This window comes from Bubalus bubalis, chromosome 12 (genome assembly GCF_019923935.1).
Source record: "Bubalus bubalis isolate 160015118507 breed Murrah chromosome 12, NDDB_SH_1, whole genome shotgun sequence".
Taxonomy (NCBI): domain Eukaryota; kingdom Metazoa; phylum Chordata; class Mammalia; order Artiodactyla; family Bovidae; genus Bubalus; species Bubalus bubalis.
Window position 1 is genome coordinate 67,337,983 of NC_059168.1, and position 576,716 is coordinate 67,914,698.

At 41.8% G+C, this 576,716-nt stretch overlaps 7 protein-coding genes and 1 pseudogene across 31 annotated transcripts; 4 read left to right on the forward strand and 4 right to left on the reverse strand.

Annotated features, from left to right (window-relative positions):
• Window positions 1-11,437: 11,437 nt before the first annotated feature.
• NFU1 (NFU1 iron-sulfur cluster scaffold) lies at window positions 11,438-38,971 on the reverse strand. The gene is made up of 8 exons (XM_006049071.4): window positions 38,815-38,971; window positions 36,211-36,311; window positions 32,200-32,335; window positions 26,266-26,332; window positions 24,523-24,637; window positions 21,779-21,839; window positions 16,947-17,121; window positions 11,438-11,601 (listed from the first exon to the last, which is right to left on the reverse strand). The coding sequence occupies exons 1-8, from the start codon at window positions 38,871-38,873 to the stop codon at window positions 11,557-11,559; spliced, it is 759 nt and encodes a 252-aa protein (XP_006049133.1). The 5' UTR covers window positions 38,874-38,971; the 3' UTR covers window positions 11,438-11,556.
• Window positions 38,972-57,532: 18,561 nt separating this feature from the next.
• On the reverse strand, window positions 57,533-223,497 carry AAK1 (AP2 associated kinase 1). 20 transcript variants are annotated; one of them, XM_045162271.1, is made up of 22 exons: window positions 223,133-223,497; window positions 222,439-222,833; window positions 148,176-148,294; window positions 129,282-129,390; window positions 127,681-127,823; window positions 116,963-117,084; window positions 115,559-115,640; window positions 114,923-115,055; window positions 112,209-112,312; window positions 110,471-110,550; window positions 105,941-106,095; window positions 104,177-104,481; window positions 99,925-100,185; window positions 95,637-95,869; window positions 93,972-94,147; window positions 92,393-92,497; window positions 86,457-86,552; window positions 75,550-75,651; window positions 74,376-74,477; window positions 72,874-72,984; window positions 71,148-71,258; window positions 57,533-60,660 (listed from the first exon to the last, which is right to left on the reverse strand). In XM_045162271.1, the coding sequence occupies exons 2-22, from the start codon at window positions 222,602-222,604 to the stop codon at window positions 59,546-59,548; spliced, it is 3,930 nt and encodes a 1,309-aa protein (XP_045018206.1). In that variant the 5' UTR covers window positions 222,605-222,833; window positions 223,133-223,497; the 3' UTR covers window positions 57,533-59,545. The 20 variants fall into 20 exon arrangements, with proteins under 20 accessions (XP_045018206.1, XP_045018207.1, XP_045018208.1 ...); XM_045162272.1 differs by having other exon boundaries at window positions 95,637-95,866; window positions 223,133-223,495; XM_045162273.1 differs by having other exon boundaries at window positions 93,972-94,129; window positions 223,133-223,495.
• A 9,342-nt stretch (window positions 223,498-232,839) lies between these two features.
• LOC102411107 lies at window positions 232,840-313,518 on the reverse strand (annotated as a pseudogene).
• A 16,353-nt stretch (window positions 313,519-329,871) lies between these two features.
• On the forward strand, window positions 329,872-411,122 carry ANXA4 (annexin A4). Its single transcript, XM_025261290.3, has 13 exons — window positions 329,872-330,016; window positions 357,567-357,619; window positions 370,964-371,051; window positions 376,474-376,568; window positions 379,622-379,735; window positions 380,573-380,663; window positions 382,015-382,094; window positions 384,216-384,272; window positions 391,882-391,975; window positions 404,628-404,723; window positions 405,308-405,366; window positions 406,366-406,488; window positions 410,049-411,122. Exons 2-13 carry the CDS (start codon window positions 357,617-357,619, stop codon window positions 410,106-410,108), a joined length of 960 nt encoding a protein of 319 aa, XP_025117075.1. The 5' UTR covers window positions 329,872-330,016; window positions 357,567-357,616; the 3' UTR covers window positions 410,109-411,122.
• Window positions 411,123-416,402: 5,280 nt separating this feature from the next.
• GMCL1 (germ cell-less 1, spermatogenesis associated) lies at window positions 416,403-471,544 on the forward strand. The gene is made up of 14 exons (XM_006079634.4): window positions 416,403-416,945; window positions 425,188-425,311; window positions 425,959-426,055; window positions 427,540-427,637; window positions 430,022-430,134; window positions 431,089-431,154; window positions 432,863-432,947; window positions 434,457-434,547; window positions 437,294-437,431; window positions 448,472-448,541; window positions 453,658-453,733; window positions 458,461-458,606; window positions 460,893-460,980; window positions 470,171-471,544. Exons 1-14 carry the CDS (start codon window positions 416,686-416,688, stop codon window positions 470,297-470,299), a joined length of 1,581 nt encoding a protein of 526 aa, XP_006079696.1. The 5' UTR covers window positions 416,403-416,685; the 3' UTR covers window positions 470,300-471,544.
• An 8,767-nt stretch (window positions 471,545-480,311) lies between these two features.
• Window positions 480,312-488,282, forward strand: SNRNP27 (small nuclear ribonucleoprotein U4/U6.U5 subunit 27). 3 transcript variants are annotated; one of them, XM_006079633.4, is made up of 6 exons: window positions 480,312-480,449; window positions 481,592-481,712; window positions 482,356-482,468; window positions 483,196-483,275; window positions 486,848-486,912; window positions 487,882-488,282. In XM_006079633.4, the coding sequence occupies exons 1-6, from the start codon at window positions 480,416-480,418 to the stop codon at window positions 487,934-487,936; spliced, it is 468 nt and encodes a 155-aa protein (XP_006079695.1). In that variant the 5' UTR covers window positions 480,312-480,415; the 3' UTR covers window positions 487,937-488,282. The 3 variants fall into 3 exon arrangements, with proteins under 3 accessions (XP_006079695.1, XP_044782027.1, XP_044782028.1); XM_044926092.2 differs by having other exon boundaries at window positions 486,802-486,912; window positions 487,882-488,009; XM_044926093.2 differs by lacking the exon at window positions 486,848-486,912 and having other exon boundaries at window positions 487,882-488,047.
• Window positions 488,283-491,241: 2,959 nt separating this feature from the next.
• On the forward strand, window positions 491,242-521,447 carry MXD1 (MAX dimerization protein 1). 4 transcript variants are annotated; one of them, XR_006543459.2, is made up of 8 exons: window positions 491,242-491,637; window positions 494,616-498,219; window positions 498,967-499,066; window positions 503,887-503,916; window positions 516,468-516,582; window positions 518,299-518,458; window positions 518,646-518,894; window positions 520,996-521,447. XR_006543459.2 is itself a non-coding variant. In XM_044926094.2 (7 exons), exons 2-7 carry the CDS (start codon window positions 498,147-498,149, stop codon window positions 518,834-518,836), a joined length of 669 nt encoding a protein of 222 aa, XP_044782029.1. In that variant the 5' UTR covers window positions 491,448-491,637; window positions 494,616-498,146; the 3' UTR covers window positions 518,837-521,447. The 4 variants fall into 4 exon arrangements, 3 of the variants coding, with proteins under 3 accessions (XP_044782029.1, XP_006079694.1, XP_006079691.1); XM_044926094.2 differs by having other exon boundaries at window positions 491,448-491,637; window positions 518,646-521,447; XM_006079632.4 differs by having other exon boundaries at window positions 491,451-491,637; window positions 494,616-498,787; window positions 518,646-521,447.
• Window positions 521,448-540,190: 18,743 nt separating this feature from the next.
• On the reverse strand, window positions 540,191-541,936 carry ASPRV1 (aspartic peptidase retroviral like 1). The gene has a single exon (XM_006080994.4). It carries the CDS (start codon window positions 541,709-541,711, stop codon window positions 540,944-540,946), a length of 768 nt encoding a protein of 255 aa, XP_006081056.2. The 5' UTR covers window positions 541,712-541,936; the 3' UTR covers window positions 540,191-540,943.
• Between the last annotated feature and the right edge of the window lie 34,780 nt (window positions 541,937-576,716).

The window sequence follows — 576,716 nt, forward strand, 5'->3', positions numbered from 1 at the left end:
TCACACTACTGATGTCTTCCTACTCTACCTTTCAGTCCTTTACACTCTGAACAGGTAGTTTCTCAACTGGGCAGTTTCTCAACATCCTCAATCTTTTGCATGTATTAGTTAACCTTCAGGGAATCCCCAGCCCATCTCTGCCTACATACTGCTTCTTGGGGAAAACCCTTTTTGTCTTCCCCAGAGAGACTTAAGCCTATTCATTAACCTCTCATTCTTTGAGCTGCCGGATTTAAAGCAATATGCATCTATATTTTATGATTTTTTGCATATTTCCCTGCAAAGCTAAGTTTCTTGAGAGTAGAACAAGTCTTTGCATGCCCAGCACCTAGTATACCCTAGCACAAAGTAAGAGATCAAAAATGTTTCTGAATGAGTGGGAAAAGTCCTGTGTTCTTAGCAGAATTGACTTTCTATGGTTGGTTATCTAATCAAGTGCAAAGGGCTTTCCAGTTTTTCTTAGAGGAAAAAAGATGGCCTTTTAGCATGTATCTGTAAAAGATGAAAACACTAATTCAAAAAGATACGGTGCACTCCAATGTTCAGCACTATTTACAGTAGCCAAAGTATGGAAGCAATCTAAATGTCTATCGACGGATGGATAAAGAAGGTGCATTATATTCTATTACATATTCTATATATATATATATATATGATGGAATTTTATTCAGCCATAAAAAGAATGAAATAATGCCATTTGCAGCAACATGGATGGTCCTAGAGATTATCAAACTAAGTGAAGTAAATCAGACAAGCATAAATATCACAGGATATCAGTTATAAGTGGAATCTAAAAAATTATACAAATGAACTTATTTACAAAACTAAAGTAGACTCACAGACATAGAAAACAAACTTATGGTTACCAAAAAGGAAAGGGGGGAGGGATAAATTAGAATTTGGGGGTTAACATACACACACTGCTATATATAAAATATATAATATATATAAAATAGATAACTAACAAGGACATATTGTATGGCACAGGAAACTATTAATACATTCAATATATATATATATATATATAACTGAATCACTTTGCTGTACACCTGAAACTAACCCAACATTGTAAATCAACTATACTTCAATAAAAAGTTTTGTTTTCAAAAAAGAAAAAAGATGCCCTTTTATCACTGTTCTCAAAGGAAGACAGGAAAATGTCACATTTAACTAATTAAAGCACTTCTTACCTGAAAGCCATTTAATATTTCAGGCCCTGAAATAGGTTCCTTAATTACCCATAGCAAAGTTAAAAAACAGTGAGCTGTTTGCTGTTTGTTAATAGACTACACATTTTTTAACTCAAGAGGCAAAAAAGTCTACTCATGTACATATTAGCCTCAGAACCGTGATCTAAGAGATTCTGGCAAAATCTTAGTGATATTTACTTAGTGATATTCACTCAAGGAGTGAAGGTATGATTCCAAGTTTGAACATTACTTTTGTGCATCACCAGAAAACCCGTTGATGCCACAAAGAAAATGTTACCCAGTGTCACCAAAGTTCTCATGCTCAAACTATTATCTATCAGACCCTGGCTTTCCTCTTTTGCTTGCTCATCTATCGTGACTACCAATTTCTCTTGTCCGTTCTACAGCTATTTTGGAGGATGCTTTTGCACCAGTTGCCAGGAAGAAACTTTGAAGGTCAATATTTTCCCAGCCCAACCTTGAACAAGCTCACCCACCCACTGCAACAAAGAGCCTTTGTAACCATCAGTCAAAAGACACTGATACAGAAGAACTTTGTCTGACCCCCATCTCTACAGAGCTTTGCCATAGCTGGACCTTTGGGAATAAGGGCTGGAGGAGAAGAAAATAAACGATCTACGAAAGAAACAGGACATCTGGGTCTAATTCAAACACCTGAGGAAATGGAAAAGATTTTCTTTCCTGAACGAAAGTTCTGAACTAACTGAACTCAAAAAAAAAAAGTAATGATGGTTCAGTTTCCATTCAGTCGCTCAGTCGAGTCCGACTCTTTGCGACCCCATGAATCGCAGCACGCCAGGCCTCCCTGTCCATCACCAACTCCCAGAGTTCACTCAAACTCACGTCCAGTGAGTCAGTGATGCCATCCAGCCATCTCATCCTCTGTCGTCCCCTTCTCCTCCTGCCCCCAATCCCCCCCAGCATCAGAGTCTTTTCCAATGAGTCAACTCTTTGCATGAGGTGGCCAAAGTACTGGAGTTTCAGCTTTAGCATCATTCCTTCCAAAGAAATCCCAGGGCTGATCTCCTTCAGAATGGACTGGTTGGATCTCCTTGCAGTCCAAGGGACTCTCAAGAGTCTTCTCCAACACCACAGTTCAAAAGCATCAATTCTTCGGCGCTCAGCTTTCTTCACAGTCCAACTCTCGCATCTATACATGACCACTGGAAAAACCATAGCCTTGACTAGATGGACCTTTGTTGACAAAGTAATGTCTCTGCTTTTCAATATGCTATCTAGGTTGGTCATAACTTTCCTTCCAAGGAGTAAGCGTCTTTTAATTTCATGGCCTCAGTCACCATCTGCAGTGATTTTGGAGCCCAAAAAAATAAAGTCTGACACTGTTTCCACTGTTTCCCCAGCTATTTCCCATGAAGTGATGGGACCAGATGCCATGATCTTCGTTTTCTCAATGTTGAGCTTTAAGCCAACTTTTTCACTCTCCACTTTCACTTTCATCAAGAGGCTTTTTAGTTCCTCTTCACTTTCTGCCATAAGGGTGGTGTCATCTGCATATCTAAGGTTACTGATATTTCTCCTGGCAATCTTGATTCCAGCTTGTGTTTCTTCCAGACCAGCATTTCTCACGATGTACTCTGCATATAAGTTAAATAAGCAGGGTGACAATATACAGCCTTGACATACTCCTTTTCCTATTTGGAACCAGTCTGTTGTTCCATGTCCAGTTCTAACTGTTGCTTCCTGATCTGCATACAGTAATGATGGTAACAAGCTGTAATTCATTTTCTTTTTCGGTTCAGTTCAGTCGCTCAGTCGTGTCCGGCTCTTTGCGACCCCATGAATCGCAGCATGCCAGGCCTCCCTGTCCATCACCAACTCCCGGAGTTCACTCAAACTCATGTCCATCAAGCCAGTGATGCCATCCAGCCATCTCATCCTCTGTCGTCCCCTTCTCCTCCTGTCCCCAATCCCTCCCGGCATCAGAGTCTTTTCTAATGAGTCAACTCTTCGCACGAGGTGGCCAAAGTACTGGAGTTTCAGCTTTAGCATCATTCCTTCCAAAGAACACCCACGGCTGATCTCCTTTAGAATGGACTGGTTGGATCTCCTTGCAGTCCAAGAGACTCTCAAGTCTTCTCCAACACCACAGTTCAAAAGCACCAATTCTTCGGCCTTCAGATTTCTTCACAGTCCAACTCTCGCATCCATACATGACCACTGGAAAAATCATAGCCTTGACTAGACAGACCTTTGTTGGCAAAGTAATGTCTCTGCTTTTGAATATGCTATCTAGGTTGGTCATAACTTTCCTTCCAAGGAGTAAGCGTCTTTTAATTTCATGGCCTCAGTCACCATCTGCAGTGATTTTGGAGCCCAAAAAAATAAAGTCTGACACTATTTCCACTGTTTCCCCAGCTATTTCCCATGAAGTGATGGGACCAGATGCCATGATCTTCGTTTTCTCAATGTTGAGCTTTAAGCCAACTTTTTCACTCTCCACTTTCACTTTCATCAAGAGGCTTTTTAGTTCCTCTTCACTTTCTGCCATAAGGGTGGTGTCGTCTGCATATTTGAGGTTATTGATATTTCTCCCGGCAATATTGATTCCAGCTTGTGCTTCTTCCAGCCCAGAGTTTCTCATCATGTACTCTGCATATAAGTTAAATAAGTGATCCTGTTGAATATGATGCTTCTCAGCCTTCTCTTTGCCATGCTAACTGATGGGCTGAAGGCCATTAGAGATTTCATTGTCTTTAGCAATGAAACAAAGAACCATAATTGAAATGGCTTTATAAGATTTTTAAATGCCCCCATGTTTGTGATTTTTGTTATCCCTCATCTGGATTATAACAATAAGTAGCAATAAATTACTAAAATTTAAAAGGCCTGGGTACAAAATTCTAGTTATAAGATAAATAAGTCCTGGGAATGCAGTGTACAGGATGGTGACTATAATTAATGAGACCATATTATATATTTGAAAGTTGCTAAGATATTAAAAGTTCTCATCTCCAGGGTCAAAAATTATAACTGTATGGTGATGGATGTTACCTAGACTTATTGTGCTGATCATTTGTAATAAGTACAAATCAATAATTTTATACACCTGAAACTAATAAATGTCAATTATATACCAATATTTTTAATTAATTAACTTTTATTGTTGGCTGCACTGGGTCTTTGTTGCTGCACACAAGCTTTCTCTAGTTGCAGCAAGCAGGGGCTACTCTTCACTGTGGTGCATGGACTTCTCATTGCGGTGGCTTCTATTGTTGCAAAACACAGGCCCTAGAGCACAGGCTCAGTAACTGCGGCCTATGGGCTTATTGCTCCTTGGCATGTGGGATCTTCCTGGAACAGGGATGGAACACGTGTCCCCTGCATTGGCATGCAGATTGTTAACCACTGGGCCACCAGAGAAGCCCCTATCTCAATATTTTAAAAGGTCTGTGCATTAAAAGAATACAGGAAGCAAGGACATGTGTAGCCCACTTTTTCTGGAGTTCTGTGAAGTGTACTTCAGTGAACAGAGAAGGTGGTAGCAAGTATCAAAGGAAAAAGAAGTAGGCTGAGCCACAAAGGCCTATGAGAAGAAAGCAACAAACAGAAGAACAGAAGGCACAAGTCGTGGCCTCAGAAAGACCCCTCTAGTGAACCCCTTTGGTTCCACCACTGCCCCAGTTCATCCTATACACCTTCACATCAGAGTGATCTTTCAAAAATATAGATCAGATCCTGTTTCTCTCTGCTTCCAATTCAGTGGGTATCCTTCACCTGCAGGGTTAAGTCCAGACTCCTATGCACACACCATTTGTTATGCAGATCTCACTCTTGTCAGTTTTATTAGCATCATCTCCCACTGTTCTATTCAAGCATCTTATGGTCTAGCTATATTTAATCTATTGGCAGTTCCCTAAAGAAAAATCCTAAACTTTTGTATCTTTGCATTTTCCCTTTTTAAAAAAGAAGCATTAAGAAGGGAACCAAATATTAAGTAGTTAGGACTTAACTATACAGAACTAGACAATTACTCACAAAATAAGATTATAAGGGAATCAGCAAGTTCCCTGTGCAAAATTACCTTCACTTCTTCCCTATCACATTGCCTGAACTTTACCTGTTCATATATATTTAATGTGGAACACTACTCACTACTCCCTCCCCAAGGAGATCTACATTAAGTCATTATCATCCATTACACTTTAGAGTGAAAATATGGGATTATTTTCATTTGGATACCAGGTGTGAAAAAAAACCCTGAGGAAATACAAGTTATGATGGGGATAAAGTGAAGATAATTCTAAAATTAGAAGGAAGGCTGCTGCCGCTAAGTCACTTCAGTTGTGTCTGACTCTATGCGACCCCATAGACAGCAGCCCACCAGGCTCCCCCATTCCTGGGATTCTCCAGACAAGAACACCCAGACAAATTACCACACTGGGCGAGAAAGGGACAACATAAGGGTGTGTGGAATTAGGTGTGGTAATGCCAGAGAGAGGAGGCTGAGATATGGAAGAAGGAATCAGAAAGAAGTTGGAGATGAAGGCAAACTTTATCCACTGTGATGGTTGATTTTATGTGCCAATTTGGTTGCACTAGAGTGCCCTGATATTTGGTAAAATATTATATTCCGGATGTTTATATTCAGTGGACTTTGAGTAAAGCACATTGCCTTCCATTATGTAGATGGGCCTCATCCAGTTAGCTAAAAGTTTGAACAGAACAAACAACACTGACACACCCGCCTCCAAGAGCTAGAAAGAATTCCCCAGCGGAACTGGAGTTGGATTGCAACGTCAGCTCTTCCCTGTCTCCAGCCTGGAACCAATCCTGCATGCTTTGGACTCACTAGCCTCCATGACTGCATGAGCCAATTCCTTAAAATGAATTTCACTCTCTCCCTTCTTCCCTCTCTCTCTTTCTCTCCTCCTATTGCTCCTATTAGTTCTGTTTCTCTCTTTTCCCCTCCCTCTCTCCTTCTCTCTCACTCTCTCTCTCCCTGTCTAACAGTTATGTTTTTCTAGAGAACCTTAATACATCCGAGGTTGATCTTACTGATTTCCTCAGTGTGAATATATGTATTTAAATTTCTAGAGGAAACTCAAACTAGTTGAAGAAGGGGATTTACTGGCTAACGTGATTGGAAGGACAGAGATACAGAGTTTCAAGTACATCTATATTCAGGGACACAAACTATGTCAGAACTCTTTGTCTCTCTCTGTGACCTCATGGACAAGGAAAAGATTCCCCCCCCCCCCCCCCCCATAGCTCTGAAATCACCTATTTCCAGCTTGCAGTCCAAGGGGAGAGAGGTTACTTCTCCATCCTCATTTTTTGTATTCTAGGCAAGGATTCTGATGGGTCTAGTGTGAATCACATGCCCCACTTCCATTGCAAAGAAGGCAGGACATGGTGATTGGACAGAGCCACATGGAGTCAGGAAGATGTAGAAGGTCTTCAAAGGAAAGGATGAAAAGAATGAGGGGACACCAAAGACACACAATCAAAAGATGTCCACTCCTCAGGTTTGAGGACAAACTTGGGGTACTGACTCCAACTAGAATGAACAATGAACACACTTCCCAATACTCCCCTCTAGGGTGGCTCCAAATTTCTGCAGTAGGCAGAACCTGGGGCAAGTTTTCTACCTCTGCTAGAAAGAAACTCATTCTACTGCCAAGAAATTGTCAACAAATTGGACACCATGAGATTAAGTGGGCCTGTTTACTATTTCTGACCTCTAGGATATGACCAGAGCCAAAATAAAAGTGAACCATTCTAGGGAGCTGCCTAGAGCTGAAAGACAGCTAGAAATGTACAGTGACGAAAAATACTGTTTTCTGGAGTTTCTTCCAAAAGTGGATTCTGCAGACTGTAAGCACCCTGTGGAACTGTCATTGATAATTCTGATGTGGAGAAGCAGAGCATAAGGCTGGGAGTATAAATTTACCCTCACAAAGGGATGTAAATTCCCAATGGACTGGACAGCAGCTAGCTTCATATTCCTGCATTAAAAACTGTCCACCATATGCACTGCTTTGGCCCGTAATAGTCTGGAGCAAATAACAGATGGAAAAGACGTTTGTCCACTAGAAAGCAGCGGCTATGGAGACAAGAGATGCTTTTTCCCTTCCCTGAGATAGGAATACTCAGGAAAGGTACATGGGTTCAATTCCCTAAAGGTAAAATAGTACAGTATTGTGCAAAGGCTCTGCAACCAGAATGCCCGAGGGTCATGTTCCTGTCCTTTCCCCTTAAGTTCTATGGCAATGGAATATGTACTTCTCTTCTCTGTGCCTCATGGAAACAATAATAGTTACTGATCTCATAAGATTAAATGACTTCATAAATATAAGGTGCTTACAACAGTGTCACACAGTGAATGTACAATGAAAGTTTACTACTTTTATATACTTTGCTCATTATTCTGTTTAGGGTTTGTTGGGGCTCAAGGCACGCACCCCAAAATATGCCTCAAAGACATATTATTTTGAATTCAAGTTACTTAAGAAATAGCCATTACAAGAGGGACTCACTGACCCTCTCGTCTCCCTGAAAGCAGGAAATAAATCTTCCATGTGACAGGTACCCTTCCTGTACTGGGAGGTAAGAAGACATCCTTATCAGTAGAGATAGGGAATTCAGACCAGGAGGTTATCTAAACAAACCTTGTCACTTCCTTTCTACCTTACTACCCACCCAAGTCCAAACTTCTTCCTTACTAATTGAGCCTGTGTGCTCAGTCACGTCTGGCTCAATGCCAGGCTCCTTTGTCCATGGGATTTTACAGGCAAGGATACTGGGGTGAGTTGCCATTTCCTCCTCCAGGGAATCTTCCCAACTCAAGGACTGAATCCAATTTCCTGCATCGCCTGCATTGGCAGGCAAATTCTTTACACTGAGCCACCTGGGAAGTCCTACTAATTAAGCACCCAAACTTAAATTTCTTTGTTCTGTCAATTCCTCTCAATTTTGTCTGGAAATATAAAAGCTAACTGCTTTGGCCATTTCTTAGGTCGCATTGCTATGAGACATCTATAAGAATTAAATTTTTTTCTTTTTCTCCAGCTAATCTATCTTGTATCGATTTAATTATGTGTCCACTCAGAACTCAAGAGAGGTGGAGGGGGAAATTACTCCTTCCATGATAGGCTTCACCCTAATTTTGTTTAGTAAAAAATCCTCCAGGTGCTCTCTTTACTTTTGGCCAATAATCTCTGTCGCAAATACATATTGAAATGTCCCATAAAGTGCTTTCAAGAATATTTCATGTAACAAAAATTTATACATTTTGAGGGGTTAATTTTTATTTTTGTTTTAGTGAAAAACAACTAACTAATGATTACTTTCTTTGTGGCTGTCCAGGAGGAGGAAATTAAACATAACTTAAACATTCAAAATGAAAAACTATCACCTGATTAATCTACACATAAATTAATATTTGATTGAAAAAATATTTGAAAAAGTGGCTCAGTTAAAAATGCAAATTTGTTGTCATTTTAGGATCGACATTAGGCACTGTCTGCCACAAATAATTAAGCAGTAAAATTACTTACAAAGTTCTCCATGATTTACCAGGCTCTTTGTTAGAAGGCAACCAGCTTCAAATGAGAGAGTAACTGATAACAGCAGCTTTAACAAGAAAACCTTTTATCTCACATGATACGCTGAAAATGGGTGGTTCCTGGACTAGCTCAAAGGTTAATCAAGTCCTCAAATATCCAGGTCTTCTTTTTTTTTCCGCTTCTTCTTTGCCATTCTTAGCAAACTGGCTTTTCATGATCACAAGCTGTCAGAGCCTTGGACATCAAGTTTTCATATTACAGTGTACCTAGCAGGGAGGAATGGAATGGAGAGGCAAAGAGCCTTCTTTACATATAAACTTCCTTCTCTCTCAATCAAGGAAGACACTCTTTCCAGAACTTTCTAATAGACTTTCTCTTTCAGTTCACAGGCAGAGTTGGGTCATGTATCCATACTTAAGAGGCTTCTCTGGTGGTTCAGCTGGTAAAGAATCCACCTGCAATGAGAGAGACCTGAGTTCAATCCCTGGGTTGGAAAGACCCCCTGGAGAAGGGACTGGCTACCCACTCCACTATTCTGGCCTGGAGAATTCCATGAACTGCATAGTCCATGGGGTCACAAAGAGTCGGACATGACTGTGTCCATACTTAGACTAATGACTGGCAAAGAAAAAAGGAGTTAAGATGTACTGAGTTAGACTAGTCATAATTTATCCCCTGGGACTGAGCTGAGCCCTATCTTCCCTGGGCACAGGGCAAGCAAGTGGTAACTGAGAAGACCTCTCAGTGAGAAGAAAGCCTCAGCATAAACTCTCTGGGTGAAAGAAGGGTAGGGAGCCAAGAACTTCTACAGTGCTGTCCACACAAAGCGCTGCCTACCTCTGCCCCACTCCAGCTAAGGCCTTCCTTCCACTTCACACTCAAGTCCTACTTAGCTTCCTGCAGTTCCCAAATACATCTCACAGCTTCCAGATTCTGATTACAACACTTTGTGTGCTGAGAATGTTCTCCACCTTTCCTCCTTGTTCTTCATGGCTGCTGCGTTTTGTAGAGACTCTTTCCAATAACTTGGCCTCTCAGTTCTGTGAGTTCCTATATTCCAGTAACTGAATCTCCCACCCTCACTCAGCCACTTATTTTGTGGCCAGACCCAAGACTGATTAACTGCATCTCCTCCACAATCTCAATTTCCTGTAGCTTCAAGCTAAAGGGCAGGTTACTGTGCCTAGCTTACAAAGTAATTCCCAAAGTAAGTCTAACCTAAATTCATCTATAATGGCTCAGGAAACAAATTCTCCAACCGCAATGCCCGGTTCTATGAACCAAAAGAAAAATAAAAACTTCTCTTTCCAGCACTCACAAATGCTGGAGTTCTTTTTGTTTCCATCCCTATGTTAATCTCCATACTTTTGGGGAAGAAAGTTCCAAAGATCCAACGTACTTATGTTTCCTTTCCTGATACTGTCTATGAACTGCTGTCTCTGAATTCCTATAGAAAAAGAAGAAGGTGAAAGTGAAAGTCACTCAGTCCTGTCTGCCTCTGCGTCCCCATGGACTATAGCTTGCCAGGCTCCTCTGTCCATGGAATTCTCCAGGCAAGAATACAGGAGTGGGTAGCTGTTCCCTTCTCCAGGGCATCTTCCCAACTCAGGAATAAACCCAGGTCTCCCTCATTGCAGGCAGATTCTTTAAGATCAGAGGCACCAGGGAAACCCCATCAAAAACAAGAGAGACGTGTAATTTGCTATTTGGGTCACCTGAAAAAAGTTACCCCTATGGCAGAAAGTTGTTCTTGTTCAGTTGCTAAGTTGTGTCTGACTCATAGCAACCCCATGGACTGCAGCACGCCAGGCTTCCCTGTCCTTCACTATCTCCCGGAGTTTGCTCAAATTCATGTCCATTGAGTTGGTGATGCTGTCTAACCATCTCATCCTCTGCTGCCCCCTTCTCCTTTTGCCTTCAATCTTTCCCAGCATCAGGGTCTTTTCCAATGAGTTGGCTCTTTGCATTATGTTAATAGAAAGATAACTGTCGAAATTTCTGGCATGGCACACTAAGGCAGTTTTTCTCAATTCAGCCTGCTGTCTTGTAATCAATAGAGATTTTGTCTACATTCTAGGACTTAGTTCTTTATCAGTTTTCAGCATTGTGATCCTTTTTTTTTTTTTTCGGTCTTTCAGTGGGAAGTTACATGATACTACGTTGGGAGCTACTAGCCAGATACCATTTTTAAAAAATATTTTATTTATTTGGCTGTATCAGGTCTTGGTTGCAGGACTTGGGATCTTTCACTGTGGCATGCAGGCTCAAGTGCTCTGTGGCATGTGGGGTCTTAGTTCCCTGATCAGGTATCCAACTGCGTCCCCTATGTTGCAAGGTGGATTCTTAATCACTGGACCACCAGGGAAGTCACCAGATATCATTTTAAAACTAAAATTGTTTAGTGTTTAACAAGGTAAAAGTTCAGTAAAAATAGTTTAAAACATCTCATAAAAAGTGAAGCCATTTTAGAATATCTTAAGATTCTCCCTATTTACTTCTGTATTTAAAGAGTAAATAAATCAGATTGGGGGTAGGGAATGTATTTTAAACTGCTTCACACATTATGCAAAGAAGGAACCATGAGAAATGAAGAACAAAAATAAAAATATCCCTGGACAAAATCCACGTGTACAGAAGATGATTCAGGATGTTATAAATAACTCATATGACGTAAAGCAAACATGCAATATTTATATATCATTCTCTGAAGAAAGTACATATTTTATTAATCCTCAAGTTGCTTAGCAGATTAATAATAAAAGCTTAGTACATATTATCAACAAGTCCAACTGCAGGGCCCACAGAAAACTCAAATGAGTTTAAGGTGAGTTTGCTTCTTTTTCATCTGATTCATCGTCCATAACCTAAAACAAACAAACAAACAAAAAGAAACAGAATTAAGGAGTAGAAATTGCTATTTTCATGATTTTAATTTACTTGCTTACCTAAAATACTCTGCAACAATGCATACTAATCCAGTAAGAATAAATCTATCAACAGCCCCAAAGCACAAGGTTTACATCAAAATCTGATATTCCAGCAACATAAAAACAAACTGAATATTCGGTTCAGTTCAGTTCAGTTGCTAGGCCGTGTCGACTCTTTCCAACCCCATGAACCACAGTATACCAGGCCTCTTTGTCCATCACCAACTGCCGGAATCTACCCAAACCCATGTCCACTGAGTCGGTGATGCCATCCACCCATCTCATCCTCTGTCGTCCCTCTCTCCTCCTGCCCACCATCAGGGTCTTTTTAAATAAGTCAGCTCTTCGCATGAGGTGGCCAAAATATTGGAGTTTCAGCTTCAACATCAGTCCTTCCAATGAACAGCCAGGACTGATCTCCTTTAGGATGGACCGATTGGATCTCCTTGCAGTCCAAGGGACTCTCAAGAGTCTTCTCCAACACCACAGTTCAAAAGCATCAATTCTTTGACACTCATCTTTCTTTACAGTCCAACTCTCACATCCATACATGACCACTGGAAAACCAATGCCTTGACTAGATGGACCTTTGTTGACAAAGTAATGCCTCTGCTTTTTAATATACTATCTAGGTGGGTCATAACTTTCCTTCCAAGGAGTAAGCGTCTTTTAATTTTATGGCTGAAATCACCATCTGCAGGGATTTTGGAGCCCCCCCAAAATAAAGTCTGTCACTGTTTCCACTGTTTCCCCATCTACTTGCCATGAAGTGATGGGACTGGATGCCATGATCTTAGTTTTCTGAATGTTGAGCTTTAAGCCAACTTTTTCACTCTCCTCTTTCACTTTCATCAAGAGGCTTTTTAGTTCTTCTTTACTTTCTGCCATAAGGGTGGTGTCATCTGCATAAGGGTGGTGTCATCTGAGGTTATTGATATTTCTCCCGGCAATCTTGATTCCAGCTTGTGCTTCTTCCAGACCAGTGTTTCTCATGATGTACTCTGCATAGAAGTTAAATAAGCAGAGTGACAATATACAGCCTTGACGTACTCCTTTTCCTATTTGGAAACAGTCTGTTGTTTCATGTCCAGTTCTAACTGTTGCTTCCTGACCTGCATACAGATTTCTCAAGAGCCAGGTCAAGTGATCTGGTAGTCCCATCTCCTTCAGAATTTTCCACAGTTTATTGTGATCCACACAGTCAAAGGTTTTGGCATAGTCAATAAAGCAGAAATAGATGTTTTTCTGGAACTCTCTTGCTTTTTCGACGATCCAGCAGATGTTGGCAACTTGATCTCTGGTTCCTCTACCTTTTCTAAAACCAGCTTGAACATCTGGAAGTTCATGGTTCAAGTATTGTTGAAGCTTGGCTTGGAGAATTTTGAGCATTACTTTACTAGTGTGTGAGATGAGTTCAATTGTGTGGTAGTTTGAGCATTCTTTGGCATTGCCTTTCTTTGGGATTGGAGTGAAAACTGACCTTTTCCAGTCCTGTGGCCACTGCTGAGTTTTCCAAATTTTCTGGCATATTGAGTGCAGCACTTTCACAGTACCATCTTTTAGGATTTGCAATAGCTCAACTGGAATTCCATCACCTCCACTAGCTTTGTTTGTAGTGATGCTTCCTAAGGCCCACTTGACTTCACATTCCAGGATGTCTGGCTCTAGGTGAGTGTAAGTGATCACACCATCGTGATTATCTGGGTCGTGAAGATCTTTTTTGTGCAGTTCTTCTGTGTATTCTTGCCACCTCATCTTAATATCTTCTGCTTCTGTTAGGTCCATACCATTTCTGTCCTTTATTGAGCCCATCTTTGCATGAAATCTTCCCTTGGTATCTCTAATTTTCTTGAAGAGATCTTTAGTCTTTCCCATTCTATTGTTTTCCTCTATTTCTTTGCATTGATCACTGAGGAAGGCTTTCTTACCTCTCCTTGCTATTCTTTGGAACTCTGCATTCAAATGGGTATATCTTTCCTTTTCTCCTTTGCTTTTCACTTCTCTTCTCACAGCTATTTGTAAGGCCTCCTCAGACAGCCATTTTGCTTTTTTGCATTTCTTTTTCTTGGGGATGGTCTTGATTCTTGTCTCCTGTACAATGTCAGGAACCTCCATCCATAGTTGATCAGGCACTCTGTCTATCAGATCTAGTCCCTTAAATCTATTTCTCACTTCCACTGTATAGTCATAAGGAACTTGATTTAGGTCTTACCTGAATGGTCTAGTAGTTTTCCCCACTTTCTTTAAGTCTGAATTTGGCAATAAGGAGTTCATGATCTGAGCCACAGTCAGCTCCTGGTCTTGTTTTTGCTGACTGTATAGAGCTTCTCCATCTTTGGCTGCAAACAATATAATCTATCTGATTTCGGTGTTGACCATCTGGTGATGTCCATGTAAAAAGTCTTCTCTTGTGTTGTTGGAACAGGGCATTTGCTGTGACCAGTGCGTTCTCTTGGCAAAACTCTATTAGCCTTTGCCATGCTTAATTCTGTACTCCAAGGCCAAATTTGCCTGCTACTCCAGGTATTTCTTGACTTCCTACTTTTGCATTCCAATCCCCTATAATGAAAAGGACATCTTTTTTGGGCGTTAGTTCTAAAAGGTCTTGTAGGTCTTCATAGAACCGTTCAACTTCAGCTTCCTCAGTGTTACTGGTCAGGGCATAGACTTGGATTACCATGATATTGAATGGTTTGCCTTGTAAACGAACAGAAATCATTCTGTCATTTCTGAGATTGCATCCAAGTACTGCATTTCGGACTCTTTTGTTGACTATGATGGCTACTTCATTTCTTTTAAGGGATTCCTGCCCACAGTAGTAGATATGGTCATCTGAGTTAAATTCACCCATTCCAGTCCATCTTAGTTCGCTGATTCCTAGAATGTTGATATTCACTCTTGCCATCTCCTGTTTGACCACTTCTAATTTGCCTGGATTCATAGACCTAACATTCCAGGTTCCTATGCAATATTGCTCTTTATAGCATTGGACCTTGCTTCTATCACTAGTCCCATCCACAACTGGGTCTTGTTTTTGCTTTAACTCCATCCCTTCATTCTTTCTGGAGTTATTTCTCCACTGATCTCCAGTAGCATATTGGGAAGCAAGTTAATTAAAACGTTGGTCTCTGTTCCTTGTTTCAAAGGAGGTTTCCAAAAGCAGAGTCTCAGGTGGACATAGAGAACTATCATGATGAACTGGTATTTCCTAGCTCTATGACTAATATATAGAATTGACTTTTTTTGTTTTTATTTCAAAAGCATCTTATTTCCTTAAGCACAGTCCTAGGGAAATATACCAAATTGTTATTGCAAAAATATGTATTAGAAAAATGAATCCCTAAAAAAGATAAAGAGACTAAACTTTTATAGTTGCTAGAAAATATACTAGCAACTAATTACGTTGGTCTTACTCAGATAAAAGTTCATTTTAAACCTTAGAAAAATATGAAGATTTTCATTTCAAGTAAGTTACGGAAAAATACTGATGAATACTCGAAGGAAAAAATAAAAGGATTAGTATATTTTCATGAGCTAATATATTACTCAGATAATAAAAACCAACTCTTCTGGAAAAGAAAAGGGTTATATAAACCTAAGACTATTTTATCTCTTAACCACACCTACTATAATTAAAACCAACTCAGGTTTAAAATCCTACTACCAATTCATCACCCAACCCTGGACAAGTGAATAAAAACCTTCCTTTGTCAATCTAGCAAAGTGTTAGCTATTTTTTTAAAAGGCATACAGAGGATAATGGGGCCAAAATTAATTTTTTTTAAATCTAGATGAATCTGGTTCTGATCTGAGACAATCAATTACCTCATAGTTTCTTTTGGGCTGAATAAAGAATGGATATTTACTTTCAAGAAACTGATATTTTCATATCCAATCTCAGCAGCATCCAATCAAAAAAAATTTTGTCCATCAACTTCTATTTTAGGCAAAATATTCCTAAATTTGGAATAATGTTTCTAAATATTTAACGAAAACTAGGTAAACAACATGTACAACACACAAGGCTGTGTTACAGAAGAACACAGAGACCTAGGTACAATTATAAATCTCTCAAGGAACTTATCCATTACCAGAAAGCTGAAACAGACACACAGAAGCTTTGCACCAAAGAAGAGCTTAACTCCAACTGAAGAACTAATAAGAACGTCAAAGAGGAGATGGCATGTGTTGTACCACAGGACAGGTTTAAGTACTGCCCAGAAAAGAGTGCGTTTCACAGGAGCTGAGAGATGGTGCCCTCTCCTTAAAGGCACAGAATTACCTGAAGCGTTTTTTCAAATTTTTGATTTCCATATTCTCTTTCCTTCCTTGATAATCGCTCTCCAGAAGGCCTTGCCTCTTGGTTGAGAATTACAGCAGTGAAGGTCACTATTACTGCTGAGAAAAATACTGGTACTATATTCCTTAGATATCTTTGGGCAGGAAAAAAATGTCGACATCAGGCTATAAATAAAGCTCTAAAACTCTATCTATAACTGTACTTTGTACAACAAAGTATGATTCTTTGAAGGGCTTCTTGCCTGCATGTTTAAGAACAAGAAGTATTTAAGTGTGAAGTAGTGGAGGGGCTCCCCTCGTGGTACAGTGGATGAGAATCCACCTGCCAATGCAGGGGACATAGAGGTTCAATCCCTGGTCCGGGAGGATCCCACATGCTGTGAAGCAACTAAATCTGTGCGCCACAACTACTGAGCCTGTGCTCTGGAGCCTATGAGCCCCAACTACTGCAGCTTGCATGCCCAAGAGCCCATGCTTTGCGACAAGAGAAGCCACCGCAATGAGAAGCCTGTGCTTCAAAATGAAGAGTAGCCCTTGCTCATTTCAACTAGACAAAGCCCGCACACAGCAACAAAGACTCAGTGCAACCAAATATTAATCAATTAATTAAAAAAATATGAAGTAGTAGAGCTCTTCCACTAAAGACTGGCAAATGTCACCTATAAAATTCCATGATGTTTCCCTTTCATAATTTTTCTACAGCCAGAACAGCAATATGCCCTCTGTTTCCCAAGTACAAAATGAAAGTGACTTATTTAATATTAACAAACTGTGTTATTAGAAAATAAATGAGGTAATATTTGGAAAACTGCTGAGCACATAGCAGGGAATTATTAACACTAAAGATAACTCTCAAAGGAGCCTGATAATAATGGTAACACAATGATATAGCAGTTGAAGAAAATGTCAGGTCATGAATTTCTTTTCTTTCCAAAAAATTCATTTTAATATTAAATCTAAACTGTCATACAATATTGGCATACCTGTTCTACGCCTTCTACTTCTGGAATATAAAACTGCAGCATGTTCTGAATTCCATTTTTCAGAGTAATGATTGAACTGGGGCAGCTGGTACAAGAACCTTGGAGTTTCAGCTGTACGATGCCATCTTCAAAGCCTTTATAGATTACATCTCCTCCATCTTCCTGCACAGTTGGCCTGTAGACACAGAATATTTGCAATATATTTAAAATAATATGTTTTTATTGAAAAAATACAACATAGAGCTTAGATTTTATATTAATAAATTCACAAAGTTAGAGCCACTTTTATAAACAAGAATAACAACATCTAGTAGCTAGTCTCATTTGTAACTTTCAGATAAAATGCCAGTTCATTCATACAAGAACTTTATCTGCTTATTGCATCTTAATCTTGTTTATCATTTAAGATTTCAAATTTCTTAATAATCATACTGATTAGCTAAGATATACTCATTCACTTCTTTTAAGTAAATGGAGGGAGACTGACATGTGCTGGCTTTTTTTTTTCCAGTTAAAACTTTTCATTGAAATATAGATAATTCAAAAAAAATGCATAAATCACATATGATAAATTCAGTATATTTTAACAAACTGAACATATATATGTTCTAGACCAAGAAACAGAACACTGGAACCCCAGAAGTGCCCCCTATTCTTCCTTTTTACTACTCCCCCCAACCAAAGGTAGCCATTATCCCAACTGCTATCACCACCGACAAATTCTGTCTGCTTTTTAACTTTATAGTTTATAAACACAAATTCCATTTAGAAAGCATAAAGTATTAACTTTTTTAATCTGGCTTCTTTTTCTCTTTGCAAGATTTGTCTACATTGTGGCATACAGTAATAGTTCATTCAACCTGACTGCTGCAGAGTATTCCATTAAGTGAATATGCCAGAATTTATCCATTCTTTTTTTAATATCTATTTTTTACTTATTTATCTCTTTGGCTGCTCTGTATCTTAGCTGTAGCATGTAGGATCGAGTTCCCTGACCGGGGATTGAACCTGGCCCCCCTGTATTGGGAGTATGGAGCTTAGCCACTGGACCACCAGAGAAGGACTCATTCTATTGTTGATGGACATCTGGGTTAATACCAGCTTTTGGTTTTTACAAATGGCACAGCTATGGAGATTCTTGCAAATGTCCTATGGCATACTGCTGCTGCTGCTACGTCGCTTCAGTTGTTTCTGACTCTGTGCGACCCCAGAGACGGCAGCCCACCAGGCTCCCCCATCCCTGGGATTCTCCAGGCAAGAACACTGAAGTGGGTTGCCATTTCCTTCTCCAGTACATGAAAGTGAAAAGTGAAAGTGAAGTCACTTCAGTCGTGTCCGACTACTAACGACCCCGTGGACTGCAGCCTACCAGGCTCCTCCGTCCATGGGATTTGCCAGACAAGAGTACTGGAGTGGGGTGCCATTGCCTTCTCCATATGGCATACTAATAAACTACAACTGAGAATGTACCCAAGATTGAAACTGCTCATCAAGAATAGGTTTATGTCCAGATTTAGTAGCTACTGCCAAACAGTTTCCCAAAGTTATTTAAACTCATATTCCCACCAGCAGTACACGAGAGTTCCTGTTGCCCCACAAACTTGCCAACAATTGGTGTTGTCAGTTTTAATAATTTTAATCATTCCAGTGGATCTGCAGTGATGTTTCATTACAGTTTTAATCTGAATATCTATAATGAGGTTGAGTATTTTATGTTTACTGTCATTTGGTTATTGTTTTTCATGAATTGTTACTCCAGTGCTTTTGTGAAGAGACTGCTCCAGTCTCTATTTGATTGTCTTTTTCTTAACATTATGTAAGAGATTTTAAATATATTCTGACATACATATTATCAATGTCTTCTAATCTGCGCTTTGCTTCTTCATAGTAAGTGATATCTTTTGATAAAGGAGTCTTATTTTTATTATAGTCTACTTTATATGTCTTTCTCTTAAGTTTTCTTATGTCTTGCAAAAAAAAAATTTTGCCTATCCAAAGGTCATGCAAAAACTCTATTTTAAATTTCCTTTGTGATTTCTTTGTTGACCATTGGTGTTTTTGAAGAGCACTGTTTAGTTTCCAAATATATATAGATTGTGTAGATACCTTTTGGTAATTGACATCTAGCTTAATCTAACTATAGAAAATAATAATTTCAATGATTTGAATCCAGAAAATTTGTTCAAGCTTGCTTTATGATTTAGAATATAGTCCCGTTTAGTAAATCTTCCATGTACACTTGAAAAAAAATAAGTACTTTGCTCTTGTTGGGTGTAATGTTTCATGCATGTCAATTTAGTCAGGTTTGTTAATCATGTATATAAAACTCTCGTATCTTCACTCATCATTGTATGTGTTTGCTCTACTTGTTCTGAGAGAGATGTGTTGGTCTTCCACTATAATTGTGGATTATCTATTTCTCATTTTAGTTCTGTCAAATATTCTTCATCTATTCTGAAGCTCTTATTAGATGCATATGTTTAAAATTAGTGTATACTCCTCACAGAAATTACCCTTTTATTATTATGAAAGATTTCTCTTTATTGCTAGTAATGTCTTTAGCTATAAAGTATATTTTGTCTGATATCTGTACAACTATACCAGCTTTCTCTTATCCATTCTTTATATGCTATGTATTTCTCCATCTTTCTACTTTCAACCTTTCTTTGTCCTTATAGTTAAGGTATAGTTAAGGTACTGTCCTTATAGGCAGTATATAGCTTTTTTTCAACAGGCAATCTGACAATTTTATTTCTTGTTAATTAACCTATATACAAACTCCAATACTTTGGCCACCTCATGCGAAGAGTTGACTCATTGGAAAAGACTCTGATGCTGGGAGGGATTGGGGGCAGGAGGAGAAGGGGACGACAGAGGATGAGATGGCTGGATAGCATCACCGACTCGATGGACAGGGGTTTGGATCAACTCTGGGAGTTGGTAATGGACAGGGAGGCCTGCTGTGCTGCAATTCATGGGGTCGCAAAGAGTCGGACACGACTGAGCGACTGAACTGAACTGAACTGAATATAGATTAGTGCAGACTTCCCAGGTGGCTCAGTGGTAAAAAATTCGCCTGCCAACGCAGAAGATGTGAGTTTGATCCTGGGTTGGGATGATCCACTGGAGAAGGAAATGGCAACCCAATTCAGTATTCTTTTCCAGGAAAATCCCATGGACAGAGGAGCCTGGCAGGCTATACAGTCCATGAGGTCTCAAAGAGTCGGACCCGACTGAGCACGCACAGCACAGCAAAATACATTATACTGTTATTAATTCCCAGATAATGCCAAGAATGAAGAACACTTACTCTTATACTTAGCACCTTATACATTTTTGTCACATATTTAAATTCTACATATATTAAAAAGTCTACAGGATATTGGAGACTTTTTTTGGTCACATATTCTATGTCTATCATTTTTTTTTTTGGCTGTATTTTCCATTCTCTTTTCTGTGCTTTAGCTGGATATTTTATACTGCCCTATTAAAACATTCCAGTACATTAATCTTCTCTCCAACAGTATCCAATGTGACATTCAACTAACCTAATGAGTTCTTAAGTTTAGCTACTGTATATTTTAGTTTCAGAATTACTTTTTCTTATAGATTCCAGTCTTCTGATGAAATTCATCTGGCTTTCTGTTTTCTCTAACGTTTTATTCACAATCATTTTAAAGATCATGTCTGATAACTCTCACATCTAGGTTATCAACGGATTTGTTTTATTTTCTGTTGGTTCAGTTTCCAAATTCTATGACTAGTAATTTGGGGGGGGTGATAAATGATGGACAACGTATATGAAGAACTAAAGTGACTTGGGATTATATTATACTAGAAAGGGTTCATCCTATCTTGTGGCAGCAGCTTAACCCGCTGTGGAATTAAGTTTCACAAGGCTTGTCTACCTCTGGCTTCTCTCTTTCAACGGTATAGTTCTCTAGAGAACCCAACTAAGAGCCTGGATGTTCTTTGAGGCCCCACCCTCCTTGACAGATCCTAAACTCCAAGTTTTATCACTCCCAGCACCATAAAACTGCCAAAATTCTGCTCAGGTTTTCAACTGTCTTTTGTTTCACTTCTTAGTCTCTTTCCTTTCACAGCTAAAAACAACTAAGTGCCTTGTGGGGAGAAGCTCTGAGTGCCAGGCTTACATTTTTCTTTCCTCTGGGGTCTTGCTCCTTAAAGTCAAAGCTTCATTCTTCCAAATCTCAACAAATTTGCTGAAAGTTAACACAGTTTCTCTGTTTCTCAATAGCTGCTCTTTGCCCACCTTCTCATATTCTAACCTCACACCAAGAATGAGTAAATGCCCCAAGAGAAGCTTCAGTGTGCTTCCCCTCTCTACAGAATCTTATTTGCTTTGGCAGCTATATCATACTGTTCAACAACAAACTTTTTGTGTATTTTACCTAGATTTTTTTGGAATTCTCAGCAGGACCATTGGTTTACTATAAGCAAAAGTGGGGCAGCAGCCTGAAAAGAGGTACTCCTTCTCTCCTCACAGTTCTCCCAAACACTGTTAAGTCATTTTCTTCTTTCTAAGAAATCTGGTATTATAATAATATCAAATCCAAACAGTGACCATGAAAGATAAATTACATAAATTACTGACTATATTTAGACAGAGTGTTATACATTTTGGAGGGACCTTTCCTGGTGGCTCAGATGGTAAAGAAACTGCAGACTTTAGAATTCAATTTCTGTGGTTACCTACTTTGTTTACATTAACTTATACTTGTTTTGGAACTCTACTACAACCTCAGAGACAACCAAAAACTTATTGCTACACTGTAGTGTATCTGATCTCAGGTAGAAAGATGAACACATACCGTATTCTAGTATCTAACAATTCCTTAATCATTGCCACAACTTCATCATCATCTTCAGATCCTAGAAACAATTACAAATAAAACATATCAACAAAAGAAATTTTATATCCATGCAAGTACAAATATTAAAATAAAGTGATTTTAACTTAATGTCTCATTAAAAAAAGCACAGAACATGCAACTTGGTATAGTGAAATAAGTGATGGGGGAAATGGAAGGATCATTCATTTGATTCTCTGAAGAAAAACTAAGGCGCACTGATCAACATGGTGATAACTGTGAATATACTGAAATAACATGATCTACTAATGATGTTAGGGTTTTAATTTTTTGGCCAATATATTTGTAAACTTTCATCCTTCTCAAGGATTGAAAAGGAGCAAAGAAAAGACATTGCCTGGATCCTGATGAAAACTTTGAGACAAAAAGGCACTTTTTAAGTTTTTTTTAACTACTTTTAAGTTAAATTTCTAACCCCTCAATTTAGTGGTTTTCATGATGACAATCATACTAAGTACAGATATAAGCCTTATGGAAATTCTAAAATGTTCTACAAATCTGAACAAAAACCTTGTTTTTTCATTTTGTTTCATTTTTTTCTTTTCTAGAAAATTTATTTAATTTTTTATTTTTAGCTACACTGGGTCTTCGTTGCTGCACACGGGCTTTCTCTGGCTGCAGGGAGCAGGCGCTACTATCCAGTTGTGCTGCAGGAGTTTCTCACTGCGGTGGCTTCTGTTTTGGAGCACAGCCTTTAGCGTGCATGGGCTCAGCGGCTGTGGTGCAGGGGCTTAGCTGCTCCGAGACATGTGGAATCTTCCCAGTCCGGTGATCAAACCTACATCCCCTGCGTTGGCAGGCTGATTCTTAACCACTGGGCCACCAGGAAAGTCCATTTTTGTTTTCCTTTTTACTTTGTAAGGTTATATACAGATCTTCACATATGTCTATTTTTGTGGGTTTTACATTTATTTGGAAAAAAATCTCTTTTATCATTGGGAAAACTAAAAATACAGCTAATTCAAATTACATTGTGACCAACACTAGGATTCTGGCAACAATATAAATACCAACATATTAATATTAAATTTTATCAACTTTGATTTTTTTAAATAAAATAAACAGAATATAATTAAGTTAAAATTCTCTTACATCAGCAAACCTAAGTTCCTTTTGCCATCATCACCTCTATAGGCAAGCTCTATCATTAGTTTAGTATATATCCTCTTTCTAGTGCATGTTTACATTTACATGTCTATATTTACATTCACTGTTATATAGCTTGCTTTTTTCTATTTGCTGCTGCTGCTGCTAAGTCACTTCAGTCGTGTACAACTCTGTGCGACCCCATAGATGGAAGCCCACCAGGCTCCCCTGTCCCTGGGATTCTCCAGGCAAGAACACTGGAGTGGGTTGCCATTTCCTTCTCCAATGCATGAAAGTGAAAAGTGAAAGTGAAGTCGCTCAGTCGTGTCTGACTCTTCGTGACCCCATGGACTGCAGCCCACCAGGCTCCTCCATCCATGGGGTTTTCCAGGCAAGAGTACTGGAGTGGGGTGCCATTGCCTTCTCCTTTTTCTATTTAATATAGACCTAAAAGGTTTTTCCATATCAGCATATAAAGATGTGGCTCAATTTTAAAAATAAGTGCATAGTAATTTTTGTATGAATTTGTCTTCTTTTGGCTAGTTTTTAAATCATTTGTTTCCAGTTTGCTGCTACTTCTAACAATCCTGCTACTTACGTGTTCGTGTAAAGTATTCATCAGTGTACTTTTACAAATATATCTATGAGGTAAATTTCTAGTGCTGGGTCGACAGCCTTGTGTATTTTTACATTTTGGCAGAGGCAGTCAAAGGCTCTCAAAATGATATATCAGTTTTACATATGTATCTATCAAGAACACATGTAACTATTTCATGTATTATTTAAAATTTGCATAAATGGTATATTTGTAAGAATCTGTAAATCTTCAGTCTCCTTTTACCACTTAATATTTTTTATATCTTTTCACATCGGTATCTCCTAATCAAGCTCACTCCTTTTAACTGCTAATATATTTTTAAAATATTTCAATGAACATGTTGAAATACATTGAAATATGCTTCCACATGTCATCTTGTGTACATTTATCAGACTCATTTAGAGTATATATCTAGAAGTTAAACTGTACTATTTAAAGGTGATTATACAAATGTTTGTGTGTGTGTGTGTAGACACACGTGCATGCTTAGTCACTCAGTCGTGTCCGACTCTTTGCAGCCCCATGGACAGCAACCCCCCAGGCTCCTCTGTCCATGGGATTCTCCAAGCAAGAAAACTGGGGTCGTTATTATCTTTAATAGTGTGTTAGAAATGATTCTAAAGTAATTAAGGCAGAAAGGTAAACTTCTGTTAAATCTGAGAGAAGAGCAAGCTGGTGAGCATTATATTATTTTGAAAACAATAAAATAATATGTTATATTATACTATACTATAATATTATAAATATAACAAATAATAGTAGTTTGAAATTTTTATAGTTTAAATTTTTAGTTTATAATATATTCCATGTAAACACACGTTTTATAAAATGATGGGTAAAACTAGTATACATGAGGTTTTATCCCCTCTGGAATTGGTTCCAGAGCTCAATAAAGTATAATGACAAAAATCTGTTTCCCATGCTTTCAGAAATCAAGATAAATGTGAAGAAACCAGAACAATTTTTTTAAAAAGCTAAATATTAATTCCCAACACATTACCTGCTTCTCCTGAAGGTGTTTCCTCAGTAACTAAAGGTAAGCCAGATGCAAAGAAATCCATAATTGTAGCATAGATATCTGGTTTCAGTAAATTCCAGTCTAATTCTTCATTCTCCTGTAAATATTTGAAGGAAAACATTACATTTTCATCCAAGAGCAAAGACAAATACAAAACAATAATGTGAATCTTGTAGGACTCTTTCCCTATTTATATTCTATAACATGCAATAGCACTCATTTCTAGAAAATATGTCAGTTACTATTGAGGAGCTAGCTTATAATGACTTTTAGAAGATACAATCTTAGAACATATCCCATTCAATCATTCATCAAACCTGTATTAAGTGTGGTGTGTGTACATGCTCCGTAGAGGGGATATCAAAATGACTAAATGATACTTTTTCATAAGGTAAAAAGAGTTGGATTCTATTTTTAGAGTGGATAATAAACAGACTTCCCATTCTTTTAATAGGATATAACTGCTTGATGAACTATACAGGATATCCTATGACTATTTAAAAAATTCAACCTATGTATATTACTTAAGAGCATCGAAGACATAACTGTTGAACCCAAACTATAACATGTCTCATCTATGGCTACTGTGCTAGAGGACTTGTGGACTGTCAACAAGACTGGTATCCTTAAGAAACAATCCATAGGCTTCCCTGGTGCGCAGTGAATAGAAATCCGCCTGCCAGTGCAGGGAACATTGGTTCGACCCTGGTCTAGGAAGATTCCATATGCCTTGCAGCAACTAAACCCATGGGCCACAAACTACTGAGCCTGTGCTCTAGAGTCCACGAGCTGTAACTACTGAACTCATGTAGTGCAACTACCGAAGCCCACACACCACAAGGAAGAGTGGCCGCCGCTCGCCGCAACTAGAGAAAGCCCACACAAACCAGCGAAGACCCAATACAGTAAAAAAAAAAATAAGTAAATCAGTAAGAGTCATCCTTCCAAACTGCTTAAGAGGAGTTCATCGAATACTTTTGATTTTGATGCAAAACTGGACAAGAGATTAAGTTCAGCGCATATATATCAATTATACATTTAAAAGAATATGCGGTTTAAATTTAAGTAATTAGTTTCTCATTAATCTAGTACACTTAAAAATGAAAGTCTTTTGTACCAAATATGATCTCAGATATTGGATGGGTATAGCATATTTAGCTTGATTTTTTGACATTAAGAGATTATCCAAGGGTTGCAGAAGTACACAACCCACTGCTCTCATCTGTGAAGCTCTAAAGTGTCATTGTGGGATGGCAGGCTGACACAGAAATGTGCCAGGCGCCATTTTATAAATGCTCACTGTGAAAGAAGACAAATATTCAAGCATTCTGTTGGTCATATATATATATGTTTGATATATATATTAATATATATATATTTGTTAATTTATTTGCTTCTTTTTGTACTCTATCAGTGTAAGCTAAAAATTAGTAAAAACAATACTTGGAAACCTAAATTTTAGTTCTGCCAAGGTTGAGTCTTGGACACTGCATTTAACTCTCTGAAGCTTATGTTTTTCTTTCTTGAAAAACAAGAGATCCAGAAGTTAATTTCAACTTGTGAATTCTATTAAATAATTATCTTGAGAAATATGAGAAGTAAACTTGAGATTTTTAATAACAGCATGTGTAAAACACATTAAGAATGGATATTCTGGACAGCAGCAATGGACTCAGAAAAAAGCAGAAGTACATCACATCTTGTTTTATATAATACTCTGCTTACCTTTGTGACAGTGATGAAATCTGGTCCAAAAAAGACACTTTTTACCCCCTCAATCCTAAATAACTGCCTGTGAAAAAATAAAAACTGAGAGATAATAACTCAGTTGCATCTGATACTTTTGCAGTCCCATGGACTGCAGCCCGCCAGGTTCCTCTGTCCATGGGATTTCTCAGGCAAGAATACTGGAGTGGCTTGTCATTTTCTTCTCCAGGGGATCTTCCCAACCCAAGAATTTAACCCATTCTCCCGCATTGCAGGTGGATTCTTTACCTCTGAGCCACTGGGGAAGCCCTGGGGAATGACTAAACAGATTGGGAATAACCATACAGTATATCAGATCTTCCCCAATGTCTCAGCAGTAAAGAATCCACTTGCAATGCAAGAGACGCAGGAGACGTGGGAAAATCCCCTGGAGGACAAAATGGCACTCCAATTGCACTCCAATTGCACTCCAATATTCTTGCCTGTGAAATCCCAAGGACAGTCTGGCCTAGGGTTATTGTCCAAAGGGCAGCAAAGAGCGGACAGGACTGAGTAACTGAGCACACACAAACTTTGTACCAACAGTATTACTTGGCAGTAAAAAGAAATGAACTACAGATCCCTACAAGAACAAGGATGACTCTCAAAATCATCATACTAAATCAAAGAAGCCAAACACAAAAGACTACATGGTTCCATTTATATGAAACTCTAGAAAAGGCAAAATGGTAGTAGATGGTTAGGTAGCATCACTGATTCAATGGACATGAACATGGGCAAACTCCAGAAGATAACTGAGAGACAGAGAGGCCTGGTGTGCTGCAGTCCATGAGGTTGCAAAGAGTTGGACAGAAGTTAGCAATTGAACAACAGGGTAAGAAGATACCAGGGTGAGAGATGTATTAACTACCCTTTCTGTGGTAATCATTTCACAATGTGTATGTGTATCAAATCTTCACACTGTATACCTTAAACTTATACAATGTTTTATGACAATTATATCTCACAGAAGCTAGAAAAAACATTGTTATTGGATTAATTGATCATTTTTTATTTGGTTTTATCTTTTTTTAATTAGATAATTGTTTTACAAAGTTGTAGTTTCTGCTATAAAACAGTATGAATCAGCTGTTAGTATACGTATATCCCCTCCCTCCTAGAAAAAACATTTCTTAATAAAATCTTAAAAATTAAGTCATTGCCATAAAAAAAAGTTACCAGGAAGTAAAGCAAGAGGAGACTGAAAACAAAGGGAAATGAGGGATCTTTTGCTGTGATAAAAATGTTTTATATTTGTATTTTTTTGGTGGATACACAATTGTATATACTTACCAAAACCCAATAAATTGTACACTGGAAATTCCATGATTTTTATTGTACGTAAATTATATTTCAGTAAAGCTAATTTTTAAGAGAAAGAGGGGCAGATTATAATTTGAAAAACCCTTCAAAGGATTTTGAAATACGGCCTCCCTCCCCAGTCACTGATACACGTACCACACCTAGCAGACACTAGAGCAGTATCCTTTTCCCCTAACTTTAGGAATAAAAGCTGACATACTCCAAGGAAGGTCACAGTTTTCCTTTTCTTTGTCTACCATTGCAAGAATGTTATCAAAATTACTGCTTTGAAGTTGTTTAGGAATTTTTCTGAAACAATGTCAGCTAGGTCCTTTACACAACCACTTAATGTTAAATCTGCAAGTCGTCACAAAGTTTTTGGTTGCAGCTTGCTTGCTTGCTTGCTAAGTCACTTCAGTCGTGTCTGACTCTGTGTGACCCCAGAGACGGCAGCCCACCAGGCTCCTCAGTCCCTGGGATTCTCCAGGCAAGAACACTGGAGTGGGTTGTCATTTCCTTCTCCAATGCAGGAAAGTGAAAAGTGAAAGGGAAGTCGCTCAGTCATGTCCGACTCCTCGTGACCCCATGGACTGAAGCCCACCAGGCTCCTCCGTCCATGGGATTTTCCAGGCAAGAGTACTGGAGTTGGGTGCCATCGCCTTCTCCGGGTTGCAGCTTATGATGCAATAAATAAAAACACAGACCTCTAAGTAGGACCCTTGATTAGCACTATTAGCAAAGCTTTTTTTTCCTCCAAATGAAAGCACTCTGCAAAAGAAGACACCTGATCTATGTCAGGGGATGCGATGGTAAAGAATCAGTTTGCCAATACAGGAGACGCAAGAGGTGGGGCTTCAGTCCCTGGGTTGGGAAGATCCCCTAGAGTAGGAAATGGCAACTCGCTCCAGTATTCTTCCCTAGAGAATCCCATGGACAGATGACCTTGGCAGGCTGTACAGTCCATGGGACTGCAAAGAGTCAGGCACGACTGAGCAACTGAGCACACACATGGGCCATATCATGGAGACTGCTTGGAGGAAAGAGTTCAGAAGTTCTGTCCCTAAAAGAAAGAAAAAGCTGAAATAGGAGTTTCAAGCATTATTATAAATGCTTTGTCATTTAGGTTATTTTCCTTGGGACAATTTCAACTCATCAATGTAAACAAAATATGATACCTAGAAATGAACATACTCTCCCAAAGGTAGTCTAACTTGTTCTGAATACAAAAACTATTACCTCTCTTATGCTGGACACTAGGACTCTGTTTGACTGACTTTTTAAAGCATATTTCTAACGTAATTGAGAGGTCAGATTCTTCTATCCCATAACTGTGCTAGGCATTTAAAAAATTTAAGCACACAGCTTAATACTTATTCTTGCTAGATTTTATCTTATTTGCTTCAACCTATCATACAAGCCTAATAAAACTTTTTAAAATGTCTCTGAATTTTGTCATCCAACAGATAAGCAAATCCTATCATCTGAAAAACTGATAATTATACTTATTAATGTTGCTGGTTTTTAAAATGTCTTGAATAAACATGCCAACTACAGAGATTCAGAGCCCTTTCACATGTCCTTAGAGGTAGGTCTACCCTCTGCTTGTATTTCTTCATCTTCTCTACAAGGTTAGGAAAAAACAAGTCAAATGCCTCCCTGAAGTCAGACATATTACTGTTTACTCATTCACTCAACTAATATTTGAATACCAAGTAACAGACACCGTTCTAAGCATTAGGGACACGGTGACCAATAGGACAGACTGCTTTCCGTCCTCATGTTTACAGCAAAAATATTCTCTGCTAAACAAAATAAGATTGACTGAAGATAACAAATTCTGTAAACACAAGAAATGGGTGACTTCTAAAAGATTAACTTGAAAAGGGTTTTGGCCAATTGAACATCTGACAATGATCTCCAACCAATTTATAACTGAATCAATTTGGGCTTTTTTATTTTTACATTTTTAAAAGTACTAAATATGTGAGCTTATATCTGATGTACACATTTCAAACTATTGGGCTTTCCTAATAGCTCAGCTGGTAAAGAATCACCTGGAATGCACGAGACCCTGGTTTGATTCCTGGGGTGGGAAGATTCCCTGGAGAAGGGAACGGCTACCCACTCCAGTATTCTGGCCTGGAGAATTCTCCGTTATCAGTTTGATATACATTCTTCCATACCTTTTTTGTCAGTGCATTTTTGTGTTTTGTTTTCATACACATAATAACATACTGTATTCACTGTTTTGCAACTTGCTTTCTTCACCAATAGTATGTCTTAGATGTCACTCTATAACAGTAAATATGGTTCTTCCTCATCCTTTTCAATATCTGTGGGCTACAGATGGACAAAGTTTATCTAACTATCCATACTGATGAATATTTAGATTGTTTCCAACTTACTACCATTATGAACAGGGATACAATGAACACCACTGCACACAACTTATGTATATACGTGTTACTTCTTTCAGGCAGTGTTTTTCAAACCTACCAGTAAGTTGTAAAATCAATTATGTAGTAACCAGGATTTTATTCAATAAAATAAAACAGAACATAATAATGTAAAAAGCACAAGAAAGGAAATATAACCAAGTTTCATACCTTATAAAGGCAAGAACTATCCCATCAAACACTTGTTTCATATATATATACACACACACACACACACACACACACACACACACACATGTATGTGATTCATATATATATATACACATATGTATACACAGATATAGGTATATCTTTGTATATATATGTGTATATGTGTATAGTGCATCATAATATAAAATATTTCTTACTGTGGCTTGTATTAAAAAGAACAAAAAACAAATGCTCTAAGATATCTTCCAAGAAGTGGCATGTTTAGGTCAAAGGAGATTTGCACATTGATTAACTAGAAACTTTAAAAACCACTCTTGAGATAAGCATATTTCTGTCTTCCCTAAATGAGACACATAAAATGGCTGTGTGTATACAGAAACAGTTATCTAAATTTTATTTTCTCAATATCCTTGGCAATCAGTATCAGACTTGGGTTACCAAAAATTTCAATTGATGTGACTGACTTTAACATTTTTTATTTTAAATGATTTCTCTAGCTATCAGTTTAAAAGGGGTTTTATAATTTTATCCTTTGTGGCTTATCATCTGACATACATTTAATATGTCTTTATCTAGTGAATTTAAAAATTGTCACCACTGAATGTAAATTGGTACAGCCAGTATGGAAAACAGTAAGGCAGTTCCTTAAAGAACTAAAATTAGAGCTGCCATATGATTCAACAATCCCACTGCTGGATATATAGCCAGAAAACATGAAAACTCTAATTCCAAAAGATACATGCACCCTAGGATTCATAGCAGCACTATTTACAATAGTCAAGACATGGAAACAACCCAAGTGGCCATCAACAGATAACCGGCTTAAGAAGATGTGGTAAAATGAAATATTACTCAATGATAAAAAAGAACGAAATAATGCCATTTACAGCAATATGGATGGACCTAGAGAATATTATACTTAGTGAAGTAAGTCAGAGGAAGACAAATACTGTAAGATATTACTTAAATGTGGAACCTCAAAAATAATACAAATGAATCTATACAAAACAGAAGCAGATTCAAAGAAATAGAAAACAAACTTACGGTTATCAAAGCGGAAAGGAAGGGAGCAACAAATTAGAAGGATGGGATTAATGATAAAAACTGCTGCTGCTGCTGCTAAGTCACTTCAGTCGTGTCTGACTCTGTGCGACCCCATGGACGGCAGCCCACCAGGCTCCCCCGTCCCTGGGATTGTCCAGGCAAGAACACTGGAGTGGGTTGCCATTTCCTTCTCCAATGAGTGAAAGTGAAAAGTGAAAGTGAAGTCGCTCAGTCGTGTCCGACTTTTAGCGACCCCATGGACTGCAGCCCACCAGGCTCCTCCGCCCATGGGACTTTCCAGGCAAAAGTATGATAAAGACCACTACACATAAAATAGATAAGCAACAAGTATATACTATGTAGCACAGGGAATTACATTCAGTATCTTTTAATAACCTATAACAGAATATAATCTGAAAAGAAAAATAAAAAAATCACTTTGCTATCCACCTGAAACTAACACAATATTGTAAATCAACTATACTTCAATAAAAATGAATAAAAACTGTCACCACTCGATAGTTTATTAAAAATTCATGCCACATCTAATAATTATCATCATTTATAATTCTGAGAGGAATATTTTAGAAACTACTCCATTTTGAAGCATCTAGAAATTCAGCTATCCTTGAGAATAAAATGAGCACATTTTTATGTTTTTTTAAAAATAGCGTTTTAAAGATTTAGAATGGATATCTGCCATATTACCATTTTGATAGATTTTTTAAAAGTAAAAATATAAATTCTATTTAGTCATGCTACAGATCTCTTAAGTACATCACTTTTCAAGAGAAGAGTTTCTTAATATCAAATCTTGTTTTTCTTGTTTACCTGAAAAGAAAACAATCTTTATACTGAAGAAATGCAACACACATAAAAGTGCAATAGCTAAGGCTACCTTAACTCCTGAAGTCAGCTATTTATGTTTCTCGGTAAAAGCAAATAAAAAATAATACTATACCTAGCCAGAGGGGAGCGAAATGCTGTAGCTGGTGTGGGAAAATCCATGGTCCTTGTCTCAAGAACTGGTTTTCCTGGAATAAACTTTAAACTGTTGGGATTTGGGGTATCTTGTGTTTGAATAAACATGTATCTCACTAAAAGAGAAAAAAGAAAAAGGAATGTTATTCTAGGAAAAATATTAGTTAACAAGCTTATGGACTATGAAGTGCTCATTTTCAGAGAACCAAAAGATATAAGAAAAATTAGAAAACAAAAAACTAAAGTTTTCTTGCTCAAGCTTACAAAAGAAGAATTGTTAAAGATAAGAAACAAATTTATCAAAATATTTAGGATAATTACATTGAATTTTATATTAATATTGACTATTTATATAGTTTTGTTACTCAACAGACTCTAGCAAAATTGTATACCTAAGTAGGAAGGCATATCATAATTCAGCAGTCTTTGATGTATTCTCTTTGGTAACTCAATTACCAAATTGGCTATAATTACAAATCATCATCACTTCCCAATGTGCTAACATTTTTAAAAAACAAATAAATTTATCATAATATTTATTTTATGCTTACTCATTACATGTCAGATACAGGGTTGAGTGCTTTAAATATATTTATGCCTTTAACAATCCTATGAAGAAGGTATTATTGTTCCTACTTTACGAAAGAAGAAACTGAGACTTAGAAATTACTTGTTAAGTTACTAAAAGTTAAATAACTTGTCCAAAGGTATAGTGACATTATAAATCATCATATAAGTGAGATTCCACGTGAATTACTTTTCAGGATATTTTAAAATTATCTTCAGAAATTCTTCTGTTTCTTGTAAGGCCATGATTAGATTGAGAATAACAGAATCCTGAATTTCCTAGCTTGCTATTATGATAACAGCTTGCAGGACAAAAAGATAATACTGAGGTCTTAATAGTTTACAACTATTAAACAGGTTCTGGTTATTTATGATAAAAATAAACTTAGTTAAAAAAAAAAAAACAATTCTCACCTTAGAGCAGTACATGGAAATAGGTTAATTTATTGAGTAATTATCATGTGTTGCATATGGTGCTAAGCACTTTATGTGAATTATATCATTTAATCCTTACATCCTGCCAAGGAAGCACTGTTTTTATCCTAATTTATAAATGACCAAACTAAACCTCAAAGTCACCCACCTAGTTAAGTGACAGAGCCTGGACTCAAGCCTGGCCAATTCCGTAGCACGTGTTTAACCACTGTGCATAGTGCCACTTCATACTTACTAGCGCCAAGCAGAAAAGAAAAAGATATTTAAGCTCAGTCTTTCTACCCTGTCATAATCCTCACATTACCTGTCTTAAGAAAGAGTAAAATATCACAAAGTAACAGTTTTATTTTAAATTAGAAAATGATAAAATTTGGCAAAACATATGGTTGGTATAAAAATACTTCTCTTAACTATTACAAAAGAACACTCTAATTTGACAGCTGAGATTCTTTCTGCACCTCTCCAGACAATTCCAGCTAACTGATGGTGAGTCATTTCCTTGGTAAAGAAGAGCAAAACTCCCATACATTTTGCTTAAGTCACTGTCTTGTAAAGATATTGGTTGATGACTTGGTGACCAGGCAAATCCTATTAAGGAGAAAAATTTAAAATGATAACCTCCACATTGAAGTACCAGGTTGGCCTGAAAGTTCCTTTAGTTTTAAAATAAAGAAATTTTAAGCTGTAACAGTTTTTGCCTGGTCATCAAAGAAATACGTGGTCTTGTGTTATCTTGATGGAAGATTATGCATTTTCTGTTGACTAATTCCAGACACTTTTCTTTGACTGCTGCTTTCAGTTGGTCTAATTAGGAGAAGTACTTGGAATTGTTTGGTTTTCCAGAAGGAGCTCATAATAGACGACTCCCTTCCAATCCCACCTTTGGATAATGACCGGCCTTTAGTGTGTTGGTGGTGGTTTATTTAGCTTACCCCACAATCTCTTCTGTTCCACATTATTGAATGGTACCCACTTCATCACCTGTCCAATTTGTTTTAAAAATGGAACATTTGCATTATGTTTAAGTAGAGAATTGCTCACCAAAATACAGTCAAGAAGGGTTTTTTTGCTTATGTAGAACCCAAATATCAAAGTAAGTAACATAACCAACCTGGTGCAAATGATTTTCAGTTCTTGATTTGGATATATTGAGTGTGTCGGCTATCTTCAACATGGTATAAAACTGACTGTTCTCAATTAATGTCTCTGATTGCTACCAACTTCAACTGGTCTATCTGATCATGGAGCATCATCCAGTGAGAAATCTCCAGTGTGAAACTTTGCAAACCACTCGGACATATTTGGTCAATCATACTACCTTCTCTATATACAACGTAAATCTTTTTTTGCATTTCAGATGCACTTTAACCTTTCTTGAAATAATAAAGTATAATATGCTGAAAATGTTCCTTTTTTTCCTCCATCTTCAATATTACAGTAACTATAAAAAGTTCTTCAAATTCGATAAGCTTTTTTAAAAATGCATGCTGATATGGCAGCTGTAGAATACAATCTAACAAAATTATTTTGAATGAAGTTAAAAACAACTAAGCGCTATTAAAGCCATCTTATGGAAAAAACAAACAAACAAACATTTTGGCCAACCTAATACCTGATTTAAAATATTTATACTTCCAAGCAATAAATTCCTCTGACAAGGGAACAATTTTTCAGACTGAACATTATAGAAAAAGCTGCCGCCACTTTCTGTAAATACACAGAAAATAAGGTTCTTTTAACCCTGTTTCTGACCAATCATTCCTGGGGCCTTTCTTAATAATTTATTGGTAGCCAAAATCTCTGCACATATTAGGCACTCTGCCAATATTCAAATAATTAAATCTGGCTTTATTCTGCTTACTCCATTTGTGTGTAAACCTATAAATGCAGAAAGAAAAAACTTTAGAAATACCTGAAGAACTATAAATGTAAAAAATATTTTGAGAATATAATGTAAATATGTCTGAAGTGGACAATATGACCTTATATGATATTACTACATAAATGTTAACAATGAACAAAGATACTTCAAAAACAGCAATCTGACTAGGCGTTAACAAAATCACTCCAGTTACAGTCTAAATTAGACTTAATTAGGTATTTCAAAAATGACTCTCAGCTCCTACATCCAGAAAGATCCCCTGAAAGTGTTATAAGGGTTACAAGAGAGAAAGACTGCTGTAAAATCTTTCCTATTATGCTTGGTATAGTAGGTAACAGATTAAAAAGTAGACATAATCTCCCCCCAAAATACAGGTTAATGGTTCCTGACGTCAATATCAAAGACTAAAATAAGCAGGTTTCCAACTTGAAAGCCTAGATGACTACATAATTCAGTTCCACAAAATTTAAGTCTAATTAAAGTAGCTTAAGGTGAATTACTATTTATGCCCAAATTGCTCTGTGATTCAAGGAAAGAGGCAAGGAAGGCAATCCTATTTTTGCCCCAGGATACAGGGGAGGTAAGGTCTCTACCCTGATCCAACTCATGCCATAAGACAGAGTCGGCCACCCTCCAGAGAATGGCCATAAGCAGTACAAGACAGCAATGGAAATGGAGATGGGCCAAGAGCTGAATCCAAACTCTTACAGCTCCATAAGGTAGGCATTCACAGACAGACAGACAACACACCCTTGCCCCAAGGTTCCCTAACCACATGACTGTGGTCACATTGCAAAAATGTTCAAATCCTATCTTCATACCCATTTGTAACTTCTTTTTATATCTCCATTTCAGAAATTACTTATTGAGCAACTCTTATGTTCCAGAACGTGTGTTACACAACATGCTAAGATTTCACAGATTTACTGGACACTGTACTCAGGATTCTTGAAACTTAATGCCAAATGATATGTGTAAGCAAATAATTAAAGTGTGATTTATGATAGAAAAAATGTTATATTCTTTTTATAAGCATCTGAATAGAAAATTTACAAATTCTCATTGTTTTCATTCCGGTGGTTTGCTCTAAAAGAGATGAAATTTTACCTGTGTTACATAAGGTTGCAGGGAGTGGGAAAAGCGGTCTTTGGACAAACTGATGCAGAAGCTGTTTCTTAATTGTATATGGATTCGTCACATGACAGAATCTATATATAAAAACAAAAATGACATTTTAGGAGATAAGCTCAAGTTTCTACTTCTCATATATAAAAAAACCACAATGAAAATAATAACCAAGATGAATTTTCATTTTCCATCAACATTATTTCCACTCCCTTAGGCAAGCAATATCTGCAAACAATTTAAAAACAAGAGCTCAAGGGGAAATGTACAACCTTGAAAATTGAGTGTACACAGAATATTGTAATATTTGGTGTAAAAGTTCCAGACTATTAGCTATGCATGAAGGAGGCAAAGCTACAAACGTTTTCCTTTTTCAGATACAAAAACAACTAGGTAATAGAGTCACATGGTTCAAAATTCAAAGGGAATAAAAGTAAATACAGTGAAAAGTCTCCCTCCTTTTCGGTCTCTACCACTATGTTTCCCTGGAAAGAAATCAGTTCAGTTCAGTTCAGTCACTCAGTCGTGTCCGACTCTTTGTGACCCCATGAATCGCAGCATGCCAGGCCTCCCTGTCCATCACCAACTCCTGGAGTTCATTCAAACTCATGTCATCGAGTCGGTGATGCCATCCAGCCATCTCATCCTCTGTCGTCCCCTTCTCCTCCTGCCCCCCATCCCTCCCAGCATCAGAGTCTCTTCCAATGAGTCAGCTCTTCGCATGAGGTGGCCAAAGTACTGGAGTTTCAGCTTTAGCATCATTCCTTCCAAAGAAATCCCAGGGCTGATCTCCTTCAGAATGGACTGCTTGGATCTCCTTGCAGTCCAAGGGACTCTCAAGAGTCTTCTCCAACACCACAGTTCAAAAGCATCAATTCTTCGGCGCTCCGATTTCTTCACAGTCCAACTCTCACATCCATACATGACCACTGGAAAAACCATAGCCTTGACTAGATGGACCTTTGTTGGCAAAGTAATGTCTCTGCCTTTCAATAACCTCTGCTATTTGTTTTGAAAGGCATTTCAAATGCCTCCAAAAGTCTAACAGAAAGTATACTATTCTCCACCAAACTGCTAAAGAAGTCCACAGCCTATGTGCTTTTTGACTGGAAACATATTGACCCTGTTTTGTATTTCACCCTGAATATAATCAGAATGGAGTAACCAGAGTTACAAAATTTCCCAGGTGTTGACTGGCTATTCTTTTCATGGATTTGACAACTTAAAAACAAAAGGAGAAGGGAAAAACAAATAGTACTGGAAAAGGAAACAAAAAGAGACATTAGTTGTGAAAATTTTAGAAATCTGATGTAATTACTTTAAAATCCAGTTTACTTTAAATATTAATACACCCATCCATTCCAATTTTTATTTCACTGAGGAATTTTAAGCATATTTATGATCATTTTTTGTTTTTTACATTTCTGATTATTTTCACCTGCAAAAAGGAGGGGCTGTCTTCATTTCTGTCCCTAGCCACTAGCCTGATGACTTACCTCGGTTCCTCATTTCTAAGATGAAGTTGATATTTACAGCTACCTCATAAAGATTAAGGCAAAGATGGATCCAAATAATCAATGTAAAGTGATTAAAACAGTGCTAGGCCATGTAGTACAATTGTTTATTAAATGAAATTCAGGTTTGGGGTGAAGATATTTTTATCTATAGCACACTCCCTAAATCTTGGATACCTTGGACTATGGAAGGGCATCGAGGATGGAAAAGGCAGAAAGGACAAATAATCTGAGAAGAAATGAGTCTAGAGTAATAGAACAGTAAAGGTGAGTTAAATTATTCCAGGAATAACAGAGGGAGACAAGAGGTGACTAACAAAAAATCCTTCTGCAAAGCTAATTTTTTAGGAAATGCATTTCAACTTTAAAAGCATCATTAGCACTAAACTCCCTAACATTGAGGAGGTCAACCTTTGTTAGGCCCTTTGCTCCTTTTGTTCCATTCGAGAAATCAGGGTACAACAGCTACTTAAGCCCTCGGTGCCTTTCGCCTAATCAATGTTGACAGATGTCAAAGACAGTGCAAACAGAAAGAGGAAAGACAAGGAAACCAAGAGGGTTTAGTCGGTAGGAGTGGGAGGGGGAAATATAGGGTTCTGGATGCACATGAGTTCCATCACTTCATTGCTGTGTGACCTCAGACAGGTCACGTTCCCTTTCCGGGCTTCACTGAGAAAATGATGACATTTTGTCTGACATTCTGATTTTGTGTTTAAAAGACAGAGGAAATGCACGTGGTAGAGGAGCTGGAGGAGCCACGATTTAAAAAGAGCTCCTCAGTGGGGTCCCTACAGTCGGTCTCTGCGAGTCTCCCCACCGCAGGGATTCAGGCACCGGGTCTCGGAGCCTGGGACCAGGAATGGCACGGTCCGCCAGAACCTGCGTCGCAGAGCTGCCTCACCGAGAGCTGCCCACCTCTAGATTCAAGTCTAACTCGGCGATGGGAGTGAACCTAAAAGCAAGGTCAGGGGCACTTCTCCCCACTCAGTTTAAGAGGGGGCGAACGGGACGACCACCGCTCAGATGGCTAAGCCCAGCGGCACCCTTATGCAGTTCCGGGATCACCACCTACCGCCTCCGCAGCCCCGCGGCAGCGGCAACTCCCCAGGCCCGGCGGGCCGCCGCCGCCATCTTAGTCCGAGTGCGCAGGCGTAGGACAGGACTCTCGCCCACCCCCGCCTCCCTCTGCCTTCGAAGAGGTGCCGAAGCCCCGCGCAGGCGTGAGCGCAGGCGCAGGTCAGTTGAGATCCAGCAAGGCACCGGGAATAGCGCACCCTACTGGCCACTCGCGGCGCTGCTGCGGACTGGCCCGGCGGACTTGAGTCTGGCTATTTGAATCCAGTTCAGTCAGTTCAGCCGCTCAATCGTGTCTGACTGTTTGCGACCCCAAGGACTGCAGCACGCCAGGCTTTCCTGTCCATCACCAACTCCCGGAGCTTGCTCAAACTCATGTCCATGGAGTCAGTGATGCCATCCGACCATCTCATCCTCTGACGACCAGGTCTCCTGCCTTCAATCTTTCCCAGCATTGGGGTCCTTTCCAATGAGTCAGTTCTTCGCATCAGGTAGCCAAAGTACTGGAGTTTAAACTTCAGCATCAGTTCTTCCAATAAATATTCAGGACTGATTTCCTTTAGGTTGACTGATTTGATCTCCTTGAGGTCCAAGGGACTCTCAAGAGCCTTCTCCAACACCAGTTCAAAAGCATAAGTTGTTCCACGCTCAACTTTCTTTATGGTCCAACTCACATCCATACACGACTACTAGAAAATCCATAGCTTCAACTAGACGGACCTCTGTGGGCAAAGTAATGTCTCTGCTTTTTAATATTCTGTCTAGGTTATCATGAGAAACGCTGGGCTGGATGAAGCACAAGCTGGAATCAAGATTGCTGGGAGAAATATCAATAACCTCAGATATGCACATGACACCATCCTTATGGCAGAAAGTGAAGAAGAACTAAAGAGCCTCTTGATGAAAGTGAAAGAAGAGAGTGAAAAAGTTGGCTTAAGATTCAACACTCAGAAAACTAAGATTATGGCATCTGGTCCCATCACTTCATGGCAAATAGGTGGGGAAACAATGGAAACAGTGACAGTCTTTATTTTTCTGGGCTCCAAAATCACTGCAGATGGTGATGCAGCTATGAAATTAAAAGACGCTTGCTCCTTGGGAGAAAAGTTATGACCAATCTAGACAGCATATTAAAAAGCAGAGACATTACTTTGCCGACAAAGGTCCGTCTAGTCAAAGCTATGGTTTTCCCAGTAGTCATGTATGAATGTGAGAGCTAGGCTATAAAGAAAGCTGAGCACTGAAGAATTGATGCTTTTGAACTGTGGTGTTGGAGAAGACTCTCGAGAGTCCCTTGGACTGCAAGGAGATCCCACCAGCCCATCCTAAAGGAAATCAGTCTTGAATATTCATTGGAAGAACTGATGCTGAAGCTGAAACTCCAAAACTTCGGCCACCTGATGGGAAGAACTGACTCATTGGAAAAGGCCCTGAAGCTGGGAAAGATTGAAGGCAGGAGGAAAAGGGGATGACAGAGGATGAGATGGTTGGATGGCATCACCGACTCAATGGACACCCGGAGTTGGGTAAACTCCAGGAGTTGGTAATGGACAGGGAGGCCTGGCATGCTGCAGTCCATGGGGTCACAAAGAGTGGGACATGACTGAGTGACTGAACTGAACTGAACTGAGGTCGGTCATAGATTTTCTTCCAAGGAGCAAGCATCTTTTGGTTTCATGACTGCACTCAACACCATCTGCAGTGATTTTGAAGCCCCCCAAAATCAAGTCTGTTACTGTTTCCATTGTTTCCCCGTCTATTTGCCATGAAGTGATGGGACCGGATGCCATGGTCTTTGTTTTTTTGAATGAATTTGAAACCATTACTTATCTACTTCATAAGGTTGGGCAACGGGGGGGAGGGGCGGGGGCTGGGGGGCAGGTAGAAATTCTTACGATGCCTGCATAGGTGTCAGGTAAGCACAAGGGACTCTGCATGCATGCGCGGAACCGTACATTTCTTTTCCCACTTGATGGGTGCTGCCTTTGCACTACCTGATTCTGCAGAGCAGAATGCTGTTCCCCATCCCTAACCCTGCCCATTACCTCCAGTAAAATCCTTCTCGCCATCCGGCCCCAGCTCAGAAGTCACCCTGTAGCATCCTCTGAGAAGATTCTTGCCTTCCTCCAGCCAGCTAGCTGCCTGCCTTCCTTCTGTGAGGCCAGTATGGCTCTGGATAAGGCTGGGCTTGTGGATTCAGCACGCACAGAGACTCACTTTAGTGCGGAGCTGCCTTCTACTATATAAACATGAGTACTGACTAGTTTGCAGAGCACAGTACAAAGTTTATTATCTATTTTCCAGAATCTTATTGGGGTATACAGTTTCTTCTAGGACAGCAGTTCTCAAAGTGTGGACTAGGGGCAAAAACCTCATGGGAATGAGTGGGAAATGTTCATTATCAGACTGCACATTAGAACTACTGAACCGCAGTCTCGGGAGGTGGGATCCAGTAATTGGTTTTAACAAACCCTCCAGGTGATTCTGATGCAAGCTACCTTTGAGAGGTACTGCTCTAGAATATATACCGTGTATGGCAACGAGTAGGAGACTGCCTGAGTGACTAATACTTTCACTTTTCCCCTTGGTTTTTGGAATGGACACAACACACCTGTTGTCGGACAGGTTGAGACCGCATCCAAGGGGAGGCATTGAAGGGAGTGGGTGGGGCTTCAGACTACAGCTGGTCTAGGGCTGAACAAACTGAGTGCAGTTTACATACTCAAGGCTGTATATTGGCTTCATCTTTTTCTGACCCGTTTTAGACTTCAGTGTCATCCACAGCTTGACCCTTTACTGTCTTCTAGACCTTGAATCAAGTGTGCAACGTGGCTTCTCCGCCCAAGAACATACCCCAGTTGCTGCTGCTAAGTCACTTCAGTCGTGTCCGACTCTGTGCGACCCCATAGACGGCCTCCTACCAGGCTCCTCTGTCCCTGGGATTCTCCAGGCAAGAACACTGGAGTGGGTTGCCATTTCCTTCTCTAATGCATGAAAGTGAAAAGTGAAAATGAAGTCGCTCAGTCGTGTCCGACTCTTAGTGACCTCATGGGCTGCAGCCTACCAGGCTCCTCCGTCCATGGGATTTTCCAGGCAAGAGTACTGGAGTGGGGTGCCATTGCCTTCTCCACATACCCCAGTTAGGAACCATCTTTTCCCTCACCTTCAACTTCTCCGTCTTTTATCTACTCCTTCCTACAAGAAAAATCCTGCCTTGCCCCAAACCGCCTTCAAACGACTTTTTCCTCTTGCAAAGTCGACTGATGTAAGAGTTGCCTACAGTTGTAGTCTCTAGTTTCTCACCTCCCACTCCTCAAACTGGCCAAAGGAAACCCGGAAGAAATGCCCCATACAAGTGATTCAAACTACCAGGAGGGTGCGACTCTCTCTCTCTGAGCCCACCCATGTGTCTATACACATGTACTCTTTTTTTCCTCCTAATAAACACTTTACTTACTGCTTTCCATCTTGATGTGGAATTTCACTGCCACACAGTGACAGGCCAGGCACTGTCCCTGGCCGCTGTTCCTGGCGGTCTAGAGTCTGGGATTCAGCACTGTCACTGACACGGCCTGACCTCAACCTCTGGATGGAAACTGAAATCCTGCTTCAATCTGCGGGAGGCTGAGGCACCCTGAGATCAAAACCACCAAAAGCAGCCTCTGTGTCCCACTGGTGCAGGGAGGGGACCTGCTCTAGTCAAGAGCACCCCCATCATCCATGTTGCTGAGTTTGAAGGATTTTTCTTCATTTTTACCTTTCTTGACCTCCAGAACATCAAATGCTGAGGGTCTCTCCTTCCTTTAATAATCTCATTCCTTAGTTTCCCTGGCTCTACTACTGCCAATTGTGCCTAGTACTTTCATGATTACTCCTCCTTCTCCTTTGCAGGGTTTCATCTGCCTGCCTCTTAAGCACTTTGGGGGACCTCATTCCTGGTACTCTTTCCCTTTTTTGTGTGTGATTAATTGACAAACTTCAATTTAGGTGTGTGTGTTAGTTGCTCAGTCGTGTCCGACTCTTTGCAACCCAATGGACTGTAGCCTGCCAGGCTCCTCTGTCCATGGGATTCTCCAGGCAAGAATCCCTGATGGCTCAGGCAGTAAAGAATCCAGCTGCAGTGCAGAAGACATGGGTTCCATCCCTGGGTTGGAAAGATCCCCTGGAGAAGGGAATGGCAACCCACTTCAGAATTCTTACCTGGGAGATCCCATGGACAGAGAAGCCTGGCAAACTACAGTCCATGGGGTCGCAAAAAGTCAGACACAGTTGAGTTCAAACACAGTTATCTTAGTGAACTCATTTCTATTCAAAATACTAGTTATATGTATATATATTTTAACCATTCTCTTTACTAGCTACTCTAAAGATATCCATTTCCTCCTCATTCTTGGCAGATTTTACTTTGCAGAGAAAAGGTGGTGGTGGAAATGGACTTTCTAAACTATTAGAGCCTTGCCCAATCTCACATACTTATCTCTTTCTGTTGAAGGCGTCCAGAATATACTACTTCAGGAACTTTGTTTTGAACTTCCCTTATCTACCTAAAAATAGAGCCTCACAAAAGAATTCAGCTGTTATAAATCCTCTCCCCAGTAGTCTAGCAACCAGGAAAGATGGACTCCTATCACTGAAGAGGGGAATTTGGCTTAGGAATAAGAAAACACCAAAGCAGACATTCTCACAAAACTATCTTATCTCTATTCTCTGAAAAACCTATTTGTCTTTTCCTAAAAAATCATTTGTATTCCCATAGGTCTCCTTCTCCCCTTCTCCTTCCCCTTGCCCTTCCCTTTGATGGAAGAAATGTTCACATACTGAAGTATGGGGGTTATTCTGGATTATACATAATTTGGCTTGAACTTTATGCTAACTAAAACAGTCTGTCTTATCACTTGTCAACCATACATTGTACACATACTTTAACCATTCAAAGAATGTTGCCCACCGTCTATTACATAAAGGACTAAGTCACAACCCACTGCTGTGACTCACAGTGGGAGCCCTGAAGGGAATTGAGGGGGGTGTGGACCAAAACATGGTGAGGCATTCCATGTTTTGAATAAGGTGGCTCCCAGATAGTTGAGATGCATACCTCAGGAAGAATGTAAATGACCTTAGATTCTTGCATCTTCCCATATATAGAAAGTCACTAAAATCATTAATTTGAGGTATCTGTCCTTTGTGACTAGCGGTAATGTTTTATCAACATCTATGTGAAGAGTTGACTCATTGGAAAAGACTGATGCTGGGAGGGATTGGGGGCAAGAGGAGAAGGGGATGACAGAGGATGAGATGGCTGGATGGCATCACTTGACTTGATGGACGTGAGTCTCAGTGAACTCCGGGAGTTGGTGATGGACAGGGAGGCCTGGCGTGCTACGATTCACGGGGTCGCAAAAAGTCAGACACGACTGAGCGACTGATCTGATCTGATCTGATCTGATGCTTGATCAGTGAAGATGTATATATTTTCTAGTCAAAAATTATATATATACTGGCGCCTCCCCTACCTCTTTGGAAGAGTATTCTCCGAGCTACTCAGAGGTGGTTTCTCAAGCTATAATCTTTAGTTTGGCTTGAATAAAACTCTCTTCTATTCTTTTTTAGATTGTTTATTGATTATTTGCAACAACACCTGATTAAGACAGTGTATAAGCTCCAAATTCTAAACACCTCCTTGAGTTGTATTTTTCTATTAATGCCCATGTAAGTACGTGAATAAAAATCTTTTCCCTGTAATAACCTAAATGGGAAACGAATTTGACAAAGAATATATACATGTGTATGTATAACAATCACTTTGCCATATACCTGAAACACATAATATTGTTCATCAACTATGCTTTGTGTACAAAATCTGAAATAAATGCCAATATTAAAAATTGTTAGGTAAAACACAATCTCAAAGGGAATTGTGATATTACCACATGGTCGTGCCATTACAGCTGGTGAATCAAATGGAAATCACTGACATTGAGCACTTACAGTGGGCCACCTTTCTAAGCACACCTCGTAATGATCTAGATCATGGACATTTAATGTCACCATTTTACAGATGAAGAGACTGAGCCCCTTAGAAGCTCAGTAATGTTTCAGACCATACAACTAGAAAGTGATGGACAGAGTTGTTCAGTTGCAAAGTCATGTCCAATTTTTTGCAAACCCACGGACTGCAGCACTCCAGGCTCCTCTGTCCTCCACTACCTCCTTTCGTGAGATATGTTTTCTGGGAATCTTTGCTTTGGTGTTTTCTTTCCTGGAGTTTGCTCAAATTCATGTCCATTGACTTGGTGATGGTCTCTAACCATCTCTTCCTCTGCCACCCCCTTTCCTTTTGCCTTCAATCTTTCCCAGCATCATCAGTATCTTTTCCAATGAGTCGGCTCTTTGCATCAAGTGGCCAAAGTATTGGAGCTTCAGCTTCAGTCCTTCCAATGAATATTCAAGGTTGATTTCCTTTGGAATTGGTTTGATTTCCTTGCAGTCCAAGGGGACTCTTGAGTCTTTTCTGCACCACAATTCAAAACCACCTATTCTTTGGCATTCAGCCTTCTATATGGTCCAACTCTCATGACTACTGGAAAAACCATAGCTTTGACAATATGGACCTTTGTTGGCAAAGTGATGTCTCTGCTTTTTAATATGGTGCTTAAGTTTGTCATAATTTTCCTTCCAAGGAGCAAGTGTTTTTTAATTTCATGGCTGCAGTCCCTGTCCAGAGTGATTTTGGAGCCCCCCAGATAAAACCTGTCACTTCTTCCATTTTTTCCCCTTCTACTTGCCATGAAGTGATAGGACCAGATGCAAGCCTAAGCAGTCTTTTTTTTTTTTTTGGCCAGACCTCACAGCATGTGGGATCTTAGTTCCACACCCTGAACAGGATGGAACCTGTGCTCCATGCATCAGAAGGTGGGGTCTTGGCCCCTGGACTGTCAGGGAAGTCCCAGCCTAAGCAGTCTTAACCCATGTTCCTCACCACCATCCCTCAGCACCCGGTGTCCATTGTCTTTTGTCACTATTATAGGAACTATTGTTAATTTCTCTTAGAATTTTGGAGAATAATTTTAGTGTCTGGACTGGTTTCCCATTTCTGCTGTTACAAATTATTACGCACTTTAGTGGCTTAAGACAGCAAACTTTTCTCTTACAGTCTGGGCAGTCAGACGTTTACAGTCATTTTCACTGGGCCAAAGTCAATACTTGGGCCACCTGATGTGAAGAGCCGACTCATTAGAAAAGGCCCTGATGCTGGGAAAGACTGAAGGCAGGAGGAGAAAGACGACAGAGGATGAGAGGGTTGGATGGCATCACCAACTTAAGGGACATAAGTTTGAGCAATCTGGGAGATGGTGAAGGACAGGGAAGCCTGGCTGCAGTACATGGGGTCACAAAGAGTTGGACACGACTGAGCGACTGAACAACAAAAAGTCAGGAGGGCTGGTTCCTTCTAGAGGCTCTGAGAGGAGACTATTTCCATCTTTTTTTTTTTTTTTTAACCATCTAGAGGCTACCTCTATACTTTGGCTTCCTCTATTTTCAAAGTATCACTTCAATCCTTGTTTCTGTCATCACGTCACCTTCTTCTCTAACTTCTCCTTCATCTCTATTAAAGAATCCTCTGATTATGTTGGGCCCACCTGCATAATCCAGGATAATCTCCCCATTTTGAGATCCTTAACTTTATCGCATATGCTTAATCCCTTTTGCCAGGTAAGGTTATCATTCACAATTTCTGGGGATTAGAACATGGACATTTTGTGGGAGTGGGGAGGTATTATTTAGCCTACCACAGTGACTATTGGTTTTTTTAATTCACTGGTACTATAGGGTAATTCTCCTTTTCTACCCTAAAAATGTCATCTAGTATTTGTTTGATGATATTACTAATATGAGAACTGGAGGGAAAAAAACACATCCATATCAATGATATTGGAATGCAAGTTAGATATAACAAGATATGGAGAAAGCTATTAAGAGAGATAGGTCTTTTAAGAAAAAATTATAAAAAAAGACTGGGGATCAGGTATGTTTTATGGGGGAAGGAGTAATACAGCTGTACTGTGTCCTTCAATTGTGGATCATTGAAGGTCCTTATATAAAATGAAACCCCCCGTTCTTTAAAATGTATCTTTTGTTCTTTACACCGTGCTTACTTTTTTTTTTTTCTTTTTTTTACTTTACAATACTGTATTGGTTTTGCCATACATCAGCATGCATCCGCCACGGGTGTACACGTGTTCCCCATCCTGAACCACCCCCCCCACCTCCCTCCCCATACCATCCCTCTGGGTCATCCCAGTGCACCAGCCCCAAGCTTCCTGTATCCTGCATCAAACCTGGACTGGCGATTCATTTCTTATATGATATTATACATGTTTTAATGCCATTCTCCCAAATCATCCCCTCCCCTCCCTCTCCCACAGAGTCCAAAAGACTGCTGTATACATCTGTGTCTCTTTTGCTGTCTCACATACAGGGTTGTCGTTACCATCTTTCTAAATTCCATATATATGTGTTAGTATACTGTATTGGTGTTTTTCTTTCTGGCTTACTTCACTCTGTATAATAGGCTCCAGTTTCATCCACCTCATTAGAACTGATTCAAATGTATTCTTTTTAATGGCTGAGTAATACTCCATTGTGTATATGTACCACAGCTTTCTTATCCATTCATCTGCTGATGGACATCTAGTTGCTTCCATGTCCTGGCTATTATAAACAGTGCTGCGATGAACATTGGGGTACACGTGTCTCTTTCAATTCTGGTTTCCTCGGTGTGTATGCCCAGCAGTGGGATTGCTGGGTCATAAGGCAGTTCTATTTCCAGATTTTTAAGGAATCTCCACACGATTCTCCATAGTGGCTATACTAGTTTGCATTCCCGCCAACAGTGTAAGAGGGTTCCCTTTTCTCCACATCCTCTCCAGCATTTATTGCTTGTAGACTTTTGGATCGCAGCCATTCTGACTGGCATGAAATGGTACCTCATTGTGGTTTTGATTTGCATTTCTCTGATAATGAGTGATGTTGAGTATCTTTTCATGTGTTTGTTAGCCATCTGTATGTCTTCTTTGGAGAAATGTCTGTTTAGTTCTTTGGCCCATTTTCTGATGGGATTGTTTACTTTTCTGGAACTCTTAACCCACTGCAATCAGTCCCCACCACTTTACAAGAATTGCTCTTGCTAGGATCAATAGCCTCCTACTGGACAAATCCAACAAGCATTTTTGTCATTACGTCTCTCTGGCATTTAACACCTCTGCTTATCCTTGAAATGTTTTCCTCCTATAACCTTGGTGTCACCTTCTGTTTTTCTGCCTATATTTGTGGCCCAGTTTCTCTCATGGAATTTTTTTTCCCATTTATGCTTTAAATGTAGATATTCCCAAAGGATGTTAGAAGTGCTCTTCTCCTTACTCTACATTCTCCTTCATTGATCTCATCTATATCCAGGCATTCAAATACCACTACCACTCACTGTCAGGAGTCTAGACTTCTCTCCTGATCCATACAGCTAATGACTATCTGGACAACTTCACTTTGATAGCCCCTATGTAGGCCCAGGACATTTTGAACCTCTGTAGTGGTTTCATCTAATGCTTTTTGTTTTTAAAAGATTTATTTATTTATGGTTACACTAGGTCTTTGCTGCTGCACGGGCTTTCTCTTGTTGCCTCTAGCAGGGGCTACTCTCAAGCTGCGGTGCACATGCTTATCCTTTTAGTGACTTCTCTTGTTGCAAAGCATGGTCTCTAGGCGCATGGGCTTCAGTAGCTGTGGCACGTGGGCTCAGAAGTTGCGGCTCACCGGCTCTAGAGCATAGGCTCAATATTTGTGGCCCATAGGTTTAGTTGCTCCGTGGCATGTGGAATTCTCCTGGACCAGGAATCAAAACTGTCCCTTGCATTGGCAGGTGGATTCTTAACCACTGAACCACCATGGAAGGCCCTTATCCAATGTTTTTGAATAAAGATATTTTAATTGGGCTAATATTGATGAATTTTCATCAAGAAATTCTATAAAGCAACTCTATTAAGTCAACTCAATTCTTGGATCAATTTCCTATGCATTGTATTTCCATTTTATTGTAATTCTGTTCATTGGGATCTGGTCTTTTCTATAAGCATTTTACAATGGAAATTTATTAGTCAATTTTTGGTTCATTTCAAATTTTGCTAATAGTTTCTGCTACTGAGTTCTTCTGTGGCCACTATATCTAGTAAATTCCAACTTCCCAAATCAAAATTTCGATTTAAATTGCCATGATTTCATGCTTTCATCAATTTATGTGTAGTTTTAGTTGCTTTGAATTTTACTTAAACTGAATGATATTCACTATAAACTGAAAAAAGGCTGACAGTTTACATTTAATTTTGGTTAAGAGAAAATTGTGATCAGTTCCTCCCAGATAATGAAAGCTTTCATTAGAGTGAAAAATAAAATATGTCCTTGGGGTCAATAAGCACTGCTCAAAAACAGGATGTGGTATGGGAGATCTGGTCCTTGTATAAAACTACTAATTTCACAATACCTAACTTTAAGAATTCCACACGCAGCAATGGTTTTGGCCCCAAATCTCAGCCCTAGAAAACTGGGCTGCCTTCTGAAGGGAATATTTGGAGTCCTTTAGGACCTCTGGGCTATGAAGAAGTACTTGGTTTCCTTCCATGAAAGGTGACATAATTCAGTATAAGGAAACATAAGGGGAAAGATCTTTGCCTTCAAATCCAGAGAAACAGGTCTAAACCATCAGCTCATGGCTTTCCCCTGGATCTTACTCTGGCTCCTCCCCCTTGGATCTTGATTAGGGCACAATATAAGGGCACTTCCTTCCTGGCTGGTCTCTCACCAACCCATCTCGGGGCTGGTAAAAGTGTCATTAAAGGGTGAATGAATGCAATCAGAGATCACCCTGTGGGAACTGGAGCTTCTAACTCTGGCTCTGGCTCCAATTAAGGCAGAGATGACTCACCACAGGTAAACTCCATCCACTTCTGCAGAAAGCTCTGACTCCTGCATCTCAGTGAGAGTGATGCATCTGAAAGGGTTTCCCCCAGAGCACTCTGAGTCACAGGTAAGGAAGACTGTGCTTTTGGTTAACTTGAAATAGGAAAAAACCGTAAGAACTTCACACTGTGAAATTAGGTGTATTTAAAGATAAATGAATCAGATCTTAAAATAAATCTTCAGAAAAAGTAGGCGAACTCTTGTTTTACTCATGCATCTTATACCAGAGTTCTTTGGATCCCTGAATTTTCTTTGAACACCATACCTGTGAACTCAGTCCACTACCAATTCTCGTGGGTGTCAGGCTCATCAAAGCTCTGTTATTTTCTCAGATTTGGAAAGGAAACAAGAGGCAGGTTTTCCTCACAGCATGAATTTTAAATTTCGTAGGTATAATCCATTTCCACCCAAGATTTCTCTCTCTAGTTTCTTATGGTCTCTCTTTAGAGATTTTTTTTTTTTTTTTTTTGAAGGCTGCATGTTGATGCAGGTCACATTCAGGTAACATATTTTAGAAGTTCACAGGAAAGTTTACATATAAGGGAGCTCTGTGATTTTCCCAGCTCAGTCCTTAGGCTCCATTATCTTATTTCATTTATGTCTCCACAAACATCCAGATGAAAAGTGGGTCTCAGGAAATAACTGCCAGCATTGGAAACCAATTCACCAACCAACCAACCAAAAGCTGTTCTTTGAAACTTAAAAATGTAGAATAAAGCTTGGTACTAAGTGAAAGACACATATGGAGCCCTTCAGTCCTAGGAAGATTTGACTTAAGGAATAATACAAAGTGTAAATCATTTATTTTAATTAGGTCCATTTTAATAAAGTGTACAGAAGTTTACAACTCAAACAATTATCCATAAAAACTAGCAGATACATAAGATAGACCACACGAAGGGTGCAATAACATAAATCCAAGAGTCTGCAAAAAAGAGGTATTGCAAAAACTGTTAAGATTGACTCTATAAATGTCTCTTTCCCTTTCCCATGTTCATAGTCCTTGAGACTGCATGCACATACTGTTTTCTGAAGTCTGATGACCTCAATATTCTCACAGTTGGACTGACCTCCTCATTCAGTCAACTCAAAATATAGTCAGTAAAGGGAGTTCACCTCTTCTTCCTGGAATGAGCATGGTCCTTGGCCTGTATTCCGTTTCTGTCTCCTAACAAATGACGTTAAATGTTCCCTCTGAATTTCAAAGTAACATCTTACAGGCCTCGTAGTGTTCTAGTCACTACTGCCCTCCCAATACCACACATGAACGAAGCGTTTAGGTCAAACGCTATTGAGTTTCATCCTTGTGGATGAAAAAAGCATGCTTACTGTGGAAATGAGTCTAAAGCAGTGGCTGCTTTCTCTCCCCTTCATCTAGAACAATTCCAGTCTAGATCACAAAGTTGCAGGTAAACAGCACTGAATTTACTCACTTCAAACACCTACTGTCACCTCTTGCTATTCTTTGGATGCCTTCATCAGGAGGTCTTTAACAGGCAGAAAGCATGAGGATACATACATGCACACACTCCACGCACACTGCTCAAATAGGAGTCTTTGGTAGACTCAGAGTGTAACTGATTTTCCATTTCAGAAAGGAAAGGTGATATTGTCTTCTCTCGCCCCCAAAGTCTCACTTTAACTGATATTGGGGAAAAAATATTTCTGCAATTCCTTACCAAAAGGAATCACACAGATCCCTCTAACATGTATATATGGTTCTCTTATAATGCAATGTAGATAACATTGACTTGATTTCAAGAACAAAACATTGCTATTATAAACTCAAGATATTGTCACTCATATTGAGATTGCTGAGAAGTAGCTCAGACTAAATTTCTTATGGAATCACAAACTACCTTTTACAAGTTGTTCTAGAGTCCCTTCATGCATAAACTTGCCCCTGTGTCCTAGGAGAGTATGGGGCTTTTGAGTTGCGTCTCTGAAGAGTAAGGCTGGGCTTCTGCCAACTTTCCTTCTAGTCCATAAGATATGGGGAAGGTGAACCATTTCATTTTTATTTAGAATCATTCCAGTGTGATATTATCACAGGCTAGGCTGAAATTTAAGAAGAAACTGTTTAGAGTAAAAAGGAAGGTAAATAAAAATCAACATGATCCTTCAGTCTTCTCTTTCATTTCCCACTTATTGGTATGGTTATAATAGGGGAATGTCAAATGAGGAAATGAGCAAGCAAGGTAAGCCACATAGACTTGCAGTAGTAGAGAAAAACCAGAAAAGACCAGGGTCTGTCAGTTTAAGGATGGGATCTTAGGCATCACACGTAGGAGGTCTGATTCCTAATAAAGGTCAAGGTGCAAATGAGGCTAGCAGGACTGTAAGTCAGACAGCAGGAGGCATCCTGGCAACTGAGACACTGTCAGTGTGAATTTCCACATCAAGGGGGAGCAGCTAAGTTGTTTTCAACAACCTAGCAAATTTATCTTACAGTGAAAGAACACAAAAACAATCCCCAACTAGATACTACTTTTTATTTTCAAGCATTTTGAAATTTTCCATTAAGTGAACGTCACAAGTTTGCAAGTGTTCTGCTGGTTAAAACCAATCAATCAACAAACAGATAGTTGACAGTCATTTGGAAACGCTAAGAATTTAAATTACATGATTCTATTTAAAATCTTCATGTTTACTCCAGAAGGCAGGATTGGAGGTTCAGAACTCAGGAATGGCTGTGGGCATCTAGAAGGTGCTCCTATCTCCTTAGAAGGTCTTTTCAGTGACTCTCCTATGTACCTTTCATCAGAACAATCTGGGTTCATATAAAACTGCATCTGTGTGACCTGCAGCCATTCCAAAGCTGACTGGCCTGTGTTCTCCAATTTCAAATTCAAAGACACAGCAGAGAATAACATTTTTCCTTATTAAAGGGACCCCAGGGGCTCCAACTTAAGTAGTATCCTTCCTGCTAGAGAGTGAGTTAGATCTCACTCTTCTCTGGTTTCCTATAATAAAATTTTCTATTTGATACAATGCATACATATTATGTAACCTACGTTTTGCCGACTTTTCATTATGGAAACAAATATAGCATGAGTGAATTTCTATTGCCAGATCACTCTGGTGATTACACCTATCTTAAAGAAACTGAAATCTGCTACTTTATGAGTCAGTGAAATGTCCACCAAATAGTTGAAAACATTGATGTACATGTACTCTAAAACTTACTAAATAATGGGTCAATAAGATATTGGTATTTTTCTTAAAAGTTCAGAAAGAAATCTTGGTCGCCTGGCTACACGCAGACCTAATATGGGGGTGTAAATATGTACACACCAGTCCACACATATGAAATTTTCAACTCAACAATGAGTGAGCCCAAAATGAAAAAGAATTTGTGACCAAGACATCACTGAATCCTGTCCAGCACCTGCTGTAGCATCAAATTTTGTTCATTTTCCATTTTCCAATCTAATAAGGATTTGAAGCTCAAGGGCTCTCGGTGTAAGCCTGGTGGCTCAGCCAGTAAAGAATTAGCCTGTAATGAAGAAGATGGAAGAGACGTGGGTTCAATCCCTGGGTCAGGAATATCCCCTGGAAAAAGAAACGGCAACCCACTCTAGTATTCTTGCCTGGAGAATCTCATGGACAGAGGAGCCTGGTGGGCTCGTCAGGAGTCGCAAAGAGTCAGACATGACTGAGTGACTAAGCACACACCCAAGAGTGGGCCTAAGAAACAGATATGCTAAACATTTTTCACCACACGTAAGATAACTTCATTAATTCAATACTGTGTGTTCGTCGATTAATGTGGATTCTTTAAGTTCATCAGTGCATGCTGTAGGTCGATGTTTTAGTCTAAATATATTGTGGCTCACTGCACTCCACTGAAATGAAAGGTCACAGGTTCCTGCATTCTGTTTCATATGTGTAATGCATATAAAACAGAAAACTAAACAAGGAATGCAGCATTTTGTTCACTATATGTTTTCTTTTTCTCTTTAATGTTAGCTTGCTGTAGTTGTTGGAAACATGCATTTGCTACTTAATTCAAAGCACCCTGAGCACTCCTGATTTCTTAAAGCTAAATTTCCCAGATTTCAGGATGGCCTCTACAAAAATCTTTTATCTTTATTTTTAAAATTTTATTATTTTTTTTGCCCGCACTGTGTGGCATGAAGGAGCTTAGCTATCCATCCAGGGATGGAACCTGTACTCACTTGCATTGGGAGCAGAGTCTCAACCACAAGACCACCAGGGAAGTCCCAAGAACACTTTATCTCTACATGATGCATTTAACCTATATGATCCAAAGATGATCAGCACAGAATCCACTATTCGCTAATAATTAATGTAATCCAATAATCCAAAAATGTTGATGCATCATTAAGGAGACAAAAGTAATTTGTATGTGTCTATATTCATTTCTTGTTCAAAAAAGGTATTTACATAGTCTCCACCCAGCATAGGTCTCTAGCAAGAATAAAATAAAAAAGGATTATAAGCTCAGCTTGACAAATGATTCAATTATGTAATAAGATCACCATTTTATTGATTTCATCTTGAGAACAAAAATGATCAGGAGGGATTGATAAAAAAACCAAAGAAAAGTAATTTCACAGGGCTGTTACAGAGGTAATCCTGAGTAGTTTCAAAGGGTGAATTAGAATGACCTTCTACTTTAAGAGTTTCTAGGATGAACCTTCCTTGAATATTCCCATCTTTTTCACTTCTGAACAGTATGAAAAGGCAAAAAGATAGGATGCTGAAAGATGAACTCCCCAGATCGGTAGGTGCCCAATATGCTACTGGAGATCAGTGGAGAAATAACTCCAGAAAGAATGAAAAGGTGGAGCCAAAGTAAAAACAACATTCAGTTGTGGACATGACTGGTGATGAAAGTAAAGTCTGATGCTGTAAAGAGCAATATTGCATAGGAACCTGGAATGTTAGGTCCATGAATCAAGGCAAATTGGAAGCGGTCAAACAGGAGATGGCAAGAGTGAACATCGACATTTTACAAATCAGCAAACTAAAATGGACTTGAATGGGTGAATTTAACTCAAGTAACCATTATATCTACTACTGAAGGCAAGAATCCCTTAGAAGAAATGAAGTAGCCATTATAGTCAACAAAAGAGTCCGAAATGCAGTACTTGGACGCAATCTCAAAAATGACAGAATGATCTCTGTTCGTTTCCAAGGCAAACCATTCAATATCACGGTAATCCAAGTCTATGCCCCGACCAGAAATGCTAAAGAAGCTGAAGTTGAACGGTTCTATGAAGAACTACAAGACCTTCTAGGACTAAAACCAAAAAAAAAGATGTTCTTTTCATTATAGGGGATTGGAATGCAAAAGTAGGAAGTCAAGAAATACCTGGAGTAACAGGAAAATTTGGCCTTGGAGTACAGAATGAAGCAGGGCAAAGGCTAATAGAGTTTTGCCAAGAGAACGCACTGGTCATAGCAAACGCCCTCTTCCAACAACACAAGAGAAGACTCTATACATGGACATCACCAGACAGTCAATACTGAAATCAGATAGATTATATTCTTTGCAGCCAAAGATGGAGAAACTCTATACAATCAGCAAAAACAAGACCCGGAGCTGACTGTGGCTCAGATGAACTCCTTATTGCCAAATTTGGACTTAAATTGAAGAAAGTAGGAAAAACCACTAGACTATTTGGGTATGACCTAAATAAAATCCCTTACGATTATACAGTGGAAATGAGAAATAGATTCAAGGGATTAGATCTGATAGAGTGCCTGAAGAACTATGGATGGAGGTTTGTGACATTGTACAGGAGGCGGTGATCAAGACCATCTCCAAGAAAAAGAAATGCAAAAGGGCAAAATAGTTGTCTGAGGAGGCCTTACAAATAGCTGAGAAAAGAAGAGAAGCCAAAGGCAAAGAAGACAAGGAAAGATATACCCATTTGAATGCAGAGTTCCAAAGAATAGCAAGGAGAGGTAAGAAAGCCTTCCTCAGTGATCAATGTAAAGAAATAGAGGAAAACAATAGAATGGGAAAGACCTGAGATCTCTTCAAGAAAATTAGAGATACCAAGGGAACATTTCATGCAAAGATGGGCTCGATAAAGGACAGAAATGGTATGGACCTAACAGAAGATATTAAGAAGAGGTGACAAGAATACACAGAAGAACTACACAAAAAAGATCTTCACGACCCAGATAATCACAATGGTGTGATCACTCACCTAGAGTCAGACATCCTGGAATACGAAGTCAACTGGACCTTAGGAAGCATCACTCTGAACAAATCTAGTGGAGGTGATGGAATTTCAGTTAAGCTATTTCAAATCCTAAAAGATGGTGCTGTTAAAGTGCTATACTCAGTATGCCAGCAAATTTGGAAAATTCAGCAGTGGCCACAGGACTGGAAAAGGTCAATTTTCATTCCAATCCTAAAGAAAGGCAATGCCAAAGAATGCTCAAACTACCCACAATGGCACTCATCTCACATGCTAGCAAAGTAATGCTCAAAATTCTCCAAGCCAGGCTTCAACATTAAGTGAAATGTGAAATTCCAGATGTTCAAGCTGGATTTAGAAAAGGCAGAGGAACCAGAGATCAAATTGCCAACATCCACTGGATCACTGAAAAAGTGAGAGTGTTCCAGAAAAACATCTATTTCTGCTTTATTGACTATGCCAAAGCCTTTGACTGTGTGGATCACAATAAACTGTGGAAAATTCTGAAAGAGATGAGAATACCAGACCATCTGACCTGCCTCCTGAGAAATCTGTATGCAGGCCAAGAAGCAACAGTTAGAGCTGGACATGCAACAATAAGACTGGTTCCAAATAGGAAAAGGAGTACATCAAGGCTGTATATTGTCACCCTGCTTATTTAACTTATATTCAGAGTACATCATGAGAAATGCTGGACTGGATGAAGCACAAGCTGGAATCAAGACTGCTGGGAGAAATATCAATAATCTCAGATATGCAGATGACACCACACTTATGGCAGAAAACAAAGAAGAATTAAAGAGCCTCTTGATGAAAGAGAAGAGTGAAAAAGTTGGCTTAAAATTCAACAGTCAGAAAACTAAGATCATGTCACTTGGCTCCATCACTTCATGGCAAATAGATGAAGAAACAATGGAAACAGTGAGAGGCTTTATTTTTGGGGGCTCCAAAATCACTGCAGATGGTGACTGCAGCCATGAAATTAAAAGATGCTTGCTCCTTGGAAGAAAAGTTATGACCAACCTAGACAGCATATTAAAAAGCAGAGACATTGCTTTCCCAACAAAGGTCCGTCTAGTCAAAGCTATGGTTTTTCCAGTAGTCATGTATGGATGTGAGAGTTGGACTATAAAGAAAGCAGAGCACCAAAGAATTGATACTTTTGAATGTGGTGCTGGAGAAGACTCTTGAGAATCCCTTTGACAACTAACCAGTCCATCCTAAAGGAAGTCAGTCCTGAATATTCATTGGAAGGACTGATGTAGAAGCTGAAACTCCAAAACTTTGGCCATCTGATGCAAAGAGCTGTCTCATTTGAAAAGCCCCTGATGCTGGGAAAGATTGAAGGCGGGAGAAGGGGATGACAGAGGATGAGATGGTTGGATGTCATCACCGACTCAATGGACATGAGTTTGAGTAAACTCCGGGAGTTGGTGATGGCCAGGGAGGCCTGGCGTGCTGCAGTCCATGGGATCACAAAGAGTTGGACATGACTGAGCAATTGAACTGAACTTTCACTCCTGCTCATGCAGGCTCATGTACTGATAATGACCAAGGTAAGAATTTGGGGTGCAAATTTTCATACTCATTAGCCAAAATCAATCAATTAGAAAGATAATTCAACATCCACTGTTACACAGAAAATTCAGAAATGATCATTGGGAGAAAAGCCCAGTGAACATTTAACATCCTCAAAAGTAAAGGGCCAGCACTGCTGAAGCCTCAGTTGGAAAAACCACTGCTAGGAGCCCTGATCCACTGCCAATTATTTACCTTTTAACTTGGACAGCTGAAATAGGTGGAGACTAAACTAGAACAAGTCTTGAGAAGTATCTGTTTATATTTTACTGTCAAGATCCCAGAATTTCAAATTTAAAAATACGACATTTAGTCAATGGCAATTGAGTCTGGCATTCAGGCTTGATTCTTGGATGAATTTCTCATAATTCTTAAATCATTAATCTTGGTTGGTGAGCAACTCTTCTAACTTCTCCAGCTAATGAAGAAATCATGAACATTTACTAGGAGTCACAGGGAACTTTCAAGTTGAAACATGAAATTCTTCAGCAGAAATCTTCCCACTGAGATGTAAGTTTCAACTTAAGGCACTAATAATAATAAAGGGCATGAGAAGAGTCAAGAATAACTTAGAGCTTTCCAGAAATAGAAGACATTTCAAAAACTTAAGTCAAGCACCTATCTGACCTGCTTCACCATCCGAGGAGACAAAGAATGGAAAGGTTCTTGTGGCTGACTGGTTCAGCTCTTTTCCATTCTCCCAAACTTATTTACGTCTCAGGTTTCTACTTCCTCAAGGGGCAGACGAAGGTGACAAGGATGTGGAAAAATAAAAAGCAAATCTGGTTTGTAGCCTACTCTCATGATCAATTAATTTTGTAATGACAGCATGGAGTGCTCAGACCTAAGATTTTTAAAATTACTTGATTACTTTTTAAAATCACTTAGACCCCAAACCCAGTGGTTGTAACTGTAACAAGGTGTTCTTTTCTATTGTTCTCAGGGGAAACTGTATAAGGATAGTTAATTTTTCAAGACTTTGTAAATAAATTTGTTAATAGCAAATTCTAAAGGAAAAAACAATCTACTTGGAAAATTCCATTCCAGCAGGATTTTCCTACTCATTCCAATAAATTAAATTTTGCCATGAGAAAAGAAGGCAATAAAAACAGGGTTCAAGGAAGTTAGGTTAGGAGAACATATACCAGCAAACGAGTGATTGTGGAGGTACGCAAGGTGGGACAGGATTTACCTAAAGGAAGAACGTTTCCTGTGCAAACAGATGTGTACACACACAGCTGTGCACTCACATGAATTTTTAAAGTGTGCCCATGGGAGAAGGCTCCACGTTATCAGACACCAGCACAGAAATCTCATCTGTTTGCACTTCTACAAAGCAAAGGATCTAACACACGTTACACACCCACTGACACTCATGCATGAGGACCAGGGTGGCCTACACAGACTCATATCCAGAGAAGCTTTCTAGAGTTGCTGGTTTTAGAGGAATGATTAGTATCTTCGGGATCACACTTCCTTTTGATGAGTAGAATTTTTATCTTGTGTTTCCTTCCTGAAATTTACCCTTTTCACGAGTATGAAACCAAGTCTGGGAGGAACTCATCTTAATCCCTCATTAGACATGACTCAGAACAGGAACTACAGAAATCAAAGTAGCAATAGCATGGCCCCTTTGGGAAGTTATTTCTGGATTTACTGACAAGTAGTTTGAGATTAAAACAGTTTCTAGGCACACAAGAGAAAGCAGAATTCTGGGTGGAGGTGAAGATGGACACGCTCACCGAAAGTCCAGAAATCAATATAAACAAAAGCAATGAGCATACTTAAAGGAGTTTCAACTAAGTATCACCTCGACTGAGTTTGTTGACTCAAGAAGTTCTGCTCTGACTCATGGAACTGAAAGAGAGTAATTGATATAATCTTCTCAGGAAGGCTCAGCTAGGAGTGATGTGGTGGGTATTGAGGGTAGGGTAGAGACAGAGGCCTGAGGCTCAGGCATGGCTCCTAAGGTTTCTGTTTGCCTGATTTCGAAGGAAAGGGTGCTAAAGCAAAAGGATCAGCAGCTGGCAGCTCCGTAGTCCTGGAGGCAAGGGATGTGATGGAAACGGAGCCAGCTATCGTTTGCTTATTGGTTTGCGAAACAATTTTGTAGGCAGCGATGGGCTGGGCTTCTGGATTCGGCTCATCTTCCGGGCTATAGTGACGGGAATATTTGGATAAAGACTGGGGGCGGAATGGTTTGCCTGCCACGGGGCCTGAGACAGCTTCTTTCTGGGGCTGAGGTCCTTTGTTTCTGTCATTAGGATGGGCCCCAGATTCCAGGGAGGAGCCCCTGGAAGAGATACTGTCAAGATGGTCTGCTGCTTGTACAGGATGGGAGAGGAGGTTAGACGGCTGGGCAAAGCCAGCCATGGAATACTGAGCTCGGGCAGACGGGTACACGGCTCGATCGAGGCCCGGGAGCAGAGGGATGTCATCGGTCTGACTGAGGAGACCGGGCTGCTCCTGGGCGGGGCTCTGGGCAACTGTTGACTCCTCCATGCCTTTCTTCTTGGTAAAGGGAGCTCTCAAGAACACATCCGTCTCCTCTGGCTGCGAAGGGGCCACGTTGCCCTTGGAGACAAAGGGGGCTTTGGCAAAAATGTCATCAGCGGGAATCCTTGAGCTCCGGAAGGGGGCAGTGGCAAACACATCTGGCTCACCGAGTCCATCTGCAATTGGCTGAGTGAGGGCTCCGAATTGGTTCTTCCTCCCACCTTGAGAGGCCTTGGCCTGTGCAGGAGTGACCTCCGGCTGAGTGAAGGGAGTAGCTCCTCCTATCTTCCCCTGCGGAGGCTTGCAGCTCTCATCCTCTTCTTCTGACTCCAAAAGCAGAGGGCGAGAGCCACTGCAGTCCAGCATGTCCCCCTCGAGGTCGGTCCCCTCCTCTTCGCTGCTGTGGAACGAGCTGTTGCTGGAAGGGCCATCTCGGGCCAAGTAGTCAGATTCCAAACTGTTCTGCGTTTTCGTGCCAGGTACCCGGGAGGGGTCCGGGTATAGGGGAAGGCCTTTAACACCCGTCGATTCTTTAAAGTGCTCTACAGTTATTACAGGAGAGGAAATGGGCTCTCTCTGGAGACCTAGAAAAGCACAAAATGCAGAATTAATGCACTGGTCCATTCAACGCTCTTTGGAACACTCAATGGTCAACCCGCGGCAGGAACATTGTGGGACCAAATAATGGATGTTGAAAATGGAAAAAGGAAAAACAGAACAAGAAAAGTCAGGCAAGGAAACGGCACACAAATTGGAACACAACCAATCAAGGTCTCACATTTCGGAACACAAGGAACAATGTGGAGGAAAGGAGATGAAGGTGTTAGGCACACAGACATTCAGCGTTAACTATGCAATGCTCCTGCACGCGTGGGGCCAGGCACTGACACCTGCTCTACCTGACTGGCTCTGGATGGAATGAAAAACCCAGTCCCTCATCTCCACATCTACTGTGACCGTTCTGGCTGATGCAGAGATACTGTCTGGGGACAAACTCAGTTCAGATCTGATGTGTGGTCACCTGCTCCCCACTGCCTGTGACTGAAAACTGCACCTCCCCCCTCCAAAAAAAGCAGCAGAACATGGCTGCTTGATAAATACACAATTACTTGATGATTGACATCATAAGCACTACTCAAAGAGTATAAGAGTGCCCCAAATATGAATGCTGAAGGCACTTTTCAAAGGGGAGACATAATATCACATTTAACAGATCACCTTCAGCTGGAGTTGCCCTGGAATTTTGTTTTCAGTCTTCCAAGTTAGCAAAGATCTCCTCTGCTTAAATGTATCCATAAGCTTCTTTAAGCAAAAGGAGGAAAATGCACAGGTAATTACAGAAGTATTTGCAAACGCTAATATGCTAATTGATTTCTATCTAGGTAGAGGTGCCTCAGGGTGCTCTGGCTTTCAAGATCAAACAGACAATTATCAGAATGCAAGAGAGCTTACCTTCCAAAAATATTAGCAGGTTAGAAGTATGTCATTGGGCACATGTTAGCAAGAGGGCAGGAAAAAGGCATATGTAACTAAGCAAGAAGAATCCAGAGAAAAGGGTGACTGGGGGCAGAGGTATCATGTCATCATGGGTTTCCCAACCCACCAGGGGAAAAAACTACAGGTACCATGATTTGGATTCTATAGATGATTCAGAACCTCTGTACAGAAGTAATTCAATCATCCTCTCCCCACATTACCCTCTCCCCTTCTATGCAAACCATTAGCTAGTAGATAACATCTGCTAACAATTTTCCCTGCTAAAGTTTCTGCTTGAATTAAGCACACAGAACACAGCAGAAGCAGCATCAAAATCAATTTATTGGGAAACGAGTTAGAGACATTACATTGTAAAGTGATGTAGAGAGTGATCTGAACATTTTAGGACATACTGTACAAAAATACTGTTTCTCTGAATCCTGTAATTTTTTTTTAGCAGTGCTTATTTTTTATTTTAGTGCTTCTTTTTAAACAGTTCTGACCTTAAGTATTGTTTTTGGAAACAAAAGTGCCCACACACCCCCCACCCCCCTTCTCTTTCTAAAACTGTGAATATATTTGGTAAATTCCAATTTAGAAACTCTTTAAGTTAAACTGTACTGGTGCCAAAAGACTTTCTGAATAGTTTTTGAAGAGGATAAATGTTCCCTTGCACTGTAACTTTAATATGTGCACCTACACGGTGATAGGAAAGCGTTAGTCAGGGAACAGGAAATAAATGGAATACCTTCTCCCTTGAAATATATGTGGAGGGACATAACTCTGACCTCTCAAGCAAGCATACTGATATTAGATCTGTCACAGTGATCCCCAGATGATGGTATCTGGGAGGAAATTCAAAATGCAGTAGGGCAGGGAAGTTTTCCAAATTTAGATCTGCTAAGCAAAGTGGTAGGAACCACCCCTTCCAAACTCCTTGAACCACTTTCTAACACAGTATCAGTTGTACGAAGTTTTTAGTTCTCAAAACTAAGGCATGGCTTCTCATCTCCGAAAACAACCCTAAGTGCTGATGCAGTTCTGTGGGAGAGCAACCTATCTCTTAGGAAAGAACTGACACATTTAGTCAAGCCAATGATCAACTCTGGCCACCATATGGACCAACAATGAAAATGAGCACTAATTTGACTGGAGCTAGTATTTGGGGGAAATTTTAATGGAATGCAGTCAAATCAAATTGTAAGCACTGCCAAGTCGCTTCAGTCGTGTCTTACTCTGTGCGACCCCATGGACTGCAGCCCACCAGGCTTCTCCATCCCTGGGATTCTCCAGGCAAGAACACTGGAGTGGGTTGCCATTTCCTTCTCCAATGCATGAAAGTGCAAAGTGAAAGTGAAGTCGCTCAGTCGTGTCTGACTCTTAGCGACCCCATGGACTGCAGCCCACCAGGCTCCTCCACCCATGGGATTTTCCGGGCAACAGTACTGGAGTGGGGTGCCATTGCCTTCTCCAATTGTAAGCACAGACCTCCAAAAAGCAGTTACCTATAGAACGTGGGCATCTTGGATGCCTGCAGAATTAGATGACATTTTGAGAGCTGGAAGGTACCAAGTAGGGGTGCCCATATCCAGAGTTGGAGAGGCTGGAAGGGCATTCCTAGCCTATATAAACTATTTATGTTAAAAAGCGAGTTCTTGGTCGACTGTAAATCTGCCAACTCTGAGCATATTCCTATGACTTTCATAGTGAATAATAGGAAAATCATAACTAAAGTTTGCAACAACTTTTTAAAAATGTACATAGACATAAAAATACTATAACATTAAGTTTGACAGGAGAACTAGTATCCAGTTCTTCAAAACAAGACCAGACCTATTTGATCTCTGAGCATGAATCTGCTCTATAGGATTGGAGAAGTACATTTAAAGGATTCTCCTGAAAAGGCCCAATCTGTTAACCTTTCCATTCTTTTTAGAGGAGGTGCAGTATGACCAAGGCTCAGAGCAACTGCCCTTTACAACTCTCCAAGCCCGGCATTCTGGAGACCAGAGACAAGCGGTGGGTATAGGGTGCGCAGACATCCACATCCCTGCAGGGAATTTTGGTAGTGGCAGCACAAGAAACAAAGCAGTCAAGAGGAGGAGGAATTCTAAATAACTGTAAACAGCAGACAGACATTAAATCTTGTTGGCGGTTAGAGGGTTTCATTTTTTTTTTCCCCCTTAATATGAATGTATTATTGTAGGAAGGGAAAACATATGTTTTCAGGGTGAATAGTCCTTATATGTGAAGATAGCCTTGTACTGTCGGAAAAACATGTTGGAAGCCGTCTGCCTGTGAGCGATGAAAGATTTACACTAACTTAACCTCAGTGTCTTGGCCCATTTCCTTTTCGAACCAATGGCTATGCGTAGCAGACATCCTGTGATCATAAAACTCAAAAAGCTAGCCAGTTGTTCTTGGGGTGTGGGGTGATGGGGCGGGGTGGCTGGGCTAAACCCCAGGATCTGACCTCACAGAGTCAGGGTCTCCCTTATCAAGCATAAGGATCTTCCTTATCATGAAGTTTAAGGTGGGGCATTTTGTTCTAATTCTCTCAAATTAAGTCATGTCTCTCTCTCTCTTTTTTGGTTTAGCACATTAAATTAAGCAAGAAGTCAAAACACACTTCTTTTTCTTGCTTTGATGTAGGGACTATGTGAGAGGTTAAGGTCAAGCACACCGTTCCAATGCTTCCACTAGGGATAACTCCATTTTAGTCTATTTTGAGGCTCCAAACTACATCAATTTCAGTAAAGAGCTTATATGCTTTGAAGGAAAGACATACTCACAAGTATCTGATGATTTTGCAAAGACTCTCACCAATCCCCCTTTAATTTCCCAAGCAACTCAAAGTGCTGAATGATTTAGAATAGGTTACCCCTGGAAATTTTATCTGATGGACACAGTGAAGGCCAATGTTCCCTTAAAAAAGAAAAATCGAACTCTGAAGACTAAAATTTCAGGCTGGATCTTCCTGAGTGCCATATATCATAGGTGACCAGAATTTCACTTTCTCCCATACTATAAAGTGAAATAACAATTAGAAGAAGCACCAGAGACATACTTCTTGCCCCAAACTGGAAATTAAGACTTGGGAGTATTGGAAAACCTTCTCAGTTAATTAGCAAATAGAAAGCAAAATACATCCCTTCCCAAGAACTTCAGAAATGCAGCACCAAATGAAATCCACACTCTTTCAGAGTTGAATCAGGGAATCAGGAGATGTACTTCAAATGCATAATTTCCATGACCTTTTGCTTAGACAGTAAGATCAAGCATTTGGCTCTACCATATGCTGTGGTGTTGCACTAAAACCCATGCCTGGGAGCCAACACTGGCTAGCGATGCTGTGTCTCTCAAGCCAATGGGGCAATTAAATGAGAGAGATTTCTCCTTGGGCATAAAACTGCTGTTGCCAACACAAAATGTTTAATTAAATTGGCCTGGGTACATCGAAGATTAAATTCAAGGAGGGCAGCTGCAAATATGTGCTCCCTTTAACAACTCCACGTCTGGTCGTATCAAATGCAGGCTCACAGGGGTTTTCATCTCCATGACCACAGGTGAAGCCAGGGTAGCCAGGACTCATTAAAACGTCCTCGGCACGTCTCTCAGATGTGTTTGCACGGTACTCGTGCACAGGTGCTTATTGTCACTCAACAATGTGTTTAAATCCTTTTTGTAAAAGTGGCTTTTCAGATCAAGAAAAGAGCAGCTATTGTAGGTTATTTATAGCTCTGAACATCATGCTCCCCATTGAACAGATAAAAGTCTTTATTTTTCTATATGTTTACATAAGAAATTTGTTTACAGACTGTTTTTTTTATACAATACTTGCGTAGCAATGTTCAAATTTCACATTTTTTACTGTATAAGATAGCTTCATGTACCTCTGTTTGCTTTGTCTTCTTGGGGAGGACAGGAAAAAGGTCTATGGTAAATACACCTATACTTAACGAGGTGGGTGTGCAACAGGGCAGAGGAGACTCCCAGGGAAGGAGTGAACTGAGGCCACTACATCAGAGTGGGAACCAAGGAGACACCTTCCATTCTAGCAACACCACCACTTTGTAATTCTGCATAGATCAGCTCTGACCCAGAACCTCTCTCCCTGATCATCATGAAAGGAAACCCAAGAGAAACAAAATAGTATCATGTTACAGTTCCTTGAAATGGAGGCCATCTGGGATTCATTCTGACTCAAGAAATCCAAGCACATCCAGCTCCAGGAGCATTACTAGTGGGGAAAAGGAAAAGGCTAACTTTGTGTTGGTAAAACTACAGTCTCTTGAGAGGAGTAAAAGATAGCTTTGTAATATCTGGAGTGTTTCAGTAAAGGTACCATGTTAAATATCCATCTAACAATTTCTTTATCTGGCAGCCTCTGATTAGCTGAATTCAATACTTTGGGGGCAATCCTGTCATTTTATCTCCAAACTTTAAGTGCATGGCTACAGAATTCTGAATCTTATAGACTGAGAAAGTTAGACTCCTGGAACTACAGCTAAACATCAGCATGGGAGACTTTGTTTTGGCCCAAGGTATCTACAGGGTGTATCTTGTCAGCTGACTTCATAGGCTTCCATACCGCTGGGCTGAGGTCAACCCCACAAGTCCCTTCCTTCCCCCAGCACTGCTGAAGGCAGAACTGTTCCAGACCTGGGGGGAAAGCTGTGTTGGTTTGAATCATTTGTCAGGGGAGCTCCCCAAAAAGATTAGAAACAACACTCATAGTTCATCTTGAGAAAAACAAGTTCTTTTCTGGGTTTGTTCCCCTATAATTATTAGCAATCCAAGTTCCATAATTCTCACTTGGGAAGAGGCAAGTCCAGTATCCAATGACATTAAACAAACTGACAATCTCTTTCAGAGGTATTATAAAACCCATATTTTTCAATTTTCTAAGCCATACTAAAGACAGGCAAAATCACACAAGTTCCTTTATTCAGAATATTAAAGAAATTAAGACTGATTGTTGTCACAGTCCATTATAAGGTCTTCTCTGGGAATTTTCAGTGGATTATTCTTCTGACTATCTTCCATTGTAACTACTCTTCAGTGTAGGGGAGTGGTTTTGCTTTTTTGGAAACATCAAATGTTACTTAGAACCAAGAGTGGTGAAAAAAGGGTAAGAGCATAGGTTCAGATGCTGAAAGAGATACTAATTAGATAATAATACAACTGATTTTCTTATACTTTTAACATAAATGGTGGCAGCATCATTAAAATAAGTATTATTTTCCCAAGTAAAACTAGATGCCTTTGAAGGGAACACTCAATTAGATGTCACAATTTTGATATGTCTGCTAAAGAAATCACTAACTATAATCATATTCACAAGTGTCCATTTAAACCTTATCTCCTCTGAGGCCTCTGTTTTCACTGGGACTTGAATTTGGTGATCTAGTTATCTGAATGCTGTAAAGGGGAAAAGAAAAATCCAATTTGTGATGTTTTCTGGTTTAGTTACTATTTTGCACAGTTGGAATATATGCTTACAGTATTTGCCCATTTTAAAGTAGCAGATCCTTGATGACACAGTTTACAATAATTGAAATCTGATGCTGTTGGAATAGGTAGATGCATGTGTGTAATATTAAAAAAAGGAAAATCTATGTCCAACATTCTGTGATGACTTAGGCGTCTCTTCAGGTAACCAAGAAGCAACCCAGGTTAGCGAAAGCCTATTGTAATTCTCTAAAATATAAATACTACTATAGTAATAGTAAGAGCTACGGAAGATAACTGAAGGACATCGGGATTATCTAAATCCTTCATAGTCCTCCTAAAGCATCATAATAAACACTGAGAACCCTGGAATTCTATCATCTTAAAAACCATCTGGTTCAAAGTCATCACTGTAGTAAGGAGCAGTTCTAAGAAGTGAAGCTCCTGCTGAAGGCCACTTGGCCAGGGACTGGCAAAGGTCAGGAGGAGCTCCCAGGGGGCCTCTCCTGCCCGGATCTCTTCTCCCACCACCCACATCTATGAAATGAAGTGGATGAACTAGAATAATCTCTAAGGTCCCTCTTATAGCTCAGTCTACAGTTTCAAAATTCTATCAAATATTAGCATACTATGCTCATCTCAAATAAACCCTTTTAGCTCAGGAATGGTGCTATAAACGAAAGGAGGCTCCATTTATTGAGTCACTCACATGTTTTCTTTAACAGAAAATAGTCCTATCCTTTGAAGACTTACTCCTAAAGAACAAACTCAAGATAATTTCATGTCATTATCCCCCTCAGGCTTCCTTCCTCCACCCAGTCTCTCTGGTTTCTAGTCTGTTCATTTTTATTAACATTCTCTATTAAGCTTTACTGAGCCAGATGACTAGATAATATATCTCAATGTAATTATGGGTAATACATGAAAAGGACAATTGAGAGACAGCTAATTTCTAAACTGTACTCTTCGTGGCTTCAATTACATTAGGAAGCTAGATATTTCACTGTATTTCTAACATGTATGTATGGAAAAAAATCAGATTGGAAAACACAGGCATAAAACATTATTCTTATTTAAAAATAAACCATCTCCTTCATTAGTTTACATATTCTTTCTATGTCTGGGAAAAAGAACGCCATTTTGATCTTCAGTAATAATCCTGTCCATAAAAGGGCAAACCAAGTCCCATTTTCACTGTCCAATCAAGGAGAGCTTTTCAAGCATATCTTTTTTAACTCTCAGTAGGAAGGTTGTACCTCCCTCAATTCTGGGAATGATTCATTATCCTAACAGAGGCCTGTACGTCATGCATCTAGTTTCAGCTGGCACGGAAATACTTAAAGTCAGAAGGAAAACTGAAAAGTTCTGACTTTTCCTCTGCTGCCTTTCAAAGGCTTTTGAAGCTTGACCTCTGGGGTCAAAGCTTGACCTCTAAAGTACAGTGTGTTGCGGGCTGTTGTTGCTGTTCAGCTTTCTTTTTTCCCCTTAAAGTGCAAACATGAGGAAGCAGAAACAAGAGTACTAGACAGGGAAACAAGCAAATGGACCTGGAATTTTATTGGTACAATCTGATCAGCTAAGAGGTTCCCTTTTGACCATGGAAATGGCACTCTAGGAAGAGAACCAAATGGGGCTCTCTGTGCCCACCTCTTATCAAAGGGTGATTTGATACAACTGCTTTGCATGTAAGGAAAAAAATATACTTTAGTGAGGAAGGACATGTACAGAGGGTGACCATGAGGCATGTTGTCGCATCAGTGCAGGGGCCTTTATTTATTTTATGAACAATATTCTAAGGTTAGTGAGAAACTGCTTTGTTTTTTAATCTAAGAAGCCAAGGAAAACCAACTGAACATATTTCACTGGCTGTAGCCTTCAGTTCAAACATCAGAGAAAGAAAGGTAAGTAGCCAGAGTCAAATTGTGCCTGGTGTGTCTGCATACTTATTTCTGATTATCTGAAAATAAACAACATGCTTATTCTACAAAGACAGAGGACCTGCTGAAAGCTTAGAGCAACACACAAGTCTATTCAAAATGATTCCATATGTTACACTGTAGGGCTGCCGTGTAGTTAGTTATACAAGGGAAAGAGATCAAAACCCTGTACAGACACCTGATATCGGACTTGAAACGCCAAGTGGAAACAGAACTATTCAGTGTCTTCATTTATACACAATTTACAATATTTGATTCAAAATAAAAATCACAAGAAAAATACATCTGTTTCTGCTACAATTCCTTCCCTTCCCTCATCCACCCCCCAGTGAAAAGTCTTCTAATAAAAGGTATCATATTACCATATTGTCTTGTTTTGGTCTAATTCTGAGATCCCGGCTTGGGATAGTTAAACACTAAAAGGAATGGCAATACTTGGAATTTATATAATGTACACATTTTATCCAAGGATCTCAAGTACTTGCGGTCACGTCTCCAGATCTGAGAAATCACGGTTCAATGGAAGCCAGAATGCTGGAAGGATGCTGGTCAGGTTGCATGGGGTGTAAAATCTCTTGGCTAAGTCTATGATCAAACAAGGTCAGAGTTGGTTGGCTAGAGCTGGGCTCAATTTCTCTTTCCGGACATAAACCATCAGTCAGTTTTACCCTCTCTTAAACCACACACCCATCTCTAGGTTACTGCCTAGAGTCAAGACCAACTGAAGAAGCCATGTCCTCAGGATAATGCAGCAGGATAGAAAAGCAAAAACAGAGAAACACATTCATCAGCATCTGGCCAGAGGAGATGGGGTTGGGAGGATCGATTTGGGAGGCCATTCCTAGCAAGAATGAGACAAAGGTGTCAATTCACTAGTTTCAGTTACAGTTAAGCTTGTGGTGGAGTCGACTCCAGCGGAGGTGAAGCTCATGGCATCTAGCGCTTGATGTAAGATAATGCTATTGAAGACGGGTAATGAGAAAACACAGCAAACTAACAGGGAGGAACTGGCCAACGAGTATCTGGAGGGCCAAAGTGATTTTCTTTCCTTATCATTTCTATGGGAGAAGGCAAGGGATAGAAGATCAGGGCTAGAGGGCCCCTTATTTGCAGATTAAAAAAAAAAATCATTTTCTTATAACTCCATAATGAAAATGTATATTACGGTATGAAGGTTACAGAACTGCATCTGCTACTGGGTCACGGCTACAGGTCTATGAGCTGATCCACCAGCAGCAAAGACCTGGCTAGGTTGGGAAGACTGGACTCAGAGCTCCCACTGCTGTTTCTAGAGTGCCCACCTGGAAGTGGAGAGATAGGAATTCAGTACAAAACACAGAGGGTTAAGGTTTAGATGTGCAGAATAAGCAAAGGAAAAAAAAAAACAAATCAAAACAAAAAAATCCTGGAGAAGCAACAATTTACATTTTGAAAACTCTTACATGTTAATTTTTAAACATATAAATTAGTTATCCACCACCTCCCACCAAAAGTTCAGGCACTGTGTGCACACCACACTGTAGGCAGGAGATCTTGCAAAGAGCATGCTATTTTCAAATGAGTATCTATTTTGCCTGAGAACTTCTGGCTGTACATAATTTCCAGATAATATCAACTCACTTCCCTGATAAAGTAAAAATCAGTAATTTTTGATTTGGGGAGGAAGTAGTTATTAAGACTACTGCAATAAAAACATGCTTTAAGAATACATAGATGGTCTTTTGGCAATTCAGTGCTTTATGGCATGTTCAAATAACAAAGAGGAAAAAAAGGATACTCCATAAATGTCTAAAAGATGCAAAATGGTGTCAAAGCACCATTATTAATCTCTTTGGAAAGAGTATTTATCACAGATTGTTTTAATTATGATAAAAAATGTTCATTTTTTGATATAGATCTTCAGGTTTCCATTTACTGAAGATCACTATTTTTAGCTTGATACTTTGTAAAAACCAGCTTTTAGTCAAACTATTAAATACTTTCCTTCTCTCTAAATAAATACCACAGTCATGCTTTAAGATACCTATACTAGTATCTTTATGTGTACTTCCATCTATCTATACTGGTCCAGCCCACAATGATTGTTATAACCCCCAATTTCTTTCATTAAATGTTAATGCTTCCCCCCCTTTCTACATTAGGTACATTACTATTTTGAAGAGAGCCGATATCAAGCTCTTTTCTTTTCCCCAGCCTCTCTTTCTTACCTTGTGGGTTTTTGGTTATCAATACAGGAATAGGGTCAAACTCATCTTCTGCCACCTTGTCCGAGCCCTCAGGGACATCAAAACCTGAGATGAGATTACTATCTTCCGCAGCTTAATACAGAACGCAAGTACACAAGCAGAAACAACAGAGGCAGAGATCAGCAAATGAGAGAACACATCAGAGCAACTGCATAGTCACTGTTGCTTTTAAAGATGAAAATGCTTATTCTCCTGAGTTGAAATAAAAGTAGTAAAGCTGGAAAACTTGAGGAAATAGAAAAAAAATGCTTTAGAGCTAGCCATGTTAAGACTTTTATAAACGAGAAGGGAGAAGGGTTATAGGAAGAGTTCTCCCTACCTTTATATGGTCATTAAATATAGTTATTGTGAGAGATCTCTTCAACATCAGTAATTCATAAAGGCACGGGAGTTAGTCATTTACCTTCTTCATTGAGCTAACAGAGGCTGGACTAACAATGTTAGAAAAACTCAAAACCAGAGGTAGTCGGGGGATAATTAGTTGCCCTTTAAGAAGTAACCACTGTACGTGCTACTGCTAAGTCACTTCAGTTGTGTCCGACTCTTTGCGATCCTATGGACCATAGCCTGCCATACACAGACAAAACAAAACAACATACTTCTGAAAGGCCACACTGCCCTGTGATTGGGAAAACAGACTTTCAAACTCTGATGTCCCAGGAATACTGGGCCACAAGATCACATGCACCGAGATTTAAGGCAGAAGTTTGCTAGAAATTCTTCTCCATTCTACAAGCAAGTGCTAGCTGAGCACCAGTTTTGCAAGTGATGCTTCTCTGTAATTATGCATCACAGCTGACACACTCCTGTCAGACATAATTGGCTAAATAGGAAACTTGTCACTACACGTTCTATAAAAACACAGTCATTTTAATGCTATCAAGGATAAAAACAAAAACTCAGCTATTACCATTGCAAACTAAAGGCTAACTATTTTTCAGTCATATCAGGGAGGCTTCCTTCCTACATTTCCCTCAGAAAGGACTTAACAGCTGTTCCTTTTATATGTATTTGCTCCTTCTAGAAAACCACTTTCACTGTCTGAGCCCAGAAAGTTTACTGGATGCCCATGTTCTGTGTCTGCCACTCTCACAAACCACTCAATGAACAGAACTCAACTCAAGCTATTTTTCTGTCCAGCAGAAGTTCAAACCAGTATTAACTCAAGACAAAGAAATAAAAATAGTAGACTAGAAAGAGAAATATAGTAATTAATCATGACTCCAAGGTTAACTAAAATTCAAACCTTTTCTGAGTTCAATCTTTGAGGATTGACTTTTGAGCAACAGTGCTTTTTTATTATAGTAATCACTACCAAAAAACTTAAAATCTGACTAATGAAACAGTTTTAAGTTCTAAGGCCACCCAGTATCTAATCAGAGCCAGTTCGTGGACAGCCAGTCATCTCCCTGAGCTGACTACAAAGGCATGTAGCTGTGTCTTTACGAGAAACCATGGGATATCTGCATTAGAGGTGACTGTGAGAAAGCCACACCTCCACAATCTGCCATCCCAGCCTGATTAAATATTCTTAGTGAAAGGAACTTTAACACAGGGGCTAAGAGTACAAACTCGAGTTTTCCACTCAAGAAGGTGGTTAGAAAACTTCACTAGCAAAGACTTTCGTTAAGGGAAATTCTCTTCTCCTCTAAGGATACATGTGGGCTCGAGAAGAGGAAGTGTTTACCTTTATGGGCCGGAGCAGAGATGGCTATGGGGGCAAACTCTTCCAGAAGGTCAGTAGTGGGGTTAGAAAGCAGAGAGCAATCAATCAGGGAATCTTCCCCGGTGAGAGAATCTGAGTCCAGATTAACAGCATCCCAGGTCAGTGACGGCATTAAATGGCACACACAACAATATCACAGGTTAGGTCTTAGCTTTTGAGTTATTGCATTTATATTATACATATGAGCCAAGGTGGAAGGAAGAAAACTAAAAGAAACACATTAAGCACTCTGGATTTTCATCTATAGAAACATGTATTTCTAAACTTCTCTTAACAGTAATATGTAACTATGGAAGAATTTTTTGCTTGGAGGTTACTGGTTAAGCAAGTAAATGGTTTGGATGCCAATAAAACTTTGGCAACTCAGTTCTCAGCAAATGCTGTTGGGGAAAAAGGACTCTGTAGCTAAAGAGTTTCACTTAAATCTTCCTTAAAAGCTCATTGAAAACATTTATTATAGGATGAGGTATCCATGCTGACAAAAAGTGGGTTATCCCTGGCTTATTATTAGCAGAATATGACATGATTAGACAGCACCTTCTAGAACTCAACCCGATGCCCATTCAAAACAGAATTATCTTGTCTCTTATTAGTACTTTTTAAATTTGAATTGCTCCTCTGAGCACATGACTTTGCTTTTAGTTAAGGAACAGAGGAAAGATAAAATTCAGAGTTCCAAGTATTTCAACATATGAATTGTTCTCTGCAAAAGTTTTCTAGAAAAAAACAGCCAAGTAAGCACAAGAAAAAGAACTATATTGTCTCCTATCTTAATTCTTTTTTAACCTGGTTGGGTTTATTCTCATATTTCCCAGACTTCTAATTGTTTCTATTCCAAGTTGGCAAAGTGGACACTTTTATCAAGGTAATTATGGACTCGACAAAATGAAGGTTATCAAATCTCTATTTAAGGAACTGTAGTTAAGGAATTAGTACTACTAAGAGTGAACTTTGAAACTGGGTTAAAAGCAATGACAAAACTAGGGAAGATTTCAATTTTGCCTAAAATTTAATAACAAATCATCTAGATATGATCAAAGCTCTGGGCTGGGAACAGAATGTTAACATACATAGCATGAGTTCCCATGGACATGACAGATACTGTTGAGAGAAAGACTGCTCAGTACCCTGGAGGAGTTAAGGGTATCCTTACAGCACAGTTCTTTCATTAAGAAAGTAGACGGAACCTGAATCAGTGAAAAAATTCTTAAGACTGAAACCAAAGAAAGCTCAGGAATCACTCTATAGAGAACACGGCCTCAAAAAGTGCTCCACTCTTTACCGAGGAAACACATCCCTCAACATCTAGAAGCTGGAGCTATAATGATGCAGAGCATCACTGTGGGAGGAACTAACCAGGCTGAGAAACAAATACGCCCAGGACCACTGGCTGCAGGTGGAACGTCTGACTCAGCGCTGCTGGCACTGACCAGTCCCTGCAGCTGTAGAGACTCCTGACTGACCTGTGCGGTTCGAGGTCACAGATTCCGTCTGAGATGGGAGGCGCTGAGGCACCGGGGGCTCCAGTCCTGGTATCAGACTCTCAACAGCAACGTCAGCTTTTTCTTTTGTGACAGAGCATTAAGAGAGGAGAGGAAAGGGTGAGGAAAAGGAATCAGAAGGTTCTTGGGATGATTCTGCAAAGGCTTTCTTCTGCACTTCTCTAAAATGCCCATCTCAGGCAAGATGGAAAGCACGTTAGGATGCTTTCTTTTTCTTGATTTGAGTGTCTGGGCTTCCCTGACCAAGCAGGCACTACTGTGGTTAACCATTGTGGCTAATTTTGGTGATTCTCAGTTTTCATAAATAAATGCAGAACGGGAGCCACCCCAGCAGACCTCTTACATGTCAGAAGACACAGGCTGAAGGCACGTTAATGTCTTCTGGGAACTGTGCTTTTCTTAAGGGATAAACTTAGGGGCAAACATATTCTGTGTCTTGCAAAGGCAACTGGTCCATCCTGAGTCCCGTGCCATGATGTAGCCGGAGGTACTCTTTACCATGCGACATCCCCCAGGTGGAGGCGCGACTCTCTGAAGGGTCATGGCATTTCTGAGTTCTGGGACTTCATGCCCCCAGAGTACAGGGACTCCAGATATTTTATGGGTTTTGCCTGCCTTGTGGTTGCAGCACAAGAAAATGTAAAAGCAAGCAGATCAAGCCACCAGATCAAGATTCTACTCCTGGTGCTTCACCATGGGGCAAATGTTTTCTCAGTTATTGACACTTGGCACATATGGAGGCCTTCTAAAGAAGAATCTGCTACGAGCAAAGACCACCTCAAAACCAACTTCTTTCACAAAGCTTTTGCAATGAAATGTCAATTTTCCCACATTCCCCTTCATTCATAAGAAATTCACTCTAGAAATCTCAGTGTTTCAAGAAAGGCATAAATAATAGCACTGCCTTCTGCCGCGGGGAGGCAGAGAAAACACTCCTTTGGAGTGATAACAAGGGAAATCAACTAACCCTGGCTTCTGGGTCAGCACAAGGCAATGCTTCAACACCAGGAGGCTTTTTAGCATTTCTACTCCTCTGCAGGGTTATTCAGTAGGGAACTGTTAACCAGTGGGTTGCCATTCTTGAAACAGACACACATCTTATGCACAACAGAAGACACAAAGAGAATGACTTTACCAATTACAGCATCAGAAGTGCTACCAAAAGGATCTGTCATAGGCAAGAGGTCAGGGAGCAGAAGAGAAGTGTCAGGAGATTTGAGTCCCTCAATTAGTTTTTCTAGGTTGGGCAGAGAAGTAAAGAGAAAGCAAAAATGCAATGAGATATTCAAGTAAGCCAATCATTTACCATATCCTTTGCAAACATTTGAGGGATCAAAATTATATACAGGTTCAGCATAAAAACAAATAACTGCTAGTATCTTGTTAAAACCATGCTCTCAAAGTTTAAAAATGATTATTTCCCCAAATGAACTAGTCACTTTGTAAGGCATTCAAGATGCTGCCTTAAATGTGTTTGTTTTTAAATTTGCAGTATAATTTACACTGAATAAGAATACAAGTTACCAATTTTAAGAGTACAATTTGATGAATTTTGACAAATGTACACACAAGCACCACTGAAATAATGAAGCAGAAGGTTTCCATCACCCCAAAAAGGACCTGTGTGCCCCTCTCTGGTCAATGCCTTCCTCTGAGCCCCAGGCCCTGGCAACAACTGATCTGCATTCCGTCCTTGTAGCTTTGCTTTTTCTACCATCACCTACATAATGTGTGGTCTTTTCTGATGTCCTTCATTTAGCATGGTGCACTTGAGATTCCTCCATGTTGTGGTACATATCAGCAGTTTGTTTTACTGCTGAGTGTCACTGTATGAATGCACTTCATTTTGTTGATTCATTCATCAGCTGATGGACTTTTGGTTATTTCCAGCTTTTAGTTATTAAAAATAAAGCTGCCATAGGGATCCCTATAGCTCAGACAGAAAAGAATCTGCCTTCAGGGCAGGAGACTCGGATTTGATCCCTGGGTCAGGAAGATCCCCTGGAGAAGGGAATGGCAATCCACTCCAGTATTCTTGCCTGGAGAATCCCACGGACAGAGGAGCCTGGCGGGCTACAGTCTGTGGGGTCGTAAAGGGTCGGACACAACTGAGCGACTAACAACTATTACTACTAAAGCTGCCATAAACATACACATATGAGTTTTTGTGTGTTTGTATCTCTTTCTGAGCTTAGTTTTGAATCTCTCCCCTTTTTTTTGAACTTGCACTTAGAAATGGTTTATAGCTCACCAAGAGAAGCAATGAAACCACACCTAGGTTTAACTTCAACAATCATTTACTGTCTGCCAACTTACAGCGTGTGACACTCCCAGTACTCATTATTAAACTGTCAAATCTTATAAAATTCACTTAAGCCTGCAGGTGGATTACTTCTGATGTCTTTTGGCTAAAGAACAAAAGGACATTAGAAGCCACCGGATTTGTCACACCTGATAACTTCATGTGTGATAACATGCACACTGTTTCCTTCCAAGACAAGTCTTTATAGACAACTCTTTCAACAACTCTCTACCTTTTAAAAGTAGAGCATTAACTTGACACAAAATAATGAATCACAGACTCTTATAGAAAGAAAGGAATTAAGAGCTCATACTTCCTTTAACTTACAGAGACTGAGTGAGACCACACAAATTCTATTACTTGCCTAAGTACAGGCCTGTCAACAATGTCTTTTCTACCTCAGAAATAAAGTGCCATTAAAATAAAACTAAGACATTTAAGAAAAAGCAGTGACAATTGTGTGTATATAATATCTTAATCTGTATTCTTCTAGGCTATTAGGAATAGAGATAAGCAAAGATGAAACAGATATTCACTGAGGGACAGAAGCCAGATTTTAGGTGACCTGTAATTGAGATGATCTATAACTGCACAGATGAAACAAAATAATGGATTTTAGTGTCTTGGCAAGATAACTTGCTTTGGTACAATTAACACTGCAGAAAAAGCCATTTTTATAGGTGAAACCAACTTACCATTTTTGGAAAGTATAATATGCGGATATATTGGAATTAAATACCAGTAAGTGACATTTCTCACTGATACCTAATTTATATTGAGGAAGGAAGGAAAGAAGAAAGAAAGCAGCCTCTGAGCAGCAGAGGACAAAACTCAGGGTTCTAACCAAGTACACGAACATACTAACATCAGCATTACTCTTGAACTATAGATGACATGGTGAGAAAAGATGTTTAAAGTTTCTTGGGCAATTTTCTGCATACTGGCAAAAGTAAGATGGTTTTCCCCCCAAATCTAATTTTTCATTATTCTGAGCACTGGCTTTGGTTTTATTCCCCCCTAATAAGGACCTTTCACGTTAAAAAAAAAAAAAAAAAAAGCGATGATCTGCTTTTTTCACTTCTAGCACTCAGACATTTGCAATCTTATGAAGTCCTGGACAAAAGGTAAAAAGCCCACATGTCTTGTTTGTCTTTCACCGGAGGCCTATTTGTCTTGGCCTGTCCAGTGAGTGGGTGTGACTCTGGGGCTGTTCCTGAAACGGATCTCCTTACCTGTAAAATGCAGACACCTACCCCCCCAACCTTTTCGTATTAGTCACTCAGACATCATCTCTAAGCCTTTCCCCACACTCTCTGTCACAGTAGGAACTTTCTAGAATACTCTGCTTTCACTTCTCTTACAGCCCTTGAAGGCAGGGAATGTAGATTCTTAATTTCTGATCCCCAGTTCTGGTTCCCTCTCGTCCTCTGTCACATCTCTGCCTTTTGGCTTCATTGGAGAGGTGGGGAGAACAGAGGATTGATGGCAGAAAGGCAGGTCCTTCAACAAGAATCTAATTTTTTATTAGCCATTAGCAAAAAACATGAGAGGGTAAAAGAATACGTGTGTGCATACATGCATATGTGTATTTATGGTGAGATAGAATGGGGTGCGGGTGGGTTAAAGGGCCATGTTTAAGGAGGCTTCTTTATTGACCAAACCTCAAAGTAACAGGCTGCTCACACAGATAATCTGTATGGTCACTGCTACTTAAGAATATTCAAATATGGAACTAGGGAGGGAGAAGCGGGGATCAGAGTTAAAATAGGCACAAAACACAGAGTGACAGTCCAGGCCACAGCCTGTGCAGAAACAGCTTCTTTCACTACCAGCAATCTTGCAGAGAGAGTGGGCAGTCCATTACTCAGTGCTATTATAACAAAGGTTGTCACCTGCATTTGCAGAGTTCAATGCCAAACATTCTCATTCATTATTCACAAAACCCCCTGGAGTTCGGGAATATCCATGCAGTTGAGAATGGACATCAGAGACCTTGAGAATGTGTGACCTGTCCAAAGTCACACATGGGACATGGCAGAGCCTGGACTTGACTTCAAACTTTCCTCCCCATGCCGCACAAAGGGTCTGCCTAGCTTCATAACCAGAGGAGAAGGGGTTTTCACAGACATGGTCTCATGCACAATGGTCAAGTTATAAAAGATATGGTGACACTGGAAGGAACTTCAGATCTTATCCAATTAGCCTTCTCGTTTGCACATGAGGAAACAGCTTCAGAAACGTGAAGCCACTTGCCTAAGATCTTCTAGCAAGTAAGTCACAGAATTACCTAGGACTAGGACCCAGATCTTCACATACAGAGATTCATCCTCCTGGTTTAACTAAGGCTTCAACTGCTTTAAAGTGCACAGACTCAGGATTTGCCTGGTGGTCCAATGGTTAAGAATCTGCCCACTAATGTGGGGGACATGGTTCAATCCCTACCAGGGAACTAAGATCTCACATGCTTCAGGGCAACTAAGCCTGTGTTCTGCAACTACTGAGCCCTCGTGCTGCAATTATTGAAGCCTACACGCCTACAGCCCGTGCTCTGCAACAAGAGAAGCCACTGCCACGAGAAGCCCACGCACTTCAACTAGAGAGCAGGCCCCACTCGCCACAACTAGAGAAAAAGCCTGCACAAAGCAGTGAAGATGCAGCACAGCCACAAATAAAAGTGTACAGACTCCTAGAAGATAAATTTTAAGCTGTTACCGGTCATTTCTGGTCACTGTAAATGGAGAAATTGATGAGAAATTATAAGAGAAATTAAAAGAAAGGCTACAGGAGGCTGACAACCTCTAAACCACAGCCTAGACGCCTCCCAAGTGTATCAAGGTCTGGTTTTGATATCCCTCATTTTACAAATTATCGCCTCTCTCACATTTTTATAAAAACACTCTGAGGCTGTGTATTATGACAGAGGAAAAGAGTAGAGAGGGTGGTGAATCTAGGAAACTGTTTGGGAAGTATTCTTTAGGATTCAAAACCTTATGACCAAGCCCCACACCACCGTATGACTTGTTGCCATCTAACAAAGACTTCTATAGTTTTACTTGAATAATGGGAAGTGGCTTCCTTGGGGAGCAAAAACAAAACCCAAATTCTGGGACAGCTCATATTTGAAATGCATAGAGGCTCACACTCTATTTCCCAATTACACAAAGTGACAGACCAGTGAAACCAAGAAATAATTCATAAATTGCATTTTGCAATGATCAAATCATCCTAAGAAACATTTTACAAGAGTTTTCAATATCTTCTGTGTTAGAATCAAAAGTCCATGACTCCATCTTATTGCAGTATATGTGAAAAGCAGTGGACAATTATGGATAGAAGAAAATGATCCAGTTTTATATCAGTTCCTAGGTTGACTCTGATATTTTCAGATCCGGCTTCAGATTCTACATGTGTGTTGGAGGGAAAGGGGAGAAAATTCCTGGATTTGAGGAGGTTATTATTTATCTAATCTCTGATTGCAATACTGTACATTTTCAGCTGGAGTCTGCAAAATCCTCTCAAATAAATAAGCAAAATGAAAGAGCCAAAGGGCCTGAGTTTACATTAGTTACCTAATTTTTCCAAGCATCAGTTTTCTCACCTGTAAATACAGGTTAAGGACTACTTTAAAAGGTTGTCAGGATTAAATGGGCATATTTATTAGAAATTAATGTGTGTGTGTGTTTATAAATTGAAATACTTAGCACATAAAAGAGGTGTGAGATTACAGTAGCAAAAATAGGTGAAATTCTAGAATTTTCTCAAATGCCTTGGTATGAGAATAGAATGAGCAGAATTCCTTGAATAATGTGAAGTGGGAGGTGGAGGCAGCATGTAGAGGAAAAACAGGTGAGGGAGGTGGGAGGGGGGCTCAGGTGGAGAGGACACACATATGCCTGCTGCCAATTCATGTCAATGTGGCAAAAACCATCACAATAAAGTAATTATCCTCTAATTAAAACAAATAAATTGATTTTTTATAAAGAATAACATTAAAGGTTAAAAAAAAAAAAGAACCAGGGGACCTGGGTTCTGCACAAAGTTTGTGTGGCACTTTGGGCAAATCACTGTCTCTCTGGATCTAAGTCTTCCCACTGATAAAATGAAGATAAAGATGCTATCAACCTCTAAAAGTTCAATCATACAATGTGAGCGGAAAATCAAGAAGTAGGAACTGGTTGCTTAGAAGACAGACAGCTGAATGATGACACTGGAGCTCTGAACTGGTACTGACGGCAGAGAAGGACACCTGGAGGGCTCCTCAGTAACATGGGCAGGAGCTAAAACGAGTGGCCCCAAGGTGGCAGGTTTTGGGCAATGCAGACAGCTGTTCATCCTGCAAACTCAGCTCAGACATGCCCAGCCAGGTGAACAGGGAATGAGGCTGGGGGGAATATCTAAGCTTGCTTCTCATTTGAAAAAAGAACAAACTGCAATTTTTTTTTTTACCTTAGTGTAAAAATAATATCTGTTTACTGTATAAAATTTGGGAAATATAGATAAGCTCCAGGATAAAAGTAAAACTACCCCAAATTTCCCTTGTAGAGATAGCCACTGTTAAGTGTTTTTTGGGAAGATATATTTATTTTTGGCTGCCCAGGGTCTTCGTTGCTGCACAGGCTTTTTTTCTAGTTGCGGCAAGCCGGGGCTACTCGAGTTGCAGTGTGCAGGCTTCTCATTGCAGCAGTTTCTCTTGTTGCGGAGCACAGGCTCTGGGACACGTGGGCTCAGCAGTCGTGGCTCCCGGGCTCTAGAGCACAGGCTCTGTAGTTGGGGCTCACAAGTTTTGTTGCTCTCCCTGACCAGGGATCAAACCAGTGTCTCTTGCATTGCAAGGCAGTCTTAACCACTGGATCACCAGGGAAGCTCCACTGTTGAGTTTTAAACAAATACTCTTTCATTCTTTTCCTATATAAACTGATTGTTCAATGAATATTTAAGCATACTCAGGTCTTCATGGAGATAATGTATTAGAAAGGAACTGCTGTCAATAAGGAAGTAAAATCTCAAAGACCACATTATCCACCCCGAGAGCTGTACTAATGATGTTCCCACAAGCAGGATCAGAGTGTGTCCATTTTCTGATCCCTTCACTAAGCCTGAGGCACTGGGTTATTTCCATCTTTACCAAGCTGACAGCAGAAGCTGAGCACCTCACTGCTTTATAATTGGTATATTATATATACCAATTAAATGATAGTGAACTTTAAAAAAATATTACTTACTGATAATTCATACTTTATTTTATGAATTGCCTACTCATATTTTCCTGTTGGTGGTATTTTCCTATCACATTCTCAGTACTATAATCAGTTCTTTCCCAAGTCCCTGGGCTTCTCAAAAATGAGTCAGGTTAAGTGCTTGGAAAAGCACTGAAATCACAGTTAAAAGACTGAGAAGGTAGACTGCTAAAGAAAAATGGATGCACAATTAGTTAGCCTGGACAGTGGAGACCAAGACTGCTTTTGAAGGAGAGGACTGTTAGAACTTGGAAATGAAGGAGGGAGTGAAAGGGTCTTCTCTGAGCACCACCCCTCTCCTTCAAAGTAAGTCAAATGGCGTCAGGGACTAGGAGAAGAGAGGAGAAGGCAACTGCTGGAGCTGGGGGCAGGAAATCATCCATTTCAGATGTAGATCCCCCTCTCTCAAGGTTTAGTTACTGAAAACATATATCACAAAAAGGGTAATAAATTCTTCATAAACCAGTCTAAGGATAGATAATCAGAACCACTTCCTGGCATGAGACCAGGGAATACTGCAAGTTGTAAAATTTCTCTCTTAAAATCTCAAAAATGAGGATAGATATCTATTTATACAGACTAATAAGACTAAGGGCTTGCTCAGGGCCCATTCCAACCCTAATCAGAAATAGGCATGACGAATAAAGCAGAATGAACTTAAGACAGAGAAGAGCCAGAAGCAAGCCTCATCAAAAAACATGATATGGCTTCTCCAGCTTTGTGGCTTTGGAAATTGTATGTCTTGTTGACTTGGGGTGTGAGCCCTCAAGTCTTGTAACAGGAGATGCTGTTTTTAGAATTTAGCCACTCTAAACAGCTCCTATCACTGAGAAACCAGGCACTAAACTGTCTGTGACATCTACACGCTGGAATCAAAAGTCAATCTCCATGACCCATTCCAAGTCCATTTTAGAGAACTGAATCTGTGGGAAGAAAAACTTTCCAGAGTAAAGACACGCACTTTGATCTACTTTGGACCTTTTAATATCACAAGATGGCTGTAGGAAGTGAGGAAGATGCCAAGCAAATAGCTCTGAGAAGAATGACAATCTTAACAACAAACCACTAAGGAAATGCAGCTTCTCTTGCCTGCTTGTCGAAAGAAGACAGAGGGCTGTAAGCCAAGAAGTATTTTTTTTAAGTTATTAATTCTAGGAAGTAGCGCTCATGGGGCAACTAATGTGTTCCTGCTTAGTCTTGTGGAACAATGATGTCAAAAGCTCAGTATGAAGGGGTTGCTATAAAAATCCTTTCTTCAAACTCTGAGCACTGCTGGCAGAAATGTAAAGATGTATAGTCACTGTGGAAAACAGTATGGCAGTTCCTCAGAAAACTAAAAACCGATTTACCATACGTCCTAGAAATTCTATTTTCGGGTACATACCCCAAAGAATCTTGAGTTTTGAAGAGACATTTGCACAGTCATGTTCACCGAAGCATTATTCACAACAGCCCAAAGACAGAAGCAAACCATGTGTCAACTGATGGATGGATGAACAAAACACAATAGAATATTATTCAGCCTTAAGAAGAAAGGAATTTCTGACATATGCTACAATATGGATGAACCATGAGGCATTATGTCATGTGAAATGTTAGTCGCTCAGTCATGTCTAACTCTCTGCAACCCCATGGACAGTAGCCTGCCAGGCTCCTCTGTCCATGGAATTTTTCAGGCAAGAACAGGGTTGGAGTGATTTGACTAAAACCACCTAGCTACTAAGTGGCTAGAACCAAGCTCTTACATGTTCAAATCCATTCCTGTATTTCCCTAAACCTTAAGGTGAGCTCTCTAGTCAAAGGCCTGATTGATCTGGGATGGATGCAAAGGAGACCACTAGCTGCCTTGGGCTGTGGGCCAACAAAGAGCAAGGAGCTCAGTCACACAGAATTAGGGCCTCCCTTCCTCACTCACAAGGCAAGAGACTGTGTGACACACCCACCCGTTTGTATTATCTGTAGGCTCAAAGGATATTATATGTGTAAACATTTAAAGAGCATAAAATAAATGTCAAGTCATAAAAGACACAGTTGTCAGGAGACTGAGGTTCCATGACTCTCACCAACCCGGAAGGATGAGTGTTGGAGGGGAAAGCACGTATGTAAAACAAACCAACCAATACACCTGACCAGTGTCCACCATGGGGTGGAGAGAGTGACCAACTGCTTGCTTTGAGGGGCAGGAGACAAACCCGCAGTCTGCCACGGGACCAGAGACCCTGAATTCTCAGCCCTTTCCTCACTGGAGTATTTCGAGATGCTGCAGAAGGATATGGGGATAAAGAGCTATAACAGAATGCTGAATGTGCCACAGGCTGGGCATTGAAGTAAATGAAATATTCAGATACAATGGTCACTTGCCATCCTTAGCCCAAATTCCAGACAGCAGCATGAAAAGAGGGAACTGAGGATCTGCTGAGCTTAGCTACTACTTTCATCCAGGAGTTTGGCAGCTTCCTGACATGTGGGCTGTGGGCTGTTTATATCTCCTCAAACAGTGGGTAGCAGGCCTGGATCGGGGTTGGCAGAGTCACACATGGAAGGCTATGGAGCTAGGAGTCTGGGGTTTGGTGTTCAGGGACAGAAATGGAGAGTAATGGGACTGCCAAAAGCCTTTCAGCCTCAGGTTTTATTTAATTTATTCAACTGATCTGCAAATACTCAGTGAGTGCCAGCTATGCCCAGCAGTATTCCCGACACTGGCAGTACGCTGGCAAATAAGACAGACAAGGTCCCTTCCTCAGGACCTGACGTTCTGGTGGGGACTGAACAAGCAAACAAGAGACAATGAAGAAGTAAAAACAGACAATGTAATGATAGGTGCTGTGAAGAATAAAGCCAGGGAGCGTGACTGACAGTGCCCACAGGACCACATTGGGCCTCACTGAGAAGACAGCATTTAAGCTCAAGACCCAAATGTCGACTGACAAGAAGGAAAACCTTTCCAGGCAGAGTACCACAAAGTGCAAAGGCCCTGGGGTGGGAATCAGGTCAGCTTACTGAAGGAAGAAGTGAGGGGATGAATGCTCTGAGCTCAGGGCAGAGGGGCAGCCAAGGGCCAGAATCATCAGGGCCTTGTGGGTGTGGTAAGAAGCCTGGATTTTTGCTCAGTGATTTGAGAATTCAAAGGAGTAACATGTATGATTTATGCTTTCATCTTCTGGCTTGTGCCAAGAGGCCACCCTTCCAGCTTCTGCAGTTCATGGCCTATCTGGGTAAGAACAAGGCATGAACCTGAAGGGGTATCTGCTTGAAACTGGCCTGTCTAGGCCCTGCCAGGCATACCTGAAAGATGCAACAGAGAAAAGGACCTCCATTTGACACCTTTCTTCTCATTTCTTTAACTACCCTACCTGAGTCATTCCTTAATGATTTTAAGTATTTTTGACCTACCCCAGGTCCAGCCAGTTATACACAATACTACCTGATTAAGGCAAATTTCTGCTTCTTCTTAGAAGGGTCAACAAACTATCTAAAGAAAGAGAAACTGTCTTGGTACCCTAGCTGTGGGTCTGTTTTGTAAGTAGAGGATTTCCACATCACAATCCCTTCCAATTATGAAGCAATCAATCAAATAAATCCCTCTGACATTTTGAGAGAGAAGAAAAAACCAAACAGATTCTTTTAGTTCAAGAAATCGACAAGAGTAAGAATGAGGAAAAAGAAAAACTATCAACAGCAAAATGACCTCCAGTTATTTCTAAGGGGCTGGATCTACTTGCTTTTTGAAAGGGACTGATCAAGAAGGAAAGGGCAACTTCTGTCCCTCATATCATGTGCCTCTTCCCCTAAGAGAATGAGGAGGGGAGCAAAGGGAAATCTTTGGCATCATGAACCCAAACTGGAAAGCATCCAAGCATTGTTTTGAAAGCTGTTTCAATCAGACCACGCTAACCGTTTCTTACTTTTTCAGACTGCTTACTTAAACATCAGTACACGGCAGATTGTATGGGAGATGAGAACTACTTATCTTGATGATGAAAAGTCAAGCTCCGACAGTGGAAAGTAGTGGAACCTAGGTCTCCTGACTCATTCCCTATCAAATTTCATTATGTATTTTTATCTTATAAAAATAAAAACACATTAGAACAAAACAGGAACAGGAAGTCACTCATAATCCAATCAGTATACTATACTATTACGATTTTATTCCTTCCATCATGTGCTTGTAGGTTCCCCCCCACATACACTGTTATCATCACACTGGACTAAAAGTTCTTTGCAATACACAGGCCCTTCATATTACCATTAACACAGTCAAGGATATGAAACTTAACACTGATAGGATGTGGAATACAATTTGGTATAATCTGAGCTGAATTTACTGTCTTTGATAAGGATAAGTGCCTTCCAAGTGAATTTTGTCCCTTTTATTGAGACACAGTAAAAATATACAACAGTACCTATTATTAGGTCTTGGACTGCAGGTTGTTCTCATTGTGTTTAAAACAGAACTCTCAAGAGGCCCTGCGATGTAACTTAACTTCAGTTTTATTTACCTACCTGGTGCATCAGGTACTTGAAGAGGAATGAAAGGATCAGATACACTTAGAAGAGGAAGGCTAGAATCCATAGTCTGCCCACCCTTCCTTTTTTCAGCTGGAGTTGGTTGGAGGGGAAAGAAGGGTCAAGGAGACAGGGAAAAAAGAGAAAAGCAGAAAACATCAAGTAAATCTAGATGTATTTACCATCTATTAACCCAACTCAAATTATAAAGTAAGTCTAAATTTAGAGACAGAATAAAGAGAAATGAGTGGATATAATTCAATGTAATAGCAAAATATGTATGAGATATACACTCTGGTCCTCGCAGCACAGTCTGAGATGCAGTTAATGATAAAACTAGGATAGCTGTACATCTGAAATTTCTCTTCTTCCTTAGATACTGCAGTCTAGAGTGATGCCTTTCAGAATTCCTACAGCAATACTAGCCTCATCACACATTTTGGTAGGTAAACAAACTCTATTGTGTAATCTAGAATATGTGTATAGGTACTTCTTTTGTACCCATTTCCCTCTTGAGGTCCTTTAGGGACTGAATTCTATTCTATCACCAAATGTCTAATGTAATGCTAGGCAAACAGAGAGACAGAAACAGATTTCTTGCCTATTGCAAGGTTAGACAAGCCCTAACCTCTGGACAACCTCTACCATACTATTGGCATTCACTTTGTATTTGGCAAACTTATAGATTTACAAAAAATCTATACACCTTAAGGAATACCAGAGCTTGAAGGGATCTCAGGATTTTCTAGCACAATTTTCTTATTTTTCAGAAGAGAAAATGAAGCCCAGAAGTTAAGAGACTAACCAGAGGTCCACCAGCAGATCCATGATCAAAACACAGGTCTCCTAGTTCCTACTTTACCATGTTGTACCTTGCATTTTAATAATCAGTTTGTTTCTGAATTAAAATCTAATCTAGCCTTTTATAAAGTGGATGTACAAAAAAGTTTTAATTTTCAAATAATTATAGAATCATAGGAAGTTGCAGTACATAGAACCCTGTGAACCAGCTTCCCCCAGTGGCGAGTTCTTATAATTGTAGTTCATTATCATTGACGCTGGTGCAATTCTGTTGACTAACCTCTATCCCATTTATGTAAGTTTTCACATGTATTCATTTGTGTGTATGTGTGTGTATACACACAGTTCCTTGTAATTTGATTGTATGTATAAATTAGTCTAAGTACCACAACAATAATACACAACTGTTCTATCAGACAAAAATCTTCCCTGTACACCCACTCCTTACTCTTCTCCTAATCTAATTTTGTCATTTTGAGAATATCATTAAAGTGGGCTTCTAACTAAGCTTCGTTAAAGGCTGATGGAGAAAGAGAAGGGTAAAAATCACAGCTTTTAAGTCTTTGAAATATATTAAAATGAGATACAATGAAATATATTCAAAGAAAAATAACAAACTATGAAAAAATATATATAGCATAACTCAATGGCAACCCACTCCAGTGTTCTTGCCTGGAGAAGCCCACAGACGGAGAAGCCTGCAGTCCATGGGGTTGCACAGAGTCAGACATGACTGAAGCGACTTAGTAGTAGTAGTAGCATAACTCATTTTGAAAAATGTATGTATGCAGAAATAAAACTATGGACATAAATATTGTAAAACGTTAGCAATGCTTTCCTCTTGGAGTGGGGTTATGAGTTTCTTAATCTTGCTTCTTTGGGGTTTCAGCAAATGAATGTACATAATTTATCAACCAAAAACTATTTTAAAAAAAGAGGTACAATGTCAAGTTTTAATCATCTGCCCGTTTCTCCTCTAATGTATGGACATAGTTTAGTAACATTTTTGCAGCTTTTACCATAAAAATGTTAATGATAACCCTTGTGTCATCCTCCCCACCTCATTGCCACATTTCCTGCTGAGCTCCTCCCTTGGTTGGTTAGAAGGTCTAAAATCAGTGAACCATCTGAGCTTGATTAGAAACCTTCCAGAAAGTATTGCCACCCTGAACTTCATCAAATGGGGACATATTCATTTCTGGGACTTAGATATAATTTTCTTTCATTTGTAAAGAATGAAGATTCTTCTTCATTCACACTACAAATATGAACATAGAGAAAATACCAAATGTTCACAGAAAATGCTGCATAAACTGAGAGAAAAAGACGTTTTGTTATGTCTGCAAAAGCTTAATGTCATTGATCTATAAGATTTCTGAGATGTGTTTATGACTACCACTACTGTGCTGGGCTCTCAGGTACAAATCTCTACTCTGCCCTTCTCCACCGGGGACCCTGGGCAGGTCACTCAGGCTCTTGTGGGCTGTTGTGAGGGATCACTGGAGATAAAGTGAATAAAAGCACTTACTGGGCTTAGTGTGTAGCAGGTATTCAACATATGTACACTTTTATTACAGCCCTAATTTTACTCAAATATGTGTTTTCTAATTGTTGGGCCTTTAAAAAAACTGCTATTAATAGTCTTCAAAGTAAGCATAAAGGGGAGAAGACACAAAAATAAAAGCACAAAACAACTCTTTAAAAAAACAGTTTATACAGACAAACAACAAAACATAAGATATACAATAAGTTAGAATTAGGCATTAAAACTGGAAGTGGATGGAAAATGATTAGGAACCTTTGTCATTAACATTGACGAATCCAAGCTCCTATCCTTTGGCAGAAAGCAACACCTTTCCTTCACTCAACAAGACTGTACCAAGCCAAGCACTGTACTAAATGCTGGGATTCAGCAACAAAGAAGATTCTCCTAGAGCTATTCCACGACCCTCTTTTCCTACCCACACCATAACTGGTCATCACTGTGATGTTTCATCTCAAGGACAATGACCAATGCTTTATACATCTGGTATAGTCAAACTAAATATCCAACCCTGAGCACTTTAAGCCAGACCAAAATACCAATAAACTTAAAAATTCTACAGACCAGACAACAAAGCTAAAAATAAAAAATAACGCACAAAAAGTTTTAACTATTTAATATTTGAAGTGTACACCTTCCGAATAACTCCAATGCCTATTTCAAAATACTGAAAACATCATATGAAGACTTATGAGATACAGTTAAAACTTGAGCTTTTTCTTACAAGGGAAACACACAGCTATTAGAAAGCACTCTCAATAACAGTATAATCCTCAAAAGGTGGGGTAGGGTGGGCAACTGGAAAAAGGCGACAAGGGAGTAATAAATTATGTGTGAAAAAGTCTTCCTGGAGATTACAGTCTCCCTCCCCACACTCATGCTGGTTGAAAATCTCTCTTATATTGAGAGAAAAACTCTAATTTTTTTTTTTTAAGAATTAAAAAATTTACTATGTATTCTTTTTGAAATCAGCAAAGTGGGCCTAAAAAAGGGAACTGTAATCAAAAAGATAACGGCAACAGTCAAAGAATTAGAAGACAGAAAAACAGTTCTATAGAGTTGTCTTTGAAAGATAATAAAACAGCAAATCTCTAGTTAGAGTTACCAAGAAAAAGAGCAACACAAATGCATACAATAAAACTGATGTATGGCAAGAAAATACTACAAAAGATTTCAATGTGCTCTTCCACCTTATTAAAAAATTTTTGAAACTATAGATGATTTTCTAGGAAAATATTACTAAATTTGCCTTATTATGAGGCAGAATACCTGAGAGAGGAAGTTCTAGAGCCAAATGTTAGGACACTAGCTGTCCTAACTCTGCTATTTACTAGCTATGCGACTCTGGGAAAGAGACTAGTCTGTACTCAGTCACCTCAACCATAACTGATATGCAGATGGTATGGCAACCTTTGAGGGTTGTTGAGAGGGTCAGATGAGATAATACTCATATAGGACAAATGACAAACTGTAGGATTGCCTACAATATATGACACATGAAGCACTCTTACATATTAATAAGAACAAAACAAACATAGAACAATAAAAAAAAGGACACAAACAACACAAATTCCAAAAGTAATAAAAATGGCCAGTAAACAGTGTCCTCTATCTAAAACCTCTAAGCTGGTCTGGGTGGGAAAATGAGGTGAAAATTATTCTCATCTATTGTTAATTGAAATAAAATTTGATTAGCATTCTTGGAAAGTGATTTGGATATAGGTATCATAAAGCCTTAAATACATATATATCTGTTGATTTAGCAAATAATCTCCTAGAAGTTATCTTAAGGAAATGGTAAAGGATATAAATAAAAACTTAGCTTCAGGAATGTTTACGTGGTGAAAATTAGTAACAACCTAAGTATTCGACAGGAGAAGGAAATGGCAACCCACTCCAGTATTCTTGCCTGGAGAACCCTGTGGACAGAGGAGCCTGGTTGGCTGCCGTCCATAGGGTCGCAGAGAGTTGGACACGACTGAAGCAACTTAGCAGGCACTGGAGAAAGAAATAGCAACCCTCTCCAGTGTTCTTGCCTGGAGAATCCCAGGGACAGAGGAGCCTGCTGGGCTGCCATCTATGGGGTCGCACAGAATCAGACATGACTGAAGCGACTGAGCGGCAGCAGCAGCAAGTATTCGTCAAAAGTGATGTTAAATACAATGCTATTATTCTTCCATTAAAAATCATGTTATAGACTAATATTTATCAACATGGAAAACTAATTCCCATATAATGTACACAAAATGAATAACAAACTGGACAACAGAAAGCTCCTCCATAGCAAGAACTACCTCTGTAGTTACAGAGGCCATATTATCACAATGCAACTAAAATATATCTTAAGTAACTTTAGGGTAAAGAAATCAAAACTTAAATTTAAAAATGTCCAGAAAACAAGAATAAGACAACATTACATATTAAATATTACAGAATGACAGCCAAAGTTCTAATAAGAAATAAATTTATGAGGTTAGAAAAACTACTAACACACATAAAGAAAGCAGGAAGAAAGAATATAAAGAGTTAAAATCAGTAATTAATCAATATAATTTAAAAGATCAATTTTGAAGGATATCAGATTCCATATCCTACAAAGAACATAGTCAAAACCTTACATCCATTGCTGAGGAATTTATAACAGTAAAATGTTGACATAAAATTAACGTTTAAGAAAGAGGTACTTGGTTAAATATACTAGGATATATCCACATAAAGGAATTTTATGTAGACGATTTAAAAGTTACATTCGAGGAGTTTCTCTAATGATATAAGGGAAAAAATGCTAAATTTTTAAAATAAAAATCAGGCTTTAAAATGTGACTATAAAAATGTATGCTGGAGTCATAAACTGAGGGTGAAAATTGTGTACAAAACAGCGGACACCTGTGTGTTCATAAAGAAGAAGATCCATAACTTTCCTCAGATTCTCAAAAGATCTCTGTGACCCTAAAAGAATTAACTGCTACTGAGAGACATCAAAATGGTATCCAAAATGTTATTTCTTGTGTTAATTTCTTGGGGATGAGATCATGGGGCTTTTAACTTTCTTCTCTGTACTTTCCTATAAATTACTAAATAAAACATATTGTTTATTAATAAAAGGGAAAATTAGGTTATTATTATTACTTCGAGAATTTTTTAAAAGTCTCATTTAAAAAGACCTCTCTCTCTCCCCAGAAGCACAGACACACATGCACAAGAACAAGCATAGCAGAATCTCAGATATAGGACAGAACACCTAATTCTTAGAATCCTCCCAGTCATTCCAAAGAACCTAAGCAATTACAAGACAGTAACAGAGTGATGTTTCTGAAATTTAGAAATATTTGCTTAAAAACATGTCTATGGACTTGAGAGAACAAATCCTGTATATAACTGCCAGATCATTCTGACAATCTAATTCAAAGAAACTCTAGATCATTTTTTAATCACCATCTATTTTTAGGAAATCTTTTGAATGAAGGAAAATATGTTAACCCCAGGATCTGGGGCTCGCTGGCATGCTAGGGTCATCTGTGGACTGGAACCCAGTAGTGGGAAGGTAACAACAGTGAAGTCTTGAGTTACAGATGTCTGCCATACTAACCAGTTCCAGCAGAAAATGAGGAAGCAGCAAAAGCATCACCTTGGGTTGGTTGAAAGCCTGGGATCAAACTTTCAGCAGAGCCTCCAAGCTTCTCAGGATACTTGCCTGGAGGGACAAAACACCACTCAGTTCATCCCAGGAGAATCCCACAATGCACACCCAGGCAGGAGGTGAAGAGCATCCTCCAAACTGACATCACTCTTGACTATTTTTACCACAGAAGGGCAACACCTTGGCTATTCAAAGGTCTTTATCTAGCCACTGCAGTAACTGAGAAACAGCTGAGCAAAGAAAGGAAGTCTGAAGCCCTAAAGCTTGAGCATATTACTCACAGCAGAATGCCTTCAGCCTTCACACTGAGTCCATTTATCTCTACATAATTCTAATGAGTGTGATAATCTGTTTTCCACATTAGAAGCAGTTAGGAGAGCGAGTGAGAAGAAAGATGGCAGTAGTGAGATGTTATGAGGGATGGGCACAATGACAACAGCTTAATGTAAAAGCCAACAGCTGAATAACAAGAAGAGTGACAGGAAATTATTAAAAAATAGAGACAAGAATTTTAAAACTAGGGCGTCACTTAATAGAGTGCAAAATACTAATTTTCAGTAGTCCATGAAGGTGTTTCTGTTTATAATCTAGAGCAATAGCTGGTATACCTAATGATAGCACAAACTGACAATGAATGTCAAAGGAAATTAAATCCTATTCCCTATGAAGACTAAAAAGAAAAGGGGGCAAGAAAGCATATGGATTTTGTTGTTGTTTAGTCGCTAAGTCGTGTTCAACTCTTTTCGACCTCATGGACTGTAACTCGCCAGGCTCCTCTGTCCATGGAATTTTCCAGGCAAGAATACTCGAGTGGGTTGCCATTTCCTTCTCCAGGGAATCTTCCCAACCCAGAGATTGAACCTGCATCTCCTGCACTGGTAGGCAGATTCTTTAGCACTGAGCCACCAGGGAAGCCTATACATATTTTAAATCATGTCCATAAAATAACAAAACTAAAATGTTTGATCAAAGCTCTTATCATTCACTCTATTCTGATCATTCTTTTAGCCTGTGCTTTTGTTGACACTAAGGTACTTTTTTTTGAACTGTATCATATTGTAGAATTTTTCCCAGGGTATATACTGTTGTTTTCTGGCGGGAAGAGAGAGAGAGAGAGAGAGAGAGAGAGAGAGAGAGAGAGTGTGTGTGTGTGTGTGTGTGTGTGTGTGTGTGTGAAAGAGTGTGTGTGTGTGTGTGTGTAGGCATCCTGCCTTTCATATTAGCCAGTGGATTTGAGGGTGCTACTGTTTGGAGGTGCCATCACACCTCCAAAGAGTAAATGTGCTTGACACTATCATACTGATCTCTGCTACCAAACCTATCCTAAATGTTTCCAACTCTCCCTGCTGCTCCCACAACACAACCAGGACTTCCTGAGGAAAGAAAAAGACTTCAGCTCTCTGGTGAAAATATAAATTGATTTGCACACATACTTCAAAGTCAAGTCTTGGGTCCAAACCTACATTTTCACAGGCATACCCCTCTAGAATTAAGGTTCAATACCCTCAAAAAGATACTGATTACTCACCTTCCCCCAGCTTGGCAAAGTCCTTATTTAGCAGTTCTTCAGCTGTGAGTTTGGAGAAATTGTCGTCATCAAAGGGATTCCACGTAGAACCTTCTGAAGGATTATAAACATTTTGCTGGGAGGCCCGAGGGGAGCCTGAAGGAGTGGTGGTTGCAGACCTAGGTAGGTTCCCACCCCCACGAAATAAAAAGATACATGAAGGTTGAAAAGGGTCAATCTATTCTTCTTGTTTCAAGATTAAATTATTTTCTAAGTCTAACCAACATCTTCCACAGTATTTTTCTAAAAGGTCTTCCCGAGGCAATGGAAGTTTCCACAGATGCCCTTTCCACTGTGTGAAACAAACATCTCTCTTTCTTTTGTGATTCACTATCTCTCATTACTTCTTTAATCTCTCGCTTATTAGATTTTTGGCCTCATCTGTGAGTTCTTTCATTCAGGATCCCAAACCAACCTGTTGCTGGGCTCATTCACCCTGTGGTGACCACTGTAACAACTGGCCCCAGAGGGGCTGAGGCCTATTCTGGCTGCCTCACATCTGTCAGGGTCCTGCATCAGTGGACACCATCACAGTTAAAGAGCAATAGAGACAGTTTCCACCATCCTGGGCTCCTGGGTGTCATTACCTAATTTCCTCTTAAGTTTCTCTTGATGCCCTTTGCATTTAGCTAATGACTTAAAGATTTTTAACTTTAGCACATGGTTCCAAGAAAGTGGAGAAGGCAGTGGCAACCCACTCCAGTACTCTTGCCTGGAAAATCCCATGGATGGAGGAGCCTGGTAGGCTGCAATCCATGGGGTTGCTAAGAGTCAGACACGACTGAGCGACTTCACTTTCACTTTCCTGCATTGGAGAAGGAAATGGCAACCCACTCCAGTATTCTTGCCTGGAGAATCCCAGGGATGGGGGAGCCTGGTGGGCTGCCGTCTATGGGGTCGCACAGAGTCAGACACGACCGAAACAACTTAGCAGCAGTAGCAACAATGACTTAAAGATTTTTAACTTTAGTACATGGTTCCAAGAAAGTTGAGGGTTTGACACTGCATTTACGCAACAAACACTCATTGAGATCTACTTGATGTCAGGCACAGAGCCTGTCACCAGATTTACTAAGCTTGGTTAAACCATGGTGCTTGTTACGGACGAACCTACAGGCCAGGTCAGCTAGACATACAAACAAATAATACAGTGTGATACATGCTCAAAAGACAGTTTAGACAAAATTATATATGATACTAGAGGAAGGGTCAAAGAAACAATAACTGTGTACATGGATCTTAATGAACAAACAAGCAGTTCCTAAGTGGAACAGAAGGAAACTGGCAGTTCTACCAGTGTGATACAATAGGCCTTGATCTGTTAACCAGTCAGTTCAGATATTATTCCACAGAAAATGGGGAGTCAAGAAAATGTTATCGGCTTGTAGAGATGAAGAATTTAGAAAACACTCTATATGGTATGGGATGGATGAGAGACTGAAACAGTGAGGCAAGTAAAAAATTATTTTTTAAGATCGGTCTGATCTATGCACTACAGGAAAATTCAGTTTCTCATTAAACCCAGACACGCACCCCTATACGTACACCTATACACAGTTATGTACATAGCAAAAATTATACAGCAATGGCCCCCCAGCAGCCCTTGCCCACAGAAGCAGTACATACTTGGACTTATTGAGACTGGCCTCAGCTGCAGCTGCTTGGAGCAGCTGGGTTGATTTGCTGGCAGGGACCCCAAAGACTGCGCTGTGGGTCACGTCGCTGAGAATTCGCCTGTGCCCAGCACGCTGGGCTTTGGGGGATGATGGAGGAGTGAGAGATCCGAGTTTCTGCCCCTGGATGGTAGGAGGTGGGGTTGTCTGAACCTTTGGCTGTTGTCTTATTGGGGCTTGAATCTGCTAGGAAGAGAGATGAAAGTGTTCAAGAGAGGGGAGATGGGTGGGGGAGGAGAAGAAAAACAAATAAGCAGACAAGCATAACAAAAAATGCCATGTTTGAGCTAACATATGGCTCAAATGGCACAGTTTCTCCATAACACCCAGACTGTCTAGGCGTCCTTGAAAATCTGAGATGCAGCCTTGAGCCTGATACCAACAGAGTACTTACCTGGTGCTTATATATACATTTCAGTCTTCATCAGCAATAATAAACAAGGTAACCATATGCAAGTCGACCCAAAGACTGCAGAAGTCATCCCTAGGTCTAAAGATCTAGAAAGTTTCCTAAAGGACAATTTTATGCTTTCAAAATTCGTTCAGAATGCCTCCAAAGGGTAGGCTTCAAGCATTCCACTACCAGAGTCACAAGCCAACAAAGGCTCACCTCCAGCTAAAACACGATTGAGCTGAGTGAGTTCTGCTAAGAGATCCCTGACTTTCTGAGAGAACACAGACTACTAGTTAGAGATAAGTGAGACAGAATTTCACTGTGATTAAGAAATAGCAGTTCTTTTTTGCTTTTGCTGTTAACACTCTGTTTCGTTGACAGGATGGGTCTTACAGGATTCTGTTTCTGCAGTGACCTCTGAGAAAATGTAAGCATGGGGGCAGTTGGATTAATCTGTTATAATCTTCCTTTTGGAAATGGCACCAAAGAACAAGGTAGAGGACAATAAGAAAAAAATTTAAAAGCCCTTGATGATGACTGACCTAATAATATGAGATGTGGGCCTTTTTTAGAAGGCAGGCAGGATGCACTGTCACCACAGAAAAACAAACTGGAGGGAACATCCTTGTTCCCATGTGGTGAGTTTTTAAGCATAAGCCGTGATCTACAAAGTGCCATGTCAAGAAAATGATCAAATTAAAAAGGTTAAAGAGGAACACCTAATCCTTTTCTTCCTAACTGTCAATCCAGAGATAAAGGAACTTAAGACTATTCAATGCCTCAGGGGTTGAACTATCCCTTCCCTCCAGTCTCTCATCTCAGATTGGAGCTGTCCCTCCACGCTGCAGGTCAGCTCCTACATTCTATGTCTTCAAAGGTTGGCCCTGGGAGAGATTCCAGAAACTAGTGTCCAGCTACTTGGATCAGGATGCTGACAGCCTGGAGGTTTCTGTCCTTATACCGACTCAGGCTTTAATTTTACTGAGGCAAGCTATGTGCATATAAGAGTACACAACCACTCACCAACTGAATGAATGAAATAATATAAGGTTCTAATGTTGATCAAATTAAGGTCAGAGGGTAAAGCACTTTGCATCTCTGAGGGAGAAGCAAAGTGCTCTGTGAAGCAGCCCAGAGCTCCAGCTCCACAACTTCCTCAGGGCTCCAGGAAGCAACAGCCAACCTAACTAAAGCCAGTCCCCGCAGGGACAAGAAGGGATTTAAGGACAGAACTAGATTTGCTTATTTCTTGGAGTTTAGGACATCCATTACTCTGAAAAGGGTACTTAACTGTTGAGGCGCTTTATTTTGAAGAGTTCAAACTACTCGGAGAACATTTTCCCTTCTTCTCACCTATTCTCTGTATGCCGCACACTGGAGAACACATGCTTCTGTCATGACGACACCTTATCCTACCACAGCTACCAATTCAAAGTGGCTGCAACCCATCCAGCCACATCCCACAACAGCCTTATCAAGCAGTTTTACTTCCAATCAGAATCTCAGACTGAAGACTCAAGAGGGATCTTAAGACAGCATGGATTCCAACTCCCTCGTTTTAGAGATGATAAGACCAAAGCCCCCTGAGGTTAAGTGCTTGCTCAAGGTCACAAGGTCAATTGAGGGCAAAATCCATGTCTCGACTATCGCTCAGGACTCTCTTTTTTTGCACAACGATGCTTCCTCATCCAAAAATGAGATTATGGAAGAGGAGGAGAGAGACACATAACACAGGGGGAGAGAAGCAAGGTAGACTCAACATGTCTATCTTGCCAAAAATTTTTTAAAAAGCAAAACACGTAACTATGAAAGAAGTATAATCACATCAAGAAATATAAGAATACAGACAAGGGGAGGAAAACCACCTCAACTTCCACTCCACTACTCTAGTACAATTGTTCTTATCTCTTATTTGGTATCTTATATTTATGTCTATTTCAAGGACATACTCTTCCTGTAATTTCATCTCTCCTTTAGCATTACGCCATGAGCATTTCCATACTGTTGTACAGACTTTTATAACCATGACTTTTAAGGACTGCATAGTTAGGTTGTTGGAATGAGGAATGTTGCTTCCATGCCTGTGTTGATCATTAAGACTGCAGTAAACCTCTGTGGGATACGGCCACATCCCTGCTGTGAAAGGGCTGCATGGTACAATTTACATTCACTTATCTGCTTCTCTAGGTAAGTCCTATAAAGTCATGGGAAGAAGGGAAGGGTCAAGGCCAGGAAACTCTCTGGCTCCTAGCTGAAGCCCATTCTGCTCTTGTCCCCTCTCCATACTCTTAACCAACTACCCCTGAACAAAGTGCCCAAGTATTTTTTCATTCAAAAAACATGGAGAAGGATCACAGTTCATTCCCGGAAAAGTGGATATTTTGTCCACGGCCAGCAGAGAGGGTTCCCGTGAGAAGTGTACAGTCAATGGCAGCACTGTCATAACCTTGGATGAGCACTGCTGGTGCCCTTGAACATGGATCAGGATTCTTTCAATCTTGCCCCAGCTCTGCTGCTGTCAGTCTGTGTATCTCGGGCGATTCCCATTCTAGCCTGGGCCTCAGCTTCTAATTCCATTAGAGGAGGACTGGATGAGACAAAATCTCAGCTACATGATACGATAATTTTTTAAAAACTGTTTTTCCATTAGCAAGAGGAACTCTGTTACTTGTTAAAAAAACAGAGAATGGTCGTCTACCACACGCCCGCAGGAAGATCGAGCTATTTCAGAAATGAAGGTGTAAAGACACTGAGCACACATTTAGCTGAGACTCAGAGAAGACTATTTATGGTGCTGCTTACTTTTGAAGGGATGTAGTTTTCTGGTTTAAGATTGGTGACAAAACTCTATTAGAAATCAATCCTTAGAAAGACAGTTTCTTACTTTTCCTTGTTTCTCTGTTGGTTGGACTTGCCCGGGAACGATAATAGCTGTGATACTCTATCAACTGGGGATGTAAAACGCCCTTTTCCATCACTATAAAGTTTTCTATTACTGTCACTCTGTGAGTACAGAATTAAGGGCACTCATTAAAAGCCAAAGTATCATGTGCCTGAGGATATACCTGTGGAGGTGAATCAGAAGAGCGTGTAGAGGTCCTGATTCTAAACTCAGCCAATATATAGACGTGAACATGCCCAATTTCTAAACTGACAAGATGGCTCAAATAACAGTCAGACACTCTGGTGCCCAGAGGGGCATCAGGCCACAGCAAATGGTCTCAGCAAGCAGGCTCTTGAAGGTACTGCATACATCACTTCATATGAAGTGGCCAGTAATGTCATTCAAGACAAAGAATAAGCACAACACGGTCAGAACTCAGGGTTAAGGTGGGGGGCCTACATGAACCTTCTGAGACTGGCAAGGCCACAGTGGTCACACTGCCCTCTAAAGACAGGACAGGGATTAGCTCTAAATCTACTTTGGTCTCTGACTGCTGACACTGGCACCGGTAGACACAAAGGACAGCTCTTCCCACTGGTCTAATATTAGGGTGAGAAATGGGAAAGTTTGTCTTCTATTGATCCCACACTCCTAATTTATCCCTCTCCCCTCCTTTCCCCTTTGATAACCATAAGTTTGTTTTCCATGTCTATGAGTTTATTTATGTCCTGTAAACAAGTTCACTTGTCCATCAGCAACTTAGAATCATTTTTCTAAAACCTTAAGCTTCTATAGAATACTTCATCCTTTTCCTGGATACACTGGGAAAAGATCAAACATTTTAACCACCAGGGTGGAGAGCAGCCAAGCCTTGGTCCAGCAGCTCCCTCACCAGCTGCTGCCGCCTCTTGCCCACCCTTTCCCTAGCCCTCACTGCGGGCTCCTCTTCTGGCTGACTCTCACCGCTGGCTCCTGGGCAGGGGCTGGCGAGGCTGCTGCGGCCGGCTGTGCTTGGGGCTGCGGTACGGCCGCCGCTGTCGTCTTCTGCTGCAAGGCAGCCTGCTGAGTCAGCAGCTGTTGTTGATGCAGGGCTGTGGCCAGCTGCTGTTGCTGCTGCTGCTGCTGGTAGAAGTTCTGTATCAGCTGCTGCTGAGAGCTTCCTTGAGATACCACGGGGAACTGAGCGATCACTGGTTGCTGGGCTGCTGGGTGTACTGCCTGAAACTGAGTAGGGGAAGGGGGCCAGGAAGGAGGAGGTGAGTAAAAGCCTGTTTCAGAACCATACTCCACAGAGGATGAAAACGCCTCAATGACAACTGAGACCAGCACGGAAGGCAAAGGCAAGGGCAGGCAGGCGTCTTGTGGCTTCGCCGGAAAACTCACGAGGGGAACTGCAGGGCACTGCGCTTAAACACAGCAGCGCCTTACGCTGCCAGGCTCCGGCCACTGCACTACCTGCCTTGTGCACTACAGACTGGCCTCCAAGGGGTTTCCGTGCCTGGCCTGAGGGCATCCATCTGACTTACATCTTGTGACTCCACATGCTGCAGTGCAACAGAAGCTAACAAATGAACTCCCGGTCACAGAAGTTATCCCTCTTACAAAGGAAGTTGGAAATAGCCAGGATTAAAATTCTTCCCTACATGAACTGGGCGAAGCAATGCTGACACTGAAGAGAATAACCTAAATGTCAGCCCAGCTAGTAAGTCCTCTCAAGCCTTTCTGAAAATTATTTCCAAATAGCTCTCTTCATTAAACTTCCACCTTTAAATATTCAGAACACTAAGTACACTCTACTACTTAATGATATTTTGTCTCATACTGGCAGCATCGTTTCAAGTTACATTCTTTTGTAAACTTCCTAAGGACAGGAATGCTTCTCTTCTCCCCACTGCTAAGGACTGTGTGTCAGACACAAAAACACAGCTTAAAAAATGGCCTACTGATGCACAAAAATCAGGATCTTAGTTTTGAAATCCCAAATATTGTTAGTTATAAAATTAACTGGGAAGATACTGTTTGTCTACTCGGGCAAAGTTAAAAGAGTTAGCAAAAAAGGCAGATGTCAATAAATAGCTTACTTACAATAGCAAAACGCTAGAAACAACCAAATGTCTGTCAACAGGGAGTGACCAGATAAACTACGCTAGACAGCCTTAGGAACACTCTCAAGTTGTAAAGAGAAATGACAGATACCTCTATATGTGGGATGGAAGGAACAGAATACCGCAGATTGAATTTTGAAATTATGCAAATGTTTTAAATTCTCACAAAACAAAATTAACCCAAAATTACAAAGCAACAACTAAAAAGCAAAATAAAGCAAACAAACTTGTATATCACATTAACAGCCAAACTCCTAGAAAATAAAAGTTAAGAAATATTAAATAGTTTTCAATTATCATATTGGTATTATCTTAAAAATATAAATCAATTAAGAATTATGTTAATGTTGTGAGGAATCAAGATTTCCAGATGAGACAAATACAAATAGAAAAGCCAAGAAGTTAAAAATGCTGTAATTACAAATCTGCTTTAGAAATATAAATTTGAATTCATGATATACATTAAAAAAAAAAAAACCAAATACATACCCTAACTGTTCACTGAAAAGGTCTAAAAATAATAACCAACCTATTAGCAAATGGATATCCTTAGCAAGGGAAATAGCTGAGGAAAAAGTGGAAGCAGTGACAGATTTTATTTTCTTGGGCTCCAAAATCAATACAGATGGTGACTGCAGCCATGAAATTAAAAGACGTTTGTTCCTTGGAAGAAAAGCTATGACAAACCTAGATAGTGTATTAAAAAGCAGAGACCCTTTGCCAACAAAGATCTATACAGTCAAACCTATAGAGTTGGACCATAAAGAAAGTTGAGTGCTGAAGAACTGATGCTTTCAAACCGTGGTGCTGGAGAAGATTCTTGAGAGTCATTTGAACTGCAAGGAGCTCAAACCAGTCATTCCTAAAGGAAATCAACCCTGAATATTCATTGGAGGGACTGATGCTGAGGCTGAAGCTCCAATATTTTGTCCACCTTATGTGAAGAGCTGACTCATTGGAAAATACTCTGATGCTGGGAAAGATTGAAGGCAAAAGGAGAAGGGCATGACAGAGGATAAGATGGGTTAGATAGCATCACCGACTCAATGGACATGAGTTTGAGCAAATTCTGGGAGACAGTGAAGAACAAGGAAGTCTGGCATGGCTGCAGTCCATGGGGTTGCAAAGAATCGGACATGACTTAGTGACTGAACAACAACAAAAAGTGCCTAGCAGCAAGACTGTGGTCTCTAAATACCATTTCCATGAAAGGGAAACAGCTCTTTAGAGAAATGGCTGACTCCAGGTCAAGGGAAGAATGATCCTGGAACAGCCTGTTACATCAAATAACAAAGGCACATTAAAGCTTACTGGAGTCAGGGCCAAACGACCCAGGAGCCAATTTGAAGAGACTTTCACTGGCCAAACCTGGGACAGTTAGAACAAATTTTTTAATAGTAATGTACGGAAACATATCAAATATATTGGGTTGGCCAAAAAGTTCATTTGGGTTTTTCTGTAACTTCCTACAGAAAAATATGAATGAACTTTTTGGCCAACCCAATATTAAGATGCATGAATTCATAGTGATACTAAGAGCAAAACAAAATCTTCATTGTTCACCTTTGGATGGTACCAGGAATAAACGCATTATTCTGAAAACTGGTAAACACAGGGAAAGAGTCATGCATTTTTTTCTGCCTTTTCTGTACAAACAGTACCTCAGGATAAGCAAATACTTGATAAAAAAGTTCTTTACAGAAAAATTCCATCCCCTAAATGAAGATAAAATGCTAGAGTATCAGCACATTATAACCTCTAATGAATTAAGGGACTTAGGAAACAAAATGAAAGCGAATATTAAGTGATTAGATCACACAAGACAACACTAAATACACTGATTGATCCTAATATTAATAAAATAGAGGACAACCAAACTTTATCTGCAGTTCTGCTTTCCAAAGTTTCAGTTACCCATGGTGATCAGCGATATGAAAATATTAAATGGAAAATTCCAGAAATAAGCAATCCATAAGTTTTAAATTGCATGCTGTTCTGGGCAGCGTGATGAAACCTTGCACCATCCCTTGCACCTGCCTGGGATCTCCAACCATTGACATCATCTGCTCCAGACACCCAACCATCAACATGGCTCCATGATCCAGGATCCCCTGAAGCATATGATCCTCCCTCCGACCCATGGTTAGAAGATCAATAGTAGCCTAAAGTTATGTCACAAAGTCCATGTCATTCACCTTACTTCACATCATCAAGTAGGTAATTTACACTGCAAGAATATTTTGAGAGAGACTACATTCACATACTTTTTATTACAGTATATTATAATTGCTATATTTTATTATTAGCTATTATGTTAATCTCTTACTATGCCTAACTTATAAATTAAACATTGCTATAGGTATGTATGTATAGGAAGAAACATATTATATATCGGGCTGGTACTAGCTATGGTTTTAGCATCCACTGCACATCTTGGAATGTATCCCCCGCAGGTAAGGTGAGACTATTGTATGTCTCCTGATGTGATGTAACCAGAAGAACAAAGAACTATCATCCTGAAGCAAATACTGAGAGGCCTCAAGAAATTACCAGTTTACACAGGCAGTGGTGGGACATATTAAACAGCACCATGGGGCTGCTATCCACCAAATTCAGGATGTGGGAAATTTCACAGGACAAATGACCCAGGTTTTTTAAAAAAAAAAGTGGCAAAGGAGGAAAAAAAAGAGGAGAAAGGCACCTATGGATAAAAGGGGACATAAAAATATATCATTAAAAAACGTGAAAAAAATATACAAACCAATTAAAATTAAGACACAACAGAATGAATTAAACACTACTGGATGATAAGAAATAGCTGTTTTTTTGGTTCAGTTTGAGAACGGTGTCACATCAGGAAAAAAGAATCAAAAGAGAGTCCTGAAAGACCAGCTCTCTTGCTGAGGTTCCTCAGTGAGGTACAGAATTCCCCATGGCCTGAGAAGAAGAGGGGGAGAGGTGGGAGTGATGCAGCGAGGGCTCCACTATATCAGGCTTCAGTGTCTACCTGTGTGTCAACCGTGTGTCATGGCTCTGTCTTCCCAGGGCTTCTCATTGCACCTAGTGGACCTTGTCACAGATCAGAGTGAGGGTCAGATTTACCACCTTACCTGTGGAGCCTGGGCCTGCTGCTGCGGCTGCTGGTAGAACGTGCCCGCTGGCTGCTGTGCGGGCGGCGCTGTCTGCTGCTGCTGCTGCTGCTGCTGCTGCTGCTGCTTGAGGAAGAGTTGCTGCTGGTGCTGGGGCGTGGCCTGGGCCTGGGTGGGCAGAGCCTGGGCCGGCGCGGAAGGCGGCTGCTGTGAGGTGGGCGGAGCCTGAGGCTGCTTGGGCTGAGACTGTGGTAGGGGTTGACTGGGTGGGGGCTGGGTTTTTGGTTGAGGAACACTGGCTAAAAGACCAGGCTGATTGCTGGATCCTGCAAAGAGAATAAACTCCATATAAGGGCTCAAAACTTTGAAACTCTTGCCAAAGCAATAAAGAAGGGGTGATCCGTGGAGAGATAAATCCCATGACCCATGGGCTCCTCACTGTTCTTGCACCTGGAAGTCTCTTTCTTCTTGCCAAACAATGTGCCTCATATTTTTCAAAACACGGTTCATTAACAGGGTTCAAGACCTGTCTCCAGAAAGTCCTCCCTATTTGCCGTCCCATTTAGTTAATCACTCCTTTAGTCAGCACCCTGAAAATCTACATATTCAACTGGCCTTTGATGTGACCATACATAAACACAATCTTTGTCAGCCTGCTGCAGCACAAAAGCATTCTTTGCTGGTTTACATGTATGTTTCACAACCCCAGTCTGCATGTCTGATTGTTAGTAAAGGGCCACCAAATTCATCAAAAGCAGCTTCCTGGAGAGTGATAGCTGTGTTCAGTTACTTATAATTTGGATCAATCCTCTTCACAAAAATAAACTCAGTCAACTCATCAGAAACAGAATGTCAATACATAAAGAGGTGAGAGATACCTCAAGAGACACAGCATTAAAGAAATAATTCGTCTGTGTCAAAAAAAAGTTTTTGTTTTTTTTTTTTTTTAAAATATGAAGTACATGAAATAGAGAGGTAGGTATGGGATGAATGGACCACGGGCTTCCCAGGTGGTGCCAGTAGTCAAGAACCCACCTGCCAATGCAGGAGATGTAAGATAGCTCAATCCCATAAAATCAGGGCCAAGACTAGAAAAAGTAGAGATAACAGGCTTCAGTGGCCTTGGAGATCCACAGGAGAACTCAGTGAGAGCCTTCCCTTTTGCTGGTCACTTAACGTACAATTTCGATGGCAGCTCACCTCTTGTTCCTCAAGGAAAACCTTTATTCCTTTTTTAAAAAAAAAAAATTCTTTTTTGATGTGAACTATTTTTAAAGTCTTTATTGAATTTGTTATAATATTATTACTGTTTTATGTTTTGGATTTTTGGCTGCAAGGCATATGGAATCTTAGCTCCCTGGCCAAGAATCAAACTTGTAGGCACTCCCTACATTGGAAGGTGAAGTCTTAACCAGTGGACCACCAGGAAAGTCCCAAAGTGTAAAAGTGAAAAGTGTTAGTTGATCAGTCGTGTCCAACTCTTTGCGATCCCATGGACTATAGCCCTTGGGGGTCCTCTGTCCATTGAATTCTTCAGGCATGAATACTGGAGTGGGTAGCCATTCCCTTCTCCAGGGGATCGTCCCAACTCAGGGATCAAACCCAGGGCTCCCATATTGCAGGCAGATTCTTTACAGTCTAAGCCACCAGGGAAGTCCCAAGGAAAACCATTATTCTTTATGTGCCTCTAGATTTCATTCCAGGAAAAACCAGGTTTCCCAAGGCTTCTCTACTGTCCAGGATAACAGAGAGGTGTTCCACGTTTCAAACAGTCTTGTCACTGACCTGCAGCCTGAGGCGGGGGCTGAACTGTGGCCCTCTTCCGAGGGGTCAGGGCTGGTTGGATGGGGAGGATTCCTGGGTTGGGCTGAGTCTGCCCAGCTTTAGGCCTCTGGCGGGGTGCAATTGACGTCTCTGTAGTGGGAATGGGATCTGTCAGTCTAGAAAAAGAAAAGGAGGGAAAAAAAGAAGATTCCGGTTAAAGTATGGAAAAATGGAGAAGGGGTAGACGGAGTATATAATGGATAAGCTTTCATCTCCACATTTACCGAAACCACCCAGATTCACTTAATTGACATTTCCCAAAGGATATTTCACAGGATGTTATATTACTGTGTGTTATGGAAAAAAAAAAGTGGGCAAATAAGTTTTAACATATTGATCAAAATACACAAAGCAGATTTCTGACTAGCAGAACATTTATGTGTGAATGTGCATAGAAAACCTCAAAGAGACCATTATATAGAACACAGTGTTTCTCAAAGCTTTTTTGATCTTGGGACCGTCTTGCCTAATAGTTAACCAGAAGTTCCTAGAATATACTTTGGTGATGATGCAAAAAGGGGTTTAAAGTAGGTGGTTTTCAGATGCAGAGGGACTCAAAATTGATTAGCTCTAGCTGTCAAAATGGTCTCTTGATAATAAAAAGCATCAACTGAGTTAATCCAATAAGGCAACTAAAAGGAACGTAAGTAACTCAAGACACAGGATGTGGGGAGTCTGACAGGAGCTCCATTTCTTTCAGTACACATATTGCTTTTTTTCATAGTAACAATTTTTAGCTGGGCATAGGGTCACCCATAGTAAAAATCTCATTGCCCAGTCTCACATGTAATCAGGTATGGCCATGCATCTAAGTTCTGTTTATATCCCTAATGGGATATATACAGATTGTTATGGAGCAGTTTCTGGAAACTTTAAGAAACTCCATGCATGCTCTTTGTCTCTCTTCTTTGGCTATTCTTTGATCCTACTGCTTGGAAGAGGGATGGCCACAACTGCCATATCAGTCCATGAGGACATGGCCACAACCACAAGGATGGTAGAGTGATGAGCTTAAAGCAGCCTGGGTACCTGACGGCTTTGTCGAACAGAACTCTGTACCAGCCCTGGACTACTTGCCTCCAGATGTTGCTTACTTGAGAGAGAGAGAAAAAAAATCTACCTTATATAAGCCACTGTCACTTGCACTTTCTGGAACTCACTGCCAGACCTAATCCAAGTAAGTTCAGAGTGTGGTCAGCTTGCTCTCTGTAATAGTGCTGCCACTCAGGTGGTAGCTTCCTTTGATTCTGAGCAGTGCAGGCAGCTGGCTGCTACCTAACTCAGGTCATAGCGACTGTTCTTTGCAAATACACTTCTGGGAGTTATAGCCGAGATGAAGGCCAAAATAAACAAGCTTCGTGAATATTTCCAAAATATGTCTGGCACAGTCTCCATAAAATTCAAAATAGGAAGTCAGGCAGAGCTGGTTCTTCCTCATGACATACCTCCAAGACAGGTCCATTCCAGACCCTGAGGCTTTTCACTAGCTTCTTACTTTCATGCTGGGGGTAGGGGGAGAACTGGTAATACAAAAGCTACCACACTGGGGGAGGCTATGATCTGGGGAAGAAATCAGGGAGGAAAACGGGATAGATGTTGGGAAAGAGGAGAAAGGGGTATGAAAGATCAAGTTCAGGGTGAGGGAGGTAAACAGGCTTCTGTAGAAAACCAAATGCCAAGAACTTCTGTATTGGTCTTCTAAGGGCAATATTTTTACAATCAATGGAATTTGGAGTCAGAGAAAATTCTACTTGAACTCTCATGCTTGTGCACAGCCGCCAACTCTTTGCAACCTGCCAGGCTCCTCTGACAACGGGACTTTTTTTTTCCAGGCAAGAATGCTGGAATGGGTTGCTACCTCCTTCTCCAGGGGATCTTCCTGACCCAGGGATCGAACCTGTGTCTCTGAGCTCCCCACTAACTAACTGCGACAATAGGCTTGGCATTGAACCTCTTGGCCTGGGGTCCCTTATGTATACAGTGGTGTGTGTGTGCCAAGTTACTTCAGTTGTGTCGGACTCTTTGAGACCCCATGGACTGAAGCTTGCCAGGTCCCTCTCTCCAGGGGCTACTCCAGGCAAGAATACTGGGCTGCCATTTCCTCCTCCAGGCATACAGTGGGGACAATAATGCCTACATTATGAGGCAGATGCGAACATCAAATGTATCAACAACTGTAAAACCATTCCAGAAACTGAAGAGTGCTCAAAATGTCCGTTTGCATGGATCTCAATATGTTGTACGAAGATACAGTCTTGAAGACAGGAGATCTGGCTCTACACTGCCCTGTGTGATCCTGGGCAAACCACTGCGTGTGCGGAGGAGAAAGAGTGAGGATGCTGGAGCTGTGGGTCTTTCATTAACCACATACTGACTGACGACCTGGGCAACTGACATACACGTCTCACTTTCCATATCTTCACTTGTAAAGTGAGACCAGCAACAACCTCACAGGTTTGTTTGTAGGGCTGAAGGTCACTTGACGTATGTAAAGTACCCAGTATGGTATCTGGTGTATATGATGCCTCTATGAATAGGGCTACTTTTTAAAAATAAAGTTTGAAAGAAAAACCCACCTCTCAGCACTAGGGAGTGAATATGATCATGGAAATGAAATCATAGCATATTATATATTGGACAATTTAGACCCAAATCTCTTGGCTCTAAGATTTGCATATTCTTTCAGCATTACTGAGGTCATACAAAACAATAGTTTGGGCATCATGGAGTTTACATAAGTTTGACAGTCACAGGTAGACTCGATGTTCATGTCTGCCTCATGATGTAGGTATCATGTTCTCCATTTTACACAACAGAGTACCACTCAAATGTCAGCGGGTGATAGAATTCTTACAAATGATTATGCTTTAGTGGGAACGGATCTCTGTGTAGCCTCTGTACATACCATACCTGAGCCGAGTACAAGATTACCATAAGACCAAAATCAGCCCCAAAAGCAACTCCCAAAAGTGAACATGGCAGACTCACTTAAGATATAAACAAACTGCAAACTAACATCATGGAAGCAGTTAGCTAAGTTTGTTAAAAACCAGTCTTATTATTTTACTACCACATCTGGAATAGCCCCAGGCATTTTATAAATGTTCAAGAATTTTTTAAAACTTAGAAGTTTAAAAGATACTATTCTATTAAAATTCACACATCTCCACCTAGGGTGCTTTGTTTTTATATCATTTTATTTATTTTTGGCTGTGCTGGGTCTTCGTTGCTGCTTGGGCTTTCTCTAGTTGCAGCAAGTGAGGGCTATTCTTCATAGCGGAGCATGGGCTTCTCACCGCACTGGCTTCTCTTGTTGCGGTTCATGGGCTCTAGGGCATGTGGGTTTCAGTAGTTGAGGCTCACGGGCCCAAGAGCACAGGCTCAGGAGTTGTGGGTGCATGGGCTTAGTTGCTCCAAGGCATGTGGGATCTTCCTGGACCAGGGATCGAACCCATGTCTCCTGCTGATTCTTTACCACTGAGCCACCAGGAAGTCCCAATAGGGTGCTTTGTTGATACAGTTTGTGCTAAGGTGCCTTGCCATGGGAGTGTGGTAGGAAAGTGGGATATAAACATTTTTCCAGACCACCATGAGAACCTGCCATTCGGAAGGCATGGCAGCCATGAGGATGTGCCTTGCAGACCTTCGACTACAAGGGTGTAAAACACCAAGAACCGAAACTGAAATCCACTGCACTGTGTGCTCTGAGGCCACGCTTCCCAGAGGCTGCTCTCAGCCTTCATGTCCTAGCCACAGGGTTATTAAGCCAGGCCCATTCCTACAAGACAGGATTCTCCGATGATGCACCTTCCTTACATTGTATGGCAGGCAGTCCAGGTCACTTCGAACCAATCTTCAACTCCCCATCTCTGGGTCACTCCCTCACTGTTGGGAGGCTCTCTGATGGCTCTCCCAGCGTCCTTGGCACCCTCCCTATTGTCTCTCACAGGGGCATTTCCCCTAATAAAATCTTAGCTTCTTGACTCTTCCCTTGGCTGGCTTCTTAGAATATGGATTAGTTAAGATCCACAGGCTTTTTGCTCTTCACAACTCAAATGCTTTTGACCTGTCCTTGCCAAATGTGGCTAGAGCCACAGAAAGTAAGAATTCCTGGAGATTAAGGTGGTGGACCAGGTGCAAAGGTGCAAAGGTGCATTAAGGTGCAAAGGCCAGGACATGAGTTTAGGACAGTCTTGTACTAGCAATGTTTAAGATCTGCTGTTGCCCTGTTCTGAATTATCTGCACCTATTCCCATGCAAAGGGAACAGCCACAGGGCTCTTGATTCTCTTTCAGATGTAGATCACTGTATTTTATTGTATTCCAACTGGCAGTCCCAAAGAGCAGTTTCTGCCTGGGGGAGACAGAGCTTCCTTTCCTGTTCTGTGCAGCCTCTGGCCCTGGCAGTGGAAGAATCAAGAAACGCTAGGCGCCCTCCCCTACTACTGGAGCAACAAGCAGTAGGATACTTGCTCACTCAGGCAGTTCTTACCTGGCCTTTGGCTGGGTCTTCTTTGCAGCTGCCTCACTGGCTTTCACTGGTTCAGGGAGCTTTGTAGGAATGGGAGAGTTCTAGAGAATTGAAAGAAAATTTTAAAAGGATATCACAGACTTTAAAAAATTGAGATGTAACTGACATACACTCAATTAGCTTCAGGTATACAATATCATTGATTTGATGTTTGCAAATATCACAAAATAATCACCACAATCTTTGTCTAGTTAATATCTATCATGTGGTTATAAATTTTTTTTTTCTGGTGATGAGAACTTTTAAGATTTACTCTCTTGGCAACCTTCAAATGTAATACAAGTATTATTAAGTAAGTATAGTCACCATGCTACACGTTACATCCCCAGGACTTACTTATTTTATACCTGGAAGTCTGTCCCTTTTGACTTCCTTCTCCTATTTTGGCTCACTTCCAAAACTTACTTTTTAAAAACAAGTTACCAATCTGAATGCTTGCAATTCTAATCCACGTTAGTTAACATCATGAGTGAGAAAGTGAGACAGCAAAAGATATCATATCGTGTTAGGTTAGTGCTCGGTATCCCCTGTTTTAATCTGAGAAATCTGAACTATGGAAAACTGGTCATGAAAGTAGCTTTTAGGAGGCGCCTCCATTTCATTCAAGCTTTCAGGTGTGGGGGAGGGTGATTCTGCTAGGAAATTTCTCCTCATTTCTCTCCCACCTCACAAACATTCTTCTCCCAAGGGAAAGAGTAGCTTACTTGACTGATAAGACTGGGAGAGAAAAGGGAGCTGGCCTGGCCACCCTCCCCTCCCCTCCTTTATGAAAGAATATGTCCCTCAGGAATCAGGGACGCTGCTCAGTCATGCAGAGCTAATGGTAGGGATGCTGACTGGTCAAGCCACACTCTCTGACTCAGTTTTATTAGTAATGAAACCAATATGCTGAGCTCCATCTGAATGATTCCCATATCTGATTCCAAATGTGGCAGTGAAGGACAAGTGTTATTTATTAGCAGCTTCAAACCCTAGTAGTGACATCAGAAGTTCATCACTGGAGAAACTGGCAAGACAATTTCCAAGCAGAAATTACTTATTACAGTGTCTATTAGTAAAATACTCAACAAAGTTGGATCATACTATGACATGAGAAATATACCAAGTCTGTCAAAAGCATGCCTGCAAGCACTGAACTCAGAAAACTGGGTGTAGAGTTTAGGATGACTACAAGCGGAAAATCTTCTGATGGCTGCCAAGTGTGTGGGGAGGGTAGAAGAAAAGTGTGTGGGTTACAGACTGGTCAGCAACAGAAGCAACATCAGGAAAGCTCCACTACAACAAAGGAGAAAAGGGACAACAGGCTCAAGTTCCACCAAGCGCAGGGGCGAGTCCAGGGCCTCGCCTTTGGAAAGCAGCCTGTCTAACCTCCTCTAGGTAAATACACAGGCCAGTGACTCTCAGGGAAGTATGCCTGCTGACAGGGTAAGGCTGGTCAATCTTCACCCAAAGTGTTCAACTCAATTCCTAGGGTGCTTGGGTATATGTATGTGTAACTGCCTCAGTTTTATAATTAAATTCTATGGGAAAGCTGGATTCTATTTAAAGCAACTGCTTCATAGTTAGCTTTGTTTGAATGCCCCTTACTAGATAAAGCAAGGAACACTTACATTCATTTTAAACAGCTGACTATTACCCCAGGAACACTAAAGGACAATTCAATCATGTTTACTTCCCCTAAAAAGTACCTCTCACATACCTGTACATTTGGAATTGGGCATTCTTTCTTGAGTAGTTTAAATGAGAAGTAGGAAACCTGGTAAATATCCGGCCTTTTGTCAGGGTCTGGTTCCAACATGTACCCTAAGATAAACAGACATGAACTTGTTTAATGATACCCGAAGAGTTATTACATTAGCTAAGAGGCATAATTTCTCTATTACCAAAATTCTGTTGTTTTAAAATTACTTCTCAGAAAAGTCAGAGAGTGCAATTAGCCCTCTTCCTCCCCTCTCAGAAAGGGAAGCTCTGACTTTCCTAAAATTTTAAATATCCGCAAGAAAATAACGCTTTGAATTGTAACAAAAATACTTTAAGTTCAAGTTCTGTGCGCTGCACAACAGGGACTCAAGTTCTCAATGTGGAAGTTAACACATTCCTCTTCTGGTTCCTAGGAAATTCTGGCCTCCTTCTTTCATACTGTCAGCTAAACAAATGATTGTTCTTAATAATTATAACCTAAACTCAAATTTCAAGAGTGTACCTATCATTCTTTTGTTGGAGGTATTAGCTGGTTTCCCATCTAAAAGAAACTGCAAGATAACAATACATCTCTACTTTTACCGTGATCTATATAGATCACGTGTCTGTCTCCGGTCCTTTAAACTTCTGCCCTTTCTGACGCTGGAAAAATCCCCGGGGGAAAAAAAAATATTGAGAACACACACACACACACACACACACACACACACACACACATACATACAAACAGTAATGTGAGGCAATGTATTGCTTAAGTAATCAAAGGAATGGTTTGGACACTAAGTTGAGAAAAGACTGATGAGGCTGCATCCTGGTGAAGGGCTTTGCAGAAAAGGCAGGAGCTGAGCTGGTCCTTGAAGGCAGGAAAAAATTTAGTGAGTCAAGGGAAACACAGAAAAAAAGAATTCCAGGTAAGAAAACAGTCTGAGAAAAAATGGACTGGGAGAAAGGCAAGAGAACACTTTGTTGCAAGGAACAGATGAGCCAAGAGGACAGGACAGAGGTTTCCTCATCAGAGAATAAAGGGAAATAAGGTGGGGAGAACGAAACCAGAATATGCGGGACCATTGGCAAGCACGAGGTTTAACTGAATAGGGACCTGATAGGGTGGCATTTTATAAGATTAATCTCATAGTGAGGGTGTGCTGGACAGACGGAAGGAGGGGAGAGGCTGGCCAGTTTACCAGTACATGCATGAGCTGACAAGGTTGGAATGTATTATGGTGGCGGTGATGAGAACAGAGAGAATGTCATGAAAACCAGGAGAAACTTCAGAGAAAGCATTAATGCTACCACTTAGGAAATGACTGACTCTGTTTTTTTCTTGCTGGCCAGATCCAAAGAAAACGTCACATTTCAGTCATCTAGGCTCGAATGGTGACACTCCTGACAGAAACTGAAAAGCGGGGGAACCTTGTGTTGGAAGTGAAAGGGTATGCGGGGGGGAATGATGGAAATGTATGAGGGTGACAGTGGACTCTTCCAATAGTTTGTAAAGTGAAATAGATCAGAGTGTAGGAAAGATGCCATATTATACACATTCATAGAGTTGTTTTTCCTAATACAAATTTGTTGCACAAAAGTAAATAAAAAAATTTTATCAAAAAATACTACCATTCTAGCAACAAATTTGGCCATTTTTTTGCATATTTCTTTCCAAGCTCATTTATAAAGCTGCCATTTTAGCACAGATATAATGCTTTACCCCCGAAAGCAATCCAACAACCATTAAATACCATACTCCATTTCTTCAAATATTGCCCCTACTTTTGTATTAATAAACAGAAGAGATTAATTGATAAAACTAGTATAACGGAACAGGTGGTCACTTAGAAGCTAAAACTATCTTAACTTGGGTACAATACCTATACTTTTTGAGGTACTGTTTCCTTGTTTGTAAAACAGGGATAATTATATTTACTATATACAGTTTTAAGAATTAAATGAGGTACAAGTAGGCCTTCAACAAATGTCAGATGCTCCGCTCACACTGGCTTCATCTGTCTTCTCCAGTGCATCCCCATTTAGGATTTACAGTCTGTGATTGTTAAATGTAGATACTGAACGTCTTGACCAAAGTAAAAATATAATAAAAATCTGTTACTTCATCATTCCAGTACAGGGGTTTGAGTAAAGATTACTTACTCTGCCATCTGATTAATGAACATTAGTTCATATGCTTACTATGAAGATATAAAAGAGTGAGGAATCTTAAAATCTTTTAAAACATTGAGTTTAAATGCCTCTTATCGAAATCCAGTGATGAACCTAAATGACAGGAAAAAACTAGTTCCACTGAGGTATGGTCTCAATTATGAATTCACTTCAGCCAATGCATTGCCATCATTTTAATTTGAGTTGCTTCCAGTTTTGCAAAGACGAATTTCTTATCACTTGATCTGAGTCAGCTGGACTCCTTTGGTACCGGAGCTTTCACACAGACTGCAAGAGAACAGAGCAATGCTCTGCAATGCTCAAAGCCCAGTAAGGATTTCTGCTTGGGTGGCCGGCCCAGGTGGGAAACCAAGTGGCAAAAAGACTCACAACTCTAACTCAACACCGTTACATGATCTTTGAGCAACCAATCATTATCAATTGATTTCTTTATTTTTCCATCCAACTCATCACTCATGGAATCTAACCCCTTTATCTTCCATTCCATTTCTAGAGATCAGAAGTAAAAATATGAAACCAGAACCTTAAAATACTTACTAATTAGGCAGTGCATGTCTTGGGAATATCGAGAGTTATCAGGAATTGTGAAGTTTCCATCACAAATTGCCACTTGACTCTCCCCAAATGGCAAAGTGAAGTAACATAATTTATACAACAAACATCCGAGAGCCTGAAAAAATAAGAGAAGCAGAGTGCTACTAGAGGTTTATCTACCATAACTGAAAATGGGATTACTGAGAGATACTGGCACCATCCACATTTACTAGCCGATCTAAACACTAGGCATTATTAACCTGTTTGGAACTTGAATTTAGAACCCAACATCACTATTTACCTGTCTGTCATTATTTCTACCATCATTACCCAATTGTGCTTCAAAAGAGAACAAGTATTCAGCTGGTTCTGCCCTTAAGAACTAGTAACACATGTGAAGACCACCTAAGTAATGGGCAGGTGACCTGAATAACTTTCCCAGAGGTCTGAAGTCATTGTCTTTGACAGGCTTCAAGAAGCAGTGGCTGATCACCTCGAGGCAAGAATAACCCTGAGGGGTAAGTAGACAGGGATGCGGTACAGTGGCCACTCTGGCTACGGCACTGTCTGGATTAGGCTGGGGAGTTTACAGCCAAGACTACTGACATCTGAGATGCAGATAGCTTTGTTGACACCTACCCAAATGTCTGCCTTCGTCGTGATGACCTTGCCACTGTACAGGTTGACCATCTCTGGTGCGCGATAGGACAGTGTTGTGTACCTACAATCAAGAGATTCATTTTTTTGTTAAATATGTCAATGCTATAATTAAAAACCAGGGGTAGCAGAATTACTTTTTAAAGAATATATGTATCAGTACAGTCAAGTCCCCTGGGAGCACTCGGGAGAAGAGAGGACGGGACGTTAGTGCAGGTGGGATGAAGAGCTGTCCTTGGCACACACCACACCCTCGGAGTGCCGTCCTCCCACTCTAAGAGCAGGTGGACGCAGACACTAAGGCTTTAAATAAACCCTAAAAGCAACTTTCCATGGGTCCTTAAATAACAAAATTGTCTCCTATAAATCCTTATTGTCTGACACTCTATTTGGCTGGTTTGTTTTTTAAAATATACAGTAATCCCCTTAGATGCGGTTCAACACAGAGATGTGACGCTGGCTGGGACACTCAGGATAGAAAATGGGCCCTGGCTAGGCAGGAAGTGGGCCTGGAGCTGGATGGATCTTTGCTGATGGAATAGGGCTGAGACAACAGCTTTTCTCTCTTCCCTGGCTCAAGAAAAGAGAAGTAGAAGTTCATCTTCAAAGTGAGAGTTAGTGTTACCAAGCCTGCAATTTGTGCTGCTTGAGCCTCTAGAGCCCAGAGGGCTCTGTGGCTTAGATGCCCACCAGGGCCTGGGACCAGAAGCCCTCCTGCCCCAGGCTGGGTTGCCAAGGGTGAAGCAGGAAGGGATCAGGATATGGGCGCACTCTACACTGCTGATTGTTAGCAGTAACAGTCAGCGCTGCTGCCTCTGAAAAATTTAACACTCTGGACAACAGGGGAAAACAGCCCAGGTTCTTACTGGAGTAACAAATCTAACAAGCTGTTTCTCATGTAAGTCAGTGATTCAGTGTCTGTAGAGACTTTAATAGCCCTACTCACCATTAATTCCACTAAATTGCAGGTTAGCTCCTTATGAGCAGGAAAAAATATACAGCAATTTAGGGTTCAGTAAAAAGCACAATCGACTGACTGGTAATGTCACAGCTGCTGTGATCCCACTGAAAGACATCACAGTACTTCCATGGTGTGTGAACCTTTTTAAGGGCTCTGGGATAAAAATCAAAAGATCTATGTACCACAGGACCATTGATAAAGTGCTACAAAATTCCTTCGTTTTAGTCCACTGATCTATGATTGTGAATCCCCTCCCTATCCTCCACCTAAAAATCAAGCAACCCAACTGCTAATATGATGTTCTGAGATGAGGGACAACTGACTGGCACCACTGTCTTTTCACCCTGACCCTCTCAATCATAAGCTGAAAGTAAAACTGTTGATCCGATAACGGATAAAACTCCGAGAAAGGAGGAAAAGCTTACTTCTTAATCTCATCTTCTACTGCATTGACTCCTTCCGTTTGTGGATTCTGGAATTTGTTGGTAGCACTTCCAAAGTCACACAGGACATAGTGGCCTCGGTCATGCAAGAGAATATTCTCAACCTGAAAAACATTGTGCAACCGCCCATTCCAAGATATCGTTTAATACTGGTTTGAAAATTTGGTGTACATTACATACAAAGGTTTTATTTCTGATAATCTCATCAATATGCATAGGAAAGTTATTCTCCTCCAAGTATATCAACAGGGGTCATTCCAAGTGAAATAAAAAGAGATGCACAGTAACAGGGGAAAATGAGAGTGGAGAGCAGAGTGCTGAAGAGGAAATTCCACAGTGGGAAAGCAAAGAGTTCCATTTTTCTGGATTTCTAGTCACACTTCTCACCTCTGCAGAAACAGCCCTCCTACAGTACTTTCAAGACCGTATCTTTTCTCCTGCCTTTTTTTCAGTCTAGAATGCTTCCGATGATCACCAGCTCCTTACCCAGCTATCAAAATCCCATTAATCTTTCAAAAGTGAAAGGGAAACTGTTAGTTGCTCAGTCATGTTCGACTCTTTGCAACCCCAAGGACTAAAAGTCCGCCAAGCTTCTCTGTCCATGGGATTCTCCAGGCAAGAATATGAGAGTTGGTAGCAATCCCCTTCTCCAGGGGATCTTCCCAACCCAAGGATTGAACCTGGGTCTCCCACATTGCAGAGAGATTATTTACTGTCTGAACCACTCTAGTTCAAATGCCACATCTTCCTTGAAACCGTCCTCAGAAAAATGTCACCCTTTCCCTACATTCCTTCAGTACTTGGTTCTTCCTGATATCAGTGATTTCACTTAGACCTTCTAAACATATATATCAATTTGTTTACCATGGTAGGTAAGGATTTTCTGAATTAATAAATATTTGCTATATTTTAGTTATTTCTCAAAGTGATTAAAGGCGTGTGGGCAAATGCACAGTTCTCCTGTGAAAGTACCATCCTTCTATTTTTGTAGATGTATTCTCTGGGCAGTGAGTTAGGAGTTCTGGGTAGGAGGGAGCTTCCAAAGACCAGAACCTAGAGAAATTCTTAGTGTCAAAGGATTCTGCCAAAGATATAACAATTCCAAAACATGGGTACTACCGTACTCAAGATGCATTAATTTTTGGCAGAGGTGAATTGAGCTGACTGGTGTGCTGGAGGACAGACCTGGCTATGTGTGGGCAGTAAAATGGTAGCCAAAAAATCTTGTTAGGTCAGTAAGTCTGTGGCCTCCATTGTCTTTTGTCTTCAGCCTTCCAAAGACTGATCACCTTTGGAAAACAAAGGTAAGAGTAGACTAGAAGCTCCTTAAGGACAAGCACAGATATTTGTCATCTTCTCTACCAATGCCTAACATGGTGCTTGGAGTAGAAAATGTTTGTTGAATGGAATAAACTGAAAAAGAGAAATACATATGACACACTGTGTGTGTGTGAGAGAGGGAGAGGGAGAGGGAGGGAGAGAGAGAGAGAGAGAGAGAGAGAGAGAGAGAGAGAGAGAGGGAGGGAGGGAGGGAGGGAGAGAAGCTGTCGGAAATAAGACAGGAGCCACCAAATACCCAGGCCCCGACTACTAGTAGTTCTTTTAAAAATATCTTGCCAACTATGATGTCTCCTGTTTCTATACTTTCTTTTAATTTTTCTAGGATTATAGATTATAAAAATTATAGTCTGCATTTTATAAATATAATACCTAAAGTCTTTAAAAACTGACTCTACAGTTTATTATTCCTTATTCCAACTGAGTATCACTCACGATATATTATTGTGAGAGGTTTTGCCACTGTTGTTGTTGATTCGTGTTCCTCAGAATTCATCTGTGGGAAGCCTTAAGAGGCCTGAGTTTAAGGTCTATTATTCTTCTAGGAATAACGTACTTATGCACCAGGGGCACTAATAACCTACAATCACTTCACAAAATTGTAGGCGCTACAGTTTTGACCTTGGGGTTTTAGCCCTTCAGGCAGTGTGAACGATGACCATAAACTTGGGCGGATATGCTCTTGTGGTTAAGAATTCTTAGGAGAGACTTGTTCCCCAAAGACAAGACTGAATCAGGCAAATATTTCTACCATCTACAGCTTTTTATAATGCTCATCAGTTTAATCTATTTACACAAAGTGAAATAGTCAAGCTATCCTGAACGTATACTCACTTCAGGAATCTAAAATAACTCCAACAAGGCAACACTAATATTTCCAGTGGAATTTAGAGGTTTTAAAAAGAATAGCTACTATTTACTGACTGACTGTCTCATTACTTTACATGGATTATCTCATTCAATCCTTACAGTAACAATATAACAATAATCCCCATTATACAGACAGAGAAAGTGAGGCTCACTGTGATTAAGCAAGGAAGTGCACCTAGGCAATCCAACTCTAGAGAAGGACAGGTAATTGCCTTTCTGCCAGGGCAGGGGACAGAATAATTACCCAAAACCCCCCATTCCCACCCTCCTACCTGGTAGGGATGACTACACTCACCCAGTGTCCTGGCTACAAGCGTAAGGACAGGGGTTTCTTAATTCTTTAAGCTCAGAAACGCCCCTATAATAGGAATCCAGTCAATGAGGAACCAAATGTCCAAACATTAGTCAGGCTGATTTGCTCAATGTCTCCTAAGCATTTCCTACAATGACTAGTTTGTCTTTTTATTCAATTGCTCCCTCTCTGCTAGTCAACTCCTAGCCATTCTTCAAGGCCTTGCTCAAGTCATAACTCCTCAGGAAAACATTCCCTGGCCACCCTACAAAAATCTACAGAACTTGCTACGGCTAGAAAGGGTTGACAAAGTGAGACCTGGCCAAACCAAGCAATGCCCATAGGTTACTTGGCCTCTTGTCTATGGCTGTTGTTTTGCTCCAACAGCAGAGTCAAGCAGTTGAGACAGAGCCTATACAGCTGACAAGCCTCAAATATTTATTCTTTGGCCCTTTGAAGAGAAATTGCCACCTCTGGTCTTTACACAGATAAGGGACCTCTAACTCCTTTACTCACTGTCTGTCAGCAACAATCCTCCTTGTTGGCCTCTGCCACCCTACAGGGATCATGTGAAACCATGTTTCTCCCACTGGATATGAGTAGTCCCTTCCCAAATCAGATGCTATACTTCTAATCCTAGAATATACAATCTAGAAAATTGAAAAGCCAACTCATATCAAAACACAAACAAGGTCATTCTAGGGACCAAAATCTCTGTTGGGAAAGGGAAGAAAACTGAGTAGGCAAGGGACAGAATAAAGATGATGCACAATGAGGCTTTGTTTTTGTTTTCTACCCAGACCTTAAAAACTTGGTTTGTATTTCTGGTTAGTTTGACTGATAGAACTCAGGAATTATGCTACATTTAACCTGGTCCCCACCCTGCCTTCCTCCTTCCCACAAAGATACCACTGTACAGAACTATATTCATAGTAAAACCAGAAGAAATTAAGGGTGTGTTCAAAAACAGACAAGAGAACCAGAGATATCAATGGAGTGAAAGTCTGAGAAATATCAAAGAACTATCGATGTAGATGAGAAAAGTAATCCCTGCTTTGGCCACCGTGAAATTCTGTGGGGAGGATTAGGTGAGATTACGGAGGTGAAATCGCCTGGCAGCAGCCACAGCTCCGCCCCCTCGCCATCTGTCCCTGTGACCTGTGACACTAGTTAGTGACAACCTCCAAGCTCAGGCGGCTGCTGCCCTCCATCAGCAACAGCACCGTCACTAACAAAACACGTAGCACAGAGCACAATGTGTGGCAACCACACTGGACTTGGGGTTCAGAAGACCTCGGGGACTATTTTAGATGTTTGGCCTTGAATAAACCTTTAAACCTCTTTGGGCAGGTTTCTTATCTGTAAAGTAAAGCTGGTAATAATTCTATTATTGTTCTTATGAAACAAGGAAGAGAATGACCATGAAAGCACACTGCAAGTCTCCCTGGACACATGTAAGATCATTTCTTTATTAGAGAAATACATTTGAACTCCTACTACCACCTATTATGTGCCAAGCTCTTTTCTAAGTTCCACAAATAAGGCTGTGACTGGAGCTTAGGGTCCAGCTGATGATTAAAAAAAAAAAAAAGTATATTTGCCTGGTACTGATAAACATTGTGGGGAAAAAAACCCCAGCAGGTTAAATATATGTCAGTTAAGACGGATGCCACTGTAAACAGCACATTCAGGAAAGGTCACTCTGGTGAGGGGAGCCACCATGAACAATCTGGGGGATAAGCATTCTCATTAGACACCGGCCAGCAGGAAGGCACGGTGGTGAGAGCACCTGTAGGGAGACTGAAGGAGACCGAAGCAGAGACAGGCCTCTGTGGCTGGGGCAGCACCATCCTGGGGACTGGAAACTAAAAACACGGGACCGGACGCACTATGGGCTAGCACTCTCAAGAATAAGGAGACGAGATAATGCTGGGCCTTGGAGAAAGTGCAGGACGCAGGTTAAGTGGAACCAAGAACAGGAAGGCATGGGGGGATGAGAGTAATAAAATGGTGTCAGCAACTAGCAGCACTTAACATGTGGGGCCCAACCCTGCCCCACGTATTTCCTGACATTCTTCCAAGGCCTCACTGTCCCACTTGACACGTGGGAGAACGGAGTGCAGGCAGAGGTCACAAGGCTGTGGGGGCAAGATTCGGGCTCAGGCTGCCACACCTCCAGGACTGCACCCTCCCCGGCTGCACTGATGTGACAGAAAGGAGACGACAAGGGCAGGTACGACTCTGCAAGTGTGAGATGACCAGAGCCGAGAGGGATTCAATGAGGAAGGTAGACAACCAATTGGAGGATCATACACGCGATTCCGGAGGCTTCAGAGAACCTGCGTGGTGACTTTGTTTTTGGAATGCTGGTTACCTTCGCTCACAACCTCCCATCTAGAAGCTTGTTGAGCGTTTACGCTACTGACCTTATTGCAATCAGCCTGAGAGGATTATTAAAGCTGTCACTCCTGAACTCTGCTCAGAGCTTCAACTAAAATGTCTAGAAAGCCACCTCCTTCTGACCTCTTCATCTTGATATTATCCCAAACAAAACAGCATCCAGGCATTCAGTCACAGAGTTTATTACCACTAGAAATTGTGGAGCACTAGGTGAATGCAGGTTTTCCAACCTGTGATTCAAAAATAGGACAAGAATCTTCATGCTACTGTACTTCATGAGATCTAAAACCTCTTTTCTGACAGATGAGGAGACATTCATGACTTTTTCAACCTAGAATGTACTTACTAAGTCTTATTCCTTTTATCCCCCTTCTTAAATGCTTGGGCAAACGGCATGGTAAAATATAGCAAAAACTAAACAAACAGAAACCACACTGAGGGTCAAAAACCTTGGCCTTTGTTCTGGTTTGATCAATGAGTTTGCTGTGCAGGTCACAGCCTTTCTGAGCAGAGGATTCCCTGTTGGTAAAAGGAAAGCGTTGACTTATGTGACCTTCCCAGGAACATAATTCTATTATTTGCAATGAAGACCTCTGTCAGTCCTCAGAGAGACAATTTTAAAAAAGGGAGGAAATAATGAAAATGTAAAATAATGTATTTGAGGAGAAACATTCAGTAAAGACTAGAACTTCTGTTTTGGTTATTTTTCAGAACATATGCTGCTTAAGGACAGGGACTGCTGTCAGCTTATTTCCTCTCGGAATTTGAAAGAAAGACCAAAAAAAAGAAAGAAAGAAAGACCACACACGTGGTGGGCAGGGCAAGAGGGGCCTTCTCAGTTCCCCACAGGTGGCACTGGCTCAGCACCCTCGTCCACAGCTGGCCTGGTCTGTGCTCCTTCCTGTGTCCCATGGACTTATTCCCAAGGGCGCCTCCTTATCATGTGGTAACTCGGGTCACACAGAAGCAAGAGAGACCAGCCACGGGCACGTTCTCTGACCAAGAGGAGAACAAAGAACTTCTTGGCTCTGGCCACCGCTAGGACCTTGCTGGCTGGTACCAGCCATGATAGGGAGCGCAGAGCAGCTGAGGCCTTGTGACGCAATGACAGAGCCAGGGCAGCAGGAGGTCCCGGGGACTTCTCACTCCAGCCTAGCAAGCTGGCACTGCAGCAGGCAGATGTGACTGCCCGCCAAGCACACAGCAGTAGAAATCAACAGAATCTAATAAGCCAGCAAAAGCGTCCAGATGGCACCTAGATGTGGGGAGCATGGGAAAGAATTAAAAAAAAAACACACAAAAAGACAGGTAGGAGTCAATGACTAAAATCAACAGCAACAGGACTCCTCTAGACCAATCACAGGGGCCCCTGTGTACATTTTGTTTCCAAGGTCAAGGAGAAGAGGAAACAAAGTCTCCCGAACCACAAGTGGCAAACCAGTGGCATACCTGGTAGTCTTCAGTACTGACTGAACACAATTACTGTGTTCCTAGACTGGAGTGACGGGTGATGGAGGGGCAAGGGCAAGGGCCAGGGCCTAAGGCAGGCTGGGAAGACAGTGAAGCAGCCACTCACTCATGGCCCGGCCTCACCCTCAGAGCCCAGTGTGCTCCCAGGTCCTTTGCTGAGACATCTCACAGGCTGCTCAGAGCAGTGAGGAAAGAGTCTGGGCTCTGGCTGCTTGAGACCAACCACCTACTGTGTTCCCAGGCAAGATGCTGAACTCTGCCTCAGGTTCCCGTCATGGGCGACCTTCTCTGCCACCTCACAGCAGCACCACGGGGCACTAGTATGCCGGCCACACAGATATTGGGCAGGTGCTATTTATGGGTGTGAAGTGATGATCATTTAGGCCTTGTTTAGTCCAATAAATGTTGGAAAAGTGACAATGAAGGAAGACTTTGTTTAAAACGTACGAGTAGCACTCTCTAAAACAAGGCTCTGTAGCCCCCTTGGCCTCTTCCTTGCTCTCACCTCCCTGGGTGTCTGCTCAGAATTTTCTGAGCCAAGGATGTGCCTTCGCACTGATGCGCATGTTCTCCTTTAGCCCCACCCAGGCCCTAACAAGGCTGGTGCTGTTGTCTCTGCTGCACAGAAGAGGAAGCTGAGGCTCTGAGGCCAAGTGATGGGAGGAACAACCCAGGAGCCTGAGGGTCCAGGAGAACACGAGGTCAGGGAAAAGTCACAAAGGAGTCAAAGACTATAGGGAGGAGAGCAAGACGGGGATGGAAACAGGAGGAGAACAAGTCGGAGATGGAAACACGTCCTGTGCATCTGGAAATATGAAGGATGCTTATTATTCACAGAGCTTACAACTCGGTTGGTACCAGTTACACGGCTACAGAACCAGAGTTCTCATATGAAATCGAACCCCATCTGACATGGAGGGGTGGAATGGGACTCTGGAGGGACCCAAGCTCATACAGGTCACAGAAGTAGTGTTGATACAGCCAGGCCATACTTCTCCAACCCTTTTCTTGGCCCCTCATAAACTCTTCTTCAAGATAAGTGGCAGGGACAAAGATCAGGTCCTAAAATGTTGGTACTCCTGCTACTGCTAAGTTGCTTCAGTCATGTCTGACTCTGTGTGACCCCACAGACGGCAGCCCTCCAGGCTCCCCCATCCCTGGGATTCTCCAGGCAAGAATACTGGAGTGGGTTGCCATTTCCTTCTCCAATGCATGAAAGTGAAAAGTGAAAGTGAAGTCGCTCAGTCACGTCCGACTCTTAGCAACCCCATGGACTGCAGCCTACGAGGCTTCTCCGTCCATGGGATTTTCCAGGCAAGAGTACTGGAGTGGGGTGCCACTGCCTTCTCCGAAAATATTGGTACCATTGCTTATTTTGAAATATACACTAACAGGCCCAAGAATTTCACTCAATGTTAAGACAACTAGGAAAAACGTGTCATCACCTGAAACTAACACAACACTGTAAATCAAGTGTATTTAAAAAAAAAGGAGTGTCATTACATTCTTAGAGAAGTGGCCTACAGTCACTCTGGCCTGCTTTGTAACTAGCCAGGTACCAGGCCCTTACCCACCTCCTCATCTTCAAACACCTTCTTGTTCCCTCCCCTTGGCAGTCCTTAGGCCCTGCTCTCTGCCTGAAATACTCTTCAGCCTCTCTGTGACCACCCATATCCCACCAGTCTTTCAAAATTCAACATTTCCAGAAGATCCCAATCACCACTGCCAGATCTCATTATGTGACCACATACTAAGAGACTTTGTATTTCACTTCTTTAAGTTTCAGTTCCAAATATTTCACTTATATGCTCTCACCAATACTTTTACATTATGAGCATAGGGACCATGTTGTATCTGCACTGTCCCCACAGAATTATGTTTTGTATGATGTGAGGCTCACAATATTCACGGATGTATACTTGTTCTGCTCAGAAAAGGGGCTGACTGTGAGCTGAGGTGCACTGGAGAAGGCTGTCTTAGGCATTTGGAGACTTTGCACTCAATAGGACAGAAAAATAAAATAGGGCAAAAACATGAGTTAGTGTGAAGAAATTGGAAACTTGTAAGTTGCTGGCAGGATGTAAAATAGTGCAGTTCCTTTGGAAAATAGGCTGGCAGTTCCTCAGAAAGTTAGAGTATCCATTGCTATTGCTAAGTCACTTCAGTCGTGTCCGACTCTATGCGACCCCATAGACGGAAGCCCACCAGGCTTCCCCGTCCCTGGGATTCTCCAGACAAGAACACTGGAGTGGGTTGCCATTTCCTTCTCCAATGCATGAAAGTGAAAAGTGAAAGTGAAGTCGCTCAGTCATGTCGGACCCTCAGCGACCCCATGGACTGCAGCCTTCCAGGCCCCTCCATCCATGGGATTTTCCGGGCAAGAGTACTGGAGTGGGGTGCCATTGCCTTCTCTGAGAGTATCCATATGACCCAGCAATTCCTCTCCAAGGTGTGTACCCAAGAGAAACCATGCGCTCATGTGAAACCTAGTACATGAATGTTCACAACAGCTACAGCAGAAACAACTCAGATGTCCACTAACTGAGGAATTAACAAAATGTGATATGTCCGCACAATGGGATGTTGTCACAAAAAGAATGCAGTACTGATATATGCTACAATATACATGAACCTGGAAAACACTGCTTGTGAAAGAGGCCACATACCATACAAGCCCATTTAGATGAAATGTCTGGAATAAGCAACAGAAAGTAGACTGGTGGTTGGCAGGGCTAAGGGAAGAATAAGAAGTGACCCCTAATGGGTACAGGCTTTTGGGGGTGGTGGTGATGAAACTTTGATGAAGCTTTTGTGGGTGGTGGTGAGGGGAGATGAAATTTTCTGGAATTAGACAATGGTAATGGTTGCACACCCTTGTAAATATACTAAAACCCACCAACGTGTACATTCTAAAGGAGTAAATTTTATGGTATGTGAATTATACCTTAATTAAACTAAAAACCATCCTCATAACAGAAAAGCTAGTATGCTATTGTGATCCTCAAACTTTGAAATATACAAAAACCACCTGGGGTGCCTAAGATAAAAACTCCCAGGCTTCCCTGGTACCATCACAAACACTGTGGCCCGAAAGATTCAGTGGGGACCCAGCAGCCTGCATTTAACAAGCATGGGAGGGGATGATGATGTAAATGTTAGCCATGAAGCATGTTTCTCGAAACATAAGCATAATCAAAAGAAATTGCAATTTAGAATCAGAAGAGCTGGATTCAAATTCTGGTACTGCTCCTTCCCAGTTATACGACCTTAGTTAAGTCACTAACCTCTCTGCTCCCAAGTTTCACTGACCATAAAATGTTAACAAGAAAGTCTCTCACCCAAGAGACAGTGCGCATGCAGAGTCTTACAGAGCACACGGCACACAGTCCATGCTCCAAAGACTCTAGTGAACCCTGAGCAGGTGCCAATTCCATTCAACAAACGTCGTCAAGTGATTACAGTCTGAAAGGTCCGGTGCAAGGGAACAGTAATTCAGTCCAGTTGCTCAGTCATGTCCAACTCTTTGTGACCCCATGAATTGCAGCACGCCAGGCCTCCCTGTCCATCACCAACTCCCGGAGTTCACCCAAACTCACGTGCATCGAGTTGGTGATGCCATCCAGCCATCTCATCCTCTGTCGTCCCCTTCTCCTCCTGCCCCCAATCCCTCCCAGCATCAGAGTCTTTTCTTAGCGGGACAAAATTTTTAAATTATCAATTAATGGATTTTACAAAATATAAAATAGATTTAAAGACTAGGCACTGCTGTTTACAAACTTTAAATTAGCATATTACTACTCTTCATGACTCTAAAACAGTGAATTTTGGAGTTTATTAGGAAAAACAACAAAGATGTATTCAGGCATTTGACGATTATAAAGAACTTCTGAAAGCTACTTAACAATAAAATTGATACTATATTGAACTGTATGAGCATGCATGCTAAGCTGCTTCACTTGGGTCTGACTCTTTCTCACCCTATGGACCGTAGCCCCTCAGGCTCCTCTGTCCATGGGATTCTCTAGGCAAGAGTACTGAAGTGGGTTGCCATGTCCTCCTCCAGGGGATCTTCCCCACCCAGGGACCCAACTTGCATCTCTTATGTCTCCTGCATTGGCAGGCAGGTTCTTTACCGCTAGTACCACTTGGGAAGCTCTATTATACTGTACTGTTCTGCTATTTTTTTCTCTGTGCTTTCTCTCCCCAAGCAGAATGTCAACTCATAATTTGGTACCAAGCCTGACGCTTTTCCCATACCCTCATAACATTTACCCCACTCCTGGAGCAAGTAGAAAATACTCTGTAAGAAAGCTTCAGGGTGATCTGTTACCTTCAGGTCGCGGTGGATAATAGGAGTTTTGCACTGATGCAGGCGGGCGACAGCTTCACAGGTGTCACAAAATATCTGGAGTACTTCATTTTCTGTAAAACCTGTTTGCAGGCGCTGGTTCATTAGGTTGACCACTTGGCCTCCTGAAAGGGGTGCAGAGCAGAGGAAAGGTAATAAACATTCAGCCCCTTCACTTATTCAAGAGAATGAATGGCTGTCCACAGAGGAGCAACCTGGATTCGGCTAATTACTGGCTGAGCCAGGATTAAACCCCAGTATCTTGATTCCCAGCCTGCGACCTGTTTTCTACTGCTTCAAAACAGTTTCTTCATTTTATAAAGCAGCTCAGATGTGAGCTGCCCTCATTCTGTCTTCAAGATTAGCAGCAGAACTGACAACATGGTCCTGGCTCTGGTTGCCTGGTTATACTGTCCCCGTTGTACATCAGATGGGGCCACAGGTTCATCTTGCTGTATCTTTTAGTAAGAATCAGATTGCACAATAGACCCCAGGAGGAGGAAGAAGACAGTTTGATAGCCTGTACTTTAGGAACAGCTTGGTCTCTCTGGCTTTACTGCCTGCTGCCTGGTCTGCAGAAATGCTACATCAACACTTAACCCCTAGGACTGAAAGACTGATGACCTCGCTTAGAAAATTACCCAGCTCCCTGGATTCTCCTACTGCCTCATCTGTGAACATTTAGCTGTCCAAAAAGGAATGGCCAGGAGGAAACAATGCGGTACTATTTTATAAAGTCAGGCTAAACAGCTGTTACAGTAAAGGCTGGAATTATTGGTTAACATCATGTTTTTAGGATTAGCAACATATTTAATTTATGGACAGTGTCTTGAAAGGCAAGGACAATGTTAGTGGAACCAAGGGTGATTACAAAACTGGGCACCAAACAGTGAAAAAGCGACCCAAGAATGTAAGTGGCAGCTGCTAAGACCCAAAAAGCTGAACCTCCAAACAACAGCTGTATGAAATACAGTCAACTCTGAATACATTCATGCTCCAGCCTGGGTTTCCCAAGATAAATACTGCTCAAAATGCTAAGCTTTCAACTACTTAACTACTGTTAACAGCAGCATGATTTCAATGGAGCCTTATTGGCAATCCAAACTGGAGCAAGAAGAGGAGGGTCATTTCCATTAGACAAAAAGGATTCTTTCCCTCCCAATGCAAGGATGGTGGTGTGGGTGGAGAAGAGAACACACGAGTGAGGGAAGCTGAATTGTTTCTTTAGTCCATCTGGAGTCGGGTCTTTATTATGTGCCTTCATCATTTGCTTTAAAGCATCACAAAGAACACATTCATTCTCATCCTCAAACATCCACATTCACGTACAAGCACCAAACCTTCCAAAATCTAACAAAATTAGAGTTCTGTATTATCCACCAGTATTTGTGCCACTGATCTTTGCCATTGTAAGACTAACCAAGAAGTCACAGGAGGCTCTCTCTCAGCCTCTTTGTCTTCCAATCCTTAAAACCAGAACAACATACATTAGAGTACAGTTCCCGTTAACTGCGATGACCCCACCCCCTTGACAATCAAAGTCCTAGAGAAATGAGAGTGTACAATCTGGCTCATGTACTTACCCCTGCAGAAGTCCATCAGGATGAGAACTTCCCACACATCACCGCTACTCACACTGTTGATACTGGAGTCAATGTAACCCACGATGTTCTTATGCCCCGACAGGTCCCTCTGTAAAGAGTTGAGAAATAAATGATTCGTTACAGACACCAATAGAGACAGAGCAAGCCAGGTTTTTCCATTAGCACAGACAACTTAAATACACAGACCAACACTGACACTGAGCAGAAGTTAGACTAAGAAACAGGGTCAAGAGAACATTTCCACTGGTCTCTGAGAGTCATGGCCATATCTTCAATAGCAATTCTACAATCCAACTAAACCATAACACTCTCCTGAGTTCAGTTCAGTTGCTCAGTTGTGTCTGACTCTTTGAGACCCCAGGGACCTCAGCATGCCAGGCCTTCCTGTCCATCACCAACTCCCAGAGTTTACTCAAACTCATGTCCATTGAGTTGGTGATCCCATCCAGCCATCTCATCTTCTGTCATCCTCTTCTCCTCCTGCCTTCAATCTTTCCCAGCATCAGGGTCTTTTCCAATGAGTCAGTTCTTCGCATCCCATGGCCAAAGTATTGGAGTTTCAGCTTCAGCATCAGTCCTTCCAATGAATATTCAGGACTGATCTCCTTTAGGATGGACTGGTTGGATCTCCTTGCAGTCCAAGGGACTCTCAAGAGTTTTCTCCAAAACCACAGTTCAAAAGCATCAATTCTTCAGTGCTCAGCTTTCTTTATGGTCCAACTCTCACATCCATACATGACTACTGGAAAAACCACAGCCTTGATTAGACGGACCTTTGTTGGCAAAGTAATGCCTCTGCTTTTAATATGCTGTCTAGGTTGGTCATAACTTTCCTTCCAAGGAGTAAGCGTCTTTTGATTTCATGGCTGCAGTCACCATCTGCAGTGATTTTGGAGCTCAACACTCTCTTGAACTAGATTCTAAAACCAAATGGTCACAGGCTGCCTACTTGCTCAGGGCATCAGTCTTCCCTATAAGCCAGAAGCGAAGACTCTCATCTCTAGAAACACTGCAGAGGGGCTTAGAGGAGAGCACAGTACAAACTATTTAAATATGTGAATTTTTAATTCAGAAAAATGAAACTGATCATTTTTTTCCCGGTTGTAAAAACAACAAGTGAATTCAATTTGACTTTCAAACTATTCATACTGTTTTTCTCTCTTTAGGAAATATATGAAAAGAATAACTGCTTTTTAAAGTTTTGGAGGGACTACAATGGCAAGCATTTTGCTCACAATTAAGCCTTTCAAGCCAACCAACTGGGATAGAAGATGGGTTGTTTCCAGCTCTCTGGATAGAACAGCATATCTCAGGGCTGCCCGTGGAATTAATGTTTCAACGAGTACATATTGAGCACTTCTCATGTTTCAGGACCCATTCAGACACTGGAAGTTGCCTCATCCCTTGGTATGGTTACTTCAACATCCATAGAGGCAAACCTTCCTGAAAATGATGTTCAAAATCCAAGGTCAGTGGGCAAAAACTGAGCAAGCTGGGTAATAGGATTTATGCACAAATACAGAGTAAGGCCCTATTTTTAAACTAGTTTTAATAAATTGTTTTACTTCTGTTTAATAAAAATACACGGGAGGGAGGAGGCAAGAAACATGTGGTTCTGTAAGAGTTACCACCAATTTGGCAATTAGAACCATGAGAATAGTAACCCCCACCACACTGACTGGAGACCTCAGCTGTTCCAAGTGATAAAGTCTCTTTTAACGGGAAAATACATACCAAAACAAGAGGAGGCCTCACAGTATCAAACTAACACACCTGAACTCTGAGCATACAAATGAAAATTCCTTAGCATTTTCCTCGGAGTGAAGGAGTAAGAATGACTACTGCCTCAGAAAGGTAGAGCAAAGGTAGAAATGGGACCGCTTCTACTGGCAATGGGGAAATCACTGGAGATCTAGACAAGAACAGTTTCGGAGAAGGAATAAAATGAAGGAACAATGGAGCTGGACTTGCAAAGAACGGGAGTGGCGTACGTAGAACCAGTGACTTAGGATGACTCTTTCTGAACATTTTGAGCTGAAAAGGAGCAGCACTGAGGGAAAGGAAAGGGTGGGACTGAGCACTGGAGAGTGGCAGGAGCCAGGAGAGACAAGCTTTAAGATATAGAAGAGGATGGGGATAACTGATGCAACAAGGTCCTCTGAGTAGAAAGGGTCAGATTAGGAACACTGTTCTTTCAAAGGCATTTCTTTCCTGGCAAACAGGAAGGAAATAAGGATGGATATGCATATTGGTTTAAGGCTGGGGGAAAAAGGGAATTTGAGGGAGTTCTGTTCTGTTTGGGGGTAGAATGCAAGATTATCTTCCAAGCGTTAGGGAACGAGAAAGAAGCCTGATGAGAGAAATAAAAGGCTTCGAGCAACTGCTCTGGATAATTGACAAGGGAGATGATGACAGAAAAGCAGCCTCTGGAACTGAAGTTTCTCTAAACAGAAAGTGATTTCAGGGCTCATGTTTTAGAGGGACTGTGCTTCTCCCTGCTTTTCAGTCTTATCAACTCTTCTAGAACTTGTTTCCATTTACACAGTGCTAGAAGTAGGAACATGTAGACAGAATTTCTTTGAAACTAAAATGGAGCAGAAGATCCTGTTCTCCAAATGTTCACAGAAAGGAATGAAAGACTAATGTTTCTGTATTTAACTGTTTGGGAAAATAAAAATTAGCAAAGTCGCCTCTGAGTTTCTCTCACCCCAAGAGGAATAATTAAGCAACTGATAGAGCCAAGAGGAGGTCAAGAGGTATTAGAGGACGCACACTGGATAATCAATATCTGTAGATGGCATCTCAGAACAGTATGCCACGATGCTGGATGATTGGTCCAAGGCCAAATTCCTGTTCACCATGTCTTCTGCAAAGATCTAGAGATACGTTCAAGAAGAAAAGACCATCTCTTTGGAGGGAGACGATGGCATTTTACTTTTAATGGCTTGGAGTCCAGAAACATCTCAGATTTTAGAGTAAAATGTCACTGGTTTTTAAGTGATAGAGAAGATCTGTTTGATTGGCTGGGAAATGTAGAAAAAGGTCAAGAGGAAATCTTACTACAAGTTGAGATAGGCTCACATTCAGGGTCCAATGACAGCACTTCTCAACAGCAACAGGTGAGAGGATATCCAAGCTTTCCCCGGCTTGAGTTAAAAGACCAGCCCCACACTTACAGGAGAGATCTGGGCTGGAATCCACCGGGGAGGCACCTCAGTTACTACCTGTTTACTCAGGAAAAGGCAAAGTATAGGAAGATGCTCTGATGTCCTTGGTTACAACTATTATTTGGAGTATTGAGATAAAAGTCTACTTGCTAAGTCAAAATCTGATTTTCAGGGGAGTGGTGAATGTTCGGCTAAACTATGATCAGCTTATATATTACATTAAATCATGGAAGCAGTGATAAGTCTAATGACACTGTATTGTCATTCTAAACTATTTTTATTTATTTATTTGGCTGCATCGGGTCTTAGTTGTTGCACTCTGATTTGTTTTATGTGTCCCATCTTTCACGGCCACACAAAGACACTCTAGTTGTGGCAAGCAGGCTCAGCAGTCGCAGTGCAGGGGCTCAGCTGCTCCACGGTATGTGGGATCTTAGTTCCCCGACCAACAATCAAACCTGTGTCCCTTGCATTGGAAGGCAGATTCGTAACCACTGGACCACCAGGGAAGTCCCTAAACTTTAAATTAACATTAAACCACACTGATAAACATTATTAGAAGACCTACTTTATTGAATATGTTAGGGGAAGCACACTGACTGAAACCGCCCACCCTGGCCAGGCCCTTTAGTAACCATTCACATGAGTTGTTTTATGACAGGAGATCCTGGTAAAGAATACGGAACTAATAAGCCACCACCAACCGGAAGAGTTCGGGAAAGGTCAAAAGGAGACACCACATGTCCGTCCACTTCCCAGAATCCCTCTGGCTAGCATCCATCTTGGCTGGGTGATGCATGCGCCACCAGGAAAGACTATGAATTAGAATGCCTGGCCAAAGACAACCCGGAAACCAATCCATCACCATAAAATTCGAGACTGCGAGCCACGTGGCAGAGCAGTTCTCCTGGGTTCCCTTACCCTACTGCTCTCCACCCGGGTGCCTTTTCCCAATAAAATCTCTTGCCTTGTCAGTACATGTGTCTCCTCGGACAATTCATTTCCGAGTGTTAGACAAGAGCCCAGTTTCAGGCCCTGGAAGGGGTCCCCCTTCCTGCAACAAATAGATATTTAAAGTGTTTGTAGTTAACTTAGTAACTTTCATAGTTAAATGCTTGAAGTGATGACAAACTCTTTTCATAAACACACACAAACACTACCACTGGAAAATAAGGCCTTCTACCGGATCCTACAGATGATCAGAAACTTTAAGTTTATCTGTGGTCCTAATTAATGGTCATTCATTGGAAGGGCTGATGCTGAAGCTGAAACTCCAAAACTTTGGCCACCTGATGCGAAGAACTGACTCATCTAAAAAGACCCTGATACTGGGAAAGATTGAAGGCAGGAGGAGAAGGGGACAACAGAGGAAAAGATGGCTGGATGGCATCACCGACTCGATGGACATGAGTGTGAGCAAGCTCCGGGAGCTGGTGATGGATAGGGAAGCCTGACGTGCTGCAGTCCATGAGGACACAAAGAGTGGGACACGACTGAGTGACTGAACTGAATTAATGGTGCTTGTAGTGCAGAACAGCATTCTATCCCGAGCTTTTCTGCAGCAGGAAATTCCTACTAAGAATCTTAAAGCCTTACAAGAGAACAGAGGCCTCAATTCCTAAGTACATCTATAAAAACCTTCATTTTTATGTTCAAGAAAACAAAGAAGACAGCATTCTAAGTAGCATATCAATACTGTCACTCACCTCAAAATAGTCAAGTGAGTATGGTATGTAACTAACTCCCTTCTGTATCTTTTGCTCAGACCACTCTTCCTTGGAACATCAGCATGACAAATTCCTGCAAATTCCTGATGCAGATAGTGCTTGCATTTGCATACAATAAGCTTCCAAAGAGGTGTACTTACCCAAATAGTCAATGATTTCTGATTTTATGACACAGCACTATTGCTGCCAACTTCTAGCATTGCACTGTGATTTCACAAACAGTTTGAACCAAAGTTAGCTTCTTTCCCAAAGTTGCTTTGTAAAAGTCTTCTGTCTTACTATTCCTCTCCCACTCCTCTTCTCTATAACTCTAAATTTTCTCTGTACCTATTCTCTATAACTCTAAATTTCCTTTATAACTATAATTCACAAGCAAACAAAAACTATCAAATCTGGTGCAACAGTGAAAAGAAATGCTTTGAGATCTGGACTAGCGCTAGAGTTTCTACTGAAGGCTGTCGTATCTGAGGCCCTTGTGGATTTCTACCACATGAGTCCCAGATATAATCCTGCCTACACTTCATTTATGCTCCCTTTTCCAAGTCTTACTCATTAACTAATCCTGTATTTACAGAACAGATCTTTAAAGTCACTTAGAGTCTGATTCTAGAGCCATGCTGCTCAGACTTTAATGAGCAAGTGAATTACTTGGGGGCTGGGGGGTGGGGTGGGGTAGGGTCGAGGGGCTTCCGTTTGAAAACAGATCCTAATCCGGTAGCTTTGGGATAGAGCCTAGGGTGTTCCTGGTCAGTAGCACCTAAAGTGCCAAAGATCTAGGGCAGTACTCCTCAAAATGTGGTCCAAAACATTTTCTGAGTAGAAACAAGTTCATAAGGAGATAAGAAGCTTGCTCCAGGACATAAATCAATCCACTCACTAAGATGACTTCCTTTTCCTAGTGAGACTCCACCCATGAGGGAAGCAGTTCACTGATATATGTTCTAGGACAAGATCTTCGTGAAGCATACATTGATTGCCAACTGATTTTTGACAATGATGCCAAGACTCAGTGAGGAAGAGAACAGCGTTTTTCAAAAACTGGTGCTGGGACAACTGAAGATCTATATGCAAAAGAATGAAACTGGATACCTACCTCACACCATAAACCTCACCACTCCTCAAAATGGAACTAAGGAGAAACCTGAAGGGCTCCCTCAGCCCCCAAGTATAAAACCAAGCAGTTAATGATTAGGACAATAGAGTCACAGACTCAGTGTCTGATGCACACTCCTGAGTTGTTTTATAAATACTATAACTGCAACCAGAGGAAAAAAAAACTAACTGCATGATGAACCAGACTGTATCCATGACATAAGCTGCTCCATCTTGAGCAGTACTGAATCAATGTTTAGCACAATTCCAAGAACAGGCCTCATGAGAATGGGATTAACATCATTGCTTGTAACAATCTGAATCATTCTGGGCATTAAAGTAATTGTAGCTTGCTCTGCCTGTCTATATAAGTAGGCAACTAAAACTATCAGCAAAGAAATGCTGACATCTTCCACTCTGAGAATATGGTTCCCTATGTCAATTTCTTCTACGAAGAAGTTATAGAAGATGGACCTTTGCCCCTGCTGCTGCTGCTAAGTCGCTTCAGTTGTGTCCGACTCTGTGAGACCCCAGAGACGGCAGCCCACCAGGCTCCCCCGTCCCTGGGACTCTCCAGGCAAGAACACTGGAGTGGGTTTGCCCCTAATTCCACAGAAATGGAATGACGTTGCACCATAGGGAACCGAGGGCAGCTCTTTTGCTCCTTTCCTGTTTGCTCATTTCTCTTTCCCTCCAACTTTGAAAGAAACTAATTAACCTGTTGATTCTTTTCCCAGATTAAAAAAAAAAAGAATTAAGTAGTTAAAGAATGACTAGCTCTCTATACCCAACAGCCCTCTTAGCAGTCTTGCTCACAGATCACATGGCAAGATAACATCTGAAGAGTCAGCAGCCTGCACACAATGGAGAAAGATGCAGAACCCAACCTCTTGCCCTGATGATTCACTGAGATTCTCCCTTCTTCCCCCACCTTCCATCTCCCGCTTTATGAACTGTCATGGCTGACCAGAACCTTCAGAGTTGGTCTCAGGACATATTCTCCCCAGACTGGCCACCTTCTCCTGAGATTGTCAGCTTTTCTGATTAAAGCACCTTGTTTTTCTTCTTTGAAAATACTTATTTATTTGGTTGTGCCAGGTCTTAGCTGCAGCATGCAGGCTCTTTTAGTTGAGGCATGTGGGATCTAGTTCCCCTACCAGGGATGAAACCTGGGACCCTTGCACTGGGTGTACAGAGTCTTCGCCACTGGACCACCAGGGAAGTCCTTAAAACACCTTTCCTTCTATCGACACTTGCTTCTCAATTATTTGCTTTTGAGCACTGAGCAGCCAAACCTGAATTTAGTAACAAAAGTGGACCACAAATCTAAAAAATTCCTCAAAGAAAATATATGTGCAAATCTTCATGATGTTGGGTTAGTCAGTGATTCTTAGATTTTGACACCTAAAGCATAAGCAATCAAAGAAAAAACAGATAAACTTCATTTCATCAAGATTAAAAACTTTTGTGCTTCAAAGGATACTATGAAGAAAGTAAAGACAGTGCAAAGAATGGAATAAAAACTTGCAAATCATTCATCTGATAAGGGTCTGTTAAGTTCAGTTCAGTCCCTCAGTCGTGTCCAACTCTTTTCGACCCCATGAACTGCAGCACGCCAGGCCTCCCTGTCCATCACCAACTCCCAGAGTTCACTCAAACGCATGTCCATTGAGTCGGTGATGCCATCCAGCCATCTCATCCTCTGTCATCCCCTTCTCCTCCTGCCCCCAATCCCTCCCAGCATCAGAGTCTTTTCCAATGAGTCAACCCTTCGCATGAGGTGGCCAAAGTACTGGAGTTTCAGCTTTAGCATCATTCCTTCCAAAGAACACCCAGGGCTGATCTCCTTTAGAATGGACTGGTTGGATCTCCTTGAAGTCCAAGGGACTCTCAAGAGTCTTCTCCAACACCACAGTTCAAAAGCATCAATTCTCTGGCGCTCAGCTTTCTTCACAGTCCAACTCTCACATCCATACATGACCACTGGAAAAACCATAGCCTTGACTAGACGAACCTTTGTTGGCAAAGAAATGTCTCTGCTTTTGAATATGCTATCTAGGTTGGTCATAACTTTCCTTCCAAGGAGTAAGCGTCTTTTAATTTCATGGCTGCAACCACCATCTACATTGATTCTGGAGCCCCCCCAAAATAAAGTCTGACACTGTTTCCACTGTTTCCCCATCTATTTCCCATGAAGTGATGGGACCAGATGCCATGATCTTCGTTTTCTGAATGTTGAGCTTTAAGCCAACTTTTTCACTCTCCTCTTTCACTTCCATCAAGAGGCTTTTTAGTTCCTCTTCACTTTCTGCCATAAGGGTGGTGTCATCTGCATATCTGAGGTTATTGGTATTTCTCCCAGAAATCTTGATTCCAGCTTGTGCTTCTTCCAGCCCAGCGTTTCTCATGATGTACTCTGCATAGAAGTTAAATGAGCAGGGTGACAATATACAGCCTTGACGTACTCCTTTTCCTATTTGGAACCAGTCTGTTGTTCCATGTTCTAACTGTTCTAACATGTTCTAACAGTTCTAACTGTTGCTTCCTGACCTGCATACAGGTTTCTCAAGAGGCAGGTCAGATGGTCTGGTATTCCCATCTCTTTCAGAATTTCCCACAGTTTATTGTGATCCACACAGTCAAAGGCTTTGGCATAGTCAGTAAAGCAGAAATAGATGTTTTTCTGGAACTCTCTTGCTTTTTCCATGATCCAGCAGATGTTGGCAATTTGGTGTCTGGTTCCTCTGCCTTTTCTAAAACCATCTTGAACATCTTGAAGTTCATGGTTCACGTATTGCTGAAGCCTGGCTTGGAGAATTTTGAGCATTACTTTACTAGTGTGTGAGATGAGTGCAATTGTGTGGTAGTTTGAGCATTCTTTGGCATTGCCTTTCTTTGGGATTGGAATGAAAACTGACCTTTTCCAGTCCTGTGGCCACTGCTGAGTTTTCCACATTTGCTGGCATATTGAGTGCAGCACTTTCACAGCATCATCTTTCAGGATTTGAAATAGCTCCACTGGAATTCCATCACCTCCATTAGCTTTGTTCATAGGGATGCTTTCTAAGGCCCACTGGACTTCACATTCCAGGATGTCTGGCTAAGGGTCTAGTATCCATTTTATACAGATGACTCTTATCAAAGAGCATATGATAAGAACAAGGAAAGATGCTAAACACCATTAATTACTAGGAAAATGCAAAGCAAAATTATAAGATTATCACTTCATAACAACTAGAATGGCTGTAATAAAAAACAGAAACAATAAAAAGTGTCAGCAAGGATATGGAGGTTGGAAGCTGCATACACTGCCAGCAGGAATGTAAATAGTGCTGCTTCTATGGAAAATAGTTTGGCATTTTCTCAAAAAGTAAAGTTACCATTTTGCCTTGTAATTTTACCCCTAAGTATATATCCGAGAGAAATGAAACATTATGTTCACAAAAGCTTGTATATAGATGTCGGTAACAGCATTATTCTTAATAGTCAAAGAGTGAAAAAAACCCAGCTGTCCATCAGAATAAACAAAATGTGGTATATCCATACAAAGGATTCCCAGGTGGCTCAGTGGTAAGAACCCACCTACCAATACAGGAGATGCAGGAGACATGGGTTCAACCCTTTGGCTGGAGAGATCCCCTGAAGGAGGAAATGACAACCCACTCTAGTATCCTTGCCTGAAAAATCCCATGGATAGAGGCGCCTGATGGGTTACAGCCCATGGTATGGCCAAGAGTCAGACACGACTGAGCGACTGATCATGCATGCATTCATACCCATAAAATGGAATATCACACAGTCACAGTAAGGAATAAAGTACTGAAACGCTACAACATGGATAAACTTTGAAAACATTAAGCTAAGTGAGAGATGTCAGACACAAGATCTTATTGTATGAGCCCTTTTATAAGAAATATGCAGAATAAGTAACAGAAAGCAGATTAATGGCTGCCAAGGACTAGGGGCAGGGGGAATGGAGAGTGACTGCTAGCGGGTGTGGGGTTTCCTTTCAGGGTGATGGGAAAAAAAAATTCTGGAATTTGATAAATGGTGATGGGTGAATGATATTGTAAGTAAAAAAGTCCCTGAGTTATACTTAAATTATATTTATATTTAAAAGGATGAATCTCAATTTACAAAGAAAAGTAGTATGACAAGATGGGAAAAAATAAAAATAAAATATACAAGGGGGTAAAGAAAAAGAAAATAAGATCTTTTGACTAGCACTGATCTAAAGCAGTCAGGCAGTCCATGCATGAATCCCTGCTATAGCCTTTTGACCAGAAATTTTCCTAGATTAAGATGACTTTCTCCGGCCTTCAGCCCATCTGCAGACAGCTGTCGCTGTTGATCTTCTTTCAGTTCAGTTCAGTTCAGTTGCTCAGTTGTGTCCGATTTTTGCAACCCCATGAATTGCAGCACGCCAGGCCTCCCTGTCTATCACCAAGTCCCGGAGTTTACCCAAACTCATGTCCATCGAGTCGGTGATGCCATCCAGCCATCTCATCCTCTGTCGTCCCCTTCTCCTCCTGCCCCAAATCCCTCCGAGCATCAGGGTCTTTTCCAATGAGTCAACTCTTCGTATGCAGTGGCCAAAGTATTGGAGTTTCAGCTTCATCATCAGTCCTTCCAATGAACACCCAGGACTTATATCCTTTAGGATGGACTGGTTGGATCTTCTTGCAGTCCAAGGGACTCTCAAGAGTCTTCTCCAACACTTCTTTACATCCAGCTAAAAACTTCCACCATCTGATTCTAGACTGTCTTCTTCAGAACAAAAGAACAAGCTGCATCTATTTTTTCACTTTCCAAACAACTGAAATATTATTTAGACTTATTATTATTGAAATATTATTATTTAGAAAAAAATTATAAGTTTTTTTCTTCTCTAGGTTAAACACACCCACTTTCTTTGACATGGTTTTTAGTCACACCACCATTTTGGCTGCTCCCACATTTAAACACTTCATTTTGTCTATATCCTTTCTGTAAGACTGGCCCCAGGGAATGAATGAAATATGCAGGCCTGGTCTGACTCATGAAGAGCAGACCAGCACTGTCACTCTCTATTAATTCCATTAATGTAACTAAAAATTATATTCTTTTTGGGGGGCATCTACATCATGCTATACAATCATATCAAGTTAACTGACCACTAAAACTTTTAAGTCGTTTTCTATTTGTGCTGCTTTTAATCTCTGCCTTCCCAGAACTGTGCTTGTAAGGTTGATTAGAACAAAAAAAACCCCTCAAGTATATGACCTTACCTTGCTATTTCATCTCATTATAATCAGTCCATTACTCCGATTTTAAGGATAATTTTGATCCTAGTTCTATCATCCAATGCAGTTATTATACTGTCCAACTTTATACTTGGCACACAATTGATAGATATGTCTTCTACTTCTTTAGAGTAGAAGCTATTTATTAAATGTAAAATAACAAAGTTAATGGTAAGCTGCAGTGCTTTTTTCTTAGAAAGTTCCCTCCAAACTAATAGCACATCACTGATCAGAGACCATTACAAACAGTAGCAATTACACTCAGTATCCAGCCTAGACTCTCCATCTTGCTCACAGATCTCTGGTGAATGCCTTTATTCAAATGACACAGTCCACAGTCACTGGATCTATGGCACTCCCATGAGCTCCCTATCCAAAAACCTTCCCAAAGGAGGACATGATGGTGATAGCCCATGGTTTGTCCTTACTCAACCTGAAGGCTCTTTGGATCCTTTCTTACTCATCTAAGTGACTATAAAACAGCTTAAAATTTAATTAAAAAATGAGTAACACATTAACTTCAAAAACCAAAACATAGCAGACAAGTATTTTCAAATCCAGTCCCCATCTCCTTCAGGGAACCCTCCCCTTTCTCTCCCTTCTTTCCTTCTGTCATTCCTCTTTCTCTTCCATCCTTCCAGTGTTTTCTCAAGCAAATTTAAACAATATGTATTATATACACATATAACTCAGAGAGGTAGGGCTGAGCCTCTATTGGACAGAAGTTGGAGTCTGCTGCTGCTGCTAAGTCGCTTCAGTCGTGTCCGACTCTGTGCGACCCCAGAGACAGCAGCCCACCATGCTCCCCCGTCCCTGGGATTCTCCAGGCAAGAACACTGGAGTGGGTTGCCATTTCCTTCTCCAATGCATGAAAGTGAAAAGTGAAAATGAAGTCGCTCAGTCGTATCCGACTCTTTGCGACCCCCTGGACTGCAGCCTACCAGGCTCCTCCATCCATGGGATTTTCAAGGCAAGAGTACTGGAGTGGGGTGCCATTGCCTTCTGTGGTTAAAAATATTGCACAGGACTTTCGATTAAAAGTAGTAGCAAATTGTTTCAAAAGTTGAATACATGTATTTATCTCTGCTTCCTTCAAAAGCCTTACTAAATGATGTAAAGTATTTATTTTTAGAAATGAATGAAGTAATTTATTTTTGGCTGCACTGGGTCTTCGTAGTTGTGAGTGAGCTTTCTCTAGCTGCAGTGTGTGGGCTTCTCATTGCAGTGGCTTCTCTAGTTGTGGAACATGAGCTCTAGAGCGCACGGGCTTCAGTGGTCATGGCCCCTGGGCTCTAGAGCGCACAGGCTTCAGTGGTCGTGGCCCCTGGGCTCTAGAGTGCATGGGCTTCAGTGGTCATGGCCCCTGGGCTCTAGAGCGCATGGGCTTCAGTGGTCGTGGCCCCTGGGCTCTAGAGCGCACAGGCTTCAGTGGTCGTGGCCCCTGGGCTCTAGAGCGCACAGGCTTCAGTGGTCGTGGGCCCCGGGCTCTAGAGCGCACGGGCTTCAGTGGTTGTGGCCCCGGGCTCTAGAGTGCACTGGCTTCAGTGGTTCTGGCCCCCAGGCTCTAGAGTGCACGGGCTTCAGTGGTTGTGGCTCACAGGCTTAGCTGCTCCACAGCATGTGGAATCTTCCCAGACCAGGGATGGAACCTCTGTCCCCTGCATTGGCAGGTGGATTCCTATCCACAGTACCATCAGGGAAGTCCAAGTGTTTAATTTTTAAAAAGGCATAAACAGAAGACTTCTGCTTCTGGGAAGGTGAAGTAGATGTACTTTTTCATTTCCTCCTGCTAAGTACACTTATTTTGTACATAAAACTGAATTTAAAATAATTGACTTAATAACAAAAGTCTGAAATGCTGAGTAGAAGGCAGACTGAATAGGAACTTTGGGACCCAAGGAACAACACAGTGGTGAGCTGCCTGGGTTTTCTTTTTGCCGTACGTTTCCCCGACTGAAAACTGAAGAAGCCAGCAAACTGAAACCACCAATGGGTGCAGACCTAAAAAGTCTGCCCTCTCCAGACAGACCCAGAAAAGGGGCAACCCAGTAAGACAGAACTCATAGAAACTAACTGCTCTATGCCAGACAAAAGCCAAGGAAAAAACCGGCAGCCCTGACCCAGCCATGCCAGTAAACACCAAATGGAGAGCCTAGACTTCCAACCTCACTAGTCTGCAACAAATCCCCCAACCTTCCCTTCCGGGTAGGCAGTGTCAGGAGAGGGCTGCATCAGGACCTTCAGCTCTGAGGTGCTGGGAGAGGAGGCCAAGCAGAGAGTCAAGACTTCCACAAACACCAGGTGGTAACAAGGTCAACTCCCACCACCACGGTATCAACTGAAGCCATAGAGGGGATAGCAGCAAGGCACTCCCACGTCCCAGGCAGGGAAGGATCCGTGCAAGCCTAACAGGAAACTAGAACTTTTACCTCAATCCAGTAATAATGAGAAGCACTTTCTGGGGTGAAAACAGAGGCCCCACAGGAAACCTGAACTACCTCCACCTAGTAGTAACAAGAGGGCACTTTCCAAGTCCCATCAATCCTCCACCAGAGCAGAAGAAACCAGGCAGAACAGGATGTTGACAGAAGATTCAGAAGCTCATAGCACAATATGAAAGCGTTGATATTGTCTGTCATACCAAGAACTAGGAAGATCTCAAGCCACATCTATTGACAAGACAGCAGTCAACAGATGCCAAAATGAAGGTGACCAAGAAAACAGATTTGGGCTTCTCTGATAGCTCAGTTGGTAAAGAATCCACCTGCAATGCAGGAGACCCTGGTTCAATTTCTGGGTTGGGAAGATCCCCAGGAGAAGGGAAAGGCTACCCACTCCAGTATTCTGGCCTGGAGAATTCCATGAACTGTATAGTCCATGGGGTCACAAAGAGTCGCACACGACTGAGTGACTTTCACTTCAAAATTTCACTTCAAAAAGACAGAATCATCCAGTTATATTAAGCAGTTATGACAAAAGTGCTTAAACCAGCAATTAAGGACATGCTTGAAACAAATGAACAAACAGAAAGCCTCAGCAAAGAAACAAGAAGTGTCATCAAAAACCCAGAAAACCTAAAGAACCACCAAATGGAAATTTTAGAACTGAGAAATGCAATAACCAAAGCAAAAAGCACAATGGATGGGCTCATCAGCAGAATGGAAGGGAGAGAGCAAAGAATCAGTGAACTGAAAGATGGAACAACAGGAATTACCCAGTATGGACCAAAGATAGCAAACAGATTCAAGGGGGAGAAAAAGGACAAAATTAATATGCCTAAGAACAAACTGATATGAATAAAGGATTGAGTAAATAATTAAATGAGGGAGATGTGCAGTAAGGTTAGAAAAGGAAGTTAAAGAGAAACACATCAGAAAGGAAAAAATAAAACTGCCTCTATTTGTCAACGACATGGTGGCATACATAGAAAATCCTAAAGATTGGAGAAAAAATTCATAGAACCAGTAAACAAGGTCAGCAAGGTTACAAGATACAAAATAAACACAGAAAAATCAACTGATTTTCTACATCCCAGCAGTAAAAATATGAGCACTGGAATTAATTATCCCATACCATTTATACTCGCTCAAAACAAAAACCAAAACCAAGGTATAAATCTCAGAACACATACAAGGCCTGTATGCTGAAAACTACACAATGTTGATGAAAGAAATCAAGATGTAAATAAATGGAGAGAGGTGCCATATTCATTTACTGGAATACTAAACAGAGAAAAGATGTCATTTCTCCCCAAATTGATATACCAGTTTAATGAAATTATAGCAGAACATTCTGTAGATATGATAAGATTATTCTAAAATTTATATGAAAAGACAAAAGAATGAGAATAATTAAGAAATAATTTTCAGAAAAAAAAGAAGTAGGAGGAATCAGTCTGATTTCAAGACTTATTATAAAGCTATAGTAATCAAGGCTGCGTGGTGCTGGTGGATGAACAGACACAGAGATTAATGGAACAGAACAGAAAATAGAGAAATGTCTGGAGATCAACCCTCACAAATAAGCCCAACTGATTTTTTACAAGAATACTCAAAGAAGGAAAGATCACCTTTTCAACAAATGAACACCCACAAACAATAAAATAAACTTCACCCTAAGTCTCATGCCTTAAAGTTAACTCAAAATGGCTCACAGACTTAAATGCAAAATGTAAACACTTACAGAAAAGAGTAAATAAATAAAATCTTCAGGACTGAGAGCCAGGCAGAGTTCTTAGAAGTTACACCAAAAACACAATCCCCCAAAGGAAAAACTAATAAACTGGACTTCATCAAAATCCCAAACAAAACAAAACCAAAAAGAAGGGTCTTAGAAATTAAAAAGCCTGATATATAAAAAAATGCAACAGTTTGGTTGAATATAAAGTTGAGAAAATTTGCTGGAAAGTAGAAGGATAAGACAAAGAAATGAAAAATGGAAGGAAGAAAACAAAAAGTCAGAAAATCAGTTCAGGAGAACTAACATCCAAATACTAGTAGTAAAGGAAGACAGAAAAGGAAATCATCAAATGAGACCAAATGAAATTCTCCCCACACAAGGATATGAGTTTGTAGATTAAATGAGACCACCAAACAACAAACCTAATAAATTAAAAAATGCACCCACCAAGATATATCATCAATTTTGTAACACTGTAAGCAAAGAAGAATTTACAAATTTCTAGGGAGAGAAAATGGGTCACAGCCAAAGGACAAGGTATTAGAATGACTTTGGATTTCCCAAACTCAACAATGAAGCTAAAACACAGTAGAGCAATGCTTTCAATATCTCAATGATACTATTTCCAATCCAGACTTCTATATGCAAACTACCACATGTGTGAATGTAAAACAAAGATACTTCCAGACCTGCAAGTTATCAAAAACTGACCTACAGTACATCAGGAAGCTCCTGGAGGACAAGTTCCCCCAAAAGGAGAAAGCAGAGCGAAAAGAGGAGGCGACAAATCTGACAAGAAAGAGAAGCAAAAAGAATGGCCAGAAAATCCCAAGACAAGACAGTAAACTGTCCTAGAGAGCAACCAACTCAGATTTCATCAAGTCTGAAGACTGACAGAGATTTCCTCAAGATGATAAAACAGAACATGTTCAGAAGTATTTTTAAAAGGATTTAAACAATTTGGGGGAGAGTTTGAAATTGTGCAAAAACACACAGAAAACTGAGATTTAAAAAACCTAAAAAACAAAAAAAAGACAATGATTAATTCCAGTGGGGAGAAAAAAAAGAAAGGAACAGTCATCATAGTCCACTTAGAAGATTCGGCAAAAACAATGTTTTCTTACATAATAATGTAAAAACTAATATTAACATAAATGACAGATTGCCAAACTTATGGCTATTTTGGAAGAATGGGAATGAGAATAATGAAAGTATTTGGAGGGAAGGGCATGTAGGGAATGAAAGAACGCCAACTTTTTACTTTCCATAGTACGTATTGCCTAAAATGGAGGGGGGGAGAACAATTAGCAACATCAGCTTGTTACTTAGAAATATATCAAATGAACCCACTAAAAGTGGTGGCCTCAGGGACCTTGCAATGGCACAGGAGGACCCCTCAGGGAACTGCTTGATGTTTTTTGTAATAAGCTTACTCCAATTATTTGAGTGTTCAAGTTTTGGAAAAATATAAACTAAAAAATCAAATTCTCATTGCTAATACATGGCTGCCGCAGAATGTGAACCATGTAATTTAATTCCAAATCAGGTCCATTAATTTATGAGCTCCTAAGGGGCCCACAACTTCTTAGCTGCTTTACTCCAACACCTGCCTAGCACAAAATAAGCCCTCCAAACTCGTTTCTGAATGAGTGGGAGAAAGTTAAAGAGTGGGATTAACTCTAACACCTGAAAATGAATGAGAAAGGCATTTTGGCAGAGGAGAGAGCAGAAGGGAAGAGAGGAAGTGGAGTGGGAGAGCTGAGCAAGGAGAAGGGGCGGTGGGGGAGGAGGAACAGCATCCAGGAAACACTGGGTGGAGAAAGGGAAACACAGCAGCGTGGCTGTGGGGAGCCAAGTGGTGGGGCAGCGGGAGGACACTGGCGCCTGAGGACAGATCCACACGGCCCTGACTATATGTCTATCAGCCTTGGGGGGTGTTTTTGCTTGCTTTGCAATGACAGCAACATTTATTTCTGTCAACAGTTTCTTCCCAAATAGTTTTAGCTTTCTGGAATCTACACATCACCAGGCTCTCTCAAGTCCTGAGCTGTACCACTTGCTACTCTACAAGCAGCCGCTGAAAGGGCAGTCGCACAATGGCAAGCAAAGCCTGGGGGATCCCCACGTTGCCACTCTTACCCATTTTCTGGACCTCTTTCTTAATGCGCTTACCAAGAGCATTAAAATGCAGGGCACAAAGGAGCCATCACCCCTAGGTGACATGTGCGTCTGCTACAATCATTATTCATATATTCATTTCATCCAAAGTTTAAGTAGTTCCTTTATGTTAGGCAATGTACTGGAATACAAAGTCTCTGGTTTCAAATAACTTACTTTCTAAATTACTTATAAAATAACATGATAAGGAACACAACTGACACAAACAAAAGTACTGAGGAAACACAAAGGCATAATAAAGGACTACCCAAATTTCTTAAATGTGTAATGTCAAACAGAACTGAAAGAAAGTGAATACTCCAACAAACTCCCATATACGCATCACCCTGCTGGTGCAATAATCAATTCATTGCCAATCTTGTTTCTCTTCTAAACCCACTCATTTAATTTCAAGAAATCACATTATTTCATCCACAAATATTTCATCAACTATCTAACAGATGGGGTCTCTTTCTTTAAACACAAGAAGAACCTAAATCCTGAAAACTGAGGATTTATGAAGTGAGATATAATTAATATATAAAAGGCACAGATTTTAAGATGCCCAACTGAGGTCTGACAATTGTGCAGCCATAACCACTACCCAAAACAGGATACAGAACAATGTCCGTGGCCCAGAAAGTTCCCATATACCCCTTTCTAGTGAATTTCTCACAACCAGATAGCCACTTTCCGATCTCTATTACCATGGGTCACTTTTGCTTATTCTTAACCTTTTATAAATGGAATCAGAGTATGTATGAGTAAACATTTCTAGGCAAAAAAAAAAAAAGAAAAAGCAGAAGCATTCTGGGGGGAAGGATGACATGGACAAAATACAAAGATGTGGAAGGCTACGTCATCATTCACAGAATGATGAAGGACTTGAGAGGGTTGAAAACTAGGACTGGTAGCTGATAGATGATAAGACTACAAGAAGAGATGTGTTGGCAACCTCAGATCTCTGTAACTATTAATAATTCTGGGAACCAAGCTGTTAAGTATGTTTTTCCCAGTGCCTCAAACTATTTCTCTGACCTGAAAATTGGTCAGTTCTCTCAATATGCTTCTACTCCTCAACTCTCCAGCTGAGAATGACTGAGGCAGGAGTAACACCCTATGTCTCTTGGCTGTTCACTCCCATCTTGGGTGAGGCCTCACTGTCATCTCAGGGAAGGAAAGAAGCACTCCCCGGGGCTTTCTTATGAGACGGCATAGTCCCTCCCCAACATTTGAACAAGTGAGCCCAAGTCTGATGGGCAACCTTACCATTATCTGGATTTCTCTCTTGCACACCTGGAGATCATGCTCGTTGTTGACAAACATGCGTTTCAAGGCACATTTCATTCCATTGCTTGTCCTCACCAGAAACACGATGGCAAATCCACCTGGGAGAGAAGCACACACACAAGCTCTTGTAAGTCTTGAAGAAGTCAGTCGAATGACCATGAGGCTGCAGGCTGCTGATGTCACTGCTAATGGTTCTGATGCCATCGTCAGCTAGGCCTAGGGCTGGTCTGGCACAAATGCATTCTTAAGAGTCTGGGACTCAAGAGGTATCGTTTGTGGGATAGGGTAGCAAGAAATCAGAAAAACTGTTCCTGAACTATCTAAAACAAAACAAAACAAAACAGGAGAATAATAGATAAACAGATGAATGAAAAGATGAAAAAAAAGAACCAACTACATTCCAACTGCTCTCCTGGGCACTCTGTCATCGTGAAGTCATGAAGTCACTCAGTCATGTCCGACTCTCTGTGATCCCATGGACTGTAGCCCACCAGGCTCCTCCATCCATGGAATTTTCTAGGCAAGAGTACTGGAGTGGGTTGCCATTTCCTTCTCCAAGGGATCTTCCCTACCCAGGGATCGAACCCGGGTATCCCGCATTATGTGCAGACGTCTGAGCCACCAGGGAATCACTCTCCTGGGCGCTCTGAGCTCTTGTTAATTCATACCACAATCCTAGGAAGCCAGGTGATATTCTTCCCTGTAAGACAATTACTCTCTGAAGAAAACAGAGGCTTAAAGAGATTAGATTCAACCAAGGACTTCTTTAAAAGAAAAAAAAAAAACACCTAAGTCCAATACTTAAACAGAGAGGCTTGGAAATTATTTCAAAAACCGTTCTAAGATAGTTGGCAATCAATTTCGAGAATCTACTTCCCTTCCTTTCTTCTCATCCCTCCTCACCTCATCCCCTGACTAATCAACAATACACTTGGAGGATTACTTCTGCCCTCCCTACCTCATGGGCTGTTGAGAAGACACAGACACAGTTAGGAAAGAGCCACTCTACACAGCAGCCACCAGGGAAGCACGATGATTACTGGGCAGATTTTTTTAATGTCTGCACTAACCCTTCTCTAAAACACAGTTCATAATTCATTAAAAGAGATTACTATAACTCTAACAGGAATCCTTCAATGCTCTAAACTGGTTATACTTTGGTGTTCCACAAATTCTTAGAACTCCTAACCTTGACCTCACTCTTCAGACACTGTCAGAGGCCTTCAGGTCCACTGTTAAAAAGAGTTTGGGTAGATAAGGTGCAGCAAAGCTATCAAAGGTGAAGTTTTGGAATAAGCAGCAGTTACATCAGACACTTAGTCTATCTGCCTGCTCACACACCTGCATTAACTTAGCTTGTACTACCCTGCACATTGACCCTGGGTACTGAAAAAAACTGCTAGGCTGTTCTTTGCTGAGCTACTAGGGAAGACCTCTTTGCATGGAGGTGATGACTAATTGGATGTAGCTGAACACAGAGAGAAGTCAGCAGTACAGGAACTTGAGCTGGGGTTATGGCATAGTCCTGGGGTGAGACAGGACCATTAGTAGTGATTATAGAGACCTCAGGCCTGTGATATAAGACCCGGGTCCCAACCATTCCACTCGAAATCCTCGAAGACCCAGCAGCCCTCCAGCAGCTGTCTGTCAATGTTCTCAGTATTTCCTGTTGTATCTTTATAATAACTGTTCTTTTTCAAATTAACTTGAGTAGGATTCTGTTCCATGCAACCAAAGAGAACCTTAATCATGCAGCATTGTTGCGTTTTTTCATAAAGCACACACATAATTCTGTTAAAAAAATTTTGAACAGACTCAAATGTTCCAAATGTGCGTTTTGATAATGATTTAGCAGAGACTGCATGTTTGTGTATTTCCTGTCATGGTGCTCTTCAGTACTCAGATAAACACTAAAATTTACCATCCAGTCTTTCATTTCAGCTGTCATCTCTCTAATTTTTGTACCTCAATAACATTTTTCATTTTCGTATAATAAAGTCCACTCATACTGCTCAACTGTCGATTTAATTCTACAATTTTGAGTACTTACCATAAAAGATTTTTAAAACCCTAGCATGCATCGACAATAGACAGAAGTCTAACACACATGCAAAAGAACGCAATTCTAAGATGCATATTTTTACATTTTAATTTTTAGGATCAGAATTTTCTTCTAATAAATATGTACATTTAATGCAGTACTATTTGTCTTCCCTTTCCCCCTCAAAAGCCATTAAATTCATGATGTGTCTTATAAGCAATTAAACTTGGAGAAAATAATAGTATTAATATAAATGATAAATTATACAATTTCCATGCATAATCATAATTGTTGTGTGAACAATACAGGTAGGTATTTCTTTTACAGATTTTGAATTTCTCTTTAAATCACAGAACTGCAGACTTTGCACCAGCCGTGCTTCTGTGCTGTGCTCAGTTGCTCATTCATGTCTGACTCTGCAACCCCATGGACTGTAGCCCGCCAGGCTTCTCTGTCCATGGGATTTTCCCAGCAAGAATACTGGAGTGGGTTGCCATTTCCTTCTTCAAGCAGTGCTGCTACAGAGTGTTAAGTCCTAGCATTTTGCTTTATGGGGGAGGAACCACATTTTTAGGACCCAATGGCTAGTTGTGGGCAGAACCTGGACCAGTGTTATTGTCCGAATTATCTAAAAAGTGTTCTTTCCACTTAGTGAAAACTGTGCAATACTCATTTAGATCACAAGGAGACACCTGACGGTGCTGCAGAACAGAAGCTGGGAATGACTAGTTCCTACAGTTCTGACATGCGGCACCACTAAAGGACAAGGTGAGCCTGGAGGAGCAGGTTGGTGATGTGGCAATTCGAGATAACTGCCACCAGGTGGGAGCAGTGCAGCTTTCTTCACCAGGTAGCAAGATGACATTTCCAGACAGGACTGGAGAATCAGTTCCAAGGCCTATGGCAGGATCCAGTCAAGCATAACTGGTTGAGAAATGCCAGCGCAGACTCTCAAAGTCTATGAACAACATTAATCTACAGACAAAGAAATGAGCCGCTATGCTTCCCACAAACAGAATCACGTTTTAGGCATCTATGCCTATTAAGGGGCTTATTTGCAGGCACGTGCTGCATGCTAAGTCGCTTCAGTCGTGTCTGACCCTTGAAGACCCTAAGAACTGTAGCCCGCCAGGTTCCTCTGTCCATGGGATTTCCCAGGTAAGACCACTGGAGTGGGTTCCCATGACCTCCTCCAGGGAATCTTGCCAACCCAGGGATCAAACCTGCATCTTTTATGTCTCCTGCATTGGCAGGTGGGTTCTTTACCACTAGCACCACATGGGCACTTGCAGGTAAGAAGCATTTAAATCACGGCTTAAAAACTAAAACAGAAATAATATTGTAACAAGGACAATAAAGACTTAAAAAAATGATCCACATAAAAAAAAATCTTGAAAAAGAAAAATTGAAGCCTGACAGGATTTGTCAGTTTAAAGATATTAGTCACTTTCACCACATGGCTGACTAAGAGGAGTGTAAATTTCAGGTAGAGCGCAAACAGCATGAATCTTCTTCACCACAGGCCCACATCTGCCACGCGTATCAGGGTGAGAAGAGGCTTGGCCACAGCTGAAGAGGGTATGGGGATTACAGAAGGCAGCTATCAGGCTTCAAGAGAGGTGCTTACCTAAAAATGAGTTGCATCCCTACATCTTGATTAAATGGAAAAATCTAAAGCTGAGCTGGGGAGAGTTTGCACAGAGGGAAGAAAAGCTAACATTCAGCAGAGCCCGTGCCAGTCTGCCCATTGGAGCCTGTGCCAATCGCTCTGCCTACTGGCATTTTTTAAAACACTAAGATAATCTTCAGGATTTTGCTGAAATCCATTTCTTAGGAAAATTCGTGGATGTATTGAATTGTAACAGGAAAAAGGATCTGACCCATTATGTGAGGTAAGGGAAAGAGGCAGGACAGGATAACTTTGACAGACTCACTTTTACCAATTCATTTTAAATCCAGAAATATTTTTATTTCCACAAAGAAACATGCTTTCTCCCACTTTCCCTAAAATACACAGTACTCTTGGCCTCACTTTCTCCCTCTAATTTCTGATGATGCAGATGGGTACTTTCCACTCACTGTATGAATTAGAGGTTTTGTGTTTGGTTCCCCTCTGTATCTTCATGCCCAAGAACAGCGCCTGACACATAGTGAGTCCTCAAAAATGAATTAGCTTTCCTCTTAATGAGGAGAGATTAGAAAAGACTACAGAGAGTGGTGGAGATTGTGGAAAACCAAAGTATATGGTCCATGTAAAGGAGCCGCTTCTATACAACTCAAGTTAATTATTGCCCTGTCGCAATGCAAGAGATGAGAGACTCGGGTTAAATCCCTGGGTGGGGAATATCCCCTGGAGAAGGAAATGGCAACCCACTCCAGTATTCTTGCCTGAAAAATCCCATGGACAGAGGAGCCTGGTGGGCTACAGTCCGTAGGGTCTCTAACAGCTGGACAGGACTGAGCAACTGAGCACACACACAGAGAGAAATATGGACACTGTTCTAATACCAACACTTGGTTTTATTGGTCTTCCTATTTTAGCCGTTCTATTGAGTGTGTAGTGATATTTAACTGTGATTTTAATTTGCATTTCCCAATAGATCGCTTATCTTTCAAATTCAGGATTACCTGCTTTCTACCACTGTCCTGATAAAAGGCTTTAATCAGCACAGTATCAACGAGTCACCAATGAAATTACTGAGATAACTTGGACTTCTACCTCTCAGGCAAAGATGACAGAAATGGCTATCTCTCTCTGAGGGAAAAAAGGAAAGAGAGAATTTGTAATACATGAAAGAAAAAGTGAAAGTGTAGTCGCCCAGTCGTGTCCAACCATTTGTGACCCCCTGGACTCTAGCCTGCCAGGCTCCTCTGTCCATGGGATTCCTCAGGCAGGAATACTGGAGTGGGTTGCCATTCCCTTCTCCAGGGGATCTTCCCGATCCAGAGATTGAACCCAGGTCTTCGGCACTGCAGGCAGATTCTTTATCATCTGAGCCACCAGGGAAGCCCTTTGTAATAGGAAGAGAGGGGATTATATAATTGCTAAAATCTTGTTCAACTTTAACATCAACAGGAGATCATGGTCATCAACATCATTATCTGGACTGAAATCTTTTAAACAGAACCTTCTCAAGGAGCCTGATCATGCTATTCAACACTGGCAATGGGGCTTTTGAAGTAACTGTAGTACAGCTCCTGGCTTTCTCTAAAATAAGCAATCATGCTAGGTGGTACCAGGCCCTGGGGGCTCTTCTGAATGAATTAAGACACCAGTGACTCCACTTAGCAAGGAGGAGTGAGGGATGGGGAGGGAAGCTGAATGAGAAGAGAAGGAAAGCACCAAACTGATGATCTGAGCAGTGATATGCACAGAGATAGGGAACAGCTGGGCAGACAATGAGAATGATTAGACCGTGAAACAAAGAAGCCCATCATGGTGCTGAGGCAGGGTTTCTGGATTTGCTGCCAAAGAGGTTTTTGGTGGGTATTTAGCAATCGAGCTGGAGTCTGGGTTACCAACATCTGCGGCTTGCTTATTTCCTGAAGGTAAAAGGAAACTTCATTTCCTATCATGGGTCCCATCCACACCTTGAGGAATGGCTTCCACTTGTGTGAGAGGAAAGGAAACAGAAACCAGAGCCAGGGGAAACTACAATGAGGGAAACTTCACCCAGACCCACACTCTGCTCATGTCCTCCACTTCTCCACCCTACACGTTCTGTGTTTCTCTTTCAAAATAAGGTTTAACCCAATGACTGCTACTTACTTAATGCAGTTTCTCTTGGAACTAACAGAAAGCTAGCATAAAATAAAACAGCTTTCTGAAGCTTCACTGAAGAATCAGACAGAGAGAGGACTTGCCTGGTGGCACAGTGGATAAGAATCCGCCTGCCAGTGCAGGGGAGTCAGGTTCAATCTCTGGTCTAGGAGGATTCCATATGCCTCCAAAGAGCTGAGCCCACGCCACAACTACTGAAGACCACGTGCCTAGAGCCCGTGCCCCACAACAAGGGAAGCTGCCAAAATGAGAAGCCCACGCTCCGCCCCTGAAGAGTAGCCCCTTACCCCAAAACTAGAGAAAGCCCACGCACTGCCATGAAGATCCAGCGCAGCCAAAAATTAATTAACAAATAATAATCAGAGAGCGAATCCAGTTAAAGTGGTATTAACCCAGGAGATATAAAAGAAAGGACAACACTGGATAAGTTACTGGATCTCTTTGGTCTCCATTTCCTCAACTGCAGAAATTAAGGCCAAATTAGTGGTATTTAAATGAATGGGTCCCTCGGAGACGTAGGATTACAGGAGATGCTGCGGTGGCTCCACATACAGCTTCCTTTTATCTGCTGAATATTCATTCTGAAAAAAGGGGGGAAACTCTGCTTTAAAGGAGAAAAAACCCAAAGAATAGTCCATATCCCTATATAAAGGTAAGGAGTACAGCACTGTGAGTCACACAAACAGCCTTTACCTACAAGCCTACCACCGACACATATGTGCACAGGCAGCTACAGAGGTGGGAGTCGGGGCAGGGCCACCAGATCCACTCTATACTGAGACCGTGGAGTATTCCTGTGGAGTCCAGCAGGTTAGGTTCAAACCCTGGCTCAGGAAAGCCACGGTCTCCCTGAGGCCCCATCCTTTCACCTTTCAAGGGTGGCTGAGATTCACCTCTTAGCTTTGGGGAGGACTGAATGACAGGCGAGGCACCATCATATCCACAGGAGGGATATGATGAATACAGGTTGTCTGGCCTTACCTCCTCCCCACCCAAATCCTCTGTATTTATGGTAGATACAAGTGGTATCTAAATGAATGTCATTAAAGTTTTAAATCTGGAGTATCTTCTTGAGATAAAGGGCATAAACTCAAATACCTACAGGGGCCAGACAGACCATCTAAAGCAGGGAGACAGTGCAGGCATAACAAAGTGTACAGAGGGAGCCTGCTGATGGGAGATCATGAGCAGGGGCGGACCCGGGCAAACCAGAAAGGGCACACCCCGTTCATGAGGCGGCTGCTTCCCAGTGAAGGCCAGCTGTTGCCATGGAGGAATGTGGGCTGAGGGCTGCCAAGTTTTTTGATGTCCAAAAGAAGCTCGATTTTTAGGAGAAATCTCCTGATTTTTAAATCCTGGCTACAACTGTAGAAAAGTTCTTCACCCCTGTGCAAGTCAAGGAAACCCATTTCCAGGCTAGGACTGAACGAGACAGCCCAACTTCAACTTTTACGAGAGTCCTGTGAAGTAGCGGGACATGTATGACCAACTCTACTTGACCAGCTGAGCAACTGAGGCACAGAGAAAAGCCCAAGTGGCTTCCCAGTGCTGCCACCTAGAGGCAGTGCCAGAGGGCGGCAATCCAGGCACACCAATTCCTGGCCCTGACTTTGGTCCACTCTCCTTCGCTGCTGACTTTCCCTCCCCACAGCAGACCCTACAGGACACCTCCATTACCAGGGAAGGTATGGGAAAAGACACGGTGAAAGGCAAGGGACCTGCCCAGGGCTTGGCCTCCCTCACTGGCCTGGTGGGAGGGAGAACTTGGGTGCAGTGTCTGTGAGCTCCCGCAGGGAGTGACGACCAAGAGGCTGACAAACACCCATCCACAACTGATTCACATTTTGCCAAAAGTTTCAGAAGGAACGAAAGTTTTCTAAACTCTAGAACAGATGGCAAGGAGCACAGCAAAGATTCTGCAGGAGAAAAGGTCAATCTGCAGCATTTGTTCAACACTGATTTCAGTGGGGACTTGGGGTTTGTTTTTTTAACGTCAATCTCGCCTAACTCGCCTCAAATTAAAAATCGCCATGTGCCAGCTTCCTTCTGGGGAACGTGTCAAAGCAGTCCCTGCCCCAGGCAGAAAGAACACCCAGATGGGGGATGTCTGGGGTTCTCAACCTCCTCTCTCCCCATCGGGAGCTGTGGGCACAGTCAGACACTGGCAAACGCTGGCAGTGGTCCTGAAACATCAACAGAACCCAATCACGGCCACAGCCCAGGTTGAACACGGGGCAGCTGGCAGCTGGCTCTTCCTTTCTAGGAATGTAACAACTGGGGAACATCTGTAGTTCGGGGGTTCTCTCTAGGCAAAATTCTCCTCCATCCCCCAAAAACTGCCAGAGAAGGTACCTGCCTGCGTGGAACAAAAGGTCCGAGTTTAAGAAATTAGGAGGAGGGATAGTTGAGTTTGGGATGAACATGTACACACCGCTACATCTAAAACAGATAACCAACAAGGACCTACTGTATACAGCACAGGGAGCTCTGCTCAACGTTATGTGACAGCCTGGATGGGAGGGGAGTTTTGGGGAGAATGGATACATGTATATATATGGCTGAGTCCCTTTGCTGCTCACCTGAAACGATCACCACGTTGTTAATTAGCTATTCTGCAATGTAAAATGAAAAGTTTAAAAAAGAAAGAAAGAAATCAGGTTGGCTCACACACAGCAGAGGCTTGTGAATTACTGCACGTAAAACCAGAGCACGTTGGGCCTGGACTGTCACCATTGGAGATCAACCAGACAAGGGCCTTTCCCAGAGCCACCCGGCCCGTCTTGTCGGAACTGTTTCCATGGCATTAGCTGTCTAGCAAATGCAGAAATGGTGAGAGACATCAGCAGGGCCAAGGTCTTTGTTCACTGATATCCTCAGGTCATGCTGAGCCATTTTCTCTTCTCTATATTACAAGCCAGGGTGATCTTATAAAAACAGAAATTGAGTATCATTGTTCTGTTTGAAAATCCACGTGGCTTCTGGCCCTCCTTAGAAGGAAACTCCAAAGGCTGACATGGCCCACAAAGCACCCCATGATATGATGTGAGATCTCTCTCTCCAGCCTCATTCACATCATAGCCTCTCACTGCTCACTCTGTTCCAGCCATGGTTGCCTGTTTTCTTCCCACATGTTGCTTGTGCTCCACGCTACCTAAAGACGGCTATACATATCCCTCCCTCTGCCCTATTCACCTCATTCCTGGCCTGAGCAGCTCCCACGAGCCATCCTTCATGTTTCAGGCTCGATGTCATCTCCCTGATGAACCTCCCCTGACTGCCCCAGTCCCCACTCCCTTCCTCTTCTGATCAGGTTACATACCTTGTTATACACACACCCTCCTCTTTTCCTTCCGAACGTTATCAGGAGCATAATTCAATACTTAGGTAGCTAATTCCTGGTTTGACGGCTTCTTTCCCTGAACCCTGTAAACTGCACAAGGACGACAACTATCTCACTGTGGCCTGTGTCATGAAGCACAGTGCCCGCTGCATAAGCAGTCCTCAGGTGTCTGCCCAGCACCCTAAGGATACCAACAAAAACAAGCAAACAAAACCAAAAAGCCCACACCACACCAAACTGAGACACACTACACAGTGCCGGCTTTTCAGGAGGTTAGAATCTAGCAAGGGGAAGAAGGGACACATTTTGAGAAGGTCCGTGGGTGATGAGGCAGCCCATCCACAGAGCAAAACCAGAGTGCACGGCCTAGCACAACGCTGGGTCCTCTGAGACAAGGCCCACTGGATGGTATTCTGGGGTAACAAGCACAGGTGCAATCTCTACAGAAACCTCTGCACTGTCAGAGTGCCACTTGTTCCATGAGTGATTCCTTCTTTTAAAAAGAACACTTGAGCTGAAAAGAAAAACCCTCTTCAGTTGAGAAGGAAAAGAAATCAAAACCCCCGTGCCCACTGCTGCCTCATCCCTCAGCTGAAGAGGTGAAGAGCCTCTTGGGCAGGAACTGTCTCGCCCCCGCCCTCCCTCAAGCCATCAGTGGCAGGTGTCTTCTAGTAAATGGTGTGCAAACCTGGAGAGCAGCTGGGACCGGCCAGAGGGCGTAGAATCTGTGCCCAGGTTTGTCAGCCCCCACCACAGACACCCAAGCCCCAGCTCGAATCATTTCCACCAACACTTTGTTTTTTAATACTTATTTTATTGTTGGCTGCCTTGGGTCTCAGCTGCAGCGTGCAGGCTCTTCACTGCAGGGAGCAGACTCTAGAGCCTGTGGGCTCTGTAGTTAGCGGTACAGGAGCTCTCTAGTCAAGACATGTGGGCTTAGTGGCTCTGAGGCATATGGGATTTTAGTTCCCCAACCAGGGATCAAACCAGCATCCCCTGCATTGCAAGGAGGATTCTTAACCACTGGACCACCAGGGAGGTCCCTCCACCAACACTCCATGTGTGTTACTCGCCCACTTTCTCCAAAGAACTGCGAAGTCAAAGTTTGGCTGACATTCTTTTAGCTTCCAACTGTTAATTCCAGAGCATTCCATTCTAACTTCATGCTTCAAAGCTTACTTCAGTTTCTGCATTTTGTGCTTTCAGAGTAAGATCAGGTTAACCAGCTCTGTTCCAGAAAGAACATTTTCTATTGTGGTGATTTGAGCTCAGCAGCCAGGCTAAACTGTGTCTTTTGTTCTCCTGGGACAGGCACTGACATCAAAGGTACATAATAGAAGAGTTTTCAATTCTTCGGTTTCATTAGAACTGATTTTCAAACACATCTGCTTTGTCCAGGTCACCCTAATCTCCTCGACCCTCCTGGTTATGAGGGAGACAAGTCCCCAACCTGGAAAGCAGGGTGACATTCTCTCAGCTCCCAACAGTTAATCACAGCCCATTCCAACTTCATTTCATGCTAAAGCCTTTTTTCTGAAGTTCAGGATGTCTGACTGGACTACCCATCACCGTCCACCAGCTCCCAGGTCTTGGACCCCTTCACCAGTACCTGTGCACCAGCTCCTAATCTCCTTCCCACCCCAACTCTCACCATTACCCAAGTCTTAACAATTCTATCCCTTAAATCTCTCTGGAATTCACACTGCTCTTTCACCCCTGACACTCCTTCATATGCTTCTCTTTTCCTATTGGAACTAAAATAGAGTTCTTAGTGTCATGCCTTGGATCTCTTTCCAGTCTTAAATTCGTATCTAAAAACTCCTCTTAAAAGGATTCATTAACTTCCCAAAGTCAGAATAAAGACCAACTTCCTGAACGCAGCAGTATGCTAAGAATCTTTATATTTTCCCCCATTTTATTTTGAAGAATTTCAAACACACAACAAAATCAAAAAGATCATACTTTCATATGGTGAACCTCCCTATGCTCACCACCTAGAGTCTACAAATTGTTAACATTTTGCTACACTTGTTTTATCACATATTTATCATCTGTCTATGTAATCATCAACTCATATTTTTGATGCATTTCCAAGAAAGGTGTAGACCTTGGTGCACTTCACCCTAAACACTTCAGCATATCTTTAACTACTATTCAGAATTTACAGTTCTTTTGGAGGGGCTGGGTAGAAATAAAATCTACTTACAGAGAAATGTATAAATCTTAAGTATATTATTGGATACTTGTTGATGAATGCACAGTCAAGTCGCCCAAACCCCTAACAAGATATAAAACCTTTCAATCACAGAATGTTCTCTCAACCCCTTCCCAGATAATCCCACCCTCGTATCCCCCATAGATGCAATCTACTTCTAGTTTTATCAGCTTTAAACCTTCATATAAATGGAATCATACCGTATGTGCTTTTTTCTGTAAGGATCTCTTATTTAACATAATAGTTTATATTGGTATCAGTAGTTTGTTGCTCTTATTGTTGACCCATGTATCTTTTCTCTTACTGATCGACATTTGGGTTATTTCCAATGTGGAGCTATTATGAACAAAACTCTAAACACATTCTTTTACAAGTCTTTTTGTGTCATATGCTTTTATTTTTCTTGGGTAAATACCTAATGGTAACCCACTCCAGTATTCTCGCCTGGAGAATCCCATGGACAGAGGAGCCTGGCAGGCTACAGTCCACGGGGTTGCAAGAATCGCACACAAGTTAGCGACTAAAACAAATAAGAGTACAAGTGCTACACCACTGAGTGGGTGTACATTTAGTTTTACAAGAAACTGCCAGACCTTTTCCCAAAGTGGTTGTACCACTCTACACTCCCACCAACAAAATATGCTCTAGACCTTGATAACCTGAGTACTTCCTGTCTTCGCCCAGAATCTATCTTCCCATGCTCTCTCCTCTACTACCAAGCTTTCAGAACTAGAACTTTTTTGCTGCATGCCATTCCCTCTGCAGAGAACATTCTGACACAATCCTCTGCTAGATAAAAGGAGTTTAACATTGCTAAAATAACACCTCTTCCATGAAGTCTTCCCTTTCCCTGATAATTGCCCCCCTGGCTTTCTTTCTTTTTTTTTTTTAAATTAGAGGATAATTACTTTATCCCCCTGGCTTTCATTATCACACATTTGGCCTGTACTTTTATTGCTGCACTCAGCACAGAGTGTTGTGACCTCCTGTGACATGCTCATCTCCCTAGGAGACAGGCTAAAGCAAAGAAGGAACCACTCTTTTCTGCCTTGGCAGAAAGACCTGTTATGTCACCATAGTACTTTATTATATACTATATGATACTTTGTATTTTTTCATAAAGTATACTATGTATACTTTAAGGCTATCATTAAACAGGGCTCTTAGGACTTTGAATACTATGCAAGTATACGAACAACATTCCACATTATTCTCTAGGTGGGGCACTTGAAAAATGAGTCACCAAAGAAAATTAAAATGGCAAGAAGAGCTTCTTGTTTCTCCTGGAGTCCTCAGGGCTAGCACGGTGTTTGGTATGTTTGCTGCTGCTGTTCTTGTTGAGTCACTAAGTCATGTTCGACTCTTTTGCGAGCCTCTGTCTATGGGATTTCCCACGCAAGAATACTGGAGTGGGTTGCCATTTCCTTCTCCAGAGGATCTTCCTGACCCAGGGATCAAACCTGCATCTCCTACACTGGCAGGTGGATTCTTTACCACTAACCACCAGGGAAGCCCATCTTGGTACACAATAGATGATTAATAGATATTTCATAAATTAATAGCAATGTGAGAATGCTACTTCCCTGCTGACAATACTCCTCTAGCCCCAACCACCTACAAGATGAAATCCTACCCTTAATGCAGCAGACGAGGCCCATGAGAGTCTGGAGCCCACACAGCGGAGGGACTGGACAGTGTCCCCTAGTGCCTCGGTGCTTTTTGCTTATGTTCTGTATCTGGAATGCCTGCCTTCTCTTTAATTAGTAAACGAGTAGCTGTTAGTCCAAGTGCAACTCAAACCTGAGCTCCTATGTGAACTTTGACCTAACAGAATGCCCATCCCTGCCTTATTTTCTAACCCTGATTATAGCCCACTTGTCTGCAAACCAGTCTTTGAGGACTATAATCTTTCACTCACAGGGCAAAGATTTTACTTTATTTTTATTCACTGTAGGAAACACAGTAGCCTAGCTTACCATACGCTCTACCCCATGCTGAAATGATGATCAGATACGTTACATCAGATGGCTGCCTCCTCCTGGCCATCACTACCTGGACCAGGATCAGGTAGCAGCCACACACTCTCTCTTGAGAATCTGAGTACCAACTTAGGAACTGGAATCAAGACAGTGTGGGACAACCATGCGGACTAGGCTGGTAGCTACTGTCAGTCATATCCATGCTCACAAATAATCAGAGAAGAATGTTTTGTCAAAAAAAAAAAAGGGGGGGGCAAGACATCAGAGCAGACACTTGGAAGAAGCTGCAATTCGAGACTATGAGGCTCCAAGAGGAGGAAGATGGGCAGAGACACCTGATAACTTTCCAGTACTCACAAAATCCAGCTTCACTTCCTGCTGTTGGGTTCTGGAAGGTTCCTTTATATTTATTCAATGCATTCCTTTTGACTTACTCTAATTTGAATTAAATTTCTGTTCCTTGCAACCCAATGACCCTGAGACACCTTGCACCAATATGTTTATAAAATACATAAGCTTTGATACAATCTAAATTTTAATAATTTTAACCATACAGTTTCCTTTAATAGAAAACATCCAGAACAGAGTGTTAGAACAGAGTACTAAAAATTATACTTGAAGAGTGAGAATTCTTAAATTTAAAACTAGATTTAGAGATTTCCTTTGTGATCCAGTAAGACTCCATGCTTCCAGTGCAGAGGGCCTGGGTTCGATTCCTGGTCAAGGAACTAGTCCCACATGCCGCAACAAGAGTTCATATGCTGCAACTAAGACCAACACAGTGAAATAAATAAATACTTTAAAAAACAAACAAAAAACTAGATTTACATGAAAACAGAAGCTGCATTAACATACAAAGCTCTAAGTAAGAAAATGATGAAAATCCATCTGGGAAAGGGCAGATACAGGGCGCCTGAAGGAAGATGGTCTGTGCTGCAGCCTTCCTTGGGCTCAGAGACCAAGGAAGTTGGGGAGTTGGGGAGATAAGACCCCCCAGCACTCAAAGCACTAATTACTTGGGGAGGCCGAGGAGATGGTTTTTACCAGAGATCATCAGAAAGCAATCATAAAGAAGAGGATTTAGTTCTCAGACGGAGTGGGGTCCTCAGACTGACAGGGTGGAGTCGTTCACATTAAGTGAAAGAAGAGCCCAGCCATGGACCACCCTGGGGAGGCCTGTCAAGAAGGTTAAGTCTCTGCAGGGCCCTGGAGGACCCGGCACCACACAATGCACTGAATCTACGTGGGGAAACTTCCTTTACCTTTGGTGTAAAGCCAGGGTCGAGATTAAGGTGAGTGGAGTGAGATACTTGCTATAGGTACAAAAAGACAAAGTCAGTATTGATGATTTTGTTCCTTCTGCCTCAGGCTGCAGTACAGCTGGGTACATGCATGCCCAGTCACTTCAGTCATGTCTGACTCTGTGTGACCCCATGGACTGTAGCCTGCCACGTTCCTCTGTCCATGGGATTCTCCAGGCAAGAATACTGGACTGGGCTGCCATGCCCTCCTCCAGGGGATCTTCCTGATCCAAGGATCTTGTCTCCTGAGTTTCCTGCATTGGCAGGCAGGTTCTTTACCACTAGTGCCACCTACAGCTAGGTACAGCACTATTAAACTGATACCGGTTTTATTTTAAATTCTGGTATTTTGTTCACCATGGTTTCTTGCATTCATTTTTTAAAAATATTTATTTATTTGGCTGCATTGGGTCTCGGTTTCAGCATGCAGGATATTTCATCATGGCACATGGATTCTCTAGTTGCAGCGTGGGCTCAGTAGTTAGGGCACTCACACTCAGTTGCCCTGCAGCATGCGGGATCTTAGTTCCCTAACCAGGGATCGAACCCACGTCCCCTAGATTGCAAGGCGGATTCTTAACCATTGGACTACCAGGGAAGTCCCTCTTGTATTCATTTTTATCTTTTAAATATTACATTAAAACACTGCTGTTGACAACTAAGTTTTTGGGTGCTCTCTTCAGTTCCGCACTGAGGTGAGTGTCTCACCCTAGCTCTGGCCCAACATGAAAATGCTGTCTGTACATTAGAGAAATCTGCCGGGGCACCATACTGTCCTTCCCTTCTGCCCAAGGGAAGACCTGAGAGCTCAAGACATTCCTCAGCGGGAAAAGAGAAACTTGGTGAGGGATTCCAAAGGAAGTGGGAGCTGGGAAACCCAGCAGAGAAACAGAGCTGTGGAGTCAGTTTCTGGCTCTCAGTGGGAACTACAGTGATGCTGTTAAGTTCCAGGGATGGCCAGCTCCCGAGCTCCTTGGCCACAGCTGAGATCAAACTAGACCCAGGAGCCAAACAACATAAAGAAACCAAGCTTCACTGAAGCAGAGACCAAGTCTTAACAGTCCAGACACCAAAATACCATAAGCTTATCAATAAGATCAATACTGAGTACCAGCTAAAACAGAACAGAGCAATACAGGTTAGGGAGAAAGAGGAGTCTTCCAATCATCAGAGTCTTGGGGGCGTCTCATCAAAGGGTTGAAGGAAAAGGCTATGGGGTCAGTGCAGAGCAGCCAGAAGCCTAGGGGGAAAATATCTGAAGCTTAACTAGCAAAGTGCTCACTCACCTGGGAGCCTGGACAGGCACCAGGAGAAACCAAGGTGTCACAGGGTTCTAAGAGGTTTATGCCCAACAAAGAAGGAAGAGAGATCTGAAGAACAGATCCAGCCAAACGGGAAGTAAGAGTTCTGGATACCACCCAAGCATCCAGTTCTGTTAAGGCTACAGTTCAAATAAAGTTGAGAGGAGGGAAAAAATGAGAGCTGAGTATTCCCCAAGCTATATCAAACAGGCTGAGTTAGGCAGCCATATCTCCTGGTAGGAACGTCAGCTGGAATTGCTTGGAAAGCGACATGGAAACGTGTATAAAAAGCCCAATAGATCTTTTGACTCCAAAATTTCACTTCTGGGAATCTATCCTAGGGAAATATTCTGAAATATTCACAAACTGTGTACAAAAATGCTCAAGATGAAAAAAATTATAGCGTGAAAAATGGAAATTACTTAGATGTCCAGTAAGAAAAGATTTGGTTAAAAAAATGAAAGTTTGTTCATATAAGAGAATACTACATAGCCATTAAAATACTGAACATTTTTAATGTTAAAATGTGCACAATATATTCAATAAAAAGAATAAGATACAAAGTTCTGAGTTTATTAAGAACAGCTATGTAAAAATGCATATCTGTTGTGAACAGACTAGAAGAAAATACAACAAACAAAACGCGATGATTAAAAACATGCAAAAATTTTTCTAAGACTGAGTTACCTGGGAGAGATGACATTATAGATGATTACTTTCTTCCTTATCCTTTTATTTTCCAGATTTTCACTAATGACCATATATTACCTTTCTTAAATTATTAAAAGAAAACAAAACAAAACAAAACACTTTTTGTTGTTTATTTTTAAAGAAAAACCTGTGCTCCAAAACCTGGGAGGCATATTAAGAAGGTATTTCCATTCCAAAAACAACCAGGAAGGAGCACAGCAAAAACAACCAGGAAGGAGCACAGCAAAATCGACCAATGAATGAAAATCCACGGGGACAAAATTTCTTCTGCCCCTGGGGTAAAACCAGGACTGGGACTGGGGTGAGGAGAGTGAGGCAACAGCCTGGGGCATGAAATTTATACAAGTGCTCGAAAACTCAATTATCAAGATACATAGCATTTTAATGTATTTTTAAGTGCAAATAATGGCCAAAAAAATCCAGAATGAAAAAAATTTCAATTTTAAATAAAGACAGGATCAGTATTGATTTTTTGTTTTGTCTTAGACTCCAGTATGGCTGGGCACAGGGCTGTTACTGATCCTGTCTTTACTTTAAATTCTGATATTTTGTTGATCCTGACTGGCTAATTGCCTAGGATTTCCCGACCTTCCATGATGGTCAGGGCAGTGAGGTGGAGCAGTCCCTGAGTGCTCCAATGGCGGTACTAAGCGGGAACAAAAGGAGAAAGATGATGGCCTCGAGAGGGTAAGTAAGTGGTCTTGAGAGGAATCTAGAAGGCCCATGAACTCTCCCAGGTTTCCCCAGACCACGACTCTAGCTCGACTTCTCTTTTCACTGACTTTTTATGATTAAAATATATGACTGACACCAACCATAAAAGGAGCATTTAGTCCTTAACAAAGTACTATTTTAAAATATTTATATGTTGGCAATTATGCTTGAGTTTCATCACGATACAAACAAATGATACACACACAAACATTCAAAAAGTGAATGCCGGTGAATTATAAAAATCAGCTCAATTAACCATGCTTATGAAAAGTTCTTCAAGGCCTGAGTTCACTAGGTGACAGAGAGGCACACAGACCTAGAAAACAATGACCTCTGAGTTCAAAAACTCAAGTCATTCACTGACCAGAAGCATCACCACCCTACACAGCTGGCTAAAAAAACTTCTCTGTTGTTAACACCAATGTCATCAAAATATGGAGAGAGAGAAACACACATACAATAAAACACGCCACAGCATTAGAGCCACGTGGCCTATGCTCCATCTACCTTTGTATCTTCCATCTACTTGACAGCACATCTGTTTAGGACACATCCAAAAATAGCACGATCGAGATTCAGCTCTGTGCCAGGCATCTTCGCACGCACCCACTAATTGCATCCTCATGACAACCCTGTGAGGCTGTATTATTATACCCGCCTATCTGATGGGGAACCACAGGCTCAATCTCTAAGCAGGAGAACCTCAATAACCTAGGCATACGCCCTGTGCCCTGGATCTGTGCCTAGCAGGCCCATTTCCTAAAGCCCACCTACACAGCATGCTTCTGAAGTCTCCTCCAAAGACTTCCCTGGTGGGCCAGGGGCTAAGACTCTGGGCTCCCAAAGCAGGGGCCCTGGGTTCGATCCCTGGTCAGGGAACTAGATCCCACACGGCGCAACTACGAGTTTGCAAGCTGCAGCTAAAGATCCCACATGCTGTGACTAAGACCTGGCAGAGCCAAGTACATAAATAAATACTAAAAATAAATACTAAAAATAAATAAATAAAGTCTCCTCCAGCACATTCTTCTGTGATTTTCCCATCCAAATATCCATCATCCATTCAGAGACTCAAGTCCCATTTTACCAATAAGGAAAGTGAGACAGAACAAAGCAAGGAATCTAGTGAACTTTCTACTCTGACCTTTGGTACCACCCAGTTAGAAGTGGGTCGCTGTGCTGGCCTGAGGAACCAGGCTGCTCTGTAAAACACTGCACTCCCCTGCAACAAGGGAGAAATGGTACCCTCGTGTTAACTCTTCCTACATCCATTCTAGGTGACCCCCCCAACCCCGTGACAGGGAAAGCTGAGCGACAATATGGGAGAGCACCAAGTAACTCCTGGGGCGTCAGTTTTCAGCACATCTTCTACCTTTCAGCAAAGTGGAGGAGATCATTTCCCAGACCTGCCTGCAGGACCAGGCTGAGGGAGGGATTTCAACTACAAGGCTTGAGTTACAGTTGCTCCATGCTGGCCCTAATCCCTATTCTCTTGCCCTTTGCAGTAACCCCAACAGGAGGAGGCAGTCTGCAATCTACATCATGGCAGAAAGGAGACCAGGTACTGGCAAGAGACCTCCCTTGACCATCCCCTCCCCAACATCCGTCCCCAGGTGGGGTGTAAGGGACCCCCCCCCAGGCAGTGGCATATTTTGATGGGGCTTACATTTTACGTCAGAGAGGCAGTGGGGCTGGAGGAGATGACATTCGTATGCTTAAATTCAAAGTCTTTTCACCATCCTCGGTTTATCTCTTTGACCTTCATCTTCACTAAGGTGCCTTGGGAAATTTTGGGCACCGGGGAAATGTGGTCTTCGCCAGAGGGGAAGGCCTGTGTGAAGGAGGAGGAAGGAGAACTCATCGCACTTGCCTCCCACGACCAGGGCTGGAAAAGGAACGCAGAACCTTACCTCTCAGCCTTCAAGCAGTAATTAATCACCACAAGTCCAGGGTTTGGGACCAAATGAAAAACAGTTAGCAGAAGACAAAATCAGACCAAAGTTTAGGTGAGCAAGATATGTGATGGAGGTGTGGGAACTGTTTTCAGGAAAATTCTAAACAGAAAGATGCCTCTAGGCTTTTCTCTGGATGCTGAATATTAAGAGATGCTGTCTGGGCTGAGCCTACTTCATTGTAATTAGTGATTCAATCCTAGGAAACCTGAGCGTCCAATGCTGAGCACATCGACAACCTGGCTCAGACAAGAGTTCAAAGGCACCGAGATCCTATTCCCCAGTATAACACCTTCTCCTCATGCCCATAGATCTATAGAGTACAACTACCCACTTTTGTTTCTAAAATTACTCTCAGGGTCAAAAGCATCATTTAAGAAAATCTCAACCCCCAAAGCCGTCATCTCCCTTCCACCATCCTTTCCTACCAACAGTTCTCAAGTCCTAAAAAATCCTGAATCCACCCCAAGTCCTTCAACTTTCACAGCCCTCTCTCTCTTCTAAGTTCTTTGAATCAGTCCCATCCTTGCCTCAATCCCTCTCTTGTCTCCAGAGACCATCAGTCCCGCTTTAAGGACTTCATTCCAGTAATGATCCCTCCTCTCTTATATATTCAGTTGATTCTCTCTACCGCCTCTCTCCTACCAATATTTAAACATGTTCCAAGTCTCTCTGATATTGGAAAGAAAAAAAAGAAAAAAACATCTCTTCACCTTTTTCTTGATCCAAATGGCTACCACCCCTTTCCTCCTCTTCCTTCACAACCAAATATTATCAATTACCGATACTCTTCTCTCCTTCCATATTCTACCTCCCAGTCATTAAGAAAGTGAAAATGTGAAAGTGAAAGTCGCTCAGTAGTGTCCAACTCTTTGGGACCCCATGGACTGTATAGCCCATGGAATTCTCCAGGCCAGAATACTGGAGTGGGCAGCCTTTCCCTTCTCCAGGGGATCTTCCCAACCCAGGGATCAAACCCAGGTCTCCCACATTGCAGGCAGATTTTTTTTTACCAGCTGAGCCATAAGGGAAGCCCAAGAATACTGGAGTGGGTAGCCTATCCCTTCTCCAACGGATCTTCCTGACCCATGAATCGAACCGGGGTCTCTTGCATTGCAGGCAGATTCTTTACCAACTGAGGTATGAGGGAAGCCAGTCGTTCAGAAACCTCCTGTAATCTGGTTTCTGCCCTCTCCAACGCCTGCTCTGCACCTCACTAGTTTTCAGATGCTATCTCACCTGACCACCACGTGTACTTTTCATCAGTGACAGTCTTAAATCAAGAGCTTTCCCTCTGGGCTTCCAAAGAAAAGGAACACAGCATGCTCAGTTCTTTTCCTATCTCTGTCCACTTCTTAATGTCCTTTAGAGCACCTCATCTTCTTCCTGTTCTTAAATGCCAGTGTTTCCAGGGTTCAGTCCTGAGTCATCTCTGTTCACTCTATAAATGCTCCCGAAGCAAGTTTACCCTTTAAGCATTTCAGTATCCTTTAATTATATTCACAAGATTAACTCTCCCTAGACGTCCAGACCCATATTTGACTTTCTCAATTAACCTGATAGACATTTCCACTTTTAATTTTGACAAGTACTCCAAACTCAAGATGTTTAAACTGAAATCAAACCCCGTATGTCCCTCCCACCCGTCTCAAGCCTCCTGTCCCATGTTTCCTATTATCATGAATGTGAACTCCAGCTCCCACACCTCTTATCTTCAACAACTCCCTCTCCCCAATATCCAACTAATTACTAGAGCGCATTGATTTTTCTCCATCTGTCTCAAATCTGCTTGCTTCTTCCCATTTTCACTGCCATTGCCTTCTTTCAAATTCTCCTCATTTTCTTCCTAGGATACAATTTCTTAGTAGACTTTCAGAATACAGCTTTGGAGAGTCTGCTTGATTCAGTGATTCACCTGTCTCCAGACACTCCCTTTCCCCCACCAGGCATGTTTTACTAATACCATCAGCCTCATCTTTGCCAGAATTGATGGGACCAGTAAGGATATCTGGCTCAAGCTTGGGCCAATCAGTTTCTCGCCCTCAGAAACGTGGAATTTGGTGCAAGTCCATGTAGGCAACTTAAACTGTGACAAGTTCAAGTGGGAGCTGGACAGTAGCCATATTGAGCCACATGGATGAACAAACAGGGAAAGTCCACCCACAGAGAGGAAGAGAAAACCAAAGCAAGAGCAGAGGTATGAGAGAGACAGACACCCCCCCACCAAGAGCCTTCTTATTCCTCCTCTCAGACCCTCCCCACGGCCAGCAGCGCTCCTGCTCCCAAGTTCCCTGAGAAAGCTTCCCCCACCATATCTTTTGAACATTATCCTTTTGTGTTTCAGCTAGTTTACATAGGTATCTATTATGTGCCTACAAAAGTCTTGATCAACACATTTGGAGCAACTTCTCTTCACGGGTCTCAGGTTCCCTCACCTGTAAAACTGGAAGAATGAATTAGAGGAACTTCGTAAAGGCAGTAAGTAAGTATTAATGCATAACAGCTTTCAGGCAGAGTATGTGGCATTACTGTATTCAGTGCACACGTAAAACGACGGTCACCACTTGCCTGAGGACAAGGATAGCCAAATGTATATTTTAGGATTGTGCTTTTAAAGAATCAAGTTTTATTAAAAGATGCTGAGTTTTAAAACAAATAAAAATAGCCTATTTTAACTCCAAGTATTTTATTCATGTCAATTTTCAACCCATTTACCATAAGTGTACATTTAAAAATTACTTCCTTTGTTAAAGTCCTGAATTAAAACATTTCTCTGCAGTTTAGTAGCTCTCATTTGGCACTCCACAGGTGGGCCAGTCCATTTTCAGATGGGCCATTTCTGAACATGTTTAGAGAATGACCTTCACTATTCACTCTCATATTATTGCAGAAAAAAAAAAAATAGATTCACTTTACAATGCCACACTGAATGCAGTGCACTGTTTTTAAAAAAATCTTTGGTCCTCTTAGCAGGCTCTGGATAAATTCATATGTCACTTATTAAGTATCCAATATACCAAGTACATATTACATCCCTGATAAAGTACTTGGAAAACATAAGTTAACTGCTGATAGAGTCTGATTCAGTAGGTGTGGGTAGGGTCCTGGGATCTTTTTTTTTTTTTTTAAAGTTTCCCAAAAATATAGATCACAGGCCAGTGTGGGGACCTCTGCCCTAGGATAAGGGACATTTCAAATCTTTCTGAAGTAAAAAGGGCAGTATACTTAGAATAGAATCAGAGTATCTCTTTATATGAAAACCTGGGTGTGTGACTAAATTAAGCAAGCCCTATGAGTAGTCTACGGGTGAGAGAGGCAGTCAGTAAGTTTGACCACGCTGGCTGTCTTTGTCCAGGGGAGGAAGCTAATGACTTTGCAAATTCCTACTCTTCTAAAAAGGTCTGCCACTGGAGAAAACAAAATATACCATAATCCAGATGTTAGATGACTACGCAAGATCCAATACAGAGACACTTCTTTGCCAGATGTCAGCTCAATCTGAAGTGTGCATGCTAGCAAGGACGAGAAAAAGACACAGGCTATCTCAAGACTGTTTCAGAAACATGGGCCAACAAGAAGTGGTGGCCAAAGAGAAAAGAAGAGGCAGGTTCAGTGTGGAAACAAGACTTTCTGTTCCAAAGTCTTTGCAACCTCATGGGAAAAGAATGCTGATGTCCAGAACCTTAAAACTCTTCGCTGCTGCTCTGAAGGCCCTGCTGGAAGTTAAGACACCAGTTAACACACCACACAATGCCCGGAGAGTTACATCCATGAGTTGTGCAATTACACACCCATCTAATCATATGTCACTGCCACAGAACTGCTGAAAACATATCAAATAAATCTCTACATGAGCGATACCAAGGGACAACAGAAAGAGAAGGGCCAGAAGTCAGGAGACCTACTCTGGTCCAAGTTTCATAAAGGACAAGCTATGACCTTCAGTAAGTCACTCCACTCTTCTGGGCCTCTGTTTTCTTATCTGTAAAATAAGTGTGGCATCAGATTAAAGAATCAGAAAAATTTCTGACTTTTGGAGCTGGGCGCCTGTCATATTTTGGTGATTCTTTAGGGACAGGAAACATACCAAACAACCTCCTAAATTCTATGCAGGGATTCTGAATGATCAGTTCTTTAAAAGACAACACTGCTTTCATACTGGAAGGTAGGGGATGAGCAGCAGAAAGAAATAAAAGAAGCTCTCTGACAGGAGGGAGTACGAGTTAGAATTGGCAAAACATTATTTCTTCTGGGATGTTTGCTCCAATCACTTGCTCATTTTCCCGATACAGGCACACTTTCAAAACCCAAGAGCAAAGAGATTTTCTGTTAAAGATTCTTCTAAAGGGTGTTTCAAAAGTTTGATATTTTCACTGAAAGTCACTCCTTGTATGTTTAGTGGACGGCGTGTCAGCATCCTTCTGGCTCTCAACCTCATGGCCGACGGTGCGAAGACTCCTTTCCAGCTAAGCACAAAACCCACAGCAGCTCCAAAGACACACTACCCTCACCTGTCACTTGCCCACCAGTTGCAGGAATTTTTCATCTGATTCCAAGCTCTGAGTCCCTTCAGAGGCAACTCATCCAAGTCCCTAAGCACAGTGGCTTACATTCAAATTCTACATTGCCCTAGCCCCATTTTTTTTTCATAGTTCCTGAGTTTAATATTTTCATCCATGATGCAAACTACCCATTGAAAAACAAAACAGATTTTTCATTCCTTATCTTGCATGGAAAAAAAGATCTCAGTTATTTCTCCAGGTACACTTGGAGTTTCTGGCCACATTATGACGGTCACCTTCACCTGGCTGTGTGTGTGTATATGTGTGCTCAGTTGTGTTTGACTCTTTGCAATCCTATGGACTATAGCCCGCCAGATTCCTCTGTCCATGGGATTCTCCAGGCAAGGATACCGGAGTGGGTTGCCATTTCCTATTCCAGGGAATCTTCCTGACCAAGGGACTGAACCTGCAACTCTTGTGTTTCCTGCATCGATGGGCGGGTTCCTTACCATTGTGCCACTTGGGAAGCCTTCATCTGGCTGCTGCTGCTAAGTCACTTCAGTCGTGTCCGACTCTGTGCAACCCCAGAGACGGCAGCCCACCAGGCTCCCCTGTCCCTGGGATTCTCCAAGCAAGAACACTGGAGCGGGTTGCCATTTCCTTCTCCAATGCAGAAAAGTGAAAAGTGAAAGTGAAGGTGCTCAGTCGTGTCCGACTCTTCGCGACCCCATGGACTGCAGCCCACCAGGCTCTTCCGTCCATGGGATTTTCCAGGCAAGAGTACTGGAGTGGGGTGCCATTGCCTTCTCCGTTCACCTGGCTACCTCTCCTCTAATACACAGAGTGTCTTCTACAGAAGAATTAACCTTCGATCACTGATCTCTATGGTAAGGCATAATAAGCGCTTAGAAACCCTCAAAAACTGCTTGATCCCCCTTCTCCACAACCTACCAATCTCCTTCAAGAAAGGCAGTAGTGTTTCCAATGTCATTTACCTACACCACACACACACACACACACACACCCCAGCTCCCTTAACAATCTAGAATCCTCCTCAAAAAACAATCAGGGAATCCTAACCAGGCAGGCGTGACTCCTAAGCAGATGGCAGGCCTCATAATTAGGTCATTACATAATTCCTCTTCTCCAACCAGCGTCTCCACACTTCCCTCAAAGATCCTGCACTGAAGTGCTTTATGCTGTGCTTATTTCCACTGGAATTTGCTCTTGAGAACACAGTATAGTAATACCGTGTTTTGACAGAAGCAAGGAAAGAGGGTAAGAGAGAGTGGGAGAAATCAGAGTCAGAAGTTGCTTTCAGCTTCAGTTCTGAGTAGTTCAGACTTGTATGGCAACCTCTCTTGGTGCCTTGGTTTCCCACCCTGCCACACAGATTCTCGCCCATCCCTGGCTGCCTCAGTTCCATTACAGGACCCACACATAAATGTTCTTATCATGTGATTCGATTTCTACAGGCTACTCCACCACATTTACGTGTCATGTCAGGCTCTCAACAACTCTTCACTGAGCTAATAAAGACTGCCCAAGGAGGATCCACATGCACGCGAGCAGCTGCTGCCCTCAGTCAGATCCCAGGTTGGCAACAAATCAGGTCTGGTCTTGCATTTCCCCCAACCTCCACCTCCAGGCCCCCAGAGATCTCATTTTCAGCCCCTCCACCCTACTCCCAATGCAGCTTTCCACTCCGGTTTTGCTTCTCCTTGAGTTATCTACGCTCCAAAAATCACTGCTGCCTTCTCCCAACAGCAAAATTGCCATTCTTACTGATCAGTTGGTTTGGGGGGAACCTGGGGTTTCATAGCTGGTATTCATATGGATAGTCTACAATATGCAAAAGTCATTCAGAGAGATGTTCTCATTTCCTCATTACAATAAACCTGAATTATCATTTTGTACATTCAGAAACTGAAGCCCAGTTTCTGATATTATCAAAAGTACTATCAAAAAAGGAAGGTATATAAAAATTGAAGCTATCTCTTAAAATTTAAAGAAAAGACTATTCTACTAAAAAGGAGAGATTAGTGATCTCCAGTTGACATGACATACAATGGGAGATATTTCTGAGCTGGAGGTCCACCCCGCCCCCTTCCACTTCTGGCTCCCCAAGAACCTTAGCTTAGCATTTATGCTTTGGTCACTCTGCGTTTTCCAAGTTCTGACACTGGCCTGGGACAGTGGCTGTGTTGGCACCTGGTTTCCATGTGTTGGCCTAGAGACTCAGCGCCTGCCCTCACACCTCACTTCTCAGACTATGACCCCTAAGCTCCCATCTCTGGAGTCATGTGTCAGGTCCTATATTTCTCCTGGACTGCTTTTTTTTTTTTAAGGCTTCTTTTTTTAAGTTAAAAAATTTTTTCGTTTTTTTTTTTTTTAATTTTGATTGCGCTGGTGTGCAGGACTTGGTCTAGCTCTGGCGGCAGGCCTCTCTTGCTGTGGAACACAGGCTCTGGAGCACGTGGGCTCAGCAGCTGCAGCGCACTGGCTTCTCTAGTTGAAGTGGGCAGGTTCAGTTGCCCCAGGGCATGTGGGATCTTAAGCTCCTGGACCAGGGATCTAACCAGTGTCCCCTGCATTAGAGGGTGGAGTCTTAACCACCAGACCACCAGGGAAGTCCCTCTCCTGGATTGTTAAATCAAAGCCCTGATTTCTAAAACCTACTGAGGAGATCAGAAATCAAATTTAAGAATCACTTATTTTAAAAGTAGGTTTCAATTAAATCAAAAGGTTTACATATGCTATGGCATGTGGTAAAAGGAAAAGGACATGACCTTTAGGTCAGAAGGTTCTATGACTAAATTTCTAGCAACAAAACTTACTTGTTTATGTAACCTCAAGAAAGTTATTATGTATATTTTCTAGACCAGTCATCTTTCTCCCCCAAACTGTTAGGAAGCATTAAAGAAAAAAGTAAAGAAAAAAGGGCCTAGCACAGTGCTAGGCACACACGGGCCTCCTCCTTCCCTTCTCAGTGACTGGAGGGACATGCTCCCTGCCCTCTGCTGCATTCACTGCCCTGAAGGGTCTGGGAAAAACTCCAGAAAATATGCAGCCCACAAAAAGACTGTAGGATGAATCACAGGACTGTGAACTAATCAGGAAGCATGGAAAAGAGATCAGGGTGTCCACCAGAAGGGTAGGTTTTGTCCAAGCACTGGGTTTTGAAAATAATTGTTCTTCAGCTTTTCAGGCCTTTTCCAGGTGAGATGCTTAAAAACAAACCGAGAACAAGGCAGTCAACTGAAAAGCTGTGGGCCTGTGAACCTAAGGCAAAATGGGTGGCTGAATACCAGGCTGGTAATGAGGCAGAAAGGCAGGCAGGAGACTTCTGGAGCTGGGAAGCCAGGGGCTTTGGAAGCCACTTACCGCAGTGTTAACAGGAACCATGTACACAGCTTGGAGGATCTGAGAGAGGGCCTGGCCATGATAATATTCCGAAGGCTTTATAACACTGATGAAGTTGGGAAATCGGGGTTCCAACTGTGGCGTTGCATTAACCAACTATGTAGCCTTTGCCTAAAATCACTTCAAAGGCAGGGAAAACATTTTCTCTTTGCATATTCTGAATCACCTGGAATAGCAAACGGTCAGTGCAGGGCAAGTGCTGGACTGAATGAAAGGACTATCTGGCTTCTGAGTTCTCTGGGCCTCAGTTTTCTAAGAGTGTCGGAAATATCTCCAGGGCCTTCGGGGCACGCATCTGTTCCACTGGGACAGTTTCTCAATTCTAGTAGCACATCTGAATCATCTTAGAAGTCCCAGACCACATCAGAACCCACCGAGATTCAAAATCCTCGAGATGGTGGGTTTGTATTTGCTTTCTTTTTTTTTTTTTTCAGCCTCCACAGGTTGACAGCTGGCAGTGAGAACTAATACACCAGGCTTTCAAATGCAGCACTTTTTATGAAACAAGGGAATTGAGGCTGAATCCCTGCCTATCCCTGCCTTTCTGCAGAAATCAGCAGCTTCATTTTCTAAAGCAAGCCTATCTTCTAAAGAACATGGCTCTGGAGTTAGATCTGGGTTCAAAGCCCAGGTCAAACACTTTACAGTCATGTGATCTCAGCTCATTTATAAGATGAACCATCAGCTATTCCACAGATGTGTCCTGAATATCACATGAGGTAGCATCCTGCAACGCCTGGCACATACATCTAACCTCTGAGGCGGTCGACAAGCATTCACCCCATCTCCCCTCACCCCTACTGTCCATTAAGTGGGTGTCTGACACCACCTGCAGCCCTCAGCAACACTCTGGCTAACAGGAACTTTTGCTGATATAAAATTTGCTCCTTTTTTTAGTATTTGTCAGGAGCAATGGCTTCTCCATCCCTTACATTAAGAGAAGAGACTAAATCCACCCTCTTCTTAAACTAATGAGTCTCTATATCACAAGGGTTTGTTGTCAGCAAGATGGTTTCAGATGAGGCAAGTATCCAGAAATCCGACCTCCTGAGTGGTCAAGGCAAGGCCCAGTCCTGGGTGCCCGTGGCATCTGAGCGTATGTGACAGCATCCCTGGTGCTCAACTGTGTCACTTTGTGACGCCTAAGTTCCGCCGTTTGAGACTTGCTGCCACAGCTCCATGCTTTTTTTCCATGTAGGTTTTTATGGCTTCCATTAAACAAGCTGCTTTCTAGTGAGTTCTTCTACATTATTTATTTTTATCAAATGGCACATCTGATCTGTGGATCAAGGTTTACTACTGTTAGGACTATCCTAGAACATTATGTGGGAGAATATTTTATAAAGAGCTCGATCTGGATCCTCCAACGGAATCAATGAAAGAACTGCTACTAAAAAGTCAGCCTCTGATTTTCAAAAGCACTTTCATCGCTTTTTAGATGTCTTTCAAAAAAGGTGGAATCAGTCTTGAGAGCCATGTAAACAATATGCTCATAATGCACACGTGGGGTCAGTCTTCTTCCTTTAGCCTAATCATAACCATCACTAGCGTCATCTGGGGTTAAGGGTCAGAGTACAGATGAGAAACCAGGGCTTTCACTGAGCAACTCTGGTTAGAGCTGGGGAAGGGGTGGGGGAGCACAGATGTGCCAGATTGGACAGAACTTCACTAGTCCTTAGACCAGGCAACAAGTTAACATTAGGTAGAAATGCATCAGAGTTGGGAAATAAATCAAGTAGAGCTCAGACAAACAGCAGACTGCATGCCAGACAGAGCGGAGAATACAATTATTAGACTGTGAAGCTAGCTAGTGGTCAAGCACTGAGGTACAAAATCAAGACTTAGAAAGAAGATGAGCAGAGAAAGGAAACCTAGGGGATATGAACAGGGGAGATGCAATATTCCAACTAAAAGAAGGTAAAGGAGTGTTGGGTCTGAGGAGTTAAGCGTCCTTGAAGCAGAGGGTAATCTCGAGGTATGACTGGCCCCAAGCACTCAGGTACAGATAACAGAGCAACTGGACTAGGCTGTTCAAACACAGGACGTTTGTAGCTCCTAGTCTGTTTCAAGGCAGCTTCCATTTTACCCCATAGAAGAAAGGCACGCAACAACATGAAAAGAAAACATGCTCTAAATGGTTCAGATAAGGTAATCTACAGAAGCTAGCTCTGTGAGGCCAGGGAAATAAGTCAAAAAAGCTCTCTATGACTCTGCTCAGTGCATGGGGCAACCAACAAAGAAGGTCAGACATGCAGAAGAGCTGGGGGCTTCATTCCCCATTCCCTGAAATAAGCTAAAAGCAAGGCTCCTCCCTCTTACACCAGCGGTCATTCTCTGCAGTTTCCATGCTGGACAAGGTATACTAACTTTCAGGTCACTTCAGTGCAAACTGGAGCCTCTCTCTTAAACACCCAGTTTCAGATGGTCTTAACACAAAGCCCTATCAGGGGCTTCCCTGGTGGCCCAGTGGTTAAGAATCCACTTTGCTCACAGAAATATTAATATGTCTCATTATGATTATGTATAATTTTTCTTTGTCCCTATATTTCTTCTGATTTTTGCTTAATGCATCTTTGTTTCCTTGTTGTTAGGTGTCCAATGGTGTATGATGTCTATCTTCTTTGTGAACTGTATCTTTTATCATTTAAAAAAAATGGGCTTCCCTGGTGGCTTAGATAGTAAAGAATCTGCCTGCAATGCGGGAGACCTGGGTTCAATCCCTGGGTTGGGAAGATCCCCTGGAGGAGGACATGGCAACCCACCCTAGTATTGTTGCCTGGAGAATCCCCATAGACAGAGGAGCCTGGCAGGCTACAGTCCATGGGGTTGCAAAGAGTCGGACATGACTGAGCAAGTGACTAAGCACATCATTAAAAATATTCATCTTTGTTTCATTTAAAATAAATAAACAAAAGAATCCACCTTGCAATGCAAGGGACACAGGTTTGATCCCTGGTCCAAGAGCCACAACTATTGAAGCTCACGTGCCTAGAGCCCATGCTCTACAACAAAAGAAGCCCGCACACCATCAAGAAGAGTAGCCCCCGCCTGTGGCAACCAGAGAAAGCCCCACATGCTGCAACGAAGACCTAGTGCAGCCAAAAAATTTAAAAATAAATCTTAAAAAAAAAGCTCTATCAATAACAGCAGAAATGCTAAGGATTAAAGCAGAGAACATTTAAGGCCTAGAAGAGGAAACAGCACACATTCCAAGAAGGCTATGGAGAGAAACTGCTATATGCTGAGTCTCTATATCCACCCCCAGGTTGCTGTTCCGCAGTGCCTGTCCTTCCTGGAGGACAGAGCAGGGCAGGAGTGATTCAGCATAAGCCATCCCCACTAACCTTGTTCACAGTCAACCTAATACAGCAGGCTTAGATGTCTCTACATTTTTAACTGGCAACATTGAGATTTTGCACATTGCAAATACAACATAAATCCAAAACAGTTTTTAGGCCTGCATGATTTCTCTATTTAGAAATCCCAATACCTAATGGGTACTATGCTTAACCACCCATTAACTGGATAACACTGAGAAGTTTCGACTTCTCGAAAGCTTTCTTTTCACAGTTGTAAAAGGAGAATAACTATCTTTCCTAAAACTTTAAAGTTAGTGGGAAGATCAAATGAGATAAAGCATAAAAGAGATTTAACATAATATAAAAATGTGATGTCTTTTCCAAGCCCTATGCCTACCTTCCTGAAAAAACACTTAGAATTTTGTTGTAGAGATAAGATATGAAACAATACGGCAAAAATCAAAGTCCATGGAAAAACAAATGTTAGCTGAAATTGGTAGGAAAAGTTTCTTGGGACAAATGCAACTCTGGATGGATTCCGAAGGACTGGTGATTTGGAAAGGCAAATCCACTTTGCAGGTCCAGATTTTATAGAGCAATTATTTAAGCTGTAGTTAGAAAATTTATAGTTAGAAAGTTAACGTTATTAATATCATTGTAATTTTATTACTCTCAATGACTTTGAGAAATAGGTAGCTTTAAAGCATAAAGTGGATAAAGAACTCAATTCAAAAGGTCACAGCAGCAAAGCAAAAAATGAAGTCCAATTTAGTACCCTATGTTACCTGGCTCAATTAGGGCATGAAATAATTGGAAATCAATCAAAATTAGTAGGGTCTACTGATCATCCACAACATCACTTTGCTTCCACGTAAGAGATTTTGTCACGTGCCAACAAAGGTATAGAAGTACCATTCCTACAACTCACGGTGAATTTGGACAGGAGAAATAAGAAGTCTCTGGAAATGACTTACAAATAACTTTTTTTCTGGAACCAAGAGTGTTAAAACCAGTTCTGTATTTCAAACCACAACGACCACAGACTGTCGGTGTTGTTATTCAGTCACCCAGTTGTGTCTGACTCTCTGAGACCCCATGGACTGCAGCACACTAGGCTTCCCTGTCCCTCACCATCTCCTGAAGTTTGCCCAAGTTCAAATCCATTGCATCGGTGAACAGACAGTCTAGTGGAGCTCCAACAGGAAAGTTGGGGCAAGATATTATCAAGGGATCTGCTGACAGTCTTCCTAACATTTTATTAATAACTTCCAGTTACCTGCTCCTGGTTCCCCTACTCCACAGAGGGGTCAATAAGAGAACATGAGGAGGTGAGGCAGAGGACCAGAGTGACTGCTGAACATAACAATTATTGGTGATTTTAATACTACTTTCTCAGTAACTGACAGACCAAGTAAACAGGAAAGCAATAAAGAAGATTTGAACACCAAAGAACGAACCTGACCTAACTGACATTATAAGGACACTCCGTTTAACAACAGCAGAATATATTCTTTTCAAGCACCCACAGAAGACCAAGATTTGCCATAGTCTAAGCCATAAAACAATTCTTAATAAACTTAAAAGGATTTAAATCAAAGTATGTTCTCTGACTATAGTGATCTTAAATGGAACTAAATTAGAAATCAATAACAGAAAGATCTCTGGGGAAATCTGCAAATATTTGGAAACTAAATGAAACATTTCTAAATAACCCACAGGTCAAATGACAGTCAAAAGGGAAATTAGAAAGTATTTGGAGCTCAATGAAAATGAAAACATAACATGCCACTAAAATTTTGATAGGTTGCTTTTGGTTTGGATGAAATTATTCCAAATTTCATCTAGGGAAAAAAAAGATGCACTAGAATACTGGAACAGTCAAGATGAGGGTGGGGGCAGTTTGAATGGATGATGGAGAAGCTGGTTCTACTAGACATCAAAATTTTAAAACATATAATTTAGATATAAAATTATAAAATGTTTTTGTTATAAGAACAAAGGGAAAAATGCAAAGACCTCAAGAATATGCAAGAATTCAACATATATGTGCATACTTTGCTCTACGGTACTTAACAAATATTGCCTTTTTATAAAAATTGAAGGTGTGTTGCAATCCTACATTAAGCAAATCTATTGGTGCCATTTTTCCAAGAGCATTTGTTCACTTCACATGTGTAAGTCACATTTTGGTAATTCTCACAATATTTCAATTTTTTTTCTTTATTGTATTTGTTATGGCAGTCTGTGATCAGTGATCTGTGATGTTGCTACTATGATTTACTGAAGGCTCAGATGATGGTTAGCATTCTTTTTTAATAATGAAATATTTTAAATTAAGGTATATGCATTTTAAAGACATAATGGTATTGCACATTCAATATACCATAGTATAGTTATAAACATAATTTTTACATATATAGGGAAACCAAAAAATCTGTAAATCAACCGATTACAACATGTGCTTTATTGTGATGCTCTAGAACTGAACCTGAGTTATCTCTGAGCTATGCCTGTACTGGAATAATTCAATAAAAATTGTTGCTAACTAGTCATTTGGGGGGAAAAACTCAATTCCCTCTATCATCCAAATACCAAATTAACTCTATGTTGACCAATTAGGGGTCACAAACTCAAATACCCATAAGGATCATGTTGGTAAAATGAAACATTCACATCTAAATATGTGGGGCATGAGACAACTGGGAGTTGTGAGGAATGAAACAAATTAGAGGATACATGTCTTTACTGAAAGGTACTTAAATTCCAACTGTTAAAAACACCATGCTGAGGGGAAAACAACCCAAAAAATCCACCTCTTCTAGCAGGTGAAATGCAGCTGATTAGATAAAAATGTTTGCAATTTCTGATTTAAATGAAAACACTAAAACTATAAAACTACTAAAAGAAAACTAAAGTGGGGAAGGTTTTCTACAAATATAATATGAAAGGAGTAACCAAAAATTTTACTGCTTTTCCTTCATTAAAATTTGAAACTTTCCTGTGGTAAACAAAACCCACAAAATAGGTTAAAGATGACTGAATTTGAAAGTTTTACCATAAAAAAGGTACACAAAAATAAAAAATCAGCACAGTCCTATCCTGAGATTCACCCAGCTGGGTTTTAAGAATCACTCATTTAACACTCTTCAAATTATGAGGACTGGTTTAGATCTTGCGTACTCCATGAATAGATGTCTTAAGACAACAGTTACCATGCTTGTGCACTGAACAGTCAATGTGTTATGTTCTTTGTTAGTTTATAAACAGTAACAATCTCATGCATCACATTCTCTAAAAATGTATATTTTTTTGGTCAATGGCTTCTTTAGCTTTTACTGCTTTTTTTTTGGATTAAAAATTGAATTACATAAATGTAGATTTAAAAGAATTATAATATCAAATATTGATCAGAATACAGTGAAAGGGGTACTTACGGTGACAGAAGTGCAGTCTAACAACATACATAGGAAGCCTTTAGAAAGTACGTATCTGTTAATCCAATAATTCTCCAGCAACTTTATCCTCATGAAATGTGGAGGAATGTATACTTAAAGAGGCTATATGCAGAGTTAATAATAACTGAAATTGGAAACCTATATATACAACAATAGGGAATTTGATTAACTGAACAGGTATATCAATGCACACTAAAAAATGAACATCTATACTCATATATGGGAAAATACTCACATTATATTGTTGAATTTTTTAAAAGCAGCCTTCACAATGTGAATACAGTTAAGACTACTTAACTGTAGACTTAAAAGTAGTTAAGAGGGTAAATTTTATATTATATGTTTTTTACTACAATTTTTTAAATTGAAAAAAGGAGGGGAAGCAGGCTTCATGTTCTCACACAAAAATTTAGCATAAACATGAATCATGTATTTCTTACATTATAGAAATATGTATTTTTATTTATACATGGGAAAGAGCTAGGGAGCTAAATAACAATATGCCAAGAGTAGTTAAATCTATTTTGTTGTTTAGATGCTCAGTTGTGTCCAACTCTTTGCTACCCCATGGACTACAGCACTCCAGGCTTCCCTGTCCTTCACTATCTCCTGGAGTTTGCTCAAACTCATGTCCATTGAGGCGGTGATGCCATCCAACCATTTCATCCTCTGTCACCCTCTTCTCCTCCTGCCTTCAATCTTTCCCAGCATCAGGGTCTTTTCCAATAAATCAGCTCTTTGCATCAGGTGGCCAAAGTACTGGAGCTTTAAATCTACAGGTCCTAAGATATGGACTATTTTTTATATTTTTTTTCTTTGCTTCTGAATATTTACAATGAACGTGAATTAGCTGTAGTAAAGGTTTTCAAGATAAGTTGACTCACATCTTGATGTTCCCAAATTGTATCAATACACTAGACAAAATTCCACCTTTTATTGTTAACTAGTGAAATCACTGCAAATACCAACCATATGTTCCTAACTCAACACTGGGGTGCCCTTGGAAACTACAGGCGTATATAACACTACTTTCCCCACTCACTAAGCAACTCCAGACAGCAATGCTTTTAACTCTTCTGTCAGATTTCATGCTTTTTGTCTTTACTCAGTGGCTCCTGTTATCTCTCACTACTGTTAGGATGGTGTCTTTCTCTGTTTTAATTTATTGCTTTTAAAGGAGCTGTAACCAAAAGTGCCAGGAGCACATTAATTTAAAAAAGAGAAAAACAATTAAAAGGCTGAAGGAGGTCACAGAGTCTATCCCATGGCACAAATGAGAACAGCCATTTTTATGAAACATTTCTGCTGCCCAAAAAGTTTTCTCTGGGAAAGGGAGGTGGGGTGGGGGTATATTTCTAAATTCCAATGTGTTTAAGCCATTCAACTGCTCTCCACCACGACAAACATACCCAGTGACATTCACAGACCAGACATATGCCCCTGGACTCAACGAGGGCAAGCTGGAGCCGGAGCATCCTGCTGGCTGTGTAACTCCTGAGGGGTAAGAGCTATGCCTCCACGGTGTCCCTTGGCAACAAAGTCCAAATCTGAGAGAGAGTCAGGTTATTGTGGAGATAGACTTTAATTTATTAATGTGTTTATACATGAATGTATATCAAAGTCACTGATTTAAAATCCAGTGTTTTATATTTAACAACATGACATCATCGCAAAGAGCTGTGCTTTCAGGGTTACGGCTGTCAGGAATGTGCTGAATAAGAGGGACATGACCACGTCCAATTACTATCATATCTCATCTCCCTGAGGTCTCATGGACAGAAGTCCCAGCTTTCCCCAGAAGGATGCTGGTGAGGTCAGAAACGTAGAAATATTGAGAAACAGTGCACTACAAAAGGGCAAGGTAAGCCTGTTGAATAAGGGGGGAGGGAAGAGCAGCTTCCCTGAACCCATACTGACCCAAAGAGGCCAACTTCCTGTGTTACAACTTGCCATCTAACTTCTAGTTCAACGAAAAAACTACAAGGCACTGTAACCAAAGACCAGAAGCAGACAGATGGCTGTTAGGAATGCCTGCAGACCAGCACCGAGACAGCTATCATGTGCTTAGCTAACACTCCTGGAGGCAGAAGTTTTCCTAAGGAAAGTCCAGCCATTCTGCCTAACCATCCGCCTCTCAGCTTCTGGTTGAGACATTTACTAGAAAGGGTGTGCTGAGGCTGCACATTCTTACCTGTGTGCCTTTCCTCATGACATCCCTACCAATCCAGCAATCAAGGCTCATTTTCCCCAAAAGTCTTGATTTTTTTTTTTTGCTTTACTCATTCTTGTTTCTTTAATTTCTATAGCATCTAACTGTAAAAACTGGCAATTGATTACATACCACCTAGTATTTTAAAAATTTCTTCCATTATGCCTAATTCTGGGCTCTAACATACACAAACTGGCTTCTGTGACTCATGGAACTGCTGCCTTAGCACAGCACAGGATCTGTAACTGGGGCTCAGGGGATTAGATTAGATGGGCCTGGTAGCCAGAAGCAATGCTTGCTCACAAATGATTCAACACAAAGGGAGTTTACTCTGGCCTCTGACAGACAGCATCTTAATCAGAACCAAAGATAAGGGCCAAAGAAAAAAAACCGAGCCATAGGCCAAAGACCCAAAGAGCACTTGTGACCAGAATAAACTGGCTTGATCTTGAGCCCTGGATGACCAAACCAGGAGCCCAAAGGTTACAAGTTATAGGAAATAACTATTCTCAAGAGTGTAACTAAAGTTAAATTAACATAACTTAAAAACAAACCCAAAGACCACAGGCAGTTGTTTAAAAAAAAAATGTGGCTGATCTGCCTAATAGACAGTGTTCCTTTCTGTTGCTTCACTTTAGCTCCAAGGGGAGGAAAAATCTGTATTCACTTTGAGCATCCTTGCCTCAAAAGACACGATGTGTGCTAAAATTAGTGAAAGTTTGATGAGGAACAGGATATTTATAGAGTCAAAGTATTTTCCTACAAAATACTTATTAATTGCAAAGTCAAAAATAGTAACTTTACAGTACAGAAGCCTGGCAGATACCATTTGACTAGGTGATTAATCACCAGTGACAGGGCAAATAGATGTCACATGCCTCTTGATACATGCACTGAGAAGGGTACAACATCACTGTGGTAGTCCACCCAGAACACATGACCTGTGTCTAATCACAGGAAAATCAGACTCCCTAAACTAAGGGACATCCTACAAAAAGGAACCGGTCTGTACTCTTTTTAACATGTCAAGGTCATGAGAAAGCAAGATTAAGAATTTATTCCAGATTAAAGGAGATTTAAGAGACATGACAACAAGTACAATGTTTGACTCTGGACTGGAAACTGGACTGGGAAAAAATGTTTTTCTTTTGCTATAAAGAACACTGGTGGGACAATTGGTAAAACATGAACAAATAATTTGAATGTTACATCAAAATTAATTCCCTGATTTTAACAACTGTACAGTGGTTTGGGTTTTTGGGGTTTTTTTTTAAGGAAATACACACTGAAGTACTTAGAGGAAAAAAGACGTTTTATCTGTAACTGTCAAATCGTTCAGGAAAAACAAAGTGTATATAGATAGAATGAATAGCAAATGGAGAAATGTTAGCCTTTGGTGAATCTGGGAAAGGGTTTACAGGAATTTTTGTACTGTTTCCGTAACTCTGAATTATTTCAAAATTTAAAATGTTAAACAAACAAACAGAAAGACAAGATGAGTTAAATCAGGCCTTTTGGCCTGAAGATCTAGGATTCTAAAACCAGCCTTTCTGCTTTGATATGACCTGCAATGATAAGCATGGATTTGAGAGCCATGCAGATCTGGTTTCAAATCAAAAAGCCATGATCAAACTAAGTTCACAATAAATGATATTTATTATTTCAAAATTTTAAGAAACCAAAAATATGGAAGGCTTTCATAGTTATTTTATAAGAGCAAGTAAGCAATTTTATAGAGCAAGAAGAACAGCCCTAATATTCAACACAAGAAAAAAGAAAGCTACAGATTATTCCATTTATGAATAAAGATACAGAGATACTTGATGAAATGTTAGCAAATTGAATCTGGTAGTATGGTAAAAGAATACCAGATCACTGCAAAATCAAGTTAGTTCAGAAAAACAGGGGCGGATGAATGGATGAGTATCAAGAAATCAATTAAAATAATGCACCAGTTACAAAAGTCAAAAAAATTATAAATTCAATAAAGAAATATTTTCAATAGCTGAACACCTCCCTGATATTTCAGTGTATATTTTTCCAGTGGGACATTTATAACTTTTCTATTATAAAAGCAATTATGATTATTATGAAAAGTTTCAAATAATGCAAAAGTGGGTAGAGTGAAAAGTGTCCTAAATAGTCCACGATAAGTAAGACTGACTTACTGGAGTAAGTCTTTCCAGTTTGTGAAAGTATATTTTAGGTAGATAGATAGGAAGCCAGTGAGCAAAAAGAGAGAAAATGCCATTCCGAGAACCCCAATCTGAGAAGGAAGGCTTCTGTCTCTACCAGTTACTCTATTAGTAACTGTGCTCTTGAACAGCACACCACTGACAAAAACGATCCACAGCGGAGTCTCCCTTTCTACTGTGAGTCACTTGAAAAAAGTTCTCATTACACATAAAGAAGCTCTCCTTACTATTCAGATACTACCTATCCTCAGAATCAATGGTTTAAAGACAGGAGGGGATTTCCCTATTGGTCCAGTGATTAGGAATCCACCTGCCAATGCAGGGGGCAGGGATTCGATCTCTGGTCCAGGAAGATCCCATGTTCCTCGGGGCAACGAAGCCCATGTGCCACAACTACTGAGCCTGTGCGCCTAGAGCCCGAGCTCCACAACAAGAGAAGCCACTGCGATGAGAAGCCTGCGCGATATCATTAGAGAGTAGCCCCTGCTGGCTGCAACGAGAGAAAGTCCTCACGCAACAATGAAGACCCAGTGGGGCCATATATCAATAAAGATGGAAGGATAAAAAAATAAAGAGATTTTAAAAGAGAGAAGATTTACATATAAAATTTTAAAGATAGGAAAATTAGAAGAATAAGGCAATCCTGGGCAGAAGAACCCAGGTTTAAATCATCACTACCATCACCATTACCCGCTTTGAAATTACACAGTATAAAATGCATGTTATTCAGCGTTCAGTTCAGTTGCTCAGTGTGTCCAACTCTTTGCGACCCCATGAATTGCAGCACGCCAGGCCTCCCTGTCCATCACCAACTCCCGGAGTCTACCCAAACCCATGTCCATTGAGTCAGTGATGCCATCCAACCATCTCATTCTCTGTTGTCCCCTTCTCCTCCTGCCCTCAATCTTTCCCAGCATCAGGGTCTTTTCAAATGAGTTAGCTCTTCACATCAGGTGGCCAAAGTACTGGAGTTTTAGCTTCAACATCAGTCCTTCCAATGAACACCCAGGACTAATCTTCTTTAGGATAGACTGGTTGGATCTCCTTGAAGTCCAAGGAACTCTCAAGAGTCTTCTCCATACATTTGTATTTAAATTCTCTGGTGTTTCAGGGGGTTGGTAATAGTTTTTCAGAACTCAGACAATATCACTCAAGTAAGTAATGGACAGAAAAGAGAAGTGGGAGGCTCCATTGCTGGTGCTACTCTCTATGCTGGAAACCGAGGCATTTTCCAGTAATAAAGGGCACAGAATCCAACAGGCAGGGCACCCATTCCCAATTCGGAAGAACCTGTCCTGCAAAAGATAAAGAGCCTTCCGAAACCAGGGACGTTAAAGAGTCTGATGTCATCCCTTCAGAACAACCAGAGCTCAAGGTTACGGTAACCCGACTCCCCAGTATTATTTTGACCAACTTCATAAAAAGAAAAGCTGCCTTTGATGCATTTCAATGCCCGGCCACCTCACCAGAGAATCAGATATTAAAAATTAATCAGGCTAGCAAGGCAACACTCAATGTCAGGCAGCTCTGTATATGAGATGGAGCTCTAGATGGACTTAGACTGAATGCTCATCTTTTGTAGCCATGAACCTCTACAATTTACATCATGGCCTAGTCCTCCTGCTATGTCTAATTCTGGTTGGTCAGCTCTGCTATGGTTAGCTGGCCTTAACCCACCTTCTTTGCTTCCTGCCTTACTGCAGTATCCGTGGACAATATTCACACACTGGCGAAGTCCCAGCCATCATCTCTACTCTGAAACAAACATCGACAAGAGTGGGATTTCACTAGATGGGGAAGGAAGAGAGGAACATTCAGGCCAAGGCACAGACTTAAAAAGCATGCTGAAAATGGATGACTGAGGAAGGGCCAAGTGGTCCAGTGGATGCAGCTTTCCTAGAGTGTCTAGCACTAGGCTCTGTCTCTCCTGAGCTCCACACACCACCTGCACACCAGGCTCCCCATATGGCGTTCTTCAGATTCCTGAAACCTAACATATGATGGCCAAAACCTTTCTCCTCCTACACTCTAAATGTTGGCTAATAGAGCCACCATGCATTCAGTCAAGCTTAAAACCTCAGTCATCTCAGATTCTTCCCTGTCTAGACATGCTGTCCAAATACATCAACAATTTGCATCAATACTATTCCAAAGTGGTCTTGAATCCATTCCCCACTCTCATTCCTACTGCCACTAATCTTAGCTGTATCTTTCACCTGGGCTATTGCAGAACCGTGGTGTAGGTGACCCAAACTCGGTCAGCTCAATTGCTGCATCACTATGAAGCTTTTCCCAGCCCCCGCAGTTTGTCTCCACCTCCCACCCCTGCTTTCCTTGCTCGCATAGTGCTTTGTACCCATCTCCACCACTACAAAACCTGCACACAGTATGATCATTACATAAAACATGTCTGTCTCCTCCACTCAAAAACAAAATTCTCAGGCTTCCCTGGTGGCTCAGTGGTGAAGAGGTCTGCCTGCCAGTGCAGGAAACATGGGTGCAATCCCTGGTCCGGGAAGATCCCACATGCCATGGAGCAACTCAGCCCATGAACCACAGCATGTGCTCTAGAGCCTGGGAGCAGCAATTCCTGAAGCCTGTGCGCCCTGGAGCCTCTGCTCCACCACAACGAGAGGCCTGCACACTGCTGCTGGAGAGTAGCCCCCACTGACCACAACTAGAGAAGAGCCCGCACAGCAGTGAAGACCAGCACAGCCATTGATAAATAAACATTTTAAAAAAACAACAAAATTCTCAAGTGTAATTGCCATATTTGATAACTTGCCAAGCATCTTATAAAGTATCTGAACATGGCAGTTCACAATAAAACAGTTTAAAAATTAAAATCCTAAGAAGTTGCCCTGCTCTAGCCTCTCCTTCACAAAATTTTCCTTCTTATACTTTTTTCTGTTTATTTTGAAATAATTACAGATTCATAAGAAGTTAGAAAAACAGTACAAAGAAGATCCATGTACCCTTTGTCCAGTTTCCCCCAATGGTAGTATCTTACCCAACTCTAGTACAATATCAAAACCAGGAAACTGACACTGGTACAATCTTTGGACCTTATTCAGATTTTACCTATTTTACATGCACATGTATGTATGTGCATGCAGGTATAGCTCTATGCAAACTTATCACATGTCTAGACTCGTGCAAGCCCACCTCAATCAAAATACAGAACTGTTTCTCCCTTGTGCTGCCTCTTTACAGTTAACTCACCCTCCCCCCTACTTTTTCCTTATCCCCCACCACCCTAACTCCTGGCAACCACTAATGTGTTTTCCATCTGTGTGTGTGTGTGTGTGTGTGTGTGTGTGTGTGTGTGTGTGAGTTGCTCAGTTGTGTCCAACTCTGCAACCCCACAGACTGTAGCCTACCAGGCTCCTCTGTCCATGAAATTCTCCAGGCAAGAATACTGGAGTATGTAACCTTTCCCTTCTCCAGGGATCAAATGTTCCCAACCCAAGGATCAAACCCAGGTCTCCTGCATTGGCAGGCAGATTCTTTACCATCTGAGCCACCAGAGATGCCCTCCATCTCTATAACAGACTTAACAGCATCCCACTGCAGCCAATAGAATGAAATTCACAGATCTCAGCATGACATTCAAGGCCTTCATGATATGGTCTGGACCGACCGCTCCAGCTCGTTCCTCACCTCTACCCTGCTGAACCCACTATTACAGCAATATAAGACAACTCACCACTCTCAGAACATGTTTGCACTTTCCTGCCTTTGCGTCTTTGCTTGTGTTGTTCCTATAACTATTATAGTCCCTCCCTGGTTTTCCACTCGGAAAAACCATCTTCAAAGCCTCAGCTCAAATGTCATATTTATAAAAAGCTCTTCCTGACCTCTAACATCCCCCAAGCAATTGGTTTTTCTCTTCTCTGTGATCCCATTCTTACAACATTCAGATCACAGAATTGTGATATACCCACATCTTCTACATTTTGCCATGATCTAACGGAACACAGGGATATATATATATATGTATTATTCTCTTCTGTCTTCACAAGACCCAGTGGTTTGACTCAATAGCCTTTCACAAATCCTTCCTTTGTGCTCTCTGTCACTAGCTGCACTAAGTGCTAGAAATGCAAATATAAAGATGCTCATAGGGGGCTTATGAGCTGGCATGTCAGTGCCTGCCTCACTGAAGACACAACAGAAACTTCTTGAATGAATGAATGCTGAAAATCTGTGGATCCCGTGAACACATTTCTAAGACTTAATGATCTAGAGTAGACATACACCATCCATGATCCTGATGCTGCAGAGTGATCAATCATTGATCATTCAACAAGAGGTCACTGAGTGACTATTAGATGTTAGGTACTTTTCTAGAGATAAGAGTAATATAGGGGAGCTCTCTTTTCTTTAACCCAATCTATCAGGCCAGTGGCTGGCATCATCAAGGGTGTGGGTATAGCAGAGACGAGCCAGGACTACTCAGCAGGAGTGTTGTACAGAAGGGATGGCAAGCCTCTTAATTTCATCAGTGGAGTTGGTAAAGAGAACGTCTTAACCTTACAGGACACCTAGGTAAGATAGAAACAGGAGGATAGGTATCTCCTGCCCCTGGTTTTCTTTAAAATAAGCCAAGGGAAAATAAAAATAGACAAAAACCTGCATCTGAGCCGAAAATCAGGAAGGGCGCCATCCCACCTGCCCAAAACTTTGAGGAATTTCCATTAGATATTCTTTCTCTAAAGAAGCAGTGTGTTCTGGCAATCAACGTAGGACCAGCAGAACACATAAAAGGAGGGGGCAGCACACAGAGAACTGCTACAACACAGGCCAAGGCCCACAGCAGACGGCCTCCCGCTGAGCCCCGGACAGGCGCCACCCCACCCACCCCCGCCCAGGCCGCCTGCCTGGCAGAGGGAGTGCCACCCAAGGGCTGGGCCTGGGCACAGGCAGCCCCAGTGCAAAGGCAGCCAACCTAAAATCTCCCCTGTTCCTTTACTTGGGCATGGAAAAGTTAAAATAGATACTTATAGATACTCTGTAAGAATCCCTCTCTCATGAGATTACGGAGATGGCTGCAAAACTCTATTCAGAATAAGATTTAAGGAATCAACGTAACTATGATACTCATGCTATTTAAAAAAGGGATTTCTAAATCAGAAAAGACTGAATGGAAATTAAAACTCTGAATGCCGACTGAAATAGTAATGGAGAAAAGGAATAGTAAATTGAGGGTTATAGAAGAATCAAATTAGTAAAGTGAAACTTAAAATCCTCAAGAACTCAGAATAGAAGTTTAAAAAGATAAAAATAGAGCAGGGATTAATTTTTAAAGTACGGGATAGACGGGACATCCCTGGTGGTCTAGTGGCTAAAACCCCAAGTTCCCAATGGAGGGGGCCCAGGCTTGATCCTTGGTCAGGGAACTAGATCCACTAGTTCCCTTGATCAGAGAACTTAGATGCTAAGAGTTTGCAAGCTGCACTAAAAAGATCCCACATGCTGGAAACAATCCCAGTGCCACCAAATAGGTGTGTTGTTTTTTTTTTTTAATTAAATTACAAGATAGAGAAAAAGGCATAGCAAGTTTATAGCTTGGGCTTATCAAAAAACTGCCAATAAATTCAGTAAAGTTGCAGGACACAAAATCAACATGCAAAACTCAGCTGCATTCCTGTACACGAAAAATACAATCCAAAAGGTATATTAAAACAATCCCATTTATGACAGCATCAAAAAGAACAAAATATTTAGGAATAAACTAAACCAAAGGGGGTGAAAGACTTGGACGCTGAAAACCACAGTATTGAACAATTCTAAAAGAAATCAGAAACGACGTAAGTAAAAATGGAGAGACATCCATGTACATGAACTGGAAGGCTTAATGTTATTAAGATGTCAATGCTACCCAAAGCCATCTAGATTTAATGTAAACTCTATCATAATCCCAATAAAACAGAAAAATCCTCCCTAAAATTCATATGAAATCTCAAGAGATCCTGAATAGACAAAACAGTCTTAACAAAGAACAGAGCTGGAGGTCTCACACTTTCTGATTTCAAACTTCGAACAAAACTATGGTAATTAAAACAATGTGATACTGGCATAAAGAGACATATTGACCAATGGATACAAGACAGCCCAGAAATAAACCCTCACATATGGAGTCAAATAATTTTTCAACAAGGGTGTCAAGTCAATTCAAGGGGGAAAGGGAAGTCTTTTCAACAAATGGTGTTGGGAAAACTAGTATTTGTACAACAAAAAATGAGGGCCCTCGACTTATAACATATACAAAAATTAACTAAAAATGGAACAAAGATCTAAACGTGAAAAGTTAAAATCAAAGGCTAAAACCAAAAGCCAACTCAAAGAATGGGAGAAAATATTTGTAAATCATATAACTGATAAGACACTAAAATCCAGAATATATAAATTCTACAATTCAGTGATAATAACAACAACAAAAAACCCATTTAAAATGGTCTATTTACAAATAGACACAAGGCTTGAACAGACATCTTTTGAAAGAAGATATACAAATGATTAATAAGCACATGAAATGATCGTCAACATCACTAGTCATTTGGGAAATGCAAATCAAAACCACAACGACATACCACTTCGCACTCAGTGGTGGTGGTGGTGGAGGTTTAGTTGCTAAGTCGTGTCCGACTTGCGATCTCATGGACTGTAGCCCGCCAGACTCCTCTGTCAATGGGATTCTCCAGGCACTCAGCAGGATGGCCATTATAAAACCCACATACACACACACAGAGAAAAAGAATAAATACGGGCAAGAAAGTGGACAAACTTAACCCTTGTGGATTGCTGGTAGGAATGTAAAATGGTGTAAACTGAGGTAATAGTGCATACCAACACTTCACAGGGCTGTTGAGAAAAACGAGATGATTCCAACAAAGCACTCTCCACATAAGCTCTAAAAGTTAGCTCTTAATATTATTATGAAGATGACGATGAGGATGGCACAGCTGACCAGCAGGCATCTGACCAGAAATTGGACTGTATTTCTGAATCACTATCATTTTTGTGTGGTATTTTATTGATAAAGTCCTTTCTGTTCTCTTAAGGGCCCTTACCCCCTTCACCATTCAACCCTTCTAGGACTGAACTACATGCTGTATAATTTTTACCCAGCAAATCTCAATGATGCCCAAGGAAGCAAGACATTCACTGGAAAAATTACTAACTAGTATATTCATACTAAAATGGAAGATATGACCTAGTTTAATTAAAAGCACCTCAAGGAACCTCCCTCGTGGTACAGTGGATAAGAATATGCCTGCCAATGCAGGGGACACAGGTTTGATTTCTGGTCCGAGAAGATGCCACATGCCACGGAGCAACTAAGCCCGTGCACCACAACTCCTAAAGCCTGTGTGCTGCAACTACTGAAGCCTGTGTACCCTAGAGCCGGTGCTCCGCAACGAGAGAAGCCACCGCAGTGAGAAGCCTGTGCACCACAAGGAAGAGTGGCTCCCTTCGCTTTAACTAGAGAAAACTGTTACACGGCAACAAAGACCCAGTGCACCAAACATAATAAATAAAAATTAAAAATGAATTAAAAGCACCTCAAGGAATACCTCTAAACTCAGCGAAGATTCCAGAGTCTCTCTGTCCTTCACCCTACCTACGATGTCAACTGTGTAGATCTGCCAGTGTTTCTCTAGGCTTCCCTGCTGGCTCAGATAGTAAAGAATCTGCCTGCAATGCAAGAGACCCAGGTTCAATCCCTGGGTCAGGAAGATCCCCTGGAGAAAGACATGGCAACCCACTCCAGTATTTGTGCCTGGAGAATTCCATGGACAGAGGAGCCTGGCAGGCTACAGTCCATGGGGTTGCAAAGATTCAGACACGACTGAGCAACCAACACACACAGTATTATTTGAGAAGTGCTGATTGGGCTTTAAGTCCTTCAGAAGTATTCTTATCCACTGGGGGGGATCTCCATTTTAACAAAGTAATTTAACCACTGATAATAGCTTAGAGGAGGGCATGGCAACCCACTCCAGCATTCTTGCCTAGAGAATCCCATGGACAGAGGAGCCTGGGGGGCTACAGTCCATGGGCTCACAAAGAGTCGGACACAACTGATCAATTAACACTACACTACTACTATGATGGCTTAAGCTCTAGATCTGGCAGGAAATCAGGAAAAGTCCAATGAAAGCAGGTGATTCAAGGTCTCAAGAGGCCTATCTTCTCCCCAAGTCCAATAATAGGTGCTCTTGGCAAGGAAAAGCAGACACAAGCATTTGAAGGTATATGCTTTGTGCAGTCCCAATGGCTCTGAGTATCACATCCCAAAGCATGTGGCCAAATATCAAGAGCCTAGCAAGGAGAAAGGTCAAAGGGAAAAGGTCACTGCTGGGCTCTAGCACCATCATCGGCTGAGCCAGCTCAGAAGACAAGCAACAGAGAGTTACTTGATAAATATTAAGATTACTAAAATACACACTTCTGCTTCATTTACTGTCCATGATGGGGATAAAATAGTACCACAGGAAAGCAAAGCACTGAAGAAAAAGCATCTAGAAGGAAGGAGAGAAGGAAGTAAAGGGGCTTATGGAAGGAAGACCAACAGGGCATTATACGGGAACAAGTTAGACAGAGATGAGATAACGTCTCATCAACTATCTCTGGTGAAACCAGGCCTGGTCAGGCCACCTCAGTCCTCTCCCTGTGGAGCTAGCAATTCAATCCAAGAGCTTCCAGGGAGAGTGACAGCAATACTGCAGGTGCCCATGTGAGGGGTTCAGCCAAGCTCCTCTCCATAGCACCTCGTTTCCTTCCCTGCCAGGAAAAGAAAAGGTTTTCATGTAACTCCAGCATCTTGTCTCCTCCACCCTTGTAGTGACCTGAGTGACAGTCCAGGTCCTAACCCCAGAAACCTGTAAATGTGACCTTATTTGGAAAAAGGGACTTTGCAGATGTAATTAAGTTAAGGATCTCAAAATGAGGTCATCCTGCATTATACTGGTACACCTAAAATCCAATGACAAGCGTCCTCAGACCAAGACACTGACAGGAGAGACACAGAAAGAGGAGGAGACTGTCACGTGAAGACAGGGGTAGAGATTGGAGTGATGTAATCACAAGTCAAGGTGCCATCAGGGGCTGCAAGAAGGAAGGAAGGATTCTCCTGACAGCCGCTGGACGGAGTGTGGCTCGGCTAACACCCTAGTTTCAGACTCCTGCCCTCCAAAATCATGAGCAGATAAATCTTCATCATTGTAAGCCGCCCAGTTTATGGTCATCTGTCACAGCAGACCTAAGAAAATAATACGACCTCAACCATGGCAGGAAAAACAAATAAACAAACACTCTGTGATACTCCTTCTTCATAGGCACTTTGAAAAACCTTTCTTCCAGGGAATCTTCACTTCCACAGTCTAACCAAGGCATCGTCACATCCACCGGTGGTGTGCTTTCCATGTGGACTTGGACCTCTGCTTAGCCCTCATTTCAGGGGCTTCAGAGAGACAAGGGCTCTGCAGTTCAGTCCTGCTGGGCATCCAGCGCACCTCATCTCACTCAGGCTCTGATCCTTACAGATGACACAGATGGACAGCTGGGTATGTGATTTTGCTTCTGAACTAATTTGAAAGGAAATATACTTGTCCTACCTGTATGACTCAAAAGATAAGGGCAGATCACAATGCAAGACGTTTAAGCAGCAGCTTGGGGCGTTTGCCTGGGGAGTTTCTAAAGGAACGTGACACGCAGGATGTCCCAGTGGATACGGGGCAGGGACAGGTGCCACAGTACCAGTCCTCTCCTCCCCACTGCTGGGTCTTGGATTTCTCTTCGTTTATTTTTACCCTGTGTCTTTGAAACTATGAACTTGCTGCCTTTATATGAAAGAACTAAACATACACACACACACACACACACACACACACACACACACACAAACACACACCCGGACATCAAGAAACTGTGACAGTCAATTCTGCTCAACAGCTACCCCTTCTCCTCTCTGCTAAATCCCTTCCAGGACTTGACAACTAAGTGGTGGGAGTTCAAAAATGTCTGCCTCTCCAGGGCCTGCTCATCACAGTCCAGGCAGTGCTTTCAACAGTGTCCTTATGAATAGGGTCTCAAAGTATACTTGGTGAGTGACCAGTCTGCATATCAGACAGTAAAATACTACCATGGTAAATTTCATGTTATGCACATCTTTTACCACAATGAAAAAAAGTTTTCATTTTGTTGAAAACCACACTGAGATACTACTTTGTACCTACCAGGATGACTACTATCAAAAATTTAAAATAAAAAAAATAAGTATTCCCAAGGATGTGGAGAAACTGGAAGCTTCATACTGTGCTGGTGGGAATTAAAAATAATTCAGTCTAGGGCTTCCCTGGTGGCTCAGAACTAATGAAGAGTCTGCTTGCCAATGTAGGAGATGCGAGTTCAATCTCTGGTCCAGGAGGATCCCACATTGCTGTGGAGTAACTAAGCCCGTCAACTACCAAGACTGTGCTCTCGAGCCCGGGAGTCGCAACTACTGAGTCCACGCGCCACAACTACCGAAGCCCGTGTGCCCTAGAGCCCGTGCTCTGTGACAAGAGGAGCCACCGCAATGGGAAGCCTGAGCACTGCAACTGGAGAGTAGCCCCTGTTTGCTGCAACTAGAAAAAGTCTGCACCACAGCGAAGACCCAGTGCAGCCAAAAAATATAATTATCAAAAAAAAAAGTTTAGCCTCAAAAAGCTAAACACAGAGTTACCATATAACCCAGAGATTACACTCCAGAGTATGTACCCAAAAAAGCTGAAAAAGAATTTTGCTTTTAAAACCAAAACTTGTACACAGATGTTCATAGCTACATTCTTCACAATACCCAAAAGTGGAAAACAACCCACATATCCAGTGATGGGTAAATGGATAATGGAATACTATTCAGCCAGAAGTGGAATGGAGCACTGACATATGCCACAACATGAATGATCCTCAAAAATATTAGGCCCAATGAAAGAAACCAGCCACAAAAGACAATCATATACTGTATGATTCCATTTATGTGAAACACCCAGAATAGGTAAATCCATAGAAACAGAAAGCAAATTGGTAGTCCCAGGGGCTGGGGAAGGAGGAGATGGGGAGTAACTGCTTAACGGGTACACGTTTCCTTTTGGGATGATGAAACTGTTTTGGAACCAGACAGAGGTGATGGCTGCACATTATAAATGTACTAAATGCAACTGAACTATTCACTTAAAAATTACATTATGTGAATTTCACCTCAATTGAAAAAAACTTCCCTGGTGGCTCAGATGGTAAAGAATTCACCTGCAACGCAGGAGACCTGAGTTCAATCTGGTCATGAAGATCCTCTGGAGAAGAGAGTGGCTACTCACTCCAGTATTCTTGCCTGGAGAATTCCATGGACAGAGGAGCCTGGAGGGCTACAGTCCATGGGGTTGCAGAGTCGAACATGACTGAGCAACTTAGCACAAATAAACCCAACACTGCCATTAGGGTTCAAAGAATACATATAGAACGTTTTTAATGACTTAACTAATCATCAGGGTCTAAATCAGGGTTTCTCAACCTGAACACAATTGACTTGGGGCTGTGTCGTTAATTCTCTGTAGTGAGGGGCGGTCCTGTGTACTGTAGGGTGTTCAGCAGCATTCCTGGCCAATACTCATTTGATGCCAGTAACACAGTCCACAGGGTTGCAAAGAGTCGGACACAACTGAGTGATTGAACAACAACAACAACACACACACACACCCCCCTCACTGAATTGTGACAACGAATACTATCTCCAGACACTGTTAAACATCCCTTGGTGGGCAAAATTGCCCCCAGTTAAGAGTCACTGGTCCACATGAAAAAAGGGCTCTCCCAGCACTTACTAAGAATCTGTTCTTTTTCAATCCCTGTCAGCCTGGCAGGATGACTCACTGTTTCCTGCCAACCCTACCAGCCACAAATGACCTATCTATGAACTTCTGGCACCTGATTATATGTCCTTTCTTCTACTTCCAATTCCCCCAAACCACTCACAAGGGCCCTGGCTAGGCTGCTTTCTGCCTGCCAGGCCAGAGCTTATCCAGTACCCTTCACCTTGTCCCCAGCACATGGCTCCATGTCTCCATTAGCACCCAAGAGACGGAAGGACATTCTGAAGTCACAGGTCAAGGAAAAAGCCAACCTACCAGTTTTACAAGTAGGACAGAGACTTCCTGTACCCAGGTGCACGTTCCCTAATCTCAGTAGCTAATTAAAGAACAAGAGAAGTCCTCCACATCAGTCCAACCCCAAACAGAGAGACAGCTGAAATGACAGGCTGAAAGTCCCTAGTCCTAGAAGATATGACTACACTTTCAAGAACTTTGATGAGTTGTAACTTTGGGGAACACAATCAATTCAGGCTCAGTTGCCTTGACATTAATCTTTCACAAAGCTCCCAAACCTTGAGGAGAGAAATGGATCCTACTTCCATTTGAACCTATATAGCTTGGACAGGTCATTTAATCCTCTGGGCATAGGTTTCTCCTTTGCAGGGTATGTGAGTTAGGCTGTTTGAATTCTAAATTTAATGCACTATTTCAATGCCTACTTCCTGTATCTACTTATAAATATTAAGATCATACATAAGCCGAAACCTAAGAGAAGGCAATGGCACCCATTCCAGTACTCTTGCCTGGAAAATCACATGGACAGAGGAGCCTGGTGGGCTACAGTCAATGGGGTCGCTAAGAGTCGAACACGACTGAGCGACTTCACTTTCACTTTTTACTTTCATGCACTGGAGAAGGAAATGGCAACCCACTCCAGTGTTCTTGCCTGGAGAATCCCAGGGACGAGGGAGCCAGATGGGCTGCCATCTATGGGGTCGCACAGAGTTGGACATGACTGAAGCGACTTAGCGGCAGCAGCAGCAGCAAGCATGCCCTAAGGAGTGCAAGTTGGGTTGGAGGCAGGTAAAAAAATAACTTAGAAGGCCCAGAGAGGGAAGGAGAGGGGACAGAGAGAGAGACAATAAGACAGAACAAAAACTAAAGAGGTATGTGCCAAGTGCCTTCGAACGTGTGAGAGATCAAACATTAAGAGCAAGTAATCATGTGTAAAAAAAAGTCAACAGACACTGCCCACAGCCCCTCCGTTGGTGCAGCAGGGGAAGTGAGGAGCTAAAGTACTAGGGGTATGGAGGAGGCAGCATTTAATGGGGGCTTCCCAGATACTATTTTGGTTCTTGAATAACGGGAAATATGCAAGATACCATTTCTAACTCACAGACTGAGCAATTTTGCTGACACAGTCAGACCTTTTCCTTTATGTAAAAGCTGAGTTAAAAACTCAGGGACGAAGTCCTTCATCATTTAGCAACCCCCGAGGTAAAGGGATTTCCTAAGAGTTGAGCAGTGTGACAAAAGAGAACAAAAGAGACAACCAGCCTGACCAGGAGGGTTGTTAAGGGTAAAGGTGAACAGAAACCCCTAGCAACAAAATGCAAAAGGCACATTTTGAGGATGTCTGTACAGTGACCATATGAGGTTTCCTGTCTTGTTCTTTTCAAAGCCAAGACCCAACGGAGAATTTAAAATATATATATTTATGTTTATGTACTTAAATATATGATATATCATATGTAAATATACAGGCAAATATAAGTAAAAAGAAAGTTTATTACTTCTAATAAGAGAAAACACAAAGATGTCAAAAACTGTAAATTACACAAAAACAACAATTTAGCTTCATAATCTGGCCAAAGATATAGCATCCAAATTGCCCTGCCTGCTCTTGAGCCAGTCAGCATCGCTTGCATCACCAGTCTGCAGACGCCAGATTTTCCTACACCTCAAGATCTTCAGGGCATGAGATCAGGTTTTTAACTTGTTCCCCTCAGCTGATTCCAGATCATTACTCCCACCTTTCACCCTCATGTAAGGTTCCTGTCCTTCTGAGCTCAGGCCACCTGGCTCAGGCGGCTTCCACCCTGCCTTGCCTTTGTCCCTCCACCCTCTAACTCAGTTTCCAACATTCACTGAAGCCTTTGGCACCCGAGCTTCCTCTCATCACAACTCCTGCCATCATACTGGACAGTTTCACAATCTACTAGGATGACTTATTCCTATACTTCTGCCTCCAGATGTCTTCAGGACTATGACCTTTGGTTCTCTCAACCACCTACACACATGGCCACACCCCAGACCTTACCAACACAAACCTTAAGTGACAATTGTTCACTTTCTGACACACTCTCCAAGCCTCCAGCTTCTCGTGCCTTCACTCTGGGCTGAACTGTTCTTCAAACTCAACCATCTTCCAGCTCTGACTCTTTCATTTTCTCCCAAACAGCTCTCTCCTCACCCCCATTCTAGCTCCATGGTTGATGACTTAGACCACTCCTTTGACTCTCTGTACCCCTGGCCTCCTAAAATATCTAAATCTGAAAGTATTAGCCGTTCAGTTGTGTCTGACTCTTTGTGACCCCATGGACTCATCCACCAGGCTCCTGTGTCCACGGAATTTTCCAGGCAAGAATACTGGAGTGGGTTGCCATTTCCTTCTCCAGGATCTTCTCAACCCAGGGATTGAACCCAGGTCTCCTGCACTGCAGGCAGATTCTTTACTATCTGAGCCACCAGGGAATATTAAAGACTTTATCTAAACCTGGGTCAGTGCTAAATCCACCTATTCTGCCCCTAACCCTAGGCTCCTGAGTTCCAGCAGAGAAAAACCATGCAGTCTTGCAAAGGGGCATCATTATTCACTCACTGTCTTCATTCTGAGTCCTACAGTTGTCCTTGGACAACTCCCTCTCCCACTCTTCTCAGTGACTAACCCAAACCCTCAGCTGCCTCCTCACCCCCATCCTCACCGCAACCCTCAAAAGACAATCTTGCTTCCTCATTCCATAAAACCGAGACCATCTGCCCCGACTACCTTTAAATTCCTATCTCCCCATATACTTCCAGTCCTCCCACGACAAGCTTAACACTATCCACATTGATTCATTTATCTCCTCCTGTCTCAGAGGGTAAAATGTCCTCCTTTTCCAAGGATCGCCCTTGATCCCATTCATTCATTCATTCACCCATTTAGTCAACAAATATTTACTGAGTGTTCTAGGCCTGTGAACAAAACATACAAGCTCAGGAAGCTTACATTACATAAAGTTAGCTTTATTACACAAAGAAGGGATACAATTAATTATAGAGCATATCAGAAGCAGAGAAGAGGGAAGGGAAGAGCTAGGGGAGGGAGAGCTTACAATCTTTAAGAGAAGGATCAGAGACGGACTGTCTGCAAAGGAGACATTTAATCAAAACAGGCAAGGGACAGCAAGCTTTGGAGCTACTAGAGAAGAATATAGTAGGCAGAGGGGAAAGCACAAAAGCCCCAAGGGAGATGTATGAGTGTCTCCTACTTTAAGGAACTACAAGGAGGCCAGTGTGGACAGAGTGCAACAACCAAAGAGGAGCGTAGAACACAGACAGAAGAGAAGTCGTTGTGGGCCAGAGTGTAGCACTTTCTAGACCCACATCAGAGTCTGCAGTTTTACTTGCAGTGAGATGGGGAGTCACTGGATGGTTCCTGACAAAGAATTAACAGGAAATGACTTGCATTTTAAAGGATCCCTCTGGCTACTGTGCTGAGAGCGGGCTGAGGAGGCTTGGGTAGAAGCAGAGGAACTGGAGAAGAAATAGCCAGTGTAATCCATGCCAACAAAAGCTGGGCCCAGGGAAACAGCAGAGGAAGTTAGAAGTGGCTGGATTTTGAATCCACTGTAAATGTAGAGCAAACAGGATTTTCTGATAAACCGGATGAGAAGTAAGAGGGGTTTGGCCTGAAACTATAGATGGACTGATCGGATGGCTGAAAGAAAGGTTTCTGGCCTGAGTAACTGAAAGAAGGGAGCTGCAAGGCAAAAAGATGAAGGTCTGTCTCCTCCAGTCTCCTTGGGAACCTCATTCCATTAGACGACTGCCTTCACTCTTGTTTTAATCTCTCTCTGTGTCTCCAGATGCCTTCCTATCAGTTTATTAACATGCCCAAGCATCACTTGATCCTGTGCCCATATGATCTCTCCTCTCCTTTTCAATTCACATTGCTTAAAAAAAGAGTCGAGACTTGGTGCTGCTATCCACCAGCTCACCACTCTTCTAAAATTGCTCATGAGGAGGCCAGTGCCATTCCTTTGTCCAATCCAGAGGCCACTCTCCGGTCTTTATAGTACTGGACCATTCGGGGGCAACTGATCCTCTTTATTCCTACTTTTTAACTCTGTAGGGTGCGTGAGACACTGCAGTACTGATTCTCCTCATACTTCTGGATATTCTTCCTGTTTCTTAAAGCTTTCCTTACTAAACTTGCCCTTAAATGTTGCTAAAACTCAGGACTTCCCTGGCAGTCCAGTGATTAAGACTCTGAGCTTCCAACGCAGGGGGCCAGGGTTTGATTCCTGGTCAGGGAACTAAGATTCCACATTGTGCAGCACAGCCAAAAAAATGTTTACAATGTGGCTAAAACTGAACTCCATTCTCAGCTCATTGCTCTTCTTACTCTTGACTTTTCAAACTTGAGTACAAGTATCTCTGCATGAACAGCCCCAAACAAATCAGTTTCACAATATTCAACTTCCTTAAGCTATTCTTTACTAAAAATGACTTGCCCAAGTTCCCCCAAGCCCATATTCCACTTTACCATAAATTAATAACTTTTGTAAAAGACACACCATTCAGCCAATTCTCACTGCATCTCCCAGGGGGTGAAAAACAAAAAACCAAAGCTCTGTGTATAAACTCAGGGTTTCCTGTATTTCTCTGACATATACTTCTGCTAAGGATGAAGCATGGTATTAGAAATGTGATATGTTGGTCCATGTTGGGATGGTATGAATTCAGGTGTATAAAAGAGTGGTAAGACAAAAGAATTTTAACAGATCCTAAGTGAGATGTTGGAAGAAAAGCTATGACCAACCTAGACAGCATATTAAAAAGCAGACACATTACTTTGCCAACAAAGGTCCATCTAGTCAAAGCTGTGGTTTTTCCAATAGTCATGTATGGATGTGAGAGTTGGGCTATAAAGAAAGCTGAGCATCAAAGAATTAATGCTTTTGAACCGTGGTGCTGGAGAAGACTCTTAAAGAGTTCCATGAACTGCAAGGAGATCCAACCAGTCCATCCTAAAGGAAATCAGTCCTGAATATTCATTGGAAGCACTGATGCTGAAGCTGAAACTCCAATACTTTAGCCACCTGATGTGAAGAACTGACTCATTTTTGATGCTGGGAAAGATTGAAGGCAGGAGGAGAAGGGGATGATAGAAGATGAGATGGTTGGATGGCATCACTGATTCAATGGACATGAGTTTAAGTAAGTTTCGGGAGTTGGTGGTAGGAAGGGAAGTGGGCATGCTGCAGTGCGTAGGGTCACAAAGACTTTGACACAACTGAGCAACTGACCTGAACTGAAGAGAGATAAGCAGAAGCCCCAACAGAAGTCCAGCTTAGACCCCAGTCAACCTACGGAATCGTGAGAAATAATGAAGTGTTGTTTTAAGCCACTAGGTTGTAGGGTAGTTTGTTACACAGCACTAGGTAACCCAAACACACTAAAACTGATCAAGTCAAGCTCATTCTCTTCCCTCATTAAATCTGAGTCTTCTTTTCTCTTTCAACCTTCCTCTCTTCCTGAATAATATAGCTCAGTCAGTGCCACTTCTGTCTTAGGTACCTGAGCTCTCATACTAGAAACATGGTATCATTCTTGATTCCATCTCTCCTTCAATCTCTAAATCCATCCAATCAAGCACCAAGTCCTGATGACACGGCTTCCTACATATTTGTCTCTACTCGTCTCTGTTCCTATCGCCACTCTGCCACTCGAACCCTCACTGCTTTTCACCTGGATCATGGCAACAGCCTCCTAAATGTTCTAAACTGCTCCCTCCTGTCATCCTCCACAAATATAACCACGTTGCAAATCTGATCATGCCACCCCTTTCTAAAAACACTGCGTGGCTTCTCTACTGCTCAAAGATAAGCTTCAAATTCACAAGGTCTCTGTGAAACAGGCTCTTTCTCCTCAGGCCTTTTCAAGTACGACTGCAGACAAAAATCATAAAGACTGACTGACATATTTGACTGCACAAAAATTTAAAATATCTGCAAAAGCCCCACCTTAACAGAAGGTAAATTATTATAGAAAAACAAAAATCTGATACACACACACACGATCACTATCTTAAATAGGTAAAGTGCTTCTACAAATCATTAAGATGAGAGTCCTAATAGAAAGGAATAAAGAAACATAAAAAATTCACCACAAAAGATATATAAAGGAAGAAGGAAGGAAGAAAAACAAAAGAAGGAAGAAAGGAAAGGGGAAGAAGGAAGAAAAAGAAAGGAAGAAAGAAAACATGTCCAACTTCATAAAAAGATACAGTTCTGGTGGAAGTATATATTGGTTTAATCTTTCTAGAGGCTATTTCATAATAGGTACCAAAAGCTAAAACATGCATATCTTTTGATCCAGCCATTTCACATTAAGAAATTTATTCTAAGCAAGTAATAGAACAAGTACCCAAAGGCTTTAAAAACATCCTCATTGCGGATGTTTTGTAATAGCTATAAATAACCTAAATGTCTAATAGGAGATTAACTAAATAAATCACAAAACATTCACACAATGGAATAAAACTGTTGATGCCTACATTTAACACAAAAGACAAGATATATTGCTAAGTATATTGCAAACTACAGATGATGATGTAAAGCATATTCTTATTCTTAAAAAAAAGAAACAAGTCTGGAAGATACACACCAAAATGTTAACAAAGGTAACCTATGGGATTATGGGTAATATTTACTCTTTTTATCTGGCTTTATCTTCTGATTATTCTACTATACTATGGATTAATTTGTTCTAAGAAACTTTTAAATACTTCTGGATTGCTTTCTTCCATATCTCCCAAAGATTATACATGGAACTAGCATTCATTTCATTCTTTCCAGTCTTCCAGGTCCAACCCCAAATACCATATGAGGGTCTCCAGCAGGGCTCTTATTGAGATATAAACAGATAAAGGATTTAACAGTGGGTTATAATCCTGGAACCATCTCTGTGGTTTCAAATAAGCCAAAAGTGAATGACTACAATCGTATTCTAACGGTGCCTGAAATACTGCCTTCCACAGAAGTGTGGAGAAGGGGCTGAGAAGGCAGCAAGAGAAAGGAATGTAGATGAAAAGGAAAATGGAAGAGCGAAGACCCTACGGCATTGACAATTTTTCAGGCAAAAGATTCTAAATACGTTGTATTAATAATAAGTATCAAATGGTAACTCGTTATCTCTTTAGAACTCAACATTTCTAGAAGAGACATAAAAAAGTGGTTTCTGTGCCAACAAGAGACCTGAAGCCCATGCTCAGCAGCTCATGTACTTTAATTAAATTTTAGACCCTCAAAGGCTCTTTATTGTTACACAAGGTTCTAACAAGCTTAGTCACCTAGTTTCAAAGTCCACAGCAGACTAAAAGCCGCAAATTAGAGAGGCACTAATTCAGGAAGACACTCTGGTAGCAGTAAGAAGTGACAGGTGACAATCTTTTAAGAAAGGAACCAGAAAACACCAAAAAGCACAACATGAAATTCAAAAAGCCTAGCAACCCAGGGCCAATTTATTCAGGAGCAAATTGTCTCGCCCATATCAAGCGAAGGCCCTAACAGATTTGTAACAAAACAAGAACATTCTAATAACAATGCATTTGAGAAATAAGAGAACAGTAAGATGTTAGAGAAAGCAAATTCACCATCATCTTGTTCTCATTTTACAGACAAGAACCTGATGATGGACAGAGCTGGGAAGTCTTTTGTCCAGAATCCAGGGCATGGTGGTCACCAGACAGGTTCAGATCAAGAGTACTTTCCACCTATATTATGTTGCCTCTGTGGTATATAATTCTTTTAATTTTTATTTATTTATTTTTGGCTGCACAGGGTCTTCGTTGCTTGCATGGGCTCTAATTGCGGCGCGCGGGCTTCGCATTGTGATGGCTTCTCTTGTTGCGGACCACAGGCTCTAGGCGAGCGAGCTTCAGTAGTTGCAGCACGAGGGCTCAGCAGTTTTGGCTTGCAGGCTCTAGAGCGCTGGTTCAGCAGTTGTGGCACAAGGGCTCAGCTGCTCCTCAGCACGTGGGATCTTTTGGGACCAGGGATCAAACCTGTGTCCCCTGCACCAGCAGGCAGATTCTTACTCACTGTACCACCAGGGAAGTCCATTGGCATATAATTTAGAAGACAGGAAATACATAATGTATTTCAGGAAAAGCCCAATTCAAAATCGTGCATTTTTCAGAACTGATAAAACACTCAGGGGTCAGGACAACACGTGTTCTTATTTTGAGTCATCTCAAATGGGCTCTCCATATGACCAGGCCATTCTTCTACTTATTCTCAGTCCTTCTCTCCATAAACCTAGGAAACTCCTCCATATCCTTCTTTCCTCTCTTGAACCCCCAACTCAACTCCCACCCCACAGCATCCAAGAGAAAACAGAAGCCATGAGGCAAGAACTCCCTCAACTTGCCAAACCTCACCAATTCCTTCTCCTGCACCCCCATTCTTACTCCTCTTCCTTCCAGATCAGTGAATAAAGTGCTCTTTCTCCTCTTCAAGGTCGTCTGTTCCATAAAAGTCCATGATTCCATCCATGACCTGCCATCACCTCCTCAGCCCTATTTCAACAGTAATCGTCCCGTACTACATTTCCAACTTCCTCCCTAGTGGCCACTTCTTTTCTGCTTAATGTACTCAAGACTCTTCCACCACTTAATAATAATAAATTCCTCCCTGACTCAGCATCCCCCTCACTTCCCATTCATTCATTTCACTCCCACCTAGATTCCACTCCATCACTCCACTTAGAATGTTCTTAACAAAGCTCACGAATGATCCCCGTATTTCCAAATCCAAGAGATGCTCTTCCATCCTCATCCTGAGTGACCTTTCTGCTTTCTTACACCCTGATGTATCCACACCCTCCTTCTTTTAAATCTACTTAGTATTCATTTCCCTCACTCACTGTCTCCCAGTTCTCCATCCGTATCCTCAGCCATTCCTTCTGCCTCCTCCATGTGCTCACTCATTCATTCAGCTGGTTTTCATCCGAGCTTTTAGATGTACCAGGCCCTAGCCAGGCACTGGGGACAGAGCAGCAAACAGGTCAGTCAAGGGCTCTGCTTTCATGGAGGTGAAATTCTAGTGGGGAGGAGATAAACAATAAGCAAGAAAAATCAGCTGACATGTGCTACCTGGCAAATTAAAACATGATGGGTTCCTTATAATGGATGGTCAAGAAAGGCCTGAGGTGAGATTTAAATGAGATCTGAATGACAAGAAGTCAGCCATGGAAAGATCAGGAAAAATATTCCAAGCAAAGGGACCAGCCACCTAAGACACTAAAGAAAAAACAAGGTTAAATGCTTAAAATAAGTAAAAATGAGGAATCACTGCTATGACTAAAAACCACACTGGCTAAGGTGAAGGGAGATACGAGTTCTTGGAGGGGTTTTGGGGGTCAGAGAGAGGAGTCTGAACTGAATCCCAGGTGTGCTCCGCTTTTTCCACCTGCCCAACACTGATGCTCCCTAGGAATCCACCCATAGCCCCCTTCTCTCTTCTTCCACACTGGCTCCTGGTGTGCATGTCAGCTTCATTAATATCATGTGGTTAAAAGACAACTCCCACCAAACTTTTCTCTAAAGCCAAGCCTGTCCTACCCACCAGGGTCCTGAACCTTAACCTCACCACCACTGATTCATGCTGAACAGTCCAAGACTCAAGTCACTCTCTTTCCCTCACACACTTCTCCATTCTTTTCATTGACACCATTCTCTACCTAGTCATTTGAGTCAGAAGCCCAACAGCCATCTTAGCTTCCCCTCACTCCAAGGTGGAATTCTTAACACTGAGGTTTTTATTGTAAGGGAAAGATATGGAGGAAAGCATAGGAACAGAATAGGAATGGAACCTTTCACCTCCACTAATAATGACACCTCCTGGTACAGCTCATACACAGGCCAAGGTTAACAACCCATCTGAGGAATGTCGTCCTGGTCCCTTCTGTATAAGTCTAATACTTCAACCAAATCCATCCCACCACCCCACCTACCCTCCCAAACAGTCTCAACTGAAACTAGGAACTCAAAAATCTTGTCTGAGCTTGAAGAGATCTCTGAGATTACCCAATGATCTCCTTATTTATGTAAGAAAAGACTGGCTGAGAGAAGGGAGGTTATGGGTCCAAGATCACTAAGAAACAGGCTGGATAATCTATTTCCCTTACCTCATACAGTTGTTCATTCATATCCTATGACCTAAGCCCAGAGCCACAACTTGAATACACAGACTTGGACACTGTTCATCCTATCACCTTAAAATCCCTCCAAAACTGCTAGGTGAGCAGATAGCTTAAATAAAACCCATTTCATCTTATTAATATAACATATTCATATTCTAATACTATGCTTTTAAAAGAAAAAGAAATGCTTCATCTTTTGGGCAAGCCTATATTATCTAAAGGTAACTTTTTTCAAGTGAATTCTGTTCAGAGTCGACCTTTCAACAAAGTCATGGGCAAACCACCAGGCAAGATGCACTCTGATCCCTCTTTTCAATGCTCCTCTCTTAAAGTAGCAAGAACAGGGGAGAAATGAGTGCCTGTCTATGTTCCAAAAGTTACACACAGGGATCAGTTTTAGGCACCACCTCTCCAGACTCAATTTACAACTGAACTGCTTGTGCCATATTTATGAAACTTTCAAAGGCCATATCCTCTTTGACAGATATAAAAATCGCATGTCCTCTCCCCACCTCAACCCTTTGAGTCTACAATTTGACTCTTCAGAGGGTATAACCACCACTCCCCACTCTCACTGAGGTTCCCTTCTTTCCTGGCTGGACTGGGCATTTCCAAATTATACATTCCCTTCCTATCTGCCCCTTGGCCCTATGCTCACTACCCTGCACACACGTTGAGAGTCACTGTCTAATTTATTGCAGGCCAACAACTACACAGGGCTTCCCTTGTGGCTCAGCTGATAAAGAATCCACCTGCAATGCGGGAGACCTGGGTTCAATCCCTGGGTTGGGAAGATTCCCCTGGAGAACAGAATGGCTACCCACTTCAGTATTCTGGCCTGGAGAATTTCATGGACTGTATGTTCATGGAGTCACAAAGAGTCGGACACAACTGAGCGATTTTCACTTCATTTCACTTCTACAACTACACAAGCTAGAAAATGAATGCATGCCTTGCTTAAAGATAAATTCCAGTAATATCTGAGTTTTTGATACTTGACCTAACCTTAGTTTTAGAGTTCCTTTATAAAGTTAAGATATTTATACCTCACAGCTCTACTTTTGAGACTGACAGTATTAGGTACCCATAATAGAATCTAATCAACAAAGAGAGATTTACATGATTTTCTGGAAGATGTCCTATCTTGCTTTGTATTTTGTTGTTTTTCAACTTCCCTGAAAAACCAGAAGATTTCTTATGATTGTAATGAGGTTCCAAACACAGAACTATTTTTTTTATTAAAAGAGGGATAAAGGAGGTCTATACCTCTCAAATCTAGTTCTAGTGCCTGCCCAGTGAATTTAAGTTGATTTATTGTATTATTCATTCAATTAATTCATTCTCCAATACCCACCCTTGCACTGTTCAAATTTAAGAGTTCTTAATGCATACAAAATAAATCTAAGGTTTATATCCTGTCTCCTAAGAACTATCTATCTTACACTAGAAAGTAGATATAACTGAATAAACAGCAAAATAAAAGTGTGAGATTACAGGCCCAAAGAGTCAACAGAGACAGCAAGACTGACAGGCATTGGAGGACAGAAAGAAGGAATGTCCATCTGACAGCTGCGGTGAGTACTGAGGTGAGGCAGGACAAAAGATCGGTGGATTAAGGTAGGTGGGTGGGCTGGGAAGGGGATCTCAGATGCAGGGGACACCATCAGTAAAGCATTGGAAACAGCTAAATCCATAGTTCATGGGAGATCAGTGGGAGCACAGGCCTGAATGAAACAGGAGACCTGTGTTAGAGCACAAAGATGTGAAGGTGGACGTGCGCCTGGGGGGCAGGCATTCCTCTGGCAGAGAGACCCAGGATACTAACAGCAACCTGACAGGCTGGGGGAGTTAGCTGAACACACGTGGCTTTTAAGTGGGGAAAAAATAAAATAAAATCTGAATTTCTCCTCTCATTCATCCTGGGGTTTTGTAGATACTGTGAAAATTTTAGATATATAGATACAGAAGATACAGATATCTACCTATAAATATTATCTATTCATTTATCACCAAGACTCTAGCTCCACCAGGTTTTACACAGCAAACCAAATATTGCTTGATAAAAACAAAATTCATGCACCTAAATACTAAGAGTTACCGTTTGCAGACTGACTACATGCTAGGCACTATGTTAAGTGCTCTACAGAATTTCACCCATTCTTACAACCACCCAGGGTGTTATCTGCATTTTGTAACTGACAAGCCAGGATCTTAATAAATTCCCCACCATCACAGGGATGGGGCCAGGATTCAAGCCAAGGAATGCCCACCTCCAGTACCCATGCTTTTAAACTAACTCTTTAAAGTCCTCTAAGGAGAACACCATTGTGCTCCCCTTGATCTAGGCAGTCAAGGAGCAAAGACAGAACTGAATATCAGGTTTTCCTCAATCTTTACTTAGCTACACCTTCTGGTAAAAAATAGCCAAAAGGTCAGAAAGAATTATTTCTTCCAACACCGTCCACTCCCCCACCACCAAGATTCCAGGGATTCTAAAAAACAGTAGAGGACAAAGGTCTGTGAAACAAGGCTAGGAGGCTACCCCCAGGGGAAATCAAACAAGTCTAACAAACCTGTAAGATAATCAGCACTTCCTGAACCAAGAAGATTCACTGACCGGGGAAAATGAGTCAAGGATACTAGCAGGAGACTTGCCACCTCTGTAAAGCTGGGAGGCCCCTCTTCTTTCTTCCTGTCCCTGAAGGGTAATAAAGTCTCCATTTTGTTCTCAAATTCATGCTCAGTTCCAGAAGGACAATAATCTTTCTCTCACTCTAAAGGTCCCAGTACAATAGCTATAAGTGTCCTTAAAAACAGGCGCCAAACAATTACATGGCATTATACTGCTTTCTCCAGGACTCAAGCCCCAGATGAAAGGCATCATTATTTAAGATCATTATAATTACAAATGATAATCCAACATCAATGCTATGCTTGGCCTTTTATTACAATAATATAGGGATGCCATGAACTCTTTCATCTAACAATCTCTTGGCTCTTCAGAAATCATAAATGACACAGCTTCAACTGGCATGGCCTTCCATTGGCTGCCAAAGTTAACTCAGAGCCCAAGGAGAAAAATGGCCAGATCAAGCTGATTCACTCACAGCACATCTCAAATGAAACTCCAAGTTTTTACTCTTTTAACTTTGTTCCAACTTGGGGACTCGCCCTCTGTCAAGGCTGAAGTCTCAGGCAGAAGGATTCCTCTTTCCTAACAATTGTCCATAACTCAACAGAAGAACTGAGCCTGCTTAAAGTACATAACAGACTAATGCCATAAAGCTAATAAGGAGGTATTAGGGGAAACACACTGACTGAAACCGCCCACCTTACCCAGGCACCATAGTAACCATCTGCATGAATTATTTTACGACAGGAGGTCCTGGTAGGGAACACTGAACTAGTAAGCCACAACCAAAAGGAAGAGTTCAGGAAAGGTCAAAAGGAGAGGCCATGTGTCCTACCACCTCCCAGAATCCTTTTCACTGGCATCCATCTTGGCTGGGCAATGGGTGCGCCACCAGGAAGGACCCTGAGTCAGAGAGATTGGCCAAAGACAACCCGGAAACTAACCCCATCAGCATCAAACCCGAGACTACGAGCCACATGACACAGCAGTTCTCCTGGGTTCCCTTGCCCTCTTGCTCTCCATCCAGGCATCCCTTTCCAATAGAGTCTCTTGCTTTGTCAGCATGTGTGTCTCACTGGACAATTCATTTCCAAGTGTTAGACAAGAGCCCCCTTTCAGGTCCTGAAAGGGGTCCCCCTTCCTGCAACAGAGGGAGAAAGTAGGCACAAAATCTTGAAGGCAGTATGGCCTCAAGGTGCTAATACCCATTATTCCTGAGTGATTCAAAATCACATAGAATAAAAAAGTTTTGCTTTGGGTGTACACACGGAACATATGATTTATCTATGTAAAAAACTTTGTTCCTCAAAAGAGACTAAAAATGTTGCAATACTTACTTCAACTTTACTAAGAATATAATGTACAAAGGTGCAGAACTAGATGTGTTCCCTAAAACAAGGTTCCTTGAAGACGGAGTCCCAGAGAAAAGACTCGAGAACAATGCCACTCCAGAAAACCTCGTCTAACCACTTCAGTCCTCACTGCTCCCTTTCCCTCAACCACCCAGAATTTAGAGACTACACCACACACTCCAGTGTTTCAATAGCTATTGTCTTGTGGGGTGCACTTGTTTCCGGTGTGTTGGTCACGTCAACTGGGAGGGCAGGATCTGAGGCTTCCATTACTTCTTTGCCACAGCATTTCTAACAGAGCTGGGAGAAAATACGCTTAGTAAACCTTGCTCCTCCTGGCTGGCAGGGCTAGCTGTGTCTCATGCACTCTGTGTTACACCCACAGCCTCTCATTTCATGATCACAGCAACCCTACAGAGAAGGACATTTACTACAAACGAGGAAGCAGAGGCTCACGATGGTTAAACGACTACCTCAAAGCCAGATGGATAATTAGTGTAAGTGGAGGAACTTGAACCCAAGATCATTAGCTGCAAGTATTAGACTCTTGATGAAAATTCTTGCTCGTACAAAGGATTATCAATATCTTCTCTCATAACATTCTGACCTTTATTATCCCTTCCCAATGGAACCTTGTTTTGAGTAATTCAAGTCACAAAGTGCTTCAACCCCATTTTGGGGTTGCTCAGATATGGGAATTTGGGGAGAATTTTTTTGAGCTCATAATTCACAAATAGTCAGTAGACAGCATTGTTACAATCCCCTCAGCCAGGACCCACACAGACCTGCCATTCTACCTCTGCTGGTGTGTTTGTTGGTTTATTCTGGAAGTAGTTGTTTTACACAGAAAATTACATAGAGACTTTTAACCATAGTAAGTTAAGAAAGATTGCTGGCTTGCTGATTCTGAGAAAATGAATTTAAAAATTAAGTGACATGCCTGAGTCACACAGCAAACTAGACCCTTCTAAGCCATGCTGACTCCTCTCTTTCCCGACACTGAGCAGCATATCATGCTGAAGACCTTGACACTGCTGACTTCTGGGGTTGGATAATTCTCTGTTGAGGGTAGGGGATCAAGTGCATGGTGGGATGTTTAGCAGCACCCCTGGCCCATACTCACTAGATGCCAGAATTACCCCGTCCTGTGACAATCAAAGGGGGCTTCCCCCGTGGCTCAGCATAAAGAATCCACCTGCAATGCAGGAGCCGCAGGAGATACGGGTTCGATCCCCAGGTCGGGAAGATTCCCTGGAGGAGGGCATGGCAACGCACTCCAGTATTCTTGCCTAGAGAATCCCCATGGACAGAGGAGCCTGGCGGGCTACAGTTCATAGGGTTGCAAAGAGTCAGACATGACCGAAGCGACTGAACATGCACCCACACATGTGACAAGCAAAAATATCTCCCGACATTGCTAATTGTCGCAGGGACGGGGTTGGGGGGGGTGGGCGGTGTGTGTAATCACCCTTGCTCCACTACTCTAGACCAGTGGTCTTCAGAGGTACAACAATCCACTGGGTTTAGAAAGAAAATATGAGAATATTTATAGTAACTGTCATCTTAAAAAACAAGATAAAAAAAAAAGACCTCATCTTTACTAATATTTAATACAAAATCCATCTCTAGCACTCCCATTGAGTCCAAATGGCATTCACACACCTCAGAGAGATACGACAGGATCCTGGGGGAAGAAGGAAGCCCCGCAGCAGAGGCTGAGATGCACCGTCCATACGCTTAGTTAAGTGCCTTTACTGATTACATTTGTTTTAAATGGATTAGCCCTCATAAAACAAACAAGGGGATTAAAAAGATTCCTGAGAGAAACCTTCAATAAAAGACAACACAAGCATACATGAGCAACAAGAGAATGCTCCGGGCGTCCTCTTCATTAGTCACACGACAATGCAGAAACAACCACAGTCTAATAAAATATGACAAGATGCACCCATACCTGACTGAGGTGATTTCAGGTGTGGATCTGCATCCACTATCATAAGTGATGCATCTCATTTTAAGTATATACTGTGCCTTCAGAGTCCAGCCAACAATAGCAGGACATGACATAAATAGACAGACAGACATAAATGAAGGGACAGACTGTTTGTAAACCGACAGTGCTATTCTATTAAAAAAGTTTATGAGACTATTTTTCTAAACCAACACTGCCCATTACAACTTTGAGATGATGACATTTTCTGCATCTGTGCTGTTCAAAACTGTAGGCAGTAGCCACATGCAGCTACTAAGCAAGTGAAAAGTGGTCTGATGAATTAAATTTTTATTTTATCTCAGATAATTTAAATTTTAATAGCCACATGTGGCTAGCGGCTACTTTATTGGCCCACACAGTCCTGAACCACTAGTCCTGGACCGCACAGTCCTGGACCACTGTTGCCTCAAAACACCCAGCTCACAGTGAGCAGTGCATTTTTCCTGCTTTTGTATCTTTGGTCGTGTTATTCTTTCTGCCTAGAATGTTCTGTTGACCCTCTCCATCTAGCAATAAGTTCTTATTTTTGAAGACACATTTCAAGTATCACCCTTCGTTAGCTTTCCCTGACTTCTTTTCACCCAAAAATCAATGGTTCCCCATGTCTGTCCCCCTGGCCCTGTTCACCCTTTATCTTAGCATTTAGAGCTATTTGTTCGTGTGTCTGAAGTTCTGTGAGTGTGAGTTCCTCAAGGTAGAACCGTGTCTTATTTAATCACTGCATGATATCCAGCACAGAGTGGGTGCTCAGGGACGATTACTGAACCAACAAACCCAGGTCTCCCAATCGCCCCGCAGGGCTCCCACCACCACACCGAACACACAGGAAGATGGCTCCAGAAAAGGAGGCTCAAGGCTACGCTTTGCTACTTCAAGGGCTGGATGCTACTTCAATAGACAATTCCATTCCTATGATTATCACTGTTTGGCCCTGCAGATGCAGATGTCACAGAGATTTCTTAAGCATCCGTCCTTTGAAGAGGACAAGATGAAGGTGCACAGTCAGTCCCCTTTCTGAAGTGTCAACTTTCAAAGACGGCAAGTTAAAATGACTGCTCTGATGCAGGAGTGTGTTTTCATGTGTACTTTATTAGTATTTACTGAGCTTTTCTTGTATACTCTACCCGCAGTTTTAGCTTCTGAGGTATAAGTATAGCCTCCTCCCAGACCCTCCTACTCAGAACCCATGGGAAACTGATTCTCTCTCTTCACAACCTCTCATTAAGTGAGCTTGACTTTGTTAGAAAGACCAAAGGAAAGGCTTTGAGCATGCAATGGCTTATTCTGGATTTCATTTCTGAATTCTAGATTTGGCTATATTTAGCAAAGCTATAACCGTCATCATGCCTGAAGCCAGGAAGAAGACACCATTCACAAACCACCCCCTGAAAATCTGCAGTTGCCACTAAAAGACCAGACTTCCCAGCAGGCAAAGACATCTGAAGTGGGAGGGGTCAAATTGGTGATTGCGTCAAGAGAAGACCTCACAGGCTTCTAGCCAACCTCCCAGCCTGCTACTGAAGCTCTCTGTGACCTGATTTCCTTTTCTTTTCTCTCCAACACACCTTCTGCTCTGGTCAAACATGATCCTTTTCTCCCCTGTCCATTCCTTCCTGTAACACTGGTCATCTCACTCCCCTACCTGCTTCAGCTTCAAGCTTCTTGCATCTATTTGAAGCTTCAGGACCTCTCTTCCTCAGACACCAGCCACCTCCTCACCCCACTACTGGCAAAGGGCTGAGGCATAGAAGGAAGCACTGCCTACTGGACAGCTAGGCAACCGTTACTCAGACGGCCCAGGGCCACTGGGGAAAGCGAGCAGCCAGCGCAGAAATGGAGAAATGGAAAAGAATTTCCTTCTACCTCACTGTGTCCTTCTTTCCTTGATTCTGGAAGGGAAACTTGTACCAACCAAAATGACACCACCAGACTAGCTGGTATTCCCAGAACTTACCACACTGTCTCCCCACCCCACACTTTCGCACATGCTATTCTTTCTGCTTGGAAAGGCTTGGGTAACCATCATTGGGAACCTCTGGGTAATTTACATTCCTGTTTAAATGACACTTCATCTGGAAACCCTCCACCCCAGGGCCTTTCTCCTTTATCATCTCATAACGTCTTTTTACCATCTACTCTATATCCAGGACCATGCTAAGTGCTGGACACGTATCTTACGATTATTCATTGGTTTATAGCAAACCCGTCAATCCTAAAGGAAATCAACCCTGAATAATCACTGGAAGAACTGGAGCTGAAGCTCCAATACTTTGACCACCTGATGCGAAGAGCTGACTCGCTGGAAAAGACCCTGACGCTGGGAAAGACTGATGGCAGAAGAAGGGGACAATAGAGGATGATATGGTTGGATGGCATTACCAACTCAATGGACATGAATTTAAGCAAACTCAGGAAAACAGAGGACAGGGACGCCTCGCCTGCTGCAGTCCATGGGGTCACAAAGAGTAAGACATGACTTACTGACTGAACAACAACAATGAGCTCTTAAGAGCCAGGCCCAAGTTCCATTCATCCTCTAGCTTTGGAATCTAATACTCTGCCTGATACAGAGAAGGCACTGACATTCCCTAAATGAACACATGCCTGCATCATTCTGATACTACTAATACATATTTCTGACATACACATATATAGATACACACACATTTGTTGGTTTAGCTGGTTTCAAATGTATTTTTTAAATGTCACTACTTTGCACTGTAAGTAGGAGAAACTGTCAATGTTTACTGCCACAGAGACTTAACTGGGTAGTTCTCATTAACCCTAGACCTGAATTCTTTTAGTGGAGGTCAAAATACTGTCCTGAGGGCCCCCTGGTCCACCTTATATAAACCCACGCAGTTCTGGAATGTTGTTTTGGACACAGCAGGTAGTCAATGTTTACCTGTGTCTGGAGCTTAGATGTAAAGCCTCATTTAGCCAAGGAGGTGTGATAAAAGCATAACTTCTCAGACCTCCTTTGAGCATTGCTCCACTTTTCCCATTGAGCTTGTTCTGGAAGCTTAAACCAGATCTTCCCTTGACATCATGCCCGTTACCTCAGACATGTTTTAGTATCTCATCATGGTATCTTCCCTGAGGAAGCTAGAGAAACAATATTCAACCCTGAGCCAGCCAAGACAAAGCCAGATCCTCTGAACTGGTGATGGAGAGCCTTCACTTCCCCAGAAAACCCCCCTAGGACTAGTTAGTGAGACAGGGTGAGCAGGGCTGAAGCCACTGATCTTCTGCTCCAGCAGCTTGTCCTTGGGGTTCCTGTGATTCCCCCCGATCAAGGACAGACCAAACCCACATGAGAGAAAGAGGGATGGTCAGTGGGAATAGGTGGTAACAGGGTCTGTGCTTCAAGTCCACCGCATCACCCCTCCCTGAACTACCTGGCCACTGCCCTGGGCACCTGATGTATGACTCTCGTCGGCCTGAGACACCCCTGGCTAGGATGGGTGGCTAGGTCAGCACCTGGAGCCTCAAAGGAGCATGGCTACCCCAAACATCTCTTGATCCCTTAAGGAGCCATGAGGCCTCTGCAAAGAACATTTGGCTCTGCCCACACACACTGGTGGGGTGGGGGGTGGGGGGGGGCGGGCGGTGGGGTGGTGGGGGGGAGTAGCTGCAGTCAAGCTAGCCTTCATATTGCCCCTACTCCTCCTTAACTATCTGCCTATATGGCTGAAAAATAATAGCTCCCAAATATTGAACATCTGAAAAATGTTGAGTAATTTACATATGTCGCCTCATTTAATCTTCAAGACTGCTCCCTAGGGTGGTGGCTCTGAAACTTCAGCTTGCAGCAGAATCTCTCCAGGAACTTGTTAAAATCCCACAGCCACAGCCTCTGGGGTGAGGCCCGAATTTGCATTTCTAACAAGCTCCTGCACATGATGCTGATGCTCCTGACCCAGGTGCCACACTTTGACTACCACTGTCAGAGAGATCGAAGAGAGGCTGGAAATGTCTTACCCAAGGTTTCACAGCTGATCGAGAACAGATCCAGAATTTGAACCTGGATCTGCCTGATTCCTTGGAGAAGGTGATGGCACCCCACTCCAGTACTCTTGCCTGGAAAATCCCATGGATGGAGGAGGCTGGTAGGCTGCAGTCCACGGGGTTGCAAAGAGTCAGACACGACTGAGCGACTTCACTTTCAGTTTTCACTTTCATGCATTGGAGAAGGAAATGGCAACCCACTCCAGTGTTCTCAACTGGAGAATCCCAGGACGGGGGAGCCTGTTGGGCTGCCGTCTATGGGGTCGCACAGAGTCAGACGTGACTGAAGCGACTTAGCAGCTGCAGCAGCAGCTGCCTGATTCCTTGGGGGCTTCCCTGATAGCTCAGTTGGTAAAGAATCTACCTGCAATGCAGGAGACCGTGGTTCGATTCCTCGGTCAGGAAGATCCACTGGAGAAGGGACAGGCTACCCACTCTAGTATTGCCGGGCTTCCCTTGTGGTTCAGCTGATAAAGAATCCGCCTGCAGTGCAGGAGACCTAGTTTCAATCCCTGGATTGGGAAGATCTCCTGGAGAAGGGCAAGGCTACCCACTCCAGTATTCTGGCCTGGAGAATTCCACGGACTGTATAGTCCATGGGCTCGCAAAGAGCTGGACACAACTAAGTGACTTTCACTTTCACTGCCTGATTCTACAGACAGCGCTGGTAAACACCTCACTGTAGGAGTGCAAGTCTGCCTTTGTCTTGTTTTCCTAAATTCACTGACAGCTCCTTAAAGGCAGGCATTACACTTTAAACCTCCCTATATCCTCCTTCTCAGACCCTAGTAGTACCTTTGTACTTGGTGGGTACTTCACAGGTACTTTGTATACTGGCTCCTCCATAGCTATATACGTGTGTGTGTATGTGCGTGTGTGTGTGTGTCACTCAGTCGTGTCTGACTCTTTGTGACCCCATGAACTGTAGCCTGCCAGGCTCCTCTGTCCATGGAACTCTCCAAGCAAGAATACTGGGGTTGGTTTCCATTTTCTCCTCCAGGGTATCTTCCCGACCCAGGGATCAAACTTTTGTCTCTTTATGCCTCCTGCAATGGCAGGAGAGTTCTTTACCACTAGCCCCACCTGGGAAGCCCAAATAGTAGTGCTCTTGCATTGGCTGGGAATCAAACCAGGGCCTCCTACATGGCAGGCAAGAATTCTACCACTGACCCACCAATGCTTAGCACCAATTCTCCAGGCAAGAATAATGGAGGGGGTGGCATGCCCTCCTCCAGGCAATCTTCCTGACCCAGGGATCAATCTCATGTCTCTTTCATCTCCTGCAATGACCAGCAGGTTCTTTACCACTAGTGCCACCTGGGAAGCCCAATTTATTTCTAAGAGCCACAAATTCAAATTCAATTAGAGTCAAAGAACATAAAGAGGGCAACACTGCCAAACCAAGTTTTCCATGGCCCTCCCTCTTGCTACTCTGAGTGTCTGTGCCGACACTGAACCTGGATAATTCCACCTCATCCTTCAGTCAGTCACTTCCTGCAGCAAGCAATTCTTGGCACTCTAAAACTGCACCCTAAGTTAATTTCCATGATGGCTCATATCGCTTGATTTTAACTGGCTGTTTTCCATCTCTCAAAGTAGTATGTAAATCCTAGCATCTAGTTTTAAATTATATTCCCCAGAACCTAGCACAGTGCCTGGTATATCGCGGACACTCTATCACTGTTTGTTGAATGAATGAATGAACACAGAGCTGCAAGCTCTCGGTTCCATTTAAAAATAAAAGGGCATGATGTACAGTTCTCAGGGATGAATTCTGGGGAAGAAAAGGGCAGCAGAGATGGAAAATTTGCCTTTTCTCTTCCCCATCAACTCAGACTCTGAGAAGTGGCACCACGAGACAACATCCTAGCTGAACAAAATGTTTCTGGGCTATAAGGTCAGCAGAGGCTGTTGACAGGGAAGGAAGGAGCTTGGCGCCCCCTCATACCTCCCAATTTCTCTCTCACAGACACACTTCTTCTCCATTTCTCCATCCCACTGCGGGCCAGGGCTCTGGCACAGGGATGAGACAGATCAGACTCAAGGGTGCAGAGCTGGCAGCGGGCACAGAAGCATATCCCATCCTGCACCAAAGTCTACAAGGAAGGATCCAAAGGGATAGTGACTCAGACCCCGGATCAAGTCCAGCTAGAGCAGCACTGAGAATGGAAAAGCGCGTCAATTTCATAAGGCCATCCACTGCCAGATGTTTTTTTTAAGACACTGTTTTTAAAGTAAAGACTTCAGCCATAACCCCAGAAAACTGGGCCCAGCTGAATCCCATGCTGATACAAGCTGAGAGCCTGACACAGCTTCTTCCTCCTCCAAGCCCACCAGCAGCAACACTCACCGTGACAGGCAGTTCCCAGGCCCGGGTCAGGACCTTTGCTCCAACCTTAGCTTGCAAAAAGGCTCCTTCCCCAGCAACTGAACTGTTCCCCCACCATGCTGCAGTAATACAGGCCTCCCCTTCCCCCATCCCTTGTCAGCCGATAAAACAACCTACAGCAGGTTGGCCCCATCCAATTAGTTTGAATAGCTTCATGCCAAGGAAATTGCTGCTTTTATTAAAAATAAAAGCACACTCGGCAGGCAATGGGCTGTGAAAAGTATGAGTCTGGCATAATTATGAAGGTCAAGGTTAAGGTTACCAAAAGAGACATGCAATAATTTCCAGAAAGCCTGGGGGATAAAGATATATACCTACATGTCTGTAGATATAGAGGAACACACATGTAGGGAATTTACATAGTAGATCTATATAACATCCTCTCCAACAGAGAAAAAGCAAAAATCAGATGCCACTCTCAAGTAATTCTTTTGGCAAAACACACACACCCCCCAAAATCAAAGGACAAAAATAGGAAGAAGAGGGGCCCACTGGACTGATTTCAAAATAACCACATTCATTCCATGTAATTTCTGTTATCCGAACTGTATCCTGGGGACCTGATTACAGTTAGGTCAGGAAACAAACCTAGTCAAACCCACCAAGAGCCTTGGCTCTTGGAAAAACACATTCTGACTCCCTGAAAACCCTCTCTTCCTTCTAAGCCCTGCTCAAGGGAGAGGGAAAGTTGGGTGGGAGGAGAAACCCCTCTTAAAGGTTCTCCAACCCCACCCTGCAGCCCTCACATCAGTATTTCAAGTTTTAGGAGGATCACAAGCCCCACACCCTACATCTGATGTGAAGCTTTGCACTTTCACACATACGTTTTTCTCTTCTGATCCTCACAATTCCATGAGGCAGGCAAGCACTGTCCCGTCAATATATATATTTTTTTTTTAATAAAAGGCCACCGAGGTAAACAATTTCTGGCAAACTCCCCCCACCCCATAAAGCCCTGTCACTCTGAAATCCCCGTTTCAAATTTCTCAAGGACAAGGATTTACAGGGAGGGAGAAGGATGGGTCAACTGGGCAAAAGCCATTCATACATTCAACAACTGGAAACCAGAGTCTTGCTGCATCAGCACAAGATTTTAATTTACGGCGCACCGAAAGAGTCCCACCATACCTTCCGCCAGCACCTCGTCCACAGTGACCTGCTGTCGCCCAATGCCAAAGACCCTTCCGATGTAGCCGCTGCCCAGGCCCGAGGTGCTGCCCCCTCCTCCGCTGGAGCCGGAGCCCAGGCCAGAGCCACCCTGCTCTCGCCTGGAGTCGAAAAACTTCTTCATCATGCGAAAAGGAAGCAGGAAAGCAAAATACCGACGGTTTCTGGATTTTTTTTTTTTTTTTTTTTTTAAACAAGAGATCCAAGGAGATTTCTTCTCGGATTTCAGCTCGGAGAGGAGCCACCCGAATCCGGCCGTGGGGGTGGGGGCTGAGGGAGGATGCCTATAGGAATATGCGTGTCAATCGCGCGGAGGTCCCCTCCTCCTCAAGAGAGCGATTCGTGTAAGTTTAAACCTGCGATGACAGAGGGAGAGAGAGAGGATGAATCAGTAACACACTTAAAAATTCAACTGCTGAGTCCTAGGGGGAGCAGAAGCCACCATCCTGGGGAAACGCTTCATGAATTTTCCTAGAGATAAAAACCCCGGGGCTGAAAACGCATCCCCGGCCCCAGAACCCGGGACTCCAGTGCCCTGGGCTCTGAAAAAGGAGGAATTCGGGCCGCCTCGGGTAGCGCTGACCCAGCGGGCAATGCCTCCCCTCCTCCCCGGTCTCCCTGCCGCCCAGCGAGGCAGCATCCCGGCGGCACCCACTTGAGATGGCTCGGCGGCCGGCGCCCAGCTACCAGCCCCGCAACATTGTCACGGCCGCCGGGCCAGCCTGCGACGCGGAGAGGAGGCGGCGCTGCAGCGAGAGCCGGGGCCACATTCGGCGCCCGCCCGCCCGCCAGCTGATCCCCGGAGCGCCCGGCGGAGACTGACCCGCCGCCCCTCCCCCGCGCGCGCTCCCGCCCGGCTCCATCCACCCAACCAGGAAGTGAACCGCCGCCGGAAGTGCCTTCCCGAGCGGCAGGGCCAGGGGTGAGGCCCCTGGCGGCCTCCACTCTGTCACCAAGAATGAGAACGCGTTGTCGGAGAGAAGGGGAGTGGGGAAACGGGGTCTCCGTGCGGAGAGAGTTTTGGAAAAGAACGTTGATATTGCCCGACCCGTAGAGCACCATGGGAAAGGTAGTTCGCTGCAGCCTAGCGGCTGGACTACAACTCCCAGAATGCCCTGAAGGAGCGAGAGAGGCGGCTGCGGTGGCCTTCTCCGCCACGGAGGTGGTTAGCGGGGTGGTGCATTTGTGGGATTCGGTTATTTAAACACATCCGGTAAAGAAACTGCCAGGGACTAGGGTTTCCACCCTGCTACATGTTCCACCCTTCTGGAGCCATCTTATTTGTGACTTGACCTCCCTGCACAAGGGATTCTGGGGATTGTGGTTTCCAAACGGATCGAGGCTGACACCTGAAGGACGCCGCTTAGCCGCTTAGCCCCTAGCGGGTCCTGCGGGGCTTACCGACGTCACCTGGACTGAGGTGGAAGACCGAGGGCGATCGGGAAATTTTCGCTGGCCGTTGGTGCCTGGCCACACCTCAAAGCTAACCCTAACATAAATAAAACCAGAGCCCTTCCTCCTCCCAACTTCAAAAGCAGCTTTTGCTCACAGATGTTGAGAACAGGCTCAGCGGTCAGCTTTGAGCTAGGCACTGTGAAAACCCTTAATAAGACGGTGCCTTTTCAGGAAATTTGCAGGCGAGACTCAAACTGAGAAACTTAGAGAGCGTATGTGCGGAGCAAATCGTGGGCTACCAGGAGACCCAAACCCTTGGCTCGACCCCAAACTTCGGGGCTTGTCTGACGGTGATCCTTAATTCTTCCACCTTTTCTGATGCCGTGGTTTTGCCTGACCTTCATTTAACCCCCGCCCACACGAGAACTCTAGACTGACTGTTGTATCTTTCCTCTTCAATATTCCCGTTTTGATGCTTATTTTTACCCTGATAACGCCCGAGTGCGCAGAATGGAGGTGGACAGTGTGGTTTGCATCTGCCAAAGGCAGAAGATTTGGACCCTTCTTGGTACCCTTCTCCATCCCTAGATTTCCAGATAGATGATGCGGACAGTAGTGCCAAATCTTTTCCCATCCCCCCTCCCCAGATCCATGATTTTTCAAATCCTGAATATAAGTTCTTTCTCACCTCCACCTGCTCCCTATTTCTCAGACAGCCCTTTTGGCTTGTAAATTAGTCCTAGAATTTTTTCTGCAGGCATTTGAAGAGAGTAGAAAAGGGTGCTCCAGGGCGGGGCGACGGGAGGGTGGCGAGGTTAGGGGGATGGTGTTCTTGGTTTCTCTTAAGTGAAATTTAAATTTTAAATTGAACCGTGACTGAATTGACAGAGGTTTCTGCTGCTTCCTCTTCCTCCTCCTCCTCTTTTTTTCTCCTCCCTATTTTCTTTCTCCCTGTTGTCTTCCTCCTCTTTTTTGCTCATCGTGTTTCAAGTAGTATCATAGTTAAACTATCAGTTAAACTTCCTGTGTAGAGACAGCATCTTTTCTTCCGGAGGGAGTCGATGTTGTCACCTCAGTTCACAAATCTGCGCAGCCACCTCCAGGGCAGAACGCAGCACCTGCTAAGACAGTCCCTCGAAACAAACCCACGGGAGGCGTGTTCTCTGCACTTTCCTTAAAAGGCTAGATTTTTTCCCAAGGAAGTTTGGAATAGGTCTTGAAATAGATGGGAGAGCTAATTTGAATTAGATTCATTGACCTCCATCTTTCTCTGCACCTACTGATCTTGGCTTTTTTAAAGACCTGTTGGGTCCTAGAATCTGTTGCTATCTCAGTTTTTACTTTCCTAGACTTTCCTGTTAACCAGACTAGGCCAGAATTCAGCAGATCCCCAGTCTTACTTCTAAGATACAAAAATGTGTTTTTATCTTGTAGAATTAAGGTAGCTAACCTGTATTCACTGAGCGTTCATCTGGATGCTTTGATCAGAATCTGAGGGAAGAAGTTTCACAAAGAAGAAAAAGAAGGAAAAAACAGAAGACTAGATTTTTTTTGTCTTCCATTCTCTTGGAGACTAATGGCAGTTATACTGACAAAACCACAATTTTTAATGTTTTACATGTATTAAGTTAGTGAATTCTCATAACAACACTATGAAATAAGGTACTATTGTTAGTTTCACTTTATAGATGGGGCACTGAAGCATAGAGATAAGTGACTTGCCCAAAGTCACACAAATAGTAACTGGCAAAACCAGGACTCAAATCCAAATATTTTAGGTGCAGAACCCAGTGCTTAACTAGCAACACCATACTGCCTACTTAAAGTAAGAAGCAAATCTATAAGCAGCATGGGACCAGGAGACAGGAAACCTCTACCACTCCATAGCTGTGCCCCTAGACCACTTAGAACTCTGGACCTATTTTTGCAGCCAAAAAGCTATAGCTCTCTTACAACGCTTAGTAATTCTCTAGTTCTTAGTGCAAGATAATCAGATCAACCACTGTAATCTCAAGATTCCTAGCACACTTACAGAAGTATGATTTGTCCAACCTGGCCTTGCATTTCTATTCAACTTTTCAAGTATATTGTCACCTCTACTCAGAATCAGGTAACAGTCGTCTACTTATCTCCTTGAACATCCAGTATGATAGTTTATATAGAATGTGTCCTTACCAGTATTTAAATAAACCAAATAATCAAATTCAAATTAAATGTGACACAGAAAACAATCTGATTAGGGTGGAAAGATTGTTTTGAGGTATTATAGACCATTTTGAACTTGCTCTAAGAGATATTAATGAGAAATATCCAATTAAAAGGAAAGGAAAAGGAGGGACTACCTAGCTGGTCCAGTGGTTAAGAATCAGCTTTGCAATTCAGGGGATACAAGTTTGATTCCAGTTGGGGGAATTAAGGATCCCAGATGCCTTGGAGCAACTACTGAGCCCATGAGTCCCTGGGCCACAAAGAAAGATCCCACGTGATGCAATGAAGTTCCCACATTCTACAACTAAAGACCCAACGCAGCCCAATAAATAAATGAATTGTTTAAAAAAGGGAAAAGAAACTGATATTTACTATGTATCTTCCACAGGCTAATTGCTGAATTAGGCACTTAACATATTACATTGTTTAATCCTTATAGATGCGGATCTGCACCTCTGCAAAGTAGATACTATTATCTATTGTATCAAAGTAGATACTATTCTATCAATACTATTTTCCCGAATTATATAAATGAACAATGAAAATTGTATTAGTAGCAGAGGAATGCGCATGCTTTGTTGGGTTTGGAGGAAATAATTTGGCCTGTGATATGGCTAAACCATTTCACAGTAAAACCCAGTTATGGCCAATGTGTGGTTAATTCCTTACAGGAAGTCAAAGAGAAGGGGACCAACATTATTTAAGGACATTAACTAAGGCCTGCACTGCAGTGGATATTTAATCATATCATGCAGCCTTCACAAGACACTTATCAATGTGGAAACAGGCTGACTGGGGTTAAAGTATGTCAACTGTTGCTACACACAGCCTGGTAAGGGCAGAACCAGAAGTACAATCTGACTGACCTCAAAACACAGTCATTTTCTAGACACCATATAACCGTTCTATGTTGCCATCTTTTAGTCTGATGGAACTTATTAGAAATGCAAATTATCAGGCCCCACCCAGATCTTTTGAATAGGAGGGAGGGGCAGAGGTGGCAGTCTCTTTGCACCAACCATCCTGGTGATTCTGATAGATTTTCAAGTTTGAGAACCCTTGTTTAGCAGAAGGGACAGAGTAACAACCACTTATTTTCTTCAAAAAGATTTCTTGGTTTTTGGTTTTGTTTTCTGAGTAGAAAAGTAATTATATAATCATCAAAGACAGTATGAAGAATAGAAGTCAACTCAGAATAAAATCCCTCAGAGATATTTACTACTGACTTTTTTTTTTTTGCATTCGCTGTTTTTATAAAGCTCAAATTTATAAGGATCTCTCAACATTTTCCAGTCCAGTGCTCTATTCTAGATCTAAGACCCCTTCTCCCTTCATTTGCCCTGTAAATCTTCCAACTACGCCGTCTGCTGTGTCCTGCTACTTACTGTTACTACAGCACTTTGGATGTACATTTGGCCCCCTATATTTGAGGGTTGCACACTGGAGGATTAAACCAAGTACACATGGAAAATATTCAGAAAAGAAAATTATATAAAGTTCCAGAAAGCAAAACTTGAATGTACCTTGGCCAGCAGCTATTTACATAGTATTTACCTTGTATTAGGTATTTTAAGTAATTTAGAGATGATCTAAAGTATATGGGAAAGACTAGAGAAGGCAATGGCACCCCACTCCAGTACTCTTGCCTGGAAAGTCCCATGGATGGAGGAGCCTGGTAGGCTGCAGTCCATGGGGTCGCACAGAGTCGGACACGACTGAAGCGACTTAGCAGCAGCAGCAGCAGCAGCAGCAGCAGCAGAGATCTCTTCAAGAAAATTAGAGATGCCAAGGGAACATTTCATGCAAAGATAGGCTCAACAAAGGACAGAAATGGTAGGGACCTAACAGAAGCAGAAGATATTAAGAAGAGGTGGCAAGAATACACAGAAGAACTGTACAAAAAAGATCTTCATGACCCAAATAATCACGATGTGATCACTCACACTCACCCAGAGTCAGACATCCTGGAATGTGAAGTCAAGTGGGCTTTAGGAAGCATCCCTACAAACAAAGCTAGTGGAGGTGATGGAATTCCAGTTGAGCTATTTCAAATCCTCAAAGACGATGCTGTGAAAGTGCTGCACTGAATATGTCAGCAAATTTGGAAAACTCAGCAGTGGCCACAGAGCTGGAAAAGGTCAGTTTTCATTCCAATCCCAAAGAAAGGCAATGCCAAAGAATGCTCAAACGACCGCACAATTGCACTCATCTCACACACTAGTAAAGTAATGCTCAAAATTCTCCAAGCCAGGCTTCAGCAATATGTGAACCATGAACTTCCAGATGTTCAAGCTGGTTTTAGGAAAGGCAGAGGAACCAGAGATCAAATTGCCAACATCTGCTGGATCATCAAAAAAGCAAGAGAATTCCAGAAAAACATCTATTTCTGCTTTATTGACTATGCCAAAGCCTTTGACTGTGTGGATCACAATAAACTGTGGAAAATTCTGAAAGAGATGGGAATACCAGGCCACCTGACCTGCCTCTTGAGAAACCTGTGTGCAGGTCAGGAAGCAACAGTTAGAACTGGACATGGAACAACAGACTGGTTCCAAATAGGAAAAGGAGTCCATCAAGGCTGTATATTGTCACCCTGTTTATTTAACTTATATGCAGAGTACATCATGAGAAACGCTGGGCTGGAAGAAGCACAAGCTGGAATCAAGATTGCCGGGAGAAATATCAATAACCTTAGATATGCAGATGACACCACCCTTATGGCAGAAAGTGAAGAAGAACTAAAGAGCCTCTTGATAAAAGTGAAAGTGGAGCGTGAAAAAGTTGGCTTAAAGCTCAACATTCAGAAAACGAAGATCATGGCATCTGGTCCCATCACTTCATGGGAAATAGATGGGGAAACAGTAGAAACAGTGGCAGACTTTATTTTTGGGGGCTCCAAAATCACTGTAGATGGTGACTGCAGCCATGAAATTAAAAGACGCTTACTCCTTGGAAGGAAAGTTATGACCAACCTAGACAGCATATTAAAAAGCAGAGACATTACTTTGTCAACAAAGGTTCGTCTAGTCAAGGCTATGGTTTTTCCGGTGGTCATGTATGGATGTGAGAGTTGGACTATAAAGAAAGCTGAGCACCGAAGAATTGATGCTTTTGAACTGTGGTGTTGGAGAAGACTCTTGAGAGTCCCTTGGACAGCAAGAAGATCCAACCAGTCCATCCTAAAGGAGATCAGTCCTGGGTGTTCACTGGAAGGACTGATGTTGAAGCTGAAACTCTAATACTTTGGCCACCTGAAGTGAAGAGCTGACTCATTTGAAAAGGCCCTGATGCTGGGAAAGATTGAGGGCAGGAGGAGAAGGGGATGACAGAGGATGAGATGGTTGGATGGCATCACCGACTCAATGGACATGGGTTTGGGTGGACTCAGGGAGTTGGTGATAGACAGGGAGGCCTGGCGTGCTGCGGTTCACGGGGTTGCGAAGAGTCAGACACGGCTGAGCAACTGAACTGAACTGAAAGTATATGGGAGGATATGCATAGGTTATGTGCAAATACTATGACATTTCATATAAGAGACTTGAGCATTGGCAGGTTTTTGGTATCTGAGAGGGTTGCTGGAACCCACTCACCTCAGATTCTGAGGGATGGCTATACCTCCATTTATAGCCCATATCAATTTGTACTGTCATTATTGGTTTACATTCATCTTTCTTTCCTTAGCAACCGACTCCCACACATATATAGTGAAGTGAAGTGAAAGTCGTTCAGTCGTGTCCAACTCTTTGCGACCCCATGGACTATATAGTCCATGGAATTCTCTAGGCCAGAATACTGGAGTGGTAGCCTTTCTCTTCTCCAGGGGATCCTCCCAACCCAGGGATTGAACCTAGGTCTCCCACCTTGCAGGCAGATTATTTACTGTCTGAGCCACCAGGGAAGCCCTGGTGATACATAGTGAGTGCTCAGTAAATACTTTGAACAAATGAATTCGTAATTTAATGAAAAATAAAATAAATTAGCTGAAACATATTCAATCCTTCTTATTAGATTGATGATTCCTAATTAGTTTGAACTCTAGAAGTCTGATTAAGCATAGAAATGTTCTTTTAGCAGAATTCCTTCATCACAGATGTTGTTAGATCTGAAAGTCCAAGTTTGATACCAGTTAATCTCAAGGGACTAATAAAGTATATATTAATATATAATATATTAATAAAATATAAGGGTCCTGTTAGATAACATGAAAAGCAGCTGAAACACATTCTAGGTCTCTCATATTTCCCCTTCTCCTGTATTTTCATGTCATTAATTAAACATCAGTTTATGTTGGAATTCTTATCCTTCTCCAGCAACTACCATTTTTCTGTACCTCTTTCCAGCAAAATACCTCAATGCAATTGTCTATTCTTGCTGTCTCTACCAATTCTCCACGTTACTATGTCCAATAGACAGCTCTCAGTCCTCATCTTCTGTTAAAATTCAATTTATTTAAACAACAAGGAGATAACAGTTCATTCTTTCTCCCTCCTACCTCTCCCATCTTTGGAAATCATCAACCCGTTCTGTGCATCTAAGTGGTATATACATATATGTGTGAAAGTGAAGTCGTTCAGTCGTGTCCGACTCTTTGCGACCCTGTGGACTGTAGCCCTCCAGGCTCCTCCATCCATGGGATTCTCCAGGCAAGAATACTGGAGTGGGTTGCCATTTCCTTCTCCAGGGGATCTTCCCGACCCAGGGATTGAACCCAGGTCTCCTGCATTTCAGGCAGACGCTTTAACCTCTGAGCCACGAGGGAAGCCCTACATATATTGTAACAGAGATCAAACAGTATTTGTCTTTCTCTGTCTGACTTACTTCACTTAGCATAATGCCCTTGAGGTCCATTCACATTGTGACATGTGGCAAGATTTACTTCTTTTTATGGTTGATTAATATTCCATTGTATATATATACCATAATTTATCAGTTCATCTATCAATGAACACAGGTTGTTTACATAGCTTGGCTATTGTAAATAATGCTACAATGAACAAGGAGGTGCATATATCTTTTTGAATCAGTGTTTCTTTCATTTTCTACAGATTAAATACCAGAAAGTGGAATTGCTGGATCATATGGTAGTTCTAATTTTAATTTTTTTGAGGAAACTGCATACTGCTTTCCATAGTGGCTATCTATTACATTTTGATAGGTTGGGATGGTAATCATTGTTTTCATTGTCATTGTTTAGTAGTTGTTGTTTAGTCCCTAAGTTGTGTCCAGCAGTTTTATAACTCCATGGCCTGTGTAGCCCACCAGGCTCCTCTGTCCATGGGCTTATTTAAGTTATTGTTGTTGTTTAGTCACTTGGTCATGTCTTTGTGAGCTCATGGACTGCAGCACGCCAGGTTTCCCTGTCTTTCACCATCTCTCAGAGCTTGCTCAAACGCATGTCCAATGAGTTGGTGATGCCATTCAACCATTTCATCCTCTGTCGTCCCCTTCTCCTCCTGCCTTCAATCTTTCCCAACATGGGGGTCCTTTCTAATGAGTCGGTTCCTCGAATCAGGTGGCCAAAATATTGGAGCTTCAGCTTCGGCATCAGTCCTTCCAGTGAATATTCAGGGTTGATTTCCTTTAGGATTGACTGATTTGATCTCCTTGTAGTCCAAGGGACTCTCAAGAGGCTTCTCCAAAGTCAGTGAAGACTTTTTCAAATACTTTCTTTGATAAAAAAAACTCTCCTTGACCAAACTTGAATCAGTACCTTGCAGTCCTTTTTTTTTAACTAGACTTTGACCTTGCGCTCTGTCCTTGGCCCAACTAGTTTTAGCAAAAATTCTGATGAGTCAGTTTAGTGAAAATCCCCCAGCCTTGATATTACTCTGGATATCTGGTCAAATTCCTTATCCTTCACTCTCAACATCTTATCACCTTAAGCTGCCTTAAGGCAAGAATCCTGTTGAGTCTGATCAGCAAGAATCCTCCTAGCCTTGATGCTTCCTCTAGAGATTTTCCATCCACTGATCCCCACCCTGCTCCTTAACTTACCCTGGTTGGTTTGGATTTGAGCTTGGTCTCTCTCCCGTACCGGACTTCCATGGCGGCTCAGACGGTAAAGTGTCTGCCCACAATGCGGGTTCAATCTCTAGGTCGGGAAGATCCTGTGGAAAAGGAAATGGCAACCCACTCCAGTACTCTTGCCTGGAAAATCCCATGGGCGGAGGAGCCTGGTACGCTGCAGTCCATGGGGTCGCTAGGAGTTGGACACAACTGAGCGACTTCCCTTTCACTTTTCACTTTCATGCATTGGAGAAGGAAATGGCAACCCACTCCAGTGTTCTTGCCTGGAGAATCCCAGGGACAGAGGAGCCTGGTAGGCTACTGTCTCTGGGGTCACACAGAGTCGGACACGACTGAAACGACTTAGCAGCAGCAGCCGCAGCAGAGTCCATTTCTTTAAAACTAGGCTGGTCAGATTTTCCCAGAGAAGATACTTCTAATATCCTGCCTGGTGGGTGAAGACCTGGTCACCTGTGTTGGAGGATCCAGTTGGGAGAGATACCTAAAGGAACCAGTGTGCACCATACAACCATCCCCTAATCTTCTTAGCTTCAGTGCTGTACTTTGGCTTTTCGCTTTGCCGTGTATTTTCCAGAGAAGAAACCCTTTGTTTCACCCTTTTCAGATATAAACCTCCAGTCTTTTTCCAGAGTTGGAGGGGACAGTCACCTGGTCACTCAGTGTGGGGGAGAGAATCAAACTACTTCTTTAAGGTATTTTATGGGTTGTCGGGAGGAGCTAATGGACACCTAGCCAGATGTCTTCTTAAACTGGGACTCAGTGCTTTCATTTTCACTGCAATGGACACATAAAGAATTGAACTAAGATGTACTTGCTATAATTGACATAAAACATAGATTGAGGTTTCTGAAATAGTCAAGGAGAGCAGTGTGAGAGTCCCTGTCCCATCCTTACTGAGTCACTTACTCTTTTTTTTTAATTGTGAATGTTTTATTTAGTCATTTTTGTTTACAACTGAAAGTCTGGGCATTCAAAATTAACATCCTTGCCCATGAGCTTCTTATAGACACCAGAAAATGTTTCAACTTTGTGTTTCACATTGTCTGCTGTGCTTCATCCAAATGAGCCTTTAGGAGCTGGCTGCCATCCAGTTTGACTTGGATTATCTTGCCCATAATCTCACTTGGGAAAAACCAAGTCATCCAGGATCCCATTGTGCCCAGCTGTTAAAGCGCAGCTCCTGAGATATTTTTGCTTATTTTTTGGTACAGGTTTTTTGAGTTCGCTTAGGTAGAATTCTCCTCTGGACACTAAAGACAACATGCTTCCCACTGAACTTTTTCTCCAGTTCACGTACTAAGTGAACTTGGGTTTTCTGAAAAGATTTCAGTTGAGGAAAAAAGATTGTAATAGCTTACTGACCACCACCAACTTCATTTTCTTGGCTCCTGTTGTATTCAGCTTCCTTAGTGGAGCCTTGAGTTCCAAGTTGATCTCAAACTCATGGAGAGCCTGGGAGATGCCAGATTCCAACTCCTGCTTCTTGCCATTGGGCTTCACAGTTTTAGTGCGCAGAACTGAAAGAAAGTGAAAGTGAAGTTGCTCAGTCGGGTCCGACTCTTTGTGACTCCATGGACTGTAGCCCACCAGGCTTCTCTGTCCATGGGGTTTTCCAGGCAAGAATACTGGAGTGGGTTGCCACTTCCTTCTCCAGGGGATCTTCCCCACCCAGGGATGGAACCCAGGTCTCTTGCATTGCAGGCATACGCTTTACCCTCTGAGTCACCAGGGAAGCTCAGAACTGAACATGGCCTAATCCTTTCTAAAGAGGACAACACTCATTTGCCTGGCCAACACCTGGCCTGAAAAGAGCAGGGCATGGTTTGTTTGTTTGGCTGGTTGGTTGGTTTTGCTGGGCCTTCACTGCTGCTTGGGCCTTTCTCTAGTTGTAGAGAGTGGAGCTACTATTTGTCTCAGTGCACAGGCTTCTCGTTGCAGTGACTTCTCTTGTTGCGAAGCACAGGCTCTAGGCACCTGGGCTTCAGTAGTTGCAACATTCAGGCTCAGTTGTTGAGATGTATCCTTGAGATCTTTTTGCCATCAGTCCATAACCTCTTGGTTGGATTTTGACTTTAGGTATGTGATCTGTGTCTAGGGAACAACAGAAAGCTATATCTCATTCACACAGGCATTAACTCTAGGACTCTGGTCTCAGAACTTCAGCTCTGATTGCCTGAGCGAACACTCAAACACTCACAGTTAGGGTGTCCTCCTAGAGGTCTTATTCTGACTCTTTAGAATTATGATGCTTAGAGTGTGTGTTCTATAGATGAGTACCAGCCCATTGACTGGTCCATGGTGAGATAAGTGCAGAAATTAAGAATAAACATTTATACTATATAAATTGCATATAATTTACAGAATATTTGAAACACTTTGGAAATGAAAAGGGGGATATGATTCTGCACCTCCAGTTCCAATGTGTGGGCTTTTTCCACTCACCACCTATTCACTGACACTAGTTAAGTGTCCTACAATTTTACTCAATTTTACTCTGACATTATCTCCTTGGAGATAGCATCAGATCCCACAAGTTAAGGACTCAGTCCTACAAGACTGAAACCCCTGTTTCTGATGCCAATCACAAGTTCAGGTCATCACATGTGCTTCTGACTGACTGGTTATGAATCAAAGGTTTAAGTGACCCCACTCTTTGGGTTCCATTAATTTGCTAAAGCAGATCATAGAACTCAGAGAAATATTTTGCTCATTAGCTTATCAGTTTATTATAAAAGAATATAACTCAGGAACAGTCAGATGAAAGAGACACACAGGGCAAAATATGTGGGAAGGGGCTCAGAGCATCCATGCCCTCTCTTAGAGCATCATCCACTCTCACACCATTGTCTTACAGCTGGCTGTTCACCAACTTAGAACCCCAGGTTTTGAGTTTTTATGGAGGCTTCATTACATAGGCATGGTTGATGGAATCATTGGCCATTGGCAATCATTCAGCTTGCAACCTCCTTCCCTGATCCCCTTCCAAGAAGTGTGTAGGAAAGGGGACAGGATGACTGAAATTTCCAATCCTCCAATCACACAATTGTTTCCTCTGACAACGAGCCCTCATCCTTAGGAATTTTCCAAAAGTCACTTCATTAATATAAACTCAGATATGGTTGAAAGGGATTTATTGTGATTATCAAGACGCTTCTTCTGTCTTATCTCTTAGGAAATTCCAATGGTTTTAGGAGTTCTGTGCCGGAAACAGGGATGCAGACCAAGTATATATTTCTTCTTATAAATCACAGCATCATAAGGGACTACTAATAATTATGCCAGGACAACAGATATTACCTGGACTGTCAGGCAAAGAGGAACATATGGTCATCTCCTCCATAGATCTCTCTGGTGGTAGAGCCCTGTGGTACGCCTTTCAAATGACCTTCTGAGCCTCTCTTTTCCTGAGTGTAGCAGTAGTAGTTTAATCGCTACCCTAATTTCCAAATTCCAGGCCCCATGCCCCTGCCCTGATAAGATAGCCCAGCAATTACAGTTTTGCCCACCACTTCCTAAACCATTCTTGGAAATTGGCTTATAATTGGACATGCTGTCTTGCCTACTGGCCCCATTCTGAGACTTCCTTCCAGTGACTGTCTTCCCCCAAGAGGGTATTTCTGAGAGCAGGCTTCAGTCTTCAGCCGTACCACAATGAGGAGTCATAAAATATGATTCATGGTCATGATAATTAAATAAACTACTGAGTGCAGCAGTAGCTTCAATTCATTAGGAACTTCAGAGTTTAAGTGCTTCTTGGCAAATATTTTCTAAATAGTCCTGGTAGATTTAACAAGAAGTCAGAGATTAAACAATGGGAAAAATCAATAGTTTTTCAGCCAACCCTCTGCTAGGAGCATCTGTGAAATATCATGCATTTCTTGGGAATTATTATAGTAGTCTTCAAATGTTTTCACTAACATAATCACTAAGTTCATTTTTAAAAACCCTATATTCCTTCATATATTTTAAAGCTGACATATAAGAATTTTCATCACAAGTCCAAATAATTACAAAGGATATAATTTATGCCATCTTATAAATACTGTAATTTAAAAATGAAACTATTCCATCACTCCTTTTAATGTATAGAATGCAAACTACCATATATTTCATAGAATATAAATACTCACCATCATCCATTTAAAAATACTCTAACTTCTTCTACAACAACTAAGAATTTCACAACTATTCTTTTTTCTTCTAGAATGCATATTTCTAATTCCCCCAAGGAAGTTTATCCTATAGTAATAAATGCTTGTTTTTTTTAATTGATTGGATCATTTTATTTCTTCACCCTAAAAACTAATTAATTTTTAGTTTTTAATTTCCTATAAGTATAAATTTCTAAGTGTTTAAAAAATTTCTTCTGGTTGACAATTAGCAGCTTTATACAAGTAATTAAAACAATATAAATGTAACACAAATTTTGATAAATTGACAAAAAGTAGAAATATATTGGGAATGCATTTTTTTTCAGTTATTTATCGATCTTTAAGGCAGGGAATACATTTTTTAATTGATGTATGATTGATTTACAATGTTGTGTTAGTTTCAGGTAAACAGCAAAATGATTCACCATATATTTTATATATATATATAATACATGTGTGTGTGATACAGTTGTTCCTTATTATTTATTTTACATATAGCAGTTTGTATCTGTTAACCCCAAACTCCTAATTTATCCTTTCCCCCCACCTTTCTCCTTTAGTAACCTAAGATTGTTTTCTATGTCTGAATATTTTTCTATTTTGCAATTAAGTTCATTTGTATACTTTTTTTTTAAGATTCCACATATAGGTGATATTGTATGATACTTGTCTTTCTCTGACTTTCTTCGCTTGGTATGATAATCTCTAGGTACAACCATGTTGTTGTAAATGGCATGATTTCATTCTTTTTTATGGCTGAGTAATATTCCATTGGGGCTTCCCAGGTGGCTCAGTGATAAACAATCCTCCTGCCAAGCAGGAGACATGGGTTCCGTCACTGGGTCAGAAAGATCCCCTGGAGAAGGATGTGGCAATTCACTCCAGTATTCCTGCCTAGGAAATCCCATGGACAGAGGAACTTGGTGGGCCGCAGTCCATGAGGTCACAAAGAGTCAGACATGACTTAGTGACTAAACGACAACAATATTCCATTATTTGTGTGTGTATATACATATGTATCACATCTTCTTTATCCATTCATCCACAGATGGACACTTAGTTTGCTTCCAAGTCTTGACAATTATGAACAGTGCTGCTATGAATATCAGTGTACACGTATCTTTTTGAATTATGGTTTTTATCTTTTCTGTGTATATGCCCAATAGTGTGATTGCTGGATCATATGGTAACTCTATTTTTAGTGTTTTAAGGACCCGCCATACTGTTCTCCTTAGTGGTTGCACCAATTTACAGGAAATGCATTTCTTTACAGGATGAATAGGGCTTTTAAATTTTTAGTTCATTAATCCCATCAATTCTATGTCTAGTTTTTATTTTTATAGATGTGAACACTGGGAAAACTTGTTCAATACATACCCAGATGGGACTTGAAGTTTCCTTCAGCAGGACCACTTATTTCCTTGCATGCCTGAAATATAAGCCCCTTCAAAAATGGTATGGGATCTAGTCTCGAAAACTACTTTGAACCATATATCAACTTTAACTTGATTCATCTTTTAAAAATCTTATCAAAAGCAAAAAAAAAGAAAGAAAACTGAGCGACTGAGCATACACACACACATAAACACACACAAAGATTTAACACACGACTGCTATTCTTTCCCTTAGAGCCACCTAGTTTAACCCAATATTTTCAAGACAGGTTGAAAAAATAAGAATAATGTTAATTTCAAAGCACTCTTTCCAATATAATATTTCTTAAAAAAATTCTATTTTTATAATCTGATTTAAATATACTTTTGCCAAAACTATGGAGATAGATTTTACTCATTTAATTTGTAAATTCATTTAACTTGAGTACTTCTTGTAATCTAAATAGTAAACTCACTCTTCTTGGTCAAAGCAACCATGTAAATCACACTTACTTTGTGAGAAAAGTCTGGCTTCTTTTTCCCCCCTTAACTTTATTTACAATACATATACAGTATGTGTTTATATGTTTCAAGAAAGATTACAAAGCATTTGGAGGTAAATTATAGATAGTATCTGGAACATTGCTGAAAACAATTGAGATTAAAACACTATAGATCTAATATAATTGGCCTTTTCCCTTTTTATATTATAAAATGATGAAAAGAATATACTATTTCTTTATTATTTATTTTGGAATAATGAGCTAGCATGTGCAGCTGAAGTTACAAAAAAGTTATTTATTAAATGAGCATGAAAAAAACATTGCATGCTTTTTGCTAAATATGTGTGGCATGTATCAAATACAAATGTTTGGCTTCTCATGTTAAGAATCATGTATAAAAATCAGAAATAGCCCTGATAACGTTTTAGTTATTATGTTCAAACTTTCCTTGTGTATCTAATAAAAAAGAAAGGTACTGCTAAAACTAATTGGCCTGGCAACTGACATCTACTTTTAGTTTTTGTTTTTATTCAGTTTTAGAAAATATTAAATAATTAGATGAAATAAGACAAAGATTGACTATAGCTGCTTTATAAAATAGATTTTAACATATTGATTCACACTGAATTTTAAACAATTAAAATCTTCATCTAAAATGATATATCGTAGTCCCAGAAAACAGACAAATTATGTTGGAGTTGTACTACTTATTCAGTTTGAACATGCTTTTCTTTCCAGCCAAGATATTCTAAGGATGACTATTAAGAGTTTCCTAAAAGAATTGCTTGTATTTTAAAAAGCTGCTTATAGACTTCAATATTTTTCACCAATGCTTTCTTTGCTTTCCCCTCATGGGACTCCTCCTAAAAAATGATGTATCCTATGTTACTCAGTTATAAAAAAGAACACATTTCAGTCAGTCCTAAAGAGGTGGATGAACCTAGAGCCTATTATAGAGTGAAGTAAGTCAGAAAGAGAAAGACAAATATTGTATATTATTTGCATATGGGATGCATGCATATGGAATCTAGAAAGATGGTACTGATGATCTTATTTGCAGGGCAGCAATGGACACACAGACATAGAGAGCAGGCTTGTGGACACAGTGGAGGAAGGAGAGGGTGGGAGGAATTGAGAGAGTAGCATGGAAACATATACATCACCGTATGTAAAATAGATAGCCAGTGGGAATTTGCTGTGTGACTCAACCTGGTGCTCTGCGACAATCTAGAGGATGGGATGGAGAGGGGGATAGGAGTGGGGGTTCAGGAGGAAGGGGACATATGTACACCTGTGGCTGATTCGTGTTGATGTATGGGAGAAACCAACTCAATATTGTAAAGCAATTATCCTCCAATTAAAAAATATTTAAAAAATGATGCACCTTTGACAATCATTGAAGAATAGAAGAGGCAAAGTCATTAAATGAAAATTGTCATTCCTCCCCTGCATTCACACTGACTTAGATATATCCCAATGGGAACAAAATATTCCATTTCTAATCCCGAGCTTTACCTTCAACAGAAATAACTATAACATACAAAGACTTAGAGCATGCATTTGGTGACTACCAACAAAATTCTGTAAAGCAATTATTCTTCAATTAAAAAAATAGATAAATTTTAAAAAGTAATAAGATGTTTCCCAAACCAGTTGTTTCCCGTAGTCCTTTTGTTTGGCTCTCCGGGAGATTTCACACAGTGAGGTAAATGACGACACCTATGCCTTCCATTTGTAAAGTGGGAGAAAGACTATTGTGAAAGGGCAGGTAGAGAGTCAGCACATACCTTTACCACAGGCAGGTCGATTTTAGGACACAACTCGTATGACAATGGAAAAATCTTGAATTAATGTTCCTAAAATTGTAAGTCCACATTCCCTTTGGCTTACAATTTATGTCTTCTCTTATTGAATTACTGTACAGTGAAGATTCTTTTGTTGTTGTTGTTGTTGTTAATATTTATTTATTGGCTGCATCCAGGCCTAATTGCAGCACACAGGATCTTTGCTGCATCATGCAGGATCTTTTGCTGTGGTGCACGGATTCTAGTTGCGGCACATGGGCTCCAAAGTTGTGGTGTGCAGGCTCAGTTGCTCCAGGGCATATGGGGTCTTAATTTCCCGGCCAGGGATCAATCCCACACCCCAATCCCATGGACAGAGAAGCCTGGAAGTCTACAATCCATGGGGTTGCAACAGTGTTCGTGCCTGGAGAATCCCAGGGACGTGGGAGCCTGGTGGGCTGCCGTCTATGGGGTCGCACAGAGTCGGACACGACTGAAGCGACTTAGCAGCAGCAGCAGAGTGACTGTCAGTTCACTTCTTTTTCTTTTTTTAAATTTATTTTTAGTTGGATGATAATTGCGTTACAATGTTGTGTTGGTTTCTGCCATACACCAGTGTGAATCAGCCATTAGTATACATGTATCCATTTCCTCTTGAACCTGCCTCCCATCCTACCCCTCTAGGTTGTCACGGAACACCAGGTTGAGCTCTCTATGTTATATAGCAACTTCCCACTAGCTATCTTTTTACATATGGTAATGTATATATTTCCATGCTACTCTCTCAATTTGTCCCACCCTCTCCTTCCCCTGCTGTGTCTACAAGACTGTTCTCTATGTCTGCGCCTCTATTCCTACCCTGCAAATAGGTTCATCAGTACCATTTTTCTATATTCCATGCATGCATGCATTCATGCTCAGTTACTCAGTAGTCCAACTCTTTGCAACCCCATGGACTGTAGCCCTCTAGACTCCTTTGTCCATGGAATTTTCCAGGCAAGAATACTGGAGTGGATTGCTGTTTCCTCCACCAGCTAATTTCCATATATATGCATTTTCTCTTTCTGACTTACTTCACTCAGTTACAAGCTCTAGGTTCATCCACATCAGTTCAACTGACTCAAATTTGTTCCTTTTAATGGCTGAGTAATATTCCATTGTATACATGTACCACAACTTCTTTATCCATTCCTCTGTCAATGTACATTTAGGTTGCTTCCATGTCCTGGCTATTGCAAAGACTGCTGCAGTGAACATTGGGGTACATGTGTCTTTTTGAATTATGGTTTTCTCAGGGTATATGCTCAGTAGTGAGATTCCTGGGTCATATGATAGTTTTATTCCTTGTTTTTTAAGAAATTTCCATACTGTTCTCCATAGTATCTGTGTCAACTTCCAGTCCCACCAACAGTGGAAGAGGGTTCCGTTTTCTCCACACCTTGGCAGGCAAATTTTTGACTACTGAACCACTGAGGAAGTCCCTGCATAGTGAACATCCCACATTTTCCCCTCTCCCTCTGGTCCCTAACTTTTCTGCAGTACTTACACTACTAAGACATTTTTCAAAAGTTAAAAAAGTAATAGGTTAAAAAGCAATAGTATTTATAGTGGAACAATTCCCATTACAAATACTTAGAAATACTGGATAAAATATAGGGAAAAGTCTTTAAAAATATAGGTGAGCTTGAAAGAGAGAAGTCTGCAAATAATAAGAAAGGAAGCAGGTGTTGAAATCTGAGGGAAAAGATTCCAGCCACTATTGCTAATGAGTAGTGGGGGAGTTAGAGGAAACGACCTAAGTTAGGGACTTGGATTTTAAGGCATATGCAAAAAATAAGAGGACAGGGTTCAGGACCAGAATAGAGGACATGTCCTGGACCAGGAAAGGAAACCAGAACAGAAATCTCTCTGAGAGGCTGAAACTGCCAAAGGGTAGCACCCTCAGTGAAAGGATAGTAGAAGAAAATCTGCTCAGCAGCACAGGGAGGTAACAAGGAAATCCATATTCCTTTGCCTATACACTGGTCAAGGAAAAATGTTTTCACTGAAACATTGAAAACTCAGGCCTGCTTCTCACAGCAGTTTTGACTTTGACTTAACACTACCTTGAACAGTCCAGCAATCCCTAAGTTAAGAAATTAACATAAAATTTGACCCTGGGCCAATGGAAAACCCTGAGGCACTTACAGAAGCAAATGTAACATCCTGAAGGGATGATACTTCACCTAAGGGCACATGAGGTTCTCATGGAATAAAGCCAATCCAGGCAAAAGAGAGTTTTTATAATAAAAGAGGATAAAATACACAAAAAAGAAATCAAACAGGAGCTCACTCAGGAGACATAAAGCAGAATTAGAGTCCTAAATTTCTGAAAGATTAAACTGATGATCTAGAAAAGAATATGAAATGAATATGCCTAAAATAATTAGACATGAAAGAAATGTTTTTAAACCCCTGCTTGTTGGCATCTGTTAACATTGCCCTGGCCTAGGAAAGCTATGTGGCCAAACCCACAGTCAGAGGAGGAGGGGACTGCAGAGTTACATGGCAAAGGCTGTGAAGACAGAGAGTCTTTACCGGGGGGCGTTAACAGAACACAAAATTGTGTTTATTATTGTTCTGTTGTTGTTGTTATTTAGTCATGCCTTTGGCCACCTGATGCGAAGAGCCGACTCACTAGAAAAGACCCTGATGCTGGGAAGGACAGAAGGCAGGAGGAGAAGAGCACCACAGAGGATGAGATGGTTGGATGGCATCACCAACTCAATGGACATGAGTTTGAGCAAGCTCCAGGAGATGATGAAGGACAGGGAGGCCTGGTGTCCTGCAAACCTTGGAGTTGCAAAGAGTCGGCAACCACAACACAACAACAACTTGTGTCTGACTCCGCGACCCCATGGACTGTAGCCCGCTGGGCTCATCAGTCCATGGGATTCTCCAGGCAAGAATACTGGAATGCGTAGCCACTTCCTTCTCCAGGGGATCTTGCCAACCTAGGGATGTTTATCTGTTTAATAAACTCCGTATAGTTCATTTTATCTTCAATTGTCACTCCTTCCCTTAAAGTAAAATTTATTCTATTGTTATAAGAAACATATAAGAAAGAAATCAGAATAGACAAGCAAAATGAATGTAAAGAAATATGATAATGACCCTCACAGAGACAACCACTCGATGAATAGTCTTCTCAATTTTTGTCTGTCTCTACCTCTGTATATGTATGTATGATTATGTCTAGATTGGTTATGGAGTTATTTTAAAATTATATTAGAACAGCTATTAGGTCTCAATGAAAAGTCATGTTTCACAGAATGATATATAAAATTCATCTGCACATGGAAAATCCTTGTCTTCAGGCACAGACTTTTATACTATACGCAGCTTTCATCTTTTGAATGAGATGCCTCTTTAGCAATTGTATCTGCTGATTTTCATGTGGTCACTGATATTACTACATGCCTTGTGGGATGATAAATGTTTACATTTTATGAAGCTATATGTTTATCATACGTTTTCTTGAGAAATTAAAAGTATTGAATTTTTATTAAACATGCACTTTTTTTCCTTTGAACTTAATTTTGTTAAAGATCTTATTACGCAGTGTTACAAGTGTTACCAAACAATAGCATAAATAAACAATAGTACATTATCATCGTGCAATGAATGGCAAAGCCTCTGTGACAAGCGTGGCCAATCTACTTTCAATACACTCTATTGCAGCACTGTTCAGTCTCTATTTCCTGCATATAATTCACATAATCTAACCTGGAATTTCCCAGGTTTCCTACTGACTGGTGGCCTAGCAGGCCTGGCACCATTGTGTGGTATGCCAAATAGTCCTCAGGGACTGCCACATCTAATACTTCCCCACCGCCCCCCAAGGTCACACAGAGTTCACTGTCCTGATCTGATTTTATCAGTAAGTACCCAGCATGTTGTTCTTGAAAGAAAATTCACAGCTACCTTGCCTCCGGAAAGGATTGGGAAAAGAGCTAACCAGATTATTACTTGTTATATTCAATTTTAACCATGAGTTGCAGTGAGAATCTTTTTGCTGCTGATGCATTACACACACTAGAGATGGCAGAAACTGAAGTGCAAAGTGTGGTGGTGGCGGTTTAATTGCTGCGTTGTGTCTGACTCTTTTGCAACCCCATGGACTGAAGCCACCAGGTTCCTCTGTCCATGGGATTTCCCAGGCAAGAATACTGGAGTGGGTTGCCATTTCCTTCTGCAGGGATCTTCCCGACCCAGGGCTTGAACCCACGTCTCCTGCACTGGCAGTAGGATTCTTTACCACTGAACTACCAGGGAAGTCCCAAAGTACAAACTCATGAGTTTACCAAACTCATTCTAGCATATTGTAATGCAATTATTAATAATAGTATGTGGTTTTAAAAAGTGACAAATCTGAGACAAATGTCAAAATGGATTGCAGTTGGACCACAGTAAACCTGAAGCACTGTTGTCCTATTATAAAGCTGGTAATTAAGACAATGCATTGTGGGCACAATGATAGATAAATAGACCATTGGCAGAATAGTCCAACTGACCAAAGGATAAATGGAAACTTGATACATTATTGACCTGTGAGGAAAGAGTATTTCGTCCTGGGAAATCTGGTTATCTATGTGGAAACACATAAAAGTGGAGTGGACCTTTACCTTACACCAATCATAAAAATTCAACTCAGAATTGACTTAAGTGTGAAGGGCAAATGTATAAAATATTTAGAAAACAATGAGTGGAAGAGCTTTATGACTTTGAGGTGGGAAAGATTCTTTAAATGAAACACACGAAAAATAAACCTTTAGGAAACAAGATTGATAAGCTTAATGACATTAATATCGATGACTTTTGTTCATAAAAAAATAGCGTAAAGAGAGTAAAAAGAGAAGCTACAAACTCAATTAAAATATCTGCAATTCAAGTAAAAGAAGTTTAGGATCCAGATAGGAAAAGAACTCCTATGAATCAACTAGAGAAATACAACACAATAGAAAAATGCAGAAAAAGACATGACATGACATTTAACAGGACAAAAAATATGAATTTCAATCAGTCCACAAAAAGATTATTGATTACATTTATAATCAAGGACATGCAATATGAAACCATAGTAAGATATTATTTATCACAGCTATCAGATTGGTACAAAGTTAAAATGTCAGAAACTGTCAAGTGTTGACGAAGATGTGGAGCAGTTAGAACTTTCATTCACTGTTTTTGAGACTGTACATTGCGCAAGTTTGAGGAAAAGTTTGGTATTTTCTGTTAAAGATGCACAAAATAACCACTCAGTGATTCATTCTTATGTGTATACATCCTAGGGAAAATTTTGCACGTGTGACCAGAAACAAGTGGAAAATGATCTTCAGATCAGATCAGATCAGATCAGTCGCTCGGTCGTGTCCAACTCTTTGAGACCCCATGAATCGCAGCACGCCAGGCCTCCCTGTCCATCACCAACTCATGGAGTTCACTCAGACTCATGTCCATCGAGTCAGTGATGCCATCCAGCCATCTCATTCTCTGTCGTCCCCTTCTCCTCTTGCCCCCAATCCCTCCCAGCATCAGAGTCTTTTCCAATGAGGCAACTCTTTGCATGAGGTGGCCAAAGTACTGGAGTTTCAGCTTTAGCATCCTTCCAAAGAAATCCCAGGGCTGATCTCCTTCAGAATGGACTGGTTGGATCTCCTTGCAGTCCAAGGGACTCTCAAGAGTCTTCTCCAACACCACAGTTCAAAAGCATCAATTCTTCGGCGCTCAGCCTTCTTCACAGTCCAACTCTCACATCCATACGTGATCACAGGAAAAACCATAGCCTTGACTAGACAGACCTTTGTTGGCAAAGTAATATCTATGCTTTTGAATATGCTATCTAGGTTGGTCATAACTTTCCTTCCAAGGAGTAAGAGTCTTATAATTTCATGGCTGAAGTCATCATCTGCAGTGACTTTGGAGCCCCCAAAAATAAAGTCTGACACTGTTTCCACTGTTTCCCCATCTATTTCTCATGAAGTGATGGGACCAGATGCCATGATCTTTGTTTTCTGAATGTTGAGCTTTAAGCCAACTTTTTTACTCTCCTCTTCCACTTTCATCAAGAGGCTCTTTAGTTCTTCTTCACTTTCTGCCATAAGGGTGGTGTCATCTGCATATCTGAGGTTATTGATATTTCTCCCAGCAATCTTGATTCCAGCTTGTGTTTCTTCCAGCCCAGCGTTTCTCATGATGTACTCTGCATATAAGTTAAATAAGCAGGGTGACAATATACAGCCTTGACGGACTCCTTTTCCTATTTGGAACCAGTCTGTTGTTCCATGTCCAGTTCTAACTGTTGCTTCCTGACCTGCATATAGGTTTCTCAAGAGGCAGGTCAGGTGGTCTGGTATTCCCATCTCTTTCAGAATTTCCCACAGTTTACTGTGATCCACACAGTCAAAGGCTTTGGCACAGTCAATAAAACAGAAATAGATGTTTTTCTGGAACTCTCTTGCTTTTTCCATGATCCAGCGGATGCTGGCACTTTGATCTCTGGTTCCTCTGCCTTTTCTAAAACCAGCTTGAACATCTGGAAGTTCATGGTTCACATATTGCTGAAGCCTGGCTTGGAGAATTTTGAGCATTACTTTACTAGTGTGTGAGATGAGTGCAATTGTGCAGTAGTTTGAGCATTCTTTGGCATTGCCTTTCTTTGGGATTGGAATGAAAACTGACCTTTTCCAGTCCTGTGACCACTGCTGAGTTTTCCAAATTTGCTGGCATATTGAGTGCAGCACTTTCACAGCATCATCTTTCAGGATTTGGAATAGCTCAACTGGAATTCTATCACCTCGACTAGCTTTGTTCGTAGTGATGCTTTCTAAGGCCCACTTGACTTCACATTCCAGGATGTCTGGCTCTAGGTCAGTGATCACACCATCGTGATTATCTGGGTCATGAAGATCTTTTTTGTACAGTTCTTCTGTGTATTCTTGCCATCTCTTCTTAATATCTTCTGCTTCTGTTAGGTCCCTACCATTTCTGTCCTTTATCGAGCCCATCTTTGCATGAAATGTTCCTTTGGTATCTCTGATTTTCTTGAAGAGATCTCTAGTCTTTCCCATTCTGTTGTTTTCCTCTATTTCTTTGCATTGATCGCTGAAGAAGGCTTTCTTATCTCTTCTTGCTATTCTTTGGAACTCTGCATTCAGATGTTTATATCTTTCCTTTTCTCCTTTGCTTTTCACCTCTCTTCTTTTCACAGCTATTTGTAAGGCCTCCCCAGACAGCCATTTTGCTTTTTTGCATTTCTTTTCCATGGGGATGATCTTGATCCCTGTCTCCTGTACAATGTCACGAACCTCAGTCTATAGTTCATCAGGCACTCTATCTATCAGATCTAGTCCCTTAAATCTATTTCTCACTTCCACTGTATAATCATAAGGGATTTGATTTAGGTCATACCTGAATGGTCTAGTGGTTTTCCCTACTTTTTTCAATTTAAGTCTGAATTTGGCAATAAGGAGTTCATGGTCTGAGCCACAGTCAGCTCCTGGTCTTGTTTTTGCTGTCTGTATAGAGCTTCTCCATCTTTGGCTGCAAAGAATATAATCAATCTAATTTCGGTCTTAAAGCATTGTTTTTAATAGCAAACAAAATGTTTTGCAGAAACCAACACAATACTGTAAAACAATTATCCTTTAATTAAAAATAAATAAATTTTAAAAATCACATTATGAACAAAGCAATTAGAAACTTACAGATTGGAGATCAATTGTGGAATATTCATGAACTGCAGTTACATGGATCAAAATTGTTGAATGTAAAACATATTACTGAGTGAAAAAAAATTCTCTAAGAAATAAAGAACAGTTTAATTTCATTTATATAAATACACACATTTCAAAAACTGCAAAATGAAACAATATTTTTGTGATAATCTACATGTATAGAAATAGTATAAAAGCATGCCAGTGAATGACAACACCACTTTCAGAATAATAGTTACCCTTGAAGGAAACAGCAACCCACTCCAGTACTCTTGCCTTGAAAATCCCATGGATGGAGGAGCTTGGTGCAGGCTACTATCCATGGGGTCGCAAAGAGTCGGGCACGACTGAGCGACTTCACTTTCACTTTCACTTGAGGACAGAGGGCTTCTCTGGTGGCTCAGACAGTAAAGAATCTGCCTGCAATGCACGAGACCCAGATTCGATCCCTAGGTAGGGAAGATCCCCTGGCAAAGGGAATGGATACCCTCTCCAGTATTCTTGCCCGGAAAATCCCTTGGGCAGAGGAGCCTGGCAGGTTACAGTCCATGGGGTCGCAAAGAGTTGGCACAATGAGTCGGACACAACTGAGCAACTAACACTTGCACTTTCCCTTTGAGGGAAGGAAATGGACTGGGGAAGAAATTCATGTTCCAACCATGTTATTACTTTATTTCTTTTTAAAAAATCTGAAACATTTAAAAAAGACTGAAACACTTACGGAGATGTGGGATGAAGCTGGTGGTGGGAATGTGAGACGAAGTTGGTGGTAAATATATGGTACTCAGTATATTATTTTCTTTTTTCTATACGATCAGTTGGAATACATAATAAATCTTTTCAGAGACAATAAAAAATGCAAAGGAGAAACGCACTGATCCCTGCCTTCCTGGTGGGAGCTGACTTCTCTACGTTTTCCTCCTTTGCTCAGCTGGCCTAGCCTCAATCATGGCTGTGGGCGGCAAGGCTTCTGCTGCGGTTCTTCCTCCCTGCAGACTGAAGCACTCACGCAAACAGGAGACTGCACTAAACCTGGCCCATGCCAATGTTCCTTGCTCTGTGTCATCCCTAAGGTTAGCCGGTAGAGCTATGGGGCCAGAGGAGGGGACACTGGATCCCTTCACACACTCCCCTAGCCAGCTTTCTACTATGGTTCTCATACTGAGCCCGGCACAAAGAAGGCATCTGAGACGTGTTTGTTGAATCGACCTGAGAAATTGTCAGCACATCAGTGAGCTGCTGGGAGGACATGAAAACAGGTACGTGGTGATGTGGTGTGTGCCAGCATCTGTTGTGTTCCCTGGTACGGTCAGCACTCTAGCCAACATTCTCTGGGAACTCTGGCCCATTTGCAGGAAGCTGACAGCAGGTATTCAAAAATTTTAGGATTTGGGCTTAATTTCAGATAAGCAGGGTAATCTGGGCTCTGTGCCAAGGAGAAACAGATTCTGCTGTCTTTTTCTGCCTTTTCAACATCTCAAGTTCTTATACCATCCACCCATATACAACTTTCTTCTTTAGAAAGTCATCTGAGAAACTGGCAAAAAGCACCATCTCACTCTTCTATTTCTATTCTGATGTGTAACCAATGGGAACCAACTGTGATAGAAATGGAGGATTATGAATTGATAAGAGCAATCTATTTCCATTTGTTTTTGTTCCTGGGCAAAATAATGAAGGAAAATGTACCAGATGCGTAGAAGTATAATGTACATTTTCTGGGTCAGCCTTTCTATAGGGGTACTCAAGTATTTCTGTGTCTTTTTTCAGAGAGGAAAAAATATGCTTTCCACATTTAAATTGGTTGGACTTGGGAAAAGTTTTTATGGGAATAATTTTCTAGGAACATTGAGATATAAAATAATATCAGCCCTTTTTCCTCTACTTTATTAATCTGTGAATTTAATATCTATTTTCTGCTATCCTCTTACAAACAAAAACTATGTGTTCTCCAACTTGATAACACTATTGATAATTTTTTTCAAAAGATCACATTGCAAAAAGTATATCACTCTAAAAGTAAGCCATTTTTCTTTTCCTACGTTCTTACTTTCCAGTCTTATTCTATACAAAGGTATTCTTTTTACATACTGAATCACAGCATATAGATTTGTATTCTGCTATTTCATTTAGGGTATAACATGACTTCAAAATAAAATGGCACATGAGTCTCTAGACTTTATAATCATGCTGATAATATATTATCACATATACATTCACATAAAATAGACAGGTAAAGTTTTGTATATTTTAAAGTATCTCTATGCATTTTATTGTATGTGAATGTTATGTGTGCACTCTCAGTTTTGTCCTACTCTTTGCAACCCCATGGACTGTAGCCCACCAGGCACCTCTGTTCATTGACTTGTCCAAGCAAGAGTATTAGAGTGGGTTGCCATTTCCTCTTCCAGGGGATGTAAATAAATGTCACCTCCATGTAAGAAACATTTGAACTTAAAAAAAAATTTTTTATTTATTTATTTATTTTTGGCTGCACTGGGTCTTTGTTGCTATGCATGGGCTTTCTCTAGTTGCAGAGAGCAGGTGCTACTCTTTGATGTAGGCATGGGGCCTCAGCAGTTGAGATATGTGGGGTCTACAGTTTGGGGGCATATGGGATCTTCCCAGACCAGAGATCAAACCCGCATCCCCTGCATTGGCACGTGGATTTTTTTTCTTCTTATTTATTTAATTTCTTTAGTTTTGGCTGTGCTGGGTCTTCATTGCTGCAAGCGGGCTTTCTCTAGTTGTGGTGAGTGGGGGCTACTCTCTAGTTGAGGTGTTCAGGCTTCTCATTGTGGTGGCTTCTCCTGTTGCAGAGCACAGGCCCTTGAGCAGAGCTCAGTAGTTGTGGTGCTCAAGCTTAGTTGCCCTAAGGCATGTGGAATCTTCCCCAACCAGGAGTGGAATCCATGTCCCCTGCACTGGCAGGAGGGTTCTTAACCACTGAACCAGTGGGCAAGTCCGGCAGCTGGATTCTTAGTGGACCATCAGGGAAGTCCCATTTGGATTTTTTAAAGTTGGCTCTTTCAAACTAGCAGAGCTCTCAATCAAGATAGAGAAGAAATTTACTTAGGGCTTAAAGCCAAAAGAAGTTGAGTTACCTATCTGAGTCAAATCACAAAGTTAAAAAGTAGAATGGTGGTTACCAGGAGCTGGGAGTAGGGAAGATTGGGGAGTTACTGTTTAACAGGAGTCCTGTCGGGGAAGAGAAAAAGGTCTGGAGATGGATGGTGGTGATGGTTGTATAAAAATGTGAATGTACTTACAGCCACTGAACTTAAAAATTATTAAAATGGCAAATTTTGTTTGTGTATTTTTGCCACGAAAAATGCTTTAAAAGATGAAACAGTTAGTCAACTAAATGTTTACTAAACTAACATTTAGTTTACTAACATTTACTGCCTCAAATTTGTTTTGAAATGTGACTATTTGTAAATAATAAATACATTAATGTTAAAATGCATTGGGTTTCAGAATAGTAGGTTCAGAAACAAATGAATAAAGGAATTTTGCCTTAAAAGGAAATTAAAATGAAACTTAACAGATGTGATTTGTAGGTTCATGGGAAATGAAGAAGACTTTGAAGCTGTGGGAGACCCAGATGATTGGTGATTAGTTAACTCCTCCAAAGTCTGTCTTAGTCCATTCAGGCTGTTATAATAAAATACCAGAGACTGGGTGACTTACAAATAGCAGATACTGATTTCTCACAGTCCTGGAGGCTGGAAGTCAGAGATCAGGGTACCAGAGTGGTTGGGTGAGGACCCTGTTTTTGGTTTGTTTTCTTGTATCGTCAAATGGCAGAAGTGAGTAGGGAGCTCTGTGCATTCTCTTTTATAAGGTCACTAATCCCACTCATCAGGGCTCCACTATCATGACCTAATCACCTCCCAAAGCCCTCACTTCCAGATACCAACACACTGGCTGTTAGGATTTCAACATATGAATTTAGGAAGGACACAAACATCCATTCTGTAGCAAAGTCTCACACTTAGAAATGACAGAGACACGTAAAACCCGTAATTTTTACTAAACTGGAAAAAAGGATTAAGGTTTTCAATTCTCCTATGGATCTGGATTTTTAAATGTTATGTTTTAAATGTCACATAGGATTTGAAGTTGTTTTAAAATTTATTAAATATGTATTGTTGTTGTTCATTAGCTCAGTCTTATCCGATTCTTCGTGACCCCATGGATGGCAGCACACCAGGCCTCCCTGTCGGTCACCAACTCCTGGAGCTTGCTCAAACTCACGTTGATTGAGTCGATGATACCATCCAACCATCTTATCCTCTGTCACCCCCTTCTCCTCCTGCCCTCAATTTTTCCCAGCATCAGGGTCTTTTCCAATGAGTCAGCTCTTCACATTAGATGGCCAAAGTACTGGAGTTTCAGCTTCAGCATCAGTCCTTCCAATGAATATTCAGGGTTGATTTCCTTTAAGATTGGTTTGATCTCCTTGCTGTCCAAGAGACTCTCAAGAGTCCCAGCACCACAGCTAGAAAGCATCAATTAGCTTCAATTTTTTAAAGAAAATTGTTTCTCTGGTTATAAAAGTATATATGGTCTTTGTAGAAAATTTGGAAAATGAAGTATATAAAGATTAAAAATCACCTATATCCCCACCCCAAATAAATACTTGTTAATATTTTGGTGTACTTTTTTCTAGGCTATTTCTTAAACACATATTTGAAATTGCTATACAAAAATTCTTTGTCCTTCTTTTCATTTAGTATTACAATATATGTCCTTAGTTATTAAAGATTCTTCATAAATTAATTTTACATGTCTTTAGGATATTCTGACTTATGGTTGCATCATAATTTGCTTAAATATTCTTTTACTGTTGGACATTTAGGCCATTTCCATTTTTGTTATCAGTAATATAGTAACCCTCCTCGTATAAAGGTTTTGTCTGCATTTTAAGTTATTATTTAAGAAAAAGTTCTATAAGCAGGTTTACTAGGTAAAGATTATAAATATTTTTAAGATTCTTGGTTTATGTTACTGCTTTGCTTTTTTGAAAAGTTATTATGAATTTATACTTTCAACAGAAATATGTTATCACCACTGGAGTACAAATAAGGCCTAATATTCATTAGGCTCTAGTTTTTGACTGGATACTAAGGTTCTTTGGAAGGAATGATGCTAAAGCTGAAACTCCAGTGCTTTGGCCACCTCATGTGAAGAGTTGACTCATTGGAAAAGACTCTGATGCTGGGAGGGATTGGGGGCAGGAGGAGAAGGGGACGACAGAGGATGAGATGGCTGGATGGCATCACTGACTCAATGGACGTGAGTCTGAGTGAACTCCGAGTGTTGGTGATGGACACGGAGGCCTGGCGTGCTGTGATTCATGGGGTCGCAAAGAGTCGGACACGACTGAGCGACTGAACTGAACTGAACTGAAAGTCTCCCTGGACACTCACAGACAAGTCTGTGTCAGTCTCTTGTGGGGTCACTGCTCCTTTCTCCTGGGTCCTGGTATGCTCAAGGTTTGTTGGTGCCCTCCAAGAGTCTGTTTCCCCAGTCCTGTATAAGTTTGTAAGAAAGGCAAAGGAAAAAAGGGAAGATATACCCATTTGAATGCAGGGTTCCAAAGAATAGCAAGGAGAGATAAGAAAGCCTTCCTCAGTGATCAATTCAAAGAAATAGAGGAAAACAATAGAATGGGAAAGACTAAAGATCTCTTCAAGAAAACTAGAGATATCGAGGGAACATTTCATGCAAAGATGGGCTCGATAAAGGACAGAAATGGTATGGACCTAACAGAAGCAGAAGATATTAAGAAGAGGTGGCAAGAATACACAGAAGAACTGTACAAAAAAGATCTTCATGACCCAGATAATCATGATGGTGTGATCAATCACCTAGAGTCAGACATCCTGGAAAGTGAAGTCAAGTGGGCCTTAGAAAGCATCACTATGAACAAAGATAGTGGAGGTGATGGAATTCCAGTTGAGCTATTTCAAATCCTCAAAGATGGTGCTGTGAAAGTGTTGCACTCAATATGCCAGCAACTTTGGAAAACTCAGTAGTGGCCACAGGGTGGGAAAAGATCAGTTTTCATTCCAATCGCAAAGAAAGGCAATGCCAAAGAATGCTTAAACTACCCCACAATTGCACTCATCTCACAAGCTAGTAAAGTAATGCTCGAAATTCTCCAAGCCAGGCTTCAACTGTACGTGAACCATGAACTTCCAGATGTTCAACCTGGATGTTTCTGCTAGAAAAGGCAGAGAAACCAGAAATCAAATTGCCAACATCCTTTGGATCATTGAAAAAGCAAGAAAGTTCCAGAAAAACATCTACTTCTGCTTTATTGACTATGCCAAAGCCTTTGACTGTGTGAATCACAACAAACTGTGGAAAATTCTTCAAGAGATAGGAATACCAGACCACTTGACCTGCCTCCTGAGAAATTTCTATGCAGGTCATGAAGCAACAGTTAGAATTGGACATGAAACAACAGACTGGTTCCAAATAGGGAAAGGAGTGCATCAGGGCTGTGTATTGTCACCCTGCTTATTTAACTTATATGCAGAGTACATCATGAGAAATGCTGGGCTGGGTGATCTGCAAGTTGGAATCAAGATTGCCAGGAGAAACATCAATAACCTCAGATATGCAGATGACACCACCCTTATGGCAGAAAGCGAAGAACTTAAGAGCCTCTTGATGAAAGTGAAAGAGGAGACTTAAAAAGTTGACTTAAAACCCAACATTTAGAAAATTAAGATCATGGCATCTGGTCCCATCACTTCATAGCAAATAGATGGGGAAACAGTGGAAACAGTGACAGACTTTATTTTTCTGGGCTCCAAAATCATTGCAATTGGTGACTGCAGCCATGAAATTAAAAGATGCTTGCTTCCTGGAAGAAAAGTTATGACCAACATAGACATACTAAGACCAGCATAGCATATTAAGAAGCAGAGATGTTACTTTGCCAACAAAGGTCCACCTAGTCAAAGCTATGGTTTCTCCAGTAGTCATGTACGGATGTGAGAGTTGGACTATAAAGAAAGCTAAGTGCCAAAGAATTGATGCTTTTGAACTGTGGTGTTGGAGAAGATGCTTGAGAGTCCTTTGGACAGCAAAGAGATCCAGTGAGTCCATCCTAAAGGAGATCAGTCCTGAATATTCACTGGAAGGACTGATGCTGAAGCTGAAACTCCAATACTTTGGCCACCTGATGCGAAGAGCTGACTCATTTGAAAAGACCCTGTGCTGGGAAAGATTGAAGGCGAGAGGAGAAGGGGATGACAGAGGATGAGATGGTTAGATGGCATCATCGACTCAATGGAGATGAGTTTGAGTAAACTCCGGGAGTTGATGATGGACAGGGAGGCCTGGCGTGCTGCAGTCCATGGGTCACAAAGAGTTGGATACGGCTGAGCAACTGAACTGAACTGAAGGTCTCCCTGGAGACTCAGTGGTAAAGAATCCACCTGCGATTATAGGTATGTGAGTTCGGTCCCTGTGTATGTTCTGTGGTTTCTGACTCTTTGTGATCCCATGGGCCATAACCTCCCCAGGCTGCTCTGTCCATGGAATTTTCCAAGCAGGAATACTGGACTGGGTTGCCATTTCCTCCTCCAGGGGATCTTCCCAACCCAAGGATTGAACCCAGGTCTCTTATGTCTCTGCATTGGCAGGCAGATTCTTTAACAACTGCACCATAGATCACCTGGAGAAGCAAATGGCAACCCATTACAGTATTCTTGCTTGGGAAATCCCACGGACAGAGAAGCTTTGTGGGTTACAGTCCATGGCTTTGCAAAAGAGTTAGACATGACTTAGTGACTAAACAAACTCATTACTTAGTATGTATTAACTCAACATTAAAATCTTTTAAATTATTGGTGAAAAAGTGGCCTATTGTTTTAATTTTATGTATTTAATAATTAGTGATATTGAGTTCTATTTTATTTTTTAATTTTCTTTGTGAGATTTTACATTTCTATGTTGTTAAATCTACTGAGTTGTACTTCATGATTCCTTTTTGCTTTAAAACATTTAATCGTATTAACAGCTCAGTAATAAATAAGATACATTTTACAAGTCTATAACACTCACTGCATTTATAATATTTCAGGCTTTTGCAGGAGGAACAACCAAACCAGATTCTTGTGCAAATATGTTACTTAACATAACTCTACATTCTTTACATAACTGTTCTTTTGAAGCTTAAAAAAGCTCTTTCTCAACAACCTATATTTTCATCCATATGGAATCGACTAACTATATGTAACAAACGAAATGAAGAACTATAGAGTCCTTAAAAGTCACACCATATACCTGTATTTGGTGACACATGAAGATGTTAGTGACATTATTGAGCAGGAAGGAAGAACACAATGCAGCAAGCACAAAACATGCCACTCCTGTAAAATTAAACATACATATGCACAGAAAAATGTCTGAAGTGACTACCAAAATTCTGTCAATGTTTATTTCTGACTCATGAAACTTCAGTGGATTTTAATTATTTTCTTTGTGCTTTTCTGATCTGTTTCAATATTTTGCAATGAGCACGTATGATTTTTACTAAAACAACTGACATTTTTAAAAGCATGAGCAAAACTTTTTTCACATATAAAAGAACAATAATATTTGTCTATTTTTTCCTACTCTTTAATCAAATGTTTACACACATGAACAGCATTTAACATTTGTGCAATTTCCAGGAAAGTATATATAAATGTACATATATTTCAATGTATGGATTAAATATACATGCTTATCAGTGAATATGTTTTACAGGAACCTTGGGACTTTTAAATACTGGATAATTCCTAATGAAAGGAACTCTTAAGTGAACTATTCTTCTAATCTGCAGACCTTCCCAATACATAACTTTCCAGATGATGTCATACAAACCTCTTCCTGCATCTGGGACTGTTTCCAGTGGCTACATGTGGGAGCTTCCCGTTTTTGTTCTAAGTGAGTGATATTTACTGGAAATGGAGGTTCACTAACAAGATCTCAGTTCAGATAGCTTTGTGGGGACAGGAAAAAGTGATTGTGAGATGGCTTTGGCCAAAAACTTTTACTTTCTCCCTTGTCATTATCTTGTTTTGATAGGTTGACTTGATTTTGTTTTGAAATTACCTCTTGTAAAAAACCTAAGAGGAATGATATGGGCTATCTTCCTCCTTCTCCACTCCTACCAAAGTTCCCAACTTAAACTTTTCTTCCCTTTCCCCCCTCTACATACCCACATACTGACTTCAACTACAGAGAGTGGGAGGAGACAGCCAAGAACCCGTAGACAGCATGGCTGGACATTTTACTGCTCTCCGCTCTTAGATCTGGAAGGGACTTACAACAATATTTAGATGTGAACACAAAAGGCAAAGGGATTTTTCAAGATTGTACAGCTGATTAGTAGTAGAACAAAACAGAAAACCTTGGCTTCATATCTCTTAGTTTAGGGCCCTTGAGTTAAAACTCATAAACACTGTTTACATTTTTTGGAACTGTGTATAGGGGTAACTTAAAGAGTTCCAGGTAAAAGTTCCAGGTTGTTCTTGCTGAATAACAGGACTTGGTTATATTAATAGTTGTTTTTTTTTTTAATAATAAAGATCAACTAAATAAAATTAAAGAAAAAAGCTCCCAAATGTACTGAGTTCTTCCATATTTGCAGTTCCCCTTGATTGTAATTTTGTAATATCAGAACTGTCTACAGTGTTTTACTAAAATACTTTAAGATGAAAAATTCTCAAGGCCAAATTAATCAAAAATTTAAAGATTAATATACATTATGCTATACTTGAGGAGGTAGGGAGACTGTTGCAAATTCAGATAATGATATGATGTCATAGCTTATGAAAGGTCAGGAATCTCATCATTTATCTATCCTACCATCAAATTGTCATTATGTGTGCTAGAATATTTGTGGGACACATTTATTAGTATCAGAAAAACTAAAGTTCCCAATATGCTCAAGTTATTCTAAAACGTTCTGTTACGGCTGTCATTTTAGTAAAGTTTGATGGCTAACATCAAGTAAAGGACAGCATGTTCATCTTGGGACCACTGCCAATGAGGGATATGAATGAAAGAGCTTTTCCATTTTCTTTGTTTCTGATTTTCATGGCAGAGACCATTTCTTCTCCACATCGAGGGTGTGAGATGAAGAGAAGCAACCAAATGAATGAAGCTTGGCAAGGGAGGATGGAAGCCCCAGATAGAGTGATGAAATGTGAAAAAGTCCAGAGCTGCTCCAAGTGATTTCAAATTCCCAGTTCAGAGAAATAATACCTTAGAGCCTTGAGAAAAACTTTGTATGGGATCACCAGACAATTGTCAGTGACTTGTGGGACATCATTAAGAGAGATATAGCAGTGGGATGTCTTAATTTTTAAAAAGAAGGCAGCACCAGAAAAATTATAGACCATTATCTGTAACTTCAATCTCAGGCAAAATTCTAGAACCCATACTAGAGTTACAGTTTCAAGTACGAGGTGAAGAAGTAATGGAATCAGAACGAATTTACTCAGAATCAGCCAAGGCTGACAACCTCCTTCCCTCTTTGACAGGTTTACCCACCCAGTAGTTTGGGAAACTCCTTGTAGAGAGAGTATTTCAACATCGGTTAGACATCTAATGAGGATTTTCATGATATTCTTCCAGACAAGATGGGGAAATATGAACTGGACTCTGGTGTTCTTTTTTTTTTTTTCTTTTTCTTTTTATCTTTTGTCTGCACCACATGGCTTGTGGGATCTTAGTTCCCCTACCGGGGATCAAATCTGAGCCCCCTGCACTGGCAGCATGGAGTCTTAACTACTGGACCTCCAGGGACGCCCCATGGCATTCTTGATGATAATTAGTAAACCAGTAGATTATATGCAGAAGGTGCTGACTAACAAATTGATATTAAACTGCAAGGAAGCATATAATGATGAATCCTAGGATTGTGTCCCTCTTCCCTTCACAAATGCTTTCAGAATAAATACACAAAAAGTATGCTCGTTAAATTTATAGGTGACCTGAAGTTGGAGGTATAATGAATACTTGGATGATAGAATCAATGAACTGAATCTAAAAGGATGAAATTTGAAAGCTATTAATATAAGGTCTGATGAACTAACTTGTATCAATAAGAATGGGTTATACTTCTTTAGCAGAAGCTAAGAGCCTTGGCCCAATCTGAGTCAGAAGTATAAAGTGGTTGCCAAAAATAACTAAGATTTTAGGTTGCATCTAGGATGGCAACCCACTCCAGTATTCCTGCATGGAAAATCCCATGGACAGAGGAGCCTGGTAGGCTACAGTCCATAGGAGCTGCAAAGACTGAGCAATGTCACTTTCACTTAGGAGTGCAGTGGTAAAATGTAACAACTAGCACTCTGGAGGAAAAAAACACCTTGATTTATAGCACCTGCCAATTTCTATAGTGTGAGTACTTCCACCATGGCCAATTTCAAACTACCAGCATAATCTCACTTCCGGTTTGGAAGACCTTTGCAGCAGCACACCAGTGTGTGTGCGTGTGCTCAGTCACTTCAGTCGTGTCCAACTCTTTGAGACCCTATGGACTGTAGCCCACCAGGCTCCTCTGTCCATGGGATTCTCCAGCCAAGAATACTGGAGTGGGTTGCCATGCCCTTCTCCAGGGGATCTTCCTGACTCACGGATTGAACCCGCGTCTCTTGTGTCTCATGCATTGGCAGGTGGGTTCTTTACCACTAGTGCCACCTGGGCAGCCCAGAGCACGCCAGTACATGACAATATATCCACCACACAAATGAGATCAATGTAAACAACCTCAAGAGAAGAGATAATAGTAATATGGAGTAAAATTATTAGGAAGTGATAAGTTTTAAGTATTTTAACTTTTGTTTATTATAACATATTTGATTTTAAGTTTCTGTAATTTATAAAAGAAATAGAGGAAATATATAAAAGAAATAGAGGAAAACAACAGAATGGGAAAGACTAGGGATCTCTTCAAGAAAATCAGAGATACCAAAGGAACATTTCATGCAAAGATGAGCTGTATAAAGGACAGAAATGGTATGGACCTAACAGAAGCAGAAGATATTAAGAAGAGATGGCAAGAATACACAGAAGAACTGTACAAAAAAGATCTTCACGACCCAGATAATCACGATGGTGTGATCACTGACCTAGAGCCAGACATCCTGGAATGTGAAGTCAAGTGGGCCTTAGAAAGCATCACTATGAACAAAGCTAGTCGAGGTGATAGAATTCCAGTTGAGCTATTCCAAATCCTGAAAGATGATGCTGTGAAAGTGCTGCATTCAATATGCCAGCAAATTTGGAAAACTCAGCAGTGGCCACGGAACTGGAAAAGGTCAGTTTTCACTCCAATCCCAAAGAAAGGCAATGCCAAAGAATGCTCAAACTACTGCACAATTGCACTCATCTCACACACTAGTAAAGTAATGCTCAAAATTCTCCAAGCCAGGCTTCAGCAATATGTGAACCATGAACTTCCTGATGTTCAAGCTGGTTTTAGAAAAGGCAGAGGAACCAGAGATCAAATTGCCAACATCCGCTGGATCATGGAAAAAGCAAGAGAGTTCCAGAAAAACATCTATTTCTGCTTTATTGACTGTGCCAAAGCCTTTGACTGTGTGGATCACAATAAATTGTGGGAAATTCTGAAAGAGATGGGAATACCAGACCACCTGACCTGCCTCTTGATAAATTTGTATGCAGATCAGGAAGCAACAGTTAGAACTGGACATGGAACAAGAGACTGGTTCCAAATAGGAAAAGGAGTCCGTCAAGGCTGTATATTGTCACCCTGTTTATTTAACTTATATGCAGAGTACATCATGAGAAACGCTGGGCTGGAAGAAGAACAAGCTGGAATCAAGATTGCTTGGAGAAATATCAATAACCTCAGATATGCAGATGACACCACCCTTATGGCAGAAAGTGAAGAGGAACTAAAAAGCCTCTTGATGAAAGTGAAAGTGGAGAGTGAAAAAGTTGGCTTAAAGCTCAACATTCAGAAAACGAAAATCATGGCATCCAGTCCCACCACTTCAGTGAAAATAGATGGGGAAACAGTGGAAACAGTGTCAGACTTTATTTTTCTGGGCTCCAAAATCACAGCAGATGGTGACTGCAGCCATGAAATTAAAAGACACTTACTCCTTGGAAGGAAAGTTATGACCAACCTAGATAGCATATTCAAAAGCAGAGACATTCCTTTGCCGACAAAGGTTAGTCTAGTCAAGGCTATGGTTTTTCCTGTGGTCATGTATGGATGTGAGAGTTGGACTGTGAAGAAGGCTGAGCGCCGAAGAATTGATGCTTTTGAACTGTGGTGTTGGAGAAGACTCTTGAGAGTCCCTTGGACTGCAAGGAGATCCAACCAGTCCATTCTGAAGGAGATCACCCCTGGGATTTCTTTGGAAGGAATGATGCTAAAGCTGAAACTCCAATACTTTGGCCACCTCATGCGAAGAGTTGACTCATTGGAAAAGACTCTGATGCTGGGAGGGATTGGGAGCAGGAGGAGAAGGGGACGACAGAGGATGAGATGGCTGGATGGCATCACTGACTCAATGGACGTGAGTCTCAGTGAACTCTGGGAGTTGGTGATGGACAGGGAGGCCTGGCGTGCTGCGATTCATGGGGTCGCAAAGAGTTGGACACGACTGAGCGACTGATCTGATCTGATCTGATCTTCTATAATTTAACTTTTAATTATGGATGCTTATAACAACTGGCCCACAGAATTCTTTAAAATTGAGCACTCAGCTCTTGGGACTTTGTGTATCCAGGCTCCAGCCCAGGGTAACAAAAAAATGAGGGAACTGGAATAAGGGAGGTGATAGGCCTGTTCTCTGCAGTTGTCAGGCCACACCCAGATCACTTCGTTCCAGAGCAGCACAAATTTACAAGTCAAACTGTTCTGAGAGGAAAGCAGAGCAGCCAGGATGGCAGAAAACCAAAGTCCTGGGTGTACAGAACAGTGGACAGAATTAGAGCTGGAACGCAAAAGGTCTTCGTGAGGGATTAGGACAAAAGGGCCAGATGAATGCTGGTTTTCAAACATTTGAGAGGCTATTGTGTGAGGAAGGGCTGGTCCTATAATCTACAGGTGGCAGAGATACAGGGAGATGAATTTCTGCTCAGGATAAGAAAGAATTTTCAAAGCTGTCACAAGCGGAATGGGCTGAGGGTAATCCTACAAAATGTGGGCAACAATATTTAGGAACAATGTAGAGGTGATTCAAGCCTCAGTGGAGGGAATAGGGTCCCCTCCAAGTCTCAGTTCAGTTCAGTCTCTCAGTCGTGTCCAACTCTTTGCGACCCCATGAATCGCAGCACGCCAGGCCTCCCTGTCCATCACCAACTCCCAGAGTTCACCCAAACTCACGCCCATCGAGTCAGTGATGCCATCCAGCCGTCTCATCCTCTGTCGTCCCCTTCTCCTCCTGCCTCCAATCCCTCCCAGCATCAGAGTCTTTTCCAATGAGTCAACTCTTCGCATGAGGTGGCCAAAGCACTGGAGTTTCAGCTTTAGCATCATTCCTTCCAAAGAAATCCCAGGGGTGATCTCCTTCAGAATGGACTGGTTGGATCTCCTTGCAGTCCAAGGGACTCTCAAGAGTCTTCTCCAACACCACAGTTCAAAAGCATCAATTCTTCGGCGCTCAGCCTTCTTCACAGTCCAACTCTCACATCCATACATGACCACAGGAAAAACCATAGCCTTGACTAGACTAACCTTTGTCGGCAAAGGAATGTCTCTGCTTTTGAATATGCTATCTAGGTTGGTCATAACTTTCCTTCCAAGTGTTGGGGGCTGGCGTGAGGCACTCTGCCCATGGCAAAGGTCATGAGGAAGGAGGCTCAACATACGCAAAGGCGGGATCGAGCCTCAGGAGTCCCCCTGGAAATCCTCAAGCATCTACCCCCATAACCAGAGCCTGCCTACTTTACTACTTTGCACTCTCCCCTACACCTCTGACTTTACAGGGGGCTGTCCCCACCACCTCTTTCGGAGAAGGAGTTAACTTAGAGCTCCAGTTAATAATAATTCCTGGGCGTGATAGGAGTGTTTCAACCTACAAACTCCTCTGAAGTTTCTCTAGCCTGCCTGACAGGCTTGTCCAGCCACATGTGATTGCTCACAGCCTGCCAACTGTGAGAAGCACAAGATGCTTTAAACCTTCTAAAAACAGGTTCCTTAGAAAAGTTAGAAAACCATTAGTATAAGTATAGTGGGCTGATTAGAAATTGTATTGATGAAGCGTTTTTCCTTTGTTGAGCCAATGTTTGCTGCTAAGTCTCCATATCCCCTGCCCTTACACACATTAATGAATATATAGAAGAAATAAGTATTAACCTTTGATATAAATCACATTAGACTTTAGGCTAAGTAAATTCTTTCCTTAACTAAAACCCACTACATCCTCACCCTATTGGAATGTAACTTTATTTGGGTGGTGTCTGTTTTAAGAATAATCACCCCTGGAGAAATAAGTGTCCTGGTTGACTGACTGCTGTCACAAGGAGAGGGTCATAAATTGTCAGCAGGCCCCCTGGCCAGAAGATGATGTAACACCCCTAAGACCTCTGTATACGTTTGTATGAAGCACCTGACTTTGATAAAAGTCAGGACTGCTGACCCTGCGTGACTTTTGCATAACATCTCAGTGTATAAAAGTAGACCATGGAAAATAAAGAATTGGGATCAGTTCCTCGAAATACTGGTCTCCCCATGTCTTTCTCCCTCTCAAACTCTGGTTGAGTCTCCATCTGGAGCGCGGAACCCACCAAGCTTACTAATTTTGCCTGGGCTTCTAAGATCTGACCAGGGTGGCCTCAGTGTCTCCTCTCCTTCGGGAGAACGGAAGGACGCCTGAGGCCTACGTAAGTGGTGCAAGCTTCTTGTCTTGAAGTTTTATTGGTCCCCCACGTAAACCAAGCTACTCAGCCTCTTTTCTCCACTGAATTTTCCTACTGAGCTATCCTCATTCTATTACTTTTTATATCTTTGATGAATAAATAATTAAATAGGTCGCCGACGCCGTCCCCTGTTCGAATACCCTGGATCAGCCGGGGCTGGACCCCGGCATCCAAGGAGGAAGCATCTTTTAATTTCATGGCTGCAATCACCATCTGTAGTGATTTTGGAGCCCAGAAAAATAAAGTCTGACACTGTTTCCACTGTTTCCCCATCTATTTCCCATGAAGTGATGGGACCAGATGCCATGATTTTCGTTTTCTGAATGTTGAGCTTTAAGCCAACTTTTTCACTCTCCTCTTTCACTTTCTTCAAGAGGCTTTTTAGTTCCTCTTCACTTTCTGCCGTAAGGGTGGTGTCTGCTGCTAAGTTGCTTCAGTCACGTCCGACTCTGTGCAACCCCATAGAGAGCAGCCCACCAGGCTCCTCCATCCCTGGGATTCTCCAGGCAAGAACACTGGGGTGGGTTGCCATTTCTTCCTCCAGTGCATAAAACTAAAAAGTGAAAGCGAAGTTGCTCAGTCGTGTCTGACTCTTCATGACCCCAAGGATTGCAGCCTACCAGGCTCCTCCATCCATGGGATTTTCCAGGCAAGAGTACTGGGTTGGGTTGCCATTGCCTTCTACGAGTTCCTAAATTTTGATGCACCACTCTTCCCAGGTCGCACTAGTGGTAAAGAACCCGTCTGCCAATGCAGGAGACGCAAGAAGCGTGAGTTTGATCCCTGGGTTGGGAAGATCCCCTGGAGTAGGAAAAGGCAACCCACTCCAGTATTGTTGCCTGGAGAATTCCATGGACAGTGGAGCCTGATGGGCTACAGTCCATGGGGTCACAAAGAGTTGGACAGGACTGGATCAACTGAGCATGCATGCGTACAGAGTGCACTTGAAAAAGTTCTGTTTTTTTTTTTAACCTTTTTGTTTTGTATTGAGATATAGAGGATTAACAATGTTATGATAGTTTCAGGTGAGTAGCAAAGGGATTCAGCCATACATATACATGTATCCATTCTCTCCCAAACTTCCCTCCCATCTAGGCTGCCACATAAAATTGAGCAGAGTTCCCTGTGCTATACAGTAGGTCCTTGTTGGTTATCCATTTTAAATATGGCAGTGTGTACATGTTGATACCAAATTCCCTAATTGTCCCTTCTTCCCATCCTCCTCCCTGGCAACCCTAAATTTATTCTCTAAGTCTGTGAGTCTCTTTCTGCTTTGTAAGTAAGTCATTTGTATCATTTTTTTTTTTTTTTAGATTCCACATATAAGGGATGTCATACAGTATTTCTCCCTCTCTGTCTGACTTACTTCACTTAGTATGACAATTTCTAAGTCCTTCCATGTTGCTTCATTATTTTATTCTTTTTAATGCTGGGTAATATTCCATTTTATATATGTACCACATCTTCTTTATCCATTCCTCTGTCGATGGACATTTAGGCTGCTGCCACGTCTTGGCTATTGTAAATAGCGCTGCAATAAATATTGGGATGTATGTATTGTTTCAGATATGTTTTCCCCTGGATATATGCCCAGGAGTGGGACTGCAGGGTAGCTCTACTTTTAGTTGAAAAAGTTTTTTATTAAGGAAAAAAAAATTTAAGTACAAAGAATCATCACCTCACCAAGTTTCTATAATATCAATTGTGTCTAATCTTGTATCATCTATATACCTACCCTGGATCACTGTGAAACACATTCATGACTTCATCTCACTGCATCTATAATGACTTCAGTATTTATCTCTAAGATATAAGGACTCTTTGAAAATATACCTACAGTATTTTCATCACACTTAAGAAATTAATTCTGATTCCCTAAAATCATCTAATATCCAGTCAGCATTTAAATTTTCCCAACTGTCTCATACATTTTAAAATTTGAATTTGCTCAAATCAAGATCTATCTAAGGTCCGCACATTGCAATTGGTTGATGTGTTTCTTAAGTTTCTTTTAATTTGTAGGTTTTACCTTTATGTTATTTTTTCTCCCTGGCAGTTTATTTGCTGAGAGTGCTGAGTCACTTGTCTTGTAGAATTTCCCAGTCTGGATTTTTCTGACTACTTTATTATGATGTGTTCAACATGTTCCTCTGTCCCCTACATTTCCTGTGATCAAGTCTATGTTTGATTTTGTGCGGTATTGTGTATTTCTCATTAGGAAGCAAAGAATGTCTGGCTCTCTTTTTGCTGTGTTAGCAGCCACTAATAAGTCCATTAAATATTAGGAGTTTCAAGTGGTGACGTTCTATCATTCTTTCCTCATTTATTAGCTGGAATACTTCTCTAAAGAGAAATATCTCTCATCAATTATTTGTACTCTGAAGTACAGATTATACAAGAAATATAAAGTGAATGCCTAATTATTCATTAATTTTCAAAATAATGAATTGGTTCCCTAGCATCTGCTGAATTTGACCAGTGAGATGTTTGATTTTGTTTTGAGTATCATTATGAACTCATGGTTTTTTTTTATGTATTTAAATCCATTTCCATTACTATTATTATTAATATTCACACCCCACTCCAGTACTCTTGCCTGGAAAATCCCATGGATGGAGAAGCCTGCTAGGCTGCAGTCCATGGGGTCGCTAAGAGTCAGACACGACTGAGCGATTTCACTTTCACTTCTCACTTTCATGCATTGGAGAAGGAAATGGCAACCCGCTCCAGTATTCTTGCCTAGAGTATCCCAGGGACGGGGGAGCCTGTTGGGCTGCTGTCTATGGGGTCGCACAGAGTCAGACACGACTGAAGCGACTTAGCAGCAGCAGCAGCAGAGCCAAATTTGGCCAGTGGAAGTTTATTCAGGTTGGCTTCCGAGTCTTTTTTACATGATCCTGGTAATTTTCTTGTTTTCTAGTATAAGATTCCTTATATTCTAGTCTCAGCTCATGAATTTTCAGCCTCAGATATGGAATCAGTCATTACCTCAAGGACCCTGATTCCTTTTAATGGGCAGTGAAATTTAGAGACAATAGTCTGGCCTCTAGGGTTCTTAGGCTACTGGGTTGATCACAGTTTCTAGGCCATCTCAGTAGAAAGAGTTAGGAAATGCTCCTAGTCTTTAAAAATAGCTATGTCATGAGTTCAAATGACATTTTCAAACAAGACTACAGGACATTTCTTTCTTTCTTTTTTTTGACTGCACTCACTGCATGTGGGATCTCAGTTGTCCGACCAGGGATGGAACCTGCGCCCCTTGCAGTGGAAGCACAGAGTCTTAACCACTGAATCTTCTGGGAATTCCCAGGGTGTTTCCTAATTTCACCAATGTTACATTTGTATTTTCTTTCTCTCTTATCAAAAATCCCAATCTTCAAAGACATCAACACAAATTGCTTTATTTTACAATAGACATGCAACTGTCTTAGAAGAACTGTTCTAATACTTCCACCCATAATATGATTACTGGAATCCATTATGTAGTTATTTTTGTTTTTAAAGTATATCATAACAAAGAAAATCAAATTAAAGTCACTTGAAACAATTTCTTTCGGTGTTGTTACTTCTCCAACTACATTTTAGTTTATTTGTTTAATTTTGGTTTTAATATTTTTTTAAAAATGATGAAAAAAATTTTAATGAAATTGTGTGAAATGTTTACCAGCTTCTGAAGTCAAATCCTCAAACCAGGCATATTCAGATGACAGTGTTGTCTTCTCCAGTCCTCTCTACCTGATCCTTTTCCCCAAAAGAGATAATTTTAAAACAAAGAAACAAAAAGTGTTATGGTTTATTCTTTTATTTAAAAAAGAAAATACAATATTTTTGTGTATTGAAGTCTCCCTTTTTAGATAAAACAATGGTATGACATAGATTCTGTTCCTACCTTGCCTTGTTTTCTCTAACCCTATATTTGCAGACTTGTTTCATGTAGTCCTCATCGATTTTTACAGCTGTGTTGTACTCTGTTGTGTGGATTGAACATAATGTGACTTGGATGTTAGACATTCATGAAAATAAAAATTTAAAGCCTTATAACTCCAGTACTTTGGCTACCTAATGTGAAGAGTTGACTCATTGGAAAAAACTCTGATGCTGGGAGGGATTGGGGGCAGGAGGAGAAGGGGACGACAGAGGATGAGATGGCTGGATGGCATCACTGACTCGATGGGCGTGAGTTTGGGTGAACTCTGGGAGTTGGTGATGGACAGGGAGGTCTGGCATGCTGTGATTCATGGGGTCACAAAGAGTCGGACACGACTGAGCTATTGAAATGAACTGAACTGAACTGAACATTGATCATGGTCAACAGAGAAAAAATTTAGGCACCTCTCAAATTTTTCCCTCAGCTCCTCTCTCCCCTCTATTTAGGACCTTGCTCTGTTTGCCTAGTTCCTATACCCTTACCCCTGGGGGACCCTCTCTAGCCTTAGCAAATGGCCGGTATTTCTCAATTTTCTCAGGTTTCTAAATTAGCTCTTTTTCATCCATCCTCTTAAAACGCTGCTTCTTCTTCTTCTTTTTTTTAGGTGACAGTGCATGCCCAAGAGTTCATTTAAAAATAATTCCTGCAAAAGCTTTACCTCCTAATGAGCCACCTCTCTGAAGTAACCTGAGGCCCTGACTTCAAATGCACATATATCAAGGCATCGCTGGTTGCTTTATTAAGCACCATGTTTCAGTTGATAGCAGTTTAGGGCTGTCTATAAAGCAAACAAAGCAATTCATAATCAAAATGTACCTTGGGACCTCATTAGGAGGAAACACACTGAAATAATTGATAAATAAGAACAATGATAAGTCATTGGTACATATGAATGCTGGGAATGGAGACTTTGGCAGCAGTTTTCCTTATAGATTTTTATGACTGCATTATCATGATGTGTTTTATATTTTAATATTCCCTTTAATATTTCTTATGTGGCTATCAGAAATACAAATTTTACAAATACTCTACCCAGGAGAACCATCATTTGCACCATAATCTTTCTGGTACAGTCTTTGCACTGAAAAAGATGCCCCACTTAAGATGGAATGAAGGTAAGAGTTTATAGATAGAAGAGAAAAAGGAACCAGATTCAAAATTATAGGCTCAGGACTTCCCTGGTGGTGCAGTGGTTAAGACTTCGCCTTTCAGTGCAGAGGGTGCAGGTTTGGTCCCTGGTCGGGGAGCTAAGATCCCAGGGGCTTCTCAGCCCAAAAACCAAAACATAAAACAGAAACAATATTGTAACAAATTCAATAAAGACTTTAAAAATGGTCCATATCAAAAAATCTTAAAAAAAATAAAGTCAATCAAAACAAACAAAATTGTAGGCTCAAAGGTCGAATATTGAGAAGCTGCAGTAATTATATACACACACACACAAACACAAGCTATTTGCCACAGTGCGCCACTAAAGCCTCGAAACTGCCACAGAAACCCAGGGAGCAGTGGAGCACAGACGAAAAAAGCCTGGGACGTGAGGTTCTAAAGCAATCCTGCTGAGCCGTCCAGACGTCACGTGAGAAGAAATGTCTGCAGAATCGAACCACTTGCAGGATCAGAGCTGTTTGGCCACTGTTTCTGGGCTTCCTAGCATATGTAGACTTTGAAGGGGTGTGGGTTAGTTGTTGTTTAGAAACTAAGTCGTGTCTGACTCTTTGCGACATCTTGGACTGTAGCCCTCCAGGCTCCTCTGTCCGTGGGATTTCTCAGGCAAGAATACTGGAGTGGGTTGCCATTTCTCTCTCCAGGGGATCTTCCTGACCCAGGGATCAAATCCATGTCTCCTGTATTGGCAGGCGAATTCTTTACCATTGAGCCACCTGGGAAGCCCTGTGGGATTATTTAGTATTCAGTGGTTTATCTTTCTTGAGGAAACCTCAGAATATTACCTAAATTCTAGAAAGCTCGCAATATTCTGCTCTAAGGAGACTTAACATATCCAACTCTGATTTAGGGCATGATGATTTGCATTATGCAATTTATTAAAATTCATTGAAACTTTATAAAGTCAAGGAATTTACACCTAGAGTGTCTCTAAAAATTTTAGTGCTTTAGACCTCTATGTATTTATAAGTGCTGTGCACTTAGCTTGGAATTCTCTTTCCCTGAATTTTCACATCCTAACAAATCCCTGCTCACTCTTTAAGACCCAACTTCATGTCCTATAGCACTAGGTATATATCTCTTGTAACAATATCTTGTATTATCATTATTTGTTTCTTGCTTGTTTTCTACTGAATTGTGAGTTCTTTTGAAAGAGGAGCCTATTCTGCATACTTCAGTGCCTGGCATAAAAGACCCAGTGTTTATTAAGTGATCTTAGAGACTAATGGCACCCCACTCCAGTACTCTTGCCTGGAAAATCCCATGGATGGAGGAGCCTGGTAGGCTGCAGTCCATGGGATTGCGAAGAGTCAGACACGACTGAGTGACTTCACTTTCACTTTTCACTTTCATGCATTGGAGAAGGAAATGGCAACCCACTCCAGTGTTCTTGCCTGGAGAATCCCAGGGACAGCAGAGCCTGGTGGGCTGCTGTCTATGGGGTCGCACAGAGTCGGACACGACTGACGTGACTTAGCAGCAGAGACCAACAACCCAACCCCTCTCCCTGGAGAAGGAAATGGCAACTCACTCCAGTTTTCTTGCCTGGAGAATCCCATGGACAGAGGAATCTGGCAGGCTACAGTCGATAGGGTTGCAAGAGTCGGACACGACTTAGCAACTAAACCACCACCACCACCACCACCCAACCCCTCTAAGTATAAGAAACTGAGGCCCAAAGTGTTTCTTTAAATTCAGTAAAACAGCAAGCCTGTGCTGAGTATTTACTACGTACCTAGCTCTGTGTAAGGCTAAATGTCTTTAGTGTATTTTACGTGTGATTCAGAGTGCAATTTCCACTTATCCAGAAATCAAAAGATAAATACTAGTACCTCATGTGTTCTCAAAGAAAGATTAAATTATGCTCAGAATGAATTTACATAAATTAATTTTATTATATTCTTAGTGAGTATCCCCCAAATATACTACCTACAGAATGTTAACTTAATTGTGAGTCTCTGTGTGCGTTTGCAATAAGTGTTGAATGCCTAATTCAATTTGGTAAACATTAAGTTAAATAGTTTCTTCCCTGAAATTTCAATACACTTAACAGTGCTTAGTTAAATCTCTGAGAAAAGCATCTAATATGAGGTGTTTCCCAGATTCATATGATAAGTGAAACTCCCTCTGTTGTTGCATTTATTAACATATACCAGAAATGGTGTTCTGAAAAACACATAGTGAGTTGGGAAACGAAGTGGTCCTTTGAAAAGGGCTCATCCACGTTTAGTAAGGACATTCAAGAAAAACAGGAGCCAAAGGGTGGCTGGTGAATTTCTAGTGGTGGGAGGTACCTGGAAGGGCAGAAGGGAAGGTTTGGAGGAGAGGCAGTGGCCAGGAGACTGGGAAGGTAGCAGGTTGCTATCCAGGGACTGAGAGTGGGGAGCAAGCTTGTAGGCTTGTGTCCAACTTTTTGCAACCTGTGGACTATATTGCCAGCCTGCCAGGCTCCTCTGTCCATGGAATTTTCCAGGCAAGAATACTGAAGCAGGTTGCCATTTCTTCCGCCAGGGGATCTTCCTGACCCAGGGATTGAACACAGGTCTCCAGTGTTGGTGGATTCTTAGCCACTGAGCTACCTGGGAAGCCCCAGGAGAAAAAGGGGAGAGGGACCACAAACAGACATTTGAGCGATCTTTTCACTAAGCTGTGTGAGGCACTTGGGGCGCAAGCAAACCAGCCTTGGAGCAAGAGGTAAAATGTATTTACCAAGGGAGTGAAGAACACTTCTGCGGGAACATGCAGCTGTCTGGGGACTCCAGAGGACATGGCACCCCGCCTGCAGTTCCCCGAGGCCTGCCTCACGTCCTGGCCACAGTGTGTGTGGGTGCCGGAGAGGTAGGAAATGAAGTGGGCACAAAGTAGGTGACTGGGTGGCTTCATCCACTACTGTGAAACTCATCCCCAGAGGACTCGTGGGCATCAGGCGTGCTGAGTTAAACAAGCAGCTGTAGCAATGGGGAACAGAAGTAGATGGACCAAGAGCCAGGGAACAGGACTGGCTACAGAATTTGCAAGGCCCAGGGCAAAATTAAAATGTAGATCCTGTGTTTTAAAATTAAAGATTTCATGATGGTGTCAGCAACACCTTACAAGGACTCTCTGGAGTGTGGAGCCCTGGCAACTACATAGGTTGCCCCTCCGTGAAGCCGGTATTGTTTGAGTTCTCAGTAGTCCTGTGGCCCATTTGAATGCCCTGGCTGGTGTGAGCTACGGAAACCAGGTTACACACGTGTCATATAAAGGATAGATCCCCTCTCTCAATATACTTGCTATCATGGAAACCCTGATTACTAGTCATTCTGGCTAAGCTTGACTTTGCTCTAAGATAAATCTATGTACACATTAAGTTTCAGGAACACATTTAGTGCCAAAATCCAGGCGCATCCAAGCTATTACCATATGTAGTTCTTACACCACAACCTTCTTTCTTCTCATGCCAAGAAGAAAGAGAGATAAGCAGCCGCACAGCAGAAACGGATAAACTCCGACTTTGTCCTGGAGTTAAACACCAGTGTTTAGTTGGTGCTGAGGCAGCACTCAGCACCCGTGCTGAGTTCTCTCAAAGTGAAAAACAAACTTAGGTGGAAAATCCGGGTCAGCAATGTCTTTTGCTATTTTTGGAGCCGGGGGAGAAAAAGAAAGTTGTGGGAAGCGTTGGCGCAAACAACGCAGAACAGCACACCATGAGTGTGAAATAAAACAACACCCACCAGCTCTTCTCGGTGAGTAGATGGTAAGACACCTGGTGAAGGAGAAACCGCCCGGGGAGAGCTAGTGTCTGCTCACCAGGGAGCCGCTGGCCTCCCAAGCATTAGAAGGAAAGCATGAGTCACCGCAGGCTGTAAGGTTCATCTACAGACCCACAGCAGCCCTACCTCTGAGACAATTCTAAATGTCCATTTGGGGGAACAGCGACTACATGAGGATTCTCTTCACAAGGAAGGTTTTTGAAGCTGAAAAAACTTCCCTGCAAGCCTCTCCACAATCTTTCTTCTCTGTGGCCTCCTTCCACTGGCCACTCCTCTATGTTTGTCCACAGGGAGTTCTGGTTCCTCAAGGAGGACAGGCTGAGTGGGTCAAGTCATGTAGGGCAGTGAGTGGGGTACTATGGCAGCAGAGAAGGACTTCTGGATGGCCTGGACCCCGGAGTGCCGTGCTCAGGCCCTTAGTCGTGTCTGACTCTTTGCTACTCCATGGACTGTAGCCCGCCAGGCTCCTCGGTCCATGGGCTTTTCCAGGCAAGAATACTGGAGTGGTTGTCATTTCCTCCTCCAGGAAATCTTCCCAACCCAGGGATCGAAACTGCATCTTCTGCATTGCTGGCGAATTCTTTTCCACTGAGCCACCAAGGAAGCCCTCTGGGCCCCGGGGTGTCACCTATAGAGATGATGGCTCCTCAGGACAGACTGAGTTGTGCACTTTGATCGGGTGGAGCAGGGAGGCCTGGGAGGTGAGCAAGAGTGAACTATTATTGCCTCCACAATACAGATGAAAAAACTGAGGCTCAGGCAGGTTAAGAGAAGTAGTTGTGCTAGGAATCAATTCTTGTCCTTGTTCCTCTAAGACTCACATCTTTTCTGCCCCATCAAGCTTTATCCCTGCTTCTCAGGACTATGATATTAATCACAAATGCTCTCTGAGGGGGTGTCTTTGAGTTGTGATTTCACTTAAGAGGGAAAAGAAGAGGTGTCTACCTAAACACAATAAAAATAGGTTGATATTTATAATTTGAAACATTGAGTAAAAGACGCAACATCCTTCAGCACAAAATAAGAGGATAAGGAGAGAAAACAGGGGGAAAAGCTAATCAACAAACAAAGCTTGGGAAATATACTATGCTAATATCTTAAAGAGCTAGTAAATCAAAGGAAAGACTCAGGGGAGGGGGTTAACTGAGATATACACGGTGAGGTCAGAAGAGGGCCTGATGCTCTTTGCCAAGTACCAGCATCAGTGGTGAGAACTCAGGGATAGGGGATAGGGGTCAGGGATCTAGAGTTCATCTGCATTTCATGGATGAGAACATCGATCTAAGTTAGCGGCCAAGCTGACAGTTGGGGCTGAACTTTGCTCTCTCTCTCTCTGGCTCAAGTGTTCAGGGCTCTTCTCTCTATTTGATCCCACTCTGAGAAGGAAGTAAAAGGATCCTTCATACTACTACTACTACTACTAAGTCACTTCAGTCGTGTACGACTCTGTGCAACCCATAGACAGCAGCCCACCAGGCTTCTCTGTCCCTGGGATTCTCCAGGCAAGAACACTGGAGTGTTGCCATTTCCTTCTCCAATGCATGAAAGTGAAAAGTGAAAGTGAAATCGCTCAGTCGTGCCCAACTCTTAGCGACCCCATGGACCACAGCCCACCAGGCTCCTCCGTCCATGGGATTTTCCAGGCAAGAGTACTGGAGTGGGTCGCCGTTGCCTTCTCCAAAAGGATCCTTCATGAAGACATGGAAAACCATCTGAAAAGTTAGAGGATGCTCACATAGTGAGAACTTGGGGCTTGCAATGGACATGATACCCTAAACACTGAGGGCTCCTGTGTTTAGGTGAAATACATGAAAGAGGTGCTGCAAATGAAGGATTCAGGACTACAGTTTTGAGATTTTCAAAAGCATCACTTGCAACCAAGAAAATTTTATTTTTCAAATAGGTACGGAACTTTCAGTTCATGCTCTGCGTGTGCCAAGTGAAAGGAGAGTTGTGGAAAGTGTGAAGCAGCACTTCCAAAGATACCTCAATTCTGTGTGTAATAGCCACAGACTCAGTGGTTTTGTGTTTAGACAGGGAACACCTAAGGGGAATGGAAGGAGAGAAGAATGGAAGAAAGGCAAAAATAATGTTTAATGTTACGATTTTAAACTTCGTCTACTAAAAAGGATGGTTAGCTACTATGTCCAAATGGAGCTATATTTGTAAACCATACTCCAAGGTTCACAGCCTTTGAGCACAAAAGATTCCATTTCCTTTAAACTTAGAAAAAATTAAAATGAATACATGCAAATTGGAGGAAAAAAATCCAAGCACTACAAAAAGATTTAAAATTAAATCTTACTCTCACCACTTTCAAGACTACTCCTTTCCCCACTATTAGCAATTCATTTAGAATTTCAGAAAAATATGTTATGGTTATATAGAAGTTAGGGTAAACATATCACATACACATGCAACACACACATTTCTTAAAATTTATACACAGGGGCCAAATCATACACATTCTGTGAAACTCTACTACCTTGATTATCTAATAATATAATCTTGGAGATCAACCTGAAACACAGCAGGATCCTGCAGTGTTTTCCCAGGGACAGACCCCTGTGGCCCCTGCTTCTTATTTGTAGAAAAGTTTTAACCTCTTTGGCCTTCCTCTTGTTCCAAAGACAGATTTAACCAGAGAAGTGAGAAAATGCAGAAACAAAGGTGAGCAGTTGAGCCAAACAAAATATTAATAGTTTAGCCATAAAACAAAACCAAGGACCTTTAGTTCCCCCTCAAAAACTATAGATAATATCCTGAGCCATATCCCTGACTTGTTTTGCAGATCCTAAAATCCCCACCACGTGGAGGAAGTTAACTGCCTGCTGACCATCAGCATGTAGGTCCCCAGACCAGTTAGAAACAGAGGGCTGATGATTGAGATTCCATGTTACTGCACCATCAACCAGTAAGAGAAATGGACACAGACTGATCATGCAACTCTCTGAACCCCTCCCTCACACTGTCTTTAAAAACCCTTCCTTGAAAGCCATGTAGGAGTTCTGGTCTTTTGAGCACAAGGTGCCTGTTCTTGATTGGTGCCTGCAATAAATGCTGCACTTTTCTTCACCACAACCTGTGTCAGTGGATCGCCTACGCTATGCATAGCGTGTAAGGATTCAAGTTCAATTTGATGACAAACCCACCTCTTCAAAATTCCTGCAGAATTGAATGCTGTATGGATATGCCATAATTTATTTAACCAATTTACTATTGCTGGGCATTTACGTTGTTTGAAATTTTTGCCTTTACGATAGAAATGAATGCACTTGACATATTTTTGCTCCACTAACCTAGGGTAAATATTTGGAAGTGGAATTTCTGGGTCAAGGGGTATGTATTCTTTCCCTATTTTTTTTTTTATCATGATAAAGTACCCACAACATGGAGTACATCATCTTAACCATTTTAAAAAATATTTATTTTTATTATTTATTTGGCTGTGCCGAGTCTTAGTTGTGGCATGAGGATCTTCTAGTAGTCACTGGCAATCTCTCAGTTGTGGCATGTAGTATCTAGCTCCCTGACCAGGGATGGAACCTGGGGCCCCCTACATTAGAAGTGTGCAGTCTTAGCCACTGGACCACCAGGGAAGTCCCCCATCTTAACCATTTTAAGTGTACAGTTCAATAGTATCAAGTACATCAATACTGTTGTGCAGCCATCACCATCATCTATTTTCAGAACTCTTTTCATCTTGCAAAACTGAGACTCTACCCGTTAAACAGCACTTTTTCGTTGCTCCCTCCCCATAGCTCTTGGCAACCACCATTCTACTTTCTGTCTCTCTGATTTTGACTGCTCTAGAAGTAATAGGGGTGGAATAGGTGGGTGCCTATTAGCACCAGTATTAGGGGTCCTGCTCCGCCAACAGTCAGCCTCATAGTGGCCACTGTGGCAGAAAGTGGAGTGAGGGGCAGGGCTGGCAGGTGAGCTGGGGGTCCGGGGACAGGCTGAGGGCTGTGTCCTGCAGAACTCTGGAGCCCTTGCCATGGCCACCCATTGGCTGGGCCCAAGCCTTGAAGCAACAGAACCTCTCTCCTATCCCCACCTCTGCCACCTAATGGCAGCAGCATTTTCCATGGATCGTGGGCGGTGGAATCCTCAGCAACTGGAGTGTATGGACGCTGCCATTAAGATAACAGCTTCAACCAGCCACAGTCTCCCCATTCAAGTTTCAAAATTAATACAGTTGAGATGGGTTGTCTACTTCTAGGAGGTGGCCAGAGGTCAGGGTGAGGTTGCAAGGGCATTGGACATTTTGACTTCAGGTCCACATCTGTGGTTGGGGCTATTCTCAAAGAGGGGCAATTGTGAGCTGGGAATTAACCTGATTGGTATTTACTACAACATATATTCCAGTTGCTCCTATGGAAATGATTCTCCCCAGTTTCATTGAAAAGCCTGAGGGCCAGCCGGGTCCTGGGCACCTGACTCCCTCACTGAAGATGGCTGGGCGGGGTCTGGGGACCTGGCACTGAGCGTGCCACCAGTTGAGGTCTGTCTCTTTTGCTGGATCTGGGCACTGGCAGGAGGATCCAGACTGGGTCCTGGATGAACACGCCTGGGCAGGAGCTCCTTCTCTTAGCCAGGACCTGGATCTCGGAAGGTGAAAGTTGAGCCTTGGGACCTTGCTCTTTTTGGTCAGAACAGAGAATAACATTTGTTTTGGTGAGGTTTACAGGAACTTGGTAACCTTTCCCTGACCTACCTCAAGAACAAAGGATCTGACACCAAGGTGCTGTTCAGTTGCTCAGTCATGTCTAACTCTTTGCGACCCCATGGACTGCAGCACGCCAGGCTTCTCTGTCCTTTACCATCTCCCGGAGCTTCCTTAAACTCGTGTCCATTGAGTCAGTGATGCTATCCAACCATCTCGTCCTCTGTCGTCCCCTTCTCCTCCTGTCTTCAATCTTTCCCTTCATCACAGTCTTTTATAATGAGTCAGCTCTTTGCATTCAGGTGGCCAAAGTATTGGAGCTTTGGCTTCAGCAACAACTAAACCACACCTCTGCTTCACCTTTCCTATAAAAGTGCTCTGCTGAAGGCTTTTGGGGAGTTTGGGGTTTTTGAGGCATGAGCCACTTGTCTCCTTGCATGGCCCTGCAGTAAACCTTTCTCTTCTCCAAACTCTGGTTTTTTGGTATTGTTTGGCCTCATTGTGCGTTGAGCACACAAACTTGCAATAGATAACAACTGCTAAGTCACTTCAGTCGTGTCCGACTCTGTGCATCCCCGGAGACGGCAGCCCACCAGGCTTCCCCGTCCCTGGGGTTCTCCAGGCAAGAACACTAGAGTGGGTTGCCATTTCCTTCTCCAATGCATGATAGTAAAAAGTGAAAGTGAAGTCACTCAGTCATATCTGACTCTTAGCGACCCCATGGACTGCAGCCTACAAGGCTCCTCCATCCATGGGATTTTCCTGGCAAGAGTACTGGAGTGGGGTGCCATTGCCTTCTCCGAATAGATAACATAGGTACCTGCAAAAAATGGAATGATACAGTATTTCTTTCACTTAGCATAATGTCCTCAAGGTTTATCCATGTTGTAACATAACGTCAGAATTTTCTTCCTTTTTTTTAGAATGAATAATTTTCCATTGTATGCTGTATGTGTGTTGTGTGTGTTTGTTTATGGAACATTTGGAAACTATTTATTTAATGTCTCAGGTGTTGACAAGCATAAAAGTGAAAGCCTTTTTTCTTTAAAAATTTATTGGCATATAGTTGATTTGTAGTTGTTGTGTGAGTTTCAGGTGTACAGCAAAGTGATTTGCTTATGCATTATATTTATTCTTTTTCAGATTCTTTTCTCATGTAGGTTATCACAGAATGTTGAGTAGAGTTCCCTATACTACACAGTAGGTCCTTGTTGGTTATCTATCATATATATAGTAGTGCGTGTTTGTTCATCCCAAGCTCCTGATTTATCCCTCTCCCTTCACATTTATTTTTTGGTTATGATAAGTTTGTTTTTGATGTCTGTAAGTCTGTTTCTGTATTGTAAATAACTTCGTTTATATCTTCTTTTAGAAATTAGATTCCACATCAGATCAGATCAGATCAGTCGCTCAGTTGTGTCCGACTCTTTGCGACCCCATGAATCGCAGCACGCCAGGCCTCCCTGTCCATCACCAACTCCCAGAGTTCACCCAGACTCACGTCCATGGAGTCAGTGATGCCATCCAGCCATCTCATCCTCGGTTGTCCCCTTCTCCTCTTGCCCCCAATCCCTCCCAGCATCAGAGTCTTTTCCAATGAGTCAACTCTTCGCATGAGGTGGCCAAAGTACTACGAATGATATTATGTGATATTTGTCTTTCTCTGACTTACTTCACTTTAGTATAATAGTCTCCAGGTCCATTCATGTTGCTGCAAATGGCATTATTTCCTTCTTCTTGCTCGCTGAGTAACTCCACCGTGCATATGTACCACACCGTCTCTACCCACTCCTCCGTCAGTGGGCATTTAGGCGCTTCCACGTCTTGGTTACTGTAACTAGTGCTGCAGTGAACGCTGGGCTCGTGTGTCTTTTTGGCTTATGGTTTTCTCTGAATAGATGCCCGGGGTGGGATTGCAGGATTACATGGTAGCTCTATTTTTTGTTTAGCTTTTCCTTTTTTTTTTTAAGAACCTCCATACTGTTCTCCATAGTGGCTGTACCAATTTACATTCCCACAAACAATGTAGAGCAGATTCCCATTTCTTCACATCCTCTCCATCATTTATTGTTTGTGGATTTTTTGATGATGGCCATTCTGACTGTGTGAGGTGATACCTCATTGTAGTTTTGACTTGCATTTCTCTGGTAATTAATGATGTTGAGCATCTTTTCCTGTGCTTTTTGGCCATCTTTATGTCTTCATTGAAGAAATATTTATTTAGATCATTTGCCCAGTTTTTGATTGAGTTGTTTATTTTTTTTGACATGGAGCTGCATGAGCTGTTTATATCTTTTGGAAATTTATCCCTTGTTGGTCACTTCACTGGCAAATATTTTATACCTTTCTGTGGGTTGTCTTTTTGTTTTGTTTATGCTTTCCTTTGCTGGGGAGATGATTTTAAGTTTAATTAGGCAGCATTTGTTTATTTTTGTTTTTATTTCCATTACTCTAGGAGGTGGATCAAAAAAAAATTGCTGTGATTATTGTGTGTGTGTTTAACGTGTTGACAGATACTCTGAAACTGTCACACCTCTTCCCATGTTTTTGCTCGGAGGGAAATGGCATCCCATTATAGCTTCCCTTTGCTTGTGTGAGTAAGGCTGATCATTTTTTCACTCATTTATTGACTGCTTTGTTTCCTGTCATTGTTCTGCCTGTTGATGTCTTCACCCACTTTTTTCTTTTAGGTTGTCATTTTCTTAGGGATTTGTATGAACTCTATAAATTAAGGAATTAGCCCTTTTAATATTTTATGCTGCAAATATCTGTACCCAGTTTATCTTTTTGCTTTGTACTTCATACGTTTTCTTGCAATCTATTGTTTAATTTTTTATTACAGAAAAATCAAACATATAAAAGAGTAGAGAGAAGAGTATCCCACGGACTCATTACCAAGCTGCACCTCTACCCCAAGTTATTTTGAAGCAAATCCCAGACATCTTATCATTTCATCCACATGTGTTTCAATAAAGTAGAAGTGAAGTCGCTCAGTCGTGCCTTCAATAAAGTAGAAGTGAAGTCGCTCAGTCGTGCCCGACTCTTTGCAACCCCATGGATAGTAGCCTGCACCAAGCTCCTCCGTCCATGGGATTTTCAAGGCAAGAGTACTGGAGTGGGTTGCCATTTCCTTCTCCAGGGAATCTTCCCAACCCAGGGATCGAACCCAGGTCTCTCACATTGTAGACAGACGCTTTACCATCTGAGCCACCAGGAAAGTCCTGTGTTTCAATATGTGTCTCTAAATACAGGAAAAAGCTTTCTTTTAAGTTTTATTTATTTTTGGTTGTACTAGGTCTTTGCTGTGGAGCACAGACTCTTCGTTGCTGCTCCAGGACTTTCTCTAGTTGCTGCCAGCTGGGGATACTCTCCAGTTGCGGTGGGCAGGCTTCTCAATGTGGTGACTTCTCTTGCTGTGGAGCCTGGGCTTTAGGGTGAGCAGGCTTCGGTAGTTGCTGCACATGGGCTCAGTAGTTGCAGCTCTTGGGCTACAAAGTGCAGGCTCAGTAGTTGTGGTACATGGGCTTAGTTTCCCCAAGGCATAAGGAGTCTTCCAGATCGGGGATTGAACTGTGTCCCCTGCATTGCAAGGCAGATTCTTAACCACTGGACCACATGGGAAGCCCCCTCAAAATCCTTTAAAAACATAATATGGTATTTTAAATATAAAAACTGCTAATTTTTATACAAATGGATCAGTTATTTCCCATTTGACTTCTGGGTTTCCTGCAATGCTTAGAAATGTATTGATTTCAAAATTACAAATAAATTCACTCATGTTTTCTTCTAGTTATTTTTTTAGTCAATAAAAACCATTTATTAAGATTAAAATAATTGTCTGGGGCATGCAGAGTCCATAAGTCCTGGGAAGAAGCAGAGTGACAGAGTGCTGCTGCTGCTAAATCGCTTCAGTCGTGTCCGACTCTGTGCGACCCCATAGACGGCAGCCCACCAGGCTCCACCATCCCTGGGATTCTCCAGGCAAGAACACTGGAGTGGGTTGCCGTTTCCTTCTCCAATGCATGAAAGTGAAAAGTGAAAGTGAAGTCACTCAGTCATGTCTGACTCTTAGCGATCCCATGGACTGCAGCCCACCAGGCTCCTCTGTCCATGGGATTTTCCAGGCAAGAGTACTGGAGTTGGGTGCCATTGCCTTCTCCGAGAGTGACAGAGTAATCAGAGCCAAAAGAGATAGTTTCTTTTGCTCCCTTTCTTGGTATAAATTATTTACTTCTGAAAAACACCCTTCCAGACCCAGCTGCACTGTACCTGATCTCTTTACTTGGGTCAGAGGCTTTCCTGGACTCTCCAGTCTCTGGGTTTTTTTTTCCTTTTCTTCTACTTTTGTTCTTAAGGAAGAGTGTTATTGAAATATAATTCACATACCATAAAATTGACTCTTATAAAGTGTGCAAGTGGTTTTTAGTATTTTCACAGTTGTACAATCATTGCCACTATCTAATTTTACAAATGTTTCATCATCTGGAAAGAAACCTCATATCTAGTTATCAGTCACTCCCCATTACCAGGCCTCCAGCCCCAGGCAACAACTACTTTCTTTCTTTCTCTATGGATTCCCAGGACATTTCACATAAATGTAACCATACAAAAGGTGACCTTTTGTATCTGGCTTCTTTACTACTAGAGCCTTTAGAGTTTCATTTTAACATTTTACCTTACATCCCTTCTAGAATTTACTTTGATGAAAGAAGTGGGGTTATACAGCTTGAATTTCCTCCCTCCCTAAACTAGTCCCAACACTTTAAAAAATAATCTATCTTTCCTCTCGTGAATTGGAAATTTCACCATTACCATTTACTAAAACCAAGTGCATCTTAGTCTGTTCTGAATTCTCTATTTTATTCCATTGGTCTCTCTACATTCTTTTCTGGAACCAAACTATTTTTAATTCTTGTAACTTCAAAATGCATTAGAATATTTAATCTGACTTCCCTCTACAATACCTTTCTGTTCAGATATTTTCCTGTTTATTCCTACAAATGAACCCAGTAACATTTTTTAACGTTTAAAAACATTTTTTCAGTTTGTAGATTAATTTAGCAAGAATTAATATCCTTTAATAGAGATTTTTATATCCTTTTTATACAGGTCCTATTTCTGGTTACATTTATTTTCAGTTATGTTGTTGGTAGTGTTGCTATTATAAATGTGATCTTTTCCTACATTTCATTTTCTTACCATTTGCCAATTTTGTACAGTAATTGTAAAAAAAAAAGTAGCTGACCACTTTAATACATTTACTTATAATTTCTCTATCAGTCAACTTTTGCTGCATGACAAACCATTCCAAAACATAGTTGCTTAAAGAATCTGCCTGTCAGCGCAGGAGACACGAGTTTGATCCCCAGTCTGGGAAGATCCCGCATGCCACAGGGCAACTGAGGCCACGCACCACAACTGTTGAGCCTGTGTTCTAGAGCCCATGCTCCGCAACAAGAGAAGCCATTGCAATGAGAAGCCTGTGTACTGCAGCTAGAGAAAAGCTTGAGCAGCAACAAAGATCCAGCACAGCCAAAATTAAATAAATAAATATATTTTTAAAAAATCTATTCATAAGACAGTAAGACTTTGTGGGTTTTGTTTTGATTTGTTTTGTTAGTTTAATAAAGAATCAATTTTGCTAAATGGTATTTCAGTATCTATTGAGATGATTATATTGCTTTTCTCCTTTGATTTAATATAGTAAGTAGCATATTGATAAAAATCCTAATAATGAATCATACTTTCATTTCTGGCATGAGTCTCATTTGACTGAAGTGTGCTTTTTGTTACAGCTGGTAGAAAAATTGTGTGTCTATGAATCTGCCTGGGGCTTCCCAGGTGGCTCAGTGGTAAAGTATATGCCTGTCAATGCAGGAGCCACAGGAGATGCAGGAGATGGGTTGAGAAGATCCCGTGGAGGAGGAAATGGCTGCCAACTCCAGTATTTTTGCTGGGATAATCTCATGGACACAGGAGCCTGGCGGGCTGTAGTCCACAGGGTTGCAAAAGTTGGACACGACTGAGCAGGAGCAGGAGCATGGATCTGCCTAAACTGGACATTTCATATAAATGGAAGTGTACCATACAGTCATATCTCATTTTACTGTGCTTCACAGATGTCGCGTGTGTGCTTTTTTTTTATTTTAACAAATTGAAGGTCTCTGCCAGCCCTGCATTGAGCAAATCTGTTGATGTCATCATTCCAACAGCAGTATTTCCTAGTTAATGTTTTTTAAATGTTTAATTGCTTTTTTAGACATAATGCAGTTTCACACTTATTAGACTACAGTGCAGTAAACATAATTTTTATATGCACTGGGAAATAAAAAAATTTCGGTGACTTGCTTCGTTGTGGTGGTCTGCAACCAAACCTGCAGTATCTCCAGGTATGCCTGTATGTGGCCTTTTGTGTACGGCTTCTTTCACTAAGCATGTTTTCAAGATTTCTCCATGTTGTATCATGTATCAGTACATCATTCCTTTTTTATGGCTGAATAATAGCCCACTATATGGCTATACCACACATAAATGCTTTTGTAGCATCTACCAAGTTCATGCTCAAATCATCTTTCTTTATTTTGCTTTTCTAGTGAATTACATTCTTGATATTGTAATGTTGAAATATCCTTTCAATTCTGGGTCACAGTAATTGTTCTTTTAATGAATTGCAAGATTCAATTTGCTAGTATTTTGTTTAGAATCTTGGTATTTTTTATAAATGAGTTTATATTTCTTTTGCTTTTTAATTTATTTCTGGTAAAAGAGTTTCTCTAGCACAGGAAGAATTGGATAAGATGGGAAATACTTGTTCTTAAAAGTTTGATAGAATCTAATCATAGAATCACAGGATCTGGTTTCTTTTAGGAAGTCAATCTTTGGCTACCATTTCAGTTTCTTCTCTGGGTATTGGTTTATTCAATTTAATAGTATTTTTTATATGACTATACCACTAAGTAGTCATGTATGGATGTGAGAGTTGGACTATAAAGAAAGCTGAGCCCCGAAGAATTGATGCTTTTGAACTGTGATGTTGGAGAAGACTCTTGAGAGTCCCTTGGATTGCAAGTAGATCAAACCAGTCCATCCTAAAGGAAATCAGTCCTGAATATTCATCGGAAGGACTGATGCTGAAGCTGAAACTCCAGTACTTTGGCCACCTGATGTGAAGAGCTGACTCATTTGAAAAGACTCTGATGCTGGGAAAGATTGAGGGCAGGAGAAGGGGACGACAAAGGATGAGATGGTTGGATGGCATCACCGACTCAGTGGACATGGATTTGGGTAGACTCAGGGAGTTGATGATGGACAGGGAGGTCTGGCATGCTACAGTTCATGGGGTCACAAAGAGTCAAACACGATGGAGTGACTGAACTAAGCTAAAACCACTAAGTATACCAATAAAATAATAGTATTTTGTTGTATGAATTTGTTTAATCATTCTTCTGTTGATGGACTTTGAGGGAGTTTACAGTTGGAGATGATTACAAATAGAGCTGCTATGACCTTAAAAAGATATGTTATTGGATATGTCTTTTTAAAAATGTGTGCACATATTTTTGTTATATTCTTATATATAACAAGTATATATAAGAATATATAAGGGTATATTCTTATATATGGCACTGCTGGGTAAAAAGTTATATGTACCCTCAACTTTATTAAATACTATAAAATTTTCCAAAACGTTGTAGTAATCTGCACTCCTTCAGGACCATATAAAAGTATCTGTTATCCACATCCTTATCAACACTTGGTAGTGTTGGTCTTTTAATTTTAGCCCTTCTAGTGGGTATAAAATGATGTCTGGTTATAGTTTTTATCTGCATTTCGCTGATTATTAGTGATTTTAAGTATCTTTTCATATGTCTTTGTCCATTTGATATCCTTTTTCTCTCTTTTCCCCCAGAAGCATCTGTTCAATGCTCCCATTTTTCCTTTGTGTTGACTGTCATTTTCTTACTGGTTTGTAGGCTTTCTTTATGTATTTCATACATGAGCTCTTTGTAGGTTATAGGTGTTAGAAATATTTTCTCCATTTTCTGTATCTTTTAGTAAAGAGGAGTTCTTAATCCTAATGTTAAATTCATCTCAAATTTATCAGTCTTTTTCTTTACAATCAGTTCTTTTTGTCTCCTATCTTAAAAGTCTTGCCAGGGACTTCCCTGGTGGCTCAGTGGATAAGAATCTGCCTGCCAATGCTGGGGACATGGGTTCAGTCCCTGGTCCAGGAAGATTCTACACGCTGTGGAGCAACTAAGCTCAAGTGCTGCAACCACTGAACCCGGGCGCTAGAGCCCGGGAGCTGCAATGACTGCGCCCACGCGCTGCAACTACTGAAGCCCACGCACCTGGAGCCTGTGCTCCGCAACAGAGAAGGTACTTCAAGGAGAAGCCTGCGCACTGCAATGGAGCATAGCTCCCGCTCGCCGCAACTAGAGAAAGCCCGTGCAAAGCAACAAAGACGCAGCACAGCCAAAAATAAATAAACAAAAATTTTTAAAAGCCTTTCCTTACCTTTAATGAGGTTTTAAATTGTAATGTATTTAATACTCAAATGATCATTTTCTTTATGATTAGTGCTTAAATAATCTTTCCTTGTCTTGCAATCATGAAGTTCTTCTTCCTCTAGAAGCTTTATTTAGCCTTTTACATTTTAGTCTATGATACATCTAAAATGAATTTTTATATATAATGTGAGGTAAGGGTTAAGCTTCTCCCCATAATTTATTCAATTCTCCTAGGGCTGTTTATTGAAAAGATTATCTTTTCTTTAATGCTTTGCAGTGTCTCTTTTGTCATAAATAACATATCTACATATTCATTGATCTCCTTATGCATTCATACTTTATTTCATTGATCAGTATGCCTATATTTGTGCCAAAATAATTTCTAATAGATGTAAATATATGACAGAGGAAGTTCTCCCACTTTGCTTTTCCTCAAGATTTTGTGAGTTATTCTAGGCCCTTTGTATTTCCATATTATGAAGTTTCAGGAAAAAAAATTGGTTAGATTTTTTTGGCTACCAAATTTTTTTAAAACCCTCTATTTGATCTTCTGAATAATAATTTGAATATTATTTCTTGGGTTCATGGATTACTCATCAGAAAACATACATCATGTGCCTGTCTTTGGTAAAGTAACTGACTGGGCTCAAAAATATTTCTGATATGAGCTGAATCATTAATATTCACAAAATATGTTTCCTTAGGAAACTGCCTTCTTATGAGGGCCCATCCCTGCAGAAGCAGCTTAAATCCCTTTCTCTCAATAAACCCTGGAGCAATTGTCCTCTCCTTCCAGTCTTCAGAGGATAACATAAATAGCTGCAGAACTAGAAATATTGAAAATGAATAAAAGAAAGTGAAGTCGCTCTGTCGTGTCCGACTCTTTGCGACTCCATGGACTGTAGCCCACCAGGCTACTCTGTCCATGGGGTTTTCCAGGCAAGAATACTGGAGTGGGTTGCCATTGCCTTCTCCAGGGGATCTTCCGCACCCAGGGATCAAACCCAGGTCTCCCGCCTTGCAGGCAGATGCCTTACCCTCTGAGCCACCAGGGAAGCTCTCATGAATAAAAGGACACAAATTATTTTCAGGATAAGACTTTACAGGCACAAGCCGTAGCTACAAAGTTCTTATTCAAAGTCTGACAGTTCTCAGTCCAAAGACTTATTTACTTAGGTTCTCGATTCTTTCCTCCATTTCCTCATTTCACCCTATTCTTCTATTCTTGCCTCCAGTATTTTCTTCAACTCAAGACTTTTCTCTTTAACAGCCTTCATTGCTTGCCCTCCAGCCCCCTGTATCTGTGTATTGCCAGGAGCACAAAGGCTCTGTCTTCTAAATATTAAAGGCATGCCTGATTTCTCGAGATTATCTCCCCAAGTCAGTGAACAAAAGTATAAGAGCTATTATGTATTTGAGAGTACATACCTGGGAAGCAGTTCCCCAGAAAGCTAAATGACAGCTTTGCTAACTTCACAGTTCTGAGTCCCATTTTAAACAGGAGTAAAAAACTGTCTGAAGTTCAAAGGCAAAGCTGGAATTACAGTTCAAATATTTTGGGGGGTCTGTTATGCTGTTAACTAACTCATTTGGATTTTGTATGTGTGCTAAGTCACTTCAGTTCAGTCGCTCAGTCGTGTCCAACTCTTTGGGACCTCATGAATAGCAGCACGCCAGGCCTCCCTGTCCATCACCATCTCCCGGAGTTCACTCAAACTCATGTGCATTGAGTCGGTGATGCCAACCAGCCATCTCATCCTCTGTCGTCCCCTTCTCCTCCTGCCCCCAATCCCTCCCAGCATCAGAGTCTTTTCCAATGAGTCAACTCTTCGCACGAGGTGGCCAAAGTACTGGAGTTTCAGCTTCAGCATCATTCGTGTCCAACTCTTTGCGACTGTATGGACCATAGCCCGCCAGGCTGCTCTGTCCATGGGATTTCCTAGGCAAGAATACTGGAATGCGTTGCCATGCCCTTCTTCAGGGGATCTTCCCAAGCCAGGGATCAAACCCCGCATCTCCTGTGGTTTCTGCTTTGCAGGCAGATTCTTTACTGCTAAGCCACTGGGGAAGCCCTCACTTGTTTTTTAATGGTATCACGAATTATGCTGCAGTCTAGGTAAGCATGTAAAGGAAGCACCAACCACAGTGTTAACCATTTACTTCTTTATGAATTTTTTTTTTTAACTAAGGCTTCTTTCTGTATCAATCTTGAAAAAAACAGAAAACCGTAGAGAATTTAAACACCAGCCATAATCTTACCACTCAGAGTAGCACCCTTATTATTTTGTATATACTTCCAAGCTTTCTTAATGCATAGCTGATATGATACATAATTTTATTTTCTGCCTAAAATTACATAAAAAGCAGGTTTCCATGTCTTTATATTTTTAGTGTTAATAAATGACTGAAATATTCCTTTGAATTTCAAGGAAGTGAACAGTTCCCCTTTTTATTAGATTGTAGCTTCTTTCCAATTTCATCACAATTGTAAATAACATTGAAGTGAAAAACCTCATGTAAGACTTTTTGAATTTTTATTTGTTTCCATAGGCAAAACATGTATCTGATAAAGAATTTATAATCCAGAATTTTGGGGGGCTTGCCACACAACTTGCAGAACCTTAGTTCCCTGACCAAGGATTGAACCCAGACAATGGCACTGAAATCACCAAATCCTAACCATCGGACTGCCAGGGAATTTCATATCCAGAATATTTAAAGAACTCTTAGAAATCAACAATAAAAAAAACAAACGATCCATTTTTTAAAAATTGAAGAGTGGTTGATATATAATATTATATGTTGCAGGTCTACAATATTCATACTTTTTAAAAGTGATATTCCATTTATAGTATTAAAAAACATTGGCTATATTCCAAGTTGTACAACATATGCTTATGGCTTATTTTATACCTAGTATTTTGTACCTAATTCCCTGCCCTGATATTGCCCCTCTCTCCTTCCCTCTCCCTACTGTGACCACTAATTTACTCTCTATGTCTGTGAGTCTGCTTCTCTTTTGTTATATTCACTAGTTTGTTGTATTTTTTAGATTCTGCATATACATGACATCGTACAGATTTGTCATTTTCTGTCTGACTTATTTCACTTAGTATAAAACCCTCCACATCCATCCATGTTGCTATAAAGGGCAAAATTTCATTTTTTATGACTGAGTGGTATTCCATTGTGTGTGTGTGTGTGTGTGTGTGTGTGTGTATACAATTAAATGAATAAAAAAGATGTGGTATATATAACACATCTTTTTAATTCATTTAATTGTCAACGAACATTTAGATTCCTTCCATATCTTGGCAGTTGTTGATAATGCTGCTATGAACATTGGGGTGCATGTATCTTTTTGAGTTAGTGTTTTTGTGTTTTTCAGATATATACCCAGGAATGGAATTGCCAGGTTATATAGTAATTCTATTTCTATTTTTAATTTTTTTGAAAAGCCTTCATAATGTTTTCCACAGTGGCTACACCAATTTCCATTCTTACCAATAGTGTATAAGGGCTCCCTTTTCTCCACATCCTTGTCAACGTTTGTTATTTGCCTTCTTTATGTTTAATTGAAATATAGTTGATTTACAATGTCATGTTAATTTCAGGTTTACCACACAGTTATTCAGATATACATATATATATACACACAAATATATTTTTTCAGATTCTTTTTCCTTATAGGTCATTATAAAATACTGAGTAGAGCTCTCTGTGTTACACAGTAGTTCCTTGTTGGCAATCAATTTTATATATAGTAGTATGTATATGTTAATCCTAAATTGCTAATTTATCCCTTCCCTACCCTTTGGTAATAAGTGTGTTTTCTGTGTCTGTGAGTCTCTTTCTGTTTTGTAAATAAGTGCATTTGTGTCATATTTTAGATTCCACATATAATATTGATATCACAAGATATTAATTTGTCTTTCTCTGTTTACTTCACTTAGTGGCTTACTTCACTTAGTATGTTAATCTCTAAGTCTATCCATGTTGCTACAAATGGCATTATTTCATTCTTTTTTTTTTTGGCTGAGTAATATTCCTTTGGATACATATACATCTTCTTTATCCATTCATCTGTCATGGACATTTAGGTTGCTTCCAAGCATTGGCTATTATAAATAGTGCTGCAATAAACACTGTATCTTTTTTGTGTATGTATCTTTTTTGGATTATGGTTTTCTCTGGATATATGTCCAAGAGTAGATTGCAGGATAAGACAGTAACTCTATTTCTAGTTTTTTTAGGATCTCCATACTGTTCTCCATAGTGGCTGTACCAATTTACATTCCAATCAACAATGTAGGAGGGCTCTTTTTTCTCCACACCGTCTCCAGCAGTTATTGTTTGCAGACTTTTTGATGATGGCTTTTCTGAGCAGGGGGGTTTCCCAGGTGGCGCTGGTGGTAAACAACCTGCCTGCCAATGCAGGACATGTAAGAGGTGCAGGTTCAATTCCTGGGTTGGTAAAATCCTCTGCAGTAGGAAATAGCAACCAACTCCAGTATTCTTGCCTGGAAAATTCCATGGGACAGAGGAGCATGGTGGGCTATGGTCTATGGGGCTGCAGAGTTAGACACAACTGAATGTGCACCTAAATACACGCGCACACACACATTCTGACCCGAGGGAGGGGATACCTCATTGTTGTTTCGTTTTGCATTTCTCTAATAATTAGTGATGTTGAGCATGTATTCATGTGCTTCATGTATTCATCTATATGTCTTCTTTGGAAAAATGCCTTTTCAGATCTTGTCCCTTGTTTTTGATTAGGTCTTTTGTTTTTTGATATTGAGTTGTATGAGCTGTTTCTATACTTTGGAAATTGCATCCCTGTCAGTCACATCATTTGCAAATATTTTCTCCCATTCGGTGGGTTTTCTTTCATTTTGTGTATGGTTTCCTTTCCTGTGTTTATTTATATTCTTTTTGATGATAGCCATCCTGACAGGCAAACAGCCTAATTTTTAAATGAGAAAAGAATGTGGACAATTTACCTAAGGAGGTATCCTCAAGATAAATAAGCACATGAAAATATACTTAGCAACATGATCTATCTGGGAAACACAAATTAAAAGGACAAAAAGGTAATGCTACACATCTACTTGAAAGGCTAAAATTTTTTTAATTGACATTGCAAAGTGTTGGCAATGATAAGGAGCAACTGGAGTCCTCGTATTTTGCTGGTGGGAATAAAAATGATGCAACCCCTTTGTAAAATAGTTTATCAGTATTTTAAAAACTTAAATTACACTTACCATACAACTCAGTAATTTGCTTTCTAGAAATGAAATAAAATTCTACACCCACGAGAAGGGAAAACATATGTCCATATATGTAGAAAATATATGTCCATATATATAGAAATATATATTTCTATATATATAGAGGCCTGTATGTGAATATTCATAGCACTTAATTCATAATAACCCAAAACAAAACAATGCCAATGTTTATCGACTGGTAAACAGACAGTTGTGATACATCTATACAATGCAGTATTTCTCAGCAGTAAAAATGAGTGAGTTATTGATACATGCAATGCCAGGAACCAGCACGGGAGTTCCCACCCATGACAAAGGTCATGCGGAAAGGATCTAACATGCAGAGGTGAATCAGAACTCGAGAGGCCCCCTGGACTTGCCCGAACATCTACCCCAAAACCAAAATCTGTCTGTTTTACTATTTCACGACTTCCACCAAGTCTTCTGACATTAACAGAGGGCTATCCCCGACCACCTTTCTCTGAAGAAAATCAACTTAGAGCTCTAGTTAATAAGTCTCCTGGGCATAATAGGAGTGTTTCAGTTCAAACTCCTCTGATGACTTTCTAGCTTGCCTGGCAGATTTGTTTAGACTCCTGCAGCTACGCATGTGATTGTTCACAGCCTCCCAACCAGGAGAAGCACAGGAAGCTTAAGATATTCTAACAATGCAGAGCTTCTCAGAGAGTTAAAATTGTTAGAATAGAACTAGTAGAGGATTTCTTTGTTGAGATAATGCTTGCTGCCAAGTTTCCATATCCCTTACCTACTGTGTCCCTGGGAGTGTATTGATTAATATAGTTGGTATATAGAAATGTAAGTAGTAACTTTAATGTTAGTAACCTTGGACCCTTGAGTTAATTCTTTTCTTGTTATAACCCACCACACTTTTGCCCTATAGGAATGAAACTTTATCTAATGCTTTCAGAGGGTGGCGCCTGACTTTAGAATAATCACCTTTAGAGAAAATAAGTTTTCTGATTGACTAACCATTATTCAGAAGAAAGGGTCATAAAATGTTAACAGGCCTCCTGGCCAGAAGATGATGTAAATCACCTAAAGCCTTTGCATATGATAAGTTTGCAGAAAGAAAGCCTGGCTTCAATATAGAGTCAGGGACTGCTGACCTTGCATGACTCTACACCCCCTATTATCCTCTATGCACAACTTAAGGTATAAAAGCTACTTTGGAAAATAAATTTGTGGACCTTGTTCAACAGGCTTGGTCTCCCCGTGTCATTCCTGCTTCCTTTTCTCTCCTTTTCTTTTCTGTTCTTCCTTCAGGATGACTAATCTGGAGAGCGGGGGCCCTCTGAGACCACTTGTTTGCCCGGGCTTCTAAGACCCACTCGAGAAGGTGCCTAAGGTGGGGCACCTTCAGGAATTTGAGAGGGCGCCTGTGGCCTCCGTGGTCAGTGCAAACCTGATGTCACAGGTTTTATTGGCTTTCTGCGTAAACCAGTTAGTTCAAGCCTCTATCTCTTTCTCCTTTTATCTATCCTTTCGCCAACGCCGTCCTCCAGAGGGAATCCCTGGATCCAACCGGGGCTGGACCCCGGTAAGGCAACAATATAGATAAATCTCAAATGCAATATGCTAAGACAAGAAGCCAGACTACTATATGATTGTATTCATATGACATTCTAGAAAAGGCAAAACTACAGTGATAGGAAGGAAACTTTTTGAGGCAGTGGAAAAGTCTTGATTGTAGTGATGCTTCCATGACTATGTACATTTGTTCAAAGGCATTAGATTTTATACTTAAAACGGGTGAATTTTCATTGTATGTAAATTATATCTCAATAAGCGTATTTTTAAATAAGGAAGGATTCTGAGGGGTTTTTTTGTTTGTTTTTTTTGTTTGTTTGTTTGTTTTAAACTTGGGCAGCTGACCTGACGTAGAACCTGAGAACAGATGGGGAAATTCAGACAGAGAAGTAGGACTTGAGGGATGTGGAGGATGGTGTTAGGATAATGACTTCTGGATTTGGACGTGTTAATGAGGTTGAGTTAATGAGGGCACAGAGAGAGCAAAGAAACATCAAAAAGAGAAGGGGGAGAAATAAACTCATATGCAGTAAAAAGAAGAAAGAGCATAAAATTGAGGAAAGGAAAGAGTTGACTTTTGTACATAGGCTTTTTTTTTTTATTATTATATTGCCTGTTTTTATCTCATCTTAATTTCTTTTTTTTCCCTTTTGTCTTTCCTTTTTCAGGGGTTGGGCAGAGTGGTGAGCCTTACACACCACGTGTAATCATTCCGAAGTCTCCCTCTACACAGACCACACACATGCACACACACACACACACACACACACACACACACACTCCAATAACACAACTAAATGAGAACAATGGGTGGGAAAAGTAAAGCAAGAAAAACCAAGAAGGCAAAGATGTTTGGTCCCGGCACTAACATGCACTGGTAGGGAGGGTTTATTGTTGGTTCTTCACATTCTACGGAGAGAAGCCGCAGAAAAGTGCCAGGTTATTTGCCTTGAGTTTAAACAGCTGAATAGAAACAGAGCCTTAATAACTCCATTAGGACCTGGGCCAAGGACTTTTCCTTTGGGTTTGTTGTGAATAATTAAAGGTTAATGATGGTATTTTTCTTTCAGCCTGGGGGAGGCACCAAGCCAGTCATGATCCTAATTGAATCCAAGTGGGAAACTCCAGAAACTTCCAGTCACAAATTTGCAATGGTTCTGGGCCCGTTAATCTGTATTCAAAAAAAGCAATGAGGCTGTATTTTATCCATCTTATGGATGAAGGAATCAAAATTCAGAAAAGCCATGGAATTTACTTACTCCCTCATTAAAAAGACTGAAGGACAGATGTTCAGAGCAGTTGGCATTTTGTTCTTAGAAGAGGCAGACAAGCTTCTTGGGGTGTTGCAGCGTGGGTTCTGCATGAGTCGTCAGGATAGCACCGAGACCCTATCCACCTGCTGTGGACCAGACTTGTGACTGCTATCACCCATGGTAGCAGAGGCTCAACACAAGGAGAGGGTAGGAGTCTCTGAGATCTTCTGAAAGAGCCGATGAGCAGATCAGCCTGACTTCTGCCCCAAGTACATAACAAGATGCTTCTCACTCCAACTTTATTTTATACAACATCACACAGCTAGAGAGTGTGTGAGCTGGGGTGTGAACCCAAATTCTGTCTAATTGCAAAGATCTGCTCTCAGCCATCATACCCTGCTGCTTCCTATTTTTCTCTAAAATTTCCAGTATAGGTATTATTATGAGGTAAAAAAGAAAAAGGAAGAGAGGAAGGAAGAAAAGAAGGAGGAAGGGTGAAAGAGGGGGTGTCTTCTATTTCCATTTTCCATGTGTTTCCATAAAGAACCTTCAGTCTGCTTTTTAGAGGAGAACACTATCTCCCAAGCCATATGCTGGAATGATGAGGTTGGGAGAAAGGTCACTCTTACACACAGCAATAAGTGTTTAGTAATTGGTTTTGGGGGTGGGGGAAGAACCCTGACCTTCAGCTTGGGCCAGTTTCCATGGTGTAAACACCTCCAGCCTGGCTGATTTCAAGCTACTGAAATAAGACCAACCCGTTTGCAAAATTCCTGAAAACTGAACATTCACCTCCCATGAGCTGTTATGTGGCTCCAGCACATCAACACCCACATAAAATGGTTGTGGGGGCCTTAACAAACCCCAGAACTCCTCTGTCCTTCCATTCCTTCGACTTCTTTCTGAAAGGCATTGCCTGTTTCCTTGGGGCAACTAACTCTTTAAGGAGTTTGGGACTTGGAGAAGTTCAGCATCCCCTCCCTCCCCATCCCCCACACACTACATGCACAATTAAAGAAAAGAAAGAAATGTTGTGTCTCAGCAGCTTCTGCTTTCTACCATATAGCACAGACTTCATCTGATGAAGGAACACAAAGGCCAGGCTACCTCCCTTAAACAGAAGGAAAATTCTAATATAGTAGATAGCATGCACAAAGCCCATAGAAACTTCACTCTCTGCTTCCCTGTCCTCCACAAGAGAAAGGACAAGGACAGTCTTTATTCTGCACCTCTGTCCTAAGTGAGTTCTCAGTGATGGGTGACCTCTCGCAAGCTTTGTGAGACTCCAGCCTGATCTCTGAGCACATTTCTGACTTCCCTTTTTTGGAAGCTCGTCTCCTGCCAGGTCTGCCATCCCACGAGCCCTGGATCTTTCCCATCTGTTGAGGCTGGGCTCTGGGCTAGGAGTCAGGGCACATACGTGAGGGCATCATGAATGGCAGCCCTATCCAGAGCCCACGGAATGGGAGTTGAATTCCTCTGAAGGAGGGCAGTATACTGTTTCGAGAAAGAAGGAAGGATGATGTGCAGACCAAAGGAATCTACCACAGGACTTCAGATATAAATGAGTTGCTAGAATACAAGCCGGAGGAGGCAATGGCACCCCACTCCAGTACTCTTGCCTGGAAAATCCCATGGTGGAGGAGTCTGGTAGGCTGCAGTCCATGGGGTTGCTAGGAGTCGGACATGACTGAGCGACTTCACTTTCACTTTTCACTTTCATGCATTGGAGAAGGAAATGGCAACCCACTCCAGTGTTCTTGCCTGGAGAATCCTAGGGACGGGGGAGCCCGGTGGGCTGCTGTCTAGGGGTCGCACAGAGTCGGACATGACTGAAGTGACTTAGCAGCAGCAGCAGCAGCAGAATACAAGCATCTACTTCCAATAATCAAAGCCCGAGAAGGGATGCCCAAGAAGATCAGACAGTGGGTTTCAGTGAGAGAATGTGAATGAGACCTGTCAAAGCACTGTAAAGCTTTCTTCAGGGCGGGCATCCAGGTACAAACCCAGTTCACCCAGCCTGCTGTTCACAGTGGCCACCGCTGGGCCCACAGCTACCCCTGGAGATACAGGCTTTTCCAAACATCAGCACTGTTTCCTGGGACCCAGGCAGGGTTGAAAGACTGGCTGGGATCCCAATGAACTTGCGTTGTCCCCTCGGTTCCCAAGCATGGAAGTGTGCTTACGCTGGACCAGATCCCTGGGCTGGGACCTTATTTGTGGTGAGATGCCCTAGAGCGATGGAGAAGGAAATGGCAACCCACTCCAGTGTTCTTGCCTGGAGAATCCCAGGGACGGGGGCGCCTGGTGGGCTGCCGTCTATGGGGTCACACAGAGTTGGACACGACTGAAGTGACTTAGCAGCAGCAGCAGCCCTAGAGTGAAACTATGGCCTGAGCCCAACTAATAGCCAGGCACCGACGTCCAGAGATAATTGAGTCAGTGGGTAGGACGCTGGGCCAGCTCCAGCTCTTGCGTGCAAAACCACAACGGGTTTCTCCTTGGATTTCTCGGGGCTTGTTCACAGCGCCCCCTGCTGACCATTTCTCGTTAACCTTTCGTCTTCTGGCGTGTGTGCGTGCTAAGCCGCTTCAGTCGTGTCCGACTCTGTGCGACCCCATGGACTGTAGCTTACCAAGCTCCTCTGTCCATGGAGTTTCCCAGGCAAGAATCCTGGAGTGGGTTGCCATTTCCTTCTGGACCCCTGGTCAGTTCTGTTCATGAAACCTCATCCAGGCCCCTAGGATGACACAGTGAAGTCAAATAATAGATGTCAAGAGGCCCTGGAGAACCAAAAAAGCAAGACTACATAAATGCAACGGATCGTAATTGTAAAGCCAAGACTGGGACAGACAGAACTAAATTCTTCTCTTGTCTTCAAATTTTGCCTTATCGTGCATACCTTTTCAGTAGTAAATTATTTCAGTGAACAGAAATTAATTGTAATGGATTGAATTGCTTTCCCCCAAATGTATATGGTGAAGTCCCAACCTCCATTACTTCAGAATGTGACTATGGAGAGACAGAACCTTCAAAGCGGGAGTGAGGTTTAGATGGCATCAATAGAGTGGGCTCTAATTCAGTAGGACTGGTATCCTTACAAGAAGGAGAAATTAGGATGCATTAATAGACACAAACATGAAGAAACAGTGGAAACAGTGACAAACTATTTTTGGGGCTCCAAAATCACTGCAGATGGTGATGCAGCCACGAAATTAAAAGACGCTTACTCCTTGGAAGGAAAGTTATGACCAACCTACACAGCATATTAAAAAGCAGAGACATTCCTTTGCCAACAAAGGTCTGTCTAGTCAAGGCTATGGTTTTTCCAGTAGTCATGTATGGATGTGAGAGTTGGACTATAAAGAAAGCTGAGCACAGAAGAATTGATGTTTTTGAACTGTGGTGTTAGACTCTTGAGAGTCCCTTGGACTGCAAGGAGATCCAACCAGTCCATCCTAAAGGAGATCAGTCCTGAATATTCATTGGAAGGACTAATGTTGAAGCTGAAACTCCAATACTTTGGCCACCTGATGCGAAGAACTGACTCATTTGAAAAGACTCTGATGTTGGGAAAGATTGAAGTTGGGAAGAGAATGGGACAACAGAGGATGAGATGGTTGGATGGCATCACTGACTCAATGGACGTGAGTCTCAGTGAACTCCGGGAGTTGGTGATGGACAGGGAGGCCTGGCATGCTGCAGTCCATGGGGTCGCAAAGAGGAATGAGCAACTGAACTGAACTGAATAGACACAGAGGGAAGACGGTCATTTACAAGCCAAAGAGAAGTGCTTAAGATTAAATCAATCTTGCTAATGTCTTGATCTCAGACTTCTAGCCTCCAGAACTGTAAGAAAAATCTCTATTCTACTCACATAGTCTTTGGTTGTTGGGGGGCATCCCACAGGCTTGTAAGCCCTGTATTTACCCAGCCTCAAGACCAAAGAAAGAGCCTGGAGTCAGCAACAAAAATAACAGTGGTTTAATGGATAGGGAGACCTTACACATCCGAAGCAAGGTCCTGGAGGGAAACCCCATGGTGTGTGGCAGATGGTGGGCAGGTTGTGGCAGCAGTCTTTGCTCCCAGGGGAAGAGGGGGATTGGGGGAAGTGACATCAGGTTGGCTCATTGGTTGCCAGGGAAACCAGCAGAGGGGTGCACCTCTCACCACTTCTTTGATAAACTATCCTAGTGGAGATAGCTCTGAGCTGAAGGTTAGAATAATCACTAGCTGGCGCCAGAGGCAAGTACATATGTGCCTACTAATTCAGTTCAGTTCAGCAGTCACTAAGTCGTGTCTGACTCTCTGTGACCCCATGACTGCAGCATGCTAGGTTCCTTGGTCCTCCACCATCTCTCAGAGTTTGCTCAAATTCATATCCATTGAGTCGGTGATGCTATCTAACCACCTCATCCTCTGCTACCCCTTTCTCCTTTTGCCTTCAATCTTTCCCAGCTTCAGGGTCTTTTCCAGTGAGTCGGTTCTTCACATCAGGTGGCCAAAATACTGGAGTTTCAGCTTCAGCATCAGACCTTCCAATGAATAGTCAGTGTTGATTTCCTTTAGGATGGACTGGTTTAATCTCCTTGCAGTCCAAGGGGCTCTCAAGAGTCTTCTCCAGCAACGCCTACTGATTAGGCTCTATGATTAAGAGGGAAGTGAGAAGAGTGTAGGTAGGTAAAGCAGACACTGGTAGAGCAGGGGATGCACAGAGAGCAATAGAACAGCCATCTTTGGTGGCCCAACCATACAGTGGTACTTGTTTAGACAGCGCTAGCAAACTGATATATCAGTCTATGATACACTTGAGCCTTGCTAGTATAGCTAAGTTTTACTGTACCTAAAATCCCTGCCTCAGGAACTCATGATCTAGAAGGAAAATATAAGCAAATATAATCAATTATTATGAATGTTATTAATAATGCTACCTACTGTATGTAGGACACTTTGTTTATGTTGTCTTTAATCCTCACAACAAGACCAAAATATTACACAGATGAAAAGTAAGGTTTAAACACAGAAAGGTTTAAAATTTTCTCCAGGTCATAGAGTTATTATCAAGCCAATAATTGAATCTATGTTCATCTGACTCAAAATTCTGTTCTGTCCCGCACTAAGCCCACTGTTTCTGCACAGAAGATAGTGGAACATGAACAGAGCAGGAGGGAAGGTGAGAAGATGATCATAATAGACGTTAGTGGTCTCGTCTATTTTCCTACTAACAGCACCTTCTCTTTTATTGGAGAATGGCTCTCCATCAAAGGGAGTACTCATCCTCCTTCCCCAGGTACAGAGGGATCGTCCAAGGCCTGATCAGTCATAACTTATCCCTCCATCCACAGGTCAATGACCAGTCATGTGTCTTCAGCCAAGCTAATCTTAATCTTTCCCATAATTAAAAAAAATTATTTATTTGTATTATTTTTCACCGTGCTAGGTCTTTGTTGTTGAACAGGCTTTTCTCTAGTTGCTGCGAGCAGGGTCTGCTCTCTAGCTGTGGTGCACAGGCCTCTCCTTGTGGTGGATTTTCTTGAGCATGGGCTGCAGGGTGTTTGGTCTTCAGTTGTTGTGGCTCGCAGGCTCTAGAGCACAGGCTCAATAATTGTGGTGCATGGGCTTAGTTGCTCTGAGGCATGTGGAATCTTCCCGACCCAGGGATAGAACCCATGTCTCCTGCCTTTGACAGGTTGATTCTTTACCACTGAGCCACCAGGTAAGCCCTCCCGTAATTTTTATAAGCTGAAACCAGGAGAAAGAAATTTTTACTCTCCCTTGGGATGTCTAAACTGTGTTTAAGTCTGGAGCATCCTGTGACATTTTCCCCCAAGCAACAGAAAATGAGATAGCTTATAACAAGAAGCCAAAATGTGTGTGGAGTGTGTATGTGTGTGTGTACACAGAGACAGACAGTTAACAGCATCATTCAAGTGTCTGGATCCAGCCATTCCTGAAGCCAACTCCAACTAGTCATCATTTATCTGAGTTATGCCATCCCTCTTTTACTAAAGCTAGTTTGTGGTGGGTTTCTGTCACTTAAAATTAAGTCTTGAGAAATACAATATTTGTAAAAACAAAACAAAAACCTTCATAGATGAGGTAACTTAGGAAAGAAGGGACTTACCAGAAGACAAGAAGGCAAGAGAAATAGAGGCTGAGGTGCAGTTACATTTGGGGAACTGCAGGCAGCTCAGTGTGGCTGGGGCTGAGATACGTGGAGGGTAGACAGATGGACACCAGTGAAGGCCTTAGTGCCCTGCTTAACATTTGTTTATTTGGCTGTATCAGGTCTGAGTGCAGCACACTGGGTCTTCAGTCTTTGTTGCTGCATGTGGAATCTTTTTAGCTGTGGCATGTGAACACTTGGTTACATCATGTGGGACCTAGTTCCCTGACTAGGGATTGAACCCCGGCCCTCTGCATTGAAAGCATGTAGTCTTAGCCACTGGACCATGAGAGAAGTCCCAATAATTTGGCCTTGTATGAGGTCGACGTGGAGCCACCCAGGAGTTTTAAGCAGTGGTATGATGTGATCAGGTTTAAGCTTCAGAAGGTCACTCAGGAAATAAATCTAAGAGAACACAACAAGAGGCAGTTATAACAGGAGGCTGGGCCAAGAATCCAGGAGAGAGGTCAGGGTGGAAAACGACTCCCAATGTCTCGGGTTTGCCATTGGCTGGAGGGAAGTGCAAGGACAAAAATAATTGCATTTTGGTCACTACAAGGTTGAAGTATGTGTCAGACATTGAAGTGGTATTGTCCAGTGTGTATATTAAAAAGATGCTTGAATCAGAGACTTTTAAAAAGTTTCTTTGAGTCTTCGACTCAACTATTTACTACATGCCTACTACTGCAAGCACTGTGCTGAGAAGAATACAGTCAAATCCGTGCTGCCCCAGGATTATACTCCAGAGAAGACAAAACAGATAATAAACACGTAGACAAATAAAGAAACAAAGAAGTGTCTGGTAAACAACACAGCAAAGTGTAATAGAGGTGGATGTGGAGTGGGGGCTTCGTTGGTTTAGGTGGTCAGCTGCTAGGAAGTACGGAAGTCCTGAGGGTGGAGGAGGCAGCCACAAGATGAATGGTCTCAAATCCATGCAAATATGAGCATGCCCTTTAAAAAAAATCCACCTATCTTGTAGAGTTGCCTTCTTTGCGTGGCTGTGCCCTCAAGGTTGGCCATTGTGTGGCAAGAGGCTTCAGGGCAAAAAACAGACTGGTGCTCAGGAAGTTCCCATCAATGTTTCCTCATTTACCCAATACCTTTCATCCCCCATTTCTAAAGCCCATCCTGGCATCTGCTCTGTATTTGGCAGGCCTGGCTCGTTGGCACAAGTGGGTTGTATTTGATCATTATTCCTGAATCATAAATGAGGGCTACAAAAGCCAAGGTATAAAGGGCATCAGCCAAAATTATTTGTGAGTCAAAGGATCTTACTTTGAATTGAACCAGAAATACCTGATGTCTGTGCTGTGCTGTGCTGTGCTTAGTCATTCAATCATGTCTGACTCTGCAACCCCATGGACAGTAGCCTGCCAGGGTCCTCTATCCATGGGTATTCACCAGGCAAGAATACTGGAGTGGGTTGCCATGCCGTCTTCCAGAGGACCTTCCCAAACCAGAGATTGAACCCATGTCTCCTGCACTGCAGCTAGATTCTTTTCCATCTGAGCCACTGGGGAAGCTCATGAATACTGAAGTAGGTAGCCTATCCTTTCTCCAGGGGATCTTCCCGACCCAGGAATTGAACTGGGGTCTCCTGCATTGCAGGCAGATTCTTTACCAGCTGAACTACCAGGGAAGCCCCACCTGATGTCCAGCCCTTTCTTTTTCTGGACTCTCTATCATTGTATCTATTACAATGGTTTCCTCTTTGAATCCAAGCATCTAAAAACTTGATTTCTCTTCCAGGAGTTTAAAGTAAGTTACTTTATCCTGTCTACTCCAGGTCTGCTACTCAAGCCAATCAGCGTTTCTACTCAAGCCAATTCTTTTTTTTCTTTTGACGTGTTCACACTGCTTTATTTATTTCTTTTCTTTATTTTTGGCTGCGCTGAGTCTTCAGTGCTACATGTGGACTTTCTCTAGTTGTGGTGCTCGGGCCTCTCATTGCAGCGACTTCTCCTGTCACAGAGCACAGGCTCTAGGCACGTGGGATTTGTAGTTGCAACCCGCTGGCTCTAGAGGGAGGGCGTCAGTAGCTGTGGCAGGCAGGCTCAGTAGTGGTAGCGCACAGGCTCAGTTACTCTGTGCTTTGTGGGATCTTCCTGGACCAGGAATTGCACTGTCCCTTACAATGACAGGCAGATTCCTATCCACAGCACCACCTGGAAAGTCTTCCTCAGAACATTCTGTAAATTGAAGTGCTATGTAAAATTCAAAATACAAGTTGTTTCCTTTTTAAGGGGTCCTTGTATAATGGCACAAAATTCAGGAAGTAGTTAAGGTAAATTCCTGTGTTTCTAGGTTGCCCGGGCAAGAATTTGATAGAAAAGGATTGGTTTCCTCCAAAGTTAGGAAGTTCAGGTTGCCAGCTGGAGGGCTGACTGTTTGGGGTAGTGAGGAAATGATGGTATTACCTTGGAAACCTGGTCAGTAAAATACACAATTTCTCTTTCTTGAGAAAATGTTTATGCAAACTAAAGAGGATTGGCATGAGATTATTTTGAGTGGAGTTTAAGTGTAAGATAATTATCCTCCAATTAAAAATAAATACAATTTTTAAAATTTTTTAGAAAAGGAAAAAAATCTTCATAAGCACAAGTTATCATTTGTGTAAAGAATACATTATCATTTCTATTTTATGTGCAAAATCTAAAAGATGTTCAAGTACTATGTATTACATACTAATAGTTTTTTAAATTAATATTGTTCTCATATTTCTGGCATGCCAATAATTATTTGACATTATTTGTGTTTCTCTAAGTGAACAAAATTGGTTTCAGAAATAAAAATTTTTTTAAAAAGATAAAAATCAGGCAGCCTTACAGACTTCTGGCTATGTCTATGTGAAGAGGTTGGTGAATCTTCTTGGCAAAAACAAGAGGTATAAAACAGGATAAAAGTATTTAAAAATGAAGTGTTAGGGCTCTGGAAATTGACCACAGGCAGAAAACAAATTGAGAAACATTTATCCTTGAAAAACTGCCAGACCTTCAGATGTGAATAGTGGAAGTCTACAGTTGTAATATTTATCTATTGCTATGTAACAAATTACTCCAAATTGTAGGGGCTTAAAACAACAAGCATTTATCATCTCGTAGTTTCCATACATCGGGAATGCAGGAGTGGCATAGCTGGGTACCTCTGGTCTCTCATGCGGTTGTGGTCAAGCTGTTGGCAGGGCTACAGTCTTACCTGAAGACTCAACTAAGAGAGGATCCGCTTTCATGCTGACTCAGGTGGCAGCTGGCTGGCCTCAGTCCCTCGCTGGCTATTGGCTGGAAGCCTTTGCTCAGCATATGAAGTTCTCCATAGGGCTACCTCACCTCATTGCACCTAGCTTACCCTGGAATGAGTGATCTGAGGGAGGAAGAAGGAGAGCACCAAGACGAAAGCTGCAGTCTTTTTTTTTCAGCATATAAATTTTACTAATTATGCAACTTTTTTAGAGAAGAGGTGAAATTCTCATCTTTGTTTAGAAGCATCAAAGGATTTAATAACTTACTTCCTGGTTTAAGCAAAGCATACCTGTAAACTAACATACGCAGCCCAGTTCCAATCAAGAGTAACTTAGAAGGCATTTCTGCCGGGCGAAAGTCCCAAGCATTTAAATCCTGTCTCTCACTGCATACGTCTCCAAAATGTCTTCCTAATTTTTTCATAAGATTCAAGTAACATAAAAGTAACCATTAACCATTTTATTTTATGGTTGTTGAAATATTTATTTTTATCAAAGTCCATTTGATTTATAATATTATATTAGCTTCAGGTGTACAACATAGTGATTCAATGTTTTTATAGATTGTACCCCATTTAAAGTATAAAATATCTGCTGTATTATTGTGCTGTACAATGTATTCCTATGTCTTATTTCATACATAGTAATATGTACCCCTTAGTTCCCCATGCCACTTGCCCCTCCTCCCATCACAGTGTGTTTCTGTTTTATTATATTCATTTGTTTGTTTTTTAGATTCTGTACGTAAGTGACAACATAGAGTATTGGTCTTTCTCTGATGTTGAGCATCTTTTCATGTGCCTGTTGGCCATCTGTATCCTCTTTGGAAAAATGTCTATTTGGGTCTTCTGCCCATTTTGTGGGAGAAGGCAATGGCACCCCACTCCAGTACTCTTGCCTGGAAAATCCCATGGATGGAGGAGCCTGGTGGGCTGCAGTCCATGGGGTCGCTAGGAGTCGGACATGACTGAGCGACTTCACTTTCACTCTTCACTTTCATGCATTGGAGAAGGAAATGGCACCCCACTCCAGTGTTCTTGCCTGGAGAATCACGACTGAAGCGACTTAGTAGTAGTAGTAGTAGCAGCCCATTTTGTAATTGAGTTTTTCGTTTTCTGGATATTGAGTTGTATGAGCTGTTCATATATTTTGGATATATGATGCCATCAGCAAGTAGTTTCTCCCATTCAATAGGTTGTCTTTTTATTTTGTTGATAGCTTCCTTTGCTGTGCAAAAGCTTTTATTAATAAGTTTAATCAGGTCCCATTTGTTTATTTTTCTTTTGTTTCCTCTACCTTAGGAGGTAGAGCCAATAAAAAAATATGTTGATATACTGATGTCAAAGAATGTTCTGCCTGTGTTTACTTTTATGAATTTTATGGGTTCAGGTCTTGCATTTGGTCTTTAACTCATTCTGAGTTTATTTTTGTTTATGATGTGAGAAAATGCTCTAATTTTATTCTTTTACATATAGTTGTCCTATTTTTCCAGTACCACTTATTGAAGAGATTATCTATTCCCCATGGTATATTTTTGCTGCCTCTCTTATAAACTAGTTGAACATTTTTGTGTGGATTTATTTCTGGGCTCTTTATTCTGTTCCATACAGTGGAGTATTATTCAGCCATAAAAACAGATGAAGTAATGATACATGCTACAACCTTGAAAACACTATGCTATGTGAAAGAAGCCAGAAAAAAAAGGCTACATATTATATGATTGCATTTATATGAAATGTCTAGAATGAGCAAATCCATGGAGACAGTAAATAAATTAGTGGTTCATGGGGTGGAAAGAGGTAGGAATGGGGGGTTGACTGCTTATGAGATGGGGGTTTCTTTTGGGAGATGATGGAAACGCTTTGGAATTGGATAGCAGGAGTGGGTGTACAACCTTCGACTATACTAAAAACCACTTCATTGTACAACTTAAGAGGGTAAATGTTATGGTATGTGAACTATATATCAATTTAAAAATTTAAGTTTTTCACTTCAGAAGACATCATTAATAAAAGAATTAAGATATAGATTAGGAGAAAATATCTGCAAATCATATATCTGATAATGGACTTGTATATAGAGCACAAAAAGAACTCTTATAACTTTATCAAACAGTCTAATAAAAAAATAGGCAAAAGACTTGAGCAGAGATTTCATCAAAGAAAATATTCAAATGGCTAATAACCCCATGCAGAGATACTAACTGCCATTAATCATTAGGGAAATGCCAGTTAATACTCCAGAGAATCCACTACAGACTCACTAGAATGTCTATAAGCCAAAAAGACAGAATATGACAAGTGTTGAGATTATGAAGAAATAGGAACCCTCATACATCGCTGGTGAAAATGTAAACTGAGAGTTACTTTGGAAAAACTTGGCAGTTTCTTAAATTAAATATACTCACAGCACAGCAATTCCAAACTTTTATGTATGTGTCCATGAGAATGAAAATACGTATCTACGCAAATACTTGCTCACAAGTGTTCAGAGTGGCACTGTTCTTAAGAGGCCCAGATTGGAAACGATCCAAATGCTCACCAATTAGTGAAGAGACAAACAGTTGTGTTGTATCTACACAATGTAACAGTTACCAGCAATAAAAAGAACAAATTATTGGTGGATGCGGAAAAAAAAAAAAAGAAGGATTAACTTCAAAAACATTATGCTAAGGAAAAGAGACTCTGTATTGGAGTTTTCTTACGGAAAGATGTAACAGAAAAACCCAGTGAACTTTTCGGCCAACCCAAATACTATATAATTCCATTTACATGAAATTTCTAGATATGGAAGAACCATAGTGGGAGAAAGCAGATCAGTGGTTGCCTGGAGCTGAAGGCAAAAGTAGGGACTGACTGCAGATGGGCAGGAGGGAAGTTGTGGCATGACTGTTGTTGCTGTTTAGTCACTAAGAAGTGGCTTACTCTTTTGCAACCCCATGGACTATAGCCTGCCAGGCTCCTCTGTCCGTGGGATTTCCCAGGCAAGAACACTGGAGAGGGTTGTTTGGCGTGTTGTTGTTGTTCAGTCATCAGGCTCCTCTGTACTGAGTCAGTGATGCTGTTCAACCATCTCATCATCTGCTGCCCCCTTCTCCTTTTGCCTTCAATCTTTCCCAGCATCAGGGTCCTTACCAATGAGCCAGCTCTTTGCATCAAGTGGTCAAAGAACTGAAGCTTCGGCTTCAGCATCTGTTCTTCCAAAGAATATTCAGGGTTGATTTCGTTTAGAATTGATTGGTGTGATCTCCTTGCAGTCCAAGGGACTCCCAAGAGTCTTCTCCAGCACCACAGTTCGGAAGCATCAATTCTTCGGCACTCAGCTTTCTTTATAGTCCAACACTCACATCCATACATGACTACTGGAAAAACCATAGCTTTGACTATACAGACCTTTGTCAGCAAGGTGATGTCTCTGCTTTTTAATACACTGTCAGGTTAGTCATAGATTTTCTTCAGAGGAGAAAATGTCTTTTCATTTCATGGCTGCAGTCACTCTCTGCAGTGATTTTGGAGCCAAAGAAAAGAAAATCTTCCACTGCTTCCACTTTCCCCCCTTCTGTTTGCCATGAAGTGTTGGGACCAGATGCCATTCTTAGTTTTCAAAAAACTTAGATTTTTGAATATTAAGTTTTAAACCAGCTTTTTCACTTTCCTCTTTCACCCTCATTAACAGGCTCTTTAGTTTCTCTTCCTTTTCTGCCATTAGAATGGTACCATATGCAAATCAGAGGTTGCGGATATTTTTCCCGGCAATCTTCATTCTGGCTCATGATTCATTCAGCCTGGCGTTTTGCATGATGTACTGTGCATATAAGTTAAATAAGCAGGATGACAATGTACAGTCTTATCATACTTCTTTTCTAATTTTTAACCAGTTTGTTGTTCCACGTCCAGTTTTAACTGTTGCTTCTTTACCAGCAACTAAATAGTGACAACTAGCCTAATGACTAACTCTTGAGTCCTTTTCATTCCAAATTTCACATCTCAAGGGTTGCCAATAAGGTGTTATTCCAAAAACAGAGCTCTGCTATGGTAAACTGCTATGGTAAAGCACTTTCTAGCAGGAAGTTTTATGGATATACAGCCTACGTTAATATACAGATTTCTCAGGAAGTTGTCGGTCTGGTATTCCCATCTCTTTAAAAATTTTCCAAACTTTATTGTGATCCACACAGTCAAAGGCTTTAGTGTAAATCAATGAAACAAAAGTAGATATTTTTCTGAAACTCGCTTGCTTTCTCCATGATCCAACGACTGTTAGCAATTTGATTTCAAGTTCCTCTGTCTCTTTGAAACCTAGCTTGTACATCTGGAAGTTCTTGATTCATGTACTGCTTAGGCCTAGCTTGAAAGATTTTGAGCATAACCTTGCTAGAACGTGAAATGAGTGCAATTGTATGGTAGTTGGAACATTTTTGGCATTGCCTTTCTTTGGGTTTGGAATGAAAACTGACTTTTTCCAGTCCTGTGGCCACTGCCGAGTTTTCCAAATTTGCTGGCATATTGAGTGCAGCACTTTAACAGTATCATTTTTTAGGATTTTAAATAGCTCAGCTGGAATTCCATCACCTCCACTAGTTTTATTCATAGTTATGCTTCCTAAGGCCCATTTAACTTCACACTCCAGGATGTCCACCATTATGGTTATCCAGGACATTAAGACATTTTTTGTATAGTTCTTCTGTGTATTCTTGCCACCTCTGATTAATCACTTCTGCTTCTGTTAGGTCTTTGCCATTTCTGTCCTTTATTGTGCCTATCTTTGCATGAAATTTTCCCTTAGTATCTCTAATTTTCTTGAAGAGATCTCTAGCTTTTCCCATTCTATTGTTTTCCTCTATTTCCTTGCATTGTTAACTTAAGAAGGCTTTCTTGTCTCTCCTTGCTACTCCCTGGAACTCTGCATTCAGTTGGGTATATCTTTCCCTTTCTCCTTTGCCTTTCGCTTCTCTTCCTTCCTCAGCTCTTTGTAAAGTCTCCTCAGACAACCACTTTGCCTTCTTGTTTTTCTTCTTTTTTTTTTTTGAGATGATCCTCTTCATGGATCACAGCTTTGTCATGGCAAGGGAGCTTGCATAACTTAATGAAGCTATGAGCCATGCCATGCAGGGCCACCCAAGACAAATGGGTCACAGTGAAGAGTTCTGACAAAGCATGATCCACTGGATGAGAAAAGGCAACCTGCTCTAGTATTCTTGCCAGGAGAACCCCATGAGCAGTATGAGAAGGCAAGAAGATATGACACTGGAAGATAAGTCCCTCATCTTGGAAGGTGTCCAATATGCTACTGGGGAAGAGCAGAAGGCAATTACTAATAGCTCCAGAAAGAATGAAGAGGCTGGACCAAACCTGAAATGATGCTCAGTTGTGAATATGTCTGGTGGTGAGACAAAAGTCCAATGCTGTAAAGAATAATATTGCATAGGAACTTGGAATATTAGGTTCATGAATCAAGGTAAATTGGATGTGACAAAGCAGGAGATGGCAAGATTAAGTATCAACATCTTAGAAATCAGTGAACTAAAATGGACGGGAATGGGCAAATTTAATTCAGATGACCATTGTATCTACTACTGTGGTCAAGAATCCCTTAGAAGAAATGGAGTAGCCCTCATAGTCAACAAAAGAGTGCTAAGTGCAACACTTGGGTGCAGCCTCAAAAATGACAAAAATGATCTTGGTTCGTTTCCAAGGCAAACCATTCAACATCACAATAATCCAAGTCTATGCCCCAACCACTGATGCTGAAGAAGTTGAACGTGAGCAGCTCTATGAAGACCTACAACACCTAGAACTAACTCCAAAAAAGGATGTCCTTTTCATCATAGGAGATTGGAATGGAAAAGTAGGAAGTCAAGGGTTACCTTGAAAAACTGGCAAGTTTGGCCTTGGCGTACAAAATAAAGCAGGGCAAAAGCTCACAGAGTTTTGCCAAGACAGCACATTAGTCATAGCAAACACCCTTTTCCAACAACTCAACAGATGACTCTACACATGGACATCACCAGATGGTCAATACCAAATCATTTTGATTATATTCTTTGCAGCCAAAGATGGAGAAGCTCTATACAGTCAGCAAAAACAAGACGTGGAGCTGACTGTGGCTCAGATCAGGAGCTCCTTATTGCAAAATTTAGGCTCAAATTGAAAAAAGTGGTGAGAACCACTAGACCATTCAGGTATAACCTAAATCAAATCCCTTATGATTATATAGTGGAGGTGAGGAATAGATTCAAGGGATTAGATCTGGTAGACAGAGTGCCTGAGGAACTATGGACAGAGGTTTGGCATGATAGAGGTGTTCTAAACTGGATTGTGGTAATGGTTGCATAACAGTATAAATTTACTTAAAATCAATGAACTATTAACCAAAAAAAAAAATTTTTTTTTTAAATACAAAGAACTGCACACAAGGAAACTTTGGGATAAGGTAATTTTCTTTTTTTTGGCTTGGAAGGTAGGTAGCTATTTAATAATAATTTCTGCCCATATATATATTTCTCAAAATTCTGATTTATTCTGTTTACTGTATACATGTCATACTTTAATTCTTAAAAGTTTAAAATAAAAATTTAACAATTTAGATAATTTAAGCAATTCATTGATGAAAAAAAATCAGGGTGAAATTTAATGTCTTGCTGATGTCTGCTGGGTCTAATCTGTGGTATTAATATTTTTTTTTCTATAGAGTCCTAAGAGAAGAGTTAGAGGAGGAACAAAGATAATGGATTTGAGAATGACACTGAGTCATTGGCCACTCCTAGAGAAAATTGGGAAGTAGGCTCGGTGCCTTTAAGGAAGCTCCCTGCTCATGTGCTTCCCTCCTTTGGAATATCTTGTTCCCTGTGGCCTCTCTCCACCAAAGCCCTGCCTCAACATCGGGTAGCCTGGGCCCTCATGATGCCCTGGACTGGTACCTTGTCTGATTGACTCATCTCTGGAGATGCCTAAACTCTGAAATGCCTGGACCTCTACAGTGCATGCCCTTGGGGCCTGGCCTTCTTCCAGGGGACAGGAAAGCTAAGAAACGTACACAATGTATGGGATCCAGTCTTCTAGGGAGAAAGCTGGAATGAAAAAGAGCCGTTTTAATGGTGGAAAGTCTGGCTGGGGGCTGCCCTCACGGGAACACTGGTCTGTGTGTCTAGCTGGGTCTGGCACAGCTCAGCAGATTCTGAATTACGCTCCAGATGTTTGGTTTGGAAGGTCCCTTGGCTATTTGGCTTCAGGAGTCCTCTCTCACCATGGAACTCCTCTGTGGGAGGACAGAACTCATCAATCACATCCCCCAAATGTCAAAGCTCCTGCTGTGTGACCCCAGGAGAACCCTGCTTTTCATCTACATGACAGAAGCAAGGACTCCACATTTGCTGGATAAAAGCTTGAACTGTTGGGCAAAGGGCCTCCCCGAGGATTAGAGTTCCCACAGAAGGCTATAAACTGCAATATAAATGTACCCCCCGTCTCTGGATGTTTGTCATTTCACCCTTCCTTCTTTCCTTTCCTACAGTCTCTTAACAAAATTATATTTAATTTTCTCAATTAGATGCTATTTCTGATATGTGCAGCCAGAACTTGAGATCCCTGGAAGAGGTCACAGAATCATTCAGGTTCAGACTTGCAGAATTCCTTGTACTTTCCAGAACCTGCCACATCTTCCTTTTATTCTGAAGCCTTTGACCTGCTGCTTCCTTCCAAAATAACCAAGCAAACTAGAGAATATTTCCAGAGAAAGAAATTCAATTTAGAATTTGTTTCATATGTTCAAGGCTTGGCCCTTGAGGGATAGGAGAAAGACTAGCAATACTAATTGTAATCTCTGCCTTTAAGGAGTTTTCCATTTTTTAAGGATGGACTAGCGTTGGCTGCATGCTTTATCACATCACCTCTCTTTCCAGCAGTTCCCTTGTGACGACTCTTATTCAAGCCTGTCCAATTGTACGTGTTCAAAAGTTGTTGGGTGAAAGAGTACCGTGCCTGCATGATAATCCATGGAAAATCCAGAGTCAGGAAATGCAGGGTAGCTGGAACAAAGTGTATTCATGCTGGAAAGGAGCAGAGACAGTGCTGGGAAGAGATGAGGCTGGAAAGCTTGGCAGGAGCCAGGTATCAAAAAACCTTCCAATAGTGCAAAGGAATGTATCCTGACAACAAGGAGCAGCCAAGGGCAGGTTTGAACAGGGGAGTGACTTGATCAGATTTGGCTCAGTGGCAAGGAGTCCACCTGCCAAGCAGGAGCTGTGGTTTTGATCCCTGGGTCAGAAAGATTTCCTGGAGGAAGAAATGGCAACCCACTCCAGTATTCTTACCTGGGAAATCCCATGGATGTAGTGGCCTACAGTCCTTGGGGTCAAAAAGAGTCAGACTCAACTGAGTGACTGAGCATGAACACTGGGTTGTTTATATTCCAAGCTCAGGAACTACTGTACTAGATAATGAAAGCTAATCAAGACCCCTCAGCCTCCTGCTGCTCTGTTATATTCTTATAATCAGTTACATATTTATAATCAGTTTTTGTAAGAAGGGACACTTTTCACCAATGATTTTTCAGAAATATTAAGAACAGCAAAATAATAAGATAAGATGAAAACGGAATTTAACTAGAAGGCAAAAGGTCTGGAATTTTAAGTGACTTTGACTCTGATCCCCTTATCTTTCCTAGGAAGTATATTAAAAGTAATAAGAATAAAACAGAAGTTAATAAAATAGAAAACAAAGAATCAATAGAAAAATCAACAAACTAAAAGCTGACTCAGTGGGAGAGGAAAGCTAATAGAACAAATATAAACAAAGAAAAGGAAGGAATTACAATAAAATGCAACATGTGTTATAAAAATATTATGAAGAGGGGACTTGCCTGGTGGTCCAGTGGTTAAGACTCTGCCCTCCCAATGCAGGGAGCCCAAGTTCAATCCCTGGTCAGGGAACTAGATCCCACATGCTGCAAATTTTAAAAGAAGTGAATGAATAAATAGAAAAAAGTATCACTTTTAAAAAATGCTATGAAGAAACTCCTAAATGCAGAGGGAAGTAGAGGTCTTCACAAAGATGTGCTTTTTGTGAGGTTTAACTGTGAACTTGTGAGAGAAGTTTTCTAGGGCATAGAGTGTGTGTCTGTGTGTGTGTGATCACTAGGCAAAGGCACTCTTGTTTTAACACCATGGTAACCCTTTCCTAGACCAACATCTCAAACCAGGGTGCTTAAGGAATGCTTGCGAAATGAATAAGCATCTTCACAGTCATTCTCCAGTGTATCTTTTGTCTGTCCAGAGATTTTCAAATGTAAAGTTTCCTAAGCACTTTACCTATAACTTTTGGATTTGTTCAATTCTATGCCGCAGCCTTTCATGGCAAAGCAGTGTGACGCTGTTTTCCTAAAGACACTGCATTAGAGACTCCCAACATTTTTTTTTCCATTTCACCTGGAAACACCTAGGCCTGAATAGAAAGCTAAAATTGATAGTGGCTGTTGGGAAGAAAACTGAAATTCACACATAACAGTAGCTGCCCAGCTACCTTAAGGATACATATAATGGTGGGATGCCCCCATCTTCTGCCCCAGCTATTGGGCACTGGTGTTTGCTGTGGGCATCTGAGGTACCTGGAGAAGACTCTCTCGCTGAATCCAGGCTGCAGGGATGGTTGTGCAGGTTTTCCACTGCACAAGAGGTCCCGGCGGAGGTGGTGAGGAGGGCTGAAATAAAGCTGGTAGTGCACCCAGGGGCATTGTCCACCCAGGTGAAAGAAGACTTTTTTTTAATTTGGCACAAATGCATCAGTGAGTAGGGGCTCATTGCAGCCCTGTGTCCTTGGCTGTCATTGATGTGCTGCTCCAGCTTGGGTAAGAGTCATGCCTGAGAGGTTCCCTGAATGTCCTTTTAAAAGAGCTCCCTCAATTCTCTTCAGCTTCAAAGAATCATTTCAGAGGATCTTTTCAAGCCCTTTGGTGGATGACTAACACATCACTGGCAATCCACAGATGGAGAATTACTACCTTCTGAGTTCTGGAAAAAGGCAAAGCTAAGCTCGATTTCACCATGTGGTTTGTGGCCCTGCAGCTGCTTCTCCTGCCACCAGATGGCAACCTCCCCCAGGTACCAGAAAGAATTTGCTGAGGATGGCTGGATGGCATCACCGACTCGATGGACATGAGTTTGGGTAAACTCCAGGAGTTGGTGATGGACAGGGTGGCCTGGCGTGCTGTGATTCATGGGGTCGCAAAGAGTCAGACACGACTCAGCAACTGAACTGATGCCAGCTTTTTTATTATGTGTTTCAGAAATGCCTTATCATCCTGTCATGTAATTTTATTAACTGAAATAGCAGCTTCACAGCACTCACCCAGCTCATACAGAGCCCCTTCTCTTTTTCTTGTTCACCTGATTCCGTTTCCATCTGCAGATGTTCAAATCCAGGAGGCACAGGACAAGCCATAGGGAACCCAACTCCTTGAGAGCTAGTATTTCTGGAAAATACTAGGAGACCTTACTGATAACACCACTGGGTATCGGTTTCGTAGATTCTAACTCCAGACAACCGATGGCTATTAATTTTAAGCATTCTTCTTTTTTAATTGGAGCATAATTTACATTATACTTAAAAGCACAAAATTTTTAAGGGGAAAATTTTTATTCAAATTTTGATTGTGCTTTTTTATTGGATTGTAGTTCATTTACAATATTGTGTTAGTTTCAAATGTACAACAAAATGATTCTGTTACACATATATAGATATGAAAGAAATTTAGTCACTCAGTCGTGTCTGACTCTTTGCTACCCCATGGACTGTGTAGCCCCCCAAACTCCTCTGTCCAGGAAATTCTCCAGGCATGAATACTGAAGTGGGTAGCCATTCCCTTCTCCAGGGGCTCTTGCTGCCCCAGGAATCGAACCTGGGTCTCCTGCCTTGCAGGCAGATTCTTTACCATCTGAGCAACCAGGGAAGCCTGTACATATATAGATAGATAGATTCTTTTTCAGATTCTTTTCCATTATAGATTACTGTAAGATACTAAATATAGTTCCCTGTGCTATACAGTAGGTCCTTGCTGTTTGCCTATTTTATATAAAGTATTGTGTATATGTTAATCCTAAACCCCTAATTTATCTCTCCTGTCCCCCCCACTTAAAGGTGCAATTTTTAACTGTAGTGTCCAGTGTGTTTTAATAAATGTATATGCCAGTGTAACCACCACTCCAGTTGGGACGTACAACGTTTCCATAATGGTGGTAAGGTCTCTTGTCTGCCTTCAAAATCAATCCCCAAGGCCTGAAGAAGACTCAAGGCCTAGGGGAGCGCAAACAGTGGGTTGAATGGAGAGTATGTGGCCTGGAGGTTAACATGCATTATTAGAAGCTAAATAGAACTCTTAATTACTCACAACCTTATGATTTTGTGTTTTCCTGGTATTTATTATTAAGAAAGAAATGGCATTTAAGAATTATTTCATTTACCCAGCTGTTTTTGTAACAGTTTTCTTCCAGATATGTAAATATGTGAAATATGAAATTCTTTAAAATGTATTTAGTCATTGCTTCATTATTCAGTTCTCCTAAAGTTCTTTTGCTATTCATTGGTTGGGCTACAGCCAAGAAAATTATCAAAAGTGTTCAGTGAGACCACTGATTGGTTTTGAAATTAATTTTTCCAGAACAACCAATCAAAACATTCATCAGCGCAGGAGTTTAAATTCGTTTGTCAGTCTGCCCTGGCCGTGACAGTATTAGTCTGTTAGGGAAATGCAGTGATTTCAACTAAGAGATGATTTCTTTATTTTAAACATTTTATGGAAGCATAGCATACATATGGGAACGTGCAGAGCTCAATGAATTTGTAAACATACCATGTAATCAACTCTCAGATCAAGTGACAATTACCAGATGGCCAGAAGCCCTTCTAGTCTCTTTATTACCCTGATTTGTAAGAACACTGATGAATTTTATCTGCTTTTGGACTTTCCACCTAAATATAGTCAGATTAGGTACTGATATGGGCCTGGCTTCTATCACTCAAGACTTTATTTTTAATTTTTTTAATGCATATTCTTGTATAGTCTTCTCAATTATGGCTTATCACAGGATAGTGAATATAGTTCCCTGTGCTATATAGTGGGGCCTTGTTGTTTATCCATTCTATACATAATAGTTTTCAGTTGCTAACCCCAAACTCCCAATCCGTTCCTTCCCCCATTCCACCTGCTCCCTTGGAAATCACAAGTCCATCCTCTATGTCTCTTATCGCTCAATGTTTTCTTTGAGAAAGACATTGATGCTGTTTTGCTGTAATTTGTTCTTGCTCTTGCTGTTGGGTCACCATACCACAATTTATTCATCCATTCCACTACCGATGGACATATACACTGTTTCCAGTTACTGGCTATTATAAACCGTGCTGCTATATAATTTTTGAAAATATCTCTTGATGCATATTACCTACACATTGCTGGGTCATGGGCTCTCCATTCGTTCAGCTTAAATGGATGCTGCCGAACTGTTTTCCAGTGTGGGTGTGCTAACTACCATCAGCAGTGTAGAAAAGGAGTAGTGCCTCTGATTTTACAATATTTGATAGAATTAGTCTTCTCATTTATTTTATAATTTTATTTTATTTTTATTTATTTGCTTATTTATTTTTGGCTCTGCTGGGTCTTTGTTGCTGTGTGGGTGTTTCTCTAGTTGCAGGGAGTGGGGGCTTCTCACGGCAGTGACTTCTCTTATTAAATAGTGGAGCATAGGCTCTAGGGTACATGGCTTTCAGTAATTGCAACTCATGGACTCTTGATTGTTTTATTCTTTCATGTTTGAACCTACAATTTACATGGAGTTGATTCTCTTTTATTAATTATCAAGATTCATTATTTTGTCATGATCTAAATTGACCCATCACCATTTATGGAAAAGTCCTTTCCTCACTGCACTGCTATCTCGGTTATAAATCAGGTGACTGTGTGGGTGATGATCTACTTCTGCCCTCTCTCTTCTGTTCCATTTATCTATTTGTCTTTGTGTGAGTACCACACTGACTTAAGGATCATATTATCGGAGTTCTCCCAAAATGTCTATGACCCCAGAGTGAGCTCGAGTTGTCTCCTGCCTCACTGTGAGGCTCTCCAGGATCAGTAGGTAGTCTGACCCAGGCTCGTTTCAAATTACTACGCCTGCCCTGGGTCCCAGAGCATGTAAAATTTTGTGTGCACCCTTTAAAATTGGAGTCTCTATTTCCTGCAGCCCTCTGGCTCTCCTGAAAGTGAGTCCCACTGGCTTTCAAAACCAGATGCTCTGGGGACTCATCTTCCTGGTGCAGGACCCCTGAGCTGGGGAGCCCAATGTGGAGATCAAACCATGAGCTCCTTGGGGAGAACTTCTGCAATTGTAATTATCTTTTCATTTGTGAGTTGGTTACCTGGGGGTACAGGGCTTGACTGTACCATGTCTCCACCCTTCTTAGCCATCTTGTTGTGGTTCCTTCTTTGTATCTTTAGTTGTAGAAGATCTTTTCTGATAGATTCCATTCTTTCTCATCAGTAGTACTCTGTAAATAGTAATTTTGATGTGTCCATGGGAGGAGGTGAGCTCAGGGTCTTCCTCCTCTGCCATCTTGGCCACTCCCCGTCTTGTATTTTGTACTATGCCATTTTATACAAGGAATTTCAGAAGCCATGGATTTGGGAATCTTGTAGGGGTCCTGGTACCAATTCCCCATGGATGATACCAAGAGACAACTGTACCAAAAAGATAGATTATCACGGTAACTTACCCTATATTATGTGCAACTACTGTGTTTTGTGATAGCTAACTTACCTGCAGTCACTTCAGGTCTGTCCACAATCACCTGGGGTATTTGCAAAAACAAATGAGACCATGTTGATTCCTATGATCAGAGCTAATTTTCATAATGATGGTTTGATTTTATGAGGCATATATGTAACCTGCAGGACAGCAGCAGGAAAAATACAAGCCAAAAGAGCAGATTTTTTTGTTTGTTTACAAAAAAGGTCAACAATCTTGAAGGAAAATTACTTTCCTCATCAGTTGCCAGGTTTCTGAGTGGGGTGAAAGGTGGAAGTGGGCACTTCCCTGGAGCCAGAGATCTGCAAATGCATGTTATTTGATTGTCAAACTTTGCTAAAGTTTATATTGATGTAATGCAAATGATTACCCTCTCTGTGGTCAAATCAAGTTTCTCTTTTTGTTGAGCTGCAGCAACTCATGGTAACAAAACAGGTTTTGCAGAAGAAAAGACATTCCTCTTCTGGGGCATGGGGAAGGGAAAATGGCAAATACTGCAGGTTTTTCTTTGATTCATTTTCAGTAGGATTAGACTAAGAGTCGGACACGGCTGAGCGACTTCACTTTCACTTTTCACTTTCATGCATTGGAGAAGGAAATGGCAACCCACTCCAGTACTCTTGCCTGGAGAATCCCAGGGATGGGGGAGCCTAGTTGGCTTTCATCTATGGGATCGCAGAGTCGGACACGACTGAAGCGACTTAGCAGCAGCAGCAACAGACTATCTCCTGATGGGGAGTGAGGTTCATAGAGGATTCATTGCCATTGTTCACGATGTGTGTTTTGTAAACATAAATTTCTGAGATCCTAGTATCTAACAGTGAGATAAATTGGGCAATACCTCTTTCTAAACACCAAAAGCATTCACTGAGTAAAGATTACTACAGTACCAAAGAGCACCTAATTCAAAAATCATGCTAATCTAGGCAGGCTGCTCATCTGCTGGCACGTTGTGCCTTAAATGTCTTAGGCACCCAGGCCAGAGGTGAAGCAAGTTGTACTTGTAGCGCTGCCTCCTCCATGGAGGCAGCGATCTGCTGGCTCAGGCTTGACGAGGTGGGGGAAAGGCAAAGGGAAGGAAATTGAGGTCACTCGGTCATGTCCAACGCTTTGTGATCCCATGGACTGTAAGAATACTGGAGTGGGCTGCCATTTCCTTCTCCAGGGGATCTTCCCGACCCAGGGATCGAACCTGGGTCTCCCACACTGTGGACAGACGCTTTACCATCTGAGATCACCAGGGGGAAAAGGGAAAACCAGTGTTAAGCATTGAAGGTACAACTGTCACTGCCATTGGACAGGGGCTGTCCTCAAGCAGACCTGTCTTCCTGTCTATCTCTTTATCATTGTTCTTTCCCTCACTCTCAATTTAGCAGATTGGAAACACAGATTTTCTTATCTTTTTAGCTTTATTTTATTCTTAGATTGAAGTATAATTGACATATGACATATTATTTTCAGGTGTACAGCATAATGATTTAATATTTGTATACATTGTGACATGCTCACCACAATAAGTCTAGTTAACATCTATCACCAGGCAGTTACAGAAATATTCTTTTGTGAAAAAAGGACTTTTAAAATCTATTTTCTTAGCAACTTTCCAATATGTTATACAATGTTATTAACTACAATCACCATTCTGTACATTACATTCCCATGACCCGTTTATTTTATAGCTGGAAGTCTGTAGCTTTTGACACACTTTGCCACTTTGACACATTCCTCCCTACGCATCCTCCTCTGGCAACCACCATCTCTTCTCTGTATCTGTGAGACGGGTTTTTGTTGCTGTTGTTTGTTTTTTAGATTTCATATATACATATAAGTGAGATTGTATGGTATTTATCTTTCTCTGTCTGAATTATTTCACTTCACATAATGCCTTCAAGGCCCATCCATGTTGTTGCAAGATTTCATTCTTTTTATGGCTGAGTAATCTTCCGTTGCATGTATATACATCTTCTTTATCTGTTCATCTGCTGATGAACACCTAAGTTGTTTCCATATCTTGGCAATTGTAAATAATACTGTAATAAAGGTGGAGGTGCATGTATCTTTTCAAATTGGGAAATGCTACTTTTCCTTATTGAGACTCCCTCTTGAAAACCTGGCATAGATGTTGTTTTAGCAAACCTAATACACTGCTATGACTTGTGATTGGGACATACTACTAAATAACCTCAGGATCAGTGGATTCTATGGCCCCAGATGAGTTTGTGCCTAAAGAAGCACTAATTGCCTGGTAGAAACATGGAAGAGAGAGGAAATGAAAAATTGCTGTTCTTTTTCTAACAAACTTTATAGAACTACTTGTGTCTCTTAAAACTGTGTGCCTTTGCAACTTTGATAAAAATCAAAGTTATATTTTTTCAAAATTGGTAGATGGGCTGAGTAGAATGGACACATTGAAAGTGCAATCAATGGACTTCAGAGTAATCCTAAGAGTTCTCTCAAACTCAGAGCTAAAGGACCAAAATGAAAACAAAAACAACCAATGAAAGAAAGGTTAAGTGACCTGGAGGATAAAGTCAAAAGTTCCCACAGCATCAGATAGGAACTCCAGAATGAAATAAAGGAGAAAAAGGAAGAGATATGTAATATAGATGAACTTTTCTGAATTTGGAAAAGATTTCTGTCTTCATAGTGAATAGATCTAAGAGTGCCAACCAGGACAAGCAAAACAAGTTTTGCTCTAAACATGCCCTTCAAAGGAAAGAGCTCTTCTAGGGAAAGAAAAATCTTTAATTTTTCTTGGGAGAAGAACCAGATTACTTACAAAGAAATAAGAAGCATTTGGATATCAGATTTTTCTTTGATATCAGTGGATTCTAGGAGACGATGGAGAAGGATGGTATCAAATGGTATCAATATTTTGAAGGATGGTATCAAAGTTAGTTTCCTTAAGAGCCCCCAAACATGGTATTTGTACAATTAGTTGATAGTAAACACTATTGGCTTAAAAAAGGAATTAGTTCAAAGTTTTGTTATTGAATTTTAAGTTTATTAACTCTGATCAGAAAAGAGTTAACATTAATATAGAATAACAATGAGCCAAAAACTCTATATGTATATACATATATATATCATTTAATTATTATAAAGTAGCACCTATAAGATAGGTACTGTTATTATCCCTGTTCTACAAATAAGAAAACTAAGGCACAGAAAAGATAATTGATTTTCTTAAGGTCATCAGCTAAGAAGTGGTATAGCTGGTCCTGCTAAGTCGCTTCAGTCGTGTCCGACTCTGTGCGACCCCATAGACGGCAGCCCACCAGGCTCCCCCGTCCCTGGGATTCTCCAGGCAAGAACACTGGAGTGGGTTGCCATTTCCTTCTCCAATGCATCAAAGTGAAAAGTGAAAGGGAAGTCGCTCAGTCGTGTCCGACTCTTAGCAACCCCATGGACTGCAGCCTACCAGGCTCCTCCGCCCATGGGATTTTCCAGGCAAGAGTACTGGAGTGGGGTGCCATTACCTTCTCCATAGCTGGTCCACTCAAGTCCAAACAGTAGGGACAGAGATGCTATTCTTTAAATTAATAAATTAATTTTTATTTTTGGGTGCTTTGGGTCTTCATTGCGTGTGGACTTTCTCTAGTTGGAGCAAGTGGGGGCTACTCTCTAGTTTCGGTGCACAGACTTCTCATTGAGGTGGTTTCTCTTGTTGCAGAGCACGGGCTGTAAGGCCCATGGGTTTCAGTAGTTGCGGCACGCCAGCTGAGTAATTGTGGCGTGTGGGCTTAGCTGTCCTGAAGCATGTGGAATCTTCTTGGACCAGAAACTGAACTTATGTCCCTGCATTGGTAGGCGGATTCTTAACCACTGAACCACCAGGCAAGTCCAGAGATGTTATTTTCATTTTGAAATTTTATGAGGTTTTCTTTGCAGAAAAATATCTTGTCAGTTTTTGTGACTATTCAGTAGACGATTGTAAAAACTCTTTTCTCTCTAGAATATGGAATAATCCAATCTAGTTCATAACTATTTATTCTACCTCACAAATAATATTACTCTGATCCCATCTATGTTTTTTGTTCTGTTCAGTCTATCAAAGTTACAGAAGAAACAGTTTCAAATTTACTTCTGTTTCATATTGTAAAACTTGAAAACTTAGTTTCTTCTTCTGTCTCTTAGATGCTCTTTTCTATGTTCCAGAATTTTTTCATGGTTTTATATCCTTTTTTATGCTTACTCATCCTTGAATGTTAAAAGATTAATACATGCTTTGCATTTGTTCCCAAAGAGGATGAGCTAATTCTTATTGGCTCCCTGCCTGTCTATTTGGATGCCCTTGGAATCTTCTTCTAATATCTTAGGCTGGAGGATCGATTACCTTCCAGCAGCCTATAAAGATTGTGAAGAGAGCCATCTGGCAAGGAATGTCACTCCTGCAAGGTTTCATCTTAATGTTTTGCAAAGCCACTGCCCCAAAGGGCTGAAGGTTATCTTGCCTTTGTCCTCACCTCCTTCTGGGCCAGCAGCCAGACTGGCTATCAGAGAGGATCTTGCCACTCAGGGTAAAAATTTCCCCTCTATGTGCTGTGGGCCATTTCAGTGAGTACTGGGGAGGGATATTCAGAAGTCTGGGCTAGACACCCCCACACTTTTATCTAGAAGTGTTCTGGTAATCTATTGTGACATGAAATAACACCCCAACATTGATGATATGAAGCAATGATAATCATATACTATTGTCATCTCTCAGGAATCTGGAGATGGGCTGGGCTCCGTTAGGTGGTTCTCACTCAGGGTCTCTCACCTGGTTACCGTGAGGCAAGGATGATGCAGGGGTCATCTGTTTTCCTCGTTAGCATGTTTGCCATTGAGTCTGGGAATGTTCAAACTGCTGGGGCTGAAACAGCTGGGGTTCCTCTGACATTCTCTGTGTACATGTCGTCTGCTGTGTGGTCTCCACAGCATGGTGACTTCGGGGCACCTGTACCTCAGGGGTCCGCAGGCATATGCTCTGAGTAAGGGAACTAGATGGAAGCTGTATCAATTTTTAAGAGCCAGCTTCAAAAGCATTACTTTCTTGTGCAGTTATAGAAGCTCACCCAAGAAGTCCACTCAGGTCCAAAGAATAGAAACAAAGATGCCATCTTTTGACTAGGTAAGGAGGGTGGGGTTGGAAGAGCACAAGAGACTGAATATATTATTTCAACCGATTTTGAAAAATGCAACCGGCCACAGGAAGTTTAATACAATTTTGTAAATGACTGTATGCCATCCATAGTAATACTGACACTCCATGCAAGCTAAAACATTATATCTAAGGGCTTCCCTGGTAGCTCGGATGAGTAAAGAATCTGCCTGCAATGGTAAGTGCTTATATAAATGTTAGCTAATACTCTACAATTTAAGAAAATGAGACTCAAAAACTATCGTGTTAACTAACTGCCCTTCCCTGCCATTCAATTTTCAATTGCCCATTCTGCTATTTATTAAAAAAAAAATTCTTGGTTTATCTCCTTGTTTTGTTGGAACATGTCATCTGAAAGCTTTTTAAGAAAAGTTTCTTGGGAAATGAAAATTTTTAAAATATCTTACATGTCTGAAAATATCTTTATTTACCCCCACACTTGACTGATAGTTTGGCTGGGCAAAGAATCTATACTGGAAGAAATTTTCTCCCAGAACTGCAAATACATTATTCCATTGTCTTCCAGTTTCATGTGTTGCTAGGGAGAAATCTGATGCCATTCTGGTTCTTGATCCTTTGTACACAACTTCATTTTTCCCTTTGGAAAGATCTACTCAATGTACCCCGGAGAAGGCAATGGCACCCCACTCCAGTACTCTTGCCTGGAAAGTCCCATGGACGGAGGAGCCTGGTGGGCTGCAGTCCATGGGGTCGCGAAGAGTCAGACAGGACTCAGTGACTTCCCTTTCACTTTTCATTTTCATGCATTGGAGAAGGAAATGACAACCCACTCCAGTGTTCTTGCCTGGAGAATCCCAAGGATAGTGGAGCCTGGTGGGCTGCCGTCAATGGGGTCGCACAGAGTCAGACACGACTGAAGCGACTTTGCAGCAGCAGCAGCATTCAATGTTCCCAGTCTTGTGAAATTTTGTCATGGTGTGCCTAGGTGTGGGTGTGGTTTTGTACATTTTGCTGCAGTCAGTGAGCACTTTCAATGTGGAAAATCATGCTCTTCAGTTCTAAATATATATGATTAAATTATTAATAGTTAATTGATTTCTTCCCCTCTGTTTCCCAGGAATCCTGGGCTGGCTTTTGAATTTTCTTATCCTTTCTTACATCCTTCTCTTCTTTTTGCCTTCTGTCTTTACATTTTAGGACATTTCTTCAACCTTGTGTTGTGAAAGTAAAAGTGTTTAGTCAACCAGTCATGTCTGACTCTTTGCAACCCCATGGATTGCAGACTGCCAGTCTCCTCTGTCCATGGAATTCTCCAGGCAAGAATGTTGAAGTAGGTAGCCATTTTCTTCTCCAAGAGACCTTCCCACCCCAGGGATTGAACCTGGATCTCCTGTACTGCAGGCAGATTCTTTATCATCTGAGCCATCAGGAAAGCCCCATCTTTCTACTATTTTACCAAGTTTTAAATTTTTGCTATATTTTTAACTTGACTTCTATTTGGTTCTCTGAGTGTTCATTTTTCAGAGAATCTATTCTATTTCTATTCTATTTTTATTTCTCAAAGGAGATCAATGAAAGATTTTTCAAAATTTTCATCTCTCCCTATATCTGCTTCTTCCAAGTTTCTTTTTTCCTGTTCTGTTTCATATGAGATCCTTCCCTTAAATTCTGATGCCGTTTGACTGTTTGCTCTTATTGAATAGTGTCAAACTTAGCAAAACAAAACAGGACACTTAGTTAACTTTGAATTTTAGATAAACAATAAATAATTTTTAGTATAAATATATCTCATGCAATATTTAGGGCATACTTATTTAAGTATTTTGTAATTTAATAAAAAATCCTTTGCTGTTTATTTGAAATTCCACTTTAAGTCAGTTCAGTTCAGTCACTCAGTCGTGTCCGACTCTTTGCGACCCCATGGACTGCAGTACGCCAGGCTTCCCTGTCCATCACCAACTGCCGGATCTTGCTCAAACTCATGTCCATCCAGCTGGTGATGCCATCCAACAATCTCATCCTCGGTCATCCCCTTCTCCTCCTACCTTCAATCTTCCCCAGCATCACGGTCTTTTCCAGTGAGTTAGTTCTTCGCATCAGGTGGCCAAAGTATTGGAGCTTCAGCTTCAGCATCCATCCTTCCAATGAATATTCAGGACTGATTTCCTTTAGGATGGACTGGTTTGATTTCCTTGCAGTCAAGTATCCTAAGGGACTAAGTATCCTGTATTTTATCCAGCAACCCTAAGACTGAGGTGTAAAATGCTACCTGGAAAAAACAAAAGAATGAAAATTTTCCATTTTTAACATGGATGGACCTAGAGGGTACTGTGTTAAAGTGAAATAAGTCAGACAGAGAAAGACAAGTACGGTATGATTTCACTTATATTTGGAATCTAAAAAAGCAAAACAAATGAACAAACATAGCAAAATGGAAACAGAATTATAGAGAACAAACAAGTGGTCACCAGAGGAAATGGGGCTGGAAAGAAACAGATGAGGGAGATTAAAAGGAACAGACTTCCAGTTGCAAAATAAATGAGTCACAGGTATGAAACTGTGCAGAATATAGTCAATATCTAAGTAATATCTTTGTACTACAATGTATCATAGCTAGGCTTATGGTGATCATTTTGATATTTACAGAAAAATCACTGCATTTTGTAATAGGAACTAACATAGTGTTGGAGGTCAGTTATATTTCAAAAACAAAAAAGGATACAAACTCACAGAAAAAACAATCAAATCTGTGGGTACCAGAGTTTGGAGGTGGGTTGGTAGAAATAAGTGGATGAAGGCAGTCAAAAGGTACTGCAGACTTCCAGTTATAAGATAGATAAGTACTAGGGATGTAATCTACAATAAGATGAATATAGTCAACACTGATATGTGTTACACACGACAGTCGTTGAGAGTAAACCTAAGAATGCTCATCACACAAAGCATTTTTTTCTATTTCTTTACTTTTGTATCTGTATGAGATGATGGATCCTCATTAACTTATTGTGGTAATCATTTTATGATGGATGTGAGTCAAATCATTATGCTGTGCACCTTAAACTTATACAGTGTTGTATTTCAATTATACCTTAATAAAGCTAGAAGAAAAATAAAAATCAAAAAATTTAAATTAAAATAAAAAGCTCCCTGGAAGCTCTGTATGCCTGTATAAGGAGTAGGGTTTGACGACGGTGAATTTACTGAAGGGTAGCTGCAGTTTTCATTAAATAACTGATGACAGTCTCTTAGGTCTTCACTCTTCTCCAGAGAAGAATATTTCAAACTCTTCATCTTGGTTGCCAGTGTTGTAGGAGTCAAGTGAAGGAAGAATACTGAGCAGCTCAATATTCATTATGTTAGGTTTCATGTATCGATAGATCTTCAATTTCAGTACCATTCCCCTATCCTTGTGTGGTAGATTAAAGGTGGGTACAATTTTTTTTGCTAATCCCCCATTCAGGGATGAAACCTAATTCCCTTTCTTTGAATCTGGGCTGGCCTTAGTGACTTCCATGAGCTATAGAATGCAATAGACATAACATTCAAGAGCTGCCCAGCCTAGGTAATAAGCCCAGTAACTTTTGCTTGGATTTCTGGGAGTATCCTTTTTGGGTACCTTGCCCTGAACCTCCGTAGGAAATCTGACCATCCTGATATTGCCATGTGGAGAGGGCATGTGTATGTGTTTTGATGGACAGTGCCAGCTGAGATCAGCCTTCCAGTTCATCTTGCCATGGTGCCAGACATGTGAGTGAATCCTTCAGACTGGCCCATCTGCCAGCTGAATACTACCAAGTGAGCTTTCTAAAAAGTCTTGTCTGGTGTATATTTTAAACACACACACACATACACACATATATATATATATACACACACACACACACACATATACACATGTACACACACACATTTATATAAGAGTTCCTGGTACATAACATAATGATTTAATATTTCTATACATTTCAAAATGATTGCCATGATAAGCCTAGCTGTCCTCTGTCACCATAAAAATATATTACATATTATTGATTGTATTCCCCACAATGCGACTCACTTCATACCTGTGACTCACTTATTTTGTAACTGAATATTTGTACCTCTTAACCTCCCTCATTGGAGAAGGCAATGGCACCCCACTCCAGTACTCTTGCTTGGAAAATCCCATGGATGGAGGAGCCTGGTAGGCTGCAGTCCATGGAGTCGCTAAGAGTAGGACACAACTGAGCGACTTCACTTTCATCTTTCACTTTCATGCATTGGAGAAGGAAATGGCAACCCACTCCGGTGTTCTTGCCTGGAGAATCCCAGGGATGGCGGAGCCTAGTGGGCTGCCATGTATGGGGTCGCACAGAGTCGGACACGACTGAAGCGACTTAGCAGCAGCAGCAGCAGCAACCTCCCTCATCCACTTCTCTCCTTCCCCCACTCCTTCCCCCACTGCAAACAGCTGTTTGTTCTCTGTATCTATGGCTCTGTTTTTGTTTGGTTATCTTTGTTCATTTGTTTTGTCTTTTAGAGTCCACATGTGAATGAAATCTTATATAAATATGTATGTGTGTGTGTGTGTGTGCGTGTGCGTGTGTGTGCACTCCGTCATGTCCAACTCTTTGTGACTCCATGGACTATAGCCTACCAGGCTCCTCTGTCCATGGGATTTCCCAGGCAAGAATACTGGAGTGGGTTGCTGTTTTCTTCTCCATGGGATTTTCCTGACACCCAATGATTGAACCTGTATCTCTTATGTCTCCTGCATTGGCAGATGTATTCTTTTCCACTGCACCAACTGGAAAGCCCATGTGTACGTGTGTATACATACATATATATATATATATATATATATATATAATTTATTCATTTATCTCTTGATGGGTACTTGGGTTGCTTTCATATCTTGGCTAGTATAAATAGTGCTGCAAGGAGCATAGAGGTGAATATATCTTTTCTAATTAGTGCTTTTGTTTCCTTTGGATAATTAGCCAGAGGTGGAATTGCTGGATCATACGGTGGTTCTATTTTTAATTTTGGGGGGAATCTCCATGCTGTTTTCTATAGTGGCTGCACCAATTTACATTCCCACCCACTGTGCACAAGTTCCCTTTTCTTCACATCCTCACTGTTACTTGTTGTCTTTTTGATAATAACTATTCTGACTCATGTGAGGCCAAGTGACTTCTGTTGATGTCACATGAAACAGAGGAACTGCCAAGGCCTGTCCAAATTCAGACCTACAAAATCATGAGATGTAAGAAAATGGCCATCGATTTTAGTCATCAAAATCTGTGTAGTTTATTGGTCAGCCTTAGATAACCAGAACATCTTGACTATACCTTGTATGCCCCATTCCAGAGATCCTCTGCTTTATCCCTCCAGAGAATGTTTCCAATTTTCCACCCAAGTGGGAGAGAGCAGTGGCAACTGTGTCATATTGGGAAGTATGTGGAGGAGATTCATTGCTTCCAGTATGTACTTAGGAAAATCCTCCTGTTTTTTTTCTTAATTACATACCTACTTTTAGAAGGACCTGGTGCAGCAATACCTGGGTTATCCTGGGTAAATCTATAAAATCATGTTGCTTCTTGGCTTTCCCTACTCCTGGCTTAGGAGTCAGTTTTCTCGGGTCTGCTAAGTCAATTATTACCTGCAGTATCTGCTTTCCAGTTTACAAAATTTAATTATTTTCCCTCTTTTGTTTTTGTGAGTTTTCTTAAATCTACTATTTTAAAAAAATGATTTAAGTACATTTGACTTACAATGTTGTGTTAATTTCTGTTGAACAGCAAAGTGATTCAGTTATACATATGCATATTCTTTTTCATATTGTTTCCATTATGGTTTATTACAGACAGGATATTGAATATAGTCCCTTGTGCTATATAGTAGGACCTTGTTGTTTATCCATCTTATTTACATCTAATAGTTCGAATCTCCTAATTCCGAACTCCCAATCCTTCCCTCGCCCACCCTCTTTCCACTTGACAGCCAAGAGTCTGTTCTCTAACCATGAGTCTGTTTTCTGTTTTTTAGCTATGTTCATTTATATTTTAGATTTCACATATAAGTGATATTCTATTATATCTGTCTTTCTCTTTCTGACTTCTCTTTCTGATTATTAGTATGATAATCTCTAGGTCCATTCATGTTGGTACAAATGGCACTAGTTCATTCTTTTAAAAAAATCTACTATTGCTTGTGTCAGATTTCAAGAGGTGGCAATGCATGTGCTCATTCTATCTTTAATCAGTTACTTTATTTGACAATGCTGGGTCTTAGTTGCGACACTCCAGCTCTTCATTGTGCCATGTGGATTTTACTTGCAATGGGAAGTTAGGGGATGTGGGAAGGGGTAGGAGGAGGGGGTTGGAGTGGGCATGTGGGATCTAGAGGATCTAGCTCCTGCATTGGGAGTGTGGAGTCTTAGCCACTGGACCACCAGTGAAGTCCCCTGCTATCCTTAATTTAAAGGCTTCTTTGAGTCTTTAATTTCAATGATTATACTAATTTTTAAATACTCATAAATTTTTTTAATTAAATAAAATACTTGAAGCTCAAGTGGCCTAGAAGCAAAGCCCAAGATATAGATTCTTGTGTAAGTGCTTTAGTGAGGGGATATTCTCAGGAAAACCTGTGAGTCATACAGGATTGCATAAAGGAAAAAACAACACAGGAGTGGTTTCTGCAGAAATTTAGCCTCAGGCTAAGCCCATGGGAGCTCTGGAATAGGAAGGCTCTCATTGATCAGTTCTTGGCCTTTGGTATCCTATAAAGTCAGCACTGGCTGTGGCTTCCCAACCCGGGAGGAGGGCAGTCATGGAACAGAAAAGGGCCGCTGTGAGCTGGGTACACCTGCCTAGTAAAGGTGATCTTGGCAGGCTGCATCTGCTCAATTTCTAACCTTTTATTTTTTACTTTTTAAGGAATAAGTAGTCTTTCTAATCCCTCTGAGAAAAGGAATTAATCTTTTTTCATTCTTTTTCCACTGTTTGTCTTGTTAATTTAGTTTCTTCCACGTTAGTTCATAAACTGAAGTTCAGAAACTTCAGAATATCAAGCAGAAAAAAGGCGGCGGAATCCAAATCAGTCTGGTTCCAAAACCCATGCCTTTAACCATATTAAGTCACCCTCTGTAGCTGCATCTTAAGGAAATAATTTATCGTTACCTCTACAGCTATAAGGGTGCTAACAGTCACTTTATCTGTTGGATATAAAACACACTCTCCAAAGCTTCCTACCTTCTGTTAAATAAAAGTCCGAATTTACTTATATACCCAATGGGTTCATTTTGCAAGCATTCACTGAGTACCTGCCATGAACCAGCATGGTACTGGGTGTGTGTGCAATGACCACGTAGATACAGTTAGTGTCTTCAAGAGGCTCGAGTCCTGTAGGAGAGGCAGATACTAACATACAACACTGTATAACAAGGGGTAGGGAGCTCGCCTTCAAGGCCGAACCTGGGAGCTACGGACCAGCAGCGAACCCCGGTAATTTACGGGTAAAGAGAGAAAGCTCTGGAACTGCCCCAAACTCCCATTCCCAAAAGTTTCCCCAAGAAAGGGAACTCGGTTTTTTTCAAGGGAGAAGTGGAACGACTGGGAGATTCGCGGGAATGTAAATGGGCCGTTCCACTTTCCACTTCGCGTTAGAAAGTGCAATGTCCCGGGGAGGAAGCTTTGACTCTGAGCGGCAATCCCGGCCGCGGTGGGAGCAGGGCGCGAGCCTCCTGGAGTGCAGGGGCGCCCGGGCACCCGCGATCTGAGAGTCCCACTGCTCCGACTCGCGGGAACCCGGGCGGGGCAGGCGATCTGGGATCCCGGCGGGGGACGAGGCCTGAAGCGTCATCCCTGGCTCCCCGGACTCCAGGTGCGCTTCGCCCGCGGAGGACTTTCCGGTCTCGTGAGAAGAGGGACAACCAGGAACTTGGGCTCAGTCTCCACCCCGAAGCGGGGCGGGTCCGTCCGGGATAAGACCCGCTGCCCGGCCCTGCCTGGGTGTGATCTCCGTGGCAGCAGAGAACGGGCGCCGTCCCATCTCGGCCTCTGGGGTAAGGGGGCCCCGGGCCGGTGGTCCTGGTCTCCAGAAGGGGTGCGGCAGCTCTGGAGGGCCTCGCGGGGGTGGCCGGTCGGGCGCCGCGCCCAGGCGGAGGTGCTGGCGACGGCACAGGGTGGAGCCGGCCGGGACTCGCTCCGGGTGGGCGAGCGGGAGGCAGACACCGCCCGTATCCAGCCGCCCCTTGCAGAAGGACCTCCGGAGCACTGTGTGGAGCTTAGAATGTCAGAGGTCACTGCAGTTATTTATCGAGTTCATGTGCCAAGCGCTGTGCTGGATTTAGGAGTTACAAAGAAAGGATTGAGTAATATTCCCTGGAACTGACTCTAACACCCACGTTTTGCTTTTTTAATTCTTTATTTACTCCTTTTAAGAAACTTACTCCTTTATCCTGGTCTCTTACTCTTTCTCTCCTTGTGGACCTAATGGCTTCAGTACAATGCCTGGCACATGGGAATCTGTTATTATTGTGAGATCCATGAACTGAGCCTGCGAATGGCCCAGTCTTACTCTATGGTCGTGGCTTTGACCAGCTGGAGACTCTGGAACCAAAGAGGTTATTGCTTTTCAACAATCTGCCCAACTGTAAGTGCTTCCCAAATTGATGAAAGTCTTGTGTAAGCTGTTGGGAGAGTGTGAGACCTGAGTAACCCACAGCTTTCAGGAAAAGTGAGTATCTGCCTCTCTTCAGGTGACAGTGGAAAGAATGAATAGGATTCTCCGCCCCCCCCCTCCCCGTCTAAAATGATGCGTCCCATTGCCCATCAATTCTAGAACCCTCCGCCTTCTCCTTATATTGCAAGTAACTGTTGATGGGGAAGCTCTAGCTCTTTAGTTGCCATGGAATTCTCAGATGACAGAGGTGGAAGAGCAAGCAACAGAGGAAGTGGGCAGGAATGAGGAAATGGGTATCCTTAGACGGCGAGGACCGGCTGACTTCCCAGGGTCCTTTCTGATCAAGGCCAGGCTGCCTCCCTCAGCTTAGATCAGATTTGTTTTGCTTCGGGGATACACACATGAGTGCAAACGCAGGCAGACATACACACAACTACTGGGTCAAAAATGCTGTGAATTTCCTTCCTAGATATGCTTGCATTTGGTTAAGGATATTTTTTGTCTGAAAGCTTTTTAGAGAGTAACATGTGTAGTCAGGTTTAAGCAGGCCAGTCCTCAGTGTCTGAAGGGGATGACCGCCTGGTCTTTCGAACTGTTGTGGCCCATTTCTCATATCTGCAGCTCATCTGTTTTCCCAGCCCTTGCTCATCTGCTGATAGACCAAGCCTGCTCTTCTCCAAGGGAGATGGAGGTGAGGGGAGGCACTCGAGTAACAGATGTTGTGCCAAGGAGTACCTGATGATTCAGAATAAAGGAGAGGGTAGATTTTCCTTGGTTGTCCAATTTTATCCAGACATTTGAGGATAAAAACGCTTTTTATACTAAAACAATTACAAGTATATTTTGTGGTAGGATTCAAAATTTAAATACTTTCTTTATATAAAAGAATAAACTTCTAAAATTTTTGTTTGGACTTTGGGCTGTGAGTTGGCCCAAACGTAACCTTTGGGAGTTTGCTTTCACTGCAATGAGGGCTACTTATGGAGGCAGTTTGGTAGATGCTGCGGTGTCTTCCCTGGAAGGACTTTGAACAGCATGCTAGTTGTGGCATGTAGGATCTTCATCACAACATGCGTGGCCTTTTGTTGTGGCGCTCGGGCTCAACCTTGCAACGCACAGGTTTAGTTGCCCTGCAGCATGTGGGATCTTACTTCGCCAACCAGGCATCAAACCTGTGCCCCTGCATTGGAAGACAAATTCTTAACCAGTGGACCATTAGGGAAGTCCCCTCATTTAATCTTTTTTTTTTTTTTTTCCCAACCTGAGGCAGGATTATTAAACTTGTTTTACAGAAGAGATCCCAGGGCTCCAAGTGGTGGTACAAGGGTTGGACTCCTTGCAAAAAGATTTAAATCCAGCTGCTGGATACTGGCTTCCCAGATGGCACAGTGGTAAAGAATCCACCTGCTAATACAGGAGATACAGGAGACTTGGGTTCAATCCCTGGGTCTGGAAGATCCCCTGGAGGAGGCAATGGCAACCCACTCTAGTTTTCTGGCTTGAAAAATCCCATGGGCAGAGGCGCCTGGTGGGCTACCGTCCATACGGTTGCAAAGAGTTGGACACAACTGAGCATGCATGTGTGCGTGTGTGCACACACACACACACAATGGTACTAAAGCCTGTTCCCTTAGCCTCCCTGCCTTACTGTGGCTCTGTCAGTGCTTGGTTCAGAGTGATTTGGCATTTGGATTTTTAGCTTCCTGGTTTATAAACTAATCTTGACCAAATGTTTTTCTTTTCCTTTTCATTTTTCTTCTGGTCAAGCGGATATGTAAACTATGGTGGGAAGAACTGGAGCTGGCAGTAGTATGGGAATACAGGTTAATGGCCTTGGATTCAGGAGGGGCTTGGCTTGTGAATAAGGGAATCAGCTCACTCTTTGTGGCCCTGGGAAGAGCTGGGCAGGAGTGTTTTGGATGGTAGGTTCTGGTTAAATTTAAGGAAATGACTTTTGAAACCCACAGGCTGGATGGGTTTGGAGTTGGCAGGAGCTCTGTCACCAGAGATATCTGGGCAGAAGCCCCACAGCCCCTTTCTCATGGAACTGGGAAGGGGAGAAGGCTAAACTAAGATGACTTCTAAAGCCATTGTCTCCCAACTTTGGGTGCATCCCCCTGGAAGCTTGCACAGTATACAGATTTTTGCCCCCAGCGTTCTGATGCAGTATAACAGGGTGGGACCCAGGAATCTGCCTGTTGTGTTGGTTTTATTGGGAATAATTTATTCAGTTATGTTTGAACTGGACAGAGAGCTTTGCTGTGGGAACCTGAACCACCACCTTTGAAGAATTTGTCTTAAATGTTCAAGATGCTTGAGATCAGTCAAATGCCTAGACACTGTGTTAAGAATTGCCCTGAAATTTGGCAGTGTGTTTCTCAAAATTTTAAAATCCATTGACTTGTGTTCCATCCATTTGAATATTAGGAATTTATCTGAAAGATATGGTTGGACATGCGCATGGAAGGGCCTTCAGTTGGTGGGCAGAATGTCAGTGGCCCCCACCAAATGGATAAAGGTTCATTTATTTATTATACAATGTGACAGATGCTATATATTCAAGGGTAAAATACCGAGACCCCATCCTTAGGGAGATAAACAAGCAAATCAACAATTAAAAACTCATAGGACTGCATGAGAAGTGAATGCACTTCAATGCACTGTGCCTGGCCTGCCATAGAACTGAAGAGGTGCACCGAACCCCATCATGGGTGGTCAGAGAAGGCTTCTTGAAGGGGGAATGAGAATGATCTTGGAGGTGGGAATAGGAGAAGAAGGGTTTTTGCACAGGCATGGAGGAGAGCCATTCAGCCAGAGCAGGGCTAGTCCAGAGGCCAGAGCTTGAGGGCCCTCAGAAATTAATGTCATTCTGTGGGCCCTTGGGAGACAGGACCAATTATTGGGAGTTAGGTCTTAGAGATTCCAGGGATCCCATAGTATGAGTTGCTGGCCTAAGTTATAAATTCCTATTTTCTCCTGCATCTGCTTCTGTGTTTAGCAATGTTATATGATAATGCTAGTGTGCATGCATTCTACATCGCTTCAGTCCTGTCCAGCTCTTTGTGACTCCGTGGACCGTAGCCCACAAGGCTCCTCTGTTCATGGGATTCTCTAGGCAAAAATACTGGAGTGGGTTGCCATGCCCTCCTCCAGAGGATCTTTCCAACCCAGGGATCGAACCTGCATCTCCTATGCCTCCTGCATTGGCAGGTGGGTTCTTTACCACTGGCGCCACCTGGGAAGCCGCCAGTTTTGTGATAGATGTTTGTAAATAAAAAGGAAACTCTGGGTACCAGGAAGGAAATCAAGGCAGAGATTCAGCCTTGGAGAAACAAGACTCCCAGCTTCCCTGTCCTACACCAGGCCAACTCTTCAAGGTTTGTCTTGGATGTAATCTGGGTGAGGGTCCTCCTCTGTGTGCCCTTGTCTCCCTGTGATCCCCCCACCACGCTTTATTTTTTCTTGATTACAGACTTGTGCCCTCCTCTCAGCTTTGAGCTCCTCTGAGATCAGGACCACAGAGCCCCATTCCTCTGGCCCATTGCCTAGTGAGTGCTCACCAAAGGTGTGCGCTGAGTGCATGTGTGATTTTTCATGGCCTAGAAAATTTATTCCAACCTCTGAGCCCTACAGAATGATCCACTTGCTGAAAAAGTTTCTCTTTCTTTTTTTACCATACTGCACAGCATTTGTCATTGGAGTTCCCCGATCATGGGTTGAACCCACTCCCTCTGCGCTGGAAGCACAGAGGTCCAAATGACCCATTTTAAAAAATGATTGTTCCATTCTTTGTCTCCACTCCCATCATATCCTTAAACCAGCCAAACTCCGAACTTAATGCATTTGACTCTTAATGCATTTCCTGCCCAGTTGAAAAATCCACGTATCACTTTACACTTCCTACTTCCCTACTGCCTTATCCTTTGATCCTGGATATCTTGGGATCTACATCTGCAGATTCAACCAACTGTGGAAGGTGTAGTGGTGCAGTAGCATTTAGTGAAAAAAACTCAGGTATAAGTTGTCCTGGGGAAGTTCAAACCTGTATTGCTCAAAGGTCAGATATTCTGTTTTCCAAATAAGTCATATCAGTCATAATCAGAGAGAAAGCCTCATTTTTACTGTCTTTGCCTATGGACTCTTGGCTGTTAAAATCCTATCTGAGCCTTAATCAAATGAAATCTCTGACTCTCTTGGGTGGGGGAAGTGAGGTGGGATTACTTAGTCTGTAGTCTCTCCCTTCCTTGAAGTTCTAATGTTAATAGCTGCCCAGTGCTGCTTTGTCATTGGATTGGTTACATACTAGTTTTGTTTCTCTTACTGGCTTTCATGCTTCTTGAGAGCAAAATCATCTTCAACTTTGTTTCTTTCACAATGCCTAGTACCTGATAGGAGCAAAATAAGCTTTTTTTACAGTTATTTATTTGTTATTTTTGGCTGTGCTGGGTCTTCGTTGCTGTGTGGGCATTTCTGTAGTTGAAAAGAGTGGGGCTACTCTCTAGTTGCGAAGCATGGGGTTCTCATTGTGGTGGCTTCTCTTGATGCAGAGACGGGCTCTAGGGCCTGCGGGCTTCAGTAGTTGAGGCTTCATTAGTTCGGCCCTCAGGCTCTAGAGCACAGGTTTAGTAGTTGTGGTGCATGGGCTTCATTGTTCCTCAGCATGTGGGATCTTCCCAGATCTGGGATCGAATCTGGGTCTCCTGCATTGGCAGGCGGATTCTTTACCACTGAGCCACCAAGGAAGCCCTCAAATGTTTAAGTGAAGACGATGAGTGCCTGCACACACAGCAAGCGGCAGTTTTGAAACAAGGGGTCTCATGCAGAGACCACCTATTTGAGAGTCAGGGCTCAGAGCTGGGTGTGAGAATAACCAGGACTGCATTGTTGAAACTTAATTGAGTAAGGTCTCTGAGCCCCACCCAAGATTTACTGACTCAAGCTCTAGAGTCTGACATCCCCCAGATCCGTATTTCTAAACACTCTCCAGGGGATTTTTGTGCCTGCTAAAGTTTAAAAGCTTTTCCCAAGATACCATGCCAGCTGCCTTACCCTCTGTACTAATTAGGATCCTTTTGAAGCCATAGCTCTGGACACTTGAGTCATGCCTTCTGTGCTTAGCTGCTCAGTCATGTCTGACTTTTTGCGACTCCATAAACTGCTGCCTGCCAGGCTCCTCTGTTCATGGGATTCTCCAGGCAAGAATACTAGAGTGGGTTGCCATGCCCTCCTCCATTGAATCTTCCCAACCCGGGGATCAAACCCAGATCTCCCGCATTGCAGGCGGATTCTTTTCTGTCCGAGCCATCAGAGAAGCCCAAGAATACTGGAGTGGGTAGCCTATCCTTTCTCCAGGGGAACTTCCCAAGCCAGAAATTGAACTGGGGTCTCCTGCATTGAAGGTGGATTCTTTACCAGCTGAGCTACCAGGGAAGCCCAAGTCGTGCCTTCATCCAAGGCCAAAAGAAAGGGGGAAGTTGGTAGGCTGACTCAGTCATTTTAGCATGGGGAACGCTCCTTCTCCAAGCCTCTAGACAGGCTTGCCTTTACTTCTCAACCTCCACAGTGTATCACGTGGCTACTCATAAACCACTGTGGCATTTGGAATGGGCTTGCCTTGGACCAATCATTCTTTCTTCCTAGGAGAGTTCCACTTTCCTGGTTTACCAAACTCAGTCCCTCAACTCATGAAGGCTCTCTCAATGAGGAAGGAGGGTGTAATAGAGATTGATTGCTAATCCTGGCAGAAATCTTGCACAATAGTCTACCTCAGCTTGATGCCAGAATAAACTGGCTCCCACAGGTGGGGTTAGATCTTGAAGCAAGGACTGGAGCTCTGCCCTTGTTGTGGATTCGCAGCCTGCTAGCTCCTGGACTGAATGTGTGCCCTACAGCCGAGGCCAACACTCAAACGTGGGAGAAGACTGGAATCTGGAGTTTCACAGATCGTGTAAATTAACAGATCAGGCCTTCCAGGAGTAAGGTGTGCTTGCACTGGATGGTGTTGAGAACTCTACTATTCAAATAATCTTTGGCAGACATATATCCTGAGTCATATTTATGCATAACTATTTACACATGCATGTGTATAACATATTAAAAGATGTTAATATTATGATTCCCCCCTTCTGTTAATAAAATTTTGCTCATTTTTTTCCCTATTACCTTATTCTTTTTTAAAGATTTTTTTTAATATGGACCATTTTGTAAAGTCTTTATTGAATTTTGTTAATGTTATTACTTATGTTTTTGGCTTTTTGGCCCAGAGGCATTTGGGCTCTTAGCTTCCCCACCAGGGATGGAACACATACCCCCTGCATTGGAAGGCAAAGTCTTAACCTCTGGACCACCAGGGAAGTCCCCCATTAACTTATTGTTGGTGAAGGATCATGAATGAGAACCTCCACTTATGCCCATGGGGTGGTTTGGGAACCTTTTAGGTATCTGTAGTTGGAATCTAGAATCATTACTCTAGAGCAGTGGTTATCAAATCTGAGGATGCATCAGAATCATGTGGGGGAGCCTCTTAACTCCACCTCCCGAGTTTTGGATTCTGTAGGTCTGAGGTTGGGCCTATGAATTTACACTTTTAACAAATTCCCAGTTGATGGTGATGTTCCTGGTCATGGAACCACACTTTCACAACCACTTAGTTGTAGGAACTTCTTTTAGGTTGAAATACTGGTCTGGATATAATGAAAATATAAACATAGGGGAATTTTAATCATGCACATGGGATCTTCTACCTTTTTCAGATTCTTTTGTGCTCCCTATTTAAGCTGCCTGTGACCTCCTCACTGGAGCCATGCTTTGGGTGGACTTGATTCCCTGGGTTTTCTATACGTTGATGAATCTGAGGAAGGCTTATACCTCAGAGGTGAGAAGATGGAGTGACACCCACACACTCTCCCTCCAGGCTGAGCATTCATGGTGGCCTTAAATATTGGTCTTAAAACCCTGCTTTTACCTTAAGAAAGAGTGAATTTCTGATAGGGACTCAGACATAGTTGAACTTTGAGAACATTATGCCAAATGAAATAATCCAGACACGAAAGAACAAATATATCATTCCACCTATATAGGATAAAATTCAAATTCATAGAGACAGAAAACAGAATGATGGTTTGTAGAGTCTGGGGTAAGGGAGAAATGATGAGTTATTATTTAATGAGTAGGAAGTTTCTATGTGGGATGATGGAGAAGTTCTGGGAATGGATAGTGGTAATGGTGTACAACATTGTGAATGCAATCAATGCCACTGAATTTTGAAATAAGTAGAATAAAACATAGAAAATAGGAATAAAATAAAGCAAATATTCTAGCAATGGGGAAGAGATACTCTTAACCATTAAAAACTATTAAAATGGTAAATTTTGTCATTTTTTTTAACTACAGTTTTTTTGAAAAAATATCCTGCTTCTGTTACTGTTCTCCCAGTGGTATCTTGGGGAATTCTTGTATCAACCCGTCAGAATGCATGCTCAGTCACTCAGTCATGTCCAACTCTGCAACTCCTTGGACTGTAGCCTGCCAGGTTCCTCTGTCCATGGGATTTTCCAGGCAAGAATACTAGAGTGGGTTGCCATTTCCTCCTCCTGGGGATCTTCCCAACTCAGGGGTTGAACCCACATCTCTTGCATCTCATGCTTTGGCAGATGGATTCTTTACCACTGAGCCACGTGGGAAATCCATCAGAAATGACTGTTAAATGTTCAGGGTTTTTTCAAACTAATTGTTAAATATAGCCATTATTTAGCCACTATACATTATAAATATATATATATATAGCCATTAAATGAATTATATTAAGGTAGAAATATTTATCAGTAAATTATATTGAAAACACCCCATCACTTTCTAATTATTTTACCACCTTTTACTATTACATATGTTCTTGAAGTTCTTTACATCTCTTGTGTCTGTATGGTGGAAATACTATATAATGGCATACCATTGTCTACTGATTACCAACTCTAAGTTCAGAGACACCACATAAGTAACTTGAATCATGTTGAAAATATTTACACCAAAGAAATGGCTACAAATCAGGGTTTTCTTTCCTTGGCGAGCCAGCTGTTAAGTTTATCAGCACACCCCTGGTCTTATTATGGCTCATTAGTGGGGCAGGGTTGCAGTAAGCTCGCAGGAATAAAGCACCAGCTACTTAGGATCTTCAAGCCAAATTTTCTTAAACTGAATTCTAGCTCTTTCCAAATAGCCTTGTCATTGGCTGTTTTCCCTGGGCCCAAAACAGAAGATGTTGTGGCTAAGTTTAGTGGGTGGGATGCAAAATGAGTCATATAGTAAGAGAGTTGCTTTAACCTCCTGGGCAAGAGTTTCCTCAACTGGAACATGGAAGGGGTGGGATAAAAACTGGCAGAAATAAAATAAAGTGATTATTCTAACAGTGGGAAAGAGCTACTTAAAAAAAAATTTTTTTTATTATAAATTTTCCCAACATACACCCAAAGTGGTAGAATAGTAAAAGGAAACCTCATGTACCTATTCATCATCCAGCTCAACGATTACAACATTTCATCAAAAAAGAGACTTTTCTAACCATTGAGGTAATAAGAAGGGGGAGGAATACAAAGGAAAAGATGGATAGGTATGATTTAAAAATTTTCTCCCAGAGTTTGCCTCTACTAAAAGGAAAATATGAAATTGAAAAATGCATAATAATAAATTCTGGGTATAAAAGATTAAGTTCTATAATATGTGCATAATTCCTAGAAATGTGTTAGTAAAGCATCAGGATCCCTAAATGGGCAAAACATGCAAGCAGATAATTCACAAAAAAGTGTATAAGTAGAAAAAGAGACAATTCAGTGTTAAACAAGTATAGCAAATAACGTGTTTTGGCTGGCTGAGAATTGGATATCCTTGTAAATTTGGAGGACAACAGGAAATATTCATAATTATCCAGGTATTGGTATCACAAGGAATAAATAGGTCAAACAAAGAACAAAATCTACAAAGCTAATTATAAAGATTTTAGTCATATCATAAAAAAACCTGAATAACCAAATAGTAGGAACATTGAATAAGTTATAATGTATCAATACGATGGAAGAATATAAATTTAATAAAATAATAAATATGATGATTGTGTAGAATTAGGAAAATTAAGAGGAGAGAGCAGAACATAAAGTGATATACATCTGTGATTACAACTGCTAAAAGATTGGAACACACAAAAAGTGAAAGTAGGTGGTATGTTTACACTTTTAAAATGGCTTTTCAGTGCTTAGATTTGATTTAATAATTTACAAAATAAAATGAAAGGGGAAAATAGATGTGATTGCTAAAGGCCTTATACTCTCTAAAATCCTATGAAAGTTGATCTTTTTCTTTTGTAGGAAAGAGCCATAATTTTCAGCACTGCAGTGGAACATTCTGCCTGTTCCCACATGCTTGCTGGGTTTAGGAAACAAGTTTATCAGATCAGGCAGGCAACTTAAACAATAACGACTGGAGGGAAAAAGAGGTTGATAGTGACAAATAAAATTAATACCAACTACCCCAAATCCACATTTCATTTTTACAACCAAAAAGTCCTGAGGTTGCTAAAACAGAAATAAACCAAATAATAAATTTTCTGCTGTATACATTTTATTAAAAAGTAAAGTTTTTTTTTTTAAGCTAACCAGTATTTTCTATTTTCTATGGTCTCTCGAGGTGTTAATATTAAATTTTTCATGATCTCTGCAGATACTTCATTTCTTTTAGAAGGACTCCTGCTGGAGGATTCTGTTTTGGGGAAGGGGGAATAGTTGAAACCAAACAGTAGTGACAAGAATACTATTTAAATATTTGGTAAACCTTATTATATTAATATTAGATTTGGTAAGCCCTCTTAAATATACATAAGCATTTTAAAAATCAAATCTCTTTCTATTTGGGAAGGAGGAAAAGGATGGATGTAGAAAATTAACCTTGGCCTTGATGTTCTGAATACAGAATATTTAAGCCAAAATCTTTAGTTTCAGAGAATTTCTTGGTGTTATGCTAATCATTTTTCTCCTCCTATTTAGAATGCTATTCTTCCGTCAAATATTGAGGATGCCCAATGGTTCCCTAAATGTTTCTTCTGAATAATTAAGTGAATTATTTTCAGGGATAAGCTTTGCCTTTACACATTCCAAGGCACTCGTTCTTTTGTCATAGACCCATACTGTGTTTTTCTTTCTTTTTTTTAAAAAATGGGGGAAATGAAGTCACCAAGAAGATAAATAATTTTCTTGATGAGATTTAAAAGAGATATCTGAGATAATTACTCATATAAAGTATTTAGAACAATGTCTGACACAATAAAATATATGCTCAACAGTAGCTATTATATTTTTAACCATAAAAAGGAACAGATGTGTCAGTTGAATTGAGGTGAATGAACCCAGAGCCTCTCATACAGAGTCAAGTAAGTCAAGAAAGAGTAAAACAAGTATCCTATATTAATACATATATATGGAATCTAGGAAAATGGTACTAATAAACCTATTTGCAGGGCAGGAATAGAGACACAGACGTAGAGAACAAACTTGCAGACACAACAGGGGGAGAGGGTTGGTTGAATGGAGAGAGTAGCATTGACATATATACACTAGCATGTGTAAACTGGAGAGCTAGTGGGAAGTTGCTGTAAAACACAGAGCCCAGCCTGGAGCTCTGTGACCACCTAGAGGGGCTGGATGGTGGGGAGGGAGAGGGGGACCGAGGCTCAAAAGGGAGGGGATGTATATATGCATACACTTATGGCTGATTTGCAGTGTTGTGCGGCAGAAACCAATACAACTTTGTAAAGCAGTTAGCCTCCAATTAAAAATAAAGAAGAAATTTAAAAATAATTATTACCCAAGATATGTGTAGATCAGTGCTATGTGATAGAAATGTAAAGTGAGCCACAAATGTAAGTTTGAATTATTTAGTAGTCACATTTTAAAAAATAAAAATGAGACAGGTGAAATGAATAATATCAATTATCCTACCCAATAGACCCAAAGTACTGGGTTGGAGAGAAAGTCCATTTGAGTTTTTCTATAAGATGGTACCGATTAAAACTGTACCTGTCTGGATCGCCAGTCCAGGTTCAGTGCATGAGACAGGGTGCTCAGGGCTGGTGCACTGGGATGACCCAGAGGGATGGGATGGGGAAGGAGGTAGGAAGCGGGGGTTCAGGATGGGGAACAAATGTACACCCATGGCGGATCCATGTCAATGCATGGCAAAACCACTACAACATTGTAAAGTAATTAGCCTCCAATTAAAATAAATAAATTTATATTTGAAAAAATAAAACTGCACCTGTCCAGTTAATTCACTAACTTGTATATGCAAATTGAATCTCTTTTTCCTTACTGTTACCAGTCACAGTGCTTCTGCCTCTTCACTCAATTCCACATCAGTAAGCCTTCTTTTAAAAATTTTAAAAATGTCCATGGTTATTTTTTGATACTAGAAAACGTTATAATTAAAGTAAATATTTAAATGTGATTATGAATTACAATTTATATAGGTATCACTGTAATTCATGCTGTCTGTAAAACACATTCAAATACATTCAAAATGTTGCATTAATGCATAGATGATATCAAAGTGAGTCAGTATGTTGACAGCAAGTGGATTGGTGCTGTGATTCGGTATAATACTAGAAAAGATGCAATGTGGCTGACAAGCACACCGCACAGTGTAACCGTTAAAGTGAGTCGTGGCCCCACCAAAAAATGCTGCTGCCCTGTGTTATGAAAAAATATTGTATACTGCTTCAATTTTAAATTGAATTGAAATCAAGTTATTTCCTCTGTTGCACTAGCTGCATTTCAGTTACTCAGTAACTGCTTGGTGGCTTGTGGCTACCATGTTGCACAACACAGGTGCAGACTGTGTCTGTCAAAGGAAAGGTGGACAGAACACCTTAGTCCTTCTTGTGCTGGCATCAGCTTTAAGCAGGAGAGAAATTTGTTTGCACGGTACTCAGTCCAATTCCTGTTTCTAACTGGTTTTCCCCATTTCTCTCTGCCTCTCTGAGGTGGCATCTTTTCCTATCCCCAATGCCTGGTTCTTTGATACATAAAGGATGCCTTTCCACCAGGATTCTTTGCTTTGGTCACCTTTCCCTGCATCTACTCTGCTTCGTGTCTGGCTTGGGGAATTAGTAGGGTCAGTAAAGGGTCCACCTCAGAGCTCCTCAGCTCAAGTGGGTTGGCTGGGCTGGCGTTTTCTGGGGGGATTCCCCACTGAGCTGATGAAGACACATCACTCAAGCTCCTTACTATCCCCCTCTTTCTGGCTCTTTCTGTGTGTCTCTTACACACACATTTACGCCATCTGCCTCTAGTTAGTTTCGGTTCCTTTCAGCTTCTGATCTTGTCTCATGTCAGTCCTAGTCCTTTGGATTTTGTCACGAGTTTCTTTCGTGGCCCTCCTTTGCCTTCGTGAGGTTTTTCATGAAAAAAAAAAACAAAACAGGAGAGGCTGCATCAGAAATAGCAAGTTCCTTATGTGAATCAGACATCCACCATGGAAGAATTCTAACAGTTCTGTTTTAGTATTCTTTGCCAGAGTCAGCTTGAACTCTGGAAAGATTTGAAAATAGATCCCTGCTCTGGTCCACGGAAGGAGTGGCTGATCCAGGGCGGGAGAGAGAGTCACCCACAGAACTAGATCTCCAGTATTTACAGGGCATGGGCAGCGCCAGAAGAAAACGTGCCATTTTAAGAGAGCCGTGTTTCTTCTCCAGCTGATTCCAGATTGCCAGGGTCAAAGCGGTGTAAATCTGTGAAGAAAACCCAGCTGCTTTTCCTGCTCATTTGGGAAGAGAGTTTTCTTCCCTTGTGGCAAATGGAAGTGGTAGTGTTGGTGAGGAAAAGCCTGGGCTGTGTAATAACTTTTCCTACCTGTAGGCAAATAAAACCTAACAGGACAATAGGAAGCCTGGCCACTCACCGCCTCTTTGCCACTCACTCCCCTCTGGTACTTGATTTTCTCATTCAGGTCCTGTCTGTCTCCTCCTTCCAGCCTCACAAGAATTCTGTAAAGAAAGATGGAGTGGACTTTAGTTTCTCTGGGACAGATTATAAAAGAAAGACCGGATGTTAGATTCAGGGTTCCTTTTTCTGATGAGGTGCTCTTCTTTACCCCTGAGACCTATGATGGCTGAGACAAGAGAGAAGATCAGGAGTATGGTCTGCCTTGGAACTGGGGTCTCAGGATATGGTGGCCTGTAGTTTATGATTCATATGGAGGGATCTGGGTGACCTGGGTGCAGATGGACATACAGAAACTCTAGTGGTAAAAGAGACAAGAACTGGAGATCAACACCAGTAGCTTATTAACTGGTTGGGGTTCCTATGTGAACAGTTAGTGGGGTTCCTGTCTTAGAGTCTTGCTTGCCCAGAATAATTTACTGGTATTTTTGAAGGAGGAAAATGGAATTAAGTGACCTTTCACGTTTCTTTGAGGGCCTCTGATTTTAAAGTAACTTGGGAAATGGAGTGGGAAAAACAGTGTAACCTGTGGCAAAGCTTGACTATGCTGGACAGATTTTTCTCTTTGAATAGCTGTTATCCCTGAGGAGACGTGGCTTTACCCATGATGCTATGCAGACGCTGTATGGATTTTTGGATTCCACTGAGTTGGATTTTGCCCCTGAGAGGACATTGCTAAAGGAAGACACACAGTGGCAGGCTTTACCTGAGAGGCTGCCCTCGGCCTGCAAAGCTGTATACCTGTGTATTATCTTAATCATATACTTTTGGCTGTAGACATGTTTATTATTGTATTGAAGTATTAATTACATATGATAAAATGCACAGATCTTAAGTGCTTAGTTCACTGAGGTGTTTTTTTCTTAAGGAGTTCACTTTTAAAAATTGCTTCTTTTTATTTTATTTTTTAAATTTTCTTTCTCTTTGTAATTGTTTGTTGTTGTCATTTAGTCAGTAAGTCATGTCCGACTCTTTCGCAACCCCATGGACTGTAGCCTCCCAGGCTCCTCTGTCCATGGGATTTCCCAGCCAAGAATACTGTAAGAATTATTTTTAAAAATTGTGGTAAAATACACATAAGATAAAACTTACCATCTTAACTATTTCTAAGCATTCAGTTGGGTGGTGTGAATACAGTTACATTGTTTTGCAACCATCAGTACCACGCTTTTCATCTTGTGGAACTGAAATTCTATACCTGCTAGACTATAATTCCTTCTCACCCCTTCTTCCACCTCCGGCACTACCATCCTACATGAGTTTGACTACTCTAAGTTCTCAACATAAGTGGAATCGTATTGTAGTGATCTTTTTGTGTCTGGCTATTTCACTTAGCATAATGTCCTCAAAGTCCGTGCCAAATTTCTTTTCAAGGCTGAATAATACTCTGTTGTATGTACCACATTTTGTTTCTGCATTCATCTATCAGTTGACACATGGGTTGCTTCCATCTTTTGGCTATTTTGAATAATCCTGCTATGAACGTGAGTGTACAAATATTGAGTCCCTGCTTTCAATTTTTTGGAAAGACTATGTATATTAATATGTATGTATGTATCTCCAGATTATATACACCTGGAATCAGATCAGATCAGTCACTCAGTCATGTCCAACTCTTTGTGACCCCATGAATCGCAGCACGCCAGGCCTCCCTGTCCATCACCAACTCCCAAAGTTCACTGAGACTCACATCCATCGAGTCAGTGATGCCATCCAGCCATCTCATCCTCTGTCGTCCCCTTCTCCTCTTGCCCCCAATCCCTCCCAGCATCAGAGTCTTTTCCAATGAGTCAACTCTTTGCATGAGGTGGCCAAAGTACTGGAGTTTCAGCTTTAGCATCATTCCTTCCAAAGAAATCCCAGGGCTGATCTCCTTCAGAATGGACTGGTTGGATCCCCTTGCAGTTCAAGGGACTCTCAAGAGTCTTCTCCAACACCACAGTTCAAAAGCATCAATTCTTCGGCACTCAGCCTTCTTCACACCTGGTATATATACCCATAAATGGAACTGCTGGATCACATAGTAATTATTATATTTTTAACTTTTCAAGGAAGTACCATGCTGTTTTCTATAGTGGCTATACTATTTTACGCTCCTACCAGCAGTACACAAGGGATCCAATTTCTCCACATCGTCACTGACACTTGTTATTTTCTGATTTGTTTTGTTTTGATACTAGCCATCCTAATGGGTGTGAAGTGAGTTCAATGTATTTTGACAAAGTGTACAGTTGGGTACCACTGCCTCAATCAAGATAAGGAACATTTCAGTCACACCCTAAAGTTCCTTCGCTCACACTCCTGTGCAGGTAGGCCCCTCCACCTCACCACTACCCCCAATCCCTGACCCTAGGCAACCACTTTTGTGCTTTCTGGCATTATACCTTAGCTTGGTTTTTTTCAGCTTCATTCACTCGGAATAATGTTTTAGAGATTCACTCGTCTTATCACTGTATCAGTCGTTTGCTGAAAAGTACTCCATTGCATGAATATTCTGCAATCTGTCCATTTATCTGTTGATGAGCATTTGAGTTGTCTCTGGTTGCAGCAGTTCGTGTGAGTACGGCTCATGTGAACACTCTTGCCCATGTTTTCTTATTGATAAGCGTTTTCACTTATCTTAGGTAAATAAGATGTAATTGCTGAGTCGCAGGGAAGATTCATGTTTAACCTGAATAGAAACTGCCAAATAGTTCTCTCAAGTTTACAGTGTTTGAAAGTTTCAGTTGCTCTACCTCTTCTCTAACATTTATTTATTTTTAAATTTATTTTTCACTGTGCTGGGTCTTTGTGGTGCGTGGGCATTTCTGTAGTTGGGGTGCACAGGTTTGGTTGCCCCACAGCATGTGGAGTCGTACACAGGGATCAAACCTGCGTCTCCTACATTGGAAGGCGGATTCATAACCACAGGACCACCAGGGAAGTCCCTCTATAACATTTAATAGTGTCCTCTTTTTGTTTTTGTTTCTTCCTTTTTCTTTCCTTTTAACCATTTTAAGGGATGTGAATGGTATTTTATTTTGCTTTTAATTTGTGTTTTCTGCATAACCAGTAACAGGCACCTTTTCATATACTTACTGATCATTCATATGTTTTCTTTTGTGAAGTGTCTTAAGTCTTTTGCTCATTGAAGAACTTGCTGTGTTCATCTTTGTGTTATGACTTTTAGTTCTTTATATATTCTCAGCTCAAGTCCTTTATCAGATATACGTGCTGTGAATATTTTCCCCCAATCTATGGCTTTTCTGTTAATTTTCTTTCAGTGAGAATAAAAGACACTTTTCTAATAGTATCTTTTACTGAGCAAATCTTTTTTAATTTTGATGAATCTTACTTATATTGACTTTTATAGCTTGTGCTGTTTTGTGTCCTAAGAAATCTCTGCCTACCTTAAAGTTTAAAGATAGAGAATATATTTTCCTCTGTGGTTAGAAAGTAAACACCAGTGGGACTGCAGTAATTGAATCTATGCTAATGCTTCCTTAGAGAATACCAGGAGGCTCAGAAACAAGGCAAGAGGAGGAGACCCCCTGGGGAAGAGGGTCCTTCTTGAAGACTAGGCCTTCTGGAAGCCGGAGGAGCCAAGACAGTTAACATAGTCCTATGGCTGCAGGAGCAGCCAGTTCAGTTAAAGTCAACAGGCATTTCTTACAGCTCCACTATGTGCAAGGCACTGCTAAGAATTAAGAGCAGGAAACTAGGGGCCCAGGATGGGAGTCTGGTGAGCAGATTCCAGGGAAGATGCTGTCTTAGAATTCACACATCTCTGAAAACAATGATGATGTCGGAGTATAGACACACACAGAGGACCCCATCAACTTGGTGGCCAGAAGGATCCTAAGGGAAGTCTGGTTTGAAAGGTTGTAGATGTGAAAGCCTGAACTCTGTACACCACAGATATTTTTAATATGGGTGGAGTTGGTAACCCACCCCTAAAACAGCTCATTAAACTGGTATGTTGGAATATGTGTATGTGGTGGATAAAGGTTACTCGGAGAGAATAGTAATAAAAAGAATAGCTAACATTTGTTGAGTACAAAATATGTGTGAGATTCTAAGTACTTGATATGATGCAATAACTTGATTCATCTTTGCCACAACCCTTCCTATGAAGTTACTATTATTATGAATTCCATGTTATCAATGAGGAAGTTCATTGACGTACAGAGAGATTATAATTTACTCCAAATCATACAGTGAGGAAGTATATGTGGGAGAGTTATAAACCCAAGTGGTTGGTCTCCAGGCTTCAGCATCTTGGATACAGAGGAAAGATGGTGTCAAAGGAAGGATGGCTCCAAGGAAGGAGAAGGTCCTGTCTGAGATGGACAGCTAGGCTGTGGCGTTGCCATGCCCACTGCTGTTTCCTATTAGAGGGCGGCATGGATTCGCCCTCACTAGCGTGAACCTGTCCCACCATGCTGCTAGCACCTGCCAGACCTTGGGTCAGAGAGGGAATCTGCCAGAGTCAGCTCCAGCAGCCAGGGATTCAGCCTGAAGGGGTGAGCAGTGTCGACGAGAGAAACTGAGGCAGCCTCTCATTTTACTTGGACTGCCTGTTTATTTCGAGCTTATGATTCTCTTTTATACTTTTACAAAAGCATTAGGTCAGAGGTTTGATATTTTTAGTTCCCATGGACCCAGATTTATTTTTCTCCAAAAATCATTGTTGCCCCTCAAAAGGAGTTCCTTCCTCAGCAATTCTCTTATCTACTTTTTCTCATGTGTCCTTATGAATACACTGTAACTCATGCTAATGTCTGGGCTGCATACCACATTCCTCAGTTTAATTCTTATCTTTTTAAGTCCTGTTTGCTCCTAGCACCCTAAGCTCACTATTTCTTAGAAAGGGCTTCTAGCTAATAATATCTCTAAAGTCACTAGTTTCTATAAGCTATAGTAGAATATGCTAACATTACAGCAATCCTATATATTTAGCTTCTAACTATTTAAATTATTCCTAAACCCTAAATTCAGCAAACTCCTTTGCCATAAACACTTTTCTCACAAATGGGCTTCAGATAGCAATCCCTCCCATGGCCTCAAGCTGTGGCCTGTGTGCTCACCCTGGAACACTTTTTTGTAAAAGTCCTTGAACAAATGTCAGTGATTAACTTTATGAATTATTCTTTGAGCACAGCTGCAGAAGGCTTTATGCCTTCTCCTGCTCCTCTCAAAAACGATAAGCACCTTAAATATTCTCTTCAGTCAACTCAGCCGAGGACAGGGAAAAACAAGTCAGAATCACAAAGCCTAACTCCTTCATTCCGGGTCCGTGCCTACGGATCAAAGGGAGGGGGTTTAGGGCCGTGCCTCCATTTTGTCAGTAATGCCTAACGTGGCTCCCAACAGGAATCCACACGTTATTATCACACATGTTACCCAGAGGCAGGTCTGCCACCTAATGTGTAGACAGGGCTGTTTCCCGTCTCCAGGGAGGGTGGGGCTGGGCGCTGTCTGTAGCCTTCTCTACTCTTAACAATCCGACCGTGGTGGCAATGAGCTCTTTCTGGGGCAGGCGTTTCCACTCCATTTCTACTCCTGCTTTCTTTGTGTAGTTACAGCACAGCCTGGGAATTGCTCTCTCAGCTGTTTACTAGACATTTTGATCTGAATTAGGGGAAAATCAACTCTGAGAGATCAAAAGAATAGTTGTGTTTCAAGCCTGGAGGGGCGCTGCCTCTAATCGCGTAAGTAAACTGCCATCTGGGGCTTGAGCAAACATGTCAGAGCTGCGCCAAACCCCATGTTAGACTTTGAATGAAAGCCCGTACTGTTTTCGGTTCATAGCATAAGCTGGAAGAGTTATTCCTAGCAGCCCTTCTTTCTCTCCCTACTGGTGTACCCTGGACAGTCTAAACATTGCTGATGTTAGGATAAACATAATCAAACGGTTCCAGTATTTCTAGCCTTTGACTGTCTCCATGGCATGATGCATCAGTCAGTCTCTGAAGCGGCAGCACCGAGGGTACTTTCCGATTGTGGGTGGAACCCATCCAACTGCATACAGGCTGCTTGGCCCTGTCATGGAAGGGAGGGGCACAGAATGTGCCCGGATGGGGTTTGGATGGAAACACCGAGTACCTCGCAGCTGGAGATGACATGACTCTGGCCATGTGTTGGCTCCAAGAGACAACTGTCACAGAGCCATGTTGCCTTGTTCTTCCACTGGAAAGGTTGGATGGCTGAACCAGGGCAGGGGCATGTGGGGTTAGAAACATGCTCTTCAAAGAGCCACCACTCTTGATTGGGCGCTGTCTGCCAAAGTGGGGTCCACTGTTCAGCAGATAGGTCCGGGAGGAGTGTTTTTGTTGTTGTTTTGTTTTTTTCATCCAGCTTGTTAAAGATACAAAGAAAAAGAAAGCATTTAGCTCAGCAAAAGACATGACAATTTGAAGTTTTGATTCCATTGTTACTCCTAAAAGCTTCTATCACTGACACCTGCCTTAGTGTATAATTATACACGTGTGTAAAGACACATGCATTTAGCATGGTATAGCATGAAGGTCTGGAGAAGGCAATGGCACCCCACTCCAGTACTCTTGCCTGGAAAATCCCATGGACAGAGGAGCCTGGTAGGCTGCAGTCCATGAGGTCGCTAAGAGTCGGACACGACTGAGCGACTTCACTTTCACTTTTCACTTTCACGCATTGGAGAAGGAAATGGCAACCCACTCCAGTGCTCTTGCCTGGAGAATCCCAGGGACGGGGGAGCCTGGTGGGCTGCCGTCTATGGGGTCACACAGAGTCGGATACGACTGAAATGACTTAGCAGCAGTAGCAGCAGCAGCATGAAGGTCTCTAGAGTAATGGCTGTGACTGAAAACATAGCTCCTACCACCTACTACATGAGTGACTTTGGGCATTATGCTTAACTTTTCTCAAATTTAAGTTATCCTGCCCAATTCACTGGACAGTGAGAAGAGGAAGCAATATAGTGTTGATAAATCACCTGTGTGCTTAGTCGTTCAGTCATGACTGACTCTTTGCGACCCCATGGACTGTAGCATGCCAGGCTCCTCTGTGCGTGGTGATTCTCCAGGCAAGAATACTGGAGTGGGTTGCCATGCCGTCCTCCAGGGGAATCTTCCCAATCTAGGGATTGAACCCAGGTCTCCCACATTGCAGGCAGATTTAGACAGTAAAGTCTAAGCCACCAGGGAAGCCCATGATAAAGCGCCTAAGCACTCAATGTAACTAGATGGTCAGTAAATACTTATTTAAAAATAAAGCCCCTTTAACTCCAGTACATCTAACAAGGAATACAAGGCCAGCTTTCCTGATGCTGAGCCACTGAGCAATGACAGAGGCTACCCCTTGGAGGAGTGAGCCCCATGACCAGAAGGAGGAGACCAAAGGCTGGAGATGAACCTTCAGAATGGGTGTAGAGTCCTTGCAACGGGAAGGATGTTCAGCAGAGTTCTTGCCCACCACTACCAGAATTTTTTTTCTGTTAGGCTACTCTTGAACAGACAAGGCATGGGGTAATTTTTGATATAAAGGTAATGGAGAGATTAAGGTTGCCTTTTAGTACCTGGAATGGTACCTGGCCTGGGGCAGGCATTCAGATCATGATTGTTGAATGACTGAGATGAAACATCAGTGAAACTATCCTATTCGTTCCATGACTGAGAGTAGTGTTAGCGGTGCATCGCTTCTTGTTTCTATGCTAATTAGCCTGTGAGGAGGAGGGGAATCCAAACAATTTGTCTGCAATTAAAAGGCAAAATAATTTAAAAACACCTCCACCATCAAAAAGCCAGCCGACCAGAATTCCAAAGATCTCTAGTCGACAGGTGGCCCTTGGAGTCACTCGGAGAATGAGAGAAAATTACTTAAGAAAATTTGAAACTTTATCCTATGAAAACTGAAAACAGTATCTGGAGAAATATTTATAAAATTTATTAGAATATGCATTGATTTGTGCCTGGGGAAACTGAGGTATTAATGTGAAGTAGAAAGATGTTTAGGAGGGCAGATGGTTAACTAAGAGCGCAGGGCCCAGCCAGCTCTCCCAGCAATCTTAAGGCCTTCTCATTCCTCTCTTTATTTTTCTAATCTTATCTCTTAATACAATATAGAACTCGCCATAAACAACTTTCATTATTGTATTATCCATCTGGTTTGTAGAGTGGAGATAATGTCAGGATCCAAAGGTTATTAGGTAGATTAAGGTCATGTAGAGGAGTGTTTAATACATGTCCTTCCTTCCTTCTCCCTGCCTTTTGGACAAAGGAATCATTGGAGTAGAAAACTTGAAAAGACTTGGGCATGATGTGGGAACGAATGGTAGAGAAAGAGTGGGGATGTTTTAAATTATATGTAAAATGTGTTTTTTAAATATTTGTGGATTGAAATTATTATTACTGTTCCAACAGTGCTGTGAATAAGTGGCTAAAATTTGGACAAAAGACTGTTAATAAGTTACTTGCCAGATGGTGGGTTGAAAGAGATTGTTTAAGAATTGCTTAGCAGGCAAGTCTTCAACTTTGCCTTCGCTTAGCCTACACACTTTGCTTGGATTAAATGTTTAAAAATAAAAAACCCCATCCAGGGAACAAAATTTCCTTTAACTTTAGAAGAATCAAAGATCCAAGGGAGAAGAGTTGCTTTCATGTTCCTATTTCACAGACAGTTTTGAAAAGCCTTTAGCGCCTGGGTGGGGCCCAGTTGAACTCTCCACAAGTCCACAGACTAAAAGTTTAAATTTGTCATCCTCTGGGATTTAAAATGAAACCATGTACCAAAGAAAAATGGTGAATGAGTCACTCACATGTGATCTTCCAGGGAGGAGAAGGATTCAGTGTAAGAATGTGTCACAAGGCCATCAGACCCCTTCACAGTGAAGGGTGAGTGCCGGTCTTGGGTCAATGTTGTGCATCTGAACAGAGAACAACTGCCAAGTTATGCCGGGGTCTCAAAGAAAGCATCTGGTCACAGGGTGAATTCACCATGGTGTCGCGTCTGGCAAGACCAGAGAAATTGTATTTGTTAGCACATCCAGAAGGGGTTCACCTCTTAGGGACAGGTTCATATTTATAGGCTTATCACTCATAGGCACTCACATGCTTGCACACATGGTTAATTTATTTATTTATGTTGAGAAATATAACTATTACTTAGGGAAAAATCCATATACTGCAGTACTTTGTAGAGAGGTCCACATGGGAAGCCAAACTCTAGTCAAGAGGTTCCTTGGCAATCAAGGAATCAAAGGAAGAGTTTTAGATGGATAAAATTCATCTTCACAGTGGGGAAATATCTGACGCCTAGAATATTGATCCTGGGGCCAAGCCAGCCTTTCTTGAGGACAGGCTTTTGATAAACATTTTAGAGTAAACCTCAATGATGGTTTTGGGTTGAGCTTGCATTGCTGTTGGACAGAATTTTTCTTTAAATATGTCTAACAGCTTTTGGCCAGCTGGCTTCATCTTGGGAGCCATTCTTCCTCCTTAGATGAGTTTGCATATCGTTGTTTTGATGATTATTTACTGATTCTACTAGTCAGTCTCATTTGCCTGCTGTCCAAAGTCTGGGTGGGTGGGGAGGAATGTATCACACTGCTGTCTGCATGGCCTCCTGCAGTATTACCAGGAGTGGGCCTTGTTCATGCATCTGCAGTCTGCTGTAAGGACTTAAGAAACTTTATGCTTGAGTCAGCACTGGGATGCCAGTTTCTGGCAGTGATATAATAGGGCAGTATGTGGAGTAGTGTAATAGTTGTCCTTCTGAACATCCTATAGAAAAACAGTAGGGGTGTGTTCTTGACATACCTAATTTTTCTTTGTGAATTCATTGTAAATTACTCCTGAAAGTACATGTAATCTTAACCTGAAATAGATTGAATTTATTTATAGCTTAAGGCTTCCCAGGTGGCTCAGTGGTAAAGATTCCACCTGCTGAGCAGGAGGCATGGGTTCAATCCCTGGGTTGGGAAACCCACTCCAGTATTCTTGCCTGGAAAATTCCATGGACAGAAAAGCCTGGTGGGTTACAGGCCATGGGGTTGCAGAGTCGGACACGACTTAGTGACTAAACAACAATTTACAGCATATTACTCCCTTATGCAAAGGAATATGTATTCCCTTGGGATAAGTCTCTTATGTTGAGTTACCAGCTTTCTTTCAGTTGCTCTAAAACTATGTCCTAAAACCCTCGAGAGCCCTGTCCTGAGCCTTAGGTGTCAGTTTCTCTCTGTTTAGTTGCTCAGTCGTGTCCAATTCTTTGTGACCCCATAGACTATAGCCTGCTAGGCTTCTCTATCCATGGGATTTTTCAGGCAAGAATTAGAGTGGGTTGCCATTTCCTCCTCCAGGGGATATTCCTGGCCCAGGGATCGAACCCACGTCTCCAATGTCTCATGCATTGCAGGCAGATTCTTTTCCACTGAGCCATCAGGGAAGCCCTAGGTGAGGAGTTCACCTATTACAAAGAAGATGCAGCTTCCCATCCACATATTGGTTTTTTAAAAGACATCTCAAACATATGGTCTCTTCGGGCTTCATCTTTCCATCTTGAAGAGTCCTGATGCTTTTAAGGTCATTTGAGCTATGCCCCAAACTGAATGTGTCTGCATTTCCCAGATGTAAAGTTTGAGGCACAGTTGCTAATAATTTGCCCCTCCCCTGACCCTTGAGCTGCAAAAGGAGCTTATAGAACCTCAAAGTTGTATACAACAACAGAGTCTGGGTCACTGTGAACTTGGTCATACTGATCAGCTTATGGGATTGTAGGCTGGCCCTCAGAGAGAAAGAGCAAAAGAATCAAGGAGGCTGAGGCAGAAAAGGTTCTTTAGAGCAGTTGTCCCCAACCTCTTTGGCACCAGGGACTGGTTTCATGGAAGACAGTTTTTCCATGGACTGGAAGCGGGGGCGGGTGGCGATGGTTTTGGGATGATTCCAGGACATTACATTTACTGTTTGCTTTATTTCTATTATTATATCAGCTCCACCTCGGATCATCAGGCACTAGATCCCAGAGGTTGGGGGTCCCTTGCTATAAGAATCCTTGGCTCCGTACGTGGACATGTGGGCGAGCTTTTACAGATGGAAAAGGGCCTTTCATCTTCTGGGGGCTGATGGTTCTGTGGAATTGAGAAGAGGCCTACAGCAATTCTGTGTGGCGGGATGGGTGTGTTCAATTCCTTCCCTATGCTATGCTAAGTCGCTTCAGTCATGTCTGACTCTGTGCGACCCCATAGACGGCAGCCCACCAGGCTCCCCCATCCCTGGGATTCTCCAGGCAAGAACACTGGAGTGGGTTGCCATTTCCTTCTCCAATGCATGAAAGTGAAAAGTGAAAGGGAAGTCGCTCAGTCGTGTCCGACTCTCGGCGACCCCATGGACTGCAGCCTACCAGGCTCCTCCGTCCATGGGATTTTCCAGGCAAAAGTACTGGAGTGGGGTGCCATTGCCTTCTCCAATTCCTTCCCTACTCCTGCCTAATTATTGAGGGGCCAGGTACTGTGCTAGTCAGCATTTGTGTGGGTTCACTTTACACGTATTATCTGCTATCTAATGAAAGAATCAAAGGGTGCCATTGACTGCATTCGTTTCTAAAATCTATTTAGAAACTCAGTTGATACTAGTAAATAATAAATACACAACAGCTGTTTTTATATAAATGGACTTACTCTGTGTGCTGTCCAAGTTTTAAAATACATTGTCTGGCTAAAAGCACCCTGTGTTCAAATGGGACACAGCTTCTTCCTGTGGTAAAATATTTCTAGCTCACTGAATAATGACTCTCAGTATTTCCAGAAGGCTTTGCTCAAACCACCACTGAAATCTGAATTTTATAGAATGTTCGTGTGTCATGAAATATAATTCCTTTGATTTTTGGTCCACTGTTGAAAATGTTAAAAATGTTTCTCGCTGATAGACTGTTTAAAATTAGAATGTGGCCCCTGAGCTGAAGTTTGTTGATCCCTGTTCTGTACCATTATCCTATTGTATTTTCATCTTACTGGTATCAAATTGTCTTATGTAGTCATCTCTTTATTTGTTGTCAGTCTTTCCTGAAACAAGGTAAGCTCCTTGAAGGCAGGTTCCTTGTCTTATTCACCATATTATCTCTATCAATGAAAACAATGACTGAGATATAGAGGTGTGTTACGAATATTTAGTGATTGAATGTATAAATTCAGATAATTCAGGAGCCACTAAATCCAGTAACGTCTTCCTTCCAAAAAAGTCATGTGTAAATCCTATCCCAGGGTCCACATCTGCCCAGATCTTTGCCTTTTTTAGTACAGATCTTTGTTCCTGTACTATTAATAGTATCTCAAGCCTTCCTGACTCCTTGGCTTTGACTCTAGTCTACCCTGTAGTATAGTAACTTGCTAAAGTATGTTTTGTTTTACTTTATTTCTCTGCAAAACCCAACCCTTTCACTGTTTATCCACTGCCTACATTATAAGTCAAACTCCTCAGATGGACATACAGGGCCCTTGATAATCAATTCTCTGCCTGCTTTTCCACCCATAACTCTGAGCTTTCCCTGGAAGGAGCCCTCTGCTCCAGCAGCCTCGCCCTGAAGCCACGGCTCATCCCCACCTCTTCACCTTTGCTCAATCTGTGCCTCAGAGCCAGTTGACATTTCCCGCAGGAAGGGATTGACCCCCAGGTCAAATGGGATAAGTCTGCAGTGAGTGATAGGAAACAAGGAAGTCGAAGCTGAGCCTCAGAAAGTGGAAGATGAAGAGCAACTGTGGCTCAACAGGACTCAGTTGGTGATAAAGTTGGCCAAGAAGGATGCAGTTACTCTGGGGGAATGATAGAACAAGGCTCCCTGGTAGGATTGGGCTTCCCTGGTGGCTGAGCAGTAAAGAATCCACCTGCCAGTGTAGGAGGTGTGTGTTCAATCCCTGCGTCAGGAAAATTCCCCTGGAGAAGAAAATGGCAAACCACTCCAGTATTCTTGCCTGGGAAATCCCATAGCCAGAGGAGCCTGGCGGGCTACAGTCCATGGGGTTGCAAAGAATCGGACACAACTTAGTGACTAAACAATAACAACAACCTGACAGGGTTATCTAGGCCAGTGACTTTCAAACCGCTGTGCAGAAGGATATTCTGGGAATCTTGTTAAAATGCAGATTCTTGCAGTAGGTCTGGAGTGGGGACCTGGGATTCTGCATTTTAAAGAGCTCATAGGCGATGCCCATGCTTCTGGTTCTGGGATAATTCTTTGAGTTCAAGGATCTTACTAAATGCTCAGAAAAGGAGCCTTTTCTGTAGGACCTGAATGTGAAAACAGGAAGCCAGTGGACCCCTCAGAGGCTGCTCTACAATAAAGACATTTTTTGCATTCTAAATGACTGCATACATGTGTGATGGCTCAAGGCTTCCTAATGGAGGAGGTGCTGAAGAACTGAGGGCAAAGTGTGTAAGGCTGCAGCTTAAAGGGGAGAAGCTCTTTTAAGTCCTGAGATGGTGGCAGTGACAGTGGCCATTGGGAAAAAGAAAGGTCTAATGTGAGTTGGGCCAGTGGCCTGTTATCTTATACAAAGGCGCGCACACACACATACACACACAATTCATTCAGGGTAAAGGCTGGAGTGCAGCACTTTTCCCCTGATGTAGTCAGATTATCTTTTGTCGCCAAGAGGCACCTCTTCTGATCCACTAACACTTCCAGTTTAGAATCTAGGCTTGGCTTGAGTTCAAGTAATGTAACTCACCCTAACTAAGCAAGAGGGCTCATTTCTGTAATGTGTTATCTCCAAGCAGAAGAGCAGCTAGGAGACTGTTTGTCTGGCATAATTCACTTGCCCCTTAGAACAGTTTCTCTTTAATGATTAGCTTGGTTCTTGTCTCTTTAGCTAATCAATAGCTGCCCTTTTGATGAAATTGGGTGTTATTTCCCTGTGGCTTAACTTTGTGCAAACTGTGAGTTATCTTGATTAATGATTTTAATGACAGTTCTCTCATCCCCTCTGCTTTTATCACATAGGAACTTCTGCTTGACTGACCGAACCGTGACCCTGACATAGCGTCATAGTCATGGTAAGTTGGGGATGGGCTTCACCCTCCCTGGTGCCAGCCCCAGACAGGTACAGGATGTGTAATCAGGGCCTGCTGTCTTATACAAAGATTGTTTGCTCAACAGAGGGGAGGGAGGAGGAAATGGAAAGGTAGTTTCTTTTTTTTTTTTTTTTTTTCAAAAACACCATTTCAGGGCTGGTGAGTCACCTGAAACACTGGTGAAACACTCTTTCAGGGCTGGTGAGTCTCCTAACCCTGAAAATTAACTCAAAGAGGGACTCCTTTGAATCCTTCTAACATCTTGAAATGCCGAAACAACTTATTTCTTTCTGCAGAAGCATGATGTGTTCGTTGTAGAAACTGTAGGGAAATAAAAAGGAAAAATCCAAAATCCCACTGCATTTCCCAGCAGATGACTGCCGTCCACTTTGGGTGTTACCTTATCTTTTTAAGCTCATCTTAGCTTCATCCTGGAGAAGGCAATGGCACCCCACTCCAGTACTCTTGCCTGGAAAATCCCATGGACAGAGGAGCCTGGTAGGCTGCAGTCCATGGGGTCGCTATGAGTCGGACGTGACTGAGCGACTTCACTTTGACTTCACTTTAATGCATTGGAGGAGGAAATGGCAACCCACTCCAGTGTTCTTGCCTGGAGAATCCCATGGACAGAGGAGCCTGGTGGGCTGCCGCCTATGGGGTCGCAGAGTCGGACACGACTGAAGCGACTTAGCAGCAGTAGCAGCAGCAGCTTCTCATCCACTTCCTGCTGCTAGCTGTGGCTGGACTCCTCTGAGCTTCGTTATCTGATCTCTGGGACAGGCAGGGAATTGGATCCCTTTGAGGGTTCCATAAAGCTCCCTGCTTATGTGGAAGCTGAGCCATTCAGCTGCAAATGTGGCCCTACCTGAGGCTGGCCACCTGCTCTCCTTCTCCTGCCCAAATGAGGAGAATGAGAAATGAGAAGTGAATGGGCAGGTGATGCTTAATCCCTGGTCTTCTGGGAAGAAATAATAGAAGTAGAATCTTATACCCAGAGAGGAGCTGGACATTCAGCCAGCTCTAGATGCCTTCCTTTAGGAAAATGGAGGTGTAAACTATACTGAACAAATAGTAATATAAGTTTAGCATTTTTTTTCGTTAGATATTTTAAAATTTTCTTCATCATCCCTGACAGTCAAAGGCTTACTCATGTCTGCAGCAAATCTCTCTTATGCTTTCATTTAAAATCTCTTTGTTCTTGATGGGTTCTCCCTGGACATGTACAACATTTATTCAGACATGTTTATGGTGTCCCTACTTTGTGCGTGGTATTTGGCTCTGGGGACTCAAAATTAATGAGTTGCTCTTCCTGTTCTGAGCAAGCTCTCAGCCCTGAAGACTATAACCAAGTGATCCTTTCATGGGCTTTCCAGTGAGGAAAACTGCCTCAGTTGCTCTCGTTTTTCTTTTTAGAACCTGTTTTCCCATTATGACTATTATTTATTGGACAGATAAAGTATATCTTTAAAGGAAAGGAAAACCATTTGATATAATCAAAGTATTGTAATTCCCTATTATTTTCCATCATTTTAGTTTTAGATCCTACTCATTTGATAGTGGTTTTGAAATAGTAGTAATAAGAACATAAAGAAGAGTTAGTGTATTCATTCTAACCTTTGCTATGCTAACACATATTTATATTACATCTTATATTAAAATTATTTACTCTCGATAGTGGAGTTATGGGTGTTTTGATTTTCTTCTTAATTCTTTTAAAAAATTTTATTGAAGCATAGCTGATTTACAATGTCATGTAGGTTTCAGGTATACAGCACAGCTATTCAGATATATATATATTCTTTTCCCTTATAGGTTATTATATAATAGTGAGTAGAGTTCCCTGTGCTATGCAATAGGTCTTTGTTGGTTATCTGTTTTATACATAGTGGTGTGAATATGTTAAATCCAACCTCGTAATTTATCCTTCCCCTTCCCACTCAGATTTTCTTCTTAATTTAAAAAAGTTTTTTTCCAAATCTCTACAATGACCATATGATCCATTTCTAAAAGGAAAGCATGTTTTAAAAGCCATGTTTTCATATATCTACAAAAAATTTTCAAAGGTATAATTTACATATAGTGAAATGCATAGCTTTTATGGTTACTGGTAGATGAGTTTTGACAAATGTACCGTGTATCTGCCCTCTTCTTAAGATAGAACATTTCCTCACTTCAGGAAGTTCCTTCATGCCCCTTCCAGATCAGTCTCCTCCCTGTTCTCCACTCCATTCCAGAAATGCAATCACTGATCTGATTGATTTCATCATAGATTAGTTTTGCCTGTCCTAGAAGACCCTGTAAATGGAATCACAGAGCGTCTACTCCTTGTTTATGAGCATTGTATTTTTTGCAGTCCACCCATGGTGCTGTATCAGCAGTTTGTTCCTCCATTCCTTTTCACTGCTACATATTTCTTTGTATCATGTTCCAATCTTTTGACATTTATCATCTTATTTTTTTAATAACTGAGTACCAGTTCATCGATTGTGATACAACATTGATTTCTAGCTATTTGTTTTCCTCATTCATCCCTAACATCCTCTGTTGCCTTTGCCTGTTGCCATGAGGAGCATTCCTTGGGGGGAATCCCCTGCCTTCCCTGAACAGGAAATGATACATTATGCCCTGGAATTGAATCAATATGGATACTTCAGAGCTAACAGGAACAAATTTCCCCAGCTTATCTTGTTCCTGAAAAAAAGAGTCCCTAAGAATGCTCACAGATAAGCTATCTTTGCATAGTCCTCCTTTGTATCAGTTCATCTTGTTAGATATTAATTTTAATCCCATACTAGGTACTGACCCCAGTACTTGCCTGGAGAATTCCATGGCCAGAGGAGCCTGGCAGGCTATAGTCCATGGGATTGCAAAGAGTTGGACACATCTGAGTGACTAACCCTTCCTTAGTGTCCATCAGCAATGCAGTTTGCTTTAAAAGGCAGTGTTTGAATACCATCCAAAATTCTTTCAATATTGGAATTCCGAAAGAACCTTGTGAAACATTCAACTCAGAAAGCTGTCTCCAGCGGGGGTCAAGGGCTGAGCTAGGCCATTTAGAATTTTGACAGCCAGTCACCAATTTGCTTGTTGCTATTGATAGATAGTTGAAGAAAACAGATAATATGCCTGCATTAATTTCATACGGCTGCCATAACAAAGAGCCACAAACTGGGTGGCTTAAAATAATTGAAATTTGTTGTCTTACGTTTCTGGAGGGTGGAAATCCAAAATCAAGGTTTTGGCAGTGCCAAGGTCCCTCTGAAATCCAGAGGGGAATTCTTCCTTGCCTCTTTCTAGCTTCCGGTGGTTTGCTGGCAATCTTAGGCATTCTTCAGCAGAGACTGGAGTCAACAACATGTCACCATGTGTCTTCTCCCTGAGTGTCTTTGTCTTCACATGCTGTTTTCTAAGGACACCATTCATGTTGAATTAGCAGCTCACCCTTGTCCGCCAGTAGGACCTCGTCTTGATTTAATTTATTATAATTGATTAAGTAATTAATTTAATGACGGTATTTCCAAATAAGGGCACATTCTGAGGTACTGGGGGTTAGGAGTTCAACATACCTTTTTGGGGGGGTGCAATTCAGTGCACAAGGAAGTTTTTAATTTTTATTTTGTATGTTTTTTGGCTATGCTGGGTCTTTGTTGGGGTACACAGGTTCTGCGTTGCTGTGCGGGCTTTCTCGAGTTGTGGCAAGCAGGGGCTACTCTCTAGTTGCGGTGCACAGGCTTCTCTTGGCAGTAGTTTCTCTTGTGGGAGCACAGACTCTAGGGTGTGTGGGCTTCACTAGTTTGGCACATGGGCTCAGTAGTTGTGGTGCATGGCATGTGGCATCTTTCAAAACCAGGGATGGATGGAACCCATGTCCCTTGCATTGGCAGGTAGATTCTTTTAATAACTGAGTAACAGTTCATCCATTGTGATACAATATCTGATTTCTAGCTATTTGTTTTCATAGGACCAAGGAAGTTAATCTCATTGATTTCTCTTTTTCTCAGTCAAGTGTAGAAAAGTGATGAGTGTTAGAAGTTCACCATATTCAGGAGGTGAAAGGCTGGTCTTCCAGCAGATAAGACCCACACCCTCTGGTACCTGAAGCCTTTGGATGGGCTTGACGTGGACCACAGTCAAGGTGGACTAGCTCATAGAGCTCAAGTCTGACTTGCTAAAGAACTGCCCTATGGGTATAAAAATCCTCCATGCCTTTACAGGCCCAGTATACATCCTTGGATCAAATTAAAGAGTGCCTTAGATCTATTTTACATTATTTTTGCCACCTTGTACAATGCTCTATTCTAGATTTTGTTTTGACATTACCCCATTGGCTTGCATTAGGGATATTATCAGAAACAGATATAAGAATCTCACTATTATATTTATTATAGAAATGTTACTGAGGTCATGTTGAATTATACTGATGAGAGCCACTCAGGCCACTAAGTTGAGTTTTTGGTTTCATATTTACTGTTTGTACTAAGTGTTTTGCTATATTATCCTCCTTCATTATTACAACAGCCCTGTGGATTAGTGTCGTTATTATTCTTAACATACAGGTGAGAAAAATGAAACTTCCACTAGACTACAGAGCTAGGAAGCGTTGAAGCCAGGATACCAATCTGGATCTGTTCAACTCCAATGCCTGTGCTCCTTCCCACTAAGCTTACTACCTCTCAAAATATGCCCACCATGTCTCCTTCACAGAGACCTACAGGTGAAATTTCCCCCAATATTAGGATTCTCTTTACAGAATTCATGACCCCCAAGTGATGCAGAGGAGATGGAGTTGACTGTCTCCATGAATCTGAGATTTTACTGGAGTCATGGGCACCAGGCTGTGGGGGTGCCTTTCAATCAAGGCTTATATAAGATGTAAAACCTTCTCCCTTTGCAGTAATTCATAGTGATCTCCCTAGGCTGTTCTGTGCTATCACCATAACATCCTACCACTGGTAATTTGGTAAATTCTACCATTTGTCAAAAGAGGCATTATCAGAAAACTCAGAAGAAACCTCTGTATGACCTCAGCCCTAAATTTAGCCTTGGTGATCTCTTACTCTCAGCTTATGAACTCTTAGCATCTTAAAAGCACATAGCATCCATTATGAGCAGAGCAAGGTTTCCAGATGAATCTGAACTCCATTGCCATCTGGGAACCATGGATATCAGGCAGATCCTCCCCTATCTGCTGTCTCCACAAATCAGATGCACATCACACCTGACAGATGAACTAAGGGAAAGTGGATGACACAGAACAATTTTTGGAAGTGCTGGCTATGACTAATTAGTCCAGTTTCAATGACAAGAAAACAGAATTCAGAATAGCAAAGCACAGATTGTTAACAGGTTATAGTCATATTTTGTGTCAGTGAACAGAGGGGAAGATAAATGAAAAACCAAAGCTAGTTTGATTCTTCCTCCTGCTGCTAAATCAGGAAGCCCAGAAGAGCTCCACTAATTCAGGTTGCCTCTCGCTACACACAGCATGGGCTTCCCTGGTGACTCAGCTGGTAAAGAATCCACCTGCAATGCGGAAGACCTGGGTTCGATCCCTGGGTGGGGCAGTTCCCTTGGAGAAGAGCTAAGCTACCTACTCCAGTATTCTTGGACTTTCCTGATGGCTCAGACAGTAAAGAATCTGCCTGCAATGCAGAAGACCTGGGTTCGATCCCTGGGTTGAGGAGATCCCCTGGAGAGGGGAACAGCTACCCACTCCAGTATTCTGGGCTAAAGAATTCCAGGGACTATTCCATGGGGTCTCAAAGAGTCAGACACAACTAAGCGACTTTCACTTGCACACACAGTACAAAGAACAGCAGGGTTTCCCGGGCAGATGATCTCTTTTCCTCTCGTGGACACTGCAGTTCTCCTTATTGATTACAATTCCATCTTGCTTTGGCTTCTAGGCAGAAAAATCTGTGTCTCACATCAAAAAACTACACTGACCCCTAAGTCTCTATTTCCATTTCCTTTCTACCCCCTCCTTTACTGTAATGGGTATGGCATAAGCCCTCTTGGAGGAGGTTGCCATTAACCCCACCATAGAGCTGCCAGAACTCACACACAACTGGGGAAACAGACTCTTGGAGGGCACAAACAAAACATTGTGCACACCAGGACCCAGGAGAAAGGAGCAGTGACCCCACAAGAGACTGACCCAGACTTGCCCATGAGTGTCCAGGAGTTTCCGGGGAGGTGTGGGTCAGCTACGGCCTGCTACTGGGTCGGGGGCACTGAGTGCAGCAGTACATGCATGGGACCTTCTGAAGGAGGTCGCCATTATCTTCATTACCTCTACCATAGTTTGGCCTCAGGTCAAACAACAGGGTGGGAACACAGCCCCACCCATCAACAGAAAATTGGATTAAAGATTTACTGAGCATGGCCCTGCCCATCAGAACAAGACTCAGTTTCCCCCTTAGTCTCTCCCATCAGGAAGCTTCCATAAGCCTCTTATCCATCAGAGGGCAGACATAATGGAAACTGCAATCACAGAAAACTAACCAATCTGATCACATGGACCACAGTCTTGTCTAACTCAATGAAAGTTTGACCCATGCTGTGTGTAGGGCCATCCAAGACAGACGGGTCATGCTGAAGAGTTCTGACAAAATGTGGTCCACTGGAGAAGGAATGGCAAACCACTTCAGTATTCTTGTCTTGAGAACCCCATGAACAGTATGAAAAGGCATAAAGATAGGACACTGAAAGATGAACTCGCCAGGTCAGTAGGTGCCCAGTATGCTACTGGAGATCAGTGGAGAAATAACTCCAGAAAGAATAAAGAGACAGAGCCAAAGCAAAAACAACACCCAGTTGTGGATGTGACTGGTGATGGAGATAAAGTCCGATGCTGTAGAGAGCAATATTGCATAGGAACCTGGAATGTTAGGTCCATGAATCAAGGCAAATTGGAAGTGGTCAAATAGGAGATGGCAAGAGTGAACATCGGCATTTTAGGAATCAGGGAACTAAAATGGACTGGAATGGGTGAATTTGACTTAGACGACCATTACATCTACTACTGTGGGCAAGAATCCCTTAGAAGAAGTGGAGTACCCATCATAGTCAACAGAAGAGTCTGAAATGCAGTACTTGGATGCAGTCTCAAAAGCGGCAGAATGATCTTTGTTCGTTCCTAAGGCAAACCATTTGATATCACAGTAATCCAAGTCTATGCCCCAACCAGAATTGCTGAAGAAGCTGAAGTTGAACAGTTCTGTGAAGACCTACAAGACCTTCTAGAACTAACACCCAAAAAAGATATCCTTTTCATTTATAGGGGACTGGGATGCAAAAGTAGGAAATCAAGAGATACATGGAGTAACAGGCAAATTTGGCCTTGGAGTACAGAATTAAGCAGGGCAAAGGCTAATAGAGTTTTGCCAAGAGAATGCACTGGTCATAGCAAACACTCTTTTCCAACAACACAAGAGAAGACTGTACACATGGAAGTCAGCAGATAGTCAATACCGAAACCAGATTGATTATATTCTTTGCAGCCAAAGATGGAGAAGCTCTATACAATCAGCAAAAACAAGACCGGGAGCTGACTGTGGCTCAGATCATGAACCACTAGGCCATTTTGGTATGACCTAAATCAAATCCCTTACAATTATATAGTGGAAGTGACAAATAGATTCAAGGGATTAGATCTGATAGACAGAGTGCCAGAAGAATTATGGACGGAGGTTCGTGACATTGTACAGGAAGCAGGGATCAAAACCATCCCCAAGAAAAAGCAATGCAAAAAGGCAAAATAGTTGTCTGAGGAGGCCTACAAATAGCTATGAAAAGAAGAAAAGTGAAACTCAAGGGAGAAAAAGAAAGATATATCCATCTGAATGCTGAATTCCAAAGAACAGCAAGGAGAGATAAGAAAACCTTCCTCAGTGATCATTGCAAAGAAACAGAGGGAAACAACAGAATGGGAAAGACTAAAGATCTCTTCAAGAAAATTAGAGATACCAAGGAAACATTTCTTGCAAAGATAGGCACAATAAAGGACAGAAATGGTATGGACCTAACAGAAGCAGAAGATATTAAGAAGAGGTGGCAAGAAGACACAGAAGAACTATACAAAAAAGATCTTTATGACCCAGATACACGATTGTGTGATCACTCACCTGGAGTCAGATATCTTGGAATGCAAAGTCAAGTGGGCCTTAGGAAGCATCACTCCGAACAAAGCTAGTGGAGGTGATGGAATTCCAGTTGAGCTATTTCAAATCCTGAAAGATGATGCTGTGAAAGTGTTGCACTCAACATGCCAGCAAATTTGGAAAACTCAGTAGTGGCCACAGGACTGGAAAAGGTCAGCTTTCATTCCAATACCAAAGAAAGGCAATGCCAAAGAATGCTCAAACTGCTGCACAATTGCACTCATCTCACAAGCTAGCAAAGTAATGCTCAAAATTCTCCAAGCCAGGTTTCAACAGTACATGAACCGTGAACTTCCAGATGTTCAAACTGGATTAAGAAAAGGCAGAGGAACCAGAGATCAACTTGCCAACGTCTGTTGGGTCATTGAAAAAGCAAGAGAGTTCCAGAAAAACATCTATTTCTGCTTTATTGATTATGTCAAAGCCTTTGAGTGTGTGGATCACAATAAACTGGGGAAAATTCTGAAAGAGATGGGAATACCAAACCACCTGATCTGCCTGTTGAGAAATCTGTATGCAGGTCAGGAAGCAACAGTTAGAACTGGACATGGAACAACAGACTGGTTCCAAATCTGAAAAGGAGTACGTCAAGGCTGTATATTGTCACCCTGCTTATTTAACTTATATGCAGAGTACATCATGAGAAACGCTGGGCTGGATGAAGCACAAGCTGGAATCAAGATTGCCGGAAGAAATATCAATCACCTCAGATACGCAGATGATACCACATTTATTGCAGAAAGCAAAGAAGAACTTAAGAGCATTTTGTTGAAAGTGAAAGAGGAGAGTGAAAAAGTTGGCTTAAAACTCAACATTCAGAAAACTAAGATCATGGCATCTGGTCCCATCACTTCATAGCAAATAGATGGGGAAACAGTGGAAACAGTGACAGACTTTATTTTTTGGGGTTCCAAAATCACTGCAGATGGTGACTGCAGCCACAAAATTAAAAGATGCTTACTCCTTGGAAGGAAAGTTATGACCAACCTAGATAGCATATTGAAAAGCAAAGACATTACTTTGTCAACAAAGGTCCATCCAGTCAAAGCTATGGTTTCTCCAGTAATCATGTATGGATGTGAGAGTTGGACTATAAAGAAAGCTGAGCACTAAAAAATTGATGCTTTTGAACTGTGGTGTTAGAGAAGACTCTTGAGAGTCCCTTGGACTGCAAGGAGATCAAACCAGTCCATCCTAAAGGAAATCAGTTCTGAATATTCATTGGAAGGACTGATGCTGAAGCTGAAACTCCAATACTTTGGCCACCTTATTTGAAGAGCTGACTCATTTGAAAAGACCCTGATGCTGGGAAAGATTGAGGGCAGGAGGAGAAGGGGACAATAGAGGATGAGATGGTTGGATGGGATCACTGATTCGATGGACATGAGTTTGAGCAAGCTCCAAGAGTTGGTGATGGACAGGGAAGCTGGGCGTGCTACGGTCCCTGGGGTCACAAAGAGCTGGACATGACTGAGTGACTGAATTGAACTCAAGTTACCGTAATTTCCTATGCTTTGTTCATTCACTAATTTTTTTCATCTATTTTATATTGAATAATATGTATTTCTCTATGCCACCTCACATACATTATGCTAAGTCACTTCAGTCATGTCTGACCCTTTGCAACCCCCATGGACTGTAGCCCACCAGGCTTTCCTGTGAGATTCCCCAGGCAAGAATACTGAGTGGCTTGCCATTTCCTCCTCCAGGGAATCTTCCCAACCTAGGGATTGAACCTGCGTCTGTCTCCTGCATTGGTAGGTAGGCAAGGTCTTTACCACTAGTGCCATCTGGGAAGCCCTTATGCTGCTGCTCAGTCGCTTCAGTCGTGTCCAACTCTGTGTGACCCCATAGACAGCAGCCCATTAGGCCCCCCCGTACCTGGGATTCTCCAGGCAAGAACACTGGAGTGGGTTGCCATTTCCTTCTCCAATGCATGAAAGTGAACAGTGAAAATGAAGTCACTCAGTCGTGTCCGACTCTTAGCGACCCCATGGACTGTGGCCCACCAGGCCCCTCCGTCCATGGGATTTTCCAGGCAAGAGAGCTGGAGTGGGGTGCCATTGCCTTCTCCAGAAGCCCTTATAAATAACATCAATTTAAAAATAGCATTAATAATTTAGTAAATACATTAGAATACTCAGGGCACCTTGATCTTAATCAGTACATTATCTCTAAGTCAGAATTCAATTAAATGGTTCCTACTGGTCACTAACCCATGTTTTTCTTGTTGACATTTTTAGTTTTTAGTATGTATTTGCAGAATCTACTAGTCTCTACTAACTTTTTATCCCTCTTACACATCAGAGTGTGTCTCACTTTAAGACATGATGATTTCTGGTGATGCTAATCCTCACCTTCAGTATCTAGAGCTGCTATCTCCTCCTCATGATGCCCCCTCTTTCCCTCTGCCACTCCGTCAGGCTTCTGTCTCCTCCATTCCACTGCTGAAGCTCTTGTCAGGGTCACCAGGACCTTCCATGTTCGCAGATCTGACCATTGTTTCTGTACCCTCTGCCCACACCTACCTTAGCAGGCACTGACCTCTCCCTCCTTCCTCAGCCTCTGGACAACACACAGTCCTGGTTTTCCTTTTATTGGCCCCTCAAGGGCAAGTCCTTCTTGGCCATCCATTTGGGTCCTTCTCTGCTAACACTGCTGCTAGAGAGGTCTAGGCTTGTCATAGGACCCCTGTTCTTCAGTTTCTCCCCAGGTCATTTTGTCTGCTACCATCCAAACGCTGATATGTCCTAAATGTATTACTGGAGACTTGCTCTCTAGATGCACGTTGTACAACCAGCCATTCTAGACTCCATTTGGATGTTTAACGAACATCCCAAACTTAACGTTTTGAAAATAGAATTTCTAAATCCCTCTCCTCACTGCCATCCCAAATCTGGTAGTCTCCAGCTTTCCCCATCTGCGTAAATGATACCACTCTCTACTTGGCTGCTTAAGGAAATGATTTAGAGTTACATTTGCTTCTTTTCTTTCCTCACCTCCCACATCGGTCCATCAGCAGGTTCTGCCTCCTTTCCTCCAAAACATGTGCTGAGTCTTTCTGTGTCCATTTTTGCTATCTCACCCTCGTTTACCATCATATCCCTGGATCTTGGCCCAGATTCTCAACTGGTCTCTGTATCTCCATACAGTAGCCCAAGTGATCTTTTAAATATATAAATCAGATAATCTCCTCCATCCCTTTGCTAAAGACCTGCCAGTGGCTCATAACACATTTAGAATAAAATAGAAAATCCTCACTGACTTTTGTGCTCCCCTGGAAGCTCAGATGGTAGAGTCTACCTGCAGTGCGGGACACCCGGGTTTAATCCCTGGGTCAGGAAGATCCCCTGGAGAAGGAAATGGCAACCCACTCCAGTATTCTTGTCTGGAAAATCCCATGGACAGAGGAACCTGGTGGGCTACCGTCCGTGGGGTCGCAAAGAGTTAGACACTACTGAGCCACTAACACCTTTCATTTCTCACCAGCTTGTGAAGACTCTCATTCTGCCCTCGTCATGTCTCTTATTTTATTATGGAAAAGTGTAAACACATACAAAAGCAGATTGAATAATAAAAAGAACCCTTTTGTACCTATAATTATTATTAACTCATGGTCAACAATTATTATATAATCATAACTCATATAATTAATAATAGTATATTATTATTACTATTCATTCATGGTCAACCTGTTTCTTCTGTGTCTCCACTTCCCCAACCTGTAATTTTGAAACAAATTCCAATCATCTTATCCTCTCATCTGTAAACTCTTTCAATGTGTATAAGATTCGACTCCTAAAAAAATAAAATATAAGCACAAAGACATTATCACACCTAAAAATGTTAACATTAATTGCTTAATGGCATCAAATATCAAGTCCATGTTCAGGGCTTCCCAGGTGGCTCAGTGGTAAAGGATCTTCCTGCCAGTGCAGGAGACATGGGTTCAATCCCTGGGTCAGGAAAATTCCCTGGAGAAGGAAATGGCAATCCACTCCAGTGTTCTTGCCTGGGAAATCCCTCGGACAGAGGAGCCTGGTGGGCTATGGTCCATGGGGTCACAAAGAGTCGAACACAACTGAGCAACTGAACAGCAGCAGCAGCATGTTCTGTTACGTGTAATTGGTAGCGTTGGAATGCAAGCCTCTGGAACCAACTACCCCTCTACATTCATCACCCCACTTTTATGTAAGGTGGTATCTATTTCCCTCCCTTTCTTGGAAAAGGAGCAAAGTGGCCTAAATTTGATACCCTAAATGCCGTTATGAAAAAGGAACAAATTCAAGTAGGCAAATAATATAAAAGCATCCAGCCTACTTTAAAAAAATTGTCCAATTACCTCATAAATGTCTTTTTTTTTTTTTTTTTTTACTATTTGATTCAGGGTCCCAATAAGGTTTACCCGTTATGATTATTGAAGTGCATTTTTAATCTCTTTCAAGTTATATTTCCCCTCCATTTCTCTCTTTTCTAATTCTTCTTGCAATTTGTTTGTTAAAGAACCTAGAGCATTCATCAAGTAGTGTTGCTCATAGTCTGGATTGTGCTAATGTCAGCCCTGTTGTGTGGGCCAACATTTTCCTTCTCCTCTTCTTGATCATAAATTGGTGTTTGACGCAAGAGGCTTGATTAGATTCAGGTTTGATTTCCCACTTTCTGGGGAGACAAGATTACTTCAAAGGTAATGGTGTCACTTATCTTACCCCTCCCCAGCTTGCCCTCCAGCTCGAGTCCCACTGGCCTCTCTTCCACTCCTCCGTCAGAAGCCAGCTCCAGCTCAGGGCCTCAGCTGTTACCTCTGCCTGCGACACTTTCCCCCGGATCTTTGCATAGTCAGCTGCTTCCTGTCACTCAGACCTCAGCCTGAACGCCACTCCTCAGGGCAGCCCCTCACGACCTCTCTCTGCGCTGTAGCCCCTTTCATCTTGGGCTGCCTGGTGGAATATTTAGTTATTGGCTTCTTTACTGTCTACCTCTGGCCGAACTTGAACATCAGCTGCAAGGGAACAAGAGCCTCATCTCTCCCAGTCACTGCTGTGTCCCCGCCCCTGGACAAGTGTCTGGCCTTGGTGGGTGCTCAGCATTTGTCGTGCGAGATGCCACCGTGCTGGTAGGAAGGCGCCTCTTGGTCACATCTTTCTGTCTTTCTTTGTGCACTCAGGCAGCCAAGGGAGGCACTGTCAAAGCCGCTTCAGGCTTCAGCGCTGCTGAAGATGCCCAGACCCTGAGGAAGGCCATGAAAGGGCTTGGTAAGTGTCCACTGGCGGTGAACATCCCCTGTGTGTCCCACATCCCAGAGTCGCCCAGAGGGCGTTGTGTCCACAAGCAAATGTATGTCTCACTCTAAGAAAACACAGTGGGGACAAGGTGACTTTTCAAGACAAACTGGAAGAGAGGGCTTTTACTATAGACTGTTAAATGTGATGAACTCATTCTGGACTTCCCCAGTTAATTTCATTCCAGCATTATAAATCTATCAAATTTGAGAAATGTATTTGTCTTCTAGTTAACCCAGGCATGGATGTTGTGCCAGAAGGTTAACAAAGCATTTTGACAAATATTATGTGAATGGGTAGATACAATAATCCCGTGATACAATGAGAGCAGCTGGTGCAGTTGTTATTCTTTCCCCATTTTATAGACGGGAAACTGAGACTCAGATAAGTTATGTGATAAGATACAGAGTAAGTGGAGCTGAACCTTGAGTCACGCACAAAGAGCCCTTCTTAAGCTGGGGCCTGCCAGCTCTAAGTCCACGTTCTTTCCCTTGAGTCAGGCCCTGGGCTTCTTTGCTCCTGTGACAGGCGTGGCTGGGACAGTGCCCCCGGGCAGTGTGTAGGACTTCATGTGAGAAGGTTGTGTGTATGTGACCAGAAGGGCTTGTCTTCCAGTGCACCGACCTCTGGGAGCTCCCTAGAGCCAAGGCCTCCTTCTGGGTGGACATAGCCATGCCCGGCACTGCAGGTTCCACTGACCTAGACCCTCCCTCCAGACTTGCCTGAGTGGACATTTGGCCAGAGAAGTGCTCTCTGTTTCATACCTGCTATTTAAAATCTCCTTGAGATTTGGCTAAAGACATTTGACCATGAGGCGTTATTTCCCAGTTTTTCTATCCACACAGAATTCATCTTGCTCAGGCCCAATACTACTAGCAGCAACAATAACCATTATTAAGGTCTACTATGTGTCAGGCACGATGTGTTGCATAGATTATGCTTTAATTCTGACAGCAGCTTGTTTTACTAATGAGAAAGTTCAGGTTTAGTGAGATCAGCTAACTTGCCCAAGGTCTCTGGGGCAGGATGTGTTTGTTAAAGTCAGGATCCTAGGCAAGTCCAGGCATTCTGACTCTGGAACTGGAGCTTAAGCCGCTGTACTATCCTGCTGCCTACCTCTGAATAGGACATTGCTTTGAATCTATCTTCTCATTTTCCCTTTTTCATAAATAAAATGGAAAAAGTACTTGGCCTACTTGTTTTTCAGGTGCATCCTAATTCTTTGGTGGATAGCAAGAGCACTGTAATTTGGAACATAGACCACATGGCATTCGGAATTTTCAGAGTCAGGAGGCATTCGATACCACCAACCGTTTCCAGTGCCTGCTGTGTGGGCCAATGCAAGAAAGACAGTCAGGAGACAAGGACCATAAACCTAATCCTGTGGTCCAATCATCCAGGGATGCTAGGCGGTAAAGGCATTCATGGAAATACAATCAGTTAGTAATATGATAGGGATGGAGGGGCACAAGATCCCATTAGGAGTCAGAGGGATCACATTTCATTTAGGGGCATCAGGCAAAACTTCTTGGAGGATATAGAAATTGAGATGGGCCTTGGGAGATGAGTTTATTTGATAAATAGACAAGAGAGAATGTGTTTCAGGTGAATGGAGCTGCATGAGCAAAGCATGGGATGAAAGTGAGCATCGCCTTGTTTTGCATTTTAGCTGAGGCCTCAGGGAGTCAAGATAAATACATGGCTTGTGGCAGAAATGTACTGGCAAAGTAGGTGTTGTCTGATTAGGAGACTTCTGGGAAAGCAGGAGCCATAGAGGGGTCCTAGGGTACTGCTGACATGGAGGCTGACCCAGAGGCATAGCCCAGCAAACAACAAATGCCAGAATCAGGATGCTAGATGGAGGGGGTTAGGGAGACAATAACCCATAGGTTGGTATGGTAAGGAGGTTAGGAGAACAGAGTACAGTATAGTCGGGTCAAGTACAGGAATTCAAGAGCAAAGTCTCTGGATTTGGCTGCCTGTATGCTTTTATGTGGGGTCTGCCCTGGTGGCTCAGAGGTTAAAGCCTCTGCCTGCAATGCCGGAGACCTGGGTTATGTGGATATTTACAATAGTGAATGGGGTGCTATTGAGGGTCCCAAAGGCCAGACTCCAGAGCTGGTACTAAATCCAGCAGATGGTGGGGAGCCATCATGTATCCTAAGCAGAGGAAAGACACTGTGAGAGTTTGTCCTTTTAGGAAAATGAATCTGGCAGGACTCTGGAAAGACTGATTAGGAGGTAAGACTACTAGTGGTAAACTTTATAGTTATCTAAGAAGAAATCCTGAACTGGAGTGGTCCTGGTAGGGATTAAAAAGAGGGGACAGATGCAAAAAGGATTTTAGAGCTAGATTTTGCATATTCAAGAACTCTGAATGTGAAGGAAGAGAGCAGTTTAAATAATCAAAGCTATTTTGAGGATTCAAGTCTAACAGACCAGAAGAAGGGTAGTGCCTTTCACAGAAATGGGGTAAAAAAGCAAAAGGTGATGAACCTTCTCCCCTCAGCTGAAAGAGAGTTCTGGAAAAGGGATGGTTGTATCTATTCAGTTCAGTTCAGTTGCTCAGTCATGACTGACTCTTTGTGACCCCATGGACTGCAGCACACCAGGCTTCCCTGTCCATCACCAACTCCCAGAGCTTACTCAAACTCATGTCCATCAAGTCAGTGATGCCATCCAACCATCTATCCTCTGTCATCCCCTTCCCCTCCCGCCTTCAGTCTTTCACAGCATCAGGGTCTTTTCCAGTGAATCAGTTCTTCTCACCAGGTGACCCAAAGTATTAGAGTTTCAGCTTCAGCATCAGTCCTTCCAATGAATATTCAGGACTGATTTCCTTTAGGATTGACTGGTTTGCTCTCCTTGCAATCCAAGGGACTCTCAAGAGTCTTCTCCAACACCATAGTTCAAAAGCATCAATTCTTCGGCGCTCAGGTTTCTTTATAGTCCAACTCTCACATCCATACATGACTACTGGAAAAACCATAGTGTTGACTAGATGGACCTTTGTTGGCAAAGTAATGTCTCTGCTTTTTAATATGCTGTCTAGGTTGATCATAATTTCATGGCTACAATCACCATCTGCAGTGATTTTGGAACCCCCAAAAGTAAAGTCTGTCATTGTTTCCATTGTTTCCTCATTTGCCGTGAAGTAATGGAACCAGATGCCATGATCTTAGTTGTCTGAATGTTGAGTTTTAAGCCAACTTTTTCACTCTCCTCTTTCACTTTCATCAAGAGGCTCTTAAGTTGTTCTTCACTTTCTGCCATAAGGGTGGTATCCTCTGCATATCTGAGGTTGTATCTATTATCCTCTTTAAAAAAAAAAAAAGAACAGAGAATAAATTCCTAAGGTATGTAAACTTAAAATTCTATAGCTTCCTCTCTACACCTCACATTTTTGTAGATCTGTAATTTTGCAAAGAATGTATGTATTTTTCATTTCTCCCTGAAATATTTAAATAGACTCTCCTCTGTAACTCATCACAACTCCCCATATAGTATAAACAATAAAAAAAATTGAACACTCACCCAACATATATGAACATCCATGTGTGACTGAGATGAGGGGCAAGTTTGAAGGATCAGAATAAAGTCTCTCTGTAAAAGCTGCTGCTGCAAAAAACAGACAAACAAAATTTATGACATTTTTAATTTGAATTCATAGTGAAAAAGTTTGGTAGGATAATGCATCATGGCAATTCATGGGCGGTTATAAAAAGTTTCACATCAATAAAGAAGATGTGGTACATATATATGATGGAATATTGCTCAGCCACAAAAGGAACAAAATAATGCCATTTGCAGCAACATGGATGCAACTGGAAATTAACTAAGAAAGAGAAAGACAAGTAACATATCAGTTATATGTGGAATCTAAAATATGGCACAAATGAACCTATCTACAAAACATACTTGAAGACATAGAGAACAGACTTGTAGTTGCCAAGGAGGAGGCAGGGAGAGATGGATTGGGAGTTTGGGGTTCGTAGATGCAAAAAAGTATTGCAATTTAGAACAGATAAACAACAAGGCCCTAATGTATAACACAGAGAACTATATTGAATGTCCTGTGATAAACCATAATGGAAAAGAATAATTTTTGAAATGTATATATGTGTAAAAAAAAAAAAGGAAAATGAGTTGGTTTCTATAACATTTGCACAGGGCTTCCCAGGTGGCCCAGTGGTAAAGAATTTGCCTGTCAGTGCAGGAGATGCAAGAGACAAGAGTTTCATCCCTGGCTCCGGAAGATTTCTTGGAGGAGGAAATGGTAATCCACTCCAGTATTCTTGCCTGGAAAATTCCATGGACAAAGGACCCTGACAGGCTACAGTCCATGGGGCCGCAAAGAGTTGGACATGACTGAACAACTGAGCACATACACACACACTGTGACATTTGCAACAACAAAAAGTTCAAATGACTTTTTTTTTTTTTTTCAGGAAAAAAGAGCACAAAATTCTATTTTTATTTATTGTGAACATTTCCAAAAGATAAGAAGTAGTCTACCATAAGAATCACTCAAATGAAAACTTTTAATAAAGTTAAAAAATGTTCTAATCAGAGATCAGGAAAGAGAGCTTGGAAAAGAAAAACACAATTATAGATCTTAAAAAGGAGTAGATACTATCAGCTGCCAATTTAAACCCTATGAAGTGCCAAATGGTGAATTTTGAAAATGAATTTGAACTGTTTCAAAACTCAGAGAAGATAATAAAGAGATAAAAGTGAGGAGTGAAAGGTAAGAACATGGATGATAAATATGGGTGATCCAAAGACTCTGAGAATTTCAGAGAAGGGGAAACGCGTGATCCTGGTCAACACGTACTGACTATTAGCAAGCACTGGGCATTGTGCTAAGTAACGCACTGATTTGTTTTATTTAACACTTGCAGCAGCCCTGGTAGGAAAGTACTGTGATCATGCACCTTTATAGATAAGGAAACTAAAGCTCAGAGACCTCAACTCTTTTGTCTAGTGGTAAATAACTAGTGGGGCTTCCCTGGTGCCTTGGTGGTCAAGAATCCACCTGCCAGTGCAGGAAATGCAAGAGACAAGGGATTGATCCCTGGGTCAAAAAATCCCCTGGAGGAGGAAATGGCAACCCACTCCAGTATTCTTGCCTTGAAAATTCCATGGACAGAGTAGCCTGGCGGGCTACAGTCCATAAGGTCGTGAAAGAGCTAGACATGACTTTGCAACTAAACAACAGCAACATAGAACTAAATCTAGTGTCTCTTTCCCTTCAAAATAGACAAACACCCCAAATAAGAACTTCTTTTCTTAGAAAGCTCTGTGTATGTGTTAGGGTTATGCCAGTGTCCGCAGAGGAACCCACTTTCTCATTCCTCGCTCAAATCGCGTTCCCTCCCTGTCTCCTCTCCACCAGGCACAGATGAAGATGCCATCATCAACGTCCTGGCCTATCGCAGCACGGCCCAGCGCCAGGAAATCCGGACAGCCTACAAGACCACCATCGGCAGGGTAGGCCTGTGCGGTCCGCCTTGACAAGGGATCTGTCAGGCAACAGGGAAGCAGGGACCCCTTCCTACTTGGTTCCTGAAGCAGTAGCCCTTTGTTTTGGGTTTTTAAAAATTAATTTTATATTTCTGTCTTTGGCTGTGCTGGGTCATCTTTGCTGTGTGGGCTTTTCTCTAGTTGCAGCAAGGAGGGCTTCTCTCTAGTTGTGCTTCTCACTGCAGTGGCTTTTCCTATTTTGGAGCACAGGCTCTAGAGCACCCAGGCTTCAGGAGTTACGGTTCTGGGCTCTAGAACACGGGCTCAACAGTTGTGGCACATGGGCTTAGTTGCTGCTCAGTGTGTGGGATCTTCCTGGACCAGGGATAGAAACCATGTCTCCTGCACTGGCAGGCAGATTCTATACCACCAAGCCACCAGGGAAGCCCAGACATTTGTTTTTAAAAGATGGATCTTTTGCCTTGTTTAAAGATATTCTTGAAAACAAATAGCTTCAACACGTCCTAGAGTTCCTCCACTGTCCAAAGCCAGAAGTGATTTCACGGAGCTCTTGATTCACAAATCTCAAGGCTAAGTTCAGTTTCTTCCCACACAATTTCTTGCAGGGACCTAGTTGTGGAATGGACTCACTGCCCTTACCCCGCTCTGAAGCACCAGGTGGGGCTCCGCTTCCCATGTTCCTTCCCTCAATCTGGTGGCTTCCTTTGGCCACTTGTGAACAAAGATCCTCCAAACCGATTAAAATATTAAATCCAGTTTGTTCTAAATAGGCTCTCCTAGGATTTAGGGTCTATTCTGACTCTTCTACGTAAACCCATTTGTGGCATATATTCATTCCTTTGAATGATCCTCAATTGAGGGTCACCCCCGCCAGTTATAGAATGGGGTTCTGTGTGTATGTGTGTGTGTATTTTACTGGCTTGTGCATTCAGAGGTGGTTCACTCACCATGTTTCCCTGAGGAACCCTGTCTCAGTTTCATTTCCAACAGCTCACTTACCAGAGTCATTCACCCGGTCTTATATCACTGAAAGCCTATCTGTGTGATTAGAGAATCTTTTTATTGAGTACACGTTATCAGTGAGTGCCTCCAGGTCTCAGAGTGCTGTTAACTACATGATAAGTAGTTCTGTTCCTGGATAATTTATAAAAGCTTGTCAGATGAGGCTGCTTCCCAAAGACAGGCATTAAGCTGCTGGGCAGGATGGGCCTGGCTCAGCTCTTCTGGGAAGCATCTACATGCCAACCTTGGCTGGCGCCAGCGGAGAACGAGATCCTACCCATCAGGTTGCTTGGACTGTCTTCTGGGCATTTTAAAGTCTTCTGCATCCCCAAAGAAATTTAGTGAACATGCATGTGGTGCGTGAGCTAAAGTGTAGCCACATATTTGGGGTTGATTTATTCAGCTTTAGAACTAAGCTGATCTGACAGCAGTTTGTTAAGGTGAGCAACCCTAACAGATTGACTGAATGCTAATTTATTTGTTCATTCATCTGTTTGATACATGTGGATTAACATAAAAATAGGTACAATAGATTAAAATATAGTGTTTGTGGACTCAAGTTTGTGAAAATCTGCAATCTGAACTTGAAAGCAAATCACCTCCTTACTAGTTAGTTGATCTTAAACAGGTTCTTAAACTCCCTGACATGTAGGAGGAAATGTGACTATAAATGTGTTTAGAATTTGGTCCTTTGTCCAAGTAATTATTACGTTTCTTTTTAACAATTGAGCCTTAAGAATTAATCATGAATGATTACAAGAATGCAACTAAATGCCTATTTAGAAGAATAGTAGAAAAATAGAAACAGGGTATTGATTAAAGAAATTGTATTATGTCTACATATAGAAATTTCTGTAGCTGTTAAAAATATTGTAGGTAAATACTGACTTGGAAATATATTCAGGGTGTGTTCATAAGTGAGCAAACACACTGATCTCAGGACCCCTTTGCCTTCTTAAATTATTGAAGACTTTTTGTTTTTGCTGGTTACATCTATTAATATTGACCATATTAGAAATTAACACTGAGGATATTTAAAAATAAACATCTGTTAACTTATTTTAAAAACAATAAAAACTCATTGCATGCTAGCAAAAATAACAATTTCAGGAAAAATAGCTTTATATTCCAAAACAAAAAAAGTAGTAGTGAGATGATTGGCGTTGTTTTACATTTTCAAATCTCTTTCAGTTCAGTTCAGTTCAGTCGCTCAGTCGTGTCTGACTCATTGCGACCCCATGAATCGCAGCACGCCAGGCCTCCCTGTCCATCACCAACTCCCGGAGTTCACCCAAACTCATGTCCATTGAGTTGGTGATGCCATCTCATCCTCTGTCGTCTCCTTCTCCTCCTGCCCCCAATCCCTCCCAGCATCAGGGTCTTTTCCAGTGAGTCAACCCTTCTCATGAGGTAGCCAAAATATTGGAGTTTCAGCTTTAGCATCAGTCCTTCCAATGAACACCCAGGACTGATCTTCTTTAGGATGGACTGGTTGGATCTCCTTGCAGTCCAAGGGACTCTCAAGAGTCTTCTCCAACACCACAGTTCAAAAGCATCAATTTTTCAGTGCTCAGCTTTCTTCACAGTCCAACTCTCACATCCATACATGACCACTGGAAAAACCATAGCCTTGACTAGACGGACCTTTGTTGGCAAAGTAACGTCTCTGCTGGTGTCTGCTTAATGCAAGACAGCTGGATTCTCATATGTGCTTCTGCATTCACCTTGTTGCGATACCTGGTGTTGGTTACAGTAGGAAGAAAACCTGGTCTTGTACAGATAGGTAGTTGGGAAGGGGAGGAGTATTTTCATAACCTTTTCACATAACTGTGGATCTGTAGACATGTTGAGCAGGCTTTGGAAAGCTCCACTGGACAGCTGTAAGGTGATGAGGGTGTAATGTCAGATCCCAACGTCTTAGTGTTCTTCTGAAGTTGGTTTCGAGGACGTGAGCCCCCTGAGAGGGTCTTGGAGACCTCAGGCATCCCTGGACGTCACCGAGGGCAGCTGGTTTCTGTTACTGGAGCAGCTAAGCGGAGCACTTCCTTGTCTCCCAGGACCTGTTGGACGACTTGAAGTCAGAACTGAGTGGCAACTTCGAGCAGGTGATCCTGGGGATGATGACACCCACGGTGCTGTACGATGTGCAGGAGCTGCGAAAGGCCATGAAGGTTCGTGCTCCTCTCCTCCTGCTCTTGGGGCTGGGGGTGCAAAGGCGGACTGCCGCCGGGCTTTCTCAAAAAGCCGTGATAGAGGCCTGAGAGTGTGGAGGAGGAGGGTGTAGGGGAAGGATTTTCCTTCATTTAAGACAACTTGAAAACAGGACATTACAGTCTAGCAACTGTAGCTTCAAAGTTGTTTCCCCAAAAGTTAAGAAATTCTTTCTTCCCTGTGGCCCACTGGGGAGTGATTATACTTGTGGTTGTTGTGTAACTCCAGACAATTTCTTGCCATATTAGCTCCTTTTTTGAGATATGGAACTTTTGACTGACACCGTGAGGGCCTCTTGGGCTGCTGTAAGCTCAGAACCTGCCAAGAGTTCTCAGCCTCCCAAGATGCTAGAGCTACTGTGCCCTACGCCAGGCTCTGCTGATTTTTAGCAACCAAGTACAAAATTCAATTATGACTGCCCTCCTCCCTCACATCAATGAATACTCAGGCTCATGGAAGGTTCTGGGCTAGTCACTGGGAAACAGAGATAATAGCCTTTGCCAGAAGAAGACTCTGCCCTTCAAAGGAAAAGTACAGGGGAGACCAAGGCAAGACAAAACCCCCAGAGGGTAGAAACTATTCCTAACCAACACCCAAAAACAGCTCATGAAATGTTTGTTATGACTAATGAACATGTTGGAATCCGGATAAGAAAGTTAAAAATGAGCAAATCCTATTGCTGGAACTAGGTGAGTTGTCTTTATTCTCTGCAGATTTCTGGTTGTATTCCTCCTGTGTCTGGGACTCAACTTGGTAACCTGACTCATAACACCCTCTCCTCTGGCTTTTACATTTAGGGAGCTGGCACGGATGAGGGCTGCTTGATTGAGATCCTGGCCTCCCGGACGCCTGAGGAGATCCGGCGCATAAACCAGACCTACCAGCTGCGTATGTAGCATCCTCAGGGGCCTTGGTGGAGGCCCTGTCCTCTGAGAAATAGACTGGAGCGGGAGGTTACCCACTGAAACACTGACCACGAGGGAGCCTCAGCTACAAGCTCCGCTGTCAGGCAGATCCCTATTGATCCAAATGACTGTTGGCTTTTCGAGACTTCTCAGGTGTACCTGCCTCTCTTCTTAGGCTATCCAGTGAAGTGTTTACTACCCTGAAAGCTGAAAAGCTGTTCTTTAGTATCAAGCAGAAATCAAAGGTGTTTATTCAAATGTGGTGGTACCACTGAATCTTAGCTTTCCAGGGAGTGCCCTGGAGGAGCAGGCTCCTCAATTTCTTACCTTCAGACTAGGCTGTAGGTCCCGCAGCCACCTCCAGTGGCAAGACTCCCCTCTTAAAAATCTCCAGAGGAGCCTTTGAAAGAGGCATGCCTTTTTGACCTAAGAATATAATAAAACATGTCCAAAGGTTCAGGTCCCACAGTGTCATCTATATTAGCTTAAAATGTCCAGCAGAGTGGCTAAACAAAATTTGGCACATCCATACAACATAATCATCAAAATGTATATCGGAGGACGTTATTAAATTACAATGATTGGTATGGTATATGGATAAGGGAAAAAGACAAATCATAAAATGAGATGCTGTGATCCCATTTCTTAAAGAAACAAAAATAATATGTGATGTGGGGAAAATGAGGAAGGATATTCACCAAAATGTTATCAGTGATTATTTCTGGGTAATTAGATGAGGTTTTATTCACCGCCTCCCCGCCTCCCCGCCGCCCCTCTGCCCCCGCCACTTCATTTAACTCATTCAGTTTTTCCTAAGTTTTCTGTAATAAATGTACAGTTCAGAAGAAAGAAAACAAAACAGTAAGAGTTTTTTGGTGGGTGTTCAGAGTGGGAGATTCGAAACCTGGGAGTCTGGTTCTAGCGCTGACTGCCTGTGGTCTTCGCCCTGCGGACAGCCCGCTGCTTGTCCCCAGACACAGGTTCAGAAGCTCCGCCCTGTTTGCCTTTCCTCATGCTGTTTAACCAGCTCTCTGTGTCACTGCAAACCACATTCAGGATAGATCCCTAGAGAGTAGGAACCACGAAAGAGGGGATCACAGCCCTGCCTTCTCAACCCCCAATGTAAGCAACAAGAGCATCTTGTCTCTGCTCTAATCATCAACTTCTCTTGACCATTTTACCAAGACTTTAGTTTTTCATCAGCTGTGTATGGGCTGAAGATGAGCTGCTTCAGTAATCAGGCTGGTCCAGGAGAGGACGGAAGACTCTGGGGTGTGACCCGGTGCTGGGCAGAGATCTTCACTCTGATGTCACTAATTTGACTCTCTTGCTAGAATATGGGCGGAGCCTTGAAGATGATATTCGCTCTGACACATCATTCATGTTCCAGCGCGTGCTGGTGTCTCTGTCCGCTGTGAGTTGCTCCCACCTTTGATGGGGGTGGGGGGGCGGATTTATTGAGATGTTCACTCTCTACCTGCTCTTCCAGCCTTTCTCAACCTTTCAACCTCCCAAATGGGAATTTTTCCCTGTGTTTTTCTGAAGCCTCTCTGTTATTTTATATTCTCTCCTTTAAGACTCTAGCTAGTCATGCATCCCCATTTTTTCTCATTTATACATACAAGCACTTAATATATGCCAGACAATCATTACTCAGTGCATTGAAAGTTAGGAATGTGGTTAAAAGGCAGTCTTGGGCTTTAAGAATTTATATTGTCAGAAGGGGATCTAGCAGGCCCATGTGTTGCTATAATAAAAGCATGAAAGTATGTGCCAAAAAAGAGGCACAGAGTAGAAGAAAGGTTCAAGGAGAGATTTTGGTTGCCAAAGCAAAGAAAAGGCTTCATGGCAGAGGTGCTGGCTGAGAGAGGACTAGGAGGGTTGCTGGAATTTCAAGAGGCACAGGTGTGTGGGGGTACATTCCAGGCAGAAAGAACAGTGAGGACAAGACAAGGCATCAGGAAACACGGAGCAGGTTCAGGGAACAGTTGGCTGAGCCACTGGACTAGTAATTCTAGGAGTCAGGTGAGAAAATGAACCAGGGTCCCATGTTGGGGAGAGTTTGTGCTTTTTTCTGGAGAGCTGTGGGGAGCCTCTGAAGGTTTTGGAGCAGTCGAGTGATGTGATTGGAACTTCTTAGAAGAGTAATGTTATAGCGGTGTGTCCGATGAATTGAACCAGAGGAGGGGAGCCCAGGCAGGAGGTTACCTTGGTATTCCAGATATTGTGAAGAAAGCAGGTCTGGGCCAGTGTGGGGGCAGGGATGCCAGAAAAGAGAGATGGATTTACAAGCATTTCACACAACTTCACAATTTTATCTTTAGGCCTGACCTCCTTCCAGAGTGTGAGACTCTCATTTCTCACTGCCTTTTCCCTGTTTCCTTGTGGATATTTTGCCATCACTTCTGTCCACTGAGCCCTCCTAAACTATGCTTGAACTCATTTTGCCTCCAAACCAGCTCTTCTTCCTCCCTCATCTTTTTCTATTACTGTTGTTTCTGTTTTTCCAACAACCAAGGCAGAAGCCTGGAAAGCATCTCCAACTCCCACCTTGCTATGTCTCTGATGTTTACTTAATAATGCCAAACCTGCTTTTCTCTTCCTTTTATTTTTTTATTTTGGCTGTGCTGGGTCTTCTCTGTGGTGTGGAGCTCTTTGTTGTGGCATGCTGTCTTTCTCTAGTTGCAGTGTGCGGGCTTCCCTAGGTGTGGCATGGGGCCTAGAGCACACAAGCTCAGTAGTTGTGGCACTCGGGCTTAGTTGCTTCGCAGCATGTGGGATGTTAGTTCCCCAACCAGGGATCGAACCTGAGTCCCCTGCTTTGGAATGCAGATTCTTAACCAGTGGACCACCAGGGAAGTCCCAACCAGCCTGCTTTTCTTCCTTCCTACCCATTTTTTCTTTTCCTCCCAGATTTACCACTGCAGAGCCATGTCTAGATTGTAGCATATTGGAATAGCCTAGTGATAAAATAGTGTAACAAACCAGAGAAAAGTAGCCCATTTTGCCATACTTTGGCATTCCTCTACCCTTCAGTCCTGCCCTCCTGGTGTTGGTGAGGGACAGGGCACTTTCGGGTGCTCCTCAGGCCCCCACTGTTGGCCCCAGAGTCTCTTGATTCTCCTCTTTTCCCAGCCTGTGTGGCAGAGTTGATCAGCATAAAGTTGTCAGTTAGGGAGACTTAAGTCAGCTGGCTGGGAAGACATGGGAGTGGAGGGAGAGGAGGAAAAAGGGGGGTATGGTCCTGGAAGGAGCTCTCACCAGGCCATATTTGTCCTCCTGCTCCTTCAGCTGTCAGAGACACCCACACAGCATCAGGGAGCCACACCAGGCTTGCCCTCTGTTTGATCAGGTCAGAGCCATGGGAGTAATGCAAACACATTTGAGGACATCTGCCCTTTCTCCCTAAGCTACACTCATGCCCCTTCTGTCTAATTACCCTGTCCTTGGGTTCCCAGACATTCTGTCTTATCAGAGCACCCAAATCTTCTTGGGTCCTCTCTCAATCTCTGTGGTTTGTTTTTCTCATCCTCAGGGAGGCAGGGATGAAAGCAATTATCTGGATGATGCTCTCATGAGACAGGATGCCCAGGTTAGTAGAACTGCAGCTTCTTTCTTCTCTTTTGCCAATAAGACAGGCCGAGTTGGTGGACATCTTCTTATATTTCAAGGAATATTGGCCAGGCTGGAATTTGTTATGAAAAAAGATTCGCACAGGTGCCTTTAATAGCAGAAGTTTCTTGCAGAGATACCTGGGGCTTGGGGCTGGCTTAGGGCATCAGTATAAAAGCATTCCTGGGTTCCAGATTTTCTAACATTGGGACCATGGTGTGGCTGCCCCCACAGAATCACAGAGTGTCTTCTGAATCACTAGGAGATAAAGGGACCTGCCTATGCTTTGTTGACCTCATCTTTTTACTTCCCCAAAGAGAACATTTAATACAACCTATGTAAAATGGGTAAAACTAATACCAAACCCTAAGAGACAGTTGCTTCCCTGGTATCCAGCCCGCTGATGGCTGCCCTGAAACCAACTAATGGTATTTTTACTGTGACCAGATAACACTAAACATAATAACTAATAAAACCTAGTAAGGACCTGGTTTTGTCCTTACCAGGGGCCAAACACTGTTCAAAACTCTTTACATGAAGTATGTCATTGAATCCTTAAAATAACCCTGTGAACTAAGTATTGCTATTCCTATGTTATGGACAAGGAAATTGAGGCTCAGAGAAGTCAATATCTTGCTCAAGTTCCCATAGATAATAAATGACAGAACTGGGATTTGAACCGATGCAATTTGGATCTAGACTTTGTTAACCAGTATATGACCTTAGAGAGAGATTTGTCCTATACAGGATGAGGGGCAGAGGATAAGATGTTTTAGATCACATCACTGACTCAATGGACCTGAATTTGAGCGAACTCCAGGAGATAGTGGAGAAGAGCCGAGACTGACATGCTACACTTCATGGGGTTGCAAAGAGTCAGACACAATTTAACAACTGAACAACAATGAAGCACTCAGAATTGTATGGGAAAGAACCTTTTGCTTTCACTAGAAGTGAAAGGAGTATACGAGTCCTAAGAGTTCTGAAGACTCAGGGAAGCCCATCCCGTAAGGAGATACAGGAAATTGCCTTCAATCCAGAAGCTTTGAGGAAGGAGAAGGTATTAAAACTCTCAGATGCTTATGTGAATTTCAGCTACCTCTAGGAGAACATTTGGGGGCATGCTGGAAGGAACCTCCATGGCCCAGGTGAATCCTGAATTTAGTTTTTTTAATTAACTTATTTATTTTAATTGGAGGCTAATTACTTTACAGTATTATAGTGGTTTGTGCCATACATTGTCATGAATCAGCCATGGGTGTACATGTGTTCCCCATTCTGAATCCCTCTCCCACCTCCCTCCCTATCCCATCCCTCAGGGTCATCCTGTCTTATGCATTGAACCTGGACTGGTGATCTGTTTCACATATGATAATATACATGTTTCAATGCTATTCTCTCAAATCATCCCACCCTCGCCTGCTCCCACAGAGTCCAAAAGACTGTTCTTTACATCTGTGTCTCTTTTGCTGTCTCGCATATAGGGTCATCATTACCATCTTTCTAAATTCCATATATATGCGTTAGTACACTGTATTGGTGTTTTTCTTTCTGACTTCATTCTGTATAATAGGCTCCAGTTTCATCCACCTCATTAGAACTGATTCAAATGAATTCTTTTAATGGCTGAGTAATATTCCATTGTCTATATATACCACAGCTTTCTTATCCTGAATCCTGAATTTAAATGAAGAGTTAGTGAGCAATTTATTCCTGAAACATTATATCCATTGTCACTTTTTTTGTGGGCTTGCCAGGTGCTAGGCATTGTGCTAACTACTTTAAATTTTTTCCTTATAATAAATCTATGAAGTAGATATTACTTCTGTTTTGTAGTCTAGGAGACTGATTCTCAGATTTAAATAACTTGTATAAGATTACATAACTTATGGAATTGGGCTCTTTGACTCTAGGTCTGTATGATTTTTTAAAACCATGCAATTCATATTACAAAGCTACAGTAATCAAAAGAGTGTGGTATTGGCATTAAAACAGACATACAGATCAATGGAATAGAAGAGAAATCTGAGAAATAAACCTACACATGTATGGTCAATTAACTTATGAAAAAGGAGCCAAGAATATACAAGGGCAAAAGATAGTCTCTTCAATAAATTTTGTTGGGAAAACTGAATAGCCCTAAGCAAAAGAATGAACCAGAACTGACTACCTTACTCCATACACAACAATTCACTCAAAATGAATTAATGACTTCAAAGTAAGACCTGAAACCATAAAGTTCCTAGAAGAAAACATAGGTGATAGGCTGCCTTACATAGGTCTTAGCAATTATTTTTTTAATCTGATGCTGAAAGCTAAAGCAACAAAAGTAAAAATAAACAAGTAGGACTGTATCAAACTAAAAAGCTTCTGCACAGCAAAAGAAACCATCAACAAAATGAAAAGGCAGCCTATTCAATGAGAGAAAATATTTGCAAATCATATATCTGATAAAAAGTTAATATCTAAAATATGAAAAGAACCTGTACAACTTAATAGAAGTAACCAAACAATGCAGTTTTAAAATGGGCAGAAGATCTGAATAGACATTTTTCCAAAGACATCCAGATGTCCAACAGACACATGAAATGATGCTCAACATCACTAGTCATCAGGGAAATAAATGCAAGTCAAAACCACAATGAGATATCACCTCACTCCTGTCAGGATGGCTGTCATCAAAAAGACAACAAACAGCAAGTGTTGGCAAGGATGTGAAGAAAAGGCAACCTTTGTTCACTGTTGGTGGGAATGTAAATTGGTGCAGCCACTATGGAAAACAGTATGGAGTTTCCTCAAACAAAATAAAAATAGAACTACTTCATGATCCAGCAGTTTCACTTCTTCTATCTGCCCCTCAAAAATGAAAACACTGACTCAAAAAGACATATGTACCACCTAATTCATAGGAGTATTATTTACAATAGCCAAGAAATAGAAACAACCTAAGAACCCATCAGTAGATGAATGAAAGAAACGATTGTGTATATGTACAGTAGAAGAATGCTCTCTAGCCATAAAAAGAATGAAATCTTAACCATGTGCAAAAATGTGGATGGATCTAGAGAGCTATATGCCACCTGAAATAAGCCAGAAAGAAAAAGACAAATACTGTATAATCTCACTTACATGTGGAGTTGAAACAACAACCAAGGAAAAATCAAGCTTATAGATACGGAGAACAGACTGGTGGTTGCCAGAGGCAGGGGTGGAGGTGGGCAAAATGGGTGAAGGAGGCCAAAAAGTACAGGCTCTGTTATGAAATAAAGAAGTCATGAGGGTGTAATGTACAGCATGGCAACTACAGTTAATAATACTGGGGGCTTCCCTGGCGGTCCAGTGCTTAAGACTCTACTCTCACTGCAGCAGCCACAAGTTTGATCCCTGGTCGGGGAGCTAAGATCCTGCATGCTGCACAGTGCTGCCAAAAGTAAATAAATAAAATTGTGTTAAAAAAACAATAATGCTATATTGCATACTTGAAAGTTCCAAAGAGAAGAGATCTTAAGAGTCCTTATCATAAGAAAAAATACTTTGTAATTATATATGGTACTAGATGGTAACTAGACTCATTGTGGGGGTCATTTTACAATGTATACAAATATAAAATTATTATGTTCTACACCTGAAACTAACATAATGTTATATGTCAATTATACCTAATTTTTAAAAAACACAACAAACCATGCAGTTCAACAAATACTTGGGAGTTCTTCAAGGAGCATAGTTCTCCTTGGAAGTGACCAGGTGAAAAGGTGCTTAACAACAAATATGGGCTGGGGGAAGTTGGAAGGACCAGAACTCATTTTTCTGTGTCCTCCAAGTCTTACAACGAAACAAGGAATTTAAGAACTACTCTCCAAGGTTTCCACTCTTCTTCCAAAATAAAACAGGAAGAAAATCTGGTCAGCCTTTGTTCTTTAAGGTACATCAGCAAAGGGACATTTGGGTATTATGGAACTGGATTTTGGGGCAAGTAAATGAGTTTGTGATGAAAAGACTTACCAGGACAGGTGAAATTAGGTAGTAATTTATTATCAAAGGTAGACAATTTTAAATATAGAGAAGCTAAATGTCTAATTTTATCAATTCTTGAGATGAAAACTGCACTCAAGGAAATACAGGTAATGTTCAGAATTCCTACTTGAAAAAGAAATTTATAATGTACTAAAAGCACATTGAAAATGCCCTTCAGAGCTTTTGTTAGAATATGGCACATATTTGATTCCCTTTGAAAAACAAACCAGGAAATACAAAAATAGAAATCTGCATCAAAACTGGAAACCATGCCAGATGGGCAGCAAAGCTGGGCCAAGGATGCAGGAGTTATTCCTTCCCCAGAAAAGAGGTTCACACACACACACACTGCCCCCAATGGAAATAGACAGAGTGGCTTCCTGCAAATGGGGAGACTCCTCAGGGAAGACTTGGGCTGTGTCTCAGCCGCCTCCACTGAACTTGCAGCAAGTCCTCCTGATTGAAATTCATCCAGATGAAAAGTGAGGAGCTCAAAGAAGAATCCATTGCACCGTGTTCTGTGGAGAAAACCAGGTCTAGATAAACTGTTTATCATTTCAAGATCAAAGATCATGAATATCCACTAATCTCAACTCAAATACTATGTGGCCCATGAAGAAACTGGGGCCCAAAGGGAAGCAAACAGGGGCTCACTTTAAGGAAGAGACAGATTTCAGATCGCTCTGGATCCTGACATACGTAAGAGAATGACAGATTTTAATTAACTAAACAAGAGCTTTAAAAAAAAAAAAAAAAAAGATGCAATGACAAAATAAAGGAGCTGAAAATGGAGCCGCATGAAAACAAGCAGAGATAAAGAGAAGGCTAGATGAGTGGAGGGGAAGTGTTCTTAGAAACAAAGAAATGAGACTTCCTGGTGGTCCAGTGGTTAAGAATCTGCCTTCCAGTGCAGGGGACTCAGGTTCAGTCCCTGGTGGGAAACTAAAATCCCTCATGCCCAGGGGCACCGTGACTATTGACCTTTGTGCTCTAGAGCCCGTGTGTCACAACTAAGACCCGATGCAGCCAAAAATAAATAAACATTCTAAAAAGAAACAAGGAAAGACAGAATAAACGTTTATTAGAAGCGGCACTGTTCAGAAAGGACACTGCACAAAACAGTCATTGTTGTCAAAGACAATGCTGAAAATACCTCCAATTTTCAGGAGAAAAAAGACAATCACATAAGATGAGGACTATAGAGGAAAGACAGTGGAGATTAGAATCTCAACAAGAAGGGTATGGACAGACTTGCCCTAATGTATAGTTAAATGTACAATAAATGTACAAATGAATTAAAGCATGTGGTCCTGGTGTAAGATAGGGAGAAGTCAATGGGATAATTAGAAAGTCTAAGAGCAGAACCAAGCCTATGTGAGAATATACAGAAATACATACAGAATATATGCATTTCCAGTCAGTGAAGAAAGCACAGGTTACTCAGTGGAGTTGGAAAAATTGGCTAACCATTTGGGCAACAATAAAGTTAGATCCCGACTTTCACCTGACAGCATAATTAATTCCAAATAGATTGAAGTTTTTAGCATAAATAAAGTAAGCCATAAAGGTAGTATAAAAAAGTTAAATATTCTTTTTTAAATGTGGGACTGGGAAAGGATTTTGTATGCATTTTCTCTTAAGATAGAAACCATTAAGGAAAAGGATTGGTAGTTTGGCTAAATTTTAAAAAGAAAGAATTGTTTTACCAAACAATACTACAAACAAAATTAAAAATCAAATGTTAGAATGGGGAGAAATTTCACCCTATGTATAGTAAGCTTAATATGAAAATATATAAGTAAACTACAGTTTCAATACTGTTACTGAAACATTCATATTTGTTCTGAATAAGAATGCCCCATTTCTTTAAAAAAAAAAAAAAAACAACATTGGACATTAGCAGACAACTCAAAAAAAAAAAAAGAAAAGAAAAATAGAAATGGCAAATACACCAAAAAAATGACCAACCTCACTGCTACTGCTAAGTCACTTCAGTCGTGTCTGACTCTGTGCGACCCCATAGACTGCAGCCCACCAGGCTCCCCCATCCCTGGGATTCTCCAGGCAAGAACACTGGAGTGGGTTGCCATTTCCTTCTCCAATGCATGAAAGTGAAAAGTGAAAGTGAAGTCGCTCCGTCGTGTCCGACTCCAGCGACCCCATGGACTGCAGCCCACCAGGCTCCTCCATCCATGGGATTTTCCAGGCAAGAGTACTGGAGTGGGGTGCCATTAAGATACCATTTTCTACTCATAACTAAAACTTTACCCTTTTCAAGTTAGTTTTTCTGGTATTTTACAAAAGTATCATTCTGTGGCAGATGGAAAGTTCCATGTTTGCCACATGTTCCAGTTACAATTGCTGTGTAACGAACCACCTCAAACTTATAATGTCAGAGGTCTTAGCTGGGAAGACTTGAACAGCTAGAGGTGGCTCAAATGGCTGGGGGCAGGAGTCTCCATCACTTGTGTCTGGCGTCTGGGCTATGAACCGGGGCTCACCTCAGGCTTCGAAAAGGTCTCCTACCTGTGGCCTCTTCCGGTGGCGTGGGCCTCCCAGAGCATGACGGCTGCCTTTCAAGAGGGACCACATAGAAATCCAGCATTCCATGAGAACCAGAGCTGCCTGACCTTTATGACCTAGCCTCAGAAATCAGTGTCACTGCCATTGTATTGATTGAAGCAGTCACAAGCCTGCTGAGAACCAAATTTGAAAAACACTGAATTAGATAAACCTTTTGTGCCCTCCCAGCTTTAAAATTCCACAGTCCTCTCTATGGGAAAAAGAATCTAGAAAAGAGTGTATATATGTATAACTTATTCATTTTGCTAAACACCTGAAATTAACACAACATTGTAAATCAATTGTAAAATGATAAAATTCCATGGTTTTTTATGAGAACTGACTGAACTGAGAACTGACTCTTTAATCATGTGGCAGCAGAGAGGAAGGTGAAGAAACAGCTGAGTAGATGGAGGTAAGCCCAAGGAGCGACAAAATGTATCCGTGAAGGGTATTTTGAGAAATTTAACAAGCCAGCTGCTGGTTATAAATGAATAGTGGGGAGAGAAGCCACGTGCCACTAGAGAGAAGTAAATCACGGGTTATTCTAGAGTGGTGGTGTCCAGTAGAACTTTCTTTAATGTTGAAAATGTTCTACACCTTCTGTGTCTAGTATGGGTAGCCACTAGCCACACGTGACCACTGAGCACTTGACGTGTGGCTAGTATGGCCGGGGGGTTGAATTTTAAATTTTCTGTAGTTAATTAAAATTCAAATAGCCACATGTGGTTAGTGGCTACCATATGGAACAGCCTGAGTCTAAGCATTCCTTTTGGGTCTTAAACCAAAGTCTGCATGTTTGCTCTGACTCTCCGGGAGATATCATAGAGTTCCATTAGTCTTATACCTAAGGAAAAATCCTGAGTCATTTCCACTCACTGCCAACACCACTTCTACCCCTGTCACCAGGAAAATAAGCCAACTCCCACTCTTTGAAGTTCTGGAAATATTTACAGATGTTCTGGCACCTTCTCTGTTGTGTTTTAAACTCGTGCTTTGTTTGGCTTCAGGACCTGTATGAGGCTGGAGAGAAGAAATGGGGGACAGATGAGGTGAAATTTCTAACTGTTCTCTGTTCTCGGAATCGAAATCATCTGTTGCATGGTAAGGCACTTGCTTTTTTTTTCTAAAGAAACTATTTGAAAGATAGTGAAAATGATATTACCCGTAACTGATAAACTTTTTTCCTTTACTTGGTGCAAAGACCTAATTATACTGAACTGTCTTAAATGTCTTAGCTTGGAAATTGTTGAGTGCAATGATATGCGTGAGAGTCAATTGCTGGAAGATTAATTATGAGTAATTAGCAGATATGTTCATAGAAGTTTGGCATTCCAGTTTGTAGGAAACTCACTTCCATAGTCAATCTTTTTTTCTAAAGTAGCTCCATTTAAATTTAATTATATAAGACAAAATCTTTAGTACATCAACAAGTATTAAAATAGAAATATTGGTTGACATGTATTCCTATTTAACATCCAAGTTGTAAAAGCTAATAGAAGTAATTTCCTTAGGGGGTATGTTGCAGAAGATGAAGAGTGGATAATTTCAAATTTCGTTTCCTATGTGTAAAGTTTCTGTTTTGCTTCTGATAGTGCTAGTCTTTGTAATGTACTTTTGAGTTCTTTGGGGAAAAGGCACTATACAGTTGTAGAATATTTGTTGTCTGGTTTATTTTCTTCCTGTAAACAGTGATAAAGGTTTAGTAAGATATTTCATCTTTTATATAAGCTCTCTAGGTCTTTATGCTATATCCTAATTTTATAAACTCATCATGCCCTCATAATCACTCACACTTTACAAAACTGGTAAGAAATTTGAGGCGAATGAGTTTGCTAAATTGAAAACTTTAAAAAATAATTGAAAATTACAATATATTTGAAAGTTGCAATTATTTCAGGTATTCCACACTGACAGTAAGTGATTATTCCAGTTATTAAATGTCATGAACTATCATCAGATGCAGGGCTTCCCAGGTGGCTCAGAAAGAATCCACCCGCCAAGGTAGGAGACCCAGGTTCAATTCTTGGGTCAGGAAGATGCTCTGGAGAAGGGAATGACAGCCCACTCCAGTATTCTTGCCTGGTGAATCTTCACGGACAGAGGAGCCAAGCATGCCACAGTCCATGGGGTTGCAAAGAGTCAGACACGACTGAGCACACAAGCATCATTAGATGCACCAACTTCTGATTCAGCTCCCTATTTTTTTGCCTTCCCTTGCCTGATTATTAATAAAGTACATCTCCCCCTGGTGATACTTTTCAGGAACTGCATGTCCTCAGAAGTGGATTTAATGCAAATATTAATATATTTTTAACAATTTCGCTTCTAGGCACAAGTCAGTGGTGTAACTTGTGCTTGTAAGCCACTGGAAGGAAATCTTTTAAGCATTATTTGAACCAAGAAAACATCATAGTTTTCTTACCAACCAACAATAGTGAGGATTCATAATAACTAAAATTTTGTTAATTCTCTATCTTCCAGGTGCAGTGCTTAGTATATTATAAGTATTGTTTGCTGCAACATAACAATGAAAGCAGATATTATTTTCCCCATTTTCAGTTCAGTCGCTCAGCATGTCCAACTCTTTGCAACCCCGTGGACTGCAACATGCCAGGCCTCCCTGTCCATCAGCAACTCCCAGAGTTTACTCAAACTCACGTCCACTGAGTCGGTGATGCCATCCTCCACTGTCCCCTTCTCCTCCCGCCTTCAGTCTTTCCCAGCATCAGGGTCTTCTCCAATGAGTCAGTTCTTCGCATCAGGTGGCCAAAGTATTGGCGTTTCAGCTTCAGCATCAGTTTTTCCAATAAATATTTAGGACTGATTTCCCTTAGGATGGACTGGTTGAATCTCCTTGCAGTCCAAGGGACCCTCAAGAGTATTCTCCAATACCACAGTTCAAAAGCATCAATTCTTCGGCACTCAGCTTTCTTTATAGTCCAACTCTCACATCCATACATGACTACTGGAAAAACCATAGCCTTGACTAGATGGACATTTGTTGGCAAAGTAATGTCTCTGATTTTTAATATGCTGTCTAGGTTGGTCATAACTTTCCTTCCAAGGAGTAAGCGTCTTTTAATTTCATGGCTGCAGTCACCATCTGCAATGATTTTGGAGCCCCCCAAAATAAAATCTGTCACTGTTTCCACTGCTTCCCCATCTATTTCCCATGATCTTAGTTTTCTGAATGTTGAACTTTAAGCCAACTTTTTCACTCTCCTCTTTCACTTTCATCAAAAGGCTCTTTAGTCCTTCTTCGCTTTCTGCCATAAGGGTGGTGTCATCTGCATATCTGAGGTGATTGATATCTCTCCCGGCAATCTCGATTCCAGCTTGTGCTTCCTCCAGCCCAACGTTTCTCATGATGTACTCTGCATATGTTAAATAAGCAGGGTGACAATATATGCCCTTGATGTATTCCTTTCCCTATTTGGAACTAGTCTGTTGTTCCATGTCCAGTTCTGTTGCTTCCTGACCTGCATACAAATTTCTCAAGAGGCAGGTCAGGTGATCTGGTATTCCCATCTCTTTCAAAATTTTCCACAGTTTATTGTGATCCACACAGTCAAAGGCTTTGGGATAGTCAATAAAGCAGAAATAGATGTTTTTCTGGAATTCTCTTGCTTTTTCAATGACCCAACAGATGTTGGCAAGTTGATCTCTGGTTCCTCTGCCTTTTCTAAATCCAGCTTGAACATCTGGAAGTTCACTGTTCACGTACTGTTGAAGCCTGGCTTGGAGAATTTTGAGTATTACTTTGCTAGCATGTGAAAGAAAGAAAATGAAAGTCACTCAGTCATGTCCGACTCTTTGGGACCCCATGGACTATGCAGTTCATGTAATTCTCTAGGCTAGAATACTGGAGTGGGTAGCCTTTTCCTTCTCCAGGGGATCTTCCCAACCCAGGGATGATTGAACCCAGGTCTCCCACATAGCAGGTAGATTCTTTACCAGCTGAGCCACAAGGGAAGCTAGCATGTGAGATGAGTGCAATTGTGCGGTAATTTGAGCATTCTTTGGCATTGCCTTTCTTTGGGATTGGAATGAAAACTGACCTTTTCCAGTCCTGTGGCCACTACTAAGTTTTCCAAATTTGCTGGCATATTGAGTGCAACACTTTCACAGCATCATCTTTTTTTTTTAATTTTATTTTATTTTTAAACTTTACAATATTGTATTAGTTTTGCCAAACATCGAAATGAATCCACCACAGGTATAGCCGTGCTCCCCATCCTGAACCCTCCTCCCTCCTCCCTCCCCATTCCATCCCTCTGGGTCGTCCCAGTGTACCAGCCCCAAGCATCCACTATCGTGCATCGAACCTTGACTGGCGACTCGTTTCATATGTGATATTATACATGTTTCAATGCCATTCTCCCAAATCTCCCCACCCTCTCCCTCTCCCTCTCCCACAGAGTCCATAAGACTGATCTATACATCGGTGTCTCTTTTGCTGTCTCGTACACAGGGTTATTGTTACCATCTTTCTAAATTCCATATATATGTGTTAGTATACTGTATTGGTGTTTTTCTTTCTGGCTTACTTCACTCTGTATAATAGGCTCCAGTTTCATCCACCTCATTAGAACTGATTCAAATGTATTCCTTTTAATGGCTGAGTAATACTCCATTGTGTATATGTACCACTGCTTTCTTATCCATTCATCTGCTGATGGGCATCTAGGTTGCTTCCATGTCCTGGCTATTATAAACAGTGCTGCGATGAACATTGGGGTACACGTGTCTCTTTCCCTTCTGGTTTCCTCAGTGTGTATGCCCAGCAGTGGGATTGCTGGATCATAAGGCAGTTCAATTTCCAGTTTTTTAAGGAATCTCCACACGATTCTCCATAGTGGCTGTACTAGTTTGCATTCCCACCAACAGTGTAAGAGGGTTCCCTTTTCTCCACACCCTCTCCAGCATTTATTGCTTGTAGACTTTTGGATCGCAGCCATTCTGACTGGTGTGAAATGGTACCTCATAGTGGTTTTGATTTGCATTTCTCTGATAATGAGTGATGTTGAGCATCTTTTCATGTGTTTGTTAGCCATCTGTATGTCTTCTTTGGAGAAATGTCTATTTAGTTCTTTGGCCCATTTTTTGATTGGGTCATTTATTTTTCTGGAGTTGAGCTGTAGCAGTTGCTTGTATATTTTTGAGATTAGTTGTTTGTCAGTTGCTTCATTTGCTATTATCTTCTCCCATTCTGAAGGCTGTCTTTTCACCTTGCTTATAGTTTCCTTTGTTGTGCAGAAGCTTTTAAGTTTAATTAGGTCCCATTTGTTTATTTTTGCTTTTATTTCCAATATTCTGGGAGGTGGGTCATAGAGGATCCTGCTGTGATGTATGTCGGAGAGTGTTTTGCTTATGTTCTCCTCTAGGAGTTTTATAGTTTCTGGTCTTATGTTGAGATCTTTAATCCATTTTGAGTTTATTTTTGTGTATGGTGTTAGAAAGTGTTCTAGTTTCATTCTTTTACAAGTGGTTGACCAGTTTTCCCAGCACCACTTGTTAAAGAGATTGTCTTTAATCTATTGTATATTCTTGCCTCCTTTGTCAAAGATAAGGTGTCCATATGTGCATGGATTTATCTCTGGGCTTTCTATTTTGTTCCATTGATCAATATTTCTGTCTTTGTGCCAGTACCATACTGTCTTGATAACTGTGGCTTTGTAATAGAGCCTGAAGTCCAGTAGGTTGATTCTTCCAGTTCCCTTCTTCTTTCTCAAGATAGCTTTGGCTATTCGAGGTTTTTTGTATTTCCATACAAATTGTGAAATTATTTGTTCTAGCTCTGTGAAGAATACCGTTGGTAGCTTGATGGGGATTGCACTGAATCTATAAATTGCTTTGGGTAGTATACTCATTTTCACTATATTGATTCTTCCAATCCATGAACATGGTATATTTCTCCATCTATTAGTGTCCTCTTTGATTTCTTTCACCAGTGTTTTATAGTTTTCTATATATAGGTCTTTAATTTCTTTAGGTAGATATATTCCTAAGTATTTTATTCTTTCCGATGCAATGGTGAATGGAATTGTTTCCTTAATTTCTCTTTCTATTTTCTAATTATTAGTGTATAGGAATGCAAGGGATTTCTGTGTGTTGATTTTATATCCTGCAACTTTACTATAATCATTGATTAGTTCTAGTAATTTTCTGGTGGAGTCTTTAGGGTTTTCTATGTAGAGGATCATGTCATCTGCAAATAGTGAGAGTTTTACTTCTTCTTTTCCAATTTGGATTCCTTTTATTTCTTTTTCTGCTCTGATTGCTGTGGCCAAAACTTCCAAAACTATGTTGAATAGTAATGGTGAAAGTGGGCACCCTTGTCTTGTTCCTGACTTTAGAGGAAATGCTTTCAATTTTTCACCATTGAGGATAATGTTTGCTGTGGGTTTGTCATATATAGCTTTTATTATGTTGAGGTATGTTCCTTCTAGTCCTGCTTTCTGGAGAGTTTTTATCATAAATGGATGTTGAATTTTGTCAAAGGCTTTCTCTGCATCTATTGAGATAATCATATGGTTTTTATTTTTCAATTTGTTAATGTGGTGTATTACATTGATTGATATGCAGATATTGAAGAATCCTTGCATCCCTGGGATAAAGCCCACTTGGTCATGGTGTATGATCTTTTTAATGTGTTGTTGGATTCTGATTGCTAGAATTTTGTTAAGGATTTTTGCATCTATGTTCATCAGTGATATTGGCCTGTAGTTTTCTTTTTTTGTGGGATCTTTGTCAGGTTTTGGTATTAGGGTGATGGTGGCCTCATAGAATGAGTTTGGAAGTTTACCATCCTCTGCAATTTTCTGGAAGAGTTTGAGCAGGATAGGTGTTAGTTCTTCTCTAAATTTTTGGTAGAATTCAGCTGTGAAGCCGTCTGGACCTGGGCTTTTGTTTGCTGGAAGATTTTTGATTACAGTTTCAATTTCCATGCTTGTGATGGGTCTGTTAAGATTTTCTATTTCTTCCTGGTCGAGTTTTGGAAAGTTGTACTTTTCTAGGAATTTGTCCATTTCTTCCTCGTTGTCCATTTTATTGGCATATAATTGTTGATAGTAGTCTCTTATGATCCTTTGTATTTCTGTGTTGTCTGTTGTGATCTCTCCATTTTCATTTCTAATTTTATTGATTTGATTTTTCTCCCTTTGTTTCTTGATGAGTCTGGCTAATGGTTTGTCAATTTTATTTATCCTTTCAAAGAACCAGCTTTTGGTTTTGTTGATTTTTGCTATGGTCTCTTTTGTTTCTTTTGCATTTATTTCTGCCCTAATTTTTAAGATTTCTTTCCTTCTACTAACCCTGGGGTTCTTCATTTCTTCCTTTTCTAGTTGCTTTAGGTGTAGGGTTAGGTTATTTATTTGACTTTTTTCTTGTTTCTTGAGGTATGCCTGTATTGCTATGAACTTTCCCCTTAGGACTGCTTTTAAAGTGTCCCATAGGTTTTGGGTTGTTCTGTTTTCATTTTCATTCGTTTCTATGCAAATTTTGATTTCTTTTTTTATTTCTTCTGTGATTTGTTGGTTATTCAGCAGCATGTTGTTCAGCCTCCATATGTTGGAATTTTTAATAGTTTTTCTCCTGTAATTGAGATCTAATCTTACTGCATTGTGGTCAGAAAAGATGCTTGGAATGATTTCTATTTTTTTGAATTTACCAAGGCTAGATTTATGGCCTAGGATGTGATCTATCCTGGAGAAGGTTCCATGTGCGCTTGAGAAAAAGGTGAAATTCATTGTTTTGGGATGAAATGTCCTATAGATATCAATTAGGTCTAACTGGTCTATTGTATCATTTAAAGTTTGTGTTTCCTTGTTAATTTTCTGTTTAGTTGATCTATCCATAGGTGTGAGTGGGGTATTAAAGTCTCCCACTATTATTGTGTTATTGTTAATTTCTCCTTTCATACTTGTTAGCATTTGTCTTACATATTGCGGCGCTCCCGTGTTGGGTGCATATATATTTATAATTGTTATATCTTCTTCTTGGATTGATCCTTTGATCATTATGTAGTGACCATCTTTGTCTCTTTTCACAGCCTTTGTTTTAAAGTCTATTTTATCTGATATAAGTATTGCTACTCCTGCTTTCTTTTGGTCCCTATTTGCATGGAAAATCTTTTTCCAGCCCTTCACTTTCAGTCTGTATGTGTCCCCTGTTTTGAGGTGGGTCTCTTGTAGACAACATATGTAGGGGTCTTGTTTTTGTATCCATTCAGCCAGTCTTTGTCTTTTGGTTGGGGCATTCAACCCATTTACGTTTAAGGTAATTACTGATAAGTATGATCCCGTTGCCATTTACTTTATTTTTTTGGGTTCGATTTTATACACTGTTTTTGTGTTTCCTGTCTAGAGAATATCCTTTAGTATTTGTTGGAGAGCTGGTTTGATGGTGCTGAATTCGCTCAGCTTTTGCTTGTCTGAAAAGCTTTTGATTTCTCCTTCATATTTGAATGAGATCCTTGCTGGGTACAATAATCTGGGCTGTAGGTTATTTTCTTTCATCACTTTAAGTATGTCTTGCCATCCCCTCCTGGCTTGAAGAGTTTCTATTGAAAGATCAGCTGTTATTCTTATGGGAATTCCCTTGTGTGTTATTTGTTGGTTTTCCCTTGCTGCTTTTAATATTTGTTCTTTGTGTTTGATCTTTGTTAATTTGATTAATATGTGTCTTGGGGTGTTTCGCCTTGGGTTAATCCTGTTTGGGACTCTCTGGGTTTCTTGGACTTGGGTGATTATTTCCTTCCCCATTTTAGGGAAGTTTTCAACAATTATCTCTTCAAGTATTTTCTCATGGTCTTTCTTTTTGTCTTCTTCTTCTGGGACCCCTATGATTCGAATGTTGTAGCGTTTAATATTGTCCTGGAGGTCTCTGAGATTCTCCTCATTTCTTTTAATTCGTTTTTCTTTTATCCTCTCTGATTCATTTATTTCTACCATTCTATCTTCTAATTCACTAATCCTATCTTCTGCCTCTGTTATTCTACTATTTGTTGCCTCCAGAGTGTTTTTAATTTCATTTATTGCATTATTCATTATATATTGACTCTCTTTTATTTCTTCTAGGTCCTTGTTAAACCTTTCTTGCATCTTCTCAATCTTTGTCTCCAGGCTATTTATCTGTGATTCCATTTTGATTTCAAGATTTTGGATCAATTTCACTATCATTATTCGGAATTCTTTATCAGGTAGATTCCCTATCTCTTCCTCTTTTGTTTGGCTTGGTGGGCATTTATCCTGTTCCTTTATCTGCTGGGTATTCCTCTGTCTCTTCATCTTGTTTAAATTGCTGAGTTTGGGGTGTCCTTTCTGTATTCTGGCAGTTTGTGGAGTTCTCTTTATTGTGGCGTTTCCTCGCTCTGTGTGAGTTTGTACAGGTGGCTTGTCAAGGTTTCTTGGTTAGGGAAGCTTGTGTCGGTGTTCTGGTGGGTGGAGCTGTATTTCTTCTCTCTGGAGTGCAATGAAATGTCCTGTAATGAGTTATGGGATGTCTATGGTTTTGGGGTGACTTTGGGCTGCCTGTATCTTGGAGCTCTGGGCTGTGTTCCTTGTTGCTGGAGAATTTGCTTGGTATGTCTTGCCCTGGAACTTGTTGGCCCTTGTGTGGTGCTTGGTTTCAGTGCAGGTATGGAGGCATTTGATGAGCTCCTGTCAATTAATGTTCCTTGGAGTCAGGAGCTCCCTGGAGTCAGGGTTTGGACTTAAGCCTCCTGCTTCCAGTTATCGGTCTTATTTTTACAGTAGTTTCATAGCTTCTCCTTCTATACAGCACCATTGATAAAACATCTACGTTAAAGATGAAAAGTTTGTCTACCGTGAGGGTCACCCAGAGTGGTTCACAGCGTTACATGGAGAAGAGAAGAGGGAGGAGGGAGTTAGAGGTGACCCAAATGAGAGGAGGTGGAATCAATAGAGGAGAGAGTGGGCTATCCAGTAATCTCTTCCTTATGTGCACTCCACAACTGGACCACTCAGAGTTGTTCACAGAGTTATACAGAGAAGAGAAGAAGGAGGAAGGTGACAGAGGTGGCCAGAAGGATAAAAGGGGGGAATGAAAAGGAGGGAGACAGATCCAGCCAGTAATCATTCCCTAAGTGTTCTCCACCATCTGGAACACACAGAAATTCACAGAGTTGGGTAGAGTAGAGAGGGGTTAGGGAGGAGACACAGGCGACCTGGTGGAGAAAAAGGAGAGTCCAAAGGGAGAGAGAGCAGTTAAGCCAGTAATCTCGCTCCCTAGTGATAAATGGGTACTGAAGATTGGGTTCTTAAAGGTACAAAATTGGTAACAAATACATAAAAGCAAAAATTAAAAATCTAGAGTAGAGTTTGGAATTTCAAAAATACAATGTTAAAGAAAAGAAGAAGGAAAAGAAAGAGAGAAAAAACGAACAAACAAAAACAAACAAGGTTGTGAAAATTATAAAGAAAATATAGGTTCAAAATTGATAACAAATACCAAAAAGCAAAAGTTAAAAATCTAGAGTAGAGTTTGTAATTTCAAAAATACAATGTTAAAAAAAGAAGAAGAAAAAGAGAGAGAAAAAAAACAAACAAGAACAAAGTCGCATAAATTATAAAGAAAATACAGGTACAAAATTGATAACAAATACCAAAAAGCATAAATTAAAAATCTCCTTTCAAAGACTTGGGTTGCTTTTCTGGGTGCCTGATGTCCTCTGCCGGCATTCAGAAGTTGTTTTGTGGAATTTACTTGGTGTTTAAATGTTCTTTTGATGAATTTGTGGGGGAGAAAGTGTTCTCCCCATTCCTACTCCTCTGCCATCTTAGCTCCTCCCTCCGCATCATCTTTTAGGATTTGAAATAGCTCAACTGGAATTCCATCACCTCCGCTAGCTTTGTTCGGAGTGATACTTCCTAAGGCCCACTTGATTTTGCATTCCAGGATGTTTGGCTCTAGGTGATTGATCATTCCATCATGGTTATCTGGGTTGTGAAGATCTTTTTTGGATCAGATCAGATCAGTCGCTCAGTCGTGTCCGACTCTTTGCGACCCCATGAATCGCAGCACTCCAGGCCTCCCTGTCCATCACCAACTCCCAGAGTTCACTGAGACTCACGTCCATCGAGTCAGTGATGCCATCCAGCCATCTCATCCTCTGTCGTCCCCTTCTCCTCCTGCCCCCAATCCCTCCCAGCATCAGGGTCTTTTCCAATGAATCAACTGTTTTGCCACCTCTTCTTAATATCTTCTGCTTCTGTTAAGTCCATACCATTTCTGTCCTTTATTGGTGCCTATCTTTGCAAGAAATGTTCCATTGGTATCTCTAATTTTCTTGAAGAGATCTCTAGTCTTTCCCATTCTATTCTTTTCCTCTATTTCTTTGCATTGATCACTGAGGAAGGCTTTCTTATCTCTCCTTGCTGTTCTTTGGAACTCTGCATTCAGATGGATATATCTTTCCTTTTCTCCTTTGCCTTTTGCTTCTCTTCTTTTCCCCATTTTAGAGTAGAGAAAACTAAGGCTTAGAAAATGTGTCAATTAGAGTTTTTAATTCCAAGTGATACACACTAAATAATTACATAGGAAAAGAGGAGACAATATAGAATGGGATAAAAAAGGACATGGAAAATGCTAGCAGTTCACTGTACTGAAGAGAGCTGAACAGCTCTAGAAAGACTAGAAATCAAGGCAGTTCTGGGAAATCTCAGTAGAAGGGAGTCATGGATTCATTTCTAAGGCAGAGTTTTCAAAAATCAGGTTTTAATTAAAAATGCTGATTCTTGGAGTTCCCTGGTGGTCCAAGAATCTGCCTACCAATGCAGGGAACATGGATTCCATCTCTGGTCTGGGAAGATGCCACATACTGTAGAGCAACTAAGCCCGTGTGCCACAACTACTGAGCTGGCACGCCCTAGATTCTGTGCTTCTTGCAACAAGAAAAGCCACCGCAGTGAGAAGTCTGAGCCCTACAACTAGAGAATAACTCTCACTCACTGCAACTAGATAAAGCCCAAGTGAAGCAACCAAAACCCAGTACAGCCAAAAAAAGTAAAAATAAAATTAAAATGCTGATTCTTGAACCCCTACTTCAGATAGGCTGATTTAGAATTTCTGAGAGTGACACCCAAGCAGTTTAACGGGTTTCCCAGGTGATGCTTACATTCTCCAAGGTTAAAAATTACTGTGCTTTTAGCCATCCTCATGGTCTGCTCAGTCAAAAAATTTCCAGGAGAGTAAGGCTGATTGGTCCTAGTTGAATGAACTGCTCACTCAGTTGTTAGAGCTTATGGTATATGTTCAGTGAAAGGAGTGTCCCTGGTTTGACAGCTGTGAGAATCACTGTTGGGATTGCGGGATAGCATTCCAAAGAAAGCAGTGATAAGAAGATCAGATACACACTCTAAGTAGGCTCCAGAGGAGGCAGCAAAGGAGGAAAATATGCATATAACATTTTAAAGTGTGTGTGTGTGCCTAGTTGCTCAGTTGTGTCTGACTCTTTGCAACCGCATGGACTGCGGTCCACCAGGCGCCTCTGTCCATGGGATTTCCCTGGCAAGAATACTAGAGTGGGTTGCCATTTCCTCCTCCAGGGAATCTTCCCTACTCAGGGATCAAATCCACCTCTCATGCATTGGTAGTTGGATTCTTTACCACTGAGCCACATGGCAAGACCCTTAATATTTAAAAATATTTGTTAAGAAAGGACAGAATTTTTAGTTATGTTAAAGTCTATTAAAAGATGCAACCAGATATTATCAAATGTGACTAAGTTTAGAAAAGGTTGACTTGCTCTAATTTAAAAAAATATATATAGTTGATTTACAATGTTGTTACTTTCCACTATGCAGCAGTGATTCAGTTAGGTGTATGTGTACATGTATATATATTCTTCTTCAGATTATCCTTTATAGGTTATTACAAGATACCAAATATAGTTCCCTGTGCTCTACAGTAGAATATTGTTGTTTATCTATTTTATATATAGTAATTTTTATCTGCTAATCCAAAACTCCCAATTTTTCCCTCCCCTGCATTTTCCTTTTGGTAACCATAAGTTTGTTTTCTATATCTTTGAATCTGCATCTGTTATGTAAATAAGTTTATTTGTATCCTTTTTTTAGATTCCACTTATAAGTGATATCATATAGTATTTGTTTTTCTCTGACTTCGCTTAGTATGATAATCTCTATGCCATCCATATTGCTGCAGATGGCATTATTTCATTCTTTTTGATGGCTGAGTAATATTCTGTTGTGTGTGTGTGTGTGTGTGTGTGTGTGTGTGTGTGTGTTTATATATATCACATCTTCTTTATCCATTTACTTGTTGATGAACATTTAGGTGCTTCCATGTCTTAATGTAAATAGGAATTACTCTAGTTTTGATGAGCTGAAAGGAAGATGAATATACAGGTGATTGCCAAGGCAAAAATTAAAGAAGAGACACATTCTGCTTATTAAGGAAACAATGAGAAAAGAAAGTGTCTCTCCAGATACACTTCACTCATAAATCTCCACTTTATTTGGTGAAAACAGAGTCCCACACAAGGGAAATGACTTGCCTTATGTCTTCCAAGATTCACATTTCTTCCACATCTCCTCTGGCCCCTTCCCCTTGTTGGAGGCACCCTGGTTCTTGTCCACGTTGCTAACTAGTTTCCTCTTGAAAAATGCCAGAGAATAACCAGTAAAGTGTAGTTAAAAATTCTCTTTCTAGTAAACATTTTAGTTTCCTCTATTCTTTTTTTTTTATAATTTCATTTTGTTATTGTTTGTAGTGTTTGATGAATACAAAAGGATAGCACAAAAGGATATTGAACAGAGTATTAAATCTGAAACATCTGGCAGCTTTGAAGATGCTCTGCTGGCCATAGGTAAGCTGGTAGGAAATGGGGAGTGGAGAAACAAATGTTTACAGACTTTCCTCCTTGTTCTCAATTTGTCATCATGGGTTGTAGACATTTTTTTTCAGGGATAAAAAATTTTTTAAAGCACTCATGATGTGCAAGAATTTTAAGTGAGAAATACTATATACAGCCTGATTGTTATTGTACCATGTGGCTTTATATATTTTTATATCCTTTGTGCCTTTATATCTCAATACATGGAAAGGTTAATCCTATACTAGCTGCTTCTTGCAAGTCTGTGAATGGTTAGAACTAATAACTATTTCATATGGTACAGATAACAATAATCTGTTTGAAATTTTTTGGTGCCTTTGCTTTAATGGCCTTTAATAAGTATTTCTTCAGGAACTTGACAATAAATTTAGGGTACTTTCCACCTATGAAAATGCATTTAGCATATTCTATGCTCATAAAACATTGTTGGCTACATTTTTCCAACAAAACAATCAAGAGATACTATTTCAGACCTTGTAGAACCAATGAGAACAACTGTCACTTTTTTCTTGTAGATTTTATCTGTAATTTTTTCATTTTTTTTATTCTCTTGACAGTAAAGTGCATGAGGAACAAATCTGCATATTTTGCTGAAAGGCTTTATAAATCCATGAAGGTAAATGGCCTCGTTGTTGGTGTCTGAATGGCTCTGAGGGTCTTATATGTCCACCTTCGTATGCTTATTTACATACCCCACACAAAGTAGCCAAAATCACCTTGAGCTATTCAGTTCAATTCGTCAAATACTTCACTGAGTGCTTGCTAATAATAATGCTAGATAATATGTATTAAGTACTTACATAATGTGTGATCACTCTTCCTAATGCTTTATATGTACAATTTTATCCCCACAACAGCTCTGTGGGGCAGGTACCATTACCAACTTCCACTTTATAGATGAGAAAACTGGGGCATAAAGAGGCTAAGCAATTTGCTCAGGGTCCTAATGGAGCAGGAATGCCAACCCTGGCAGACCGGTTTCAGAGCCCCAACTCCTAACCATGAATGGTACTCTGTGCAAGCACTCTTGCTGAGGGGCAAGAGAGATCAAAATCTGTCCTTGCTCTCAGAGAACTTCTAGCCTTGACAGGAAGGCAGGTATGTGCAAAACACCATAAGAACAAAACAGAATGTAAGACGTCACTGAGGATCCAAATATAGGGACGCAAAGGAAAGGGTATTTAAAAAAAAAAAATTTCTTTGGGGGTGAGGATCAAAAATGAATTTATAAGGAACAGGTATATTTAAGCAGAGCCTTAAAGGAAGTTTTACATCAGAGGATTTTACATGGTAGGAAGGATGGTGAAGCTGTGAAGGGAAGGATGACATGGTGTGTGGATCACTGTAGGTGAGGCAGGCGGGCTAGAGAACACAGGGTATGTCTCTAGAAGGGCAGAGGGTGGTCTCCTCTGGTCGGCACACAGAGGGTTGAAAAGATAAGTTGGAGAAAGCCTTGAGCTCTGTGAGGAGGAGTGACATTCTACAGGCCCCTAAGGTTGTAATCCAAAGGACGTCAGTGGAAGACTGATACATAATCTTGCCTTGATAGACTAACTAAGGGCCCTGTCTGAAAACCAGCTCAGCTCTCTATGCAGGGATCTGGTTTCTTCCCTAGGGCTTGGGCACCGATGACGACACCCTTATCAGAGTGATGGTTTCTCGAGCGGAGATTGACATGTTGGACATCCGGGCAAACTTCAAGAGACTCTATGGAAAGTCTCTATACTCCTTCATCAAGGTGGGTCATGGGAGTCGGGGAAGATGCTGATGAAAGGAGCAGGTTCTGACCTAGGTATTTAGACACTTCCTATCATCTCCTTCTTGTCAGATATCCTTCCCTTTAAAGACGGTACTCTCAAATATTTCCAGTCTCTCTTTCACATGGACGTGAACCTTTCTGCCTGGTTAGAAGCTGAAAATACTTGCCTTCGAAATATAGTAATTATTTCATGTGGATCCCAGACAGAGAAAGATTATATTTTAATGAATGGTCTTAAGAGCACAATTTCCATTTCTACCTGCTTACAATAAAAGGTAAGCTACTGAATCAGTCATCCAGAACCTCATCCTGGGCCAGCTGAGGTCTGCTGAAAATAAGGGAAAACATGACGGTTATCCTGGATTGCTGTTCTTTACCTGGCACCAGACTTCTCATCCTAACATGGCGTGGGGAGTAATGAGAAATGATTGACATTTCTCAAAACCCCTCATTACTGGGATTTTGCCTTTGAGGAAACCAGAAGGAATATGAAATATGAAACCAAGACTCATGTCCCTAGAAGCTGGTGTTGCCAGCATAGTAAATGTCAAGTCAGGATTTGATCTGTGAATTAAATATTCTGAATCCTACTCATAGCTTGGAGAGGTGTAGCTACTGGGTGATTTGAACTGCAAAGTTTCTAACTATGTCTACAAGGCATTCAGAAACTTGTTTCTACTTCTGTACAATCTGTGAGGTCATTTTATTTTGCAGTGCTGAAATATAGCTAGCTGTAAGTAAAATAATTTTAAGATTCAAGGATGACCATACATGAAGCTATGGGCAAATATTTGTAACATATAATATAGGGTTAATATCCCTATCTGAAGAGCTTGTACAAATTACTAAGAAAAAGGAAAAAAAATCCAAAAGGAAAACTTGGACAAAAAGAAAACATGAGCTCTATGAAAGATGAAACACTAAATGAACACTGAATATGGACAATGTTTAATTTCACTAATACATGATAGATTACAAATAAGAATGGATCATCATTTTCCCCTAAATACCTTCACAAAGTTTAAAGAGATCATAGCCAGCATTGAGAAAGGCTTCGGGAAAACTCACCATCTATTACGGAAGCACTGTAAACTAGTCTAACTTTCCTAGGAGGCAACTTGGCAATAAATGCTTAAAAAATAAACTATACCTCTTATTTAGCTATTGTTAGTGTTTAAGAATTTCTTTTTTTTTTTTTTAAGAATTTCTTTAGGGGAAGTAATAAGATAAAGGTGCACTAATGCACAGAGTGGGAGAAAATATTTACAAATCATATCTAATAAGAGTTTACTATCCAGAATATATAAAGAACTCCTACAACACAATAACAAAGAGACAGACAGTCCAATTAAAAAAATCACAGAGGGTTTGAATATCTTCATACCTACTAACATGGTTATAATTAAAACAAAAATGAAAAATAACAAATGTTGGTGGACAAATTGGAACCTTGTGTATTGCTGGAGTGAATGTAGCATGGTACAGCCACTGTGGAAAACACTTTGGTACTTCCTAAAGTAATTAGACATAGAATTACCACACGACCCAGCGATTCCACTCCCAAGCATGTATACTCAAAAGAAATGAAAACAAGCTTGTACACCAATGTAAACATTATTCATGGTAACCAAAAAGTGAAAACAACCCAAGGGTCCATTAACAGATGAATGTTTACAATGTGGTAGATACATACATAAAATGAATGAAGGTTCTGACACATGGATGAGCTCTGGAAACATGCTAAGTGAAATAAACCAGACATAAAAGGACAAATACTTGTATATGATTCTACTTACATGAAATATTTACACTAGGTAAATTCATAGTGACAGAAAGTACACTAGAGGTTATAAGGGGCTGGAGAAAGAGGGGAACAGGAAATTCTTGCTTAGAGGTTACAGAGTTTATTACATATTATTTTCATTTTTATTAACCAATAGGGGATGACTCAAATTATGGAAAGTCTATACAATGGAATACTACACAGACCCTAAAATGATGGGGTAAAAAATATTAACTTGGGGAAACAGCTCAACAAATATATTTACATTATGTGTTTGTATGTGTATAAATATGCAAATATATGTGCTTACACACACTCATATCATACAACACTGGAAAGTCTAAAAATAAAGACTACGTGGCCCATTCAATAACAATTGCCAAAAGGAGCAGGATAGAAATATAAAATATGTAAATAATATAAAAAAGACAGAAATGAGGTTAAAAACATAAGTTATGATAATTAATAAACTCCCAGATTAGATAAAAATACAAAATCCTACTGTATACTGTTTATAAAGAACTGAAATACAGTGATATGTAAGAAGTTTAAAAAAAAAAAAAAAAGCCAGGGAAAAGAACATTAGACAAATGAAAGGAAAGCAGGGGTTATACTATAAGTAAAAAGAAGAATTCAGGACTTCCCTAGCAGTCCAGTGGCTGAGACTCTGGGCTCCCAATGCAAGGAGCATGAACTCAGTCCCTAGTTGGGATCCCTCGTGTTGTGCGGCATGCCCAGAAAAAAAAAGAATTGAAGGGGGAAAAGCATTAAACAGAGAAAAAGTGGACCACTGTATATTGATGAAAGCTACACATTACAACCAAGATTAAACTACCATGAAACGTTAGGTGCCAAACAGTATTGCATTCAAATATACAAATAAGAAACTTGAGACTTCAGAAGAAGATATTGATGGGGATACTTTGCTGGATACGTTTAACACATCCTTATCTTTTGACAGATCAATGAGGCAAAGTATCAACAAGGGTGTATTAAGGTTTGAATAATATACATTAAACTTTGAATCCAATCCCATCTTTTCTAGTCACCCATGAAGCACTAACAAAAACTGATCTATTATTTAGACCATGAAAAATCCTACGTAAAAATTATTTCTCCTTTCTAGAAGGCTATTTTGCAAACCATATTAAAGGAAAATGCATGATCATTAATCTGGAAATTCCCATTTTATGAAAATTTATTCTGAATAAATTATTAAGAAAATGCACAAAAATGTTTATTACAGCAGTGTTTTAAATAGTGAAAAATTGGAAACAACATAAATATCCAATGGGGGGAGATCAAATAAATTATCTTACCTATGTAAAATGGAACACTCTGTAACCATTAAGGAATGATGTTGTGGAGGAATATTTAATAATGGGAAATCAGCAATACTAAGTAAAAAAACAGAATACAGATGAATACTACAATCTCATCATGTAGGAATCTATATGCATAGAAAAAAGTCAGGAAGGATATACAAAAACTAAAATGTTAGGCATAGTAATCTCTAGATGTTGGAATTATGGATGATTTTTATATTCTTTTATGTCTTTATTTTCTACATTGAATAAGTGTTCTTTTTGTAATAAAAAATAACAAATATCATTAAAAAAAAACCTCTCCTAGAAAAATACAGGCAAGACTGGAAAAGTTAACCTAGGTGACTTTGAACTGTATATTCTATTTTGAAGCCCGTTTCTCTGACTGTAACTCTGCTTTTCTTCTCCCCCCCGCCACCCACCTCCACCAGGGTGACACATCCGGAGACTACAGGAAGGTGCTGCTCATTCTCTGTGGAGGAGATGATTAAAATCCAGAAAGCCCAGGAAGATTCCCTACACTTTGAATTCTTTTTAACTTAATTTTCTACACTGCTATTAGCATTATCTCAGAATGCTTATTTCCAATTAAAACGCCTACAGATGCCTCCTAGGATATAGCCTATATTATTATTCATCTATAATTACCCACTATGATGCTTTAAAGCTGTACTTGCATTTCAAAGCTCATAAAACCTAAAAGGAGATTTCAGATTAGAAATAAGAATGTGCTCCATGTTTTCAACAGATCTCTTCCTGTTTGTGTTTCACAGAAATTGGGATATATTACATTATTTCATATTTTCTTTTTGGAGAAAACTATTGAAGTGGAAGACTGTTCTAAAATCTCTTTTATTCCCTCATTCTATTATTAAGAGTGGCTAGTAATTTCTTGATTTGAAATTGTCATCGTCTAGTTAGTAAGAATAGCTATCCAGTTTGGTATTTTACATAGTCATTGTTTGAAAGCATCTACACATCTGCTTTGTTTCGGTTTTCATATAAAGTGCTAGTTGATCTTAGTACTAAGTTCAGCATTGGAGACTCCCTCCATCACATCTTACATTAAGGTCAGTTAGACTCTCCAGGTTGAAGTATAACAAACTCATTGACTTGTCTGAACAAATTCAACTCTGTGGTTATACAGATCATATATGTCTGACTACCAAACATAAATGCTGAACATTCCACAATATTAGGGTTAATAATATAATAATAATAATGGTCTTAAGCCAGCTTGAAGATGAATGTGAAAAAATTAAGTGTCAAACTACATATTCTGGTGATGGTGTAGTGCTCTGAATTTACATTTTTGTGCTAAAAATAATTTTTTTAATCATTTTTAATTTTGTTGATTTGAATACTTGGATTTTGTTGATTTACACTTGCACTGTGGCTTTCAACTCTAGAATTATTGTAAAGGTGTACTTGGATTTAATTTAAAAGTTCAGTTTGCATACAACACAGAAAAATAATTCCAATAAAATATGGTGTCTTTCAAATTAGGTATATGCTCTCTCTGACTTTTCTGCTTGTGAGTTTTTTCATCCTGGATTCTGAAGTGAGATCTTTTTGAAGGATTTATGTTACTCAATTTCTATTAGAAAGTACTAGCATTAAGAAAAATAACATATTTACCCTTACAGCTGTAAAACTAATGTTCACATATACCAAACTCTACTTAATGATAGAAAATAGTATATTTAACTTATCTCTGGAAATGAGTGATGCTTTCAGTTCTACTAAGTAGAACATTCATATTAAATAAGAACATTTGTCTTCTTTGTTCCTTCTGTAATATTTATTGCATTTTGATGGGTGAAGTATAGGGATTTGTTTCTTCTTGCCTACTGCAAGTGCTTGACTATTGGTGAAAGCTATTTACATGAATATTTAGTTATTGCAGTTAATTATAGGAAGTAGTACTGCTGCTTCAATACCTACCTGGCAGAGCATGCAATCTCCAGGTCTTTATTTAGCTTTGGAAGCACTCCAAATTTTTGGTGATTGTTTTTTTAATAACATTGGTTGACCAAAAGAGTTCATTCAGGTTTTCCCATAAGGTGTTACAGAAATACTTGAATGGACTTTTGGCCAACCCAATATATGACTTGGCCAGAATTTTAAAACAAATTGTATGTGTTGATGGGAAGCTTTCTAGAGAGGCGGTAAAGCCACCCTGGAGGGAATGATTGTTAAGCTGAACAAGCACAACTTTGTAATATGCTTAGGAAGCAATTTAGTTTTTTTCTCCCACTATCCATTTACATTTATTCATTGAGTCTAGTTCTTCTCCCGTCTTTAGATGAAAATTCTAGATAGAGGATAGGGTCGTGACTTTTCTAGTCATTCTTAGGTTTTAAAAAGTCCTACTGTGCAGGTCATAAAATAATGTCATTTCAGTAATGAATGTTTTCAGTTAAAATTCCAAACTTCATTTACAGTTGAGGCTTCTCCCCTTGTTCATCTCTGGTTTATTGCCAGCAGAGAGCTGGCATTTGGATACAGTGATCTAGTGGGCTTCTTTTTTCACCTTGGCTTCCTTCTAGACCACCCCTTCCCAACCTAGCAGGAAGGAGGAGAGTAAATGGGAACAGGAAACTTTTTACCTACTAGTGCTGTGATGGACACGACTGAGCGACTTCACTTTATTTTTTCACTTTCATGCATTGGAGAAGGAAATGGCAACCCACTCCAGTGTTCTTGCCTGGAGAATCCCAGGGACGGGGGAGCCTGGTGGGCTGCCGTCTATGGGGTCGCACAGAGTCGGACACAACTGAAGTGACTTAGCAGCAGTAGCAGCAGCAGCTGTGATGGTAGATGATCAATGCTGTGTGATGCTATCAGATGTTTAAAGCTAATTCTTAAAAACAATCCTGAATTCCTGTACAACTCCATCATCAATAAACTACCCATCTTTGGTTCCTTTGGCAAAGCAAATGCAGTTCTCCTTTTGCAGCCCCTAGAAACTCAGGCTCTGTGCTAAAGTCTGTCATGCCACCCAGTCCTTCTAGACAGGATCTAAGATGATCCTACACTTGCTGTCTTATAGTGGCCCACAACTGTTCCATGTGTATCCTTTTGTGCTGACAAAAGGGATTCTGGAGGTGCAGCAGGGGATCTGCTCCTCCCTTCCCCATTTCCTTTCTAAGCTACCTCAGCCAGCCTCTCTCAGTTCATATTTCTGAGTGAGTACACTGGGACCCTAAGTTATATATACCACTGATGGGAGTATAAACTAGTGCAATCATTTCAGAGAGCAATTTGGCAATAGATAATAAAGTTATATAAAGCTCCCAGCAAATTCACTTCTGGGGATCAATTTAGTGAATCTCTGCACATGGTATTCACTGCTGCTCTTATGTGCTGTAAAGTAGAAACAACCTAACTCCCTCAGTGAAGGAAAAGATAAAGAAATTTTGGGTTAGTCACACAATGAGTAGTGAAAATTAACTAGAGATTGGTCAATTGATTAAGTCTCAAAAGTATAATTTTGAGAGAGAAGAAAGGTGTAGAATGATAGGTATGAATGATTCCATTAAATTACATGTCTAAACATGGAAAAGAAAGTATATTGCTATGGGTACACATAAAAACATGCATGGGAATAATAATCTAACCATTCTGAGTATAGTGTAGAGGGAAGGGAGTTTCTGCCTATCTGTATTGTTCTACTTGAATGAATCAAAGCTAGTATAATATACTGAAGTTTTTACTAAAATTTAAGTTACATGGACCTATGGGTCCATAGGTATTTATCATATTAAAGTAATTAATTCATTTTAAGACTTCCATTTATGGTATTTCATTATAAACACTGTCATTATAAGGGCTTCCCTGTGGCTCAGCCGGTAAAGACTTCACCTGCAATGCTGGAGACCTGGGTTTGATCCCTGGGTTAGGAACATCCACTGGAGAAGGGAAAGGATACCCGCTCCAGTATTCTGGCCTGGAGAATTCCATGGACTGTATAGTCCATGGGGTCGCAAAGAGTCACAATGGAGCAACTTTCACTTTCACTGTCATTATAAACATTTCATTTTAAAACTAGCAGAAGGTAATCAGAGAATGAAAGCTGACTGCCCAGGGTCCATAGCAATGGCTGCATACTGCTGGTATACAACTTTAATTTTTGCTCAGATACCTGTAAGTTTTGCTTGGACCTCCAGCAGGCACTTTAAACCTTGACAGACCCGGTATGGAGCCTATTCAGACATCCCACTGCCGCTGGGAGAGAAGAAAAAGAGTCCTGGGAATGACTTGCCATAATCAGTTAAGAGCAGGCGAAAGGTGCTGCTTAACAAATCCAAGGCTGAGAAGGGACATATGTATACCGATGGTTGACTCATGTTGATATTTGGCAGAAAACAACAAAATTCTGTAAAAATTATCCTTCAATTTAAAAAATGTATTAAAAAATAAAGCACACATATACAAAAACCCAAGGGCTTAGCAAAGCTCCACATTCGAGGTCCTCCTCTCTTGGAAAGCCTGAGCAGGGCGTGACCCTAGCACATGGTTGGTGTTCAGTTGCCCAGTCGTGTCAGACTCTCCGACCCCAAGCTCGCATGTGGTTCAGTTCAGTTCAGTTCAGCCACTCAGTCGTGTCCAATTCTTTGCGACCCCATGAATTGCAGAACACCAGGCCTCCCTGTCCATCACCAACTCCTGGAGTTTACCCAAACTCATGTCCATCGAGTCAGTGATGCCATCCAGCCATCTCATCCTCTGTCGCCCCCTTCTCCTCCTGCCCCCAATCCCTCCCAGCATCAGAGTCTTTTCCAATGAGTCAACTCTTCGCATGAGGTGGCCAAAGTATTGGAGTTTCAGCTTTAGCATGAGTCCTTCCAAAGAACACCCAGGACTGATCTCCTTTAGAATGGACTGGTTGGATCTCCTTGCAGTCCAAGGGACTCTCAAGAGTCTTCTCCAACACCACAGTTCAAAAGCCATCAATTCTGTGGCACTCAGCTTTCTTCACAGTCCCAACTCTCACATCCATACATGACCACTGGAGAAAACATAGCCTTGATTAGATGGACCTTTGTTGGCAAAGTAATGTCTCTGCATTTCAGTATGCTATCTAGGTTGGTCATAACTTTCCTTCCAAGGAGTAAGTGTCTTTTAATTTCATGGCTGCAATCACTATCTGCAGTGATTTTGGAGCCCAAAAAAATAAAGTCTGACACTGTTTCCACTGTTTCCCCATCTATTTGCCATGAAGTGATGGGACTAGATGCCATGATCTTCATTTTCTGAATGTTGAGCTTTAAGCCAACTGTTTCACTCTCCTCTTCCACTTTCATCAAGAGGCTTTTTAGTTCCTCTTCACTTTCTGCCATAAGGGTGGTGTCATCTGCATATCTGAGGTGATTGATATTTCTCCCAGCGTTTCTCATGATGTACTCTGCATATAAGTTAAATAAGCAGGGTGACAATATACAGCCTTGACGGACTCCTTTTCCTATTTGGAACCAGTCTGTTGTTCCATGTCCAGTTCTAACTGTTGCTTACTGACCTGCACACAGGTTTCTCAAGAGGCAGGTCAGGTGGCCTGGTATTCCCATCTCTTTCAGAATTTTCCACAGTTTATTGTGATCCACACAGTCAAAGGCTTTGGCATAGTCAATAAAGCAGAAATAGATGTTTTTCTGGAACTCTCTTGCTTTTTCCATGATCCAGCGCATGTTGGCAATTTGATCTCTGGTTCCTCTGCCTTTTCTAAAACCAGCTTGAACATCTGGAAGTTCACGGTTCACATATTGCTGAAGCCTGACTTGGAGAATTTTGAGCATTACTTGACTAGCATGTGAGATGAGTGCAATTGTGCGGTAGTTTGAGCATTCTTTGGCATTGCCTTTCTTTGGGATTGGAATGAAAACTGACCTTTTCCAGTCCTGGGGCCACTGCCGAGTTTTCCAAATTTGCTGGCATATTGAGTGCAGCACTTTCACAGCATCATCTTTCACGATTTCAAACAGCTCAACTGGAATTCCATCACCTCCACTAGCTTTGTTTGTAGTGATGCTTTCTAAGGCCCACTTGACTTCACATTCCAGGATGTCTGACTCTAGGTGAGTGATCATACCCTCGTGATTATCTTGGTCTTGAAGATCTTTTTTGTAGTTTTTCTGTGTATTCTTGCTACCTCTTCTTAATATCTTCTGCTTCTGTTAGGTCCATACCATTTCTGTCCTCTATTGTGCCCATCTTTGCATGAAATGTTCCCTTGGTATCTCTAATTTTCTTGAAGAGATCTCTAGTCTTTCCCATGATGTTGTTTCCCTCTATTTCTTTGCATTGATCACTGAGGAAGGCTTCTTATCTCTCCTTGCTCTTCTTTGGAACTCTGCATTCAGATGCTTATATCTTTCCTTTTCGCCTTTGCTTTTCACTTCTCTTCTCTTCACAGCTATTTGTAAGGCCTCCCCAGACAGCCATTTTGCTTTTTTGCATTTCTTTTCCATGAGCTCCTCCAAAAAAGACCCCCAAACAGCAATGTCTTTTTTGCCCCGTGCCGATCACAGGGCCCAGAAGACATCTGGAGTTTAGGGAATCTTTGCAGAAAGAACAAATGAGCTAGAATTGCCGGGTCTTGCTAACACAAAGGGATGTCCAAACTAAAGCTAAAGGGCAGCTCTGCCTCCAACTCAGGATTGTTGGAGAGACCAGCCAAGCTCAGCATCAACACCGCAGGACAGCACACCCGCGGTACGGCTCCCGCCCTCAACCCATTCTGCGCAGGCTCCACCTGTGACGTACGCGCGATTCCCCCCGCCCCTTCCGGAGGCTCGCCGTGCGCATGCGCCCTACGTTACGCGCTTTGTTGCAAAAGCAACGGGGTGAGGTCCTGCGGTCCGCGCGCGAGGGGCGGCCAGACGCAGCGGACGGGGCGGAGGATGGAGGCTGTGGCGTCTGCTGCAACGGTCGTGGCCGCGCGTGAGAAGGTGGCGGTGTAGGCAACTCGGGCTCCGTGGAGGCTGGCGGTGGTGGCCGGGCCATGGCGGGAGACCGTCTGTGTTGGGCTCCCTGAGGCGCGCTCCCTGCTGTCTCGGGGAGCTGTGACCCATGGGCTTGCTGAGCAGCCGGGTGCTACGCCACCCGGGGCGAACCCCAGCCCAGCCGGAGCCGGCTTCTGGAGCTGGGGACTCCGCCCGGAGGCTGGAGACTGGTGGCGACGCGCCCGGCCATGGCTTCTGTTACTGTCCGGGCAGTCACAAGCGCAAGCGGAACAGCGGGACCTTCTGCTACTGTAACCCCGATTCCGAGACCGACGAGGATGAGGAGGAAGGAGACGAGCAGCAGCGGCTTCTCAACACCCCTCGAAGGTACGGGGCGGGGAGGGGGACACGCCCGCACTGCCCGCGCTCGCACCTGTTGGGCGGCTCCCGCGCCCCGGCTTGGGGATGAGCCCTGGGGGCTTCGGGGGCTGCGGCGCTCCCCAGCCTGTGAAGAGCCGGACGTGCCCTTGACGGGGTAGACCTGGGAGCCGGTCCGAGGCGGGCCGGATGGGGTGCACCTGGGGAGACGCCCAGTGGTCTGGCTTGTTAACCGCAGACGCCGCCAGGGTGGTGCTACCGCCCCAAGATGAGACTGAGAAACGCCAAGCCGGGCTTGCGCCTCGTTAAACCTTAGACAGGGCCAGCCAGCCGGCCTTCCGTAACACACCTCGGTCCTCTCTTGAGTGGGTGGCAGTAGAATTAAGTTGTTTTGCATCCGGCTGCCTTGAATAGTACGAGACACGTACATTCAAGCCCTGAAATGGGCACTCCTGTTGTCCCACAGCGGAAGGGAAATGGTTACATACAGGAGCTTTTTAACTGTAAAGGTGAAATTTTCAGTAGTGTGTACATTTGTTCCTCAATAGCAGCAGAGTCTTTTTAGCGTCTCTAGCACTCAAAGTCGTTGACCGTGGATATGTGTAAGGCACCTTGCTTAACCTTTTTTTTTTAGAAGAGTTGAAAAACGGGAGTATTTACTTGGAAACTAAAATGTAGTTTGTAAGTTGAATATATTTTCACATAAATAGTCTCGTTGCTACCTTTTTTTTAAGGCTATCAGGGGATCACATAGATGTAATTTTTTAAAAGAAACTTTAAAAGAGCAAAATTTTATGCTACACGTTACGTGTTTATTATAAAATAAGAATATCATAATAACCTCTGTAAGTAATTTGATTTCTAAATTCTTTCATACAGTTTTATGTTTATATTTACACAAATGGACCCCGACTGTCAAACTGTTCAGTTCCCTTTTTGGAGAATTAGTGTAGTATAGTTTTTAGAGCTCAGGTTCTGAGTTCTAGTCTATATTTTGCACTTAATAGCCTTATTTTTTCGTGACTAAAATGAAGATGCTAATACTTTACTTGTAGGACTTGACGGATGTTAGAATGCATACAATGCACAGTGCCTGGTATGGAAGCAGTCAGTAAATATTATGTCTCCTTGATGAATTGGCTCCCCTATCTTTACAAAATACAAAGACATTTACATCTGTATTACTATAGCCAGTATCACTTTGTCTTGATTTCCTTTTAACCTGTCTTAAAGTAGTATTTTGTAGACAGCATTTAGTTGAGTCTTGTTTTTAAAAAAATCCAATAGGATAATCTCTGCCTTTCGATTAATTAGTATTTAGACCACTGTATTTAATGACACTGTAAAAATATATGGGACTTCCCTGATGGCTCAAATGTAAAGAATCTGCCAATGCAGGAGACCTGGGATCTATCCCAGGGTCAGGAAGATCCCCTGGAGAAGGGAATGGCTACCCACTCCAGTATTCTTGCCTGAGAATTCCATGGGCAGAGAAGCCTGGCAGGCTGCAGTCCACAGAGTTGCAAAGAGTTGGACATGACTAAGCGTCTAAGGATTTGCCTGGAAAATCCCATGGACGGAGGAGCCTGATGGGCTGCAGTCCATGGGGTCACTAAGAGTCGGACACGACTGAGCGACTTCACTTTCACTTTTCACTTTCCTGCATTGGAGAAGGAAATGGCAACTCACTCCAGTGTTCTTGCCTGGAGAATCCCAGGACAGGGAAGCCTGGTGGGCTGCCGCCTATGGGGTCGCACAGAGTCGGACACGACTGAAGCGACTTAGCAGCAAGCGTCTAACACACACACACATAGAAATATATATGTCAGGGTCCATTTGAAAGAAATTACATAGTAATTTGAGTAGAGAAAATTTAATATAACCATGGCACCCCACTCTAGTACTCTTGCTTGGAAAATCCCATGGACGGAGGAGCCTGTTAGGCTGCAATCCATGGGGTTGCTAAGAGTCGGACACGGCTGAGCGACTTCACTTTCACTTTTCACTTTCATGCATTGGAGAAGGAAATGGCAGCCCACTCCAGTGTTCTTGCCTGGAGAATCCCAGGGATGGGGGAGCCTGGTGGGCTGCCGTCTATGAGCATAGCATAGCATTAAATTATTGAAGTAAAGGGATCTCTGAAAAATAGAAGAATAGAGGACATAGGGAGCAGTCACTACTTCTAGGGCTGAGACAGACTATCCAAGTAAGAAACAAGTTTGGAATAGGGCCACCTTTTCCAAGCGGAGATTCAAGTGTTAGAGGAGTTGTGGCCCTGTAGATGGTAGAAAAGCTTGCTAAGGTGTGGAAGGCTAAGACTGGCTAGCAAGGAACCACCCACTGGCATGCCAACAAAACTAGCTTCAAGGCTGTCTAGCTCACGAAACTGAAAATATTTACCATCTAGGCCTTTATAGAAAAAGTTTGCTGACCCCCAAGTTACATGAGTAGAGTGGAATGGAAAATCGAATAAAGCAAATCTTTATTAGGAAGTGTATATCAGAATCTAGTGTTATACTAGCATACCAGCATAAGATGACTAGTTTATTCAGCTCAGCGTGGAGAAAGGGTGTAAGAAATTTTTAAGGTCAGGAATTTTGTGAGTTGTCGCTAATATGCTTCCTGAGTCTGTCTCGTGTGCACTTCCACCTCAGCCACCACTCCATGAAAAGCTTTGGTCTCCAGGCCCACTTTCTACCTAAGACCTTTTGTCAAGTGCATGTTTTACTTTTACATTAACAAGACTTAAAACTCAGCTGTTCTGCAACCAGATCTTTAGTTTCTTGTCCATAGAGTGTCTCAAAATTGAAATCTAGTGAACAGTTATTTGTTGTTAGAGCTATGTAAATGTTGTTCACTGCAGAGTCAAGTAGTGTGCTAGGATTATAAATCGTACTTCCTGGGTCCAAAGTCACAACCACTTGTTTTCTCTTGGGAGAAATCTTCTAACCTCATAATTAAATTGAATCTTTTTTCTTTTTTTTACATTCCATTAAGTGTTTAAATTCGAACCCTGTTTTCATTTGTAGCTTATTAGAACAATACTCTTTTTTGTGTGTGTGTTGCTTTTTTATTTTCCTGGACTTCTTTGACTGGCTTCCACCCATTGGACAAAAGAATTATATTCCTTCATCCTGTCTTCAGATTTTTTTCTTTCCAAACACACTTGCATGGAGTCCGTCTTATTTAAACCCAAACCTCCCTCCCGGGTCCCTTCATCCTCCTGTTCCAATCTGGATTCATTGCCCTGTAGGGCAACACTTATCTTGGGACAGACATTGACCCCGTGTGTAGGATTAGATCCTGTTTTCTGTAGCCTGTGTCTTTTATGAACTCTTCTGAGGGAACTACATCCTCAAGTATATTTTCCTAAGAAAATTGCTAAAGAAGGTAATTTGTGCTTCAGTTCAGGTCAGTTCAGTCGCTCAGTCGTGTCTGACTCTGCAACCCCATGAATTGCAGCACACCAGGCCTCCCTGTCCATCACCAACTCCCAGAGTTCACTCAAATTCATGTCCATTGAGTCAGTGATGCCATCCAGCCATCTCATCCTCTGTCGTTCCCCTTCTCCTCCCGCCTTCAACCTTTCCCAACGTCAGGGTTTTTTTAAATGAGTCAGCTCTTTGCATCAGGTGGCCAAAGTATTGGAGTTTCAGCTTCAACATCAGTCCTTCCAAAGAACACCCAGGGCTTATCTCCTTGCCAAGGGACTCTCAAGAGTCTTCCAGTACCACAGTTCAAAAGCATCAGTTCTTCAGCGCTCAGCTTTCTTCACAGTCCAACTCTCACATCCGTACATGACCACTGGAAAAACCATAGCCTTGACTAGACGGACCTTTGTTGGCAAAGTAATGTCTCTGCTTTTGAATATGCTATCTAGGTTGGTCATAACTTTCCTTCCCAGGAGTAAGCGTCTTTTAATTTCATGGCTGCAGTCACCATCTGCAGTGATTTTTGAGCCCCCCAAAATAAAGTCTGACACTGTTTCCACTGTTTCCCCATCTATTTGCCATGAAGTGATGGGACCAGGTGCCATGATCTTCATTTTCTGAGTGTTGAGCTTTAAGCCAACTGTTTTACTCTCCTCTTTCACTTTCATCAAGAGGCTTTTGAGTTCCTCTTCACTTTCTGCCATAAGGGTGGTGTCATCTGCATATCTGAGGTGATTGATATTTCTCCCAGCAATCTTGATTCCAGCTTGTGCTTCTTCCAGCCCAGCGTTTCTCATGATGTACTCTGCATAGAAGTTAAATAAGCAGGGTGATAATATACAGCCTTGACATACTCCTTTTCCTATTTGGAACCAGTGTTGTTGTTCCATGTCCAGTTCTAACTGTTGCTTCCTGAGCTGCATATAGGTTTCTCAAGAGGCAGGTCAGGTGATCTGTATTCCCATCTCTTTCAGAATTTTCCACAGTTTATTGTGATCCACACAGTCAAAGGCTTTGGCATAGTCAATAAAGCAGAAATAGATATTTTTCTGGAACTCTCTTGGTTTTTCAATGATCCAGCGGATGTTGTGCTTACCCAGTTGTAAATTTAGTCTCTCACTTTAGTCATCTTTTGACTCAGTGCAGAAGTCTAATAGGGGGATGCTGGTGGGCTGCCGTCTATGGGGTCGCACAGAGTCAGACACAACTGAAGCGACTTAGCAGCAGCAGCAGAAGTCTAATCTGAAATAACTTTTTATATCTGATGATATTAATTCATTGTCTTCTAGCCTGCCATATTGATGAGAAATATGATACTGGTTTAATTCTCTTTTCTTTTTAGGTGACTTTTTTCTCTCTCTCTGGTGTGTTTGGAATTTTTTCTTTGGTATTTTGGAATTTAGAAGGTACTTAAGTATAGGTCTTTAAATGGCCTTGGTGCTTGGTGGATCCTTACAGTCTAAAGACTGCTTTGGGGAAACTTTCTTCTGTAATTCCCTTTCTTCTATTATCTTTGTTTTTTTCTTTCTTGGACCCCTGCCAACTGGATTTTGGATCTCTTGGACTGTACCTCTTTCTCTTTTTTTCTTTCTAGGCCTTTTTTGCTTTATGTTCTAGGAAATTTTCCTTAACTTTATCTTTTTTTTTTTTTTTTTTTTAATTTCAGCAACCGTGTTTTTGGTCCTAAGAGCTCTTTTCTCCCTCTTCTGAGACATCCTTTATCATAGCATCCTATTTTATAAATGTAATAATCTCAACTCTCATAGCAAATAGATGGGGAAACAATAGACACAGTGACAAACTTTATTTTCTTGGGCTCCAGAATCACTGCAGATGGTGTCTGCAGCCATGAAATTAAAAGACACTTGCTCCTTGGAAGAAAAGCTATGACAGACTTAGTGTATTAAAAAGCAGAGACATTACTTTGCCAACAAAGGTCCATCTAGTCAAAGCTATGGTTTTTTCAGTAGTCATGTGTGGATGTGAGAGTTGGACCATAAAGAAAGCTGAGTGCCAAAGAATTAATGCTTTCGAACTGTGGTGCTGAAACTGAAGCTCCAGTACTTTGGCCACTTGATGCGAAGAGGTGGCCAAATGATGCAACTCATTAGAAAAGACCTTGTTGCTGGGAAAGATTGAAGGCAGGAGGAGAAGGGGTCGACAGAAAACAAGATGGTTGGATGGTATCACCGATATGATGGATATGAGTTTGAGCAAGCTCCAGAAGATGATGGACAAGGAAGCCTGGTGTGCTACAGTCCTTGAGTCTCAAAGAGTTGGACTTGACTGAGCGACTGAACAACAACAAAATCTCAACTCTGTAGGTGTGCTAGTTATAATTAGAGTGTTGGGATTTTTTTTTTTTAAGTTCTCTTTTCCCTGAATTATACATTTCCTCTGATGCCAAATTCTCTCTTTTTAAAAATAGTCTTTAATACTCCTAACTTCCTCATGTTGGGAGATCCTTGGTTGGCTGCCTCAGAATGGGCAGCTTGTGTGTGTGTGTGTGTGTGTGTGTGTGTGTGTGTGTGTGTGTTGAATAAATAGATTTATTACTACTGAGCCTCCCCTTTGAGTAGGAAGACTGTCTACTAAGTTGTATATGATTGATTGTATATGGGTGCGACACGCTCTATTTTAGAACAGAGATTCCCAAACGTTATTGGTTCACAGTACCCTTCGTGTCTCAATAATGTTTTTCTTGGCACCTCTGGCCCTAAAGAAATTTTTAATAGTCAGGTCCAAACAAGTAAATAGTGTAGATCACATAGTATCTGAATAATGTTGCTGTGATTTCCTTTAAGTCTGTAATATTTCACATGCCTCCCTGAGTTTGCTGTGGTGTTCCAGGTGCTTTGGCACACAGTTTGGGAACCAGGATTAAATCCTGGTGAATAGGTTGGTAAGTAACAGGTTACATATTGCTCAAATGCCAGGATAAGGATAGCTTTGTGTGGGGCTCCAACACCTACACCAGAGTCTTAATTCTTCCTGATAAATATATTCTGTTTCTTTCTAGAAAAACCTTGGATTCTGTTTGCAGGAGTTATCTGTACTCTGTGTTCATAGTGGTGGAGGTCATTAGGGGAACAAGTCTCCCCATTTTCTGCCTTCTTTTTCTCTTGAGATCTCATCCTCCCAGCCCCATCCCAACCCCACAGTTTTGAAGGGCTTCAGCCTCCATTCTAGATCCTGATACATTTTGGGCTATGGCTTTCACTGCTCTTTTCCGTTCCAGTTTGTTTTCTAACTTCCAGATCCATGGAATTCTCTCAGCACCTGATAAGCCCAACCTCACCTTTTTCCTGTTGTGGGTTTATTCCTTTCTGCACTTTTAATCTTCATATAATCTAGAGAGAGTGCTTTTAGGAACTGGAGACTACTTGTCTTATTTATCTCTTACAGTAACCCAATGAAGTGAATATTTATACCCTTTTTTTACATGTAAGGTAACTGAGCTGTTATAGAGCTGGGACTCAAAGCCAAGTCTGTCTACCACCAAAGCATGTGCAATTTTTATTGTCTGTTGGGAAGAGGTATTCAATACACAGATTTAAGACGCTGTCAGAATGATTACTGATTTTTTTTTACATTTAATAAAAATAATCATTAATTTTACATTAATCATTAATTTTACATTTTTCATTAATCAATGATTAATGATTTTTTTCTTTGTTTACATTTAAAAGTTTTACTAGGAAAGCTGTCAGGATTGGCCAGGAGTATGAAAAATATTGATCAGCCTCTGCCTAGGGGTTTCCTCACCTACTGGATGGACCATCTTGATCACAGATTGTCAAAACAAAAATTACACAGTTCTTCCTTTAAATCTTATGCCCAAATCCAGGATATTTACAGATGCATAATATGTGATGCTGTTCTGGTTGAGGTTAGATGGGATACCCAGAATTCACTCCTCACTCTACTTTGTAAACCCTAAGACACACTTCTCCATTGAGCATAGTTGTGAAAATCTTTGGTCTGAGGCTGTAAACCATTTGTCTAATTTAGGGAAATACACATTTTAAGGAGTTTAAGAATAGTTTGGGGCTTTCCTGGTGGCTAAGTGATAAAGAATCCACCTGCCAATGCAAGAGGCATGGGTTCAGTCCCTAGTCTGCAAAGATTCCACATGCCACAGATGCAGAGCCCCAGAGCTGCATCTGCTGAAGCCTGCATGTCCTAGAGTCCATTGTCCACAATGAGAGAAGACACCACAATAAGAAACTCGCACACTATAACTGGAAAGTAGCCCCAGCTTGCTGCAACTAAAGAAAAGCCCGCACAACAATGAAGACCAAGTGCAGCCCAAAATAAAAATAAATTACATTTAAAAAAAAGTTGTTGGTACTAAAGTAAGATCAAATGTAAATTACTAAAATACTTGGGTAGGTCTTGTTCTTCATTTTGTAGTTGCAGTATTATTGCAACTATATTGACATTGTCCATAGTGCTGATTTCTAAACAAAAAAACAAGCAAAATCACCATGCTGACTTATCTTTATTGAATAGGTAATTGACTTAATTCAAAAATTGCAAAAAGGCGTATAGTGACAGGTCTTCCTCCCACTCCACCCCCGTCTATCCACTCTTGCCCCTCTTGGGAATAGAGTACTCCAGAGATAACCACTATTACTAGTTTTTTATGTGCCCTTCCATACATAAGCACATTTGAATGTGTAATATCTCTATCTTTTTACACCGTGGGCAGATTGGTTCTATTTAATAGAAATTGAGCAAAAAGAGTATTTAGAGTTACATACAAAATAAGTAAAATACTCAGTATTACACATACATAATGTTTGCATTTCTTTTAACAGGAAAAAACTGAAGAGTACATCCAAATATATTTATCAAACATTATTTTTAAATGGTGAAAACAGTGACATTAAGATTTGTGCTCTAGGAGAAGAGTGGAGCTTACACAAAATATATTTGTGTCAAGTAAGTATTTTATTTTTCTCTTTGAATAGCCAAGGTAGTTGCTTAACTCAAATTCTTTTAAGTCTTGTTCTTTCTCATTGTATTTTACAATAGTCTTTTGCATGAGTATTTGTCCTGTCTGATGGAAAATCTCATTCTGTAAGAGATACACTGTGAATATTGTTAGTGAAAACTTAAGTTTGGTCTAGGAAACAGATTTTGAGTTTTCATTGTCATACCGACCTAGGAGTATGTTTTTGTCATTCCAGTGAGGTACTTATTTTAGTGCCTTCTGTTGACAAAAATGGAAAAAGTTAGGGGAAAAGGATAGAAGAAGGACTCAACAGTTTTTAGTTTCTTTTCTCTCTTTCTTAGTAGATTATTTTGTGTCCATCTTGTGTGCTGTCATATGTTTATGAGATACTTAAATGTATAATTTCTATGCTTGAATTTAGAATACTATTGAAAAGGAAAACATATATATATATATATATATAAAATATACTCAGAAATTGTTCCACTGAGTGAAAAGCTTAGTTGGTTCAAGTAGTAACATAGGAATTCAGTTCAGATAGTAATATGAGAATTTAGTTTTCTTTAATTAAAAACAGAGTATTTTGATAAGCCTAATAGTTTCTTTATCATAATTTCTTTTTCATTTTGTTAAGTCTGGCTACTTTTCTAGTATGTTCAGTGGTTCTTGGAAAGAATCCAGCATGAATACCATTGAACTGGAGATTCCTGACCAGAATATTGATATAGAAGGTAACTGCCACCATAATTACTATTATGTAAAAATGATTAAAAACATAACCTTTTTATCCTTTTGACAGAAAGTATTTTCTTCTAACCTTGTTAACTAGGAAAAAAAGCTCCTTTTAACACTCACAGTGACAATTTTTTATTGATTTACTCTATACTTTATCAATTCTGTTCTGTGTCTCCCTAATCTTACTTAGTCATGTCAGCTTTATCATCCATTTCCTTCATGTTTAAAAATATATCTGCCTGGGATATAGAGGATGTAGAGTGAAGAAAGGAGAAGTATGACCAGTAAACAGTAAGCCAGTAAACAGTATTCATTGCTTATTCCCTGTATAGAAAGATCTTTTCTGGGAACAAGTAGATGTATCAGGTAGTCAGTATTGTTTTAGAGCTATAATGGTCTTTAGATGATGAAGCTGAGGCCAGGAGGATTTAAGAGACTTATTTTAGGTCTCAGAGCAGTTTAGTGAGGTAGGATCAGACTATAGTTCTAACTCCTATCCTGGTGCTCCTGCTTCCCTCTTTGATAACTGAAGTGGAAATACCCAGTACTAACCTCATGGGCAAAGAATGTTTATAAAGCCAACCTTGCAGGACACACATGAGAATGGCAATAGAGAAAAGGATGGACAGGTTTCAAATAGCTGTGGTGGCAGGATACACAGGAGATGCGGGTTCAATTCCTGGGTCAGGAAGAGCCCCTGGAGGAGGAAATGGCAACACTCTCTCGTATTCTTGCCAGGAAAATCCCATAGACAGAGGACTGCCTGACTGGTTACAGTCCATGGTGTCACAAGGAGTTGGACACAACTGAGCACTCACTCACAGGACCAGGAGATAGTCTGTGCTCCACAGTGAAGCACTGAACCACCAGGGTTAAGATTGTCATTTGGTCTGTGTAGTTGTACTTAAAGATTGATCTACTCAGGGATATCTTCATAAAACTCTTTCCAAGGGTGTCTTAATTCTGACCACTAACTGACATCAAGGTTAGATGAAGGAGGATCCAGCATGATTTGATAGAATTGATGGAAATGTGTAACATTGTTATTAAAGCATCATCAGTCCATAACCATTACTAGAAGTTTTATTGGCAACCCACTCCTGTACTCTTACCTGGAAAATCCCTCGGATGGAGGAGCCTGGTGGGCTGCAGTCCATGGGGTTGCTAGGAGTCAGACACAACTGAGTGACTTCACTTTCACTTTCATGCATTGGAGAAGGAAATGGCAACCCACTCCAGTGTTCTTGCCTGGAGAATCCCAGGGACGGGGGATCCTGGTGGGCTTCTGTCTTTGGGGTTGCACAGAGTCGGACACGACTGAAGCAACTTAGCAGCAGCAGTAATTTTATTAGTGATGATCATCTTATCCTTTTAGACTAGATTTAGACATATGTCTTAGTGTATGAAGATTGTCCTTATTCTTGTAATATTCTTACAGCTAAAATTGTTATTTTATTCTATCTATGTATTTTGCTTTTAGCACTTCAGGTGGCATTTGGGTCATTGTATCGAGATGATGTCTTAATAAAGCCAAGTCGAGTCATTGCCATTTTGGCAGCAGCTTGTATGCTGCAATTGGTAAGTATGCCTATTACTCAAAAAATAATAACACTTGTGTCTTTGTTTCAAGGTATCCCTTCCAAAAACAATAATAAAACCTAGCTTTTATAATTTTTAAAATGAATATATAAATATTTCTTTTGTGATAAATCATTTAAAATGTTTAACCAAAAACTTTACTACAAAATGAGGAGGGTCTTGATATTTGTGTAAAATGAATGCAGGCTGTTTCTATGTAGAGATCTTAGAATGACTATAATGTGAAACAAATATACTTGTCTAAATCCATTTATAGATTTCTGTGCATTAATGGGGCTTCCCTTGTGGCTCCGCTGGTAAAGAATCCACCTGCAATGCAGGAGACCTGTTCAGTCCCTGGGTTGGGACGATCCCCTGGTGAAGGGAAAGGCTACCAACTCCAGTATGCTGGCCTGGAGAATTCCATGGGCTGTACAGCCCATGGGGTCGCAAAGAGTCAGACATGACTGAGCGACTTTCACTTCTTTCTGTGCATTAATGACTTATCTTGACTATTATGAAGCAAGTGGCTTATGATTTGATTATTAATTCATATAGTTCATGGATTCGGAAAACATTGAGTGTTTACTATGTAAATGTTTTCTTAGGAAATAATTGTGTGTAAACCACCTAAATGTATATGATCTATTGACAGAATGACAGATTTGTTCATTCAACAGAAGTATATTGAGCAGTGTGTCAAGCTAGGCATAGAGATCCAGAGGTTAATAAAGATATCTGTGCCTTCAAGAAGCTCACAATATAATGTGTGTAGAGTCGAGGAGGAAGAGTTGATATACAGGCCCAAAAACTAAAGTAAGAGCTGTCCAATATTATAGATATGATGATAAACTTTCTGTAGCACTTAGTGGATGTGCGAAGTGGTCAGTTTAACCTGGTGGTGTCAGAGAAGGAAGTTGTGTTTGAGGTTGAGTCTTAAAAACTAAAAATGTGTTTATCTTGTGAAGTAAGAAGAGAGGGGAAGAAAAAGCATTTCATGCAGAAAACTAAGACATAGAAATGAGAAAATAATGGAGCATTAGAAAATCTGAGTGGAACACAGATCTAGCATAGAATAGAAGAAGGGTTGGAGAAAAAGAGGCAGAGGCCAGATCACGAAAGTCCCTCAGTACCTTTTAAAAAGTTAACGCTTTGCATAAGTGCTTTTGAAAAGTTCTAATCCGAGGAAAGACAAAGTTGTATTTTAGGAAGAATGCTTGGGATCAATGTGAAGGATGAGCTGAAAGGAAAGTTGAGTATAAATCCTATTGCAGTAATCCATAGGAGGGTCTAGATGAGGGTAAAAAGCATGAAGAGGAAAACTGGATACTGGCGAGGTTAAGCAGGGATTATCCACTAGACCTGATGACACAGATGGATTTTAAAAGGAAAGGGGCGGAGTCTAGAATAGCTTGCCGGAAAGTTTGAAATCCCAGTTTGAGTCAACATTTTATTTTGATCATTTTAAAAAGTTAAGTTTCTTCTTATGTGGCATTTTTATATACTGGTTTATTTGAAATAATAGTTAATAGCTTGTTAAATATCCCTGGCTGAGGTAATTTGACTTTTTAACGTTTTGATCCTTTTGATACTTATTTTCAATAATTATACTTTTGTAACTTTTAATCCTTTTTCGGTTTTATTCTAAATTCACTTTCTGCATTATCTGTGTGACTTGGCTATTTAACAATAATACTCTTGCATGGTGGATGTAGTTCAAAAATTTGAGTAAACTCACTTTCTGCATTATCTTTATGACTTAGCTATTTAACAGTAATACTCTTGCATGGTGAATATAGCTCAGAAATTTGAGTAAAAAATGATAATTCTTTCCCTATATTAAATAAAATTAGCTATTTGAAATCTTCTATATAAACATTTTAGATTAAAATTTCAATGTAAGTTTAAAACAATACTATATTTGTCTTAGGTGTATTTCTTAGATATTGATAGGTGTTTTAAACTTCAATAACAGCTTGCTGTTCATTCATACTGTGTACTTGCCTAGCCCATCACATAGTCGTCTGTGTAAAAAGGTCTTAGTTTTAAAAGAACAGGCAAAACAGAATGCTGCTTAAGTTTGCAAAGGTCCCAGAGAGGAGAACAGAAAAGAGAGTAGCAATTTTTATCTCTGTCTTACTGCTTTTACCCTCTCCCTTCCATTTTTCAGTTCAAGTATTCAGTTGAATACTTGCTGGATTTTTTTTTTTTTTTTTTTTAGCAATTTTTACTGGACTTTCAAAAAAGACTTAGGCTTGCTGCACTTAGTGGTTTTCTTTCTTTCTTCCTTTTTTTTTTTTCCTTTTTAATATGTGAAAGCACATGTTCAGAGCTAATTTTTCCCGTATGAAATGGGCCTTTCCAGTGGTTATTTATATTTACAGGATGGTTTAATACAGCAGTGTGGTGAGACAATGAAGGAGACAATTAATGTGAAAACTGTGTGTGGCTATTACACATCGGCAGGGACCTATGGACTAGATTCTGTAAAGAAAAAGTGAGTTACCTTACTTGTGTTTCCTCTCATTCCACTTTTGGGAATTTGACTGCTTTGGTTTCTTAAGAGAATGTATGGCTATTTTAAAAAAAGAGAGAAAAGAATAGAATTTGCTATAAAAGGTTCCTTTTTATATTTGGACTAATTAGTAAATTCTTCAAACGTGTGGTCTCTGTGACTGTGGGTGGGTTATACATGCTTATAAAAACTATGGTCCCTCTTTACAGTACACTTCTATTAAATGTTTTAAAGCAGTAGGCATAATAGCCATTACAGTCGTCCCTCACTATCCGCAGGGGATTAGTTCCAGGACCTGGGTGGATACCAGAATCTGCGGTTGCTCACCTCCCTTATTTAATGGTCTAGTATATTCAAGTAACCATCTTTCTGTATACTGTGAATCATTTCTGGATTACTTATAATACCAATGTAAAGGCTATGTAAATAGTTATAAATCCAGTGTAAATGCTGTGTAAATAGTTGCTGTCTTGCGACAGATTTAAGTTTTGCTTTCTGGAACATTCTGAAGTTATTATTTTTTTCTCCAATATTTTCAATTCTCGGTTGGTTGAATCCACGGATACAGAACCTGCGGATACCGAGGGCTGACTGTATATCAGTGCAACTACTGGCAGTGTTTTTAAGTCTTGAGAATTGCAGTACCCATTTTCAAATTATAAAGAAGGTAACAGAAGTATGTAAGGTCCTTCATAAACCATTTAACACAAACTTGAAAATGAAGTTTTCTCAATTAGAAAGGCTCTTATTAATATTAAGGGAATATTCCCTTACTAACTGCTGACAAAATCAGTACTAAATTTCCAGTTGTTAAATTAAAATATTTGAGCATGTCCTAGCAAGATTAATATTCTGTTTTTACTTTAACTGTATGTCCTGCTTAATAAATCATAAATATATACTATATAATGAAATAATTCCATGTTTTAATTTCAGGTGCCTTGAATGGCTTCTAAACAATTTGATGACTCACCAGAATGTTGAACTTTTTAAAGAACTCAGGTATTTGAATTTTAAATAGCTTCATAATTATCCAAAAGACTGTTCTTCATTTGTTAAAAGTATGCAAGACATTTTTGTATAAACAAAAGTATATTATGAAAAAGTGAACTTAATGAAATGTATCTAAGTTTCTTTCCTTTGTTGCAAATGATACAATGCATTTTTTTTGATACAGGGCATATTATGTCTACTGTTTTAATCAATTTTAATGGAAAAATTCATTGCTGCTGTAAAACTATAGAAAGTCTCTAGGGTTACCTCACTTTAGCTGGACTCTTAAAGAATCTAAACATTTATTTTAAAAACCACTATCTCTTATTATCCAGAAATTACATTTGAGAAAATTGTCTTAAACTTGTTACTAAGACTGATGAAATTAAATTCACAATTAAGGTGGTCTTTTGATTTAGTTTGCTTGTTCTTCCTTCCTCCCTTCAAGTAATTTCTGAATGACGGCTATGTGTAAAGGTACTCTGTTAAGGGCTTTTAAGGAGGCAGAGATGATTATGTCATGGTCTCTGCTCTCTCTGAACCTATTTATAATAATGGAGCTAACATATCTGCTATGGGTCTGAGAAATTCAGAGTGGGAATGAACTTTTTTAAAGGCCATAATCACTTTCAGGACTGCAGTACCTTGACAATGATGCTTCTGAAACAGGGGTACAAATGTCCCTGGGAGTGTATAGCATTCTGATGGAAATGTACAAAACCAAAGGCTTTGTTATGTACAAAACCAAAGCCACATTCAGTGGCTTATTGGTTTGTCAATTTTGCTGACTTTTTGAGGGGAGAAAGGTAGGGAGGAGTAGGAGAGAAGTAAACATTTTTATGTTTAAATACATCGTGGAATGGAGAGAAATCAAGTTTCTTTGGGCTTATAAATACAAAAATTAATAGAAATGTTATTTTTATGGCTAGCCTTCTCCTAGATTCCTGGGTCCTTTCCTTTCATCTACCCTTAAGAGATACTTTGATAGAAAGATTTGAGATGTATTGTATTCTACCAGAAAATCATCATCTAATGATGTCAAGGCATAAAGTCATTAGAAACACTTTTTATCTTCTATAATTCTCATTGAGGTTTTTTCAAAAGGAAAATAAATCATAGTGGTCATCTTAAAAATTCAGATGCTCTTCTGGCTTGTTTAGGGTAGTCGGGGGAAGGGGAAAAAAGAAAAGAGCTAGTAATATCATTTCCATTCTAAATTTACACTAACACTTATTTTTTTATATTACTCCCTTAATAAAATAAAAACTTGTTTTATGACTAAGCAGTTCTCTTAAGCCTGGAAGTAAAAGGTTACTTTGAAGATATATCTTCTTCAGTGAATTTTGACAGAATTTTTTTTAATTGAATGAAAGGGAAAGGCAAAAGAAAGGGAAGGCTGCTACTTTATGAGAGCATGCTAAAACTTATCTTATTAGGACTTTGCTTTACCTTGGTTAATCAGTGGAGCAAGCTCTTTGTTTCCTCAGCAGTGCAAGAAAAAACCTTTTGCAGCATACAGTCTGAATTATAAGTATTCCTACATTCAAATAGATTGTTTTTGTCTAAGATTCTTTGTCTTGGGCAAAAAGACTGATGTAGTTTTTTAATTCCATGTTTTCTTCTGATAAAAAAGACTTTTAAAAACATTTTCAGTCCTACCAGAGTCTTTAACTTTTGTATAAAGAGAGGCTCACTACTTCTATTTTATCTTTTCTAGTATAAATGTCATGAAACAACTCATTGGTTCATCTAACTTGTTTGTGATGCAAGTGGAGATGGATGTGTACACAGCCCTTAAAAAGGTATTTCCATAATATGATATGTGTAAAGATAGCCACTCAGCATTGCTTATAATAGTGAAAAACTGAAAATAGCTAGTGTCCAGTGGTGAGAGAGTGGTTATACATGCAAGAAAAGGAAAAGGACATATGCCAGAATGTTAAGTCTTTAGGCTTAGGGAATTGGTATCATGAGTAATTTTAATTGTATTCTTTATACTTTTCTCTTCTAGGAATACATTTGTTTTTTCCAAGGTTTTTTTTTTTTTTCCCAATAAGTAACATGTTATTTACATGATCAGTAATGTTAAATATTTTATGCAGTTTTCAGAAATGTTTTTAGAATTGAGCTTTAGTTGAATTAATAACTTTATGATGAAATTTTTAACAAATTTTTCTAGAGAATGTTGAGATTCTTTTACAGGTCTTTTGTACTTGAGACATATGTCTCACTTCATCCTTTTGTAAGGTTTCAACATTTTTAGTATAATTTAGTTTTCACAACTCTGAAGAGACAAGTGGGCTGTTACTTTTGTTCTGTAGATGGTAACACTTAGAATTCTTACAATTACTTCATGGCAGACATGAGACAGAACCCAGGTCTGTGAGTTCTAGTCTGTGCTTTCCCCACGGCATGATTTTGCTGTTAGCCTTTTGTCCTTAGCACCAAGTTTACATTAACGTGGTCATGAAACCTGGGAATGAGTCACCTTCTGGGTGAGATTCTATTACTATTTTTCCTCAAGGAAGTTTAGTAAATGTGGTAACCTGTCATTAAAGGAAGGTAGACAGCCCATTTCTATCTCTGAGCCACTGGTAGCATTCATTCTTTCTCCTAAGTATTGAATGTTTACTATGTGCTAGACACTGCTCTAAGTATGTTACCCATATTAATTCTAATGTCCTGTGAGGTTGACATATTATCATATAAGCTCATCTTGCAAATGAAGAAATTAAAGCCCAGAGAAATTAGGTAATTTCCCTCTCTATTAGTTGACAGGGCCAGGATTTAAAAATTCATGTTCTTCATTACTCTGCATACTGTCTCAACAGCAGTTAGACAATGAGAAATTCCTTTTTCGCATATTTAATTTCTTTTATAATCTCACATAGTATGTCGTGAAACTTAATTAATTGAGTAAAATAAATTAGTATATTTTATATATTGTATATATGTGTTGTATCTACACTCTATAATACAGTATATTTTATATGTATGTGTGTACACATACATGTAGAACATTTACCTTTTTAATACTAAAACTATAGTGCATTTGAAACCATAAATATTTTTCAGGTATTAGCTTATTCCTTATATGCTCATCTAGTTTTTATCTTTGGACCACGATTAATGCCATGATGAATTTAAGGCTTATCATGAGCATATCATGTAATAGTTTTACTTCCTTCACTTGCTTATAAAATGGAAATTAAATTTTTAGATACTCTGTTTTAAGAAAGCAGTTTGAAAATGTGAACTCAAAATGATGAAGTTTTACGGGGTTTTTTTCTTACTTATTTTTTTTAATCTAGTGGATGTTCCTTCAACTTGTGCCTTCTTGGAATGGATCTTTAAAACAGCTTTTGACTGAAACAGATGTCTGGTTTTCTAAGAAGAAAAAAGGTGTGATTAAAATTGTTATTCAGAACTTTTTTTATTGAAATTTAATTAAAATTGAGCCCTGATTTATTGATAAATAGAGAATTTTAGAGCTGGAGAGGACGTTGGGAATGATCTAACTCAGCCCCTTATTTATACTGAAAAAATTTAGGTTGGATAAAAGAGATTACAGAAAAAAAAATTTAATGGCCATCAGGAGCAAAAAAGTGGATAAAAATCACAGTCCTTAGTTCATGATTTTCTTAGTTCACTATCATTTTTTACCTATGCATAACTACCTTTTTCTTTAAAAAAAAAAAAAAAATAATGTATTGAACCTCAATGAACTAATCAAGTACTTGAACATTAAAAATTCAGTCTATTCATGTGCTTCTTTCCTGTTGTGTCACTTCAGCTTTCCCCAACCACTGTCTTTAGTTTTGTGTTTATTTTTCCCTTGCTTTTAAAAAATAATGTTATGGCATTCTACACATGTCTTAACATGAATGCATAACATAGTGATGTGCTAGTAAGCTGGTTTTCTGAAAACATAATCACTTATTTATAGCATTTAAAAAAATTTTTTAATGATAAATTTTCTTAGCATGACTAATTTCAGGCTAACATGATACTACCAAATGTGGAGTTGGAAAGAAATGCATGCCATGAGCTCCTGTGAGCCAGTACAAGCCAGATTCAACTCACTCCTGGACAACATATCATCCTGTTTTTTGTTGTTATTGAATTGAACTATTATACTGTGGTATTGATTTTCATTTCCTTGAAAACTGAAGAGATTGAACAGTTCTTTGTGTGTTTATCAGCATATGTTTCTTCTTCTGTGAAATGTCTGTTCAGGTCTTTTTCCTATTTTAGTATTGAAATTGTCTTTTCTTACTGATTTATGGGCATTCTTTATATATTCTTGATAACCAATTCTTTGTCACAAATATGTGTTGCATTTATCTTTCAGTTTAGATTGTTTTTTAACTTTTTTAAAGGTGTATTGATGAATAGAGGCTCTTATATTAAAATTCAGTGTGATCTTTTAGTCTTATTTAAATAAATTTTCTAGAATTATGTAGTGAGATTTACTAGCTAATTGTTTTTCCTTGAAGCTCATGAACCAAAATGTATAAATGACCATAGCAATAAAATCTAACTTGATTTGCTTCAAGAATAAAACATTAAATTTCTGTCTTAAGTTATACTTTATGGAAGTTAAAGAGGGATTTAAGAAATTGGAAAGGAAAAAAGTAGAGGAGAAAATTTAAGTTAAAAACAGAAGTAAAAGCTGAAAAAGATGAAGGTAGAGAAGTTAAAAAAACAAAGCGGGTCAATAGAAGCAGTAGATGTTAGGTAAATTTTGACATAAATTTATGCTCTTTTGAGCTCCAATTGGATTAACTGCAACAGTCCATCAAGAAAGAAATTACTTTGTAGTCTAAGTGGCAGAAGCTATAATAGGAAACTGTGGTCCCCTCTGCCTTCTGGTTTTCCCACTCTAGGCTCTCTGTCCCAGCCTCAGTAGTATAAAAGTATACAGTTTAAGAAAACTTTGCAGGGAAACATTTACTGCATAAGGCAGAATGTATGTCTGATGCCCTTGTTTTTCAAAGGGGACTTCAGAAGTTTATTTCAAACAGTTTTTAAATTATAAAAGTGACAGATACCGAGAAAATAAGACCAAAAAGATCACTTGTAGCCCTTACCCACTATATTTTAGTATATTCCTCTTTGTTGTTGTTTAGTCGCTCAGTCGTGTCCGACTCTTTTGCGACGCCATGTATTATAGCCCACCGGGCTCTTCTGTCCATGGGATTCTCCAGGCAAGAATACTGGAGTGTGTTGCCATTTGCTTCTCCAGGGGATCTTCTTGACCCAGGCATTGAGCCAGGTCTCCCTCATTGCAGGCAAATTCTTTATCGTCTGAGCCACCAGGAAAGCCCAGGGGAAGCCCAATATTCCTCTTAGGTTATCTTAACTATTTGTCTTTTCAGATATATATGCATCAGGACCAAGAGAACAACAGAAATTTAGCAAATTTTCTGCATAGTTATACTTAAGGATTGCTTCCTTTATTTCCTATCAAAGCAACAAGGCTGAGTCCACTGCTGTGGGTATACCTTGTAACAGAAAACAGGCTAAGGATTATGTACAAGTCCATGCTTGATAGCAGCAGACCTTTCGTTCCCACTCATGAGAGCATATTGGAATGCAGCTGAGAGTATTTTTGGAAATAAGCTTAAATTCTCCCTAGAAGAAGAAATCTATAACTTTGAATTATTTTAACAATAAATACTACCCTTGTGTTGCAGATTCACAGCTACAATGTCTTTGTATCTTATTTTGTATTGTAGTACAGAATTAAGGTTTTAAGTAATGTTCATCGCTTGTAACTAAAGTGTAAATTATAAAGATGCCAAGAAATGTTCCGGGTCCTCTGTGTCTTGTGAAGACCCTTGAATGAGGCATTTGGGCTAGAGTTCCACTGAAGTGTTCAGTCCCTGGGAAAAGTGATTCTGGAAAGATACCATACCCTCGACTACCATTCTCAACCCTTCCTTTCCCACCTTGCTGGGCTATGTGCTGTCAGCTCCAACCCCCAGAAAGGCATCAATTGAATTCCCAGCCCAAGGGTCTAATTAGGACCAAAGTTAATTTCCTGGGGCTTTTTTTCTAAATCTCCCCAAGTTTGAAGAGATAATACATTTTGAAAAGAATGGCTATTTAGTTTAAGCTTTTTTGTGTGGTTTTATTTGTTTTGTAGATTTTGAAGGTATGACCTTCCTTGAAACTGAGCAAGGAAAACCATTTGTGTCAGTATTCAGACATTTAAGGTTACAGTATATTATCAGTGATTTGGCCTCCGCAAGAATTATTGAACAAGATTCTCTAGTACCTTCAGGTAAGAACAGGATAAAATTGTGATTTTAAGTAAAATATTTCTGATTGTAATAGTAATATATATATCATAGAAAAATAATAATGAAGAAAATAGAAGTTATCCTTAATTCCAGCAAGGATTTTTATACCAAGCAGAATCATACCATGTAGATAATTTTCTGTGTTCACATTATATATTATGAGTATCTTCCCATATCTTTAAATACTCTTCAGAACATTTAAGTGGCTGTATAGTATTCTATAATGTGGGTGTTCTTTAATTTGCTTTACCAGTACACTGTTTTGGACTAGACTTTGACTTCTGAAGTGTTATTTAAAGGTCAACTTCTTTTTCTATTAATACTCCTTAAATTTGCTGTTTTCTTTTTCATATCCTAGTCTTAAACTTTATGTCAAAGCAAATGTAATATCTTTGCTAGTTATGACTTAAAACTTGTGAAACAATTACTGTTTTAATTTTCTAAGTTAAGTGTCTAGTGTTTGTGTAGGATTAAATTTAGTACTATATTCACATTTAAGAAATAGAAAGTAGCATTTGAAGATTTACTTGTAAATTTGTATAGATTTATCTGAAAATTATAATTTTTTGACACCTTAGTTTTTAACATAATTGTGTTTATAGATTTAAATTGTTGAAATCGGTACATTTATTTATAAGGGTATTCAATAGAAAACAAACTGAGAGTTAACATTTCTGGTAGTTAAAGTAATGCATTTTTTAATAAAATCACTCTAGGCAGGTTTATAGACAGTGCTTTTTTGTTAATTTTGTATAATTCATTTGTATTATATTTGTGTGGGTTGTGGGTCTGAGATTTGTTTGTTTGCTCAGTCACCACTTCATTTGAAGATCATGTGCCCCTTTAGTATAGCAGCTTTATACTAGTTTTAGTGTATATTATACACCAGACACTAGCAGTGTGTGACATTGGATGCCAGGGCTTATTCCATACTCCCACTCTAATCATACTTCTTTTAAGGCTCTCTCTAATGAATTTTTAAAGAGTTTAAAAAATAAAGTCTGTTTTAAAGTAGTTTAATTTAGGTGTGTCTGTGATGCAAGAGGATAAGCTTTATATTTTTGGAATGTAAGATGGGCATAAATATTTCTAGTCTGAAATATTTTGCTTTAATATAAAATCGAAAAGAATTTAGATCCCAAATTTCTGACCAGATTTCATCCAAGATTTTTTCTGACTTAAAATTAAAATAGAGGGCACTTTTTTCATTTTAAAATATAAATGGACAAATAGTTTTTCCTGTATATCCGAATAAATTATCATTTCAAAAGCAGGGTATAACTAAAATTAAATCCCATGCTGTTTGTGAGAGGGCAAAAAGTGGCCACATAGCTCACATCTTCAAGATACCTTGGTATATGCTCTCAATAGGAATGTATCCTAGATTTGAAATAAGTGAAAATAGTTTGTTATTTAGCTAAAATTCGCTGATCATTTTTCAGAAATAGTGCCAAATGTGTTAACATTATTCAGTTGTATGTTCAGTAATCTGGGAAATTTTAATATATACATTTTTTATCATCATTAGGTCAGAATTAAATTCAAATGGAGATTAAATGAGAAAAAAATTAAAATTTTAATAGAAAATGAAGTCACTCAGTCGTGTCTGACTCTTTGCAAACCCACGGACTGACTATAACCTACCAGGCTCCTCCGTCCATGGGATTTTCCAGGCAAGAATACTGGAGTGCGTTGCCATTTCCTTCTCCAGGAGATCTTCCTGACCCAGGGACTGAACCTGGGTCCTCCCGCATTGTAGGCAGATGCTTTACCGTCTGAGCCACCTGTTAATTCCAAATTAAATCCAGACTTTGTGTAAAAACATGGTAGTATTTTAGGATTTAACTGTGTTGAGCGCGGTTGAATTCCACTATTTCATAGAATTAGATTTGTTGTGTTCATTCGTTCAGTTGTGTCAAACTCTTTGTGACAACATGGACGGCAGCACACCAGGATTCCCTGTCCTTCACCATCTCCTGGAGTTTATTCAAGTTCATGTCCATTGACTTGGTGACGCTATCTAACCATCTCATCCTCTGCCACCCCCTTCTCCTTTTGCCTTCAATGTTTCCCAGCATCAGGATCTTCCAGTGAGTAGACCCCTTGCATCAGGTGGCCAAAGTATTGCAGCTTCAGCTTCAGCATCAGTCCTTCTAATGAGTATTCAGAGTTGATTTCCTTTAGGACTGACTGGTTTGATCTCCTTGCAGTCCAAGGAGCTCTCAGGAGCCTTTTCCAGTACCACAATTGAAAGCATGAGTTCTTTTGTGCTCACCCTTTTTAGTGGTCCAGCTCCTTAGATTTACCTTAGGTGAGGTCATTAAGTCTGTTTTGTTCTATACTCTCATTGTCTTGCTTCCCTCCCCATTGATACCTCTGACCTATCTTGTTACCATCTTTCCCAGACCTTTCTCTTTATGTCCTCTCCTATATTCCCTCCATTTTATTTAGCTCTCTCAGAAGAGAGTATTTTCCCTCTGTGGAAGACTTTCTCTCAACACATCCTGCTAATAAAGGGTTAGGAGGCCAGATAGTCATCGGCCCAGCCACCTCAGTGCCCTTTCTAAATCCTTGTTGCATGTGATCCAGCTCATACTCTCTTCTTTCTCTTCTGACCCCCAGTCTTTTCTTTCACATTCATTTAAATGTGAAATGAATTCTCCACCCTTCTTCGGTAATGTAATGTGTCCATATTATCATTACATTTACTAGCCTCTGAGTAATTTGACCTTAACTCCTGTAACATTTATCTGCTGATCATTAAGCCCTTGCTACATTTGAATCTTTCTGTAACCCCAAATTTCTCAGCATCAGAAATCCAGTAGTTTGCAGGCTATAAATAACCTTCTAGATGGTTCATAGTCTCATTCCTCTTACACTGTTATTTGATTTCCAGTCCATTTTAAACTCCATTTTCTGCCGGTCTTTCAAGCCTCCTGCTTTTTTCTTCCTTTCAGATCTGGATTTCATATTAGATCATCTGAACCGCTCTCTCTCACAGTTGCCTTCAACTTTCTGTCCTACTTTACAAAATTCTGAAACTAAACTAAACCTTCTTTGTTCTAATACCCTCTACTTTGTGCTGAGTACTGCTCCAGAACATTCTATAACTTTTGTATTGGTGCCACTGCAAACTCATATTTCATTGCTAAGCTTGTACCTTGGGACTCCTTATATCACTTTTACTTGGTCACTGTTTTTAATTTGCTTCAGCAATCGTTTATCAAACCTCTTCCCCTCTGTTCAAGCTTCCTCTCCAGTCACCTCACTATCAGTGGGTGGTGGTGGTTTAGTCGCTAAGTCGTGTCCGACTCTTGTGATCCTGTGGACTGTAGCCTGCCAGGCTCCTCTGTCCATGGGATTCTCCAGGCAAGAATACTGGAGTGGGTTGCCATTTCCTTCTCCAGGGGATCTTGTCGACCCAGGAATCAAGCCTGTGTCTCCTGCATCACAGGCAGATTCTTTACCGACTGAGTTACTAGGAGAAGCCCATGGGAACTCTGTTGTTTTTTATATAAATTCAAGATAATCAGGCAAAGATTTATTCAGATTCCTAGTTTACTCACCTCTCCTTCCTGTCCTGTCCCAGAGGTTGAGGTGCTCCCTTTCTCTTCAGGCCAACTTCCTTCTGTGTTCATAATCTATAAATTTATGCTATCATTTTATAATATGTATCTTCAGCCCTTCCTGTTCTCCCTCAGCTTATAAATATGGTCAAACCTCTCATTAACAAAACAAAAATCCCTCCACTCCCATCTGGACCCTGAGTCCCCTTCATGGTAACTATTCCTCTGCCTTAAAATCACCTTCTTCAGAGTAGTCTATAGTTGCTGTCTTCATCTTCTTACCTTTCAGACTTTTCTCAACCCACTACAATCTGTCTTTTGCCCCCATTATTTTACTAAAACTTTCTAGCAAAAGTTAGGATTGTCCTGTTTTTAAAATCTAGTGATCTTATGTTAGTCCTATTTTAACTTCCCTAGCATTTTATATCATGGTTTGTTAGTTTTTTCTTTAATTCTGTACAGTACTAACTTAGTTTACAAATACTATACTCTTCTGATTCTTTCCCTGTCCCTCTGACCATTCATTTTCTTGTGTAAGTTTCTCTTACTCTGCCTACCTCTTAACCTCCTAAGGGTGCCCTTGGCTCATTGATCTTTTCCTTCTACATAGTGTCCCCAAATGATTTCCTTCATTCCTATGATCTATTGAGAGAATACAGTTCTGACCTCTTCCCTGAGTTTCATACTTAGATATCCAACTGATAGCGTGCCATCTATAAATTGCTTCAGTTCATCTATTCAAAAAAAATACTTAATCTTTCCCCTCCAGTCCTAGTCCCTGCATTCTTTTTTCTTCCTATATTTGCTTATCAGTCATCAACATTAATAACTTGCCCAGCCTCACAAAAATGGCAGAATCCTGAAAGTCATCCTATTCCTCCTCAAACTCTTTTCTTCCACATCCATTTACCATGTCCTGTATATTTTTTTCTTAGATAATTCTCAAACCTTTTTTTTTTTTTTACCTGCTACCACTTCCTTGTTAAGGCATCATTATCTCTTGCTAGGTTACTCTAGTATAGAATATATCTGTGGCCCTCTTGGGCCATATGTTTTTCATCTTTTTCTCTTAGGTACTTGATAGGTAGTAGACACTCAGTTTGTGTAAACTAAAATTGTGTCCTAAAACATACTTTAACAATTATCGTCTCTACCTTACAAAAATATTAAAAGTTTCCCCATTATACCCACAACAGTAATTCTTGACATTAAAAAGTTACAAGGATACCCATAAGGGAATAAATCTACTGCATTTACTCTATCAAATAAGTTTAGATTCTAATTCCTAACCTAAGAACTATAAAGGGGAGAAGAAAAAGTGTGTAAATTCTTTAGTGTCCCAGTAATATGCCAGATTATGCATTTAATGTCTATTATGTAACATTATCTTTAAAATTATCAAGGTAATTGTTCCCGTTTTATACATGAAATATTACTATCCTGTCACACAGCTAGTTAGAAGCAGAGCTCAAATGCCACCCCAAGTCTTTCCTGTTCTAAAGTCCCCCGGTGCCCCCCTTTTTTTTTTAAACTGCATCTTGTGTGTGTGTTAGTTGCTTAGCCTGAGTAAGCATGTGTTGGACTCTTTGTGACCTCGTGGACTCTTTGTGACCTGTCAGGCTCTTCTGTCCTTGGAATTCTGCAGGCAAGAATACTGGAGTGGGTTGCCTTTCCTTCTGCAGGAGATCTTCCTGACCCAGGGGTCGAACCCAGGTCTCCTACATTGCAGGCATATTCTTTACCATCTGAGCTATAGGGAAGTCCCCAACTGCAACTTACTGATTACTTAAAAGAATTCCACTGTGTTTAATCTCTTTAAAGTTGCATATCCAATTGTATAAACAAGCAGTAATTTTGAATCACCATTTTTTCAAGTATGTTTAATTTGGCTCTTGATAACAAAGTAGTGAAATAGATTTATTCCCTTACGGGTATCCTTGTAACTTTTTAATGTCAAGAATTACTGTTGTGGATATAATGGGGAAATTTTTAATATTTTTGTAAGGTAGAGATGATAATTGTTAAAGTATGAATTTTATGAAAATAAGTTGCTTAAAATGGAAAGATATAATACAGAAATTCATATAATTAGTTTTATTGAAAAATACTGTACTCAGTAAGTTAAATTGTCATCTTTTGGAACTAGATTTTTAGATTAATATACAAGAAGATCTTTGAGCTGAACTACTCCATTTGTATACTAATATACCTAGATGCTCTGTATAAGATATTCTTACTTATCCAGATAGGAGTTTTTATTATGTAGACTTTTTCCTTCACCTTCATGATCTAATTCTGACAATGTGCTTCATATAACAGTTCAACCTATAGGCTGTTTTTTGCTATAAGCTTTACTGGTTGTGAGTAGATTTTTGTATGTTGTATATACCTGAATATCAGTTCAGTCGCTCGTTTGTGTTTGACTCTTTGCAACCCAGTGGACTGCAGCACGCTAGGCTTCCTTGTCCATCAGCAACTCCCAGAGCCTACTCAAACTCATGTCCATCGCATCGGTGATGCCATCCAACTATCTCATCCTCTGTCGTCCCCTTCTCCTCCCGCCTTCAATCTTTCCCAGCATCAGGGTCTTTTCAAATGAGTCAGTTCTTCACATCAGGTGGCCAAAGTTTCAGCTTCAGCATCAGTCCTTCCATATTCATTCAGGACTGATTGAATATTCATTCAGGACTGATTTCCTTTAGGATGGACTAGTTGGATCTCCTTGCTGTCCACGGGACTCTGAAGAGTCTCAAGACTCTCTTCTCCAACACCACAGTTCAAAAGCATCAATTCTTCAGCACTCAGCTTTCTTCATAGTCCAACTCTTACATCCATACATGACTACTGGAAAAACCATAGCTTTGGCTAGACAGACCTTTGTTAGCAAAGTAATGTCTTTGCTTTTTAATATGCTAAGTTGGTCATTTATTTTCTTCCAAGGACCAAGCATCTTTTCATTTCATGGCTGCAGTCACCATCTACAGTGATTTTGGAGCCCAAAAATATAGTCTCACTGTTTCCATTGTTTCCCCATCTATTTGCCATAAAGTGATGGGACCGGAAGCCATGATCTTAGTTTTCTGAATGTTGAGCTTTAAGCCATCTTTTACACTCTCTTTCACTTTCATCAAGAGGCTCATTAGTTCTTCAGTTTCTGCCATAAGGGTGGTGTCATCTGCATATCTGAGGTTATTGATATTTCTCCTGGAAATCTTGATTCCAGCTTGTGCTTCATCCAGCCCGGCATTTCTCATGATGTATTCTGCATGTAAGTCGAATAATCAGGGTGACAATATACAGCCTTGATGTACTCCTTTTCTGATTTGGAGCCAGTCTATTGTTCCATGTCCAGTGCTAACTGTTGCTTCTTGACCTGCATACAGATTTCTCAGGAAATACCTGAATATACACTTTTTCATTTAAGCAATAAAATACTAGGCAAGCTAGGGGTGTATCTTATTTTTCTGTTTGTTTTTTAAAGTTTTGTAAATAAGACATTTAGATTTTCAAATAGTTTGCTTTTGGAGACCTCCTTCCCCATATCCTTTGTATAAAACAAGAGAAATTATCTAAATAAATTCATTCTGACGTACATTTTCTATTAGAAAAGTACTGTGTTTACATTTAAGACTGTTATCAATTAGATCTGCAACTGCTGATTGATAGTGCTATCCAGTGCCACCTTGACATGCCCATTCTGAGTTTGTTTTGGATTTTGGTCTGATAAAGTTTTAAAAAGTGATTGAACTTGTTTTCACTAAGTGGAAGTTTCTTGAAGGCACTTTTACAGAATCTTTCCACTGAACACTAACTGCCAAAAAGGATTCTGGCAAACTCGACCTTTTGGAGATATGTCTGCATATAATCATATTAAAAGCTCTACATAAAGGAAATTGTTTCACTTTTCATCCTATGTTTTTCAGTCTTGTTTTTTTTTAGGGATTTCTCCTTATATATCAGTTGTCAGCACTGCATTCGAATGAGTGGTTCTGTTGACTTATTTGAGGCTGATGCTATTGGGTGAACTACCAGTGACTGAAAAGATTTCTAGTTTGACTTTTTACTTTTAGATTAAGACAAGAAAGGAGGGACAAAAATATGTACACACATTTTTAACTTGTTAAAAATGCTTTTAGGAAATTGCATGGCACAACCAAAAAAAAAAAAAAAAGTTTTTTAGTTTCAAAAGAGATTATTAAAAGTTGTTGAAACTAAGTTTTAAATTATTTTCATGGGATATAGCTTATATGATATTTGTGAATGTGAATGTATAACATTTTCATTACATTTTTATAAGTGAATCATGAAAAGCCACATTCTATCTCTAGATCAGTGAATTTCAAACTATAGGCATAACCTGAAGGCAATGGCACCCCACTCCAGTACTCTTGCCTGGAAAATCCCATGGATGGAGGAGCCTGATGGGCTGCGGTCCTGGTGGGCTGGGTCGCGAAGAGTTGGACGTGACTGAGCGACTTCTCTTTCACTTTTCACTTTAATGCATTGGAGAAGGACATGGCAACCCACTCCAGTGTTCTTGCCTGGAGAATCCCAGGGACGGGGGAGCCTGGTGGGCTGACGTCTATGGGGTCGCACAGAGTCGGACACGACTGAAGTGATTTAGCAGTACCAGTCGTGAGTTGAGAAATCATTTTAATGGGAAGGGATCAGCTGTTTTTTAAAAAAATAAAATACAGTAAAACAAAACTTTAAATCCAAATACATTGCAAGTAAGATTGAATATGTTTGTAGATATACTGAGTCACATGAGCTTTGCTGTTAGTCTTTACCTACTAAAGATGAATTGTTTGTCACCTAGATATTTAGCAGTTATTTAGCAACAATATTATTTTGAGGAAAGAAACACTCAAAAGTATATTTATGGAGGATTTTAAGAAAGGACACTAATAAATCTGTGCAAATCATCTGGATACCTTTATTAGGTAGAGAATTATGAAGTGAAAATCCAGATTTTAATTGCACTAGGGTTTCACCCCCTGCCTTTTGGTAGAGATAGACAAATCACTTAACTTAAAAATTAGAAAAACTGTCCTTTTAGTTGGGAATAAATAAAAACAAAAAAATAAATATGGTGCTAAGCCATTTCTACTTAGGTTTTTAATAAGTCCATGTTTTTACATAAAATATTTAAAATCTCAGCTTCCAAAGTCTCATTTTGTAGAAAAGGTAATACGCTTATTACTGAAGGAAAACATCTATTACATTTACAGTAATTTTAATTATAATAGTTATCTAAACCAGATGGTGACTGCAGCCATGAAATTAAAAGACGCTTACTCCTTGGAAGGAAAGTTATGACCAACCTAGATAGCATATTGAAAAGCAGAGACATTACTTTGCTAACAAAGGTCCATCTAGTCAAGGCTATGGTTTTTCCTGTGGTCATATATGGATGTGAGAGTTGGACTGTGAAGAAAGCTGAACGCCGAAGAATTGATGCTTTTGAACTGTGGTGTTGGAGAAGACTCTTGAGAGTCCCTTGGACTGCAAGGAGATCCAACCAGTCCATTCTGAAGGAGATCAGCCCTGGAATTTCTTTGGAAGGAATGATGCTAAAGCTGAAACTCCAGTACTTTGGCCACCTCATGCGAAGAGTTGACTCATTGGAAAAGACTCTGATGCTGGGAGGGATTGGGGGCAGGAGGAGAAGGGGACGACAGAGGATGAGATGGCTGGATGGCATCACTGACTCGATGGACATGAGTTTGGGTGAGCTCCGGGAGTTGGTGATGGACAGGGAGGCCTGGCGTGCTGTGATTCATGGGGTCGCAAAGAGTCGGACACGACTGAGCGACTGAACTGAACTGAATGTGTCAGAATTATTTATTGAGTGTGCTTGATTCATGTAATAATTCAGAAATGATTTACTTCTCATTATTTAGTTGCTTTTAGATAATTCCATACACGAACATTCCATTATTCAGTTTTCTATTAAAGGTTTTGTAAACACTGAAAATAATACTTTTGGTATGTTTCTCACATGAAAATTAGTATGAGCTATGAAAAGAAAACCATTAAATGTAAGAATATACTTTTAAATAAAGATTTAAATATATGTGATTAAAGTAGAGTCCTAAGGCGAAGGAAGATAACATTTACCATCATGAATCCATCAGTTCAGTTCAATTCAGTTCAGTTGATCAGTTGTGTCCGACTCTTTGCGACACCAGGAATCACAGCACGCCAGGCCTCCCTGTCCATCACCAGCTCCCGGAGTTCGCTCAAACTCATGTCCATAGAGTTGGTGATACCATCCAGCCATCTCATCCTCTGTCGTCCCCTTCTCCTCCTGCCCCCAATCCCTCCCAGCATCTCCTTGCAGTCCAAGGGATTCTCAAGAGTCGTCTACAGCACCACAGTTCAAAAGCATCAATTCTTCAGCGCTCAGCTTTCTTCACAGTCCAACTCTCACATCCATACATGACCACTTGAAAAACCATAGCCTTGACTAGACAGACCTTTGTTGGCAAAGTAATGTCTCTGCTTTTGAATATGCTATCTAGGTTGGTCATAACTTTCCTTCCAAGGGGTAAGAGTCTTAATTTCATGGCTGCAATCACCATATGCAATGATTTTTGAGCCCAAAAAAATAAAGTCTGACACTGTTTCCACTGTTTCCCCATCTGTTTCCCATGAAGTGATGGGACCAGATGCCATGATCTTCATTTTCTGAATGTTGAGCTTTAAGCCAACTGTTTCACTCTCCTCTTCCACTTTCATCAAGAGGCTTTTTAGTTCCTCTTCACTTTCTGCCATAAGGGTGGTGTCATCTGCATATCTGAGGTGATTGATATTTCTCCCGGCAATCTTGATTCCAGCTTTTGCTTCTTCCAGCCCAGCGTTTCTCATGCTGTACTCTGCATATAAGTTAAATAAGCAGGGTGACAATATACAGCCTTGACATACTCCTTTTCCTATTTGGAGCCAATCTTGTTGTTCCATGTCCAGTTCTAACTGTTGCTTCCTGACCTGCATATAGGTTTCTCAAGAGGCAGGTCAGGTGGTCTGGTATTCCCATCTCTTGAAGAATTTTCCACAGTTTATTGTGATCCACACAGTCAAAGGCTTTGGCATAGTCAATAAAGCAGAAATAGATGCTTTTCTAGAACTCTCTTGCTTTTTCGATGATCCAGCGCATGTTGGCAATTTGATCTCTGGTTCCTCTGCCTTTTCTAAAACCAGCTTGAACATCTGGAAGTTAATGGTTCACGTATTGCTGAAGCCTGGCTTAGAGAATTTTCAGCATTACTTTACTAGCGTGTGAGATGAGTGCAATTTGTTGTAGCATATTTGAAAATATAAATTACCAGCTTTACTTATTGCCATTTTAAATTTGAATTTTAATATGGTAAAAATTTTATCAATGTATTAAAATTTTAAATCCTTTGTTTTTCCATATTTCTTATTATTATTTTATTTGTTTTTACATTTTAGAATGGCTATCTTCTGTGTATAAACAGCAGTGGCTGGCTATGCTCCGAGCAGAACAAGACAGTGAGGTGGGGTAAGTATAGTGTATTGTGTGTTGTTGGGGTCCTTTAATGAACTGGAACCTGGTGGTCTGGAGTTGGCAATAAGAAAGTAAAAGAGAGAGAGTAAGAGGCTGATATTCCTTGGTTTACTCAGAAAACTGATAAAGCCTTTGACACAGGGCTTGCACTGCTTCTTGTAGGCACTGGACGCCCTCTCGAGGGGGTAAAAGCACAGTGTGCCTTCTCGAGAAGGTCTTAGAAGCCCGGGCAAGAAAGTGAGCTCAGCGGGCTTCTGCGCTCCAAAGAATTAGCCTGAGAGAGAGAGAAAGGAAGAGAGTAAAAGAAAAACACGGGGACCCAAGCTCTGATGGAGCAAAGGTGTTTTATTCAAAATAGTGTGGGTATATATACTGTCTTAAGAGGTAGCTATTTTCAGCAAAGATAAAAATCAAAAGTCCAGACTTACAAATTATCATAAGGCAATCCATATCAAAGAGAGAGGGTTGTAAATAATCACTTTTACCTTATGGTTCATAAAAAGGAAGAGGGTCGTAAATAGTTACTTATCACCGTATGGAAAAACTAATGAAGGAAATGCATGCATTCCTCAGCCCCGGGAGCGGTTTGCCAACTCCTCTTAATTCCTAAATATTCAGGAATTAGTAAGGGACAGAGGATTCATGACAGATCCAAAACAGCACACAGGAAGCCTCCTGTTAAATGCTTCCTGACAGTGTTTGTGTGTGTTAGTCACTCAGTTGTGTCTGACTCCTTGTGACACTATGGACTGTAGCCTGCCAGGCTCCTCTGTCCATGAAATTCTCCAGGCAAAAATACTGGAGTGGGGTAGCCATTCCCTTCTCCGGGGGATCTTCCCAACCCAGAGATGGAACTCACATTGCAGGCAGATTCTTTACTGTCTGAGCCACCAGGGAAGCCCCCATGGTACATCATAGCATTTTTTATTTAAAAAAAAAAAAAAATTTTTTTTATACTGAATTTAGTTGATTTTATAATATTGTGTTAGTTTTAGGTGTACATCAAAAAGATTCAGTTATATATATATATATATATATACAGATTATTTTCCGTCATAATCTATTACAAGATGTTGAATATAGTTCCCTGGGCTCTATAATAAATCCTTGTTGCTTATCTGTTTTATATATAGTTGTTTGTATCTGTTAATCTCATACTCGTAATTTATCCCTACCTGTGTTCCCCCCCAGCCTTTCCCCTTTGGTAACCATAAGTTTGTTTTCTATGCCTGTGAATCTGATTCTGTTTTATAAGTAAGTTTGTTGGGTATTTTTGTATAGATTCATTTTTATTATTTTTTAGATTCCACATATAAGTGATATCATATGATAATTTGTCTTTGACTTACCTCACATAGTACAGTGTTCTCTAGATCCATCCATGTTGCTGCAGATGGCATTATTTCATTCTTTTTTATGGCTGAGTAATAGTCCACTTTATAAATTTGTGTGTGTGTACACCACATCTTTCTAAGACAATCATCTGTTGATGGGCACTTGGGTTACTTGGATGTCTTGGCTACTGTAAATAGTGCTAGGGTGCATGTATCCTTTTGAATTAGAGTTTTCATCATTTGGGGATATATGCCTGGGAATGGCACTGCTGGATCATATGGTGTCTCTAATCTAGTTTTTTAAGGAACCTCCGCACCATTTTTTCATAGCAGCTGCATCAATTTGCATTCCCACTAACAGTGTAGGAAAATTCCCTTTTCTCTATACCCTCTCCAGATTTATTATTTATGGTCTTTTTTATGATGGCCATTCTAACTGGTATGAGAGTATACCTCATTGTAGTTTTGATTTGTATTTCTCTAATAATTAGCAATATTGAGCATCATTTCACATGCCCATTGGCCGTCTGTATTTCTTCCTTAGATAATTGTCTATTTTGGTCTTCTGCCCACTTTTTGATTGGGTTGTTCATTTTTTTTTTGAGTTGTATGAGCTGTTTGTATGTATTGGATATTAACATTCCTTGAAAGTCACATCATTTGAAAGTATTTTTTCCCATTCAGTCAGTTGTCTTTTCATTTTGTTTATGGTTTCCTTTGTTGTGCAAAAGCTTTTAACTTTGATTAGGTCCCATTTGTTCATTTTTGCTTTCATTTCTTTTGCCATGGGAGACTGATCTAAAAAAATATTGCTTGGGTTATATCTGAGAGTGTTTTCCCTGTTCTTTTCTAGGAGTTTTATGCTATCATGTCTTTATACTTAGGTATATAAACTATTTTTTTTTGGTATATAGTGTGAGGAAGTGTTCATATTTCATTGATTTACATGTAACTGTCCAGCTTTCCCAACACCACTTGTTGAAGAGACTATCTTTTCCCCTTTGTATATTATTGCCTCCATTATTGTAGATTAATTGATGATAGGTGTGTGGATTTTGCTATGAATTTTTAAATGGACTCATGTTGAAAAAACAGTAACAGTATTAAAATCAAGAGCTGTTAGAGAAAAGATAATGTAATCAACGTTTATTCTTATATTTCTTTAACTGTCAGTATTATAAATATTTATCTTTCTGGTCACTTAGTATAATGGGGCATTTGCATTGTCATTTGTTTTATTAGTAAAATTGAATAATTTATGCATTTTGTCTCAGTGTTATGGTTTTCTTTTAACCTAATTGAAATGTTACTTGGAATAATGCTTTCATAAAGCATGATCTTCATATATATGTATAGGTAAAGCTGATTTTCTTATTTGTGGTAATATTGTCAAATTTTACTAATGTAATAGGTTTTTTGAAGACTTGAATCTAAGGTGAATTAACTCATGTAGATATACGTGCCTTCGTCAAAAGCACATGACCCCTCTACAAAATATTTCTGTACTGTCTTCATTTTAAGAGGAAGCATATTATCTGTTCTTTCAGTGTGTAGTGCTCTGCAGTTCACAGAAGTACTTCCACATTTATTGTTTGATCTTTATACTAGCTCCTTGGTATAGGCAGTATGAAGAAACAATCCACCTATAAGTTTATAGAAGGGCTTTACATTTAAATTTTTTCCTGCCCCAGTCTCTTTTAATTTATTTTTATATACCAGAAAACTTACTAAAATAATAGTCTAGTATGTTTATATCTAAACAGTATGTGAAAGGGTTCTATAAACTCATGATAATGATTATAAGATTGTTATCCAGGGTTCTTAGTTTCTGTTTACTTATAATTTATATCTCATCTTCTCCCAGATATATTCACAGCATACTTACTTTGCAGAAATTAGTAAGATAGTTGAAATAGGAATAAGAAAAATCCCTCCAAAAAATGAAAGTAAATTATTTATTGGAATTCAGATGTGAAGACTTTTTTAATGTATGAAATATTTTATAAACCATCCTACCTACTTCTTTTGTATATTCAATTTTTATATGATGAATGTTCTTTTCTTTTTTTTTCAAGATTTTCCTCATGTATACCCGTTTTGAGTTTATAATATAGAGTCTTACCTAAGAGTCTGAGCTAGAATAAGTGGTTTTCTTGCCCTCAGAAATATATGGCTATATTGCCCCTAATGAAGCACTCTATTCCACACATGCTGAGCATCTTCTTGCTAGTGCAGGGCCAGTAAAATGAGAAGGACAGTGTACTTCCTGGACTCTAGGTTATAATCTAATAAAGTCTCCCTCCAGGGTTCTCCTCTTCCAAATTCTTTTCCACATTGCCAACAGGATTATCTTCCTATGTAGAAATATATTTTCACTTCCCTGCTTAAATAGGACCAGGGACATTTGAGGTTAGTTAGGGATTATTGCTTCATGTGTGATAAATCTGTGTCAATATTATTTGAAAGTTCTTATCTTTAAGAAGTACATACTGAACTATTTACAGATTAAAGGATATGGTATCTGGAGGATCAGCCTCAGAAATAGATAGTTGGGAGGAGTGTGGGAAGAAGTGGGTTGAGAGTAAAACTAAAACAAAATGACTGAACCTAGATGGTAAAAAAAAAATCGGCTCATTATGCTGTTTACTTTTACAGGTTTTAAATTTTTCATAAGAAAAAATTTTAAAGTAACAGAAAAAATACATGGGAACTCTCTCATCTTAAAACTCCATTAGTGTAGCAGCAGGGGCAGCCCTTCAGCAGTCTGTCCCAAATGCCTTTTGCTTCGTCTCTCACTCTCGTTTTAGGTTCTGCCTGCACTACTTTCTTCAGACATTTGGTATCCTTTCATGCTCTGGTCCTTTTCTACCTGCTGTTCTTCTGCCTGGAATGGCCTTCTGCGTAGAGGTCATCCCTGACCTCTACCTCAAGAAACTCCCTCTCAGGCACAAATAATACTTCCCTCCATGATGATCCCACTCTAACCCCAGGCAATAAACCTGTGCCTTCTTCATGCTCTTAAAATTAGTTCTCTCCACATTATTATATTATTACTTAAGTCTAGCTCCCTACTAGACTGGGCTCTTGGATGTCATGGGCATGTTTTATTTTATCTACATTTAATTAATTTTTATTTGTTGTATTTGTTTCAGTATATTTGTGAGATGATGATAGCCCCAGTATCTTGGTACTTAATAAATGCTATATATGAATGAAGATATTATATTACTTTTATCATTTGGAATTCTAAGCTAGTAATAATGTCATTTTATTATTTCATACTGAAATAACAGTTTCTCTTAGTTGATTATGGCTTTTAAAGGGCCAAGTAAAGATTAATTGATAAAGTTCTACAGCAGTTTCCTGTTAAATGCTGAACTTGGTTTTCTTAAAAAATGGGTTGTGTGTGAAACAATAATAATAGATGATACCAAGTTGCATCTTATATATTTTATTTAATAGTTAGACTTTAAGTATTTTTCTTTCTTAGTAAGCAGAATTTCTCATAGATTTTCCCCCACCTCTTCTCTGGTTTTACCCTGCTCTTGTAAAAGTGTTCTAGAAGTCAAGGCAATAAGTAAAACGCTAAAGATTTAAAATTTTTTTATTTAGCAAAGGTAATGGGCTAGATGTAATCCCTGCATTTTGATCTTCATCCATACCACAAAATTTTGAATCTAGTAGCAATTTTTTCCTGTTGATTTGAACTCACAATTATTTTTCAATTATTAGTTGCTTATTTTCTATGAGATTTCATGTTTTATGTATATTTCTAGGCCTCAAGAAATTAATAAAGAAGAACTAGAGGGAAATAGCATGAGGTGTGGTAGAAAGCTTGCCAAAGATGGTGAAGTAAGTATGGGTTGTAACTCAATTGTATAGTCTTATACAAATTGTTATACTGTTAGTGCAAAATATGCTTTCAGTAACGGTCATGATACATGTTATCATGTCATAATGATAAATTATGACATAGTCATAAATGCTCAGAAGAGCATTTTTTTGTGTTTTAGTTTCTGTAGCATGATCTCCTGGGCAAGGAGTTACATGCTCAATGGTGACTAATTTGTCAGCTTTTCATGAGACTGTTCAACCTCTGGAGTCTAGATAAGAGATATGAGAAGATCCCTCAGTAATCCAGAAATTAAGATAAATAAGTTAATCCTATTAATATCTTAATATCTTTAATGAAAGCCATTACATAATCTTAAGAGTGATTCTGTTTTATAGTTACAACCCTAGATGAAAGACATTCAAACCTTTTGATTTGATTGCCATCCACATTAAGAAGTGTTTTTCATTACCACCCAGTGCAAATGCTTATAAGGGAAACAAAAGTATTACAAAACGGTGCTTACAGCTGCTGTGTCCCAAGCTTTGTTTCTACTTAATTTATTTTTAAAAATGAGTGTGACTCATTAAATTGATTTTACAGCCATTAAGGAGACATGAATTACATTTTTTAAAAAAACTCTACCCTAATTGTAATTTTTATCTTAAAAAAAAAAATCAGCCTAATTTTTTTGTTTGTTTTTCTTTTTTTTATTATTTTTTTTTAACTTTTTATTTCTATGTGTTCCCCATCCTTAACCACCCCCCTCCCACCTCCCTCCCCATCCCATCCCTCAGGGTCATCCCAGTGCACCAGCCCTGAGCACCCTGTCTCATGCATCAAACCTGGACTGGAGATGTATATTATCATATGTGAAACAGATTGCCAGCCTAATTTAGATAACAATTTGGTTATTTTTCTCCCAGATTTTCCCTCATTTTAAGTTTTGAAAGGTTTATTATTTTATGTTTGTGTTAACAGTTGTGATAAATGATCAGAATATGAATGAGAAATAGCGTCTTCTTTATTCCTTAGTCATCCTAGTTGCTGCTCCCAGACCTTGTTCCACCCTCGTCATAGTTGAATGATATCTCCTTTGACAAGTATACTTCACCACTCACTACTCTGACTATGGCCATCACTCCCTGGGCTCACTGGTTTGCTTTCTCCCTACTCTTCTTAGCAGTCTCAGTGGTTTTAGTATCTTTTCCTGAACCTTCCTTCCCTCTGTGATCTTGTGCACCACTCTATCTCAGTACCCATTTCCTGTAAGCATATCCTCCGTTTTTGTATGCCTGATTCATACACCCCCTTCAAAATCTCCATTTTAAGCACACTGTTTGCAGAATGTATCTTTGTAGCGCTCTCCCTCTCCTATTTGACCTCCCAACATCTTTCTAACCCCACTGGAATGTACATTACATTGCTCTTACTTTTTCCCTTTACCTTCTCACCACATCCCTACTTCTTTCTTTACTTGACTTAAATTTTATGTTACGTCTTGAAATTGGTCCCTGGCTTATACTCTTAATTTCTCTTTTCCCTTTTTCACTCTGTCAAATTCACCTGGCTAGTCCTCAGTTTTTGTTAAATCCCTCCTTTCCATGCTCTCCATGCCAATTATTGTTGTTTAGTCGCTGTCATGTCTGACTCATTTGAGACCCCATGGACTAAAGCCTGCTAAGTTCTTCTATCCATGGGATTTCCCAGGCAAGAATATTGGAGTGGCTGATTCCCATTGAGCTGCCAGGGAAACCCCTGCTTTCCATGCCTGCTTCCATACAAATGAATTCAACTAAGGAAAAACACCAAATATGCCCCAGCAGGTTTTGTTTGTAAATGTAGACTTCAAGCAGGTCTTTAATGCTGTGTGATCCTTGCGTCTCCCTAGCGAACTTACCCTCCCACGCTTGGAGTAACTCTCATACCTTCTCAAGGGCAGTGCTGCCACCCTTATTCTTATATCCAGTGGCGTTCCTTCTTTCTTTATTCAGAAAGTAAAGGCAATAGGAAGAGAATCTGTGCATCTTCTACCAACAGTACTACCAGTCTATCTGCATCTTAGCCATGTATTGTACTTTTATCAGAATGGATGAACTGTCTGTTTCTGTCCTAGTCCATCCCCTTCTCCTGTAACGACCCCATCCCTTCTCACATATTCAGAAGGTTTGTTCATACAGTCATCACCTCCCTCTCTTGCATCGTCAGTTTTCTCTTCTGGATCATTCTGATTTAGCATATAACATGCTACAGCATCACCCATCTTAAACCATTCCCTGACCCACATTCCACTCTAGCTCCCACTCCATTTCCCTGTACCATTTTTAAGCAAAACTCATTGAAAAAAGTTGCCTGTCTCCATTCCAATTCATTTACTCCAATAAACTCAAGTGAAACTGCCATGCCACTATCACCACTGATTCCTGCATTACCAAATCAAGTAGTTTTTAGTCTTCTGAAAGTTCTTGGCAGCGTGACCCATCTGCTCACTCACTCCTTGGAGATTTTCTCTGTGACTTCCAGGAGAGCACACTGTGCTCGTTTTCTTTCTACTTAATTGGCTGCTTCCTTTAAGTCTTTGCTAGATCCATCTCTTTCTCAACACATATTGATATGACTGGAGGATCAGTACTTGGACTTCTTCCTTGTCTTTGCTCTTTGGCTGGCTACTAAGTGATCTCTAGTCTTATGACTTAACACCAATTTCTAACTCCTGTATCCAGTTTCTCACATGACATCTTTCTTAGAATCCTAATAGCATCTCAAATAGAATGGGCCCAGTTAAACTCTGATTTTCATTCCCAGACTCCTCCTTCCAAGTATTCGCCAACCCATAAATAGCCCCTTTGTTCATTTATTGTATAGGCTCCAAACTTTGGATTCCTCTTTCTTTCATTCCACACCTGTTGTCTGTAAGAAGTTCCTTTAAATATATAGCTTCAAAATATACTTGCCCTGTCTTCTACTGTGACCCAAATCCAAGTAACCATTACCCCTTGCCTGGACTGTATTGGAGCTTCATAACTGCTCTCCCTGTTTTTACTCTTGTTGTACATTCTGTTTTCCACACAACAGCCAAAATCATCTTTTTAAAATGCAAGTTAGATCATGTTATCTCCTCTAAAATTTTCCATTAGACTTTTATCACACTTAGAAGAAATCCAAACTCTTCTCTACTATGGACACTGCACCCTATATTCTCTGGCCCCTGACTGGCTCTCTGAACTCATCTCCAGCTTCTATCCCCCTCAGTTATTGCCCTAGCCACATAGCCCTTTTTGCTGTTCTTCAGATATGCCAAGCATGTTTTTCCCTCCAGAGCTTTGGACTCGTTGTTCCCTTTGTCTAAGTCACTTTTTCCCAGATGGCTAACTGGTCTGCTCCTTAGTTGACTCAGGGCTCTAGTCATGTAGCATCTCCTTAAACATTACCTGACCACCTGCCTGAACCAGTAGGCTCCCCAGCTGCCAGCCCCTATCCTCTGCCCTGTCACTCTCTCCTGGAATTACATTCTGTCCTCCTCCACACAAACATACATGTATTAAAATATACATTTACTAGGGCTCAAACTTATCTACTGCCATTTCTTCAATGCCTAGGGTAGTACCTGGCACAAAATATGTGCTCAATAAATAATCAATGAACTATTGGTTTAATGTTGTAATTCATAGTGTCAACCAAGCACTCAAAGCCCTAACTTCAACTTCATTGTAGCATGCCACTTTACTTAATAGTGTCTTATTAACTATTAGTTGATAGAATAAACAAACTTGTGAGCCTCATGATGGTTTTATTTATTTATTTTTTGGCTACACTGGGGTCTTTGTTGCTCTGTGCTCTTTTTCTCTGGTTATGGTACATGGGCTTCTCATTGCGGTGGCTTCTCTTGTTGCAGAGCACAGGCTCTAAGGGCACGTGGACTGAGTGGTTACAGTTCCCGGGTTCTAGAGCACAGGCTTAATAGTTGTGGCGCACAAGCTTAGTTGCTCCACAGCACGTGGGATTTTCCTGGGTCAGGGATCTAAACCTGTCCCTCCTGCATTGGCAGGCGATTCTTTACCACTGAGCCACTAGGGAAGTCCCTCATGATGGTATTTAAAAAAACTCAGTTGGTGATTCTGTTGGTTAGTTTAGAGTATTTTTTAAATTTAATTTAAACTTTTTTTTAAAAAAAGCAGTGTTCGTTCATTTCTCCTACTCCCTACCCCTTGCCTCTGGCAACTACCCAGCTGTTCTCTGTAACTGTACATATATTTTTGGTAGATTTTACATGTAAGAGAGATCACACAAGGTATCACTTAAGGTATTTCAGAGTATAAATAAGGTATTTTTATTAAGGTATTTTTAAAGCAGGAGAAAATTTAATGGATTCTTACTACCTTTATCTAGACTCCTAGTTTCCTAACCTATACGCCTCCTTAGAATTGTAGTAAAAAGCCATATTAGTTATGATAAAATTACAGTGTGGAGAGTTGATGAAATAGATCATAAAGAGACAATATTAAGAAAGTACCTTAAGGAATAATGATCATAAAGGCTGCTTTTGCTGGCTTTGATGTATACCATGTCTGTGTAGTAAACCTTTTATATGTATTCTGTGTGGTAAGTCTTAAGGCACTGACAAAATTAGGAAACCATGATACAGGAATATTTGAAATGAATTTAAAAAAGAAAAGACATTTTGATCTTTTAATTTTGACTTGCTAATATGGTAAAATGAAGTAAATCTTTCTCCTCTGTATTTCAGTACTGCTGGCGGTGGACAGGTTTTAACTTTGGCTTTGACCTGCTTGTAACTTACACCAATCGATACATCATTTTCAAACGCAATACACTGAATCAGCCATGTAGTGGATCTGTCAGTTTACAGCCTCGAAGGAGCATAGCATTTAGGTAGGATGAAGTTTTACCACCCCACTCTTCCTCACTCCAGAAGAACTATAAAAATGAAATAAAACCATAATTTATACCAACAGTGGTAGAACTTTGGTAAGATACAATATACAATGAAACGGGAAGGAAATGATAAGAGTCTATTCTTATAAAGTGTATTAATAATCAAAAGTATAAACCCTAGATCTAATATATCAGGAAGAAAGAATGTGCTAAAATATAAATGGTATAGGGTTGATACTGGGTTTAAAGCTATTGCCTTGCTGCTAATCCAGAAAGGTCCAAACTGGAAATATAACAAGGTACTTGTATAGGAAAACATGTCTCATATTATCCTTAACTTTCTATAGGATTTCAGATGTTCAACTTTGCCTAATAGTTGAGCTGGCAGTATTTTTCTGGAGAGGATGCTGACAAATTAGAAAATAGCTTATTGAACAGATTATTTAAAAGTCCTGGATTCATGTCTACCTTGTGTGTGTGTATGCTCAGACATGTCAGACTCTTTGTGGCCCCACAGATTGTAGCTGGCAAGGCTCCTCTGTCTGTGGAATTTTCCAGGCAAGAATACTGGAGTGGCTTGCCATTTGCTTCTCTAGGCGATCTTCCCATACCAAGGATCAAACTCTGATCTCTTGCATTGGCAGGCAGATTCTTTACCACTGTGCCACCTGGGAAGTCATATTTAAGTTACACCATGCACAAAAATTAACTCAAAATGAATCAAAGACCTAAACATACGAGCCAAAACAATAAAATAACTCTTGGAAGAAAACAGGAAGAAAGCTTTTTGATACTAAATTTGACAGTGATTCCTTCAACATGATACCAAAACACAGGCAACAATAACCAAAAAAAAAAAATGTTGAACTTATCAAAATTAAATCATGTGTCAAAGGACACTTAACAAAGTGAAAAGGTAACCTGTGGAATAGGAAAAAAATATTTGTTAACCATATATCTGACGAATTAATATCTGGAATACATAGAGAACATCTGAATTCCACAACAACAAAAAAACTGATTCAAAAATGGGCAAAGAACTTAAATATTTCTCCGAAGAAAATGTACAAATGACCAATAAGCACATGAAAAGATGCTCAGCATCACTAATCATTAGGAAAATGCAGATCAAAACCACAGTGAGACATCACCTCACACCTGTTAGGATGGCTAATATCAAAAACAAAAGTGTTGGTGAAGATGTGGATAAATTTAGGAATGTTAAAATGGTGCATACTCTGTAGAAAATGGTATGGCATTTCCTCAAAAAATTAAACATAGAATTACCATATCACCCAGCGATTCCTCTTCTGGTTATTTACCCCCAGAGAATTGAAACCAAGGACTCAAACATATTTGTATACATAGCAACATTATTCACAATAGTCAAAAGGTGGATGCAACCCAAGTGTCAACAGATGGACAGATAAAACATGGCATATACCTAAAACAATATTATTCAGCCTGAAAGTGGAGGGAAATTTTCACATGTGCTGTAACATGAACCTTGGAGACACTATGCTAAGTGAAATAAGCCAGTTACAAAAGTTCATATGCTGTGTGATTCCACTTACATGAGGTACATAGAATAGACGAGTTTATAGAGACAGAAAACAGGATGGTGATTGTCAGGGGCTGAGGTAGAAATGGGGAATTCATGTAACTGGATACAGAGTTTCATTTAGGGAAGAAGTAAAGATTATGGATGGATGGTTCAGTTCAGTTCAGTCGCTCAGTCGTGTCCGACTCTTTGCGACCCCATGAATCGCAGCACGCCAGGCCTCCCTGTCCCTGACCAACTCCCGGAGTTCACTCAGACTCACGTCCATCGAGTCAGTGATGCCATCCAGCCATCTCATCCTCTGTCGTCCCCTTCTCCTCCTGCCCCCAATCCCTCCCAGCATCAGAGTCTTTTCCAATGAGTGGTGGTATTGACTAAAACAGAACAGTGTGAAATGTCTTCGGTGTCAAGAACAATACACTTAAACTTGGTTAAAATGGTAAGTTTTATGTATATTTTATCACAATAAAAAGGCATAACTTATAAATTATTTTTATATCCCAGATGTATATAATAGCACAAGCTTAAAAATATAAACAGAATCAGTTTATAGTTTGGAAAAACTTTGCAAAGTATTATCAAATAAAAGACTTCTAGAGAATAAATAAAAATTTTAAAGTAAAAGAATATGGAAGAAAAAAGTAGAAATTAAAGTAAGATAGGGCTTATTTAATGTGTGCTTTAAAAAATCTTTTATTTTTGTGCTTGTGTGTGTATTCTAGATTACGTTTGGCCTCTTTCGATAGCAGTGGAAAACTAATATGCAGTAGAACAACTGGCTATCAGATACTTACACTTGAAAAGGACCAGGTATGTCTGATTACTTTTCTGTTAATTTTTTATTGTAGTATTTGTCTTTTGACTCCTTTTTGAAAATTCGTAAGATTTTAATATTTGACTTAAAGATTGGTTTGAGAGTTTTTTGAAGGTAAAGATGGAAGTGCCATGTTTACTCATTCAAAGTTTACTCCATTCTAGCAGAAGTGTCACTAAGACAAAAAAAGAAGGAAACACAATTTGATTGGAGGGGCAGGGAAAAGTTGACAGTATGGAAATAATATTCATCCTGAACATGATCTTCAAAAAGTTATGACTCTTAATTGTTTTCTCCATTGTGTTCATTATTGCATTTATTTATACATTAATAAGAGAGACCTTAAAAACAATCCGCTAAGTTTCCATAGATCCTGGATATTAACAGAACCTAATCTGCTAGCACAGTGGGTTTCTAAAATGACAGACATCTACAGTGTTCCTAAAATTATCTCTGAGACTGTTTGTTTCTTCATAAATCACATGCGTGTATGTTTCAAAATGTCATGATGCCAAAGGAAACCAGTTTCAAAAAATAAAATGAGAGCTGTTAAAAATCAAGGAAGTTTGTTTCTAGTACAGCTAACCATCATTTCAAAGGACATACTGAGTTTATAAAGGGTTTGGAGCCTATAGTTTACATAAATTATTAGAAGTTATCAGTTTTGAAAGAAAAAAATAGAAAATAAAAAGCAAAACACACACACAAAGAAGTTAGCGGTTTTCCTCAGACTGAAGAGCCTATCATAGAATATCAGAATTTAGCACTGCATGGAGCAGCCTTGGAAGTGATAGATCTGACCTCCCTGCCTTGTATGAGAACTTCTTTAACAGCATTCTTATGGAGGGTCTTAACCACTGTTAGAACTCTTAGGGATGAAAAGCTGACTCGGTCATGTGGGGTAGGAAATGACAAGGCAGATACATAATAAGTTCAAATCTGCCTCCACTAAAATTCTCTCCTGGTCTCTCTCACACCCTCTGGAGCTGCATGAACATTGTCTGTCTTTGCCTTCAACTTAGAACTTCTTTAAAAAAGCACTGTCCTGGCCGAAAGCAGCCAGAGACTTAATTAAAAATCACCAGGCCAAGATACTTGTATTCCTAGTGTTCCTTGATTTGCTCATTCAACAAACATTTGTGTCCCTGTTACATGCTAGGTTTTATGCTAGAAGTGGAGGAAATGAAGAGAAGCTTATGTTATAAAGCTGAGTAGCACAAGAGAGATGGGCTCAAAGACTAACATTGAGGGAGATATCTCTAACCTTTGGGGAGATATCTCTAACCTTTGGGTGTTGGGGAGTGGTGAGGGACAGCTCAGGAAGGCCTGTTCTGGACAAGTTGAAAAGTGAATGGACACCTGAACCAATCCTCAGATGGAGCCCAGGGAGCATATGGGTCCTTCAAGGAACTGAGAGGTTTGAAAGAGGATGAGATCAGGAGTAGAGCAGGGCATGATGGGCTATGGATTGAGTTTGGACTTTTTCTGAGATCTGTAGAGAGCTATGGGAGTTGCATATATGTATTTTATGTAGCTTATGGAGATTTGTTATAGAAAAATAGAAAATAAAAATAAACGGGAAAAAATCATACATGGTTCGCTGAGAGATGACACTTTTTTCATCTCCTATATTCTTTTCCCAGAATTTTATCTTACAGTTCAACTACTTTGTAACCTGCTTTTTTCCCACTTTGCTGTATGTAGCTTTTCTTGTCAATAAATGTATATGTGCAACATCATTTTTTTTGTCCTGTAATTTGTCTTTTTTTTTTTTAATTATTTTTAATTGAAGGAAAATTGCTTCACAATATTGTGTTGGCCTCTGCCATACATCAGGATGAGACAGCCATAGGTATGCATGTGTCTCCTCCCTCTTTAGCCTCCCTCCCACCCCTACCCACCCCTCTAGGTTGTTACAGAGTCCAGGTTTGAGTTCCCTGAGTCATACAGCTAATTTCCATTGGCTGTCTATTTTACGCATGGTCATGTATGGGCTTCCATGTTACTCTCTCCATTTGTCCCACCCTCTCCTTCCTCCCCTGCTGCCCGTGTCCATAAGTCTGCATCTCCATTGTTGCCCTGTAAATAGGTTCCTCAGTACCATCTTTCTCCATATATATGGGTTAATACATGATATTTCTCTTTTTGACTTACTTTACTCTGTATAATAGGCTCTAGGTTCATCCACCACATTTTAGAACTGACTCAGATGCATTCCTTTTATGGCTGAGTAATATTCCATTGTATGTATGTACCACAGTTTCTTTATCCATTCATCTGATGATGGACATCTAGGTTGCTTTCATATCCTAGCTATCATATATAGTGCTTCAGTGAACATTAAGGTATATGTGCCTTTTTCAGTTTTCATTTCCTCAGGGTATATGCCAAGTACTGGGATTGCTGGTTCATATGGTAGTTTTTTGAGGAATCTTCCTACTGTCTTCCATCATGACTGTATCAGTTTACATTCCCTCCAACAGTGCAAAAGGGTTCCCTTTTCTCCACACCCTCTCTAGTATTTATTGATTAATGTTGGCCATTCTAACCAGTGTGAGGTGATTACTGATTGTAGTTTTGATTTGCATTTCTCGAATGAGTGATGTCCAACTCTCACATCCATACATGACCACTGGAAAAACCATAGCCTTGACTAGACGGACCTTTGTTGGCAAAGTAATGTCTCTGCTTTTCAATATGCTATCTAGGTTAGTCATAACTTTCCTTCCAAGGAGTAAGCATCTTTTAATTTCATGGCTTCATCACCATCTGCAGTGATTTTGGAGCCCAAAAATATCAAGTCTGACACTGTTTCCTCTGTTTCCCCATCTATTTCCCATGAAGTGATGGGACCAGATGCCATGATCTTCATTTTCTGAATGTTGAGCTTTAAGCCAACTGTTTCACTCTCCTCTTCCACTTTCATCAAGAGGCTTTTTAGTTCCTCTTCACTTTCTGCCATAAGGGTGGTGTCATCTGCATATCTGAGGTGATTGATATTTCTCCCGGCAATCTTGATTCCAGTTTGTGCTTCTTCCAGCCCAGCGTTTCTCATGATGTACTCTGCATAGAAGTTAAATAAGCAGGGTGACAATATACAGCCTTGACATACTCCTTTTCCTTTTGGAACCAGTCTGTTGTTCCATGTCCACTTCTAACTGTTGCTTCCTGACCTGCATATAGGTTTCTCAAGAGGCAGGTCAGGTGGTCTGGTATTCCCATCTCTTTCAGAATTTTCCACAGTTTATTGTGATCCACACAGTCAAAGGCTTTGGCATAGTCAATAAAGCAGAAATAGATGTTTTTCTGGAACTCTCTTGCTTTTTCCATGATCCAGCGGATGTTGGCAATTTGATCTCTGGTTCCTCTGCCTTTTCTAAAACCAGCTTGAACATCTGGAAGTTCACGGTTCACATATTGCTGAAGCCTGGCTTGGAGAATTTTGAGCATTACTTGACTAGCGTGTGAGATGAGTGCAATTGTGCGGTAGTTTGAGCATTCTTTGGCATTGCCTTTCTTTGGGATTGGAATGAAAACTGACCTTTTCCAGTCCTGGGGCCACTGCCGAGTCTTCCAAATTTGCTGGCATATTGAGTGCAGCACTTTCACAGTAGCATCTTTCAGGATTTGAAATAGCTCAACTGGAATTCCATCACCTCCACTAGCTTTGTTCATAGGGATGCTTTCTAAGGCCCACTTGACTTCACTTTCCAGGATGTCTGGCTCTAGGTGAGTGATCACACCATCGTGATTATCTTGGTCTTGAAGATCTTTTTTGTAGTTTTTCTGTGTATTCTTGCTACCTCTTCTTAATATCTTCTGCTTCTGTTAGGTCCACACCATTTCTGTCTTTTATCAAGCCCATCTTTGCATGAAATGTTCCCTTGGTATCTCTGATTTTCTTGGAGAGATCTCTGGTCTTTCCCATTCTCTTGTTTTCCTCTATTTCTTTGCATTGATCTCTGAGCAAGGCTTTCTTATCTCTCCTTGCTGTTCTTTGCAGCTCTGCATTCAGATGCTTATATCTTTCCTTTTCTCCTTTGCCTTTCACTTCTCTTCTTTTCACAGCTATTTTTAAGGCCTCCCCAGACAGCCATTTTGCTTTTTTGCATTTCTTTTCCATGGGGATGATCTTGATCCCTGTCTCCTGTACAATGTCACGAACCTCCGTCCATAGTTCATCAGGCACTCTATCTATCAGATCTAGTCCCTTAAATCTATTTCTCACTTCCACTGAATAATCATAAGGGATTTGATTTAGGTCATACCTGAATGGTCTAGTGGTTTTCCCTACTTTCTTCCATTTAAGTCTGAATTTGGCAATAAGGAGCTCATGATCTGAGCCACAGTCAGCTCTCGGTCTTGTTTTTGCTGATTGTATAGAGCTTCTCCATCTTTGGCTGCTAAGAATATAATCAGTCTGATTTTGGTGTTGACCATCTGGTGATGTCCATGTGTAGAGTCTTCTCTTGTGTTGTTGGAAGAGGGTGTTTGCTATGACCAGTGCGTTCTCTTGGCAAAACTCTATTAGCCTTTGCCCTGCTTCATTCTGTATTCCAAGGCCAAATTTGCCTGTTACTCCAGGTGTTTTTTGACTTCCTACTTTTGTATACCAGTCCCCTATAATGAAAAGGACATCTTTTTTGGGTGTTAATTCTAAAAGGTCTTGTAGGTTTTCATAGAACCGTTCAACTTCAGCTTCTTTAGCATTACTGGTTGGGGCATAGACTTGGATTACTGTGATACTGAATGGTTTGCCTTGGAAATGAACAGAGATCATTCTGTCATTTTTGAGATTGCATCCAAGTACTGCATTTCGGACTCTTTTGTTGACCATGATGGCTACTCCATTTCTTCTAAGGGATTCCAGCCTGCAGTAGTAGATATAATGGTCATCTGAGTTAAATTCACCCATTCCAGTCCATTTTAGTTTGCTGATTCCTAGAATGTCAACATTCACTCTTGCTATCTCCTGATTGACCACTTCCAATTTGCCTTGATTCATGGACCTAACATTCCAGGTTCCTGTGCAATATTGCTCTGTAGAGCATCAGACCTTGCTTCTATCACAGTCACATCCACAACTGGGTATTGTTTTTGCTTTGGCTCCGTCCCTTCATTCTTTCTGGAGTTATTCTCCACTGATCTCCAGTAGCATGTATGGATGTGAGAGTTGGACTGTGAAGAAAGCTGACCGTCAAAGAATTGATGCTTTTGAACTGTGGTGTTGGAGAAGACTCTTGAGTCCCTCGGACTGCAAGGAGATCCAACCAGTCCATTCTAAAGGAGGTCGGTCCTGGGTGTTCTTTGGAAGGAATGATGCTGAAGCTGAAACTCCAGTACTTTGGCCACCTCATGCGAAGAGTTGACTCACTGGAAAAGACTCTGATGCTGGGAGGGATTGGGGGCAGGAGGAGAAGGGGACGACAGAGGATGAGATTGGCTGGATGGCATCACTGACTCGATAGACGTGAGTTTGAATGAACTCTGGGAGTTGGTGATGGACAGGGAGGCCTGGCATGCTGCAATTCATGGGGTCGCAAAGAGTTGGGACACGACTGAGCGACTCAGCTGAACTGAATGAGTGATGTTGAGCATCTTTTCATGTGTTTATTAGCCATCTGTTTGTCTTCTTTGAAGAAATGTCTGTTTAGGTTTCCGCCCACTTTTTTTATTGGGTTGTTTGTTTTTCTGGTGTTCAGTTTTATGAGCTCCTTGTATATTTTGGAAATTAATCCTTTGTCAGTTGTTTCATTTGCTATTATTTTCCTCCATTCTGAAGATTGTCTTCCCACTTTGTTTATATAGTTTCCTTTCCCATGCAAAAGCTTTTAAGTTTAATTAAGTCTCATTTGTTTATTTGTGTTTTTATTTCATTACTCTGGGAGGTGGGTCATAGAGGACTTTGCTATGATTTTATGTTTTATACAATGTTCTGCCAATGTTTTCCTCTTAGTGTTTTATGGTTTCTGATCTTACATTTAGGTCTTTAGAATCCATTTTGAGCTTAGAGGCATGATAATGGCAGGAAGACAGTTTTTAGAAACTATTGCTATAATCCAAATTATCAGCAGTAAACAAAGCATGAATTACTGGTACACACAATAACATGGATGAAATAATTAAGCTAAATGCAAGAAGTGAGACAAAAAAGAGTACATTCTGTATGATTCTTTTTATTTAAAACTCTAGAAAAGGCAGACTATGGAACAGAAGCAGGCAGTTGGTTTCCAGAGGGTAGAAGAAGCATCAGGAACCTAAGGACACTGAGGGGGATGGATAGGGGGTGGATATGTCTATTATCTTGAGTATGCTGGTTTCTCAAGTGTATATACATGTAGTAGAACTTATTATACATTTTATGTAACTTGTATGTTTATACCTCAGTAAAGACCCTTTAAAAAAATAAACCAATATCCAATTAAAAAAAAAAAAGATGCTCTTGCTGTAACCCAGATCAGAAACAACGAGAACCTCAACTTAAGGAGGATAGTAATGGGGTGAAGAGATGTTGATAGGTTCTCAAAATTAAGGGGTGCACTTGGTAGAATTTGATGCTTAAGTGTGTGTGAGCGTGAGGAAGAAAGCAGTCAGAGATAGTACCTGGCTTTGTGACTTGGGCAACTTTTTTCCCTTATATTTGAATTATAGGAAGGAAAATGAACATGACTTGTGGGTAAAGAGATGATGAATTCTGTTTAAAGCATATTTGATTTGAGGGCACTGAGGTAAAAATTGGAACACTGGTGGATAAATGGGTCTAGCGTTTATCAGCAGTGCCTGGGCTAGGAATAATGATTGGATCAGACAACCTACAGGAAATTATGTTGAGAATATGACAGGATGGAAACCTAGGGAGCATTGGTATTTAAGGGGTGGGCAAAAAAAGTAACCTGGTATGAAGTATTTAAGAACTAGGATGGGGAATCAAAACCAGTTGCAAGCATGGCAGCACTGACGGCCCAAAAAGAATGGAAACGGTAGGTAGTGTTCAGTAGCTGATGATTTAAACTTGAGTTGCTTTATGTCTAAGCGAAGATTTCTAGTAAGGAGTTGGACTTAAGGATTCTGGAATTTAGAAATAATAGAGCTATAGTAGAAATAAGTAACATGAGCCTCAGAGAAGCAGAGAAGATAGAAGAAACAGTCTGGAAACAGATGAAAACTAGGAAGATACCACCACTATGTCTGATGCTGTAATGTATGGACTTCACTGCTTCCATGCCATAGTGGAAGAAGGAAAATGGAGCTTTTCTAAAGATAAAGGTGCACGTATAGATATAAACTGAGCCATCGGGCGGCATTAAAGGTTTTAAGAAAGCAAGAATTAGGTGTCTAATGGACGGGAAATGGGGATTAGTACAGTGTAATAATCAGAAATTGGTATGTCCTTTCAGCCCCCAAGTGATATCTGCATGGCTCTCTTTCCCCAGAATTAGGTCTTTGACCTACTCTCCCCCACCAACCTTAACTATATTTAGATACCAGAATGCTAATTTTCTTAAGAGTTGTGAGTGGAGAATCTTGCTTTTATCATCAGATACACACATCATCAAAGCCTTTGTCCTCAATAGACTTAGTAAATCTGCCTTGAGTCAGGTTATTGCTACAGATGTTGACTAGTCCAGGGTGACTTAAGCATCTGAAGGTCAACTGTGCTTTGACATGCTTGCTGTCTGCCAACCCTGTTTGCACCATCAGCCCAGGTGATGCCTCATCTGACTTGTCATCATATCCATTTTGTTCACTTAAACAAAATACCACTTTGCCCAATTTGGAGACGATAGTGTGTGTGTGTGTGTGTGTGTGTGTGTGTGTGTGTGTGTAACATTTCTATTCCCTGCCTTCTTTATCCAAATTTATCTTGCTGTTCCCCCAACACAGAAGCTGTATCTAGCTGAGCCTTTGTCTGTCACTCAATTGTTCCAGTTTTAGTCCCTCTTTAGTCCCTTAGTAGGAACACATGCTTCAGTAAATAATATAAAATTCTAGATTTAAACAGTATTTTAAAAGTATATTCTTCAGGGACTTCCTTGGTGGTACACTGGATAAGAATCTGCCTGCCAGTGCAGGGGACATGAGTTTGATCCCTGGTCCAGGAAGATTCCATGTGCCACAGATAATTAAGCCCGTGCATCACACTTACTGAGCCCATACTCGAGCCCAGAAGCCGCGACTGCTGAGCCTATGAGCTGCAACTACTGAAGACCGCTCGCCTAGAGCCTGTGTACTACCATGAGGAGTAGCCGCCACTCACCACAACTAGAGAAAGTCCACACAGAATCAAAGACCCAGCACAGGCAAAAATAAATATTTTTTTAACTTTTTTTAAAAAGTATATTCTCCAGTATGTATAAAGATAAAACAAATGCATATTAGTTCAGAGAATATATCCAACTATTGAAAAAATAGAGGAGTTCCCATTTCAGGGCTAAAAGGATTTATTCTTTTCATGAAAACCTGCTGGTAAACAGTTTCAGAGATCTGTAGCATGAGTGAGTAAGGGTTACATTTGTAGCTCTCAGGTGTAGTATCAACTTCTGTCTCTAGAATCTCAAGTTGCTCTCATGTATATTGATGTAACTGAATTTGATTTTTGATTTTGAAATTGATTTTACATGGTAATGTATTTTAGGTTCCAAGAGACATATAACTTGTTTGCATTAGAGATGGTGGGAAATCTTAGACAAGGGTGGGAAGGGGCCATGCTTATTGTTGTGACAATAATGACTCCCATCAAGTATTTGCTGTACATAAAGACCATCAGACATAGAAGCCAAATGAGAAGTCTCTGTATTTCTGGGCCGTATCTGTTCATAAAATATGTAGGTACTTGATAGAAATTTTCCAGTAATGAAAATAACTACCGTTATTGGTAACTTAATATATAGCTGGCTTTGCTGAGCCCTCTATGTGCATTGTCTCATTTAATCCTAGTATAATCCTATGGAGTGGTTATTCTCCTCTTTTACAGTGAGGAAGCTGCAGTTGATAAAGTCAGTGACTTGCCCGAGGTCACAAAGCTAGTGGGTGGAAGTCTTGAGATTTGAACAGAGACTGTCAGATTCCAGATGCAAACTTTTAACCACCATACTAACCTTTAGTTCACTCAATTCAACAGTTTGGTTCTCTGTTTTACTTTTATACTACTACTATTATCATTAAAGTAACAAATTTGTTTTATAGGAACAAGTAGTGATGAACTTGGACAGCAGGCTTCTGATCTTCCCTTTATATATCTGCTGTAACTTCCTGTATATATCGCCAGAAAAAAGAACTGAAAATAGTCATCATCCAGAAAATCCAGAAAACTGAAGAACTCACCAGTTGGAAACAGTAGCACTTTGAAAACTTTTTTGCCAGCTTTAATTTAATGGCCCTGCAGATATTCACATCTAAGGTGACTAACAATGACAAAGGCCTTACGAACTGTACAGATAATACAGAAGACTATTCTTATCCTCATTACATTTCTATGCATATATGGAAAAGCATTTTAAAGCCAAGAGAATATCTGTCAAACCATTTGCTAATAAAGATATCAACTCATGCTTTTTAATTTAGCATCAATAGAAAATTGCTGTAGGTAAATTTCACATTTCTCTGCAACCATACATAGTCAGTTTTCACCTTGAACTTTGATCCTACTTAATGTTAGTGAACCTCAATTATCCATCTGTTAGTTTCATTTTTATTTGACTAAAAGAATGCTAAAGGAATAATCTGGCCAGTTATAAATGCTCTTTCAATTGGTATATTTAAAGCTGTCCTTAATTTTTTTTCCAGCTGCTCTTTATGATTCCTCCTACTAGTCAGATATTCTTCTAGTCTACATATGTTACTAATCATTAAATATTTTTTCATGGTTTTTAAGACTAAGCTAAGGAACTTTTATTTAACTTAAGCATTTTCATGCTTTTTTATTTTGCTTTCCTAGAATTTTAACAAGAAAAAAATCAGCTTCAGGCTTTCAAATGATCTTGAATAGGGGAAGAAAATTAGTTTGATTCCGAGGATATTCTTTTGCCTTTTATGGTCTTTTCTTTGACATTCTGTACAACTTTATTATTAGGTCACAGATTATTTATGTACCAAATATTATACTTTAAACATTTTCATATTCTGTGGTCTTTGAATTATTTATTTTCAAATTTTATTTGGGAATTCTATTTCCTACTTAAGCTCAGGACTTTATAATCTCCGAATTGAGTGCCTTTGAGTTACACATAATATTGGAAATCTCATAGTAAATGTAAATAAGGTCGGAGGATATCATATAGAAGCTGATAATAAAGCATTAATGTATAAATAGAACTTATTTTTGTCAAAAATGAGATGTACATTTTTCATGATTTATATATGTTCGGTTCTTACATTTACTGCTATTTTGAAAATAGCCATGCTCATCATCTTTCCAGTCGAAGTGAGTACTTTTTGTGGTTAATATATATTTTTAGTATGTTTTAAGAAAAATGGGAATTACTTTTGTGTACCTGTACAAATAATAAATACTCATTTGGAGAAAGAATAAACAACATATAAAATGAACCAAAAAAATAACTCCGTTGAAACCAGAATTTTTTTTTCCAAGTTCGAATTTTTTCTAGTTAAGATTTAACTTTTAGAACTCATTGCTAGTTTTTATTCCCTAGCGATATGTCCATAGATCATAAATCACTTTTGTCCTTTCAAAATTGATCCTCATGGTGAATTTAAAGGAAGCTTTTAAATGCCTTCCCTATCTCTACCCCTAGAACTGTAGTTTGAATGGTTTTAATACAATAATTTGGCTGTATCAAGAGACTGCATTTCTTGTTTTTGTATTTGGCTATATCTCTTTCATGAGATGCTTTTGGTTTTTTCCTGTCTTATTGTAACATCAGAGATTCCTTACCCTTACATATTAAAAATATAAATACCAAATTTATATCAAATTTAAATAACTGAATTTTTACAAATCTTGGGAGTAAAGATAATTAAAGTTTGAGTATATTAGTAAAATTATTTCATTTCACTTGTATGAACTGATCAAAGTGGAATTATATATGGTTCCTGTCCCTTGTTTGTTTCCTAGCCAAATTGCTTACAAACAAAAGAATTATTTCTTCAGTCACAAGTAAGTTGTAGTCTCACTGGAGAAACCAGTAATTGTCAGCTAGTACTCCACACTGATAGTAAAGATCTGCTTTTGTTTTCTTACCAAATACTTTGCATACTTTTCATTCTTTTTAATTGGAATATTCTTAGTAAAGTATAAGTATCAGCTGGAGTCTTATATCAACTAATACATATGAAGATTTTTGTGTTGGTCATCTTTTGCCTTATAACCTTTGCCAAGTCTTTTTTTAAGCTGCAAAGGCTAGAAAACAATATTTAGCCAACTAATAATTATTTTTACTTGGCTATCAGTAAAGAAGAGGTCCTTATGAGGAAATATTCTAGAGTTCCATGCTAAATTACTAGAGATATATAAATATACCTTTCTTTTTCAAAAAATAAATTTGGCTTGAAACTTAGCAAGGTAGGCAAAATTAAATGATTAGTGGTAGTCATTGGTTTTTTACCAAGCATTTAGTAGCCAACATTTTATCACATTTCAAAGTCTTTAAAGAGGATTGATTGCCATCATTAATAAGCAAATTTCAATATCAGATGTAAAAATAGGGTCACCAGAGTCACTGTGGCTATCAAAGCTAATTAAAAATAAATAGAATTTAAAATTTACTTCCTCAGTCACGCTAGATACATTCCAAGTGCTTAGTTAACCACAAGTAACTAGTGGCTACTGTATTGGACAGTGCAAATATAGTCTGTTCATCATTGCAAAAAGTTCTGTTGAACAGAGGTGCTCTAGAATATTGGACTGTTAACGTTGAAACTGTCAGGAATTATATTCCCTTAAAGATGAACCCATGTAAAGAATAGAAAAGGATAATAGAATGCAAAGGGTAGATAACTTATCAATCACCTAGAATGATGTGTTGAATCATAACTTCAAGTAATTTGGACCTAAATCCATTAACTACATTAAAAAAGAAGTCACAGTAGTTTCCTCCCAACCAGAGAGTTTGCAATTCTTCTAAAAATCCATGATAAAAGAATACAAAAACAGAAAACCTCAAACATCATCAATCTCTATTAACTAGTGGTCAAACTACATCTAATTGGTGGTGAAATTACTGACTCAATAGTATGCATCCATTTGTAAAGATAAAGTCAAGTTGCTCAGTCAGTCCAACTCTTTGCGACCCCATGGACTGGGGTGGGGGGGTCCTCCAGCCATGGAATTTTCCAGGCAAGAGTACTGGAGTTGGTTGCCATTTCCTTCCCCAGGGGATCTTCCCAACCCAGGGATTGGATCCGTGTCTCCCACATTGCAGGCAGATGCTTTACTATCTGAGCCACCAGGGAAGCCCTCTATAAAGATAAATGTAGGATGCTTTTGTAAAGGCTGGTGATTTTACATAAAATAGGACTAGAAAAGGTAAAACAATTTAACCAAGTCTCAAGATAGTACATTTGTAGGAATCACAGATGCTTAATGTTTAATGTGCCTTAGAGGTGTCTGTGAAGAGATACCCCAGGTCCAAGGTAAGGGAAACTCAAGACAGTAGGTGTTACAAGAGGGCATCAGAGGGCAGACACACTGAAACCATAATCACAGAAAACTAGTCAATCTAATCACACTAGGACCACAGCCTTGTCTAACTCAATGAAACTAAGCCATGCCCTGTGGGGCCACCCAAGACAGGCGGGTCATGGTGGAGAGGTCTGACAGAATGTGGTCCACTGGAGAAGAGAATGGCAAACGACTTCAGTATTCTTGCCTTGAAAACCCCATGAACAATATGAAAAGGCAAAATGATAGGATACTGAAAGAGGAACCCCCCAGGTCAGTAGGTGCCCAATATGCTACTGGAAATCAGTGGAGAAATAACTCCAGAAAGAATGAAGGGATGGAGCCAAAGCAAAAACAATACCCAGTTGTGGATGTGACTGTGATAGAAGCAAGGTCTGATGCTCTACAGAGCAGTATTGCACAGGAACCTGGAATGTTAGGTCCATGAATCAAGGCAAATTGGAAGTGGTCAAACAGGAGATGGCAGAGTGAACATCGACATTCTAGGAATCAGCAAACTAAAATGGACTGGAATGGGTGAATTTAACTCAGATGACCATTATATCTACTCTGCAGGCAGGAATCCCTCAGAAGAAATGGAGTAGCCATCATGGTCAACAAAAGAGTCCGAAATGCAGTACTTGGATGTAATCTCAAAAATGACAGAATGATCTCTGTTCATTTCCAAGGCAAACCATTCAGTATCACAGTAATCCAAGTCTATGCCCCAACCAGTAATGCTGAAGAAGCTGAAGTTGAACAGTTCTATGAAAACCTACAAGACCTTTTAGAACTAACACCCAAAAAAGATGTCCTTTTCATTATAGGGGACTGGAATACAAAAGTAGGAAGTCAAGAAACATCTGGAGTAACAGGCAAATTTGGCCTTGGAGTACAGAATGAAGCAGGGCAAAGGCTAATAGAGTTTTGCCAAGAGAACGCACTGGTCATAGCAAACACCCTCTTCCAACAACACAAGAGAAGACTCTCTACTTGGACATCCACCAGATGGTCAACACCAAAATCAGACTGATTATATTCTTTGCAGCCAAAGATGGAGAAGCTCTGTACAGTAAGCAAAAACAAGACCAGGAGCTGACTGTGGCTCAGATCATGAGCTCCTTATTGCCAAATTCAGACTTAAATGGAAGAAAGTAGGGAAAACCACTAGACCATTCAGGTATGACCTAAATCAAATCCCTTATGATTATTCAGTGGAAGTGAGAAATAGATTTAAGGGACTAGATCTGATAGATAGAGTGCCTGATGAACTATGGACGGAGGTTCGTGACATTGTACAGGAGACAGGGATCAAGATCATCCCCATGGAAAAGAAATGCAAAAAAGCAAAATGGCTGTCTGGGGAGGCCTTAAAAATAGCTGTGAAAAGAAGAGAAGTGAAAGGCAAAGGAGAAAAGGAAAGATATAAGCATCTGAATGCAGAGTTCCAAAGAATAGCAAGAAGAGATAAGAAAGCCTTCCTTAGCAATCAATGCAGAGAAATAGAGGAAAACAAGAGAATGGGAAAGACCAGAGATCTCTTCAAGAAAATCAGAGATACCAAGGGAACATTTCATGCAAAGATGGGCTTGATAAAAGACAGAAATGGTATGGACCTAACAGAAGCAGAAGATATTAAGAAGAGGTGGCAAGAATACACAGAAAAACTACAAAAAAGATCTTCAAGACCAAGATAATCACGATGGTGTGATCACTCACCTAGAGCCAGACATCCTGGAAAGTGAAGTCAAGTGGGCCTTAGAAAGCATCCCTACGAACAAAGCTAGTGGAGGTGATGGAATTCCAGTTGAGCTATTTCAAATCCTGAAAGATGATGCTGTGAAAGTGCTGCACTCAATATGCCAGCAAATTTGGAAGACTCGGCAGTGGCCCCAGGACTGGAAAAGGTCAGTTTTCATTCCAATCCCAAAGAAAGGCAATGCCAAAGAATGCCCAAACTACCGCACAATTGCACTCATCTCACACGCTAGTAAAGTAATGCTCAAAATTCTCCAAGCCAGGCTTCAGCAATATGTGAACCGTGAACTTCCAGATGTTCAAGCTGGTTTTAGAAAAGGCAGAGGAACCAGAGATCAAATTGCCAACATCTGCTGGATCATGGAAAAAGCAAGAGAGTTCCAGAAAAACATCTATTTCTGCTTTATTGACGATGCCAAAGCCTTTGACTGTGTGGATCACAATAAACTGTGGAAAATTCTGAAAGAGATGGGAATACCAGACCACCTGACCTGCCTCTTGAGAAACCTATATGCAGGTCAGGAAGCAACAGTTAGAAGTGGACATGGAACAACAGACTGGTTCCAAAAGGAAAAGGAGTATGTCAAGGCTGTATATTGTCACCCTGCTTATTTAACTTCTATGCAGAGTACATCATGAGAAACGCTGGGCTGGAAGAAGCACAAGCTGGAATCAAGACTGCTGGGAGAAATATCAATCACCTCAGATATGCAGATGACACCACCATTATGGCAGAAAGTGAAGAGGAACTAAAAAACCTCTTGATGAAAGTGGAAGAGGAGAGTGGAAGAGGAGTGAAACAGTTGGCTTAAAGCTCAACATTCAGAAAACGAAGATCATGGCATCTGGTCCCATCACTTCATGAGAAATAGATGGGGAAAAAGTGGAAACAGTGTCAGACTTTATTTTTGGGGCTCCAAAATCACTGCAGATGGTGATGCAGCCATGAAATTAAAAGACGCTTACTCCTTGGAAGAAAAGTTATGACCACCCTAGATAGCATATTGAAAAGCAGAGACATTACTTTGCAAACAAAGGTCCGTCTAGTCAAGGCTATGGTTTTTCCAGTGGTCATGTATGGATGTGAGAGTTGGACTGTGACGAAAGCTGAATGCCGAAGAATTGATGCTTTTGAACTATGGTGTTGGAGAAGACTCTTGAGAGTCCCTTGGACTGCAAGGAGATCCAACCAGTCCATTCTGAAGGAGATCAGCCCTGGGATTTCTTTGGAAGGAATGATGCAAAGCTGAAACTCCAGTACTTTGGCCACCTCATGCGAAGACTTGACTCATTGGAAAAGACTCTGATGCTGGGAAGGATTAGGGGCAGGAGGCGAAGGGGACAACAGAGGATGAGATGGCTGGATGGCATCACCAACTCGATGGACGTGAGTTTGAGTGAACTCCAGGAGATGGACAGGGAGGCCTGGCATGCTGCGATTCATGGTGTCGCAAGGTTCGGACATGACTGAGCAAGTGAACTGAACTGAATGTTCTTATATAAAGTACATGTACTTTTTGGCTTCTCTGGTGGCTCAGTGGTAAAGAATCCCTCTGCTAGTGCAGGAGAAGCAGGTTCATTCAATCCCTGGGTTGGGAAGATCCCCTGGAGAAGGAAATGGCAACCCTCTCCAGTATTCTTGCCTGGGAAACTCCATGGACATAGGAGCTTGGCAGGCTGTGTAGTCCATGGGATCACAAAAGAGTCAAAGACAACTTAGTGACTAAACAACAACAACACACAAATTTACCTTTATTGAAAATTGCCCTGTCTGGTTAGGGAGGAAACTTGTAAGTATGATCACAAGTGTTGACATCACTCCAACCCTACCCCGCTGTAAAGTCATTAAAATAACCATTAGAATGAGGGAACCTCACGCCATGTATTATAAACAGGATTTTTCTTCAAGATAACAGTGCTGAAAGTACACAGTGATGGATAATCTATATTCTTGAGAGAGGGCAACTTGATCAGTAAATAAGAAGCCTTAGCAGAGCACAGTTTCTGTCCCACATCTTCAGGTGGGGGAGAGGGGGCGCTTTTCTGCCTGAGGTAAATGTCAGGGCTGTCCCTTTAGGAAACTTTATTCCTTTGGTTTTCTCTTTCTCTTCTGTACTTTTTTTTTTTTTTTATTTCTCTAAGCTGACTTGTTCATACCAATATTTTAAACATGCTTAGGTTTCTCCCATCTTCACAAAACCTCCAGATTTACCTCCACCCGTATTTTGCCCTGCCATATTTTGCCCTGCATAAGCCAAACTTTTCAAGAGGGTTATGCAGGGAACCCCCTGGTGGTCCAATGGTTAAGACTCCATGTGTTCACTGAGGGGGACCTGGGTTCAATCCCTGGTGGAGGAACTAAGATCTCAAAAGCCACACAGACCAAAAAAAAGGGGGGTATACAAATTCGCTCTCCACTGTAAAAGTCATTCACAACTCCATAAAACTGAGTGAACAAAGACTTTGTTGCTAAATCCTTTAGGTTAGATGCGGGGAAGTGGGGGGGGGGGGTTGGTGTTTGTTTTTATTTTCTTTTTTTTTTCATTTTAACATTTTAAATTAACCACTTTGTTCTTGAAACAGCAGACTTCTCTTAAAACTTACCTGATAACACTCCTTCTGTTTCTCTGGCTACCCCTTAGTCTCCTTTTGGGGTTCTTCCTCTAGCTGTCTCTAGGCCCTTTTCTCTCAGCCTCCCTGAGTGGTTTCATGCACTCTCATGGCTTCAAATGAACATCTGTATTCTGATGATTCCTTTTCTGTGTGGTTCCAGCCGAGAGCTCTCTTCCAAGCTCCAGATACGCATCTAGTTGGCATCTCCTTTTGGGTGTTCAGAATGGCTCCTCACATTAGTAGGTCCAGATATACAGCCTTCACCCAAAACTTATATGCCTTATCTTAGCAAAGGATGTTACCATCTACCCAGGTTCACAAGCCAGAAACCTGGATATCATCCTTGAATCTTCAAACTCTCATGCAGACATCTAAGAATCAAGGTTTTCCAATTTTACCAATTCTCATACCTACTGATAACCACTCTAGTCTAGGTGACTAGAGTCCCAACCTAGACCACTGTACCATCCTCCTAGGCGTTTTGCACCCCCACCTCCCAGGCAAGTCTCCACGTTACCCAACATGTTCTCTGAATAAACTCAAATGTGATTCCCTCTGGTCCTCAAAGCCCTTGAACGAACAGCTCTCTGTTGCTTTTACATCAGGGTAACTTGACCACAGCTTACAAGGCTTCCAGTCTGGTCTTCACACGTTCACTCCTTGCTCCGTAGGTCTCTACTTTTAGCCCATCTGCTCCCTTGCCTCTTGTCCTGGCACATGCAGTCTCCTCTGCCTGGACAATCTCTTTCCCTGTCCCCCCAGCAAAAGTCACCCCATTTGACCTGGCTAATTTCTACTCATCCTTAAGGTCTCATTTGGACATCATTTCCTCCTGGAAACATTCCTTGAGAACCCTTCCCCTCAAAGGAGTTAGGTATCCACTTCATGTGAACTCCTAGTTCTGCCCCTCTGGGTGCATCTTGATACTGTTTACTTGTTAGTATCCCTCAGTGGACTACAAGTACTCAAGAACAGACTTGCTTTTTTCATTGATTAATCCTCTGGTACAGGACTTCCCTGGTGATACAGTGGATAGTAATCAACTTGCCAATGCAGGCTACATGGGCTGGATCCCTGATCCAGGAAGATTCCACATGCTGTGTAACAACTAAGCCCATATGCCACAACTACTGAGCCTGCCTGCTGCAACTACTGAAGCCCGAAAGCCTAGAGCCTGTCCTCTGCAACAAGAGAAGCCACAGCACTGAGAAGTCCTCGCACCTCAACTAGAGAGTAGCCCCTGCTGGCCGCAACTAGAGAAGGCCCATGTACAGCAACAAAGACCCAGCGCAACCAAAAATTTTAAAAGTTAAAAAAAATTTTTTTAATCCTCCGGTACTAGGTGTGCAATAAATATTTTTGTGAATACTTGTGTTCATCATGCCTTTTTAATTGCTTTCATTTTCTAGTGTTTTGACATCTGGGGCCTTGCCAAGACTGCCCTTCCCAGGACTAGCTAATTCTGCGAGATAGCAAATGAGTCCCCTCATGAGTCTGACTTTAATATGTAAGCCAGCCAGTGAGAAGTCCCTACTCTATCACCTCCTTTATCAAGCTCACAAGTCAAGGCATTATTCCTCTGCCACAGATCCCAGGGCCAGGTACCAACAGCTCTGGACAGCCCTTAAATCTCAAGAGCCTCTGGTCAGTCTTAGAGAACCTGCTTAGCCTGCTTCCCAGCCTCTGCTGTTCCCTCCAACAAAACTCAACAAAAGCTCTCAGCCATGTTTGCTTTCCCCTTGCTCCCTCTGCCTCCTGACCCGCCCTACTGCTTCCACGTGTGGACTTAAAACTTTGCATATGGTAAGTTTAGACTGGTTTGATATGAAATATTTTTTGCCTATGGACAAGATGGTAGGAAAGAATAATGGGGGCAGGGCGGGGGTGAGAACTGTGTTAGGGTGGTTTATATATGGCTTTTTCCTGACATTTCTAGAATACCAACAGGGAGCAGGGGCTTCCCTGGTGGGTCAGTGGTAAAGAACCCGTCTGCCAATGCAAGAGACCAGATTTCAGCCGTGGGTCGGGAAGATCCCCTGGAGGAGGAACTGGCAACCCACTCCAGTATTCTTGCCTGGGGAATTCCATGGACAGAGGAGCCTGGAGGGCTACAGTCCACGAGGTCGCAAAAAAGTGGGACACGACTTAGCGACTAAACAACAAAGCACATTCTAATGCCCACCTCGAAATAAGGGAGAGAAGATACTGAAGCCACCAGGAAAGAGGGGTTGGAGGAGCAGAGATGACAACTCTGTTCTCCACGGAACCGCTGGGCTCGGAAGAGGTGATATCAGGTTGGGGCAGCCTCCCTTCTTTAGAGGCCGGAACCCTGGCGAGTCGTTTTATCGTTTCCCAGTCGGCGGTGAAAGCTCGGTTCCCGCCCTCCCGGAAGTTGTTGCACAGCCGTTTCCGGGTCGACTTGTACTGGAGAAGGATTCCAAATGGGTCGCAGTCGCAGCCGCTCCCCACGGAGGGGTGAGTCCAGAAGTGGTTCTGAGGGTCTAGGGCTCGGTCGGAGACTCGTCCCCACTTTGGTTCCCAGTCTAAGGGCCGCGGAGAGGGGGGAACCTTTTCTTCTAAGGAGAAGGGAGGGGTCTACTGGGAACGAAGACCTGGGCCCTACACGCTTCAGCCCTCCGGTTTGAAGGCAGTTTTTTTTTACCCACTTGGGGTTTGGCCGACTCTTTGTCAGCCTCATGTAATAACTTGTTTTACTTGTGGCTTGGGAATTTAGAGTCAGGCCATGGTTCCCGCAATTTCTGGGTGACCTAGTGCAAGTCATCCAGCCCTCCTGCGTCCGAATTCCCGTAATTAGACATCTGGGGTAAATATTATCTTTCAAGCTGACATGAGAATGCATGCCACACTCCGTAACACTCAGCATGTGCTGCCGCCAGGTTCTTCAGTGCTCAGGGTTTCCTCCCCAGTTTATAGTAGGGAAATCGATGTTTAGGAGTTTGCGTTCAGAGTGCTCACCTCATAATGACTTCTGGCCCCAGCCCCCAGAGGGGGCAGTGAGAGGGGAAGAGTTCACTTAGAACCTCAATTCTGCCCCCTCGTTAGTTTTTATCACCTTCAGCTAATCAGGGTTGATCTTAAAAGTTAAATGAGCCTTCGAACCACAGAGGGCTATTGAGCACTTAACAAGTTCTCAATCCGAATTGAGAACTGCTGTTTAAGTGTCGAACACACCGGTTTTCCTTGATTAGTGCGGAAAAATAAATGCGTGTTGAAATGCTGGTGAAGTGAAGTGAAGTCGCTCAGTAGTGTCAGACTCTTTGCGACCCCGTGGACGGTAGCCTACCAGGCTCTTCCCACCATGGGATTCTCCAGGCAAGAATACTGGAGTGGGTTGCCATTTCCTTCTCCAGGGGATCTTCCCAACCCAGGGATCGAACCGGGGTCTCCCGCATTGCAGGCAGAAGCTTTAACCTCTGAGCCACCAGGGAAGCCAAGTTTGGGTTAAATCTATACTGTTAAAATTAATCTCATGTGTCTTTTTTTACTTTTTAAATGTGACATCTAGAAATGGCTCGCATTATATTACTGTTGGTCGGCTCACCATCCAGTAGATGTTTGAAGTAATTTTTGACTCTGCAATTTTGTGTTTTTATTAGAGCGTAGGCGGTCCCGGTCCACATCCCGGGAAAGAGAACGCAGGCGCCGAGAAAGGTCCCGGTCCCGGGAGCGAGATCGGAGAAGAAGCCGTTCTCGGTCCCCACACAGAAGGCGTTCCAGGTAAGTGCAGCAAAGCAGAAGTTTTACCACAGCTGCGTGGTCGCTGCTCTTGACTTTTGTTTTTATCGCTTACAAAGGGACTTACAGTTTCATGAAATCAGCGGAACTTTATCCCACTTTATTCTAAACCTAACATTCCCATTGGTAAAATGGGGTTGATAACATTCCACATAATAGAGTTGCCTTGAGGAGTAAATGAGAAATAATACATGAAAAGCACTTAGCAGGAGTAAGAAGTAAGTGTTTTGTATATTATAGTCTTACTTTTTTATAAACTTTTGGTGCTAATAGTTTATTCAACCATATAATCAAGAGTGTGAGATCTTGGAAGAATCTTAGAAGTGGACTCTGATTCTTAATAACCATCAAATACACTTGTTGTTTTCTTTTCTCTGCCTTACAAAAAATTTTTAGCCTCGCTACACTGAGTGTAACTGATAATTAAACAATAATAATTTTTTGTTAATAGTCAGGGCCTAGGCAGAACTTTCTTCCTCATTCTGCTTTGAGGAACAAATTCCTTTCTCTAGAATCCGGCTTTTGTTCAGCCTTTACCTTTCATGCACTCATGTATATCTGTGCTCTTCAACACAAGTCACCAGGTATGTCTCTGTTGCTAACATCTTTCCTTATTAAATATTAGGTCCCCAAGACGACATAGATCCACATCTCCTTCCCCTTCTCGACTGAAAGAAAGAAGAGATGAGGAAAAGAAAGAAACAAAAGAAACAAAAAGCAAAGAACGTCAGATAACTGGTAATATTAGATAAATAACTGTAGGAAATGTACAGCCTTGTTTAGAAATTCAATTATAAAATCAAGTATAATTTTTGAATCTTTAGCTATTTAAGTTTTTGACAGTATTCATTAAGGGCTTCCCTAGTGGCTCAGCGGTAAAGAATCTGCCTGCAATGCAGGAGACAAACGTTCAGTCCTTGGATTGGGAGGATCCCTTGGAGAAGGAAATGGCAACCCACTCTGGTATTCTTGCCTGAAAAATCCCATGGACAGAGGAGCCTGGTGGGCTATAGTCCATGCTGTTGTGAAAGAATCGGACGCAACTGAGCACACGCGCGCGCACACACACATACATAGTATTCATTTGCATATGGTTTTGAGATTTTGTTTTAATTGTACCCTAATTACTAGTTATTTGGAGCTCTTGATACAGGAAGGACAGTTAAAAACATGAAAATATTCTATCTTGGAAGTATCTTCACTGTCTGATGTTGAAGGTGGTCCTTCCTAAAGATGCCAAGCATATCCTTTTAAGCAATCTCTTACAATGGAGGATAGAGATCACACTTTTTCCTTGCACCTTAAGTTATATTCTATCCAAATTGAGGGATTTTTCATTAAATTCAAGTCTTTAGCTAATTGTTTAGTATATTTTCTGCTGGTAAAGTGAAACAACTGTTAATCTATTGCCAGCTCTCTTTTTTATGTATAAAATGAGTTTAAAATGTATCACTTATTTTTGCAGAGGAAGACTTAGAGGGCAAAACAGAGGAAGAAATAGAAATGATGAAATTAATGGGATTTGCCTCCTTTGACTCCACAAAAGTAAGTAAAACATGTAGCCAGTCAGGTATTCTTAATGTGAACTGATCTGCCCCATTTTTCCATATTCTTTTACTATCACTTGTAATTTCTTCCAATGATGCAAGTTTATTCTGTTAGAAGACAGTAACTGTTTGTGTGAAGGGATTTGAAAGCAAGGGAAGGAAGTTGTGGGCTGCCATTGGAATTCAGGAAGTATTTGCTTGGGATATTTGAATTAGATCTTAAAGGGCCAGTAGAGGTGATCAGACAAAGAAGAGGAGGAAGATCATTTGAAGTAGAGGGAAAAGCCTCACAGAGATGCCCTGTCGGCATGAAGCGGCATAGAGTATTGGAGGAGGTGCAAATTCAGTGACTAGAGAAAGGGTGTTGATGGGCTGGTGACTATAGATGGGGCTAGAAATAGAGGTGGGAGGCAAATCACAAAAGGCTGATATCCTTAGCCATACTGAGGAATTTAAGTTGATTATTTTGGTGATGAGAGGAAGCAATGGTTTTTAAGCAAGAGAGCAACAGATTATATGTATGTTTAGAAAGATGACCTGGGGCCTCATGGAGGGCAAACAAAAGACTAGGAGAACTGCCCAGTCATGCAGTGAAAGATGATGAAGGCCTGACCTGAGGAGAGAGGCTGGAATACTGAGAACAATTCAGAAACAAGAGTTAGTGGTGGTGGGAATGGAGGTGAGTAGTCAGTGATGACTCTTGAGGTGTCAGGCTGATAGGGTTAACCAAATAAAGGATTGTAGGAAAGGGAAGTGCTATGAAACAGAATGAAGTGCAGCTGCCAGATAAAGATGGCATTGCATCAGATCAGATCAGTCGCTCAGTCGTGTCCGACTCTTTGAGACCCCATGAATCGCAGCACACCAGGCCTCCCTGTGCAACACCAACTCCCGGAGTTTGCTGAGACTCACATCCATCGAGTTAGTGATGCCATCCAGCCATCTCATCCTCTGTCGTCCCCTTCTCCTCCTGCCCCCAATCCCTCCCAGCATCAGAGTCTTTTCCAATGAGTTAACTCTTCGCATGAGGTAGCCGAAGTACTGAAGTTTCAGCTTTAGCATCATTCCTTCCAAAGAAATCCCAGGGCTGATCTCCTTCAGAATGGACTGGTTGGATCTCCTTGCAGTCCAAGGGACTCTCAAGAGTCTTCTCCAACACCACAGTTCAAAAGCATCAATTTTTCGGCGCTCAGCCTTCTTCACATCCATACATGACCACAGGAAAAAACATAGCCTTGACTAGACGGAGCATACATATCTCATAACTCAAGAAGAGGGATTGACAGGAATTTGAATGCTCTCTAGCCCTGACCATCATATTGAAAAGAATAAGGAGGTGGGGAGGCAAAAGAGGGAGAGGTTGTGGAGAGGGAGATGGGAGAAAGATAAGGAGATGGGGTAGAGAGAAATAGAGCAAAGAGGAGATGGAGGGAGAGAGGAAATTGAATGAAGAGAGAAGGGAGGATAGAGAGAGGAAGCCATTAAGAATAGACAGGGAGAGTGTGTGTGGAGAGAAAATATATTTTTAAAACTTTGTTTATAGAATTTTAAGTCCTTTTCATTTTGCAAATAGAAGTCGCAGTCTCTGAGGGGAGGTGTCAAAAATAATCCACTTCCCCTAATCTTGTGTTCCATTATGTCATGAATGGAGTGGGGCAATCGCAGATGCTCTAAGAGCTTCTAACTGATGTCATTCTGTAGGATTCCTGTGTATTTTTTAAATGACAGTGTGTGGCCTAAGAGGAGTACCAGAGGCATGACTATTTTGAGGTGAGAAAATTAAGAATGAGCTATTTGATTCTCACAAATGGTTATGTGAACCCCATTTTAAAATTTAATGCGATTTCTGTATCAGGTTTTTTCCTTGAATATACCAGTTCCTTATTTGCTATTCCAATGAGCGTTTTGTAAGTAAACTGGTTTATTAATACATATATTGGATGAATAAACATATTTACAAAATGAGACAACTAAATTTCACTGTTTTTAGAAGAATAGTGAAGGACCTTATTAGAATTCTTTTTTTTTTTTTGGTTTTACTATTGCCTGACGTTATGTTTGGAATTCCTGAGTATCAGATGTAAAGATGGAGCCACTACTTTTAAATGTAGTCTGTGCTGAAGATGTTTGTTTATAAAGGAAAAATAAGGTGAGAATTTATAGATTCCATAAAAATTATGGAGTACCACAAGAACAAATGATGTCAGTTGTTTTGTTAATGACATCAACAAGGATGTTATTTCATATGCAGTTGGCTTCAGGACTCTCAATTATAGTTCCTCAGCTCATTTGTATTTTTCAGTAATATGTATCTTATGATATTTCATCATTAATCTATGGTGGAACCTCTTCAAATGCCAAATTAGTCACTTATTTTCCCTTCTATTTTAACATTCTAAAAAATTTCAAAGTTGGTTTTGTTTATGGACAAATTTTCTATTCCAACATGTAAATAAGAGAGCTAAGAATATACAACTCTACAAATAGTTTTCAAAAATCAGTTAGCCTTTAGTAACTGAACTTAGTAAAAAAAGATTAATGGACTTCCTGGTGGCTCAGTGGTAAAGAATCAACCTGCTAAATGCAGGAGACTTGAGTTTGATCTCTGGGTGGGGAAGATCCCCTGGAGAAGGAAATGGCAACCCACTCCAGTATCCTTGCCTGGGAAATCTCATGGACAGAGGAACCTGGCAGGCTATAGTCCATGGGGTTGCAAAGGGTCGGATGCGGCTTAGTGACTTAACAACAGTGTGATGTTACACATGGTGATCGTGTAGATATTATCATCATGATTAGACATCTTGATAAATGGAGGGAATTGTGAGGAAAGCACAGTTAACAGTCTGTGGAAATTAGAGAAGAGAGCTCTTCCTAGCAGCTGGGTCATTTAACTTGGCCTCGAAGAATGCACAAAAACCAGACGGTTGAAGATTGGATGGGAGTTGAGAAGGCAGTTTAGGCATGAGGAACAGAAAGTGGTGAGTTCATTTTGCTGAATCAAAAGACCCATAAAGAAATTAATGAAAAAGAAAGTCTGAGGTACAAGTGATACAACATTAGTACCTGTTATCCTGATTCTTGATTTAAAAATCAAAATTTCAAAGCCTATGCAAGAAATGGGATTAGATACGAATGGTGACTGATTTGAGAATCCCATTAGTTCAGGTCATAAGTTAAATTTTTGTGAATATGAATTTTTCTAGAGGAGATATCCATAACTTGTATCTGGTTTTGAAGAATTCTCTAACCAGAAAAGGTGAGGCTCTGCTACCCACTTTCCCTGCATGCCTTGCACATAATACATATGAGCATTTGTTGGTTTGAATATTGGTATTTCTTTATATGTGACTATAAAAATGTAAACAAGGTTATAACACTTGAGAGTTCCTGGGATATCATCAGGATCTGAAAATTCTTTCAGTCATTGGACTACGTCATGCTTAAATGAATCTTGCCATTAAAGAGGTCTGTGGAATCCAGCTCTTTGATCAAGGCATTTAATATATTCTTTCTCTTGTGTGTTGTTTGTGTGTGTGTGTGTTTTGGTTTTTGTTTTTTGCTTCTCTCCAGGGGAAAAAGGTGGATGGCTCTGTAAATGCCTATGCCATAAATGTATCTCAGAAGAGAAAGTATAGGTATGCATAGCTGCCATTATTACGTTTGAACTAATATAAATTATATGCTTGGGAAAGAATTTGTTAGGGGTTAATCATGTTTGTAGGCAATGTAGCAGTTTTCCATACAATCCCTTACTTTAGTTAGGTTTCCATATTGTTCCTTGATTTAATCTTCCTTGTTTATATTCTTGTATGTTAAAATAATTTTAAATTTATCTGTGAACCAGAAACTATTACAGAGAAAGGGTAGTTGGAGTAAAATTTTAGGTTATAAGTAGTTCTTTCTTCAAAATAGCATAATCTCAAGTCTTTAGACTTTAATTTCATTATAATTATAGGTTTTAAAATAGATTCCTTCTGAATTATTTATCTAAATTGATTATGTAAGGATTTCAACTGTAAATACCTATCTGTTAAGTATAGGCATATTTTATTAATACCACAAAACAAACCAATCCATACTTGAAATCTCACTGCATGAACAGAAAAGTCAAGACATCTGCAAACATTGTCTTTTTCTCTACATTTTATCACTTCAGTTAATTTAGACTAATACTTCAGTTAATTTAGAAATGTGAATAGTGTGATTTGAGACGGCTGTGAGTTAAAATACTAGAATCAACAGTCCATTATAAAATTACCTTCAAATAAGGTCTTATGGGGAGAACTAGTACAGTGTGTAATCAGATTTGTTTGATAGGTACCTATTTGAAACTCTTCTCTGTTTTCCTTAAACTTGGTAGCTGTTTGGTGTTACTTAAATATGGATTTTCAATTGATTTTTTTTTTTTTAAGTCTGTAGAATCTTCCCAAATAATACTGAAAGTATATTTCCATGCTTTTGTTTAGATTTTGACTTTGAATACTTCTTGCCCTAGACGTTGCCATTTTAGAAATAGTTTATAGGTTTAACTTCTGAAGCATATGATTGTTTCTTTTATAAGACAAACCCACAATTTTTTTAATTAATAAATTTTCTCATCATAGGCAGTACATGAATCGAAAAGGTGGATTCAACAGACCTTTGGATTTCATTGCATGAGCTGAAATGTTGAAGAATGATGTTTTTTCCCTCATCTTGATCAGAACAATGGATTTTTGTATTTAATATGCATCAAAAACAGGATCAGAGTCCTTCCTCCTTGTAAAGTAAGAAAATTTTATTTATGATGTGTGTAGTTCACTTACCCAGCCTCAAAAAAAAAAGAAGTTAAATATTACATTTTTTTCCTTTAGGAAATATCATTTGGGGCAGTCATCAACCCCATTTTTTTGTCCTTATTCCTATGGAAACTGTATATGTTTTTTTCTTGGATGCTCTTTATGACTTTTTAAAATACATAAAAGTAATTTGGAAGTAAGTTTCTCAAATAAAGCAATAATTTCTACCCTTTTGTATTTGATATTTTTATAACTAGAAAAAAATAATCTCCCTACACATTTTCTTTTTTCATACATAGATATAGATATCATGATTCTTCATAGTTTTAAAAATTAGAATATTGAAAAAATATAACTGAATTTTTTGTGTCTTCTGTTTTTTGCCCCCTGTCCCAATACCGTATTTCCCCAGTTAAAAAGCAATACATGCTTATTCAGTTCAGTTCAGTCACTCAGTCGTGTCCGACTCTTTGCAACCCCATGAACCTCAGCACGCCAGGCCTCCCTGTCCATCACCCAACTCGTGGAGTTTACCCAGACTCATGTCCATTGAGTCGGTGATGCCATCCAACCATCTCATCCTCTGTCGTCCCCTTCTCCTCCTGCCCTCAATCTTTCCCAGGATCAAGGTCTTTTTAAATGAGTTAGCTTTTCGAATCAGGTGGCCAAAGTATTGGAGTTTCAGCTTCAACATCAGTCCTTCCAATGAACACCCAGGACTGATCTCCTTTAGAATGGACTGGTTGGATCTCCTTGTAGTCCAAGGGGCTCTCAAGAGTCTTCTCCAACACCACAGTTCAAAAGCATCAATTCTTCGGCGCTCAGCTTTCTTTATAGTCCAACTCTCACATCCATACATGACCACTGGAAAAACCATAGCCTTGACTAGACGGACCTTTGTTGACAAAGTAGTGTCTCTGCTTTTAATTTCATGGCTTCAGTCACCATCTGCAGTGATTTTGGAGCCCAGAAAAGTGAAGTCAGCCACTGTTTCCACTATTGCCCCATCTATCTGCCACGAAGTGATGGAAATGGATGCCGTGATCTTCGTTTTCTGAATGTTGAGCTTTAAGCCAGTTTTTTCACTCTCCTCTTTCACTTTCATCAAGAGGCTCTTTAGTTCTTCTTCACTTTCTGCCATAAGATTGGTGTCATCTGCATATCTGAGGTTATTTATTGATATTTCTCCCGGCAGTCTTGATTCCAGCTTGTGCTTCTTCTAGCCCAGCGTTTCTCATGATGTACTCTGCATGTAAATTAAATAAGCAGGGTGACAATATACAGCCTTGATGTACTCCTTTTCCTATTTGGAACCAGTCTGTTGTTCCATGTCCAGTTCTAACTATTGCTTCCTGAGCTGCATATAAGTTTCTCAAGAGGCAGGTCAGGTGGTCTGGTATTCCCATCTAAATAAAAAAACAACCTTGGGAGAAATCAGAAGGTAGGAAAAAAAACAAAAATCACCTATAATCTACCCCCAGAATGTTAACATTTTGGTATTTGTATTTCCAGGCTCCTATGGGTATATATTTCTTGCCCCTAGCCAAAGAGATCAGATGCTGCTTTCTTTGCTAATTGTTTTTCTCCCCTGTACTGTGAACATCTGTTAAATGCTCTTATAAATTCTTTGGAAACTTAGGTTTTAGTAGCTACTTAGTTATATTGTAATTTATTAACTAATCTTTTATTGGTAAACATTGGCTTCCCTTCCAAGATTTGCTGTTATAATCAAAGCTATGAGTAGATTATTTAGGGGTAAAGGAAAAAAAGCAAAACACAAGACCCATGAAGTAGTATCCTTGTTGCATGTATTCTTTTGTACTTGTTGCCTTACTTGCTCATGTTTAGGTCTTGGAGGCAGCATTGCTGGGTGAGAGAAAGGTGCATGCTTTACCCTTTGTGTCCATGCTTAAGGCTTTTGATATATGTATGGTTAGAAGGCTAAAACCCAAGCATCACCAGTAAAGTATGAGCATTCCTGTTTTATATACGTGTACCAGTATTGTTTTTTTGTTGTTTTTTAAGTTTCCAGTCTGAAGGTTAAAATAATGGCATTTGGTTTTGTTTAGTTTCTAAGGAAGATGTATGTTTTAAGAATGTGTTAGCCATGTATATTTCTTTTGTGAAATACTTATTTCAAACCTTGGCTCCATTTGTCTTTTGGCAAGCTTTTCTTTTTCTTATTTGAAGGAATCTCTTTTTCTAATGACCATTACCTGTTCTGTTTCCTATCTCAGTGATATTTGAGGCTTTGTGGCTAGATTTTTAATTTGGAGGGTTTTTTTGAGTAACTAATATAAACACATGGAACACAATTTGATGAGCTAACTGTATCCTTTTGGAGATATTCCATGTATACATAAGCATATAATTTATATGTATATGTGTTTTTTACTCAAATTTAAGCAAACTTTACACTCTATTTTGTACCTATTGTTTTTTCACTTACTGCTACATCTTAAGATTGTTTCTTATCAGTGTGTGTAATATTCAGTTCAGTTCAATCACTCAGTTGTATCCGACTCTTTGTGACCCCGTGGACTGCAGTTCGCCAGGCTTCCCTGTCCATCCCCACCTCCTTTTCAAATGATTTTATTTATTTTATTTTTGGCTGGGCTGGGTCTTTGGTGCTCTGCGGGCTTTTCTCTAGTTGCGGAGAGTGGGGCTACTCTGTAGTTGTGGTGTGTGGGCTTCTCACTGCAGTGGCTTCTCTTGTGGAGCACAGGCTTCAGTAGTTGTGCCTCGGGGGCTCCAGAGCACTGGCTCAATAGTTGTGGTGCACAGGCTTATCTGCTCCATGGCACATGGCATCTTCCCGGCTCAGGGATCAAACCTGTGTCTCTGTCATTGGCAGGTGGAGTCTCTTCCACTGAACCATCAGGGAAACCTTATTGCCTCTTTTTTTAAGGGTAGCAGTTAGAGTTCGTTAAATGTGCTACGTCAGCTGTACAACCTGTAGTACCCACTGCACAAGTGTCACTACCCCAAGCAGTTGGGTTATTTGGCTTAGACTTTTTGCCAAATGAGTTGAGTAGATTCCCATACCCTGACCCTCCGAAATACAGCCTATCTGTAAAGTATCTGCGATAAGCACTGTTTCTGACCACACTTGCGCACATCTAAAGGAAAGCTCACCCACTTGTCTTATTGGGAAGCTAAAATTTCTGGGATGAAATAATATTCCCCAAATCAAACAATGGGTATTTGGATTGTCATTTTAATGTGGTGTTCACTGTATTGTCATTTTAGTATGCTGACTTGAGATCCTCAAGGCAGCATACTTTGTAAAGAAATAATCTGAGAATACCTAGTAGATCAATAGGTTCACTCTCTGTGAGCTAACTCCAAAGAAATGGAAGAGGAAGAAATCTTTAAAGATCTAGAGATGAGATCAAGTCTTGCTTTGAAGGAACTTTTATCCATCAGATCATCTGATTCTGTAAGAATAACAAAGATGGAGCATTCTTGTCTTCTTCTAACAGGCTGCTCCTCTCAGAAGACATAAATTGTGCCAAATCTCCTAAGCATCCAAATGTCAGAGTGCTCCAGGGCTCAACCCCTAGACTCTCCTGTCTGCCTCTGGTGAGTCGTCCCTTCACAAAGCGTCAAATGTCTTCTGCCGTGGCTCTCCATTGTATACTTCTAGCCTGACTGTTTTACAGAATTCCAGTCTTGTAGATGCACTTGGATTAGTAGGCACCTCAAATTTAAGATGAATTGACTTCTGATTTCCCTGCGCAGTCATCTCCTCTCAGGCTTCCCCATCTCAGTGAGTGGCCTCTCCATTTACACCTCTGCACAGAGTGAAACTCCTTAGGCTCATTCTTCGCTCCTCTCTCCTGTGTGGCACATTTGATTCATTAGAAATCCCTTCAGCTCTAACATTCGAGTATATTTTGAATCCAACCACTTTTTTCTCCCATATTTATTGGGATATAATTGACAAATACAAGTTTAAGATATTTAAAGTGTATATTGTGGTGATTAGTTGTACATCAAATCTGACCATTTTTCACCCACCTATACTAACAGAAGCCATCTCTAATAGATTTCCTTCCTTCCCTTCTGCCTCAGTTTATTCCCCACCTAGCAGCAGAGTGAACCTTATAAATGTACATCTGGTCGTTGCTTCTGGCTCTGATGGCTTTCTATCATTTAGAGTGAAGACCAGTCCTTACTGTGGGTCTACACATCTGTACAGTTTGGACCATGGCTTCCTGTAGCCTAACCTTTGCTACTGCATGCAGCCACACTACTCGCCTCTTTGCTGTTCCTTAAAAATAGATATGCATCTACCTTAAGAGTCTTCCTACTTGCCTTTCCTCCTGGAATGTCCCTCCTCTCCCTCCTCCCACCTCTCATAGTTACATGGTTAGCTTCTTTATATTGTTCAGGTCACTGCTCAGAATAAGGTCATTCCTGACTACCTTATCCAAAACAGCAGCCTCCCCTTCCCTCTCTATCCTTTTACCCTATTTTACTCTTTTTTATTTAGCTTTTTTAAATTGAAATAAAATTCAGCCTATTAAAGTATATCATTTCAGAGACTTCCCTGGTAGTCCAGTAATGAAGACCCTGCACTAACTTGCAGGAACTAAGATCCCATAAGCCCTATGTGGCATGGCCAGAAATAAATAAAGTATATCACGTCAGTGGTTTTAGTATATTGACAGTTATGTATTTATCACCAGTAATACTAAAATACTTTCATCAACCCAAAAAGGAACGCCATGCTCATTAACAGCTGTTGCTCATCCCTCCCCTTCCACCTTACCCTCCAACCCAGAAACCGCTAAATTTACTTTGTGTCTTTAAAGGTGTATCTGTTCTGGACATTTTCATGTAAATGGACATTTCAAATGGATGGAATCACACAATATGTGACCTTTTGTGTCTAGCTGCTTTTGCACAGCACAGTGTTTTCAAGATTCAATTTATCTTGTATCATAAATAGTACTTCAAGGGCTTCCCAGGTAGCTCAGTGGTAAAGAACTCACCTGCCAATGCAGAAGACAGACTTGGGTTCATTTCCTGGGTTCGGATGAACTCCTGGAGGGGGAAATGGCAACCAGTCCAGGATTCTTGCTTGGAGAATCCTATGGACAGAGGAGCCTGGCAGGCTACAGTCCATAGGGTTGCACAGAGCCAGACATGACTGAAGGGACTTGGCACACACACATCCCTTTTTTATAGTTTATAATACTCTGTTCTGTGGATGTGTGTGCATGTGTGTGTGCATGCTCAGTCGTGTCCAACTCTTTGCAACCCCATGGATGTAGCCAACCAGGCTCCTTGTCAGTGGAATTTCCCAAACAAGACTACTAGAGTGGGTAGCCATTTCCTTCTCCAGGGGATCATCCCGACCCAGGGATCGAACCCAATTCTGTCTCCAGCATTGGCAGGTGGGTTCTTTACCACTGTGCCACCTGAGAAGCCCCCACCTGTCACACTGTAATTTGTAATTCATCAGTTGATGGGAATTGGGGTTGTTCCACTTTTTTGGCTATTATGAATAATGCTACTATGGACATTTGTATCCAAGTTTTGTATGAACATACGTTTTCACTTCTCGTGGGTATGTAACTAGGAGTGCTATTACTGGGTTATATAGTTAAACTCCATGTTTAACTTTTTGAAGCACTGTCTGTTTTCCAAAGCAACCGCCCTATTTTATATTCCCACTAGCAATTTGTGAGGGTTCCAGTTTTTCCACATGCTCTGCAGAGTTTCCTTCTCCTTATAGTTTATCATTCCCTGACACTCGGTTACTATGCCTTTGAACTTTGAGAAGCAGGGCTTCTGTCTTGTTTGCTGCGGTAGCCCCAGCACCACAAGTGCCTGGCACCCAGTAAAGCATTCAGCGAATACCTGCACATGAAGGTAGTTTAGTAACATTGTTTCACTTAACAACGTCTCTTCGTGTTGTTTTTTTTTTAATTTGTATTGGAGTATAGCTGATTTATAATGTTGTGTTAGTTTCTGCTGTTCAGCAAAGTGAATCAATTATACATATAGCCACTCTTTTTAAGATTCTTTTCCCATATAGGTCATTATGGAGTACTGAGTAGAGTCCCTTGTGCTATACAGTAGGTTCTTACCTATTTTATATATAGTAGTATAAATATGTCAGTACCAGTCCCGCAATTTATCCCTCCCTCCTTTTCCTCTTGGTAACCATAAGTTTGTTTTCTACATCTGTGACTCTATTTTTATTTTTTAAATAGGTTCATTTGTACCATTTATTTTTAGATTCCACATATAAGTGATATGTGATATTTGTCTTTCTCTTTGTGACTTAAACTTCATTCCACTTCCCTAAGTTTTTAAGTTAACTTTTAGTTATCCAACTCTTAAATGAACACATTTTTCCTATAAAAATTTTAAAACATAACTGCTTAATCCCTTTTGAACAGTCCTGATTCACTGTGAATCCTTTGTAGTGTTTCCTTCCAGACATGCGTGTGTGTGTGTGTGTGTGTGTGTGTGTAGCAGACTTAGTGCTGGAAATGAGGAAAAAAGCCCAGTTTGAGGTGTTTGGTTTGTTTTTTTTTTTTACACAGATAATATGCTGCAGGGATTACTCAGCACTGCCTTGGAGATGTTTCCATGCCTATATATATATACACTCGTCTTTTTTTTTTTTTAACTTCTACATAGCGTTCTGTGTAATATATGTACCCCTGTTTAGCCATTGCTCTGTTTTTAAAAGTAGCAAATATTTGTGGAGTAATTAACTTTTGCAGAGCAGTGTTTTTAAAGGTTTTTAAGTTTTAATTTTGTGATATTGGATATCATGATGTTAGAGTGTCCCAAGTAGCCACAAAGAAAGATTAATACTAAGTCAGTAAATCACAGTCCTGATTTTTACATTTCGAAGAATAAAATCAGTTCCTCAGAAACTCAGAAAACAAAATTCATTTTAATGTCATTATAGTGTTTTTTAATTCAGCATTCATCAGTTCTGGAACTTTTTAGACAGTTAAAGGATTAGAATACCAACAGTTGTGTTCTTTGTACTCTGAGGTACTCAACTGAAATGCACCTCTGTCAGAAGTTCCGTTGCATTTAATAAACCTGCCATTCAGCACTGGTATTTACTACTATCCTCTGCCCACCTAGAGTATAAACCCCTCAGAGGAAGGAAACTAGGGCTTTTTAAAAAAAAATAAAGATTATTTGACAAATACAATCTTTTGTGCTTCCCATTTTCAGTATATTTTTAGTTTCCAATTCTATCAGTTTAGCTTGATACCTGCTCAAGGATATATATAAACTGTTGTCAGCCTATGTTTATTCTATTTCATATAGCTTTTTACTTAAAATTCTGGTCATAAAATTTAGGTTCAAACATTCTGGAATTTCAGGTCCTTACTTTGAGGGTTTTGCCTATCCGTTAGTGCTTGTGTAATGCCTTTGAAGTGCTAGATGCTGGGGGTAACCACTTCTTCATTTTAGGATTTCAGTTCTTCAAAATCTATACTTTCAGATTATCTAACTGGTCATTCATTGTAATATATTTGTATAAAATAATTGCTAGAAAAACAAGAAAAAACCCTTTATTTTATACTTACTGCTTGATGTCCAGTAGGTGGCATCAGACACCCTTTGGAGTTCTTCATGATACTAGTTCCTAGTTGGTATTACTGGTTTACTGATCATTTCTTCCAGTGCTGCCAGGGAACAGAAAGAGGTCTATTCCTTAGTCTTAATTCTCTGATTTTATATATTATTTAATTTATTTTTGTTTGGAATTTAAGCTAAACCTGTTGGTGTTTAAATGGTTCCTTTGCTATATCTGACTCAGATTTCAACCATTTTTCCTTTTTTAATTTTATAAGTGTGATTTTCAATCAGGCTAATTCCAGGGGAAGGATCATGATTTTGAAATAAGACTGGCTTTTTAAAAAAAAGAGTTGAGGGTAAGAGAAAGAATAAAGAGATGCTAAATGTTCATAATAAAATCAGAGAGAAAATATAGAAGTATACAGAATCCAAAATTAAGAATGAAATCAGTGCTTTTACTGTCAGTAAAAACTGTATTCATTACTGTTTTCAGGTTTGTTTTACAAATACCCTGCAGTTAAAAATTATATCTTTATAATTTTTATAAACTTATATCCCCAGTTCTAGCTTTTTGTGCTTTTTTGAAAACTTTTATCTTCAGTGTATTAATTTCTGTAAAGAATCAGCTTTTAGATCCAATTAACCATTAAAACCAGAAAATATGTGTTTTGTATGTAAGGACTGGGTTACTCTATTTATTCTTATTCTTTTGAGTTTAATGGATTTGTCAACCATTAGAAAAGACATATTTAAAACTTACCATCATAATTACATGTTTTTCTTTATTTTCCCTGTGTTTGAGTGTCAGTGTTTGTGACTCATGGAGATCCGGTTCTTAATTCCTATTTTTTGGAAAAACTACCACCCATAGTATGGGCTTTGGGTGAAACAGATCTAGGTTCAGTTTCCATTTCTGGCTGAAAGGATGTCTAAGAAAGTCATTTAGCTTCTCTGGGCATCAGTTTCCTTATATACAAAATGTAGATAATTAACCTATCTAGTGGGGTTCTACTGAGGATTAGCAATAATGTAGGTAAATTACCTGACAAGCTATTGTTTTCACATATTCGCAACAATAAACTGTTTAAAAGTTTTGTTAAATATGTTCATGCTTTACTCATTTCTATATTCAAGAGTCTCAATTTACCAAGAGTTTTATTTCATCTTTTTTAATGGAGCTGTCAGTGTATTATAACTTGGGTCTCGAGATAGCTTAAGGAACAGTTCTTAAAAATCTTAGTTCTGTTCTACGTACATTTATATTGGTACCACACACACACAAACATCATTTATAGCCGTCTTGAATAGGAAGTATTCTTTTTGAATGTTTTCCTCTAGAACTAGAAGGAAAGAATATGAAAGAGATGTCAAACAAATCTCAGAATTCAACGTCAATCTGCAGGTACAGGAAGTTTCTGAGCTTTTAAAATCCACTCGCATGAGGGAGTAATTAGCCAGCACTTAGGGCGGGGTATACAGCCTCGCGATTCCAGTGCTTTCTGGGGAAAGGAAAAAAACGCTGGGTGGCGAGCACTGAACACAGTCTCCCCCGCCGAGCGCTACAGCCACGTGGCGCTCGCCGGAGCCCCAGGCCCACCGCCCTCTCGGGCTGTCGGCGGGGCCTTTGGCCCCGGAAAGCCTGGAACCTCCGGGCCGCAGCCAGCAGGCCCAGAAATCTGGCCCCGAACCCGAGCAGGGCAGAGCGCCCAGGTGACGCGCGGTGCCAGCTTCCACTCTAGGGGCGTCCAGCAGATCCCCGCAACTTTTCCCCGGAAACAGGTTCCGGCAACAGGTCCGAGGAGGGGTCGGTGAATCATCGCTGCTCGGTGCCTGGGTCAGCCGTGCAATCCAATGCCAGATTCGGGTAGGAATAGCCCGGCGTCTAACCACTAGCCATTCAGGGATCGCTAGCCAGGGGAACGATGACGTCATCGTAGCTGGGCGGTGTCGGAAGGTCCCACCAATAGGAGACAGGCAAAGTGGCTTGCTTTCTGTATCTCTTGGCCAATACTAACAAAGCAAAAGGGGGCCCGGTTGTTGGTATAGAACCAATGGAAAACAGAGAAGGAGCACGAGGCGGAGTTGAGAATCCTGTCACCAATTGGAAAGGGGGGGTGGAGCCCGGGCCTTGTCAAGCGTGACCAACCAGGGAGAGGAGCGGACTCTGAGGGGCGGGGCCGTAGTGCCTTCCCCCAATCGGACAGGTCCGGGGGCGGGGAATTCTTTGGGGCTCCCAATGAGGGACGCAGCCGAAGTGGGCCTGTCAAGAGAAGGGCCTGGGGGCGGGGGACGGTGAGTCGGGGATAAACACTCCGCGGCGGTGGCGGCTGCTGCTCTTCTGTAGGTTCTGTCACGGTGTCGGTGGTGCCCAGCTCGCCGGTCCCCTCCCGCTTCCGGCGAGCGTGGTCGCCAGAGAGTCTCTCTCAGCCCTGCTCTGCGGGGTCCACAGCGGGGCGCGGGTGTCCGGCGGCGGCGGCGAGCCCGTGTCCAGTGGGGGTTGGTCCCGTGGCTCCGGCCCCCGGTGCAGAATGGCGGCGGCGGTTCGGATGAACATCCAGATGCTGCTGGAGGCGGCCGACTACCTGGAGCGACGGGAGAGAGGTGCACGGGGACGGGAGGGGTCCGGCCCGAGCTAGTGCCGGGAGCTCTGAGGGGCCTGGCAGCGGATCCGGGCGCCCAGCCTCTCCGGGGGTGGTTGGAGGAGCTGAGAGCGCGACCCGCGAGCGCTCCCAACCCCTCCAGCTTTCCCCACGCGCGGTTCGAAGGGAGGCCGTCGCTGCCCCCAAAGTCAATGAATGGGAGTAGAAAGGGACTGCTGCCCCCGGGATCCTGAGCGCTTCCCCCTCCGCACCCCGTCGCTAGTGGGGTGCCCGGGGCCCCCTCAGCCAAGCGCTTGGTTTACCTCACCCGGCTCTTCCCGGCCCGCCCCAAAGTGGGCCTGGCGCCGGGTCTCCCAGTCGGCGGAGCAGCTCCTCCCTTGCCCCGCATCCTCCGTCCTCGGCTCTGGCTCCCGGTGTCTGGCCCCGCACCTTCGTCTGAGGCCGGTCCCACTTAATATACACCAACCTGCTGGACGTTGCCAATGGGAAACCCAGGCTCCATGAGACTTGCTGTGTCTTTCTCAACAATGAGCAGCTGGAATGCTCCTTACACCTGCTCCGAACTGAGGGTATTCACTCAATTAAAAAAACAATCATTGTTCTAAGAATTCCACCTTGCTCCTTTTAATTATTTCCACAGTCTTCTTTTAATAAAAAATAAATCCATTTTTAAAAGGAAATATTGTGAAGGGGAGAGAGTGTTGACTGTTCTGTGTTCATTCATTAACTGGATCCTCCGGTTTTCTAGAAGCTGAACATGGTTATGCCTCCATGTTACCATACAATAACAAGGACAGAGATGCCTTAAAACGGAGGAGCAAATCCAAGAAGAATAACAGCAGTAGCAGGTAATTTGGTAAACATTTTCCTTTCTCTTTTAGGTTATGCCGCAGATGATACTAGGTTTTAACCCGTAAATGAAGCGGCAATCTTGATTCAGTAATGTATACATAGTCCTAAGGCATTGGAAGAAACCCTTCTGTTTGGGTTGAGGGGACTGAGAAGAAAAGAGAAATGGAAGTGTTTTCTATTTCTTTATGAACTTTTTTCCCCCAGAACTTAATTTTGTTTTTCTTCCCTTTGGAACAAAAAATCGGTGGAAACTTCAAGTGGGATTAAGCAGCAGTGACAGTATTTTGCCTTCAGAAGTTGCAGATTCAGGGCAAGTTTTCTATAGCTGAAAATACTGGACATTACCCACTTTTTACTTTTCATAGTGAAGATTTTATAAATATGTTAAAGTATTGATTTGGCATAGGTGGTAGGATTTCATATTTGACGTGTAAATTAAATACAGTGATATGTCTGATAATCTGTCACTCTATTTATAATGGCAAAGAGGAACAATTGAGGTTCAAACCTGCTTTTTGGTGATGGAGGAATAGATTAATATAATATTAAAATATTCATATGCCACAAGCTTTTTACGTTAATCCTGCAATTCTTGAAATTTGTAAGTCTCACTGGAAAGTATTTGGTTAATGGTCAATGAAATCACATAATAAAACCCTGAATGTACTTCCTGGTATAAATGAGTACTCCATTAATGCTGTTGCACTCCCTTTTCCTCCTCTTTCCTCTTAATATATACGTTAGCTAGGAAATCTGTTTTTATTAGACTCATTCAATTATACCTTTTATTCCAGTAATTGAAAATCATTGACATTTTCCTTACTGATTTAGAATCCTTGTCTGTCTCCCATTCTCATGAACACTCTGCAAATAACTGTATTTGGTTAGCGTCTGTGACATTATATAGACTACTAAAAGCCAGAAGTTTCCCACTTAAACCTTTAACTCCCTTGTTCTTCCTTCCTCTTCTGTCCTTGGTTCACCCCATTGTCCTTAGCGTTGGAAGAACCACAGGATATGAGTGAGCAGCACATATGTGCCGAGCTCTTGAATAGGAAGGCACGGGAAGGATGAACCTGTTAATTAGTTACCTGGTGGTTTTTCCTTTCCCTGCCACCTTTGGCATTATCTGAAGGTGATAGCAAGTAGATCTGTGCACGAGTGCTGACAACCTTTAAGAAGGTTGATGCTGACTTGTAGTGTGCAGTGGTATAAAACAATATCTGTGTTGCTTTTTGTTACAGTATTTTTTAAATAACTTTTTGAAAAGACATTGAAGCCTTTTGCTTTATTTTTATGGAAAAGTATAGTTCATTTGTTACTTTTACTCTTGTCCACTCATGATTTGAGAGGAATTGTTCACATTAATAGTCAAGGCTTAATCCTTAGTACTTTGTTTTTTCCTAAGTTTCACAGAAAAGTTGTTGAGGGGATGTTCAGTGGTGAGAAGAAGGGGATGTTGTTGAAGAGAAGTAGCTTGGCCCCAAAAGGTGATTGCCATGCTATGCCATGCTAAATCACTTCAGTAGTGTCTGACTCAATGCGACCCTATGGACTGTAGCCGGCCAGGCTCCTCAGTCCATGGGATTCTCCAGGCAAGAATACTGGAGTAGATTGCCATTCCCTTCTCCAAAAGGTGATTAGGAAAGAAAAATAATGATAGTTGAGAATTTCAATTCAAGAAATAGATTCTTTCTCTTTTCTTTAATATCCAGCTTTATTCCTGGGAAAATGATTGCAACTCTGGATTTGGGGGAAAGCTCTATTATTTCTGTAAATGGATTTGGTTTGCTTTCCATAGTTAGAAACAGGAGACTCTCACAGTTTTCCATATTCTTGACTAATGATGAATTCGTGCAGTAATTTAAGTGGTGCAGGGATCTCTGCAAGACCATGATTAAACCTGGAGATTGCACCAAGCAAAACAGATGAAGCAACAGCAGGTTGTTTTCTTTAAATGTAATCACTTCCTTCATGACCTGTTTGGAATGACCCTTACCTGAGCAATGAGACATCTCCCCAGAGAATGCAGTTTGACCCCTTGATTTGAATCAGACTTATATCCAAGGCCATGTATGGTCAGAATTTTGAACTGATATAAGAGCTATAGATTACTTCTGGTTTACATAACCATTGGTAACAGTGTATGCTTGTTAATTCAGGTTGAAATGCTGAGCTCTTTGCTTGTAGCGTCTGGGGGTTACTCTTCCTTGGACAACAATAAAAAAAATAAGATTTAGCTGCATAGCAAACTTATTGGAAACTGAAAATGCAGATCTTAAGTTTCTCTAATTGCTTGTCTAAAAACAAAAACAAGTGAAATTGTGAATATTAATTGTTCTGGAATCATCTGGAGAACTACAGGAAGATGGAATTTTTTTTTTTCTTTCCCACTGATTTTTTAAATCAGTTACCTAAATAATTACATTTGAAATCCAGAGTTTTTAAAAGCATGTTTTGTTACATTGGTGAAGCAGGCATTGGCATTCATGTGAAAGAGGAAGTTCAGCCCTTGTCACCCAGTTCTTTTATGAGACAGTGGTCATATAGCTGACTTGACAGTGTGAGTCTTTTTTAACCCAGGGACTGGTTTGGCTTAGTTATATTTTTGTTAAAATATATTTTTAAGTGATGACATCTGATCTTTTATCAATGAGTCCAGAGTTATCCAATCTTTTCAGTAATCACATGGAAAATGATTTTGATACAAGGTGTCTATATATTCTTATGCTTTAATTAAAAATATAAATGTTTTCCCATCAACAGAGTTGGCAGGGAGTCTCTGGACGGCCTTTTCTGAATGGCCTCCCTTTTATTAAAGACAAATTCAGTTTCACTAAACCAAATGTACTTCAGTAATGCCCTAGCCGTTAGGTGTAAGTCCCCTTGTAAAAATCACCATGTGTTCAACACTCTTAAGTAATCAAATAAGATCCATAGTTTCCAAAACTCTGTTCAAAGTTTGGAAAGAATTGTGCTGCTTATGGAATTTGTAAAAAAGATTATCTTGGGAATTCTGAAATTTTTATATGTATCTTCAAAGAATCCAGATGGGATAAGGGTGACTTGTGGTGTCTGATTTTTCTGTAATCGGACACCATGTTCTTTACAAATATCCACCCTTCTCTCCTCCACCTCCTCAGAATGGTCCATGTCTACAGTTAAACAGTGTAATTTTGACCACCTGTCATCATATATTTTCATCCATCTAAAAAATGTGTCAGACTTTGAACTTGTTATTCTCCGTTAAAACCAGAATGCCGCGTGCTATCAAGCCAAAGGTTTGCAGTTGCAGGCCAGACTCGTGTTAACAGTGATATCCTGCTGGCCATTGCAGGAAGTGAAGTATACATCAGAAAAACACTGAAGGGTAACCAAGTGAATCAACTTAAAACTTTTAAGTTAACCAGTTTTAAGGTTCATATAGCCCTTATCTAGAAAACAAATATTCTAAAATTTAAAATATTGTCATTATTGTCTTGTTTGTTTTTCCTTGTGAATGAAAATTGTATCCCAGAAGGCTTGTGGAAAAGAAGTTTAGTGCTGGATTAGAAATTTCCCATTTCAAGAATGCCCCAAATCCACAACTAGTCTCTGGTGTGAATGAACGGGATGGTGGTGCCCCTTGCTGTGAATGAATGGTCGCGCATTCACAGAAGTAGGGTTTCTCCATAATTACTGTGAGAATTTATTTCCAAGACCCAATAAAGTTCCAGTTATTGCCCCACAGAATTCTTGACCTGAGCCAGGGTGTCATCTCTCCTGAACTGATTAGATTCTAGAGAATTTCCAAAAGTAAGGTCAAGATTCAGTTCATTTATAATGCTGGCAGTTTCCTCAAGTTTATTTTTAACTAGTTGGGATGAGTTATATGAGATGGACACTGAGATAGCCACACTGACTGACTTCTTGTGACATCTGTGAAAACCTGTCCATGAATCCATAGGCCAGACCTTATATTCAAGGTCAGCTATAAACGCACTAATAGTCTGATTTCACACACACCTGTGCTTTCATCCAAGCCTCTCTCATCACTTTTACAGTTGCTACCTCATTGATCCACATGTGTTCTGTAGATAATTGGCAGTCATTTTTATTTCCATTTTACAAAAGAGTTAACCAAGGACAGGATGGTAAGCATTTGTATTTCTTCCACAGTATCAGTCAGTGGCAAAGCTGGACCTCAGATTCCACCCAAAGGGCTGCCCTTAACCAACCTGTCATCTTTACATTGAACTGAGTTTTGGAAGCCCCTTCCTAAAAGCATTTGGTAGCTCTTCAACAGTAGCATCTTTTGGGAGGTTGCATGCAATAAAATAACTTCAAGGAGTAGAAAGATTGAGGGAAGAAGGGTTATATTTATCCTTTTAAAACTGTATCCTATAGTCAGACAACCTAGCATACAATTTTGGTGTATAGTACACCTAGAGAACTGCAGAGTTGGGTGGGGATGCCAAATTTCTGGTGTTCCACACTCAGCCTAAAGAAAGCCTTGTGGTATTATATAACCCAAATTCGCATCACATTGTGCAGCTGTTTTTCCCTTTGTATAAATAGAACCCTTTTTTTCCTTTCTTAAAATGGATTACTTTTCCACGAGGGAATGCATGCCTCTCAGTTTGTCACTTCTCCTTGAATGCTGTTTGAGATATTTACATTTATCTATTTCCCCAGAGGGACTCATTTCTTAGGTAGAGCCCTTCCTCTGTCTTCTCTCCCTCCAGCTTGAGAGAGAAAGAAGTTAAAATAATTGTGTTGGCATTGGAGCAGTCCTTTAAAACAAGAATAATGTTTCTCTTATTGTTCCCTCTTTCAGATCGACTCACAATGAAATGGAGAAGAATAGGTGAGTTGAGGGTTCCGGGTGTGGGATGGCGGGAGCTTTGATGTATTTTTTCATTGACACTTGGTTGCTGCTCTTGGCTTCTCACAATGAGCCCCTGATATTAGAGTTCGCTCAGTACCCTCTAATCAGCACTGCCTATAAAGCCCTTAGATAGATGGGCTTCCCAGCTCCCAAGATGACACCCCAACCCTCATCCCCTCAGCCTGCTGTTCCCCAGCAGTGCTTTCCCTGTGACTATTCTAAGGCCAAAGTGTTTTAAGTCAGAGGTAATGTTCCCACAAATAGTGTTTTTCAAAAATTACATGCTACTGAATATAATTGGTAGTGCTGTCTTAAATCATGTACACACACAGATATATATACATACATACACATACAGAAGTTCACTTGTGAGTAAAGAAGCTCAAAATTTAGGTAAATGTATGCAAAGCAGAAATTGGAGATGGTGAGGCACTCAGACGAGGCGGGCCACCCTCCCTGGGCTCCATCTTACCACATCTCACCTGATTCCCTTCTGCTGCTGATTTGACTCCTTATTTTTCAAATGATGTGGCCTAGTCACTCTCAACTCTGGTTGCACATTAGAATCACTTGCAAAGCTTTTATTTTAATTTTTTTTTAAATGTTTGTTTCCATTAAATATAGTATACACATACACTCATATGAGTTGGGAGGGCATGGCTCCCCACTCCAGTATTCTTGCCTGGAGAATCCCATGGACAGAGGAGCCTGGCAGGCTACAGTCCCTAGGGTCAAAAAGAGTCAGACACAATTGAAGCAACTTAGCATGCACACACAGTCATATACTCTTTGGGGTAAGAGAACACATTTTTATTTCTGCTCATTTTATAGAGTAACTTTTTATTATAGAGTTTTTCAAATATGTAAAAGTGGAGTGAATAATGTAATTAACTTCTATGTGTCCATCACCCAGCTTCCACAATTATCAGTATTTTACCAATCTTGTATAATAAACTCTCTGGGGAGTGTTTTTAAAAGCACATTTTCTTCTACCTCTGGTAATGCAAAACATAACCACTTGCTTTTATCATGCTGAAAAAAATTAATAATTCTCTGTGGAACTTTAGTGAAAACACACACACACACACACACACCAATGCTCAGACCTCACCCCTAGCGATTCTGATTTAATTGGTTTGGGTTGAGATCCTGCACTAGTATTTTTTAAAAGCACCCCAGGTGATTCTCATGTTCAGCCAGGGCTGCAGACCACTGAACAAGCTTCATTCTGGTCTCTGAACTCCCATCAATTTGAAGTACAGGCTGTCCATCCAGACTGAGTGCTTTCTCAGTGCTGTGCATGAACAGGATGATGTGTGATGATGGTTCTCTAAACACATGTGGTTACTTCATGCAAACCCTCTTTGAAGAGAGTCTGACTCTGATAGTCAGAATCTGAATGGCATGTTTCATTAGTGAAAGGGAAGACCATACCTGACAAGGGAGGAGAATCTTGGAACAGGCCGTGTGTGTGTGTGTGTGTGTGTGTGTGTGTGTGTGTGTGTGTGTGTGTTGGAGATGGATGGTGAGTGTGCCTCGCACATGTGCTTCTCTGCATCCTTCTCCTCCCCTTTCAATTTCTCTATGATTGTGACTGACCATGTTTGAAATTAGACCATCTTTATGCATTAGGGATTTACATATCATGAACTGGAAACTCCAGAGTATCTCTTCTTAAGGTGGAAAGGTAGTCTCATGTGGCTTCTCTTTCTCATCTTTAGATTCTCTTACATCTCCATGGTTTTTAGGGGAACTGTTAACTGGGACTGTTTCTGCTGAAAAGCCTCCTAGTTCTCCTCCTCCTCATAGGCATCTATTTGTATTATTAAAATGTCATCCCTTCAGGTAAAGGCTCTTAGGTGTACTCAGCTTTGTGCTTCACCTCTGCAGGAATACCACAGGATGTCAATTTTATCATTTACTTTAGCAGTTCAAGAATGTTTATTTTCTGCCTACCATGTCTTAAGAGCTTGTGCTCAGTACTAGGGTATTAAGTAAGTTTATACTGGGGTATGAAATCAGCATGGTCTCCATCCTAGAGAAATGTAGTTTGTCTAATGAGAAAGATGCAGAGACAGTCTGCACAGGAAGCAGTGGAGGTAAAAGTTCTAGAAAACTGGATTTGAAGTCATAACTGGGACAGTTGCTTATAATTCAGATTGTGCCCAGTCAACATTTGTTTATTGAAGGGCTAGTGGTCTGGTTTCCTTATTGTCCTTCCTTTTTTGGAATTTGGTCTTCTACGGTCTTGATCGTTTATCCCCTAGTCTAAAGCATGTAAGCAGAAGAGAGGGAAGTAAGGACTCACATTTAGTTAATTTAACCAAGCCCTGGTTGCTTCAGTTGGGGGATGGGGCCGGGGGTGGGGGGCGCGGCTGGGAGGGAGTTAAAGTTGTCGGTTCTTCTCTTGTAGAGTAGATGCTTATGATTTTAGGGTTTGATGGTCAGTTGAACAGCTGCATCTCCTTGGTTTTCATAGCTGAATCCTACAAAAGAAGACCACTTTGCAAAATGCTAATACACTTAGGCCATTCTTTTCCTTAACATCACATTAAAAAAAAAAAAGATTGCCGTGGCTCTCAAAAAAAAAAGCAATTGAGGAAAAGAATTCTAATAATTGGATTTTTTTTCCTCTTTAGCATTGCAGAGTTAACTAGATTTGTGTTAAGTTTTTTTCACACCAAAACCTTTTCTGTGGCTCTTTAGAGATTCTGAATAGTTGGTGTGCATCAGGACTCCACTATGAGAATATTATATTCAAACTGCCCGTTTAATAATCTTGGCAGTGGTGGGACAATTAAAAGATTTCTAGAATGGTGGAGATGGAGGTGGTAGTGGCAGAGGCAGCAGCAGTAATTTTCATTCAATAGACTAGGCATTCATGGAGCACCATAGATGCTGGGCACTAGGTGCTGGGATCCAGAACCCAACAGAACCCGAGCCCCCAGGGCGGAGGGCTCAGTTTGGTGTCACTGTAGATACATCTGTCACTTGGTATGTGCTTCTCTGCATTTTAACTAATTTTGTGGGTCTAGCCCCCTAAGGAAACACCCATGGTGAGTATGTGATCTTTCTTTTGCTTTTAAAACTGATCTCATAGAAAATTTTGAGAAATATAGTGTATTGTGTGCTCAGTCGCTTCAGTCGTGTCCTACTCTTTGCAACCCCATAGACTGTAGCCCGCCAGGCTCCTCTGTCCATGAGATTTTCCTGGCAAGCATACTGGACCAGATTGCCATGCCCTCCTCCAGGGGATCTTCCCCACCCAGGGATCAAACATGCAGTTCCTGAGTCCCCTGCATTGCAGGCACATCCTTTACTACTGAACCACAGGAAAGCCTTCAGAAATATAGAAAATCATATACAAAAAATTAAATCATCCATAATTCTAGCAGCCCAAGGAGATCAGTGAAACTTTGAAATGTATCTTTCAATGGTTTTTTGGAAAGTAACTTTTAAAACAGTTTAGTAAGTTGGAAAGTTCAGAAAAGCACAAAGAAAATAAAAATCACTGGTAACAGACCTTGCAGCAGTAACATCTGTCAACATTCCTACTAAGTTCTGTATCCACTAGATTTTTGTGCATACTTTTTAAAAATCAGTATTACATCATATGGTGTGCCATAACTCATATAACCAGTCTCCTATTTTAGGTTCTTCCCAGTATTTTGCTAATATAATTGATGCTTCCTTAAACTGTCTTATAGATAAATCTCTATCCAACATCATAATTATTTCCTTAGGGTAAGTCATGGTTGTGAAATGACTGGTATCCAAATGGTTGTGGTTTTTGATATTGACTGCTAGATTGCCCACCAGGCAGATTATAGGCCATATTTTCCTTCACCTTCACAAGTTTATGTTTTAGCTTAGACTTTTATAAATTTGATAGATAAGCAAACACACAACTTGTTTTAACTTGCATTCTTATATTACTAAGACAGTTGAACAATTTTTATTATCTTTGACAGTTTGTGTCTGTGTATGTGAATTGCCTGTTAAATAAGTGTTAGTTGCTCAGTTGTGTCCAACTTTTTGCAACACCCTGGACTATAGCCCACCAGGTTCCTCTGTCCATGGGATTCTCCAGGCAAGAATATTGGAGTGGGTTGTCAATCCCTTCTCCAGGGGATCTTCCCAACCCAGGTCTCCTTGCATGGTAGGCAGATTCTTTACTGTCTGAGCTTCCAGGGAAGCCTGTTAAATAAGCTTTGCCCAATTCTCTACTGAGGCATTTGTCTTTTTCTTTATTTTGAAAAGATTCTAAAATATGAAGAGTGTGTATGAAAGAAATTGCCCCTTGGTGGACTTTCCTGGCAGTCCAGCAGTTAGGACTCCATGTTCCCAGTGCAGGGGTGTGGGTTCAATCCCTGGTTGGGAAAATAAGATCCACAAGCCATGTGGCCAAAAAAAAGGTGTTGTCCCTTCAGGTGTCATACAGTCGCCCTGTTTGTCATTTACCTTTACAGAGTCGGTGTTCTCACACTATTTAAAGTTGCTGCCTCTGTGTGTACTAAATTCAGGCTAAGTCTGATTCTGGACTTGTTCTTCTGTTCCACTGATTTGTCTGTTCTTCCTGCACCAGTGTACAATTTTAATCATTGTGGTTTCATGCACTTCAGGATCTGGTGAAGCAAATCCCTATTCTTCCCTCCTTCTCCTTTTTTTTTGTTTTATCAGTTTATTTTTCTTGATGAATTTTATAGTTAGTCTTTGAATTCTCCATACCCCAAATTCTTTGGGGATTTTCAAAATTCAAACGAAATAATTTCAGTATAAATTAACCTTTAAAAGTACATGTTTACATATTAGAGTTTTCCATCCAGGATTTGATGTGTGTGTTCATTTACTCAGATCTCTTTTATGTCTCTAAGCCAAGTTTTGTTGTATTTCCATGTAGATCTTACACATGCCTTGTAAAAGGTATTCCTGGATTTATGTGTATATATTTTTAAATTGCTACTGGTTTCCCACTGTTACTACTACTAATTAATTATTGTTGGGAGGTGGGAAACCTTTTAGTCTTTGGTTGCTGTGATATGCCCTTTATTGATGATAATTGTGCTGTCTCTTTTCCTTAGCTGGTAATTCCTCTGGTTTGAATGCCCTTCAATACGCTGCTCAGCAAAATGGAGGCTGAGTGAATGCAAATACGCTGCAGCCGGTGGGTCAGGAGTCAGGTGCTTGAATGGGCTCCTTTTCAAAAGAAGGCTCTAGCATCTCCTTTAATTGTAGACACCCATTTTTTCTGGAATGGTACACACATGCAGGCCTTTCTGGAATTAAGCAGCTGGTCTAGAGAGAGTACCTCTACCAGAGTCTTCTGACCCCATGACAAAAGATTTCTGTGTGTGCTCTGTGAGGAGGACTCGGCAGCCTGACCTAAGCTGTTGTTTTTATCTGGTCAAACAGTATTTCATGGCATCTGGTCTGACTTGAGAAGCCATTCCAGTCAGGTCTCTCTTGGGAAGATATGCTAATAGACCACAGTTCCCTAGAGTTGTTTCTTCTGGAGTCTTGCTTTTCAAATGGCCAGACTCCCACGGAAGGGGTAGGGGCCTGAGTTGTGGTGTGCATTGCACCACTCTTCCGCTTTTGAACACCCTTGACCACATTCACATTTCACTCTAGGATGTTGTAACAAATCCACATTGTTTTGTTGCTACAGGGGCCTGAGGACACAGCCTGGTCATTACAAAGGAAAGGTATAGGCATTAGTGTTCAGATCTCTCTGGTGATGGTGTGGAGGTGCACCCTGATTTGTGCTACTAGAATCCGTTTTCCTGGACTGTACCTCTTGGAAGAACTTGTACAAGAAACATGCTAGTTATTCAGCCAATTTCCAATTCCCTACCAGAACACTGGAGGCACTCCTTGCTTTTTGTCCTAGACATTAATAGTTGAAGGGTGAGATAGACCTAGCAGGTACTATAATCTATATTTTGTGTTTTTTTAAAATTGGGCTCTATAAAGGAAATATTAAATAGATGATTATGTATTTAATACTTTAATATAGACTGACTTTATTAAAATGTATTCAGCATGAATTACTGTTTACACATTGCTTACTTAGTGTCATGTTCCTATACAGTGAGGATGTATGGCTATCTTTGTGTATTTTACAAAGGTTACCATCACAGTTATGAAAGATCTTCAAAACCTTCCAAGATTCCACTTAAGTCAGTAATAAGGATGCATTTGGCAATATTTATAAAGGGACCATTTTAGAAAAAGGAGAGTACTTTTTTCCCTCAAAGAGTGACCTGTATTCTTCCCCTGGATTTTTTTGTAATCCAGTAAGGCTTTGGTCTCAACCCAAAATCTGGAGAAGGTTATGATTTCCGTGACCTGTAGTCACTTTTAGAGGAGTAATTTTTGACACCATAAGATTTATTTCTTCTTAGTCTATACTAAATATGCTTTTTTAAAATCACTATGCGGCTCATACATACCCATATTACATACCCATATTGGAAATTATCTTTATTCAACCAGCAGTTATTCAACCTTCCCTGGCTCTGGAAGATCCCCTGGGGAAGGAAATGGCAACCCACTCCAGTACTCTTGCCTGGGAAATTCCATGGACAGAGGAGCCTTGTAGGCTACAGTCCATGGGGTCGCAAAGAGTTGAACACGACTGAGCGACTTCACTTCACTTCACCCTCCACTTATCATATAGGATTTACTATTTAATTGGCTAAATCTGTGTCCACACAAAAGTAGGAGAGGAAATAGGTATGGTTTATGTAACTTATTTTCTCCCTTGGTAATAGTCTTAGGCCCAGTTTTAATGAAAACTAGTACTCAGTGAGGTCCAGTGGATCATGTTCATTAAGCATGGCTTTCCTCAAAGAGAAGGCATGTGAATTACCAAAGAAATCAGGTTCTACTATGAGGACAGCATCTGCAGGTGCTTTATTATTTGTAGACTCAAGTAGATTAAGACGAAATGGAAGACAGTCACTTCTGTTAGTTGGTAATGGAAGAAACAGAACAAATAGATACATAGGAGGTCTGCAGCCTGCAGGTGAAAGGATAAATGAATGTTATCTATTTGGAAAGGGAAACACGCTTCTAATCTGTGAAAGCTTGAAAACCCTTATGGAGAAGTGAAGTCAAACAAGATGTAGATAAGGGAAAAGAAAAAATAATGTTCGGTAGAGGGCAAAGGAGGGTCCATTCTAGAACTTTCAGTGAGAGCTGTTATTTATCACAGCCTGGAGGTAGCTGAGATAAGTGATTCTGCAATAATTTGTTTATATGTTTGATGTAAACTTAAACTTTTAGTACCTCAAAGGCAGTGACTTTGTCTCACTCAGCATTCTATCACCAGCGCCTAGGAAGGTAGCAGTGCATAGTAATCCTTTGAGAGATGCTAGAGGTTAATAAGTGAATGAAACAACCAAGTGTATATTTCAGGATTTCCATCTGTGAACCTGATTACTTATCTGTCCTCTTCACTGGCTACCATCCTGTTGGCTCTGCCCCAGCCTGGTACGTTTTTGTGTCATACATTTCACTGTGAAACTCTGGCAGCGAGAGTCCAGTTACATCCTCCATAAGAAGAGTAATGTTTGATAACAGTGCCTCTCTCTCAGTACACTCACACACACACACCTGCATACCCTCTTTCACACCATTCCTCCTGGTCTTGGCTACATACGATCAGGTAGAACTTTAGGGATAACAGAGTAAATTCAGGAGCACTGTCTGCAAATAGCATCATCTCTACCTGGAGACTTACTTTTTCTGTTGCATCTTTCCATCAATTTACAAATCTGCTCACCTGAGCGAGAGAGGTGTGGATAGAATCAAAGTAGCTTGAGTCTGGAAGCAGAAATAAAAAAAGCAGCATTCAGAATTGTCTGAGAGCACACTGGTGAACCCAGGTGCCTTCTGTCAGTGCCAAGCTTGAGTGGCAGGAAGTGCCCCCCAAAGGCCAGAGCCCACTTCACTGATGACCTCATTCACTTGCAGGTTTAATTTTCCATAACTCATGGCTGACATGAGTTAAGGAAAACTAACAACAGAACTAAGTCATATCCAAATATACTTTATATTTAAATATTTAATATATTTAGAATGTCTTTTGATATTTATTCCCCACTCCCCTACTATTTTCTGAGTAATCTGTTCTTTTCCAAGGATTTGCAGTGTTAGCTCCATTATATGCTCAATTCACATCTATTCCTAAGTCTGTTTCTGGGAATTTTTTTCTTCTCTTCCTTTGATTTGTCCACCTTTTCCTATATTAGTATATTCTGTTTTTAATTATTGATACTTTGTAATACAACTTAATGATTAGTATAGCATAGCCCTCTTCATTCTTCTCCAAGAATTTTGGCAGTCTTTTTATTCTTCTAGATGAAGTTTAATTTCCCAGCATTAAGAAGAATGCTGTGGGGATTTTTTTTCTCCTGGAATTATGTTAAATTTGTAGAAAAAGTTGGGTAACATTGATATTTTTACCTTGAGGGTTCATATCTAGGGATGTGCTATTTTTTCCATTTATTCAGATTTTCTTATGTCTCTCAGCAAAGTTTTACAGTTTTCTTCCCAGAGAGCCTTCCCAGACTATTTTAAGTCTGTACTTAGATGTGCTTTCCTTTCTTCTTGCTATCGGACATGAAATATTTTAGGTTTTCTGGGTATGGATAACACATCCGGAAATGAGCTTGCATTTCCAAGGTCAGTACATATTTGCCCCAATTTTTACTTGTCTTTGGCCTTTGAACTAGAGATGTAGGCAGGAGTCTTCATGTGGTTTAGATGGTTCCCTCCACACTGCGGAGTCCCTTCCAGCCCTGCCTCTGCATCATGGGGGTTAGCTTTGTAAAGTCCCTGCTAATATTTTAAATGTTAAAAAAAAAAAAAAAATAGTACCTTTGGCATAAGCAAGACCTGTATCTCCATAGAAAATGGATTAGATTTTCCACTAAATCTTTTAATGACAAAAGATGTCCATTTTCCTTAAGGAAGAGTTGAGTGAACTGGATTTTAACTAGACAGCCTCTGTTTACCGAGTGAGACACTCTGAGTTCCCTGTTGATTTTGAAAGGAATATGATAGGGTTATAATTATCTGTGTTTGCTCCCAGCAATTATCCTTCCTCAAAGGAAGCTAGGATTGAAAGAATAACTGCTACCATATACAGAGCACTTCCCGTCAGACCCTGGTCTGGGCTTCCATACCCCATCTCAGTTAATACTCACAACAGGCCTCGCAGGGAGGCATTGTCATCCTCTACTGCCAAGGAAACGGATGCTGCATGGAGTTAAGTAATCTGCTCAAGGTCACACAGGAAATAAGTGGCAAGGCCAGAGTCCCAAACCTTTACCCTAATCACTACGCTAATATTTGGTTGTATAGTGACTGACACATTCAGAATATAAAAATAATTAAAAACAAAAATAAATAAAATTTGAAATACTAAAAAAAAAAGCACACCAAAGAGAAGCTGTAGTTTGCATCTAGTTTAATTATCACTAGTTATAGGCCACACTTGACTCTGAGCATCCAGATCAAAGATTGGTTTCTCTGTACCACTGTAGACCAAAGGTATATCAACCTATTCACAGTAACGAAAGCAATATTTCTGAAGAGTCAGCAGATGAGGTTTGTCAAAGTCCATCACTTACAAAGCAGTTGGATCAGTGCAAAAAGAGGAGGCAGTTGGGGCAGGAGGGGGCCAGGATTTGACTACCCTTTTCTGCTGGTGGCAGGGTGGGAGTGGGGAGCTGGGAGGCAGCTCTAGACAACAGAAAGAGGTCTGTCTGAATATGTGATGAGAGGGGATCCAAGTAAGGGTCAGATGGAAGTGTCGAGTAGCTTCCTGTTGAGGAGATATAGCCAAACCTGCTAATTCCTGGAAGAGGGGGTTAGGCCAGGTTCACGGTGGGACAGTAGGCTCCTTGTAGAAGGCCAGAGCCCTGGGCAGGGGAGGGGTCAGGACTGAGGACAGGGCGCTGAGACAGGAGCTTGTTCTACTTGTTTTAGATCTAGGAGGTCCATGGGTGCTCACAGCTGGCTGAAGGATTCTGGGTCCCAGCTTGGGGGTAGGGGTGTGTCTTGGAGTCGAGGACCCTCAGTGGAAGCTGCTACAGAGGGGTCTGTTTGCTTTTCTGCGTCTGGCTCAAGAATTGAATTTCACTGCTGTATGATAGAACTGAAGCTTCCTTACATACCTCATCCCTCCTCTGAGGTCGGTCCAGGCACCAGCCTGCGGATGTGTGTGTGGCATGGTGGGCAGGGCAGCCATGGGGCTGGAGCAGTGAGGCACTGTAGCAGGCCGAGGCAGGCACTCCAAAGACACCCGCTGACTTTGGATCTCTACAAAATCCAACAGCACTGAGGCCCTATTTTCATAAAACTAGGTCAGCAAATACTGAACGAACATGTATTACTCTAAGCTTGAATCAGTCAAATGGCTGATTTCAAGTTTCACAACTGGGAGTGTTCTTTGGCCACCCACATTTGGGGAGTGAAATTGTCTTTTCTGGGCCCGACTCCCTGAATAACTAGAAATGACACTGCATGGAAAGATGACTTTTATTATTTTTATCAGAAAACAAACTTCCTTAAAAATGTACATACTCATATCTGTAGATAAACCCACATCATAGAAGGACTAATATGACACTGTTCTCAATCACGCAGTGTTTGCAGTGAGCAGGCTGAAAAAAAGGTCTCATTTTAATTTTTGAACTTTTAAAAAAATGTGTAAACTTTGTAGTGGGAATAAGTTAGATAACTATATATGACTAATCATAGTTTTTCATAGTGTTTCTAATAGTAGGATCTGTTTTCATGGCTCTTTTATGAAGAGGTGAACAAGTACATTTTATACACAGCTCGTGTTTGTGTTTCTCCTCATGTAGTAGTTGAAGGAGCAAACTACTAATGTGAGTCCTTGTTTGCGGCCATTGCACGTGGGCAGGTTTTCAGAGCAAGCAGAAGTCTTATAAAATAGTACAGAATTTGTACCACTACATCTTCCTAGCTCAGGAATGAATGCTGGACTCCTCGAGCTCCTAACCCCTGGACATCAGGACTTAGGGAGCCTTGGAGACCTCAGGGCAACCTCAAGAGCTAGATGAGGAAGGAGGCTCAGAAGCAGATGAGGCAGGGGCTCAGAACCACTCAAGCCCCGAGAAACTTGGTCCAGTGGAATAGAAGACACCATCCATGCTACAAACATGTATTCAGCACATATATGAGAGGGGAAGGCATCAAGGCAACTGAACAATAGTTAAGTTGTAATCCCAACTTTCTAAGGAGTTAGCAATGAATGGTTAAGTCACAAATACCAAAAAATTCAGGCAGAACAGTGAATTTCCCAATGAATTGTATAAAAAGTACTCAGGAAAAGGAGGAAGCCCTGTGGACTGGAATGGCCTGCAAAGGCTTTGAGGAGGTGGAGGTTCACTGAAGCAAGAGCTCTGAACCTCGGCTGTTTCTTACATTCACAAAATCTGCTAGGTTCCAGAATAAAGCCTAAACCAGGGTCTCAGTGAAGTATTCGTTTCCCAAATTGTAGAGACTCTTGTGCTTCTGGTCTGTAGTGAATGCTGTCTCCTCACTGAGTGTCTGCAGCTTCTGCCTCGGGTGGCCTTCCTCCCGTCCTGTCCCTCTCCAAGACACACAGGTGGTCCTTGCCAGCTCTCAGCATGCTTGCTGGTATAGCAATACCACTGATGGGCTTTTTCCTTATTCTTGAAAAAATGCATTTAACTTTTTGAATGGCTGAAAAACCAAAACCTGTAACAAATTATTCAGTAAAAATCCCCTCTCTGTCTTTGTCCCTGTCCGACTAGCCCTGATGCCTCTCTGCCCAGTTGCTGTTACTAGTTTCTTATGTATCATTTCAGACTTTCTTTATGTCACACAAGAAAACATGAATATAGATAATAATTTTTCTTCTATTTTTACTCAGAGATAGCATGTTATAGGCATAGTTAGGTATCTTGCTTTTCTTTTCTTAACAGCATATCTGAGTGCTCTTTCCTCATAATGCATAGAGCATATTTTCATTGTCTTTCATAGCTGCATAGTACTCTACTGTCTGGGTGCACCATAATTCACTTGACCAGTCCCTATTGATGATGGGTTGGGTTGTTTCAATCTTTGCTATTATTAATAAAACTGTAACGAATAACCATACACATTTGTCACTCACATGGATAAATATTATATACAGCAAGATATAGTTGTCATGATTTAGTGATCCTGAAAGGGGAAAGAGAGGTATGGGTTCAAAGGATTCCCTCACTGGCATGTATAGTATATAGACATCAGTGTTTACCCTTGATGTGTGTTATAGACTTAACTTTAGAAAACCATGGATTTTTGCATCTCCTTGTCTTTTATCAGAGTTGCCTAATTTCAAAAGATGTTCACTTGGCCAGAAGTCCCTGGTGGCATTTGCCTTCAGTGGGCCTGGGCAACTGCATACTCTGTTACAGCTTGTTCTCCCAGGCGCCTTCTGGCCAGCTATGAAAGTCTCAAGTGCTTCTTTGATGTTGTTTTTGTAGACGGGCCCACCTTCGCTTGTGCCTGGAAAAGTTGAAGGGGCTGGTGCCACTTGGTCCAGAATCAAATCGACACACTACGTTGAGTTTATTAACAAAAGCCAAATTGCACATAAAGGTAAGCACATCCTGAGGTGCCTTTTTGTCTTGACCTGCCCACTGAGGGTTTGTTTGTTGTCATGAGAGACTGTCTCCGGGACAGTTCTCTCCTCTGAACTCTTCCAACCTGCCTCTTGGATGAATCACAGACTCAACCTGTCCAGCACCCAACCGAGTAATTCTCACCCGCCAAGAACCAGAAGTTAAATTGTCCTTCCAGCTGTCCATGTGATGTACGAGCCAGAAACTCAGGGTCACCCTTGATCCTGATATCGTCTTGCTCCTTAGCCACATGCCTTCAAGACTTACATATGCCACAGCCTGCTCTGTTTCCATAAACACCATCATGTACTGCAGCAGACTCCTCAGAGGGCTCCTCCAAGCTAATCTCCTTTTCCCAAGGTCAGTCCTGCCAAAGTTCAAATCAACATGTCACCACATGGAAAAGTGTTCCGTGGCTGCTCAGGACATACTGAGCCAGGCCTGCCTCACCTGCCCCCTTCCCACGCCCTTGCCTGTGCAGCAGCAGCTCATGCCAGACACTCCCCACCCAGCCCTGAGCTCAGTCCCTTGCCCTTGTCAGGCTCTCTCACCACGGGGCCTTTGCACATGCTGTGCCCTCTGCGTGGTGCACTCTTCCCTCCCTTCTTCACCTAGATGACTTCTTGTCATCCTTCAGACCTCAGCACAGGTATCACGGTACAGGGATGCCTTCCATGACTGAGTTGCCTTCTTCCTGTTAAGAGATGGTCCTTACTGCTGGATCTCTCCCTTTAGGACTCGTCACAGCTGACCTCTGACCATGGTTTATGTGACTGTTCACTTGTCTCCATCCACTATGTTAGAGTACAGGCAAGGATGGGACCAGATCTTTGTGTTCACCTTGTATCCCCAGCACCTCCCAGAGGGTCTGAAACAAAGTCAGCACACAGTATATGTCTTGAAAAGCAAAGGGTAACTCCTGAGCCAAAATCACTGTTTAGCATGTTTTTATAGTCATAGTCACAAGCGGACATATGTCACTTGAATTATAGTTAGTAGCCTGCATACATGGCAGTTCTGCGGCAGGGGGCAAGAACCTCTGTTTAGAGCAAAACAACCACAATTACACAATCTTCATAATTATCTGAAGAATTATCTGAGACACTAGAGAACAGATTTGTGAAAACAAAGTGATTTATGAAAATGTGTTTTCTAAGCTCTTGTTTGGACAGTTCGGAATGAGAACTTCAAAAGGGAATATCATTCCCGCCAACAGACAGAAGTTAACTGAGACTTGGCATGACACAAAAAATCACCAGTGTAATTGGGATGTGTACTTGAATAAACATACCTTTAAAGGAAAAGGTGTGTTTCTTAAGCTTCTGTCACACACAGTTGCTCAGAGAGTAGGTGCTGGGGGAGGCGTCACCACAGACAAGGGAGACCAGGTTGGGGATGCCCGCCACGGTCTTTTCACTGTTGCAGTTGAGGGGGCCGGGTGCCAGTGCGTCAGCTCAGCCCAGAATCCACACAACAGTGCAGGTTCCACAGTGCTGTTGATGGTGATAAAGGTAGATGAAGACGGGGTCACCAGCCAGTCAGCTCGCTGTCCCCGCAAGAAGCTCAACAAGGGACACGGCAGACGGCTTCTGTGGGAAACTGGCATATTTCACCTCTAGGCAGGGAGGTGCAGGGCCATCACCGATTGTGAAATGTGCCCGCACCCTTCAACAACTGCCCCTTCGACCCACAGAAACTTGAAGACTGTGACAGAAAAGCCATTCACCAAATCGACCAGCTGCAGCGAGAGCAGCGGCACCTGAAGAGGCAGCTGGAGAAGCTGGGCATCGAGAGGATGCGGACGGACAGCACCGGCTCCACTGTCTCCTCCGAGCGCTCTGACTCCGACAGGGGTGAGCCTCCCCCGCCCCCGCCCCCTTCCACCCGGGCAGAGGGGGGACCAAGGAGCCCCCTGACTTGGAGAAGTCAAGGGGTGTGGCCTGCAGGAGCCCGCCTCCTGGTTCCTCAGCGGTTAGGGCCCACTGCCGAGCTCGTCTTTCCCAAAGCAGGCCCTCACCACGGTCTGTCTCGTCCCCACAGAAGAGATCGACGTGGACGTCGAGAGCACAGACTATCTCACGGGCGACCTGGACTGGAGCTGCAGCAGCGTGAGCGACTCGGACGAGCGGGGAAGCATGCAAAGCCTGGGCAGCGATGAGGGCTACTCCAGCTCCAGCGTCAAGAGAATAAAGCTCCAGGACAGTCACAAGACGACGTGTCTTGGTCTCTAGGAGAGCGTGGTCACTTCGGCTGCCGTCCGGATGGTCCTCCCTGTCGGCTCCGATTTAGGTAGCGTATGGGACCTGCCCACAATCCCCTCGCACGTCAGCTTCCGTGTACCACGTCACCAAGAGCAGCTGCGTTTAAAGTTGTCAAGGAAGTGCTTAGGATTGTGGGTTTCTGTTTTTTCTTTTTCCTTTTTTTTTTTTCTTTTCTTTTTTTTTTTAAATCCCCAATTTCCATCTCAAAAAGGGTTGAGCGGCCTGCACCCGCCCAGTGTCGGGCAGGCCGGCCCCGCTGAGCCAGTCAGTGCAGCCAGGACACCCAGGGGCATCTCGACTTCATGTTGCTGAGTCTGGGGTGGCTGAATGCTGCTTAGCCCCGCACGAAGTTGGGGGACGCCGACCAGGATCGTGGATTTCTGATTGCATCCTCTAGCTTCTCTCTTTCTCTCCACAAGTCTCTCTGAGAGACTGTACATTCCAATCCGTTTGAAGCATCCAAGAACTCTGAGGCCGAATAAGCCCCTCGCACATCTCGGCAGTTCCCCCTCTTATTTACTGTCCCGTGTGTTCTTCTAGACCTTCTTTAACGTTTTCTGGCTTCCTGTGTGACATGCCTAGCAGAAATGTCCAAATGTGTCTTGTGCTTAGGAAACTGAAGGAAACAAACTTTTCAAGTGGAGATCCTGATCTCAGAACTCCAAAGTAAGCTTTGAAAGTGGCATTGAAGAGCACTTAGCCCTGGCCCTCACCACCCATGACGAGTCAGGATTACCTCCAGAAAACAGGCCCTTCTCACACATACACACACAGACACACATGTATACACACACCCCGAGTGAACGCCCCAACCCACATGCAGACAGGAGCAGTATTTCTAACCTTCGGATGGACACCTTGCTTATAGAAGTTCCAGCGTCATTTGTCCTCACAAACGCAATGGTCTGTTTTTGTGTGCTGTCCCTGGGTCCGTGCTGTGCCTGCTCTCTGAAGGCACGTTTCCCCTCCCAGTTGGTTTTGCTACTTGTCTCTGGAACATTTTTTTTCCTACCTCAGAGATAAATGAGATCTCCATTTCCCACTTAACACAAACTGATTATGCCTCTTCCCCCCCCCCCCCCGAATAAGTGACATTTGGTCCAATCTTAATCTATTTTCCTATGTCACTTTCAGCAATAACTGAGCTTTGGCGCTAGCTGAGCTAGTGTTCATCATCAGTGAAAGGGGAAAAGTCCACATTTCTACTCTCTGTTGCAGGTGAACAGGAGGGGACGGTACAGTGTTACTAGAATCCTTCCTCACCGACTGTTTTTGGACGCACCCAGAAACTTCTTTATGGAGGCTTTTGGGTTGATAGTTTAAAAGGCTGATTTTTCTTTCTGGTTATGATTTCTCCCTTAAGTGGTCTCCCACTTTGTAGCATTTTTATTTAAGCTAAAACAGAGCACATGTATATGTACATAAGACACATTAAATCTATAAATACTATTTATTCATTTTATATAAACTAATGTAATGGAAAATAAATTCTTATGACTTTGTGCTTTTATAGATGTTCTAGAAACTTTGTATGTAGGTATCTACAAAATTGGCTCATTTCCCCTTAATATTTTTGCATTCATATTTTCGAGGTCTTGATGTTTCCAACCTCTGGCAAACCTTTTTCATTGAATTTGAACCATTTGTAATAACTGTGACGCTGCAACAGAGTGTGCGTCACAAAGTGATGAGAACATTCCTAAAATCTACAGCCGCGCTGCGACCTAAGGGCTCAGTGGCTGAAGCGGTAGTGGTGGCTGCCTGTGCCCCCGGCTGGCCTGCGGTCTCCCCCACCACAGCCTCGCACCTCCTCAGCGCCCCTCCTTGCCCACAACTAAAAGTTCAAAGGCACTCCACACGGAAGCTCATTCTAGACGTGAAGAGCAGTCTGAAACATTACCTTTGTGTTTATTTTTGCTTTTTAAATGATTTCTTAATGTATTCAAAAAATTTTAATTGGAAGTAGTGGATTCCTAAATGATTCCAAAGTCATCTGTAATTCTTCTATTTTTGTTTTGTTCTGTTTTTCTCTTCATTTCAGCTTTGGGTGGGGGAAGGGGCAGGTGATACAAAAGATTTTTCTTTCTTTTTTCTGTTTTTTAATTGTTGGAATCTTTTCCAATTACCAGCTGAAGATTTGCACTGAAATACAACTTGTATGCCTTTTGCATTTTTAAAGCCTGCTTCCTGAATTTAAGCAGAGTGATAGTGTTCAAAGAGCCAGCTCAGCCTGTAACATGTTTGAAAAAACTGCACTTTGAGGTCCCTTTTGAATGCCATTCACTAGACCTCGCAAGCATTTTAATTGCTACCTTCAAGCGCCTCACAAGTCCACGATGCTGGATGCTGTATGGCATCGAAAACTCAAGACTTTGGGAAAAGCTTGTGGGCTTGCGTTGAGGGAGGGAAGGGAACAAAACTCATGTATTTTGTTTGTTTAATTTAGAAATAAGGCATCTGAGAGATGCCGTTATTTTCTGTGTTTTAATTGTTGTGCCTTTTGAGTTATACTGCATTTTTGTCTTTCGGTTGAAATATGAAATGTACTGTCCCGATATAAAATAGTGATTATTTGACCTTTGCACTGTTTGTCTGGTCCTTTTCCATTTGATGGCATATAAATGTGGAACTTGATAGATCTCTATATTTTTAATGCACTTGTGATAAACTGACACCAGGGTTAGACACAACTTTCAAAGCTCGAGGTAGACCAAATCGGCGTGCCAGACAAGCCTCTCTCTAACCAAAACTGTAAGCTTCAGGACCAGCAAACTCAGCCCAAGGCAGCTAATCCTCTCCCCCACGTGGCTAATCAGCCCCCTGATTCGCCAATCTGCCCTGCCATTCACTTATCCACCAGCATGACTGTTAAAAGCTAGACAGTCTTTTTGGTTCTGGTTTTTCTTTCTTTTTTTTAATTTTTTAAGCAAAATGAAAAACCTTTCTATTAGGGTTGTTGGGGGGAGGGGAGGGGCAAAGATATAAACCCCAGCCTTTAAGACTTTGACTGTTGTACGTAAATAATAAATGTGTGTAAATATAGGCACATGCATATTTTTATGTGAAAACTGGTTTTAAGAAACTAAGAAGAAATCTACACTCTTATTGATAACCATTGCAATGCAAGTGAGAAAATAAAGAGTACGTAGTGCAGTTTAATTTCACGCAGTGAGAAAATCTCTGTGTGCTTCTGCTAACACCCAGAAGACCTAACTTTCCCTGCCTGTTGGCTTAGAATGGCAGGCACGCACCCAGGGTGTTTTTGGTTTCTTTTGCTAAGCAGAGATCTGGATTCAAGGTGCTGATAGTGACCGCGGCTCCTTTCTCTAGTCACATATCTATGCTAGTGTTTCAAAGACCATCACCTTTTTGAGCAGGACCTAGATTTTTCTTCCTGTCAACCCAAAGCTAAAATAATTTCAGTGCTGATTCAGAATTGAGCTCTAAGAAGGCCCTGACCCTACATATGGCCACTTAAGTGGCTTGAGGATTTTTTTTTTTTTTTTTAAAGATGGGCATTCTCCTTTAACTTCTACTTTTTTTTCAAAGGAAGCAAAGGGTCTTTCCCTGGGTTTCCTATGGGTCTCTTCTCTGTCCCTCAAGTGGCCAAAAGCAAATCTTGGGTGTGGGGGAAAAAAGTATAAACTGAGTAGGATTGTAATGTTCAGAACAACTGCCTAGCAATATCTTGGGGCTTAATAATGCATTTTTGTGGACTTCCTTCTTCCTCTCCCCCATCCTTTAAAGAGAAAACTTACTTTTGAAAAGTATATACAGATATATAACTTAGGTTTTTATATCATACTGAATTGGCAAGGATACCACTTTCATTGTGCTTTATAATCCATTTAGTCCCCCAAATCTCACTCCTTTCTTTCTTCTTTGTTTTCCCAAGTGTCTTTGTCTTCCCCTTTTACCTGCCATGTGTGTTGAACACCAGAAAGTCAAAGGCTGCAAAGCAATTTCCTGCATGTCAGCCTCTTATTTTTGTATGTCTAACTCTTGGATGCAGTAGGTTTCAGTAGCTGGCTACTCCTGATTTTAAAAATCCTTCCTGGGAGAAGATGACCCAAAGACCCTTTTAGATAAGGTGTTTTTTCTCATTCTACATGATCAGATCTCTGTAGACTGTGGGATGTTTTGTTTCTGGAAATATTTGGGGATGGGGGCAGGGGGGTATGATATGTAATTTATCATGATTTTTTCATTAATTTGTTACATGGATGATTTTCTTACCCTATCTTCTGAAAGAAGAAATAATTGCCTGGCACTGTTATCATCAGCTATTGAATGGCTGAAGAAATTGAGTATCTTTGTCTTCTCTCAAAATCATAAAATAAGAATTAGTAAAGCACTTGTTTCTAAGATTTACCCAGATTTTAAATTTTGATTTCTTATTCTGTCTGGAGGGTGTGGAGGATTGAGAGGGCTTTCTTCATTTTAGCTTTCACCAGAGAACCAAGCTTGCCTTGACCCCTGTCCTTAGAATTGGTGCTCTAGGAATGTTGCTGTCAACCATCAACGTTGGGGGCCTTCACCCTAACAGTAAACAGCCTAAACAGGGAGCAGCAGACAAGAGTGTGAATTTCTGTTTCCAGATGTTTATTTCTTGATGTAAATATGATGCCAATGTAAATCCTGTGTCAAGACATAGAGAATGGTGCTTTTTACTACAGTTAGAACATGCATTTTGAGAACTACTCCATGTTTTAGAGAATCTTTGCTGTGTATATGTAAACTTCTGTATTGTTCAACCGTTAACAAATAATAAATTATTTCATTATTAAAGAAATTTTCGTCTTCCTGATGTTTTGTACCCAGTTTAACCTTTCGAGGTTTTTTACTTAGAGAACTGAGTTCATCAGGTTTCTCTTTCCTTTTAATAATCATGGAAAATTTGCTGGCCAAAAGTTCTCAGGACTTGGATTCTGTAATGGGAGCTTTGATCGTGTGGCTCCGATTGAGGCCCTTCCCCGCTGCTTTCCTCCTGTTCTCCTGCTCAGGCACTTGCTTTTGGCTCTGCTCCACTGCGATACATCTGATCATGCAGACTGCATGCGGGGCCACGCAGCAAACCAGACTACCCTGTCTTTCTGGCAGCCCGTGGTCTGGTGGGGAAGAGGGCAGTGTATTCCCCATTCGATGCAATACAGTCGGTGGTGGAATAAAATCATACAGGGACAGGCTATGAGAAATCATAGAGCTGGTGACATTCAGGTTGGGCCCTGGAGAAAGAGTTTTCCCTTGCAGGCAAAGAGAAGAGTCAGTACAACCAGGCAGGTGAGGGAGAAGGGAGAGCTCCTGGGGCTGGGGTGTGGCTGGGAGCCCATGGTGAGTGATGGGGTGCAAGGGGGACAGTGCACCAGGAAAGACAAGTCACTGAGAGGAGAAAGAACACCCAGTTTAGGAAATTTGCTTTTTCACATATTAAACCCTTTGGTTAATTCAGATTTATTCATTCATTTTTTAAAAATTTATTTGGACTTCATTTGTTTTTCTTGATCCACGATCCTACCAAAGACACATGTTAAATCCCAACCATCTCTCCTTCAGACTCCTCTGGCTGTAACAGTCACTCAGACTTCCCTTGTTGTTGCTGCTGTTCTGAAATATTTATTATTTTTTATTCACTTATTTGCCTGTGCCAGGTCTTAGTTGTGGCACTCGGGTCTTCAGTCTTCATTATGGCATGCGAGATCTAGTTCCCCGACCAGAAATTGAGCTGCCCGCCTGCATTGAGAGCGCAGAGTCTTGGCCCCTGGACCACCAGGGAAGTCCCTTTCTATTCATTCATTTGACAAACAGGGATTGAGTGCCTGGGCGGGGCCAGGCTCTATCTTAGAGATGAAGACACCAATGAACGAAACATACAAAACCCTGCCCTCTCGGAGTTCCTTTCTAGAGCAGCAGGCTTAGTGTTCAAGTCCTTGGCCAGGCAAGTTTGCTGAGCTGAGTGCACCGTCCTGACCTGACATTGTTCCCGCAGCAGAGCACTTGTTCAGAGTTAAGGAAAAAGCTTCTTTCTTCTTCTTGGCCAGTGACTTCTTCTTCTAAAACCACCTAAAAATTTTGGAAGATTTTTTTATGGTGCCCCAAAAGTGAACTATGATGACTTGAGGGTGTTATGAAAAAGGGTCCTTCTGGTAGTTCTACTTGGGAAAAGCTAAGGCCTACCTCTTCTGTTTTCTCCCCCAAAAGCAGGGCTATATGGTAGGCCCTCCTAGGACATGTGAGTCTGGGACCCATCTCTGTGGACAGGCTCCAAACTGAATCCACCAAAACTAACTTGCCAGCAACATGGAAGAAAGCTACATTCTGCCTTGCATCAGGACCCCTGTTTACTGTGGCCAAGAGAGGAAGCTTTAAACCACAGATAACCAAGACAGCTCTCACATAAAGAGAACCTCTCCCACAGATGACAAATCTTATTTTCAAGGTTTCCTGACTTTGTTTGTTCACAGTAGCCTGATGAAAAGAGTCTTCTTCTCTTCTGCTATTTGGGCCCATGGTCAGCTTACACGTGCTGAGTGCTTACTGAGCACTGAGTGCTCTGCCCTGTGCCCCCGACCCCTGGCCGGGAACTCTCACAGCCCCGGGGATGTGCCATCATTATGCCCATTTCGCAGGCGGGGATGCAGAGAGAAGGCTGAGGCATCTTACCTTGAGTCCACGGAGCTGGTGACCTCTGGCCAGAGCCCCACTCTCCCTTGCCTCGAATTTTGCATATTGCAATTGTGTCAAGTTGTAATCAGTTTTTCATGCATAGGCACCTTTTCTGTTTTAAGCCTTTGAATGCAGCCACCTACTTTCTGTGGAGGAGCCTTCAGCTCCAGTTAGTGAGGCCGAAACAGGGAAAGCACAAGACAGTTGGGGATTGTCATGGCTTGGTCATCACCCTCCCCTAGATCTCTCCTCTCTGCACTTGTGGTGAGGAATAACCACCCTCTCTGGACCCTAACATGGAGCCCGTGGCAGCAACCCAGGCAGCTCCTGAAGGAGGACGTCTGTCCAAGCATTGAAGATGCTCTTTCTCTACCGTGTCTTTTGGGTTGACGACCCCGTGACATCACTCTCCTGATTCAACCAGCATTACCACATACAGATCTGCTTAGCATAGGCAGATCCCCATCACCCCATCACCACCGAGCACCGCTTTGTCCACCTCTTGGGTGTCATGTGACCTAGCCCCCTCTGTCCCAGGTGAGACTTGTGGAGTGGCCGTGTGGAGCCCAGACAAAGTGGTTGGGGCTGCAGACTAGGGGTGACAGGCTACCCAAAGGGAAAGGAAGCCACATGCAGGAAGAGAGTGAGGGACCCTCCTTCAGGCGGATTGGAGGGTAGGCTCTGTCTAGCTGGAGCTTCCTCCAACCTCCCTCCTTGGGAGCAAAGGCAGCATCTCTGTGAACACAGGCTCCAGACTTGGTGGGTAACTGAGGCGAGAACCAGCGCTGGAGCAAAGGGAGTGGCCCCAAGACCACGGAAGATCTGATGGCCGGGGAACTTGGAGGGTTGAAGAGGTTCACTCTGGCCTCGGCATGTGTGCTAAGTCATTTTAGTCATGTCTGACTCTGTGTGACCCCATGGACTTTAGCCTGCCAGGCTCCTCTCTGCATGGGATTCTCCAGGCAAGAATACTGGAGTGGGTTACCATGCCCTCCTACAGGGGATCTTCCTGACCCAGGGATTGAACCCCATCTCTTAAGTTTCCTGCATGGCAGGCAGATTCTTTACCACTAGCGCCCCCTGAGAAGCCTTGGGATGGTGGTGGGGTGTTCTTTTATAGAATCCCTTTGGCCGCACCTGGGGCAGAGGTAGGCGAGGACAGTCAAAGCAGAGAGCTCTGTGTCAAGGATCCGCCTTCAGAGAAAGCATGACCTGGGAGAGGAGACACCTGGAGGCTGTCCCCAGCCCTGCACAGAGGGCAGGGGGGTAGGAGACCCAACATCCATCTGCTGGGAAGTTTGTTCAGTTAAAAACACAATGTCTGACTAACTCCTGCCTTGCCTGGTTGATATTCCCACCTCTCAGAAGGCAGACGATGTTTTCATGAAACACCAAAGAGAATTCTGATCCATGAAGACAAGCAGGATGGCCAAGTGGGAGGAGAGGTCCTCAGGAGCATCGTGTCCCTTAGATGCCTCAGAAGGGGGTCCCAGGTGACGGTCAAACACACACACTCTGGTCAGATGGATCCCACCCTTCCCACTCTGGGTGACCTGGCTCTAGTTTCCTGGGTCTGCATAGTGAACATATAATAGTATTTACTTCTTGGGGCTGTTGAGGGGATTAAGGCAGACACGGTGTGGGAAGTCCAGGGCCTGGTGGTCAGAAAGTTTAGTGTCTCTGAGCAATGACAGTTAGTTCACTAGCAAGGATAGGAGCTGGAGGAGTGTCAGGAATGCAACAGATTTTCAGAAAACAAAGTTCTGACTTTCAGAAAGAAATCAGCCTGGAAGGTAAAATTACATTAGAGGGTAGGGAAGTGTTCAAATATGTCATTCTGACTGTGCTGTTTAGACAACAAATTGTGGACAGGAAGTGGTTAAACTGAGAGGAGGAGCAGAGAAAGGCTGACTTAGGGACAGAAGGTGACTGACTGTGGGGGAGGCGCCAGTTTTCAGGTGGCCCCTCACCCGGGGTGCTGCTCAGAAGGCAAAACTAGCGCTAATTGGACTTCCCTGACATGGGACTTCCCTTGTGGTCCAGTGGCTAAACTCCAAGCTCCCAATGCAGGGGGCCCAGGTTCAGGCCCAGGTTCACTCCCTGGTCAGGGAACTAGATTCCACATACTGCAACTAAGAGTTCATGTGCTGCAATTATAGAGTCCCGTGTATCACAGTTAAGACCCAGTACAGCCAAGTAAATAAATATTAAAAAAAAAAAAAAAAAAAACTAGCCCAGAATCCCCCAGCCCTGTAAGGGCAACCCTCAAAGAGAAAGCAGGCGGTGCAGGGGTGGCTCTGAGAGCCATTTTCAAGTAACTCATCAAAAAAGTGCTAGATGCTCAAGTCCCGGCCTTTGCATGCATCTTTCCAACAGCAAATTCAGACCAATCAGAGCTAGAGCACTAGCCAGACAGTCAAGGAAAAGCCACACTTCAGGTGTGAACTCTGAGCAACTACAGACATGGTGACATTCTCTGCAATTTTGGAGTTAAAAGCTTGAGTCAAAGCAGTTGCTGGTCAAGCAGACCAGCACCAGGCAGTAACTGCATGGGGTCTAGAAAAAGCATCAATGGAAACAGATCATCAGGGCAGGACCTCTCTCTTCATCACACTTAGATCATTTAAGGGCCTCCCTGATAGGTCAGTTGGTAAAGTATCCGCCTGCAATGCAGGAGACCCCGGTTCAATTCCTGAGTCAGGAAGATCTGCTGGAGAAGGGATAGGCTACCCACTCCAGTATTCTTGGGCTTCCCTTGTGGCTCAGATGGTAAAGAATCCGCCTGCAATACAGGAGACCTGGGTGCGATCCCTGGGTTGGGAAGATCCCCCGGAGCAGGGAAAGGCTACCCACTCCAGTATTCTGGCCAAGAGAATTCCATGGACTTTATAGTCCATGGGATCACAAAGAGTCAGATGCGACTGAGTGACTTTCACTTCACTTCACTTCAGGTCCTTTAAGGCGGGGCAAAAATTCGGAACCCAGTGCAAGAATCCCAGTGCTTTCCCTGAAGAAAGGGTGTGTGTTTTCTCAGAGAAACGGTGAATCATGGAGTTGCTCATCTTTGTCTTCTTGCTTTGGCTGCCAGGAAGCTCAGAGTTAAATGCACACCTCACCTTTAGTAATTATGTGAGACTATGTGATTTGTAATTAGTGTTCTAAATTCCCCCTAGTCTTTTCTCTCACCTTGATTTTTATTTTAAAAGTTTCCTACTTTAATATATGTAAATTTGGAAGTCATTTCAGATCTACTCATGTAGAGAACAAAGAGGACGGTCATATAGGAGCACTGCCTGTGTATAATGAAAAAGTTTCCGGTCTTTTCTTTTGCAAGCAGGGGGAAGTGAGGTTGACTAAGCCAGGGTGAAGGGAAGAGGGTCAACAGCGAGGAGAGGGAAGGTGAAGTGTTTTTCTTTAAGTAGTGGAAATGAATTTGCCAAAGTATAAAAGAGAGCTGCCTTGGGGCGGAAGGTAGCCCCACCTCATCTAGAGGAACTGGGCTCCTCCAGGGCTTTCCACATAGGCTGGAGGCAGCAGAAGAGTTGACCTGGGTCTGAGTCACCTGTCAGAAGCGGAAGGAACACCTCCTTTTCTACCCAACTCAAGAAAGTTCACTGGATTGAAAGCAAATGAGACTAGTGTTTTTATAGGACTAGCCTGGAATCTGCTCTAGTGCATATTTTTAAAAAGTAAATCACCCACAAATGTCAGCATTTTATTAAATTACTCACGGCCCCACCAAGTAGACCATGGGTCAGTGGACACAGGCCAATCTGCAAGATGGCGCCCAGCAGTGTAAATGGAACACTGTCCTCAGCCCTTGGCCATTCAACACGACTGTGGGAACCTGGAGTCTAGTGTGGCTGGCACGTTCTCCACATCTGCGATGACCTCTGGATAGCAAGTTGGCATGCAGACCTCCTGACAGAATCAGGGTCCCGTCATTATTGACAGGCTGCCATGAGGGGCGTCGTGGATCTGTGAGGGGCGTCGTCGTGGACAGATGCAATTGAAGAGACAGTACAGGCTCCTGTGTTCAGTCATGAACACACCAGTCACAGGGGCCTGTCGCCAGGTGGGCTGGATGCCAAGTCTCCACTGTGAAGGGGCTGCTGCTGCTAAGTTGCTTCAGTCGTGTCCGACTCTGTGCGACCCCATAGATGGCAGCCCACCAGGCTTCCCCATCCCTGGGATTCTCCAGGCAAGAACACTGGAGTGGTTTGCCATGTCCTTCTCCAATGCATGAAAGTGAAAAGTGAAAGTGAAGTCACTCAGTCGTGTCCGACTGTAGTGACCCCATGGACTGTAGCCCACCAGACTCCTCCGTCCATGGGACTTTCTAGGCAAAAGTACTGGAGTGGGGTGCCATTGCCTTCTCCGGTGAAGGGGCTGCTGCTGTTACTAAGTCGCTTCAGTCATGTCTGATTCTGTGCGACCTCATAGATGGCAGCCCGCCAGGCTCCTCTGTCCCTGGGATTCTCCAGGCAAGAACACTGGAGTGGGTTGCCATTTCCTTCTCCAATGCATGAAAGTGAAAAGTGAAAGTGAAGTCACTCAGTCGTGTCGACGCTTAGCGACCCCATGGACTGCAGCCCACCAGGCCCCTCCGTCCATGGGATTTTCCAGGCAAGAGTACTGGAGTGGGTTGCTATTGCCTTCTCCTGTGAAGGGGCTACCACAGAGCAAAGCTCTCGGGTCTCATAAAGAGGCCCATAGGGGAAACCAGAGCAAGTAGGGGCCCCCAGAATGGGGGCTAACAGCTCAAGACAGCACGGGGCACAGCAAAACTTCCTCCCTGGCTCTGCTCCCCTCACTCCACCCCAGGCTCTCCCCACCCCATCCACAAGCATTTCAAAACAGACTTCAGATCTCAGCCTTCCTTAATGGCCCAAACCCCACTTGCCGAACTCCACCTGGCTCAGCAGCACTTCTGAGTCTCATCTGAATCCCATCTGAGTCCCCACCTGACCTGGTCCTGGCCACCCTCCCTGACATCTCTTTGCCGATTTCAAAAGTCCATATAGTCAAAGCTATGGTTTTTCTAGTAGTCATATATGGATGTGAGAGTATATGACAGAATCCTTATGGTTGGATCATAAAGAAGGCTGAGAGCCAAAGAACTGATGTTTTCAAACTGTGGTGCTAAAGAAGACTCTTGAGAGCCCCTTGGACAGTAAGGAGATTGCACCAGTCAATCCTAAAGGAGATCAACCCTGAATATTCATTGGAAAGACTGATGGTGAAGCTGAAGCTCCAATCCTTTGGCCACCTGATGCAAAGAGCCAACTCATTCAAAAAGACCCTCATGGAGTCGCAAAGAGTTGGACATGACTGAGCAACTGAACAACAACCCTCCCTGAGCTCAGATCCTATCATCTGATCCCTCACTCATTTTGTTTCACCTGCCCTGGCCTGGGGGCTGGGCCTCTGCCTAGAAGGGTAGCCCGGCCACCTCCCTTCACTCAGGTCTCTGCACAAACATCAGCTGACCCACGAGAACTCCTTGACCCCCTTGGCATAAAACTGCATATCCCCCATCAGTTCAATCCACCACCCACCCTGATTCATTTGTCTTTATCACCACAGGACAAGTCATTTTTTTATCTGTCTGGTATTCAAATACAGCTGTGCAAAAGCAGAGGCTTGACTCTCCTCTGTGGCTCTGTCCTAGGCCAGTGCCCAGCACACTGGATGGATGGATGCTTGAATGGCTGGATGGAGGGATGGATGGATGGACAAATGGATAGATGGATGGATGGATGGGTGAGTGAGTGAATGAGTAAGAGACGAACTTCTAATTCAGAGCTGAAGCAGACAATAGTCTCCAAAGTAATGTGCCCCGAGGGCAGATGGTGAGACTCGGAGTGAGTTTTCTCCTACATGTTAAGGACTTTATCACCATCAAAGCACAATGAAGGCAGCACGATGAGAGCCATGGAAATTGCCTGAGTTTTAGAATAATCCAGATGACTTGGCCAAAAATAAAAGCAATTTGATAGAAAATAATTTGATTGAGAAGAAGTTTAGAGGAAAACAATTCAGCCTGAGGGACAATTTGGTCTAAAAAGGACATTCCACCTTATTTTCCAAAAACTAGAATTTTGATGTAGCATAGAAGAGGAATGCAGGAGCCTATTATACAGAGTGAAGCAAGCCAGAAAGAAAAACACCAATACAGTATACTAACGCATATATATGGAATTTAGAAAGATGGTATGATAACCCTGTATGCAAGACAGCAAAAGAGACACAGATGTATTGAACAGTCTTTTGGACTCTGTGGGAGAGGGTGAGGGCGGGATGATATGGGAGAATGGCATTGAAACATGTAAATTATCATATGTGAAATGAATTGGCAGTCCAGGTTCGATGCATGATACAGGGTGCTCGGGGCTGGTGCACTGGGATGACCCAGAGGGATGGGATGGGAAGGGGAGGTGGGAGGGGAGTTCAGGATGGGAAACACGTGTACACCCATGGCAGATTCAAGTCAATGTGTGACAAAATTAATACAGTATTGTAAAGTAAAATAAATAAATTAATTAATTTAAAAAAAGAGGAGTGCATTCTTTTGCGCCTTTTCAAGTATGTTGCTTAAATTTCAGAATAGTTTTACTCTCTGCTTTAAATATCTAGTTAACATTTTAGCCAATTATTAATATTTTAATTCTGTTCATTTAAAAATTTTATCATTAAATGTTACACATATAGATAAAAGTCCATAAAACAAATGTACTGCTTAGTGAATTATTATAAACACCCATATAGACACGACCCAGTCGAGAACCAGGACACTGTCAGCCCTCAGGCGCCCCCAAATGCCTTTCCCAACATAGAACCCTCGTTACCCAAAAGGACAGGGCAACCCTGCTTCTGCTGTAATCATATCCTTTCTTGCCTTTATAATTTTCCTCCTGAGTAGACATGTGTACGCACTGCAGCTTAGTTTTGCTTGTTGGTTTTAGAATATTTTGTAAATGGAATCACACCATACAGGTCTGTGTCTGGCATTTTTTCACTTAACAGTATAGCTGGGAGGTTTGTGTGTGTCACATGTGGTTGCAGTATGCTCGTTTTCATCACCATATTGTGAGGTTGGTAACAGCAAAAGTTTGGAAACAATCTGAATGTCCAAAAATAGGGAACTGGCCAAATAAAGTATGAGTTTACAAATAAAGTATGCAGAAAAGTACTGCATAATCCTATCTTTGCTGAAAAAGAAAACCAAGAGTTAGAGAGTGAAAGAGAAAGAATGAAGGGAAATACATCCATATGAATGTCTACAGAGAAAGGTCCCGAAAAATATGCCACGTCTGACCTAGGCGGAGTGAGTGGGCACAAGGCTCTTTGCAAAGTTTCTTCGTATATTTTTGGACTGACCTAATTTTCTGGTTTTCCTAAACGAGCAGTATTGCTTTTGTAAAAGAAAGGGAAAAAAGGAATTTAAATAATGAAAAACTCATCAAGCAATAATAAGCAACAATCAAAACAAAAAAGGCTGTGGAATTCGGGTGAGGTTTAAGGGAGGGTTTTCCTTCCTAGTTTATTTTAATGCCAATATGTCTCCTCTACTTGTTTGATGATTTTTGTGAATTTTTTTTCATAAAGCGATAGAATCAATGAATGTTTCCGACCACAGTAACACGTTAGTGAGTTCTGCAAATACCTTACACACTGTTTAGTTAATGAAGACCTCTTTGTTGAACATTTCAGCTATTCAAATTTATTTTCACCCACTTTGTCTTGCCTTGCTCTATTTATAATAGATGCAAACAACCTAAATTCACTTTAGCCAAATCTCCGTTTGTCCAAACCGCTCCAGTGGACTGAACTGAATATTCTAAAGGCAGGCAGTCTTCAATGCCAATCTCAGTTCAATCATTTACCGTGAGAGCAACACAGCAGATTAACCTTTCTCTATTTCAACTTCCCCATCTGTTAAAGCGGGGTAAAACTTACACTGTAGGGGTTTTGTGACACTTAGAAAGAAATGTCCACATCAGCATCCACGAGTCACCTCAGGCCAGTCTCTCAGTCTCAGCACTGTTGATGTGCAGGACTGGGGAATTCTGTGTTGGGGGGTCGGGTTGGAGGGGGGTGGTCACGTGCACTGCAGGATGCATTAGCAACCCCTCAGAGCTGTAACAACCAAAATTACGTCCAGAAGTTGCCAACTGCGCCCTGAGGGCAAAACTGCTGTCTCATGTAGACTTGTCCCCCTCTCATAGCCCATCACTGAGGTTCCCCAAATCCTGCTGGTATCTTGGGAATCGGCCCCTTTCCCCACTGAGCCTGCTTAGCCTCGTCAACCAATGCAAAAATCCCACAAAAAACCCAGACAGCTTCCCTCCACTCCGACTTGTTCCCTGTGCTCCATCTGTGGGTGGTGGCACAGGAGAATGTGAATGTGCGCTTTTGTCGTTGACTGTTCCATCTAGAGCAAGTAACCGGGTTTTAGGGCTCTCTTACGTCCCTGGGCCAAAAGCCAGTGTCACCTGTAAGACAGAAGATACGTCCCTTCCCCATCCTTTGTGCCTGCCCAAACCCATGGATGACAATATGTTCGAGTGTCCTGAACGGGAGGTAGGGGGAGGCCTGTAGGTGAGTGAGAAAAGATGAGAACAGATCTGGCCAGACAGGGGGTGGACAGCAGTCAGTCCTGGAGAGAAGAGACACCCTCACACCACTCAGCAGCCTCATCCCAAAGAAGTGATAAGACATCACAGGCAGTGGCTAGCCTGGCGTCCCTAGGATGGCGGGACCCAAGACTCGGGCCTCTTGTACAAGCGTGCATGGCACAGACATCAGCACGGCCACGTGGCCAGAAGGAACCTGTGGACAGAGACGGGGGCATCTATGACTTGCAGCCCCTCTCCCAGCAAGGCTTCAGTGCTGCCAAAGATTCTGGGACCTTTCCCCAATCCAGAGCAGGAAATGTCCCCAAAATAACTGAAAGTGACTGTCTTAAGAGCCCAGTTGAATGGGGACTCAGAGTAAGACATAATTAGCTTTAATATTGGGGGAAAATATCTTTAAGTGGCATTTCCCACACATCTCTGAGTTTGCAGAGAGGCTCAGATGCATTACAGATGCAGATGTCAACATGTCACTTCCCTGCCTTCCCCTTACCTGAGGATGAAGCCCCTGACTGCACACAATGGACGAAGCAGGTGCTTATTCTCCACACTTGCTCCCAGGACAGACATCACTCATCAACTGTGCCATCTTGCTGGCAGTGTCTGAACACAGTCCCAGCATCTTTCGCAGTGCCTCTGAGCAGGCAGCTGCGTGGATCTGAGTTGGTACTCGAGATGAAACCAAGTGTTTCCTTTAGGACCCACCACCACCACCACCACCTCATCCTCCACAAACACATTTTACCACTTTTAAAGTTGGTACATACGTTAACCATCGGTACATATGTTAATGTTTACAAGGTTTATTTTTTCTTTCTCCAAAAAATACTAAATTTATAATGCAGTCTTGAATTGAGTGCATCTCAGAGCTGAAGAAACCCAGCGTTGGTTATTCCTGGCTTTCTGGAGTTTCCTCAAAGGCCATTTAGGACCCTGCCCCTTTGTCCCCAACCCAAGTCACCCTGTTAGCCAGCACCAGCCCAGCTTATCTCCCTCCCTCCCCTCACATTTCTCCCTGTACCCTGCATTGTCTTGGGGAACAACCACTTGTCTTTCAGGACTCAACTTAAAGATCTCTGGAGCCCTTCCTGACCCCAAGCCCCAGCCCCACCACATGACCCCCCTGTGCCCATGCGCACATGGGCATGAGGAGGGGACGCCATGCTGGGCCACTCTAAGGCTTGGGCTTCCTTTGTCCGGCTGCCTTCCTCCTCTTCAGATTGTGAATCCCTGGAGGGCAGGGCTCACTTCACACCCTTCCCAGGGCTGGAAGATGCTCTAATTGGAGCTCAGGGAGACAGGCCAGGGCAAGGCTGGCCCCAGGCAAGTCCCACAGGCAGCAGGTGGAGAATTCACCCTTATCCAGGTTTAGGCAAGGCTGGCCCACAAAATTGAGCAGTCAGAACTCAAGAACCAATTTATGAGCCCACAGTGAGAAGCAACAGCCAGGTGGAGTGGGTGGGCATAGTGGCCTGAGCAAGGCCTGTCCTCCTTGCCACCAAGCCAGGGAAGCCACACGTATTACCCAGGGTTGCTTGGTAGCAGTGGATTCTGGCCAGGACAGTGCCTGATGGGACCGAAACATGTGGTGGCATCAGCTCTGACAGCTGCCTCAATGTCTCCTCGGGGACTGAGGACCAGGTGGGTAGGCCAGGTCACCTCTCTGGGGCATTGAGGCTGGCCACTCCCTCAGCATTGCCGTAAGAGAAGGATGTGTGGCCTTTGGTCTCTGCCTCCAATTGCCCTCCTGATGGACACATTATGTCCTCAAGGTAAACTAATGGCCACAGATGGGCACCTAAGCACACCTGGGAGCCTTAACTCGCCTTGTGATGACTGCAGTCTGATTTGATTGTTTATCTTTCTTATTTGTTGCCAAGGACCACCCACACCTGGCATTGAGTAGGTGATTAATAATTGGTTGCTTCTGGCTTTGTTTTTCATAGGCTTATGGGTTAGCAATTCTGAAACTACTCTCTGGGTACTTAGGATTGAGCAAATAAGTAACCTGGGATCATATTTCTCACTGGAGAAAGAAGTTGCAAATATGGAAAGGAGGGAGATTAGAATAAACTCTATGGTGCTGGGTTGGAATTGGAGGTTCAGTGTGAACTCAAGTTTTAAATATATATAGAGAGTATATATATATACATATACACACACACACACATATATATATATATAGAGAGAGAGATACATACAGAAGCATTCATAGATGTACTATTTTTTTCTTAGTTCTGACTACTGAGAGCATCTAAGAGTATTGACACCCTAGTAGTAACAAGCATACCCAACACCCAGGTCCTGGTTTCTAAATACCAGACTCCACCTAAAGGAACCAGGGCTCTTGGAGAAATGGCCAGTTTCAGGGGTGGTTCAGGGAAGGTACAAGATGAACCTGGAATATCTTGTGACAGAAAATAAAGAAGGGCTCAGATGATGGTAGGGACATGTCCCAGAAAGACAAAAACCAGTCTGAAGAGTTTCCCGAGGCCAAATTTAAAACAACGTGAGCATCAGAATGATAGTAACAGAGTATAGCTCACCAAATAAAACAATAGTCTGTGAGCCTACAATTATTTAAATAAACAATAAACAAACAGGAGGGGAAAACTCTTCTTCAGAGTTGAGTGCCAGCTAACAAATGTAGAAGGGTAGAATTAGAAAACCACCATTGGCAGGCCAGGACCATTGATGGGTCTAATAGGTGACTGATAAGAAAGGCTATTTATATAGTCTCAGAGCATCAGCCTGGAAGACACTCATTAATTATACAGGGAAGGGACTTCCCTGTGCTCCAAAGGCCAAGATTCTGCACTCTCAATGCAGGGGGCCTGGGTTTGATCCCTGGTCAGGGAACTAGATCCGCATGCGGCAACTAGGAGTATGCATGCCATAGCTAAAGAATCTTGTGTGTTCTAAATATGACCCGGAGCAGACAAATAAATAAGTAATAAAGAAGATAAATATTTTTAAAAATTATACAGGGAAAAGACATGTAGTTTACAGAGGGAAATCTGTCACCATTTTGACCAGCTAATTCAAGTTAACATCACCAGTAATGGAATAAATAGGTGTCCCACAGCATCTGATATGATCCACTTGAGAAGGATACAATATCACTTTTGGATACTCTTACCAAAAATGCATAACCTGAATCTAATCCTGAGAAAATATCAGAGTCACAAACGTAGGTTCACATTCTGCAAAATAACTGACCAGGCTCTTCATAAATGTCAAGATCATGAAAGACAAAGACTAAGGACTGGTTTGAATTAAAGGAGACTGAAGAGACATGACCACTAAATACAGTGTGTGGCTGGCTTGGATCTGCACCAGAGAACAATTGTTTTCTTTCACTATAAAGGTCATTATTGGGCCTTCCCTGGTGGTCTAGTAGTTAAGACTCTGCGCTTCCAATGCAGGGGGTGCAGGTTCAATCCCTGGTCAGGGAAATAATTTAATAAAAAAAAAAAGCATGAAGAATTATCTAGCAAAGTTAGTAGAATTAGTAGGCATTTAGTATATGGTGCTTGCATGCACACTCAGCTGTGTCCAACTCTTGCAACCGCACGGACTGTAGCGGGCCAGGCTCCTCTGTCCATGGGATTTCCCTAGGCAATATATAACACCGGAGTGGGTTGCCATTTCCTTTTTCAGGGGATCTTCCCGACCCAGGGATGGAACCCGCATCTCCTGCGACTCTTGCATTGGCAGGAGGATTCTTTTACCCCAGAGCCACCTGGGTCACTATTAAAAAGGGTGTCTGGTGGGGATCATGAGTTGCCCCTTAACTAGAGGCATCAGAAAGTTCTAGGACAGGAATTTTCAAACATTTGTGTGTGTAAGAATCACCTGGAGATTTTGTTCAGTGCAAGTTCTGCTGCATGTCTGGGTTGGTGCTCAGAGCCTCTGTTTCTAACAACTCCCAGGTGATGCTCACAATGCCTTTCTGCTGGCCCAGGGACCACCCTCTGGGTCGCAATGAGGTAGATACAGCTGGGATTAAGACCAGGCCTTCTTGAGCCTAGCTGCACAGGACCACCAGGAAGAAGTGGATTTTATTGATCCTCCCAGTGATTCTGACAGGCAGCCAGGATTAGACCTTCACAGCCTCACCTGTTTCTGTCTTCTCCTATCCACTGTCTGAAGTTCAGACCGGAAGTCTGAATACTGCCATGGCTGCCAAGCTGAATTTGTTGCTGTTCCTCTACTCTGTCCTGTTCCCAGAAGCCAGGTGAATCTTGCTGCTCCTTCACAGTTCAAACACTTTGATACAAGTTAGGTGCAACTCCCCACCCAGAGATCAAGCCCTCTGAGATGTGTGGCTGAAACCCACTGTACCTGGATGCTCACACCCTGTCCCTCTATACTCTGCTCCCAGGAAGCAGCGTCCCGGTCCTGCAACCCAGGCTCCCTTCACACACACAGCACCTCTTGTCTCAGTCCGGTCTCCAGGTAAGAGGAACCAACCTTCCTCCAGGAGGCCTGTGCTGTGATGTCAGTCTAGCTGGACCCACCCGGGTGCTCGCTTCCCCCAAGAGAGAGAGCTGGCTGAGAGCCTGGTGACTCAGACTCACTCATAGCAAGGCACGAAGTGTCTCTGTGGCGGGGATACAGGTCATCCTGCCCCTGTTCATACAGGCAGGGCTCTGCAGCCTGCGTCCATAGGGAACAACTTGGGTGTTGCCCTGAAATTCTAGCCTGGCACCCAGCTCCCCATTCACCTGTTCCCCTCCCACCCACTCTTTCCCTTCCCTCCTCCAGACTAGCAGGTGCCTAGGATCTGAGGGGCCTGGAGGAAAATAGGTCACAGGGAGGTGCCACCTAGGTTGTCCCCTCTGGGGAGGGTTTGGCCTAGGAGAGATGTATTTGTCAGGCGTTGAAAACCAACTTTGAGATGGGGGATGGGGGACCTGAATACCAGGAGACCACCTCCTTCTCTCCTTCCCCTCGGCTCCAAGGCAAGGGCCAGGGCTGGGCCGACACTTCCCTGGTCCTCACATTCCTGAGGAAGAACTTCCTCCCAATCCAGCACCCACTGCTGCCCCACGCGCCCTGCGGCTGATGTAGCCAATCCCTGTTAGGATGCTGGGGAACCCAGGGAAGGGGCTTCATAATCAAGGGGATTAGGGACCGGAGGTGCCTCAGTTTCCAGGAGAATCACAGCTGGAATCTGAGGGAGGAGCAATCATTTTCGGCTCAGATAGGTTCAAAGTCAAGGCCCCAAAGGCTTCTTAGAATAAAGCTCATCCCCACCTCTGACTCCCACTCAGGCTGTTCCCCTCTCCCTCATGAATGTCCAGATGGAAACTCCCAGGAAAGGCTCATTCCACCCTCATGTAGGGAGAAGACCCTTCCTGCCTCCCATCAAATTTCCTGAAGTTTTGCACACTTAGTCTCCCATTGGACCAGGGAGTTTTCAGAGTCCCAGTCCCACTGAGTTCTAGAAGAGGGGCAGGAACCTGGATGCAAATATGAGGTAGATCCCCTAAGAGAGAGGTACCCCATTCCTGGATCTGGAGTGTCCTCCCTGCCACCCCGCCTCCACTATCCTGCAGAATGCCCTGGGGCTGCCCCAGGCAGGGTAACACTTGGCCCCCAGTCATGCTTTCTGCCTCCAAGTCCTGGCTCCCTGGTGGCTGTAAGAACCTATTTTCCAGGGAGAGACTTCATCAGTTGTTTACAATAACTGTAATTTTCCAATCCCCAATCAAGACCACAACTTGAGGGTCACTCTTGGGTATAAGAGGCAAGTTGGATACTGAAATATTGCAGTTTGTAATGATTAGAGGAATCAGGATTAGATTAGACATGACAAGAATTATGGAGGAAATAAGCCAAGCTATTTGAAATCGAGGTTGTCTTGGAAAATCCAAGCTATATCGTCTCTGTACATGTATTCTCTTCTGTTTTCTAGCGAGACCCTCTGAAAATACTTGAACCTTCCTTCTCTTCACCACTCATTCCCTGTTTTCCCCAACCTCTCACATCCATTGCATTCATTCCCAATCAACACATTACATGGTTTTTCCATGAGTCATCCTTTATTGCTGTTTGAAGTCATGAATTATTGGCACAAGACGCAGTGGGTTTCAAAGTAAATGACAGAAGGAAACACAGTTTGCAGGTGGGAAGACCCAACAGTGAAGAATCCCAGAGCAGCCATGACCTTGGCCTTGAGGGTTGGGTCTTACTTGTAAGGACTCTGCAGCCAGGACCTAGCTCAGTCAAGTTAGACTACCTGGCCCACAGGTGATCGAGCCACATCTCCAGGGAGCTGAAGGGGTCCCCCAGTCCTCTCTCAAAGACCATCATTGTAGCCTTTTTGGAACCTTCTAGCTGCCAAGTCTTGGCCACCAACAGCAGTGTGACAACCACAAGGACCCTCTCCCCTCTGAGACAGCCAACCTACTCTCCTCACCTGTTCCTTTTCCAATGGAAGCTTCCCCTAACCAGGGCAGATAAAGGCCCCTGCAGTTGGAGAAGGAAATGGCAACCCACTCCAGTGTTCTTGCCTGGAGAATCCCAGGAACGGAGAAGCCTGGTAGGCTTCAGTCCATGGGGTTGCACAGAGTCGGACAGGACTGAAGCAACTTAGCAGCAGCAGCAGAGGGAGGAGGGGGGAGGGGAGCAGGAAAGGGAGGGGGACATGAGGGGGGGGAGTTGGTTTCAGAGGGTTGGCCAAGTCCAGTGACCCCCTGAGGAGACGTGCCTGTCCCATCCACCACGGTGGGTCCTCCTGCCAATATCTGAGGGATGAAGCAAAGGGGGCTTCTCAACAAGAGAGTTGCTGCCCCCCCTCCTCTGAGGAGGGCTCCTCCTCTATGAGCTCCAGGTCGAACTCATCTTCCAGGGACCCTCCCACCGGCAGAAGGCGGAACTTCCTCCCTTTAAGTGTGCAAGTGCGGTGCTCGAAGTCCAGGACGGCGTTGTGATCCTGGAGCACGTCGGTCCCAATGATGGCTTCCTCTGCACTCGCGTTGGCCACTAGGAAGGCTGCCTTCAGCTTCAGCTTGCCCAGGGACACCACTGTATCCCAGACGCCCAAGATCTTCATTTCGGCCCCGTTGGCCACTTTCACCACATTCTCAAAGGGCCGCAGTGTATCCAGGTCACCATCGGTGACCTCCTCCCACAAGCTCGGGTGGACCACGGAGACCTGGGCCCCAGAGTCCACCAGGAACCTCACGGGCACTTTGCCAATTTTCCCCTTGAGGTAGTAGCCCTTACCCATGCTGTTGGCAAAGACGATCTCCTTGGGCAGGTGGCTGTGGGCAGCCTCGGGCCCCCCGAAGGTCTTCAGGAGGGTCTCTTTCACAGCCCCGTAGTTTCCCTGGTCCTCGAGACTGAGACCATTGAAGGCCCCCAGGGCGTCTCCCCTGAGGGACTCTTTCAGGAACCTCAGCTTGGTGATGTGGTCCCAGTGGTTGAGGTGGTTGATGACCTCAAAGCGATGCAGCCAAAGGTGTGGGGCCACATTGGCTCCATCGAAAGGCTCTGGGACGAAGGCACGCTCCCGGTTCCTGACTCCGCTCCCGGCCATCCCTCTGCTCCCTTCTGGAACTGCAGCAACAACCCACGGCAGGTAGAGAAAGCCACAGAGCAGTGACAGCGCAATCACGCTGGAGAACAAGGCTTCTCTAAGCAGACTGTTGCTGGGTGCCCGCTGTTGGCAGGCTGGAGGGACCAGGCGAAGGCTGTCTGATGGACTGCTGGGCGCAGAGCTGTGGCCTGCTCACACTGCAGAGCCTTTTTGATACCCAGCCTGGGCCCCCACGGCTCCCCATTCGCCTTTGTTCTGGGAGCTCCGCCCCTGCTCCTCCCACTCCCCCTCCCTCCAGCATCCTGTTCGACGGGCAGGATCAGTGCCCCGCCCTTCTGCATCCATCAACGGGACAGGCCGCGGGCAGCCCACGAAGGCCAGCCTGGGTCAGAGGGGGCCTCCTCAGGTACCCTCCCCAGCCTGTGTCCCAGAATAACAGATGAGGACAGGACGACGTTACGACATCCAGGTGTTTGTCATCAGCTAAAGGAAGGTGGAGTCAGGGACCAGAGGCAGGGACCAGGGACCGTCAGCTTCTAAACTGGGGAGGCCCCTTTGCCCTCAGCCTCGAGTGACCCCCTTTGAGTGGTTAAGGGGAAGGAGCTTACATTGACTGTGTTTCTGCTCTGATTGAAGTGAGGGGCTGGGTGTTTCTCATGAGCTCTGAACCAAGTACAGAATCCCATAAGATTCTCTGGAGAGATGGAGGAGAGTCCCCAGAAACAAGAATGCCCATAGTTTCTTTAAATGAGGGAACACATGCACACATTTTCCATGAATGCAATTGCTACAGTAATTTTCCCTGGTTGATCACACCTAATTCGGAGTCATTCTGCCTTCTGGGAGTGAGTGCCAGAATCTGGAGTCAGGCTCCGACTCTAGCTCTGGGCAGGCCCCCTCCTCAGCTTCTCCCCTCTCACCTTCCAGAAACCTTTATAAGAGTCTGTTCCCCAGGTTCTTCAGACCACCTCTTCATCTGGGCATTTGTGGAAAGAGCAGCAAGAGAATTCCACTCCTTTTTATTCCAAGAGGGGGAAGCACCCACTGTGTTGGCAGAGCCAGCAGTGAGAGTCTGGATGGCTTTAGATGGAGGAGGCTGGCTGTGGGACCTCCTGCAGGGCTTGGGGTGGGAGGGTGGAGAGCCTTCCCCGGGCACCCCATGGATACGCAGAAGACAGATCTGGGAGTTCATGGCTGAAGTCTGACTTGGGCTTGTGCAGGGTGGCTGGGGCTACTGGGGGGCCCACACTGATGACCCTGTTTAAATGTCGCCCCTCCACAGAGCCCTCTACTCTGTGCCCACTCCCAGGTGACAACCATGGCAGTGTGCTGTGTGGTTCATTCATAAGTCTGTGTCCTGGCCATGTACGACTGCCTCCAGGCCCAGTAGGAACTGACTGTGGGGCAAGTAGGCTCTCTTTCCCGGGCTCCAAGCCTGCTGAGTGCTGTCACCAAACAGGGGAGATGAAGACAGGAGAGGAGCAAGAACCAGCAGCACACCTGTGGCTCTGAGCTGTTTTTCCTGGCCCAGAGCCTGTCTCACCAACTCCCTGTCCCACTGATCACCTGGTGCCTGGTTGAATTCCAGAGGACCCTGGCTCCAGTCCTGCCCCTGGATGGCCCCAGGGCCTCTGACTATGCCAGAAGACCCTTAGCCCCTGTGGCTGTGTCAGCCCCTCGCACCTGACACAGTGAGCCAGCACAGAGGCAGCTGGGTCAACACCTCTCATCACAGCTGCCTGGCTGAGGTGGGGCCATCGTGCCATTCCAGAAACCCAGAGGAGGGGGAGTGGAGTCACTGGGCAGGTGGGTCTCCTAGAGGATTGCACAATGCAAAACCTGCACCCAGAGAAACAGCCCTGCACCCACAAGACCAGGAAGCCCCTTCTGCAGTGGATGTTTGTGGATAGACTCCCAGTCCCTGGAATGGGCATTGTTCTGTGGCCCAGGTACTGACTTAGTGGCTTTGTGCCTCCCTGGTATTCATCACCTTGAACCCTTGGTCCCCTGGAAGTGGGAAGGAGTTAGGAGGCTGGCATGTGACCGAGGGAAGTAAGTAAGGTGGCTTCTCAACTAGCAACTAGGACTGCTGGATGCCCCGACTGTGGCCTTTCAGGCCATCATGGTGGACAGTGAGGTCAGGTCTCCCTGTTGCCATTGTCTGGAAATAGGAGGTCCCTGGGACCTGGGTCATGGTCCTCACTTGATTGGGTTTGGTGTTCACTTTGGCCAAGTCATTCAATGTCTATCCCCCCAGTGAGCATCGGGACAACCTTCAGGACAGACCAGCTGCCGTACTCCACCATTCTGAAAAACAAGGAGCTTGAATGGCTAAATGGCTTGTCTCAGGCCCAAGTTACCCAGTGCATGTAAGGGCATTTTGCAGATAAAGGCAGGGAAGCAGGTGTGTTGGGTTCAGAAAGGCATCCGGCTAGGTCCTGAGGCTTTGCTGTTGATGGCCTCTGAAGGGGGCAGTGATCTAGCGGGCAATGAGAGCTGATGGCTAAATACTTGAGAATTTTCTGAGTTAGTCTTAAACCAACTGGCAGCTTGAAACCAGACTTGGTGGGAGCATTTATACCACAGAAATTGGCAAATTCTATATCAAGCCCCCCTTCTTCTGGAAAGCCAGCTTGTCATCACATTCCTGCTTGTGGACCTTGGTCACTCTCTCTGGGTCAGGCAAAGCACCACAGCCAGTGATTAACAAACTTCTAGCATCTCCACTCCTGCCCAACCACTTGTGCCCAAGTCCCCTCTCCAGCCCCCCTTGCCTCATGCTCCCCCACAGCCATTATTCTTCTGGGTCCTTGGACCTGAGGCCCTCCTCAGTGAACCCCTCTAGGTTAGCTGTCCACACAGTCCCACCTGGGGTCCCCAAGACAGAAGCACACAGGGGACTTCATGGTTACTAGGTGAGCTCACAAGGGTTGAGATTAGGGAGGTTCTCTCGTGAAGATCAGGAAAATGGTGACCTCAGTTCTCCAGCTCCCTTCAGCCTTGGGAGAGGCCCATCCCTGGAACACCTCAAAACCACTCAGGAACCTTGGGTTTGCCGTGTCAGTTGAACTGATGTGGAGCCCAGCCGGGCCAGGACAGGCACCACTACCTCCTCCCAGGACCCAGGAAATCGTGGTTAATTATTGATAAATATAGGTATTGGGGTGGGAACACCCTCATTATTACCCATTGGCATCTCCAAAGTGTGCTTGGAGGCAGGCACTTATCCCAAGAGGAGGCTAAACAGGAAGGGTTTACCCTCCACACCCCTCATTGAGATTTTGGGGCTCTGAGCTCTGCTGGCCCCACTCCCTGCCTCCGCTTTGCCATTTCATCCCTCCCCAGCCCTAGGGGTTGGGCAGGGTGGGGGGTGGCGTGTGACGCATTATAAGCCCATGAAAGGGCCCTTCAGGGGCCCCTGAGAATTGAAGCCCTTGGTGAGCAGTGGGGACACCCCAGAAGCCTCATTCCCCTTCTCTTTACTGTTTCTTCTGCCTGACCACTGCTGGGGTACAGAGGGACCCAGAGAGGAGCCCAACCCCTCAAATTCTGAGATTAGGGGGGTCCTGGGGTGCAGGGTGGGAAGTGGGGGGGCCTGGGCATTCTCAGGAGGTCATTTTGAGCAAAGAGCCTGGAGACACCCTACAGATTCCAGGGCTCTGGGTGAGGCCCAGATGTAACACCAGGAGGGGCAGAAAAGGCACCACCAGCCCTTGCTGTGCCCAGATAAGGGGCCCTGCAGCTCCTCTCCAGCTGCCTCTGGCCGGCACCCCGTACTCCCAAGATCAAGGTCACCCTGGGAACTGGATGGGGCGAGAGCAGACATGAATTTAAGGAGTTTTCAAGGCAACAAAGAAGTTTGAGGGGAGACAGAAGGTGCACTTTCTCTAAGCGGGGACGGCTTCATGAGCATCCAACCTGTGAAGTCCCAGGGACTCTGCTCTCAGAAAGGCCAGGGGGATGGAATAGGGAGGGAGGAGGGAGGAGGGTTCAGGATAGGGAACACATGTATACCTGTGGCGGATTCATTTTGATATTTGGCAAAACTAATACAATTATGTAAAGTTTAAAAATAAAATTAAAAAAAAAAAAAGGAAGGCCAGGGTTGGTCTGATGTGCTGCTGACTTTAAATTCCCAGTAGTTGGAACAAAGAGCCCCACGCTCATTTTTTCCAGGCCCTGTAAATTATGTAGCTGGTTGTGTCTCCAACCCATCTGATGGGTCTTCACACACATGGACATATACACACATGGACATACACACATGCACACACGCACACCCTCCTTACCACGTATCACACATATATGCTGTCACTCAGTTGTATCCGACTCTTTGTGACCCCACGGACTGAAGCCCACCAGGCTCCTCTGTCCATGGGATTCTGTAGGCAAGAATACTGAAGTGTGTTTCCATTTCCTATTTCAGGGGATCGTCTCGATCCAGGGATCAAACCTGCTTCCCAGGTGGCATTGGTGGTAAAGAACCCTCCTGCCAAGGCGGGAGACGTAAGAGACACAGGTTTGCGCCCTGGGTTGGGAAGATCGCATGGAGGAGGGCACAGCAACCCACTCCAGGCAAAGTCAGACATGACTAAAACGACTTAGCACACACATACACACACAAACACACACATACATACCCACACACACTACACAACCCCCTTACCACGCATCACACATATATGCTCAGTCACTCAGTTGTTTCCGACTCTGTGACCCCGTGGACTGCAGCCTGCCAGGCTCCTCTGTCCAGGGGATTTTCCAGGCCAGAATACTGGAGTGGGTTGCTATTTCCTACTCCAGGGGATCTTCCTGACCCAGGGGTGGAACCCACGTCTCTTGCGTCTCCTGCTTTACCACTAGCACCACCTGGGAATCCCTCACACATATACACATGTCCACAAAAACGCACCCCTCAACACACTGTGCTCACATCCTGTGCATGTAAAACCCACACCAAACACACAGTCACACTATAGTTCTCAGCTCAAAACAACTAAGCAATTGTGTAACATGCATATAGAACTCAGCTCCCACCTTTCATTTCATAGATTTCTTTGCACACACATTTACACTAAGTATTAAAACCATATTTATTGGAGGCACCTGCAGTTTATTAGCCCCTGGGCATACTTACTGGCCCAGAAAACTAGGCTGGTCCCATCACCGTGGCTTACACGCTAATGAAAACAGGATACAGCTGGTTAACAGCCTGGTTTTTGAAGAGTTCAAGACCAACGTGTGTGCAGGCTGACCACTTGAAGAGCCCAAGTCACAGCCACACTGCTTCAAAAGTAGGTCACGCCGCCTTCTGCCCCCACCCACTGCCCTCACTGTGCGGGGCCAAAGACACGATGCCCTCTGTTCCTCCTGCCTCCAGGCTCTCCCACCACAAGCAAACTCCCCCAGCCTGCCTCGCTCCTTGCAGCTCCCACCTGGCCCGTTCCCCTCAAGGCCCTGTGCTAGGGTTGATGTGAATGTGGAGTTGGGGAGGGTTGATGGCACAGCTCCTGGGAGGTGGGGACCCAGCTGCTTCCGGTGTCCTGCTTCAGTGGGTGGTGGCATCAGGTCCTCAAGCTGAAAAGAGGGGCAGAGCAGTGAATTGTGCATGAAAATCTAGTTAGGGATTCAGATCAGAATCCAAGGGCATCTGGGTGAGCTCTGACCCAAGCCAGGCATGTGGGGAAATCCACGGCACTGGCAGGTGCCTGAACCCCAAACCACAGCCCCTGGACGGCCAGGCCTGCTGTTCTGAGTGGGAATCCCACACCTGGCATTCACATCTCCTGTGGCCAAAGGCGCAAGGGCAGGATAGCTTTTCCTTGTGTGTTTCCCACCCTGGGTCCTGGGCACAGCTCGGGGACAGAGTATTCCTGCCCCGGATCCCTGCCTCTGTTCTTTGCTGTTCCAGAACCACCTTCTCCCATTTGTGACCCCCTCGACACTCATCTACCACCTGGCTTAAAAGCCTTCCACCTGGATGCCGCCCTGCTCAACCCACCAGCTGAACTCCCCTTGTCAGCAGCCTGAAAGACCATCACACTGGAGGGTCCCAGAGAAGTTTAGGGAACAGGGATCCCAGGCCTAAAGCCACTGCCAGCCCTCCAGACCCAGGGTCAAGGCCAGGACCAACCAACAGTTGGTCAGAACAAGTTTCTGGCTGAGTCCCTAGAAGTTCAATATGCCAAAACCAGTTCTTCCCCTGTTTTTAATCTTTCAGTCAACTATGAAGATTACTTAAGGTGTTCGGAAGGCCTCCCCACTCCCCTCCTCCCAACCCAGACCCTCCAAAATAGGCTCCCGCCTTCTTCCCAATTCCTGGTGCCCCCAGCCTGGACCAAGCCCTCATCCCTTCCTTCTCTGATTTCTGCCACCCTCCCTAGGGGCAGGGGTTCTACCTGGCGACAGGGACTGGCTCTAAGGGAAGACCCCAGAAGATCCCCCTCTTTTCCATCCCTGTGGGGGGATGATGCCAACTGAGGTTGGCAGCAGGACTCATCAGGTAGTCCAAACAGCTCTGGAGACATGAACTCACTTTTAACAAACAATCCTGAAATTTATGAAACGTTCACAAAAATCAAAGTATACAGATTGTAGTCTCCAAGTACAAGTAGGCTTCTAATGACATCAGGACGCTCAGCTTAAAGCTAGACACGTGGAGGACTTTTGTCCAACTTAAAATACCTCAAAGGCAGCTTTGAACTGATCCCAAAATAGCTTTAATTTGCTGCTAATGATAACTGGTATCTTGAGGAATGCAAACATATAAAACAGCCTCGGCACAGGAGCTGCTGCTTTGGAATCCACTGCCAACTCAGCTTTGCTCCTGACTTATGGAAGACAGGGGACAAAGGGTGGCTCCTTCCGTCTGGCGTGTCAAAGTGGTCTCTGCTTTACCATCCAGAAGAAGGAGGGGAAGGCAGGAAAGGGAAGATGGAAATGCCAGGGGAGCTCTGACACGGATGGAAATCTCCAGGTTATTAGTAGCAGCAGTAACAGCCATTTATCGAGCACCTACCCTGGGTCACACACCATGCTGGCAGCTGTAAGTATGTGTAAGGCTCTGAGTCTAGTCTGAAGCTAGATGGGGATGGGCAGTGCCCAAAAAGTGGGTTGGTTCCATTCCAGACCTATTTCTTGAGGCTAACTCTGCTTCATGTTGGGTGATGAATCAGATCTGAGCCCTGCCCTCACAGAGTTCTCAGGTAAGTGGGGAAGAAAGACTCAGACACGGGTGCCCTAATTCCGGAGAGATGAGAATGGGAGGCGGGCAAGATGGTGGTCCAAGGAGCACTGGGCACCTCATCCCACCAGAAATCTACTAGTATTACCCAAGAAAAACAAAAAGTAAAGGGGTGCTAGAGAGGACGGAATGAGCTGAAACCAGGGAATGAGGGCAATCACACATCACAATTCAGATGGACTGCTGTTGCTCTCCACTCACTCTGTGCAGGAATCTGGGGGCAAAGGCCCTCAGGCTAACACATAAGACAGGAAGGCATTTAGTCACTAGATACAGCAGTCCAGTTGAAAATATGTGTGTAAACATGGAAAACAGACTGGAAGAAAATACTAGTTTGGCCAAAAAGTTGGTTCAGGTTTTTTTTAACATCTTATGGAAAAATCCAAACAATCTTCTTGGCCAACCCAATACAACAAAACAAGGACAGTACCTTTGTCTGGGTGGTGGGATCATGAGGACCTTAATTTTCTTCTAAATTCATTCTGAGAATATATTCTCTAATAAAAATATTATTTAAAAATAAACAAACTTCTTCTTACAAGTTCTATAAGTTTAAAATTATTTTCAAAAAAAAATAAAATTATTTTCAAGTAAAAAAGTTTTTCACAGGGAGTATATGAGAAATCTGTTCCTTCCACTCAGTTTTGCTATGAATCTAAAACTGCTCTAAAAAATAGTCTTTTTTTTTTTAATTTTTAAAAGGTACTTAAAGAAGGGATAATAACATTGCCAATAGTAATAACTATTGAAACTAAATGATAGGTATGAGAGTTTGAGTTTCCCACAACTTTGGGGTGTGTTCAAAAATATTCCATAATAAAAAGTAAAATTGTAAGTAAACAAGGGACTTCCCTGGCGATCAGGGGCTAAGACTCCATGCTCCCAGTGCAGGGAGCCGGGGTTCGATCCCTGGTCAGGAAATTAGATCCCACGTGCTGCAACAAAAATCCTGCATCCCGAAACTAAGACATTGCACAACCAAATTTAAAAAAAAAAAAAAAAGTAAACCAAAGCTCTGTGCCAAGACCATCCCCAGCCTGGCCTGCCCGGTTCTAGACCCACTGCCCGGCGGTCTGCGTGTCACCCAGGCTTGGGCACTGGAGCCACTGGTGACCCAGGACAGGCAGGGTGGGTGTCCCTTTTGGGCATCCTCTCCCCAGCTGCAGAGCAGAGGTTCTCAGCTAACTCCTGGCCACAGCACCACGGACACACGGGGCCCTAGGCTCCAGGCTCAACATACAATCCTGCTCCCCGTCAGCGCCCAGCCCCCCAAACTCACGGCAACAACACTAGCCTTGACCCTCCTGCCAGGGCCACCACCCAGCTTCCTGCAGGCTGCAGGCTCCTGTCCTATACTCTTTCCTCATGATCTCTCCGTCTTCATCTGAGTCAGCTGGCACCAGGCTCTCACATCCTAAAAATGAGTCCCTTGCTGGTCCAGCATCCCCCTTGGTTAATGACTGTTCCTCTCCTTCCTCCCCAGTCAGTTTCTAGAAGGGCTGGTCCACACTCGCAGGACCAAGGCAGGCACGTGCCCCACTGTGGCTCAAGACCACCTGCGTCCCTCTGTCACTGAGCTGGTCCACCTCGCACAAGGCGCTGTACAGACTAGAGCAACGTTGCTTCCTTCTGTTTCACTGTGTCTGTGCCACTCAATCCCCAAGCCCCTGGCTTCTGCCCCCTCCTCCTGGAGCTGCACCGTTGCCAAGGGCATCAGTGGCTTCCCAATGGCCACATCCCAGGAGCCCCTCAGGGAATCTGCTTTTCCTCCTAGGTCTCTCCTGCCCCATTGGTTCCTGGGACCCAAGTTTTTTGATCTTGTGCCTCAAAGAGCACTCCCCTAGTCTTTCATGGCGCCTTTCTCCCCAGGCTCCCTCTATCGCCCTTCCCCTGTCATTCTACACTCTCCCCAGCCTGTACCCTGACTGAACTCTCTGCTCCACTGGCCCGTACACCCCACAAGTCCACTTTCAACACTACACACATTGTCTTCCCAGACCTGCTCTGCCTCACGTGTTCTTTCTTTATCTGGGCAAAAGCACCACCGTGGAGCCAGTTTCCCGAATCATTCACCTTCACCGCCTGCCTCCTCTGCTGGCTCCTCCTGAGTCCCTACCCCAACTCCCACACCCCCACCTCCATCCCCACCCCCATCCCGGGTCCATCTGCCCTCTACACCGCTACTGCCCTACTTCAAGCCCAACTACTGTAATAGCTGTCCCACAGGTCTCCATCCCCGCTGTCCCCTCCCTGGTAATCCACTCTCCTGGGGATGCCAGAGTCCTGACATGGAAGGCCACTCATGTCATTCTTCTGCCCCAAATTCCTCCATGGCTCCTCAGGCCAAAACAAAATCCTGACTCTCAGCAGGGCACGTGAGGCCCCTCCCTAACTCATGGTCTCTCTACACCAAATGACTTGTAGTTCCCCAAACATGAGAGGCTTTTTCATGCCTTTTCACAAGCCTGTCACTTGGCGGGGCAAGCCTTCCCCACCTATTCTCCAGGTGAACTCTAAGTGTTCCCTCAGAAGTCAGCTAAGCTACTGCCACCTTCCTTGATTTCCCTGACAGATTTAAGGGCTCCCTCCTTTAAGCTCCCATCTCAGGGACTGTAGTCTTCATGCCATCTGCAAGCTTCCATAAGCCAGGGCCAGACCAGTTCCTAGCTGGAGCACCAGCACGATCTAAGCATGAAGGACGTGGTCTTTGAGGGTCTTTACTCCTGTCGTTCCCTCTGCTCATCCATCCGCTAGACCCTGCTCACCTTCACTCTTTCCCCAGAAGCACTACCTGCTCTCCCTCAACAACTGCCTCTCCTCTGTGACTTTGCGAGTCAGGCGAGCGGTGCTGTCTTCACCAGGTAGACTGGTGTTATTCAAACCTGTTACTGTGATCCTAGTAAGGAAGACATTTTTCATCATACTCCAGCATACATATGCGTTATAACATATGAAAAATACAGTTACATATGTGTATGTGCTGTGCTTAGTCACTCAGTTGTGTCCAACTCTTCCCAGCCCCATGGACTATAGCCTACCAGGCTCCTCTGTCCATGGGGATTCTCCAGGCAAGAATACTGGAGTGGGTTGCCTTGCCCTCCTCCAGGGGATCATCCCAACCCAGGGATCGAACCCAGGTCTCCCACACTGCAGGCAGATTCTTTACCATCTGAGCCACCAGGGAAGCCCAAGTATACTGGAGTGGGTGGCCTATCCCTTCTCCAGGGGATCTTCCCAAGACAAGAATCGAACCGGGTCTCCTGAGCTACAGGCAGATTCTTTACCAGCTGAGCTACCAGGGAAGCCCATATATGTATATGTGTGTGTGTGTGTGTGTGTGTGTGTGTATATATATATATATAATATATATATAAGCAAAATGCATTTACCATATGTGATACACTCATGTTTTCTATCTTACTCCACTTTTTCTTTTTTAAATGCTGGTAATGACACACTAAATTAAGCTCCCAACCATGAACTGGTCCCCTGCCCTCACCATTTAAAACCTCTTCTGTAGCCAGTGGGGATCACTAAGGGTTTCCTGCAAGGGAGCAACATGATTAGAAGGGTGGGTTAGGACAGTGCTTCTCAAATGTATGAAAGTGAAGGCCCTGTGCATTTACAATCCATCCTATACTTTATTTAAAAAAAAAACAATAAAAATGAATTATTAGAAAATAAAATGACAAAAATATACAAAATAACACAAGCCCCTATTTGCTGTAATAAAAAAATATCCTTTGTAGACACTGTGGAGTGATGTCAGAAGCATGCTGGGAGACAGGTGCTAGGCTGGGACCAGGGATGTGAGGTGACTTTGCCAGGCCTGTTTGCCAGGCAATGCATTTGAGCCCTTGACATGTGCCACACCTGCACTGCCAACCTCTCTCCCAGGGCACTTCCAATTTGCACAGTCTGAAGGGCTTTGCTAAGGCGACAAGCACTGCTATGCAGGCTCCTTGTCTATGGATCCACTCTGCTTACATTCGAATCCCAACTCAGCCACTAAGCAGCTGTGGGCCATGGTCAAAGGACTTAGCCTCTCCCAGCCTCTGTTTCCTCTTGGAATCATCCTGGGAGATTAATAAAACAATCTGTCCTGCAGGGAGGGGCCCAGAACTGGAACCTGGTTGACACCCCTGCTTCTGCCACTCATGGTTAGGATTCTGGTCCCCTGTCTTTCTGAGTCAGCCTCATCCTTGCAGGTCCCTTCTCTGCCCCTCACTGACCACTGCAGCAAAACCACCTCAGCTCCTTGCTTCCTCTCTGTCTCATGCTCTCAGAAGATGGCTTGCACCAGGATGTGGAAGCAACCTAGATGTCCATCAGCAGATGAATGGATAAGAAAGCTGTGGTACATATACACAATGGAGTATTACTCAGCCATTAAAAAGAATACATTTGAATCAGTTCTAATGAGGTGGATGAAACTGGAGCCTATTATACAGAGTGAAGTAAGCCAGAAAGAAAAACACCAATACAGTATACTAACACATATATATGGAATTTAGAAAGATGGGAACAATAACCCTGTGTACGAGACAGCAAAAGAGACACTGATGTATAGAACAGTCTTTTGGACTCTGTGGGAGAGGGAGAGGGTGGGATGATTTGGGAGAATGGCATTGAAACATGTATAATATCATATATGAAACGAGTCACCAGTCCAGGTTCAATGCACGATACTGGATGCTTGGGGCTGGTGCACTGGGACAACCCAGAGGGATGGTACGGGGAGGGAGGAGGGAGGAGGGTTCATGATGGGGAGCACGTGTATACCTGTGGTGGATTCATGATGATATATGGCAAAACCAATACAATATTCTAAAGTTAAAAAATAAAATAAAAAAAAGTTAAAGGAAAAAAAAAATAATAGCATATTCTCTAAAAAAAAAAAAAGAAGAAGATGGCTTGCATCCTACAAGGCAGAGAGAATAGTAAGCCCCAGCTTCTGTCCACTCCCACTCCTTTCTCGGGGACTCTGTACGTATCAGACTAATCCCTCCACCTGGGTCTCATTCACCCACCCCTCCTCTCTACATTGACGGAGCTTCTTTCCACCGATTATTCCCTCCCTCTTCTGAGCATCCTTCCAAAGAGTCAAGTCTCTGATCACTCCTCAGCCTAAGGAAATCTGCCCTGTGGTGTGCTGATAAACGTTAAACAACAGACCAGCTAGAGAAAATAATGTATGCATATATACACATATATGAGCTTATTATACATTTTACTGACATAAAAGATGTTTCAGTTCAGTTCAGTTCAGTCACTCAGTCCTGTCCGACTCTTTGTGACCCCATGAATCACAGCAGGCCAGGCCTCCCTGTCCATCACCAACTCCCGGAGTTCACTCAGACTCACGTCCATCGAGTCAGTGATGCCATCCAGCCATCTCATCCTCTGTCGTCCCCTTCTCCTCCTGCCCCCAATCCCTCCCAGCATCAGAGTCTTTTCCAATGAGTCAACTCTTCGCATGAGGTGGCCAAAGTACTGGAGTTTCAGCTTTAGCATCATTCCTTCCAAAGAAATCCCAGGGCTGATCTCCTTCAGAATGGACTGGTTGGATCTCCTTGCAGTCCAAGGGACTCTCAAGAGTCTTCTCCAACACCACAGTTCAAAAGCATCAATTCTTTGGCGCTCAGCTTTCTTCACAGTCCAACTCTCACATCCATACATGACCACAGGAAAAACCATAGCCTTGACTAGAAGGACCTTTGTTGGCAAAGTAATGTCTCTGCTTTTCAATATGCTATCTAGGTTGGTCATAACTTTTCTTCCAAGGAGTAAGTGTCTTTTAATTTCATGGCTGCAGTCACCATCTGCAGTGATTTTGGAACCCCAAAAATAAAGTCTGACACTGTTTCCACTGTTTCCCCATCTATTTCCCATGAAGTGATGGGACCAGATGCCATGATCTTCATTTTCTGAAATGTTGAGTTTTAAGCCAACTTTTTCACTGTCCTCTTTCACCTTCATCAAGAGGCTTTTTAGTTCCTCTTCACTTTCTGACATAAGGGTGGTGTCATCTGCATATCGGAGGTTATTGATATTTCTCCCGGGAATCTTGATTCCAGCTTGTGCTTCTTCCAGCCCAGCGTTTCTCATGATGTACTCTGCATAGAAGTTAAATAAGCAGGGTGACAATATACAGCCTTGATGTACTCCTTTTCCTATTTGGAACCAGTCTGTTGTTCCATGTCCAGTTCTAACTGTTGCTTCCTGAGCTGCATATAGGTTTCTCAAGAGGCAGGTCAGGTGGTCTGGTATTCCTATCTCTTTCAGAATTGTCCACAGTTTATTGTGATCCACAGAGTCAAAGGCTTTGGTATAGTCAATAAAGCAGAAATAGATGTTTTTGTGGAACTCTCTTGCTTTTTCGATGATCCAGCGGATGTTGGCAATTTGATCTCTGGTTCCTCTGCCTTTTCTAAAACCAGCTTGTACATCTGGAAGTTCACGGTTCATGTATTGCTGATGTTTAGCAGTTTATAAATAATAATAAAAATACTGTATTTTTTATTGTCAAAAATTGTAATACTGTATTCTTTATTGTCAACTGAATACAGCAAATGGAGTCTTATAGAATGTTTTCATTGATTTTTACCAACCCCTTGACTCCATAACCAACCTAAAATTATAATTGAAAAGTGAGTGTAGTTCCATCATGAATGGTGGTTGATATTTTTGTTTGTGCTATCTAGTAAAAAAAAAAGTGAAACAATAGGAATATATGTTGGAATTTCACTCATTTGTCTATGGTGGGACCAACTTCCCTACTGAATCAGATAATAGTTTTTGAATACTGGAAGAACATGTGTTCAAATTTTTTTGTGCCATTCATAATGTAGGGGCTACTGGCAAATCATACATTTAAATTTAATTTAATCTGCCTTGTTAACATTTCCTTTATAAATTTCTTATGTCTAGATAGTCAACAATACAATAAACAAGCTCTGATTTGTGGTATTTATGAATTTCAATGGTGTAAGTATTCCCACCATGGCCAGTTTCAAGCTACCAACAGGATGTTACTGAATGCAGAGCTGGGAAGAAAAGCCCAGTAACACAGCATTATATAGTATTTCCACAGACATAAGAGGTAAAAAAAAAAAAAAAAAAGCATAAACAGTAAAACCTAGTAAAATTCTTAGGAGATGATGAGTTTTGAGTATTTATCTTTTTTTTTTTAACAGAACTTATTTCATTATAATTTTATTTAGCTTAACTTTTTAATAATAGCTAGGTTTAACAACTGCCTCACAAAGTTCCTAAAAACTTAGGAATTTGGCCCTTAGGAACTGATCTGATCTGAACATGTGTGGATCTGACCCCTCCCCCCAGCTCTGCCTTGAATGGGATCTCCAGAAAGTTCTCCCAGCCTGATGGCACCTTCCAATGTATAAATTTCAGGTCCTATATTGTATGCAAAACTGAACTAATTTTCTTGCTCTCAAACTTGCTCCACTCCAGGGCTACCATCTTGGTGAAGGGCTTCTCCATCCACTAAGGAACCCAAGGCCATAAACCACTGTGTGATTTAATCTGGTTAGCCCTCAAGGGTCAAGAGAAGCCCACAGAGAAAGACATGATCCAGAGGGATTTTTAATCAGCACATAGAGAAAATTTGATAAATGGTGATGCTGATAAATGATGATGAAGGCAATGGGGAGCAATGAAATTCTTCCTTATCCAGAATCACAGGCCTTTCTGGAGGATCAATTTGAGAAATATAATGGAGAGATACAGCGTACAGGATTAAGTGATGGAATCAGAAGTACATTTTAAAAATGCTTAAGGCACGGTGATTCTGGGGATGATTAGGGAGGAGGACAGCTTAGGAAGGAATGCAGGAGTACCTGGTGACAACCTGGAAGGGATGACTGAGGGGGCTGCCCGGTTCCTGGCCTGGGTGTCTTGGAGGACAGTGGCAGAACTCTCTGGAGACCACGAAGGAATGGCTTTGTGGGGTGACTATGAACTCATCCTGAGGTGTTCTGGGTTTGAGGTCCATGTTCAACCAAATGGAAAAGTCCCTTTGTCAGTTGGATATCGGAATCTGGACTTCAGGAAAAGGTCATGATCAAAAGATGGAATTTGAGAGCCATCAACAGATCAGTATTTAGGAACCATCTCCCCTTGGAGAGAGGGAATTGGCTGGGCAGAGGACCCCACCTCAGGCCTGGGGACACCAGGGTTGGAGGGGTGGCCATGGGCCCGGAGATGGAGAAGCAGTGAGAGAGGCAAGAGGCCAAAAGCAGAGTGGGGGCCAGAGAGACAGAAGAGGCGACAATTGCAGGAGGAGGGTGCGCTTAGCACCGGCCAAGGGTGGGAAGGATGGACATTATTGCTGAGCATTTTAGCAACTTGGTGGCCCAGAGACATGGGTTGAAGGAAGGCCAGCTGGTGAGGACAAGGGCAGGGCAGCGGAGGGAAGGAGAAGGTTGGGAAGAGGGGATGCTGGCTCCCAGGAGCGTGGGGCCTGAGGGGGACAAATGAGGGAGGCGTCCACAGCCCTGCTGGAAGGGTTAGCCTTGGGCGGGCAAGGAGCTGTGTCTCAGGAGGTGTGCAGGGGGACACGAAGGCAAGCCAGGAAGGCGGGGTGTCCGTCCAGATTCCCTGGGAAGCAGATGCGGAATGGAGTTAGGAGTGACGAGATTCAGTGGGGAAACACCTGTGAGAGAAAGGGAGGGGAAGCAGGAGCAGGCAGAGAAGGCTGAGAGCAGGCAGGAGACACCTCACACCGGGGGAAGAAGGGGGGGGGGCCCTCTCTGCCCTGTGGCCTCAGCACTGGGGGAACTTGGGCGCAGCTCCCCCCACATCCCTCGGCCCCCTCCCAGGGCTGAGCAGTGTGCCTCCATGACGGCCACAGCAGGGGCTCCCCATCTCTCAGAGACGTGGGGTTGGGGTTGTTTGGCAGGCGTGTGGTGGAGAGCTGATGGGTGGAGGATGGCGGGGAGGGCTTGGGACAGTTCCAGGGGAGAAGGAAACTAAGGCTGGAGGCCTGAGGTGTGGCTGCGTGTGGAGGCCTGGAGTCTGTAATCTCTTCAGTAACCCCATGGGGGAACAAGGATAGCAGGAGGCTGGTCTGTCCTGGGCCAGATGTCTAGCCCAGTCAGGGGCGGTGGAAGGACAGAGGAGCAGGGGGCGGCAGGCTGGGGGAAGAGGGTGCCTGATGTGATGAAAGGGTCTAGGCCTCTGGGAACGGGAGGGGAGGATGGGCTAGGGCGTGTGCTGGGGAACTCTGTGAGGCTGAGGACGGGGTGATGGAGTCGTGGATGAAAAGTCTGTGAGGGAGAAGGCTGGGATCAGAGCGTGGGGACTGTTTTAGAGCAGAGGTGGAATAGTTCTCGGTCATGACAATGTTGGGTGGCTGAGGAGGGCACAGCACCACGAGGCCAGGCTGCTCCCAGGGTGGGGGGTCGTGGACTGATGGCACATTTGCAGTCCTGTCACATCCCCCATCAGTGGGCAGCCCTGTGGCCCTGTGCCTGATGACCCCCTGAGCCCCTAGAGCAGGGCTAACCCGAGGCATGGAGCAGGGCTAACCCAAGGCACAGAGCAGGGCTAACTCTCCTGCCAGTGCTCCCCTCAGGGCAATTCCAGGCTAAGGCTTGACCCTCAGGCAGGGTCCACCCCAGCCAGAGGCCACGGAAGGTCGAAGACCCCCATCCCTGAAGGGCAGAGCTCCCTCAGACGAGACACTAGGGTCCCAAGAGGAAGTATAAGCAGGCATTAACAGAGGACCTGACTGCCTCCAGGCACTCAGGGAAGGCTTTCCACATTTGAGATCTGAGGGGAAAAAAGGGGTGCCCTAGGTGAAGTGGGGGGATCAAGAGGAGGCTCACAGAGAGGCCCCACTTGCCCAGGAGAAGCCCAACCTGCAAAGTCCCCTTTTCTTCCCATCACACTGCCTTCCTTCAGGGTTTTGAAGGGCCCTTGTTACCTTCCACTACAGGCCCCTTGCACGTGCTGTTCCTCACCCCGGAAAGTTCCCCTGCTCCTCCCCCTCCTTTAGGGAATTGCTGAGTTTGGAAAGCACCCAGAATTACTTGAGGAAGGCTCTATAGCAGATACACTTGAATTTGCCACACGCCTCACTTAGAGGCAGAGGCCAAGTCTGTGGTTTTTCTCCCCCGGGGTGCCATGTCATCACTGGGAAAGTGTGAGCCTTGCTGAGTGATAAAGGGGAAAGGAGTGAAGCTTGAAGGAGACGCAAGCCTGGAGGCCCCTCACTGTGACAAGCACAAAGTAGATGCCCCAAATTATTTGCTGAATAACTGATCAGTTGGGCCCGGCCTCAGTTCAGTTCAAACCTAACATTTATTTTTAAGATGGCAGAGTAGAAGGACGTGTGCTCATCTTCTTCTCCTGTGAGAACCCTAAAATTACAGCTCACTGCTGAACAACCATCAACAGGAGAATGTTGCATTCCACCAAAAAAATATACCCCACATCCAAGGGCAAAGGAGAAGTCCCAGAAAGATGGTAGGAGGGGCTAAATCACATTTAGAATCAAACCCCATACCTTCCAGAGACACTCAGAGGGCTCAAGCAAAACCTTATGCACACCAGGAGACCCCACAGAGACTGAGCCAGACCTGTGTTTGAGTGTTTGAGTGTCTCCTGTGGAGGTACGGGTCAGCAGTGGCCTGCCTCTGGGGCAGGGGCTCTGTGTGCAGTAGACATGGGTATGGCATAAGCCCTCTTGGAGGAGGTCGCCATCAACCCCACCAGAGAGCTGCCAGAACTTACACAGGACTGGGGAAACAGACTCTTGGAGGGCACAAACAAAACCTTGTAAGCACCAGGACCCAGGAGAAAGGAGCAGTGACCCCACAAGAGACTGACCCAGACTTGCCCGTGAGTGTCCAGGAGTCTCTGGTGGAGGCATGGGGTGGTGATGGCCTGCTGCAGGGCTGGGGGCACTGAGTGCAGCAGTGCGAGCATGAGACCTCTTGAAGGAGGTCGCCATTATCTTCATTACCTCCACCATAGTTTGGCCTCAGGTCAAACAACTGGGAGGGAATACAGCCCCGCCCTTCAACAGAAAATTGGATTAAAGATTTACTGAGCATGGCCCCGCCCATCAGAACAAGACCCAGTTTCCCCCTCAGTCAGTCTCTCCCATCAGGAAGCTTCCATAAGCCTCTTATCCTTATCCATCAGAGGGCAGACAGAATGAAAACCACAATCAAAGAAAGCTAACCAATCTTATCACATGGACCACAGTCTTGTCTAACTCAATAAAACTATGAGCCATGCTGTGTAGGGCCACCCAAGACGGATGGGTCATGCTGGAGAGTTCTGACAAAACGTGGTCCACTGGAGAAGGGAATGGCAAACCACTTCAGTATTCTTGCCTTGAGAACCCCATGAACAGTATGAAAGGCAAAAAGATAGCACACTGGAAGATGAACTCCCTAGGTTGGGAGGTGCCCAATATGCTACTGGAGATCAGTGGAGAAATAACTCCAGAAAGAATGAAGAGACGGAGCCAAAGCAAAAACAACACGCAGTTGTGGATGTGACTGGTGATGGAAGTGAAGTCCGATGCTGTAAAGAACAATATTGCATAGGAACCTGGAATGTTAGGTCCATGAATCAAAATAAATTGGAAGTGGTCAAACAGGAGATGGCAGGGGCCGGCCTCAGTGGCATATTTAATGTCCATGCTTCCCCACAAACAATGAATTCCCCTTTGACTGGACTGAGCCAGGGTCAGTAGATGCCCTGAGGCCAGAGTATATGTTGGAGCCTGTGTGCCTCAGGGTGCAAGGGGTTATACCTGTCCTTGCTCAAAAATTACAGGAAGTTGCTAAATGGGCCAAAAGAAGAACCTGCACACTCGATGCCCCACCTCTAGCTGTTGCTTCATGAAAGGTCAAAACAAGCAAGATAACATCTGTCTAATTCACAGCTCCAAAGAGACAGGAGTCAGAAATGTGACCCACCCATCCCCGTCTAACTCCACCATGTGGCCAGGGGCGGCCCAACCCAGGACAGAGACCCCTGAGGCAGGCGCCCCAGCTGTGCCAGGGTTCCCGGGTCTCCATCTTTACACTCTATTCTGGTCTCTCGTGAGAGCCAGACCTGGTTTAATTTCTGGACAGTGGGCCTGGTTGCTTTCATCTTCTCTGACAGAGGGTCGGGGATACGTCAGGGAGGACTGGGGGCTCACAATTCTCCAAGCCCTGCTCCCGGCCCGAGGGCTTCTCAGACGAGCTGCAGTGGTGCTTTTTCTTGGGAGCCAGGCCAGCCCCTGGAGAAGGCAATGGCACCCCACTCCAGTACTCTTGCCTGGAAAATCCCATGGATGGAGGAACCTGGTGGGCTGCAGTCCATGGGGTCGCTAAGAGTCAGACACGACTGAGCGACTTCACTTTCACTTTTCACTTTCATGCATTGGAGAAGGTAATGGAAACCCACTCCAGTGCTCTTGCCTGGAGAATCCCAGGGATGGGGGAGCCTGGTGGGCTGCCGTTATGGGGTCGCACAGAGTCGGACATGACTGAAGCGACTTAGCAGCAGCAGCAGCAGCAGGCCAGCTCCCTCGAATCTGATCTTGAGGAGGCAGCGGTGTGCAGGGTGGCCTTCACCCCTACCCCGGCCCCAAGAGGCCAGGCCCCAGCCAGGAGTCTCTCTGGGGCCTTGAGGCAGAGTGGGAGCCCTCAGGCAGGCCATGGGCCCAGAGCAGACTGGTATTTCCGTAGAGAGGACAGAACAGAACCAAGACATACCCTCAGATATGAAACACGTCTCTTCTGGAACTTGACACTAGGTCTTTGCCCAGAGGTGATTTTATATCATTATTTGTTGAATCTTCTCCAGAAGTACTTGAATGAATGAATGAATGCCACTGACACTCTCAGGCTCCTTCAGAAACCTATACGTCTCTGGGTTAAGGAAACGTTTTACCAGCCCTCTTTCCTTTTTTCCAGAGACTCCCCCTCACCCCACCAGGGCACAGCCATGGCAGACAGACACCCTTCTCCCTCAGGTCTGGAGCATCCCAGAGAGGAAGATGGCATGAGGCCTCCTTCCCTCATGGACGCCGGCTGCCTCTTCCCCACACTTCATGCCCATTTCTTCTCTGTCATCGTGCCCCATGTAAAGCACACATAGACAGCCCTCACCCAGATCAGCCTATGTGAAATCGTCTGAGGATAGAAAGTGCTAGAATACAAAATACACACACACACACTGAAGAAGCACAAACTGGACAAAAATATAGGAATTAGATTTCACTGAATTTTTTTAAATTATGGGATTTCCCAATGTCTCAAAAGAAAATTACAACCCCTCTCCCCAGACAAGCATATATAAGTAAACAGCATAAAAACACTGGCAACAAGCCCACTGTGGGTGGGAAATCACCAGCAAGGGGAAGTCTCCTCCCCATGAGAGTTCTGTAATTGTTCCACAGGTGCCTTTCCTGCATCTCCAACCAGAGTGTAAGTTGAGTAAGATGCTGTCGAAAGAGCAACGGGGCCAAAAGGCAGGAACCTAAGTGGCTGTGTGACCTTGGCTGAGCTCCTTAGTGTCTCTGGGCTGTCCTCTTTCCACCTGTAAATTAAAGGCTGGCCTTTAGAACTCCTGTTGTACTCACAGCGCCTGGCCCAGTACCACCTTGGAAGGGCTTCTAATAAATACAAATGGAAAGAAATGGTCCAACATGATTTATAAGTCAATATAACCCCAAATCTGAATTAAGATTTGGATGAAGGTACCATTTCCCAACAAATTCTTCAGGAAAGTTGGATAGAATGCATCTTTGGAGGATCATAAGAGATCTTCTCTTTTTTGACAACCAACTTTTCAGCCCCTGAGGTGACGGGGAGAGAGGTTGAAATCAGTAGGAGTAACTCTGTGGGGGCAGTGGAAGGACTCATGTGACAGAGCCACTAAGCGGGGTCTTGCTGTGTCCTGCACCGCTGCAGGCTGGCTTGCACCTGTCTCTAGGTGGTGCGCCCCAGATGAGGGTCACTGCCCTTGGTGGGTACACGATGACAATGCGTGTGTCCACCCACTGACTGGATGCAAGTCCAGATGGAACCCCCACTCTGGCCTAAGGAGGAAGCAGGGGAGTTACCCTGGACCCCATTTGCAGAAACACAGGAGAAACGAGGAGAGCTCTCTGCAGGACGGGTGTGCAGGCAGGTCCTGGGCCTTCTGTCCAGACAGAGACCCCAGAACTCTAAGAGATGTTTGCTGTCACCATCAGAGAACCCTCTTCCCCAGGAGTCCTGACTCTCCTCCCAATACTCTCTCCCTATCTGTTCAGGATGCAGGGGGACGTGAGACCTGGGAGTCTCCTCGGGAGGATTGTCCTAGATTGGTTCTCGGGATGGTCACACGTGCCTCCCAGGACATTTGCCCTCAGGTTCCCTCTGCCCCGGAGGGGACACAACCCAGTCGGCTGGAATCCCCAGCACAGAATCTAGAATTCTTAGCCTAGAATCCTCAGAGTCAGCCAGTACCGCCTCTCAGTCACCATTCAGCTATGGGAAAGCTACCTGGCCTCTGTCTCCTCTCTTATAACATGAAAGATAGGACCAACCCAACACACATTAATGAGAATTAAATGAGATAGTGTACCGAGAGCACTGGCCAACCCAGAGCTAGGGCATATTTACCGTGAGGATTACACAGAGCTGCACACCCCTCACAGATCAGACCAACTGCAGGCCTCAGGAAGTCTGTCAGCCACGCTGCTAAAGGACTCCTGGTCAGGTCATGGGACAGGGACTGGGACAGGCCAGGAACATCCCAAAAAACGAAAACCTGCCCCCTCCCAGGACTGGCAGACTCCAGGACGGTGAGTGTCCATGGTGGCTGTAGAGGTTACGAAACCACACGCTCATTGCACAGCCAAGCAAACATTCTCAGAGACTATGGGTGACATGCCAGAGGTCACGCTACAAGTTTGTGACTGCATTTGGACAAGAGAACATATCTTCCAGTGTCTTCTCAGCATGGCCAGATTACCTTCTCGGATATTAACTTGTGTTTAAATGGTTGTGTTCTTCCTTTCTCTTGCCATTCCAGGAAGGTCTTGGATCTGTCTTCTTTGAGCTTCAGGACCAGACTCCTGATCCTGGGCACAGAAGCCTGACTCATGACCTGGAGGCAGAGGCAGAGCCTCACAGGGCACCAGGGCCCAAGCGAGTGGGGCCTAAGCCCACAGGAGGCTGCTTCCTGCAGCACCATGAGCCTCCTGGATTCCAGGGTGACCCTCACTGGGAAGGGCCCTAGAATGACCACAGTGCAATTTCCTCCCCGTCAGACCTGATGGGAGCTCAGGTGTGGAAACGAGTTGATCTCGGGAGGGTGGTGCGTTGAGATCCACACTGTCTACACAAGGCCCTGCTAAGTCCCCTTCACTGCATGGTTCTCTCTGACCACATCACCCATTTGTACAGAGCTTGACCAAGTGCCTTCACAACTGTCCATTCAGTCCCTGAGATTCTGCCCATTAACCAGAGGGAAAAAACCAGAGCTCGGTAAATGGACTGCACTCGCTCAAGGTCCCATAAGTAGTAAGAGAAGCAGGACAAAACCCAATTCTCCTGACCCCGAGACAGAGCTCTTGACAACACGTCGCTGCCTGCCGTATCCTGCTCTTTGCATACAGCTGGTCTCCTGGCCACTGGCTGAGCCCAGTCTTGGAGAGCACACCTCATGTCACCTGGTTCCACGACCCAGGCCAGGCCTCTGTGGGAGAAACAGGCCTCTGGGGGGCCCACTTTTCCCGGGGACCCCTGCCTTGGTGACTTGGCAGGATGTAATGATGACTTTCTAGAAACTCACCTGACACTGGTACGATGTCAGCTTGGGTGGAAGCTAAAGGCCTAGACGTGGACAAAAACCCCTACAGGTGACTGGAAACCAAAAGCGAAAAGTACAACTGGCCACCAAATATGAACACATCTGTAAACCCACTAACAATTAAGAAATGCATGTTAGGGAAATTCCATGGCAGTCCAGCACTTAGGATTCTTCACTTGCATTACCAAGGGCCTGGGTTCAGTCCCTGGTCAGGGAACTAAGAGCCCACAAGCCGTGTGGCATGGTCAGAAAATAGCCTGTTAAAGTCACATTCCTATTTTTGCTCTTATGTCTATTAGACTGGCAAAGTCTTTCCTTATACACTATTCATGAGAATAAAAATTGATACAACGTTTCTACACACACACACACACATACCCAAAGCCTTAAAAGTATTCATTTCCTAAATACAATAGGAATTTGAATTTTCCATGGAATGGACAAAGAACATTAGTAAGCTGTATATACCTATGGCTGATTCATATTGCTGTTTGACAGAAAACAATAAAATTCTGTAAAGCAATTATCCTTCAGTTTAAAAATAAATGAATTTTTAAAAAAAGAACATTGGTAAGAAAACTGGTCAAAGCCAAATAAAGTCTGGAATTTAGTTAATAGTAGCATACCAGTGTTAACTGATTAGTTTCAACAAATATACTCTGGCTGGTAAGATATTAACATGGAGGAAGCTGGGTGAAGGGAATACGGGAACTTGCTGTACTATCTTTGCAAATTTTCTGCAAATCTAAAATTATTTCAAAGTGAAAGCTTTTTTTTTTTTAACCCAGAATTTCACTTCTAAGATTTTATCTCAAAACTTATCAGAGATGTGGGTGGACATTTACGTACCAGGATATTGCACCAATTGTGATAATCACAGAAATGTGGAAAAGAATACGCCCAAGAACAGCATGTTGAGTAAGTAAGTTATGGTGCATCCAGTGATGATAGAATGTGGTCAGAAAGAATCACACTATAATAATATGTATTGACATTGGAAATGCTTATAATAGAAGGTAAAGTGAAAGAATTGGGACACAAGATATATATATTTTAAGCATAGTACAATTTTTAAATGATGTACATAAGCAAACACACCAATATATTGATGTTAAAGTTATATAACATCATATTAATACATTAATAGGCTATTAACATAGTTAATATAACATGTTAATAGATTAATAGATTAATATAGTTATTAATATAATTGGAGTGGACCTAAGCTGCTTCTTGGGCTTCTCTGGTAGCTCAGCTAGCAAAGAATCTGCCTGCAATGTGGGAGACCTGGGTTCGATCCCTGGGTCAGGAAGAGCCCCTGGAGAAGGGAATGGCTGTATTATCTGTAAAATCTCCAGTATTCTGGCCTGGAGAATTCCACAGACTGTATAGTCCACAGGGTCACAAAGAGTCAGACACAACTGAGTGACTTTCACTTCACTTAAGCTGCTTCTTAAATACATTTATGTATATTATAAATTTTCTACAATGAATGTATATTACTTTTATAATCAGGGAAAAAAGCTATCAAAAGTCCCCAACCCATGGCAGTTCCTCAAAAATTTAAACACAGAGTTACCAAATGACTGAGCAACTCCACTATGAGACATGTACTCAAGAGAACTGAAAACATATATCCACAAAAAATAACTTCTATGTGAATGTACACAGCAATATTATTTATAATAGCCCCCAAAATGGAAACAATCCACACACCCCTCATGACAAATGAAATGTGGTATATCCAGCCAATGGAATATTTTCCAGTGATAAACAGAACGAATTACTGACATGTATAACATGGGTGAACCTTGAAAATATTGTTAAGTGAAAGACACCAGACACAAAATGACACTGATTGTATGATTCTATTCACCAGAAATGTCCAGAATAAGTAAACCCATAGCAACAGTAAGTAGGTTAGTGGTTGGCAGTGGGGCGTAGGGAGTGACTGCTAATGGGTGAGGTGAAGAAAATGTTTTGGAATTAAATAGTGATGATGGTTCTGCTACTTTATGAATATACTAAAAACCACTAAATTATACACTTTAAAGGGTAAACGTTGTGGTTTGTGGATTATTATATCTCAAAAAAAAAAGAGAGAGAAAGAAAAAAAAATTCTCCTACCCAAATGCTACACTTCACTGCTGCTGCTGCTGCTGAGTCGCTTCAGTCGTGTCCGACTCTGTGCGACCCCATAGACGGCAGCCCACCAGGCTCCCCCGTCCCTGGGATTCTCCAGGCAAGAACACTGGAGTGGGTTGCCATTTCCTTCTCCAATGCATGAAAGTGAAAAGTGAAAGTGAAGTCGCTCAGTTGTGTCCGACTCTTAGCGACCCCATGGACTGCAGCCTACCAGGCTCCTCCATCCATGGGATTTTCCAGGCAAGAGTACTGGAGTGGGGTGCCATTGCCTTCTCATCAATTCAACAATTTAGTTTTCTTACTTTTCAAAGAAAACTCAAGACGGTAGAGCTCAGCTGCCCCCAAAATGCCAAGCCTTTGTAGGCAGAGCAGGTGACCATCTGTTTATGGGGTGAATGGAATTCTGAGAAAGTAACAAGAAATCACTCCCCATCAGTTCCTTCCTTCCACCAGTTAGTCCTTGCTCCCTGCTCCCCTCCCCCCCTCCCTTTTTCCATCCCCAGGCACTAGAACCACCCTGCCCAGGGAACCCCACAATAAGGAGCTAATCCTTCAAGTTACCCTTCGAGATTGACATTCTCTATTAAATCTCCCCTATAAAATACAAGTTTTCTGATATTTTAAATGCACCACCTGTGTGGGAATTAATTGCTGAAAGGGAAGGCAACCCAGGAGAGAGAACTTTGCCGAGGGCTTGCGGAGGTTCGCAGCAGCAGGGCTTCCTGGGATGGAAAAGTCTTGGTAGGCGTGAGGGCACCGGTGCTAGGAGCCTTCAAAGAGGGAATGAGGACAAGGGCATCAAGGCAAGCACACCAACTTCCCAGTCCTGAGCAGCTAAATGTGCTTCTCAGCCTACTCAGGCCTGGAGGCCTTAAAAGTGAAGCGGAGCAGAAAGGGCTGGAAAAGCCCGTGGCGGGTCTCTCCCCTAGACCCTCCCCTCCCATAGCCCAATGGAACGCTTGGTGCCTAAGGACACTTGGCGATCTCAGTACTTGTCTTCTCAGACTGTCTCAGTTGAGCCTCTTGTTCAGTTGGAAGGCCAAGTTCTCCCACAGCCTTCCTAAGAATATAAGACAGGGCCAAGAGTAAAGTAAAAAGAGTCAGTTTCAAAAAAAGCATACTTGAAAGTTTAAAAACTGGCCTGAGGACTTCCCTGGTGGTTCAGTGGTTAAGACTCTCCATTCCCACTGCAGTGGGCAAGGGTTCCATCCCTAGTCAGGAAGCTAAGAGCTTGCAGGCTGTGTGGTACAGCCAAAACAAAATTTTTTAATTAGAAAATAAATAAATAAAAAGTGGCCTGAGGTTTTTTTCCACAGGATGTACAGAACTTAGCAAAGAGCAGGTGAGTATGCGGGCTGGAATTCTTGTGGAGGATGGGGCAGAGGTGGGAGGTCCTGAGCAGTGCGGCCCTTTGAGTCAAGATGCTGTCCTCCTGCTCGGGGCCAGGCCGGCCTGGGTTGGGCAGACAGTGTGTTGAAATGAAAAACTGGTGGAGGACCTAACCTCACTCAGTATGACAGATTCTAGGTCCATCCACATCTCTACAAATGACCCAGTTGCATTCCTTTTTATGGCTGAGTAATATTCCATTGTAAATATGTACCACATCTTCTTTATCTATTCGTCTATTGATGGACATTTAGGTTGCTTCCATGTCCTGGCTATTGTAAACAGTGCTGCAATGAACACTGGCATACACATGTCTTTTTGCACTATGGTTTTCTCAGGGCGTATACCCAGGAGTGGGATTGCTGGGTTATATGGTAGTTTTATTTTTAGTTTTTTATTGTACATTAATGCATATATGTGGAATCTAGAAAAATGGCACAGATGAACCTATTTGCAGGGCAGGAATAGAAATCCAGACATGGAGAACAGACATATGGACACAGGGAGATAGGGGAGAGTGGAAGAATTGGGAGATGGGTTTTGACATATATACACTGTCATGTGTAAAACAGACAGCCTGTCGGAACCTGCCGTACAGCACAAGGAACTCAGCTCTGTGCTCTGTGGTGACCTAGAGGAGTGGGATATGGGGTGCGCTTGGAGGGAGGTCCAAGAGGGAGGGGATATAGGTATACACAGAGCTGATTTACTTCATTGTACAGCAGAAACTAGTGCAACATTGTAAAGCAATTACAGGCCAATAAAAAAATCAGTGGAGGAATTCAGAGAGTGGAGGAGGAAAGGGGAAGCAGTGGGCACACAGTTCTGCACATGGAGTTTAGGGACTAGAAGGGGAAGATTCTGTTGACAAGTACAAGGGCTCTCCACAGGTGCCTGGAGACCAAAGCCTCCCACTCATCCAACTCAACAAATATTTATTGAGTACCTACTATCTGCAGTCAATCCTAAAGGAAATCAGTCCTGAATATTCATTGCAAGGACTGATGCTGAAGCTCCAATACTTTGGCTACCTGATGCGAAGAACTGACTTCATTGGAAAAAAAACCCTATGCTGGGAAAGATTGAAGGCAGGAGGAGAAGGGGATGACAGAGGATGAGATTGTTGGATGTGATCACCGACTCGATGGACATGAGTTTGAGTAAGCTCTGGGAGTTGGTGATAGACAGGGTAGCCTGGCGTGCTGCAGTCCATGGGGTCGCAAAGAGTCGGACACAACTGAGCGACTGAACTGAACTGAACTACGTGCTGGACACTGTCCTCGTCTCTGGGGACACAATCATGAACGAGAGATTAAAACCCTGCCATGATGGCAAGAACATGGAGAAACCGGAACCTCTGTACATTGCCAGTGGGAAAGTAAGATGGTATGTCCTTTGTGGAAAATGGCATGGCGTTTCCTCAAACAATTAAACATAGAATCATGTGGCATATACATACCATGGAGTGGAATATTATTCAACCTTAAAAAGGAAGGAAATCTGACACATGCTACCACATGCCTGAACCTTGAAGACATTATGCTAAGCGAGATAAGCCAAACTCAAAAAGACAAATATTGTTATGACTCCAATTATGAGGCAGCTAGAATAGACAAATTACAGAGACAGAGTAGAATGGTGACTGCCAGAATCTAGGGGGAGGGAAGATGGGAGTTATTGTTTAATGGGTGGAGAGAATCTGTTTGGGATGATGAAGAAGTTCTGGAAATGGATGGTGGTGATGGTTGCAGAACAATGTGAATGTACTTTAATGCCACTGAACTGTACACTCAAAAAATGGTTAAAATGGCAAATTTTGTGTTGTGTATGCTTTACAATATATATTTTTTAAAACCTGGCACATGGAGCTCAGATTATAGAGGCACAACCTGGAGCAGAGCTCACCAACAAAGGGTAGCGCTAACTGTCCCCATCTCAGATCAGGGGCATAAACTGCATCCGGGTTCTCCAGAATCTGGGTGGGGCGGTAGAAGAGGGTCAAGAGAGAGGAGGGCAGGCACAGGTTCCCACATGTCCTCTTCACACAGAATATCTGTTTTCAGTGTCAAGTCTGTTCCAATAAAACTCTGGGGGAAGCAAGGCCACCACATAGATTCATCAGTTGTAACAAATACATGGATCCAGTAGGAAATGCTGGCGCTGGGGGAGGCTGTGTATGTGTGGAGTCAGGGCCTATATGGGAACATTCTACCTTCCTCTTAATTTTGTTGTGGACCGAAAACTGTTGCTTTTTAAAAATGTCTTTAGGGAAAACAAAAGGCCACCACTGCTTAAAAACAGGTCTTTTTCCTAAACTACTGCCTTCTTTCTCTAAAATGATCACCAATTGAGAGATATTTCCTTGAAGAGTGAGCGGGCAGGACAACTTGGCAGGAGGGTCCCCTGAACCAGGGTTCCCAGACAGGCACTGGCTTTGTGGGGGGATCCCATGACGAGGCGGGGATCCGGGGAGCAGGAGACAGGCCTGGCAGGGTGGGGCTCTCATAGCCCTCTGGCCCCTCCCCTGGCTGCAGTAGTCAGTTATCAGACGTCTGGCTCCAGCTCCTCTGGAGGGAAGGGTTCCTGGCTGAGTCACCTCAGGTCTTGCCCAGGGTGAGGTATGGAAATGGAACCCAATTTTGGCCTTGGAAACCTTGGGTCCAAGTTGTGGCTCCGCCCTTTATAAGACACTTAAGGCCCCAGCCTGTTTGCTTGGCTGTAAAATGTGGATGAGTGACACCAATACCACCCGTCTCCCGGGGTACGGTGTGCCAACACTGCCCGGGGAGGTGCCCGGGGAGGTGCCCAGGGGGCTTGGCATTTGGCGCCCTAGAGTTCAGGAAGAGGGTCTGTGGGTCCCAGCTGTGCTGGGGGGCCCTGGGGCACCCCTAGACCCTTGGACCTGCCAAGCCAGCCTGGCCAGTCCCAGCACTGATGGGATGCAGAAGGGGCCCTCCAGCACGGCCACCACCCCCAGAGCCAGCAGCCAGGGAGAGCACCGGGTTGACAAGACAGCAGCCCTGGGACACCTGAAAATGCTCCGGAGCCAAGTCAGGGTTCCAGAAGCTAGTTTCAGAGGAAGGAGGCCCCAGCCTGCCATACACACCCCCACCCAAGCCTTGCCCTGTACTGCCCGAACCCCCTCTCCACACGTGATGGGTCTCCACCTTCCACACTGGGCTTTGAGTTCTGGAAGGCAGGGACCCAAAGTACTCGCCTCTACTCCCGCAGCCCAGAGATCAGTAGATTAGTAATTGTGTGACAGGTTGGGGGGGTGGGGGTGGTGACATCGGGTAGATGACAATCACAGAGGTTATATGGTACACAGCCCTTAGCAAGGCTGAGGCGTGGTTCTAAGGGCCTCGCTTTCACTCACATAAACTTCACAAGAGTCCTAGCAGGCGTGTACTATTGCCATGATCCATGTGTTTAATGAAGGGACCAAGGTGTAGAGAGTAACAGGCAGAGTGGCAGAAGAAGGACTTGAACCCGAGGCCTCAGTTTGCCCCTTGCTCCAAAGTGCCTGGGCCAAGGTGCTCTCTGCGGACTCCTCATCCACGGCAAAGGGGATCTGCAGGCCACCTGGAGAGGCATCCGCCCCGAGATGTCCCTACAGGGAGGCCATCCCCAGCCTGCACAAAGCTTTCATTGACAGAGAAGACACAACCTCCTCAGACAGAGCCTGGGCCTGCTTCCCTCTCACTTGGCCCAGCCTCTGGACATACAGCTCTGTCCCCTCCTTCACTCTCAGGCAACTCTCAAGTATTTGGACTTTTCCCCAAGCTGACGGTCCTGGGCTCAACACCCTGGGCTCCCAGGTCCCCAGACCCTCTCTCTCCATCCTGATGACCCGCCCCAGATGTTTCCTTCTTGGTGTGCACTCCTGGTCTACAGGGAGCCTATGCTAAACCAGCCTCTTCATGCCCCTCCACAAGCCCATCTCAGGCTCCCCCAGTACCTTCTTGGATGACTAAGTTCATTGAACCCAAATATAAAATACTACCTTTTCCCTTACAAAATTCCTTCCTCTTTTTCCACCCTGATAAGACTGTTTCAAACCCTCACTTTGTCACCCCAAAGCCATTTACCAGAGCTGTTATCTTTAGCTTAGAGCAGACCCTACCCAGTGGGTCTTTATTGATTTAAAATTGCTGATTTAAAAATCCTTTTCAGGACAGCTTTCAGTTTCCTTATCTGTGTTTCAATCTAGGACTAATGGATCTGTCTGTGGACAGACTGCCTCTCCCTGGAAGTACTATTTCAGGGACATGAGTCAACCGAGATGGGGAAATGTGACGGGTGGACTTTGCTCTGGGGAAGCGGGTTCTATTACCATCTCCTCTACTGTTGGGAGCCTCATTTCATTCCATATGATGCTGTTACTTTTTCTCCCCAGCCTGGGGACTATTCTGAAGGGAGGCAGAGTTGGGAGTAAATGGGAATTGGCAGATTTTTTTTTCTCTGTGACATGAATACTTTGCCCATCCCCCCAAGCAGTGGGCCTGTCTTTGCCTTATTCCTCCTCTTGACTTCAATGAGGAAGCAGACAGGCAACTTTTGTGCTGGTTGGGATTCCTGTACAATCTCTTCTAATTCTGGACTTGGCTCCTTCTGGACATTCTCACATGCGTGTACCACCCACTAAGTACCCCATACATATGCAAAAACAGTGGGTTCATTGAAAATCTAAGCTCCTGGGTCTTCTTTTGCTGATGCCTCTTCTTTTCCTTGTTAAAATCATTTGTGATTTCATCATCAGAATCTAATTTCCACTAGTTAGAGTGCTTAAGCTTAAGTGGTTTTTTTCTTTATCCTTCACATTATATTCCTAATTTTTTTTTTTAAAAAAGAAAAGAATTCCATTAGGCAGCATCTCAGAACCACCACCTGACCAAACCCAAATTCATTTCAGGCCTTGGGGACACATCAGCAAATGACTTTGCAAACTCCTGAAATCTTTTCAAAGATGTGTGATATTGTCGTTTTGGTTTATTGTTATTCTCCCCACGGGGACATGGTATCATCATTTTATAGTCAGACAGCATTTGCAAATATCAATAATAAAATTGCATTATGCATGCATACTATGTATAATCTATTGTTAAGACAGAAACCTCAGACTTCCCTGGTGGTCCAGTGGTTAAGAATCCGCCTGCCAGTGCAGGGGACACAGGTTTGATCCCTGGTCCAGCGACATTTCACATGCCACAGGGCAACCAAGCCCATGTGTCACAGCTACTGAGCTTGACTGCCCTGAAGCCAGTGCTCCACAACAGGGGAAGCCGCCACAATGAGAAGCCTGCGCACGGCCAAGAAGAGGAGCCCCCACCCACCGCAACTAGAGAAAAGCCTGCACAGAGCAACGAAGACCCAGCACAGGCAAAGATAACAAATAAATAAATAAGGCAGAAACCTCCTAGGGGTGTGACAAACCACCAACTCCACTGCTTTCTACTCAAAGGTAGCTTTCTCAAATGGTGTGGAATAAGTGATCTTTGTCTCAGAAATAACCTGGCTTTTCTTTAAGTCCCCTTACTCCTTGGGGCACTCCTTCAGTCACTCAGGGTGACTCACAGAAGCAGATTTGGGGATAAGGTGGCCAGTGAGCCTCAAATGGACAGGTTATGGGAGAAGCAGAAACCTGGCTGTGTCTCAGCGAGCGGACTGTCTTCAAGCAAAGCACTGAAAAGGGTAGAACTCGGGCCCCCCCCACTGCTCCCTAAAAACTCATCCCAGCCCCAATCCCAGGACTTTTGTCCCGCCCTCTGGTCAATCCTAAAGGAAATCAACCCTGAACATTCATTGGAAGGACTGATGCTGAAACTGAAGCTCCAATACTTTGGCCATCTGATGCCAAGAGCCAACTTACTGGAAAAGACCCTGATACTGGGAAAGGTAGAAGATGAAAGGAGAAGGGGGCAGCAGAGGATGAGATGGTTAGATAGCATCACGAACTCGATGGACATGAACTTGAGCAGACTCTGGGAGATAGTAGAGGACAGAGGAGCCTGGTGTGCTACTGTCCATGGGGCCACAAAGAGTCAGACATAACAGTGACTTAACAACAACTAGTCCTTCAGGCCACTCCATCAGGTCCTGCCCCACCCCATCCTCAGGGGCGCCCCGTTCAGTCCCCTCTGTACATCTCCCTTCAGAATATCAGCGGGCCATAATTGTATCAAGAAGCTTTCAGAATGGAAAGAGTTTATTCACAAATTCACACTGATGAAAAAAGGAACCTGACTTAACAGTAATGGAGGGGTTTCAGGCTACGAGGCTGACTAGGGCTGGATGGGAAGGACTTGCCTGTGAACCCAAGCTCACACCCCAAACCCCTAACTAGCCCTGATCAGGGGCAGTTCAACAGCACCTAATTTCCAGAATAACTGAGGTTCCCATGAATATGTTTTCTGAAAATGAAACTTCAATGGCCAAAACACTATTTGAACCACTTTAAAGTGGTTGCTCAAATGTGGCCCAGTTTTCTAATGCTTTAAAAAAATACCCTTTTCCCACTGAAGTGGTCATCTTTAGGAGCTTTCCCTAAGGAACAAGATAACCACATGGCTGTGGTTACTGTTCATGTTTTCTCTCTCCCTCCCCATGGCTTTTACTTTCCTGTTACCCACACATCTCTCTCTCTCTAGAAAAGACCTACCACCAACACCTTTCCGGGCAATTTATTTTCTTCTTCAGTGAGTTGAGAAATCAGATAGCCGCTTTTCTTAGAAAAGTGTACTAAGTAAATGTCAACAGACTTTGAGGCTCTCAGAGAGATAAAGTACCGGGCTTAAAGGCAGGGGTTTTAAGGTAGTTACTCCTATGGGTTCTGTTTTCACTAACTCCCAGTTCCAGAGGGAGAGGGGGCTCCAAGATTCACTGCACCTGGAATGTTCCTTGTGTACCGATGGATTTATTATCCATCCTCTGGCCAATAAGAGCCATCACTTCTATCGTTGTTATTATGCTGCATGCAAGAGCCCCATGTTTTGCTCTTATTCTATTTGTTATTTGTAGCCTTGTTAGGGGAGAAGGCAATGGCACCCCACTCCAGTACTCTTGCCTGGGAAATCCCATGGACGGAGGAGCCTGGTGGGCTGCAGTCCATGGGGTCGCGAAGAGTTGGACACGACTGAGCAACCTCACTTTCACTTTTCACTTTCATGCACTGGAGATGGAAATGGCAACCCACTCCAGTATGCTTGCCTGGAGAATCCCAGGGAGGGGAGCCTGGTGGGCCGCCGTCTATGGGGTCACACAGAGTCAGACACAACTGATGTGACTTAGCAGCAGCAGCAGCAGCCCTGTTAGGTGAGTAGGGCTTCCTGGCTAGCACTACTGGTAAAGAATCTGTCTGCCAATGCAGATGACGCAAGAGAAGTAGGTTTGATCCCTGGGTGGGGAAGACGCCCTGGAGGGGGAAATGGCAACCTGCTGTAGTATTCTTGCCTGGAAAATTCCATGGACAGAGGAACCTGGTGGGCTACAGTCCATGGGGTCGCAAAGAGTCAGACACGACTGAGCGACTGAGCCAGGTGAGTAGCACCATGAGCCCCAGAGGGGCTGGAAGCTTTGCCTCCACGAGGAGCCTCATCTAATGGATAAGATAGACAGCCCTGTGACACTTGACACTGAGCTGGCATCTTGCTATCAGGCATCTGGAGTGCTTTACAGACTTCCACCTCTCAGCACTGACAAAGTATCTGTGCCCATGGCCACTTTATGGCACAGCCAACAGCGGCCCTGAAAGGAGACTCCACGGAGAGAGCAGAGCACTGCCCACTGGACCGCCACCAGGCACACACAGCTGCCGGCGCCACCATCTGCCCTCAACGTTTGGAGAAGGCCCCTTGGCTGTGTTTGGAGTTGTTCTGAGCACTACTGATCTTACTCTGCGTCTTTCACCCTGTTGGGCTGGGACCCATGACTGGGTTGTGAAATCAGTTTAAGGGGCTGCAACCAGCATTTTTCTTTAAAAAATAAACGGAACAGAAAATACCCTAATGGATCACACACAGTGAGTGTTATTTTTACAAAACTTTTGCTTCGGTTTTATATATCTGTTTGTAGGTGGTGATCAAGCAAGTTTGAAAGGCAGTGACCTTGTGCACATCCATCCTGAGACCCATCTTCCTGAGATCCATCCCTGCCACCCCCATGCCCAACTGGGAAGCCAGTGGGAATCTGTTCAGAGCCCCACATCTGGCTTCACCTGGAAGGGACGGGAGTCAGGGAAGTCTTGGAGGAGGCAGGGCTTGCCATGGCACAAGCAGGAATAGAGAGGGGGCGGCAGGGCAGAAGGAAAGGTATGGGCAGCGTCCTATGGTAATGAGTGAGGCGGACTAGGCCCCGGAGGGATCTGAGGCGACAGCCTGCTCCCTTGGAGAGGTGGGAAAAAGC

Coding starts and splice junctions, on each gene's coding strand:
- NFU1 (XM_006049071.4), bottom strand. CDS start 38,873: ATGGCGGCGGCGGCCCGCCGGGCCTGGGGAGTTGCCGCTGCCGCGGGG. Junction 32,336..36,210: donor TGCAACCTTATGTAACACAG/GTAAAATTTCAT, acceptor TTTCTCTTTTAG/TGAGATACATGTTTATTCAA. Junction 26,333..32,199: donor TTTCGCTCCCCTCTGGCTAG/GTATAGTATTAT, acceptor ATTTTTTCACAG/GCAGTTATTTAGGATTGAGG.
- AAK1 (XM_045162271.1), bottom strand. CDS start 222,604: ATGATGAAGAAGTTTTTCGACTCCAGGCGAGAGCAGGGTGGCTCTGGC. Junction 110,551..112,208: donor GCCCAATTCCAAATGTACAG/GTATGTGAGAGG, acceptor TCAATTCTCTAG/AACTCTCCCATTCCTACAAA. Junction 100,186..104,176: donor AGCAGGCCCAGGCTCCACAG/GTAAGGTGGTAA, acceptor TCCCCTACTCAG/TTTCAGGCAGTACACCCAGC.
- ANXA4 (XM_025261290.3), top strand. Junction 379,736..380,572: donor AGCTGCGAAAGGCCATGAAG/GTTCGTGCTCCT, acceptor TTTTACATTTAG/GGAGCTGGCACGGATGAGGG. Junction 380,664..382,014: donor AAACCAGACCTACCAGCTGC/GTATGTAGCATC, acceptor CTCTCTTGCTAG/AATATGGGCGGAGCCTTGAA.
- GMCL1 (XM_006079634.4), top strand. CDS start 416,686: ATGGGCTTGCTGAGCAGCCGGGTGCTACGCCACCCGGGGCGAACCCCA. Junction 427,638..430,021: donor CAGCTTGTATGCTGCAATTG/GTAAGTATGCCT, acceptor TTATATTTACAG/GATGGTTTAATACAGCAGTG. Junction 434,548..437,293: donor GTTTTCTAAGAAGAAAAAAG/GTGTGATTAAAA, acceptor TTTGTTTTGTAG/ATTTTGAAGGTATGACCTTC.
- SNRNP27 (XM_006079633.4), top strand. CDS start 480,416: ATGGGTCGCAGTCGCAGCCGCTCCCCACGGAGGG. Junction 480,450..481,591: donor CAGCCGCTCCCCACGGAGGG/GTGAGTCCAGAA, acceptor TGTTTTTATTAG/AGCGTAGGCGGTCCCGGTCC. Junction 483,276..486,847: donor CCTCCTTTGACTCCACAAAA/GTAAGTAAAACA, acceptor GCTTCTCTCCAG/GGGAAAAAGGTGGATGGCTC.
- MXD1 (XM_044926094.2), top strand. CDS start 498,147: ATGGCGGCGGCGGTTCGGATGAACATCCAGATGCTGCTGGAGGCGGCC. Junction 503,917..516,467: donor AATGAAATGGAGAAGAATAG/GTGAGTTGAGGG, acceptor TTGTTTTTGTAG/ACGGGCCCACCTTCGCTTGT. Junction 516,583..518,298: donor AAGCCAAATTGCACATAAAG/GTAAGCACATCC, acceptor TTCGACCCACAG/AAACTTGAAGACTGTGACAG.
- ASPRV1 (XM_006080994.4), bottom strand. CDS start 541,711: ATGGCCGGGAGCGGAGTCAGGAACCGGGAGCGTGCCTTCGTCCCAGAG.